The sequence below is a fragment of the Thamnophis elegans genome, chromosome 13 (genome assembly GCF_009769535.1).
Source record: "Thamnophis elegans isolate rThaEle1 chromosome 13, rThaEle1.pri, whole genome shotgun sequence".
Classification (NCBI taxonomy): domain Eukaryota; kingdom Metazoa; phylum Chordata; class Lepidosauria; order Squamata; family Colubridae; genus Thamnophis; species Thamnophis elegans.
In genome coordinates, this window is record NC_045553.1 from 16,559,435 (window position 1) to 17,032,440 (window position 473,006).

Consider the following 473,006-nt stretch of genomic DNA (forward strand, 5'->3'; position numbering starts at 1 on the left):
CCTCCAGACTGGACTACTGCAACGTGCTCTACATGGGGCAGCCCTTGAAGAGTATTTGGCGACTTCAGCTTGTCCAGAATGCAGCCGCGCGAGCGATTGTGGGTGCACCTCGGTTCACCCACGTAGCACCTATCCTCCGCGAGCTGCACTGGCTGCCTATTGATCTCCGGATACGCTTCAAGGCGCTAGTCGTCACTTATAAAGCCCTTCATGGTATTGGACCTGGGTACTTGAGAGACCGCCTGCTGCCAATTACCTCCACCAGACCGATTAGATCGCACAGACTAGGCCTCCTCCGAATTCCATCCGCCGGCCAGTGTCAACTGGCGACTACCCGGAGGAGAGCCTTCTCTGTTGCTCCTCCGACCCTCTGGAACGAACTCGTGGAGATTCGTACCCTCACCGCCCTCCAGGCCTTCCGCATAGCCCTTAAAACCTGGCTGTTCCGACAGGCCTGGGGCTAAAGAATCGTTGCCCCTATCTCGAATGGTATGATTGTTGTGTTTTTAATTATGTATTGTTTTGTGTTGTTGTCAATGGTCTGTATCCCCCTTCCCTTGTTTGAGTTGTGAGCAGCCCTGAGTCCCTTATAGGGAAAAGGGCGGCATACAAATGAAATAAAACTTCAAACTTCAAACTTTATCTGGCACAAATTTACATTAACCATTAGTAGTAGTTCAGCTTCTTGTGTATACATTGTGTTGGAAGAAATATCCATCTGGTTCAGTTCCAAGCTGGGAGGAAGGCACTGGAGACAAAATGGAGGCTGGAGGCTGATTGGAAAGAGGGTCCATTTATTGATGAAGCAGAACCACCAAGCACATGTGATTCTGAGCAGCTGACCACAAGGAGTTGAGAGTGGATGGCTTTTATACCTTCTCTTGAGCTTCCTGTTCCTATGCAAGAATATGTATTCTATTGGCTGTTGTAGAGTTATGTAGGGATCATAGCTGGTTCTATAGGTCAGTGATGGCGAACCTTATTTGGCTCACGTGCCAAAAGCGGGGGGAGTGCAGTGGGGTTGTGCGTGGGCGTGCCACACCCATAATGCTATGCGCACGACCACAGTGTGCATGCATGCATGACCAGTGCTCCCCCCATTTTTGGTGTGCTTTTTTCGCTCTCCCCAGGCTCCAGAGGCTTTATAGGAGTCTGGGGAGGGCAAAAACAGCCTCCCCTGTGCCTCCTCCCCCGGAGGCCCTCTGGAAGCTTCCAGAGCTTCCCTGAAGCCTCTGGAGTGCGACAAAGCGCCCCTACATGCAAACCAGAAGTTCAGGAACAGACTTCCGGTTTGCTCGTAGGGCCGGTTTTAGCCCTCCGGAGCCTTCAGAGGCCTTCAGGAGGCTTCCCTGAAGGCTCCGGGGGGGAGGGGGGGGGCTAAAACCCACCCTACAAACCAGAAGATGACAGGGTAAGTCTCGCGTACCCTGACAAATGGCTCCGTGTGCCACCTGTGGCATGCGTGCCATTGGCTCACCATCATAGCTATAGGCTGTCTGAGCTCCCAGGTTTGGTTGAAGTTTGCTGGGGATGAGGTAATTGAGAAGATGCAAGGAAGGGACTTGTGTTCTGAAAAGGAATTCCTATTATGACTTAATGGCTTTGTTCTGGTTTGGATGTTGAGTGAGGGCTAATCCTGCCATTCTACCTAATTCTGCCTTTGTTCAGACTTTGCTGCAGGGAGTAATGGATGACCAAATCTGCATTTCTAAAGCTGCCCTAGCTCATTATCTGCTTGGGGGCAGGGAGCTTGGGCTCTGAGTTTCTGTCTCCCTTAAGATTTTTTTTATTTCTCTTTTAGGGGAAATATTTTATCCTGCCTTTTTACAATATTCCTCAAAATATTTCATTCTTCTAGGAAGGGAGGGGTGGCTTCCCACAGTTGCATGGAATAAATTTGCAGTGCTTTTGAACTCTCTGGGCTCCTGGTTTCTTGCACCAGTCAGAGACGACAGGTCACTTCAGAATCTGAAGCTCCAGGCAGACCAATCCAAGACCCAGGAAGCATCCTCTAAGAGTTGAATTGCACTGGGTCCCATTTGCTTTTCCTTAGCAGTTGCATTACACAGTGAATTGAACAGGTGCAGCATAATGACATTCTTACGTATGCTATATACTCATTGCATTGTTTTATTTTATCTGACTGTATATTTTCAGTCACTCAATTAAACGTTCAACACTTTGAATAACAGTTAAAATACAGAATATGAAGTTAAAATGTGGAAAGGTGGCATCGTTCTTGAGTCAAATCAAACTTGACTCTTAGTCAAACACTTGACAAATGAATAACACATGGAATTGGGGTTTGGTGAGAAATTAGTACAGCTCTTTCAATGCAGGCACTAAACATAAAAATTAACTTCAACTCTGCTGGATCAGGCAAATCTTGGGCGAGCCATCCAGGTTTCTTTAAGCTCTTCACAAGGAGGAGGTGGAGAAAAGACTTTACTCTTCCACCAATGTTCTCCTGTAACTAGAAGCATGTTACAGGTAGTCTTCAACTTACAATTGTTTGAAGTACAATGGTGCAGGGAAAAGTCCTCAAGCTTATGACCACACTGTCCTCACAGTCAGTTGATCAAAAGTCTTGTCAACTTGCAAAGCATTCCTGACCTGCTCTCGAGTTTCCATAGGCAAGGGGAATGAGGAACGGAGCCTCGGAGCTGCATCGAGGCACTTGCACTTCAGTCAAAACAGAGCACATTCCAGCGGCAACGTCAAGGTCATCTCCAGAGGGACCCACAGTGGCCAGAGGGAGTGACTTCTACAACCCGTGAAATTGCTTCGTTGGGGAACGTAACTGATGACACAACTTGTGGGGAGAGGGAAACAGGGTCAGAGTCAAGGCGCGAATAAAGTGAGGTTGTTGGCTTCACTTGGATCATGCTGACATGAAGCTCCTAATAAATAACTAGACTTCTTTTGAAGCTTGGCTTGAGGCTCATGATTTAATTAGATCATTGGTCAGAACCCTGACAAGCTTGGTGTTTGACAACCCTCACAGTTGCAATGCCCCATGGTTATGTGATTGCTATTTGCCACCTTACCAGGAGGTTTCCAAAGAGTAAAGATAATGGGGGATACCAGATTTGCTTAATGGCTGTGAGGAAAAATGGTCCTAAAATCGGGTTCAATTCAATTAACAACTACTTAGCTTAGCGATGGAAGACCTATTCCTAACTGTGGTTGTAAGTGGAGGACTATCTGTACTCCCAACCCAGAAGAGCATTGCTTCAAGATGTCTCCTCCATTGAAAGCCATCTATGTTGGTGACTGTCGCCATGTATTGTGATAATGGATTTCACAGCTTAAAAATGTATCTTCTTTGGTCTATCCTGAATCTCTTTCCAACCAGCTTCAATGGGTGATCCTTAGTTTTAGCATTTTGGCAAGGGGGAAAAAACTGCATTCACCATGTATGATTTATACTGCCTCCCCTACTCTCCTTTTTTTAAGCAAAGGGGTCCCACATTTTGTAGCCCAGGGATATCTGCGGCATAGGACAGTCAAGATGGCAGCCACAGTGGAAGAGTAGATGCTCCCTCAATTTTTAGTGCAGTCACCATCTTGATTTTCTAACCATATGTGCACATACCTCTGATCTGGTCCATCCTCCCCGCCTTGGGAGGCATTGCCTCCTTCTGCGTGTTTGCAGCTCTCTTATATTCTTTTTCAAATGTAGGGACCAAATTGGGCACCGGACTCTGGATGTTCCACCCAGAAAACATTGCCAGACAAATTGGGCCTGTATTCATTACTTTTATTGCTTTAAATAAAAAGCACCAGTCCATCCCAAAGGTTGGCCAGTATTATATAGATCAGTGTTTTTCAACCTTTTTTGTGCAAAGGCACACTTTTTTCATGAAAAAAATCATGAGCCACACCACCATTAGAAAATGTTAAAATTTTTTAACTCTGTGCCTATATTGACTATATATAAAGTGTTTTTCCCACGGCACACATTACACTATGTCACGGCACACTAGTGTGCCGCGGCACAGTGGTTGAAAAACACTGATATAGATTAATAAATATATAAATGATGGACAGTAACCCATCATAGCAGTGTTCCAGTACTTTGGGGGCTGCCACAAAGAAGAGGGGGGGTGTCAACCTATTCTCCAAAGCACCAGAGGGCAGGACAAGAAACAATGGTTGGAAACTGATCAAAGATAGAAGCAACCTGGAATTAAGAAGAAACTTCCTAACAATGAGGACAATTCATCAGTGGAACAACTGGTCTTCAGAAGTCGTGGGAGCTTCATTACTGGAAGCTTTCAAAAAGAGACTGGACAGTCATTAGTCTGAAATGGTATAGGTTATCCTGCTTGAGCAGGGGGCTGGACTAGAAGACCTCAAGATCCCTTCCAGGTCATTCATTCTATTCTATCCCTCAAAATTTCAAACTGAGCCTCCTTCCTATATGGGAGCTGGGCCAATTCTCCACCTCCCTCCTCCAGTTCTTTTCAGCCCAAGTGAGCAGAAGAAATTGTGAATGGGTGAGGGAGCATTTGATTCATGGCAGATGTTTTCCTGGAGGGGGAAAAAAGGCTCACGTGGCCTGTTCTCTCTCCCTCGGTTATTAATACGGAACAACATCCCTTTGGCATTTCTTTTTGTCATCTATTTTTTATTAAGAATTTTAAAAATAAGATAAAAGCTAATAAGAACTAATATAAAGTAAACAACGAAAGGGGAAAAAAGCAAAGTACAAAAAGAAAGAATAAAAAGAAAGAGAAAGAAGTAGCTTCAATTTTCTTTACCGCAATTATAAATATGAATACAAAATTAAATCTTACTCTATGTTTATAAAAACTGTCTTTTTTCTATTATCCATTTTTCCTAATCAAAACCATACATCACAAATTCCTCCCCCCCCCCTGTATCATGCAGTCTATAAAGGAGTCCCTTAGATCAGGGTAGAGAACCCTTTTATGACTTGTGGACTTTAACTCCCAGAATTCTTGAGCCAGCCAGGATTTCTGGGAGCTGAAATTCACAAGATATAAAAAGGCTATTGTTCACTACCCTTGTCTTAGAACATTTCTGTAATGTTCACTCCTACAACTACCAAGATGATGAGGGGACTGGAGGCTAAGCCAACCGGTGTGTCTTGGAAGTTGCATGGATGTGCTTCAAGCAGGCACCATTTGTTTGGGGAAGAGACTCATTTAATAAAGGCAAAACTCATGTGACTTGTGTCTCCTGGCACCTTCAATGGAAGAATTCACTCTTCACTGAAAGAACAATCTGACTCTCAAGTCAAGAAAAAGTTTGTTCCAGTTTGCTGAGCCCAAAGGCTTGATGCACCTGGGTACCACTCAACCACATCTCATTCTGTGGCCAACATGGTTTTAAGTTCTCTTCCCAGAGCAATCACAGATTTGTAAAACTTAAGGTTGGAAAGAACTAGGAGATCTTCAGTGCAGCAATCCATTCCTACAGCAACCAAGATGATGAGGGGAATGGAGGCTAAAACATACAATGGACAGTTGCAGGAACTGGGCATAGCTAATCTAGTAAAGAGAAGGACTAGGTGAAACATCATGGTCCTATATTTGAGGGGCTGCCACAGAGAAGAAGAGGGTCAGGCTCTTTTCCAAAGCAACCAAAGACCAGACAAGGAATAATGGATGGAAACTGATCAAGGAGAGATTCAACCTGGAAATAAGGTTGAAGGTTTCTGACAGTGAGAACAATCAACCAATGGAACAGAAGTTGCCTTCAAAAGTTGTGGGAGCTTCATTACTGGAGACTTTCAAGAAGAGACTGGACTGCCATCTGTCAGAAATGCTGCAGGGTTTCCTGCTTGGGTGGAAGGGTTGGACTAGGTGACCTACAAGGTCCCTTCCAACTCTTAATCGGAATCTGAAACTAGACTTTGTAAGCACCTCCCTTGAGAGTCCATCATCTCTCAGAATCAAAGTTTCCCATTAAAGAATTTATTCCTACTGTCCATCCAAAGCCTACCTCCTTGTAACTTAAACCATTCTGAGCCATTCTGCTCATCTCATACATGACAGCCCTTTAGATACTTGAGGGAGAGCTATTTTCCATTTCCATTCCATTCCATTTGTATGCCGCCCTATCCCGAGGGACTCAGGGCGGCTAACAAGCAGGGGGGGAGGGGGATACAAACAAAAGACAAAACAAGCAAGCTAAAAACAGAGCAACAGTCACAACCATTTAAGTGGGGCCAGGAACTCATCAGCCCCAGGCCTGCCGGAATAGCCAGGTCTTAGTGGCTTTGCGGAAAGCCGGAAAGGTGGTGAGGGTCCGGATCTCCACAGGGAGATCGTTCCAGAGGGCTGGAGCGGCCACAGAGAAGGCCCTCCCCTGAGTGGTTGACAGTCGACATTGGCTAGCAGATGGTATCATGTCTCTCTTCAGGTATCACAACATCTCTTATCTCAAGACTAAAAAATATTAATATTTTTAACTCTTCCTCACATTTTTTTCCTTCCTGGCTATTTATCATCTTGCTGGCTCTGGGCACCTCCAATTTGTCCCAGTCCTCAGATGTAGTGCTCAGAACTGGATGCCACAGTGTGGTTGCTTTGGGTGCCCTGCTGCACCACTGTATTAAGAGGCCTTTCCTTGCCTTGAAAAGCAGGTGGGTGCCAAGGATAGACTTGTTTCAGAAGCAGTGAATAAGCATATTATGTAAAATATTAAGTGTCTTGACAATTCAGTACTGCCAGATGGCAAATAATCCACCCTCTCTCAAGAGGCTGTTTACGTAGCTAACAGTTGAATCACAGCAGATCTTTCTTGGGATCTGGGCTTTGGTGCCCATTTGCAGATGGCCCCAAGATGAAGAGCTGGGTACAGCAGAAAGAATATTTGGAATTTTCCAAGCAAATATGGACTGAAGAATTGTTCCTCAAAGTTAGCTAATGCTTGAACTTCCTAGTTTTTGGCCCAACAATACTCCTCCCTCCACCTCCCTTTCCAAGATATATTTCTATTTTTCTCTTTCCAGGACCAGAATTCTATTCTGCTCACTTCCAAGAGTACTTTGTTTCTTGGCTGGTTTTAAAATAACAGTGTTTCCTTTCAGTGGAAGAAAATGCACTTTGTATATGGTTAGAAGACTTTCGATTGTGGCAGTCTAAGTGTAATGCATATGTGTGTGGGAGAGTTTTCTGTCACCATGTGAGTGAAATGCTAACTGGAAAATTCTGGGAGTGAAGTCCACACATCTTAAAGTTACCAAGGTTGAGAAACACTATTAGACAGGTTGTGCAAAATGGGTGTTTCTCCCAATCATGCAAACACTTCCAATATCTATCCTTTAGGGCCTGAGACAGATATACAGTGTGGAGGGAGCCAATCAAATTATTGCAGAATTCAGGATCCATTGACTCAAGAAATGCACATCCAAACTTTGATTTAAGTAGACTTGGGAAAATAGACAAAGGCGGGTGGGGGGGGGAGACAGGGAGGGAGAGGAGGGAGGCGAGAGAGGGAGGGAGAGAGAGAACTAAGAATGAATTAGACTATGGAGAAATTTCCTATCAGTGATATCAATCAGTAGAATGGCTTCCTTCCAGATGTTGTGTTTGCTCCATCACTGGAGGTTTTCAAGAAGAGATTGAACAACCACTTGTGTGAAATGGTATAAGATATCTTGCTTGAGGAGTGGGTAGGACTAGAAGACCTCCAAGGTCCCTCCCAACTCTATGATTCTATGTTCCAAGTCTTTTGTTTTCAAATTCATCTGTAAAAGCATTGCATTCACTTTGGGCAAGCCATATTAATCAGGCCATGTTGTTGTTAGTTGCGAAGTCGTGTCCAACCCATCGCCACCCCATGGACAATATTCCTCCAGTTCTTCCTGTCCTCTACCATCCTCTGGAGTCCATTTAAGCTCATGCCTACTGGTGACTCCATCCAGCCACCTCATTCTCTGCCGTCCACTTCTTCTTTTGCCCTCAATCTTTCCCAGCATGAGGCTCTTCTCCAGGGAATCCTTTCCCTCTCATTTGGTGGCCAAAGTATTGAGTTTCCTCTTTGGGATCTGGCCTTCTAAAGAGCAGTCAGGGTTGATCTCCTCTAGGACTGGCCAATTGGATGGCCTTGCAGTCCAATCAGACCATACAAATAATCATTTCACAACTAATCATGAACGATTGACTTCCTTCATCAAATCAAGAATTAGGGTTTCCTGCATTAACCAGCTTTGCTCCATTCGTAAATCAGCTCTGCAGAGTTCAGTTGACTGAAGGAACAGACACTGTTCACACATCGGCAAGAGTCAAATAGTGTTTTGGGGGAAAAAACATATTAAGGAAATGTTATGGCTGTGCTGAAGGAGGCCTTGAAACAACTAAGAAAAATATAACTTAAAACGTTTGGTGATCAAGGAAGTGTTATATTTTAATGTCATTTTTAAAAAAATGTAAAGCTTTAAGACTTCAGAAAGAGTGCCTATCGGGTTGCTTGTTATCAGACAATCTGGTGTTTATGCATTTTTGTTTTTCAGTCCAACTGTAAGATGGCCTCTGGTTAGCTGCAGATGGTTACTAGGCATAAAAATAGTCCAATGTGACCTCCGTGGGTGTCAGGTGGGCACCTGAGAAAGAGAGGAGGGAACAAGTGTAACCTTTGGCTGCTGATACTCCATGTCTGTCTGGCCCAGGACTTTGCAAGAGAGAATTTGGTGCCCTGGCCAAGTTCTAAGGGATAATTAACCCAAGATAGATTACACTCCAGAATATGAGACGGTGAGATCAGTGCAGGCAGCATTGTCTTGGTGGCTTCAACATGGGACTGTCCAAAATGGAGACAAACAGTTAGAATTCATCCAGATGGTCCAACTATCCTCACTCAGAATAAAGTGGGCACTCCACTTGGCACCCAACACTTCACTGGTAGATCATGAGGTCCCTAGTGAATCTAGGCAGAACCCGGTCTGCCTGCCAATTTAACTGGGTCATGAAAGAGAGAACAGGCATGCAAATCGGCAACCAGGAAAAACTTCATTTTAGCCCCTATTTTAGCTTCTAGGCTATTTGGAGATAAAATAATTTCTCCTGAATAGCTATTCCATTCAAAGACCTTCATGGAGGACTAACAATTTCTTTTCACTTCTGAAACAAAGTCCTAGAGAGACCCCTATTTTTGATTCCTCTCCCTTGCCATCACTTGGAGAGTTGAAAGGGGTCTAAAAGGTTTTTCCTAAACTAACCCCATGTAATGCTAACTTTCCTCTATCTCTGGCCAGAGGAGAGAAAACTTGACAGTGAGAATCCTGAAGCTTATTTGTGAAAAGGGCCACTCACCAGTTATTAGTCAATAGAGACTCTGAGCCAATCAGCCCATAAGGACGAATTCATTAACTACAGGACCAGCAAATTGGGTCAACTGTTTGACAACACGGCCATATTGTACAAATCATATGGAATTCAATAGGACCTGGACAGCAGCCTGCTGGCCAGTAAAAGTACTATGCTATCACTAGATGCCTCTGAAGGAATCATCGGATTTTAACCAGATTATTTCTTAAAATATCTCAAACCTTGCAAAATCCAACAGCAGATGATCCAAAACTTTGGCCAGGGAGTGTGTGTGTGTGGAGGGAGGGGTCATGACTAGTCACTTTGCTACCCAAGTTGCGCTTGATAAATAAAATAGGATTAGTCCTAGTTAGTAGTTGTTTAGTAGTTGGATGAGAGGCCTCCAGGAAATCCCAGGACTGTAAGAACAGCTGGGAAGTAAACAATATATCCTGGGATAGGGCAATGACCAACCACTCCTGCATTGTTGCCAAGAATACTTGAGAGCCAGCATCAGGAACTTGGTTGGAACAAGATTTTATCCTTATGTTACTATGAATGAATTTGATGTTCTTGATCAACGACGCCAGTGCGGTGTGTGTGTGTTTGTGTAGCATGAATCTAATAGAGGACTTCCCTCCACTTCTTGCTTGGAAGATGGGCCCCACATCCTGCTCCTCCAGATTGCGGACTTGTCTGGTTCTGCGGGTTCATGGGCCCTGCCAGCCTCGGGCCGTCCGCGTGGCCTGTACCACTCTTTCAGGGACGCCTGGGGCTATCCCGAGCTCAGGAGGCGCCGCGCTTCAGCACCGCGGGTGCGGACAGCGCCAGCGGGCCAGGCGGCAGCTGCGCGTCGAGGCAGACCAAACGACGCGACTCGGAGCTGCCTCGGCGTGCAGCTGCCCCCGCCTGCCCCGTTGACGCTGTCCACAGCCGCGGTGCTGAAGCGCGGCGCCTCCGGAGCAGTTTCCCGCGCGGGGGAGAGATCGCTTCGGCGGCGGCCACAACGCCCCGCCCTCCGCATTCCCGCCTTAAGAGCCGCTCCGCTCCGCGGCCGTGTCGACCATGAGCTCCGCACCACACCAGGGCGACTCCAAGGCGCCCCTGCGGCGCGCGGCGCGCGGCGGGAGCGGCAGGCGGGCACCCGGCCAGCCGCCGCCCCCGTCGCGGAGCCAGAGGCGGAACGGGCGCCCGGCGGCCACGGCAGAAGCAGAAAGCAGCCCCTGCCCACCGCTTGTCGCCGAGCCCAGCGCCAGGAGGCCCCTCTGCCAGCCCGACGCCCCGGCCAACGGGAGCCTCCGGCGGCGCCAGCAACAGCAGCAGCAACAGCAGGCAGCGCCGCGGCGAGGACGCCCACGCCCCCAGGAGCCCTTGCAGTCGTCCCCCAGCCCCGAGGGGGAGCAGGACTGGACCGCGCGGGGCTCAGACTGGGGAAGCTCCGCGAGCAGTCCACGGGCCACCCCTGAAGCGCTGCTGCCGGTCAATGGCAAGAGCTCCGCGGCCAAGCCCGGTGTTGATGGCGACCCGTTGGTCCATCAGCTGCGCCCTGTCCTGAGCGCTGTCTTCGGCCAGGTAGGCGCTCGTCCCTCGCCTTTCTCCCTGGGGTGGAAAACTCTGTTCTGGAAATGCGCTGCTTCAGGGCTGACAGGCATAAAACTTCTCGGAGTTGCCAGGGACAGGTTTTAGCCAGCTTGGGGGAGTGTTGGTGTTTGGGAGTGACTGAAATTCTGGCCGTAGAAAAGACAGGGAGTGGGAATGGAAAAGCCCACCAGTCCTCAAGGTCTATGTGTGGTCAAAGTGGGGAGGGAAAAGGTGGCAGGGACAAGAACACCTAGATAGTATGTTAGATGTTCCCGTTGACAGAGTGTGGGCACCGCCTTGGAACTCCCTGCCTCCTTCTTTACCTTCTGTTTAGAGACCTGTGCACCTGGTGCAACAAAGGTTTGACCTACCACAGGTGAGCGTTTGCCTGGAATTGGCCAGACTAGGCTTTGTGTACCTGCAGGGCTGGTCTTAGAGTTGCCTTCTTATTTCTTCAGGGGACAGTGTGGTCTGCTATCTATGAAAGTGGAGACTCCACACACACACACACACACACACACGTGTATTTACACAAGTACTCAGGTCAATTACTCAGTTACAAACCTAACATACCATTTGCACAGCATGCTAAATGTGGTTATAGCTTGACTAATTTTATTCAGGTTTGTTCTGCAAACCCAGTTCATTTGTTGTGCTAGAGTCTTAATCACATTGTATAAATGCAGCCAACAGTAGTAGGGGTGCAATCTTGCCATCCCTGTCCAGCTGCTGGGATGCTGCTTGCTCAGCGCACCTCCATTCCCACCAGGCCTTCTCCATCCCAAAAAGTGTGCCAATCTGCCACCCGTTGCTCCACTTTGAAGTAGCAGAAGTGGGGAATGTCTTTCAACATCGCTTTTCTTTTTCCTTCTCCTGAGTCCCCCAAAGGTTCAGTGTCCACTTGGCAGAGGGCAAGGGAGATATCTGCCACCCCAGTCTTATTTCCTGAATTGTGCCCTGGGTCTGATTCTGTGCATGCAATTAGTCACAAAAATTTGGGTGAGGGGAGAATCAGGAGGAGATTGACGGTGTGCGAGCTTCATCCGACATCCTTCTGACCTAATTCTGAGGCCTTCTGAAAAGCAGGAGGAAGAGAGCTGGAGGACACCTGGGCAAGAGGAAAGGCAGAGACAGAGATGCCCTCCCAGTCTGGAGAGGAGATTGAGGAAGAGGGATTGGCTAAAATTTTCACATAGAGGGCAAGCATAAAAGTGACCCTCCTAAAAGGATCATGCTCACCTATGGTACTTTGCAGTTGGCAGGCACATGCTAAAACTGGGATAGAGCCCAAGAACTAGGAGGGAAATGGTCCTAAGCAGAAAACGGCAACCATCTCCTCCCTCATGACTTTAAATGTGCCCCAACCATGGCTGGAATGAACCTCAAATATCTCACCAGTCCTAGTGGGGAAAATGCTCTTTGAGGGAAGGCTAGATTTTGCTCAATACCTTTTCCAGAGAGCTGGCAAAAGTGAGATGCCAAGTGAGATGTCATGGCCTCTGCGTCATATATCTGCTTTTTATGATCCCAACCATTGCATAAAGGGGGCATACTTAAAAAGCAGCAGAAACAAAATATAATAGACCATTTAAAGTCAGAAATTCTTTAGATTGGCTGTACAAGCTCAAGCACAAAATCCAGCACCTTGCGGCTGGCATAGCCCTTTTTGGCTAAAAGGGTAGAAGCATGATGGGGCAGGCTCTGGGCACCCAGGGAAGTGCTTATAAAAATGAAGTGGAATGGGCTAAAAACAGGGAGGCAAGTGGGTGGGAGAGTAATGTCCTCCTGCCATTCATTGGTGTATTAAAAGCTACAGCTTTGCAAGGTTTCAGGGAGGTGATTCCCAAAGGAAAGCTGTGCAACAGTCCGGTGTTCTCAATCACATCAGCTTTGAGATATGTGGACTTCAACTCCCAGAATCCCCCAGCCGACATGTCGAAGTCTGCATGTCTTAAAGTTGCTGAAGTTGGGAAACCTGCCATAGACCAGCTTGCAAAGTAAACACCAAGCCGTCATTCGGAAGTTTCTCTTTTATATTTCAGTCTCCTTCAGGACAATATAGATAATGCAGTGGTAACCACTGACATGTGAACGAAAGAGCAGAGAACGAGGGTGGAACTCTCCTCTTTCTCATTCACTGAGGTTCTCATTTCTCCTTCATACGTTGCAGAAATGGGGCGCAAGTCATAATCCTATAGCAATTAGTTGTGTGCTTGGTTGTGTTGCACGGTTGTCCCGGGCATGCTTCATCGTGATTTGCGATGACAAGGAAATTAAATTATTAAAACAAAATTTAAATTAAATTTAAATGAAAAGGAAAGAGGAGCAGATGATCCGGAAGGCCGTACTCTCCCGGGAGAGCTCCTGAAAAGGAAGCAAAAGTTTCCAGAAACCAAGAGCTGAGCCAGTCAAGGCTGTGCTGGCGGCTCCCAGAAACCTCAAATGATTTGCCAAAGCCAGGGAGAGTTCCTAACTTTGCTTCCAACTTTCTTGTAGGAGAAGTGGGGGCTCTGCTCAAATTCATCTCTTTTCATTCCTTTCTTAATAAAAAAAAGACAACTTAAGAACTTAATCCAGGAGTTGGAAAATAACATTTTCCAAGGGCAGTTTCTCTTCATCCATGTAGCTCTTCCAATGGATTGGACTACAAATGCCATCATTTCTGGACTTGCCCAGGGATAACGTGGCTATATTTTACCACATCTGGTGGGGGGGGGCAGGGGGATGACACCCAATTGAAAAAGGCAGCCATGGTGACCAGGAAGATTTCACAATGATAGTTAGGCATTGCTAATGAATAAATTGTACCTAAGAATCCATGGTTGGGCAAGATTTTTATAGCATCAATCAAAATGACAGACGAAGCCTCTGCACAAGAAATCCCCCAGGATTTCCCATCAGACAAGAAATTTGAAAACACCTTTGAAAATTAGGGCAGGCGCTGAAGCCAGAGAGGGCTGCATCTGAACGTTGGTTCTAAAATGCCATTGAGGGTTGAATGCAGCACATTGCTGGTGTCTGGTTATACTAAATCTTCAGGGGAAATAATTGGGGGGGGAGGCAGCTGGGAAAGCGCCAAGAGTCCCCCATTTCCATTTTGCATTGGGGTGAGGAGGCACATGGACAGTTCCCAGGGATGGATTACAAGAAAGTGCTGGAGGCTGGATTGGGGGGAACCAACTGAGGTCGTCAATCAGGCTATAGGGTTTTTTTCAGGGGGGGGGGCAAAGTTGCAGCTTCTTTACAGGTTGTGTGGTTTCAATGTGGGAAGCTGCCTGTTTTCCCGAGCCTCCCATTTTTGTGAGACACAGAGGGGGGGAAGGGGGGTTCCAGGGGGGGATCAGTTGTTCTTCACTAGCAGGCAACTTTCTCCCATCTGATGCCCCCCTCCTGGCTGCAGGAGTCTGGAGAACTCAGCTGTCTGGGCAATGGGGCACGTAAAGAAAGGCAGCCTGTCCAGAAAAGGCACAGCCAGCTTTGGCATTTGGGCTCCTGCTGCTTTTGGCACAGCATGCTCTGTTTTCAGTGTCACTGACTCTGCGCTCAAGCTGAGGTGTCGCATTAGACTAATGACCGACTAGCACTGGTGTCTGGTGGAGTAATTGCTAAATCCTAGGCAGGCAGAGTCCTCTGCGGGAACGGGACCCAGAGCCAAGATGCAGCCGGCTGGCTGGGCTGCCCACTGGGAGCCAAGGTAAAGATGAAACGGCTGGAGCCCTGAGAGAAATGGAACCCCCAACACCCTTTAAATGCAGCCCTCCTCTTCCGTCCCCAGCAGCCAGTAGTGTCCCCCGGGCCCGTTGTGAGCCTGAGTCCAGGCATAGCCACTCTCAAAGTGGAATGGTGCATTCTGCCTACAACGAGAGAGAGCATGACTGGCGCTTGGAGCAAAACAGCTCCTGTTGGGAGTCCCTCTGTCTGAAAGGCAGCAGCTCAGGAGGGTAAGACAGAGCCTCTCTCTAAACCCCATTGGTCTCCTTGCAAAAGATCAGCTTCTGGTGCAAGCTGCATTTCCGACGATGCTGAGGGAGCTGCCCAGGTTTGCAGTACCCAGCTTTTCAAGCCAGTGGACCCTTGCTATCCAATGGCAGTGGAGACTGGCCTCAGTCCTTACAGCTGCTTCAGTGAGGCTGTAAAAACGCTGTCGTCCTTGGTCTCCATCCCTGGCCACCGGCCCAGGCAATACAGGCAGGATCACCTTTGATTAGCATATTAGGTCAGCCCCCACCCATAACAGCACGACTGCCATGGCCCAGGGAATTGTGTGTGTCGGTGTGTCTATGGCTTACTAGATGCAATTTGCTGGAGGCGGTTAGGCAGTAGTTGCAGTTGTCTCTGGCGGTGGCTAATTTATTAGAAGAGCAACATTCCTAAATGCGTCACTTTGTAAATGATTGCAAGAAAGTTCCTCTTCCAAGGAGATTACAGTCTAGACAATGACAAATGCGAGACAACAGTCAACTGAGGCAAGGAAAGCTTCAGAGTGCGGCTGTTGTACATTCCCTTAAAAACCTGCCTCTAGGCACCACTCCGGCAAGCCCTGGGAGGGGGCTTCGGATGCACCAAACTTCAAACTGGATGCAAAGGTCTGCTTCTTTTGTCAAAAACCTCATGTTCCAGCTGCAGAAGTGGGCAGGCAATGTGTGTTGAAAGGGCTGAGACTGAAGAGTCAGAGGACTGTAGAGCATAAAGAGAGCTTGGGGTGGGGGAACCCAGAGCTCTGCCTCACTTTTAACCCCCCCCCCTCCCAGTAGCAGGTGCCCATCCAGGCTCCATTAAATACTTCCAGCAAAGCAGAGTCTGCTGATCAGCTCCACTGCTGGGGACTTTTTTTCCTGGTGATGTCCAAAATCCATGTCATTTAAGCCCCTTGAACAACGTTGAAAATTTTTGCCCATCTTCCAAACAGCTCTCAAGATGCTGTTATATCACCTTTCCTCCACCATGTCTTGCCTTCTGCAGGCTAAATCTTTTATTCACTATTTTCTTCCAGTTTTTTTTTTATCTTCTTGATTATCACTTCTGGGCACCTTCTGGGCTTCAGAGGTTGTGGGTGTTCCATCAGTAGAGGCTTTTAAGAAGAGACTGGATCACCATTTTTCTGAAATAGTATAGGGCCTCCAACTCAAGTGAGGCTTGGAATAGGAGACTCCAAGGTGCCTTCCAACTCTATTATGTTCTATTATGTTCTTCCAACTCTATTATGTCCTACTGAGGCTTGACTTTCGGAAACCAATCCCCCGCTGTAGGGAGGGGGAACTGATTAGGTGGTTCCACCCCAGACGCCTGATGGACCCTATGGGATTTCAGACGGTGCTTGGAGAAATACCTGTCGCTCTCGTCCACAGTCCGATAGAGTCCTTAGTCGCTGCTTGGAACACAGCGGCGGCGGGGGCTCTAGACTGGATTGCGCCTTTACGGCTTCTCTGAAGCAGTGGATCCAGGAGGGCTCCTTGGTTTACCGAGGAACTCCGGGAGATGAAGCGCCAAAAGAGACGCCTAGAGCGCCACTGGAGGGCTAGTAACTCTGAATCTGACCGAGCACTGATGAGAGCCTATATCAGGACCTATCTCGTGGCAATACGGGCGGCGAAATGTGCGCATTTTTCCGCTCTTATTGCATCCACTGAATCGCGCCCAGCCGCCTTGTTTAGAATAGCCCGCTCCCTCTTGAAAGGGAGGGATGCGGACGACCCTTTACAGGGTAGAGCTGAGGAATTTGTTCAGTTTCTAACGGATAAAGTCGCTCGGATTCGGACGGATCTGGACTTCAATTGCACGGTACCAGCCGAGGTACCGGGGGAAGGTCTTGAGCGGATTTTATGGAGCGAGTTTCAACTTGTCGCTCCTGAGGAAGTGGACAAGGCCATGGGAGCGGTGAGTGCCTCCACCTTTATACTGGCTGGTCTCGACCAGCAGGGAGGTGACACATGGCTGGCTCCAGATGATAGTTAACACCTCTCTTCGGGAGGGATCCTTCCCGCACCTCCTAAAGGATGCAGTGGTGAGACCCCTCCTGAAGAAACCTTCTCTGGACCCAGCCATTTTGAGTAACTATCGTCCAGTCTCCAACCTCTCTTTGTACGGAAGGTTGTTGAGAAAGTGGTGGTCTTTCAACTCCGACGGACCTTGGATGAAATCAATTATCTGGATTCCTGTCAGTCGGGTTTCAGGCCTGGCTACAGCACGGAAACTGCTTTGGTCACGCTGATCGATGATCTCTGGCGAGCCAGGGATAGGGGTCACTCCTCTATCCTTGTGCTTCTTGACCATCGACCATGGTATCCTTCTGCGACGGTTGTGAGAGGTGGGAGTGGGAGGCACCATTCATCGGTGGTTCTCCTCCTACCTCTCGGACAGGTCACAGTCAGTGTTGATCGGAGGGCAGAGATCGACCCCTAGGCCCCTCAATTATGAGGTGCCGCAGGGTTCGGTCCTGTCCCCCCTCCTATTTAACATCTTTATTAACAAGACCGAGTGGCTATTGATGCTCCCTCCCAAGGATGGTCCAGTTATTCCATCTCTCAGCCAGGGGGGTGAAATTATTCGCCCCTCAGACAGGGTTCGCAATTTGGGAGTCCTCCTGGATCCGCAGCTGATGCTAGAATATCACTTGTCGGCTGTGACCAGGGGGGCCTTCGCCCAGGTTCGCCTGGTACACCAATTGCGACCCTATCTGGACCAGGAGGCCCTTCGGATGGTCACTCACGCCCTCGTCACCTCAAGACTGGATTACAGTAACGCACTCTACATGGGGCTGCCCTTGAAGAGTGTTCGAAGACTCCAGTTAGTCCAGAATGCAGCCGCGCGAGCGATAGTGGGTGTACCTACGTTACACCTATCCTCCGCGAGCTGCATTGGCTTCCCATTGGTCTCCGGACACGCTTCAAGGTGCTAGTCATTACTTTTAAAGCCCTACATGGTATCGGAACTGGCTACCTGAGAGACCGTCTCCTGCCAATTACCTCCCAGAGGCCTATTAGATTGCACAGACTAGGCCGCCTACGGATTCCATCTGCTGGTCAATGTCGGCTGGCGACTCCCCGGGGGAGGGCCTTCTCTGTAGCTGCTCCGGCCCTATGGAACGATCTCCCCGTTGAGATCCGGACCCTTGCTACCCTTCCGGCCTTCCGCAAAGCGACCAAGACCTGGTTGTTCCGGCAGGCCTGGGGCTGTTGACTTTGTCCAGCCCCATTCTAGGTTGTGAATGTTGTGGATCTTTTAATGTTGTCTTGTTTTTGTATGTCCTCCCCTTCCCTTTTTTACTTGTAAGCCGCCATGAGTCTCTTCAGAGTGGGCAATAGCAATAGCAATAGCAGTAGACTTATATACCGCTTCATAGGCCTTTCAGGCCTCTCTAAGCGGTTTACAGAGAGTCAGCATATTGCCCCCAACAATCTGGGTCCTCATTTTACCCACCTCGGAAGGATGGAAGGCTGAGTCAACCCTGAGCCGGTGAGATTTGAACCGCTGACCTGCTGATCTAGCAGTAGCCTGCAGTGCTGCATTTAACCACTGCGCCACCTTGTATGTATGGGCGGCATACAAACGAATTAAATAAATAAATAAAATAAATAAATGACTCACCCAAAGTCACCCAGCCAAAGCCAGGGCTAAAATTCATCATCTCCTGGTTTCCAGCTGGAGCCCTGAACGCTAGATCAAAATATTCTAGGTATATGATCTGACCAATAGAGAAGAGCAATGATCTTGACTCTGTACTTCTGTGAAGGTCACCGAGGATTTCATTTGGGGTTTTTGTAGCTGCCTGACTCATGTTTAGAGTGAGATCTACATAGAGCCCTGTGGCCTAATATACCCAAGGAGGCCTCCCTCGTCTCGACTACGATTTTTCCTGCTGAAGTGAAGGAGTCAAGCGTCTTCACGTAGTATTGCATAGCTCTTTGCATCTGATCAAGACTCTTCTTGTTGTTGTGCCATATCCGTCATCGGACGTTGGCGATCGTCTTGGTGATCCTATTTTTATTAACAGCCGCATGAAAAAGTGCTGCTGAGTTTTGTCCAAACTTGTCCCTTAGATGTTGAAGCCACAATGTTCTTCTTCTGCCTGGACCTCATTTGCCTTCAATTTTTCTCTGAAGGATTAAGGGAAGTATGGCATATTTCTCCTCTTGTCACATCCCATGTCCAAAATATTCTAACTTTCGCTTTTTTATGGTTTTGATGATTTCCCTTGGCTTTTCCAGGCAGAACCAAGATAATTTGGTTTAATTGTACTAAATCCAAACTTAAACTTTTGTCTTTTCTATGCACTTCAGGAATCCTGATGCAGAATGTTTATCTTTGTTTCCCCCTCTTGAGTGTAGACAACCCGCTGTTTTCTTTTGCAGCTCTGCAATTGGATGGTGATAGCTTTGATCAGCTGAGCAGGCCCCACTCTTGGAGCTTAGCCTGGGGAGCTCCGTTAGTCACATTGCACAGTCTTGACTGACACTTTGGTTTTCTCAAGACACTCACAGCACACGAGGCATAAAGACAGATGGGCCACAGATGCAAGATTTTGGGAAGACATGAGATGCAGAAGCTTACATGCTGATAAATGCATGTACCCATAAAAAGCTCGGTGTAAAAGTCTCCAATTTTGAAGCCATCCAAGATATGAAGCTCCTTTCTCCGCATGAACTCCAGAACACATGGAGTTAATGACCACAACTGTGTGCTGTTCGCAAGAGTCCAAGGCTACACCTGGACCTTGCAGTGGGAAGACCATGCCTGTCTTATAGGGCAACAACAAAGTGCTCCAAATTCATTCTCAGCAAGGTTTCCCCTGGGCCCAGTTTCTTCAGTGCTGCTTCTCTTGACCTTGACAGGAAACATTGATTGCTTTTTGTCCCTCTGGACCTCCCGGTGCTCTGCTTGTCTGCTTTTCTGTTTACAATGATGCTCTTCCCCAGCCTGGCATGCTTCCTTCCAGCCACTCTTAGGATCACTCCAATTCCATCCTGCTGGAAGAAAGAGGGATGCAATATCCACTTGCTGGTCCCTCTTTTGGAAATCTCAGTGGCCCCATTTCCATCCAAGGAAGTTGCTCCTCAAGCCGTCTGGGCTTGGAGACTCCTCTCCTCTTTCTCAAGCAAGCAGTTACTCCCAGCTAGGCTTCTTCTTCATGGGTCTACCCCAGCTGCTCAGCTGCTTCTCTACAGCTCTTCTGTATGGATCCAGCCAGTCCTTTGTTCAGAAAAGGATATTTGTAGCTAAGGGCAGAATGTGGAGCTCTCTGAGCGTGGTTGTTTGCTTGCAGACATTTCATCTTCTAACTAGGAAACAGCATCAGTGCAAGAAGAGACAGGGGTTTGCAAAGAGGAGAGGACGACTGTGGGGTCCTTGGTGCTCTCTGACGTGGTTGTTTTCTTGCAGACATTTCATGACTCAACTAAGTAACATCATCAGTGCTAGAAGGGAGGGGGGTTTATGAAGAGGAGGAAGAGGAGGAGGAGGGGAGGGGAGAACTGTGGGGTTCGTGATACACTTGAGCTTGGTTGTTTGCTTGCAGACATTTGATTATCTAACTAGGTAGCATTATAAGTTCTATTGAGTGTGGGCTTTATATTCTTTTTATATGCAAATATTATGCTGTGCATATAAACAGAGGGCAAACCCCACACCTATTAGCACTGGTGATGCTACCTACTCAGGTCATGAAATGTTTGCAAGCAAATAACCCAGCACCCCTTTCTTTCTCCCTTGTTTAGCCCAGGGTTGGAAAACCAGGAGCTTTGGGGCTGGAGGCTCCCTAAATTGAAAAAACTGCAGGAAAGTTGAGATTCCCAGGAAAGAAAGGAAAGCAGATGGCCAATAACCCATGATGTGATCTGTTTAACTGCACCCAACTGAATTAACTACAACTGGCTGCATTCATACAAGTTGGTGAGCCGTCAGTCATGGTTTACAAGCCCCAGTGGCTGAATTGCACCACTCCATGAGCCACACCAAACAACTCCATTATAGTTTGATGTGGTGGGAAATGAGCCACTGAGCAGAAAGCAGGAGCCCAACTTTGATTTGACTTCCTTCCTTCCCTCCCCTCTTCCTCCCAGTGAGCCTGCAATTCCTCCAACAATTCCTTCCAGGGGATCCGGTCCCTGGTATAAATAAAATTCTCTTCCCTGGTTCACAAGGTATTTGTCCCATCCAAATCTCAGCCATTAGGAGAGCTCATAAAATAAGAGACAGAATGCAAGTCTTGTACTGAGCCATCAAAAACATAAGAATTCTACGAATCCGAGTATTGGAGCCTTTGGAAATGTCTCTCTTGAAATGTCTCTTTTCCTTATTCCATCTGGGTTAGAGCGGGAGAAGATGAGATGGCACAAATTCCCCAGTAGCCTCATTTCCTGGGATACATGATCATTTATTAGCTGGACTGTAATAATAGCAGTAGCAATATCACTTAGATGCATATACCGCTTCACAGTGCTTTACAGCCCTCTCTAAGCAGTTTACAGCCTCTTGCCCCCAACAATCTGGCTCTTCATTTTACCCACCTCGGAAGGATGGAAGGCAGAGTCAACCTTGAACCTGGTGAGATTTGAACTGCCAAATTCAGGCAGCTGTCAGTTAGCAGAAGTAGCCTGCAGAACTGCACTCTAACCACTGTGCCACCATGGCTCCTAAGTTCAATATCATAAGTTGAATATCATCCCCTACTGTGGGGTCCCCAAACCTTGGCAACTTTATGCCAGCGAATTCTGGGAGTTAAAGTCCACAAAGCAAAGTGGATGATGGGGCAGAAAAAATCAACCACAATTGAGCCTATAATTTCTGTTGGTAAGTGAGACATTTGTTAAGTGAATTTTGCTCCATTTTATGACTTTCCTTGCCACAGTTGTTAAGTGAATCCCTGCAGTTGTTAAGTCAATAACACAGTTGATAAATGAATCTGCTTCCCCATTGACTTTGCTTGTCAGATGGTTGCAAATGATCCCAGGACAATGCAATCGTCATAAACATGTATGGCTAAATTCTGATCATGGGACCACAGGGATGCTGCAAGGGTTGTAAACTTGAAGAAAAGTCACTTTTTTGGTACTATTGTAACTTGGAATGGCCACTAAATTGATGTTGTATGTCAAGGACTACCTGTATGCTTGGCAGTTGTCAGACATCCCACCACCTCAGAGCCAAGGAGGACATGTAGTGAATCTCATGGGTGGGTTCTAGCCGATGTTGGTTGCGAACCAGCCGATGCTGGTTCACTCGTGCACATGCTTTGCGTGCGTGCACAATTCAATGGAAATTGTTCTGTGCATGCACAGAACTTCAAAAGAAGATGGCGACAGCAGCGACCGGGGAACTGGTTCGGGGGCGTGGCCAGCCTGGGTCGCTGCCAGTTCTGTGACCCAGGTCGGCATACCACTACCGCTTTGGCCAAACTGGGTTGAACCAATAGGAACCCATCTCTGGTGAATCTTCCAAATAGATTTCTTTGTTGTTATGGACAGAACTTGCCAGATTGTTACCCACATGAAGCCTGTATGCTGGGAATTATTAAGAATGGACTGTCTTCACCCTTTTTCTCTCACACAAACTCTCTGAACTGAGTCATTGCTTTCTCTTCTGGACAGCACCCTCTCCCTCCTGAGAAACCCCCTCCCCATTACATTCCATCTCAGTAGCAGCCTCCACAATAAACCACAGTAACACTCCAATATTCACACATCTGTTGCGATGTCATCACATGCCTAAGTATTGGTATCCAAACAGCTGCCTCAGATACGTTGTGGTGTTGCGTGATGATGTTTCTGTCCCCCTCTTGAAGCTCCTCTCCTTGAACACGGGTGCAAACTTGAGAGAATTAGAAGAGGAAGACCACAGGCAAGGTGTACCCCCACTTCTCCCCCTTGCAATTCCTGGAGCTTCCACAAAGTCTGAATTTCAAGGGCAGCTCTTATCTCCACATTGGAGGCACTAAATAACATTTTATTTACATTATTTAATGCTAGAATCCTGGCGTTGAAGGCAATGATGTCCAACCATCTGATCAATTCAGTAGAGCAGTGGTGGGCAACTATGGTGATTTTATGACCTTTGAACATCAGCTTCCAGAATTCCTGAACCAGCAATGCTGGCTCAGGAATTCTGGGAGTCGAAGTCCACAGGTTGTAAAATGGCCATAGCTGCCCATGATCCCTGCAATAGGGGAACTCAAATGCAAGCGTCCCAGGGAGAGAGAGAGCTGTCCAGACTCCACCTGACCACGTCTGAGCAAGAAAAACACAGGACTTCTAGAGCCTTTGCTGTCAAAGAGCTCTTCTAGTTTTTGAATGTCCAGTTGGAATCAGCCTCCAGAGACCGCCTCTGTGTAAATGAAACACCACTACTTCCTCGAAGCATTTAATTTATCGCCGTCTGACATGTGCTAGCGGAAAGTAATCAAATATCAATAAAGAAGAATATTTGTAGCTCAGAGTTGACCTGTGGGGTCCTTAGTGCTTTCTGAACTTGGTGGGTTTTCTTGCTGACCCAAACAAGGGGAAGTGGCTGTTATTGTTCTGACCCAGCTCCCCAAACATGCCAAACCCTCTGAAGTAAACTCAAAGATTCCTTGATTAGGAGCACCAGCAGCCCTGGCAAAATGTTTCTCTCTTACCTTAGGCTTACAAGTCCAGCTGGCCAGGAGATGAATAGTTGTGCACTACATCTATTCATCTCTACCCCTGCATTTTATCCCTAGAGCTAGGATGGGGCTTCGCTAGCAGCGGTGACTCTTCCATCCTAAGGACCGTTCCATAGATTTCCACTGCTCTCCTCTCCTCTGCCTTCTGCGCATCCGCGCGTCAGGCATTGGACCCAGCTGTTCCTCCTCTTCCTCATCAGCCACCTCCAGATCTGGGGGCTTTTGACTCCATTTGAGGGCTGATGGATGGTCCAGGCTCCACCTCCCTCTCTCTGCCAGCTCCATCCCCTCTTCCGCCTCGGAGCTCCCAGGTTTCCTTGATGCTGACCCTGACTGCCACGCATCCTCCTCTGATTTGATTGCTGGAGGGGCTGGCGGCTGACAGGCCACAACAGTTAGATTATTTTATTAATTTATTATCTGATTATTTTCTTCTATTATTTTTATTTTTTATATGTGATGTTTTTATATTCCTGTAAGCCGCCTTGAGTCGCCATGTGCTACTAGGTGACAATATAAATTTTCTAAATAAATAAGTAAATGAAATAAATAAAGGTAAATGGTCATAGGTAAACTAGGTAGTGCACTGATGATGTTATCTAGCTTGGATAGATCCCACCAAGGTCAAAGGGCACCAAGGACCCCCTCGTATTGTCAGGGGCGTCTGCAATTTATGGACAAAAACAGTCAAGATGGTCTGTGAAAGTGCCACGGAAACTTTTTTCTTGTGTGCATCGTGCCTAAAAGCAGCTGGAGCTTCAGTTGCACCATTGGGTGTTTTTTTTTTACATACTATGGGGAGCCCCAATCAGTCCATTGCCTTACCAGGGGTTAAAGCACCTTCCCCGTCTTTTTCTCTTCCATTTTGAGGGGACTTGCAATTTGAGCACATTGCAAACCAATGGCTGCATGACTAGCATCTTTCTTTCTTTGTATGTGTGTGTGTGTGGGAGGGGGGGAACTGGACTTGACTTTGAGCATGGAGTGGAGCTGGGCAGCCCTTCAGCACTGCAGCTGCTTCCTTCCCTGGTGACAGTAAAGGGGTCTGGCAGTCGGTGTCTTCATGCATGGAAAACTCACTGTAGAAAAGTTGACAGTGAAACCGCTTGAGCTCTTCCAGAAAGCAAAGGCCTCCTTCTCCAAAACCAGCCACAAAAAGCCTTCCTTGAAGTCGCAAGGTTTTCTGTCTAGCTGAGTTTTTGGAGAGACAGAGCTGATGGGCAAATTTTGCACAACCAAAGGTCACATTCACAGTAGATGGTCCTGGCTTAGCTGCACTGGCTAGTTGGGGGCCAGGTTTTGTTTTTTTTAAGTTAGGGGGATGACTCCCCCCCACTTCGTGGTTCTCTTCTTAGGGGCTTTTGCTTCAATTCTCCTGCCTAAAAATGGTGGGAAATCATGTTGCTGCTATTAGGAGTCAGGTCAAGGCCAATCTTTTCAAAGAGAGATTTGGCAGACAGTAGAACAGTGTTTCTCAACCTTGGCAACTGGAAGATGTGTGGACTTCAACTCCCAGAATCCCCCAGCCAGCGATGGAGCAGAAGTCCCATATTTTAAGCTGCTGGACTGGGGAACTGAGCGGTCCTTTGCTCTGGGAGGGGCTTGCTGTTTCTTGACCTGTCCTGCTTGGTAGAGTATGGGTAGTCCTTGACTTACAACAGTTTGTTTAATGACCATTCAAAGTGACAAAGGGCACTGAAAAAATTGACTTATGACCATTTTTCACACTTATGACCATTGCAGTATCCCTGTAGTCACGTGATCAAAGTTGATGCTTGGCAACTGGCTCATATTTATGACGATTGCAGTGTCCCAGGGTCATGTGATCATCTTATGTCACCTTCCCACAAGCAAAATCAATGGGGAAGCCAGATTCACTTAACAATCGTGTCAATAACTTAACAACTGCAGTGATTCACTTAACAACCATGGCGAGAAATGGGGCAAAGTTCACTTAACAAATGTCTCGCTTAACAACAGAAATGATGGGCTCAATTGTGGCTACCTGTATTTGCAGCTTTCTTCCCTTTGGCTCTGCTTATGTTTTCCCCACTCTAAACAGCAGCAGTTGGGAATTTTCCTATCCTCTGCTTGCTGCCACCAGGAAGGTTGCGTTGGACTGAATCTGAGATGCCAGTGAGAAAGGCAGGCAAGCGGAAAAAAATTGAAATACAGAAATGCAGCTCTGGTTTCTTTGGTTGCATACAATTGCACTTCTAAAAACAATGTAGAAGTCATTTGCAGACTTCTGTTCTCAACTTTTGCTTTGCATTTATTTATTAAATTTATATATGTGAGTCTGGGCAGCTTAGAATATAGTAAAAAACTGTTATAAAGGATTAAAAAGAAGCAAAATGGTAACTTGATATTTTATATTTACACTGTTCAGTTAAATTAGCTAAGATGTTCTTACTGGAAAAGAATATACTCGTTTATGTGCTTCTGAAGTTCTGAACCCACTACAGTGCAAAGCTACAAACAGAAATAGTTTGTTAATGATGAAAGAACAATATTGCCTGCACCTGACTATAATATGAACCTAACAATCCTAATTATTTAATTCAGTGAAAGTGAACTACAGTACTTTGACCATGATTAATTTTTCTGTTTTGACTGAAGCGGATCATTAGACATGCTTGAAGCTTGTCCAGGTCTGGCTGAATATATGTCAAAGCACCTACATTAATCTGTTTTCCCTATGGTAGAGACTTCTATATATGACTTTGTGTTAGCCCAGCAGTCTTCAAATTGGTATCTTTTAAGTGGTCTTCAGTTCCCAGAATTCCTCAGCCAGCATAGAATTCAATCCCCAGAATTCTGGGAATTAAAGTCTACAAGTCTTAAAGTTGCCAAGTTTGGAGATGTTGGCTCATTGCAGTGAAAACTCACCTGGAGCCATAGGACTCCTTCAAGAATGAGGGTTTTTTTGGTCAACAGCCTGGATGTTTGGAGGCAAGGGCTGCTTGGGCTGCATGAAGTGGTTGTCAGAAGGTAGCAGTGAGATGACACCAAAAAGCTTCTTGCCAGGGGGCGGCAGTGGGAGGGCCCGAAGCCGTGGGCATTCTCCCTGACCAAACCTGGCAAAAATCCGGAAGATGGGCTGAGAACTGAGGACACAGCCCCACCTAGTGGCAGGTCAGCACTGTGGGAAAGGCGAACATTCAAACCCCAACAAGGGACAGTGTCCGATCCAGTAGCTCTTGCCCCAAATGAAGCTTTGCTACTCAGCCGCTCCACTTTGGAACCGCTTTTAAGTGTTCACAGAAATCTATCAGTTGGAACAAAACTCTTAAGGAGGGGAGGGGGATGTCAAGCTGTTGGTTGCCAAAGACAGAAGACGGAAGATGGTAGAACAGCAGCTGCCTCTCGGGAAAGCCCTTGAGCTCCTCCTCTGCTCATCTTGCAGGGCCTGAAAAGGCCCTCTGCATCATCCTGAGTGCCAGGCGGCCATGCCTACTTGCCCAACCCTCCAAAGACCATTTAAGGCAGCTGGGAGGGCCTCTGGATCTGAGCATGTGCTTCCTTGGGGCTTCTGAAGAAGCCATGCTCAGCCTGACTACAGGTCAACCCAGCCAAGGGACCCTGGCATCTTCCCTCTCCTTCCCAGCAGGCTCAGCCTCTTCTTGTCTCTGCTTTGATAAGATAAGCATCCACTTCACGGAAGGAAGCTCCATCTGGCCTCCCGTGGCGGATGCAGGAGGAGGAGGAAGAGACCCAGTGGCAGCACTTATGGCTTGCTCCGTCAGCCACAAGCCCCTCTAGCAGCTGGGCGAGACCGTTTTCTCTGCCGAATAACTGAGATTCCTGAGAGGCAAATTCGAACAGGCGACTCAACCTCAGCAGGGGCCAAAATGCATTTTGAATTAGAGTTGCTTGCCTCCAATGGACTGTTGGCTGGAAGGAAAACACCTGCCTTGGGTGAAAGGATCTTGCTAAGCGCATAATAGGCTAAGCTGCCACATGAAAAACAGCTCAGGACATACAGGCTTAGAAAAGAAACATGGCGGAAAGGGAGCCATGATGCATGACCTTCACACCATAATAGCCTTCTCTTGGCCAACCAAATAAGAGCAGGTGCTTCCCCCCCTCACCTGTGTTTCTCTTCCTGTCCAAGAGAAGAGCCTTTCTCAACCTTGGCAACTTTAAGGTGTGTGGACTCCAACTCCCAGCAGCCCTCATGTTGACAGGAATCCACCTTGGCTTGGGGACAGCTCAGTCTGCAGCTTGAAATGGATGCCAAGGCTCTCCTACCACACATTTGCAGGGCAGAGAGGCAGGAGAGGGGAGAGACCCTCTTTTAAAAAAAAAAAGCAGCAGCCTTGGTTCCTGCTCAGCCACATCTGCAAATACTAAGCAATTGCCCCCTCCCCATCCTCAAAAAGTGGGTTGAGCTGAACTGCAGTGACTTTTAAAATAGGGACAAAAGTATTAAAACCATCAGTTCTCCTCTCTAGTTCTTCTGCAGGAAGGGACAAAGAATGGATGCTCAATCGGTGTCCGCCTCCTGCTGCACCCTCAGTTCAAGCTCCTCTATCAGCGTTTGCTCGGTCACTTCCAAAATAAGACAAGTTAGGGTGAGTATAATGGAAAGGATGAAGAAAGATGCTTAACACAAGAGGGGAGGTTCCACTTCACCAAAATCTGAAAGATCTCAAATGCAGAAAAATGCTTTTACATTAGATAGACCACAATTCAGCCTTAAATTAACTGCAAAGCCTAGTAATAATTATTGGACTTTTACCTCTCCTTGTGATCAACTCAAGGCAGCAAACATACTTAATACCCTGCTTGCTATTGTCCTCACAACAACTCTGTGAGGTGAGTCGGACTGAGAGAGTGAGGCTGCCCCAAAATCATGTGGCTGGATTTCCTGCCTGAGGGAGGCCTAGATTTCACTGTGCCTGGTTTGTGGGCCAGCACCTTTGTTGCTACCCAAAACTGACTCCTAATAATGACAGTGAGGTGATATTATAGAAGGGCTGATTTTGGAGCTGCCCCCAAATTGGATGTGGAGAAAAAGTCTGTTTGCATCTCCTTAGACCAGCAGGCAACATCAAGATGTGTGGACTTCAACTCCCAGAATTCCCCAGCCAGCTATGCTGTGCGGGGATCCCTCTGGCTATGGCCAAACCATTTGGGGGCGCACATGGTCCATTCCTTTCCTTTCCCTCCTCTTTGTATATGTAGCTTCTCAGCTTCATAAACCTTCTGAGCTCTGAAGGATCAGCTCCCTGCTCCAGGAATGTCTGGGCACAGACTCCAGTTGGCCTGGTAGAATTCCGTGAGTTTCCTCTCCTCCAGACCTTCTCCAAGTGCCAGAGAAGGGAAGAGCTCCCATGGGAAAGCTCAGCTGAGCCGCCTTCTCTCATTCCAGAGAATGTCCCTTGGAGCTCCCTGGATCTGAGAAAGAGAGCAGAGGCGGCCTCAGCTGGGGGGGGGGGGGGGGGGGGGAAGGGATGGGACAACTTGCCACAGCCAACTCACCAGGGCCAAGTCGAGAAAACTCACCACCGGACAATTTCACAATTCTATTTTATTATTTAAAATAAATAAAAATTATTTTAATTTTTGCCATCCATGTTCCATTCAGTCTTGCCTTTTGCACCCTTTCCTTCATGACTCTATTCCATCCGTTCTTTGATATTAGTGTAACTCTGGTCCTGCAGTGAGTGTGGTGTGTTGGCCATGGGTAATGCTCATAGACCCTCAGCTGGGGTCACAGACTCCTTGCTCTCTCCCTTCAGCTGCTGCCTGGAAAGTTCAGCCTCTCCTGCGGGGCTTCTGGAGGGGGCTGTGAGACTGGCCAGACCTGGGGGCAGCTGGGAGCCTCCAGTCTGCAACACCCCTGATTTGACGAGGAGTCTGTTTCATTCGTTCAGGTTAAGACTCTTCCCAGCCTTCGTGGGCACTGAAGAAAGGCTGACTCAACCGGGGCTCCGACGGCGCATTCTCTTGCTTTCCGAATCCGTTTCCCGGGAACTGCCGGAGCGAGCCCTTCCTCTTCGTTCAGAGCCCTTTGATCTGCCCGCTCTTCACCGGTTGCTTCCCCCTCAAGTGCCCGGGCACACCTGAACGTCGGAAGGCTGAGCGGGCGACAACTCTTGACTTCCCCGCCGGGACCCGCTCGCTGCCCGAAGGAGCCAACCTGCCTCCCCGCACGGGGCTCCTTTTCGGGAAGGGGCGGCTTTCCCTCCGCCCGGAAGCCCCTTGCTCGGCGGCGAACCGGGAGGCAGAGAGAAGCCCGTTCCTGGGGAGGCAAATGGGGCGGGGGGGCGCTTTGGCCCTTAAGCTCCGCTCCCGTTCAGAGCCAGGAGCGGCTCCCTGGCTGTCAAACGAGGGGGGGGGGGGACGAGGGAGGGGAGGAGGGATCGGGCTTTAACCGAGGTAGATTAGATAATTCATCTCGTCCTCTCCCCTTCCTCCCTCCCACCCTCGCCTTCGCCGCTTTCCCTTCTTGGTGGAGAAAGTTGGGAGGAAGGCAGAGGGGACGGTGGGAGGGAGGGAAGGGAGGGTGGGAGGGAGAGGCCCCGCCCGCGGCAGCCAGAGGGCTCGGGGGTGACCGGGGGCGCCCTTTGCTCCGATGGGCTCGGCTGCCGGCTGCCCTGCCTGAGCCGTGAAGGCCGCCTCCGGGATGGGCAACTGCGTGAAGTCTCCGCTGAGGAGCCTCTCGCGGAAGGTAGGTCCCACAGCGCGGCGGGGCCCCTTCCCACAGCCCAACCCACCGCGGCAGGGGACAGGGGGAGAAGACTGGCAGAGGCGGGCACGTGGGGCTCGGGCAGAGGCCAAAGCAGCCTCTTGCGCCGGGGCGGGGGAGAGGGCTCCAGCCACGCAGACTCGTATCCCGAGGCAGGTGGTCGTGTGATGGTGAGTTTTGCCACGGGGCTTGGGGGATTAGCGGACGCTCGCTCCGGTTGACTCTGCTGGAATTGCGGGTCTGGCGGGGCCGCCCCAAGTGGGAAGGCGGCTGCTAAAGGAGAACCTCTTTGGGGAGGGTGAAGCCCCCTCCCCATAGGCGCCAGAGTCTGGCCATAGTTTTCGCAACGCCGGCAGCTGAAGGGCCGTAAGCAGGACTTTGGCAGGGGTGTATAGCTCCCTGGTGCCAGGCACAGAAGGAAATAAGACCGAGATCGCCGTGCCAGGGTTTGGGCACACAGTTGCATCGCTATTTAATACCCCCAATGATTGCGTTTCTCTTCTCACAATCCACTGCTAGGAGTTTATGTGCGGGAAAAGTGTTGTAAAGAGGGGAAAAAGAAGAAAGATACGTTTCCATTTAAAGTACTTGAAGGAACTTCCCCTTCCTTCCTCCCTGCCCCCCCCCCTTTTTTTTCTGGGCGTGTTCCAGATGAGTGAGTGAGTGTAAACATCTCCTACTCAAGGAAGTTTGCTGAGAAAGAATTTTTTCCATGGGAGATCAATATTTTGCTCGGTTTTCTGTGGAGCTTGAGAGACCGCCTACTGCCAATTACCCCACTCGACCAATTAGATCCCATAGATTAGGCCTCCTCCGAGTTCCATCAGCCGGTCAATGTGGACTGGCAACTACCCGGAGGAGAGCCTTCTCAGTGGTACTCCGACCCTTGGAACGAACTCCCCGTGGAGATCCGTACCCTCACCACCCGCCAGACCTTCCGCATAGCCCTTAAAAACCTGGCTGTCCCGACAGGCCTGGGGCAAAGACCTTAACCCCACCCGAATTGTATGAATGTTGGGCTTTTAACGATGTATGTCCTATGTGTTTGTCCTCCCTTCCCCCTGAACTGTGAGCCGCCCTGAGGTCCCCCCAGGGAAAAGGGCGCATACAAATAAAGTCTCGATCTCTATCTCTAGCTTCCTTGATAGATTGTATGCTCCAAACGGTTTCTAAATTGTTTGTATGAACTGGCGGTTTTCAGTTGCAGCTTTACAGGGGGGCTTGTGGCTTTCCTGAAGTTTTGCTAACTGCATCTGATGATCCTTTAGGATGGCAGTTCCAGAATTCCAGCCAAAATGGTACTTGGTAATTTGTACCTTTAGCTGCATTATGGAGCTTGATGATGCCCTTAGGTTTTCCTGGCACCTCCATGGCAAGAAATCATTTAGCTACTGAGATGCTTAACCGAGAAACTCAGCAATATACAGGCGCACATATTGATTTGCTGATTTTCACCAAAGGCCCTCCCCCCCTGAAATGGGGAGAAAGCTTTGAATGGAGGTACCAGTTTCTGAAAGGGTATTTGGCCTGGATCAGGGCTCCTCAGAGGGATTAAAAAGCCAAGATGGCAGTCAAAGCAACAGGACTGAACCTCTGCCCATTACATCGCTCCATCCTGAACCAGCATCTCAACTTTATGGGCACAGGGTTTATGGGTCCCCGGTCCCCTGTGGATCAGACCTTTTGCTTGGGCACTTTGTATTTATTTATTTATTTATTAAAATCGAGGCCGCTGTGCAGACAAACAGCTTCTCAAGCTGCTTCCCTGTCCTGCATTGGTGAACATCATCTATTCTATGCAAAGAGCACCAAGGAAAGGAAAACTATCCAGTCTATCCAAGCTAAGGATAATTGGATGAATGAATGAGTCATCAGAGCTCCCTAGAAACTTGCTGTTCTGATATCCTTCAGTGGAATCCAGAATTGGGATGTCCCCTGCAAGGAGAAATAGTCCCCTTGCTCTTGCACAGTTGGGGACTCTCGAAGACAGGTAGGAAAAGCCCCCCCTGCCCCCCCCTCTCCCGTGGGCCTGCAGAGCGTGATCCTTGAAGATACCAGGCTTGGACAGCAAGAGTTATAGAGGAAAGCGAACATGTCCAGGCACAAATGTATGTGGTGCCCATGAAGAGTGCATGTGTGTATGTAATAGCAAAGTATTATGACCAATGTTCCTTGGGCATCCCAACACTCCTCTCCGGTTATGGGGCATTTCCCCACCCCGGACATATGCTGACCAGAGCCCACTTCTGCCCCTCTTCCTGTTCGTTAGAGGTTCTGCTGGTCGGAACAAGGAGGAGCTGAGAATCTGGAACAAGCGGTTTATTATGTGTGCACGCCATCAAGGGCATATTGCTCTACGTATCTCTGTCCATGCAGGGGTTGTGTGTGTGTGTGTGTGTGTGTGTGGTTTGTCTGTTTGTGTGTGAGACAGAGAGAGTTAAGAGGACGTTGATATTGAGTTGGGGTCTCCATCATGGCTCTGAGGGTGGGTGGGAAGGCACATGTCCCTGCAGAGCTTCCTTGAAGGGAGGAAGAGGGAGTCTTCTACTGAATATCCAATAGGCCTTAAGGAGAAGGGCTTAAATGAGTCTCTATGGACGCAGTGGCTCAGTGGGCTAAGACACTGAGCTTGTTGATCAGAAAGGTCAGTAGTTTGACGGTTCGAAATCCCTTGCACCACATAACAGAGAGAGCTCCCGTGATTTGTCCCAGCTTCTGCCAACTAGCAGTTCGAAAGCACGTAAAAATGCAAGTAGAAAAATAGGAACCACCTTTGGTGGGAAGGGAACAGCGTTAGTCATGCCGGCCACATGATCACGGAGATGTCTTCGGACAGTGTTGGCTCTTCAGCTTTGAACACGGAGATGAGCACCACTCCCTAGAGTCAGGGACGACCAGCGCATATGTGCAAGGGGAACCTTTACCTTTACCTTACCTATGGTCCAATAGGATAGGGGTGAGGTTGGGGGGTGGGGGTGGCTGGAGGTCTTTCTGGCCGATGCTCCGGTCCCTCCAGCTGAATCTCAAATCAAGAGAGATGATTGGGAGAGTTGGCTCCAGTGCCAGGACAGGCACCCTTTGAAGGAGGCTGAGGAATCTGTGGTGTACTTATTCTGGTACATTATGATCACCTTCAGCTCTGCTGATACAGCACCCTAACTAGGTTTATTGGCTGGGGCTTTAACTCAATTTCAGGGCTTTTGATTTCTCTGCCCTCCTTCTGAGCCACCCAAGATAAAGTTTCAGAAAGAATTAGCTTGAGAGATTATGCTCCAAAAGAGGATAAATATAATTTAGGATTCTAAACATAAACTCTAATTGTCTCTTCCTTCACATCCTGCCCCCACCCTCTCCCAGAAGCCTTAAGGGTACCCCCAAGGATGTCTGTGCAAACATACAGCCTGATCAGGGAGCTAGGTCTCATTGGGGCTCCTGTTCATGAGAGGGAAGCCTCTGTTTGGTGGCACCCAGGTCTTCAAAATGCGCAGCCTTGGGCAGCATCTGCCACACTGCAGTTTGGAAATCTTGCTTGGCAGTGCCCAGAGACGGACCCGGTGCTTTTGGCTTCACAGAGGAGACCAGGAGAGGGTTGGATGGGGAAGAAAGAAAGGGAAGAAGACCAGTTGATTGAGGGGTGTGGTATGTTCAGTTTTGTTGGGTTCAATTGTGGCCATAAGCAGAGGACTACCTGTATAGTAGTTTCTACACTTTTCTTGGCAAGTTTTCAGAAGTGGTTTTCCATCGCCTGCTTCCCAGGGTTGAGAGAGAGTGACCGGCCCAAGGCCCCCCAACTGACTTCATGCCCACGGTGGGACTAGAACTCACCACCTCAGACTGCTGCCTCAACCACCCACACCAAATCTCTTGAATGTTATGAGAGCTGTAACAAAAGCACAGACCACCCCACCTGTGAGTTCCGGTGAATTCAACGGAGCAAAGGAGAGAAGCGTAGAATCTTGGGTTGGAAGGGCACCTTGGGAGTCTCGCAGTTTCACCCTGCCTTGGGCAGAAAGCCTGGGACGACTCCAGAGAAATGGCTGTCCAGCTTTTATTTGAAAGCCTCCAGTGATGGAGCCTCCATAGCACTAGGAGGCCAGTTCTTCCTCTGCTCCAGAGTCTGGGAGTCGGGAAGTTCCTCCTTATTTCAAGTATGGATCTGTAAAGCTTCCGTCCATCATCTCTTGTCCTCTGTCTTCACCCTCTCCAGAACAAACCCAGCCTCTCTTGTCTGTGACATCCCTTCATGTATTGCAAGGTTGCCAGCCTGTTTCCCCTTCACCTGCTGTTCTTGAGGCTAAACTCACCCAACTGTGGCTGCTCCATCACTGGAGGTTTTTTAAGAAGAGATTGGACAACCATTGGTCTGCAATGGCATATCATTTCCTGCCTGAGTAGGGGGTTGGACTAGAAGACCTCCAAAGTCCCTTCCAACTCTGCTATACTGTATTCCTTTGCCCATCCTCCATAAAGTTTATCTCCCAAGACTCTCACCATCTTTGTTGCTTTTCTTGGCTCTCTCATTCCTTTTTGTATTGAGCCCACCAGAACTGGTCACTATACTAAGTTTGGTCTGCAGTATTAAGTCACCCAGGGATGAGTGATTTTTGTGTGTGATCAGGGCCGGGGAGGCTGAGAAACCATGGGTTTCTCAGTGGAAATTGGTGGTGGGTGATTATTTTGGTACTGTGCCCTTCCCTTCACAACAGAAGATGCTGTTGTGAGTCCTTAGAAAAGCATCGGTGGAGTTGAAGGCTCCAGCATAGAACAGGGCCTTCTCCAAACTTGGCAACTTTAAAACTTGTGGATTTCAACTCCCAGAATTCCCCAGCCAGCCATGCCCCTGGCTGCCCCTTCCCATGACCAAGTATGCTGCAGGTCAGCCCATCTACCCTCAACCGCAAGGAGCCCCTCCACAGGATTGAGACCTCCTAGGTCCAGGCTGTCCTCTTCAAAAAGGTCTTGGGTCCAGCTGGGTGTGGACCTCTGCCCATGCCAGAAATTCCCTCCAGTCGCTCACCTTGGGCTGCCCAATTGTTCTGGGGAGGGTGACCTATTATTGGGAAACAGTGCCCACTTTATTTCGTGGAGGCATCTTGGTTCTGGAAGCTGCTGTTGCCCCGCCCCCAGTGCCAGCAGCAGCTGACCAAGCAGGTCCATTCAGGCGGCATTCTGGACAGATCAAACGGCCGCCCCATCAGGCAGGGTGTGTGTCCTGCCATAAATCTTCGTTGCCAGTCCACGTGGCGGTGCAGGTGCCCCCTGAGTCCATCTTCTCAGCCCTGCCAGGAAGGATTCTGCCATGCAGGGTGATGGGGTGGCAGCTTCTTCACAGCTGCTCTCAAATGGGGCCCGAGGAACTTTGAGGGGGGAAACGCTCTCGGCTTCTCATGAAATTAGCCATAGGATGGCAAATGTTTATTGCACCGAATGCAGAGGTCCTTGTGAGCACCACTGCTTTTTATAGCTGCATGGGAATGTCGGGAAGGAACATTTCTGCCAGAGGTTGAGGAGGGGGCACATGACTATATAAGGTGTGAGCCACTGACTCTCTGTTGGGCCTGGAAGGACTCAGACAGGATTCCAGCTGGAGCCCAGAAGGCCTATTGCAGAAGCTCTGTCCCAGATTGGGGGGGGGGAGGCAGGGGGAATGGGTCTTGTCCCCAGAGCGGGAGGCTGACTAGGGAGGGGCTGTGCTGCATCCAGTGGGTTAAAACCCAGGATGCAGCCGTCTCCTGTGGAGCTATACCAGGTCACAGTTGGCTGCTGCTGCTGAATTTTCGTCTGTGTCTCTGTATGTCATACACAAAATCGACAGACAGCTGCATGTGGGGTCAGCCCTCTACATAGAATGCAAGGCTCCCATGTTGCACAGGGACCCTCTGAACTTTCCAGAGGGGAAGGGTTCCCATTTCTCCTTTGCACAAGCCATTTGCCTTGAACTAAAACCTCCACAGCAGAAATATGAGTGAATGGCAAGGTTTTCTGAGCATGCACGGAGTGCAGCACTAATGAAAGGGCTCAGTAAGTGGGTCCGAGAACAGATTCAGGAAGGGCCCTTTTATGGAAGTGGGAAGGGAGCAGAGCCGCAAAAGGTTTGCATTTTCTGGCTTGGTGCAGAAGTCCGTCCCCACGGGGGTCTTTGGCACAGTCTGTGAAAACAAGGCGAGACGTGACCTCCATCGCGACAACAGGTCTTTTCCCGCAGCAGGGATGATGGTCTGGGCCCCCTGGAAGGCTTTTCTGATGAGAATCAAATGGGCAGACTCCCCACATTGCAGAGAGGGGGCAGGTGAAGGCTCCAGACCAATGTTTCTCAACTGGGACCACTTTAAGATGTGTGCACTTCAACTCCCAGAATTCCCCAGCCAGCCATGCTGCTTGGGGAATTCTGGGAGTTGAAGTCCACACATCTTAAAGCAGCCATGGTTGAAAAACACTGCTCTAGAGCAGGGCTCTCCAACCTTGTCAACTTTAAGACTTGTGGACTTTTGCTTGGCTGGGGAAGTCTTAAAGTCTTAAAGTTGCCAAGTTTGAAGACCTCTGCTCTAAGTGGTTTACAAAGACATGTAAACTTGTATCCCCTCTTTGAAGTGAATGTGAGTTTTGTCCGCTTACACCCAGGCCAAACTGCAGAGCATCAGGAAAGATTGTGGAAGGGTAGCCAGGGACCAGGTGCCTGGGAGTTAGGACACTGCACCTGAAAGACCTGGCCGCATGCAGAGCTTGTCTCCTAGAACCCCACAGCCAGCCCTCTGAAAGCATCCTTGGCGGAGAAGGCTGTGCCACTTCAAGGGGTTGCAGGGGAGGGCAGGGGGTCTCGGGGTGCCCACCTGAGCCCGGAGGCGCAGAGAGGTAACTTCCTCTGTTGTGTTGTTTGCTTGCTGCTGAACTGGCCAAGAAGATCCACCAGGAGGAGAAGGCCTGCTATAAGGCGGTCCAGCTGAGTGAGGAGGGGCCGTCGGCCGGCGAGGGCCAGAGCCAGGGTTCCCTCATGGTGCTGGCCCAGAACTGCGCGGTGATGCACAACCTGCTGGGCCCAGCCTGCATCTTCCTGAGGAAGGGATTCGCAGAGAACAGGCAGCCGGTATGTAAGTCACAGCACCCGCTTGGTTCAGGCTGCCTGCAGGGGGCACAGAATCGCCTGCACCCAGGGCTGGAAGCAAAACCCCCAGACCTCTCCTCCTCCTCCTCCCCTGCCTGCCCTTGCCGTGCTCGGGGAGATTCCTATGCTCTGAACACCCCTTAGTTGCAGGGGCACAACACGGAGACCTGAACAGCAGGAGGAGCATGGAAAGCGATGCCACCCTGAGCTCAGGTGGAGGAGACTGTCAAGAGGGGCCGCTTGGGGGCTGGTGGAGCGGCAGGTGGGAGAAAAGGCTGACACTTGGGCCGTCTCCTATGTGTCGTTCCCCCCACCCAGAACATTGCAAGCCCACGATTACACCAGGATGCCTGTTAGGGGATCATCCTTCTCCAGAGCTCTCCTCAGGGCACCCTAAAAGTTATTTAACACCCCGCCCGTCCCACCGCTCCTCTCAACTGCTCTGCCAGGCATCTTTCTGGGTTCAGCTCCAGCTCTCTGGTTAACGATTCCTGTTGCTGCTTCTTATTGCTCTCCGCATCCTTGAGGGATCCTTCCCCCAAACTAGTCAATGGCTGCAACGGATCTCCCACAGAGATTGCCCATAAGTAAGGAAAGCGGCCTTCTCTCCTGGCAGCCCCTCCTGCTCATCCCCCCAGCCTGGCAAAAGAAAGGGGAGGGGGCATCTGGAAAGAAGATGGGGGGATGGGGAGGGGCTTTACTGTCTACTCCCTTTGGAACCAGCCCAGGCCCTGGGCAGAAGCATGGTGGGTGGACAAGGAGATTGGAAGGGGGAGGGCTGGGAAGGACCTACTGCCTGGAAGCCAGCAGCATCTATGGAAGAAGAGAGTTTCCGCCTTAAGCCGCGCATTTCCAGCTGGGTTTGCTTCCCTTCATGGCAGCACACAGAGTTTCTCTTCTGCTCCCCTCCTTCCTTCCCTCCCCAGCCTCCACCTCTGCAACACAAGGTCCATCTTGGCTGCTTCATAGCTTTGTTGACCCCTCCTCCTTTGCACCCCCCAGTATCCCTTCCTGTTGGACACCAGAGATGCACCTCTGGGCTAAGGCTGGCCATCCTGCTTCCCTGGACCAGCAGGAGGGAGGGCGGGAGGCCTGCAGCTGAAACAGGGCGGAAGGAACAGGGAAGGTACAATAAGGGATTGGAAGGGGGTTTGGAGGTCTCTAGCTCCTCCCTGTGACAGGAGATCCTTAGAATTCCAAACTTTCCTTGGCCTTCATGGGATGGTGACACGTATTCATAGAAAGAAGAGTAACGGCACAGAATAACTGAGTTGGAAGGGAACCTGGAGATCTTCCAGTCCAACCCCTCACCCAAGAAAGGGGCTCTCCCTCCCCACCCACCCTTCTACCATCGACCATCCTCTGTCCTTGGCAGGGAGGCCTTTTCTTCAGGTGCCCCTGAATTACATGGAGGAGACACAGGAACCTTTGGCTGCAAAGGCTCTTGGCCAGAGTATCTTCTGGACCCGATGACCTCCCCATGGCCCCTCATGCCTTTTCCTCACTTCCCGTGTCAGTGCACTCACTGTATACTCTGAGGAAGAGCCGGTTTTAACCACAGGAATTTTCCCCCTGCAGGACAGAGAGCTGCGTCCAGAAGAAATTGACGGTGAGAGGCTTTCCTCTTTTACTTCTACTGTTTTAGAGTGGGTGGGTGGGGGCTCCACACTGGGCAGCTAAGCCTTGTGGACTTCAATTCCCAGATTTCCCCACCCACAAGTCTTAAAGTTGCCAAGTGTGGAGACTCCTGGTTTAGAGGACTGTGAAAGGGAAAGAAGCCCATTCATGTCAGAGTCTCCGTTCTCATTTTTTTCAATCTTTAGTTCTCTCCCACTTCTCCAGCAACTGACAACTTTAAAAACAAAAGTCATAAAAATTCACATGCATTTATGCATGTTGTCTCTCTCTCTCGCTCTCTTTTTCACTGATCTACCAATCTATCTTTACAAGCGGTTCTCCTTTATATTTCCCACTCACAAACGTACACAGATTAGATTATATTTTGTGTGAAAACTTGCAACCTTACATACATTCCAAGAAGTGTGAAAACTGGAGAAACATGTTTGGGTGGCAGATTGATTTGGAAGTGGGCATTTGAATCGACAGCAGGGAAGCATCTGGCTGGGGTGCCAGAATGAGGATCTGGGACTCTGGATCCACTAAAAGTGACCTGTGATCCAAAGAACGCTCAGTCCCTGCCTGGGGGAGAGTCCAGAGACACTAGGTGAGTTTTGGAGAGCTTCTTCGTTTAAACCAGGTCCCCACCTTTCTGGCACGGCAGCCTGGCTGGGAAGGGTGGGAGAGGGGGAATGGCTGTGTATGGGTGCCCACTGCTCTCACAAGTGGAGCTTCACACACCACCCTCGTGGTAGAGGGGGCAGCTATCATCGACTCAAGCCTTGGTTCCAGAGTTTTTGGATCCTGAAATACCAACTGTCCTTACCCCAGCTACCTTACTGACCCAGAAGATAGGTGACTGGCCAGAACCGGCAGGGAACTTCGTTCCCAAAGACATGTATTGAAACTTGTGGCCTACGGGACTTGTGTCCACTGGAACTCATGGCCTATGGGACTTGTGCCGGTGTCTTTGCCACAGTCAGGGGATGGGGGACTGCTAGTTTAAACCATGATCCTCTGAGATGCTTTGAGTGGAATCCTATGTGGCTTCACTCCAAAGGTGCTTTTCCCAAAAAAACACTGGACTTTCTTGGGATTATTTTTCCTTTGAAAAATGTTTTGCGTCTTAGCATGATGACTGACTCTGCGAGTGCTAAGAATAAGGCAACTGCAAAGAATAGAAATCCTCCCATCCTCCACCAGTTGGTTAGAAATAAAGAAACCTCTTAGATGAGAAGCAAAAGGTTTTCAAAGAAAATCCAAGAAAGTCCAGTTGCCTTTTGGAAAAGCGTCTTTGGGACAAACCAGGACATGGAGGATGGAGAATCTCCACTGACAGTCAGGCCTTTAGCGCTTTGGGGGCACCAGAAGTGACTAAAAAGACCTTTGAGGTGTGGGGAGGGGGGATCGTCACTCAGTGTTGCATGCTGCTTCCCAGGCACTGCTCAACTCCGGCCATTGGGGGGGGCAGAGAGCCCCTCCCAGGACCCTAGATGAGAGACCCTCCAGGGCCAAGGCTTTGCAAGAGGCAAGGGCGAAAGACCTATCCCCTTCCACAGGCCCCTCCCTTACCTGGATTTGCCCCCACAGAGCTGAGAGAAGCCTTCAAAGAGTTTGACCGAGACCGAGATGGCTACATCAACTGCCGAGACCTGGGCAACTGCATGCGGACCATGGGTTACATGCCCACCGAGATGGAGCTGATCGAACTGTCGCAGCAGATCAACATGAACTGTGAGTGGCAGTCACCCACCTGCCTGCTGCCGGGGTCTGCGTGTGTGCTGCCCACCCCCCACCTCTCCTGGATGCTTTCCCCCGCTCTGGCCCTGTCCTCCTGCTCCCCCTTTGCCTGCTTCCTTGCCCAAGTAGAACCCCAACCTGCCTTGTGCCAGGCATGATCCCTGCATGGCCACCGGTGGGATCTGCATGCCTGAAAGCTCAGCCATCCCAAGGAGGAGAGAGTCAGCCTGTTGCTCCACAAGGCCCCCCGTTTCCTCTCGGAGGGTCTCCTGTCATCCACTCCCCTGTACCTCAGGGTGGGGCGGTTGTCCTCATTGTGCATCTTCATGGTTCTTTCCTGGAACCAGCTCAACCGTTTCTGCAAAGATGGGAGGATTGCTTTGGCCAAGGACTCTCTCTGGCTTGCTTCACACAATGCCCTCAACCCAAAACCAAGTTAATTGTTCCAAATTTCCTATGCAGGCTTAATGCAATGAACTGGTTTCCGTGAGGAACATGAAGGCACTTTAATTCTTGCAGTGTGCAGAAGCCCAAAGTCCCCTGTTCCAGTTTAGGTACCATCACACACTCTGTGAATTTAGGCAGCTTCCCTCAAACTGTCATTTTGAACCCAGGGAAAGGAATGCTTTACATTTGATTTCACTGGTAGACCTACCACAAGTTCTGTGCTCAATTCTGGGACCATATTATTATTATTATTATACAATTGTATCGCAGCGGCCAGTTGTTTCGCCGGATTTGGCATTGGTTACTAGTCGGGCCCCACCCAGGGGCCTAGGACATCGTAACGTATTTCATAATATGCATGCAGATCCAAGCAGTGCGGCTTTTTGCATTTGACTGATGTGATTTGTCAATTTTTAACTGTTTTAAATGTAATTCCAGTGCTTTTGGAATAGCACCCAGTGTGCCAATTACCACTGGAATTACACTGCTGATTGTGCCATAGTCGTTGAATTTCGATTTTTAAGTCCTGGTATTTTGCGATTTTTCATGTTCCTTCTCGGCGACCCTGCTATCACGTGGTATTGTGATGTCTATGATTGTAACCTTATTTTTCCTCAACCAGTGTGATGTCTGGTGTATTATGAGCCAGTATTTTGTCCGTTTGTATGCAGAAATCCCACAAGATCTTGACCATCTGATTTTCGGTGACTTTTTCAGGCTGATGTTCCCACCAGTTTGGTTGCTGTTTTAATATTATAATTTTTGCACAAATTCCAATGGATCATTTGTGCTACTGAATTGTGCCGCAATTTATAATCAGTCTGCGTGATTTTTTTACAGCAGCTGAGTATGTGATCAACAGTTTCATCAGCTTCTTTGCAAAGTCTGCATTGGCATCATCAGAGGATTTTTCGATTTGGCCTTAATGGCATTTGTGCAGATAGCTTGTTCTTGCGCAGCCAGGATTAGTGACTCTGTTTCTTTCTTTAATGTACCTGTTGTTACCATAACCAAGTTTGTTCACTGTCCACTTTATCTTTTATTTTTTCCAGAAATTGGCTATGCAGTGCTTTGTTCTGCCAACTCTCCATTCTTGATTTTATCACATCTTTTTCTGTATTCTTGTTTCGTCTGTTGGGCCTTCAGTAGATTTTGTTCTTTACTTCGATTAATAGATGTTTCTGACTTTCTTTTAAATAATCAGCCAGTGCATGTTTTTCTTCTTCAACTGTTTGCTTCACTTGTAATAATCCTCTGCCACCTGATTTTTGGGGCAGGTATAATCTATCAGTATCACCACATGGATGTAAACTGTAGTGCATTGTCATTAGTTTCCTGGTTTTTTCGGTCCAAAATGTCCAAATCAGCTTGTGTCCAGTTAACTATACCAGCTGTGTATCTTATAACTGGTATTGCCCAGGTATTTATGGCCTTGATTGTATTTCCACCATTCAATTTAGATTTCAAAATTTTCCTAACTCTGTTGGTGTACTCTCGCCTGACAATAGTTTTTTACTTCTCCATGCTTGATGTTATCCAACTGCAGAATGCCTAAGTATTTGTAGGCTTCATTTTCGTTGCATTAATTAGTTGGCCATTGGGCATTTCAATTCCCTCACATGCAGTGATTTTTGCCCCCCTTTTTTTGGATACAGTGGCGCATTTTTCATGCCAAACTGCATTGAAATATCGGTGCTGAATACTCGGACTGTGTTTGTCAATGATTGGATTTCTATTTCTGACTTTGCATAGAGTTTCAAATCATCCATATATAGTAAATTGCGAAATTTTTTCAGCTTCTTTGGCTGTTTGGTAGCCTAATTTCATTTTTTTAAGATTACTGATAGTGGGATCATTGCGATGATGAAGAGAAGAGGTGAAAGTGAATCACCCTGGAAATTCCTCACTTGATATTAACCATTCCGTAGATCTCATTCCCTACTGCCAACTCAGTTCTCCATTGTTTCATCGCCTTTTCAGTAAAGGATGTAATATTTTTGCTAATGCCAGTTTGTTTCTAAGCATTTTATGATCCAACTATGTGGCAGTGAGTCAAATGCCTTTTGTAATTATTTTGTAATAATAATAATAATAATAATAATAGTAATACTAATAATAATTATTATTATACAATTGTATCACAGCGGCCAGTTGTTTTGCCGGATTTGGCATTGGTTACTAGTCGGGCCCCACCCAGGGGCCTAGGACGTCGTAACGTATTTTTCGTAATATGCGTGCAGATCTAAGCAGTGCGGCTTTTTGCATTGACTGATGATGATGATGATGATGATGATGATGATGATGATGATGATGATTATGTTACTCTTTGGTGAGATTTACAGCCTTTGGGGCTGGTTGGTAGCTCAACTGCTCGAGTCCTAACCAAGGACCTAGGAATTGTTAAGGTAACGTCGGAGGATATAAGCTGTCCCAAGTAGGGTGGTTTTTTGTAAAATCAGAATGTTCAAATCTGATAAATTTAAAATTTCCAGATAGCGAGGTAGCCATTTAAATATTGCTCCAAGGGCTCCAATTACAATTGGGACTACACACGATTTCTTTTTTTCACAGTAGCTCAACTTTGATTTGCAAGTCCTGGTACTTTGTGATTTTTTTCTTGCTGTTTATCTTCAATTCGCGCATAACCAGGTATTGCAATGTCAATGAACCATACTTTTATCTTTTCAACTATTGTTATGTCAGGTGTGTTGTGGGCCAAGTGCCTGTCAGTCTGGATTCTGAAGTCTCACAAGATCTTGACTTTCTCATTCTCTAAACCTTCTCAACCTGATGTTTCCAGTGGTTTTTGCTGTACTCAAATCCAAACTTTTGGCACAATTTCCAGTGAATCATCTTAGCAATGCGGCCATGGCGTTGTAGGTAGTTAGTTTGTGAAATTTTGCTGCACCCACTGATCAAGTGGTCGACTGTCTCGTCTTTCTCATTACAGAGGCAACATTTGCTGTTGGTGGTAACAAGTTGAATTTTTGCCTTCATGCAGTTTGTGGCTAAGGCTTGTTCTTGAGCTGCCAAAATAAAGCCTTCTGTTTCTTTTTTCAGTGCTCCTGATCTTAACCAGTTCCAAGTTAGCTTTTGGTCAGTTTGCCTTCAATACTTTTCAAGTATTGGCTATGTATAGCTTGTTTTTCCAATTTTCAGCTCGCTTCTCAATTACTTCTTTCTTATATTCAGCTTTTGACTTAGTTGTCTTTAAAAGGCCTCCTTTATTTACTTCCTTAATCATTGGTTCTTCACTTTTCTGGATGTAATCATTCAACCTGTGTTTTTTCTTCTTCCACAGACTGTTTTACTTGTAGGAGTCCTCCACCACCCTCCGCTCTTGGTAGATATAATCGGTCAACATCACTTTTAGGGTGCAAAGCATGATTCATTGTCATAAGCTTCCTTGTTTTTCTGTCCAAATTGTCCAACTCAATCTGGGTCCAGTCAATTATTCCTGCAGAGTTTCGAATCACAGGTATAGCCCAGGTATTTATGGCTTTTATGATGTTACCTCCATTCAATTGGGACTTTAATATCTTGCGAATTTATCGAGTGTACTTGGCTGAAGTTAATTCCTTGACTTATTATGCATTAAGTCAGAGGATGTTAATCTTTGTGAGATTCACAGCCTTTGGTGCTGGTTGGTAGTTCAACAGCTCAACTCCTAACCAAGGACCTAGGAACTGTTAAGGTAACAACTTATTATTATTATATACTTTATTCATTAAACATGAAACTCAGCCACTGAACATTCAAAAATGCATTACAAATGCCAGTGACTGGTGCTAATGGTTGATACGGGTTGCTACCAGCATCCTAGGTATCAACCAAGTACCTTCTTAAAATATAAGATGTTCCGAGTAGTGCAGTTTTTTGCAGTTATTGCAGGAAGCTGCGATTTCTTGATGTATTTTATACAATTCTTGGACATGGTACCAAGTGCCCCAATGACAATGGGCATCACTGTCATATGTTTTCATCCATAGCCGTGTAGTTTCGATGGCCAGGTCACGATATTTCATTATTTTTCTAGTTTTATTATTTTTTCTAGTTGTTGTTGTTGTTGTTGTTGTTGTTGTGGTTGTGGTTGTTGTTATTAGTGGTTAATCTGGTGAGATTCACAGCCTTTGGGGCTGGCTGGTAGCTCAACAGCTCGAGTCCTAACCAAGGACCTAGGAACTGTTAAGGTAACATCGGATGATATAAGCTGTTCCAAGTAGGGCGGTTATTATTATTATTATTATTATACAATTGTATCACAGCGGCCAGTTGTTTCACCGGATTTGGCATTGGTTATTAGTCGGGCCCCACCCAGGGGCCTAGGACGTCGTAACGTATTTTCGTAATATGCGTGCAGATCCAAGCAGTGCGGCTTTTTGCATTTGACTGATGGTGATTTTGTCAATTTTTAACTGTTTTAAATGTAATTCCAGTGCTTTTGGAATAGCACCCAGTGTGCCAATTACCACTGGAATTACACTGCTGATTTGTGCCATAGTCGTTGAATTTCGATTTTTAAGTCCTGGTATTTTGCGATTTTTTCATGTTCCTTCTCGGCGACCCTGCTATCACGTGGTATTGCGATGTCTATGATTGTAACCTTATTTTTCTCAACCAGTGTGATGTCTGGTGTATTATGAGCCAGTATTTTGTCTGTTTGTATGCAGAAATCCCACAAGATCTTGACCATCTGATTTTCGGTGACTTTTTCAGGCTGATGTTCCCACCAGTTGTTGCTGTTTTAATATTATAATTTTTGCACAAATTCCAATGGATCATTGTGCTACTGAATTGTGCCGCAATTTATAATCAGTCTGCGTGATTTTTTTACAGCAGCTGAGTATGTGATCAACAGTTTCATCTTGACTTTCTTTTAAATAATCAGCCAGTGCATGTTTTCTTCTTCAACTGTTTGCTTCACTTGTAATAATCCTCTGCCACCTGATTTTCGGGGCAGGTACAGTCTATCAGTATCACCACGTGGATGTAAACTGTAGTGCATTGTCATTAGTTTCCTGGTTTTTCGGTCCAAAATGTCCAAATCAGCTTGTGTCCAGTTAACTATACCAGCTGTGTATCTTATAACTGGTATTGCCCAGGTATTTATGGCCTTGATTGTATTTCCACCATTCAATTTAGATTTCAAAATTTTCCTAACTCTGTTGGTGTACTCTTGCCTGACAATAGTTTTTTACTTCTCCATGCTTGATGTTATCCAGCTGCAGAATGCCTAAGTATTTGTAGGCTTCATTTTCTTTGCATTTAATTATTGGCCATTGGGCATTTCATTTATTATTTCATTCATTTCATTATTATTATTATTATTATACAATTGTATCACAGCGGCCAGTTGTTTCACCGGATTTGGCATTGGTTACTAGTCGGGCCCCACCCAGGGGCCTAGGACGTCGTAACGTATTTTCTTAATATGCGTGCAGATCCAAGCAGTGCGGCTTTTTGCATTTGACTGATGGTGATTTTGTCAATTTTTAACTGTTTTAAATGTAATTCCAGTGCTTTTGGAATAGCACCCAGTGTGCCAATTACCACTGGAATTACCACTGCTGGTTTGTGCCATAGTCGTTGAATTTCGATTTTTAAGTCCTGGTATCTTGCGATTTTTTCATGTTCCTTCTCGGCGACCCTGCTATCACCTGGTATTGCGATGTCTATGATTGTGACCTTATTTTTCTCAACCAGTGTGATGTCTGGTGTATTATGCGCCAGTATTTTGTCGGTTTGTATACGGAAATCCCACAAGATCTTGACCATCTGATTTCGGTGACTTTTTCAGGCTGATGTTCCCACCAGTTTGTTGCTGTTTAATATTATAATTTTTGCACAAATTCCAATGGATCATTTGTGCTACTGAATTGTGCCGCAATTTATAATCAGTCTGCGCGATTTTTTTACAGCAGCTGAGTATGTGATCAACAGTTTCATCAGCTTCTTTGCAAAGTCTGCATTTGGCATCATCAGAGGATTTTCGATTTTGGCCTTAATGGCATTTGTGCGGATAGCTTGTTCTTGCGCAGCCAGGATTAGTGACTCTGTTTCTTTCTTTAATGTACCTGTTGTTAACCATAACCAAGTTGTTCACTGTCCACTTTATCTTTTATTTTTTCCAGAAATTGCTATGCAGTGCTTTGTTCTGCCAACTCTCCATTCTTGATTTTATCACATCTTTTCTGTATTCTTGTTTCGTCTTTTTTATTATTATTATTATTATTATTATTATTATTATTATTATTATTAACAGCACAATAATGGTTTTCATACACAATAGCTGGCTTTCATACACAATAGTTCTTCTGCAGAACCTGAGGTGCCGTAATGGCATTGTATCTGTTGTTATTATTATTGTGGCTATTATTATTTTATCTACATTTTAAGGAGAACACAGGGCAACCAAAGAGCAACAGTGAGCTTATTTTGATAAAACCTGTTAAGTAAGGGAAATTGTTACCAGTTTCCTCTGATTTTTTTGTATCCACAGACCCATGTTTCTCAAACTGGAAGGTGTGGGCTTCAATGCCTGAATTTCCCAGCCAGCATTCTGGGAGTTGAAGTCTCCATTAATGCTGACTGGGAATTCTGGGAATTGAAGTCCACACATCTTCAGCATTGAGAGAAGCTTCTTGAGAGTGGAGAAAGCGGGAGAAGGTGGTTTTAAGACCTCAAGAGCTGACCTGGAGAGGGGCAGCCTGGCTCCCCTCACTCAATCTGCTGGAGCAAAGGACGCCCAGGGGGCTTCTCCTTGGCTCCCACCCTGAAGGGGCGGGGCAGAGGAGCCCCTTGCAGTTTGGGGGGGGGGCGCCAGTTGGGAATGAAGGTAGGGAAGGGCTCTGCTCAGCGTCTCGCACATCCTCCTGCTCGCTCAGAGCAAGGCAAGCAGAAGGATTGTCCCCCAAGCATAGTTCCCATCACAAGGCCAGTTGGAGAGGAGAATGTGACTCCCGCATGCGTAATCTGCCTTCGCACTTTGCTGCACCCTTTCCTCCAGGGCTGCCTTGCTGGGGGCACGGAAACCAGGCTCCGTTGGTTGAAATCAGTTCCAGTTGGCCTGGCAAAGCGATTCAGTTCTGGTCTCGCCCTTTCCTCCTCTGAGGGCAGCAACAATTATTCTGCAATGAATTAGCAGCAGCAGCAGCAGCAGCAGCAGTGCAGCGGGAGAGTCGGAGGCCGACTTAATCAGGGACCTGCTATCGCCTCGAACCACCAGATGCCTCAGTTGAGAGGAAGGATCGCTTTGTTTTGGGAAAGAAGCAACTCTTTGGAGGTTATGAAAAAGGAGAAAGTGACACTTGTGCATGTCTGGTCAGGTTGCTACCTTGAAATGTAAAAAGAAAAAGGAATCCTGTGCTAAGAGCTGCAGTGGTCCCCAGACTGTGGCTGTGCTTGCCTCTGTGTGTGTGCTTGTGCGTGTGTGTGCAAAGCTCACACACATGTATATAAAAGATGTTGAGACTCTAGGAAGAGTGCAGAGAAGAACAATCAGGATGATGAGGGGACTGGAGCCTAAAACATTCAATGAACAGTTGCAGGAACTGGGCATGGCTGGTCTAGTGAAGAGAAGGACCAGGGGAGACAGGAGAGCAGACTTCCAGTATTTGAAGGGCTGCCCCAGAGAGGAGGGGGTCAAGCTGTTTTCCAAAGCACTTTTCAAGGCCAGACAAGGAACAATGGATGGAAACCGGACAAGGAGACATTCAATCTAGAAATAAGGAATTTTCTGACAATAGGAACCATCAACCCATGGAAGAGAAGTTGCCTTCGGAAGTTGTGGGACCTTCATCCCTAGAAGCTTTCAAGAGGAGACTGGACTGCCATCTGTCAGAAATGGTGAGGGGTCTCCTGTTTGGGCAGGGAGTTGGACTAGATGACCTACAAGGTCCCTTCCAACTCTGCTAATCTAATCTGCATGCATGTATAAACCTGAGCTTCAAAGCTGAGCCCGTCTACTCCTCCCCCAGTCAATGGCCTTTGCCATTTATGCCCTCTTGCTCATCAAGCCCTGCACTCTGTCCTGTTAGCAGCTCTTTTATACCAAGCATAGAGTTAAGGGGGCTGGAAGGGAACTTGGAGGTCTTCTATTCCAACCCCTGCTCAGGGCAGTGCTCTTCATACCATCTTGGACAAATGGTTGTCAAACCTTTTCTTGAAAACTTTAACGATGGTTCAGGATCAGCTATAAAAAAAAGCAACCAGTGCTGTAGACCAGAGGTCCAAACGTGGCAACTTTAAGACTTGTGGACTTCAACTCCCAGAATTTCCAGCCAGTTGGCTGGAAAATTCTGGGAGTTGAAGTCCACAAGTCTTAAAGTTGCCACGTTTGAAGACCCCTGCTGTAGACAATTTTTAGCTGGCGGTTTCTCAACCTTGGCAGCTTTAAGATGTGTGGACTTCAACTCCCAGAATTCATGGGAGGCTGGGAAATTCTGGGAGTCAAAGCTTTAAAGTTGCCAAGGTTGAGAAATATTGCTCTGGCTGTTTTCCAAGTATTATGAGGCTGTTTCCAAGCTCACTGGAGAAAAATATTTTCCACTCTTTCTCCAGGGAGGCCATCCAGGGTTCCTTGTGTGGTTCACAGCCGTAAATGTTACCATCCTGGGAATATTTCTGGTCATGAGTCAGTCTGAACTCAGAGCTGCTTGATTTATTCCATGCCAAGCAGCGGACGTACTTCGATCTCAATTTATCCTGCTGAACTGGTGTGCTGAGAATGTTGGTTGCCTAAAAGGGTGCAGGAAAAAGGATGCCGAGTCTATTTAAATTAGGAAATTCAGATTGGAAAATATAATCATGGGAAACAGCAGATCCTTGCAATTTCAGGTCTATAGCTCATGAGTTTATTTTAAGTGCACATTTGTGCTGTGACATCCTGACATGAATTCATAACAAGCCTCATATTTGCACACTTTGTTTCAGTAGGACATTTGAAAATACTTATTTTCTTCTGTACATGCAGACTCCGAGGCCTCTTCCAGCAGTTGCAAAACAGTGGGGCAGAGGATAGGTGGGTGGGCGGGCGGACCTGGCTGGATGGGTGGTCTTCTCCTTTTGAGACGTCAATTGTTTCTGTGCCCCTTTAGGCACAGGCCAAGATGCATGGAGTCCCCCCCCCAGCGCATGCTGTTTTTCCTCCACCCCATGTGGGGCTACTTGTGCACATCCCGTAGCATCCAGGCGGTGCGGCCCGGAGTCTGGGTTCGGATGGGGGGCTCAGCTGTAAGAGATTCTCCCTCCTTGTATCCTCAGTGGGTGCCATGTAGACTTTGATGACTTTGTGGAACTGATGGGACCCAAGCTGCTGGCAGAGACGGCCGACATGATTGGGGTGAAGGAGCTGCGGGATGCCTTCAGGGAGGTGAGAAACCATCTTCCTCCTGGAGGGAGGCTTGTGTTGTTCTGCTTTCTTCTTGGGGCGGCCCAAAAGTCTCTTTCCCCAATTCTCTTGATGGTGGTTTTTTCTTACTGGACATGATGGAGATGCTGCTGGTGCTGCTATTCTCCTTCTTTTCTCCCCCGTTGCTGCTTCCTCCCTAGTTGGACTAGGTGTGCTTCGGATTGAATCTCAAAAAAAAAAAAAATGCTTTGTGGCACGTGGTGGAAGATGCGAGATGCACCTGTCTGCCGCCCTTGAGAAGAGGGGGTTGAGAGAAATTACTGGAGACAGGTGTCAGGTTCACTCTCCTGCACACACCGAAGCACTTTCTGGAGATGGCATCTGAAGAACTACGCAGCCCTGCTTTCCAGCTGCCGCTCTGAAGAGAAGAAGAATTCCCTCCTATTCCCTCCCCTGGGAATGGCCTTGTCTCGGTTCTTCTTGTGAATTGCAAGTGCAGCTCACACTTGCATGGAATTGCATTTAATGTAGCTATTGGCCAATGGCTTTCAAGGGAAAGCGGGAGGTGTAAAACCAAGTGTGGTCACCGTTGCGGTGGGCTCGGTTGGGTGGAGGCGTAGCTTTGAGTGGGCCACGGAAAGCCTTCAGGGAACCACCAACTCTGTGGTTTCTCCTGGTGTGCTTTGTGCAGTTTGACACCAACGGAGACGGAGAAATCAGCACCAACGAACTGCGAGAAGCTATGAGGAAGCTTCTCGGACAGCAGGTGGGACACCGAGACATAGAGGACATCATACAGGACGTTGACCTGAACGGAGACGGGCGAGTGGACTTTGAAGGTAAGTGGAGCGAGGGAGGGAGGGAGGGCCTGTCCACGGGGAGGGAAGCAGCCACGGAGCTGGCTGGGAGACGTGGCTGCTTGGGGAAGGTTTCTTTCCTGTAGCTTGTTTACTACAGCATGTAGAGGCTCTTAAGAGGCACTCAATAAAGGCTCAGCATGGGTCTACACACCTCACAATTCCTCTCACGACTGACCTCAGCCAGCTGCTGTGAAAATGGCTGGGATGATCTGCACACACACACACTGCCCCCCAGCTCTAACGGAGAGGAGAAAGGGGCCTCTGGCCAGCTCCCACCCTTCACCCTGACTTTAGTAGGTTAGAAAAGGAATCTGGCCTGGCTGTTAAGAGGCTTCTGTACCTGTTGCAGCCGAGGGATGGGGGAGACTCAGAGCAAGGAGCTGGGGGACAGGGTTTCTTTCCACCCCCAACTCAATGGGTCTCTTGGCACAAACATGGATGTTCTGCCATTTATGATTTGGGCAGCTGAGCCTGAAAAAAATGGCCTTTGCTGGCCCAGAAAGGCAGCTAAAGCCCTCCCCCCCCCCCCGTGGAAACACTCTTCAGAGGTCTTCTGACCTGCTCATGCAGTTCCTTGTGGCATTTCCAGCCCACCTTCTTGAAATGACTCCCAGAGTCACTGATCATGAACATAAAATCATTCTTAAATTAAGTAATTTAAAATGGACATTTTATTTAGAAAGCAAAAAATAAAAAATGGCAGATTTCCCATCCCCCCCAGCATCATATCTAATTACACAGGATATAGAATCACAGAGTTGGAAGGCACCTTGGAGGTCTGCTAGTCCAACCTCTGCTCAGGCAGGAACCCTCTACCATTCCAGACAAATGGTTGTCCAGTCTCTTCTTAAAAACTTCCAGTGTTGGAGCATTCACAACTTCTGGGAGTTGTTCATTAGTCACATCTGGTTCATTGTTCTCACTGTTAGGAAATTGGGGCTGAGCAATTGAAGAAATTGTGAGCTAAATTTGGAGAATGTATGAAAAACGCTATTGAAGGGAAAAGGAAGGGAGAGAGTAGAAGGAAGGGAAGGAGGGAGGGAGAAAGGAAGGAAAGGGGAAGGGAGGAAAGGAAGGAAAGGAAGGCTATTTAGGTGAAAGTTGGATGAAACCACGAGACAGAAGGAAGCAGGAGAAGCTCAAGCTAGTACAAGAAAGAACAACGAGATACCTGAACAGGCTTTCAAGATTCTGTTATTTAATCCCATACCTCACAATAGTAAAGAAGCATCCATTAATTTGTATACTCTTTTTTTAATTATTTGCAAATACATTGGACATCCAGAGTCCATTTTTTAAATAAAATTGTTTTTATTTTTGAATAAACACAAACAAACAAGACACAACAAACACCATAAAAACATCTTCCATTACAAATTGTAAAAGTGTGTCAATTGGTTACAAAGAACTTTCGTGCATCCCTTCCACCGTCATCACCTATGATTCATATCAAGTTATATATTTTACATCAGATATATTTATATATATTACAATCATCATACCTCATCCTTCATATGACTATAGTTGTTTTATAACGTCCCTTTATAACAAATATTCCAAAGTTTAAAACAAAACCACATAATGGCATTCCATTATCTATTTTCAATATCATCCAACAACATTATATCTTTATAACACATTCAAAATAAAAATTAATTGTTTGATAATAAAATTTTCTTAATCACTGTTTACGATTTATATCCAATTTCCCTTTTATCATGTCGACACAAATATTACATTGTTATCATTAGCAGTCATTTATTTAACAATAGTTTGACTAAGTTTATCTTACTTTTTCCCCTTTTTTCACCATTTAAAATTTATACCAAATTTCCTCTTATCAAACCAATACATATGTATACATTGTTATCATTATCAATTATTTACCTAACTTTATCCATTATCACTTCATTTTTAACATAATGCTCTAATTTTAACTAACTTTAACTAGTGTTTTGTTATTAGTTTTTCATATCTCAACCAGTGTCTTTCTAGTAATAGTGTAATCCTATTTCTTTTGCCATTTGTGGAATTAGTCTTCTGGTTATTTCCTTAATCAAATTTGTGTGGACTTCTGTTCGCAATTTGTTACTTGTTACATATCTTGTAAAATCTCAAGACCCTCCATCAGCTTCTTTAATCAGCTTATCTTTGGTTATGAGTAGTGCTTTTGTCAAAATTTATCTCCTTAAGTCCATCAATTCTTCTCTTTTTTCTTCTATACCTTGAAATCTGGAATAGAGCGCCTTTCTATCTATCTTCCCTTTCCATGTTCCACTCTTTCCATCTCCAACCACACCCAGTTCACTGTCATATCCACAATTATCTTGCCTCTTTGTTCATTTTTCCCTTGGGTTTTTAGAACTCTAACCTCCACTTTTTTCCATTTGCTGGATATCTTCCATTTTTCCATCAGGTTTTACCACATTACAATTTATATTTTCAATATTTTCAATCTCTTCTCAACTCTCTCTGTTGTTTCTAATATTTTTTGCATTTCAAACATAATCTGTTGTAATGTTATGGTTTCTTTTTGGTGTTGTGCCATCCTTCCAGTTAGTAAACACTGCCACTCTAGTTTAAAACAAGGTTTTGTTTTCACTTCTTTCCAGCTACCAAAGAGCATCCAAAGAGCACCTGTATAAACAACCCATGCTCTTCTCCTTATCTCTTCTATAAACAAGCTGAAGCCTTTGAAGTACAAGGTCAAAATGATCAAAGAGAAAAAGAAAAAGCAATGTTTCCAGGACTCAACCTCCAAGTGGCAGTATAACTTCTTTTCCCTCTGAGGTTACTACCCACTTTATATTCCTTTTATATCTTCTTTATGTTTCAGGCTTAGAAGATACAAAATTCTTAAATGAACAAAATAAAAGAAAAAAATCCATCCCAACTAGTAATGTAGAACTAAAGAAAAGGATTTAATCCATAGGTAAAAAAGAAATAGAAGAAGAAAAACCGATACTTTCACTTTAAAAAGTAGCAAAATGTTTACAAAACGTCCACCCATAGGAACAAGTAAATAAAAAGGATAACACACTGTCCAATAATGCTTAATTTCGGCGCTTATTTTCTTTTCTTTACCAGTTTAGTTTAGCTTCAATCTTTTTTGGGCAGTCTTTTATAAAAATAAGATTTCCTCACCAGATGAACACACTTTCTCTTTCCACTTCCTCCTGTTGCAGAGCTGTCCCAACTTCAACAGCTTGGGGCTGTGCTTATGTCGCCGGCAAGAAGAGATTCTCTTGGCTCAATCAGGGACTTTGCGGTGCCTCTGAGATCAGCAAGACGTACTCTTCCCTGTCACCATCTCTTTGGGATGGTTTAGGTCCAGATGCACCGTCCAGTGGCAAAAGTGTTGACTGCAATCTTGGAGCTCCGAGATTGCACGTTGTGTCATCGCAACATCAGCTCTCTTCCCCCATCCAGAGTCCATTTTGTTGGGCAGCTATAATCAAACCAGTGCAATAGATGCATGAATTTCTGGGATTCCCCCCACCTCCCCCATTTCTTGACCTGGCCTGTCTGGCATCCATCTTGAAAGGCTGCTCAAGTTTTTGTCTGTCCCTTCTTGTACTAAACAAAGTCCAGGTCCACCATTTTGAGTTTCTCTTCCCTGCTTCCTTCTATGTCTGAGCACATAAACGCTTTCCCAAGTTTTCTTTGGATGGTTCTCTCATACCCTTCTCCTAAATTCCTTTACAGAAATAGTCTCTGTTTCTGGAAAACTGCCTGTAAATATGAATCGGCAATGAGATTTAAATCAGTGTTTCCCAAAGTTGACCATGTTAAGATGTGTGGTCTTCAACTGCAAAGCTGGCCGGGAAATTCTGGGAGTTGAAGTCCACACATCTTAACATGGCCAACTTTGGGAAACTCTGATCTAGGAGCATTGTCTCTCTGCCCTCCTCCCTTGTCTACAGAGTTTGTCAGGATGATGTCTCGCTGAAGACGGCTCTTGAGCTGAGCAGTGACCCAGCCTCGGAGGGTAGAAAGGGCCTGTGTGGCGCACCATGCCCTGAGCTCCTATGCAATGCCGGATGCCCCATCGACGGTGTGCCGCAGTGACCTGCCTCACTACTCCACCTGGCCTGATGCTCCTTCCCTCTCCACACTGTGAACGATTTGGGGGTCTCCTGCATCCAAAGCGCTGCCGGGGGAGGCGATCTCAAGGGGGGGCAGCGGTGCCCGTGCCTGAAGCAGCCACCGAGGGCTGGATGTTGTCGAGGTCTCCTTTTCCAACGCCTCGCCTGCTTTTGCTCTTCCGGCCAACCCTGCCAAGCGATGAGAAAGGGGGGGGCTGGGATGTGGGGGAGGCCCCCAGGAGCAGTGCCTGACATGGACTGTGCTCTGGACTTGTGTTCCTTGGCCAATGCGCCTTTTGCGAAGGCCTCCTCCCGTCTCCTCTGTGTCGCCTTGATTTTTGCCTCTGGAATGTTTTTCTGTCTCCCTACAGTCATGTTAAGGGGCACCGATATATGTTTGTGCAGAAAAACAAATAATATTGAGCAAATACTCTCTGCGAGGCTGGCTCTTATTTCCCAAGGGATGATGGGGCCATTAGGGGGTCCCTGGGGGGTCAAGGCCCACAACTCTATTAAAGGGGGCTGCTAAGAGCCCCCCCTCAAGCTGGAGCTAAGAATAGAAATAGGAATAGAAATAGAAACCAGCCAGTTTGCAAACTACACAATCTCACCGAAGAAGCCACGTTGTGGGACAACATTCAACACCCTGTCTGTTCTTCCCACTTGCCCCCCAGCCATCCAAGTCTAAGGCTAACATGGTGGCTGCAGCCCTGCAATTGAGGCTGTCTATTTCTTATCTGTGCTGCTGCCATCTTGACCTGACTCCAGAGATGCCAGCTGCTGAAGGAGGAGGGCCAGGACTCTCACCTGACTGGGCTGGCCCTTCATCTGAGACAGCCGGGTGCCAGGCCCTTGAGGTGCATGCTGTGCACAGGAAAACAGGCAGAGCTTTGATTCCACTGATGTGGCCGCTATCTTGACTTTTTTTGACCAAACACTGCAGACCTCCTGAATGGAGCTACACCCTTTTACACAAGTGGGAATTGGGAGCTCTTTGTGCTCAGAGTGGTAGGCAACTCATCTAGCGCATTAAAGAATCAAAATGGGATTTTACAAAATTATTAAATTCAGGCAAAATTAAATTCATCACGGGGCATCTTAAATGGCCAAGCAGGCTCATATCTAGTGAGGGTAGCAGACCAGGAAATCCACATCCCTGCTAAGAAAACATGGTGGCTCATGCATCTATGAAGTGGTCAGGAGCACGGGAGTCTTTGGTCTTTATAAAACAATTGCACATGCACAAACACACACATCCCTTTGATGTGTTCATGGAGGTCTCACTATAGTGCCTGTATAAGACCTTCAGCAAAGACGAAGCACATGAAATGCAATATCAATGGAGATTCGTAATGCAATCAGCAGGAAAAGCCTTCCTCTGGATGACTAAATACAAAACGAAATACTGAAATTACTCTGTACGACACAACACGATTAATCTAGATCAGTGTTTGTCAACTTCAGCAACTTTAGGGTGTGTGGCTTTCTCTAGAATTCTCTAACCACCAAGGGAGTCTGAAGAATTCTGGGAGTAGAAGTGCACCCTCCTTAAAATGGCCCAGTTTGAGAAACACGGAAGCTGCTTGGAAGATACGGACATCTTCTGGCAGAAGTTGGTGGTTGTTGGCTGGGAAGCAAAGAGGGAGAGGGGCGTGGGAGGCTTTGGTGGTGTTGCCACTGAATAGGTGTCCTGTGCCTGTGGGAGGCCCAGCTGAGGGAGGGACTCCCATTCTGATCTCACATGCCTACAAAAGGAAAATCCCAGCTTGTAGAGAAGTGGCTGTGAAGAAACCTGAACTCTTTGCACAGTGTTCACACAACAAGCTAAAGTAGCGTCATAATCGCAGGCTAGAAGAACATGGCTGGGTTCAGGTCGTGTGCTCAGACCCATCAATCTGCTGATTATAGTTCCATATTAAGGTCAGAACCCAAAGACACAAAACCATCAGCTTCTTCTCCCACATGGTGTGAACCGCACTTGCCCTGACAAAAGTCCAGAATGGACAGCTCCCCCCATGGCTTGGTCTTGCCCCTTAGTTAGCACCTCTCATTAAACTTGGGGGGGAAAGGAGGGATCAGGACCCAGTCCCTCCAGCCTTATTCCTCCTGCAAGAGAGGCTCTCTTGCTTCTCTCGTTCTCTGTCAAACAACCCATGGAGGCAGGGGGAGGGTTGTTGGGAGGCAGTTTTCACGTACAGACGGATTTGGGGATTAGGTCTTCAATCTAATAATCTCATTGCACAGATTACTCATCTCATCTCCCAGCCAGTGCAGCTTAATTGGTCAGCATCTCAGCCCGTTTTTCTGGCATGAGACATCTGGGAGAGGAACTGGACCTCCTCCTCTCTGCAGGGGCCGTTCCAGCCTCATGTGCTCCAGGAGTGCAGGACTGTCTTGAAGCCATTCCGGTTAGGAAGGCCCAAGGGGAGAGGGGCAGGTGGAGGACAGGTGGTGTTTGGAAAGGCTCCATGCAGGGGATGAAGGGCAGTTCACTCCTCCCTACTAATAAAGGAGAATATTTGTAGCTCAGGGTTGAAATGAGGGGTCCTTAGTGCTCTTTGAGCTTGGTTGTTTCTTGCAGACGTTTCATTACCCAACTAGGTAATATCACTAGCACTGATGATGTTACCTAGTTAGGTAATGAAACACCTGCAAAAAAAATCCAGGCTTCGAGAGCAACAAGCTCCCTCCCCTGGCCAATTTACCCTAAGACAGCAGCATCACAAAACATCTGGATCTCTCAGCTGGTCCTCATTTGCCCTCCCCTTGCTTGGGAAGAGAAAGTACCCTGAAATGTTTGGGGTTAGAACCCCAATTCCAGACCATCCAAGCTGGAGCTGCTGCCGCCAGCCCTCTCCAGAGTGCAGCATTGGCGGTTCCACCACAAAACCGCGGTAGACAAAAGCACGCTCGACGAAAGCACATACGTGACGTCATCACAGCGCGACGAAAACATTGTGCTGTGAGCGGTAAATTTAAAATTAAAGTGAAAACCTTACCCTAACCCCCCCAAACCTAACCCTAAACCTAACCCTTAACCTAACCCTTAACCTAACCCTAAACCTAACGCTAACCCCTAACCCTAACCCTAAACCTAACCCTTACCTTTATGTGAACCGGCTTGCTTTAATTTTATTTTAATTTCAATTTAATTTATTTTTAATTTTTTTCGTCGCGCTGCTGATGACGTCAGGTACGCGCTTTCGTCGAGCGCGGTTTTGTCTACCGCGGTTTTGACGGGTCACGGCATTGGCAAAGACAAGGGGCCAGGGCTGGGGATCTCCAGAGGGGAATGTGGTCATGGGCACAAAATGACAGGTCTGCTACAGGGAGAATTTTTTAAGCAACATAAATGTTGGATTTTGAATGCTATTAGCGTTGGTGGAAACAACCACAAAGAAAGAGCTGAAGTTAGGAGCCATTTGCAGCTGCTCAGTTGCCAAGGAATGAACTAGATTTTGTGTACCACGTACTACCCCTTTCCAGTCTCCTCTGCTTGATAAATTGAAATATGACAATTCTATTCCTCTCCACCTGGTGGACTAAGTCACGCTGAGTCTCATTTACAATGATTACAGATGATGCTCATTAATCTCCTGTGATTTGGCACTTAGCTTAAGCTCCGATTTGTCCAGATCAGCAATCCTTCTTCAAATTATTTAAATGCAACTGAGAGCACATGGCTGAATATGAACTGGAAATGAACTGCTGCATCTCCTCAAATGGCTGCATCCCTTTGCAGCCTAAACCAAGCTTTCTGCCCTCCCAAAGCAGGAGCCAAGCAAAACCAGCCCACGGGTGGAAGCGTAGCAGGCCTTTCTCTATGGACAACTGTAGTTATACCCCTCCATTTTCAGCCTGGATTTGCCCAACCGGCATGTCAAGGCTAAAGTTTGTGGTAAGCTTGCCTGTTGTTTCTGCATGTTGGGTGGGTCATCTCCTTAAACCATGATAAACAATGACTGCAAGATCCCTTCCACCTTGATCGGGGGTCTCCAAACTTGGCAACTTTACGACTGTGGATTTCAATTCCCATAATTCCCAAGGCATGGCTGATGCTGGCTGGGGTATTCTGGCAGTTGAAGTCTACAAGTCTTAGACCTAGATGCTCCACTGACTTACTAGGTTTAGGGTAACATGTTGCGTTTTGGTAATTGGTGTTGAGGATTTAGCAGGATGTATGAAAGTACGAGAACTTTCTGCCAAGGATGGATAAAGTCACAGAAAAGCCTGGGTAGCAGTGGTGGAATTCAGCCAGTTTGCACCTATTCAGGAGAACCGGTTGTTAACTTTCTAAGCAGTTCAGAGAACTGGTTGTTTGAAGAAATCTTTTTTTTCTACTTTACAGGGCTAATCCTGTAAGGAAGGCAGGAAGAAAACATTCTGGTGTTGTTTCTAGCCTAACCTTTATTGCCCTGTTTACAGAAACTGCCTCTCAGGTTAACCCATATTACATTGTAACAGCTAAGGCAAAGTGCTCATGCCTACCCAGTCACATGACCACCAAGCCCCGCCTACACAGCTGGTCTTTAGGGCAGAGAACGGGTTGTTAAATTATTTGAATCCCACCCACTGCTGTTTAGGCTCCAACACTGTTTTGTTTTGGCGCTTCATTCAATCGTTTTTTCCTGCTGCCAGCAGCATTTTGCCAGAAAAAGGAGCTGAAATGGTGGAGAATTCAGGATTTTTATTTAAACATTTCTGTGCTCCATTTAATATGAGGGGGCAGGACAGGTATTCCCATCAGGGAGCAACTATCCTCGGATCCTGCCAGTCAAAAAACCCCAAAAGTGACCTTGTGCAAGATGCAGACTGTGCCACTGACACGAGTGATGCATGTTAGGTAATTGGCATTCTTTGTGTGAAGGCATGGCTTCCCATGGACACGTGTGCCAGAATTGATTCTTGGCCAAGGTAAGTTGAGCTGCTTCTGCTTCCTCCTATCTTTACTTACCTCTGTGTCCCGTAGACTTACTCCTTGTCAGACAATCAGACAAACAAATAAATGTTGTAGAACGAGGAGCAGAGAATGTTGGTCATGCCAGCCTGAAGAGGTAGTTTCTGCAGAATGCAGAGGGTTCAATTCCCTGCAAGAGGAAAATCACCCAGCAAGGAGCCTGTTGAGATCGAGGGCCCTTCCAGATGAAGGCTGGGCCTGACAAAGGGCTGCCATGAGTCCACTCTTTCATCCTCCCAGCAGATGGCACCATTACTGACATTTTGCAAAAACAATTTCTTCTCGTTTTCTCAATATTTCATCCATGTGATGGGTGCTCTTTCTTTCTGGGGTGTGGAGTGGCTTCAGGCCACTCAGCTCCAAACTTCAGTTTCTTGCCTTAGTCAAGGCGGCAAACTTCAAAGGGGCCAAAGCATAAAATTGTACAATGCTATATAAAAGAAAATCTGGTTCCTTTTTTGAAAGAGGTGAAAGGAGAAAAGATTTCAGGATGAACCAGGATGGGGAAACACGTCTGACTAAAAGCAGATGGTGCCTGGCTGACAATTCCCTCAATTTAAATACTATGTCCTCATACTGTCCCAATTTCTGAGAAGTGGAATTAGAAGTATTTTGATACAGAAACACTTAGTCATAATCTTTTCTCCTTGATTTTTGAAAGTATTTTTTTTTAAAGAACAATCAGAGCATTTAAATTCTATTCGGTTCTTGTGGTCCACTCTAATATTTCACAAGTCCAAACCTCAGGTAAATAATGGATTACGGTAATTGATTTTAAGTTGGCACAGATCTTTTTAAAAAATGAGTATTGCATGGTTTGATGTGCTACTTGTCTATGAGGATCAGCAGAGCTGGGAGCGGAATTCAGAGACTTAGCCAGGGGGTTGGACTAGAAGACCACCAAGGTCCTTTCCAGCCTATGATTCTATGCTTTTTTGTTTTACTGTGCAACCATAGTGAAGCCAGTGAGATAGTATGGCCTTCCTTTCCTTCCTGGTGCCTTGTAGATGGGTTGTACCTCCATGTTTCCAGCCTTCACAGCTATGTTGAGGATAATCAGAATGGTTTCCAATATTTGCACTGGCCACACTGCCTCTGGACACTGTCCAGATCTAACTCTAGGCTATAGTGTGCCCAGAAGAAAAGGAGAGAAAAGAGTATATAAACCAAGTCCTCTTGGATTCAGAACACAGCTTCATAGGATGAAAGGGACCTTGGAGAGCTTGCAGTGCAATCTCCTCCTCAAGGCAGCTTTATACCATCCCAGGCAAATGACTGTCCAGTGTTTTTTTTTTTTAAACACCCCTTAAATTGGAGAAAGTAAGGAGAGACAGTACGGGCAGCCTTCGGGAAATGCTGTCCTGCAAAAGTTGGAACAAGCTTGTTCCGCTGCTGGGAGGGAGAGGGAGATATCTCTTGGGCAGAAGATCTGGAGGCTCTCCTTTGGTGTAAGGAGGTTCGATTGTACCACTGTCTGAATTTGCAGGCCTTGCACCAAGCACTGGGCTGGGGCAAGGTGGTAGTGGAGTCCGTATTCCCTTCAGCTTCTGTAGTCTGAGGATGAGGAATTCTGAGCAGGATTCTTGTAGGTGAACAGCTCCACCTAGTGCCTCTAACTGCCTGCATGAATGCGTCTGGCTGTTCAGAGCATTCAGCTTTTATCAGTGCTTTAACATTTTATTGAGTTATGATACAAAATACAAAGTAAATAGGAAAGAAGTGATGGAAAAAAGGGGAGGGGGAGAAAAAGAAGAGTTGACTCCCAGTTCCCGCCACTGCAGTAAAATAAAGCATTAACATCAAACCACAACTTTTTTTCATGGTAATATAAACTAGCCATTTTTATAAGGATTTAACCATCTAATCCGTAAAACCCAAAATTAAAGTTTCATTCTGTTCCACTTCAAGCACAAAGTTCTGAAGCGCTCTCCATGTGGAAATGAAGGTATTTATATTCTTTTCTTAAATGGGGCACTCAGCTTTTAGATGCTACCAAAAAATAAAATAAAAGCCAGAATAACAGAGTTGGAAGAGACGTTCACTGTTCAAATGCCAGAAATCTGCCTCTGAAGAAAATCTGCCAGAGACCAAAGACCTGCCTCAGTTTGGGCCAAGTCATCGAGGTCTCTTGAGAGAATACACAGGGAGAGCCCTCGCATAAGAGGGTCACATCTTTGGGGGTCTTTGAGGGTCACAACTTTCTGCAGGTGTCTGAGGCGTCCCTAGAAGTATCTAGAAGCTTCTTCTGTCTGAAGAAACTATGAGAGAGAGAGAATGGACTGAATCCACAAGAGCAAGCAGGAACAAAAACAGAAAAGAGGCAAAGCTTTCCTCTGTTGCCAGGATGGGTTCAAAAGAGTGAAGCTTGTCCAGCAGAGTAACTGGAAGGAGCCCTGTGCTACCATTGAACCCCATTGAAAAACTGCAGAACAATTGAGGAAAAGATGCCGAAGCTCTGAAGACGGCCCTCTTTTGACACTGCCATTCTCTTCAGGAGCTGTTAGTTTCAAAAGACTAATGACACAATGAGAATAATATCTGAATCCTCAAATCCATATCACTCTCAAGGCTTTATGTTCTTTCTAACACTGCCCCGCCTAATCTCAGGGCACAAAAATAGACAGCTTGAAAGTAGAATAACCTCAACAGGCCATCGAATCCTAGAGATCTACTGATACATAAAGTTTTAGGTTCTCTACTTTGCACGAGGCTTAAGTCTAGGAAACCAATTTGGGAATAATACAGTTCCACAGTCTGATCAGGGGTCTCTCATCCTGGCAACTTTAAGACATGTGGTCTTTTAACTCCCAGAATTCCTCAGCCAGCATGTCCTCAAATCGTAAAAGTTGCCAAGTTTGGAGACCCCTAATATAGATGAAGGGCAATTAAAATGGGTTGACCATTAATAGTATAGCCTTTATTATCATTGTACATCATGTATACAATGACATTGGTTAATAGCTATAATCAAACAGATCATGCAGATTCAACAATACCACTTCCAGGAAGGCCACTGCTCCAAAAAATATGGAGCCACTTGAATAGAATCAGGTTAGGCTGGAACTGAGACAAAATTCTTTTAAGTGGGGAATGGCCAATGCTTGCAATGCACCTGGTGCATTGGAACAAACACAACATACATAATTTGCAAATGTCCTCTCAAGCTATTTCAAGGCACCTGGAGGCAATCTCTTTGCAACCACATCAGAAGCCGCTGCATGGTTAGCTTCCTTAGGATGTAAAATTATAGATTCTAGATAAATGAGGGAAAATAAATAAATTTCATCAACTGTAGAATCAGGCTACAGCATAACAAAATTGATAAAAGTGAAGGTTGTTTGAATATTTTCTGAATAAAAACACATTCTTCTATGAAATTGAGGAGAAGGTGATCACCACAAAGTTTTGGATGGATTTTTGCTGCAGGATAGAGTTTGGAATGCCAGATAATTTTTCCAGCTGAAATGTATTACTTGCCATAGAGGGCAACTGATGGTGAGGAAGGAAGTAGCAAATGGGATGCCACAGAGTCCAGGACAAGAGCCAACAATCCAATGATTTGAAGAAGAGGAAGGAAAGCTTATGAAAAATGCACATCAATGGGTTAACATAAACTTTAAGAGGGGTCTCCAAATGTTAAGACTTTTGGACTTCAGATCCCATGGTTGCCTGAGGAATTCTGGGCATTGAAGTTCACGTCTTAAAAGTTGCCAAGTTTGGAGAGTCCTGCTTTAGAAGAAGAACGGATAGAAGAGACAACTAGACTAGAAATAATACATTGGGCAAAGGCAACAATCTTTAAAGAGGAAGCAGTTCAAATCCATCATTATGGGATGAGAGATCCCTGCCTTGATTACAGCCCACATGAAAAGGACTTTGGAACAGTAAACAGCACTTTTGAGTTTGTGCCAGCCGCGTGATGTGGCTGTAAAAGAAAGTCTGATGCCCCTTTGGGCTGCCGCCTCCTCATCAAAAGTGCAATTTTCGACCCACACAGAGCACGCATAATGCTCTCCTGTCCTCAGGCTCTGAGCACAACCTGGCAACCTTCTTCAGAGGCTTGAAGGATGCTGCACAGGGGCCCTGGTCGAAAGGGCAAAGTCTGGTTTTTGAACGTTAGAAGAAATTGCTCCGATAAGCAAGAATAGGTTGATGACCAAGCCAAAGGCTCCGCTTCTCTGGGATGCTTCAGTAGGGATTCCCGATGAGCTCGAACAGGTGGTCTTTAAATGGCCCCTTCAAGCACCAGGCCTGGATTCCCCCAAGGTCCCCGGGCTGCTGGTGCTGAGCTGCAGCAGCTGAAATCGAGACGCGGAGAAAGCAGGGAATCGAGCAGGAGCTTAAAAAATGCACTCTGCACATGCGCAAGGGCCAGCAGCAATAGTGATTCTGTTTATTGCGCTCTCATTTCTAGGCAAAGTGCAGACACACAATGAATAATAAACCTATTACCACACCAAAACGTCGACGACCCCACATCCTAAAGTTGCCAAGTTGGGAAAAACATTGTTTTGCGCATCAACTATACCTATTTTAAATAAACTCCACGGCTTTTTAATACTTCATGGCAATTGCTTGCGAATAAACCAGGTGGGCTGAACAGCCGCCATCTCATCACGGGAAGCAATAAGATGCTCCGCTTGCATGCCACGTTAACGCGGGTTCAGTCAGGAGCGCCGTCCCCACGAGGGGACCGCTACTCGAGGACGGGCGTACGCTGCCATGGCAACCGCAGGCCTCTGAGCACCGGGCCATCAACTTCCGGTTTCCTGCCAGCACGACTCCACAATCCACCGCGCTCAGAAGCCGCGCTGTAGCTTTTTAATTGGACAGCCTACTTTGGGTTCTACCACTAGATCGGGGGGAGAACCCGGGGTGAATGTAGGAGAACGTTTTGCCAGGAAAAACACAGACATCGCAGTTCTTCCGTTTTCCGCTCTCTCTGTGGTAATAAGTCGCGGACAGCAGAGGCTGCCCAAAGAGAAGCGAATAGCTGCACCCCCATCAGGTCGCCGTGGAACGGTCCACGGCTACGCTCTGCCCCCAGAAAGGCGGGAAGCGTCACCAATAGGCGAGAGAATCCTCCAATCGACTTCGTCCGCTTGCGCTCTCAACGTACCTTGCTGCCATCCCCTCGCCGCGCACCTATGGGCCGGCGGCCGTGCCGATATGCAAATAGTGGGATCCCGGCAGCCAACGAGGTGGCGCGACCCCGCGAAGCCGCGCGGCGATTGGCCAGCGTCAGGGTAGCCGGCACGGCCAGCACGGTGGGGTGCCCTCTTGCGGCTGAGGCGGCGGGAGGCATGTGCGAGAGAGGCACCGGCGGCGGCGGCGGCGGGGCGGAGCCGTTGCCGAGCTGAGGCGGCAGCGCGGAAGGAGCCGGAGATGGTGGCCGCGGCTGTGGGGCCGCAGCTCCGCGTCGCCTCGCTCTTGGCCGCGTCGCTGCTGGCGCTGCTGGTGCTGCAGCCGCCGCCGGGAAGCGTGGCCGGGGCCAGCCTGGGCGAGAGCGTGGTCTGGGCCGTCAACGCGGGCGGGGAGGCCCATGTGGACGTCCACGGCATCCACTTCCGGAAGGACCCCCTCGAGGGACGGGTGGGACGAGGTGAGCGCGCCTCCCCGCCGGAGCCCCCGGGGAGCCTCCACGCGCGGGACTTCTGCACCTGAGGGGGGAGGGGGCGTATCTGACGGGGTGGGTGGGGGCTTGTTCCCCTTGAGAGGGAGAGGGGGGGCTCGTGCCCCTGAAGGGGAGGGGGGCTCGTGTACTTGGGGGTTGGGGGGGTTGGCGTGGGCCGAGGAGAGCCGCCGGGCTGGCTGGCTGCTTGGGTGACATTGGTCCCTGCATGGCTGCGATGGAGCCGCCATGTGTCAAGGCAGCCTATCTGGGCCTCCTGCGATGCTGCCATCTTCGCCTGAGACGGCAGAGGCGTGGAGGAGAGAAGGATGTGGCACCTGCCTGTTTCCTCAGCAGTAGGAAGACGGTCGAGCTCTGAGTTTGACAGCGCTGCTTGTCGGTGGGGGTGGAGGGGACTCTGTGTGTCTGCCAGGGCTCACCAGGGAGCAGCTGCCCCCCTGCCCTCCCTTCTGCTAAGCTGGGGGGGAAGGGGCGATGCAGGGGTTGCCTTCCACGTTGTGGGCCCAGTGGCAGCTGCCCCAGAAAGTAAACTTGAAATCCTGCCCTTCCCCTTTTGCTGCTCTGGAGGGACACCTGGCTCTGCACCCCTGGACAAAGGTGGCCATCCCACTACTCAGGCTGGGGTTTTGGGTGGGCATGCTTCCAGAGGAATGCTGGGCACAGGCTACCCGGTGCAGGATTAGCCCCTCACCCCTACTGCAGGTGGAGCTCTGGATGCTGCATAGATCCTGGTGTGAAGAGGGTGGAAAGTGCACGGGTCGCCCACGTGCGTAGGCTTTGAGTCCAAGGCACCATGTAGATGATGTTGGCCAGGAGTAATGCAGGCCTCATTACCTGGAACATCCGGCTGTGGGGCTTCCAGGTGTGTTGGACCACAACTCCTATGCATAGGGGAGCTCCCTCTTTTTTTCCTTTTGTGGATTTTGCCTTTCATATCCCTGCTTCTGTTCTGGGGAAAATCATGGCTTGATCTCGCACGACCGCTCCTGTCTTGCTGCCTTGGTGTGAATTTCAATGCACCCTCTGCATGCAAGCAGAAATTTAAGCAGCAAAACCTCCTTTGCAGCTCTCTGGGATGCAGAAGGGAAGATGAGGGATAGATCAGGGGTTCTGACCTTGCTGGGCTTCCCCTTCTCCTCGTTGCAGTGGTCTGTTCTCTTTCTTCAGAGCTGCCCTCCCTGATCTGCTTCTCTTTTTTACCCATTTCCCAACATCTTGGTTTCTTGTCATCGCTCACTTTCTCCTCCTCTTCGCATTGGCGTCTTGTGGCTGCATTTTGTGGCTTCAATTCTGCTGAATTCTTTTGACAAGTCATTTTAATTTGCTTTTCTTGTATGAGCATATGGCCTGTTCTCCTTTTGATTTGCATTGGATGATGGGGGGGACAGCCTATCATATGTGTAGCTCTGACAGAGATAGATAGCTGTGGTTTCTGCTCAAGGAAATAACCACACCAATTCCAGGTGCCTCTTTAAGGAGTTGCTTGTGGTTTGAGTAAACCAGAAGCTGCTTCTTTTCTACCTCCTTGTCTTATAAAATGCTGCAATAATTTTTGCTTCCTGTTCTTTCTACATTGCTTGGGTTTTTTCCCCCCTCTGCACTGTTCTGTTTTTTAGTGTCCCATAACTGGGCTTGTGGAAAGTGGAAAATGTTAAGCCATTGCAAAGTTGCTTGACAGTTTCATAACTTTGTGCTCCAGTGGTTCCAATAGTTTTCTGCCTAAGTTTAGCTCAACTGTCTCAGCTTCTTCCCCATTCTAGAGGGTGATATTGGAAGGACACAGCACTTTGACACAACGCTGCAGTTCCTGCTTGCACATTTCCAGTAATACTTTCACTGCTAAGGGAAGATGGCTTGATGAGTAAGGCTTTAGTAGATTGTGTGGTTTTGCAAAACAGATCATAATCTTTAGTAACGTCTCTCATCATCGGGGGAGTTTACAGATATGGAATATAATATTGCTGCATAAGCTGAAGATTCTTTCAGTGACATGAGTTGTCAGAAGTTTCAGCCCTGAGCTCTGTAGTATGTAAAAATGACAGTTTATTAACTATTTGCAAAGGAGACAAATGCTTAATTGATTTGCGGTTGATGGACATAATTGGGATGGTGGACATCTTAAAGGGTAAAAGCAGAATTTAAAACTCATGGTACATTAGAGAAATAGTCTGAAAATAAATGAATAGTTCCACGATGAGAAATTGAAGGAATTTGGAGGATTAACTTTCAAAAGGGAAGACTAAAGGTGCAGCCCTCTTCAAATACCTGTAATCATCTCATATTGATTGGTATCCTGCCTTTAATATTTTTACAAATAACTCAAGGTGGCAAATATATCCAACATTCCTTCCTCCCCTATTTTCCCCACAACAACAACAACCCTGTGAGGTGGGTTGGGCTGAGAGAGAGGTACTGGCCCAAGTCACCCAGCCAGCTTTCGTGGCTCAGGCGAGACTTAAACTCACAGTCTCCTCCTTTGTAGCCTGAAGCCTTCACATTCAGACCAAAATGACTTGACTGGACCAAACTGGAGGATGGTCACAATCTTCTCTTTGAACAGAACTTTTTTATTTTTCTTTAAAAAAAAACACAAATATGTCATCATTTGTCAATCATTAAGACATTGAAGTACAATTTTTTTTGTTGTGTGTACCCCTCCCTCCCTCCACCCCCCCACCCCCCCTCCTCCTTCCCCCCCCCGACTTCCCAGAACCCGTACACGGTATGGATTTTTAACTAACACAGTCTAAAATCTATTGAGAAAAAAGAAATAAAGAAATTAATGACATTCTAGATTGACCTTAGCTTCTTCTTACTGAACTGACTTTTAACAGTTTAAATCATTTCTGATCTTAAGCATAGGCTAACTAATTTCTTAGTCCCGTATTTATTTTGTATATAGTCAATCCATTTTTTCCAGTCTCGTTTATATATCTCATTTGAATGATCTTTGAGATATGCCGATATTTTAGCCATTTCAGCTAAGTTTGTTACTTTCAATGTCCATTCTTGGATTGTAGGCAAGTCTTCCTTCTTCCAATATTGCGCCACCAACAGTCTTGCTGCAGTTATCAGGTGCAGAATCAAATTGGTCTCTACCACTGTAAAGTCAGTACATATACCTAGTAAAAATAACTGAGGACTAAACTTTATCCTTCTTTTAAAAACATTTTGCATGACCCACCATATTTTTATCCAAAATGCCTTAACCTTTTGGCAGGTCCACCATATATGATAATATGTAGCATCGAGAGAACCACACCTCCAACATTTAGGCTGTACATTCGGATACATAGAAGCCAGCTTTTTAGGATCTAAATGCCATCTATAGAACATCTTGTAAAAATTTTCTCTCAGATTTTGAGCTTGTGTAAATTTCACATTCTTACCCAGATTCTTTCCCATGTATCCAACATTATTGGTTCCTCAATATTTTGAGCCCATTTTATCATACAATCTTTAACTAATTCTGTTTCCGAATCCATCTGTATTAATACATTATATATCCTCTTTATATGCATTAAGCTTTGATCTCTTATTTGTTTAAACAGATTATCCTCAACTTGAATAAAACCATTTTTGATCTATTTTCCACCTAGCCTGTAATTGCCCATACTGGAACCATGTTTGAACTACCTTCTCCTCTTTTAATACCTCTAAAGATTTAATTGTAATACCCCCCTTTCCGAGGTAAGAAGCTGTCTGTAAGTAATTCTGTCCTGTTTTTGTGCTGTATTCATATTTTCAATTGCGTGTCTAGGAATTGCCCACATGGGTATCTTGTCATTTAATTTATATTGGTATTTCTTCCAAACCCGCAATAAAGCATTTCTTAAAATATGACTTTTAAAATTCTTATCCAATTTTTTGTTGAATAACAGATAAGCATGCCAACCAAATACCAGATCGTGTCCCTCAATATTCAATATTCTATCATTGGTTAAATGAATCCAATCACTAATTACAGATAATGCCACTGCATCATAATATAGTTTTAAATTAGGTAGTTTCAATCCTCCTCTCTCACGTACATCTTGCATTATTTTCATCTTTACCCTCGGCTTCTTTCCTGCCCACACAAATTTGTTGATACCCTTCTGCCATTCTAAAAGGTTCGCATCTTTTTTAAGTATAGGTAACATTTGGAAAAGAAATAAAAATTTTGGTAAAATGTTCATTTTCACTGCCGCTATCCTACCCAGCAAAGATAAGTGCAATTTCTCCCATTTTTCATCTCTGTCTGTATGCTATGCCAAAGTGGTTCATAATTATGCTTATAATTTCCCATTTGAAGTTAAAATGTTAACTCCAAGATATTTGACTTTTTTAACTACCTCACATCCTAGCATCACTCCTAATTCTTCCTTTTGTTTAATATTCATATTTATAGCTAATATTTTGGTTTTTCCTAAGTTTATTTTAAAGCCCGACACTTGACCATATTGATTAATCGTATTCATTAAAACCATACTGGATTCCTGCGGTTGTTCCAATATTATGACCAAATCATCCGCAAAAGCGTGGACTCTATATTCTTGCTGCCTAATCTTGATCCCTTTTAAACCATCCAAGCCCCGTATTTTATTCAACAATACTTCCAAAGTTATAATAAACAATAATGGGGACAAAGGACAGCCCTGTCTTGTACCTTTTCCAATTTGAAAATAGTCTGTTAAACTTCCATTGACTATGATTTGTGCTGTTTGCTGTTGGTATATTGCTTTAATTGACTGTAAAAAATTATCTCCTATCTGCATTTTTTGCAGTATCTTCAACAGAAATTGCCAGTTAACTCGATCAAAGGCCTTTTCAGCATCCAAAAATATAAACGCAGCAGGGATCTGGTTGTTCTTTCCCAAATATTCTAATGCATTAATAATTAATCTAACATTACTTTTCATCTGTCTCCCTTGTATAAAACCTGTTTGGTCCGTATGTATCAATTGTTGAATAACCAGCATTAACCTATTTGCTAATATTTTAGTAAAATTTTTATAATCTACATTCAGTAATGAAATAGGTCTATAATTTTTGGGTTGAGTAGTATCTTGATCTTCTTTGGGTATCAAGATATAAACGCTGTCTTCCAAGATGGAGGGACTTTACCTTCCGTTTGAATCATATTAAATAATTCTCTAAGAGGTTCTACCATTTCTAACTGTAAGTTTTTATAGTAAACCGCTGTCAAGCCATCTGTACCTGGTGCTTTCCCTGACTTTAATTGCTTTATTACCTGCAGGATTTCCCCCGAGGTTATTGGTTGATTCAATTTTTGCCTGTGTTCTTCTCTAACTGAAGGTATTTTCTCTTTGTCTAAATATTTGTCTATGTCTAAACCATTAATTTTATCCCCTTTATACAGTTCTGTAAAAAATTCCCAGAAAGCCTTTTGAATCTCTTCCTGTTGAAACACCTCCTTCCCTCTGTAAATCAGTTTAGATATATTTCGAGTTTTCCTTTTTTTCCTAATCTGATAAGCTAACCATCTGCCAGGTTTGTTTGCATTACAAAAAGTATTGTGTTTTGCATATAATAAATTAGTAGCTACCTGGTCAGAGATCAACATGTCAAATTGAGATTTTAATATGTTAATAGCTTCCTTAACCTTTGTATCGTCTGGGTTCATTGTTAACTCCAGCTCTTTTTTCTTAATTTCCTCTTCCAGTTCTGTTCGTTTTAACCCTTGCTTATTTCTATGTGTTTTATTTATATTCATCAAAACTCCTCTCATATACGCTTTGCTTGCGTCCCATACAAATTCCATAGATGTACCCTTATTCATATTCAAAACAAAATATTCAGATAGTAATTTTTTACAATCATTAATATACTTTTCATATCTAAATAAGTTTTCATTCAATCTCCAAGACCTTCTTGCCTGCACTACCCTTCCCAACTCCATCCAAACTGGGTTATGGTCCGAAAGGACCCTAGCTGCAATCTTTGTTTTCTTGACCCTAGAAAGCAAATCATTAGTGGTTAGAATAAAATCAATCCTTGAGAGGGATTGATGCCTGTCCGAGAAGAAAGTGAAGTCATATTCCTCTGCATTTCTTTCTCGCCAAATATCTCTCAATTCAAAATCATCCATAATGTCAAAGAAAGATTTGGGTAACATTGCTCGCATCTTGGTATTTAGGCGGGAAATCTTCTTATCTCTCTTAGTGTCTATCACTCCATTCCAGTCACCCAATAGTATACAGGAACTATAGTCCCACTGTACTAATTTAGCATGAAGATTTCTATAGAATCTATCTTGCTGTTGATTGGGAGCATAAATTCCCAAAAGTAATGTCTTTTTCCCTTCTAAGATTAAGTCTAAAGCAATATATCTTCCGAAGGGATCTGCTTCTATTAATTCAGCTTTCATATCTTTTCTTAAGTATACAACTATACCATTCTTCTTTTCCATAGCAGAAGCTGCAAATGTTGACCAAGTTTTGAGTTGATCAAATATTTTTGATCAGTTGACTTGATATGAGTTTCTTGCAAACAAATTACATCATTCTTAAACTGTTTGAGATAATGAAATATTTTCTTCCTCTTCTGTGGAGAGTTCAGTTCGTTGACATTCCATGTTAAAATCTTAGTTGTCATCTTTGGTTGGTTGAAGCATTTTTAGAGCTTCCTGCACGGCCTGTTTAACCTTAGGTCTAGCTCCTCCCACTGCTTCCAGATTTGTTATTGTAGTTCCTTGATCGATGGCCGATGATTGTTGATGCTGTTGCTTTTTAGCTTGTTTCTCCATACGTCTAGTAGTCATGCGGCTAGGTCTTGGTTCCATAGCACCTTGCACTTCTAGAGAAGAGAGATGCTCCATCTTGTCTGGTGGTTGTGTAGTTTGAGGATGGTCACAATCTTGTTGTCTTATCAGACTCTGGAACATGAAATAATGGATTTAAACTGTAGGAAGAATGGAAGAATTATTTTAGAAAAAAAACCTCATGAGTAACAGTTGGGCAGGAAAGTTCACTCCAAGAAAGGTGGTGGTGCTTCCTTTCTCTATACATACGTATTAAGACGAGTCCTTTGGGACGTATTCGTTTGGATTTCTGTCCTGGATAGGAAGTTGGATTCAATGGTCTGAGGCACCTTTAGCATTTTCATTCTCTGATCTTGCCCCCCCCCCCAGTGATCATGCTGCAGACATTTTCTGACCATGTAATTGAGCTACCATCACTTAATTACATTAAGCAAATTCCAGATTTTTCATTCAAAATCAATATGTGAGATACATTAAAACAAACCTCCATTCCATGCATTTTCTGTGTTGCCCTTTCCAAATTGCCCTTTGATGTCAAAACAATGATTCTCCCTATGTTAAGCTCTTACTGTATTTAGATTGTCTTCTTTATGTTAGCTGTAATTTAAGGTATCAACACATTTGAAAGTTACCAGGTTGGGAAACGTTGGCTTGCAAAATCTGGACTTTGCCACAAGACTATAAAAAGTATTTCAGGCTTAAGCTTGTTGCAATATTCTGTTATTTTGTGGCGGTAGACGATTGGACTGTGTCTTTTCTCAATCAAACCCTCAAGGAGTTTGGCTTTTGCAAAGAGGGTGTTTGGAGAAGATCTGCTTGTATACTGTACAATCCATGGATATGTCCCAGTTGCCTCTTCCCAGGTGAATATCGCTTTTCTCCAGCTGACTGCTGCAGCTCTGAGCAGGCCCTTGATCTGCTTCCCACTCTCTGCCTCATTTTAGCCTTAAGGTTTGGAAGTCCAGTGAATTTTCTGGGATTCCAGCTGTGAGAAAAGGGAATTTTCAATTGTTTTGCTTCCTGTGTTTCTATGCTACTTTTCTCTGGTTTGTAATCTGGAGCAATAAAAGAGAAAAAGTAAAATTGGGGAAAGAATGGCAATTCTTCAGCACTGTTGTGTAATGACTGTTCAAAGTATCATGGCTAGACCACCTGCTGCCCAGGAGGAGCAGAAGGGGCTGCGCTCAGGCCAAGAGTGGGCTGCGTTTACTCAGATGCCACCAGCTGGGAGGGAAGGCTGCTTGTGGCAGTGCCATCTCTGTCCCAATAAAAAGATGGCTTTGGGGCCACTCAGGTCCATTTCTCTCTCAGTTACTCCTGAGCTGAGACAATCAGTGTTAACTGTGGGGCTTGCCAAGGCTTTTCTGCTGAGCTTTTCTGGAGAGGAAGGCCAGGCAAAGCTCCAACCTGGGGCTCGAGCTATGCACGTACGCCAAGTAGGGACTTGGAGTGGGCATTCTTAATTCTCCAAATTAAGAGCCAGAAATAATTACTTGGTGCTGAGGTGGGATTGGTCTTTCCCGTGTATATTATGTTATTTTACAGTAAAATGTATTTACAGTATAAATTAAAACAGTCTTCTCAACCTATTTCAGAGAACTATTTAGTTGGGAAAGGGCTTTACAATTGTATTCTGACAAGCTGATGATTGTGTCTTTTATAATCTAAATTTAAAACAATATATAATAACAGCATGGGGTGGATTTTTATACTGTTCACTTTTAATGTCATTCTGAGTTGGTGGCCATATAAATCTATTCGTGCGTGTGCGTGCGTGAGAGAGAGAGAGAGCTCTCCTATCCAAGCTTTATGAACTGACAGCCGGATATTAGCAACAGAGAGAACGGTTGGATTGTAAGAAAGAAGAGAGGAAGAAGAGAGGAAGAAGAAGGGGGGAATGGAAGCTCAGCTGAGCCTTCTGAGAAGCTGCAGCCAGCCAAGGTCAACTTTCTATATTCAGAGCTGGGAACCGAGAACCTGTTCCGGAACAATATACAGGCACCTGATTGGACATTTGCAGATAACTGCGGGGTGGGGAGGAACATTTACTTTGTATTGTTTGCACAGGAAAATTTCAGTTTCAGCTTCATTACTTAACTTCAGTAAAGTATACTCTTGGCAAGAACAGATGGCCAGGAGTTTTTCTTTGCTAGATGAGTGAGTGGGACAGTTGACTGTGTGTGTGTATTTCACGGCCATTAATATTTTCTATATTCATTTTTTCCTGGAATAAATTATCTTGTGTTCTGAACACAAGGCTCTATTTTCTATGTTAATTCTTTGCATTTTGAATCTTTTCTAACTTCCTCCCCAGAATCATGGAGTTAGAATGGATCTCTAGTTTAAATCCTCCATAGTATAGGATGATCTATTGCTTTTGAATCAGATTCAATACAGCCTCGGTTTGAATTCTTTTCACGGAAGGGAACACACCATTTCATGAGGCAGCTTCTTCCTCTGTTGCCTCTTTTACCTAACCCTAATCTGTTTCCTTGTAGTTTCGGTCTGTTGGTTCTGGTCTGAGACCCCTGAAGAGCTGTAGCATAGCTCTTCGCAGCCGCCTGTGCTGCACGCTAAATATACCCCCTCCCTTCATCCAGTCTTCGCCAGATTTGGTTTCCAGGCCTTCCCCACATTGATAGCCGTCCTCTGAGCGCCCTGCAGTTTGTCACCGTCCTGCTTGGGTGGTGGGGCCAGAATTGGACACAAAATTCCAGGAGGGGGGGCTGAGCAAGTCAGGGGAGGGGGCGACCCTTGCTTCCCATGCCCTGCACTTTGTACACTAGTGAACATGTCGTTTCTTCCTTCCCTTGTTTTAAAAGTAAGTGTAGGTTTTACCTTAGGAACTCTACAATTCAAATCCAAACAATCAACACAGTTATTTAATCTTTATGGTGTTATGAATTGTTTTAATAGGTTGCCTGTAAGTTACTGGATGAAGAGGTCATCTTCAACTAAGCCGGCAGCTTTCATTACTTGCTAATGGTTTATATCAGATTCCTCCTCCATTAGATTTCATCCTTGTTTGGAGGTCTTTCTGCATCGTGGGTAGAGAATCGCCCGTTAGAGGATTCCCTGCTTTCAGGTATTCCCAGAGCCATTTCTTTGCAAGAGTTTCTAGGCAGATTTTTCTGAGCCTTGGCAAGTGCACTGAGAATAACCATTTCTCCCACTGGGAACTTTAAGCTTGCAACACACTTTGTTTTAATCTGTAGCTTGCTGCAGTGTTGAGAATTTTTGGCTCAAGGAAAGTCCAGGCGGTGTCTTAAGCTTAACTCCTACTTATCTATTCTTCAGATCCAGTTTTGCAATTCTTGATTAGAGAATGTTGTATGCTCTACTGTGGGTGAGTGAACCTTCAGTGATGAGTGCTAAAGCTGTCAATCTTCTAATAATTGATGCTTAAATATAAATATAAACCAGCTGTTGCTTTTGGATGACATGCCCACGTCTCATAAAAGCTGCATTGTTTTTGAAGAGATGTTCTCCTATGTGTGTGTGAGAAGGAAGAGTGTAGATCAAAAAAGATTAGCTTCGTGGTTAATTGGAAATGCTCTGTTATCAACTGATATTGTTATCACATGAAAGTCCTGTAACCATACTTTAAACAAAGATGCTCATCAGCCATTTGCACCTCCATTGCAGTCTGGGATTGTGTTGCTTGTGTTTGGTAGATGAAGCTAGAACCAGGGCGGGAGCATACTGACTTCATTCCTGACTAACTTCTTGTCTTACTGCCTGGGAATGAAGATTTCTTTCCTGACTTTGAATGGCTTCCAAGCTGGATAGCACATTTTGCCCTAAGTGAGTGTATCTGGGTTCGGCAGATAAATCCGAACAGGTTTCCCCACACATAGTGCCTGTCAGACCTACCCTGGCTTAGTCCTGTAGTTAAGAAAGACCCTCGACTCCATTTATAGTGAAAGGTATATACTTTTACTTAAAAGCCAAGTGGATTACAATATAGCAAAGCCAGATCTGAAGTTTGCAGGCTAAAATTTCCCAGTTAACTTTCCCCATTCAGTTACTCGCCTCCCTTGGTCCCCATTGTCCAATTGTATTTGAAATAATTGTTTTGGGAACAATCTCTTCAATGATGGGCTGGTTGGTAAGCTATTGCATTCCATTCCCAGGCTTAGACTTTGAGATGGGGCCTCTGGAAGGTACGTTGAGTCTGTAGCCTTCCCCGCTCCCATAGTTCATGACAGGCTCATAGCAAATGTGAAGCTCTGACGTTGCCTCTCCAAACGACACCTCCATGATCTAGCCATGCAGCTAGTCCTCAGCTTATAACCACAATTGGGACCAGCATTTCCATTGCTAAGCAGGAAAGTTGTTAAATGAGTTGTGGCTGATTTTCCAAACTTTCTTTTTTTGCCCTGGTTGTATAAATCACTGCACTTGTTAAGTGAATCCAGCTTCCCTCCTAACTTTGCTATGTGGAAAAGTCACAAACGATAGTCCCATGGCCCTGGGATGTTGCAACCACTGTAAATACATACCAGTCACCAAGTGCTTGAATTTTGCAACCATAGGGATGCTGCAATGGTCATCAGTGCAAGGACCAGTTGAAAGTCACTATTTTCAGTGTCATTGTAACTTCAAATAGATACCAGTCAAGGACTACAATCTATAGTTTCAGACAACTGTGTGATCAATACAGCACAACCAAAATCTAGCTCCCTTTTGACCACCACAATATTTTGAGAATATAAATGCAATCAACATTCATAGTCCAAAGATGGAAAGGCTGTTTTAGTGCAGTTTTCACTTGTAGTCTTCAAGATAATCCCCATTTGCTTCTGAAAGAAGGAGAAAGTTTTGTGCCTCCTCTTAGTGTAGATTCTTTTACCCTTTGCTTTGCTGCCTGTAAGATGCAGGAGGAGTTCTGGGGTTTTCCGTGCATGCCTTCTGTTTGGCTGCTTTGAGAACGTTTTTAGGTTCAGGGCTTCTGGCTGGTTTGTGGCTTGTGATTCTCAGGTTTTAATTTCAGCTAGTTCATTTATTAGGGAAAGAAACCTCTTGTGTTTCTAAACTTTAAATAGCTGAATTGCAGATTATTTTAACATTGCAAATGGAAGGAAACTCCTCTGTACTTACATGGCCCTGTTTCTGGAAAAGGGCGTGCTTAAGAAACTCTTAACAAACATCTTCTTAAAAAACACATAGGAACTCAACTTTTGCTTCAATCCTGCTTGAATTTTGCCATGACTTTACTCTGGGCTCTTTCAGGGAGGAGAGCTAAGCATCCTAAATGGGGGGCATATGTGGAATGATTTGCCTTTAGCAGAAATCCATGGAAAGGAGACATGACTTCTGTCATTGAGATACTTATCATTTCTCACAGAAATTACAGGGATTTTTATGCCAAAAGGTTGAATGAAGGCTTCTGCTTGGCTGTAATCAGGCTGAGGTTAGACATTTTGACCTCAAGTCATAACCTTTACAGAGCCTAATGTTAGTTCTTCTGGGCAATCGGTGGCTGAAGTGGCTTTTGTTATTTTTTGGTTCCTTTCTCCTCCCTCCCTCCCTTCCACATGCAGAACAAACAAGCGACACATGAGAAGTCAGCTGTGCAAAATGGCAGACTTCATTGCAGATCTCTTCTGCCCATCTGTCACAGAACTCGTGAGAAGTTCTCGTCTTGGAATTTAAATCATGGAATGCATAAAACATCACATAAACACTTAAAATAGCCCAATGGAAAGAATTACAACATCAAAGTGGTTTGAAAATATATAGTAGTCTGCTACTAATAAACAGGTAATACTTGACTTACAACCTCATGAATTACAGTCATAAGTCGTGCCAATCATTAGTGGGTCGCTGTGACTATCCTCAATTTTACAATCTTTTGTGACAGTCATTAAGAGAATCATTGCAGTCATTAAGAGAATCCCATGGATATTAAATGAATCCATTTGTCAGGGTTCCAAGTAACTCAACGAAAGAAGACTCCGAGGGTTGAGTTTCCTCAAAGTTCCATTTTATTAGAAATGTCATATTGGCGCATCTGAAAGCTTCCAGGTTTTCCCCACCCAAAAGAACAATGGACTTTGTTTTCTGGAAACCAGAACCAATGCTGGGTTTCAGCCAAAAACCTAAACTGCAATGACGTGACCACAGGATACCCCAAGCAGCTGTGAATACAGGGGGGAGGGGCTGAGCAACCAAAATATCATCACATGACTGCAGGGAGAGTGTCAGAACTTCATATCTGGGTTGTAAGTTGCTCTAGGGGTGCCCATCATAACTCTGAAGAGCTACTAAGTGACTGGTCTTAACTCAAGGGCTGCCTGTACCACCAATTCAAGATATCTTAGTTTTGCAACCTGAAAGATGTAAGGGCTTGCATTGCAGAGAGAAGCAAGCACAGCTGTATCAGTTTCTCTCCAGAAATGAAATCCCAATATTGAGCAGACCTGGAAGCATTTTATTTCTTAGTTCCCATCCCGAGATCCACCAAGTGGATCCTGGGGGGGGGGAGAGTGGTAGCTCACAAACGTGGACTGAGCGCAGCTAAAGACGTGCTCCGCATGGGACTTTGTTTCCAGTACTGTTCCAGAGTTTGAAGCTCCCTCCCCACCGATGACTTCCTGGTTTTGTCAAAAAGTTCTTAATTTAGCAGCTGAATTTAGGAGGGAAGAAAATGCTCCTGTTTTTGTTAAGCTACCGAAAGTAGGAAGTCCTTGTTGATCTGCCACATGTCACTGGGAATTAGGCCAGTAGATCCTGAGCCAACGTCACTGGCAGAACTCTTGGGATACCTTCTGCAGATGGCTTTCAAGTTAGCTCTCTGTGTTCCTGGCCTCCGTGTGTGTGTGTCTGTGTGTGTGTCCCCTTTGATCAGTGGATTCTTTCCTTAAGCTTTGCAGGGGTGTCCAGCCTACAAGTCGCATGAAGCCCTGAGCAGCTAGTTAACACGGCTCCATGAGATTATATAAAGATTAAAAAAGGAAGTTTGTTATTTATATACATTGACTATACCGTATAGTTTATCCTGGATGTGGTCTAGGACACATAATGCGGCCCATGCCTTAAGGTCTGGGAGAAGAAGAAGGGGAGGGAAGGGGAAGCTGAAGACTTGTTTGGTGCCACCCTCCCATGGGCAAAGGTAAACTTGCCTTATGCTTAGAAGAAAAATGTATTTATTGGAATTGCAGCTTCCGATTATGGCATGAAACTGCCCATCTTGCGCTCCAATCCTGAGGATCAAATTCTCTACCAGACGGAACGCTACAACGAAGAAACCTTTGGCTACGAAGTCCCTATCAAGGAAGAGGGCGACTATGTCCTGGTGCTGAAGTTCGCTGAAGTCTATTTTGCACAGTCGCAGCAGAAGGTAAGAAAGGAAAAAAAGTCCTCCTGGGAGGTCAGCCTTTTTTGTGAATGAACATTTGAAAGGCATCAGCAAAAGATTGGTGGAGCTGGAGGGGGCATCCCAAGAGGTGTGGATTGGGCTGCCACCCTGACGTTTTCCCTTGGACTGTAGAGTGTTCCACTTTGGAGCTGTGGAGGGGAAACCACCTTAAACTTCAGTTCTGACTATCTGTCTAAAGGTACTTGTCTTGTTTATGTTACCAGTGAGTGGGTATACCCTTCTGTCCAATTAGCAACTCCCCATGTTGGCACCATCTCAAAATGGTGTTAATAAAATAAGGTTTCCATTGGTGCAACATTTATTGAGAGCAACTCACAGTGGCCTGAGTTATGCAAGATTCCTCATCAAAGCGTGTCGATGGGTGGGTGGCCATTCCATTCTCCACAGAGAGAATTTTGAGCAGCTTGAAAACTCACCTGGGCCGGGCCAGGTCCGTTTCCTAATGTGATGATAGCAGTTCTGTCTCCTTTTCAACTTGCAGGTTTTTGACGTGCGTCTGAACGGCCACATGGTGGTGAAGGACTTGGACATCTTTGACAGAGTGGGACACAGCACTGCCCACGATGAGATTATTCCCATCAGCATCAAGAAGGGGAAGCTGAGTGTGCAGGGAGAGGTTTCTACCTTCACAGGAAAGCTTAACATTGAGTTTGTCAAGGTAAAAAAAACAAAAACATGCAGGAAGGAAAATTGCCTAAGACCTTTTCCCCTTCCGAAGATCGGCCATGTCCCCATCCTGTGCAGGCAGAGGAGCTGAGGGAACCACATACCTGTTATTGTTCCTTTTGGGAGGGACGGAACTCCGCTTCTGAGGTGCAGAGGCCACTTTCATACCAGAGCCTTGCAGAGACTTGGCATCAGCAAGTCCCTTTGTCGACATGGGTGCCTTAATGAGACACTGTCTCTGTCCCTGATCGCCTTGCTCCTCGGCTTTGTCAGGGTTTGGATTTTTTAGACCATTCATAACTCAGTTTTAAAAATAATTCAAAACTCCTTTTGCAGAATGAATGGGCTGTCACATCAAATCTTCCAAATTCAGATTCAAATTTTGAAACATCTTCCCTCTCCTGAGTGGATAATCAAATAATAGAAGATAAGAGGTCCTAACATAGCAATAGCACTTATATACTACTTCACAGTCCTTTACAGCCCTCTCTAAGCGGTTGGCAGAGTCAGCCTGCTGCACCCAACAGTCTGGGTCCTTATTTTACCCAACTCAGAAGGATTGAAGGCTGAGTCAACCTTGAGCCTGGTGAGATTTGAACTGCCAAATTGCAGTCAGCTGGCAGTCAGCAGTAGTCTGCAGTACTGCACTCTAACCATTGCGCCACCACGGCTCTTAGACATAATCATCTACTTGTGGAGATCAAGCACTTGGTTCCAGTTAATGTTAATTAGCTCCTGGCTCATTCTTTTTTTCAAGAGTATACTTTACCAAGAACAAGCTGGTTACAGATTAGAGCAAGGCAGAATCTGTTAGCTTGGAGTGAAAAGGATGCAGTTAGGTTCCTTTTTTCGCCAGGCCACTCCCCTGTTATCAGTCAATGTCCAATTAGAAGTTCTCAGGTTGTTTAGGAAAGGAACATGTCTTCTCCATTCTGCATTCTTTTGGCTGACCTTGTACTGGATTGGTGTGATTCACTGTCAGGGCAGGGCCGGCTTCATCCCCCCTCCCCCCATGTCCTTATCCACCCACATTACATGTTTCCCCCCCCCTCCCTTTCCTGGTGGCAAATGACAGTCTGGCAAGGTGCAATGCAAAGCTAGAAGCAGAATGGTAGCCATGGCATGTGCCTTCACAGACTTTGGCTTGGTGCCTCCTGGCATCCTAGGAGTCAAAGTCTAGGAGGGAGGGGGGCCATGGGGGAAACAAATGGGAAATAAACATGTATGGCTATGTGATGGCAATTAGAGAGAGGGGAATGACAGCTTGACGAAGAATAGAGTAGCTCAGAACCAGTTTGTGCCAGTGCTGAAGGCCATGCTTCCAGAGAAAGAATGTGGATTTCCCAAAACACTCAGCATTCTCAAAACACCTAAACGAATCTTCATTGGACGAAGACAGGCTGGTCATGAGGGGGAAGGCTGGGATGCAGGGAAACATTTTGTATCCTTTTAGCTTGGGAAATTTACAATATTTTTTGCTCCCTAAGATGCATTCCCATTTTCAGCCTCTGCACCACCCGTTTTTGGCCTCTGTGTATCCCTTTTTTGACCTCTTTTGCGGAGACTGAAAATAGAGTGCAGGGTGGCCAAAAACAGAGGAAGGGTGTGGGCTGGCGGGTGGGCAGGGTTTCAGCAATATTCACTTCATGAGATGCACAGACATTTCCATCCAAAAGAACCTATCACTTTCATCAAATGGAGTCAAGGGTCTTTCTTTCCTGGGGCAGGTCTGACAGACTTCCATGCAGAGCCCAGGGCAGCATATTTTGGCCAGTGACATAGGATGAGAAATTGCACCCTCTGTCCTGTAGAAAGGTTACCATTGGTCTTCATCTCTTTGCCCAAAAAACTCCTCCCTCTGTTACTTCTGCTGAGATTGCAAAGCTGCATGAAGTCTGACTTTGTTCCTGTGATCTCTTGAGTACATGAACGTGGACAAGCATATGCACACATGGATGTCGTGATAGATTGTTTCCTTTATAGCCATCCAGTTGAAAAACAGAATGTAGCCCTTTTAAAAAAACAGTGGCGTTTTCTTGGATGCATAGATTGAGCCCAAAGTTTCTGTTGCTAAGCAATGGAAAGTGTGTTTTGTCCCATTTTAGAACCTTTTTGCCAGAGTTATTAAGTGAATCATATGGTCATTAAGCAAATCTGGCTTCCCCCATTGACTTTGCTAGATGGGGCAGTTAAAAATGATGATCATGGAATTACAGATTAACAGAATTGGAAGGGACCTTGTAGGTCATTTAGTCCAACCCCCCACCCAAGCAGGAGACCCTACACCATTTCTGACAGATGGCAGTCCTGGCTTTTCTTGAAAGCCTCCAGTGATGAAGCTCCCACAACTTCTGAATGCAACTTCTTTTCCATGGGTTGATTGTTCTCACTGCCAGAAAATTTCTCCTTATTTCCAGGTTGAATCAGTTTCCATTCATTATTCCTTGTCTGGCCTTCTGGCGTTTTGGAATAGAATGGAACAGAATAGAACAGAACTGAACTGAACTCTTTATTGGCCAACACAAGGAATTTGTCTCTGGTGCAGAGCCTTTAGTGTACATATTGGTCATAAGTCACTTTTTTCAGTGCCATTTTAACTTCAAATAGTCACTAAGTGAATTATTGTAAATCAAGGACTACATGTACTTTAAAAAATCCAACAGATAGCTGGCTGGAAATCCGAATTCAATTTCTTCCAGTACTATCCTAAACTGGACAACTGTGTGGGCTGTTAACAACCCCTGAGAGCCTGGGCTGTTGAATTTTTCTACAGAGCTGCCATAATGCCTCATTGGGAAGCCCCAAATCTGTACCATTGTTAAAGATTGGCTCTCTCAAAGAAATAAGGGGTAACAAAGGAATTCATCAACTCTCTGTTGCTTTCCGCAGGGGTACTATGATAATCCAAAAATCTGTGCACTGTATGTCCTCTCAGGAACAGCGGATGGTGAGTAACTCCTTTGTCTTCCTGTTTCTTCACCCAGGCAAATGGCGGGCGGTCCTGCGTCTGTCCAAAGGGCAGCTCTAGGTCACAGAGCAATCATTTAGGAAAGTTAGGGTGATGTTGAACTCAATTGCCAAAAGATAGAATCTGTAACCTTTGGAAGAGCTTCCGTTCTGTCAAGCACCGGTTTCAGTAGAGAAATAAAGTTGTGTAAATGGAAAACCTCATTTTAAGAGACAGATTTGGCCATTGTTATTTATTTTTGAAGCTTCTGTTCTAAAAAGGAAAAGATGAAATAATGCTTCTATACTGTCTGATATTAATGATAAACTTAAGGATTGAATTATTGTATATTGTTACCAATAGCAATTATACATTTTTGTCAGGGCTGCCTCTGTCCATTTCCAGCAAGCAGCAGGCTAGCTGACATTTGTTCTCTTTATTAGTTATCTTTTTTCTGACATACAGGAAAAACACGTACAGAAAACTGAGAAAACCCAGTTGCCTCTTGAAAAAGCACCTTTGGGATAGTAGCCCGTGTGGGACACCTTGGAATTCACTGAAATCTAGAGGTCCCATAGAAATCCTGCACTTGGGTGAAATAAAATATCCCTGCGTCAGGAGCACACTTTAAGTTTCAGAGGACTGAGAGTGACCTTAGCATCTAGATTGGTGTTTCTCAACCTTGGTAACTAGAAGATTGGTGGACTTCAACTCCCAGAATTCCCCAGACTGGGGAATTCTAGGAATTGAAGTCCACCGATCTTCTAGTTACCAAGGTTGAGAAATATTGTTTTCCAGGGCGCTGCTCAGAGTCCAAGCAAGCAATGGGTTAAATACAGCCAAACTGCCCAGAACTGAATTGAAACTTTAAGCCACGCCTCTGGTGCTGATTATCTTCAGTTTTTTTTCAATTCAGCTAGCCCAGTGGACACGCTTTGAGTTTCTCTTCAATTCTAATAGATTGCTTGGACTCTCCATTGAGTTTTAACGTGAGGAAAATAATTGGTGTCTTTAAATTCGAGCAGGCTTGGTGGGCAATAACATTTTCTTCCCACAATTTGGCCTTTCCTACCCCTTGTTCTCCCGGTGTCCTGGTCTCTCTCAGGCGCCATTGGGGACACAGGCAGCTGTTGGGGAAACGCGTGGGTCGGAATGCCGATGCCAGCGCTGCCGCAGCCCCCCCCCACCCACTGTGGGGGGAATCCCTGCTGAGGGCTCTGTTGCCGCCATCCGTGCCTTTTAGAGGCCGGCATGCGGTGCGGCTCCTCAGGGCTCTCTCCCAGGACTGGCGGCAACTTTAAATGCTGAGGCGTCAGTGAGATCCGGCTGCCATTTTGGACCATCTGCCGGTTTCGTTTTCGCTTTAAACCGCATGCCGCAGCTGCGAGGTGGTGAGTGGAGGTGGTCCCTACCTTTCTCAGTTAGGCCCAATATTACCATCATGGCTGATCAGGTCCCCAAAGACCCTGGCCAAATGGGGGGTATCTTCCAGGGCCTTCTCAAGGCAGGCCGGCATGGCTGCCAGGGAGGCCATCAGGGGCACTAAGCCATATTCCAGACCCCGGCCTAAGCAGGGATCAGGACCGTATAAGGACGCATTGCGCTGCCAAAAGGCCCTAGAAAAACAATTTTCCAAGGCCCAGCATCAGGGCCAAGCCTCTTATTCGGTGACTCCTGAGGAGCCCTCCATGGAGGTTCCACCAGCTCAAGTACACCCCATATCGGATAGTGAAGAGGAGGGCCAGGAATTTTCACCCACGGCTTCCCTGGCCATGGCAATATCCCCAGGCCCTTCAATGGCAGATCAGGCTGATCTCTTTGCATGTCCTTCGGATCTGGAGGAAGGCCCAGCCGCAGGGCCCTTGGCCCCACAACATCCACCTCCTAGGCCCGACCCTAGGGTTTGTCCCATTGACGATCAAGGGCCCAACCTTTCGGCAGAGATGCAGGAGGTTATTAATAGAGCTATCTCCCAGGGCATTGAAGCGGGCATGCAACACAAGGGCAAGCGCACCTGCAAGACCTGACATCTCCAGCTCCAAGCCACTCCCAGAGCTGCATCTCCCCCCCCCCCCCTTACATCGCAGTCCCCCCATTCCTCTATGGGTACCGAGGATTCGGACTGGGAGGAGGACATTCTGCCTAGGCAGGAAGCTGAGTTTTCTGGGAATGAAGGTGGTGCTACCGAAAAACCTACGTTCTCAGGCCTATTTAAACTTTCCAATTTCAAAACCATTTTGGATAAGGATAAAATGGCAACCCGCTTGGGGTCAATCCCACCAGCTCAGGCGATTGCTGACCCAGATGACTTGTCTGGGGACCTTTTTGAGGAGCCTGTTTCGGCTCAGGAGATTGTGCCTACTCCCAAGCTCTTTCTTAATATGGTTCAAAAGCACTGGGCACAACCAGCCACCATGGCTACCCCCAGTAGCAATGATAAAAAGCTGTACACGGTAGATGCCAGCCTGGAGGATTTGCTTAAGCTGCCCCCAATCGATCCTCCTGTGGCGGCCCTTACCTCAACCTCTGTACTCCCACCTGATTTACTGGAGGACCTCAAGGCTGAGGACAAGAAAACTGAACACGCCTGCCACAAGACGCATCAGGCAACCGCATGGGCGATTAAAACATCTGCCTTGGCCTCTTTCCTTTCCAGAGCTGCTCTTCTCTGGTTGAGACAATTATTAACATAAATTCCGGTCAGAGATACCAAATTAAGGCAGGATATAAATAAGATCATGGCGGCCACAGAGTATACCACCGATGCCACCCTGAGCGCGGCCAAGTTCGCTTCTCGGGCCCTGGCGTCCAATGTCACTACCAGGCGTCTCTTGTGGCTCAGGCACTGGAACGTGGACATGCATTCCAAGTGGAAGCTGGTCTCTGCTCCCTTTAAGGGAGACAAGCTTTTCGGGGAGGTCTTGGACCCAGTCCTAGTGGAAAACAAGGACAAAAAGAAGGTGATGACGTCAGTTACTAAGAAATCCGACAGGAAGGGTCCCTACTCCTACAGGAGGCAGCCTTTCAGAACACGGAGCCCTCTTCCAGTTCTGCTCCATCCCGTCGGTCGTTTTCTCAGCAGGCTGATAGGTCCCAGGACCATCAGTCATTCTGAGACAGAGGTCACCAACAGCACTACTCCAGACGTCCCTTTCAGGGGGGGGGTCTGGTTCCCGTCCCTTCAGGAGGTACAAGTGACTAACTGAGGTCAGCTCCCATAGGAGGGTGTCTCCGGTTGTTCCACGCCCAGTGGGAGCAGATCACGTCGGATCAGTGGGTCCTACAAACAATCCGACTGGGTCTCACCTTGGAATTCCTTTCCCTCCCTCCCCGTCACTTCATCAGGTGCCCTGTTCCCTCGTGTCCGGTCAAACGGGCTCTCATGGAGCAGAAGATCAGGCATCTCAGGGAGATCAGGGCCATAGAGCCAGTCCCAGCAGGGCAGGAAGGGACAGGGTTTTACTCCATCCTGTTCCTGGTCCCCAAAAACTCCGGGGGGTGGAGGGGGATCCTAGATCTAAAAAGGTTAAACTATCACATAACCTACCGGAGGTTCAAGATGCAGTCCCTACAATCTATCCTGGGCTGCATCAGGCCGGGAGACATCTTGATCTCCATAGATGTTACAGAGGCCTACCTCCACGTACCCATCCGCAAAGCCCACCGCCGGTACCTGCGGTTTACCTACGCCAGTCAGCACTACCAGTACCGGGCCCTGCTGTTTGGCCTGTTGTCGGCCCCCAGGACATTTACGAAGATCTTCGCGGCAGTGGCGGTTTTCCTCAGATCCCATCCGGTGAGGCTACCCTGCTACCTGGACGATGTCCTCATCCAGTCATCGCCCCAGCAGGTGGTCCGGGACCTAGAGTACACGATGCAGGTACTTCAAGCTCATGGTTTTTTCATAAACTTGGAGAAGAGTCATCTTCATCCAATAACCAGGCTGCAACATCTAGGAGCCATCATCGACACCGTCGCCTGCCAGGTCTTCCTATCACCGGAGCGAATGGCAAGCCTCAAGGAAAGAGTCGCACAGGTGCAGCGGTCTCCCCAAGCCAAGGTTGTTCAACTTTCACAGCTCCTAGGCAAAATGATCTCGTGCCTGTCCATCGTTCCGTGGGCAAGGCTCCATTCTCATCCCGTCCAATGGCCCCTCCTCCCTTACCAAAGGGCCAACGAGAGCAGCTCAACAAGACTCATTCCGATCTCCATAAAGGTACGTCATTCGTTCAGATGGTGGATGTCTCCAGCTCTGATGAAGGGATCCCCGTTCAAGGAGCCGACCCGGCTCACCATCACGATGGACGCCAGCCTGTACGGTTGAGGGGGGGGGATTTCCACAATCAGCTTGCTCAGGGCAGGTGGTCCCCAACCGAAGCCTCTCACAGCATCAACTGGCTGGAGCTGAGGGCGGTCCGGTTTGCTCTTCTTCATTTTCAGACCGGCATTCAAGGGCGTCATGTGAGGGTGTTGACGGACAATGTCGCGACAAAGGCGCACATTAACTGCCAGGGGGGCATGCGCTTCAGATCCCTGATGTCAGAGGCCGACATCCTAGGTCGGTGGGCGGAGAAGCACCTCCTGTCCATACAGGCGGAGCACATTTCTGGCATGACCAGCACCCAAGCAGACTGATTGAGCAGGGCCACGGTCGACCACTCGGAGTGGCGCCTGCATCCGCCTGTTCCAGCGCATGTCCCAGAGGTTTCGTTCTCCGCAGATAGGCCTGTTCGCCACAGCGTCCGACTCGCACCTTCCCAGGTTTTTCACGAGATTTCATGACCCACATGCTGAGGGGGTCAATGCCTTGCACTGCCCTTGGCCGCGGGAACTGCTCTACCCCTTCCCACCATTACTTCTACTTCCCTGAGTTATCCGGAAGATCCTGTCGGAGGCAGCGGAGATACTACTGGTGGCGCCGTTCTGGCCCAGGAGAACCTGGTTTGCGAACCTGGTGAGTCTTGTCATCAAGCCCCCTTGGTGGATCCCGCCGCAGGAGATCTCCCTCAGCCAGGGGGCCCTTCAACATCCGGAGCCCCAGTGGCTACAGCTAGCCATCTGGCACTTGAGAGGGCTCTCCTGAGCAGGGCAGCCTTTCGACCAAGATGATCTGCACCATCCAGGCGTCACAACACCCCTCCACGATCCGGATCTACAACGCTACCTGGAGGGACTTCGTCGGTTGGTTTTTCCGCCCGTTCCTGTCATCCTGGACTTCCTGCAAGACAGCCTTGACAAGGGTTTGGCACCCAACACTCTTCGCCATCAGGTGGCAGCGCTTTCCACCATCCTGGCTTCTGACGGACAGTCTTCACTCGGTCGTCATCCCACCATCCGCAGTTTTCTCAGGAGGGGGGGCTACTAACCTGAGCCCCCCAGCGGTTCACAGATATCCAACTTGGGACCTTACCGTAGTCCTACGTGCTCTTATCGAGTCCCCGTTTGAACCTCTCCGGATATTTGACATTTAAGACCGCCTTTCTAATTGCCATCACTTCTGCAAGGCGTATTTCTGAGCTGGCTGCCCTGTCTGTCCATGAGGACTTGTGCCTGATTCAACAGGACAGGGTAATCCTCAGACTGGACCCGTCGTTCATACCTAAGATTAATTCCTGGTTCCACCAGGCTCAGGAAGTAATCCTCCCAGATTTCTGCCCGCATCCCACACATCCCAGAGAGAAACGCTGGCACAAGCTGGATGTCCGCAGGACGCTCCGCAGGTACATCAAGCGTACTGCTAGTTTTCATCGCTCTGAATCGCTCTTCGTTTCCTTCCAACCATCTTCCCAGGGCAGGAAGGTGTCTTTGTCTACAATCGGTGGGTGGCTTAGGGCCTGCATTGCCCTCGCTCATGTCCTGCAGTCCAAACCGGTGCCTAGTCGCATCATGGCACATTCTACTAGGAGCGCTGCCACCATGGCAGCCTGGGCGACTTGGGCACCGATTGAAGAAATTTGCAGGGCGGCCACCTAGACCTCGTTATCTCCGTTCGTACGGAATTATAAGTTGGACAAGTTTGCTTCAGTGGAAGGGGCCTTTGGGAGGTGAGTTCTTCAGGGCATTCATACCAGCGGAGAGACCCTGACTGCTACTGCTTCCCGCCCTAGTAACATTTAGCTTGGGTATGTCCCTTGCTTGGACTCTCCTGAGCAGTGCCCTGGAAAAGGACCATTGACTTACCTGAAGGGTCGTTTTCAGGGCACTGTGAAAGAGAGTCCACCCCACCCGTGGGTCTAGTTCCGCTGTTCTCAGTTCAAGGTTGGCAGTTCTAGTTGGACTTGTTTATTGTTGAGAGTATATTGGATCCAGTGTTGGACTTCTCAGCGCGCAACAGTTCCATGTCTTCATTGAAAAAATCTGAAGATAATCAGCACCAGAGGCGTGGCTTAAAGTTTCAATTCAGTTCTGGGCAGTTTGGCTGTATTTAACCCATTGCTTGCTTGGACTCTCCTTTGCAGCGCCCTGAAAACGACGCTTCAGATAAGTCAATGGTCCATCTAGACCCTTTGTGATACTGGCAAGTTCACAAAATATGACAACCGTGGCTCTGGACTCAGTGTCATGGGCCCAGTTCAGTTTCAGGGCCAGATGAACCTTCGATTGCTGTCCATAGAATGGTGCCAAGCAAGGCACTAGCCGGCCCCAGGAAATGCCACCCAATGGAGGGAGGAGCAGTGCTGGAATCAGGATCTATCAGGAGTGGATCTTGCTTATCAACCAGGTTGTACGGTGGCTCTGAAGGCTCTGTGGAACCTAGGGAATGGATGGCACCAACTGAAGCAGGTGGAATATATTAGGAAGGCTTGTGTAAACAATGATGGTGGCTCCAGATCAGGAACCTGCAAAATGCCTGGACCTCAAAGCTAATATCAGATTGGCTGGGCTTATGTATCTGGTAATTGAATGGCAACATCTCCTAAATGCTACCAACCCAGTAGAAACCATCTTGACTTCCAGATACTGAGCCACCAAAATTATCATCTGACTGGGCATTCTCTTCCTTAGTGGTGCAAAGATGCATGTCTCCAGCAGCAGGGATCCTTGGAGAGAGGAGAAGCATCCAGTAACTACTGTACTATCTTAAGGCAGTCTTGATAACAAAGAGTGTATCTCTCTGGCTATCCTACACACACACACACACACACACAAACACACACACACAGCACGAGAGCAAACCTGGCACAAGTTTAGGCTGAGTTGACAATATAAGAGTAGTTAAAGTTATCTTTCAATATTTTCAGGGTCCCCAAAAGATAGGAATTAGTCCCGCACCGCTAAAAGAAAATGGAGTTGGAGATGGTTCTAGCTTTTAAGGGTTTAAACACTCACTTTTTCTTTGCAACTGCTACGTGTTGCTTCTGGCCAGTGGAAAGGGTTAGTCTCTTGTTAGTATGCTGCTCAGTAAACTAGATTCAGCCAGTGCCTGTACCTAAGAAGGCTTTTCCCACAGGAGACGGGAAAATGTCCCAAGCCTCTGGCCAAAGAGGCCTGTATTCTCAGGTCCATTTGAGCAGAAAAGAACTCTTCTTCCTTTTACTAAGTTTTTCCAGCTGCGGTCCCATTGCAAGAGACAACAGTCGGTAGGCAAGATGAATGTGTTGCCATGCTATGCCAAAGAACATCTGCAACAGGGAAATTGGAGGTTGCCATTTGGGGGATTGGGGAGGGGACATCATTCCCAATTGGCTGACCTTCTCTGGGTGGTAGAAGAGGTTATGTGGGCAGGGGTCTGGCTGCAGGTGCTCTGGCTGTCTGACCACAGCCTACTTGTCTGTTGAGAACATCCAGAGGAAATGGCATAGCAGGGGCAGATGTCTCAGGTTTCTCTCTTCCTTAGGGCTGGTGCTCCAACCTCCCCTTCCAGGGGGAAAAAATTGGGAGTTTGTAACAGGTCAAAAATGCTAACCTGTTGCATTTTATGGAGAAGCCGACACGTTCATGTGTAGCCTCAGTGGGATTCTATGTTGGCCTTGAGAAGGCTTTGTATGTGCCTTAAGCATCTTACCTACAGCTTTGAATCATAACGTTGAGGGTTTAGAGAAACGCTCCTTGCCTCCCTGCAATTTCTCTGCTTTACACCCTAGACTCTGGCATTGTTTTTCTTCTTCTTTCTACAGATGTTCCAAAGCTTCAGCCTCACCCAGGCCTGGAGAAGAAAGAGGAGGAGGAGGAAGAAGAGGAGTACGAAGACGGGTCCAGCCCTAAAAAGCAGGCCAATAAGAACCGGGTCCAGTCAGGTCCCCGCACACCAAACCCCTATGCCTCGGACAACAGCAGCCTCATGTTCCCGATCTTAGTGGCCTTTGGCGTCTTCATTCCAACCCTCTTCTGCCTTTGCAGGTTGTGAGAAAGACAGCAAGCACAGTGCAAGCCGAAGAGGAGGAGTTGGGCCGGATGTGGAGGCAGTCCTGGCTTCTCCATATTTAAGGAAAACAATGGCTTTTTAAGGAGCAGCAGGTACAATAAAGGGAGACTTTGCATCCTCCTCCACAGAACTTTGGGTCTTGGCCGGCTGTGGGCCAGCAGCAGGCACCTTTCCTCTCCAAAAGGCCTTGAAGCAGAACCTGGATCTTTGGGGCAGTGAATCCTGCAACGAGCAAGATGGAGTCCAAAGGGGCGGGCAGAAAGGCATACGATCCGAAGGTTGGCTAGAAAGAGAAGCAGCCACTGAACAGCCTTGCTGGATGGATCCACGGGTGTGGAGATGGGGGTTGGGTAGACATCCGCTAGAACATTTGTAGCTCAACACATGGTACTTCTTTTCTCCTCTGAATGAGGAGGCTCACCTTGACGGATTGATATTTGGTCAACATGCTTTTGGTTATGGGACAGGTTGAGCCGGTAATCTAAGTCACCTGCTCTGCCAGGCGTTCTGAGAAGATTTTATTTTCAGGCAAAGTGCATTCCCTGGTCATGATAATTCTGGCAAGTCTTGAGTTGTCTTTAGAGAATTCCCTCTCGCCTCTCCTGGTGTAACTTTAATCTAGTTTCTCTCCCCCTCCTCCCATCCTCCCAAATGCAGTGATTCCACTCTTAACTCCTCTTCCCATTCCATGTCACATGGCAAAAACCTGACCAGCAGAAGCTGGCACTCTAGCGGGCATTTAGGGAGCTCCCTTGATGGCCTTCCATTTTTCTTGTGCCTGGAGACTTTCCACGATCCAAGGTGGTGGCTCCTTTTTTTCTGCTTAAGAGCTCCAGAGCTAGAAAACCTTCAAAGGTTTCTGTCTTGCATCTTCAGTCATTACATTTTTTTTCAGGCTCGGCTTCAACTTTTGAAGGAGATGCATGTCCTTTGAAGGGATCCTGCCGGCCATTCCTTTCTCGGGTCTTTTGGTGGGCACAGTCTGAAATGACCTTAAAAGGTGCTTCCCGCAAGATTGTATTGTAAGCAAAGCCAGGATTGCTTGAGCATAACCTACAGAGAAATCCCCTACTTGGGTTGTTGGGACTGCAGTTGTCATCTTCCCTAAATATTTACTGGGATCTAAGGAATATTTCTCTCTGTGTCTTTTGATGTGGCTTTCTGGTTTTCCACTGCTATAGTTATATCTGGATCTGGGCAAAACAAAGGCAGAGTTGAAAACCTTTTCCTCAATGGCCTTTTCACACAGAGCAAGATGTACTTGTCAATCTGTCAGTTGATATTCAGCTCATGGTACTTGAGCCCCGCAGCGGCCAGGTTGTGCCACCGTATTTAACGTTTGTTCCTATAATCTGTTCCATTTTCCCAGTTTGTGGGCTTAATTTTAAGGCACTTGTCCGGTTTCTTTCCGGCTACAATCTCAGTGGGGAAATGAACTGTTTTGCATTTTCTTTTCATACTGCTGGTAAACATATTAAACTCAGTCAGCTGCTCTCTTTCTCCTGCTGGCTCAGAAAATTGTCTTCCTGCCCAGATTTGGCTTGCTTTTGGACATTTCACCTCAAAGTAAATTCTTTCCTTTTTATTTATTTATATATATTACTACTAGACAGAAAAATCCCCCCCCCCAAATTTATTTAGGAATAAGCCCCATTTGACTGAAAATGCTGGCAGGGATTTGCAAGTGTTTCATCTGGAAGCTACTCATGGCTCTAAACTTCATTTGATGGAAATCCATATTTGGTAATAGGGTGTCCATTTTCATGGCTGCCATTGGTGAAATGACTTCTGGGTTATGTCCTGTGAGACGGTTGATACCTGCTAGCAGAATATAGTAAAGGCTGAGGAAATTTCAGACCTTCGTTGTCTCACACCCCAAAGTAATTTCACCAAGTACCGTAGTCTTTGAATTTCAACTGCGAAGAATTCGAATTGGAAGCTGTTGACGTCGCAGGTCCGGACAGATGAATCTGTTTTTGAAAGCAGGTGGATGTTATGTGAGCTCAGGTACGTAGCCATGAGGACAAGGGGCTGCTTTCATCTTGTTATTGTTCATTTTTTGAATCCGTAATCTTTAAACGAAAGCCCTTGTAGCTGTTTATTTAGGGGCTAATTTATATTTTGCAAGTGAAGAGAACATATAGGCTGCCTTGCCTCGCTCGTACCCTAATTTGTCCGACTTGATTGTAAAACTGCACATTTCCTCCACAAACAAACTGAAGATGGAGGAAGACCAAGTGAGCTATTGCAATCTCATTCCCATTCCCTTTTTTCTCCAGGGCCAGAGGAGGCTAAAGGCTACTGATTATCTTCCTGAGCAACTGTACTCGCTCTCTTCTCCAATTCAGAAAACTCAAAATTCCTAAAGGAAGAGATGGTCTGTTTCTGATATGGATGGGTAGACTTAAGACCACTGAAAATCTGCATTTCTAGGTCTTGAGCTGTTAAAAAAAAGGCAATTCCCTTTTATCATAAGAATGTTTGGTTCCAGTCAATCGCTAGAAGAGTAGCTTTATTCCTATTTTTTATGCAGAGAGAACATGGCCCTAATTTTCCCTTAGAGTTTGAATATATTGAGTGTGGTAAAACATTCAAGTATTTTCTTCTTTTAAAGGAAAATGCAGCAAAGTCAGCATTTGAATCTGTATTTGTTGCTTCTGCCTTTTGAACATTTTCAGGTATAAGTTGGCAGGCTTCTTTGCATGTCAAGAGGTCTTTTTTTAATGGAACTTTTGTTTTGTACAAACTTTGCACAAAAAAGACCCTTGGAGCCCCATGCTCTGTACACTTCACATCCTGCTCTGAGATGCCCTTAAAGCCACGCACATGTGTGAGGGCTTGGTCTTTCATACTTCTATACTCTGAAAGAAAGAAAAGGTGATCTATCAAGATCCTTGCAGCGTTACCCTCCACAAAGCACATCAGGACAGAAGCTGCTCTCCACTTCCACAGATTGTGCTTTTACAACTCTCTGGTTGGGCAGGGATCTATCCCTTTTAAGATCTATCAAAGTATTAAGACTGCTGTGAATGGCACAGTTTGATTTAGAGGGTTGAGGATCAACTGGCTTAGGTTGTTTGGCATCTTGATTTAGGGACCATGGTCCTTGAGGCTCTTCTGCCTAAGCTGGAGATCTTGTTCTTGCAGACTATAAGGTACAAGTGAATGGCAGTCTAAGTTTTGCCTGCCCGATGCCAAAATATGCTGAAGGTTCCTACCGCTGCCTCTTGTGAGAAGGGTTCATTTGTTCTGGGTTCATTTGTGCTGATGCATGCTTTAGTTATGTGCTTGGGGCACTGGTCCTTGTGTAGTAGCATTATTGGGCATAGTGGTATCCGGCTGCCCCTTTGTGGAATTGTTTTTATTTTTTGACCTACGTTTTGCTTGCACAAATATAATGCCTTCTCCCTTAGCCAGTAGGGGGAATAAATGGTTGCTTTCTCTTTCCTGAGATCCCATCAGACATAGACTATTGAGAAATAATCCTATTTCACCGCAGCAATTTAGACATTTAGAAGAGGAAACCCATGAATCAGGTATCCTCCTTTAAATGTCTTGAAGAGGGAGAAAAGCCTGGAGAAAGATCTGCAGTTGCCTGGTAAAGGTAAAAAAACGCTGCTTGGGATTAATTGGGTATTCCGTTGAATGTAGGCCAAAGCGTGTTCCATATAAGTTGGAAAGATCAGGTGTTGGGATTTGCCAGAAGGAAAGGCTAAAGTAAATGGATATTGTTGGGCCTCCCTTGCCGCAAAGCCAAAGGTAAGCGTTGGGATTGTTGCTCTGCAGAACTGTGTTTATCCTAAAGACTTTCAGGTTGCTAGAACAGACTGTAGCTTGCTTTTGAAAAGCCCCAAAGACAAACACAGCAGTAAAAATCTCTACTGGAGAATTTGGGGTGGGCCTCGAAATGCCGTCTTCCTTCAGGAGCTTAGCTGGTGGCACACAATGCCTGCTAGGCCCTAATGCTGCTTCCTTCAAAGCAGAGCCCAGGAAGGTAGGGAAAGGGGAAGCATTGGCTGCCAACCACCTTCCATTGCCTTTCTGCTGTCCCTCCCCTCCCTGCTCCCAGGCTCCCAAAGCTGTGCTTGATGGGGATCTGATAGTGGTGCTTAGCTTCCAAATCGTTATTTGATCGAGGGCTGTGTGTGTGTGTGTGTGTCTGTGTGTGTGTTGGTTTCTTGAACCAAGAGATCACTCCCTGGTTAAAACCTGTGGGAAATTATTTGGGGTGCCTTTGGGGAGTGCCTTGGGAGATGTTTGAATTCCCCCAGGGAAAGGGCCTGGCCTTTTTTTCTCTCTTTCTCTAAACTTCACTTCCTAAGCCTCGTCATGATCAAAGTTTTAGTGGCGATAATCCTTGTTATTGCTAACGAGGCAGATGTAGGTTTTGAGGGCTGCAATCTCAGCTATCAGAAGATTGAGGCCCCATCCTTTATTGTACTGTTGTGTATATTTATCTTTTCTATTTGTGTCCCTGCTTGCTAAAGAGGCATGGACGTGGCCTCTTAGGACAGCCTAGAACAGGGGGCCTCCAACTTTGGCAACTTTAAGCCTGGTGGACTTCAACTCCCAAAATTCTAGGAGTTGAAGTCCTCCAGGCTTAAAGTTGCCATGGTTGGAGACCCCTGGCTAGAATGTTTGCTGCCAGGTTTCAAGCTTGGGTGGAATCTGTCCTTGCGCTGGTTTGCCATTCACAACTTTAAAGTCAATACATAATTCTGAAGCAGAGTGGTGCACGCAAATGTCCTTTACTTTTGTGTCTTTTAATATTTTGCATTGGTTCTTTTTATTATTGGGATGTGTGTAGGTGTGCATTTAATATTGAGCTTGGGCAAAGGGTAAAAAGCACATATGACTTTTGTCTGACTACATTGGCTTTGCAAAAGATTTCTTTTCCCGGGGAAGTGAAATAGGTATGGATGAGTTCTGCATTAATTATTCCCCCCATCCCATTTTTTGGTACATTTAGCTGTTTTGTTTTTTTAATAAATTTTGTTGATTTCTCTTTTTTTTTCTCTCAAGATGTCTGGTTGAGGGAAATATTCTGAAATCTACTGCCTGGCAGTTTTAACCAGCAGTGTGTTAAAAAAATAAAAATTATATTGTCACTTAAACTAAGCCGCGGTTTCATTTTTTAAGTGGAAAGATGACATATCAGCTTGAAACTCTGTAACTCCTGACTAACTTAAAATTCTGGCACCACAACAAAGAATCCTTCCCAAGCTGGCATTTATATTGTCTCTATTAGTATTAAGCTTGCTTGTTCTTCAGCCTTCCAGCCTTCAGAGGTGGGTAAAATGAGGTCGCAGATTGTTGGGGGCAAAAGGCTGACTCTGTAAACTGCTTAGAGAGCGCAGTAAAGCACCACAAAGCAGCATATAAGGCTAAGTGTTATTGCTCGCTCTTTTCTCCCTTCCATGGTGCACCATGGTTAGAATGGAGTATTGCTGGCAAACTCTGCTCACTGCCAGCAGTTCAATTCTGATCTCAAGTTGACTCAGCCTCCCCTCCTTCCAAGGTCAGTAAAATGACCCAAATTGTTGGGGGCAAGAAGCTGACTCTAAACCACTTACAGAGGGCTGTAAAGCGGTATATAAGTCTAGGTGCTGGTTTTAAGTGCAAAAAACAGACTTAATGGTTTTAAAAAAATTCCCTCCCTCTTCTAGTAAGGCGTGTTTTAAGTCCAGAAGGTCTGCTTCCTGCCAGATTCGATTACCAGATACACTTTAGGACGGTCTCAACCTCGTCAATTTTTTAAGTCGTGTGGACTTCAACTCCCAGAATTCTCTGGGTGGGGAATTCTGGGAGTTGGAGGTTCTTTTTCCAAAAGGGAACTGGACTCTTTTTTTCCCCTTGAGGCGGTTCAGGTTTGCTTCAGTCGAGCTAGGCTGCCCTAAAGAAGCCGTCTCCCGAGGCGACGGGTGAAGAAAGGGCTTCCGTAGGGCCGCTGGAGGCCGCCGAAGAGGGGAGAAATCAAGCGGGATCGGGGAGGGGGCGCGAGAAGGGGGCGTGGCCGTATACGTGCGTGCGCGTTTCCAGGGGCGGAGCCGTCCCCTTGTTAGGCCGCGAGCCCCGCCCCCTGCTGCCATGGCTACCGGCGGGCCCGAGGGAGAGGCGGCCGCCATTTTGGCAGCGGCGGCGGGGCCGGCCCGGCGATGAGCGGCTCGAAGCCCAGGGTGGCCGCGGCCGGGCCCGGCGGGGCGCTGAGTCGCCTGCGCGGGCAAAGGAGCTCCGGGGCTGCCAATGCCGCCGCACCTCCGCGGGCCGCCCTGCCGCCTCCAAGGACAGAGGCGGAGCTGCTGGCGCTGGAGGCGGTCCGGCCCGAGCACGTCCTGGGACTCGGCCGCGTCACGGAGCGTGAGTAGCCGCTTCCCTCCGCCCGGAGCATCCTTCCCCTCGCCGGCCTTCCTCGCTTTCTGCAGCGCTGCGGCCTCCTCGGCCGGGAAGAGGACGGGGGGCTCGAAGGGCCGGAACCTCTTGGAAAGCCCCCTCCGCTCGCCTCGCTCCTGGCCGGGTGTGGCAGTCGCTGTTTCCCGAGGGGGGAAGACCCTCGGCAGGCAGGGCCTCCCTCCGCCCCTCCCTCCCCTTTGGGGTCCCCGCCAGGCGCTGAAGGGACCGGGGGGGGGGCTTTGGGCATTTGTCTCCGCAGAGAAAGGGAGGGGAGCGGTCGCCCACAAGGCCCGATGGCGGCGGGAAACAGGTGGGGGATCTGCCGGCTTTCCTGATCTCCGAACTGAACCAGCTGCCCCCCCTTTCCTCCCCTTCGCCTCCCAGCTCCCCCCCCTCATGAAGACCCCCCTCCCTCCTCTGAGGATGCAGAAGCGCCCTGGCTGCCCTCTTGACCCCCAGAAGCTCAGCCCTTTTTGGAAAGACAGATTTCTCCCTCCCCAGACTCACCCTCAAGCGAGGGGTCTTCAATCCCCCTTGTGGACTTTGACTCCCAGAATCCCTTTGGGAAGCCATGCTGGGGAAGTCTTAAAGTTCCCAAGGTCGGAGCCCCCTCCTCTAGCTGCAGCCCAGACTGAGGGTCCCTCCCAGGTGTACTTCAGACAAACAGTGGCGTCATTTAAGGTGGATTTGGGCAGCATTCTCTGCTTGCTTGTCCTGCACAACCCGGGCAACACCAGCAGCAGCACCTGTCAAGGCGCCCATCGCACAAAGGTTAGTATCAGAAGGATGCTGCCCACCTTGGCCGTCCCCTTCAGCTGGATCTTTTTCAACTTTGGTTCTGTTCCAACACCCCTTGTCCTCTTCATGATGTAGGCAGTCTGCTGTTGTGTTAGCCCAAACTTGTCAATTCCAGAGAGTTGGTCAGGGGAGTGTCAAGGTTCCAATTGATGAGTTCAACCACATCAGTACTTCGTGATGGACAGCTTTCTCAAAGAACTGTTCTACTGAGTACACCCTTTTGGCACGCATGAAAGCAAAACCAACTCTTATTTCCCGCGGGTTTAGTATAATTAAAGAATAGATATTTGCCTCCTGCCATGTCACAGGTCACATTGTCCAATTAGGTGTTCTGGCATCTCCCTGGTAACTCCTTCCACTCTCTCCCTGACACCTGCTGAGATGACCTTGGTTCCCACAGGACGATGTTGCTGTCTGGTCCGACATTCCAAGCTTCCCCCTCTCCCCATACAAGATGGCAAGATGAGAAATGAAAAGATGGCTGTGGCAGCCCAGATCCGTTTCGAAGTTGGCAGAGAGTAACTTCAGTGGCATCCCTTGGAGCTTTGTGTAGTGTCTCCCTAGCCTGCCTTTGTTACACCCAAGGCAATGTATTTTGTTTCATTTTGCTGCTTGTTCCAATTCCTGGCTCCATTCTGGCAACTCATAATGAGCCAAAAATGGTAGAACTGGAAGGGCCAAAACTTCTTTCAGTCAATGCACTGCTGAATTTGTTCTCATCAGATTCAAGGTAGATCAGTTTGCCACTAATCAGGGGGCCGCATGCAGTTGTGTTAGCCAACACAGTGGCATCAAAGTTTGCCTTGCCAATAGTCGTCATCTTCAAATATTTGGAACTCCTTGTGCACATCCAAAACAAAGATTTTCAAATTCCACAAGAAGAGAGGTTTATGCTTTGGCACAGGTGTTACCCTGCATGGCACCGAATGCCACTGACATCTCCATCTTGCTCTTTCAGTCTGCTTCTTCAGAAAGACTCTTGTGCTCAAGGGGTGCTACAACATGAACCAAGATGGCTGAATGAGCATAATCCCACCATTCATCACACCAGTGCACCGGAAGTGGCATCTACATCAACCTTTTGACTTAGCAGGAGGGACTGCTTGCTTCGGTACACCACCTTTGTGTAGTTTTGCAGAAACTGAAAAGGCGTCTCAACAAGATCATGGAAGACAGTGTGCCAAGACATGGCCTGCAGATGACCAACCTCTCTTCAGGCTTTGAAACAGAACTGTGCAGCCTCGGCTGTAGAACTTGTATCTTTTTTCTGGCACATATTGAAACTGTCAACTTTTAAGAAGTCATTGCCATATCTTTGTGTTCCTTTCATCATTGTGACCTGTCTGGGATTCTTAACTATTTTTGATCTCAGTGTTATTCACATGATTGAACATGAAAGTGTTGATAGTGAGCACCGCCAACCTTTGATGCTGCACATGCTTCATTGCTGGTTGATGTAAGCCTGCCCTCAGCAAGTAGGTAGACAACTGCACGAAAACTCCCTGATTTTGTATGTCAGTCTGGATTGCCAACATTTGAGGGGAAGGAGGCCAAGGTAGGACAAGAAGGAATAGATGGAAACTAATCAAGGAGAGAAAATTCCTAACAGCAAGAACATTTAATTGGTGGAATGACTTGCCTCCAGAAGTAGCATCTTCCAATATTTGAGGTGCTGCCACAAAGAACAGGAGGTCAACTTAGTCTCCGAGGTGGGGTGTGGGAGGAGTCACTGAATGGTATTGTTATGACCCAATTGCCTGGAGACTGAGGTAAATCTGAGGACACTCCCTCTGTTCCTCCTGGAGACTCCCCAGATTAACCTCAGTCTTCGGCCTAACAGGAGCTATTCAGTGACTTTCCGAATTTAATTTTTATTTCCTTTTTTGTCTTTTACCTTTTTTGTGATTTGACTTACTAGCTTCAGGCCTTTGGCCTTCAATTTTCTTCATTTTTCTTCTTTTTGCCTTCGTCGGACCTCCTGCCTCCTCCTGCTGTGCCCCGTTCCTGCCAAAGCACGAGCTACGCTCGCTGCTACCTTGCGGGCCCTGAACCACCGGCTCCCGGTGGAGGGGGGGTCTCCAGACCTCGCGCGCCACAGCTGTTTTAAACGGCAAGGAGAAAAGGCTCCAGGAAGACTGCGGAGCATCGAGAAGAGGGAAGGAGCGGTCCCGCCGGATCCTCCTCAGGTGATCGGACTGTGTGATCGGTGGTCGCTATTTTGAGCACGTGGGGGCATGCGCGAGGCGTGGAGGCGTACTGATACCAATTGCTGCATCGCCTCAGCACCGAACAGCAGCAGCAGAAGATTCTTTTGGGCCTCAACTCCACCGGCTATTCGGGGAGATTCCAGCCCAGATTGGTGCCCAGGACTCTTTCAGCCTGCGGATCGGCGGGTGAGGAAGAACACCGCAGATCCGAAGGAGCTCCGGATCCACGAGGATAGAGACCACAGCTGAGAGAGAGGAGGTAGAGAGAATGAGAAAACACCTAATCGTGAGTACTGCGATGGTGGAGGCCACCTGGAGCAAGGGAGCGGCTGCCCCAAGCTCTCCAGAGGGTTCAGACCCAGGCAAGGGAACCTCTCGAGAGGTAGGCCCTGGGTCTAGTGGGAGATCGCTTCTCAGGAAGTGTTCCTCCAAGTCATTCAGGAGGGACAGGCCTAGGCAGGAGGCCCCTCGAACCAGAGCGGCTGGGAGGAGGACATGCAGTTCAGGTAGGACCAACTGACATTCTCCAAAGCTCCTGAAGGCAGGACAAGAATCAATGAAATCAAGGAGTGTAGAACCCAGAAATTTCCTGACAGCAAGAACAATAAATCAGTGGAATGACTTGCCTTCAGAAGTTGCAGGTGCTCTATCACTTGGAAGTTTTTTAGAAGACACCGGACAGCCACTTGTCTGAAATCCTATAGGGTCTCCTGCTTTGGCAGGGATTGGACTAGAAGACCTTCGAGGTCCCTTCCAATTTTTTTATTCTGTTACTCTCTCTTGCCAGTGTTGAGGGCACTGAGGTTCCGACTAGCACCACCTCAACAATGTCTAGCCATAATATCATCTTGCAATGTGATGTCACCAAAAAGGACCCTTGTTGAATTGCTAGGGGGACCACTACAGGATTGTGCCCAGAACGGAAATGTTATTAAATGGACAATTTGGCTGAGTAGCAACTTCTGGCCTTCCCTGCTGGAGCAGCATTTCAAAGTCAGCTCCATATTGTGATTCTTTGTTTCGGGTGTCACTGATCCTGCAGCTACAGAGCTGAGCTCAGCCACTCCAGCTGCTTTAAGTGCACAAGAGATTTCGCTGGCAGAAGCTTTTCGGTTGGCTTTGGAAGCACCTTTGTGATGACTGCCACCTCACAGTTTCCCTGTTATCATCGTGGCCCTTTTGAATAGCCTCCAAACTGAGATTTGAGAGACCTTAAAGCCTTTTAGTTTTCCGGAGGGCCATGAAGGCCTGGCTCTTGTCCCAGTATTGGGATAGGATTGGGGTTGAGCTGGGGGGGGGAGGGGGGACATGTTTTTATATTTGGTTTTATGGATTCCCTAAAATCATGGCATGAGATGGGTGGCCATAAATAAATATTTAAAAAAAGAAAGAACAGGCTGCTGACCAAGCTTTCTGCCTCGTCGTATCCTGCAGCCAGAGCCTGTGTGTTGAAGCAGCTAGTCCTGGACTTACAACCACAGTGGAACCAGAACATCAATTGTTAAGTGAATGGTCCCTGATTTTATTATCTTTCTTTGCCATAGTCATTAAATGAATCACATGGTTATGACTGAAGACATTTCAGTCATAAATGCAAGGACGAGTCACAACTCACTTTTTTCAGATGTATTGCAACTTTGAATGGTCATTAAACTAAGGATCATAATTCTGAATAGTAGATTTACATGGTAAGTAGGACTGGTTATCTTTACAAAGTCAGAAGATATGTTCGCCCTGACTTTTATGTAATGAATTTGGCTTAAACCTCCTCTGTTTACCATTTCCCTCTTTCCTTCCACTACAAGATTACTAAAAAAAAAAGTCAGACAAAGTAGCTTATGATCTACAATGCTTTGTACTTAAAAGTAGGTCTTTTTTGTCCTGACATGAGATAGGTTGCATTTACTTAGATTTAAGTAGGCTGCTTGTGTTAATTCCCTCTTGACCAGTTATAACTGTTCTTGCACATTTGCATGTCTTGGCTAAATAATTTGGTGCCACCGGTGAGCTTGATAATCATATTGCTCAGTTCTAAATCCAAAGTTTATTTGGGTGTAGAATCCCTGCCGCGGTGCTTGCGTTTGTCTGTGTCTTACATCCTTCCACTGATTCTTCTCCTTTAACCAGGTGCCTCTCTTGGCCACAGAATTGGTCCGGAGTTTTGCAGAGACTTCCTAGTAATGTCTGCTGCAGTTGGAAACTCGCTTCCTTGCCCTGAATGCAAAGGCCCTTTTGGTGGGCTGGGCCAGGCACCCTCTCCATTGCCACCTGAACCTTCAAGGTTGCATTTCAGCCTCCCTTCTGTTTTCCTCTCTTCCAGATTACCTTTGCCGACCCGAAGACAACATCTACAATATTGACTTCACCAAGTTTAAAATCCGGGACCTGGAGACTGGGACGGTGCTCTTTGAAATTGCCAAACCTTCAATTTTAGGTAAGTTACTTGTGGTGTAAAGTAACGGGGTCCCGTTCTGAATCGCAACACCCAAATAATGGTTAACAATTCCAGGAAGGACATTTTGCTTCTAATGGTAGTTAAGAAGGTGGTCTCATAATCCCTAAATCTGTGCTTCCCCTTACTTCCTCTTATTCTGTCATCACTCTTGGGATGATCTGTTTCCTTGAGACCTTTCCGTCTAAATCTGGGTTCCATCCGTTATTCCAGGTGCCACAAAGGCATCTGTCCCAACACTTCACCCACCTAAGCCAAGCCACATTTAGCTTTGTAAGCTTGGTGCAGCAAGGCTGCCTCGGTTGCTCGTTCCGCATTTCCTGCTCCTGACCTTGATTCTAGCCATATTGCAGAGAAGGCCGAGTCGGCTGCAGGGGCTTCCTGGAGTGGTCCCACTTCCCGAATGTCAGGCCAATGGGAATCCCCACATATCTGACCTGCTGAGTTTTCTTTAACCATTAATTCCTGTAGAGCAAGAGGACTACGAGTGTGACCTTGGGGAGGTGGACAGCAGCGCCGGACGCTTTGTTCGCTATCAGTTCACTCCGGCCTTCCTGCGCCTACGGACCGTTGGGGCCACGTGAGTCTGGGCAGAAGCTCGGGATGGGCGAGACCAGGGGGCTCCTGGGGTTGCTCACCACCAGCCACTTGGTTTTCATCCAACTACAATCAGTCTGGGTGAAAAGCAAGTTCAGGACTTCTAAATGAGCACTTAAAAAACAAAGAAATCTTAAATCCAAGTCTGGAATTTTGTAGTTTGTACAAATTCAAAGAAAACTATATGTTCCTTGAGGCATGTCTGCTGTCTTTACTCTTTTTTCTTATTATTATTATTATTCCTGCTAATTTGAATTCCTAGTTGCACTGTACCTGAATCCCTGGGCATCCCCTTCCTAGGCCAGCCTTTCTTTACAACCAGGGGATAAAGATTGGTGGTGAGGCCTGTGGGATCCTGTCAAGGGACAGCTGGGCCCTTCAAGTGTGCTCAGCGGCTTCAGGGCCATCTGGAGGGCCGGACTCCAGAATTGCCATTCCTGTCCTGGACGCATGAGAGATTCTCCAGTGGTGGGTTCAACTCGCCCCCTTCTCTCCCTGCAGGGTGGAGTTCACTGTGGGAGACAAGCCTGTATCCAACTTCCGTATGATCGAGAGGCATTACTTCAGAGACCGACTTCTGAAGAACTTTGACTTTGATTTTGGCTTCTGCATCCCCTGCAGCAGGAACACCTGTGAGCACATCTACGAGTTTCCTCAGCTTTCAGAGGACCTCAGTAAGTACCTCTTGGGCCTGGTTGGGTGAACAGTCCACGGGTGGGAGTGGGAGGTTTTGGACCAGATGAGTCCCACAGCCTAAGCAGGGATGGTCAGCTGTCTTCGGCCTTCCATATCAGGCTCCCTGTAAGCACCGGATTCCTCAAGAACAGTCAGAAAATCCAGCCCTTTGTATGATTCCTCCATCGGGGTCTCTGCTTTGGTGGGAAACTTCCACTGTCAATTTTTTAAATCAATTTTTTATTTTATATTATTTATACATATCAGTGCGTGAATGGTGTGATACCTGGGTATGATACATTTAAATACACATAAACATAGTCTTATTACTGCTACATATTACATTCCATTTCCCTTATTTCATGTTATTTATACATGCCTTTTACTGTTGCCCTTCATATCTAGACCTTTCTATTCTTTTATATATCATAGCATATTAATGTGTGTGTGTGTGTATGTATTTATAGGTGTGTATGCGTGTGTGTGTATACACACACACACACACACACACACACATATATATATAAAAGATTTTTACAACCCCCGGTATGCCCAAATATGGGAGGAAGATCACTACTTCCATTCTCTGTCCTTCGGCTCGTCACAAGAGACCATCCAGGCAGAAACCCAATATTTTTACTGTTGCCTTTTTGTTACATTTTGTTGTATTTGTGCTGATAAATAAATAAAGGGAGACTAGTATAGATCTATTTCAAGCTATTTAGCTCTCATCAGCTAGCCATACCCTTACTGGGATTTGAACCTGGGCTATATTACATACTAGGCAGACTTCTTAGCCATTAGGCCACAGGCTCTTATCCGTTATCAGCGAAGCCAGGATGGTCTCTTGTGACGAGCCGAAGGACAGAGAATGGAAGTAGTGATCTTCCTCCCATATTTGGGCATACTGGGGGTTGTAAAAATCTAATAGATACCTTTCACCCTGGCTTCGCTGATAACGGATAAGAGCCTGTGGCCTAATATATATATTAGATTTTTACAACCCCCGGTATGCCCAAATATGGGAGGAAGATCACTACTTCCATTCTCTGTCTTTCAGCTCGTCACAAGAGACCATCCAGGCAGAAACCCAATATTTTTACTGTTGCCTTTTTTGTTACATTTTGTTGTATTTGTGCTCCCTTTATTTATTTATCAGTACAAATACAACATATATATATATGTTGATATTTGCGATATGAAGGAGAAAAAAAGTTAAAATAGGGATAGAGATAGAGGTATGTATGCATGTGTGTGTGTATATATACATACATATATACATACATGCACACTATTATTCCCCTCTTATCTCTATCACTATTTTAACTCCCCCCCCTTCATATTGCTATAATATTGTTTTTTTTATTAAAAGTTTTAATAAGTTTTACAGTTATATACCTTTCCCCGGTTGGGTTAAAGTTACAACCAAGTCATCCGCAAATGCTCGTACTCTGTATTCATAATGCCTAATCTTAATTCCCTGTAAATCACCTGACCCACGTATTTTATTCAGCAATAACTCCAGGGTTAAGATAAACAATAATGGAGATAGGAGACACCTCTGTCTTGTTCCTTTTTCGATTTTAAAGGATTCTGTTAGACTACCATTAACTATAATTTGTGCTGTTTGTTTCTGGTATATTGCCTTGATAGATTGTGTAAAGTACTCTCCAAACTGCATCTTTTGTATTATTTTCATTAAAATTGCCAATTCACTCGATCAAATGCTTTCTCCGCATCCAAGAATATAAGCACTGCTGGGACTTGGTTATTCTTCCCCAAATACTCCAATATATTAACAATTTGTCTTACATTACTTTTCATTTGTCTCCCTTGTATGAAACCAGATTGATCGTTGTGAATCATTTGTTGCATAGCTAACATCAACCTATTTGCTAATTTAGCAAAAATTTTATAATCTGTATGTGCTCTGCCTGCTTCTTATTCAAATATAGATCAAAACATTGATTGCAGGGATGGTCGTGGCTCTTTGATCTGCTATAGCAGACGCGTCCCGAGAGCGGAGTGTTTCGAGCTACAGGGGGGCTCACACCTTCCAAGCCCCAGAAATTACTCCTGGGGTTTAAGGGAGCTCTACCCTCGCTCGGCAGCTCTCCTCTTCCTCTTCTCCCAAGAAAAGAGTTTTCAAACTGCCAGACAACTGATTTACGCTGTCCTGGCAGTGTAATGCAATCTCGGGGCTGGAGCGTCCCAGAGGGACGTTGTCAGAGCCTTACGGTGCCACCGGAAGTCCCCCTTTTATACATATTTCTCTAGTTACTTCAAACTTTCAAACTTCATTCTTTCATTATTCAATATCTCAATATACAGTTTTAGTATTAATCACAGTCAATTATACATTTAAAGTACATCTATTCTTTCCAGTCCTTCAATTCATATAATTCTACTGTCAGGGTTCCAAATAGCATCCAAAATTAAATTAGAGTCCAGGGCAAAGGATTCCTCAAAGTTCCAATTTATCAAGAGAGCCATGTTGGCACATCTGGGAAAACCCGAATCTGAAAACTATCTGGTTTTCCCCACCCAGTTAAAAGTTCATGACCTTGCCCCCCACCCACAGGCCCATCACATGGTTCAATCTTCCACTGCCATGCTGGCAGTTTCCACCCATCCAGTTCCACTTAGGTGCAGAGACAAAGGATGACCTTGGCTTTCTAGAAGGAATTTTGTTTTGACTACATAGCATCTAACTCCGTACCATCCCCCCTCCCATTTTCCCACAATAGAAACGGCATAGTAGAATAATAGAAAGTGTTTTGATCCAGTTTATGCGCCACAGATGCATAACACTCCATTCCACAGACTTTATCCGACGGTGTATCACACCCAGGGCCCGACAGCCCATTGAGGATAAAAGTGGAACATCCACCTGGAGGGTGCTCCCGTATATACGGGGTGTATCCGAAACTACTGCACCCATCCTTTCAATGCAGTGGGTCAAGGCGCATAAACCGGACCAAACACTGAGAATGAGAGCGATGTGCCCAAAAGAAGCATTATCTAAAGAGGAGTCATCCTCGGTGGTTTATCATATTAACTGCAGCAACTGTACAAGTAACTATGTAGGGGAAACAGCTAAGCGGCTGCAGAGTAGAATGCATGAACGTGAACTGGCTGTCCGGCACACAGAACAGCACCCTCAGATCTGGACACATGAAAGAACACAATCACATATTCAATTTTCAAGAGGCAGAAGTTGTTGCCCATGATAGAACAAAAGGGGGGCGCCTGCTAAAAGAAGCCTGGTTTTCCGATAACAACCCCATCAATGCTTACCAAGCATTGAGGCACCAAGAAAGATCAAAACAACAAATGAAGCTGATTAATATATCAGATGTGCCTGCGAGACAGAAGAAGAGGGAAGAGGTGTGGAAGGAAACCAGAGAGAATACTGTTAAGGCAACATCAGACAGCTCAGCGTTGTTTCCTGGGGATGAGCAACCCAAGCTATGTTCAACAAAGGAGAAAGGAATAGGGGCATCGATTAAAATGCCTGATGTAAAAAAACAACAAAGCTAATCACAGGTGGGAGGCAGGTATCTAATGACTTTTACACTCTGACAATGTTAGCAGTGGCTAACGAAAGGTAAGTGAGAAATATATTTTAACGTTCCGGACATGTCTGTTTCATGTGTTCGTGTGTGTGTGTGTGTGTGTGTGTGTGTGTGTGTGTGTGTGTATAAAATCACCCATTGTGATTCTAACATTTCATTGCTAATCAGATTATTATGCATATTTAATAATACCGTCATTCAAAATCTAATTTTTCAGTTTTTCATAACTTATTTATATTATCATCCTGATATCTATAACACTAGTTGTTGAATAATTGTCCAACCTTTATAATTCTAATGTTAGTATACATTATTACAATATATTCGTAAAAAAATATTTTACTCTTTTTGTCTTTTCCCCTTATCCATCATGTCTTGCCTGTATCTGAACCTTTGATCTTATTTTCTTTTTGGCTTTCCTCCCATATTCATCCCTTAAATCTTTTATCCTACCTATTTGACTATGGAATCTAGCTTTTTCTCCCATCTCTACCCCTTCCCATTGTCTAATTTCAAAACTGTCTATTCCATGGCCCAGTTTTTCTTCCTGTTTCTCCCAGTCCCTTTTTAAGTCTTATTGTATTTTCCTCTTTTTTTTTTAGTTCCTTAGTCATTATTAGTTTTAGTAACATCTCCTCCTTGTTACCTTCTTCTTACTGCTTTCTCAGTTCTGCTTTCCCCTCCATTCCTTCTGATGGCTCCATTCTTTTTTCATTGTCCTGATGTTTGCCCATCATCCCTTGAATTATATTTTCCAGTTTTTGGTCAATGTGGTCAAATATTTCCTTAATGCTTTGAAAAAGCCCATTCCATTTGGCTTCCCCTCGCTTCCGTCTTGCATTGCATCTGTATTTAGTAGTATTCCTTTTTGGCGAGCTGTCCAGAATTCTTTAATTCAAAACAGAACTTCCAAGTCACAATTTTAAATTTCATCAGTAATCAGTCCAGTCAATTTAAATTCACCAGGGAGTTATCCACGCTTCTTTATATGTTCGGTAATATTCAGGGGACTCTTAACTGAAGTCCTTAATTAATAATCAAATCTCTAGTGGTCTTAGAGTAGATCCATGTCCAGCAAATATTTTCAATCTTTTTTCAATGGTTATTTCCAAGTTTGCATGGTTCCCTTTCCATCAGCAGATGGCGCTCTCGCTTCAGTCTGCTTCAGCCTCTCTGTAATATTGTTTACAATTCCAATTTCAATTATTTTAAGTTGTAAATCCAATAATTAAGCAATATTAGTAAAAAGAAATTTGGGACTTTAATTCCAGCTTTTTAAAGTGCTCTCAATCCCACGTCTTTTAGCTTTGAGAAAACAAATTTCTATTTATTTTTTTAAAGTAATTTTTTTCTTCTTCTCTGGTATTTTTCCCGGTGCCTGTTCACCGCTTAAACAAATAGTTCTAAATATGCTTTCCCCTTAAATTTCTTGGGGTCAAATTCCAACAAAAAGTATTCTCTCACCCAGTTCACACACCATTCACATTCTCTGCACCACCACAGTCTTAGGTATTCGGGCTGTCCCCGGCGGCCATTTTTTACTGCCGCTGCTCTTCAGATCAAGGAGCTTTCCGAATCAGGGAGGAGAGATGCGGCTCTCCTTGACCCACACAGTGGCCTCCCTTTACTTCACCACCTCCCCAGGGTGGCTGTGGCTCAATTTGAGTCCGACATAGAGAGCTCAGAACAGGGCTACGGAGGTCACTGTCCTTGCTTCCGAAGGGGCCAGAAGTACAACCGGAAGTCCCGCCACAGTCAATGTTTTAAAGGGTCTTAATTTCTCTGAAACCCACAGATTCTCTCACTGCTTCCTGCTCCCTACAGTTTTCCAGGCTGCTTTGTGGAGTGGTCTCTGCACTGCAGGGTCAGCGCCAGTGGCCTTCTCTGCAGGCTGTTTCTGGGCTATGGCTGATGCTCCTCCATCTCTTTTGCCCCTGCAGTACGCTTGATGGTCGAGAACCCCTACGAGACTCGCTCAGACAGCTTCTACTTTGTGGACAACAAGCTGATCATGCACAACAAGGCTGATTACGCCTACAATGGTGGGCAGTAGCCATTCCAGCCTCGCCTATGGACATTGCGTGGGTCAGAGGCAGCCTGGTCCTGCCCCTCCTTCCTGCAAGGCTCAAGAAGCAGCATGCCAAGTGGGAAGGGTCTCTTCTGGGATAGTAAAGGAATTCTCTGGGCTGCTCATGATTCCTTGCTGCATCATGGCTTCTATTGGCATCCTGGTCTGGTGATAACCCCAGCGACGGCCCCTCCAATGGACCAAGCTTGGCTAGAATCCCCTTCCTAATGCATCCCACAGCCCAGAGAACTGGGCAGGTGCCCGTTGCTCCTGTTGCCTCCAGGCCTGCTTTGCACCTGAGCTGACGTTCCTGTTTGTCAGGGCTGTTTCTCTGTCTTGGGGTTGGAGGGGCTCCTGGAGGAGGGCAGAACTTTGCAGTGCTTTATTCTGGGCCTATCCGAGCAACAGCAACCCCCAAACGTCTGGCCTGAATAATGGGGGGGGGGGTGCCCTGCAGCCAGAGGAGCAGAAGGTGACTCCCTGGCTTCACCTACCTAACAGCTCTCACCGGGGAGATGGGGGCCGTCCTAATCATTCTCCCCTCCCCACTTCTCAATATTGGCTTGCTTCTGGCTGAAAAAAGGCAAAGGCTGCAGGTGAGAATTGACTCCACCCTCTGGCTGGCCTCTCTGGCAAGCCGCTATAGATGCTGCTTTGGCAGAAGGGCTGGAGCCTCTCTGGAGGGATGTGGAGCACCCTATTGCACTCAGTCTCCAGAGTGGGGGAGCCTCCAGGAGGCAAAGGAATAGTCCAAAAAGAGCCAACATTTAAATCTCTTAGTTTGGTGGGGGGAGGTTTAACCCTAACAAAAGAGTTTCAGGTGCAGGACTCAGTTCCGTTCTTTTGGAAGGGGGAGGTTCTCGTCGTCGTGGGAAGGGCTGGTGGTGAGAATGGTGGGTCGACGCTTCCCCAGGCCTCTCTGGCAAAGTGCCTTTCTCCAAGGGCTTTCTTTTCCCCATCCCTCATGGTTAAATCCAGGTGCCTTTGGAACTGCCCTCTGCTGCATGGTCCCCAGGCAGCTCCTCTGGCCTGGAAGCCTCGGAAGGGCTGACCCCCCCCCCAAGCAGGGGCTGCTCGCAATACCCCCCCCCTGCAACTTTTCCTTTGTGCCTTCCTTGCCACTGACTTCCCAGCAATAGGAGGGAAACAGGGTATATGGGTGAAAAAAAATGGGGTGCTTCCTTGGGCAAGAGGGAATTGCCAGATGCCCCCCGTGTGCTCTCTGGGGCCCTGGACCCCTAGGAGAGCTGCCTTTGTGCCCCCCTCTGCTTCTCCTGGAGCCATTCCGTTCTGCTCTGCAGGGCCCACGACGTTTCTGCCACTCCCATTGGGCATGCAGGGGTCAGTTTGTGGGATGGGAAGATTGTTTCTGCCATGTTGACCAAGGGGGCTTGCGGGGAGGGACTGGGGCTGCCCTTCCAAAGCAGGATGTGATTAGAAATCAGGCCTCCCTTGTGGACTGGGTACCTGGGCAAGCGGGTGGCTTCTAAACTGCCCTGTGGCTGGAAAAGGCATGAAATTAAAATGCTGCCGTTTCCTCCTTTTTGGAAAAGCAAAATGGGGGCTCCCCTTTTGACTCCTCCCCTCCCCCTTGAAAGTGAAGACTGGCTCTGGGGAAACCTGCTCTCAGCAATTGGCAGGGGCCTCGGCCACTTTTGGGTCCACGGATAGTCATCCTGCCTGGAGCATGCCCCACCTGAGTACTGCTGAGGGGCAGCAGCTTGGCCATGACGGCTGTGTGGGGGTCAAGCACACAAACACACACACACACACACACACACACACACACAAAAGCATGCCTCACAGTTTCCCACATTTCCCACACTACGGATATTCTGGAATCTTGAATGATCTTATGAGTGTTTAGAGCTACAGTGCAATGAATTTTCCAAGGGCGGGAAAAGATTGAGCACTGGGGCCAACCTCCACACCCACCCACACACGCACAGACATCCCACCCCAATCTTGTGGCTTTGAATCGGCCATTGGCACAACATGAGAGTTTGTCCATAAAGGGGACTCTCCTCCCCACAGAATCTTGGTGTGGCAAGTATGAAATGCACAGGAGACGGTTCCTAGTTCTAATTTTCTTGTCAGGTATTTTTCCATAGAGAATAGCAGAAGTTCCAAAAGTCCCCCCTTCCCCGCCCAAGTGATTTCCTTAATAGTATGGATCTCTATCATGCTATCGTTTTTATATCTCCTTGATCTGCAGTAATCTAGCCGACTTGTTTGTATAAAGTGTTATTTTGTCTCAAGCAATAGTAATAAAAAAAACCCTACATTCCACTCTGGTGTTGTGTCATAATGTGGGCATGAATTCCATAAATTCAGATTGTGAATTTACTTAGAATTGGGGCCAAAAGATACACCTGAAGAGTGCTGGAGGATGTCAACATCCAAATCACTTGGGAGAGTAGCCTTTTTCAGTAGCAGTTAATAATTAGTCTATAAATAGAAAGTTATAACTAGTAGCCAGCACAAGTAACTAAATTAGTAGATCAGCGAAATGCTGTGCATGTAGTATACTTAGACTTCAGCAAGGCATTTGAGAAAGTAGACCACAACCTACTTCTTGGTAAGCTAGAAAAATGTGGGATAGACAGCATCTCCCCAGATGGATTTGTAACTTGCTGACAAGCCCCACTCAACAAGTCATCCTTAATAGTACTACATCTACATGGAAGTAAGCAGTGGGGTGCCACAAGGTTCCATCTTAGGCCCAGGACTCTTCAATATCTTCATAAATGAATTAGATGAGTGAATAGAAGGGGAACTCATCAGATTTGTAGATGACACTTAACTGGCAAGAACAGTCAACACTTTAGAAGACAAGTTCAGGATTCAAAAAGATATTGACAGACTTGAACAATGGGCCCTATCCAGCAACATGAATTTTAATGTGGAGAAAAGCAAGATTTTACCCTTGGGCAAGAAAAAACAAAGGTACAAGTACAGATTAGGTAAGGCCTGGCTGAAAAACAGTCACTGTGAGAATGGCCTTGGAGTCCTATGGACTTAAACATGAGCCAGCCATGTGTGGCAGCAGCCAAAAAAACTAATACAATCCTGGGTTGTATAAACAAGCATAGAATCAAGGCAATGTGAAGCATTAGTACTACTTTATAAAGCCTTAGTAAGAGCATACTCAGTAACTATCCAGGTTTGGTCACCACAATATAAAAGATGTTGAGACTGCAAAGTGCAGACAAGAGCAACAAAGATGATTTAGAGGCTGGAGGCTGAAACATGAAGGTTGCAGGAATCGGGTAGGTCTAGTCTAGTGAAAATGAGGATTAGGAGAGACATGATAGCTGTCCAATATCTCAGAGGCTGCCACAAAGAAGAAGGAGTCAAGCTATTCTCCAAGGCACCTGAAGGAAGCACAGTAATCCCAGTCATTGAACCAGGTTTTGGTGCTTTTGGCAGTGTGGGTAGCTGGAAAATGAAGTCAGCATCCCCATAAAGCTCGTCTGCAGAAGGAAGCATGAAGTGCTCAAAAATCTGGTAGACAGCTGCATTGCCCTGGTCTTAAGCACAGTGGTCCAAAGTCCTGTTGCTCCTTGGTCCAAAGTCCTCTTTTCTGATGAGAGGAACTTTTGCCAAAAGCACCAAAAATTTGTTCAATGACCTTGGGATTACTGTGCTTGATTGGTCTCTCCATTCTTCCTCCATACTCTGGGCCCTTGGTTTCCAAATGAGATGGAAAAGTTGCTCTAATCAGAAAAGAGGACTTTGGACTACTGTGCTTCATTAAGACCAGGGTCAATGCAGCCGTCTACCAGGAGATTTTGGAGCACTTCATGCTTCCTTCCGCAGATGAGCTTTATGGGGGATGCTGACTTCATTTTCCAGCAGGACTTGGCACCTGCCCGCACTTCCAGAAACACCCAAACCTGGTTTAATGACTGTGGGATTACTGTGCTTGATTGGAAAGAACTCACCTGACCTGAACCCCATAGAGAATCTATGGGGCATTGCCAAGAGAAAGATGAGAGACGTGAGACCGAATAATGCAGAAGAGCTGAAGGCCGCTATTGAAGCATCCTGGTCTTCCATAACACCTCAGCAGTGCCACAGGCTTAGCTTCCATGCCTCACTGCATTGAGGCAGTAATTGCTGCAAAAGGGGCCCAAACCTAGTACTGAGTATATATGCATGCTTATATTTTTCAGAGGTCTGATATTGTTCTATGTACAATCCTTGTTTTATTGATTGCATGTAATATTCTAATTTTCTGAGATGGTGGATTTGGGGTTTTCATGAGCTGTCAGCCATAATCACAATTATGACAAATCACAGCTTGAACTATCTTGCTTTGCATGTAATGAGTCTTATCTCATATATTAGTTTCACCTTTTAAGTTGCATTACTGAAATAAATGAACTTTTGCACGATATTCTAATTTTTTGAGTTTCACCTGTAAATAGAATCAAGAAGAGAAGCAACATAGAATTAAGACATTTCCCAAAAGGACAATTAACCAGTGGAATGACTTGCCTCCAGGAGTCGTGGGCTCTCCATCACTGGAGGTTTTTAAGAAGAGACTGGACAGCCATTTGTCTGAAATGGTCTGTTTCCTGCTTGAACAGGGGGGTGGACTAGAAGACCTCAAGGTCCCTTCCAACTATTCTGATTGATTGATAAAGAATTCTCAATTCTTTGGTGAGGAGTTAAATGGGATTTCTCTGCTGACCCAGGGATTGGATTTGCTGGCCTCCGTGGTCATTTTCAACTGTGATTATTGCAAAAGAGGGAAAAAAGAGACGCAGGCGGTGGAGCGTATTATAGCAGCCTTCAAGTGGCCAAGAGACTTGCTTCTCTCTCATCCAGAAGTGGAGGAAGAAAGGTCAGTTGGGTAGGATTCCGGGGCCTCCATCGGTTGCTCTCCTTGATTTCTTGGGACAATTTGGAAATTTAGAAGCTGCATCCTCGTTTTGTGACCAAACCTTCTGTACAGGGTTTCGTTTGGCTACAGCAAACGTCCCCGAGAGGTGCAGTTTCTGGAAAACGGATTCCGACAACTCTCTTATATTCGGGCACAGAAGCTCCATTCAAGGACGGAGCCGTGAAGCGGAGCGAGAAAAGAAACCGCCGTGTCTCCCCCTCCCCGTTTTCTCGCAAGTAAATCAGTCCCCCTTCCGACCCCCCTCCGGCAGTTCCTCCATCTCGGGGCAGGACGAGGCTCTTTGGCCGGACGCTGCCAAGTCCCAGGAAGGCCAAGCGCCCCCCCGGCCCCCGCGCGGGACTCCCAACGGCCCCCCTGCCCCCCCCACGACAGGAAGGCGGATCCGCAGCGCCCCCGCCAATCCCCGCCCTCCGATGGGCGTGGACGGAGGCAATGGCGGCGCTGGTAGCCTCGGCGGGGCTTCGGGGCGTCCTTGGTGCCCGCGGAGGTCAGCGGGGCTTCGGGGAGGGACCCTCCGGCTGTTCCCGGGCGGCCTACCTGGCAGGGGCGGCGGGCGAGGTCGCTGAGCCCCTCCCCCCTTCCTCCTCCAGCGCGGCTGCTGCACGCGGGGCTGCCCGAGACGCACCGAATGCTGCGGGAGACCTGCCGGGACTTCGCCGCCAAGGAGTTGGCGCCTCTCGCCGCCCGCCTCGACCGCGACCACCGCTTCCCCGCCGAGCAGGTCCGACTGGCAAGGGGGCGGCGGGGCATGAGGAGGAGCAGGAGGGGAGGGGCGGCTGCAGCTGCCGGGCGCTTTCGGCTTCTGGCCCTGCCGAAGGTGAATGATCTCTGCCGGACTGATCTGATTGACTTCCAGGTAGTCCTCGATTTGCGACCAAAGTGGCTCTTCCGAGAAGTCCAGAGAGCTCGGGGTCACGTGATCCTCTTGGGCCTCGGGGGCTTCTCAGCCATCCCAGCTGGGCTTAAAATTCCCTTTTTGTGACCTTCTGACCAGCAGAGTCAATGGGGAAACCAGATTCATTTAACAACTGTGTTACTAACTTAAACCACAGTGATTTGCTTAACAACTGTGGCAAGAAAGATCGTAACATGGGGCAAAACTCTCAACAACTATCTCACTTAGCAATGGAAATTTTGATCTCCATTGTGGACGTAAGTCGAGGACTACCTGTACTTCAGATTTATTTGCTTCCTGTGGACAAACTTTCCTCCATTTTGCAAGGCCCCGGGGGCCCCTCTTGGCCCCTCCAGCAGGGGACCCCCACTTGGGCTGCTCTGCCTGCCCTCCTGGCATGGCCAATCCTCCCCCACCCCCCATGCAGGCCTTTTACTTCTCAAGGGAAAAAGCTTCTTTGCAGGAGAACTAAACTCTCCAGCCACCATTTCCTGTTTTCTCTCCCTGTGTGTCACCTCAATACCTTTTGCCCTGATTTGTGTTTGCTTGGTGTGTCCTTGTTGAACATAAATTGCTCTGAGCTACAAGCAAGGAAGGGCATAAATTGAGCAACTACGTCCCTTTTACACCCTGTCGACTTCCACTGTTGGCATGGCTGGCTCAGGAACTCTGGGAGTTGAAGTCCACAGGTCGTAACATTGCCAGAGTTGCCCAGCCGGGCATAAACGTTCTAGCTTGAGGGTAGATCCCGGATCGTTGCCACTAACTGCCACTAACTTGATGGACACTCGGAACTAAATTGCTTTGCTGGGTTTTCCCTCTGGGCTGCCCCCCACCTCCCCAAGTCCCTTCCGTAACCTCATTTTTCCCACTTCCAGATTAAGAAAATGGGGGCGCTCGGCCTTCTCGCAATGGCTGTGCCTGAAAAATACAGAGGCGCCGGCTTGGATTGCTTGGCCTACACTGTCGCCACCGAGGAGATCAGCCGTGGCTGCGCGTCTACCGGCGTCGTCATGAGCGTCAACAACGTAGGTCCCACCGGCGGCCCCTCCTCCGACCGCCCACCGTGGCCCCAGTGGCCCCGCCCCGCCTGGAGGGGCCCTGGCTGCTCCCCGGAGGGTCAGAGGAGGGGGGGTCCCCAAGGGAGATTTACGGGCATCCTTTTGTGTCTTGAGTCGTTGTATCTAGGGCCGGTTTTGAAGTTTGGGTCTGAAGAGCAGAGAGAGCAGTGGATCCCTCCTTTCACCAGTGGGGAGAAAGTGGGGTGCTTTGCCCTCAGCGAACCAGGTAAGTTCCTTTAAGATTCTGCAGGCAGTCCTCGACTTACGACCATAACTGAGCCCAATGTTTCCATTGCTAAGCAAGGCAGTGGAGCGAGCTTTGCCCCATTTTACAACCTTTCTTCCCGGTTGTTAAGTGAATCCGGCTTCCTCATTTACTTTGCTTGTCAGAAGGTCGCAAAAGGGGATCATGTGACCTCGGGACACTGCGACCGTCATAAATATGAGTCAGTTGCCAAGCATCCAGAGTTTGACCAGGTGACCATGGGGATGACGCAACAGTCATAAGTGTGAAAAACGGCCCCGAGTCACTTTTTTCAGTGCTGTTGTAACTTGGGTCAATGAATGAACTGCCTGCACAAGTGTCTCCAGGGTGTTGTGCAATGGGGAGGAACCTCGGAGGCTGCAAGGACCCCCTGGACGTGGCTTCCCAGGGGGGGGGCTCCCCCACCCCCAATTCTTGCCTGAATCGTTGCAATTCCAAGACTTCCAAGAGCTGAATAGCAGCAGCAGCTTTGCCACCTGGGCCTCCGTTGTGCCCTGGCGCAGCTCTAAGCTGCCCCTCGGTGGCTCCGCTTTGCTTGACTGAACAGAAGCTTCTAGAAAAATTGTAGATGGCAATTAAGAGAGGCAGAACTGGAAGCTCCCTGCTGGGTGTCCCTCCCGCTTGGCACAATTTCTTCCCAAGAGCTGCAGGTTGCTTAACATTGAGCCCTGTCCTGCCTTCACCCAGTTGCTTGGCAGAGAGGAAGGGGCTCCTGGTGGAGGCTGTGCCCCAGAAGCCCCCACTGCAGTTTAGATGCTGCCGACACACATTCCCCCTCTGGGAATGTGGGAATGGTCAAAGCGCCTGCTGAGCAAGGTGGAAGTTCCAGCAGAGGGTCCGTGCCAGAGAAAGGTAGGGTGTCAGCTCTGCCTGGTTCGGCTTGGCGCCTCACAGGCATCCCGCCGTCAAAGGCTGGTTGGAGGGGGGGGGGGGAAATGGAAGGGTAATAAAGCTGTGTGTGTAATGAATGAAATTCGGGAGAGGGATGGAATGACAAGTGATAAAGCCCAGATCCAGTTTGTAACTGTCCCAAGGCCATGAGAAAATATATGGATTACCCCAAAGCATCTCAGTGTTCTCAAAATAGTTTGGTGAGCTCTGGTTTGCTGGAAATGGACTGCTGGGGGGGGGGGGGGGGGATGACAAAGGGGGGGGGGGGGGCTGCCAGTGGATGTTTTTGTATCATTTGTGCGTGGGAAACGTCAGAGCTAGCCTGACTTGGTTCCACCACAAATCCGCGAAGCCCTTATCCGCGGAGACATAAGCGCGAAGACTAATTCGCGCCGTTCTAAGCGCTAAGGAAAAACGCGACCCTACCGCGATGACATAATCGCGGAGGGCAAATTCGCACATTCCCAAGCACTCAGTACCCTAAACCTAACCCTAACCCTAAACTTAACGCTAAACCTAACCCTAAAACAAACCCTAAAACAAACCCCTAAACCTAATCCTTACCTTAATTGAAGTCGGCTTTCTGCCGCGGTGCTGTTTTAAAGCGCCCTTCTGTTGCCGCGCTGTCGTCGCGGCGGTGATGATGCGCGGTGATGACGCCGCGGCTTTAGCGCCACGATTTTATCACCACGATTTTGACGAGCGCGGTTTTGTCATGCCATGGCCTGACTTTACTGCAGCCAACACCTTTAGTAAAAGAACCCTTTGCTTTAACCAAAAGGGAGTCGAGGGTCTTTCTTTCCTAAGGGACCAGATTGGGGCAGGCCTGACACAGGGTACTGTCCACCTGGTGCAGCAAGCCAGGCAGTGCTTGCTGGAGAAGAGCAAAAGATAGCATACTCCTCCCCCACCCGATGCACATGGCCTGGCAGTAGCCGCAGGGCCTCTTGGTTGCAGACAGTCTTTTTCTCGCCAAGGAAACGGCAGTGATGCTGGCGCGGCATCCACAGTGGCTCAGCTGGTTGGGGACGAATGGGTATTGAACGGCACCAAGGCCTGGATCACCAACGCCTGGGAGGCCTCGGCCACCGTGGTCTTCGCCACCACAGACCGAGCCCTGAAGCACAAGGTAGGCTCCAACCTCAGCCGTGCTGGTCAAGCAGCTGATGTCTGTGGAGGGAGGGAGGGCCCGGGGAAATGTCTCCAGGGGGGAGAAATCTGGCCGGGAAGATGCAGAGGAGACCCCAGTGGTCATCAGGCGTCCAAAGGAAGGCATGAAGTGGTGGAAGGAGGGCCTGATCGGAGGCACAACCTCCCCAGGGATGGCTGCTGCTGGACAAAGGACCTGGGGAGGGGGGGCTGGGTCCAGAGGCAGAGGGGGTGACCCTCCTTGAGGGCTCCCTTGGGAGGAGGGGAAGCTGCCCCCACCCCACTCCCCTTCCCCTAGGCAGCGAAAAGCCAACCGTGACTTTGGGGCTTCTGGAGAGCCCCTGGGAAAGGCTGCTGTTGGTTACAGGGCATCAGCGCCTTCCTTGTGCCCATGCCGTGCCCGGGCCTCTCGCTGGGGAAGAAGGAGGACAAGCTGGGCATCAGGGCTTCCTCCACTGCCAACCTCATTTTCGAAGATTGCCGCATCCCCAAGGAGAACCTGCTGGGCACGCAGGGCATGGGCTTCAAGATCGCCATGGTGAGTGGAGTGGGGATGGGGGCAGGGAGCCCCTCGCCCAAACCCACCCCAAGGCCCCTCCCCCATCGCCTCCTCGTCTTCTCCTCAGCAAACCTTGGACTCCGGCCGGATTGGAATCGCTTCCCAGGCCTTGGGGATCGCCCAGGCGGCTCTGGATTGTGCTGTGGATTACGCCGAGAAGCGGCTGGCCTTTGGCCACCCCATCACCAAGCTGCAGGCCATTCAGGTAGGGGGTGGGTGGGCAGGCCCCCTCCCCCTGCTCTCCTGCTGCTGCTCTCCAAGGGACTCCCAGAAGAGACTCATGGGGTCAGGGAGGTGATTAAGGGAGTTCTGGGCCCAAATGACCCAAGACAGCCCTCCCCCGGCCAGTTTGGTCCTCCAGCCCCCGTCCCAGTGGATGCTGGGGCTGAAGGCTGCAGAATAACAGAGTTGGAAGGGACCTTGGAGGTCTTCTAGTCTAACTCCCTGCTCAAGCAGGAGACCCTTTAGTCCTCGATCTACAACTACAATTGAGCCCAAAGCTTCTGTTGCTAAGTGAGACAGCTGTTAAGTGAGTTTTGTCTCCCCAGTTGTTAAGTGAATCACTGCAGTTGTTAAGCTAGTCACATGGTTGTTAAGTGAACCTGGCTTCCCCACTGATTATCAGGAGATTGCAAAAGGAGATCACATGATCCCCAGGACACGGAAACTGTCATAAATATGAATCAGTTTCCAACTCTCTTGAATTTTGATCATGTGACCAAGGAGATGCTGCGACGGTCATAAGTATGAAAACTGATCAATCAATATTTTCAGTGCTGCTATAAGTTTAGATGACCCCCGCCCCAAACAAAAGTTTGTAAGTTGAGGACTACTGAAATGGGGTAGGGAACTATGGCCACTTTACCGCCCGTGAATGTCAATTCCCAGGATTCTTGAACCAGCCAGGAATTCTGGGAATTGAAGTCCAGGTCATAAAATGGCCCTAGTGGCCCACCTCTGCCCTGGTATCCACAGCCTGCAGCACTGGGGCGCCGTCTTCCCTGCAGCTAAGCGAGGGTGGTCCCCTAACCAGAAATCATGCCGGATTAGACTTAATGGTAACCCTCCCCCCCTTCTCGGGGTGTTCTGTGTCTAGTTTAAGCTGGCTGACATGGCGGTGGCGCTGGAGGCGGCTCGTCTGCTGACCTGGAGAGCAGCTGCCTTGAGTGACAAAGGAAAGCCCTACACAAAGGTAATCTCCATCTTGACCAACTGGAGCATCTTCTGAGCAGCCTAGAAAATGGCCCAGGAGCACTTGTGGTCTTTTGAAAGGGCGTAATAATTAGCTTCTTTAGCAGGAGGGTCCTAACGTGGCATTTGTAAGACTTGTGGGAACCTCAATTCCCAGAATTCCCTACCCATCTTTGCTGGGGAAGACCTCCAGAATTAGAAATTCATTTCCAAAACAGCATCCATTGAGGAAGGAATAAGCGGCATCTCAATAATTTCTTAATAATTGTCAATTGGGAGGGGGCACCTGTACGATCCTGCACTGGGATTCCCAGGCCTTGCAAAAAAGCAGATTTCCCCTTGGCCAGAGAACTCTTTTGAGCTTGGCTTGTCAAAAATTCAGAAAATGCCTGTCTTGACTCTGCTGGCATCTCACGCACTCACTCACACACACACTCACACAGGACCCCATTTCCCCTGCCCGAAAAAAGGAGGAGTTGCATGATTTTTGGAAGCCTGAGAGGCCCTGCAACATGTAACTTGAGCCTCCTAGGGAGGGCTGTGCCAGGTAGCTTCTCTGCTTCCTCTCCCTAGGAGGCGGCCATGGCTAAGCTGTCGGCATCCGAGGCAGCGACTTTCATCTCCCACCAGGTGAGTCCCAGGAGCTCTGATTCTTCAGGGGAGGTTGCATGGCCAACCACCAGCAGCAGGTGAGTTGCGTTTCTGTTTTGTAAGAGAAGAAGATCCTGGCAAAACCTGGGGATTAAATCACTGGGAGACGGGCCTGGTTTGCAGAGAGCTGCCCTCCCTTCCACCCGTGCCAGAACTGGTGCTGTTCTTTCAGGCGATCCAGATCCTGGGTGGCATGGGCTACGTGACAGAGATGCCGGCCGAGCGCCACTACCGAGATGCCCGCATCACCGAGATCTACGAGGGAACCAGCGAAATCCAGAGGTTGGTGATTGCGGGGCAGCTGCTAAAGGCCTATCGAGGCTGAAGGGGAGGACAGCTACGGAGGCCTCTGAAGAAGAGGGACGCGGGCCAACCCTTAGCTCAGGGACTGGCTTAAGTGGAGGACATCCGCTCCTTGGCTCGCCACAGAAGAGAGCGGCTGGGCATTCAGCTCCTCTGATGATCACGTTTCCGATGGAGGCCAAGAAGAAGCACCTGGAACAACCAGGGGAAGAAGGACCTGGGAAATGGGTGCCCGGGTGCCTCGTATCCTCTAGGCCAGGGCTCTCCAACCTTGGCAACTTTAAGACTTGTGGATTCCAATTTCTCAGCAAAGCTGGCTGAGGAACTCTGAGGATGGAAGTCCACACGTCTTAAAGTTGTCAAGGTTGGAGAGCACTGCGCTAAGCTCTAGCTCAGATCTACTCTATCATGGGCCACACCAATTCCAGTGGAGCCAGAAATGCCCAGGTGCAGCTTCTCTTTGTCTTCAGTGACAGCTGCAAGAAACCAGGTTGTTGGGAATCAGATCAGAGAGAAGATATTAACCAGGGATTGGGAAGCGACCCGAATCAACTGCTGAAACCAAGCTTGAAGAGTTGCTGGTGTTGGTGGCAGTGAGCGAAGCGTAGCCCCGAGAGTCCCAAGTGCCTTGTTTGTGTCCCAAGCCAAGTTTCCTCCGCTCCAGAGGCAGGGGCCCCCCTTGATGCAATCAGAATAGACTATTAAATTTGAGCACTGACACCTTGTTGTATCGTTTGGTTAATTGCAGTCCTTTTTTGAACCCACATTCAAGGGCCAAGCCTGCTGCTTGCTAGAACTCTGAAGTGGCAGAGGGTCCCTTGAAGCTTCCCAGAGAAAGGGGGGGGGGGACTCTGGCTGGGCCTTGGCTCCCCCCTCAAAGTGGTTTCCTTATCAGGCCTTTTTCTCTGAACATTCAACTGACATTTAACCATCCCAAACTCACCCAGCCGGCTCTCAGGCCTGAGGTGAGACGAGAACTCTCAATCTCCTAGTTTCCAGCTTGGAGCTTTTTTCGTTTGTTAATTTTAATTTGCTTTCCCCACCATGTCCTGGAGGTTGAAGTCAACAGGTTAATTGTCAAAGTTGAGAATAACAAGTTAGCACCGGACATTCCCAGGCCGATGATTTGGGCAGCTTCAGTTCGCCTTCTCCAGTTATGGATGCTGAGATAATCATGGGCTTGTCACAGGCACTCAACTCAGGAGCCTGACCACTCATGATCTTGGAGCAGAAGCAGCAATTTGAATTTGGGGAACATTGACAAATCAGATATCATAGCCTGATTAATGTTGATGAGCCCATCTCAGTCCCCAAAGGAGACAGAAGGCTCTGAAGAACATCTGTTGAGCCTCTGGCATTCAGAGATAAGATGCCGAGACACCAGTTGAGGTGAAGAAAGTCTCCTCTTGTGAAATTACCTGGGATGAGCCTGCAATGGTTGGTCTGAGGGAGTGGATCTTGATCCCCTAGGACACCAACTCCACCGGCTCTTTTGGTCTGGATCCCTGCCTTTTCCGATCAGTGGAACTGCTCTCCTTGTTCAATTAGACATCACTTAGCCTGATTTGGAGAATTAACAACCACTCCTTGATGCTTCGTAGTGAAAGTTCTTGAGTAAGTTGTGGGTCCGTAACTCTGGAGGAAATAGATTTTCAATTGGTTTGTGAAACAATATCCATGCTTTTTGATGACTGGTGTATCTCTGAGTTTTCAGCAGCCTTTGATTAAATCACAGCCTGGGTCTGGGCCATATCCTGCGTTTGGCAATCGGTGGAACATTTTTTAAGAGTGCTTGTCCTTCTGCTAAGTTGAATCCAGCAAATGGCAGTGGGAGAAGTGGAGCCCTTCAGCTGTGGGTGGCCACAATGCTTGACTCCTCTACAACATCTGTATGAAGCCTGGCAGGTTATTTCTTGATACAGTATCAGCAGGCCAATATTTAGCTGGGTAGCATCAAACCACAAAGCAGTGAGCAGAAGTCAGAATCTAGTAAGATGGCATTGCTTTGGATCCCAAGGCTCTCTGAGTCCAGGAAGATTCCATCCTCGCTGATGGGAGGGCTGCACTCCCTCCATTTAAAACCGGTGAACCAGAATCACCAGTGGACTTGTGGCTTCTGCCTGAAGGTGGCAACGGCAGCCAACTGCCAACTTGCACAACTGCCTCTTGTTTCTGCGCCAGGACATCATTTGCTCTGTCATGCCTTGTGTGATGACCCCGGGCATGGCAGAGGCAAACCAGTCTGCTGATAGTTCAAACCGGCCCTTTATTGCTCCAACTTTCCCCCAAACGCTCCCACATTTCTGGCAAGTCCCAGAGCAAAGTGATCTCTCTCACACATACCCCTCCAGCAGCCTCTGGCTGCAAGGAGTCCAGCACAATACTGTGAGCACAACGGCTGCGAAGCAAGAAATCCAGCAGGGCAAAAGAATAAGTCAATGAGTCCAGGAAGCCAGCAAGAAGTCCAGGAAATGTCAAACCTCGGCAATGGCACAGAACCCCCGACGAATTCAGGGTTTGTTCCCAACAAAGGTCCCTCCCCACAGCGGCTCCTTAAGTCTGGGTCCCCAGGTGGGCCTTGTGAAGAGGGGCGGGACACTCTCCTCCCGAGTAATCGGGTCAGCCTGCGCTGTTCCCACCTTCTCTCCACTCTCTGTGCTCGAGGATCCTGGAGTGGGTGGGCCTTGCTCCTCCCTTGAGCTGTCTCCCGTGTTCACTGCTTAGCCTCTCTTGGTCCTCCTGTCCTCATTCCTCCCTGGGCCTGGCACTTTGCTTCTCTCTTAGTTGGATTTCTCTCTCTGGGGCTGCCCTGGAAGGCCACCCGGAAGCTAAAGGTGACTCTGAATGCAAACATGGATAGCAATAGCAATAGCAGTTAGACTTATATACCGCTTCATAGGGCTTTCAGCCCTCTCTAAGCGGTTTACAGAGTCAGCATATTGTCCCCAACAACAATCCGGGTCCTCATTTTACACACCTCGGAAGGATGGAAGGCTGAGTCAACCCTGAGCCGGTGAGATTTGAACAGCCGAACTGCAGAACTGCAGTCAGCTGAAGTAGCCTGCAGTGCTGCATTTAACCACTGCGCCACCTTGTTGTAGTGTTTCCTCAGTGCAATAAGATTAACTTTTGTTAATCTTTTCACTTTTGATAGTGGTTTAAGTTATATATTTCCCATAATTATTTAAAATATAATAAAGATATTGCAGGTAAAATTGGTCTGGGATAAAAAGAAAGTTCAAAATGCACCATTCCAGGATTAATAACTAGAGAAGTCGCACAAGTGTGGGATCTACTTTTCGCCCATCGCAATTGGAAGATGTCAGCAGGTAGAGGGGATCCTACAGAGTCCAGGAAGCTCAATGTTGGGCTGTTGAGGAACTCCGTCCATCTTGGTGTATCTGCGTCTGCCCTTTCACCCCAAAAACAGCACAATCCAGCTACAGTTGCCCTCAACCTATCACTCTTCACTTAACAAGGATTCACATTTACGATGGCCTCAGAAAAGGGGGCTTGCTTTGAAGTTACAACTCTTACATCAACTTTGCGGTCACATGATCACAACTTGGGTGCTCGCATTACAACAATTGTGGCATCTTTGCAGTCCGTTTGCCACCTTCCCAGCTGGCTTCTGACAAGCAGCCAATAGGAGAAGCTGGATTCACTAGGCAATTGTGATTCACTTAATGACCACGGTAGTAATGACAACTGTAGTAAAAAATAGTCAAAAAATTGGGTCTGATCACATAACGATTTGCTTAATGATGGCATTGCTTAGCAACCCAAATTCAGTTTAAGGGCTACCTGTACCTGTACAGTTACACCACGGGAAAAGAAAGTATGAGCTTCTGAATCAAAATGTTTAAGCAAGTCAACAAAGAATGCTGCTTCTGCTGCTGCTCCTCCCGAGAAGCTTTTTCCAGGATCATCCTTGGGACTCTGCTGGATGGCAGGTTCTTCCTTGGTTCCTGATACTACAGCAGGGTCTAGGCAACACCCTGTACAGCCAGCCTTAAAACACACAAGGGCGGGATGACCAAGAGTTGGAGAACTGCTGAAAGTAACCTTCCCTGGGTTTTGGGGAGGCTCAGCCATGCAACAAAACTTGGGTACCTTAAGGGACAACCCATGTTGGGAATAAAAAAATAGGACCTGGCATCTTGTTAGACCTTCTGGGCCTCTCAGTGGCCATCTGTCCAGCGACCCTGGAATCCTTCCAGAGAAGTTGGCAAAGCTGCCCTCTGAAGCAGTGCTTGGCCAGGCAACAGATTGGGCAAGAGCTAACAAACAGGGACTCAATCCAGAGGAGGAGGAGACCCCAACTGAGGTTTCTGGCCACTAACTTGTCTCCAATTGGCAGGGCTTAGCAGAGCCATCTCCACCGGCTCCAGCGCTGCCCACCCCAGCTGGCCTCTGCACGTGCCCTTGGGCAGCTCTTCTTAGGAAAAGGACCTTCTGCTCTTCTGGGCCTTCGTTCAAACTCAAGTCCCAGCTAAAATTATGGTCGAAAAAGGCATGGACCTTGCCTACAGAGTTGGGGAATTTAAATAACAAAACCTTCACCAGTTTCTAGTCATTTTATAGCCACGGTGGGAGAACATGAAGTGAGCCATTGTTTCCTCCCACTGAGACAATTCAAAGCAGAAAACGAGAACAGTTTTAAATAGAAAGTAAAATGTGTAATTTGATATAAGACAACCCAGCATCGACTGCCTGTATAATAATTTTACCTCCCTCTTTTTTCTCTCTTAAAGGATCAAAAACCAAAACATTTTTAAATGGATTTGAAGAAACCAGACACTGACAATCAGTGCCTCAATGACATATAATTTTGACACATCATTAAATAAATTAGAGCCACAAGCACAAATTAATATATACTTTATAAGATGCTGGGATATTAATTATAGTACAAGTATAGCATCCACTTTGGAGCTGCTTTTTAACGGACTTGTAAAAATATGACTTCTAAAAAGTATGGTTTAAAAATATGCGTACATTGGGAATATTTTATAGAAAGGCATGGTCTGAGCAGAGCAAAATAAACACCACATATGCGCTTCTTGCGCAGCTGAAAATCCCAGTCACTCTTAACCCATCGCAGCGCATCGAAAGGCCCTCCAGGAGGAAGGTGGATTGACACCACGAGACCCCGATCATTGCAGGCTTCCCAGCTGCTTCCAGGCCCTTCGACAAAGTCCTGCCTCCTCAAGTGGCCAGATGTGCTTCTTGCCTGCCAATTCCCAGCCCTCAAGCCAGACAAGAAAAGCCCAACAAACAGTTATCATGGCTTCAAAAAGTTCTCCCATAACCTGCAATTTACATCAATTTTCCATGCAACTGGGTAAATTCTCCTAGGAGCACCAAAACTGATTTTAAGACGAGGGATTACATCACTATCGCTGAGAACAAGAAAACTATGTCTGAGAATTGAAAAATGATTGAAAGTGACAAGAACTTTCAACTGCAAAAAAACCTGGGGATTTCAGCAAGGAGTTTCAAAATTTAAGCCCAGGCCCACCAAGAGTTTTGTGGGTCGGGGGTGGTAGAGAAGGAGGGGGTGCAAAAATCCAATATGCAAAATTAGTGGACCAGAAGTCAGAGAAGGGCTTGGTCCCCTTCATAAAAGAAATCTTGCCTCTCTAAACAACCTACAAACACCTTCATTGCTGTCACATATGCAAATGCACACCGGCCGCCAATGAAAGCTTTTAAGAGAATCTGCATTTGGAAGTGAATTCCTGCCCTGTGACTTGAACACATGCAAAATAAGGTGGCTCTTTTTCCAAAGGTCTGTGCTATTCAAATAGTCAAAGTGACTGAAGAAGAAGTTTAAAGCAAGCAAACCTCAAGATACAGCCGGGGTCGGCCTGATGAGTCTGAGAAATGTGCAGGGATTCTTAGGATCAGCTCCAATTAGTCAACTAAGCCAAGATAAACTGTGAGTCTTTGATGCACAGTACAAAAGCTACATTTGTTTGGAAATTGCAAGTCCTGAATTTGTTTAGAACAAAAACTTCAACCTGCTCCAGACAGACCATTTGACATGGACAACAGAAGCAGCCATCTTTAGAAGTCAAGCAGCTCTTTCAAGCAGCTCTTAAGACCTGGATGGATGTAGGGTGGCCTGCAAGTTCCATGAGGGAGAAAAGATGGGAGAGACATACATAACACAGAATCAGAGAGTTGGAAGAGGCTCTGGAGGTCTTCCAGTGCAACCCATGCTCAAGCAGGAGGCCTTCTACTGGGCTGTCCAATCTTGGGAATTGAAGACTATGCTGGCTAGGGAATTCTGGGAGTTGAAGACCCTAAGTCTTAAAGTTCCCACGGTTGGACACTTTTGCCCCCTTCTCCATTCCAGATAAATGGCTGGCCAATCTGTCCTTTAAAAACCTCCAGGGATGGAACGCCCACAACGTCTGGAAGGAAGCTCTGGGGTTCCCCTAATTTAAGAATTGTGTTCCTGTGCCACTTTTCTCAAGGTGCCTCCTAAGCTGGAGACAAAGAGGAGGTCCTCTGCATCAGAGGATGCCATCTCCTGCAGGCACCTAAACCAGATGCTTCCAGGAAGCTCTCAAATTGGACAGAAAAATGAAGGCAACATGGAACTTGCTGAGGAACACAGAAAGCAAACAATGAGGGGATAGTTGCATACCAGGAGATGGCTGCCCATGTGTGACAGCCACGCATGGCCAGTCATAGGGGCAATGAACCACCTCAGGTCCAACCTCTTAAAAGCAACTCTAGGGAAGGCCTGTAACCTGCTGGGATTTGAGATTTTACAGGCCCAAACCTTTCCAATAGAAAATCAGAAACTTTTCTTTTGATCAGAAAGAGATCATTATGCCGGGAAACTTTGAAATGGTTGATCTGTCACAGTTAACACAACAGAACCTGGACAATTTGTTTAGAAAAGTCCTTGTTTTTAAGAGACTCCCAGGTACAAAGTAGTCATCATAAACGTTGACCATCACAACAGCAGAGGGTGGGGTCCCCCACTTTTAAACACTGGGTAATGGGGAGAAATACAACACACTAATGAAACAGAAATTACCAAAAAATAGAAAATAGAAAATAGAAAAAAATGTATTTACAAGTCATACATTACTATGATCAGAACACACGAAGACAACAGCTGCTATAATACATGCATTAAGTCAAGAAGAGAGCTACTAAAAACTGTAATGGACAAGTTGTAAAAAACAAACCCACAAACAAAACGAGGCAGGAAGGAAAAGGCTTCGTCTTTCTTCCTCCCCTCAGTTTGCTACATTGATTGCAAATCAAAAGAAAATCCCCTAAAATCCAGGAGGACATTCGGTACAACATACACCACCTTTAAAAGAAAACGAAACCGGAAGCTTCACTCGTGGGGGGGAGGGGTTGGGGGGGAGGGTTGTGGAACAAGGAGCGGCATGGGGCTGTTTGCAGATCCATATACAAGAAAGCTATTGTCAACTGCTCTACATGCTCAAAATTACAGCAAGCCCCTCTCAGCTACAAAGCATGATCCTAGCAGAGTTTACCCTTGCAGTGTGGGTTCACACACATAGACAATGCTATATGTGCATATGCCTGTAGGGAAATATAAAAGGAGGAGGAGTGTAGGAGAGTGAGAGTGTGTCTGTGTCTGTGTGTGTCTGCGTGTGTGTCTGCGTGTGTGTCTGTGTGGTGCTCTTATTCACTGCATTTATGATATCAGGGTGGAAATGTAACTTGTTACAACAAAGTTTTTAATCTGGTGTAATAACCGCAAGAAGTCAGTCAATGTCTGTGGATGTCATAGGTCACCTCACACCACAGGAGAAAATAAATGGAAGAGAGAGACAGAGAGAGAGAGAGTACAGTGAGAAGAAATTCAGTTCTTTCCAAAACTGGAGTCCAATGGAAAAACAGGATCCAAAGTACAGGTGGGGTTTTCCAGGAAACTCCAAGTGCTGTGGCCATTTTTCCTTGTAGTGTTCCCAAGTTCCTCCATGACTCAGCGGTGGTGCCGTTTTCTGGTCTAGGCTGCCTCCTCCTCCTCCTCCTGCCCCCCTCAAGAAGAGCGGATGGTCTGGCACTGAGTTGTAAACAGGAGGGGGGCCGGGAGGAGAAGGGAGCCAGGCAGGGGGGGTCTCCAGTCACAAGGAGGGAGGCTGGAGGGGAAGCCCGGCCGCTCTGCCCTCTCCTCTGGGAAATACAGCAAGTCCATTTGTACAAGTTCCACAAACTGGCAATGCTCCTAAGTACCAGCCCAGCCTCAGGCACCCGCAAGCAAGCTGTGAGTGAAAAAAGGACCAGGCAGAAGTTTGGCCGCTGTCCGTCCGCTCCATCATACCTCCAAGAACCGTGAGCTGCTGGACTTCGAATGGAATGGCTCTGACCACATGCGGCGCAGATCGCCCTGCAAAAAGATGGGATGATTTATTTAGCGTACAGCGTATCATAGGTGGACTAGCAATGTATATATGAACATTTCACCTAGATTAGTAACATACAATAAAAAAAATAAATGTTAAAAAGATCTATGTTCAGTCTCTAAGCCATGTAACCATTGAAGTGCAGTATAGTTTATATATTTTTTAAAAACCAGATGCTGGGCCGCTATGGGCCCTCGGCTCACAGACGGTTATGATGTGATCTACAGTTCGATGTGGGACCCCGCAGCCCCACTGAGGGGAGGAGGCTTTGCCCCATTTATGCAGAGAGCGGGATTCTGCAGAATCTTGGACTCTGAGGAAGAGGCAACACAGAAGGTGAGGCTCAAGACCATCGACTGAGAGGGAGAAGCAACGATCGGACTGTCCCATCGAGAGAAATGGGCTGCCTTCCTAGGCCACACCTAGGCAAGATTCTCAAGGACAAATAACCTTTCCCGCTACAGAGAGTTTTTGGTTAGTGGTGGTCACTGGGACTGGGATTTCCATCGCTAAGCATTGATGTCATGAAGTGTGACATCACCATTTAGTAACCACAACCCCAACAGTCCCCATTGCTGTTATTAAGCAAGGTGTGTGGGTCCTTAAGTGAGGACCTCGTTGCAACTTCCTGCCAGCATCCAACACTCAAAGCCAATGGGAAGCTGACAGGAAGCTGTCGGCCTGGGATGGCTTGCTTGCAAGCAGGCTGGCTGGTAGGTAAATGGCTGCTGCCGGGTGGAGGAGGGGCAGTGGGGCACACGAGGAGCCAGGCTGAGGCAAAGAGGGCAAGGCTCAGGGTGGGTACCACTGCGTGGGGCTTGTTTGGAGGTTCTAGCAGGGGAGCGCAGCTATCGTATACCCTTGACCGAAGATAGGTACACTCCTTCTATCTGGGATGGTCATCCTCTTCCACTGAGCGCGCAGCTTCGGGAGGGACGCACACGGAGTGGTGAGGGAAGAAGGGGACACTCGCCTAGCCAGCCAGATCAACCCTGGCGATCAATGGGGTGACAGATGTCGTAATCAGATCGCTCTCACATCCACTGGGTGGGGGAGATGTAGAACAGAAGGACTTGTGATTTTCCGTTTGATTTTGTTTGTGGGAAGCCAGCAGAGGGCGCTCTCATGGCCACCACGTGACCATGTGATGCTGCAACTCTCAGGCGTGTAGGCCGGATCCTGAGGGCAGAGGTCGGGATGCTGTGGTTGTGCAGGGGCTGCAATGCTGGAGCGAACAAGTGGCTCTTAGCTGAGCCAGGAAACGAAGGATGCAGAATAGGAGGCTCTGAGCAGGAGGTGCAGAGTATTTATTTATTGTATCCCTTCCTGTGAAAGGAAGGACCTGGCCACGAAGGGAGAAGAGAGTAGAGCAACCCCTCCGAGTCTTTCCTCACGGGACTCCCTTATGCTTCAGGGGCTCCTAGCAAGGGAGGAGAGACCAGAACCCTCCGGCCAAAGGGAAGGCAGGAGAAGTCGCCTCAAAGATGAGATCACGGGAGAAGGGCACTCGCTTTCAAAGAAAGAAATGGGGGGGGGAACATTATGGACACCTGGAAAGATTCCCTCTCATCTAAGAATGGAAGGAAGGAAGGAAGGAAGGAAGGAAGGAAGGAAGGAAGGAAGGAAGGAAGGAAGGAAGGAAGGAAGGAAGGAGGGAGAGGATGGGCGTGACCAGAAAGGAAGTCTGAAAGACACTCGGGACCCCCAGGGAAGGGGCATTGGGGCCGTGCCAGCAGCCAAGGGGAGAAAGGGGGAGGCGTGGCCCTCTGCTCTCATCTCAACCAGGATGATATAGAAACAGGTGCAGGGAGAGGGCGGAGCAGCTCAGCTCCTTCACTTCTCTCCCCAAATGAGAACCAGGAAGGAAGGAAGGAAATTTAGGGTCTGTGAGCAAACCACACTAACCATTCCAGCTGAAAAGTAAAAACAGGCAAGAAACGGACAGAAGAATCAAGCCTCCGAACAAGATGAGCAGCATATAAATGTAGTAATAATTAAATCAGATTTAATGTATGTAGCAGTGACAAAATACTGGATCTGTAGAGAGCGGAAGAGTTTGTTTATTTACTTGGTTTGTAAATGGCCCAATGCCCAAGGCTCTAGAGAGAGCTCCATCTTTTCATCAATAAGAATACCCGGAAGAAAATTAACAACCAAAATACATAAAACAAAGTTAAACTGGAAAGTGCCCAATTGCAGCTCCTTTGCCCTTCCTGTGCTAGAGGATGCAAAAGGCCCTCCACAGCTTTGCTTAAAGCCTAGAGAAATGCAGCTGGCCGAGACTCCATGGGAGGGGAGCTCCTAAAGGGGGGGGGGCACTACTCCAAGTCCCCCAAGTAGCCCTTGGTTATTACTTGTGAGGACACAATCACGCAGGGCTGGATTTTTCAACTTGTGCAACTTTAAGAAGTATGGTCTCCCATTCTGGGAGTTTTGTAAAGATGCAGAGTCTGAACGATCAAGAACAGCCATGCATGGAGCACCCACAGCTGCCCAACAGGAGGTGACCAGGGCTGAGCAACTGTGAGCAAGGCTGCCCAATCCAAGAACTTGTCGCAATTGGCACACAAAAGATCACGGTGGGAAACCTGGTCACAGCTGCCAACGGAGCAGGGCGTGTGAGTCCAAAGGGCTTCTAACCTGGGGTGCAGAGCTCCATCCAGAATCACCTGGACTTCCTTGGCAAAGAGGAACCCAAAGCTGCTCCATCTGGAGGTGATTCAGTAGGAACCGGTTCGTTCCCCTCCCAGGAAAGGCCAGTTTCTAAGGCCGGAGGTCTTTGATCCAGGACGAAGAAGGACACAGGATAGGAGCCATGGATGCTTCCCCCCCCCCCCATCAGCTGGGGATTAGCAAGGAAGGATATATTGTGGGTATATGCATAATTATGTATGCATTTATTTATTTATTTAGTCATGCTTATGTAGTGTACATTGGAGGTGGAGAACCTTTGAGAACTGTCTGCAATGGGGTTTCATTTGAATGTATGCCAATGAGTGTCCATTCAAATTGACCATAAAATTATTCTGAGTCTAAAGAAGGGAGAGAGTGGGGAGAGATCCAGAAAGTCTCAGCTCTCCTCTCCCACCACTGACTGGAGAAGAGTGAGTCCCCCACCAACCCCTGCGAGATGGTTCAGAAGGACACCATGGTGAGGCCTAGTCAAGAAGAACTCGGAGTTCCCCCATCTTGATCTCTTTATAAAGCCAGGCAATGTCTTGCTAAGGATTCAAATATACAGATTACTGCCATTAGAATTCCTGGTCTGCTATGAGTATTTTCACCGATTCCCTCTGAAGAAAGGCTGGCAGGGGCAGAGGCCATCAATGCATTTCAAGGCTCCATGCAAAGGGCTGGTGGGAGCCTCTAAAGGGAAATGGCTGGGGACCAATGATCTAAGGGGCCATTTTAGCCAAAAGCCCAGTAGAAAACCTCAGGTGCTCCAGACAGAGTAGAAAAAAGAATATGCTGCACTGAGAAGCCTCAGGAACGGCTTATTCTCATCCGCCATCCCAAAAAGACCAGGTTTATTCTAGGAAAGTGTCTCCAGAGGCCCCACAGCAAACATTAGTATATTTTGCCTTTCAATGCCCTTCTTTGTATTTTGGGCCCTGCAGTTTCATGTGGCTCCAGGATGAAATCCTAGGGCTTCCTTTAGAGTTACAGTGTGCAGGTTGCAAGAAGCACAAGTAATCCTCGGTTAATGACTGTCACCAGAAAAGCAATCCCATTGCTAATTGCTAAGGTTATAAAGTGGAAAATTGCAGGACTATGTCAGTGTAAGAAGTCGGTTCTAGCTACTAAGCAAATCATGCACCCACATGCTTGTGACTGCATGTGACTGCCAGCTCCCCCATGGGCTCTGCTGGTCTGAAGCACCAAAATCATGATTATGTGACCCTGAGGATGCTATTGAAGGACAGATTCTTACATCTCCTCATCCAGAACTGTTATTAACTCTGAGTATTTGCTGAGCAGGGGGTCGGTTCTCCAGCCACCCACCCCCTTAGAAGTGTTCAGAGGGACAGTGTTTTAGTCTCCAATCCATCATTTCCAAAGCCAGTCAGTCCATGTAATTTGTCCAGTGTGCATAATTACATCAGTTATATTTTATATCATTTGCATCAATCATACATTTGAGATGAATCACCAAATGATTTACACCAGTTTAAATTTAATGGACATCCCTGTGTTAAAACGAGGCATCACTGTATTCGGTTTTGCCTATGTACGTTTTGTCCAGAATGGCCTGGCCTCAAAGGCAGCTTATAATTCTTCTGAATCAATGACATTTTCTTGTATTGGCTTTTAGAGTTGTGATGGTCAAACGCCCAGGGACCCTGTGACCAGACTCAATTTTTTGTTTGTTTTTGTGGCAATGGTTAGGAGAAAAATATAGCTGTAACATAAAAACAAAAGCTGATTTAAGATCACACTCCTTTCAAGGCACAAGTGCATTTTTCCTCCTTTTTTGAGCAGGAACTAGAGTGTCCAGAGAGACCCTTCTAGGAATTAGCTACTCTGTGGCTACAGGTCAGACTCTCCAAAGCAAGGGTCTCCAACCGTGGCAACTTTAAGTTCCGCAGGCAGATCCCTGCTCCAAAGGGGGCAACCCGCAGCTGGTCTTCATCCTGCCCCACTTACCTTTAGGTAGGCCATAGTGAGGAGTGGAAGCAAGGTGAAGGGCACCAGGTACAACAGAGCCGGCTGGGCTGCCCGGTGGATGCGAGATGCCACGGTTGCTGTCAAGAGCCCTGCAAACGAGGCAAGAGGATTCACTGCTAGAAGATGCTCATTTTGACTCAGCAGAGAAATCTACTACCTCTAAAAGGCCTGGGACAGAAGAGGAGATTTGCCTTTGCTGGCTCTGCTTTGCTACCCGTTTCCAAATAGAATCATCTGCAAATCAGAGATCTCCAACCTTGGCAACTTTGTGGACGTCAACTCCCAGAATTTCCAAGCCAGCTTTGCTGCCAATTAAAAACTAAAAAACTTCTGAGAGTTAATAAGGCTCCCAAGCTACATTTCTCAGCTAGTCATACTATTAGCTAGTCAGGCTATAGATGTATATTTAAAACTAATTAGAAATTAGGGCTATACTGGTGATCCTTGACTTACAACAGTTCATTTAGTGACTTTTCAACGTTACAACGGCACTGAAAAATGTGACTTATGACCGTTTTTCACAGTGACGAACTTTGCAGCTTCTCTATGATCATATGATCAAAATCCAGATGCTTGGCAACTGATTCATATTTATGATCATTGTTGTGTCCCAGGGACAATGTCATCACCTTTTGCAACCTTCTGACAAGGAAAGACAATGGGGAAGGCCAGATTCACTTAATAACCGGGTTACCCAACTTATCAATTGTAGTGATACACTTAACAACTGTGACAAGAAAGGTCGCAAAATGTGGCAAAACTCACTTAACAAATTTCTCACTCAGCAACATAAATTTTGGGCTCAATTGTGGTCATAAGGACTACCTGCATTTTAGAAAACACCATGCTTATAAAAAAGCTAAACAAAAAACTTCAAGCTACCATACCTCATGAATTTAATTATTCTATTTGGAATGCCCAGCATAAATCATCTTCTAAGTTTGGTTAAAAAGTCTACAGGTATTCTACAGGCCTGGGAATGCCATCACCAAGCAATAAAGTGTAAATGCTTTGCTTAGCAATGGCAATCCAGGCAGTTGTGTGTGTCACTGTTAAGTGAATGCCATTATGCTGGGCAATTTCCTGCTGGCTTCCTACAATCAAATCAATTGGGAAAGCTGGCAGGAAGTGGCAAACCCCAGGCTGTTACAATGACAAAGACGCTTTCTGCCAATTATACAGTGATCTGAAGACCTCACTCTCTTTCTGCATCTGGATTGCCAGGAGTCCCATTTGGAAACTATTTAGAAATCCACCCTGCATGTATTATGCTTATGAAAATAAGTTTGGGGTATGGATCAAGGTACCAAGGCTGTAAGCTGGCTGACATTTGGCCTCTTCTCTCCGCCCTGGGCAGGAAGTCATGGCAAACCACTTCTGCAAATCTTGCAAAAAACCAGCAGGGACTTGTCTGGGCAGTCACTGGAGCCAAAAAATGACTCAAAGGCACAAAGATACATACACAAATATGAGTTAAAAGTCTATTTCTCCATTTCTCCCTTACGTAAATGGTGTCATGTTAATGAGGTTCAGATTAACAATGCCTCAGAAAAGGTGCTTTATGGTCTGACCATCACAAAATGTTCCAACCCCCCTCCCCCAAAGTGATTGTAATCTGGGCAATTGGCAACCCACTGGCACTGATGACCATGGGTAAGTGTCCTGCAGTATATCTGCAGTTTCCCCAGGAAGTCAAGGCTTTCTATGGGGTGCCTCAGAGGGATGGGGAGACCCTGGGAAGTCAGTGCAGGTCGACTACCTGTTTTAGCACTGAAAATCTTGCTTGGATTTCACCAAGGAAGGTTTTCAGGGCTAGAGGAGAAGGACAATGTGTTTGGGCTGATTCAGGAGTGGAAGAAGTCCTTGAAGCCACATGTACACATATCTCTGCTCAGGGGCCGACCATCCTCCTTGGATCTTCAGCTTGAGGGGAGAAATATGTCCACAGCACTTCCAAGCTGTGTGCCCGCCCAGGGCCTTACCTGGAACTCCATCCGCTAATTACCCCAGAGATCGCTAAATAACAGCAACTGAGAGACCCAGCATTATTAAGTGAAGCAGTGTTGTGATGTCTCATTTAATGACTACTCTCTTAACAACTGATATCCCGTACCCAAATTGTGGGTGTGTCGAGAACTACTTGTATGTGTCAAAGTTAAGCTTTGATCAACATATATAAGTTTTAAGAATTTACACTTCTTACCTTTTTTGTTTGTTTTGCACTTGGAAAAGAATCATAAACCACACTAAATTATGAACAGCGGCAAACCCAAATGAAGAGTTTGCGAGAGGGGGAGATTCAGGAAAATGCTACAAAGAATGTTGAGGAGTTTTGTAAGGGAAACATTCTTTCCCTGGAGGGATCCAATGAACACACATACACAACACACACACACACACACACACGTTTCCAGCTGTCTTTTCCTCTTACCTACAAAGTATCCGATGAGAGTGCAATGGAAATAAGAGACTTTTTGCATCCGGCCAGAAATATTCCCGGGTCCTGCTGTGCCACAGGAATCTCCGTTCGCCTGTTTTTTGTAGTTGTCATAACGCAGAACAAAGCAAAGCAGGAGGCCTGGCATCACAATGTCTCCGATCCCCAGCATGGAAAAATGGCTGCCCGTAGAACTACAAAAGAGCAAGAGGAAGCCAGTTGATGAACGGGAGGCTATCAGTCCTGAAAATAGTCCCCAAAGTCGAGAAGTCAAAGACAGGAAACTTTCCTACCTTGGAAAGACAAGTTTGCCAGGCAGCGACAAGCGGGGGACGTCTCGGCCAACACTGGGCCCCAGGTGAAGCTTCCGAGATAAAACGTCCAGGGGGTTGTCTGCCGGCTGTGTGGCCACTTTCACCATGACGTTGCTGTTGAAGATGTAGGCAGAGAAGAAGACCTGGAGGGGTGAAAGAGCGAGGCTGAACTCCTCACAAGCCAACTTGGGACCTGCAGCAGGGAAGCCAAAGGGGGCTGGCAGATGCACCCACCAGATCTCAGGGACCAGGCTGAGCAGCCCTGTTGCTGGTGGGAAAGTCATACAGAAATCTTCTGTGGGCAAATTAAACAGTGACCGAAAGTGTCCACTTGCATCATTCATCTCTATCTATGACTTGGTAGCCCTTCCTTAAATAGAAGAACTTAACTAGTCAGCAGGAAACAAGGAAGTGGGAGGCTGGTCCAGCTTATAACTACCCTTTGAGGGACACTGAAAAATAAACAGCCCAGCTTCCAAGAAGGCAGGTCTTCACAGAGAGGCAACTCTGCAAAACTCAACAGCAAACTAGAGACTGTGCCAGGAATTTCACCCCCAAACAACGGATCACTGCTGAAGATCTGCCCAGCCCTCTTTGGGCATTCCTCACTGATGTTGCTTCAGAGATTTGGAAGGTGAGGCCTGCCCACCCCCTGTGTCTCTAAGGCAGGGGTGTCAAACTTGATTTCATTGAGGGCCCAATCAGGGTTGTGTTTCACCTGGGGAGGGGGGCAGCCAGGGGAGGGGGCAGCTCAATGTCACTCGTGTCAGGGCGCTTCTGCCGGCCAAGCACTTTGCCAGTGAAAATGGGTTCCTGAACTCCATTTTTGGCTCAACTGGCCTCCTGCAACCCTCTGCAAGTGAAAACAGAGCTCTTCCCCAAGCTCTGTTTTCGCTGGCAGAGGCACCATAGGCTGGTCCTTCACTGTTTCCAGGGTGGTCCCGTGGGCCCAATCTAAGCACCCTGTGGGCCAGATCCGGCCCCCGGACCTTGCGTTTGAGACCCCTGCTCTAAAATCTAGGAAAGAGAGAAGGAAAATGACTTGATGGGGATGTCCCTTAGTGCCTGCAAGCACAATAAAGTAGCAGCTACCAAAGAGCTGGTTAAGGGATTTTTTTTAAAGCATCGCTGTGCTTCCATTCCAGAAACTCCAGCAGCTTTGCTTTCCATGAAGTCACAGCTGTTGATATGATATGCCTAATACGGTCTTTCAAGCTCAAAGGAACGAATAAATAAATAAACGGAAGAGCAAATGTTTAGAATTAAAATATGTTAGATTTTTATGGCAAGCCTGGTTTATGATGCACATCATGTAGCAGCTTTTTATTTCCCAAACTCTGAAGTGCATTAAGATGTATACATTAAGATGTATATTTAGCTCCCTTAATGAAGATTGCAGATCCTTCCACACTTTTCCCAGCTGAAGGGAACATGAGAGCCTCAGGGGAATGTCTATGGGGGGGGGAAATGAACATACATTTTATATAAATGAAAAGGCATTTTGACACTGATAAATGCAAAGCATTCTGAAATATAATGCCTGTAGAGGCATTCCATAACACCCAATAAAAGTAGCTGTGATGTTAAATTCTGCAAGCCAAATTCTAAAGCTGGAGGAATGTTATGCTTGTGGTAACAGATGCAGATATATCTAGAAATACAGATATGGATTCAAAAACTCACCCAAAAGACATCATAAATTAATAGCCCTGATAGCAGCAGGCAGGAGACCTTAAGGCTCGGCAGCCGGACGAAGGCAATCATTGCTACACAGAGGCCCATGGCCAGAGCTGCGAAAAGAACGAATGAAATCAGACCTGCATTGTCAGGCAGAAGAAGAGGCATGGGTGAAAAGAAAAATCTTTGGTGGTGAAGGCCCAGGGCAGAAATATGCCAGCTGGTGTGGTTGCTGGACCAGGTGCAGGGAACCCCTGAGGCTTCTGAGGGGCCTTGAGCAGGCAGCTTCTCCCAGATCAACCCCCTCCCAGGGGGCCCAGGGTCAGAGAAAAGAGGCTAGTAGAAGGAACCCTTCACTCTGATGCCTTGAGCTCCTGTATGAAGCATGAGAGACAGGTAGTCCTCAACGTATGACCATAACTGAACTTGTAATTGGGCCTTTTTTGCAGCGGTCATTAAGCGAACACGTAGTTGTTGTTGACTGAACTAATTGTTCGCTACGGGATGAAAAAAGCTGGAAGTAAAAAACAGTTTCTTCTCCCCCCCCCCCCAAAAAGCCCCACCACAAATCAGAGTCACATGCATGCAGGCTGCCGAATGTCACAACGCTCTGAGGTGACCACACCTGGAGAAGGAGATGTTGGAACTTTGAATCAGGATCCTAAGTCCACTGTGATTTTGAATGGTCACTAAGTGAACAGTCCTTAAGTCAAGCACTACTTGCATATAGTATGGTAAATAAACCTCAACTTAAAGCAACAGCTAAGATGTCCAAATCAAAACTGGGGAAATTTACCAGGATCTACTCAGTGCCTCCCTCCTCAGTAGCCAACTCATTTAGTGCAGCGACTGTTTGCCCCTTTCAAATCTCAACCAAGCCAAATATCAGGCAAAAGTGTATCTTTCCAAGTAGCGCTGCCGAAAAGGATATTCAACTGAAAGAAGCCCAGGCCTCCACTTCATTTCACGGGCACTGCTCAGCAGCCCGACACGAGGGCAGCATTGACCTTCTGCGTTTGGACAGAGCTGAGGGTTTGAGATAAGGAAGGAGCAGGTATGAGAGCCCAGAATTACAGAATAACAGAGTTGGAAGGGACCTTGGAGGTCTTCTAGTCCAATCCCCTACTCAAAAGCAGGAGACCTGATATCAGGTGTTCAACCTTGGGAACTTTAAAAACCTGTGAACTTCAACTCCCAGAATTCCCCTGGCTGGCTTGGGAATGCTGGGAGTTGAAGTCCAAAGGTCTTAAAAGTTCCTAAGCTCAGATGCCCCTATTCTATACCATTCTGAACATATGGGCTGTCCAACCTATTCTTAAAAGCGTCCTTCCCAGGTAGCCCAACTCTGCAAGATGAAGCAGCGGGAGAACATTTCTAGTGCTTTAATTTCCAGCTTGCTTGGCAGCTATTTTGGATACCAGCTTTGAGTACCAGCTATTCCCCTGCTTATTTTCTAGAGGCTTTAATTCTGTTCCCCATTTGGTGGTGCCATTAATCTTGGGGGAGAAAATATGACTTGCCGTGGCTTGTGTCGAACATAGTTTAGTAAAGACAAACATGTTTAACTGCTGACAATCAAGTGCCTTCCTGAGGCCCAAGCCTGCTACCTCTGCAGTCTTCCTCCCTAGGCACAGAAGGCAAGAAATGTGATCATCCCTTCACGCCTTCGTGCAACCTTATTTTAATAATCTGTCAATTTCAGAAGCTTTCCCGTTGTGTAAAGGGCTAGTGGAAAACACACTTTTTCATTACTTATTAAGTCACAGTGGGTTTCCTCAAGTCAGTCAAGAGTGCTGCTCTGGATGATGTTTTAAACAACCTTAAATATTTCAATTAAGAACCAGTCTTCCAGAATCCCCGAAGAATAAGGCAAGCTGCTGGTTCAACACTTTCAAAATGAATTTTAAATCCCACTGTCAGTGTTAGCAGTTCCCGCACACAAATCTTCTATTTCTGTGTTCTGTTACTTTGCAAGCCAAACATTTAAATCTATAATCTTTGCAAGCAAGTCACTCCCCACTGTATTTCAGCGCTTTCAAGTAGAAAAACCAGAATAAAACATGGCAGGATGCTGAAGTCCATCTTAGCTTTATGCACAAAACCAGGCGGCTGGTGCACCTTAAGGAGGTACCTATGCGGTCTTTGCTTGAAGATTGACAGCAGTGGCTAAATGGCCCCACTGTTAAGACTCCTCAAGACAAGGAAAGTTCTTCATGTTTCTTCAACTTTCAGAACCAGTTAACAAAATCTCCTTGGTCTTCATGGGACACAACATGAATTTGTCCCATAAAGTGTTGGCTTTCTGTTCACTAGACTAAGCCAGACAGTTACTTCACCTCTTCTTGTAAAACTTGCTTTCTATACTGCTGACTCTTCATCCTGTGTTTATTTAAATTTTGTCTACATCATTTTTAAAGTGCACCAATGGGCAATGGAATTACAAAAAATGTATCTTTTGTTTGTAAAATTGTACAATGCCTTCCACGTTAACAGAGAAGGAAATACACCTATTCAAAGTTCCAGTAATTTAAGGATAAGAACTTATTCAAAGGGATTTGGGTAAAAATATAAGGAAGGGGAGACAAAACAATTGTGACAAGGTGCTAGGGACCACAAAGACAAGCAGAAGACCTGCATAATGGACAGAAGACAGACTTTTCAGAAGGAGAGACAGAGGAGAATTAAGGGAGATTTCAATTTGCACATCTGCTCAAAAACTAGCTCATGCATGATTGCAAACTCTTTAAATTCCTCCCTGGTCCTGCTGACTTTTGTTTTCTAGAAGGCCAGAGAGAAGACAAAGGTCTTGCTTCTCCTCAATCTGATCCTAATCAAAAGGAAGAGTTGGCAGAAGAGGAAAAAACAGTGGAAATCTGGGCAGAAATGAGACCATCTTGGGGTTCAAGAGTGAGAAAATGGAGCACGGCCATACACGCCTGTTAGATTTCAGGAGACCAACAACTTCAGAGAAATACTAGGCAGAATCCCGCAGACAAAATTTCTCTTAAAGGGAGTGCAAGAGAATGCCTCATAAACTCAGATGTCGACTAAGGAGGAAAAAGCAGCTCAGGAACCCACCCAAGAAGCCCAAGGAGCTTTTGACCAAAGGGACAAGAAGACGGGTGTCAATCCCCACGGAAGCCTGTCAGACAGCAGCTAACGCAGGAAGTGGGGAGCCTGAAGGGCCAAAGGAGCAGAGCTCACAAGGGAAGCCGAAAGCAATGAAAGCCCCTTTTGGTTCCAGGGGTGGTGAAAGCAGGAGGAGGGAGGGGTGAGCGGCTGCTAAGAGGAGAAGGCAAGATGGGGAGAGGCCCCAATTGCTACATGGCTTCCAGCTTCTCCTTCGGGGGAATTGCCCTCAAAGGGTTCTAAGTACAAAAATGAGGGAGTGGTGAAGAAAAGGCAGTAAAAAGATGATGATGAGGGATCCCAATGAATCCATTGCTGCAAATAGGTTCAGGGCTCCAAAATCAGATCCTCCAAGAACCACAAAGGGACCTGTGGGTGTTGAGTTGAAGGATTTTTTGGTGCAGCTGAGGAACCATGGAAGAAGGAGCGTCAGAAGTTCGGAGAAGGGGAAAGCTGCCCCACTTTCAAAAGGGGGGGGGGAGAGAGAGAACGGAGAGCAAAGCACCATCCAGATTGATGTGATTCCTGACCAAAACTCTGGAACCGATGACTAAGCAGTTGGCTTGTGTGCACTGAGAGAAGAATGCATCGCTTGGCAAAAGCCCGCGGAGGTTTACAAAGAGTAATCCTGCCAAACCAACCTCATCTCCTTTTCTGACAGTCACCAGTTGAGCTGAGCCAGGAATGCAGCACGCTCAACGTGTTTTAATTTTTGGAAAGCCTTCAACCCGTGTGACTCCAGCAGAGAAGATGGCACATGTAGGCTGGTCTGCTCTATCAAAAGGCAGAGCAGGATGAATATAATAATCATATCTCAGGCAAGTTACACATTAGTGGGTCCATGTGAAGCTGGGAAGAGTGAAGCAGCACTGGCAACTCCATGCTAACGACCTGGAGTATGTAATGAGGTAACATTTGGAAGCAGCTCAGGTAGATACTTCCCTAAATCGCTGAACTAGAACAGGATGGAGAAGGTTTATGGCACATACTTGCAAAATTTTTACCTCTATACTTTTACAGCCATTCTCAATAAAAGTGGTTTTAGTCTCCCTGGGTGTTGATTTCCTGGCCTGGTCCACTTCATGGGCTTATTTACAAATGACCAAGAGAAGAGGTTAGAACACGTGACTGCAGGTAGTCCCAAAGGTGCTTTTTCAGGAGGCAATTGGACTTTCTTTTTTTTTTCTTTTGAAGACGTTTCAGGGCTACAGATAGTCCTTGACTTATGACAAGTGAGCCCAAAATTCCCACTGCTAAGTGAGACAGTTGTTAAGTGAGTTTTGTCCCATTTTCAGACCTTTTGCCCCAGTTGTTAAGTGAATCTGCAGTTGTTAAATTAGTAAGACGGTTGGTAAATCAATCTGGCTTCCCTGTTGACTTTCCTGGTCAGAAGGTTGCAAAAGGGATCGCGTGACCCTGGGAAGCTGCAAGCGTCATAAATATGAAGTCAGTTACCAACTGTCTGAATTTAGATCACATGACCACGTGGAGGCTGCAATGGTCGTTAAGTGTGAAAATCGGTCATAAGTCACTTTTTTCAGTGCTGTTGCATCTTCAGTCACTAAATGAACGGCTGTAAGTCAAGGACTGCCTGTATTAGATTTGCAGAAATAGAAAGATGGAAAGTATCTCAGAAAACAGTCAATTGGAACCCTGGGCAAACGCAAGCCAAGTGAATTTCAAGGAGGACCAAGGAGGAGTCCCAAACTCTTGTGTGAAAAACTACATGTGTAACAGAGGAGGGAACTCTAATTGATAGTTGCACACGCAAAAGGATCTTGGTATCTTAAGGGGATCATGTCCAGCTGACCGTGAGTCCATAACGTGTGGCAACTATAAAGAGAAAAAAGCAAATGTGATTCTAAACTGCATCAACAGAGATACAGGTCAACAACAGCGTCCAGAGTAACAGAGCTGGAAGGGACCTTAGAGGCCTTCTAGTCCAACCCCCTGCTCAAGCAGGAGAACCTATACCATTCCAGACAAATGGTTGTCCAGTCTCCTCTTAAAAACCTCCAGGTTTTCTTTCTTGGCTCTATGTTCTGCTCTAGAACATTGAATTCTATTCTGGTATTGGATTTTGAGATCGATTCTAGGTAGCGGCAGATATTTCTCTCTTGGGGCACGATAAGAGTATATCTGCTGAATATAACTCTGCTTTGGCAACAGGAAGGGCATCCGGCCAGTAAACACTCAGCTCCATTCAGTTGCCTAGGCTCTACTCCGCAAGGGATTACAGGGTCATTAAAACAAGATGATTGGATTTTGAGAAGGACAATGACAATCTCAATTGTTTTTGGAAAACAAGAGGCATACAAAACAAAAAGGATGGGAAACGTTTGGAGACACCGCCAGGCAGTGTCTGGAAAAGAAAAAACGAAAGGGAAATACAATCACCGTCTTCAAGTCTCTGAAAAGCTGTCACAAACAAGGTGCAGAAGCAGCATTCGGAGTTATACAGAATGCAAGACAAGAAGCAATGGGTTTAAACTGCAGGTGGAATAGATTTCATTTGAGCATCAAGAAGACTGTCCCAACATTAAGAGTTGTTGAAAAATAGAAGGTGCTGCCTAGAGGGCTGATGGACTTTCTTTTGCTGGAGCAGCTTCAACAAAGGCCATCTCCTGGCAATGCTGTAAGTTACTGCTTGGGCAGCCAGTTGCACTAAAGGATCTTGAAGGTCCCACAAACCCTTATGGTTCTATCATTCTACAATAGTATACTTCTTTATTTAAAGATGATGCTTCACTGAAAGTGCTGAGAGCAGCTTTCTACTCACACCCTGTCCTTGTGGTATCAAGTATTTATAGGCCTTACAGGCTTCACCTCAAATGCAAATATTAGACGAGGTGCAATAAAACAACAGCATTTATACAGGAAAAAAAGTGGGTAGCTCTCAATGCCTGAAATTCTTCATTCTCTGAAGAAAGATCCAGGCTGAAGAACTGATAAAGAACCGACCCCCCCACCCAAGGAATACACAATAGGCTTATTTGGCTACGCAATAGGCTTATTTGGTCAGGATGTTATACCACAAGCCCTTCTGAATCCAAAACTATTTGCTATAAAAACCATTTGACTAGCTAACTTAAATATGCCAGTTGGGTAATAAGGAACTGTCTTTCCACGCTTGTTCCTCATGTTGGGCCCTGAGGAGGGAAAGAAGACTCACTAAAGGACAGTGAGGGTGAACCTTTTCAGCACCAAGTGCCCAAACCAGAACGTTTGTGCATGTGGGCATGCTAGAGCGCCAGAAACCCAAAGATCAGCTGGCCAGCACCCACCTGCCTGTTTTTTGGCTGTTTTCTTGCCATATTTCAGGCTGGTTTTTTGGACCATTTTCAGGGCCAAAAACAGCCCAGAAAACAGCCTGAAATGGCCCGAAAATGGCCTGGGTTTTTTTTGGCTGTTTTCAGGCCATTTTCCAGTGCTCTGGTGCCCGTGAACACCAGTTGGTGACGGTGCAGATGCCCACAGAGAGGGCTCTGTGTGCCATCACAGCTATAGGGGATTCTGGTCACTGGAAATCCACAGCATACCACTTGTTCCCAAGTTCAAGCCAGAACTAACTAAAAATTCAAACCCTGTTTGGAACAAAAGTCACCAAATGCTTGGGGTAATAGAGACGTACGGATGATAACATGCCATCATTTCCCACAAATTCTGGCTTTTCCTGCATTGGAAATGTAGACATGCTTTGTCTTTCTATTCTAAAAATGAAGAATGGAGCTCATGTGCTGCAAAACACAGCCACTTTTGCCTGCCTGAGCTGGAAGGGCACTTTCTGCACTCTGAATGGAGACTTTGCTGCCCCTCTGCATCTAGTAATCCAGAGGCTGCACCCTCACTCAACATTAGAAGGGTTTCGGATTAACAATATCCTTTTTAAAAAGTGTTTTGCAAGTGTTTTGAGTTCAGAATAGCATGTCTCAGACTCCAAACAGGCCTGTCTTTGAAATACTTTCAGAATGAGACAAGCAGCCCATTTTCCTGCTTGAAAAAGCTGAATCAGGTTTGAAATAGGTTGTGCTCAAAGTGCCTGCATATCTCTAGATAAGCGTTACTCAATCTCTGCAGCTTTAAGGTATGTGGACTTCAACACCTGCCCAGAATTCCCCAGCCAAGCAATGTCTGGAGAATGCTGGGAATTAAAGTCGCATATCTTAAACTTACTGAGGTTGAGAAACGCTGATCTAGGTGGCCCATCAAACCTAATGGAGAAAAAGCAAACAAAACAAGTGAAGGCAAGTCTGTGCAAGAATGCTGAGGTTCTCTGAACCCAAGGACTTTTACTCCAATCCAGGAATGAATGTTGTATAAAATACTCCATTCCACAAAAAAGGTGGGGGGGGAGGAGAGGTGAGGGGAAAGTCAGGAAGGTCTGACCCTTCTCATTTGCATCTTCTGCACTTACCATCCATGAGCAGCCAGTGCCCAGTTAAGACCCAGATAAGGACGAGCATCACAGAGAGCGAGAAAGAGAGCAGCTCTGCAGCAGTGAAACGCCCACAGCATCCAAAGGAAATCCTGGAAAATATGGCCACAAGTTTAAGATCCTCTCAACAAAAGGAGAGAAAACATCTCCAACTCCCATTTCTATGGACTCCAAGAGCACCAGAACATAAGAAAAGTGTCCCTCAGAAAGATCAGTCCTCCAAAAAGCACTAAAAGGGAACCACAAAAGCTCTTTTTGGATCAGCCATTAGTTTTCTGCCTTTCAGAAGGTGTAATAAATATGATTGTATAATAGCAATAGCCCTTAAAACTTATATACCGCTTCACAGTGCTTTACAACCCCCTCTAAGCGGTTTACAGAGTCAGCCTGCTGCCCCCAACAATCTGGGTCATTATTTTACCCACTTCGGATGGAGGGAAGTCTGAGTCAACCTTGAGCCTGGTGAGATTTTAATTGCCAAATTGCAGGCAGCCAGCAGGCAACAGAGGTAGCCTGCAGTACTGCACTCCAACCACTGCACCACCGTGGCTCATAATGGTGCCATACCTACATTCTAAAGCAAAGTACAATAAAAAACCAAACTTGCTATTAAAATTACTAGACTAATTTGGAAGCTTAAACTTAAAAGCTCTTTTCTACTACACTTCTCTTGAATTATTTGTTTTCAACCAGATATAAAATAAAAACTAAATTAATTGCAAAATTGATGTTGTACCCACTGAGCTAGATGTTAATAACAAAATATATTTACCATAAAATATTTATGAGACTATAACTTCTAACATAAGTAATATAATTAATCACAAAGTTCAAGGGAATAACTATGAATCTAAAATCTAGGTATTTCTACAATAAAATAGAAATAAGGTAACTAGGAGCTATAAATAAATTTAAATTTTAAACTCTGAAAGCCTCTCTACAGTTGTGTGACTTAAGATATGTAACCAAATTTAAAAATTAATTATGCAATACTTTAAAAAGCATAAAAAACAACAGATATACATAGTTGGCTGCTAAGATCAAGATAAAAAACAGAATAATTTTAGCCCAATTAGCATTAACTGGATATCCATTCCCACAGTATTGCACACACAATAAGCCAGAGATAAGGAACTATGGCTCCTTTATGACTTGTGGACTTCAACTCCCAGAATTCCTTAGCCAGCATGGGAATTGAAGTCCACAAGTCATTCTGGGATTACTGGGAGGTGGTCCACAAGTCATAAAAGGACCATAGTTACCCACTCCTGTATGTAAGCAATGAAAGAATGTTTGTGCAAAAATACCTGTACAGAACCGACTTGCACAGCCTGGTAACTTTAGGAGCCCTGATGGTGCAGTGGTTAGAATACAGCATTGCAGGCTGACTCTGTCCATAGCCAGGAGTTCAATCCTGACTGGCTCAAGCTTTCCCTCCTTCCGAGGTGGGTAACATGAGGACCCAGATTGTTGGGGGCAATGGGCTGACTCTGTAAACTGCTCAGACAGGGCTGTAGAGTTCCCCAAGATTTTCAGCTTTGTGGACTGGGTGGGGGGTGTTCCACATGTGCGATGGGCCATTTGCACGAGTAGAAGGCACGCACAGCCATTTGTACAAATGGAGTGTGCGCGAGTGGGGATGCATGCACACTTGCCCACCACTTCCGTGGCCTGGTTCTGAAAGGCTCAGGTAGGCCCTGGCCCAGGGGTTGGGGACCCCTGCTGTAAAGCACTATGAATAATGTGTAAGTTCTAAGCGCTATTGTTCTTGCTAACTTTACAAGTCCTGAGCGAATAAAGGTTGCACTTATTAGCTGTGCAGATTAGGAGAGCCTGCTCAATTGCTCCTAGTGGCCCTTTCTATGAGCTCCGTGTGCTCCCAACAGAAAGGAGCGTTTGAAAGATGTCCTCCCTGAGCCTTTTTCTCTTAAGAGAATATTTGCAGCTTTATAAGCAGGGCCAGAGAATCTGTTACACATCTCCCACTTCAGGATAGTATCTCATTTTCATTCTCTTTATAAATAACCCAAAGCAGCAAACAGATCTAAATTCTATACTCTTCCTATTTTCTCCACAGTGGGTTGTGGATTAGGCTGAGAACGTGACTGGGCGAAGATCACCCAGCTGGCTTTTTTCTACTTTTAAAATTATTATTTACTGTTTCTATTTCTTTCTTTTCTATTCATTTCAGAGGAGAGCATGGATCCAATCGATCATGTATACTGGGGCATTTTTTCCATGTCCCTGCCCAAATTGAAAAGCCAATGCCAAATGATGAGGAAGAACTGTGACTGTTATTCTCTCCCTAAAGGGCATGGCAACCCACAGAAGATGCGTCATCACAAGGAGAGGGTCTGCTTGTGAAATGAAGGTGGGTTGGACAGAAGATGGGCTTTTGGACTGTGTCCCCACATGAGTATGTCCCCCAGACTTGTTCATCTCTTTCCCCTGGACTCCAAGAAGTTCCTTCTCCTTTAAGTAGGCCTTTGATGTCTTTTATTTGAGTAGTTAACTATTTTTACTTATGCTGTCATATTGAAAAATTGTTATATAAAGATGTTTTTACACAACAATGTTGTGGGATTAGACCAGCATTATTGACAGACAGATATTTCTTTCAGTCTTGATAAAGGAGAATATTTGTAGCACAGGGCTGAAATGAGGGGTCCTTGGTGCTCTCTGAGATTGGTTGTTTTCTTGCAGACATTTCATTACCCAAACTGGGTAACATCTTCAGCGATAGTAAAGTGAGGTTTGTTCTCAATTTATATTCTAGTGGCTTGTCCTATCCGTGTTGGTGGAAGTGGTATTGGAGGTTCTTTGGTTGGACTGTTACTGTTATTTCGCAGTTTCTTGATTGGAATACTGTGTACTTCTTGATTGTTAGTCTGATGTTAATCTTGGTGCCAACCTATGCTCATCTGGGTATTGACTGCTGGTAGGGAGGTGTTTTGGTCTCTTTTATCTAGGATGGTGACAGTTAAGTTGATGTTACCTAGTTTGGTAACATCTGCAAGAAAATGGCAGTTGGACTTACCTGAACTGCATGTTTTGTAGAGATGCTTGGGAGGAGTAACACGTGGGTATTACCCAAGCCTTCTTGCCTATTGGAGACTGAGGTATTAATCTTTTGGAGCCACACCTCCGTACTTCCTCCTACTCTCCCAGATTACCGATGGATCGTAGCAGAAACTGAAAGGAAGGACAAACAAAAAAACAGCCAACACATATCCTTCCTATTGTTAACGCTGAATCTGGACTCGCTCAGGCCCCCCTAGGCGCGGGGGCGCCCAGACGGGAGGGAAGTGACTCCTCCCACGCATCTCTACGAAACATGCAGTTCAGGTAAGTCCAACTGCCAGTTTCCGAAGAGAAGGCGTGGGAGGAGTAACACGTGGGACATACCAAAGCTAGATGTCCTGGGAGGGATTCGCTGGGCCTGAGCCCCCCGGGGAGTCCAGAACCCCCTGCAGGACCCTCCTGCCGAAGGCAGCCTCCATGGAGGCGAAGGCATCCAGTCTGTAGTGTTTAATGAAGGGAGAAGGAGAAGCCCAGGCGGCCGCCCGGCAGATCTCCTCTATGGGGGCCTGGGTGGACCAGGCTGCAGAAGTGGCTGCACTTCTAGTGGAATGAGCCGTGATGCCCTCAGGGACCGGGAGTCCTTGGGCCCTGTAGGCCTGTGAGATGGCCGCCCTAATCCATCTACTGATGGTGGCCGGGGAGACCTTGGATCCCCGGGAGGAAGGCTGATAAGACACGAACAGAGTCTCCGAGCGCCTAAAGGGGGCCGTGCGCTTCAGATATATGCGCAAGGCTCTCCTGACATCCAGCTTGTGCCAGGATTTCTCCCTGTCACCTGAGGGGTGAGGACAGAAGTCCGAGAGAATAATCTCGAGAGCCCTGTGAAAGGGGGAATTAACCTTGGGCATGAAAGCGGAGTCGAGTCTGAGGATGACCCGGTTATCTAAGAAGGTGCAGAGATCCGCCCTACTGGAGAGGGCGTTGATTTCGGAAACTCTCCTGGCCGAAGTGATGGCGACCAGGAAGACAACCTTGAGGGTTAGGAGCTGAAATGAGACCTCTCTCAGGGGCTCAAACGGGGCTTCGGTGAGGGCCTGAAGGACCGTAGGAAGGTGCCAGGTGGGGAATCGATGGACCACTGAGGGTTTCAGATTTGCCGCCCCTTTGAGGAAGCACTTTAGGACCAGATGTTGGGACAAGGGAGGAGCATTCACCCACCCTAGGACCGTGGATAGGGCGGAGACTTGTCTCCTGAGCGTGCTAGTGGCTAGACCCTTTTCGTGTCCCTCCTGGAGGAAGTCCAGCACCTGTGGAACCGAGGCGGCAGCTGGACGGAGACCCTTAGCTCGGCACCAGTCCGCGAAGGCCACCCAAGACGCGTTGTAGATGCTCATGGTGGACTGTCTCCTGGATGCCTCCACAGTTCTGATGACCTTTTCGGAATATTGAGCCTCCCTTAATTGTTCCCACTCAATCGCCAGGCGGTCAGATGAAGCCACTCTGGGTTCGGATGCTCCAGAGATCCCTGGCGGAGGGCCAGCACCCCCGCTGGGATCCTCCAGTGGGGAGCTGTGGACAGATCCACGAGGTCTGCCAACCAGGGGCGACGAGGCCAGAAGGGAGCCACCATTATCATCTCCGCTCCCTCCGCCACCACCCTCCTCACGACCCCGGGAATGAGAGGAAGGGGGGGGGGGAGGCATAAAGAAGACCTGGTGGCCATCTGCAACGAAGGGCGTCCGTGTCCATGGCTCCCCTGGTCGGAAACCTCGAAACGAACTCTGGCAGCTAGGCGTTCTGCGGGGTCGCGAAGAGGTCCATCGTCGGATGACCGAACCTCTCGCAGATCTGACGGAAGATCGAGGGATGGAGCTGCCACTCTCTGTTGTCCACCGTCTCCCTGCTGAGCCAGTCTGCTTGATGGTTGTCCGTTCCGGAGATGTGTTCGGCTTTTATGGACTGAAGGTGCCTCTCTGCCCAGTTCCCCAACCGCAGGGCCTCGTCGCGAAGGGCCCTGGAGTGGGTTCCGCCCTGTCGGTTCACGTGCGCCTTGGCCGCTACGTTGTCGGTCAGAACCAGGATGTGTTGACCGGCTACCGAGTCCTTGAAGTGTCGAAGGGCCAGATGGATGGCCCTGAGCTCCAGCCAGTTGATGTTGTTTCGCAGATCTGACGGGGTCCAGCGGCCCTGGGCGATCTGATTCTCCAGGTGGGCCCCCCAGCCGAAGAGACTTGTGTCTGTGGTGAGGATCCTCCTCGTCGGTTCTCTGAAGAGGCATCCTCTGTTCAGTGCTGGGGAGAGCCACCAACGGAGGGATAGCCGTACCTGGGGGGTCACTCTGATCCTGAAGGTAGCATCGCTCGTCCCAGCTCTCTGGTGAGGTAGCAGGAACCACTGGAGCTCCCTGGCGTGCAGTCGGGCCCACGGTACGATTCCTATGCACGAGATGAACTTCCCCAGGAGCCTGGAAAGAAGAACTACAGGGACAGAGCGTAACTTGCGAACCTCAAGAATCATTTTAATGATGCTGTTCTTGCGATCCTGGGACAGGAAGACCTCCCCAGCTACCGAATCGATAATGGATCCTAAGTGAAGAAGCCTGGTGGAAGGGACCAGATGGCTCTTTTCCAAATTTTTGGAAAACCCCAGGGCCCTAAAGGTGTCTATGGTGGTTCTCAGGTCTCGCTCAGCCAGGGCGGGAGACCTGGCTAAGACGAGGATGTCATCCAAATAACAAAACAAACGGACTGGGAGGGAGCGTAGGTGACCGGCTGCTGCTGCTAGGATCTTGGTGAAAGTCCTGGGGGCTGATGCCAGCCCAAAGGGAAGGGCCCTGTATTGGAAATGTTGCCCTTCATGTGAAAATCTGGGAATTTACGGTGTTCCAGGGCGATCCTGATGTGTAAGTATGCCTCTGTGAGGTCGATAGAGGCTAGGAAGTCGCCCGGTCGAATACCCTCCAGAATGGATTTTAGGGAGGCCATTTTAAATTTGCGGTATACCACCCTGGAATTTAGGAGCTTAAGGTCCAGGATGGCCCTCCATCCCCCTGAACTCTTAGGGACTAAGAAGAGATTCGAGTAGAACCCGGATCCCTCCTCCCCTTCTGGGACTCTTTCAATGGCCCTAATGTCAAGTAGATGTTTAATGGCTTTGGCCTTAAGGGCCCGCTTGGCCGGGTCCGTAGAGAGGGGGAAGGTGCGGAATCTGCTGGGGGGAAGAGAACGAAACTCCAGATGTAGCCCAAGCCTTACAGTCTGGAGAACCCACTCATCCGAGGTGACCCGTTCCCAGGCATCCGCAAACAGGGAGAGGCGACCGCCAATGGGGAAATCCGGCCCCGGATTACCTGAATCTGCGGAAGGGACGACCGCCTCCCCCTCGAAAGGGCCGCTTGCCCTGCTGCTGGCCCCTGAATCTGTCCCTCTGGAACTGTCTATCCCCTTGCCTGTGGAATCTAGGGTTCTGGTACCTCTGATTCTGGTTGTCCCCGTTGGGTGGTCGGTACAGGGCCCTCCTGGGGTATGGCGCGTGGCGGAAGTCCGATCGCTTAGTTGTTGTTGGGAGCACCTTCCGCTTGTTCTTATCCTCTACAAGGAAAGGATCCAGCGCCGTCTCGAATAGCTTCTCCCCGGTGTAGTCTGCGCCCATTAGGTGCCACTTCATCCGGGATTCCGCCTGCCAGTGACGTAGCCAGAGCATGCGTCTAGAAGCAACTGAGGAAGACATGGCTCAGGCCGCATACTTTACTGCATCCAGCGTGGTGTCTGCTGAGAACTGTGTTGCCGCCAGCATCTTGGATATGTCTTGTAGCAGGCGCACATCAGTGGCCGGAGTCCTGTCCCTCAGCTGCTCCAACCATAGGACTGTGGACCTGTTAAAGAAAGAGGCGGAGGCAGCCGCCCTGATAGCCCAGGTGATAGCCTGAAACGTTTTGCGCAGGACAATGTCTGCCTTCTTGTCCTCAGGTTTGAGGCAACTGGCAGTGTCTCCTGCGACCACTGTTGAGGATGAAGCCAGAGTGGCCACTGGGTTGTCCACCTCCGGTACCTGGAGAGCCTGGGCAAAAGTTTGATTAAGGTTGTAAAACCTTCTTTCATTCCCACCTGGGGTGGGGAAGGACCCTGGTTTTACCCACTGCGATTTAAGGACTTCCATGAACATCTCCGGAGTGGGAATCTCCTCCTTAGCCACGGGAGGTCTATGGAAAGGCCCCTTTTTCTTCTTGCTCTTACCCTTGTCAGATGATTCCGCTGCCAGTTTGAGATCTGGGGGGGGGGGGGGAATCCAGGTCAGCTGTGGCCGCTGCCTTGCGAAGTAAGGAGCTAAATAAGGAAGGGGGAAAAAGCCCTGCCACGGTGGAATCATCCTCTGCCTGGGGATCCTCATCTTCTGAGAGCCCCACCTCCTTCAATTCTCCTTCCTCTAGGTCGGAGGCCTCGCTAGCTGTGGAAGGGGAGGGAGACCTGGCATTCCCTAATGCTGGGGCGTTCTTGCTGGAGCCTAGGGGGATCCTGTGGGGCCCTGCTCCTGGAACCTTGAGGTTGCTGACCTAAGCTAGAAGCCATTACCTGGGCCAGAGCCCTGGCTAGCATGTCCTGGAAACTGTTGGTTAAGTCAGGTAGGGCAGGCTGTAGTTCTGGAGGCTGGGGATATTCCCTGGGCTCCGGAGAAAGTGGAGCCAGGCGAGGCCTGGTTGGGCTGGTGGTTCTGCGCCCAAAGGGATCCGCTCTGGAGTCCGCAGGGGGAGCAGGTGAAAGGGGGGGGGGCGATAAAGAGCTATGCCTTCTAAAGGAGCCCCCTGGAGATGCTGGAGATGCTACCCGGGCTGGGGCCCTGCGAGGGGAACGAGACCTGGAAGGGGAAGGGCTGATGGTCGCCCTGAATTCCCTGGCCGAGGCCCTGGTGTTTCTGGCCTCCTTCCTGGGGGCTGCCTGTTTGGGGGCCCTGGCCTTATCCCTCCTCAGTGGGGATCTCCCCCTGGGTGCTGGGGAAAAACCTCGCCGGGATCCTCACCCCCTGGGGCCTTGGGCCTGGTGCCCTTGCTCCTGGTCGCCTCCGCCATTACTCACGGTTAGATGCACACCACCTCCTCCTCCTATAGCCAGCTGCAAGGTCGGATTCTGCTCTCAGGGGCTGGATCCGCTCCTTAAGCCCTTGTGCTGATCCTCTGAAGCAGTTGCCGGCAGGCCCAGCTCTGGATCACCCCCCGGATCACCGGCGGGGTGGAGCCTAGAAGAAACCTCTTCCGGCTTGCTGGAGCCTTCTGAGCACTTTGGGCCTCCGTAGGGAAGCTCCAATCACGTGCTCGACCATGTGGTCTTTTCAAAATGGCGACCAGACCGATCATCCTGCTGCTGGAGATCGTAGGGGGAAGCTCCTCGAAGTCCCCGAGCCTTGCAGGTCCTCTTCTGCCTCCCACAGGCCTGGGCTTCGCCTGGATTGATCGTGCCAGGCAGAGGCTTCTTTGCCCTCTCTTACACGACCAGCCAGTCGCACGGGGCGCGCGCGCACACGCTGGTTTGCAACGAGGCTTTTCCAGCGGCACGGAGCACAGTGGAGGAGAGGTGAGGAGAAAGGCAAGGTCCTTATCGGAAAACTTTTGTAGCTAGAGATCACTGATCCAATCTTGAGGAAAAAAACTCTAAGTCTTCGAAGAGAAGGGAGAGAAGGAAAAACACTCCTTTTCAGGCCGCAGACTGAGGTAATCTGGGAGAGTAGGAGGAGGTACGGAGGTGTGGCTCCAAAAGATTAATACCTCAGTCTCCAATAGGCAAGAAGGCTTGGGTAATACCCACGTGTTACTCCTCCCACGCCTTCTCTTCGGAAATCCACCAAGCTCAGAGAGCACCGAGGACCCCTTGTGTTTCAGTATTATTTGGGCACCAGCCCTGCCCCACATTGCCAGGGGAAAGGAACTTTGGGTTTTCTTGTCTGAGGCCAGAAAAGATTGCACAAGGTACCTTCTCTGCATGCATGAAAAGCCCCTGCAGAATCCATTGCTAAGCTATTTCGTTACCAGTCCAACAGGATCTCTTAACATACACAAGATGAGCAAATTTTCTTCTTACTTGTTTTGAGGTGAACAAGGTCGTGTTAAATACTGGCACATTGGGAGCAGGAGAAAAGCAAAGGCTATTGTTGCAAGGACTGCAGAGAAACAGAAAGAGGGGGAAATGCCATTATTGGGGAGGGAAAAATCCAAAAAAAGCAGACATCCACAATTAACTCAGACAATTTTTAAGAGTCCTGTTTCTTGAAGAACAGTATCAGTATCCTCGGCGCTTGCTATCCAGTACTTTAGACCCATGAAACAAATATTTTTTGAAAGGGAGACGCATACGTGTCATTTGGCAGAAGACAAAAAACTGGGCGCCTTTTTGTGACTTGGCCCAACTTTCAGCCCGCAGATTCAGGGTGACTAAGATGCAACTGGGAAAGTTTAGCAACATCAGCAACACCATTTGATTCTAATCTTCCGAGTTCTTCTCGGCAGCTCCACTGAAAGAAATCGGCACCTGGGCTCTTGGAGAGTTTCTAACTGCTTAAATATAGTTTTGGAAAAAGAGCATCCCAGTGGATTATGTTCTACTGTTATTTATTTCATTTTAACTGTTTTATTCTATGGCCACCCTTCAATTTCGTGGAGGTTTACAAAAAAAATTACTATTGTAAAAAGGTAAAACAGAACCAGTGCAATGTATAAAAAGCACCATAAAAACAAGAGAACCATAATAAACATAAAATGATCTTAAAAGTAGAAGAAATAGGTTAGCTTGGGCATTTGGTGGTTGGAGAGGGGAGGGAGGGAATCATTGCTGCGTTAAGTATTTCCAAATCAAGAGTTGACAATTTGATTGTGCCCAAATAGTTTATGCTGTAACTCCCAGCATGCAACTCATTTCTGGTCTTGGTGGCTGAAGTTGACAAAATAAATATGTTTATTCAGCTATCTTGGATACACACACACAAGGCTAACTAGACTTTTGGCAAATGTTAGACCAGGGTTTTCAAACTGTTCCTTGGAACCCCAAGATTCTGTGCGTGGTGCGTGTTTAAGGGTGAAAAAAGCATGATTTTGCCAACAAGCTTGGGGACCCAGAATCCATCAATTGGTTGGTTTGACTGTTGTCACCAAAGGTAGGTGGGGGTTTATTGGGGTTTTGTATTGGGATCTTATTTCTTTAAGCTGCCTGAAATCATTGTGAGTGAATTGGGAAGCCATATAAATGCCCTTAATTAAAAAATCAAATCAATAAAACAAATGTCCTCAAATCCAGACAATTCCTTTCACCAGCCCTGCATCTCTTGATGAGGGCTTCCAGAAAATCACAGCAGGGGTGTCAAACTTACGGCTTTGTGGGCTGGATGCGAAAGGGGGAAAGTTGTGATCCATTACATGATGAGAAGGTGACGCCATGAGTTTGACAGCCCTGGTTTACAGCTAACAGCTTCTGAGCCATGAAACAACTGGGAAAGCTCTCCATGAAACAACCAGCCTCACCTGCTGTGCATATTGTAAAAACCACCTGAACTGAGTCAAAGAAGAAGAACATAACCAGGAGGGACACGGATGCCCCAATAGGCAGGAAAAGTGCCTGTGTCGAATCAATGGTCTGGATGCCTGCAGGGGAAGAAGAGAAAAGGTCACAATTATTGGGTGTCACACAACAGCCACAGCTACAAGGGGATCAGCCTAGATCCTCTTGGTGCCACACAAACAAATAAAACTAAAGCGACAGGCTAGATATGCATATTTTAAAACTGCAAATAGGAAATGTTCAGAAGAGGAAAAAAAAAACAAGAGGTATAATATATAGTCCTATAATAGTCCTTATGGCCACAATCGGGACCAGAATTTCAGTCACTAAGCTATCTGGTTATTAAGTGACTCCTCACATGACCCGATCCTGTTTTATGACCATTTTCATAAATTTAATTTACGGTGATCATTTTCACTATGAAGGTTATCATTGGGATCATTAAGCAAATCTGGTTTGGCTAATTGACTTTTTAATCCAGCCTGAGGTTTTGTTCACTTTGATATAAATTCAGAATCAATTAAAAGACTTTGTCCTCAAGAATAATGCAGATTCGGAGAGCTGAAAATGAATGACCATTTAAAAGGGTAGGATTTAAAGTGGTGTCACAATTCAGTCTGTTCTACTCTATTCAATTATTTGAAGTACATGATTATTTTTATTTTCATCTGTTAATTGTTAATATTGCAGTTTCAATGTTTTTATTTATAATTCTAATAATTTTTTTAAAAAATAAAAGCGTATAGCCTATTAGGAGACAGTTCAATACTTTGCACTAACCTATTATATACCACCAACATATCTTAAACTAAAAATATTAAAAATGGAATAAACCCCACTATATTTCATATGCCTTTCTTCAAAGTAAAGATGCATTATATAGTGCTACTTGTAACTTCCAAGATCAGGTTAATTGTCTTAAAAGTATTTCACCTATATTTAATAGGCATTGCTACTTCAAAATGGAATAACCATGAACATTCATAGTTTTAGATTGATTGTATTAGTGCAGGGCAAATATAACTATTACAAGGAAAGACAGTAAAACATTTATAAAATTTTGATATTGTTCTACATTTCTAGTTCATGCAAGGCTACATTTCATTTTAATTCTTCAACATGCTCCTGAAACATGTCATTTATTATAGGTGGGCCCAACTATGGAATAATTTTAAGATTTACTGTCTAGACCACGAACACGAGAAACAGATGACAGAACTGGGCAAACCAGTTACTCTTCCCACAGGACTAAGAGATAAGCTTCCACAGATCTCACAGTCTCAGAGTCTGGATCCTCCTAAAGACATCTCATCACTGACACTGGGGCTGCTGCTGCAGATCCTGAATCTTACACAACCTGTGATTAGCTATCAACTAATTTTTATTTGGACTTTGTCATTGTTCCTTCCTTTTATTAATTTTCCCCTTTTCACAAATATGCTCATTTTTGTATCTTGCACATGCCAGCACTATTTAAAAAGAAACGTTCAACTAAACTAGTCCTTGTTTTTATGATGTTGCCGGTTTTGTGTTTCTCAAGTTGGGCAAATGATTCTAGAATACTTTCCTTTTCTATATACTTTTTGCAGAGATGGGCAAAACTGAAGGCTCCTTGAAGAAAGACCTGAGCCCTCCAAACCCAACGGAAAAGATTGGCTGCAGTCAAAAATACACCTTGGGGGTGGAGCCTAGCCTTAATTCCTATCGGGAAAGCCCTACCCCTCCCTATACAATTAACAGAAGATTTTTAAACACCCCAGTTTTGCAGAGTCCCATTTCTTCCAGCAGGGCTACACTGAAAGCTGGACTGGCTGGCTGTGAGGAGTGGCCAGTGCTAGTCACAGTCTACCACGAAAAATAGCACTGTTATGAAAGCTGGCCTTTGAAGGAAGCCTCTTACTGTTATTGGTGCTACCGCCATTGAAGGGTCCAGCCGAGTTGCTGCTGTCCTTTTCCTTGTCTTGGTTCTCAAAGTCCATGTTCAGGGACCTGCAGAAAATGAGCGTATGCAAAACATCGGCTTTACATCTGGAAGGGACAGAACTTTGGTGTCCTTAAATGGAATATCAGTGCAATCAAAACATGGTTTTTTTAAAAAAATGTACCCACTTTTTCGTAGAATTTTCCAAGCATCTTACACAAATAGTAGATGTATTAACAAAAATGAATTATGCAGAAAAATACAAAATTATAGAATGTAAATGCTAGCAATAACAGAATCAAATTTAGCAGCATGATTCATTAAAACATCCTTATGCAGAAGAGTTAATTTTGTTTTTATTGAAGATCTGCATCTTTCCAAAGACATTTTTTAGCTTTGCGTATAGAAAGAGAAGCAAAACAATAAACTAAAAATAATATTATAACAATATCAATCATAATAGCTTGTAAGAGCAATATGAAGCCACTTTCCATTTTCAGATTTAGGGAGATTGTTTTGCAGCTGAGCAACACTGATAAAAAATATGCTTCCTCTCAGGGCACACAAGCTCACCTCAGACGGTAAGACAACAACCTCTTAACAGATGATGGAATCCAAGAAGATTTTCAACAGATCTAGTGCCCACCTATCTACACTCATAAAGGAGTATCTGTAGAGACATCTGGTCCTAAATGTTTGGCCAAGTCAACGGCCTTATATGCAGAGTTGAATTTTACTAATAAACCAGAGTTTATAATTAAGTTTTCGTAGCAAATCAAAGTAGATATCCATTGGATGTGATTTTCTCTAATGGTTCGTGAAGGAAAAAGACATTGACCAAGTGGTTGCACCTTACAAATGTCTCTGAAGTTGTTCACAGACTTGAATTTCAAGCAGCTCTCCAAGCCCTTTTCTTCTCCAGCCCCATGTTCCTTTCCCTGGTCAGTACCTGTTCCATTGCAACAATTTCCAGCACTGTAGGAGATCTATTAAGGCAGTGTTTCTCAACCGTGACAACTTGAAGATGTCTGGACTTCAACTCCCAGAATTCTCCAGCCAGCATTTGCTAGCTGAGGAATTCTGGGAGTTGAAGTCCAGACATCTTCAAGTTGCCAAGGTTGAGAAACACTATATGGAGACTTACAACCATTCATTTAATGATGTATAGATGCTACAATGGCACCAAAAGTGACTTACAACTGCTTCATTCACACACTTATGACCACCACAGCCTCCAATGACAAAATGATGAAAATTTGGGCATTTGGCAATATTCATGACTGTTGCAGCATTCTGGGGTATTGTGTTCACCATTTGCCACCTTCCCAGCCAGCTTGTGACAAGCAAAGTCAATGAGGAAAGCCAGATTAGCTGACTGTCAGGAAACTGCCAGCTAGGCTGGAAGAGGAGAGTCAAGCATGGGCTTAGCTTAGAGTCCTTACGCAGCTGCAGAAGACTTACCCTCCCCCAGGATTAGCCACCCAAAGTTGCCTCAAACTGCAAGATGGGCAGATAGATAGATAGATTGATTGATTGATTGATTGATTGATTGATTGATTGATTGAATGAATGATTGAATGAATGAATCAATGAAGCTTTTTATCTGGTTGTTCCCAAGGGAAGGCAAGCATCCTGGGGAGATTCTTGTAACTTAGGTAGGGAACAATAAAGTTGCTCACTTTAGCTATTTACAAGTGGCTCAGGCTGTTTGCATCTGACATTGACTGCATATTTCACTTAACAATTACAGCAAAACTGATATAAAATCAGGTATAGCTCATTTAATGACTGCATTATTTAGTGACAGTAGTTTCGTTGTGGTTATAAGTTGAGGATTGCCTGTATTTCCCCCTTACATTTTTTCCATTTCTTTCAGTTGAATTCAGATATGGGTTCTATCCATATTTTACTGGAAAAATCATAATCATCATCAGGAAATTTTAGACGCAGTTTAGAAAAGACCGGGAAGGCAGTTGACTTTCCTCTGCTCCTTTTGGTGCTACTAGTAAGTGTTCTCAGAATCATATTTGGGTTCTTGTTGGGTTTTTGATTACCATGTTGTAGGACCCAGGTTGAACAGTTTATGGAAGTAACGTGCCTGAATGCTGTCTCCATCTTCCATAACTGTCCTTTTTACCCGACTATTCCTTTTGACCTGGAGGTAGGGACAATGTACTTCGTCTCAATAGGAAGCCTGACCTTCCCTGGATCTCCTAAGAAGGGATGCCTGAAGCTCACCAGTTCAGCAGAGAAAAAGGAGGAAGCAAATCTGGAACTCTCTGCTTACCTCATCCATCCTTTACTCGTCTGAGGGCAGAAGTGGGGAGATGCAGCCCCCCAGAACTTCCGAGGGTGGTAAAAAGCTGCTTTCTACTAATCTGCATGTTTTGGGCTTCTTTTCTTCCTCTTTGTCTAAAAGTTTTCCCCTTCTTTTTCCTCTTTTTGTTTTTAACACATGACCTAAAATGAGAATGTTCTTTCTTTTTTGCAGAAGAGCAAATTAATCCAAAGTTTTGACTTGAGGCACAAATGACCAAGTTCAAATTCTTACACTTATGAACACATTGTGTGAAGACCTAAACCTCTGGAGTAGTCTATAATGCTTGGAAAGGTGGAAGGAAGATAGTGAAGAGGACAACCAGAGGGCCTCAGCTAGAGCAACCACATCTACATTATAGGAAGACCTATCAGGTTGTAGACAGAATCTCTGAATGTGGTTGCTAAGAACTGACCCATAATCAATCAACCGATCAATCAAGTCAGAAGAGTTGGAGTTAACTCTTACTCCTATTTAAAATCTTGTATTCAAACAACCAGTGTATATTGGTGTAAATGGTAACTCAGAGTATGCTTACTCTAATGAAGATATTAGGCAGGGTAGTGTTCCAGCCCCAATGCTTTTAAGCCTATATGACAACAACATCCCAGAATTCCTGGTCTGTGCTCTAGACACTAATATGTCAAAGATGCATGATAAATTTATTAATATTCTCTTATATGCTGAGGGTACAGTTCTGATGGCACGTTCCCAAGTAGTCCTGAGAAGAATGCTGCAGAAGCTAAAAACCTACTGTGTTCTCAATTCTTTAAACATCACTAAAACAAAATCTAAAGTGGTGGTACTCAGCAAAACTAAAAGTGTGACACATAACTGGCTGCTGGGTGAGAAACCTCTTGGACAACAGAATTCTTTCATCTATTTAGGAATAGTCTTTACCCAATACAGAAAAGGCACCCTTGGGAGAACTAACTTAAATGACTAAGAATCTCCATAGATAATTTTTGGTACCTATATCACTGAGCTTTTTTTTAAAACAATTTGCTCATGACTCCGTGTTGGGTAAATGACTGCAAAAAAATATAAATCCTGTCATTCCTCATTGTAAGTATGACTCAGCTCAACCCCTGGGTAAGTCAACATACTAAAGTTACTTTACATCATGAGTTTTCCATCCAGTGCCATCTCAACTGCCTCCCACACAAAGACAATATTTAAACAGAGTCCTAGTTAGCATTTTCTAAGCAGACATAGAGTTATTGGTGAAAAAATGATCTTTCAATTGGTTGGCTAAAAACAAAACCACTTTCCAAACCAAAAAACAAACAAACCACCAGTCAATACGTCTGACCCAAAGCTAAGAAAACTCTTTTTTAGGGCAAGATTTCAGTTGTTGGGTTTTCCAGCGCCTTTCCATTACTTGTGATATCATGAGAAGATCTGTATCTGTGTTGCCATCATAGATATTGTTCGTGTTTTATTTGATTATCAACTGTATGCCTTTTAGGCTTAAGATACTTAAAATTCCTACTTGAAAGAACAGCCCAGTGGGACCTGAATTGTACACAGCCCTATTTCCTCCTGGGCTCTAATGTATACATTGTGAGCTGAACTGCTAAGTTTAGAGACAAGGCAGTTCAGCTAAGCCCTATTTCCTCCTGGGCTCTAATGTATACATTGTGAGCTGAACTGCTAAGTTTATAGACAAGGCAGTTCAGCTAAGAACTTGTTTTAATGAACAGATCAGAGTATATACTGTTTTTTTAGGATTTAATATTTTATTCGTACACTGCCTGGAGTCCTCTGTAAGGGAGATGGACAGCTTCTAAATTTGATAAATAAAATAAAAATAAAACAGATAGGGGTGTCATGTAAAAGTGATGAGTCGTTTTGTAGAGGGAGATGAGCAGCATTTACATTATATTAAATTAAACAACTATACTTGAATGTTGATACATTGCATTTAGCACTATTTTATTATTGTATTTGCTTTTACCTATTTTATTTTGGAAGCCTCACTTGTATTTAATTTTAATTTAAAAAACAGGTCATAAAACTAATCTATAAGGTAAGATAATAAATTATCCACCTACCTACCTACCCACCTACCTATCCTCCCTCTTCAGTACAAGAAGAATAGCAATTTTAAAACATTTTAATTCTTCCCCAAAGTATCTAATCTCTGTGAATTTAACAAAAACAACACTGAAGAAGAGCAGCAACTGCACAATACTGTGTTATTTTTAGATTTCCCAGGCTTCTGTAACAGCTCTGGGGTCTTTGCTTTTTTTTTTTTTTTTTAGAAATTCAAGAAATGTGTCACTCTTTTCCTGAATTATCTGGCATGTTTCAGATAAAAGAACCAGATTGCAATTTTTATTGCAGGTTGGATTAAAACGAGCCTTAAGAATAAATTGACAAACACTTCTATTTTCACCTTTAAATAAATCACAATAAAAGTAATTGCTTCTTCACAACCTTTAAAAAAAACCTTCCATGAAAGCTTCCAGGAACAAATAAAATGTTAAATGACCTGCTCTTCAGTTCTGGCCTGCTTTGCCATTCTACATTTCAGGGAAATAGTATCAATATACATTCCTACTTGAAAGAACAGCCCACTTAGATCCGAATTGTAGACCTCCTGGGCTCTAATGTATACATGGTGAGCAGAACAGCTAAGTTTATAGGCATGCTGGGGAGGGAGAGGAAGAGGAGGAGTGGTAATATACAAAAGCCAATGACCTTACCTGAAGCTGCCGTAAACAATGAGAAGAATGGAAATGAGGAACGTGGATACTTGACTAGAGTCCACAAGGGAGTAAGCCCTGAAAGGCAAGAGAGACACAGCATATTACAATCATGAACCCTTCCAATATAAAATTTGATCATTCCAAAATTGGGCAAAAGGTTTATTGAAAATTCAGAATAAGCCTCAAAGCACCTGTTGCAATATCTAATTTGTCTATTTGCTCAGCTACTCAACATTCACCCATTTACGGGACACCGTGACTCCAAATGTGGGCATCCCAGGAGAACAATAAGCACACTATTGCTGGAACAGGTGGGCTGCAAGGATGACCATGTTCCAGGAAAGTTGAAGGGGCTGCAAAGGCTTCACCTTGAGAAGACGGGGGAGTGGAGGGGGGCGTTGTCTCAAACACCTTAAAGGCTGCCATGGAAAAGAAAGCCAAGATCTATTCGCTACTTTTCCTGATACAGAGACAAAGAAGGAAGAGATTCATTAGATGTTGGGGGGGAAACAAACCTGCCATGAGAACAACCGATCCACATTTATTGTCTGTTGAAACAGAGCCTGGACACTGCAGATGCTGCCATTTGAAATCCTACACCAAATACAAAGCTGAACACAATGCCCTAAATGGCCTTTTTCCAGCTGTACCACATCATGATTCAGCATACAAACTGGGTCAGGTTGGACTTCACAGCCCAAGACCCATTTCTGCAGCATCTTCGGTCATAAAACAGAACAATGCTGAAAAATATAATCCTTCTTCGTGCCAGGTAATAGTTTTATTTGGCTCGTCAATTTAATATCCCCAGGGTGATTCACAACAACTCATTAAACACAACAATCACTAAGACAACGTATTCACAGCAGAACAAGAATTGCAAGAGCCACACCTTCAGTAGCTTCTCGGCCTATGCCCGCGATGGAGAACCTATGGGACGCATGCCAGATGTGGCACGCAGCACCCTCTCTGTGGGCACATGAGCCGTCACCCCAACTCAGCTTTACCTTGCATGCGTGCATGCCACCCGCTGGCCAGCTGGTCTTGGGGGGTCTCTACCACGCATGTGCAGGGAGGGAGGGAGTGTGTGCACATGCTCTGTGTTCTAATTATTTAAGTACAGTAGAACCAGAATTTCCAATGCTACACAATGCAGTCATAAAGTGTGATGTCACATGACCATGCTACCGTGTTTTCCCAAAAATACAACATAACCCAAAAACAAGCCCTAGCCTGATTTTCACACCTGTGCCAAATATAAGCCCTAGTTAAGCCCTGCCCGCCATTTGGTTGTATGAGGTGGGGGTGAGACAAGGGCGGGGATGGGGGGATGGAGCTGCCCTATGCACCCTGCGCCCACTTACCTTAGGACCACTGCAGCCAGGCCCCCCAGCTCCGACACCTGTTGTGCTGCGGCCTGACTTCTTCTGCAGCTGCTTTCAACCAGATGCCACGTGGAGCGGTACTACCGCTCACGGCATGACGCTGTGTGGCGCATTGCCAATGGCGCACATGGCTCATGGCACTGCTCACTGCAGGACACATCACGCAGGTGCTGCTGCTCACGCATAGAAGGGCACAATATGCCAAACAGCCTCCTGCCACAAGTGGCAGCACCGGTAAGCAGCCTCAAGCAGCCACAGAAGTCAGGCAGCGGCATGACAGGTGTCGGGGGGGGGGGAGGCTGGCTATGATGGTCCTAAGGTAAGCAGGTTAAGACATCCCCTGAAAATAAGACCTGATGCCTATTTTGAGGCCCAAAAGACTGGTCCGTTTTGGGGGGGAAACATGGTACTTAGTGACGGCACTCCCTATTGATGTTGTTAAGAAAGGACTCAGGTCTCTTAAGCAACCTCATGAGTTCCTGCTTACAACAAGCCAAATTATTGGGAAAGCCAGCAGAAGCTGAGAGTCCAGGAAGGCAGCAGGCAGGTAAGTGGCAGCTAGGCAACAAGTGCAACTCTGCCAGGAGTGGCTGGTGTTGGGGACAGGAGAGTGCATAACCCACCCTGCACTCCATCACCCTGCCATCTCCAAATGGCCTACGTCTTCTTCCTCCCAGTGCTGATGAGGTGTGATGCATGGCCTTTCCAAGAATGACAAAGGCCTCACACAATTTCAAGGCTGCCATGGAAGGCTCGGGAAGAAGGGGGGAGGTGAAAACTATTTTCCAAAGCACCTGAAGGCAAGAGAAGAAGCAATGGATGGAACCTGAACAAAAAGAGAAGCAACTTAGAACCAAGGATAAGTTTCCTGACAGTTGGAACAATTACTCAGTGAAACAGCTTCCTTCCAGAAGTGGGTACTCCAATATTGGAGGCTTTCAAGAGGACCCTGGACAGTCATTTCTCTAAAATGGTACAGAATCTCCTGCTTGAGCAAGACTAGAAGACCTCCAGGGTCCCTTCCAACTCTGTTATCTATATTCTGAAGCTTCACATGGCCAGTGGCTGCTTCCCATAGAGCTAGGTTGGCACCCTTTCTCAGTAATGGGAAGAAGTTGGCGAAGTTAAACTGGGGCTGCAATGGTGGTAGAGTGCAGAGTAGCCAAAAGGATAGGGGGATGGAGTTGTGGGGGAAGTTGAGGCACCCCTCTAGTCATAAATGTGGGTGGACTGCCAAGCACCTGAATTTTGATCATGTGACTGTGGGAGCATTGTGGGGGCGTTGGAACAGCTGTAACTTCAAGGAATGGGTGTAAGTACCATTCACTCAGTGCGGCTGTTAACTCTGAACAGTCACTGAATGATGGTTAAATGAGGACTACCTGTATACTGTGCTCTGGAATTGGATCAAGAAGACCGTGACCTCTGTAGATGTCATGTGCTAAACCAGGGGTGTCAAACTCAATTTCACTGCGGGCCACATCAGCATTATGGTTGTCCGCAAAGGGCCAGTTGCAAGTAAGACTATGAGGTGGGTGTGGCCAGGTAGCGTGGCTGGCTCTCGAGCTCCAGGGGCACCAGTACTCCACAGCCCTGCTTCCCTCTTCCTTGGGCCTGCTGCTGTGGGGCAAGCGAGGCTGGGTAGGATGAGGCAGAGTGGGGCCAATGAGCTGCAGCTTCTGCCAGATACCACCAGCCCCCCTGCGCATGCTCTCTGCCTCCTGTGTGCGCACCCTAGGAAAGCACCTGGCTGAGCTGGACCAGGGCAGCAGGGGGCAGCTTCTTGCTGTTTCCAGGGCAGCCCTGCGGGCCAGATCTAGCCATATTGCAGGCCAGATCCGGCCTGTGGGCCTTGAGTTGGACACCTCTATACTAAACAAATAATAAATGAAGACCATAAGTAGAATTTAATATTACATACCTCTCCCTCAGAGAGAATGAAAATGCTGCAGCACGCCATCATTGTTAACACAGCACATGTGGCAAAACTTTGCCACACACACCAAAGAACCTATAGTGAAGAAGGCAAAAAGCAGCAGCATGGGGCCTCCAGGCACCAAAGGGAATCTGGGGGTGTTGTGGAATCTACTGGCAATGGGAGAGTGGCTCTAGTCACAGAGGCCATTAAGAGAATGCATGCATTTTCCAAAATACTTTTTGGCATAGTAAAAAAGGGGGGGGGGGATGGTAAGAACTGCTGGGAGAAACACAGGAGCACACATCTGTATGGATGTAAGTAACAGACAGAGGAATACAGGGAGTTCTCGACTTAGGATCATTGATTCAGCAACCGCAAGAAATTACAACAGGGCCGAGTGAAGGGACTTCTGACACAGGCTCGAAATTAGGGCTGTTACAGCACCACTGTTGTCACATGATCAAAATCAGGCCCAGACATATGTAATAACCACAGCTTTCTAGAGATTAGAGATGTCTCAGGTGGCAATTTATGTGTTTAGGCATTTTCTCTTTTACTCTAACCTTTGACAATGCTTGCTGACTAATATTCGTAAAAACAGTATTAAAACATAATTATTATAAGATAAAATAATAATATGAGAAATGTATCTTTTAACCTCTCTCTACATGGGAGATCCCAGTTTTTAGCTTCAGCAGTATTTTTTTTTAAATAATATGAGCTCCAGAATAAGATGAAATAGCTGTTGATGCAGGGCTTGTCCATGTTGTAGGGATTTATAAAAAGTACCCTATTGTATAAATACAATGCAAACTAATTTTTAAAAAGTACAAATGCATGCATCTGCAAAATCAAGTCATAAAATTAGCAGAAAGGAAAGAAAAAGGGAAAAGAAAGTTATACAGAGAAGTTGCAAATCTTTGATCAGAGGTTTGCAAATCATCCTCTCTTTCCCTCTAATTCAACAGACATACCAACAACTTGTCTGAAGGTCGAATCATGGCAACTGAACTTATTTTTCTTCTTAGTTTGAGACATTTCACAATGCACTTTGGAAAAGAAACCCGAGGTTCATCTGTGAGGAGCTGGTACATCCAAGGACTCTTTAGCTACGTTTCCCCGAAAATAAGACAGGGTCTTATTTTCTTTTGATCCCCAAAATACGTGCTTGGCCTTATTTTCGGAGAGGTCTTATTATTTTTGAGATGCAGGAGGCGGCGAGTGTGGTCACCTCATGGCGGCTGCTGTGTTGCAATATTTTTAGGGGAGGGCTTATTTTAGCACATGCGCTCAAAAGCCCAATTGGACATTATCCAGAGAGATCTTGTTTTGGAGGAAACAGGGTAGCTGCTGCTTGGATAAGCAACGTCTCGAATTGACAAGAAACATAATTCCAGACGCCACGACCCAACCTTCTAACAACTGTACCTGGATGACTGAGAATCTTCATCAACATATCACCAACCTGTTTCAGCAGATCAGCTACTCTTTTCTGTATTGTATACAAAACCTTTTGGACAGATCCTATTCCTGAAAAATCCACAGCTAAAATATATCTTTACAAATTCCAAGCATGTTGTCCTTCCCATCACTTAATGGGAATCCTACTTTCCACTTTTCACACAAGGTGTTCCTGGCAGTTGCTTCTTTACATTTTCAGCTTTCCAACCCTGTGAAACTCTTGCTTACAACTGCCTTATACACAAGACCAACTACTAGACAAACGAAACTGAAAATGCTGCTGTGCAGATGAAGTAGTAGAAGAGTTTGTATGCTAGTTTAATCAGATTTTTCCCAAGATCACAACATCCAGTTGGGTGGGAACTTAATTCCCATCAAGCTCAGCCATTGTTGCCACTAGGGATAAAGTTGCACTTCAATGTACACCCATTGGGGAAGGTTGTTTGGCATTCTAGAGCATATTTGAATACTTAGTTGGGCCTGAGAAAATGGATGGATTCAATGCCAAGAATAAAAGCAGACCATGAGAGTTCCACATCAAAAGAACATAATTCTTTTAAAGTATCTGTTCAATAACAGAGGAAATATATCCAGATCATTTTATGGGAGAAGTTTAAAATGGCATATAAAGTTCACTTCCTTTTTTAAGATCTCAGAACAGAAATGGATGTTACTATAGATTGTCACCCGAATTGCATACAGCCCTTTCAGCTCAACTCCCCAAGCAGGGTTTGAACCCCACATATGATGAGGTGGCTACATACACCTGATTAATGTGCACCTCTCTCTCTCGAGATGCAATAGCATGTCTTCAAAGGGAGATCAGAGATCGTGGAGAGTCTGTGATGATGATGTTACCTGTAATCCTTGAGGCTGTGCACCTCTAAATCCCAGCTGCTAGAAACCCAGGGAATTAATACATTTTTCCTCTGATCCAGAAGGTTTTTTTTTTTTGTTACTTTATGTATTTTTGGCGAGGAGGGCAAAATGAATTAGGATGAAATGTGCTTGTATTTACACAGAGAAAGAAAGAGAGAGGGAGGGAGGGAGACAGACAGAGACAGACAGACAAGCAAGCTGGAAAAGATGAGTTGGCAGTCACAAAGAAAATGATTATATTGAGAGATAGCTAAACAGTAATATATTCAGGTAATAAATCTGTGGGTAATTAATTTGAAGAACAATTCATTTAAGATAAATTAATTTCCAAATGATTTGGGGAAATCAATGGCTTGTTTCCTGTGAAATGAGTGCTTGGTTGGATGAGACAACCAATTTCAAAGCAGTGAAGAAATCCTGGAATAGAGTCACATCTGCCTTATGGTCAGACTTGCAAACTTTTGTTGCAGAGTTTGACTTTTATGAGGTTAGCATTTTTTATTACAGCTTAGTCCTGTCTTTTGTTCGGTTTCCCTTGTGTGAACAGATTTATTTGCCTCAATTAATGTTTATGACTGTTGCAGGTGTTCACACCACCAATTCTTACAATACACAGTAAAAATTCAGTGTTTTGAAATCTAGAACAATGTAAAACCATTTGTTAAATGTTAAGTAAATCTGCACTTTATGTTTCAAAATAAATTTGTTTAACCCAAAGAAAGATACATAAAGAATATTGCCATTGTTTTTATATTTTCTTCCTTATCTCAGAAGTGAAAGTACTCATTAAAGCACTGCATGTCCTAACCACAAAACACCCATGTCATAATTTGCTGTCTGTACTGTACTGATCTTTCAATCCAGTTTCAGTTGGAAGTGCTCAAGCTGAATTCTAGCGATCCTTCCTCCTGAAGCAGACTGCATCCTTCTGCACTGTGAAAAGTGTAACTCAGGTCAGAAGTCAGAAGTTTATTTTTTTACTTTAGGTCCTGCCTAATGGATCAGACAGTTAAAAGGGATGGCAGATTAGATTAGATTTATTACATTTATATGCCGCCCTTTTCCCCGAAGGGGACTCAGGGCAGCTCACAATTCAAATCAGGGAATGGGGTACAGACAGGGAATAAAAAAGACGAACATAACAATACATAATTTAAAAGCACACAACAGTCATACCATTCGAGGAGGGGGGCAAAGCTCTTTAGCCCCAGGCCTGTCGGAACAGCCAGGTTTTAAGGGCTTTGCGGAAGGCCTGGAGGGTGGTGAGGGTTCGAATCTCCATGGAGAGCTCATTCCAGAGGGTCGGAGCAGCCACAGAGAAGGCTCTCCTCCGGGTAGTCACCAGTCGGCATTGGTTGGCGGATGGAATTCGGAGGAGGCCTAATCTGTGGGATCTAATCGGTCTATTGGAGGTAATTGGCAGCAGGCGGTCTCTCAAGTACCCAGGTCCAATACCATGAAGGGCTTTATAAGTGACGACTAGTGCCTTGAAGCGTATCCGAAGACCAATACGCAGCCAGTGCAGCTCGTGGAGGATAGGTGTTACGTTGGTGAACCGAGGTGCACCCACGATCGCTCGCGCGGCTGTATTCTGGACAAGCTGAAGTCTCCGAATGCTCTACAAGGGCTGCCGCATGTAGAGCACGTTGCAGTAGTGCAGTCTAGAGGTCACAAGGGCATGAGTGACTGTTGTGAGGGCCTCCCGGTTCAGGTAGGGACGCAACTGGTGCACCAGGCGAACCTGGGCAAATGCCCCCTGGTCACAGCTGACAGGTGGTGTTCAAAAGTCAGCTGTGGATCCAGGAGGACTCCCAAATTGCGAACCCTGTCTGAGGGGCGTACTGTGTGACCCCCCAGCCTGAGAGATGGAAAACCTGGCCAATTAGTAGGAGGGAAACACACCAGCCACTCGGTCTTATCCGGATTGAGTACAAGCTTGTTAACCCCCATCCAGTCCCTAACAGCCTCGAGGCACTGGCACATCACGTCAACCGCTTCACTGAGTTGGCACAGGGCAGACAGATACAACTGTGTATCGTCCACATACTGATGGTATTTTATCCCGTGCCGTCGAATGATCTCACCCAGCGGCTTCATGTAGATATTAAACAGGAGGGGGGACAGGACCGAACCCTGCGGCACCCCATAATTCAGGGGCCTAGGGGTCGATCTCTGCCCTCCGACCAACACCGACTGCGACCTGTCCGAGAGGTAAGAGGAGAACCACAGTAGAACAGTGCCTCCCACCCCCACCTCCCGCAGTCGTTGCAGAAGGATACCATGGTCGATGGTATCGAAGGCCGCTGAGAGGTCAAGGAGCACTAGGACGGAGGCATAACCTCCATCCCTGGCTCTCCAGAGATCATCGGTCAGCGCGACAAAAGCGGTTTCCGTGCTGTAGCCAGGCCTAAATCCCGACTGGAAGGGATCTAGATAATCAGTTTCCTCCAAGGACCGCCGGAGCCGAAAGGCCACCACTTTCTCAACAACCTTCCCCACGAAGGGGAGGTTGGAGACTGGACGATAGTTGTTTAAAACGGCTGGATCCAAAGATGGCTTCTTCAGAAGGGGTCTCACCACCGCCGCCTTTAAAGCGGGGGGAAAGAACCCCTCCCGAAGGGAGGCGGTAACAACCACCTGGATCCAGCCCCATGTCACCTCCCTGCTGTTAGCAACCAGCCAGGAGGGGCACGGGTCCAGCACACATGTGGAGGCACTTACGGCTCCCATGGCCTTGTCCACGTCCTCAGGGGTAACAGCTTGAAAATCAATCCAGGGATGTCCATCAAGATTCTCCCCTGGTGCCTCGGCTGGCTCTGCGCAATTGGAGTCCAGGTCCGTCCGAAGCCGAGCAACTTTATCTGCGAGGAATTGGATGTAGTCCTCAGCTCTGCCTTGCAAAGGATCACTCGTATCCCTCCTGTTTAGGAGGGAACGGGTTATCCTGAACAAGGCGGCTGGGCGCGACTCAGCGGAAGCAATCAGAGAGGCAATGTGTGTTCTTTTTGTCGTCCTGATTGCCCGAAGGTAAACTCTGATGCTGGATGCTAAAAGCACTCAGTCTGACTCAGACTTACTGGATCTCCATCGTTGCTCTAGGCGTCTCTTTCGGCGCTTCATCTCCCGGAGTTCCTCAGTAAACCAAGGAGCCCTCCTGGATCCACTGCCTCGGATCGGCCGTAAAGGCGCAATCCGGTTAAGAGCCTCTGCCGCTGCTGAATTCCAAGCAACAACCAGAGTCTCCGCCGGACTGTGGGCGAGGGTATCAGGAACAACACCAAGCTCCGTCTGAAAGCCCAAAGGGTCCATAAGGCGCCTGGGGTGGAACCACCTAATCGGTTCCTCCTCCCTACAGTGGGGGTTTGGTCTCCGAAAGTCAAGCCTCAGTAGGTAGTGGTCCGACCATGACAGGGGTAAGATCTCGCTACCCCTCAAACCAAGATCACAACTCCACTGCTCCGAGAGGAATACGAGGTCGAGCATGTGACCTGCCGAGTGAGTCGGGCCCCGAATTACTTGGGTCAAGCCCATGGCTGTCATGGAAGCCATGAACTCCTGCGCTCCATCAGAGTGTTCACCGAGCGAAGGCAAATTGAAATCCCCCAGAACCACAAGCCTGGGGAACTCAATTGCCAGCTTGGCTACTGACTCGAGGAGCGAGGGGAGGGCTGCTGCAACGCTGTTGGGAGGCAGGTACGTTAACAGCAAGCCCACTTGACCCTTGAGGTCCAACTTCACCAGCAAGGACTCACACCCGACAAGCTCCGGAGCAGGGATCCTACGAGGTACTAGAGACTCTCGGATAACAATAGCCACACCCCCACCCCTTCTCTGGGGTCACGGCTGATGAAGCACCTGAAAACCCTCTGGGCACATCTCTATGAGGGGGACTCCTCCCTCCGGGCCCAGCCAGGTTTCAGTAATACATGCCAGGTCTGCCCTCTCGTCTAAAATTAGGTCCCGGACGAGAGGAGCCTTGTGAACTACAGACCTGGCATTTAGCGACAGCAGCCTGAGACCAGGGTCCTGATTACTCGCGCCATCTGGCCTTGGAGTGGGACTCATAGGGCCAGAAGGAGGGATCTCTGTGACGTAGCGAGCCCTCCTTCCCCGGTAATGGCCAGCCCTAAAGTCCCCGCCATATCTGCCCCTCCCTGTTAAGACCGTAATGCTCCGGCCCACTCCCGTGTCCGTAGTCCCTCCACCCACCCCCATAGCCCCCGCGTTTCCCGACAGGCCCTTCGAATCAATCATCCTGAGGCTGGGATTAAGCCCAGGCCCCCCTGACACTTCTGCAGGGCAATCAGTGCAGGAGGTACTCGGTTGCGGTCCCAGCCTACTCAAACAAACACAGTCACATCAACAATCACTCCCCACTAACAGTTTAAAAAAACACAAAAGTTACAGTAATAATGAGAATTAAAAGTGGGCACACCCATCTACAGTCACACCATACACACCTCATTCATAAAATGCGGAGAAACTAAAAATGCGCATATCTTAGATGGAACAAACAAAAATGGGGAGGGGGAGGGAGAGGTACTCCGCTCCTCTCCCTTCCTATGGCAATTAAGTTGATTAAGATGGTTGAGAACCCAGCCACAGTCCACAGATGGTATGCAGAGGGGGTATCCGCCTCTAGTAAAGCTGAGAAAGATCCCAAGAGTCTAAGAAAGTTAGGTGGAGCAGAGGGTCCTCCTACGCAAAGATGTTTAAAGGCCCAGCTGGAGAAGGGCCAAATGACCAACGGGGAAGATAAACAGAGGCTCCACAATGTCAATAACAGGCAGTAGGAAAAACTCTCCAAGTCCACCAAGGGAAAGAGTCCACACAAGCAGGGCTCTGAAGAAGACGATAATAATGTTAATACAAAGGCTGAGCCGCAGGAGGAGGAGGGAGGAGGAGGGCGTCTGGAAGGGCTATGGCGGCGGCAGTTGTAATCAGCCACCCAAAACGGCCAGTCTCTACGGGCACCCAGATCGTCTCCACCTCCTCTGGAACGATGGTAATCCAATAGAGACCCCAAGAGTTCAGCAAGCTGGGCGGGTATAATCAAAAGATGTTGCAGGTGCCCAATGATAGAAGAAAACGCCGCCATCATCTGTCCACTGGCCACGACAGGAACAGCAAATACAGAGGCATCCGCGCCAGAACGGAGGGGGGGAAGGAGAGTCGGCCTAAGGGGAACTGTAGTGGCAGCAGCAAAGACTAACCATCCAGCCCAGCCACTTTGATGTTGAAATCCAGCCACCCCTTCCTCAGGGCGAAGCGCAACGGAGCTGTCGGGAGGGGGAGGGGAAAGGCTGCGGCGGCGATAGCAAACCCGCCGTTCGGTTCGCCTAACCCCGGTGACAGCCCAGTTCAGAAGCCTCCTCTCTGGGGGGAAAGCAGCCAAAAGAAACCCCCAAAGGCTCACCACTGCGAACAAACAGGGCAGGAAGGCAAAGCAGTCGCCAGAGTCGCCGAAAAACGCTGCTGTTATCAGAGTGGGGCCGCCCTCTTCATCACCAAGCGGCAGAGGTAACGCAGAAGCCGCTGAAGATTGCGTTGTCCGGAGCCGCCCCAAAGTGGCGACCCCTACAACTGTCTGGTCTCCTCGGGTCCCCTGGATCTTGGTCATCCCGAGTGACCCTTTTTTGGCTGGTGTAAAAGTTGTTTCTCAGTGATTTTTCAGCGTTTTTCACCTGAATAATTCAGGACAAAAAAGCTTAGCAGCCATCTTAGTCTTGCACATGCGCAGGACTTCAGACTTGCACGATTCTGTTAATGGACCCTTAAAATTAGCTCATCTAGTCTTGTTTCCTGCTGTTTACCTGAGAGGGCCAAGAGAAAGGTGACTCATTTTTATCTGTCTACACCAGGAGACATTAAGAAAAAGCCAAATTGCTGGAAACAGGCAGCTTACTGTAAGCGAAGCAATTGCCCTGATCCTGAGCTGCATATCAATTAAAAGCTGGCTACGTCAGTGTTCCTCAACCGAGTCAATTCTACAAAGTGGGGACTTTGTAACTCCCGGGGTTGAAGTCCACACTTGACTTGAAGTCGCTAGGGTTGAGAAACACAGGGCTGAGCATGAAAAAGTCAATACAACAAAGATGACAAAGCAATTGAGCAAGAAACAGAGAAGGCTGCAATCAAAACAAGCCTGAGAAAACTAGACTAAGGCATTCACATACCGTGCTAAATCAGAAGCGTTTAAGCCATGGGTTGACTACTAACCTGATTCACATATCATATTAAACCACAGCTTGGGTGTCGGAAGGGGAGAACATTTCTGACAGTGCTAAATAAAAACAAAGAAACCTCGAAACTTACCACTAAATATGAAACATATGATTCTCAAAATTATGCCTTTAGAAAACTTTGATTCACATAATCATATTTTACATTATTTTATTTTGTAATTGCTAACAAAGACATTAAATTTCTAAGATGACAGCAGTGCCTTATTTTTCAGCTGTTAATCCAGGCTGGGCCACTTATAGGGCCTGTTCTTTGCCTTGTTTATGTACTTAACCATGCAGGGCTCTGCCTAACTATTTCATACAAGATTTTGCCACATGCTGGTGGAAATGGCAGAGGGGGAAATCACCACTGTAACCGACATGAATGGAGTTCTAGACTGAACTTAGATAAACCACTTTGGGGGGTGGGGGGTTTGAAGGAAAGATCTCCAAAACAAAATGTCTTCCAACACATGGACACATTGACTTTGATGGATGCTTGGAAGCAAAATAATCATCATCATCATCATCATCATCATCATCACATACTCAGCTGCTGTAACAAAATCGCGCAGACTGATTATAAATTGCGGCACAATTCAGTAGCACAAATGATCCATTGGAATTTGTGCAAAAATTATAATATTAAAACAGCAACAAACTGGTGGGAACATCAGCCTGAAAAAGTCACTGAAAATCAGATGGTCAAGATCTTGTGGGATTTCCGTATACAAACGGACAAAATACTGGCCCATAATACACCAGACATCATACTGGTTGAGAAAATAAGGTCACAATCATAGACATGGCAATACCAGGTGATAGCAGGGTCGCCGAGAAGGAACATGAAAAAATCGCAAAATACCAGGACTTAAAAATTGAAATTCACCGACTATGGCACAAATCAGCAGTGGTAATTCCAGTGGTTATTAGCACACTGGGTGCTATTCCAAAAGCACTGGAATTACATTTGAAACAGTTAAAAATTGACAAAATCACCATCAGTCAAATGCAAAAAGCCGCACTTCTTGGATCTGCACGCATATTACGAAAATACGTTACGATGTCCTAGGCCCCTGGGTGAGGCCCGACTAGTAACCAATGCCAAATCCGGCGAAACAACTGGCCGCTGTGATACAATTGTATATTAATAATATTAATAATATTAATAATATTAATAATATTAATAATATTAATAATATTAATAATAATAATAATAATAATAATAATAATAATAATAATTCACATAACCATTCACATTGAGACTTTGATAAAAATGCCGTTGGTCTGATCGATATAAACAAAATCAGCAATTTCGATCGGACCAACGGCGTTTTTATCAAAGTCTTAATGTGAATGGTGACACCAAAAGTGAAAAACCAGAAAAACAGGCCACAGTTGAATTCTGGAAAGAATTGTGGGAAAATGCAAAGGACTACAACAAGGAAGCAAAGTGGATACATGACTTTGAGAAAAGCATTGGCAACAAACAAATGCAAGTATTAGAAATAACAACTGAGATGGTCAAAAATCGAGTTAAAAAGGTAAAAAAATTGGACATCACCTGGAAAGGACCAATTACATGGTTTCTGGCTCAAATATCTGACCAGTTTACATGCAATATTGGCCAGGCAACTGAATGAAATTTTACAAAAAGGCCAAATTGATGAATGGTTGACAACTGGAAAAACATACTTGATTCAGAAAGATGCAACTAAAGGAACAACACCTGAAAACTACAGACCAATAACATGCTTGCCAACAACCTTGAATGACTCACAGGCATTATTGCAGATAACATGATGGATTATTTGGAAACAAACAACATCTTGCCAGTAGAGCAAAAAGGCAACAAAAGAAGGAGCAGGGGCACAAAAGATCAGCTTCTAATTGATAAAATGATATTAGAAAATTGTAAGTACAGAAAAACGAACTTGAATATGGTCTGGATTGATTACAAAAAGGCATTTGACTCACTGCCACATAGTTGGATCATAAAATGCTTAGAAACAACTGGCATTAGCAAAAATATTACATCTTTTACTGAAAAGGCGATGAAACAATGGAGAACTGAGTTGGCAGTAGGGAATGAGATCTACGGAATGGTTAATATCAAGCGAGGAATTTTCCAGGGTGATTCACTTTCACCTCTTCTCTTCATCATCGCAATGATCCCACTATCAGTAATCTTAAAAAAAATGAAATTAGGCTACCAAACAGCCAAAAAAGCTGAAAAAATTTCGCATTTACTATATATGGATGATTTGAAACTCTATGGAAAGTCAGAAACAGAAATCCAATCATTGACAAACACAGTCCGAGTATTCAGCACCGATATTTCAATGCAGTTTGGCATGGAAAAATGTGCCACTGTATCCATAAAAAGGGGCAAAATCACTGCATGTGAGGGAATTGAAATGCCCAATGGCCAACTAATTAAATGCAACAAGAATGATGCCTACAAATATTTAGGCATTCTGCAGTTGGATAACATCAAGCATGGAGAAGTAAAAACTATTGTCAGGCGAGAATACACCAACAGAGTTAGGAAAATTTTGAAATCTAAATTGAATGGTGGAAATACAATCAAGGCCATAAATACCTGGGCAATACCAGTTATAAGATACACAGCTGGTATAGTTAACTGGACACAAGCTGATTTGGACCTTTTGGACCGAAAAACCAGGAAACTAATGACAATGCACTACAGTTTACATCCACGTGGTGATACTGATAGACTGTACCTGCCCCGAAAATCAGGTGGCAGAGGATTATTACAAGTGAAGCAAACAGTTGAAGAAGAAAAACATGCACTGGCTGATTATTTAAAAGAAAGTCAAGAACATCTATTAATCGAAGTAAAGAACAAAAATCTACTGAAGGCCCAACAGACGAAACAAGAATACAGAAAAGATGTGATAAAATCAAGAATGGAGAGTTGGCAGAACAAAGCACTGCATGGCCAATTTCTGGAAAAAATAAAAGATAAAGTGGACAGTGAACAAACTTGGTTATGGTTAACAATAGGTACATTAAAGAAAGAAACAGAGTCACTAATCCTGGCTGCGCAAGAACAAGCTATCTGCACAAATGCCATTAAGGCCAAAATCGAAAAATCCTCTGATGATGCCAAATGCAGACTTTGCAAAGAAGCTGATGAAACTGTTGATCACATACTCAGCTGCTGTAAAAAAATCGCACAGACTGATTATAAATTGCGGCACAATTCAGTAGCGCAAATGATCCATTGGAATTTGTGCAAAAATTTTAATATTAAAACAGCAACAAACTGGTGGGAACATCAGCCTGAAAAAGTCACAGAAAATCAGATGGTCAAGATCTTGTGGGATTTCCGTATACAAACGGACAAAATACTGGTGCATAATACACCAGACATCACATCACACTGGTTGAGAAAAACAAGGTTACAATCATAGATATTGCAATACCAGGTGATAGCAGGGTCGCCGAGAAGGAACATGAAAAAATCGCAAAATACCAGGACTTAAAAATCGAAATTCAACGACTATGGCACAAACCAGCAGTGGTAATTCCAGTGGTAATTGGCACACTGGGTGCTATTCCAAAAGCACTGGAATTACATTTAAAACATTTAAAAATTGACAAAATCACCATCAGTTAAATGCAAAAAGCCGCACTGCTTGGATCTGCACGCATATTACAAAAATACGTTACGACGTCCTAGGCCCCTGGGTGGGGCCCGACTAGTAACCAATGCCAAATCCTGCGAAACAACTGGCCGCTGTGATACAATTGTATAATAACAACAACAACAACAATAATAAAATAAAATAAAATACAAAAGGGGGCATCTTCCCGCCTGTTAAAACTAAGAAATATTAAGGAAACGATGGTCCCTTGCTGGGAGAAAGTGGCCAGAAGGTGACAAGCAGCAGGGGTAAAGCAGACCTATTTAATTCATGTTTGGCATCTGTCTTTACCCGAAGGGATAAAACAGTCCAACCTATCAAGAACAGCACCCCAAAAATCAGATTAAGAACCCAAGATGAGATAGGGAAGAAATGGTAAATGAGCACCTGTCTACCCTAGCCAAAGTCCAATTCCCAGGACCGGATGGATTACATCCCAGGGATCTGAAGGAACTGGCAGACGAGATCTCCAAACAAATGAACTATATCTTTCAGAGATCCTGGAGTACCGGAGAACTACTATAGGATTGCTGATGTGGTTCCCCTCTTCAGAAAGGGAGAAAAAACAGATCAAGAACCCAAAGCCAACATGGGTTTGCCAAAAACAGATCATGACAGACTAGCCATATTGCCTTCTTAGATACAGTGAAACACTAGTGGACCATAGGAATGCCATCGATGTAGTTTACTTGGACTTCAGCAAGTCCTGATAAGGTAGACCATAATCTACTACTAGATAAAGTAGAAGAATGTGGGTTAGACATTGTCACATCAGATGGCTTGTAACTGGTTGACCAACCACGCACACCTGTACTCCTCGATGGAACTGCCTCTTCATGGAGGGAAGAATGCAGTGGAGTACCCCAAGGTTCTGTGTTGGGCCCAGTACTCTTCAACATCTTCATCAGTGATTTGGATGAGGGTGTTAGGTGTGTAAGCTAACAGTTGGGTTAGCAATATATATGCCACGATAGTAGTACTGTTTCTTTAAGTACTGCTCTTATCTCAAGCGGTCATAAGAAGGAGCCAGAATGACTGTTAGTTCTCTGTTTATTAAATGCTGATCAGTGGGGGGACTCATCAGATTTGCAGATGACCCCAAGCTGGCAGGAACAGCCAACACTCCAGAATACAGGTTAGAGATACAGAAGGATCTTGATACACTTGAACATTGGGCACTAAGAAAATGAGATTCCATGAAGTAAGGTTCTACCTTTAGGCAGCGAAAATGAAATGCACAGGTACAGAATACCTTGCTCCGCAGTAGTAACTGTGAAGGGGATCTTGGAGTCCTAGTGGACAACCCTTTAAATATGAGCCAGCAGTGTGCAGCAGCGGCCAGAAAGACCAACACAGTTTTTGGCTGCATAAACAGAGGAATAGAATCAAGCTCCCGTGAAGTGTTAATCCCACTTTATAAGGCCTTGGTAAGGCCACACTTGGAATTCTGCATTCAGTTTGGTCACCATGATGTAGAAAGGATGTGGTGACTCTAGGGAGAGTGCAGAGAAGAGCAACAGAGGGGATCAGGGGCCTGGAGGCTAAAGCCTATGAAGAACGGTTGCAGGAACTGGGTAGATCCAGTTTACTGAAAGGAAGGACTAGGGGAGACGTGATAGCAGTGTTCCAATATCTCTGGGGTTGCCACAGAGAAGAGGCAGCCCAACTATCCTCCAAGGCACTTGAGTGCAGAGCAAGTAGCAATGGGTGGAAACTAATCAAGGAGAGAAGCAACTTAGAACTGAGGAGAAATTTCCTGACAGTTAGAACAATTAATCAGTGGGACAACCTGTCTCCAGACATTGTGAATGCCCCAACAGTGGAAGTTTTTAAGAAGATGTTGGATAGCCATTTTTCTGAGATGGTATAGGATTTGCTGCCTAGGCAGGGGTTTGGGCTAGAAGACCTCCAAGGTCCCTTCCCACTCTGCTATTGTATTGCATAGTATTGTATTGCATTGTATTTTGCTCTTTGCCTAGTCGCCCCCACCCTTGGAGGGGGCTTCAGGGGTAATCTCTAACCTGATTGGAGGCTCTTCTGTCCCTCCATTGAGAACTGTAGCCTTTAGCAGCAAGGGCTGATTTCTGCTTGTGATTTCCCAGCTGCAGGGGGCTGCCGTCTTGGGCTACATGGGGCCTCTCCTCCCCCTTCTTCCCAAATGGCTCTGCAGGGCAAATACCATAGCCCCGCCCTCAAGAACTAGCAAGAAAAAAACACAGCTTGTGCTACTAAGAGCTGCTGGAGCTTCTCGCCCCCCCCCTTCTTTCTCCCACTTAAAGGGGAGTGTTCTTAAAGGGGGAGCCTCTGGAATTCCCCTGCGACTCAGAAATGGGCAGAATAGGGTTTGCATAAATCCTGAAAGCAAGGTTATTGGAACCCAAATGACAAAGTCATTGCTGCCTGAAGAGAAAATTAGTGATCTTTCCTCAGTTTCCAGGCACGTGGGGAGGGCTCTTCCTGCTGCCTCTGCTTTCTTACTTGGAGGTAGGCTGGGGGTAGGGGGGGAATTGATCCACCGCCTGCCTCTTTAACCCCCCTTGAAGGAAATAAGCCTCCTTCTGGCCTTTGCCTGCCTCCCCCGCCCTTGGCTAATGCCTTTGCAATGGTCTCTCACCTTTCCAAGGGTTCCTCAGAGCCTCCGATTGTGGTTGTTGCTGGAGGGCTGAGAGCTGGGCTCCTGCCGGCCTCCTCTGAGCTGCTGGGGGCCGCCATCTTGGACCACGTGGTTTCAAGATGGGCCCCAGCTCCAAATTCAAAAGGCTCCTCTTGCTGGAGCACATGGAAATGGCTTTTGCCTTTGCAGGCTTGCCATGCGGCTGCAGCTGCCACTAGAGGCTGTCTCTCTCGCCTCCCCCTGCCCCCCGCAGCTCTTTCTGAGCCTCTCCAGCTCTCACCTTGTTCACTGGTGATAGCTGCCCGTGCAGGCTTTGCAGGGCGTTTTAACAACCCGGGGTTGTGGCTCAACCCCTGAGGGGAGCAGAGGAGCGCTCCTGCTCCTGAGAAGCCTCTGCGGCGAGGGCTTGCCTGCAAGAGGCTTATGCCCCGTCCTCCTGCTTGCCCGGCAAAGGTCCTCACTGAGTGACTCCGTCTCACTCAGTGGCCAGGGCAGTGTGCCGCCCCAGGGGGCTTGTGGCAGTCCAGCGCTTGCAGGAGGAGGCTGTGCGCGATGTAGGGAGGCAGAATTTGCCGGGTCCAAGTTTATTTTCCTTAATCCTTTGTAAATTACTAGAGGTCCAGAGTGGTACAACCTTTCCAGTGAGTGGATGAGTCAAATAATGGGGAAGTCCTGCTGGCCAGGGGGCGTAGCCCAAAGAGCTTATCTGACTCATCCAATCATGAGAGGACAAGGTCAACCCATTCCGAGAGCCGAGGTGGCGCAGTGGTTAGGGTGCAGTACTGCAGGCCACTTCAGCTGACTGTTATCTGCAGTTCAGCGGTTCTAATCTCACCGGCTCAAGGTTGACTCAGCCTTCCATCCTTCCGAGGTGGGTGAAATGAGGACCCAGATTGTGGGGGCAATATGCTGACTCTGTAAACCGCTTAGAGAGGGCTGAAAGCCCTATGAAGCGGTATATAAGTCTAACTGCTATTGCTATTGCTATTCTGGATACTCCTCCCCCCTCACTATAGAGAACATAGACATCGCAATATCAGGTGACAGCAGGATTGACGAGAAGGAATATGAAAAAATCACGAAATACCAGGACTTAAAAATCGAAATTCAACGATTATGGCACAAACCAGCAGTGGTAATTCCAGTGGTAATTGGCACACTGGGTGCTATTCCAAAAGCACTGGAATTACATTTAAAACAGTTAAAAATTGACAAAATCACCATCAGTCAAATGCAAAAAGCCGCACTGCTTGGATCCGCACGCATATTACGAAAATATGTTACGACGTCATAGGCCCCTGGGAGGGGCCCGACTAGTAATCAATGCCAAATCCGGCAAAACAACTGGCCGCTGTGATACAATTCTGTTGTTGCGATAATAGTAATAATCAGAATCAGAATTTGAGAAAAATAACAGCATTCACATAAAACTAAGATCATTCATTATATTGTATTCACAAACTGTTACTGAAATATGATATGGAAACAGGACCAACAGTTGCATGATAAAATAGATGCAAAATTTCAAAGCGTGGATCAATGGGAAAGGTTATGTGAAAAAATATCTAATTTATTCTGACCTGCTTTGGATAGTGAGATGCAGCATATTAAGAAATATATACATAACGTATATAGCAGTGGACTTATATACCGCTTCATAGGCCTTTCAGGCCTCTCTAAGCGGTTTACAGAGAGTCAGCATATTGCCCCCAACAATCTGGGTCCTCATTTTACCCACCTCGGAAGGATGGAAGGCTGAGTCAACCCTGAGCCGGTGAGATTTGAACCGCTGACCTGCTGATCTAGCAGTAGCCTGCAGTGCTGCATTTAACCACTGCGCCACCTTGGCTCCTAATTCAGGTATATTCAGGTCTGGATGTCACACCAAGTATAAGTGCATCCCCTTGGCTTCAGCAATGCACCAGTTGATTGAGAAAAACACTTCCCATGATCCTTTTTGAACTGACATACCGCTACGCCTTGTGGATCTCAGCAGCACAGAGTTTCATGGAATGACTTATTATGACCAAAAGACCAGGTGCTCCTGGGAACGGACCTCAAGATTGCAACTTGTTTTTTAGCAGTTGTGTCCCACCACTGGTGCACAAAGAAAATGAACTCCCCGAGACACCTCCTACAGTTTCTGAGGACAACCTTCTGGTCTTTTTTTGGTTATATTCCCCTTCCATTTTCTGTTCTTGTTTCTTTTTCACTTCATCATTTTCACAAGCAATACCTATTTTCAGGCTGAGCTCTTTTGTGCAGAGTCCTCCCATTTTCCTTCTTGCAGAGATTGTCTGCAATAATGCTTTTCCACAGGGTTTTGGAATTTCCTTCCATAGGATATTCTATCTTTTCTGGACATATTCCTCCTTGAAAACAGGATTTCAAGTTATTGGATCCAAACTACACGAAGTTCATCAATAACCGTGTTTCTGAAGTTCAGTATACAAGTTTAATTACTACTCCTCTGGACATCACCAATTCAAGGACAGCCCAATGTTCCAATTACCTTGACTTCAGCTGGCTTAATCCTCCTGGGTGGTGAAGATTAAGCCTTAAAACAGCCGACCCACTTTCATCTACCTTCTCATGTCTTGTTCTCCATTCAATACTGAACCAAGCATCTCCTGCCTGCATGCTCTACTTCCATCATATACTGCTCTTACTACATTCAACAACCAACCCCAATTCTATATTTACTCAGAACATTTTCACATCCTAGCTTCAGCAGGTGCAAAACATCCATGGAATTGGCGGGCAAAATAAAGGAACAGTGCAAGCAGCCATGTGTGAGCCTTGCAAAGGGGCTAAGGTGGGAACAGACCCCAAAGGGGGAACCATGGCAGCAGAGGCAGAGAAGCAAGGAGAGCCAAGGGGAGGGTCCATATATGCACAATGGGATCAGCGCATTTCCAGTGAGGTTTTTGAAGTGTCAGGAGAACCTGGCTGGTGGAACCACAACAGGAGGGCAAAGATGAGGCAGGAGGAGTGCACCATTGTGGGCAGATGAGAGTGACAACAACGGTAGAGTTGAAAAGGAACACATTAGCTTAATGGAGGCTGAGAAGGAGACATAAACTGGGTCAATTGGTCCATAATCAGAAAATGCACCATTTCTTGGAAAAGGCGAGTGGAAGAGCCCAAGACCTGGACAAAGAACCAGGGGCAAGAAAACCTGAAGTACAAAGCCAGACCCCAATGCTGCTTCCAGCCATGGGAGACAGTCCTCTGCCCGCTGAATGCACCCAGCTGCAGCTTCCCTCGCTCAGCAGCTGCCAATAATTAAATGCTTGTCTTGCTTGCAGGGCCAGCAACTGGCTGCTTACTCACAAGGTGCTCAATTTGACAGGATACAGCACTTTTGGTCCAGGGGACTTCCCCACTGCTTGGCACTATGTTAGCCAAAAAGGGAAGGGTGCTGGCTAATGAGGAGCCTGAAGAGGCACGGCGGTTGGCAGAGGAAGGCTCTGTCGTGGTACAACCTACAGGCACAATGCCCAGCAGGACATCTGCCCTGGTCTGGCAGCCTGACACCGACCCCACTTTAGCATATATATTTTTCAAATACACAAACAAACCATAAACTTTAATTTTCATCTTCATAAAACTTTAAATAACTTGCTGAAGATCAAATGCCCGGTCTGCACTCCCTCAGCCTGGCATTGCCCTACCCAATAGTTGTCTCATTTTTACCTTTCCTGACTCTTCAATGAGAATTTTGCCAAAATCTTCAATGGGCAGACTTCACCGTTTAATCTGCTGAAGCTTTTGCATTCACCTCTCTATCCTTTTGTAGAGAGAAATAACACCAAGATTCTTCCAAATATTATTTTCACAGAAACACACATTGAACAAGCTGCACAGCCATTCCACGAGCAAATCACTTTTCTCCATATACTATCTTTACCTGCAATTGTTAAGTATTTCAACCTATATTTATATAGCATCTATGACCCCCTTATCATTTTTTCTTGGGCGCTCACAGGTAGAATGTTTGTTTCAATTCTGTTCTTTCATATACCAGTATCCTTTCCAAAGAAATCTCCCAGTATGCCCTCATTTCAATGTCATCCCTAATAAGTTCAGTGGTTCTATTTTCATTTTATTTTTGATTCTACTCACTCTGCTGAAAGCTCCTTGTTTAGGTGTCTTTACCCAATTTCCAGAACATTTTTTTACCTCCATCATTTGCTCTCTTTGACTACACTTTGCAATTATTTTTTCCTTATGTTCTCTTTTGTTCTCTATATTTTCTACAACTATTTTTTTCCTTACATTCACATGTCCTGCACCATTCTCTAACATTTTTAATCATCCATTGCCTTTCTCTTTGTCATTCCATTAACTTTTTTTTCCCAAACTTGCCATTACATACTCCCATCATAGTTCTGTGGCACTCTGTAAGATGATTCTTTTTACGCTTTTCTAAGCAGTTTTTTAATCCTTTTTTCTTATTGATTCCTATTCATTCTGTTGGGAGATTATATGGTAATAATTTTGATATTGAATTCATTATTTTTCTTCCTGAATTCTGTCTGCATTCATTTTTGTTTCTTTCACTTTGTTCTTCCTTTTCCAATTTCATTCATTATGGATATTGCAAAAGAATAGTCTCGGTCTCGCATTCAGATACATTTTTTATCACAATTCACTCATCACTATCATAAGCAACCAAAAAATCATTCTGTAAATTTATATTAATTCTTTAATTGCCTGCACAGATGGCCACTCTTATGCTGTTCTCACATAATGAATTTTAGAGAGGTAGAGAAGATCTAAGTCACATGCAGCATTCCCTGCTAGTGTAAGGTCAGTACAATTCTCCTTTTAGTACATTTGGGCCAGTATAGCACTGGTGCAACTAAAGCAGAATTTCACCCAAGGATACTCCTGTTGTTCTATGCAGTCTACTTTCAATGTCATAATGTTCTGACCCCCCTCGTTCCACACCAACACAAACTCCGAGCCAAAGATAAGTTACAGCATTTAATTAACAGACAAGTAGGTCCTTGGCAGCAAACCTGCAGACAAGCTTGGGCAGCAATCCAGCACAGATAAAGCTTGGCAGCAATCCAGCCTGCCAAGCTCACAATAATGTTCTCTTTTCTAGTCTGGAAGGAGCCTAATGACCACCAGCTGAGTGCAATTACCTCCTGTACTTGCGCAACTGTTCCTGACACCTATTAGCTCTTTGGTGCCGGGCATCCAGGAACAACTCACTGCTGACCTCAAGCTCACACTCCTTTGTCTCCCCCCCCCACTGGTCCAAGGCTCAGGCGCCTCCTGGTGGCCAACCAGCCTCTCTGCACCCTGCTCTGAGTCGGAACCCTGTCCAGGGTCCTCCACATCCTCCAGAGCCGACTCATAGGGCCCCTTGCTGTCAGAGTCTGGTGGCAGCTCCAACGGCTCCTGCTGGGCCACAACACATAATATACTTGCTACTTGTAATATCACTGCCCATATCTTGACAACTCAGAGATGCATAAAGTATGCTGATGGTAGTTAATGTCAACAATTATCAGTACTGGGTAATATTCTCCAAATCTCCTGAAGGCCAGACAAGGAATAATAGATGGAAACTGAACAAGGAGACAGACAACCTGGAAATAAGGATAAATTTTCTGACAAGGAGAGCAATCAACCGTTGGAACAGAAGTTGCCTTCGGAGGTTGTGGAAGTTTCACCCCTGAAGGCTTTCAAGAAGAGACTGGACTGCCATCTGTCAGAAATGGGGTAGGGTCTCCTACTTGGGTGGAGGGTTGGACTAGATGACCTACAAGGTCCCTTCCAAATCTGTTATTCTGTAATTTCACAGAGAAAAGGATAGTAAATTGGATTTCTGCACTGAAAGAGGGTTGGGTTCAGTGACTTCAGTGGCCCCTGTCAACACTCTTGGGCAGCAGATAAATAATTTTATAAGTCACCTTCAATTAAAAGTGGTTTAGTTATGTGCAATTGTTATAATGTTATTGTATAATTTCCTTCAAAATTGACTCATGTCCATGAAATGCACTGCCAAAATTCAGAAGGAACCAAATCCAGGAGTCTGCTAAGAAAATTATGTTGACGAGATATGGAGTCAAATTTAATTAAATTTCTTGAGAGAAGAATCTCATTAACATGTTTGTACTAGTTTTAACTTGGGAAAATGTCAGATCTTTGGTTGCATAAACACAAAAATATTTATTCAGTTTGTGTCCATAGTCAACAAAATATTTATGCAAGCTTTCTCACTCACTTACACAAATGAAATAAAACTGTTAAGCTTGGGAAACAGAATAATACTTCTTTACAGAACAGTGAGGGCCAAATGCAACTCTGAAGGCTGGGAGCAATACAGAGAAAGCTCAGTTCATCATGCCAAAGAGGTAAACTACTGATTGGGAGAATACTTTCAAAAGGGCTGCTCCTATAATTCTTATTTCTGTAAAAATGCAAAATGAGAAACAAAGGACATATATGCCCTAAATAAGGTTTCCCTGTTGTATACTGCTTAAGTAGGATGAACGCAATCTGGTTGTATGACAAATGGGGAGTTGGGCTGCAGTAATCCAGATTTAAAAGGGAAAGGGGGATTCAGTGTGTATATGAAGAAGTAGGTTGCATTTACTGCAACTCCTCAGACATGCTGCCCATCATCCCGGACTTTGTCCTAATTATTACAAAGCCTTAGAAAACTTCCCCCAGGACCTGAAGCACCATACAGAGGCTTATTGCGAGGAGACTGTAAAACAGCTGTCTTCAATGGGTTTTAGACCTCTGGAAGCCAAGGAAAAAGTCCACTTTGCCCAAGTTGTGATTCAGAGACTGAGTTCCCCCACTTCCTTTCTTGATCACTTTGGGAAATTAGCCGATTTTTTGATATTAAGAGCCTTAAGGAGGACAGGTTCCATCACACCAGATGGCAGACCAAACCCAAAGATGACACATTGACATCCAATCGAGTCCAGTTCTTTCTTTGCTTATACCTAATAGAAAGACTCTCACCAGACTATAGCTATCACATTCTAATCTAATATATACCCTGGGAGATTTAGATGTGGCTACCCTTCTTCCTTCCCTGTCCAGTCAGGGGGACACAATCCCTTACTTTGGGTCTCTGGAATGTGTTGCCCCCTCTCTAGAGAAACCAGGGTGGGATTGCTGAGATTCTTTCCCCTCCCCAAACTTCTTCTCCAGCTGCACATTCCATCACTGAGGGATTTTCCATCAATCCTCAGCAAAAGAGGTTTTATGTAACTTTAAAAACTTAAAACAATATTCCAAAATAAACAGAACATTGATGATTAGAACAATGATTTTGGAGTAAAGGTCAGATGACTTAGAAATAAGATTTTGAAATTAATTATAAGAATCCTTCCTGTGGGTTAAAATTTCATTAAAAAATATGAAGATTTTGAACTTAAGTGTAAGAAATCTTCCTGTGGGAAAATTTTGTGGATGAGAGAAAAACATGATAAGAGGAAACTTTGAAGGCTGGACACTAGAGGCAAGCAGAAAGAACTAAAGATTATAATTAAAGAAAGACCTACTAATACAGAATAAAGAAAAGTATTTTAACTTTGGAAAAATTCAGGGGACATTTGGGAGCACGCACTAATAAACTTCTCTTAAGGAACACAAAATAATGCAAAAAATCTCTTAAGATTTTCTGATACCATAAAAATGGGTTTAAAAGAGTAGATAAAAGAGGATACAACTGACAATCTGTTTGGGATTTGGATTAAAAATAACATGTTACACGAGTGATATGGAAAAAGATTTATTTTCACCAGATTTACAAATAAAACCAACTGAGTTTTTAGTTATTAAAGATTGCAGAAGCCCATCCTGGCTTCCCATTTCTCCATTTATGATGCACTTTTGTGCTCCCAGTGCTCGGCTGCTTATTTGGTTCTGGGTCCCTGCCACTCAGCCTCTTTGTTTATAGTTTAAACCTCTCCTGATGAGATCGATAAGATGCTGCCAAGTGCTTTCTTTCCTGTTTTTACAAGATATATCTCACCTCTTCCAAGGAAACAAACCACTGTCATAGACTTTAAGTCCTTCTCAATGACCTTATTTACATAGCCATTTGTTGACTTCTAGGCTTCTGTTTTCTTCTAAAAAGGCCTGATGGGGGGATGGGGGGGGGAACCATCCTATCTGTGCATTCACATTCCTACACCTTGTAGTCTCTCAAGATTTTTTTAAGATCTCTTCTGGAACTGTCATTTATCCCAAATGGATTAAGAGGAAAGGATAATAGTAAATTTGAATAATCTTGCTAGTACCTCCATCCACATCCTAAATATGGTATGTAACAATTGTTGGAAGAAATATCCATCTGGTTCAGTTGCAAGCTGGGAGAAAGGCACTAGAGACAAAATGGAGGCAGGATGCTGATTGGTAAGATGGTTTAATGATGAAAAGAACCACTAAGCCCATGGTTCTCTGCAGCTGACCACATGGATGGCCAGTGGGTGGCTTTTGTACCTTCTTTGGGCTTTGTATTTGAGCTTCCTGTTCCTATGAAAGAACATGAATTCTATTGGCTGTTGTCAGACTCCCATGGGGCCGTGTAGGGGTCATATTTGTGTGAGCTAAGTTTGGCTGAAGTTTGAAGGGTGATGCAATGTCCTTAGGAGATTGTGCAATGTAGTGAGCTCTGTGTCTTAGTAAGTTAATCCTATGATGTCCTGGAGGGTCCTGTCTTAATCCCTTCATCCTGGAGCTGAAGGTCTTTTGTTTTGTACATAGGTTGGCCCAGTCTCTCTTAATGGGCACAAAGTATCTGCTGAGTCCGCTTTCTGTCTTTTTAAGAGAATGAATCTCTATTTCTTATTTAGGGAAATATAATATTCTGCCTTTTGAATATTTCCTAAAATATTTCATTCTTCTAGGAGAGGGAGGGGTGCTAACTTTCTACACAGATAATAAACCTTCACCAATGTCATATGAAGCCTGCATGGAGTCTGCATAACATGGAGTCATCTAATGCAGGGGTGTCAAACGCGATTTCATTGAGGGCTGCATCAGGGGAGTGTTTGACCTCTGGGGGGTGGGGGTGGCCAGCTCAGTCTCTCGTGTCAAGGGCAACTGTGGTCCCAAGCGCTCTGCCAACAAAAACGGGCTCCCAAGCTCCGTTTTCAGCTGCCACAGCCTCCTACAAACCTCTGCCAGTGAAAACCATTTTCGCTGGCTGAAGCACAATGGGCTGTACCTTCGCTGTTTCCAGAGTGCCTCCCCCGAGGCCAGATCTAAATATCTCGTGAGCCGGATCTGGGCCCCACGCCTTGAGTTTGACACCCCTGATCTAATGAATCCCTGGATTTTATATACATCCATCCTGCTAATTTTCTTAACAGATGGAGGGAAGGTTATGGACATAAGAAGCTTTGACTTCAGCAAAGGATTTATAACATGCAAACCACTAGGCCACAGTCTCCAATGTTGGCAACTTTTAAGACTTGTGAAATTCAACCCCCAGAATTCCCCAACTAGCCCCATGCTCACTAGAGAATTCTGGGAGTTGAGGTCCACAAGTCTTAAAGTTGACAAGTTTGGAGAACCTTTGAATTCCATGATCCAGAAATAAAAGCTGAAGGTGCAATTACAGAGAAACAAATAGGGGGAACTTGAAATGGGAGAACCGGTTATTGGAAGAAAAATCCGGTCTGGTTCCAAGCCGGGAGAAAGATGCTGGAAATAAAATGGAGGGTGACTGACTGCAAGGAAAGAAGGTTTATTTGGTTTCCAGAAACTTCAATGATAGCAGCAATATTTTTGGGGTGGCTGACCAAATGGCTGAGTGAGTGGATGGATCTTTATAGGGTTCTGATTGAGATGCTCCAGGGGTTTGTACAATGCAGTGAGCCTTGTGCCTTTTGCTTTTCTAATGGCGGTGGGTTAATCCTGTTATGTCCTAAAGGTCATGTCCTGTCCTTAGAATTTGGGTGAGGAATGCAGATTTTAATCCGATCAGCTCCAACCTTCTGTCTATGCTTTTTGTTTATGAATAGTCTTTCTGAATGGACATCAAATCTCATTCCAAAAGACCAGTCTCTTCTGCTTGAGGCTGTTTTCCTATGGCAGGAAGACTGGGGCTGCTTTCTGCCTTTAAGAATGTGTTTCTCCATTTCTCCTTTGGGAAGATATTCTATCCTGCCTTTTTTAATATTAAAAATAAAGAATATTTTAATCTCGGGGACGGAGGCCTTCCTGCCCAGTGAAAAAGGAGTTGAGCTGTTTCCAGCAAACTCTTCTGCAACCAAAGTTTTTAAGTTTCCTTGGTTTTCTGAGACACTCTGAGAAATAAAGAGGGCTAAGACCACTGGCATAATCAAGAAAGAAGTGTGACTAAGCACATCTCTGAACTCAAATCTGAGCCTGTGCCATGGCAATCAGGATGGCCAAGCAGAATGAGATCTCTGCCCTCACTGCATCTGTGGCATGTTGGCCAGCTGCATTACTATTTAGTGTGTGCTAATCCCTAGTAAGAAAAGATAGACTGGAAAAACCTATTAGGCTAAATTGCCATAATCTGTTCAGGCACTTTCTGAATAAAATTGTTCCCATTCTGGCTTGGAGCAAAACTAAATGGACAGAATCTAGCAAGATGATGTGATACCCTGTGGAAGGTGCTGAAGTCTGGGTATCTTGAGGAAATGGACAGGGCTCTGGGATATTTCAGTTCTTCCATCACTTGTGAATGGGATTCCTGTTTCGCCTAGCTACTGAAAGCAGCTGGGGAAGGGATTGAGAACCAGATGGGAGCTTAACAAATGCTTCTCTGAGAAAAGGTAAGGTCCCAGCAATTCTGCCCACTTTGCAGGAACCAGGGCAGCATGGAGCCTAGCGTCGCTTCCCCACTATTCTCTTCTTAGAGAAGATCATTTAAAAAAAGCAGGATCACTGTAATTATAGAGAACAGGTAGAAGAAACTGATAGTTTGATCCATGGCAATCTGGCTTCAGCTGCATTCGGAGGGATTTTCATGGATGATCATGGTTTGATCCTATCAGCAGCTCCATGAAGCTGCTGGGACAGTCATCTTCTGGTTAGGTGTGAGGCATCATTCGTACACTAATGAATCCTAGTTGTGCATTTCACCCCTACTTCAATGAGAGCCACAACAGAAGTCATGGTTTGATGCCTGGAGGTTGTCAGGATTTAGACAGGGAAAAATCCAAGCAAGATGGTGGCTTAATTCAGGACTGGGAAGCTTGTCCTCTTTTCTTCCAGAATATTCCATTAGGGAATAATGGATTTAAGGCAGGCTCCAACTGAATGCCAGAAAGGTGATGGCTTCATTTCACAAGATGTGTTCAAGAGGGTGACCTCTTTTTTTGGGATAGTTTAATTTGAATTCTTGAAATGAGCCAGAAGTTTGATCTCAACACTTTAAATGGACTCCTTCAATTCCACTGTAGGATTCCACGATTAAGCATAAGAATATGCAGATTTGTGTGTAACTGCTGTACTATGTTTTACAAGCACAATCTATAAATATTTCATTAGGTGAGTTTTTATTAACTTTTCCAATTCCAAAATTCCTAACTCACTTGCGTAATTAGCTCTCCCCTCAGGTGCAGCAGAGGGACAGGCCAAGAACTCAGTTGGCCTAAGAACTGGTATCTCTTTCGTCTTTCTCCTGTACCTCCTGTCTTGTATATTTTCAGATTATAAACCTATGGACAAGAAGTGCCTTTTTGTATTTTTCGGTAAACATCACTTGATTTATTTCTTACACTACTGAGGTATCATACTAAACAGATAAATTACAACAATGAAAGAACAGAAAAAGAAAAACACAGTTTAAAACCATGAGCTGGTAATTTGAAACAATTTTTAAAACCATGAACAGATTAAAATTCTGCTAAAAGCTTTCTTTCTGCTAGAAAAAAATGAAGGTGTAAAAAATCTACTTTAAATATGGAGAAATCTCAGCCAACTGTTTCTCAGAAAAGCTATTATTTTAGAAATGTGTATATTCCCATCAATTAACTCTAAAGTGGTTTATATCTAAGCAACAAACAGCACATAACAAAGCACAGATACAATATTGCACTTAGATATTGAGAACGATTGAAGGAAAAAACATTATCTGAAAGGTAACAAAGTAAAAGCTCAAGATTTTAGTGAAATAATTTCAAAGATGGTGTATAGTAGCAAAAACATTCCTTTTTGGTCCCATTAGTTTCATCTCAAGAGCAGGAACAGCAGAACCAAAAACATCTACTAAGTGATTTTAACACATAAAAAAGTTTATTTGGCCATTTAAATTAGCACCCAGAACTGGGCAGGAACATGGACAGGCAGCAAGTCAGTGAAGAAAACATAAAATGGTTGTTCTAATGGACAATAATTTGTTTAATTCCACCATCAATTTGTTATTAAGTATAGTTTTAGGATTGTCAAAAAGCAACATCATACAGTAGATATAAAAAGTCTACATACCTCTGTTAAAATGACATGTTTTTGAGGTATAAAACAAAATGCAAAGATAAATCACTTCAGAAATCTTTCCACCTTTAATATAACATATAAGTTGTACAATTCCACTGAAAAACATAACATCAAATGTTAGAAGGATACAAAGCTGCATAAAAAGTCAAGCGATCAAGCAGCAATCCCCTGGAGCAACTTCTGAAAACATCTCGCACTTCCAGGATTAATAGAACACTTATCATTTCCCAAATCAACCCAGGATATTTCAAGTACAAGCAGAAAACACAGATGGATTGATCCGGTTCCAGATCACAGAGCTCTTCATGCAATCACCCAAGTGCCTCTTTTAAAGTATAATCACTTCCTACAAGCATTACAACATTAATTAATATCCGGGGCAGCTTAGTCAAAAATACAGTATGTTGGAGACATCCTGAAAAACAAACTTTTGAGCTGCCAGAAACAAGGGCCATCAAGCACCAGGCCTCATTTGCGTTTTTTTCAGTGCATAATAAACAGTAGCTGACAGGCTTGAGAAGTCAAACTGAGAGTAGATGCAGTAAGGATGAAGATGGAAACCTAAATCTTAAAATGAGCTGAAGATAACAATCATCACAATATAAATGCAACAAGCAAGGGGCATGGGGGGGGGGAGTTTATGTCTAAAATAAGAATCAAGAAAGCTGCTGATCTGTTGGCAGAAAAAGTGAGGAAGTGATAATGGAGAATAGACAAGGCATAGTACTGTATATACTCGAGTATAAGCCTAGTTTTTCAGCCCACTTTTTGGGCTGAAAAAAGCCGCCTCGGCTTATACTCGAGTCAGTGAAAAATTTGCCCGAAATGGAGGAGAAAAAGGGGCGGGGCCATGCCGCTGGGTGACACTCGTGAATGGCCCAGTGCCCCTGTGAGTTTCCCCTCCCTCTGTGTGTTTGCCGCGCAGCGCGCACCGCACCATCCCCCCTCCTCACGTTCTAATGTAATGCAGGGCTGTCTTACGATTCCCCTTCCTCCCCCTCCTGCCGCTCTGCAACGATGTCCCACCTCCTCCTTGTTATGGCAAGCAGCCACATAGCGATGTCCCACCTCCTCTGGTACAGTGATCCAATGATAGGAATCACTGTGCCGTGTGTCATAGGAGGCGGGACATCGCTCCCGCGGCTGCACGGGACATCATCATCACAGCGGGACGTCAGCATCATGAGGTGAGTGAAGTATTTCATTGAATACACCGCTAGTTTACTGTTTTTCTTTGAAATAAATATTCAAAAACATTATTGGTATCTATTTTTATTTTTGAAATTTACCGGTAGCTGCTGCATTTCACACCCTAGGCTTATACTCGAGTCAATAACTTTTCCAGTTTTTTGTGGTAAAATTAGGTGCCTCGGCTTATATTCGGGTCGGCCTATACTCGAGTATATACGGTACTTTCCTTGCATTTCTCACTAGGCTCAAGGTTGACTCAGCCTTCCCTCCTTCCAAGGTTGGTAAAAGGAGGACCCAGATTGTTGGGGGCAAGAGACTGATTCTGTAAATTGCTTAGAGAAGGCTGGAAAGCACTGTGAAGGGGTATATAAGTCTATTGCTATTTCTCTTCTCTCAGAAAAGGAGAGCTCTTTTAAACTTCCTTATATAAAGAAAGGGAATCCAACGATTCAAGCAGCAAGCTGAATTTTTGCCCTTAGCAAGCTGGTATCCTGGACCAGACAAATTATTCATCCCAGGATGTTGAAGAAGATACCAGAAATGATGGAAGAATCATCTCTGAAAACTCTTGGAGAATTGGTGAAGTGCCAGAAGACAGGAGAAGGGCACACACATTTCCACTACTCAAAAAGAGCCAGTGGCAGCCTGAGAAACCACAGACCCATAGCAGCTGCACCAGATGGAATACTAGAACGCACATCAGCAATACATTTGGATGGAGCCAGGAACCAGCACCTATTTTTCAAAACAAAGAACAAAAACCAGGCAAGCCTAAATCTATATATAAAAACCAGGCAAGCCTAAATCTATATCTTTCCACAATAAACATGCAAGGGATTGGTACAGATGCAACGTTTGATCAAAGTCTCCTCCTATGGAGAATCACAGTCCCATGGATTTGCAACTGGTTAATACCAATGCACCCAAAGCGTGTTTAGAAATGCTTCTTCCGCATACTGCAAGGCAGTTCTGAGTGTCCTCCAGGCCTCCGTCGCTGCTTACTAAAATCTATGTACAAGTAACAGGTAATGCAAATGGATGTGTTGCTTATCAATGACCAAGCTAGGGGAATTGGATTATATCCCACATGCTTCAACATAATACAAAATTTAACTGTAACAACTTTGCATGTGATAGGGAAGTTCAAATGCATCAGTTTAACACTGGAGAAATGTGGCATGGCTGCATTCTGTGTGAGAAGTAGCCAGGAACACATCACCAGCGAGGGTGAAGCAATCCTGGAAAGTCCAAGGCTATCTTGAGCTGCACGAACAGCAAGCAAACAGACAGGAAGCAGCAGGTGAAGCTAAGCAGAATCACATCAGATACCTATATGATTAGCACACACGCACACACGCTGTGGGATCAGTTTCCCACAGAAAACACCGGGAGCCACAAACCTGGGTGGCATCACTCACTCCCACCCAGTCACATGACACCCCCCCAGCCACGCCTACACAGGTTTTGTGGCTCACTGTGTTTTCTTTTCTGTGAGAGACAAGTTTCTCCCTCTCTCTTTCTCTGTCTCTCTCATTTCTATCTCATCTCTCTCTCTCTCTTTCTCCCTCTATCTCTTTCTCATCTCTCTGTCCATTATCTCTCTCTCTCTCTCTCTCTCTCTCTCTCTCTCGTGTGTGTATGTGTGTGTGTTCCCTCTTAAACCATTTCCAAAAACAGGTGACGGGGTTTTTTTTCACTGCTGTTGTTCTTTCTTCTTCTTTGGATGCTTTTTATTATATGATTTAAATCAAGAGTCATTTCAGATAAATGAAACTCTTTTGTCCCCCAGCTGTGGCTTCCTGTCGGCTGAACTTACCACTGGCTGGCTGGCCGGCCCTGCCCCTCGCCCTCCCCTCCCAGTCACTCCTCGCCTGGCCTGAGAAGGTAAGGGCGACACGGAGGTGGATGGAGACTCGCTGCATATTCCAGAACGGGAGAGAAGCACCCCTGTACTTGCCTCCTCTCGCAGGCGCTACTTCCGTTCCTTGTTGGTAGTGTACATACCTCGGTTGCTCAGGGAGATGTGACAGCCCAGTCCAGCTGTGGCCGATGCTCTGCATTGTAATGGGGTCCAGGAGGAAGAGGGGACACTGTTTCCCCCATTGTGAAGCACACTACATTTAACTGTGCTGCACAAGGTGCTTGCAGCAAAGTTAAGGCCAGGCGAGGGGTGACTGGGAGCCACAGCAGGGTGGAAAAAGAGGCACATGTGGCTCCGAAACTGCAGGTTGCCGATACCCGCTCTATAACAATGATTGCATTTCAAAGGATCCCTCAGTTAAAGTACTGAAGTATTAAAGTACAACAGTGATTGGTCTTATTCGAGACAACAATTAATCTGGATACAGACGGGAGATTGAACAACTAGCCCTGTGGTGCGGCCGGAACAATCTTGAACTGAACACACTTAAAACTGTAGAAATGATAGTAGATTTTAGGAGAAGCCCTCCTACACTATCACCACTCACAATATTAGACAATACAGTAGCAACAGTTCTAACTAAACACAAGGACAGTTTCCCCCATGCCATCACTCTGCTAAACAACTAATTCCCACAACACTGTCGAACTATTTACTAAGACTGTATTACTATTATTCTTCTCATCATTCCTATTACCTATCACCTTATCTTCTAATGACTATAACTTTGTTGCTTGTATCTTATTATTTAAATTGTTTCATTTGTATCCTAATATTGTTTATGTTGCTTGCTCATTTAGAATCCATGACTATCACTAAGTGTTGTATCTAATGTTTTATGATGAGTGCATTTTTACAATGATAATAATCTATCACTATTGTTGTATGTACACTGAGAGCTTATGCACTGGAGACAAAGTCCTTGTGTGTCTAATCACACTTGGCCAATAAAGAATTCTAATTCTAAAAGGCTTCCATATGCTTTGCCTATTGCCTATTGCTTTGTTGACAGCAAAGCAAGAAGGGGTTGAAATTCATAGAATTCAGGATGAATACAAGAGAGGCTTTCAAAGCATCGGATGTAATAAAAAATGCATTATGTGGGTAGTCCCTGACTTACGTCCATTCATTTAGTGACCTTCAAAGTTACTTATGACTGTTTCTCCCACGTACGATCCCTGTGGTCATGTAACCTAAATTCGGACGCTGGCAATTGACATTAAGGAGCCGAGGTGGTGCAGTGGTTAGGGTGCAGTACTGCAGGCCACTTCAGCTGACTGTTATCTACAGTTCAGCGGTTCTAATCTCACCGGCTCAAGGTTGACTCAGCCTTCCATCCTTCCGAGGTGGGTGAAATGAGGACCCAGACTGTGGAGGCGATATGCTGACTCTGTAAACCGCTTAGAGAGGGCTGAAAGCCCTATGAAGCGGTATATAAGTCTAACTGCTATTGCTATTGCTATATTCATGGCAGCTGCACTGCCCTGGGCTCACGTGGCCTCCAGCTGCAACCTTCCCAACCAAGGTCCAAGGGGCAAAGTCAATGGGGAAGATTCACTTGACAATTGCAGTGATTCGCTTCACAGCTGGGGCAAGACTCACTCAATGGATGCCTTGCTTTACAATGGAAATTTTGGCCTCAATTGTGGTTATAAGTCGAGGACTACCTGCAGTGTATTAAATGTATATGCCACCCAACTCCCATCAATAGGCGATACCTGTCTGGATGCTTAAGTACAATGATACACAATCTGTTTTCAATCAGCTCCCAGTCTTTCAATTTTTCTTATCCTTGCAATAGATTTTATCACCCACCTAGATAACATTTCTGGTTTTTATACTTCTTTATAAATACCTAGTTACTACTCTCATTCACCTGTGACATTTCAGTTTTGTAAATCATTTTAAGTTTTATTTAATTTAAAGAGATTCTCTTTAGTGGCTATCAAATCAATTTTCACACACTTTTCATTATTCACATAAACATATTATTTATTTAAAAAAATAAAGTTTCTTTGGTAAAAGGATTGATTGCACAGCAATCGGATTCAACTAGGTACAGAATTGTAAAACAGTAGCTTTAATGAACGTTTACTCCACAATTGTGACTAAAGAGCATCGGCTTTTGGCTCCTGCTACTGAAATTATAAATTTCCACCTTGAACACAATGGGCTTTCAATTGTCACTGTGGCACAGTTGCAAAATTATCTCTTGACACAGTTTCCCCAAGTGTGTTTATCATCACTCTTCAAGTTTTTAGGCCACTGAACTCAGCCATCCTGTCAATTCTCAGAGCACATTAAGTGGCTTCTAAATTTCTCCCTGTCAGCAGTTTTAATAGCTGACAGAATTTTCTTGCCCAAATAGTCAATAAATTCAGAGATAAAAATTAGTAAGTGTAACTAAATATGAAATTAATGTTATTAAGCTACTTAGATATTTCTGTCAAATAAAACATTTTTTCATTTTTTAAATTTTCTACAGATGCCCATTTTGTTTCCATTACTTGAAATTCAAAAGTGTATTTGATTTCTGTTAAAAATCTACTAAAAATCACTTTGAGAAAGCTACTGAACATCTGGATGAAATAACAAATTATCAAACTGCTTATCATAAACTTGACCAAAATAAATGAAATAGCTGATTATTTTTGGAGTTGGTTTTAAAGCATTGATTTTAGCAACAACTTAAACATTTTGCAAAAATATGTCTCTGTACATTTACACACTGGGTGCAAGAAAAACCCATCTCAAACCTCCTTCATTGAAATTGCCTTAAATCCATAGTATTTTCTTATCGTGCTGGAGTTCTTTTGTGAAGAACCTCAGCATTATAGAACTGTTTTTTAACAGAATTTGATCACATTTTGATCAAAATTTGGCTGCTTGGCAACTGGCATGTATTGAGGGCATTTGCACTGTCTCATGTGACCACCATTTGCAACCTTCCCAGCTGACATCTGACAAGAGAAATCAAATTCCCTTAACAACTGCCCAATTCACTTAACAACTATGGTACAAAAGGTCATAACTCATTTAACAAATGCTTAACAAGTTCTTCATTGCTTAACAATGGAAACCTCGGCTCAATTGTGGCTGTGAGTTGAGAGAACAAACTGTGATGTTTTTTTAAGAGTATGTTTAAAGTGGCAACACCGATTCTTGTTTTGTAAAAGTATTAAGGATTTTTTAAATTACAGATTAGAGCTCTACGTAGAAAGAGAAACGACAGTTGTTTTAGAAAATTCCACAAGTACATTACTGATCACACTGCATAAATGAAAAAGCCGAAGAATACTCCAAATAAGCCAATAGGAAATTTAACTTTGACTTAACCATGTTAGGCTGTGAGTTGTTCTTAGAAAAAGGGTGTTGGTACTTATCTGATACGCATCTTCTCATAGTGGAGGGAGGAGTATCCAGACTGGGTTGACCTTGTCCTCTCATTGATTGGATTGAGTCAGATAAGCTCTTTGGGACACGCCCCTGGCCACCAGGTATTCCCCAGTTATCGGCGAAGAACTCTATCCGACTCATTGCACCATTCACTCCAGACTCTTATTCCAGTTATTAGCTTTTAATTAGTTTAAACATCAATATATATATATATAACAACTTTATATATATATAAACTTTCTTGTAACAAAAACATAACGCTTAGTCACAGAAACACTTGTCAGGGAGGGGCTGGATACTCCTCCCCCCACTATGAGAAGGCATATCAGATAAGAACCAGCACCCTTTCTCCATAGTGAGTGGGGAGGAGTATCCAGACTGGGATGTACCAAAGCCTACACATCCCTAGGGAGGGAGACCCCTGAGACCACATGCCCCCAACTCATGCCTGGTGAGGCATGGTCCCCGCCCTGTGAACCGCCTGCAACACCCTGCGGCCGAATGAGGTTTCTGCCGAAGCAAAAGAGTTTAATTTATAGTTCCTAACAAAGGGAGAGGGGGAAGCCCATGTGGCTGTCCTGCAGATTACTGCTAAGGAGGCCTGCGTGGCCCAGACCATGGAGGTGACTGTGCTCCGCGTGGAATGAGCTGTGACCTGACTTGGTGTCTGCAGACCCTGTGATTGGTAAGCAGTGGCAATGCAGGTTCACAACCTATGGTGGTGGAAGTTACCTTGTTTCCCAGAGACCCTGGTTGGAAGGAGACAAACAGGGCTTCGGATTTCCTGATTGGACTGGTTCTCTTGATGATCCTCAGAGCCCTCCTTACGTCCAGAGTGTGCCACTTCTTCTCTACCGGGTGAGAAGGGTCTGGACAGAAGTTGGGCAAGATCAGTTCCTGTGCTCAATGGAAGCAGGAGCACACCTTGGGGATGAAAGACAGATCCACCCTAACACCATTCTGTCTTGGTGGAACACGCAGAGATCCTCCCTGGTGGACAGTGCTTGCAGCTTGGATATCCACCTGGTGGAGGTGATGGCCACCAGAAAAGCCACCTTAAGAGCACTGTTCCCTCTAAGGTGCGCGCCTGCGCGGCCGCGCACGTCGCAAGAAAACCCCGCGCAGCAGTTTCTATCTGCCGCGCAGAGTTTTCTGTAAAGCAAACGTGGGGAAGTTCTTTGCAGGCGGCTAGAACTGGCCGCCTGCAAAGGACCTCCCCAGACTTGTTTTGATGAGCCGCCAGTCCTCTTGCTTCTTCTCCTTCACCAGCAAAGCTCCCGCAGTGGTGCCTCTCCCTCCACGCGGAGCACCTGAGCTGGCTCCCTCGTTATCCCTCCCCCTTCCTCCTCTGCCGTGCTTTTGAGGCCGCGGGAGCTAGTAGGAAAGCGGCGGAGGTGGAGGCGGCGGCATGGATAACCCAGAGCTCCGAGCGGAGTCAGCTGGGCTCTGGGTTACCCCTGCCGCCGCCTCCACATCCGCCGCTTTCCTACTAGCTCCCGCGGCCTCAAAAGCACGGCAGAGGAGGAAGGGGGAGAGATAACGCGGGGCCAGCTCAGGTGCTCCGCGTGGAGGGAGAGGCGCTGCTGCCATGGGCAGGGACGCCAGAGGGAGCTTTGCTGGTGAAGGAGAAGAAGCAAGAGGACTGGCGGCTTTGAAATGCAACCCCCTGGTCCCGCCGGCCGCGGATTTGATTCGGCGTAAGTGGGGGCCGGACACATGCTGAGCCGACTTTGTGCAGTGAGGCGGAGTAATTCAACCCCCCCCAAAGAACGTGTGTGTGTGTGTGTGTGTGTGTGTGTGTGTGAGAGAGAGAGAGAGAGAGAGAGAGAGAGAGAGAGAGAGAGAGAGAGAGAATTGGATCAAAATTGGTGGCCAAAGGAGTGGAGGGAGGGAGGGAAGGAAGGAAGGGAGGGAGGAAGGAAGCCCTGCCCCCTGTGAAAAAAACTGAAGATGGAGCAGTGAATGAATAAACCATAAAAGCAACAAACAGTTAATGCGTAAGTAAGCTGAGGAGCAAGTTCTCAACTAAGGAAGAAATATAAGAAAGAAATATAAAAAGCTCAATATGCCAAAACACTTATTTTAGTCTTCATTTAATTACTTGTATTGTAGTCTGATGTAACATCTTTTTAAAGTTAACGTTAGTTAGAAAAGATAGGGTACAAAACTTAAATAATAAAAAAATTGTACATTCATTTTGAAAAATAAATGCAATACTTGATTAATTTCATATCTTTATTTAAAATAGTTTTGGCATGGCATATGATTTTATTGACTCAGTTGGAAATGATGTGGATGTTGTATCTGATTCTGAGGTATATATATTCTTAAGTAACATAACATATAGCATATTGTCCAAACTTGCTAGACTATTTAATTGATCTTACTACTTTAAAGGGGGAGAATTTTTTATGTTGCATTTATATATTATATTTATTACATTTATATTCCACATTATATATTTGTATTGTTATTTTAGTGTATATTGTCAATTTCGATAGATATTATATTGATATATCAATACTGATTTTAATCATACTAAATAACAATTACTGCTATTATTTATCAGCATTACATATTTACAGTTTTTAATATTGAGTTAGTCATATTTTAGAATAATAGCGTTATCTTTTAATAGGATAATTGGCAAAATCTAATTCACATGTGATGGGTTGCATTCCAAAGGAATGTGAGAGGACAGGTTGCCTGCAAAATGCCAGGACCCAGGACCCTGTTGGTGCCATGTCTCTCTCTAGCCAGTCTGAGCAGAGAGCCTTTTTTTTTTCAGGGTGAGGGGAAAAGTATAGTGTTTGAGTGGCACTTTTCATGTCTGGCATTCATTGGGCTGAAACCTCGCTCGCAATTGGCGCTTGACGCTTGGAAGATTGCGCAAATGTCCAGCAGACGCGATAGCAGTTCAAACTGTGGCTCTCTTAGGTGCTCAGGCATGAAACTGTGCAGCTCACACACTATACTTTTCTGCTCACACTGAAAAAAAATTAGAGGGAACATTGCTTAAGAGTCAGGAACTTAAGAGAAACCGTTCGTAAAGGCTCAAACGGAGCGCCTGTTAGAGCGTCCAATACCCTGTGTAAGTCCCAGGAAGGGTACCTATGGAAGCCCCCTTGAGGAATTGTCTGACCATGGGGTGGTGAGTCAAACTCTGGTTCCTGCCACACAGGAGAACTGATGAGATGGCTGAAACCTGTCTCCTAATCATGTTGGGAGCTAACCCTCTGTCCAGGCCCGCCTGGAGAAAGTCCAGAACCTGTGACACTGTGGCCTGGATAGGATCACACCCCCGACAGTTATACCATGTGGCAAAGGCCCGCCACTTAGAGCCGTATATGCGCTCCGTGGAGGGTCTGTGGGCGGTCTGGATAGTCTGTATTATCTTGGGGGAGAAGAGGTCTTTCCTCAGGATGCTCCGCTCAAGCGCCAAGCGGTCAACTGGAGCCATTGAGGGTCTGGGTGCTCCAGCGACTCCTGGCTGATGGATATCCTCTCCTGGGGGATTCTCCAGGGCCTCTCCACTGACAGTGACTGGAGATCCGCAAACCACGGCCTCTGGGGCGAGTAAGTGGTGAACAGAACCACTTCTGCCACCTCCCGAAGGATTTTCCGTATGACCCTGGGGATCAGGGGTAAGGGTGGAAAGGCATACAGAAGGCCCTTGGGCCAGGGGCTCCGCAGAGCGTCCGTCCCTTCTGCCCCCTATGTCTGGTACCTGGAGAAGAACCTCGGGAGCTGGGTGTTGAGGGTGGTGGTGAATAAGCCGACCTTTGGGCGTGCAAAGTGCTCCGCCACCTCTCTGAAGATCGCCAGCTGCAGCCTCCACTCCGAGTTGTCCACCTCGGCCTGGCTGAGCCAGTCGGCTCTGGTGTTGTCCACCCCTGCTATGTGTTCTGTGCCAATCACCTCCACTAGACCGATTACATCCCACAGATTAGGCCTCCTCCGAATTCCATCCGCCGGCCAGTGTCAACTGGCGACTACCCGGAGGAGAGCCTTCTCTGTGGCTGCTCCGACCCTTTGGAACGAACTCCCCGTGGAAATTCGTATCCTCACCACCCTACAGGCCTTCCGCAAAGCCGTTAAAACCTAGCTGTTCCGACAGGCCTGGGGCTAAAGAGCTGTTGCCCCCGTTTCGAATGGTATGACTGTTGTGTGTTTTTAAATTATGTATTGTTATGTTTTGTTTTTTATTTTTTGTCTGTACTCCCCCTTCCCTGATCTGATTTGTTAGCCGCCCTGAGTCCCCTTCGGGGGAAAAGGGCGGCATATAAATATAATAAAATGAAATGAAATGAATGAAATGTTCTGCCCTCAAAGACCGGAGGTTCCTTTCGGCCCACTGTCCCAGGCCCTCGATCTGGTCCCCCCGTCTGTTTATGTGGGCCTTGGTGGTGATATTGTCTGTGAGGACTAATATGTGATGGCTCTTGACCGAGCGCTGAAAGTGTAACAGAGCCAGCCATTACCTTAGTGAATACCCTCGGGGCTGAAGACAACCCAAAGGGCAAGGCCCGGTACTGAAGGTGGTACCCCAGGTAACAAAACCTGAGATATCTGCGGTGTTCCTGGGCAATGGGAATGTGCAGGTAGGCCTCTGTGAAGTCTATGGAGGTGAGAAAGTCTCCCTGCCTAATCCCCTCGAAGATAGAGTGCAGAGAGTGCATCTTGAACCTCCTATATCAAATGAAACGGTTCAGGCGTTTCAAATCAAGGATCGCTTTCCAGCCTCCCCGAGGCCTTGGGAATGACAAAGAGAAAGGGCGTTGGTACTTACCTGATACGCCTCTTCTCATAGTGGGGGGAGGAGTATCCAGAGTGGGTTGACCTTGTCCTCTCATGATTGGATGAGACAGATAAGCTCTTTGGGCAATGCCCCCTGGCCAGCAGGACTTCCCCATTATTTGACGAAGAGCTCCATCCGACTCGTTGCACCATTCACTCCAGACTCTTAATTCAGTTCTTAGCTTTATCGTCTTCGACATCAATATTTATATAACTTCATAAAACAATGAACATAACACTTAGTCGTACAAACATAGTCAGGGAGGGACTGGATACTCCTCCCCCCACTATGAGAAGAGGCGTATCAGGTAAGTACCAATGCCCTTTCTCCATAGTGAGGGGGGAGGAGTATCCAGAGTAGGACGTACCAAAGCCTGCACGTCCCTAGGGAGGGAGACCCCTGAGGCCCCATGTCCCCCCTCATGCCAGTGGAGGCATGGGCCCTGCCCTGTGAACCACCTGCAATGCCCTGCGGCCAAAGAGGCTTCTGCCGAGGCAAAAGAGTCCAGTTTATAGTTCCTAGCAAAGGGAGAGGGTAAGGGCCATGTGGCTGCCCTACAGATTTCGGCCAGGGATGTCTGCGTGACCCAGGCCGTGGATGTGGCTGCGCTCTGCCTGGAGTGGGCCGTGATATGATTGGTGTCTGTAAGCCCTGTGATTGGTATGCAGGGGCAATGCAGATTCGCAACCACCTGCCTATTGTGGTGGAAGTCACCTCATTACCCAGGACCTGGTTGGAAGGAGACAAACAAAGCTTCGGATTTCCTGTTTGGCCTGGTTCTCCTGCGGTAATCCACAGAGCCCTCCTTACGCCCAGTGTGCGCCACTTCTCTGACGGGTGAGAAGGGTCTGGACAGAAGTTGGGCAAATCAGTTCCTGGGCTCGATGGAAGCAGGGGCCCATCCTGGGGATAAAAGACGGATCCAGTCGTAACCCCACCCTGTTTTGGTGGAAGACGCAGAGATCCTCCCTGGTGGACAGGGCTTGCAGTTCGTATATCCGCCTGGCGGAGGTGATGGCCACCAGAAAGGCCACCATAAGAGTCAGGAACTTAAGGGAAACTGTTCGTAAAGGCTCAAATGGAGCGCCTGTTGGAGCGTCCCCTATCCTGTGTACGTCCCAGGAAGTGTATCTGAACACCATGTGCGGTTTGGGGTTGGAAGCCCCCCTTGAGGAATTGCCTGACCATAGGATGGTGAGTCAAGCTCTGGCTCCTGCCACACGGGAGAACTGATGAGATGGCTGAAACCTGTCTCCTAATCATTTTAGGAGCTAACCCTCTGTCCTGGCCTGCCTGGAGGAAGTCCAGAATCTGAGGCACTGAGGCCTGGATAGGGTTGCATCCCAGGAAGTTACACCAAGCGGCAAAGGCCCGCCACATGGAGCCATAGATACGCTCTGTGGAGGGTGCGCGGGCAGTCTGGATAGTCTGCATCACCCTGGGGGGGAAGAGGTCTTTCCCCAGGATGCTCCGCTCAAGAGCCGAGCAGTCAGCTGGAGCCATTGAGGGTTTGGTTGCTCCAGCGACCCCTGGTTGAGGGATATCCTCTCCTGGGGGATTCCCCAGGGCCTCTCCACTAAAAGTGACTGGAGATCTGCAAACCACGGCCTCCCGGGCCAGGGTGGCGCCAACAGGACCCCTTCCGCCCCATCCCGAAGGATTTTCCATATGACCCTGGGGATCAGGGGTAAGGGCGGAAAGGCATACCGACGACCCCTGGGCCAGGGGCTTCGCAGAGCGTCCACCCCTTCTGCCCCCCCCCTGTGTCTGGTACCTGGAGAAGAACCTCGTTAGCTGAGCGTTGAGGGGCGTGGCGAATCAGTCGACCTCCGGCCGTTCGAAGCACTCCGCCAGCTCCTCAAAGATTGCTGGCTGCAGCTTCCGCTCCAAATTGTCCACCTCGGTCCGGCTGAGCCAGTCGGCTCTGATGTTCTCCACCCCTGCTATATGTTCTGCCCTCAGCGAATGCTGTCTAAGATCGTGGGCTATCTGAGGTGCTTCTGCGACTTCTCATAGTCGGACATCCCATTCTGAGTTTGTGGTGGGTTCTGGCCTGGGGACTGGCCTGTCTGACCCTTTCTCCCCCGGCCATAAGGGTGCTATGATTCTATGGCTAGGATTAGAGCAGAGATATTCTGAATGTAAGCACAGATGGAGTTCAATGGTCAGCCACTAGAATGTGTGTGAAGATGAAGTGAGGGAAGCTAAGGCTTAGAAAGGCCTGCTGCCAAGGTAAAATAATAATAATGATAATGATAATAATAACAACAACAACAATAAAATACAATAAAAAAGGGGCATCTTCCTGCATGTTAAAGACAAGAAAGATTAAGGAAACAGTTGGTTCCTAGCTGGGAGAAAGTGGCCAGAAGGTGACAAGCAGCAGGCGTAAGGCAGAACTATTTAACTCATGTATGGCATCTGTCTCTACCCAAAAGGGTAAAACAGTCCAACCTATCAAGAACAGCACCCCAAAAATCAGATTAGGAACCCAAGATGAGATAGGGAAGAAATGGTAAGTGAGCACCTGTTTACCTTAGCCAAAGTCCAATTCGCAGGACTGGATGGGTTACACCCCAGGGATCTGAAGGAACTGACAGACGAGATCTCCAAACAAGTGAACTATATCTATCAGAGATCCTGGAGTACCGGAGAACTCCTATAGGGTTGGTTATGTGGTTCCCCTCTTCAGAAAGGGGGAAAAACAGATCAAGGGCCCAAAGCCAACCTGGATTTGTCAAAGCAGATCATGACAGACTAGCCATATTGCCTTCTTAGATACAGTGACAACCCTAGTGGGCTATAGGAATGCCATTGATATAGTTAACTTGGACTTCAGCAAGTTCTGATAGGGTAGACCATAACCTACTACTAGATAAAGTAGAAGAATGTGGGTTAGACATAGTCACCCCAGATGGCTTTGTAACTGGTTGACCAACCGCACACACCTGTACTCGATGGAACTGCCTCTTCATGGAGGGAAGAATGCAGTGGAGTACCCCAAGACTCTGTGTTGAGCCCAGTACTCTTCAACATCTTCATCAGTGATTTGAATGAGGGTGTTAGGTGTGTAAGCTAACACTTGGGTTAGCAATATATATGCCATGATAGTAGTACTGCTGTTATCTCAAGCTGTCATAAGAAGGAGCCAGAATGACTGTTAGCTCTCTGTTTGATAAATGCTGATCGGTGGGGGGGACTTACCAGATTTCCAGATGACCCCAAGCTGGTAGGAATAGCCCACACACCAGAATACAGGCTAAAGATACAGAAGGATCCTGATACGCTTGAACATTGGGCACTGCCTAAGAAAATGAGATTCAATGAAGGTTCTACGAACATGAAGTGCCCAGGTACAGAATACCTTGCTCCACTGTAGTAACTGTGAAGGGGATCTTGGAGTCCTAGTGGACAACCCTTTAATATGAGCCGGCAGTGTGCAACAGCTGCCAGAAAACCCAACACAGTTTTTGGCTGCATAAACAGAGGAATAGAATCAAGCTCCCGTGAAGTGTTCATCCCACTTTATAAGGCCTTGGTAAGGCCACAATTGGAATTCTGCATTCAGTTTGGTCACCATGATGTAGAAAGACCGTTGGCTTACCTGAACGGTCGTTCTCGGGGCACTGCGAAGAGAGCCCAAATGCTGGGTTAACACAGCCTATCTGCCCTTGGACTGAGTGATGTTTTTCTTGACCACGCCTCCCTTTGCCTGCACATGCTCAATTCGAAAACGAAGGAACCGTCCTGTAATCAATTACAGTCAATACAGCCACATCGTTCAATACTAACACCCGGGTGGGTTTGGGCTCTCTTCGCAGTGCCCCGAGAACGACCGTTCAGGTAAGCCAACGGTCTTTCTCCAGTGCACTGCTCAGAGAGCCCAAATGCTGGGACATGCCCAAGCTATTGAGTCCCAGGGTGGGGAAGTGCCGAAGCCTCTGGCATTCCAGCCACTCTTGTAATACTCTTCTGCCAAAGGAGGCTTCGGCTGAGGCAAAGGTGTCAATCTTATAGTTTCTAATAAAGGCCGTGGGGGAAGCCCAGGTGGCCGCTCTACAAATGTCTAGGATAGAGGCCTGGGTTGCCCAGGCTGCAGACGTTGCAGCACTCCTGGTGGAGTGAGCGGTGATTCGTCTCGGAGCCGTCTTGCCCTGGTGCTCATATGCCAGTTTGATGCAAGCACGTAGCCAACGTCCCACAGTGTGAGAGGAGACCTTGCGGCCCAGGGACGCAGGGAGGAAGGAGACAAAGAAAGCCTCTGACCGGCGGTAGTCCTTTGTTCTCTTTACATACGTGCGCACGGCCCGTCTCACGTCCAGCTTGTGCCACTCACGCTCCTTAGGGTGAGAAGGATGGGGACAGAAGTTGGGCAAAATAAGTTCTTGAGTCCTGTGAAATAGGGAGTTAATTTTCGGAGCAAATGACGGATCAAGTCTCAATATTACTCTGTCCGGGTGAACTACGCACAAATCCTCCCTGACAGAGAGCGCAGCAAGCTCGGCTACCCTGCGAGCGGATGTAATGGCCACCAGGAAAGCGGTTTTGATGGTGAGGTAGCGCAGACTGGTCTTTTTTAAAGGCTCAAATGGGGCTTTGGTCAGGGCCTTAAGCACAAATGGAAGATCCCATGACGGATACCGGTGAACAGTTGGAGGGCTGATGTTCGCTGCTCCCTTGAGAAAGCTCTTGATCTGGGGGAGCTGACTCAGCGAGCGAGAGGAGCCCTTTGCCAGGATGGTAGACAACGCTGCAACCTGGCGTCTGAGGGTGCTGACTGCAAGGCCCCTATCCAGACCCTCTTGCAAAAAGTCTAGGGTCTGGGGGATCGAGGCTGAGGAGGCCTCTATGTTCCTAGTCTTGCACCACCGTGAGAAGGCGGCCCAGGTGGCATCGTAGATTCTAGTCGTAGAGGGCTTCCTGGACGCTTGGATTGTTCGAATGACCTGGTCAGAGAATTTTTGCTTTCTCAGGAGCTCCCCTTCAAGTGCCAAACGGCTAGCTGCAGCCACTGGGGCTCCGGATGGATGATGGCCCCCTGGCTGAGGGCAATCTTGTCCCGGGGGATTCTCCAAGGTCTTTGAACTGAGAGGCTGACCAGGTCTGCGTACCAGGGCCTTCTGGGCCAGAAGGGAGCCACCAGAATGAGGTCTGCCTTTTCAGTCAGGAGCTTGTTCACCACTTGAGGGATGAGCGGAAGTGGAGGGAAGGCATACAGAAGTCCCTGAGGCCACGCTGACCTCAGAGCATTTGTTCCCTCCGCCTGGGGTGAGTGGTAGCGACTGAAGAAGCGTGGGAGCTGTGTGTTGTTGTGTGTGGCAAACAGGTCTACCTGTGGCTTGCCGAACCTCCTCACGATCTGCTGGAACAGGTCCGGGTGCAGGCGCCACTCCGAGTGGTCGATGCGTTGGCGGCTCAGCCAGTCTGCTTCCCGGTTGCTTACGCCGGAGATGTGATCTGCACTGAGAGAAGCCAGATGACGTTCCGCCCACCTGCCCAGCGCTTCTGCCTCGAGCATGAGGGCCTTTGATCGAGTGCCCCCTTGCCGGTTTATGTGCGCTTTTGTCGCCACATTGTCTGTCATCAACGGTACATGAGCCCCTCTTACTAGAGATGCGAACTTTCTCAGCGCGAGGCGAGCTGCCCTCAGTCCCAGCCAATTGATGCTGTGGGCGGCCTCCCTCTGAGTCCATCGGCCTTGGGCTAGGTGGCCCTGACAGTGGGCGCCCCACCCCAGGAGGCTGGCATCCGTGGTGACAACTAGTCTCTCCGGCTCCTTGAACAGGCAGCCCTTCCTGACTGCCTTGGACCTCCACCATGCCAGAGACCGGATCACCTTTCGTGGGAGCCGAACCCGCCTGAGTGAGTTGCTGTTCCTGGCCCTCTGCACTGGCAGCAGAAACCACTGCAGCTCCCTGGCGTGAAGGCGAGCCCAGGGAACCACCCCCAGGCACGAGATCATTATCCCTAGGAGCTGGGACAGCTGAATGATGGGTACCGACCTGGCAAGGCTGCAGTGCTTCACTCTGCGTCTCAGGCTCAACAGCCGGTCTGGCGAAAGAAATACCTGGCAGGAGGTGGAGTTGATGACCGCACCCAGGTGCTGTATACAGGTGGATGGTCAGAACTGGCTCTTCTCCATGTTGACAGAGAAGCCATGGTACTGCAGGGTCTGCACAGTTAGAGAAACATCGCGGTGTGCCTGCTTGGTGGTGAGAGAGTGAATGATTATGTCGTCTAAATAACATTCCAGACGAACCGGATGGTTGCGGAGATGAGCCGCTAGCACTGCCAGAATTTTGGTGAATGTTCTGGGCGCAGATGATAGCCCGAAGGGAAGATCCCTGTACTGGAAATGCTTCCCTTCCGCGTAGAACCTCAGGAACCGCCTGTGGGCCACATGGATGGGGACATGCAGGTAGGCCTCTTTGAGATCTATTGATGTCAATAGGTCCCCCTCCCTCACACAGCCCAGGATGGAGTGGAGTGACTGCATCTTGAACCTCTTGTAAGCCAGATGCTGATTTAGGCTCTTGAGGTCCAAGATGGCCCTCCACCCCCCTGAACTTTTGGGCACTAGGAAGAGGATCGAATAGAAGCCCCTCCCCTGCTGATCCCTGGGGACTGGCTCTATCGCCTCTATCTCTAGGAGATGGCAGATTTCTGCCCTCATGCGTTCCCTCTTTTCTTTGGGGAAAGGATAGGAAGTCCAGGAGAAGGCCCTTGCGAATGGTGTTGAGGACCCACTTGTCCGATGTTATCTCCTCCCACCTGTCGGCATACAGCCGTAGCCGACCCCCGATGGGGGGATCCCTGTGACCGTCACTTTCCCTTACGAAAGGGCCGGAATCCACCACTGTTGTTTCCTCCTCCTCGGAATGGTCTCCGAAAGGAAGACTGGGATTGGTTGGCACGAGCCCCGAAGGATCTGTCTTGGTGCCTATCCCCCCCTGCCTGAAAGGGCCTCTGATAGGAGGAAGGGTGAGAAGATTGCCCTGTTTCCTGGCTCCTGTAGGGTCTCTTACGAAAGGACCCCGCCCCTTTCCGGTCACCCCTTTTAAAGGTTGCCGGAAGGATCTTGCGTTTGTCCTTGGTTTCGGTGACAAACTTGTCCAGGGCCTCTCCAAACCGAAAGCCCCCTTTAAATGGGGCCGATGCCAGCTTCCATTTAGCCTTCATTTCGGCCTGCCAGTGCCTGAGCCATAGGAGGCGGCGGGAGGTGATATTGGAAGCTAGAGCTCTGGAAGAGAATTTTGCTGCTGACAAGGTGGCATCTGCCGAATACTCGACAGCGGTAATAATCTTGGTTAGCTCATGGCGCCACCTAGATTTCCTGGGCGGGGGTCTGGACCTGAGTTGGCGCAGCCAGAATAGGGTGGCCCTAATAAAAAAGGAGGCAGAGGTGGATGCCTTGATGGCCCAGGCAGACGCCATGTGTGTTTTCTGACATGCCTTTTCTGACCTCTTATCTTCTGCCTTAAGTCCCTCTAGGAGCTCAGCAGGCAGGTTGGAATTGGAAGTCAGAGACACGACTGGGGCATCTACTTCTGGGAATTTGAGGATTTCCTCCATTTTATCTTCTACTGCATATAGAGTTCTATCCCCCCCACTGGGGTTGGTCAGGGTGCCCGGCTGTAGCCACTGGCGCTGTACCGCGTCCATAAATAGGTCTGGCACAGGAATAACCTCGGGAGTTTCTACTGTCTCTTTGAACAACCCATGCTTAAGATCCTTGGAAGTGGAAGCCTGAGAGGCCTCGGGTCTGGAAGTGGGGCCTAACTCTGTGGCCGTCATGGCTTTGTGCAAGATAGACTTGAATAATGACGGTTGAAACAGGCCAGAGAATTTTGGCTTGTCAGGGGTGGGGTTTTCGTCTTCGGAAAGGGCGAAAATCTCCCCTTCTTCCTGCTCAGAACTTGATAACCCAGAGTGAGAGGGGCTTGAAGATGGAGAGGATACAGGCTGCTTAGAGGTGGAGGCCCTAGGTTTGCGTTTCTCCTTTGGGGCCTTGCCCTTGTGAGAGCCCTTGCGCTTAATGCCTTCAGCTATCCCTTGGGAGATGGCTAAGGCAATTACCTCCCTCATTTCATCCGAAAGAGCAGGACTTTTTCCCCTTTTTTTCTTTTGCTTACTGGGCCTGCGACGGCTAGGCCTGCCTGAGCTGGATCCACCCTTCCCAAAGGGGGAATTCTGGACAGAATCTCGTTCCTCTCCGATGGAGGAGCTAGGGGAGTCGGGGTACCCCCAAGATGCTTCAGGAGATGGATCCCTGGATGCATAGTTATCCCCAGACAAGAATTCACTGTCCCCGGGGGATTGGGCCTCACGATCAGGGGAAGCTGACTCCCTGCTGCGACGGTCTGGGCTAGGTTCTGGCTGAAGGGGCCTTGAAACCTCCCTGGGATCCACTGTGGCTCTTGGAGAAGACCTTTCAAGTGAGCCTTTGTGCCCTTTGCCTTTATTTACAGAGGGATCCAGCTTGCAGCGCTTGCTGGAGGGCCCCACCTGATCCCCTAAGGCCTCCCTGCATTCCTCAGCCATTTCAGGTCCCCACGAGGCCTGGAAGATAGCTGGAGTTGGGATGGGCACGCGCTGGCCTTTGCAGTCCAAAAGCGCTGGCAGAATCTCCAGGAGGGAAGGGCCGCCTTGGGGTCGGATTTCCTTCCTCCCACCGCCCTCGGTTCCCCGAGACTTAGCTTATTTTCCGGAGGGAGAGACTAGCTGGCTTCCCAGACTAGCCCCCAGCCTCCCCGCGGCGTTCTGCAGTCGTTGAGGGCTCGCTGAGGCTCCGTTGGCTGGCTGGGCTCTTCTTGCTGCCTTGTTCCTCGCACGCTCTGAGCTCTGCCGCTCTGCCCAGTGAGTCGGAGCGATCCAAAATGGCGGGGGGTGCGCACGCAGCCGCTTCCCGCTCTTTCCAGCCCTGAAAGGCGCGCGAAGGCTCCAGCCGTCGCTGCTGTTGCCGGGCAAAATGGAGCAGGCGAGGGAATCCTAGCAATCCGGCTCACCTGCTTTAGAGCCTTCTCAGAGCCTTGCTGGACTTTTCCTCCCCCTGGGACGCCCCTGTTCCAACAGGGAACTTGGTTTATCCCACTAATTGCTCCCTTGCTAGCCAGCCCCCGCTGTGCAAGCCTTTCCAACCCCCTGCAGTGCTTGCAATTAGCAACAGCAGGGAGAACCCGGCAGCCCTTCTCTTAAAGCGACGGAAGCCTCACTGGAGGCAAATAGACAGACCTGATGTAGAAGCGTGATTTCCTCTATCTGAGAATTTAAACGTGGTCCAAATTGGGAAACTTTTTCCAGCCTTTCTGCTCTTAGACTGGAGCTCTCCCAAAACAGCCCTAACTCGGGCGGACTGAGTTTTCGAATTGAGCATGTGCAGGCAAAGGGAGGCGTAGTCAAGAAAAACATCACTCAGTCCAAGGGCAGATAGGCTGTGTTAACCCAGCATTTGGGCTCTCTGAGCAGTGCACTGGAGAAAGGATGTGGAGGCTCTAGGGAGAGTGCAGAGAAGAGCAACAGAGGGGATCAGGGGACTGGAGGCTAAAGCCTATGAAGAACGGTTGCAGGAATTGGGTAGGTCTAGTTTATTGAAAGGAAGGACTAGGGGAGACGTGATAGCAGTGTTCCAATATCTCAGGGGTTGCCACAGAGAAGAGGCAGCCCGATTATCCTCCAAGGCACCTGAGTGCAGAACTAGAAGCAATGGGTGGAAACTAATCAAGGAGAGAAGCAACTTAGAACTGAGGAGAAATTTCCTGACAGAACAATTAATCAGTGGAACAACCTGCCTCCAGACATTGTGAATGCCCCAACAGTGGAAGTTTTTAAGCAGCTGTTGGATAGCTATTTGTCTGAAAAGGTATAGGATCTCCTGCCTAGGCAGGGGGTTGGGCTAGAAGACCTGCAAGGTCCCTTCCCCCTCTGCTATTGTATTGCATAGCATTGTATTGCATTGCATTTGCTCTTTGCCTAGTTGCCCCCACCCTTGGAAGGCCTTGGGGGAGGGGGGGTAATCTCTAACCTGATTGGAGGTTCTTCTGTCCCTCCCTGGGGGCTGCAGCCTTTAGCAGCCGGGCTGATTACTCCTCCCCCCTCTGTGTTTTTCCAGGCTGCAGGGGGCTGCCGGCTTGGGCCACGTGGGGCCTCTCCTCCCCCTTCTCCCCAAATGGCTCTGCGGGGCAAATACCATAGCCCCGCCCTCAGGAATTAGCCACAAAAACACACAGCTTTTGCCAAGAGGCCAGCCTCCTTCTCAGGGACTTCTCGCCCCTCCCCCTCCTTCTCCTACTCAAAGGAGAATGCTCTTAAGGGGGAAGCAAGAATAAGGCACAAAAAACACGGCTCTTGCTGGACAGCCTCTTTCTGAGGGCCTTCTCGCCCCCAACTCTCTTTCTCCTACTTAAAGGAGAGTGTCCTTAAGGGGGAAGCCTTCTCCTGTTACTTGGCAGTCAGAAAGGGACAAAACGGGCTTTTAGGCAAGATTTCTGAAACACCGAAGCCAAAGGGGATCCTCCACTGGGGGGGGAAGGAGTTCTCAGGTTGGGGGGGGGGAGGGTTCTTCCTGCAGTCTTGTGGCAGCTGCCTCTGTGATTCATCTAGGAGGTAGGCTTGGGGGGGATTGATCCACCGCCTGCCTCTAACCTCCTTAATAAGCCTCCTTCTGGCCTTTGTCTGCCTCCCCCGCCCTTGGCTAATGCCTCTGCGATGGTTTCTCACCTTTTTAAGGGCTCCTCAGAGCCTCTGGTTGTGGTTGTTGCTGGAGGGCTGAGAGGTGGGCTCCTGCCTGCCTCCTCTGAGCTGCTGGGGGCCGCCATCTTGGACCACGTGGTTTCAAGATGGCCCCCGGCTCCAAATTCAAAAGGCTCCTCTTTGCTGGAGCACATGGAAATGGCTTTTGCCTTTGCAGGCTTGCCATGCGGCTGCAACTCACCTCCCCCTACCTCCCGCAGCTCTTTCTGAGCCTTTCTGGCTCTCACCTTGTCCACTGGTGATAGCTGCCAGCGCAGGCTTTCCAGGGCATTTTAACAACCCTCGTGGCTCAACCCCTGAGGGGAGCAGAGGAGCGCTTCTGCTCATGAGAAGCCTCTGCATCAAGGGCTGCCTCTAGGAAGCATATATGCCCTCTCCTCCTGCCTGCCCGGCAAGGGTCCTCCCTGAGTGACTCTGTCTCACTCAGTGGCCAGGGCAGCGTGCCGCCCCAGGGGGCTTGTGGCAGTCCAGTGCTTGCAGGAGTGCGATGTAGGGAGGCAGGATTCGCCGGGTCCAAGTTTATTTTCCTTAGTCCTTTGTAAATTACTGGAGGTCCAGAGTGGTGCAACCTTTCCTTGAGGATGAGTCGAATGGGGAAGTCCTGCTGGCCAGGGGGCGTTGCCCAAAGAGCTTATCTGACTCATCCAATCATGAGAGGTCAACCCACTCTGGATACTCCTCCCCACTCACTATGGAGAATAGAGTAGTGCCCCTGAGCCTGTTGCTCTGGAGGCAATGGCTGGATTGCCCTGATCTCCAACAGGTGTTGGATGGCCTCTTGCATCAACATCCTCTGGGTCAGGTTCTTTGAAACTGGGCATATCCAGAAGAAAGTCGGGGGACTGGAGAGGAATTCGAGTAAAAGACCATGCCTGATGGTCTTCTGCATCCACTTGTCAGAGGAGGTGAGGTCCCAACGGTTGGCGAAGTACGCCAAACACCCCCCAATGGGAGGAGCGCTGGGCCTAGATTTAATTTTTGCAGAAGGAGCGCCCCCCTCCACCTCCTCCGCCCCCTCAAAAGGGCGGTTTCTGCTGCCTGCCTCTCTGCTGTCTGTCTGGGTATCTCTGCCTAGAAGAAAATCCTCCCTGGTACTGCCTGTTCCCAGAGTACCCTGCCTCTGACCCCATGAAGGAATCCTGACCCCGAAAGAAAAACCCAGAGTTTGATCCCGGGAATAGGAGCGTCTGGGGTACGGAGCTGTCCTGAAGCTGCCCTTCTTCGGGGCAGTGGGTAGGACCTTCCTCTTGTCCTTGTTCTCGATCAGGAAGGGCTCCAGCACCGAACCAAACAGAAAGTCCCCTGTGAAGGGGGCAGATGCCAGGTGCCACTTGTGGTGAATGTCCGCCTGCCAATGCCGTAGCCACAGCAGCCTGCGTGATGTCACTGATGAAGCTATCGCCCTGGAGGCAAACCTGGCTGCAGCTAAGGTGGCATCCAATGAAAACTGGATAGCTGCCACCAGCTTGTTGATGTCCTGATGCGATCGGACATCTGCTATGGGGGTGCGTTGCTGTAGCTCCTGCAGCCACAGCAAGGATGATCTTTTAATGAAGGAGGCTGTGGTGGCTGCTTTCACTGCCCAAGCAGCCGCTTGATGACCCCTCTGCAAGGTGAGGTCCGCCTTCTTGTCCTCAGACTTCAAGACATCCTCTGGCTCCCCAGGCATATTGGTAAACGTATGAAGAGCCACGACCGGAGCATCAATGGAGGGGTGTGCCAGCACCTTAGCCAACTCCTGGTCCACATTAAAGAACACCCTGGGCGTGGATGAGGGTGAGGGACCAGTGGTAGGAGATGCCCATTGGTGCCTGACCAGGTCGAGGAACGCCTTGGGCGTTGGCACCATGTCAGCCTCGATGGCCTGCTTGTCGAAGATATTCTCCACTGAGAAGCCCTGGCATTGAGGCGGCACCTCTGTTGCTCTGTTGCCTAGCTTGGCAGTTGTCTTGGCCTTGAAGAGCAGAGACTTGAACAATGAGGGCTGGAACAACCCAGTGGATGTTGGTTTAGGGGGAGGCATGCCTTCGTCCTCAGACAGCTTGTCCTCCCTGATCTCGCCCTCCTCGCTCTCCAGGTCACTGTCCTCCTGGGATAAGGCTGAGGAGCTGGGAAGCTCTTCCACGTGGGCCTCCAGGTATTCAGGAACCCTGGGGGGGGGAAGGGGAGCCCCCTGTGGCTGTGGCTGTTGGAATGCCGCTGCCATGCATTGCTGGAAGGCCCGCATCATCAACTCCTGAAAATTGGGTGCCCCTGAGGGGGGTATCTGGCTGGAGCCAATGCCCCCAAGCCAGATTCCGCCCGTGTGGAAGTCCAGTGAGCAGGGCTGCCCCTACTGCAGAAGGGGGGGATTGCCACCCTTGAGCAGAGCCCCAAAGGCCTGAGGTGTCTATAATGGCTGGGTTCTCCTCTATGGCTCCACTGGGTAAGGGAGTGCTTGGAGTCTTCCCCTCTATGCTCTGGCCTGGAGTAGTCTTAGGGCTGCTAGCCTTCTTGCAGAGCCTCTCCAAGGTCTTGTGCCTTTGCCTCTCATACTTGGAAGGAGACTTGGAAGACTTCTGACCCCCCTCTTCCTCTGGATCTGCCCTGGGGGAGAGGTGCTTCCTTTTGGATTTAGCCTTTCCTCCCCCCCCCCCACGGGCAGTCTCTGGGAAGGCCACTGACATGGATGGATGTTCCTCTGCCCCTCCGGTGGGGCTGCTGGCCATGCTTGCAGCTGCCTGGGTCCTTTGTTCCTGAGAGCTGCTGGGCGCCGCCATCTTGGATCACATGGATCCTCCCGGCTTCAAAATGGCGCCACGCGGCTGGAAATAAAGGGCACGATTTTTAAAAGTCCTCACCAAGCCTCATGGGCTCCAAAGAGTTGCAGTGCGCCCTTGCAGCCGGATTCCTTCCGACGCCCCTGTGGCCAGGGATTCCCTTTTTGGCTTCTCCGATGTCTTCTGGCCACGTGGAGGCAGCGCAGGTGCTCCGCGGCACTGGGGAAAGCCGCTTGACCCCTGAGGGGAGCAATAGAGCGCTCCTGCGTGTGTAGAGCCTCCGCGGCAGGGCTTGCCTCCAGGAGGCTTGTGCTCTCTTCTCCTGCTTGCCCAGCAAGGGTCCTCACTGTGACTCCGTTTTCACTCAGTGGCCAGGGCAGCGTGCCGCCCCAGGGGGCTTGTGGCAATCCAGTCCTTGCAGGAGGAGGCTGTGCGCAGTACAGGGAAGCAAAATTCACGGGTCCAAGTCTTTTTTCCCTTTTAATTCCTTGCGATTTGCTGGAGATCCAGAATGGTGAACCTTCCAGTGAATGGATTGAGTCGATAACTCGAGAATACCTGGTGGCCAGGTGCGTGTCCCAAAGAGCTTATCTGACTCAATCCAATCAATGAGAGGACAAGGTCAACCCAGTCTGGATACTCCTCCCCCCTCACTATGGAGAAATGTGAAACTCACAACATTACTATTGCCATGCAAAATTTACATAAAGGACAGGATGTTCCAGGTCCAGATGCAACAGACCAACTCCAGGTCAGCAAAGAAGTGAGACAAACCTATATACTCATGTCTTATTAAATCAATCAATATTTTTAATATACATTTAGAGAAGCTGGACTAGAAGATAAACATGCGTCAGAGGAAGAAACATAGAAGCAAATTATCTAGTCTAGTAATTAGTCAAGGAAGATGGCGACAAAGGGAGGGAGGGAGGGAGGGAGAGAGAGACTTTTAAAATAGTTTTAAACAGCCAGACAAATTAACAAGTGCATCACAGAATGAGTCAATACAGAATTTTCATTTGATGCAGAAATGATCGGGTTTAAATTATCATATTTTGGACCTATTATATGAAGGCCCAGCTTTCTTGAAAAGTTGCTAGGAAAATTTGAAGAAAAGAATGATCAAGGTGGACAGACTTAATTTTGTTGTCAATGAACATCAATCTGAATAAACTCCATATAAATACATGATCTATAAAATATTTTTAGATCTTTTTTAGATTTAAAAAAGCATTGCTTGCCAACTTTAAGACCTTCGGACTTCAATTCCCAGAATGCGCTGGCTGGAGAATTCTGGGACTTGAAGTCCAGAAGTCCTAAAGTTGCCAGTTTGGAGATCCCTGTTTTAAAGCATGGAAACTTTGGTGTTATAAACCTTTTCTTGCCAATATCATTATTCTCTGTCAGTGTTCTGAGTGAGCAAATATATACTTGGGGTGTAATAGGGTCCCATGAGGGGGTATTTAACCCTAGATCTCACCCTCATAATCTTTCCTGGACTTCAACAACCTTTGCCACCAGCTACTTTGCCCCAGAGGAATCTTCTCTGAAGCTAAATTACTGAGAAAGAGGTGAAGTCGCTGCTTCCTCCCCTTTTTATGTCCTGGTTTGTAACTTAGCTGAGCAGAGGAAGATGCGGATGCTAAAGTCAAATCTTTTCAGAATGAAACTGCCGACTCAGTACAATTCTTTATTATACACACCAAGAAAGTAACAAAAACATCTAAAGTTTTTTTTCCTGTTCTTCCTTTCTGCTTCACCTAGGAAGACGCAGACCCTGCTCACCTGCAACCTCACCCGCCCCACAAGGCAGAACAAAAGGGCAACAGCTGAAACCATTTTCCACCAAACAATCAACATGCCAACCTGCATCCAGCTTCTTCTTGACCCTAAATACAGTAGCTATGTCTTTCCTGAGATTTCTGGCTTTGTGGCTTCTGCTCACCTGGCCCTAAGCCAGCCTGGAAGAGATGCTACCATTCCTCCCAGGAAAAGCAAAAAACAAGGACAGAATAGAGGCTCCCCCCTTTGGGTCCCTTCAAGTCTTAGCTCCTTCCTAGGGCTGAGAGAAGGACTGGCCCAAGGTCATTCAAATGGCTATCATGCCACAGGCGGGACTAGAACTCACGGTCTCCCCGTTTCTAGCCTGATGCATTCATTGCTATGCAGAATCGGCTCTCCTTACCTCCTTTTATAAACCCACCTGAGTAAGAACCCCCCCCCCCAAATTGGCTTTGGCATCTGGTTTTCCTATGCTTTAATTCCCTAGGCTACTTACTACTAGATAAACAGCTAAAGCTGTAAACCTGGCAGATCACGATTAGTTTTTAGATATGCAGAGGAATGGGTGCCTTCCCTGACCAGTCTACTGTATTGGAAGATTTGGATTTTATATAAACTCTTTTTTCACCTTTTTTATTCAAATTGCAGCAGTGTTTTTTTTTAAAAAAAAACCTTTCAGCAATGTTGTGGCAGTGGTAACATGCACATACCGTGTAAAAGTATTGTTCTGCTACTCCCAAGTCAGTCAATTTCATGAAATGTCTCCCATTCTCAATTAATTGGCTTTCTGTGGGAAATCTTCTACCTTTTAAAATGAGCAGGAACAGCAAAGTGTTTCAATGAAATTTTACTTTAATAGTTGGCCATTTGCTTGAAAATATTGTACCTAGCCAACTATAAACATTTTCAGCAGATGAGAAAATGTGCCGGGGGCATAGTCACAAAACAGCTGCCAAGAGGATGATTACCTATTAACAACAGAATTAACATATCTAGTCTACCCACAAATATTATTTGGGCATTTCATGAATGTATATATTCAAATCCCAGTAGGTTCAATGATCCATCCCACCACCCTTGATTCAGCTGATCATTCCTTTTTGAACAAGGAAAAGGAATTAACAGCACCAGCTGGGCAAATATATTGACCTGCGCCCTGCTAGCTCAAAAGATTGCATTGGAGAACGATATGGCCCTGCTACCAGATCTGAGTTTAGATATCAGATCATGCAACTCACTGGAATATTAGCTAGAAGAAATGAATTGTTTGTGAAAATGCCAGGCTCCGTAATAATTAGGAGAAAGAGGTGGGCATTAGATGTGGCTAGAGAAAGATTTGCCCACATGTCATTTAAATGTTGGAAAAACTTTACATCTACAACTTGCTCTCATACACCTCAGTTCAAGAGCCGAGGTGGCGCAGTGGTTAGGGTACAGTACTGCAGGCCACTTCAGCTGACTGTTATCTGCAGTTCAGCAGTTCTAATCTCACCGGCTCAAGGTTGACTCAGCCTTCCATCCTTCCAAGGTGGGTGAAATGAGGACCCAGACTGTGGGGGCGATATGCTGACTCTGTAAACCGCTTAGAGAGGGCTGAAAGCCCTATGAAGCAATATATAAGTCTAACTGCTATGGCTATTGCTATTCATGGTGAGTTTGACTACTGAAATTGTTCATCTTTACAGTATAGGATGCCATTTTGAGCAGAATCTCTGTGTTGCCACACAATACATGATTACAAGGCGAAGTCTATCACTGGAAATCTTGAATCTCTGCTTCACTACCCAGCTTCTCCTTTGGATCCAGTTTGCTGGCAGGAACCCTGTGCATGACTCATTAAAAGCATTCACACTTAATTTACAATGGTTGTAAAACTGGAAGGCCAGGACAAATTGTATACCCCAGATTGGAGATAATTGACGATGTTGCACATCCAGTTATACAAATCACAGAGGAAATACATTTTCTCCTAAATGCAAGTTCTACTAACATAGAATGGACTTGCATTCTGCAGACATAATGTGTTTCACTATAATACATACTTTTTATTAAAGAACAAATTGGGTTATTTTTAAAAGGAAAGGAAAGTATTGTAAGAGACATGATGACAGGAATCATTTCAGTCAAGCCACAATTTTTCCCCTAAAACCTGGCACATTTTTCCAATAATTTGTTCATAAGCAATAGGGCGTTGATATTTACCTTCAACATCAATATTTATATAACTTTATAAAACAATGAATATAACACTTAGTCGTGCAAACATAGTCAGGGAGGGACTGGATACGCCTCCCCCCACTATGAGAAGAGCCGTATCAGGTAAGTACCAATGCCCTTTCTCCATAGTGAGGGGGAAGGAGTATCCAGAATGGGACGTACCAAAGCCTGTGCGTCCCTAGAGAGGGAGACCCCTGAGGCCCCATGTCCCCCCTCATGCCAGTTGAGGCGTGGGCCCCACCCTGTGAACCGCCTGCAACACCCTGCAGCCAAAGAGGCTTCTGCCGAGGCAAAAGAGTCCAGTTTATAGTTCCTAACAAAGGGAGAGGGGGCAGCCCATGTGGCTGCCCTGCAAATTTCGGCCAGGGATGCCTGCGTGGCCCAGGCCGTGGATGTGGCTGCGCTCCACGTGGAGTGAGCTGTGATATGATTTGGTATCTGTAAGCCCTGCTATTGTTATAAAGTGGCAATGCAGGTTCGCAACCACCTGCCTATTGTGGTGGGAGTCACCTCGTTACCCAGGACCTGGTTGGAAGGAGACAAAGCAAGCTTTGGATTTCCTGTTTGGCCTGGTTCTCCTGAGGTAAATTCTCAGAGCCCTCCTTACGCCCAAAGTGTGCCACTTCTTCTCCAACGGGTGAGAATGGTCTGGACAGGAGTTGGGCAAATCAGTTCCTGGGCTCGATGGAAGCAGGGCCCCACCTTGGGGATGAAGGACGGATCCAGTCGTAACCCCACCCTGTCTTGGTGGAAGACGCAGAGATCCTCCCTGGTGGACAGAGCTTGGAGTTCGGATATCCGCCTGGCGGAGGTGATGGCCACCAGGAAAGCCACTGTAACTGTCAGAAATTTAAGGGAAACTATTCGTAAAGGCTCAAATGGAGCGCCTGTTGGAGTGTCCCCTACCCTGTGTAAGTCCCAGGAAGGGTATCTGAATACTGTGTGCGGTTTGGGGTTGGAAGCCCCCTTGAGGAATTGCCTGACCATAGGATGGTGAGTCAAGCTCTGGCTCCTGCCACACGGGAGAACTGATGAGATGGCTGAAATCTGTCTCCTAATCATGTTAGGAGCTCACCCTCTGTCCCGGCCTGCCTGGAGGAAGTCCAGAATCTGAGGCACTGAGGCCTGGATAGGATTGTACCCTAGGGAGTTACACCATGAAGCAAAGGCCTACCACATGGTGCCATAGATACGCTCTGTGGAGGGTGTGCTGGCAGTCTGGATAGTCTGTATCACCCTGGGGGAGAAGAGGTCTTTCCCCCGAATGCTAAGCTCAAGTGCCAAGCGGTCAGCTGGAGCCATTGAGGGTCTGGGTGCTCAAGCGACACCTGGTTGAGGGATATCCTCTCCTGGGGGATTCTCCAGGGCCTCTCCCCTGAAAGCGACTGGAGATCCGCAAACCACGGCCTCCGGGGCAAGTAAGGGGTGAACAGAACCACTTCTGCCCCCTCCCGAAGGATTTTCCGTATGACCCTGGGGATCAGGGGTAAGGGTGGAAAGGCATACAGAAGGCCCCTGGGCCAATTTCAATGCAGTTTGGCATGGAAAAATGCGCCACTGTATCCATAAAAGGAGGCAAAATCACTGCATGTGAGGGAATTGAAATGCCCAATGGCCAACAACAACACCTGAAAACTACAGACTAATAATATGCTTGCCAACAACCTTCAAATTATTCACAGGCATTATTGCAGATAACATAATGGATTATTTGGAAACAAACAACATCTTGCCAGTAGAGCAAAAAGGCAACAAAAGAAGGAGCAGGGCACAAAAGATCAGCTCCTAATTGATAAAATGATATTAGAAAATTGTAAGAACAGAAAAACGAACTTGAATATGGTCTGGATTGATTACAAAAAGGCACTTGACTCACTGCCACATAGTTGGATCATAAAATGCTTAGAAACAACGGGCATTAGCAAAAATATTACATCCTTTACTGAAAAGGCGATGAAACAATGGAGAACTGAGTTGGCAGTAGGGAATGAGATCTACGGAATGGTTAATATCAAGCGAGGAATTTTCCACGGTGATTCACTTTCACCTCTTCTCTTCATCATCGCAATGATCCCACTATCAGTAATCTTTAAAAAAATGAAATTAGGCTACCAAACAGCCAAAGAAGCTGAAAAAATTTCGCATTTACTATATATGGATGATTCAAAACTCTATGGAAAATCAGAAACAGAAATCCAATCATTGACAAACACAGTCCGAGTATTCAGCACCGATATTTCAATGCAGTTTGCCATGGAAAAATGTGCCACTGTATCCATAAAAAGGGGGGAAATCACTGCATGTGAGGGAATTGAAATGCCCAAGGGCCAACTAATTAAATGCAACGAAAATGAAGCCTACAGTTGGATAACATCAAGCATGGAGAAGTAAAAACTATTGTCAGGTGAGAGTACACCAACAGAGTTAGGAAAATTGTGAAATCAAAATTGAATGGTGGAAATAAAATCAAGGCCATAAATACCTGGGCAATACCAGTTATAAGATACACAGCTGGTATAGTTAACTGGACACAAGCTGATTTGGACATTTTGGACCGAAAAACCAGGAAACTAATGACAATGCACTTACAGTTTACATCCACGTGGTGATACTGATAGATTATACTTGCCCCGAAAATCAGGTGGCAGAGGATTATTACAAGTGAAGCAAACAGTTGAAGAAGAAAAACATGCACTGGCTGATTATTTAAAAGAAAGTCAAGAACATCTATTAATCGAAGTAAAGAACAAAAATCTACTGAAGGCCCAACAGACGAATCAAGAATACAGAAAAGATGTGATAAAATCAAGAATGGAGAGTTGGCAGAACAAAGCACTGCATGGCCAATTTCTGGAAAAAATAAAAAATAAAGTTCACAGTGAACAAACTTGGTCATGGTTAACAACAGGTACATTAAAGAAAGAAACAGAGTCACTAATCCTGGCTACGCAAGAACAAGCTATCCGCACAAATGCCATTAAGGCCAAAATCAAAAAATCCTCTGATGATGCCAAATGCAGACTTTGCAAAGAAGCTGATGAAACTGTTGATCACATACTCAGCTGCTGTAAAAAAATCGCGCAGACTGATTATAAATTGCGGCACAATTCAGTAGCGCAAATGATCCATTGGAATTTGTGCAAAAATTTTAATATTAAAACAGCAACAAACTGGTGGGAACATCAGCCTGAAAAAGTCACCGAAAATCAGATGGTTAAGATCTTGTGGGACTTCTGTATACAAACGGACAAAATACTGGCGCATAATACACCAGACATCACACTGGTTGAGAAAAATAAGGTCACAATCATAGACATCGCAATACCAGGTGATAGCAGGGTCGCCGAGAAGGAACATGAAAAAATTGCAAAATACCAGGACTTAAAAATCGAAATTCAACGACTATGGCACAAACCAGCAGTGGTAATTCCAGTGGTAATTGGCACACTGGGTGCTATTCCAAAAGCACTGGAATTACATTTAAAACAGTTAAAAATTGACAAAATCACCATCAGTCAAATGCAAAAAGCCGCACTGCTTGGATCTGCACGTATATTAAGAAAATACGTTACGACGTCCTAGGCCCCTGGGTGGGGCCCGACTAGTAACCAATGCCAAATCCGGTGAAACAACTGGCCGCTGTGATACAATTGTATAATAATAATAATAATAATAATAATAATAATAATAATAATAATAATAATAATATAAAATAAAATAAAATACAAAAGGCGGCATCTTCCCACATGTTAAAACAAGAAAGATTAAGGAAACGATTGGTTCCTTGCTGGGGGAAAGTGGCCAGAAGGTGACAAGCAGCAGCGGTAAAGCAGGACTATTTAACTCATGTTTGGCATCTGTCTCTACCCAAAGGGATAAAACAGTCTAACCTGTCATGAACAGCACCCCAAAAATCAGATTAGGAACCCAAGTTGAGATAGGGAAGAAAATGGTAAGTGAGTACTGTGTACCCTAGCCAATGTCCAATTCCCAGGACCGGATGGATTACATCCCAGGGATCTGAAGGAACTGGCAGACGAGATCTCCAAATGACTGAACTATATCTTTCAGAGATCCTGGAGTACCGGGGAACTACCATAGGATTGCTGATGTGGTTCCCATCTTCAGAAAGGGAGAAAACAGATAAAGAGCCCAAAGGCAACATGGGTTTGTCAAAAACAGATCATGCCACACTAGCCTTATTGCCTTCTTAGATAAAGTGACAAAACAAGTCACTGCAAGTCCTGATAAGGTAGACCATACCCTACTTCCAGATAAAGTAGAAGAATGTGGGTTAGACGGCATCACACCAGATGGCTTTGTAACTGGTTGACCAACCGCACTCCACGTGTAGTCCTTGATGGAACTGCCTCTTCATGGAGGGAAGTATGCGGTGGAGTAAGGGTGTTGGTACTTACCTGATACGCCTCTTCTCATAGTGGGGGGGGGAGTATCCAGGATGGGTTGACTTTATCCTCTCGTTGATTGGACTGTCATCAGAGCTCTTGGTATAAGCTTCTGGTCCACCAGGCTCCACCCAGTTTGTAGACGAAGAACTCTATCCAACTCGTTGAACCATCCACTCCAGACCTTGTTAAGGTTTCTACTTTTTATTGAATCCTACTTTGATCATGTTATTACAACCTACAACCTAGTAAATGTTACCTTACCATGACAGGGGGGGGTGTCTGGATACTCCCCCCCCCACTATGAGAAAAGGCGTATCAGGTAAGTACCAACGCCCTTTCTCCATAGTGAGGGGGAGGAGTATCCAGGATGGGACGTACCAAAGCCAAACGTCCCTAGGGTGGGTAATAAGTTGAAGACCCTTGGCCAAACTAAGCCTGGTGAGATGTCTCCCTTGCCCTGTGGACAGCCTGTAGTACCCTGCGCTCAAACAAAGCCTTCACCAAGGCAAAGGTGTCCAGCTTGTAGTTCCTCACGAAGGGTGAGGAAGAAGACCCTGCGGCTGCCCTACATGTCTCCGCCAATGAGGCCTGTGTAGCCCAGGATGCCAAGGTGGCTGCACTTCGTGTGGAATGTGCTGTGATGGGGCTTGGTGCCTGCATGCCCTGGGATTGGTAGGCTGTAGGTCCTCACCACCTGCCTATTGTGGTGGAAGTCACCTTTTTACCCAGAGACCACAGATGGTAGGAGACCAACCGGGCCTCGGACTTTCTCTTTGGGCAGGTTCTGTCTCGGGTGTGCCACTTCTTCTCTAGGGGGTGAGCAGGGTCCAGACAGAAATTGGGCACACCCAGGTCCTGTAATTTGTGGAAGCATGAACCCACCTTAGGAATGAAGGAAGGGTCCAGCCGCGGCACCTCTCTATCCTGGTGAAAGATGCAGAGGTCGTCCTCCATGGACAGGCCCTGCAGCTGTGATGTCCGCCTGGCAGATTTGATGGCCACTAGGAACACCACCTTAAGGGTTAAAAACTTTAGAGACATTGTTCGCAATGGTTCAAATGGAGCCCCCTTAAAGCATCCAGCCCTTTATGCAGGACCCAAGAGGGGCACCTGTGTATCGTGAGTGGTGTGAGGTTGGATGCCCCCTTCAGAAACTGCCTTGCCAAAGGTTGTTGACTGAGTGCCTGGGCTCTACCGCATAGAAGCGCTGAGAAATGGCCGAGACTTGTCTCCTAAACGTGTTAGGGTCTAACCCCTTGTCCAGGCCTGCCTGAAGAAATCTGAGCACTAAGGGCTCTATCCCCTTGATGGAAAGTCTTTCCTCCTTCAGGATGCTCCGATCAACCGCCAAGTGGTCAATTGGAGCCATTGGGATTCCGGGTGTTCCAGTGACCCCTGCCTGAGGGAGAGCCTATCCTGAGGAATCCTCTGCGCTCTGTCCCCCAATAGCGACTGAAGGTCTGCCAACCATGGCCTCCTGGGCCAATAGGGGGCAACCAGTACCACCTCCGCCCCCTCCCAAAGAATTTTTGGATGACCCTGGGAATCCGGGGCAAGGGTGAGTAAGCGTAGAGCAGTCCCCGAGGCCAGGGGCCTAGGAGGGCGTCCGCCCCTTCTGACCACAGGCTTTGGTACCTGGCGTAAACCTTGGGAGCTGGGTGTTGTGGGGGGTGGCAAATAGCTCGACTTCCGGGTGGCAGAGGTGGTCCATCGCCTCTCTGAAGATCGCCGGGTGCAATCTCCACTCCGAGTTGTCCACTTCTGCATGGCTGAGCCAATTGGCTCTGATGTTGTCCACCCCCACTATATGTTCTGCCCTTAAGGAGAGAACATTCCTTTCGGCCCACTGACCCAGGCTTTTGGCCTCCCGCATGAGGGCCTTCGACTTGGTCCCCCCGTCTGTTTAAGTGGGCCTTGGATGCAATATTGTCTGTGGGGGGCTGGAATGTGGCTGTCCTTGACAGAGTGGTGAAATTTTTCTAGGGTCAAGCGAACTGCCCTGCGTTCCAACCAGTTGATATTGTGAGTCAGTTCTGTCTGGTTCACTGTCCCTGCACTATCTAGTCTTGTAGGTGGGCGCCCCCCACCCCCCGAACAGGTTGGCACCCGTGGCTACTGTCACCCGGTCTGGCGTTCTGAAGAATTCACCCTTGGTTATCGCCGGGGACGTCCACCAGATCAGTGAGCGTGGAACTATTGCCGGGAGAAGAACCCTGGCCTGGGAGCAGCTCCTGTGCCTTTGCTGGAATGGCAAGGGAATCCTTGTAGGTCTCTGATGTAGAGACGGGCCCAAGGAATAATGCCAAAGGCTGAGACCATGGTGCTTAACCATCTAGACCATGTGGCTAAAGGCACCCTGTCTCCCTTGATTACCTGGATGACTAGTCGTCTTAGCGAGCACTGTCTTTTGGGTGACAGGAATATCTTACCTGCCACTGAGTCTATCAGAGCCCCTAGGTGAATGAGCCTAGTGGAAGGGTAGAGTTGGCTTTTAACCGGATTCCCCGAGAACCCGTGCTCCCTTAGGAATGGCAAGGTGATATCTAGATCCCCTAATGCCTCTTCAAAGGAGGGTGACTGTATGAGGAGGTCATCTAGGTGGCCTAGAATCCTAACTGGAATCTGCCTCCAGCTCGCTGCTAAGGCAGCCATTACCTTGGTGAATTCTTGCGGGGAGGAATACCGGCCGAAGGGCAAGGCCTGGTTGTGGAAGTTCTGCCCCAGGTAGCTGAACCTGAGAAACCTCCTGTAATCCCTAATGATAGGAATGTGTAAATAGGCCTCTGAGGGGTCTATAAAAGTGCGGAAGTCTCCCTGTCTGATTCCTTCCAAGATGGAGTGGAGGGAATGTATTTTGAACCTCCTGCAACCATTGAAGCGGTCCCGCCACTTCAGATCCAGAATTGCCCTCCATTCCGGAGATCTTGGGGATTACGAAAGGGATGGTGTAATGCCCTTGGCCCTGCTGTCTAGAGGCACTGGCTGGATGGCTCCATGTCCAGCAGGAGTTGTATAGCCTCCTGCATCAGTAATCTCCGTGCCGGGTTATTTGAAACCGGGCAGCTCTGGAAAAACCCCAGGGGTTTAGACAGGAGTTCCAGAGCCAGACTGTGCCTCATGGTGTTCTGAACCTATTTATCTGATGAGGCACGGTCGCAGCAGTCGGTGAAGTATGCCAACCGCCGCCCTAGGGGGTTCAGGGGGTTCTGGCCTTAGTTTTTGCGGGAGGGGCATCCCCCCCGCCACATCCTCCGCTCCCTCGGAAGGGCTGCTTCTGCTGCCTGCCCCTCTGCTGCCTATCTTGGCATCTCTGCCTGCCGGAAGAGCCTCCTAGTAATGCCTGGCACCTGAGTACCCCGCCCCTGAACCCCTGAAGGGATCCTAACCCCAGGAGGAGGACCCGAAGTCTTGTCCCCGGGAACAGGGCCGTCTGGAGTAAGGCACCGTCCTGAACTGTCCCCACTTAGGGGCTGTGAGGAGACCCTTCCTCTAGTCCTTATTCTCGACCAGATAGGGGTCCAGAGCGGGTCCAAAAAGGTCATCTCCTGTGAAAGGAGTGGATGCCAGGCGCCACCTGTGGTGAACCTCCACCTGCCACTGTCTCAGCCACAGCAGCCTGCGAGATGCAACAGTGGAGCAATTGCCCTGGAGGCAAACCTGGCTGCAGACAATAAGGCATCCGCCACAGATTGGATGACCGCCCCCAGCTTATTGATGTCCTGGTGCGCTCTGACCTCAGTAATGGGGATGCGTTGTTGTAGCTCCTGCAGCCAGAGCAGAGGAGACCTGTTGAACAATGAGGCGGTGGTGGCGGCCTTCACCGCCCAGGCGGCTGCCTGATGCCTCTTCGGAGGGTGAGGTCCGCCTTCCTGTCTTCCAACGTCACAGCCTGCTCAGGTTCCCCTGGCAAAATCAGGGGTGCATGCAGAGCCAATGCCGAGGCGCCCCTGGTGGGTGGGATAGCACAGCCTCCATGTCTTCATCCACATTGAAGAAGGCCTTGTCTGTGGATGTGAGCATGGGAGTGGTCCCTTGGCACTTGACCGATTCAAGAAAGGCCCTGGGAGTTGGCACTGTGTCGGTCTCAATGGCCTGCTCCTCAAACCTGGTTTCCGCAGAAAACCCCTGCTGCTGAGGCGGAGCCTCTGCTGCTCTGTTCCCAAGCCTGGCGGCTGCTTAACCCTTAAAAAGGAGTGATTTATAGCAGTAGACTTATATACCGCTTCATAAGGCTTTCAGCCCTCTCTAAGCGGTTTACAGAGAGTCAGCATATTGCCCCCAACAATCTGGGTCCTCATTTTACCCACCTCGGAAGGATGGAAGGCTGAGTCAACCCTGAGCCGGTGAGATTTGAACCGCTGAACTGCTGATCTAGCAGTAGCCTGCAGTGCTGCATTTAACCACTGCGCCACCTTGGTTTATATAACAAAGGCTGGAAAAACCCGGTGAAGGTCAGCTTAGGGGGGGGCAAGCCTATGTCATCGGATAGGTCATCCTCCCTGACTTCCCCCTCCTCACAATCCAGCTCACTCTCCTCCCGTGATAAGGCTGAGGAGCTAAAGCTGTCCTCCCCCTGGGTTTCCAGCCCTTCAGGTATCCTAGGAGAGGATGCCACTGAGGCAGCATTTGAGGCTGCTGCAGCAATGTCAGGCATTGCTGGAAGCCCTTCATCATTATGTCTGAAAATTGGGGGCCCCTGTGGGAGCTTGCTGGCTGGGGGCCCCTGCCTGTCTGAGGGGGGGTGGTGGCAGAGGCTGATCTCAGAGAGGCAGCATGGGGGAGGGGGATTGCCACCTCTGAGGGAGACCCCAAGGACTAGGGGTGTCAAAGGGGATTCTTGCCTGCAAATGGTTGTCTCCCCTGCAGTCCCACCTGCTGTAGGGCCTCCAGGAGCTTTTCTTTTCTTTCCCTGGCATGGGATGCATTTGAGGCCAATTGCCTCTTGCAAATCTGTTCCAGTCTTTAATGCCTCCTCCTTTCCTATTTAGATTGCTTGGGAGGCTTTTGACCCCCCGCCTGCTTCCAGCTCTGCCCTGGGGGAGAGGTGCTTCTTTTTGTCTCTGCCTTTCCTCCCCCCCCTTCTCTGGGCCGCCTGAGGGGTGGTCACTAACCTGGTGGGACTGCTGGCTCTTGTTGCCAGTACCTGTGTCCTGCCAGTCTCCTGTTGCCTCTGGGCGCCGCCATCTTGGAACACATGGTCCCTTATGGCTTCAAGATGGCGCCTTTGCCAGGAGACGAAGGCGCCCTTTTGAATCTTCTGGCTGGGCGGCTTGTGCTCCGAAGAGCTGCGCGCGTCTCTGCTGCCGTTTTCTTCACTTCCCATGCCGCTGGAGTCCTTGCTCTGCCCGTGAGCCCCCTCCAATGAGGTGGGTCACGTACCAATGGGGCGGGCACTCCGCGTTTGCAAGGCTCCCTTCCAGGGGCGGGGGGGCTCCGTGCCGTCCTAGCCTGTCCCTTCTCATGATCCGCGGCTCTTGGGGAAGTCTCCGGCGCTGCTGGCGTCCTTGCAGCCGGGCGTGCCTGCCAGAGGCTTCTGCCCTCCGTCTCCTGCTCACCCGGCAAATTCCTTTCTGAGTGTTGCTTGTCTCACTCAGAAGCCTGGGCGGCGGGCCGCCCCCTGAGGGGCTTTTGGCCGATCCTTACAGTCCAGGGAGTTGCCAGCTCGCCTGGGATGCTGTAGGAGGGAGACACTGGAATTTTCCTTCCTTTTCTTTCTTGAATATCTTCGACCTGTTGGAGATCCAGGATAGTCAACCGTCCATTTGAGTGGACTGAGTCTAAAACTGGGTGGAGCCTGGTGGACCAGAGGCTTATACCAAGAGCTCTGATGACTCAGTCCAATCAACGAGAGGATAAAGTCAACCCATCCTGGATACTCCTCCACCTCACTATGGAGAACCCCAAGGTTCTGTGTTGGGCCCAATACTCTTCAACATTTTCCTCAGTGATTTGGATGAGGGTGTTAGGTATGTCAGCTAACAGTTGGGTTAATACTATATATGTCATGATAGTAGTGCTGTTTCTTTAAGTACTGCTGCAAATGTGGTTGGATGCTGTTATCTCAAGCGGTCATAAGAAGGAGCCAGAATGACTGTTAGCTGTCTGTTTATTAAATGCTGATCGGTGGGGGGGGGGGGTCATCAAATTTGCAGATGACCCCAAGCTGGCAGGAATAGCCAACACTTCAGAATACAGGCTAAAGATACAGAAGGATCTTGATACACTTGAACATTGGGCAAATTCAATGAAGTAAGGTTCCACCTTTAGGCAATGAAAACAAAATGCACAGGTACAGTATACCTTGCTCCACAGTAGTAACTGGGAAAGGGATCTTGGAGTCCTAGTGGACAACCATTTAAATATGAGCCAGCAGTGTGCAGCAGCTGCCAGAAAGACCAACACAGGTTTAGGCTGCATAAACAGAGGAATAGAATCAAGCTCCTGTGAAGTGTTAATCCCACTTTATAAGGCCTTGGTAAGGCCACACTTGGAATTCTGCATTCAGTTTGGTCACCATGATGTAGAAAGGATGTGGAGACTCTAGGGAGAGTGCAGAGAGGAGCAACAAAGGGGATTTTCAGTTAGACTTATATACCGCTTCATAGGGCTTTCAGCCCTCTCTAAGCGGTTTACAGAGTCAGCAACTTGCCCCCACAGTCTGGGTCCTCATTTCACCCACCTCGGAAGGATGGAAGGCTGAATCAACCTTGAGCCGGTGAGATTTGAACCGCCGAACTGCAGATAACAGTCAGCTGAAGTGGCCTGGAGTACTGCACCCTAATCACTGCACCACCTTGGCTCATGGATTTTAGATTTTTTTTTTTAGATTTTATTTATTACTTATAGGCCGCCCTTTTCCCTGAGGGGACTCAGGGCGGCTTACAATTCATGGGAGGGGGAGTGCAAGACAAAACATAAGACAATACGTGAGTAAAAAAAATAAAACGATAAAACACAACTTTCATTCAACATTCGGGTGGGGCCGATTAGAATCTTTATCCCCAGGCCTGACGGGATAGCCAGATCTTAAGGGCTGTGCGGAAGGTCTGGACGGTGGCGAGGGTGCAAATCTCCACGGGGAGATTGTTCCAAGGGGTCGGAGCTGCTACTGAGAAGGCTCTCCTCCGCGTAGTCGCCAGTCGGCACTGACTGGCGGATGGAACTCGGAGGAGGCCTAATCTGTGCGATCTAATAGGTCGAAGGGAGGTAATTGGCAGGAGGCGGTCTCTCAAGTACTCAGATCCACTACCATGGAGGGCTTTATGGATGGTAAGTAGCACCTTGAAGCGCACCTGGAGATCAACAGGTAGCCAGCGCAGCTCGCGGAGGATGGGTGTTATGTGGGCGAACCGCAGTGCGCCCACAATCACTCGCGCGGCCGCATTCTGGACTAGCTGAAGTCGCCGGATGCTCTTCAAGGGCAGCCCCATGTAGAGCACGTTGCAGTATTCCAGCCTAGAGGTCACAAGGGCTCGAGTGACTGTTGTGAGGGCCTCCCGGTTCAGGTAGGGTCGCAACTGGCGCACCAGGCGAACCTGGGCAAATGCCCCTCTGGTCACAGCCGACAAATGATGGTCAAAAGTCAGCTGTGGGTCCAGGAGGACTCCCAAGTTGCGAACCCTATCTGAGGGGTGTAGAATTTGACCCCCCAGCCGGAGTGATGGAACACTGGCCAAATTATTGGGAGGGAAACACAACAGCCACTCGGTCTTGTCCGGGTTGAGTACCAGTTTGTTAGCTCTCATCCAGTTCTTAACGGCCTCAAGACCCTGGTTCATCACGTCCACCGCTTCATTGAGTTGGCACGGGGCGGACAGATACAACTTAGTGTCGTCCGCGTATTGGTGGTATTTTATCCCGTGCCTCCAAATGATCTCGCCCAGCGGTTTCATGTAGATGTTAAATAGTAGGGGGGATAAGACCGAACCCTGTGGCACCCCATATGTTAGGGGCCTCGGGGACGATCTCTGCCCCCCTACCAACACCGACTGCGACCTGTCCGAGAGGTAGGAGGAGAACCACTGCAAAACAGTGCCTCCCACCCCCACCTCCCGCAGTCATCGCAGAAGGATACCATGGTCGATGGTATCGAAAGCCGCCAAGAGGTCAAGGAGAACCAGGATGGACGCATGGCCTCCATCCCTGGCTCTCCAGAGATCATCGGTCAATGCGACCAAAGCGGTTTCTGTGCTGTAACCAGGTCTGAAGCCGGACTGGAAGGGGTCAAGGTAACTAGCTTCCTCCAAGGACCGTTGAAGCTGGAAGGCCACCACCTTCTCAACAACCTTCCCGACAAAGGGGAGGTTGGAGACTGGACGGTAATTGTTGAAAACGGCTGGATCCAAGGATGGTTTCTTCAGGAGGGGTCTCACCACCGCTGCTTTAAGTGCGGTGGGGAAGTGCCCCTCCCGAAGGGAGGCGGTAACGACCGCCTGGATCCAGCCTCGTGTCACCTCACTGCTGTTGGCAACCAGCCAGGAGGGACACGGGTCCAGTATACAGGTGGAGGCACTCACAGCTCGTATGGCCTTGTCCACATCCCCAGAGGCAACATCCTGAAACTCAACCCAGAGATGGTCTGCCAAGTTATCCCCTTGTGCCTCGGCTGGATCTGCAAAGGTGGAGTCCAAGTCCGACCGAAACCGAGCAACTTTGTCCGCTAAGAACTGGACATAATCCTCAGCCTTACCCTGCAGGGGATTAGGGGACTGGAGGCTGAAGCCTATGAAGAAAGGTTGCAGGAACTGGATATGTCTAGTTTACTGAAGGGAAGGACCAGGACAGACGTGATAGCAGTGTTCCGATATCTCAGGGGTTGCCACAAAGAAGAGGCAGCCCCACTATCCTCCAAGGAACCGGAGTGCAGAACAAGAAGCAATGGGTGGAAACTAATCAAGGAGAGAAGCAACTTAGAACTGAGGAGAAATTTCCTGACAGTTAGAACAATTAATCAATGGAACAACTTGTCTCCAGAAGTTGTGAATGCCCCAACACTGGGAGTCTTTAAGCTGTTGGATAGCCATTTGTCTGAAATGGTATAGGATTTCCTGCCTAGGCAGAGGGTTGGGCTAGAAGACCTCCAAGGTCCCTTCCCACTCTGCTATTGTATTGTATAGTATTGTATTGTATTGTATTTTGCTCTTTGCCTAGTCGCCCCCACCCTTGGAAGCGCCTTCAGGGGTAATCTCTAACCTGATTGGAGGCTCTTCTGTCCCTCCATTGAGAGTTGTAGCCTTTAGCAGCAAGGGCTGATTTCTGCTTGTGATTTCCCAGCTGCAGGGGGCTGCCGTCTTGGGCTACATGGGGCCTCTCCTCCCCCTTCTTCCCAAATGGCTCTGCAGGGCAAATACCATAGCCCCGCCCTCAAAACTTAGCAACAAAAAAACACAGCTTGTGCTACTAAGAGCTGCTGGCCTCCTGCTCAGAGGCTTCTCACCCCCCCCTTACTTAAAGGGGAGTGTTCTTAAAGGAGAAGCCTCTGGAATTCCCCTGCGACTCCGGCAAGCAGAAAGGGGCAGAATAGGGCTTGCATAAATCATGATAGCAAGATTGTTGCAACACCGGATGACTGCCTGAAGATAAAAAGACCATTGGTTCTTACCTGAGGGGTCCTTCTCTGCACACTGCGGGAGAGTCCAAGTATGGGTATTATCACAGTCTACTTGCCCTGGACTGAGAAGTCTTTTCCCTGGCCACGTCTTCTTGCGTGGCCACATCCTCCAGAAAAAATGGAAGTAGTCAAGTCCGTGAGGATGTCACACTAAGGTAGAGTAGTAGTCCGTGAGGATGTCCTGATAAGAGCCAAGATCAAGTCTAGAGGACACACAAGAGTCACAAAATCTGAGTCACTAGATGATGCCACCACCACCACCACCCCCGGGACAGCTGGGTGGGTTGGACTCTCCCGCAGTGTGCAGAGAAGGACCCCTCAGGTAAGAACCAATGGTCTTTCTCCTGCACACTGCTTAGAGAGTCCAAGTATGGGACATACCCAAGTTACTGTCCATCAGGGCGGGCAGAAGAATTGTCCCAGGGCTCATCCGTCTGAACAACTGCCTGGAGCACCCTTCTGCCAAAGGCCGCCTCAGCAGAGGCAAAGGCATCAAGCTTGTAGTGTCTGACGAACGGAGAAGGTGAAGACCACGCCGCTGCCCGACAGATCTCTTCAATCGAGGCCTGGGAGGCCCAGGCTGCGGAGGTGGTGGCGCTCCTTGTTGAGTGGGCGGTGATGTTTCGAGGGACCGGCCTGGCCTTACTTTCATAAGCGGAGGCGATGCATGCCCTCAGCCAACGTCCCACGGTGGAAAAGGAGATCTTCTTGCCCAGGGAGCCAGGCTGAAAGGAAATGAACAAGGCCTCAGACTGCCAAAATTCCGACGTTCGATGAAGATAGGTCTTCAGCGCTCGCCTAACGTCCAAGGTGTGCCACGAACGCTCCCGAGGATGGGAAGGACGAGGACAGAAACTTGGGAGGATGACCTCCTGCACCCTATGAAAGAGGGAGTTGACCTTCGGGATGAAGGACGGATCAAGCCATAAAACGACCCTGTCGGGATGGACGATGCAAAGGTCCTGACACAACGACAAGGCCACCAGCTCGGAGATGCGACGAGCGGAAGTGATAGCAATCACTTCAGCGTCAGATGGCGAAGAGAGATGGATCTGAGAGGCTCGAAGGGTGGTGTGGTGAGTGCCTGGAGCACTACGGACAGCCGCCAGGAGGGATATCGGTGGACGGTGGGTGGGTGTAGATTCGAGGCGCCCTTCAGGAAGATGCGCACCCTAGGAATGTTGCCTAGAGGTAATGAAGGATCACCAAGGTAGCCACCTGGCGACGCAGAGTGTTGGGGGACAAACCTCTATCCAGGCCCCCCTGCAGAAAATCCAAAACGCGCCTCATGGGTGCAGTGACAGGGTCCAATAGTCGTTCCTCGCACCACCTGGCAAAGGAGGCCCACGTGGCGTCATAAATTCTCGTCGTGGAGGGTTGATGAGCGGCCTGTATGGTACGCACTACCTCGGCCGAAAAACCTTCGTTCCTTAACAGGTCCCCTTCAAGTGCCAGGCGGCCAACTGTAACCACTGGGGGTTGGGATGGACGACTGCCCCCTGGTGAAGGGAAACCTGACCCGGAGGGAAGCGCCATGGAGGAGACACCGACGGACTGACCAGGTCGGCGAACCACGATCTCCGGGGCCAATGAGGGGCCACGAGAATCACCTCCGCTTCCTCCTCCATGATCTTGGAGATTACTTGTGGCAGAAGTGGAAACGGAGGAAAGGCGTATAGCAGGCCCCGGGGCCAGTGGCACCACAAAGCGTCCGTCCCTTCTACCCCCTGAGTCTGGAAACGGGAGAGAAACCTCGACAGCTGAGCGTTCTCCCTGGAGGCAAACAGATCCATCAGGGGCAGGCCGAACTTGGCAGTCAGACAGTGGAAGAGGGCGGGGTCGAGTTGCCACTCGGCAGGGTCGATGGTTTTCCTGCTGAGCCAGTCCGCGCAGGTGTTGTCTACGCCCGAGATGTGGTCTGAGCGGATGGACTCTAGATGACGCTCTGCCCAGCGGCCTAGGGCTTCTGCTTCCTTCATCAGGCGCTTGGACCTGGTGCCACCCTGGCGGTTGATATGCGCCTTGGTGGCCACGTTGTCCGTCATCAGAAGAATGTGCCGTCGACGAACCGTCCGGTGGAAATGATGGAGAGCCAACCTCACTGCTCTCAGCTCCAGGAGGTTGATGCTGCAGCGGGATTCCGATGCGGACCACTTCCCCTGAACCACGAGGTGGCCCAGGTACGCTCCCCAGCCGGAGAGACTGGCGTCAGTGGTGACCACCACCCTGTCGGGTTCCTTGAAGAGGTGGCCTTTGCGTATCGCCGGTGACGTCCACCATCAGAGAGACCTCTTCACAGGCGGAGGAACGGTGATCAACATGCTCGAGTTGCTCCTGTTGGCCCTCTGGTGGGGTAGAAGCAGCCACTGCAGAGTTCTTGAGTGTAGCCTGGCCCAAGGAACAATCGACAGGCAGGATATCATCTTCCTCAGTAACTGCAAGAGGAGAATCACCTGAGACTACCTTGCACGGATCACCTGGTGTGTTAGAGAACGGAGAGCCTCTACTGTCTGGGGAGAGGAAGACCCTGTAACAGGAAGAATCTATCACCGCCCAAAGGTGGTTGATTCTGGTGGAGGGGGAAAGGTGGCTCTTTTCCAGATTTAGGGAAAACCCGTGATTTCTGAGGGTCCTCATGGTTATGCGCAGATCCCGCACGGCTTGTGGCCTGGACAACGATTGGATGAGAATGTCGTCCAGGTAGCATTGGAGCCGTATGGGTCTGCGCCGGAGGTGCGCAGCCACTACCGCCAGGACCTTCATGAAGGTTCTGGGGGCCGACGACAGGCCGAATGGAAGGGCCCGGTATTGGAAGTGTCGGCCGGCGTAAAAGAAGCGCAGGAACCTCCTGTGCTGCGGACAGATGGGAATATGGAGATACGCCTCCTTCAGGTCTATTGATGTCAGGAAGTTCCCCTGACGGATCCCCGCCAGGATGGATTGGAGGGACTGCATCTTGAACCTCCGATAGGCAATGAACCGATTGAGGTTCTTGAGGTCCAAGATGGCCCTCCACCCCCCCCCGAGCTCTTGGGGATGAGAAAGAGAATGGAGTAGTAACCCCTCCCCTCCTGCCCAGGGGGCACCTGGTCTATGGCGTTTATCTCCAGGAGGTGAAGGACCTCCTGGTCCATCCGCTCCTTCTTTACAGGACAGGAAGGAGTTGGGCACCTGATGAATTCCTGGGAGGGGGGGGAGAGAAACTCCAGAGAGAGCCCCTCCCTGATGGTCTGAAGTACCCAGGCGTCCTCCGCTGTTCGGGCCCAATGAGAGGCAAACAGCTGGAGGCAACCCCCTATGGGAGATGACATCGGGGAGTCACTTAGACTTGTGAAAGCGCCTGTTGGAAGCCCCGCCACGGTTAAACTTGCGGAACCCGAATTGCTGCCCCCCCTCCTGTCGCGAAAGGAGGATCTATCCTGCGCCCTCTCCCCTGACTGACCCGAGGACCGGTTGGCAGGGTTGAAAGCGGTGGAGGTGGAAGGCTCTGAGGCATGAAAGGACTGCCTCCTACGAAAATGAAAAGGCTTGCGATACTGCTTCTTAACAGTGGAGGGCAAGACTTTCCTCTTATCCTTGGATTCGATAAGGAATTTGTCTAGCACCTCCCCAAATAATTTGGCACCCTTGAAGGGAGCTGCAGCTAACTTCCACTTATGCTTTTGGTCTGCCTGCCAATGGCGGAGCTAAATGAGTCGACGGGACGTGACGTTTGCGGCTAAGGCCCTGGACGCAAACTTGGTGGCATTAAGCGAGGCGTCCGTGGCGTACTGGGCGGCTGCAATGGTCTTGGACACGTCCTGATGAAGACGTCCGTCTTCAAGAGGAAACTTGCGCAGGAGTTCCCTTAGCCAGATCACGACTGCCCTATTGAAAAAGGAGGCGGAGGAGGCCGCTCTAATGGCCCAGGCCATCGCCAGGTGGATCTTGTGACAGGCCTTCTCCGCTTTTTTGTCCTCCGCCTTAAGACCTTCAAGGAGGTCTGCAGGAAGGGGCGTGTTGGAAGTTAGAGCCGTGATGGGGGGATCTACCTCCGGGAGTACCAGGAGGTTCTCCAGGGCGGGTTCCATGGTGTACAACTGTTTATCCACCCCACTGGGGGAGGAGGAAGTGGCAGGCTGATCCCACTGGCGTTGAACTAAGTCAAGGAACAATTCAGGGATCGGGACCAACTGTTGGTGAGAAGGGGGAAGTTTAAACATTGCCGCATTGGGGTTCGCCGGGGCAGCCCCAGTAGCAGGAGGAGCTGGGGTGGGTTTTATCCCCTCACCGGTGGCCACCTTCACCTTCTGCAGAATGGATTTAAAGAGTGAAGGCTTGAAGAGCCCTGAGAAAGACGCGGTGTCAGATGTGAGATCATCATCGTCATCCGACAACTGAAAGAGATCCTGAATTGGATCCTCAGGAGCCGAGGTCTCGCTGACCATGGAGGATTGAAGAGAGGGGTGGCGTACCCACTTTGGCGGAGGCGGCTCAGTAAGGGCGGCCTTAGAGGGACCTGATACCGGGCGCTCACGCTTTCGCATAGCGACCTCAACAGCCCTAGCAATGGCCCTGTCCATCATCCTCTGCATGCTAGGGGAAAGCTCAGCCTCAGAGTCAGAATCCGAACCCGTGTCCGGATCAGCATGTTCTCCCTGAATAGGAAGGGAATTATCCTGAGGAATGGAAACAGAATGTCCTACCGGGTCCTGCTCTTGGTCGTAGGACCAGGAGGGACCAGGTGAGGAAGGAGCTAAGGACCTGCCGGGGGATAAGTCCTGCGACTCAACCTCCTCAGCCAACAGAGCTGCGGGATCCTCTCTGGGAGGGGAAGAAGCCAAGGGAACCCCAGGGTTAGAAGGGAGAGCATCCCTCTCCGCCAGGCGCCTGGCTTTCTCAACTTGCTTGTCAAGGGCCCTTTGACGCCTTTCAGCGTCCCTGGCCTCGGCCACCGAGTGGGTCTTGGGGTGTTTACCCTTACTGACCACCCGCACCCTGCCTGAACCATCCTCCATAGTTGGGGGAGAACCCACGCTCGGAACCTGCGGGGGACCCTGTCTACCAGCAAGGGAACCTGAGACAGAGGAATCCATGAGGAAAACACACAGGTTGATCAGGCAATTGGCAGAAAAGGACAGGCAACTCTGACAGACTGCTCTGCAATAGAGAAAAGTGAGAGAAATCATGATTAACACACTCCACAAGTAAAAGGAATGCACAACTAATGAAAAAGGGGAATACATGAGCAGAGCAGAGAAGGAGGAGGCTAATGAGGTTGTAGCTTGTTAGGCCAAAACATCAACCGGGATCTTCAGGGGGCCGCCCAGGAGCCAGCAATGAGGAGGGAAAAAACCTCGCATATTTTTAAAACTATAGCCAATCTGCAGGCCCGGGGCCTCCCTGTGCCAGGACTCAGGCATGGAGGCTCTGAGCCAGCGCCGCTTGGAGATCGATGAAGGTGGCCCAGGGGCAGTTGAGGGATGGAGAAGGCCCCCGCTGACCCCGGTGTCCACCCAGCGGCCTCCCGGCAAGACGGGGCTGAAGCAGAGGCCAGGGCCTTAAAAGGGCGCAAAACTCCCAGCCCTAAAATGGCCGCCGCAACAGCGTGAGGGGAAAGAGAGAGAGAGCGTGGGCACATGCGCTTAAGCCTGCAGGCCCCGCTCACCTCTGCGGCAACGCTCCTCAAATACTAGGGCCAAGGCGAAAAAACTTCATGGAAAACAATAAAAGTGACAAACGCAGCCTCGCTGCAGTCCCTGGAGCCTCTAGCCGCCCGCCGCGCTTTTAAAGAATCAGCGGCATGCCTCCGAAGCCAGCGACAGGCACGCGGCTTGGAAGCACCCCCCCCCCACTGCCGTCTACCTCCCAGCCTTGCACAAGGCTTCAATAACAGCAATCCAGGCTGCCACAGTAAGAGAAAGGAAGAGAATAAAACGAATAGAATTAAAGGGAAAAGACAGTTGGAGAGTCCAAGTTAGGGAAAAATAAGTCAAAAAAACCTGGAGCTCACAGAAAGACAATCCGACCGGGCTGGACTGAGAATTTTTTCTGGAGGACGTGGCCACACAAGGAGGCGTGGCCAGGGAAAAGACTTCTCAGTCCAGGGCAAGCAGACTGTGATAATACCCATACTTGGACTCTCCAAGCAGTGTGCAGGAGAACTAGTAATCTTTCCTCAGTTTCCAGGCGCATGGGGAGGGGTGGTTTCAAGATGGCCCCTGGTCCCAAATTCAAAAAGCTCTTCTTTGCTGGAGCACATGGAAATGGCTTGTGCCTTTGCAGGCTGCTATGCGGCTGCCGCTGCCACTGGAGGCTCTCTCTCTCGCCTCCCACTACCTCCCGCAGCTCTTTCTGAGCCTCTCCGGCTCTCACCTTGTTCTCTGGGGATCGCTGCCAGCGCAGGCCCTCCAGGTCGTTTTAACAAGCCGTGGTTCGTGGCTCAACCCCTGAGGGGAGTGGGGGGAGCGGTCCTGCGCCTGTGAACCCTACGGCAAGGGCTTGCTTCCAGGAAGCTTGTGCCCTATCCTCCTGCTGCCCGGCCAAGGTCCTCACTGAGTGTCTTCAGATTCACTCAGTGGCCAGGGCAGCGTGTCCAAAGAGCTTATCTGACTCAATCCAATCACGAGAGGATAAGGTCAACCTACTCTGGATACTCCTCCCCCCTCACTATGGAGAATGCCTGTTCCAAGGCCACCATAATTGCAAATGGCCATTAACATCCAGCCATAAATCAAGGACTACTTGTATTTATTCCAAGCTCAGAACAAAAGTTCAATTTTTAAGATATTTTAAGATATTTTCTATTATCAACACTGTTGGAATAACACTCTTCAGAACCAAGTTCGTTTTGAGATCATATTCTATTTATAACTTATAATACAGAAAACAGCCCTTATTAGGCACGAATATTTTGAGGTGTTGAACCCTTGATTTTTCTCAATATAGGAATAAAACAACAAACAGCAACAATCCCAAATGCTCTCATTCTTTTATACCTCATGCAAACTGGAAGCATCTGCTTCTAATTTTAAAATTAAATACATCTCAGTGACATTCCAAACTCAAGGAACTGTGATTAATTTAAAGCTAGAATTAGGTAGCACACAGCTATTCTCATGTGAGACAGAACAGAAAACAAACTATACAGTCCTAGAACAATGGATTGCAACAATATGGCTCATTACTAGCCATAAAATTCCTCCATATAAGACTGCCATCTCCTTCCTGGAATGAATGATTTACAAGTTCATACATAAATACATTAGGTGAAAATGTGGGTTGTCTGGTTTTAGCTTAGTATGCTGTTTAAACTCAGTTCAGCGAGATTTGTAAACCAGAATCTATGGATCAGCATTATGTAAGAAAACAAAAAGCAACTATGGTTTACTAAACCCTATTATGGATAAAACAAACCTAATTCTGAAGTACCGTCTCTTGCCAGTCACATCTACCCAATCCACCACAGCGGGGAGCCAGGGAATGCTGCGGGTCCCATCCCCTAAAAAGATACACCTGGTGGGACCCAGAAGAATGGCCTTCTCCGTGGTGGCTCCCTCTTTCTGAAACATCAGAGATTAAAACAACCCCCACTCTAATACTCTTCTGGAAGGTGCTGAAGACCTGGTTCTAGGGAACCAGGGGAAGACCTGGCCTGGGGAACCCAGAGCAGGATGGAGCCCATTCAATGGCTCTTGTCATCAGCTGTTGCTGGGATGGGGGATGGGGAGGATTTTTTTAATGATTTTATTATTATATAAATTTATTTGATTTTTTAAATTAGTTTTATTGTTTTAAATGTGTTTTTTATATTCTGTAAGCCACCCTGAGTCACAATGAGTGAATAGGCACCAATATAAATGTAATAATAAATAAATAAATATTTAAAAAAATCAAAAGTGAAATCCTAAATTGGCTCAAAACATGGTACAAGTTCCCACTTCTGCAAATATCACTAGTGATTTAAATATCAAAAAAGAAGATGGCAAGTATGTGCATGATATTTCTAAAGAATCTAGTATGAAATATAAGCCAGTTTCCCAGATGTTCTTTAAAAAATTGTTTCCATATTTCCCAAGAGTCACTCTGTGCGAGTTGGCTGGCTAAATAAATTTAATAATGAATTAATAATAATAATAATAATAATAATAATAATAATAATAATAAATGTAATAAATATTTCAGAAAGCACCATTTTTAGAGAAATTTTAGGGAAAGAGTCCTCAAATCATGTTAATTCCACAATCCACAATATATTTTTATGTGGCATAAAAACAATGGAGGTCATTTATTTCAATATGGTATAGACTTTATACATCCATTTTCAAGAATGACATCATCATCCCACCAGTTACTCCCCACTGATTTAACACCCATACATATCATACATATCAAACCTTTAGTATTTACCTTAATTGATAGTGATTTTTTTGCAAGGACAAATCTTGTAAGTTCCTTCTATAAGAACAAAATAAAGAGGAGGAGGAGACCACCACTAAAGGAAGCATAGATGCCTGAAATAACAATCTGGAAGCCAAATGTTTCAACAGGAACCATTCTGCAGTTTAATATTCTAGTTTACATGACAATATAATAATCTATGAAATCTTTTCTGCCCCTGGCAGGGAGGTCCTCTCTCTCTAAGTATGTTAAATTGAAAAGTAACCAAACAAACTACTTTGCCTATTATGGTTATTTGCTTTCTCCTCCTTAATCAACCCTAATGTCCCATCAGATGAAGTACATGCTTAAGATTTAATACATTAGTAACTTTAAAGGTGTGATAAAATTCTTTTTGCAATAACAGATTTTTAACAGCTTGACGACACCTAAATTGGGCTTACTATGGCGACTACCAACTATAAATCTGTTTTGATGGCAAAGTAAGTATAATTAAAATGCATTTAGGGAGAGTGAAGCAACAATGCATCCAAACACCAATTCCAGGAATCCCCAACCTTTATAGCCTGGTAGGTACGTCTGGAATTTTCAAAGCATCTAATTTTATGTATGTGTTTAATTTCAATAGCCACCCATTTCAGAAAATGACTCTGGGAGGCAAGGAACTTATAAAAACTTGCATAAAATGGTTGATATAAGCACTGCCACCACAAAACTCCTATTTAGGCAAAACTCCCAAAGGCAAGCTATTGAAGTTGCTCCTCAGGAATGTCTCTAGAGCTTCTCTCTTCTCCAGCTACTGTGTTTCTGGGCAGGTGGGCACCTCCCAAACAAAACTCTAGGCAGCAGCCGCTTATCATTTTTATATTTTGTATTTTACATATGGGAGCTGTTACAGGTCCAGAGGAATTCTTGGAGACTGAGATTATGTTAAACTTAGGTTTTGCAGTATACTAGTTTCCATTTTTTGTGTTTTTTAATTAAAAGAATCTGAAAATCAGGTGTGGCAGAGAGCTTGGCAAAAACCCACTGGCATTACATTGCTGTTTAATGCCTTTGTAGCCAAAGGCATTAAACAGCAATGTAATGAATGCAATACAAGTTACATTTGAGGAGTAGAATGCTTACAGTATTCTATATTTTAGACAATATTCTTCATGCTGGTGAGATGTTCCAAAGCTGGGCCCCAACTACAAGAACCAGATTCAAGCTCACATTGAAACCCAGAAGCTCTCTGGGGGACCTTAGGATTCAGCCTCTCAGCATAAAGTCCCTCACAGGGTGCTCGCAGTACAGGCACAAAATAAGGAGCGTGTATTTTGTGTGCAATTTGTAAGGCATGTTATAAGCTAAAGCACCTTCACTTTTTTAAAACAACAATTTAAGAGAAACAAAACATTGTTGAGTTTTGACACAATTGTCAGTCTCACGAGGCAGATCGGATCTGACTCCACAGAAAAACTGGATTAGCAGATCGGCGGGGTGGGTGGGGAGTGGCAGGCACCTGCATGAATGTGCACACCTCCATTTGCACAGGGGAACCCATATCACTTGCACAAATTGAGCTTTGTATGCAAGTGCCCACTGCCCAGTTCCGAACAGGCTGCAACACGGTAATGGGCTATGGCCTGAGATTTGGGACCCCTGTTCTAGAATATACTATATTGAGATAGGCTACAGTAACAGAATTTTGCATTCTAGTATTTACTTTCTGTCCCTCTTAGACCTGACTGAGTCAGGGAGGAACAACCAGAGCCACTTCCTAACGCTAACACCTCAATTCTGCCCTTCTGGTTTCTGTAAGAGCTTCAGAATATTCCCTTCAAGGCCATTTCCATTCCAAATTTATTACAAATCAGAGTTTTAAACAAAACACTATAAAATAAGAATTAAAAATACAAAACAGAACAGGGTTGAAATTGACAGCAGATTAATTGATGTGTAATCAGTGTGCTGATTTTACAAGCCATATAGAAGAATTTGGCTACATCAAGGAAACTAAATCATACTCATCTCATACTAGTAAACAAGCATAAAAATGACCAGAATTCCTGAGGCGTTATCAAGAAAGGAGATATAAGGCTGTTCTTAGGATACTTACAGAGGGTATAGTACAGGGGTCTCCAAACTTGGGAACTTTTAAGACTTGTGGACTTCAACTCCCAGAAATCCCCAGCCAGTTGTTAAAAAAATCTCATTGGTTTTTAAGCAAATGGAGTGCCACATAAGGAGGATGGGGTGCCTCAGGGGAATGGAGGAGACCACGGGAAGCCTGGCACAGATTCTCTCTCCACTCAGGAGCTGAAAATCGTCCCTCACAAAACCCATGCTTTAGGAGTTTTAGCCCCTAAGTGGAGAGGTGCAAGCAGCGGGCACTGGGCCTCTCTACCCCCTAAGGCACACCATGCCCCTTACCTCATCCCACTGCCTTTCAACTCAGGGATTAAAATCTCTGCTTGGATTTCAACTTTCTCTTATTTCTGGGGGCTGGTTGAAAAAGCGAAGACTGATCATTGAGTTACTTTTTCATCACCATATTAATTGCAAATGATTGCTAAACAAGGCAGTCACTGAATGAAACCTGTGTTTGCTCTAACTGCAGTGGATGTCCTCCTAGAAAAACTGAGATTTCTGAGACTCACACAGATTGTCCTTAAATTATGATCAGTGATCTAGCAACCATTCAAAATTATGACTGACTTACTTGAGAAATACTTACAATCTGGATTCCAACAGTTGCTCTCCCTCCACAGTCATGTTCTGCACTTCAAGCCTTGACTACCAGGCCACAGATGAGGACAGTCTGCAACATCCCACAATCACATCACAATGTTTTATGATGATTTTGCTGAAACCTGGATTGACTTCTCATTTATGGTGAAGCTGCCTATAGCGAACCAAAGGTTCACTTAACAATTGTGGTGGTTGTTCATAATGACTGCCACAATCATTATCACCAAAAAATGTCATTATGACTCTCATGAGTATGACTCATGATGGGCATACTTCATTATCGGCATAACTCGAGGACTACCTGTAAAACCGTCTCAGTCTGTCCTGATTCTTAACTGTCCTCAATATTCATGTATTTATTTATCAAACACGTATAGCCACTTGTCTCACCAAAACTGACTCTGAGTGACATACAACAATGAAGTAAACCAACAGATATAAAAATATAAAGATTTCCATTATAAAATATATATGCAAACCCTAAGTGGAGAGAGGATCAGAATGGCCTTTTCAACAACAGAGCCATACAAGCAGGTCTCGGGTTTCGTGGGAAGCCCAGGCATGACAACATAACCAGATCTTGAGGGATTTCTGAAATGGCAGAAGGGATGGAACTAATCTCATTTGGGGGGGGGGGGGGGAGAGCATGTTCCAGGAGGCAGGTGCTCCTGGGAACCACCAAATGTAGGCAGAGGTCTTCTCGGCCAGATCTAATAGGATGAATTGATGTGACCAAGGCTGGAATATGGAAAGAACTCATCAAAACCTATGAGTTTTTTCAGCCATCATGTTATGATGTGTGTTCATGCACCCATTTCAACTTAAGTCAATACTGCCTTCCAACTTAATATACTTGGAGCACAAGATACTCGCTGGAACATAAGACTTAGTAATAAAAGAAATGTAAGGTTCCAACTGGGCACTGAACAGTAGTTACACATGAGCTTTATCTATAAAAATATGCCAATAAAAGTTCCAAGGAAAACTTCTGTGTTTTAAGTATGGCATTAACTCAAGGCTGAGTTGCTGGATGTCAATAAGTATCCAGCAACATTGGTTCCACTAGTCTGTCTGAATGGAGATACCCTCCCTCCGAAGGAATTTGTTTACAGTTTGGGAGCCCTCTTGAGAGTCATGTTAAAAAGGTCTTTTGCCCAGGTTCCTCAGGGTGTTAGCAGTGACCCAATCTGCTTCTACCACTATCCAGCTGATTGCTTAATGTATACTGCATAAGGCAGCCCAGAATGGCATCTGATCCAAAAGGTAGCACTGGGATCACTGCAGAGTTAATTGGGAGGTAAATGCCAGTGCAGTGATTTTCTAATATCACTGCACTGACCGTCAGTGGAATTTGGGGTCCAAGAAAAAGTGTCATTATTATCTACAGATCATAAAGCACCGGGATAGATTCAGTACCTCCTGGCCAAGATGGAAACTTCAGAAGGCCCACGATGACTCACCCTCCCAACAGAGTTTGGTAGAGAAGTTGTGGCCCCCACACTTCAGAAATCTCAACTCCCAAGTGACTACCCAGCCCCCTCCCCCCATTCGTCCTATTCCACTGAGCCTTTTACATTCATTTACAGAAACATTGGGGGGAGGTATTTTAGTTTTTATAAAATATTTGTACTCTTTCATATTTGTACTGTTAAAAATTTGCCCAGAATCCCAATTGTAAGTAAATAAATGTTTCATCAAAGTACAAGTAGTCCTTGACTTACAACATTCATTTAGTGACTGTTATAAGTTACAACAGCATTGTAAAAAATGACATGACCCTTTTTTCACTTATACACATTGAAACATCCCCATAGTCATGTGATCAAACTTCAACTGTTTGACAACTGACTCATATTTATGGACAGCTGCAGTGTCCTGGGGTCCTGTGATCCCCTTTTGTGATCTTCCCACAAGCAAAGTCTATGAGGAAGCCAGATCCACTTTACAACTGTGTTACTAACTTAACAACTGCAGTGATTCACTAAACAATTGTGGCAAGAAAGGTCGTAAAATGGGGCAAAATTCACTGTCTTGCTTAGCAACAGAAATTTTGGGCTCAAATTTGATCATGTCAAATGTATTGCAGCTTAATACTGAAAGTTGATGACATTCAGCTACTCACATTTGAATCTGCTTCTGTGGTCATTTTCAGTCACATAATAATTTTGACGCAATTTTAAAACAATGTACAAAAATTTCAATAATGAAATGTCCACATTTAACAAACACAAACAAAATCTATTCAGCATAGTTGATTTCTATAAGAGCTACAGATTTTCAGCAATCTAGAATCAAAATGACAAAGTCCCCATTTTCTGATTTGGAAGGAAGCGTTTTTTTACTGTGGATACAGTAGAAAAACAACAAAAGTAAGTTTCTACAAGGAAATGAGAGAAACTCAAAATCTGAACCTGAACTCTGCAATATATGTCCACAGCTGCCCAATGCAATTTTTAATTAAAAGACCAATTTGAACCACATTTTCTCTGTCCAAAATATCACATTAGTCCTACTATATGTTTGGGAACATATAGCTTGGGAATTCTCACCTCTTGGATCAATTACATCACTGTAAAATTCAGATTGCAGTCTAAGCACACTGACACAAAAATTAGAGAGATTACTAGAGCAGGTCAACTTCATCTAATTTAGCATTCTAGACCACAGAGTGGTCAATCGAGTATTTGAGATCAGCCGATCATGATTTTTGGAAACAGAACATAAAATAATATCAATAATAATTGATTCTCTGTGACTTGATCCAATCCCCTAAACCAGACACAAGCTATCGCATCAGGATACAAGAGCTTCTATACTTTTAACCATGGATTATGTAAACAAATCCTCCCTTTAAATATTGTTGAATTTCCCTATGTTTAATTTTAATAGATAAACCTATGCTTTAATATTGTGAGAGGGAAAATGAATGCTCACATCTTCCATAATTTTCATAATTTTACCTTTATCACCTATGTTCCCTCCCAGGTCACTGCTTTTCTTCACTGGGAAGGTGTTCCAGCCCCCTAATCATTTTGGATGCCTTTGTTGTCTTTTTTCCCTTGATAAAATAGCCCGTTTTTCAAGTATGATGATGACCAGGGTTGCATGTAACATTCCAAGTGTGGTCCAATCATATTATAGTGGCTAGTTAATTTTTGGTTGGAACTTAACTTTTTCAAAGTACCCATAATACTTCTGGCTAATAATTACTATGTCTGTCTTCAAGAACCTTTTCCTTGTCACTCATCACTAGTTTGGATCCCATCATTGTACACATGTGAAATTTTTGAGAAAAAAAATGTGCCAGACACTTTTTGCAATGGGAACCGCATCTTTCATTATTCATCCACTTTGGAGAGATCCTTTTGAAGTTCCCAGAGTCTTCTTTTGATTTTACAACTGATACTACTGGCAAATTGGCCAATTCTCTACTCGATTCTAAGTCCAAATAAATTAAAGGTAACTGTCCAAATACTGTGCCCATTTTGAACATCTACGGCAGGACCTGCTCTTTTATTGTATGGTTTTAAGATTTTATAAGAGCTTTGGATGAGGGAAACCAACAAAAGCTTTTTGAAATATCAAATATACATTCTCTCTGGTTTGAGTCAGATAAGCTCTTTGGGCTCCGCCCCCTGGAAGTGAGCCTGCCCAGTTTTCTGACTCAAATCGATCGTGAGAAGTTGCTCATTCGAGAGCTCCAGGAATTTACTAGGATCTAAAGGAAAATTCATTTGGACCTGTCGAGTTTTGCCTCCCTGCTTCACTCCTCCTGCAGGATTGGGACTGCCACTAGCCCCCCTGGGGCGGCAGGCTGCCCTGGACACTGAGGACATCCGAAGACTCTCAGTGAGGAGCTTGGCCGGGCAGCAGAAGGAAGGGCAAAAGCCTCTAGCAGGCAGCCCTAACCAGGAGGTCGGGCAAAAGCCTCTAGCAGGCAGCCCTAACAGCTGAGGCTTGTAAGAGCTGGAGATTTGACTCACCCCAATCAAGGGAAAGGTTGCACCTCTCCAGACCTCCAGTAATTTACAAAGGATTAAAGAAAATAAACTTGGACCCGGCGAACCCTGCCTCCCTTCATCACACACAGCCTCCTCCTGCAACGACCGGATTGCCACAAGCCCTCTGGGGCGGCACACTGCCCTGGCCATTGAGTGAGGTGGAGTCACTCTGTGAGGACCGTTGCCGGGCAAGCAGGAGAACCGGGCACACATGCCTCCTAGAGGCAGCCCTTGATGAGAGGCTTCTCAGGAGCAGAAGCGCTCCTCCGCTCCCCTCAGCCACGAGGGTTTTTAAAAAGGAAAACCTGTGCTGGCAGCTATCACCAGTGGACAAGGTGAGAGCCGGAAAGGCTCTAAAACAGCTGCGGGAGATGAGCGGCAGCCGCATGGCAAGCCTGCAAAGGCAAAAGCCATTTCCATGTGCTCCAGCAAAGAGGAGCCTTTTGAATTTGGAGCCGGGGGCCATCTTGAAGCCACGTGGTCCAAGATGGCGGCCCCCAGCAGCTCAGGAGGCCGGCAGGACAACAACCACCACTTGAGGAGACCTACAAAGGTGAGAGACTATCGCAGAGGCATTAGCCGAGCGAGGGAGGCAGCAAAGGGCCAAAAGGTGTAACCCACCCGGTCCTGGGAATTGGACCTTGCCTAAGATAGACAGGCTACCATTTCTTCCCTATCTCATCTTGGGTTCCTAATCTGAATTTGGGATGCTGTTCTTGATAGGTTGGATTGTTTATCCCTTCGGGTAAAGACAGATGCCAAGCACGAGTTAATAGTTCGGCTTACCCCTGCTGCTTGTCACCTTCGGGCCACTTCTCCCAGCAAGGGACCAATCGTTTCCTTAATCTTTCTTGGTTTTATCAGGCGGGAAGATGCCCCCTTTTGTATTTTATTCTATTTCATTATTATTATTGTGGTTGTGGTTCTTGTTGTTATTATTATTAATTTACCTTTGTGGCAGGCCTTTATTGTGAGCCTTAGCTCCCCTCACTCCATCTTTACACACACTCTAGTGGCCGCCCATTAAACTCCGTCTGTGTTTACATTCTGAATATCTCTGCGCTAATCCTAGCCATAGAATCATAGCACCCGGGGGAAAAAGAAAAAGAAAAAGAAAAAAAAAAGGGTCAGACAGGCTGGTCCCCATGCCAGAACCCACCACAAACTCAGAATGGGATGCCCGACTATGAGAGATCGCAGAAGCACCTCAGATAGCCTATGAATTTAGACAACATTCGCTGAGGGCAGAACATACAGCAGGGGTGGGTTCATCAGAGCCGGCTGGCTCAACCGGACCAAGGGGTCAACTTGGAGCGGAAGCTGCAGCCAGTTGACCGCTTGGCGGTGGAGCGGAGCATCCGGAGGAAAGACCTCTTCTCCCCCAGGGTGATAGGACTATCCAGGCCGCCCGCAGGCCCTCCACAGAGCGCATCTATGGCTCCACGTGGCGGGCCTTTGACTCTTGGTGCAACTCCCGGGGGTTCAACCCCATCCAGGCTACGGTGCCTCAGGTTCCGGACTTCCTCCAGGCGGGCCTGGATAGAGGGTTAGCTCCTAACACAATTAGGAGACAGGTCTCAGCCATCTCATCAGTTCTCCTGTGTGGCAGAAATCAGAGCCTGACACACCACCCCATGGTCAGGCAATTCCTTAAGGGGGCCTCCAACCTCAGACCACCTATGGTACACAGGTACCCTTCCTGGGATTTACACAGGGTATTGGACGCTCTAACGGGCGCCCCATTTGAGCCATTACAAACAGTTTCCCTTAAGTTCCTGACCCTGAAGGTGGCTTTCCTGGTGGCCATCACTTCCGCCAGGCGGATATCCGAACTGCAGGCGCTGTCCACCAGGGAGGATCTCTGTGTCTTCCACCAAGATAGGGTGGTGTTACGGCGGGATCCATCCTTCATTCCCAAGGTGTGCTCCTGCTTCCATCGAGCCCAGGAACTGATTTTGCCCAACTTCTGTCCAGACCCTTCTCACCCATTGGAGAGGAAGTGGCACACTCTGGACGTTAGGAGGGCTCTGAGGATTACCTCAGGAGAACCAGGCCAAACAGGAAATCCGAAGCCCTGTTTGTCTCCTTCCAACCAGGATCCCTGGGTAATAAGGTAACTTCCACCACTATCGGCAGGTGGCTGCGAACCTGCATTGCCACTGCTTACCAATCGCAGGGGTTACAGACACCAAATCATATCACAGCCCACTCCACACGGAGTGCAGCCACATCCACGGCCTGGGCCACACAAGCATCCCTGGCCGAAATCTGCAGGGCAGCCACGTGGGCATCCCCCTCTCCCTTTGTTAGGAACTATAAGTTGGACTCCTTTGCCTCGGCAGAGGCCTCGTTCGGCCGCAGGGTGTTGCAGGCGGTTCACAGGGCAGGACCCGTGCCTCAACAGGCCTGAGTGGGGGACATATGGCCTCAGGGATCTCCCTCCCTAGGGACGTGCAGGCTTTGGTACGTCCCATTCTGGATACTCCTCCCCTCTCACTATGGAGAAAGGGCGTTGGTACTTACCTGATACGCCTCTTCTCATAGTGGGGGGAGGAGTATCCAGTCCTTCCCTGACTATGCTTGTACAACTAAGTGTTATGTTCATTGTTTATATTGTTATTTAATTATTGATGTTGAAGACAATAAAAGCAAAAAAACTGAATCAAGAGTCTGGAGCGAATGATGCAACGAGTCGGAGAGCTCTTCGTCATAAAACTGGGCAGGCTCACTTCCAGGGGGCGGAGCCCAAAGAGCTTATCTGACTCAAACCAATCACGAGAGGATAAGGTCAACCCATTCTGGATACTCCTCCCCCCACTATGAGAAGAGGCGTATCAGGTAAGTACCAACGCCCTATCTATTGACTATAACCAGTCTACATGCTTGCTGACTTCTTCGTAGAAGCCATGTTGGTTTTTTAGAGCAAACTTTTACTGCCTCTTCAATAATGCTTTTTATCATTTACTTAGAAAGAATACTATAGGCCAGCCAATCCTGCCTCCTCCCTACATCCTTTTAAAACCTGGAGTTAATGATTTTTGAGTTTTCACAAAAAGATGTCAACTGTAGACAGAAACAGAATAACTCTTTACGAATTTCCAAGTGGATATTGTTGTGACAATATATTTTTTAATTTATCAACTGAGAACCGATTTGGGGTAGTGGTGAAAGCATCAGGCAGGAAACCAGGAGTCCATGATTCCTAGTCCTGCCTTGGACACAAAGTTGTGTGGGTGACCTTGGGCACTTTCTCTCAGCCCTAGGAAGGAGGCAATGGCAAATCACTTCTGAAAAAAACTTGCCAAGAAAACCACAGGGACTTGCTCAGGCAGTTCTCCAAGAATCAGATACAAGAAGAACAAATGAGGGAACCTTAGTGCTCCCTGTGCTTGGTTGCTTGTTTGAATCACCTGATGATGTTAGCTAGACATCTGCAAGAAAAGAAGTTCAGCCCCAAGGGCCCCTCATTTGAACCCTGATACACAAATATTCTCCTCAGTCGAAGAACAAATGCCATTAGTTAACATGGGAATTTAGGACTGAAATCTCAATTAGGATGTTAGCTACAGGTCATTTTAATTGGTATGTAATGGCCAAAACATAATATTTCAAGTCAAATATCAAGTATTTAGTTATCTCAATTTAACTATGATTAACTCTAACAGTTATACTCAGGTCAGTGGTATCACTGCCTCACAAGCATCCAACTTTGGAATTAAGCCTACATTGCACTAATTTTCAGACATGTGACATCAGTTTAATTTATTTATTTTTATCAATAACTAAGGCAGCAAACATACCTAATAATCTTTCCTCCACCTATTTTTCCCACAACATCCCTGTGAGGTGAGTTGGGCTAAAAGAGCAGCTGGCCCCAAGTCACTCAGTTTCCATGCCTAAAGCAGGACTACAACTCCCAATCTCCAGGTTTCTATCCTTAACCACTGGGCCAAAATGGCTCTAACCAAATAACTGATTCTAACCTTACAAAAAGATCACCAAAGGAATATGAAAGAACACCACTTAAGACAATAGCCATTCATACTTTTCCATTTACTGCTTTGTGTGAGAATCTTATATAGGAATACCAAATTCCCAACCTTACTTAAAAACATGGTGTAATATTATGTCCATTCACTTTCAAATAGACCCCACTAGATCTTAGCAGTTTCCACACATTACACTAAACAATATACCATCATTTACAAAGTACAATGCTTGGGTTTACAGGATCCAATCATCAAAATATATACCTACTGTTTTATCAATTGTTGTGCCATTTATCCAAATTTGATCTTTTAACAGGAATATTCTAAATATTCTAAACCACTGGGAATTTGTTGGACTATAGCAGTCTGTAAGATCAGTAAATAAATAATAAAATTAAGCTACCTTATGGCTTAGAGTGTGAACTGTAGTATGAATCATGCCTCTGCAAGAGTTCATCCTAAGAAGGCATTAACAGAAAGCACAGGGCTGCCTCTTCTCACAATTGCAGATTTCAGGGAGAACAGCCATTGTGAGGCATGGGCAAAGCTGCAGCAGCTCCCCTTTTATTCCCCACCCATCACACAAGCAAAGCAAAGTCTCCCCCACAACTAGACAACTGGCCAGGAGCCCCATCAGCATGACAATAAGAAAGCCCCGCTCTGTGATTAATCCCTTTCCCCTCCGAAAACGGCCTTCATCCACCGCTCAGCCTCTCCACACAAACCAACCTGTTCCTGGCGGAAGAGCAAGGAGGCACCTCGGAGGCTGCCCAGCCGTTGCCCAGAGAGGCAACGGAGGGACTCGGGGAGCAGCCCGGCGCGAGGCGCCTGCAGGTGGGATGCTCTGCTGCTCCAAGGCCGGAGAGAGGAGACGGCTGCAGCATCCCGGACTTTTATCAGATGTTCACCCAGCGGGGTTCCCAAGCCTCTCTGGCAACACGGCACACACACACACACACACACACACAGAGGCGCGCGCGCGAGGCCTCCTCCTCCATCTTCCACCCCCCCCCACTGAGCGCCCCCCAATCGGCCACTTTTTAGGCCAACAACAGGCCCCGAGGCTGGATCGGGGGGGGGGGGAAGCGCCCATGACCGAGACCCCCCGCAGACCCCCCAGGTGGGCGCCTCCAGGTACGCCCCAGTCCCCACCCCGAGCGCCGGGGAGAGGAGGGGGGGTCGCTCGGCTCCTTTTCCCTCAGGGGGACAAAAGCTCCCAGGCCGGAGGAACCCGGGCCGCCCCCCCCCCGGAGCGCGGCGCCTCAGCAGCTCCGGGCGGCCGAGAAGGGAAGACTCGAAGCGGGCTCGACCAGCGGGGCTCCCGGGGGCGGCGACGGCGCTCACCAGGAGTAGGTCTGCTCCGCCATGGCGCCGGCCCTTCTCCTCGTCGTCCTCGTCGTCCTCCCGCTGCCGCTCTCGGCTCCCTCCGCGTCTCGCGCTCAGCGGCGGCCCGGCTGCGGCTCCCGGCCCATCCTGGCGGTGATGGCGGCGGCGGCTGGGAAGGCGGTCCCCGCCCAGGCGGAGGCGGCGAAGCCTCAGCGGCGGCCGCGCCGCACAGACCCAGCTGCGCTCCAGCGCCGGCGGGCGCGCCTCATAACCGAGCGGGAGAGCGGCGGCGGCGGCGGCGGGAACGGAGCGGGCCGGGCGAGCTCCAGAGGGGGAGGCCGCTCGCTCGCTCGCTCGCTCGTTCTTGCGCGGAGGGGGCGGGCGCGAGGCGGGGCGGAGGCGCGTCGCACGCACGCACGCACGCTCTCCGCGGGAGCCGGCGGCACGTCACGTGGCCCAAACAGGCTCACGTGCCTCGGCGCCTCGCATCGGGGAAGCCAGCGGCGCCTGGCGGAGAAAGGGACGAGCGAGAAGGCACCGGCCACCCAGCTGCGCGTGCGCACCGTGCGGAGTCTCCTTGGCGGCCTTCTGCGCTTGCGTGGGTTCTTCCAGGCTTGCCCAAGGGGGAACGTGGGGAAGCCGAGTCGGGCCGGTCACCGGGCCGCCCATTGGGCTGCCCAGCGCAAGGAGCACCGGGGTTCCGCTATATCTCGCTTTCCGGGCAGTAGAATCGTCCTTCCTATGTCCAAACAAAGTCCAAGCCGTGTTCCTCACCCTGCTGGTTGGGGAATTCTGGGAGTTGAAGTCCCTCCCCTCTCAGGAGAAATGCGGAGGATGCCCAAAGGGATTTTGGCCGTTTGGAGACAGGCCGGAGAGCTGAGGAAGACCCCACCAGCCCCGGACGTCTCCCTACGCCTTTTCCATTGACTGGCATGTTTTCCTCCCATTCAGGGTTTTTCAGAAGTGCTTTGCCATTGCCTCCTTCCTAGGGCGGAAAGTGAGTGACTGGCTGGCCCAAGGTCTCCCAGCTCTGCCTGAGGGAGGACTAGAACTCGCGGCCTCCCAGTCTGTACGCTGACGATGCCTTAAACTGGCTCTCATTTACTGGATTGGTAGTCTGTAGCGAAATGGTACTGAAGGGCTCAGATTTGGCCTCAGGGGCAGTCGATGTGGAGAGCCCATTTGGCGCAATAGTTAAGGCACCAGGCTAGAAACCGGGAGACGGTGAGTTCTAGTCCTCCCTTAGGCACAAAGCCAGGTGGGAGACCTTGGGCCAGTCACTCTCCCTTAGCCTTGGGAAGTAGGTTGTCAGCTTCTGCTTTGCTGCTGCTTCAGCTGCCATGAAACGGGAGGGGGGGGGCGTGTATGTGGGAGGGTTTTAATTGATGTGCTGGAGGTCTGCTGCAGGAATGTTCTAGGATGTTCCAGTCGTTGGGGTTTATGCATCAACGGCCTTCACATTCCATCTTGGCCTGTCTTTTTGAAGTTATCTCACACCTGACATTTGAAGGACTTATGATTGGACTGGAGCTTTGATCCTAAGGGGGGGAACGGGCTTTGCCATATATCAATTGCTTTCGTGCCATATTATTCAGATCTTGCTTCACTACTGCTCGCTTACCATTTATAATTAGTAAAAGTACTTTGGATTTCCAACCCATGGAGTCTCTTGGTCTTCTTTCCTAATTATGGAATGGAGTGGGGCGTGACATAGGTAATGACTCACAACGCTTTTGAAAAATGTTTTCTTGATTAAATGTTTTTAGCCCTTGGTAAACCATTTATAAAGTTGCTGAGAGTCACCATATAAATTTAATAAATTATTATCCTAACATCAGTGGCTCTGCATCAGGCTGGAAGGAAGCGTCAGGTGGCATGCTGCAGGAATCTGTTGTCGGTCTGCAATTTATTACTAAATGACTTAGATGAGTTAGGAAATATGATTTATTTCATTTGCAGATGGACCCAATATTTTTCTTTGAAGTCATCTTTGGTTCATTAGAAGACAGTATCTAGTTTAAACTACAAGTAATCTTTATTTGGTCAATAACCAGCACAAAATAGAGACAAGTAGAAAATAAGTTTAAGATTAAGAGGATCTTGGGCTGTTGGAACAATAAATGGAAACCAGCAAAATGCATAGAAAAAAAAATAAAGGCATGGATATAGCATAGAACCTTTATGGTCAGCTGTACATGTCAAAGGGAATGTGAGTCAAAAGTGTGATCCCAGGAAATAAATACCATCCCAGGCTGTATCAACTGGTACTGATGCATTCCAATCCATACAGGGGTTTAAAACTCAGTATATTAATCCCTGATATTTCAGTCTTTGATAACAGAATAGCAGCAGTGCTGGACTGTGTATAGTGCATCACACAAAAAGCATCTAAGTCCGGAATTCTGCCCATGGAATTCTGCCACAAGGACAGGCCCAGCCTGAGTGGTATCTAATCCAGGGATACAATCCAGCCTGGGGCTATATTTAATTCCTGGGATCACACTTTTGACACATTCTCTGACATCTACAGCTGACCATAAGGTTCCATACTATATCCATGCCTTTATTTCAAGCTTCAAGTCATTGGAAGCTTTCAAGAAGAGACTGGACTGCCATCTGTCAGAAATGGTGTTGGATCTCCTGCTGAGGAGGTTGCACTAGACTAGGCATCCTCAAACTACAGCCGGCAAACTGGATACAGCCTGCCAATGCAAAGTATCTGGCCCATGGAGTTGTGGGATGAAAAGCAGCTGCCAGCTTGTAAAAAGGTGCTTTAAAAGTCTTTAAAAACAACCTTTCAGATGTTTTTCACAGCCATGTGATCCAGGGCCAATGGGAAGGGGCTGCTTTTAAAGTAGCGCTTTAAAAGTGAGTGGGTGGGTGGGTGGGGGACATCTCCTAGCTTTTTCAAAATCAGCTGAAGTTGGCTAACACTAATTCAAATGCAACTGCAGTATAATGCCTGAAGGAAAATTCACCCACTGCTTTGATTCTTCCCATATATAAAGTACATCAACTAAATTGGTTGCTGAACAATTTTGGTAGATATTCATCTGTGTATCTCCACATGCCCAAGTGTGGCAAAAAGCAAATAAATTTGTGAATTCTCCTCGAGGCTTAAAAGACCTTTAGCCCTGTAATCCCAAATAAGCAGGCCCACACTTTCCATTGAATTAGTAATATATTTATGTTGGTTAAAATTGTTCTTCATTTTAGATATTGTCTTCTTTCATATTTTTTTGCAATACAAATGAAGAGATGTGCAGTGTTCATAGAAATTTGTTCATGTTTTTTTCAAACTATAGTCCGGCCCTCCCAACAGTCTGAGGGACCATTATCCCTCCTTAATTCACCCTTGGAGGCTATATGTGTGTATGTGTTGATTCTTGCCTTCTTCAATGTCTTTTAATGCCCATCTTGGGGGGGGGGGGTGTTAGTTGCAGTCTTAATTGGTGTAGTTCTCAGTCTGGTTTATTGTGTGGTCATCTGAAACAAGGTCAGGAGTTATTTTGAAGAAAATCCTGTTTGTTTTATTCTTTTTTTAATGACCTATTTTAAGGAGCCTGAAGCTGCTGTTGTAATGAAATTAGGCAAGTGGCAAGAAAGTTTGTGCTGCTTTTCCCTTTGGGGATGCTTTGCAAAACTTTGGGGTAAAGTGATTCCAAGTTGTTGGTCTTTTCTGATGCTGTATTATGTTGCCTTTGGTTTTGCTCTTATTTGTTTGTATGATTTTAAGTTGGTTAGCCCCCAAAAGTCATATTTGCCATATAAAAAACTTAATTTGCCAAACATTTCAGTGATCAGGCTGCTTAGACTAAATGACTTCTAAAGCATCTTCCAACTGCACAATTCATCCTTGAGCTCACCAGGCCATAACCACAGCTTTGCTTATGTTGTTGCTGTTTGTGAGGAGATCAGAACAATTAACCAGTGGAACAACTTGCCTTTAGAAGTTGAAGGGGCTGGAGAATTTCAAGAAGAGACTGGACAGCCACTTGTGTGAAATGATCTAGGGTCTCCTGCTTGAGCAGGGGGCTGGACTAGAAGACCTCAAAAATCCCTTCCAACTATGTTATTCTATCTTCCATGTTCTAAATCAATTCCTTCCAAGTCCTAGCCAGGTTTTGTTTGCCTTCCTAAATCCCAATAAGGTTGGGGCAAGTCAAATCTTGAGACTATTTCAGAGAATGGAGGCAGTGATTAAAAAAAAGACTGCCAACACATTGTAGCTAACATTCTTTAGAAGAGGGATGAAGTCCCTTCTGCAATCTAATAGCACAAGTCAAAGATGACAACCAACACCTTGAATTTTTCCCCAGAGGTGAACAGGTAAGCCTTGCAAGTCTCAAGCAGTTGTGTTTCATGGACGAATGCGCAGCCAGCTGCAGTTTCCAAGTGATCTTCTGTTAGGCCTAAAGCCAAGAATGATGATGATTCAGTGATGATTCTTCCAAGCTGAATTCTTTATTATTTTGTGACTATAGATAAAATCTTGCCAGATTGAGGATTCTACTTTCTGTATCTACCACATATTCTGGGAAGAGTTTGTAAGTAAGTATCTGACAAATTTTTAATAGAATATTTTCTTTTGTCTTACAACATGAGATGTATAATTGTGAACGCAGCAAGATTTTTCAAAATGAGAAAAGAAAGGAAAAGAAAGAATTTCAGCAAATGAAAGGCCACGAGTGGGTTTACCTCTTTGATTAAAAAAAAAAACCCTAACGTTTGTTTTAAATTGCACACTGTAAAAATATCTAATTTACTATCATGCTTAGAATTTGTATATCTATAAGCCAACAGGTAAACTTAACGTGTCTGAGAAAGATTAGGAAAAATTATTCCCTATTTTGCTATCAACTACCACCCTTATCCCTTGCCACCCCATGAGGTGATCCCTTTGACCAGCTGAGCATATCTCTCAGCAGCCCCAAAATACATCCAGAGAAGTGCAGCCCTCAGCAGATGAAAACACGCTTGTATCTGGCACAGAATACCTGTCTCCTCATGGTCCCATCCAAACATCCATCCCAGTCTGTGAGAACACATGTAGCATGAGTGGAGGGCCTTCATGTTTTTTTTCCAAAGAATTAAAGTGGTCAGTTGTCATCAGTTAAGCTGAACTGAGGAATGAAGGAAAATTGGATTCAGAATCCAGTAGCTTTGGTTATTTTTTAAATAAATTTAATTTATTTTATGCTTTCACAGTTAAGAAAACAATCTTTAATCTTAATGAAAAAATAAAGAATGATCAAGGCAATATATCACAAGCAAATAACAAAGGTGATGGTAAATGGAGATACGACAGAGAACTTTAATATATTAAAAAAAGGCACAAGACAAGGATGTCCACTATCCCCTTTACTATTTATATTGACATTGGAAGTGTTAAACATAAATATTAGACAAGACATAGAAATTAAAAGTATGGAAATAAAAAAAGAAAAATATGTTACAGGCATTTACAGATGATTTGTTTTTTATCCTGTAAGATCCACAAGAAACTGGACCCAAAATAATTTTAAAAATAGATAATATGGTGAAGTTGCAGGACTGAAAATAAATAATGAAAACTTAAATATACAGATACACAGAAAAAAGAGCTAATGAAGAGGATAGGCATTCAGATAGTCAAGAAAGTTAAATATTTAGGAATTCAACTAATGGCAAGGTGTGTAACTATTAAAGAAGATAACTACTATAAACTGGTGCAACAAATCAAAACAGATTTGGAGAACTGGAAAAATCTGGAACTGTCGTTGGGAAGAATAGCTACTATAAAATTGAATATCTTGCCGAGATTATTATATTTTTTTCAAACAATACAAATAAAACTGGGAAAAATACTTTGAAGAATTAAATAAAACAATATTAAGATATATTTGGCGAGGGAAAAAAGCAAGGATAAGTTTGAAAATATTGCAAGATTCTAAAAACAGAGGGGGGGGTTGGGCTGCCAGGTTGGGAACTGTACTATCAGGCTTTGGTGCTTACCTTGGATAAAAGAATGGATTGGTTTGAGGCACAAAGGATTGTTGACTTCAGAGGGACATGATCTCCAATTGGGCTGGCATGCTTTTTATGGTATGGAAAAAAAACAAAATACATAAGAATTTCCAAAGACATTACATTAGAAACACATTATTATTATGGGAGAAAATTAAAGAACATCACTATTTGAAAATACCAGTCTGGCTCTCCACAATGGAGGCATTGATTCATCCAAATGTTATTGATATGGAAAATATTAATAGATATAAAGACATTCTGAATGAAAAGGGGGAACTTAAAACTAAACAGGAACTAAGTGGTCAAGGGATTGATATAACGTGGCCACAAGTGCAGATACAATCCCGATATGAGAAGGATGCTAAAAGTATGGTTTCTATAAAGAACTAACAGAATTAGATCAGATATTAACAGGGATAGATGAAAAACTAATTAAAAAATATAGCAATTTGTTAAGTATCAAGATGGAAGCTGAGCAAGTAAAGGAGACAATGATAGTATGGGACTAAAAATTTTGGTTATCCAATTGAGTTAGATAAATGGCAGAAACTATGGGACAGAGATTATAAATTAAGGATGTCAACTGCATATAAATGAAATATTTAGGTTAGCAAAGATTTTTAAGGATATGGCCGCAAAATGTTGGAAATGCTATCAGATACCTAGTTTATACTATCTTATGTGGTGGACATGCCCAAAAGCAAAGAAATACTGGACAAAAATACATACATGGTTTGAAAAAATTGTAAAGCAACATATTGATCTGAAACCAGAAATATTTTTGTTGGGCATTTTACTGGATAAGTACAGTAAGGGGAATGTATATCTGATTTTACATGCATTGACTGCAGCTAGAATTGTATTTGGCACAACAATGGAAAAGTGAAGAGATCCCTAGAGATGAAAATGTGATTAAAAAATATTAGAATGTGCAGAAATGGAAAGGCTAACACAATTAAGGAAAAAGAAGAAACTGAATACTTTTTGACCTGGGATTTATTTTATCAATGGTTAGTTGATAAAAACAGGACTTAGAAACAGGGAAAAATAAGGAAAGGATCAATGATATAAAGGGAGGTATGTTAAAATGGATAAGTAAACATTATTGTTATTATTATTTCTTTTATTCATTAAACATGAAACTCAGTCAACTGAACATTTAAAGATGTGTCACAAATACTATTGACTGGTACTAATAGTTGATAAGGGTTGCTGCCAGCGTCTTAGGTGTTAACCAAGTATCTTCTTAAAATATATGTTGTTCCTAGTAGCACACTTTTTTGCAGTTCTGCTAATTTTATTGCAGGAAGCTGCAATTTCTTTATGTGTTTTGTAAAATTCTTGGACAAGTGCCCCAATGACAATGGATATCACTGTTACATGTTTCATCCATAGCTGTGTAGTTTTGATTGCCAGGTCGCAATATTTCGTGATTTTTTCCAGTTCTTCTTCAACTCTGGCATCTCCTGGTACAGAAATATAAATAAACTGTACGCTTCAGCACTCTAAAACTATGATATCTGGCATGTTGTGTTCCAAATGACGATCCATCTGTATTCGAAAGTCCCACAAGATCTTCACCTTCTCGTTTTGTTTTTTTTAAAATACGTTTATTTCCATTTCCATTTCATTTCATACAATCACATGTATACTGTGCATGACCGGGGCATATAACATTGAATAATAAACACAGCCCTCGCTTTCATAGACCATACCCCCCAAAATACAAACCCAATATGCCACCTTGACCCACCATACACCCTCTTTCACCCCCTCCAACTTACATTCTTCCTTCCAACATTCCCCTCTACTACCTACTTCCCCTCCCCCTCTATCGCTCCTCTCTCCCAATACATTCCCTCCCTTCCTTCTCCTCCTACCTCCAATCCTCTCTCCCACCCTCACTACCCCTCTTTCTTCTTTCACTCTACTCCTCCCTTCGGTGTATTTCTATTGTCTATCAATATATTCAGCTTGTCCTATTTTTACACTAACATTAAAAAGCCACAGTATACAAGTGCAATCATGTGCTTTGAGATCTAAGACATATTATATTTCCCCCCTCCCCCCTCCCCCTAAAACCCCACCTCCCTTCCCTCCCCCCGACTTCCCAGAGCCCGTACACGGTATAGCTTTTTAACAAACACAGTCTAAGGTATCTTAAAAACAAAGCAGAAGAAAAGGATCGAAAGGATCTCTGCGTTGAACTCAGCTTCTTACTGTTACCCAAACTTTAAACAGTTTAAGTTATTACTAATCTTAAGCATATGCTATCTGGAATTTCTTAGTCCCATATTTGCTTTGTGTATAGTCAATTCATTTTTTCCAGTCTCGTTTATATCTCTCGTTTGAGTGGTCTTTAAGGTATGCTGAGATTTTTGCCATCTCGGCTAAGTTTATAACTTTCAAAGTCCATTCTTGAGTTGTAGGTACGTCTTCCTTCTTCCAGTATTGCGCCACCAACAGTCTTGCTGCAGTTATTAGGTACAGAACCAAATTAGTCTCTACTGCTGTAAAATCAGTACATATACCTAGTAAAAATAACTGAGGGGTGAATTTTATCCTTCTTTTGAAGATATTTTGCATAATCCACCACAGTTTTATCCAAAATGCCTTAACTTTTCGACATGTCCACCATATATGAAAATATGTAGCATCAAGGGAACCACATCTCCAACATTTAGGCTGTACATTCGGATACATAGAAGCGAGCTTTTTGGGATCTAAATGCCATCTATAAAACATCTTATAAAAATTTTCTCTCAAGTTTTGTGCTTGTGTAAATTTCACATTTCTTACCCATATTCTTTCCCATGTGTCCAACATTATTGGTTCCTCAATATTCTGTGCCCATTTTATCATACAGTCTTTAATCAGTTCCGTTTCGGAATCCATCTGAATTAATACATTATATATCCTCTTTATATGCATTAAGCTTTGATCTCTTATTTGTTTAAACAAATTATCCTCAACTGTTTCAAAGCCAGTTTTTTGGTCTATTTTCCACCTAGCCTGTAATTGGCCATACTGAAACCATGTCTGAACTACCTTCTCCTCTTTAAGTGTCTCTAAAGATTTTAATTGTAACACCCCCCCTTCTGAAGTGAGAAGTTGTCTGTAAGTGGTTCTATCGTGTTTTTGTTCTATATTCATATTTTGAATTGCATGTCTAGGAATTGCCCACATGGGCAGCTTATCGTTTAGTCTGTGTTGATATTTTTTCCAGACCCGCAATAAAGCATTTCTTAGAATATGATTTTTAAAATTCTTATCTAATTTTTTGTTGAATAATAAATAAGCATGCCAACCATATACCAAATCATGTCCCTCGATATTCAATATTCTATCATTGGTTAAATGGGTCCAATCACTGATTGCAGATAATGCCACTGCATCATAATATAATTTTAAATTGGGTAATTTCAATCCTCCTCTTTCACGTACATCTTGCATTATTTTCATCTTTACCCTCGGCTTCTTTCCTGCCCATACAAATTTGTTGATACCCTTCTGCCATTCTAAAAGATTCGCATCTCTTTTAAGTATTGGTAACATTTGAAAAAGAAATAAAAATTTTGGTAAGATGTTCATTTTTACTGCCGCTATCCTACCCAGCAAGGATAGATGCAATTTCTCCCACCTTTTCATCTCCGTCTGTATACTATGCCAAAGTGGTTCATAATTATGCTTGTATAATTTCCCATTTGAACTTAGAATATTAACTCCAAGGTATTTGACTTTCTTAACTACCTCACATCCTAGCATCGCTCCTAATTCTTCCTTTTGTTTAGTATCCATATTTATGGCTAATATTTTAGTTTTTCCTAAATTTATTTTAAAGCCAGAGACTTGACCATATTGATTAATTGTATTCATTAAGATCGTACTGGATTCCTGCGGTTGTTCCAATATTATGACCAGATCATCCGCGAAGGCGCGGACTCTGTATTCTTGCTGTCTAATCTTGATCCCTTTTAAACCATCCAGGCCCCGTATTTAATTCAGCAATACTTCCAAAGTTATAATGAACAATAGTGGGGACAAAGAACAGCCCTGTCTTGTACCTTTTTCAATTTGAAAGGAGTCTGTTAAACTTCCATTGACTATGATTTGGGCTGTTTGCTGCTGATATATTGCAACAATTGACCGTAAAAGACTATCTCCTATCTGCATTTTTTGCAATATCTTCAACAGGAATTGCCAATTAACTCGATCAAAGGCCTTCTCAGCATCCAAAAATATGAGTGCGGCAGGGATTTGATTATTCTTTCCCAAGTATTCTAAAGCATTAATGATTAATCTAACATTGCTCTTCATCTGCCTCCCCTGTATAAAGCCTGTTTGGTCGGTATGTATCAATTGTTGAATAACCACCATTAACCTATTTGCTAATACTTTAGTAAAAATTTTATAATCTACATTAAGTAATGAGATAGGTCTATAATTTTTTGGCTGGGTAGTATCTTGATCTTCTTTGGGTATCAACGATATAAACGCTGTCTTCCATGATGGGGGCACTTTACCTTCCGATTGAATTTTATTAAATAATTCTCTAAGAGGTTCTACCATTTCTAACTGTAAGTTTTTATAATAAACCGCTGTTAAACCATCTGTACTTGGTGCTTTCCCTAACTTTAGTTGTTTGATTACCTGCAGGATTTCCCCAGAGGTTATTGGTTGGTTCAACTTTTGCCTGTATTCTTCTCTAACTAGGGGGATTTTCTCTTTATCTAAATATTTATCTATGTCTAAACCCCTAATTTTGTCCTCCTTGTACAGTTCTGTATAAAATTCTCGAAATGCCTTTTGAATCTCCTCCTTCCCTCTATAACGCAATTTGGATACGTTTCGATTTTTTCTTTTTTTCCTAATCTGGTAAGCCAACCACCTGCCGGGTTTATTTGCATTGCAGAAAGTATTGTGTTTTGCATATAATAAACTGGTGGCTACCTGGTCAGAAATCAGCATATCGAATTGGGATTTTAATATGGAGATTGCTTCCTTAGCCTTTATATCACCTGGATTTAATGTTAGTTCCAACTCTTTCCCTTTAATTTCCTCTTCCAATTCTTTTCGTTTTTGCCCTTGTTTGTGTCTATGTATTTTGTTTATATTCATCAATACTCCTCTCATATACGCTTTGCTTGCATCCCATACATATTCCATAGATGTACCCTTATTCATGTTAAGAACAAAGTATTCGGATAACAACTTTTTACAATCATTAATATACTTTTCATATCTAAATAAATTTTCATTCAACCTCCAAGACCTTCTTGCCTGCACTACCCTTCCCAGTTCCATCCAAACTGGGTTATGATCCAAAAGAACCCTCGCCGCAATCTTTGTCTTCTTCACCCTAGAAAGTAAATCATTAGTAATTAGGATGAAATCAATCCTTGAAAGAGATTGATGTCTATCAGAAAAAAAGGTGTAGTCATATTCCTCTGCATTCCTTTCGCGCCAAACATCTCGCAATTCGAAATCGTCCATCATATCAAAAAAAGATTTGGGTAACTTAGCTCGGATTTTGGTGTTCGGGCGAGATGTCTTCTTATCTCTTTTAGTGTCAATGACGCCATTCCAGTCACCCAATAGTATACAAGACTTAAAGTCCCACTGTACTAATTTGGCATGAAGATTTCTATGAAATCCATCTTGCTGTTGATTAGGAGCATAAATTCCCAAAAGTAATGTCTTTTTCCCTTCTAAGATTATATCTAGTGCAATATATCTTCCAAAGGGATCTGCTTCAATCAGCTTGGCTTTAATGTCTTTTCTTAAGTATATAACTATGCCATTTTTCTTTTCAGTGGCAGAGGTCACAAAATGTTGACCAAGTTTGGGGTTAAACAAGTATTTTTGATCAGTTGTTTTGATATGAGTTTCTTGCAAGCAAATTATATCATTCTTAAACTGTTTGAGATAATGAAATATTTTCTTTCTCTTCTGTGGAGAGTTCAGTCCGTTAACATTCCATGTCAAAATCTTAGTTGTCATTTTTGGTTGCCTGAAGCTTTTTTAGAGCCTCCCGCATGGCTTGTCTCACCTTTGGTCTGGCTCCTCCCACGGCTTCTGAGCTTGTCGCTGTAACTCCTTGATCGATGGCCGGTGATTGTTGAGATTGTTGTGTTGTGGCTTGTTTTTCCATTTGTCTAGTAGTCGCACGGTTGGGTCTTTGTTCCCTGACCCCTTGCCCTTCCGGAAGGGGGAGATGGTACATTTTATCTGGTAGTTGTGTGGTTTGCTGTTTGCCTTGTCCTTCTCGTGGTCTTTCTCCATATCCAGATGATTCAGGGTGTCCCACCTTCAGAGTCTTATGATAGAAATCTCGAGCTTTCCATACAGAATTGAGACGGTATCTTTGCTTATCAAATGTAACTATGATACCAAATGGGACATCCCATCTATACTGTATCTGACGCTTTCTGAGCTCTTCCACCAAAAAAGCATAATCTCTCCTGGCTCTTAGCATTTGAGGTGGTATTTCCTTCAAGACAATCAAGTCCTGTCCGCCGATTTGAAGTCTGGTATTATAGGACTCTTGTAATATCATGTTTCTGAACTCTCTTGTAACAAAGTATATTACCACATCTCGGGGGAGTTGCTTCTGTTTTGCCGCCCACAAATTAACATGATAAATTTTGTCGATCTGCCAATCAAAATTGGATCCCGGTCTTCCCACCAGACAGTCAAAAGCCTCTGAAAACATCTGCTTTAAGTTCTCCTGCTTCTCTTCGCGCAGCCCCCTGACTCTTAATGCAAGCTCCATCTGCTTATACTGTATCATGATAATTTGTTTTTCAGCGTTTTCAACTTTTTGTTCCACCACTTCAGTTTTAGATGTCAAGTTAGTTTTAGCTTCATTAAGAACCTCTAAGTTATCTTCCATTCTGGAAACATATTCTGTCAGTACATTTACAATTCCCATCATATCCTCATTCATTTTAGTAATCTTAGTATCAAAGTTATCATATAAGACTTTTATCTCATTCCTTATTTCATCTCTGAATGCTCTGAAAGTTTCTAAATTCTGTTCTCTAGATTCTCTAAACATTTCCAAAAAGAATTCTTTCATTGGTACATCTCCACTAGGGGGCATAGAGGGCGGAGGCTGCAACTTTGTGCCAGGTATGGGGGACGTAGCTCTCGGCGGTAATTTTGCAGGATTTGGTTTTGATGCCATTATGTTTTGCTTTAAGCACTTAATCAAATTTTTCTAGCCCGCTGTGCAGCTTACAAAAAAAAAAGAATAATTCCTCCCTTTTTGCAAAGTTTACAGTAGGTTTCAAAAGATTAGCATTACGTCAAAACAGTTCAACAAAGAAAAAAAACTCTGTTTGGAATGTCTCTATATTAGCAAAAGAGTCTTTGAAAACTTTTAGAGATTGATAAGAGGAAATCTTCAAGGGAGTGGAACTAATTAATTTCTGAGAGGTTATTCCTTTGATTCTGTGCCAGGAAGTTAGAGATATACAAATGCGAAAGCTATAAGATCGCCATCTTGGGAGCAATTACACAAAGGAATTTTTTATAACGTTGAAGCTAGTATTTTGATAGGAAAAGCAAATAAAGTTCTCAGGTTCGAGCTCTGCTTGTATTAATTTCCATAACAAAGTTTCAAAAATTGTCCTAAGGGGGGCGGGGTCTCCTTGCCTTGTGCTGTAAAAAACAGCTGAGGTTTTCTGGCCGGAGTTAAATGACTCAGCCTTGGTTGTCTCTCCCCCTCCGTTCGCAGCCAAAAAAAAAACCCTGCAAACTTCAAAGAAGGCTCTTACCGACTGGGTCACTCTCTGCTTTTTTCTTGCCTGAAGAAAGAGATATCTACTGGATATTAAATAGATAACGAACCAGAAATCTGGGGGCAGCTCAATTAAGCCGCTGACGATGGCAAGGTCCCTCCCCAGAAGTCCAAGATCTTCACCTTCTCATTTTCAGTAACTTTTTCCACTTTCTGCTCCCAGGTAAGTCATATTTTTTACATAATGACCAGTGGATTAATTTAGCAACTCGGTCATGTCTAGCTTTGTAATTAGTTTATGCTATTTTGCTGCATTCACATATTAAATGTGGAACAATTTCGACTTTGTTGTTGCAAAGTCAGCAGTTTGGATTGTCAGTGGATTTTTGTATTTTCACTTTCATGGCATTAGTTTGTAGTGCTTGTTCTTGAGCAGTAAGTATTAAACCTTCCGTTTCTTTCTTGATGGTTTCCATCTTAAGCTATGTCAAGTTGTCATCACATTTTCCTTCAATGTTTTTCAAGTGCTGTCCATGCAAAGTTTTGGTTTTCCATCTATTTAATCTGTCATTCAGCTGTTTTTCCTTATGTTCTGCCTTTGTTTCTGTTGTTTTTATACTGTACTCCATTTTCACAGCCTGTAGCAATTTTTCTGTACTTTGGTTCACATAATCATACAAACATTGTTTTTATTCTTCTACAGTTTGATGCATTTGCAATAGCCCCCTGTCCCCTATTTTTCTTGGCAGATACAACCTGTTGATGTTACTTTGTGGATGTAAAGTGTGGTACATATTCAAAAGTTTGCGCGTTTTCCGGTCCAAGTTTTCCAGTTCAGCCAAAGTCCATTTGATTCCAACTGAGTAGTGTATCACTGGACTGCCCATGTATTAATGGCTTTAATTATGTTTCCAGCATTCAGCTTTGATTTTAATATTTTGCGGACTCTCCTGATATATTCTTTTTGCATTGAATCTTTGACTTTAGAGATGTTATCTGCTTCCAATATGCCTAGGTACTATTAGCCATCAACCCGATGACAGTGGGTATCACTGTTACATGTTTCATCCATAGCCATATAGTTTTGATGGACAGGTCGCGATATTTCATGATTTTTTCCCAGTTATTTTTCTTTGACTCTGGCATCTCCTGGTACAGAAATATAAATAAACTGTACGCTTCAGCACTCTAAAACTATGATATCTGGCATCTTGTGTTCCAAAAGACTATATATCTGTATTCAAAAATTCTGCAAGATCTTCACCGTCTCGTTTTCGGTAACCTTTTCCACTTTATGTTCCTATGGCTTTTCAGATACAGGTAGGGTGTATTATTATTGTTGTTATTGTTGTTGTTGTTATTATACAATTGTATCACAGCGGCCACTTGTTTCGCCGGATTTGGCATTGGTTACTAGTCGGGCCCCACCCAGGGGCCTAGGACGTCGTAACGTATTTTTGTAATATGCGTACAGATCCAAGCAATGCGGCTTTTTGCATTTGACTGATGGTGATTTTGTCAATTTTTAACTGTTTTAAATGTAATTCCAGTGCTTTTGGTATAGCACCCAGTGTGCCAATTACCACTGGAATTACCACTGCTGGTTTGTGCCATAGTCGTTGAATTTCGATTTTTAAGTCCTGGTATCTTGCGATTTTTTCATGTTCCTTCTCGGCGACCCTGCTATCACCTGGTATTGCGATGTCTATGATTGTGACCTTATTTTTCTCAACCAGTGTGATGTCTGGTGTATTATGCGCCAGTATTTTGTCGGTTTGTATACGGAAATCCCACAAGATCTTGACCATCTGATTTTCGGTGACTTTTTCAGGCTGATGTTCCCACCAGTTTGTTGCTGTTTTAATATTAAAATTTTTGCACAAATTCCAATGGATCATTTGTGCTACTGAATTGTGCCGCAATTTATAATCAGTCTGCGCGATTTTTTTACAGCAGCTAAGTATGTGATCAACAGTTTCATCAGCTTCTTTGCAAAGTCTGCATTTGGCATCATCAGAGGATTTTTCAATTTTGGCCTTAATGGCATTTGTGCGGATAGCTTGTTCTTGCGCAGCCAGGATTAGTGACTCTGTTTCTTTCTTTAATGTACCTGTTGTTAACCATAACCAAGTTTGTTCACTGTCCACTTTATCTTTTATTTTTTCCAGAAATTGGCCATGCAGTGCTTTGTTCTGCCAACTCTCCATTCTTGATTTTATCACATCTTTTCTGTATTCTTGTTTCGTCTGTTGGGCCTTCAGTAGATTTTTGTTCTTTACTTCGATTAATAGATGTTCTTGACTTTCTTTTAAATAATCAGCCAGTGCATGTTTTTCTTCTTCAACTGTTTGCTTCACTTGTAATAATCCTCTGCCACTTGATTTTCGGGGCAGGTACAGTCTATCAGTATCACCACGTGGATGTAAACTGTAGTGCATTGTCATTAGTTTCCTGGTTTTTCGGTCCAAAAGGTCCAAATCAGCTTGTGTCCAGTTAACTATACCAGCTGTGTATCTTATAACTGGTATTGCCCAGGTATTTATGGCCTTGATTGTATTTCCACCATTCAATTTAGATTTCAAAATTTTCCTAACTCTGTTGGTGTACTCTCGCCTGACAATAGTTTTTACTTCTCCATGCTTGATGTTATCCAACTGCAGAATGCCTAAGTATTTGTAGGCTTCATTTTCTTTGCATTTAATTAATTGGCCATTGGGCATTTCAATTCCCTCACATGCAGTGATTTTGCCCCTTTTTATGGATACAGTGGCGCATTTTTCCATGCCAAACTGCATTGAAATATCGGTGCTGAATACTCGGACTGTGTTTGTCAATGATTGGATTTCTATTTCTGACTTTCCATAGAGTTTCAAATCATCCATATATAGTAAATGCGAAATTTTTTCAGCTTCTTTGGCTGTTTGGTAGCCTAATTTCATTTTTTTAAAGATTACTGATAGTGGGATCATTGCGATGATGAAGAGAAGAGGTGAAAGTGAATCACCCTGGAAAATTCCTCGCTTGATATTAACCATTCTGTAGATCTCATTCCCTACTGCCAATTCAGTTCGCCATTGTTTCATCGCCTTTTCAGTAAAGGATGTAATATTTTTGCTAATGCCAGTTGTTTCTAAGCATTTTATGATCCAACTATGTGGCAGTGAGTCAAATGCCTTTTTGTAATCAATCCAGACCATATTCAAGTTCGTTTTTCTGTTCTTACAATTTTCTAATATCATTTTATCAATTAGAAGCTGATCTTTTGTGCCCCTGCTCCTTCTTTTATTGCCTTTTTGCTCTACTGGCAAGATGTTGTTTGTTTCCAAATAATCCATCATGTTATCTGCAATAATGCCTGTGAGTAATTTGAAGGTTGTTGGCAAGCATGTTATTGGTCTGTAGTTTTCAGGTGTTGTTCCTTTAGTTGCATCTTTCTGAATCAAGTATGTTTTTCCAGTTGTCAACCATTCATCAATTTGGCCCTTTTGTAAAATTTCATTCAGTTGCCTGGCCAATATTGCATGTAAACTGGTCAGATATTTGAGCCAGAAACCATGTAATTGGTCCTTTCCAGGTGATGTCCAATTCTTTACCTTTTTAACTCGATTTTTGACCATCTCAGTTGTTATTTCTAATACTTGCATTTGTTTGTTGCCAATGCTTTTCTCAAAGTCATGTATCCACTTTGCTTCCTTGTTGTAGTCCTTTGCATTTTCCCACAATTCTTTCCAGAATTCAACTGTGGCCTGTTTTTCTGGTTTTTCACTTTTGGTGTCACCATTCACATTAAGACTTTGATAAAAACGCCGTTGGTCTGATCGAAATTGCTGATTTTGTTTATATTGGATGATTCGTGCCTCATATCTTTCAATTTTTTTAGCTGTTGCTGTTATCTGCTGTTTTACAATCTCTACAGCTTCATTGATGTTTCTTGTATCCAATCTATATCGTCTGATTAGCCGATCTATGATTTTGTTGTTTTTAAGCCGTTGCTCATGCATGTTCTTTAAGTTACTAGCATCTGCCCTTAATTTTTTGATTTTTTGTTCTAAACGGATTTTCCACTTTGGCTTTGTTGCTTTTTCTGTTGTGTGACTAGGTACTTTAATTTTAATGCCTAGTTCATTAGTGACTATTACAGCTGCGCTGTACATTAACTGGTTTGTTTCCAAGATGGATCCCGGTTCAATTGTTGAAAACACTGCATTAACCATTTTCATGATAGGGGCCAAAATTTTCTTAGGCACAGTTTTTAGTGATGGTAAACGTTGCCTTTCCCCATTAAGCAGAAAATGCTCCATGATCTTATCCTTCAATTCTTTTTGTTTTTGAGTTAGTTCATCAGTTGGTTCAGTGATAACTGGTTCTAGTGGTGGTGATGTTATTTCCTCCCCGAGAGCTTCTTCTGGGAGTTCTACTATAATGTCTTTAGTTGTGTCTTGAATATCAGTTATTTCCGCTTGTGATATTGTTTTTTGGGTTTTGCAATTTGCCTGAATTTCCTCATGTTCAACTTCACTAAACACTTTATTCTGTATAATAAATCGCCTTTGATCTGCTAGTCGTTGTTCACTAACATTTGAATCTGGATATTGTTGTTTCCATAATTCATACATTCGCTTTAAATAGCCTCTTTTTTCTGGCTCTGAGTTGTAATAACAGGCCATTATGGCACGGTTTTCATCTGCACTATATTTTTGTCGTTTTGTTGGCTGGTCCACTTGTAGCCCACTTGTTGACGGATGTCCAGGGACCCCAACATCCGCCGCGGCCCTTGTTAACCCGCGCGACGACCGATGCGGTATGGAATTCTTATTTGTTTTTTTTCACCATATTGTATGGGTTGGCAGTTTTTTTTTTATGGGACCAGATGCCAACCTGACCCCAACCCTCCTCCTTTCTCATCCGGGCTTGGGACCGGCAACGGCGGAGTATTATTATTATTATTATTATACAATTGTATCACAGCGGCCAGTTGTTTCACCGGATTTGGCATTGGTTACTAGTCGGGCCCCACCCAGGGGCCTAGGACGTCGTAACGTATTTTCTTAATATGCGTGCAGATCCAAGCAGTGCGGCTTTTTGCATTTGACTGATGGTGATTTTGTCAATTTTTAACTGTTTTAAATGTAATTCCAGTGCTTTTGGAATAGCACCCAGTGTGCCAATTACCACTGGAATTACCACTGCTGGTTTGTGCCATAGTCGTTGAATTTCGATTTTTAAGTCCTGGTATCTTGCGATTTTTTCATGTTCCTTCTCGGCGACCCTGCTATCACCTGGTATTGCGATGTCTATGATTGTGACCTTATTTTTCTCAACCAGTGTGATGTCTGGTGTATTATGCGCCAGTATTTTGTCGGTTTGTATACGGAAATCCCACAAGATCTTGACCATCTGATTTTCGGTGACTTTTTCAGGCTGATGTTCCCACCAGTTTGTTGCTGTTTTAATATTAAAATTTTTGCACAAATTCCAATGGATCATTTGTGCTACTGAATTGTGCCGCAATTTATAATCAGTCTGCGCGATTTTTTTACAGCAGCTAAGTATGTGATCAACAGTTTCATCAGCTTCTTTGCAAAGTCTGCATTTGGCATCATCAGAGGATTTTTCAATTTTGGCCTTAATGGCATTTGTGCGGATAGCTTGTTCTTGCGCAGCCAGGATTAGTGACTCTGTTTCTTTCTTTAATGTACCTGTTGTTAACCATAACCAAGTTTCTTCACTGTCCACTTTATCTTTTATTTTTTCCAGAAATTGGCCATGCAGTGCTTTGTTCTGCCAACTCTCCATTCTTGATTTTATCACATCTTTTCTGTATTCTTGTTTCGTCTGTTGGGCCTTCAGTAGATTTTTGTTCTTTACTTCGATTAATAGATGTTCTTGACTTTCTTTTAAATAATCAGCCAGTGCATGTTTTTCTTCTTCAACTGTTTGCTTCACTTGTAATAATCCTCTGCCACTTGATTTTCGGGGCAGGTACAGTCTATCAGTATCACCACGTGGATGTAAACTGTAGTGCATTGTCATTAGTTTCCTGGTTTTTCGGTCCAAAAGGTCCAAATCAGCTTGTGTCCAGTTAACTATACCAGCTGTGTATCTTATAACTGGTATTGCCCAGGTATTTATGGCCTTGATTGTATTTCCACCATTCAATTTAGATTTCAAAATTTTCCTAACTCTGTTGGTGTACTCTCGCCTGACAATAGTTTTTACTTCTCCATGCTTGATGTTATCCAACTGCAGAATGCCTAAGTATTTGTAGGCTTCATTTTCTTTGCATTTAATTAATTGGCCATTGGGCATTTCAATTCCCTCACATGCAGTGATTTTGCCCCTTTTTATGGATACAGTGGCGCATTTTTCCATGCCAAACTGCATTGAAATATCGGTGCTGAATACTCGGACTGTGTTTGTCAATGATTGGATTTCTATTTCTGACTTTCCATAGAGTTTCAAATCATCCATATATAGTAAATGCGAAATTTTTTCAGCTTCTTTGGCTGTTTGGTAGCCTAATTTCATTTTTTTAAAGATTACTGATAGTGGGATCATTGCGATGATGAAGAGAAGAGGTGAAAGTGAATCACCCTGGAAAATTCCTCGCTTGATATTAACCATTCCGTAGATCTCATTCCCTACTGCCAATTCAGTTCGCCATTGTTTCATCGCCTTTTCAGTAAAGGATGTAATATTTTTGCTAATGCCAGTTGTTTCTAAGCATTTTATGATCCAACTATGTGGCAGTGAGTCAAATGCCTTTTTGTAATCAATCCAGACCATATTCAAGTTCGTTTTTCTGTTCTTACAATTTTCTAATATCATTTTATCAATTAGAAGCTGATCTTTTGTGCCCCTGCTCCTTCTTTTATTGCCTTTTTGCTCTACTGGCAAGATGTTGTTTGTTTCCAAATAATCCATCATGTTATCTGCAATAATGCCTGTGAGTAATTTGAAGGTTGTTGGCAAGCATGTTATTGGTCTGTAGTTTTCAGGTGTTGTTCCTTTAGTTGCATCTTTCTGAATCAAGTATGTTTTTCCAGTTGTCAACCATTCATCAATTTGGCCCTTTTGTAAAATTTCATTCAGTTGCCTGGCCAATATTGCATGTAAACTGGTCAGATATTTGAGCCAGAAACCATGTAATTGGTCCTTTCCAGGTGATGTCCAATTCTTTACCTTTTTAACTCGATTTTTGACCATCTCAGTTGTTATTTCTAATACTTGCATTTGTTTGTTGCCAATGCTTTTCTCAAAGTCATGTATCCACTTTGCTTCCTTGTTGTAGTCCTTTGCATTTTCCCACAATTCTTTCCAGAATTCAACTGTGGCCTGTTTTTCTGGTTTTTCACTTTTGGTGTCACCATTCACATTAAGACTTTGATAAAAACGCCGTTGGTCTGATCGAAATTGCTGATTTTGTTTATATTGGATGATTCGTGCCTCATATCTTTCAATTTTTTTAGCTGTTGCTGTTATCTGCTGTTTTACAATCTCTACAGCTTCATTGATGTTTCTTGTATCCAATCTATATCGTCTGATTAGCCGATCTATGATTTTGTTGTTTTTAAGCCGTTGCTCATGCATGTTCTTTAAGTTACTAGCATCTGCCCTTAATTTTTTGATTTTTTGTTCTAAACGGATTTTCCACTTTGGCTTTGTTGCTTTTTCTGTTGTGTGACTAGGTACTTTAATTTTAATGCCTAGTTCATTAGTGACTATTACAGCTGCGCTGTACATTAACTGGTTTGTTTCCAAGATGGATCCCGGTTCAATTGTTGAAAACACTGCATTAACCATTTTCATGATAGGGGCCAAAATTTTCTTAGGCACAGTTTTTAGTGATGGTAAACGTTGCCTTTCCCCATTAAGCAGAAAATGCTCCATGATCTTATCCTTCAATTCTTTTTGTTTTTGAGTTAGTTCATCAGTTGGTTCAGTGATAACTGGTTCTAGTGGTGGTGATGTTATTTCCTCCCCGAGAGCTTCTTCTGGGAGTTCTACTATAATGTCTTTAGTTGTGTCTTGAATATCAGTTATTTCCGCTTGTGATATTGTTTTTTGGGTTTTGCAATTTGCCTGAATTTCCTCATGTTCAACTTCACTAAACACTTTATTCTGTATAATAAATCGCCTTTGATCTGCTAGTCGTTGTTCACTAACATTTGAATCTGGATATTGTTGTTTCCATAATTCATACATTCGCTTTAAATAGCCTCTTTTTTCTGGCTCTGAGTTGTAATAACAGGCCATTATGGCACGGTTTTCATCTGCACTATATTTTTGTCGTTTTGTTGGCTGGTCCACTTGTAGCCCACTTGTTGACGGATGTCCAGGGACCCCAACATCCGCCGCGGCCCTTGTTAACCCGCGCGACGACCGATGCGGTATGGAATTCTTATTTGTTTTTTTCACCATATTGTATGGGTTGGCAGTTTTTTTTTTATGGGACCAGATGCCAACCTGACCCCAACCCTCCTCCTTTCTCATCCGGGCTTGGGACCGGCAACGGCGGAGTATTATTATTATTATTATTATACAATTGTATCACAGCGGCCAGTTGTTTCACCGGATTTGGCATTGGTTACTAGTCGGGCCCCACCCAGGGGCCTAGGACGTCGTAACGTATTTTCTTAATATGCGTGCAGATCCAAGCAGTGCGGCTTTTTGCATTTGACTGATGGTGATTTTGTCAATTTTTAACTGTTTTAAATGTAATTCCAGTGCTTTTGGAATAGCACCCAGTGTGCCAATTACCACTGGAATTACCACTGCTGGTTTGTGCCATAGTCGTTGAATTTCGATTTTTAAGTCCTGGTATCTTGCGATTTTTTCATGTTCCTTCTCGGCGACCCTGCTATCACCTGGTATTGCGATGTCTATGATTGTGACCTTATTTTTCTCAACCAGTGTGATGTCTGGTGTATTATGCGCCAGTATTTTGTCGGTTTGTATACGGAAATCCCACAAGATCTTGACCATCTGATTTTCGGTGACTTTTTCAGGCTGATGTTCCCACCAGTTTGTTGCTGTTTTAATATTAAAATTTTTGCACAAATTCCAATGGATCATTTGTGCTACTGAATTGTGCCGCAATTTATAATCAGTCTGCGCGATTTTTTTACAGCAGCTAAGTATGTGATCAACAGTTTCATCAGCTTCTTTGCAAAGTCTGCATTTGGCATCATCAGAGGATTTTTCAATTTTGGCCTTAATGGCATTTGTGCGGATAGCTTGTTCTTGCGCAGCCAGGATTAGTGACTCTGTTTCTTTCTTTAATGTACCTGTTGTTAACCATAACCAAGTTTGTTCACTGTCCACTTTATCTTTTATTTTTTCCAGAAATTGGCCATGCAGTGCTTTGTTCTGCCAACTCTCCATTCTTGATTTTATCACATCTTTTCTGTATTCTTGTTTCGTCTGTTGGGCCTTCAGTAGATTTTTGTTCTTTACTTCGATTAATAGATGTTCTTGACTTTCTTTTAAATAATCAGCCAGTGCATGTTTTTCTTCTTCAACTGTTTGCTTCACTTGTAATAATCCTCTGCCACCTGATTTTCGGGGCAGGTACAGTCTATCAGTATCACCACGTGGATGTAAACTGTAGTGCATTGTCATTAGTTTCCTGGTTTTTCGGTCCAAAAGGTCCAAATCAGCTTGTGTCCAGTTAACTATACCAGCTGTGTATCTTATAACTGGTATTGCCCAGGTATTTATGGCCTTGATTGTATTTCCACCATTCAATTTAGATTTCAAAATTTTCCTAACTCTGTTGGTGTACTCTCGCCTGACAATAGTTTTTACTTCTCCATGCTTGATGTTATCCAACTGCAGAATGCCTAAGTATTTGTAGGCTTCATTTTCTTTGCATTTAATTAATTGGCCATTGGGCATTTCAATTCCCTCACATGCAGTGATTTTGCCCCTTTTTATGGATACAGTGGCGCATTTTTCCATGCCAAACTGCATTGAAATATCGGTGCTGAATACTCGGACTGTGTTTGTCAATGATTGGATTTCTATTTCTGACTTTCCATAGAGTTTCAAATCATCCATATATAGTAAATGCGAAATTTTTTCAGCTTTTTTGGCTGTTTGGTAGCCTAATTTCATTTTTTTAAAGATTACTGATAGTGGGATCATTGCGATGATGAAGAGAAGAGGTGAAAGTGAATCACCCTGGAAAATTCCTCGCTTGATGTTAACCATTCCGTAGCTCTCATTCCCTACTGCCAACTCAGTTCTCCATTGTTTCATTGCCTTTTCAGTAAAGGATGTAATATTTTTGCTAATGCCAGTTGTTTCTAAGCATTTTATGATCCAACTATGTGGCAGTGAGTCAAATGCCTTTTTGTAATCAATCCAGACCATATTCAAGTTCGTTTTTCTGTTCTTACAATTTTCTAATATCATTTTATCAATTAGAAGCTGATCTTTTGTGCCCCTGCTCCTTCTTTTATTGCCTTTTTGCTCTACTGGCAAGATGTTGTTTGTTTCCAAATAATCCATCATGTTATCTGCAATAATGCCTGTGAGTAATTTGAAGGTTGTTGGCAAGCATGTTATTGGTCTGTAGTTTTCAGGTGTTGTTCCTTTAGTTGCATCTTTCTGAATCAAGTATGTTTTTCCAGTTGTCAACCATTCATCAATTTGGCCCTTTTGTAAAATTTCATTCAGTTGCCTGGCCAATATTGCATGTAAACTGGTCAGATATTTGAGCCAGAAACCATGTAATTGGTCCTTTCCAGGTGATGTCCAATTCTTTACCTTTTTAACTCGATTTTTGACCATCTCAGTTGTTATTTCTAATACTTGCATTTGTTTGTTGCCAATGCTTTTCTCAAAGTCATGTATCCACTTTGCTTCCTTGTTGTAGTCCTTTGCATTTTCCCACAATTCTTTCCAGAATTCAACTGTGGCCTGTTTTTCTGGTTTTTCACTTTTGGTGTCACCATTCACATTAAGACTTTGATAAAAACGCCGTTGGTCTGATCGAAATTGCTGATTTTGTTTATATTGGATGATTCGTGCCTCATATCTTTCAATTTTTTTAGCTGTTGCTGTTATCTGCTGTTTTACAATCTCTACAGCTTCATTGATGTTTCTTGTATCCAATCTATATCGTCTGATTAGCCGATCTATGATTTTGTTGTTTTTAAGCCGTTGCTCATGCATGTTCTTTAAGTTACTAGCATCTGCCCTTAATTTTTTGATTTTTTGTTCTAAACGGATTTTCCACTTTGGCTTTGTTGCTTTTTCTGTTGTGTGACTAGGTACTTTAATTTTAATGCCTAGTTCATTAGTGACTATTACAGCTGCGCTGTACATTAACTGGTTTGTTTCCAAGATGGATCCCGGTTCAATTGTTGAAAACACTGCATTAACCATTTTCATGATAGGGGCCAAAATTTTCTTAGGCACAGTTTTTAGTGATGGTAAACGTTGCCTTTCCCCATTAAGCAGAAAATGCTCCATGATCTTATCCTTCAATTCTTTTTGTTTTTGAGTTAGTTCATCAGTTGGTTCAGTGATAACTGGTTCTAGTGGTGGTGATGTTATTTCCTCCCCGAGAGCTTCTTCTGGGAGTTCTACTATAATGTCTTTAGTTGTGTCTTGAATATCAGTTATTTCCGCTTGTGATATTGTTTTTTGGGTTTTGCAATTTGCCTGAATTTCCTCATGTTCAACTTCACTAAACACTTTATTCCGTATAATAAATCGCCTTTGATCTGCTAGTCGTTGTTCACTAACATTTGAATCTGGATATTGTTGTTTCCATAATTCATACATTCGCTTTAAATAGCCTCTTTTTTCTGGCTCTGAGTTGTAGTAACAGGCCATTATGGCACGGTTTTCATCTGCACTATATTTTTGTCATTTTGTTGGCTGGTCCACTTGTAGCCCACTTGTCGACGGATGTCCAGGGACCCCAACATCCGCCGCGGCCCTTGTTAACCCGCGCGACGACCGATGCGGTATGGAATTCTTATTTGTTTTTTTCACCGTATTGTATGGGTTGGCGGGGGGTTTTTTTACGGGACCAGATGCCAACCTGATCCCAACCTTCCTCCTTTCTCATCCGGGCTTGGGACCGGCAATGGCGGAGTTTTTATTATTATTATTATTATTATTATTATTATTATTATTATTATTATTATATTGTATCACAGCGGCCAGTTGTTTAGCCGGATTTGGCATTAGTTACTAGTCGGGCCCCACCCAGGGGTCTAGGACGTCGTAACGTATTTTCGTAATATGCGTGCAGATCCAAGCAGTGCGGCTTTTTGCATTTGACTGATGGTGATTTTGTAAATTTTTAACTGTTTTAAATGTAATTCCAGTGCTTTTGGAATAGCACCCAGTGTGCCAATTACCACTGGAATTACCACTGCTGGTTTGTGCCATAGTCGTTGAATTTCGATTTTTAAGTCCTGGTATTTTGCGATTTTTTCACGTTCCTTCTCGGCGACCCTGCTATCACCTGGTATTGCGATGTCTATGATTGTCACCTTGTTTTTCTCAACCAGTGTGATGTCTGGTGTATTATGCGCCAGTATTTTGTCCGTTTGTTGTTGTTGTTGTTGTTGTTGTTGTTATTATTATTATTATTATTATTATTATGTTAATCTTTGGTGAGATTCACAGCCTTTGGGGCTGGTTGGTAGTTCAACAGCTCGAGTCCTAACCAAGGACCTAGAACTGTTAAGGTAACGTCAGAGGATATAAGCTGTTCCGAGTAGGGTGGTTTTTTGTAGAATCAGAATGTTCAAGTCTGATAAATTTTAAATTTCCAAATAGCGAGGTAGCCCTTTAGGTATTGCTCCAAGGGCTCCAATTACAATCGGGACAACACATGATTTCTTTTTTTATAGTTGCTCAACTTCAATTTGCAAGTCCCGGTACTTTGTGATTTTTTCTTGCTACTTAACTTCAATTCGCGCATCACCAGTTATTGCAATGTCAATTGCAATAATAATTATTGCTATTATTATTATTATTATTATTATTATTATTATTATTGAATCAATACTAAGGTAATGAACACTGTTGTAAATATTCTGATTACTATCTCCTAAAACTATTTGTACTCAGATAACACACTGTTTAATTGAAAATGGAGTTTTTATATGTTATAAAATAAAAAACTTGATGGGAAAAAAAAAGAAAAAATGCTATCTTTGTTCAGGTAGTCCTTGACACACTTGAACCCAAAATTTCTGTTGCTAAGCAAGACAATTGTTAAGTGAATTTTGCCCCCTTAATGACCCTTCTTGCCACAGTTAAGTGAACCTTGCAGTTGTTAAGTTAGTAATATTGTTAAGTGAATCTCGTGTCCCCATTGGCTTTGCTTGTCAGAAGGGGATCACCTGATGATGATCCCAAACATGCAACCATCATAAATATGAACCAGCTGCCACCAGCAGCATCCAAATTTTTATCACATGACAATAGGGATATGCAATGGTCATGTGAAAAACAGCCATAAGTCACTTTTTCCAGTGGTGCCATAATCTTGAAGGGTCACTAAATAAATGGTTGCAAGTCGAGAACTACCTCTATTCAAGTGGTTGGCTTAGCCAACACTAAACTGTGAACTGTGGTGGAACAGTGGTTAGAATGCATTACTACAGTCTACTTCTGCTGTCTGTCAAATACCAGCAGTTTGGCAGTTTGATTCTCACTGGTTCAAGGTTGACAGCCTTCCATCTTTCCGAGGTCGGTAAAATGAGGACCCAGATTGTTAGGGGCAAGAGGCTGACTCTGTAAACTGCTTAGAGAGGGGCTGTAAAGCAGTATATAAGTCTAAGTGTTATTGCTATTGTTTTAACTATGTTCTGTGAAACAAGCTCCAAAGATTCATAGAATATTGCCCCATATATGGCAGTTATGAACCCCAAGGAGCAAAAACTAGCACATGTTGTGGTTCTTGTTATGTAGAATGCAGCTGCTGAGTTTAAGAAGGGTGGGGGAGGGGTTTGTACCCTTAGCAACTTTAAGATGGGTTGAATTCCCAGAATTCCCCAGCCGCCATACTGACTGGGAAATTCTGAAGTTCACCCATTTAAAGTTGCCAAGGTTGAGAAATACTGAGTCTGAGTGACAGAGGAAGTCTTGCTAGTTACATTTTGCAATCCTGAGAATTGGCACACACTTACACCCACTGGAACTCTGCAGCAGAGAACTGAACCTGGGGCTTCCAACTTGTCTTCCAGTCCTTCACAATGTTTTTAACATGAAAGAAAGGAACAAATTTGCCAGGATTAGCAGAGATGCTATCCTTTGGGGAGGCGTCCAGCAAGGAGCAAATAGCTTGGCAGCATTTAAGTAAATGAGGCAATTCCATTCGTTATGCTTATGATAATAACAGTAATTACATCATTAACCTTTTTACTAACTTTCCCAGGAGAGCTGAGAAGTTCTGCAATGTATAGACATCGTAATGATATGGTGGCTTTAGGCTGCAGTCTTCAAACCACTTTCTCTTAATAGGGTCCCTCGGGTACCTTTCGAGAGAAGGAGATGGAGGGGCAGGGGGGAATCAGCTTCTCTGGGTTAGAAATGGCTCTGGTTGCTAAGAAAAAGGATCAAGAATTGTCAGGGAACCACCCACCGCTTGGTACTTGAGAGCCCTGGGTAGGAGCTTTTTTCCAACATGCTTGCAAGATTCCACATGCCGCCTGAGTCTGAGGAAGCGAGGAGGAATCTCTTCTCTTGCAAGATCTTGTGTCAGTCCTGGGAATGGATGGAGACCGCATCTTTCCTCCATTTGCACCTCGGTGTAGGTGGGGCCTTGTATTCAGTTTGGGAAAGTGAGGAGCAGGGAGCTTCTCTCACTCCCATTTGGCCAGGGGAGAGCCTTGCATCTCTTCTACTAGTTCTCAACTCTTTTTTAAAAAAATAATTTTTATTGAACTCATATAAACGTTAAAAAACAAAACACAAATTTCCACTCATTATAGCGAGTCCATATCAGTACCATTAATATTCATATTTACATAAGCTCTATTTCTATGTTCTCTAATATACTCTATATATTATATATATAATAATATATATTATCAGAATATAATATTTACAGTTAAATAGTGTTATCATATTTGTTGTAGATAATACTTAATTTTTATATAGTATCTTATGTCTATCTTCCAACCATTTATATCATCTATTCCACACTCCAATTCTTCTCTATCCTTCAGTTCCATGGTCCATCTATCCATCTACTGCCCTCATTAAGAAAAAAAAATACTCTTTTTTTTTAAAACAGGAGTTTCTATCTAAAATAAATAGGCAAATGCTTCGTTATTTTGACCAATGGATGACATACATAGCAACAGAACCAATAGGGTCATGTTAGCTTCAAAGAGAATAAATTCAATTAACAAGAAATCACTTGTTCAGTCCAATACAGATAACATATAACATTTCCAAATCTAAACTATAACAAAGATTGAAAGTGAAATGTCTAAGAGAAAAGGGAAAGTTTACTTTTCCACCAGATCCACCCTGTGCCCCCAGCATCCCAGATCTCCTTGCCTCAAGTGGTTCATTGGAAAAGGTGCCACCAGATTCCTTCTGGATTTTCCACGGCAGCTGGAAAATCCTTGTAATAAATTGCTCCTGTTGGAATCAGGGTGCATGACAGAGCAGCCAGCCCAGCCTTTAGCCCCATCTGAGTTAAAGGATTTGTGTGCTAGGTTGCAGTCTTTAACCTAAATGTCACACCCGTGTGGCATTTAAAATGAGTTCCCTCTTTATTTTTTTTTACAAATATCTTTATTTCATAAATATTAAAATAGGAATAACAGAACAGATTAAAAAGTAACAAAAAACAAATAAATATAAAAGTGACTTTCCTTTTTGATATAAAGGTAACAGTATAATACAACAACCTCTCTAGTGTAAATGAAATTTCAATATTTAAACTATCTTAAAATATTAATAGTCAACCCTCTTGCGAAACATAATTTTACAGTTGAATTAAAGTCCTTTGTCTGATTATGATACTGCAACATGTTATTTTATAGACCTTAAAGAAAAAATTATAAATATCTTAATCATGTTCTGGAAATATTTCAAATTCAGAGGCAACTCTTTAATATTGTTTTCTTTAAGTTTTATATGTATAAAACTTCAGCAGAAGGAAAATATGCCCCTGTTGTACTTCTGAAGTGGAATTTGTAGGAGCCAAAGAATCCTTCCATTCCTTTGAGGTAATCAGCAGAAAGGGTTTGTTGCTTTGTTGGGGCACAGCCCCTGCCCCCACTTCAGATTTCCTTTCCAATGAACAGGCATTTCTGTTTATATCCCCTTTGCCCATCAAGCTAATCAACAGACCTAAAAAGAGAAGAAGAAGAAGAAACAGCAGTCAATACAGGTACCATAAGGTAGAAATTTGACTGTGGATCCCACAGCCAAGGCAATCCTAGGTTGCATCACCAGGGGGATTTCAGTTTTAAGATCATGTCAAGTGTTAGCACTGCTTTACACTGCACTGATGAGGCCACACTTGGATTACTGCATCTAGTTTCGGACACCATGATACAGAAAAATTGCTGAGACCCTAAAAAGAGTGCAGAAAAAAGCAACCATGATGACTAGGGAACTAGAAGAGAAAACCTATGGTGAATAGTTGCCAGAACCAAGCATGTCTATTCTAACAAAGAGGATGACTAGGGGAACATGATAGCTGTTTTCTGGAACTTGAAAGGCTATCACAAAGAAGAGGGGACTGATACAATGTGCTATCATATTATTAGGGGTGTTATGATAGAAGTATTCCAATATTTGAGAGTCCGCCACAAAAAAGAGGAGGGCAACCTATTCCCCAAAGATCCTGAGGGTAGGACAAGAAGCAATGGATGGAAGCTAATCAAGGAGAGAAGAAACTAGAACTAATGAGAAATTTCTTGACAGTTAGAACAATTCATTAGTGGAACGACTTGTCTCCAGAAGTTGCAGGTGTTCCAACACTGGAGATTTTCAAGAAGAGACTGGGCCACCATTTGACCAGGATGGTATAAGGTCACCTACCAGGAACGGGGTTGGACTAGAAACCTCTGAGGTTTCTTCCAGGCCTATGATTCTATGTTCCATGGCTCCCCCAAATGCTCAGCTCTTTCCTAGTGACAATTTGGCCTCTTCGGACATTCCTTCCACAGCCAATGATTCTATGATTCAAAAGGCAGACTTCAACTAAGCATGATAACAGATACAGAATAAAAGAATAAAAGTTGGAAGGGATCTTGGAAGTCTTCTACTCTATCTTGTACCTTTTCCAACAAATAAGAGCAATTTGGGAGTAGAGCCAGGGGTGTTCCTTGGACATGTTCAAGTGGAAGCTGAATAGCCATCCACCTGAGGGTACCTTAACACTGGACACCCAGGAAAAACTCTGCCTCATTCTGCCTTCTGCCTTAATGCTTCTCTCACCAGGATTTCTTCTACTTTCCGTTTCTTCTCTGTTAATGGCCGGCATGTAGAGTCCCAGTGCTTTACTCTGCCTCTATACTTTTTTCTCTTCTGCACCACCCATTCCCTTTGAGAGACAAAGGCCTGGGTTTTTTTTCAGCTGCTTTGTCTGTTTGCCAGTAGCTGCAGAGCCTCCAAAATGAGCACCTCTTCATTCTCCTCCCACACCTGTGTCAAGGTTTCAACTTTATTGGTAACTTTGTCTTGCTGACGCTGGGGAAAATCTCAGACAAAGGAGAGGAAGCGGGGTGCTGCCATTTTTCTAAATTAGTCTGTCTTTCACAAACCTGCAGGAGCTCAAAATGCAGCTAAGGTGTCCTTTGCAAGATAGTCATGGCTTAACTCCTCCATCCAATCATGGCTATGCCCACTAAGTTGGAGGTGTGTCATTGTATAAGATGAATGGTTATAATTTCAAGTAGTCAGAATAACAGAATTTTAAGGGATTTGGAGGCCATCTATTCCAAGCCCCTGCTCAAGCAGGAGATCCTACACCATTCTGGACAAATGGCTGTCCAATCTCTTTTTAAAGACCCCCACTGATGGAGCACCCACAACTTCTAGAGGTAAGCCATTCCACGGATTAATTGTTCTCACTGTCAGGAAATTTCTCCTTCGTTCCAGGTTGCTTCTCTCATTGATTGGTTTCCATCATTGTTTGTTGTTCTGCCCTCCGGTGCTTTGGAGCATAGGCTGACCTTCTTTGTGGCAGTCCCTCAAATATTGGAACACTGCTATAAGTTCTTGACTTATAACCATTCATTTAGTGACTATTCAAAGTTATAACAGCAGTGAAAAAATGACTTCTGACTATTTTTTTCGCACTTCAAACCATTGCTGCATCCCCATGGTCACATGCTCAAAATTTGGATGCTTCGCAACTGGCATGCACTTATGACAGTTTTATTATCCTGGGGTCCTGTGATTTCCATTTAGAACCTCCCCAACTGGCTTCTGGCAAGCAAAGTCAAGGGGAAAGCCAGATTCAGAGGAGGGCCTTCTCTGTGGCTGCTCTGGCCCTTTGGAACAATCTCCCCGTGGAGATTCGGACCCTCACCACCCTTCAGGCTTTCCGTAAAGCCGTCAAGACCTGGCTGTTCCAGCAGGCCTGGGGCTGCTGAGTCCCATCCCCTACTCGAATGGGTATGCGTGTTGAGACCTTTTAGACTGTTTTGTACTGTTGTTTTTTTGTGTGTGTGGTTTTCCTTTTTGTATTGTCCTCCCCCCCCCCCTTGGTTTTGTTAGCTGCCCTGAGTCCCTCGGGAATAGAGCAGCATACAAGTCGAATAAAGTCGAATAAACAAGTCGAATAAAACCTTCGCTTAAGGCAGGCATGATTCACTTAATAACTGCAGATATTTATTTAACAACAGTGGCAAAAAGGTCATAAAATGAGGCACAACTCACTTAACAACTGCCTTGCTTAGCATCAAAAATTTTGGGCTCAGCTGTTCACAAGCCAAGGTTGACAAAGGCCACAGATACAGTTCAAATCATTGGCAGAGAGACCAAAACTTGTCCCTGGCAGTCTTCTTCTCCCAGTGTCACCTTTTTGGTCCCATCCCTCCCTTTCTGAGTCTTATATTGGTAGATTTCAGGGTTATTGTGTTTTCACTTTATGAAGAAAGGGATCAAGCATTACAGACTGTGTGGTACACAATATCTAGTTACTTGTGGTTTTCTGCAGCAATGAAATAGCAGGTGGCTCTGGAATTCAATTCTTGTTGGTTGTTTCCATCAGGTGGTTTCAAACTCAAAAATGTCCATGTCTAAAAGTCACTGCCTAAATCAGAGGTGTCCAACCTTAGCTTTGCTGGCTGGGGAATTCTGGGAGTTGAAGTCCACAAATCTTAATGTTGCCAAAGTTGGACATCCCTGCCCCAACTTTATGTTGAATTTTCTCTTAAAACATCTCTCTAGTGAACCCCAAGAATTAGTTCTCAAGTGGGACACTACTCTGGAGCTCATGGCCACTTATAGGCCTGTTGGCCACTCCCCTCCACCCTGCACCAATCAGAAGGCAGCCTTCGCCATGCCCACTCCCCCAAATTTACTTCTTGCCCCATATAAGCTTCCTGGTGGGTATTATGATTAGTGTGGGTGGATGTGTGACTGCATATTAAAGCTTGGCCACTAGCCTACATTTACAAGAGTTTGGGGTGTCCCATGGTCACATGATGGCATTTTGCTGTAAACATGGGTTTATTTCTGGTTTTCAGCAAAAAGGTCCATAAGGAACAATGACTTTGTTTTATGACCATGGGGTTCCCTTTATGATTCATGCAAAAAAATTGTAAAAATGGGTCCAATCATATAATGACCTGCTTTATAGCCATTATGAGTTACTAGGACTAGGGGTGACATGATAGCAGTGTTCCAATATTTGAGGGGCTGCCACAAAGAAGAGGGAGTCAACTTCTTTCCCAAAGCACCAGAAGACAAGACAAGAAGCAACTAAGGAGAGAAGCAACCTAGAACAAAGTAGAAATTTTCTGGCACTGAGAATGATTAATCAGTGGAATGACCTGCCTTCAGAAATTGTGGGTGCTCCATCACTCAAGAAGAGACTGGATAGCCACTTGTCTGAAATGGTGTAGAGTCTCCTGCTTGAGCAGGGGGTTGGACTAGAAAACCTCCAGCTCTGTTATTCTGGTCAGGCTCTGTTATAGACATAAATCAAAGACTACCCTGTAAATAAAATAACTTTCATTGTTTTCTTTTTCTTTTCGTGGGTGGAGGGAGGCTTATCAATTTAACCACTACAGATTAAGCCAAATGCCTCTTGCAACTGATTGTTGCACAATTAATTGGTTAACAATAGTAACCGTAACAAAGCCATTGTATAGATACTTAGTAAGAGAAACTAGATCAAAAGAAAAACACAATTATTGAGAAATTCCAGCCAATAATATTAGTTCACAAGTTAATGATTAATCAGTAAAAACCAATATTTTGAACTAAAACAAATCAAACATATCTTCTTACTAGCTTTCAAGGTGCCTTAGGACTATATAATGTGTTTGTTGTTGTTTTATTGCTAGGTTGTTTTTGAGGATAGTAAGAGCACAATTATGCAATTCCATCTGCCACATTTTGTGAGGAAAAAAGTAGTTCAACCCTATGTCTATTCTTCATAGAATTGGAATGGAGAGAAGTGATTTTTCTATCACCCACGACAGAAGTGGAATGAAGCATGATCCATCGGCTGCATTCCTTTCACCCTCATACTGAGGTTAAAGTTGTTTCTTTCCCTTCCTTACAAGAGGAAACAGGGATGTTCCGGCTGAAGTTGGTTGCCAAAGAAGGAAACAGACCAGCAAGGTCTTCAAAGCAGCCTTTTGCTCAAGGGAGAAGGTCCCATGACAAGGCAACCTAGAAAGTCACACCAAGCAGGCAGCAGAGCATGGGACATGCTCCCTGTTGTGCTGCATCTCAACCCTGTCCTGCAACAGGGCCATCCATGCTGGAGATGACCCTCCGTTAACCTAGAGGAGAACGAGAGGAGCTCTGGAGGGCCCATGTGAGATCTCAGTCTTCCATGGAGCTTCTTAGATGAGATCCCTCAACCTCTCGCCTTGATTGGAAACTCCTTTTCCCACAAATGCGAGGGGATCTTGGTGTGGGGTCCTTGTGCGTCCCTGGCCCTTCTCACCATAAGCCTTTCTCCTCTCTCTTCCTCTCCCACATTTTCTCTCTCCCTCCCTCCCTCCCTCCCTCCCAACGCACTTTGTGAACTGCTGTCGCAATGCCGAAGTCCAAAGTTCAGCTACTTGCCTAAGCACACAGATAAATATGAACCTTGGAGAATTTGCATTGCTCCAATGTAAACAGAGAGGCGAGGGTCCCTTTATCAGGACTGGCTCAGGACAGTGGTGGGGGGCCTAAAGCAGCTTTTTCTCTCTTTTTTTGGTCTTGGGGAAATTGGGGGTGGGGGGCAAAAGAACATCTGCGGCCATTTCTACTCTGCTGACGGCTGGATGGCTGACTTCAGAAGCATGATGTAGCCCCAAAAAAGCAGTTCAGTGGCAAAAGGCGTTGAACACGCAGGCTCCAGGCGAGGCGGACACTCGGGACCATGGTCTCCAAACTGACCCACCTTCAGGTGGAGCTGCTGGGAGCCCTGCTGGAATCGGGGCTCAGCAAGGAGACCCTGATCAAAGCTCTGGCGGAGTCCGAACTGCACCACAGGGAGAGCCAGCCGCTCGGGGGAGCCCTCCAAGTGGAGAAGGGGGAGCCTTGTAGCGAGATGATCCCGCATCTCCCCAATGGAATGGGGGAGTCCAGGATGTCAGAGGAGGAGACCTCGGATGATGGGGAAGACTTCACTCCCCCGATCATGAAGGAACTGGAAAACCTGAGCCCAGAAGAAGCTGCTCACCAGAAAGCCGTGGTGGAGAGATTATTACAGTAAGAGCACTCTAGTCTTCTTCTCACCCTTCCCTCTCCCTTCGTCCCTGGCTCTTTCCCCAATAGGATCCCTCTGAAGGAGACATTGGCTGGGGATGATGGAAGGTGCAGCCCAATGTGCACGGGCCTGGTGAGAGAAAGATGACCCCCAAAGTAGGTTAGGGATCCCAACTAACCTAAACTTCAGAGGTTTATCCCAACCTAACAGTGAGATCCAACTTCTACCATTCCATGAAATCCTGAAAGAGGATAGAGGGACAATGGACATTTCAGGCACATCGGGGTGGGTGGGGGTGGAATCCTTTCTCAGTCAAAGCAAAAAACAACCTTCCACATTCTTTTTTTTTTTGTGGGGGGGCATTTCAAATATTGTTCAGAGGAAACGGTGTGCAGGAACCCCATAGAACCAAGTGGGGAGCAAGCTGTTTGTGAAGGTCGGGTGCTGTAAAGAATTGTGTTGATGGCAGAAGTACCTTTCACCTGTATTAATTGTAACCCATGGCACATGATGAAGCGAGTTGCACAAACACAACTTACAAAGGGGGTTACCCCGCACCTAACCAGCTTAAAAACAAGTAAGTGAATTCTTGGAGGGGGAATAATTCTATACAATTAATTCATTGTATGAGACCCCTCTATTCCTGGGCAACACATTTTGGGGAACACATTTTGCTGCCTGACATTAGCACTGTGCTTGTCCCCCCCGCCGCCACCCCCCCTGCAGTCATGACTCCTGACAGTTTCTGTACAGGATGGAAGTCCCACACACACACAATGCCTCTTCCCCACCTTATGTTTCCTTCATTATCCTGGATCTTAATGCAGGGGCTGTTTTCTGACTCTGTTTTATGCTGTTTTTAAAATTCTTTTCTAAAGGGCTCAAGACGTTGATAAAGAGTGGGTCGTAGATTTGTCCGAATAAAAAGTGAGGAGTCTCGCACTAGGCATTTAATGAAAGGCTCCCCTGGAAAATGTGAAGCCCACATGAGCCCCTCCAGATCTGTTGGGAGCAGCCATCTCTTTTCCCATGGGGAGGGGGTTGAATGCAAATGCAGACGCCCCTCTTTCAGAAGATTTAGATTTAGATTGTTTATTTGTATGCCGCCCTTTTCCCTGGGGGGACTCAGGGCGGCTTACAACTCGAAAGGAAGGGGGGGACAGACTTTTACATATAAGACAGTACATGATTAAAACGCAACATTCATACCATTCGGGCGGGTTACAATCTTTAGCCCCAGGCCTGACGGGATAGCCAGATTCTAAGGGCTGTGCGGAAGGTCTGGAGGGTGGTGAGGCTCCACGGGGAGATCGTTCCATTGGGTCGGGGCTACCACCGAGAAGGCTCTCCTCCGCGTGGTGGCCAGTCGGCATTGGCCAGCGGATGGAACTCGGAGGAGGCCTAAACGATGAGATCTAATGGGTCGTGTGGAGGTGATCGGCAGTAGGCGGTCTCTCAAGTACCCAGATCCACTACCATGAAGGGCTTTATAGGTGGCAAGTAGCACCTTGAAGCGTATCCGGAGATCGACAGGTAGCCAGTGCAACTCGCGGAGGATAGGTGTTACGTGGGTGAAGCGAGGTGCACCCACAATCGCTCGCACGGCTGCATTCTGGACTAGCTGAAGTCGACGAATACTCCTCAAGGGCAGCCCCATGTAGAGCACATTGCAGTACTCCAGCCTAGAGGTCACAAGGGCCCAAGTGACTGTTGTGAGAGCCTCCCGGTTCAGGTAGGGGCGCAACTGGTGCACCAGGCGAACCTGGGCAAATGCCCCCCTGGTCACAGAAGGAAGGGAATGGAGAGATTGCAAGCTCTTCTGCCCTAGAGATTGAGGGAATGTGCCTCCCTAGTAAAGAACAAGCATGCCCTAGATGGGATCCTTACCTGTGGGGCGAAGCAGACAAGCTTGTGGGCTTCTTCCTTTGCCTCCTCTTCCTCTGTTGCAGCTAGGGAAACCTTCTCTACTCCTTTCCCTTGGCTAATTCCCCTTCTGGGGTTCAGCTTCCAAGCTACCTGCCCTTCAGATGACCTCTTCTTCTCGTCCCCCAAGTCGCCCTGACTCTGCGTGGAGATCTAGGGTCAGCTTGGTTTCCAACGTTTCAGGACTGGACTGGTTACTAATTATCCAGTGGCTTTATTATTTCTCTTTTGTCTTACACATTTATAAACGAAAAGGCTCAGATAAGCCTTTTGATCATTAACTTCTGATGATTTATCAGGTGTCTCTTCTTAGAGGAAAGCGCAGAAGCCAGAGAACACCTGTCCTGCAAGGGGGCCTGGGAAACCAGCAGGGCAGAAGGGGAGAGGGAGGGGAGCAAGGGTCTCGGCCTAGGTCAGCACTAGGCTAGGTGTGAATATATAGAATACTTATTCCATCCTCATGAGCCGTATTTTAAAACATAACCTATAACTAACTTTTGAATTCCTTGTATGTTACGGAATTGATTACAAGTAGTCCCTGACTTACAACCATTTGTTCAAAGTTACAACGGCACTGAAAAAAGTGACCTGATCATTTTTCACACTTACGACCATTGCAGCATCCCCATGGTCATGTGATCAAAATTCAGATGCTTGGCAACTGACTCATGTTTACAACGGTTGCAGAGTCCTGGGGTCACATGATCACCTTTTGTGACCTTCCAACGAGCAAAGTCAGGTTCACTTAACAACCACAGTGCTAACTTAACAACTGTAGTGATTCACGTAACAGCTGTGGCAAGAAAGATTGTAAAAGAGGGCACAAATTCACTGAACAACTATCTCACTTAGCAACAAAAAAATTGGGTTCCATTGTGGTCGCAAATCGAAGGAACTTAAATATTTATATACATATTTCCTTCACACATGTACCATAGTATTATGTGCTTCATTTATATATTTATAGTATTGAGTACTGAATGCCATACAAGATAGATAGATAGATAGATAGATAGATAGATAGATAGATAGATAGATAGATAGATGATAGATAGATAGATAGATAGATAGATAGATAGATAGATAGATAGATAGATAGATAGATAGATAGAAGAGAGAGGGAGAGGGAGGAAGAGAGGGAGAGAGATGGCCCAATGACAACAATATTGGCCCTCTGATCTGGCACTATTTCAGAATTCAGAATATAAAATATCTCACATAAATTTACGGAATTAGCTCATTAGGATTTAGCTGAGTTATCATGAAACCATACCAGATGGCTCTGTGGATTAATGAGGCAAACCTTACTGATTGACTTCATTGGGTTTCCCTATAATCAAGTCAGATCCATGATAACTTGGGGCATGGAGTGCAGCAGCCAACCTCAGGGACCTCCCTTCAAAGGTGGGGTCCATCCTCTGCAGAGAACATGAGGTCCTCCATAGTCCCCTCCAGGCCATAGTAACCTCTTGTCTCCCTCCTTTTCTTGCTTTCTTAGAGAACATTCAGAAGAAGCGCCAGAATTATGACACTTTCAGAAGTTCTGGATGGGCCACCTAAAATATAGATCAGAAAGTGTCTGGAAACACCTTTTAAATCAGTGTTTCTCAACCTTGGCAACCTTAAGTGTGTGGGCTTCAACTTACAGAATTCCCCAGCCAGTTAGGCTTGGTTGAGAACCATTATTTTCTTAGGAGGCACAATATGCCTCGTAAAACCGATAAGCCTTAAAAGGTGTTATTAGCCAAAGGCCTTAGCCAGAGGCTAAGAGGGCTCTATTCCTACAACCTCTTCAAGGGAGCATGGATGTCCTCTGTCCTTCTGGGAAACTCCCTACCAGTTTATGTTTTTTCTCCTTTTTCCCTATGGAGAGCATTTCCTTATCATAAACCATCTGGTCACTTAGTTACAAGAAAAAACACCTTTTCTTTGTCATATTTTCCTCTCTGGGATATCTAGTTTTCCCACAGTCCAAATCACAATTCATCACCTGTGTTTTAGTCTCAGGCAGAGGATTTGGGAGGAATTAACCAAGCACATGAAACTAACTGAATTCACATGTAACACTAAACCATAGTTCATCGACCAAACAATCTGTTTTCAAAGGATCCTAGAGCTTGATGGGACATTAGTGGTCATTTAATCCAGGAGTCTCCAAGTTTGGCAACTTTAAGACTCGTGAACTTCAATTCCCAGAATTCCCCAGGCATTATACTTGTGGACTTCAATTCTCAGAATTGAGAAATTCTGGGAATTGAAATTCACAAGTTTTAAAAGTTGCAAAGATTGAACCCCCTGATTTAGTCCAAACTCTCCCTGGGCTTGAAAACCTCCAGTGAAAAGAAGACTTCTTCAGAGCTCCATCAAGAGATAAGCCCACTATTAGGAAATAGATTTTCACATTTAACCTGAATCTATTTTTCCGAAGTTTCAGAACTCTGGCCAACATGAATAACATGAATTTGAAGACTGCTATTCCATTTCCCATCAGTCATCTCTTTTGCAGACTCTTTAAATGTGTAGCTTCCAGGGCAAGATCAAAGGAACCCACAATATGAACAAGCTCCAAGACTCATAATGTGGATCTCCACTGATTAACTGCTTGATTAATCAGTGGAACGACTTGTCTCCAACACTGGAAGTTTTTAAGAAGAGATTGGACAATCATTTGTCTGAAATGGTATAGAGTTTACTGCTTGAGCAAGGAGTTGGACTAGAAGACCTCCAAGGTCCCTTCCAACTCTGTTATTCTATTCTATTCTGTCTATAACCCACCGGGAGGGTCCACAGGGTACAGTCAGAAAAGTCAACATGGCAGCCACAACGGAGTCACTGAAGCTCTACTGGTTTTTATAGGCAACAGCATAAAAAGTTTCTATCATGCTATCCTGGCCATCATCTTTGCTTCTTTGCTACACCCTGTGGATAGCCCTGTATCCTGCCAAATTGAGCCATTTTGACCCCACGCCACCATTTTGCATTTTGCTCATGCTCTAGCCAGTATTTTGCATCCACCGCTCCTAGAAATAACAGCAGCAACAACAGGGCCCTGGTGCAATACCCAAAGCATGAATGGACTTGACACCCCTCATTTTGCAAAGCACTGTTCTCTTTCTTGGCAATGCATCTGTGGCTATTAGCTCCTTGGTTGAGAACAGAATCACTGGAGTCAAACCCCATTGATTACATAGTCATTTGGATGTCTAGAAAACCATACAATAAAATAAAATCAATCCTGCAAGGCTGAAATTGACCTTTTCCACTCTCTTATCAAAGTGTGGAATGCCAGGAGTCTAATGCAAATCTAGTCTAAGGGCTCTGACGAGCTAAAAAAAAAGGTGGGCCTTTTAAATGTGTATTTAAGAGCCCCTTTTCAAAACTCTTTAGAGCAGGGGTGTCTTGAAGACTTCAACTCCCACAATTCCCCGGCCAGCATGCTGGAAAGTTGAAGTCCACAAGTCTTCAAGTTGCCAGGGTTGGACCCCCTTGTTTTAGAGCAGTTGATTGCACTGGTTTTCATTAATTTACACGTTGGTGCAGCTGATTGTAGTAATTGTTCTCTTTCTTGGTGCCTGTTCTCAGCAAAGGGCATTTCTGTGTAAAGGAACTGAAAGAAGAATATTTCCCTTGCTCCCCTCCTCTTCCCAGACCATCTCAATGTGGCTTCATAAACAACTCCTATTGTTTCTTTCACAACTGCAAATGACTTCTTACAGGAAGATTTACCCACTTCTTTGGAAAGTGGGAGTCTACATTCCCTGGTGCTTTTCTACCCAGGAACCTAAAAGTCCCAATTCTGCTCACTTTCCTTGACTAGCAAGGTGCTTTGGTGAGGGGAGGGGGGAAACACCTTGAAATAACTGGCATGGAGAGGGATGGAAGAGGAGCATCATAATCCAGCAGGAAAGACACCACTGCAGCCAACAGAAGCTGGACCCCAAAAGCCTGCCCATCCTTTTGCCTCTGCTGGCATGCCAGGTCTGCCTTGCCGTGTTCCAGGGCCATTTTCTGGACCACCTCCAGGCCTTTTTACTGTCCTCTGGGAACACATTGTACTCTTTATCTTGCAAGGGAGGAGAGAGTAAACATGGACTCTTGTTAATTTATCCAGCTTGTGGAAGCACTTCGGACTTTGGCCTTAGGAAAAATACTGGCAACAGCAAAGGCGCAGAAGGTGAGGTGGCTCTTGCACAGCTGAACAGAAACTCTTCCAGCCGAGAGAGAAGGAGGGAGGGAGGGAGGGAGAGAGAGAGAGTGAGTGAGTGGGTGGGTTCTCTCTGGAAGTCCTGGAGAAGATGTGAACAATTCCAGAACCTCCACTGACAGCTTGCTTGCCATTACCATCAGTAACACGGATGTGTTGAGGGCACGGAGCACCCAGGAGGCACCCCTGCCAAATAGCTAAACGGGGGGGGGGGCAGTAGCCAAGGCTGCGAGGGTTCCCAGAGTTTGAAAAGGGCCTTGTGATAGCTGCCCCCAGATGTTCCACTGAGAGGCAGGGGCTGGAGCCTAGGTTGAGCCTCAAGCCCTTCATTGTGAAGGCTGCTTCTTCCTGAAAGAAAATCCCAAGCCAGATTTCTTTTAAATGGAGAAGAAAGGGTGGATTGGAAATGGAATTCCATTCCAAAAGTAAGAAAACCCATTTAGGCACCTAGAATCACGTCCTGTGGAATAAAAGTAAGCTCTGGGTCCCTCCCTCACTTTTTCCTTGCAGACAGTTGGGCCCATGTCTGACAATTGCAACATCTCTGGTGTTGCCTCAGAGGGCGCAGAATCCAACCTAAGCCAGGAAGGGCCAAATCCACCAAGAAGAATAAAACACAACTGCACACAAATCTTACCTTTCTTCCTGTCCATTCCCGAATCCCCTGCATTCCACAGAAGCGAGAGAGAAGAACGGTCCCGGGTCAAAGGACAGCAGGGATGGTTGCATCCATGGCACGCGTGGTGATCTGGCATCCCGTTTGGCCCTCTGCAAGGAGCCTCAGGGAGGTTTCCCAAGAATCCTGGCTGACCTAGGCTAAACTGGGGCCGCCCCAGGCTGGCTTGGCTCAGCACTGAGGGAGGGAAGACTGGAGGGGGACATCTGGACGTGGAGGAGAGTGAAAAGAGAAAAGGAGATTTCAGCAAGAACGGCGTTGATGGGAGGAACATGGAGTCGTCCCCCCACCTCGAAAGTTGAATTCCCTGTTCTGAGGATTGGGCTTTCTTTTAATGCTAACAACTTGATATTTACTTTCCATTTAAATTTGAGATGCTGCTATAAATTATCAACCAGGCTCTTGTTCCCTTTGAGTTGATAACTAACTACCTGGGTTACTTATTGTTCAGGTAACAAAAGGGAGGTGTGGAAGCCCTTCAGGAATAAGCTCAGGACCAGTCAAGAGAGGAACTTGAACCCCAAGGATGATCCCCATAGGGAGAAGCAGGAGGGCCAAAGGCTGGAGGTCAGGAACTCTGAAGCCATGGGCAGGAAGGGGTCCTCAGCTGTCCCACACCCAGAAGCCCTCCACCAAAGCCTATTTCTCCTGCCCCCAGGAGGGGGGAATGAAGGTGACCTTCTGAATATCTAAGTTTCTTCATACTTTCCTAAGGACCACCTTGACTCCCCACCTCTGCCTCACATCAGAAGGCCCAGACAGGGCATGGTCTCTAATGCTCCTTCCGGCCTCCCTTCAAGGTATTGGAGAGGAAGTGGTTGCTCCAGGAAATGGTCACACACACACACGAACCCCACATTTCCGATTCTACCAAAGTAACAGATAATTCTGGGGACAGATGTGCCTATTTTAGGTGCTCCCTTTCCTTCACTCAAATTTATTTCCTATTTTCTTCAATTGCATTATGGGGCAATGGAATATTGGACATTTTTTTCCAAAGTAAAATAAGCTATTGTGGCCACCTTAAATTCACATCTTTTTATTTCTCATATATATATGTACAGTATAAGGATATGCATATGTCTATATTCACATAAACCTGAAATTATATAATGTAAAATTAAGAAAAAAGATATAAAAGATGAAAGATGCTCCTAATAGTCTCTTTACTCTCTTTACATCAGTGGAGAAATACTGATCTAAGCATTTCAAATTTTCCATCTCTTTGTTCTGTTGTTTGCAGATGTGACAACCATATTTTCTAATCTTTCCTCCAAGTAGTTTATAAATATGTTGAGTGGTAGACAGCCTAGAAAGGATTCCTGCCCCTCCCTGCTTTACCCCTGGCTCAAACCAACTGCTTAGTCATCTGTTCCAGGGTGTTTTCCTCAGGAATAACATCAAGCTAGGTCAGGGGTGTCAAACTCAAGGCCTGCGGGCTGGATTCAGCCTGCGGGGTGCTTAGATCTGGCCCACAGAGCCACCCTGGAAACAGTGAGGGTCTGGCCCATGGTGCCTCTGCCAGCACAAACGGGCTCCCAAGCTCCATTTTGGGCTGTGACGGCCTCCTGCACCCCTCTGCCAGTAAAAACGGAGCTTGGGAGGCCATTTTCACTAGCAGAGGCACTGCGGGCCGGTCCCTCACTGTTTTCACTGTGGGCATGGCCTGCTCGATGTCACTCATGTCAGGAGTGCTTGTGGCGGCTGAGTACTCAGCCAGCGAAAACGGGCTCCTGAGCTCCGTTTTCGCTGGCAGAGGGTTGTAGGAGGCTGTCGTAGCCAGAAACAGAGCTCAGGAGCCTATTTTCACTGGCAGAATGGTCGGATCGCCACAGGCGCCGCCGACATGAGTGACATCAAGCAGGCCATGCCCACTCTGGCTACACCCAGCCCAGGCCCCTGAGGTCAGTCACAACCCTGATGTAGCCCTCAATGAAATTGAGTTTGACACCCCTGAGCTAGGTGGTATTTTGCTCTCCATTCTCTCTCCCCCCGCACTTTTTTTTTTAATGTGAGGCAGCTTTTTACCTTCTCTGAACTTCTGACATTCTACCTTCCATGGTTCCTCAGATACACTGAAAAGCCCTCCAAGACAACATCCACGGGTCCCTTTGTTCCTTTTGGATGGAACTGACCTGATTTTGGAGCCCTAAATCCATTTGAGGCAGTCAGGACACCTCAACCTTGCTTTACTCTCCTTACTCCCCTTTCTTTCAAAATCCCGTGAAGTGTTAGTACCAATTTATAATGCCTTGATAAGACCACCCTTGAAATATTGCATCCAGTTGCCATGATATAAAAAAGATATTGAGATTCTAGAAAGAATGCAGAGAAGAGCAGCAAAGATGATTAGGGGACTGGAGGTTAAAACATACGAAGAACGGTTGCAGGAATGTCTATTCTAGGGAAAAGAAGGACTAAAGGTGATATGACAGCAATGTTCCAATTCTTGAGGGGCTACTACAAAAAAGAGGGGGGTCAACCTATTTTCCAAAGTTCTTGAAGGCTGATCAAGAAGCAATGGATAGAAACTAATGAAGGAGAGAAGCAACTTAAAACTAAGGAGAAATTTCCTGACAGTCAGAACAATTAATCGGTACAATGGCTTGCCTTCACCAATGGAGACTGGACAACAATTTGCTGGAATGTATAGGGTCTCTTGCTTGTGCAGGGGGTTGGACTAGAAGATCTTTGAGGTTCTGTTATGCTATTCTGTTTTTTGTTTTTTTGCCATTCTCCTTTTGTCCCCCATCCTACTTGCACTTTGAGTGTAATTCCCCCGAGGAGAAGCTGGAAGCCAAGTAGGAATTGGGGCCTCTCCCCATCTTGCCTTCCACTCTTAGCAGCCGCCCACTCCTCCCTCCTCCTGCTTTCACCACCCCTGGAGCCAAAAGGGGCTTTCATTGCTTTCGGCTTCCCTTGTGAGCTCTGCTCCTTTGGCCCTTCAGGGGTCCCCACTTCCTGCGTTAGCTGCTGTCTGACAGGCTTCCGTGGGGATTGACACCCGTCTCCTTGTCCCTTTGGTCAAAAGCTCCTTGGGCTTCTTGGGTGGGTTCCTGAGCTGCTTTTTCCTCCTTAGTCAGCATCTGAGTTTATGAGGCATTCTCTTGCACTCCCTTTAAGAGAAATTTTGTCTGTGGGATTCTGCCTAGTATTTCTCTGAAGTTGTTTTCTTCTTCTTAGTGTTTTTCCCACAAGAGCTGGGTCTGCCTTTTTTGTTTGTTTGTTTGTTTTGCTTTTGATCAACCAAGCGTTGATCAATTGGTTGAGTTGGGAAGAGGATGGACTGGCTTCCCTCTGAGCCTGAGGTCATGGGCTAAGAGAGAGGCTCTGGCACAGAGTCACCCACCTGGCTAAGGCAAGACTAGAACTCACCCTCTCCTAGCTGCATCCTTGACTGCTAGCCGGGGTGGACAACCAGAGCAACTTTACGACCTGTGGACTTCAGCTCCCAGAATTCCTGAGCAAGCATGGCCAGTTGACGTCCACAAGTCTTAAAAGTTGCCAAGCATGGAGACTCCTGACCTTGAGGGACAGGAGGAAGACTTGTCAGCAAGACAATAGTCAGAGAGAGAAGAAATCTGAGCCTGGGCCAGAAAGCATCTCAGACAAGATCCTCCTTGGTTTTCTTGAAGATAGTGAGAGGGAGGACAGAAGGAGGGGACTTCAGACTTGCAGGATTCTGTTACTAGGACTTTGGAATAAAAGTTGTCTTCCTAAGCATAAGGCTGGCATGGTCTAATTTAATATCACCAGGCTAAAACAGAATTGTGGGAACTGAGCACAAAGCTGGAGTCTTCACATGTTCCAGGAACCAGAAAATGGAATGTTATTCCTAAAACCTTTACTCATTTGGAGGCAATGTATTGTGTGAACCCAGCAATTCTGAATTGTTTATTCTTGTAAGCTGCTCGGAGTCACCAAGGCTGAGTTGGGTGGCCATATATATTATCTTAAATAAATAAATTCTATCTCAAGATTCGGAGGGGGGCAAGGACCCCACTCTGAGACAGCCGTTCTCCATCTCTTCCAGGGAGGATCCATGGAGGGTGGCAAAGATGGTGAAATCCTACCTCCAGCAGCACAACATCCCTCAACGGGAGGTGGTGGACACAACAGGCTTGAACCAGTCCCACCTCTCCCAGCATCTCAACAAGGGCACCCCCATGAAGACTCAGAAGAGAGCCGCCCTGTACACCTGGTACGTTCGCAAGCAGCGAGAGGTGGCCCAGCGTAAGTACAGCAACTGGCAGCGATGTGCCCCCTTTCCAAGACCCTTGTAGACCAGGTGCTGGCTCGGATTCTGGGAGGGATCTCTGTTCCAAAATGTCCAGGTTGGGGGCATTGCTCCTCTGAGCAAGCTTTCCCAATTCAGAGGTGGGAGATGGTGCCCTAGGCAGACCCCCACCCCGAGATTCGGGCAGGTCTTCCTCCTTTTGGGTCTGAGGGCTGCTGTGGGCAGAGGGTGAGACGGACTGGGGAAGGCTACTTCTTCCATTGATGAGAGGCTCTGAGTCAGTTCTGAGGCCCCATGGCTCTTTTCTCTTAGTTTCTCATTGACAGTTATCAGCAGGAAATGGTCAGATGTTAGCCACACCTGCCAAAGGGTGGGGAATGTATTATTATTGCCTCTTCCTGGGTTGCAAGCCAAGCAGAAAATGTTTCCTGTGGAAATACAGTAGCATGTCATCCTCTGGATCTGAAATCCTGATCCTTGAAAACTTTGGGAAGGGGGGAATCTGCAAATATCACTCTAGAATCTGTACAAAAAAGATGATGGGTTCAAGACAAGAGGAATAGGCAGCAAACCCACCACAATTAGGTTTAATTTCATTTAATTAATTGTACATATACATGTAATTAACTTTGTCCTCTTTGTCACGTACATAAAATTGCCTAGCATCACTCAGACACTGCAAGAGGTGGGACCTAAATCAGGGCTCCATCCGCTCCCATTATTCCCAATTTCTTATTGGGCTGGGGTGAAATTGTGATTTTTTGAATGTGAATATTTAATGTTCTGCACTGTTGACTTGGGTGGCTATAGAAATGTGCTTAATAAATAAATAATGATGCATAAATTATTTCCCACCATCAATAGCCTTTGGTCTTGGAGGGAACAGATGGGGGGAAGCTAGCTGAAAACAGAAGCCGCCAAGACCCCAAGGAAACCATCAAAGGAGCAGCTTCTGCTCTCTTTTCCAGAGCTCAGCAACCCTTTGCTTTCCACTCCTGCCCTGTGGATCCCTTCCCAGAGTCTCTTTTTGCCCTTCCAGAATTTACCCACGCCGGCCAGGGCCTCATGGTGGAGGACCCGATGGGGGAGGAACTCCCGGTCAAGAAGGGCCGGAGGAACCGGTTCAAGTGGGGCCCGGCCTCTCAGCAGATCCTCTTCCAAGCCTACGAGAGGCAGAAGAACCCGAGCAAGGAAGAGAGGGAGGCTCTGGTGGAGGAATGCAACAGGTACTGGGGAGGCGGACCCTGTCTCGCGCCCATCCCAGGATGGGCCTCCTTGGGAGGAGACCTTTGGATCCCTCTTGGGAGTCTTAGCTTCTGCCTCAGTTTCCCTTTTCCAATAAGCAACCAAGTTGGAAGAGCATTTAAAAGCAACTTATTAGGGAACTCTATGAGAGGGAACCCCAAGAAATGGATTACATTTATTTTATAGTTAGAACAACAGACAGCTTCAAAGCAAAAGTCCATTGGCTTAGAAAGAGCCGTCTGTTCAGTTACATCACAAGAATCACAGCATACGTAGCCATTGGAAAGAGCATTGTGTTCTCAGTAAAAGTAAAAGAAACATTTGCAAATGCTAAACATCCAAATAGGCTTGGGTAAGATACCTTCTCAGCACTTCTCAAGGATGGGCTTAACTGTTCTCTTTGTTCATGGAGGCTAAAAATGAAACTGTTACCTACAATGTGTTGAAAGCTCTCCTGCCAGTCCCGGTTCCTGAAAGAGAGGCCTTTTCTTGAAGGTTTATGGGAAATTATTAGCAACACCATTGAAAAAGCAAATTTAAAAGAAATACAAGGAACCCCCTGTTAATTACACAGTGCAACAGTATTACAAAGCCATGTTTCAGGTATGATAAAGTTCACCCTCTGTGGCTCTCAGAGCCTCCCACAGGCTACCACCGGAAAGGCCCTGCCAGGCTAACTGCCCCTTGATCCAGCCCCACAAGATGGGAAGAGAATTTCCTCCTCCGTAGGCCAAGTCCGGTCTGCTCCAGACCCCCGTTGGGAGGGAGAGTTGAGATTTCATCAATTTCCCTCAGTCGAGCAAGACCATCAGCTCCGTGAAAAAGGGGTGAATGCTTCTTCAGTCTCCCATCTCTATTTTGTTCCAAGTTAACCTTAAACAACTAAACATCAATTGAGCTTGATGCAAAAAAGAGAGAGAGAACACCGAGAGATTCAGCACAATCATACTTCGATTATAATTAGCAGAGTGCAGAATACACGAGAGCTTCCCTAGGCTATTCATGACAAAAACTTTCAAACTTATCTATTTTTGTTTGTTTGTTTATATCCTGCTTTTATTGTTTTTACAAATAACTCAAGATGGCGAAGATACCCCACACACCTTCCTATTTTCTCCACAATAACAACCCTGTGAAGTGGATTGGACTGAGAGAGAGGGACTGGCCCAAAGTCACCCAGCTGGCCGTTATTCCTCAGGCAGGACTAGAACTCCTGGTTGCCTGGTGAATGGCCAGAGTTACCCAGCCACCTTTCATGGCTAAGGCAGGACTTGAATTCATGGTTTCCTGCTTTCTAGTCAGGTGCCTTAATGACTAGACCAAACTGGCTCTCTTCCTAACTCTGGAGAAGCAGTTCCGTGACAGTTTGCCTGTTCTGAAGAGCTGAATCTTGCAGAGGATGCTGGGCTCCTACCTAAGCATTTTGAGGTTCATCAGCACCAGCTCTGGCACACAATACTTCTCTGCAATTGCATGTTAGGCTGAATAAGCCATCTTTCGGAATGGTATTCTTTTTGAGGGCTGTTTGAATAGTTTTCCAAAGTGGTGCATCATCTCTCTTGAACCTGGTTCACTTATCAAATGAGCCATAAAGCAGTCTGCTGGGTTTGGTTTGGTTCGATGTGCTACGTAAATCCAACAATTGCGGGTGATGGCTCATAATTTATGGTTTAGCAGAAGTGTGGAAACTCTGTTGAAGGAAGCCAATTGTCCTACTCTTGGGTGTGCTTAGCTTGCTCTGAACTGTGATCATTCTGCCTTGAGTACACTAGGAGGATTGCATGAGATACTAACCCAGTTATCAACTTTCCTTCCCTAGAGACAACCACTGCATATTCTTGGAGGTCACTTTAATTTTCCTAAACTTCATCATTATTTCTCAACCTTGGCTACTTGAAGATGTGTGGACTTAAACTCTCAGAATTCCACAACCACAATCTTTAGGTTGAGAAGGTTGAGAAGGTGGAGCTTCCAAAATTCCCAGTTGGTTGCTGAGAACTTCCAGGAATTGTGTTGTGCCATATTGGGAACATATGTGGTTGGGGAGGTTAGAATTGCTCCAGACCTGATCCAACCATGCCCTTCCTTGGCAGGGCAGAGTGCCTTCAGCGTGGAGTCTCTCCATCCCAAGCCCAGGGGCTAGGCTCCAACCTGGTGACCGAGGTGAGGGTTTACAACTGGTTTGCCAACCGCCGTAAAGAGGAAGCCTTCAGGCACAAGCTTGCCATGGACAACTACAATGGCTCCCAGCCCAGCTCCGTGCCCACCTTGGTCTCTCATGGATCCTCCTCTCTCCAACCGGCAACTCCTCTCTCCCCAGGCAAAGTCCATGGTGAGTGCCAGGCAGCGGGTGGCAGGGCAGTGGGAGACCTCCAGGGGCAGGGGCAAATGAAGAACATATGAAGAACTGTGGCAGAAATTGGCTATGTCTAGTCTAACAAAGAGAAAGACTAGAGGTGACATGATAGCAAGTCTTCCAATAGTTGAGCGGCTACCACAAGGAAGAGGGAGTCAAGTTATTCTCCAAATCACCTGAGGGCAAGACAAGAAGCAAGGGTGGAAACAAATCAAATTTCCTGACGGTTAGATCAATTAATCAGTGAAATGACTTGCCTTCAAAAGTTGTAAACACTCCAACGTTGTAGATTTTTAAGAAGAGATTGGAGTACCATTTGTCTAAAATGGTACAGAGAGTTGCCTGGAATGCCTGCACAGGGTTGGACTAGAAGATCTCTGTAGTCTAGAAGGTCCCTTCCAATTTTGTTATTCTGTTACTAAGAAGTGTGTATTACTGTATATACATATGTGGGTATGTATCTATATCAATGTGTAGCCCTTGCCTTAAGACCATAATTGGGACCAAAACTTCCATGGCTAAGCAAAGTGGTTGTTAAATGAATCAGATCTGACTTTGCAATCTTCTTTTTGCCATGGTTGGGTAGGGACGAAACTCCCATTTAATGATTAAATGAATCTTGAGCGAATCCAGCTTCCCCCCCCCCCCCGCCACCCTTGACTTTGCTTCTCGGAAACTGGCTGGGAATGTGGCAGATGGCAATCACAAGACCCCAGGACACTGCAACTGTCCTAAATACATAGCATTCAATACTGTATCTGAAATTTTTTTTTGATAATTTTTTAAATTTTATTTCCAAAGTTAAAATACAAACTTCAACAACAAAAAATAAAATAACAACAAAGCAAAAACTAAACAAGACCCCAAAAGTGACCTAAAATAATGCACCTATATTGTCCCCCCTAGTCGAGTATTGATAATAGCAATAGCCCTTAGACTTATATACCCCTTCACAATGCTTTTCAGCCCTCTCTAAGCGGGTTTACGGAGTCAGCCTCTTGCCCCCAACAATCTGGATCCTAATTTTACTGACCTTGGAAGGATGGAAGGCTAAGTCAACCTTGAGTCTGGTGAGATTTGAACTGCCAAACTGCAGCAGCCAGCAGTCAGCAGAAGTAGCCTGCAGTACTGCACTCTAACCACTGCGCCACCATGGTTCTAAATATAAGCATCTGAATTTTTATCACCCATGTGACCCCTGGGATGCTGGGATAGAAACATGATTAAGCCGTTTTTTTCAATGCCATTGTAACTTTCCACTGCAATGAAATGGATGCCTGTAAGCTGAGAACTACCCTATTTTAGGAGTGTAAGATGCACCGGAGTATAAGACATACCAAGGTTTTAAAGAGGCAAATTTTAAAAAAGCATTTGCACTCTGCAAACCTCCCCAAAACGGCCCGTTTTTTGCGAAAACGAGCCTGTTTTTCCCCCAAAAAAGGGCATGAACAGCCCTTAGGAGGCTTATAGAGTGCTCCTGGGGGGTTGGGGGGTACAATTGAGCAAAAAACAGCCCATCTTTTGCTCATTTCTGCCCTCCCCAGCCCCCAGGAGCACTCTGAAAGCCTCCTAAAGGCTATGCACGGCCATTTTGGTGAAGGGGGAGGAGTTTCGGGAGGCAAAAATGCTGTATTCAATGTATAAAATGCACCCAGATTTTCACCCTCTTTTTTGAGGGATAAATGTCCGTTTATACGGTACCTATATATTCATATGTAAAGTTCTGTTTCTAAGCAGGAAGATGTGGGAGCTTTGCTAAGTTGGAGCATCGGTCTCCTAAGGCAGGGTCCCCAAACCCTCAGTCCGTGGTCTGCTACTGGTATGCAGCCTGTTGGGAACTGGTCCACCCAAACATCCGGCAATGAGCAAAGCTCCTTTTGCACATGCACAGGATTAGGTTGCACACGTGAAACCATCCCCTCCTCTGCCAGTCATGGAGCCAGAAAAGTTGGGGTCCATTGTCCTACGGGGACTGAAACACTTCCTGTACCCCTCCCCCCGCCCTGTGCTTAGTTACCAAATACAAACATTTGCCCCTGGCTGAGCAAGAGGATGCAGGCAGCATAACAGAGAGTTATTCTGGGGGCGAAAGCTTGTGGCATGGAAAGCCCCTCCCAAGTTTGTGGCACGGGGGTTTTGTCCCTGCCCATCCTCACCATTGAGGCTTTCTCGTTGCTGTTGTCATTTCAGAGCCTTCCCCTCTCCATCAGCAGCAGCAGCAGCCACAAGCCCTCTCCTTCTCGGACCCGGGCATGAGGTATGGCCAGCCACCGGTCAGTGAGACCTCCAACAACAGCCAGCACAATTCCATCACAACCACCCAGACCATCCTGCACCAAGTTTCCTCCCCCAGTCTCTGCTCCACCAGCTCAGGACCAGACACCAAGCTGGTGAGTGAAAAGTGCCTGAGACCCTGGTGGGGAGACTCTGTGGCTACATTCTCAGAGCATGCCAGTGGGAGGGATGCTGCCCATCGATATGGGGGTGGGTGGGAGCTGGGATGATGGGATCTTGAGGGCTTCCCCCTCCTGGTGTGTGGTGTCTACAGACGGCACTAGAGATCTACCTTACACTCTGATCACCCAGCCCATTTATGTCCAAGCTGGGTGTTGAACCTCGCAGGAGAAGAGAAGGACCAGCCAGATCAAGCCAAGGATGGCAGAGACTTTTGACTTAAAGATCACTGGGCTCTACTGTGGTCCCCAGACACCTGCCAGGATCCAATGGGTCCTTAGACCTCCTGGCTTCCTTCCTGTCCCACAGATCTCTGCTCCAGGGGGCTCGCTCCCCCCCGTCAGCACCCTGACAGCGCTGCACAGCCTGGAGCCCAACCCACACGCCCTGAGTCATCAAACACAGAACCTTATCATGGCGTCCCTCCCGGGGGTCATGACCATTGGCCCTGGAGACACACCTTCGCTTGCACCAACCTTCACCAACACGGGGGCCTCCACCTTAGTCATTGGTAAGTGAGGCGGCATTGGGTGTGGAGAGAGGGCTCATTATAGGCAGCATGAAATGAGCTGGCACCCAGGAGTATGCAGGGCAGCTCCCTCTTCAGGAGCCATGCCTTCTGCTGCCCCTCTGCTGGGCATTCCTTTCTTATTGGCAGGGGCTGCCCGTAGCTCAAGGCTTTCCAGCCGAGATGATATCTTTGGGTGGAAAATATTATGGCCGGAGCTCAGCCTTCACCCAAAGGAACCGAAGAAGTAGCCAAAGGGGCCACACTGAGATTTGTGCTCCAGGTTAACAGGGCTGCAAATGTGGGTGGCTTCATACATTCCAGGAAGCCCCAATTCACCTTAACCAGCATTTAAGTCCATGTATACAACAGAATCCTATAAACCATAGTTTGCCAATCAAAAACATGGCACACCATGAAAAGCCGTATCTTTCAGCTCAGTGGCTGGACTCTTAAACTACACTAAGCCAATTTGCACGGTTGATTGTACAAGCCACCCCGTGGCCAGTAAGCTAGTCATCCCATTTTGCACAAAAGAATCTGCTAGGACGAAACCAAGGAAACTGGTTAGCTTGGGTTAGCAGACTGGTGAATTCATCCAATGGTGTGGCGGGGTGCATGGGGGCTGTGGGCTCATGTCAAGGGGGAGCCACTGAGGGTTTGACAGTCAGGCCCCCGGATGCCACAGCCCAGCAAGCTCTGGGTGCTGCTGCAGCCCAGCCTGACGAAGGCTCTCCTGTCTCCAGGTCTGGCTTCCACCCAAGGGCAGAGCGTCCCTATGATCAACAACATGGGCAGCAGCCTCACCACCCTCCAACCGGTCCAGTTCTCTCAGCAGTTGCACCCGTCCTACCAGCAGCCCATCATGCAGCAGGTCCAGGGCCACCTCAACCAGAGCCCCTTCATGGCCACCATGGCCCAGATCCAGGCTCCTCACGGTAGGTTGGGAAGGGAGGACGGCCATTCTGGGAATGCTCCACGCCAGGCAGTCTTCCTGCACCTTGGAGCTGATGGAAAGGAGACCTTCTGTCCTGTCCCACAAGGCCTCCGTTGCTCATGGCGCCTTCTTCACCTCCATTGTTCCCAGCTCTCTACAGCCACAAGCCAGAGGTGACCCAATATGCACATACCAGCCTTCTACCCCAGACCATGGTCATCACAGACACAGCGAACCTCAGTACTTTGGCCAGCCTGACACCAACCAAACAGGTGAGGGGGGGCGGGGGGGTGAGGGGAGCCCAAGGGGCCAGCACCCATGTGGTCCAAGTGTCAACAGAGAACAAGCTGAGCTGAACCTCATGGGAGCTGCTTCTGCATCCACAGCAGACCAAGCCTGGGCCCAAGGGGCAAGTCCTGCAGTTTCTTCTGCGGAACAAGAGACTAGTGTGTAAACCTAGAGCAAACCCCACTCCCTCTCTGGCAGCTTTTTCATCCTTGGAGGCTTTCAAGAAGAGGCTGGATGGCCATCGGTCAGAAATGGTGCAGGGCCAGGATGGCGAACCTATGGCACACGGGCCACAGGGAGCACCTGGAGCCATTTCTAAGAGCACGCGAGGCATTGCCCTGTCAGCTCCAGCGTGTGTGCATGCGTGCACTGGCCAGCTGGTTTTTGGGTGTGATTTCCGCCCGTTTTCTGCCCTCTGGAGGCTTCCCTGAATGTGCAAACCAGAAGTTTGGAAAGAGACGTTTGGTTTGCGCGTTGGGCTGTTTTCCACCCTCCGGACGCTTCAGGGAGGGCAAAAAACAGACCTACCGGGCACACCGGAAGTTGGAAAACAGGCTATTCCGGCCTCTGGAGGGTCTGGGGGGGGGAGCAGGGGAGGCCGTTTCACCCTCCCCAGGCTTCAAGAAAGCCATGTGCATGCATGGGGCAGCAGGTGTGTGTGTATGACACACATGCATGCGCAGGGGGCACAGTGCAGGGCAGCATTAAATTATGGGGGTGGGTACACGAGTGCGCGCAATAGCACACAGACGCATGCTTTTGGCACCTGAGGTGAAAAAGGTTCGCCCTCACTGGTGTAGGGTCTCCTGCTTGAGCGGGGTGTGTGTGGAGTAGATAACCTACAAGGTCCCTTTCAACTTTGTTAAACTGTCAGTCTCTTCTAGCACTGATAATATGACCTCGTGGGGTAACAAAACATCCGCAAGAAAACAAACTCAGAGAGCACTAAAGACCCAATAGCTGCAAATACTCTTTTATAAGAAAGTGGTGATTTGCAAAAACAATTAGATAACACTGCTAGCCAAACACAAGTGTGAGTTTTACAACCTGAAATTAAATCTCTTGTTCCTGCTAAATTTTGCATCCCAAGTTTCAAATGGCAGAACTTGGGGTCATTTCTGGAGGTTTTCTTAGGGGATGAAGGCAGAGGTCCTGCTCTCCTTCCCACCTTTAAGGTTAAACATCCTCCCCATCCCCTATTGGCCCTGCAGGCAAGGTAACTTTGTTCCCGCAAGGTATCCTCCGGTTCTTTTGTTGGCAAGGAGAGCAGGTTGCATTTTATTCATTTATTAAATGTATCAGCTGCCCGTCTCCTTGTTAAGTCACTCTGCACACTCCGATTAACAAAAGGTGGCCCACTCTTGCTTAAACGGGCTGTGTGAGCACAGGAAAGTTGCCCACGGCAGGTTTTCCTTGGCCATAAAAAGCTGAGATATTTGCCAGAGGGAAGACAAGAGAAAACGGGGCCTCCTCTGTCATGCCATCTAGTTACTTCCTGTCTTTGAAAGGTTTCGGAGCAGAGCTCACTCGCTCTTTTCTAGCTTTATGGCCAGTTTGTGCCTTTGATCTTCTCCTCCAATGTTTTCAAGATTAGAAGATCAAAGGATCAAAGGGTGGCAAGATTGGCTTTTTTTACTGATTTTATGGTATTGTGAAGTTTAATTTGCTTTTTAAAGATTTAAGGTCTGTGCACGCTTTGAAAATGACTCAGGAGGCCTTTGGACCTCCAGTAAGTAGAAGCAAAACTTCTCCTGATTATTTATTTGAGCAGCCTGTCTTTTTCAGGCTGCAGTCAACTCTTTAAAGCAGGTGCTGCTCCCCTCCTCCCCACAGAAGCTGGGGGTGAGTGGGTGGGAGAACCCAGCTGCTTTAAAGAAGGGGAAGGAACTGGATGAAGAAACAGGAAAAAAATAAGGGGAGCTTGCCTGCAAAGTTTGGGGCCAGCAAATTGTAAGAAAGAAGAGGGAGTCAAGCTATTTTCCAAAGCCCCCGAGGGCAGGACAAGAAGCAATGGGTGGAAACTAATCAAGGAGAGAAGCAACCTAGAACTAAGGAGAAATTTCCTGACAGTTAGGACAATTCATTAGTGGAACGACTTGCCTCCAGAAGTTGTGAATGCTCCAACACTGGAAGTTGTTAAGAAGATGTTGGATAATCATTTGTCTGGTGTAGGGTTTCCTGCCTAAGCAGAGGGTTGGAGTAGATGACCTCCAAGGTCCCTTCCAACTCTGTTATTCTATTCTATTCTAATCCTATTTGCACCTTGCCAGTTGCAGAGGCACCAAAGGCCATTGATGGAAGCTCCAACATCTCTTGACCCTTCCAAGACATTCCCAGCTTCTCTTGCTGACTATTTACTCCAAGCGAGAATCCAGGAAGGCAGAAGAGGTTCACAGCTGTGCTGGGCTTCATGCTAAGCAATAGGAAGTTTAGCTGAGGAAATGGAAGCAGCAGGAAAATTAATGGAAATGGACCAGTGAATGCCGGTTCCTGATTTTAACAAATAATAAGTCTGAGCATAGGCATATGTGTCCTGCACTTTAATGAATTTGAACTTTGTTCAAAATAAAATAATGATAAATAGAACAGGTAGCAGGAGAAATGGGGGGGAGGACTTCAGGATGGGTAGCTGCTCCTAAAAGAGGAGATTTTGAAAGCGCCCTTAACAAATAAATCAAATGAAGGAAATGGAACACAGGAGTAGAGCCCCACAAAAAGGCCGAGTGAAGGTCTAAAGAGGGGGGGGGGAGGCACTTTCAGGAAACGGAGAGGCAAGCGGTTCTCATGGAAGAGCAGAGCTGGGAAGCCTCTGACTTTAGAGAGAGGAAAGGGAAACACTGCAGAAAAGAGGAGCTTTGGGGAAGGAGGCAAAGGACAAAAAAGGCTCCTTTGGGTATGCTGGAAATAAAGGAACTGGGTAAGGATAAATTTAACAGCTGCCTCAAACCCTGGTAAACAATGAAAAGCTTTGGTTCAGTCTTCTCCCACAAACAGCCTGAGGGGCAGGAGGGGTCATAAAGGGGCAGGAGGAAGCCCATACAACCTAGGGAAACATTACTACATGAACTGCAGTCTCTAGGACCAAAGACCCTGGATACCGAGCAGCCAAAGGTCAAAGCATTTCTTCTGAACGTCTTGGATCGATTTTAGTTTAGAGAGTTTAGAGAGTTTAGAGTAATTTATTTATATGCCGCCCTTTTCCCTGGGGGGACTCAGGGCGGCTTACAACTCGAAAGGGAGGGAAACAAACAATTGACACATAAGACAATACATCATTAAAAGCACGACATTCATACTATTCGAGTGGGTTACAGTCTTTAATCCCAGGCCTGACGGGATAGCCAGTTTTTAAGGGCTGTGCGGAAGGTCTGGAGGGTGGTGAGGGTACGAATCTCCACGGGGAGATCGTTCCATAGGGTCGGAGCTGCCACCGAGAAGGCTCTCCTCCGCGTAGTTGCCAGTCGACATTGACCGGCAGATGGCACTCGGAGGAGGCCTAATCTATGGGATCTAATTGGTCGGGTGGAGGTAATTGGCAGTAGGCGGTCTCTCAAGTACCCAGATCCACTACCATGAAGGGCTTTGAAGGTGGTAAGTAGCACCTTGAAGCGTACCCGGAGATCGACAGGTAGCCAGTGCAGCTCGCGGAGGATAGGTGTTATGTGGGTGAAGCAAGGTGCACCCACAATCGCTCGCGCGGCCGCATTCTGGACTAGCTGAAGTCGCCGGATACTCTTCAAGGGCAGCCCCATGTAGAGCACATTGCAGTACTCCAGCCTAGAGGTCACAAGGGCACGAGTGACTGTTGTGAGAGCCTCCCGGTTCAGGTAGGGGCGCAACTGGTGCACCAGGCGAACCTGGGCAAATGCCCCCCTGGTCACAGCTGACAGATGGTGTTCAAAAGTCAGCTGTGGGTCCAGGAGGACTCCCAAGTTGCGGACCCTGTCTGAGGGGCGTAATATTTGACCCCCCAGCCTGAGAGATGGAATACTTGCCGAATTAGTGGGAGGGAAACACAACAGCCACTCGGTCTTATCTGGGTTGAGCACAAGCTTGTTAGCCCTCATCCAGTCCCTAACAGCTTCAAGGCCCTGGTTCATCACGTCCACCGCTTCATTGAGTTGGCACGGGGCGGACAGATACAACTGAGTATTGTCCGCATACTGGTGGTATTTTATCCCGTGCCGCCGAATGATCTCGCCCAGCGGTTTCATGTAGATGTTAAAGAGTAGGGGGGACAAGACCGAACCCTGCGGCACCCCATATGTTAGGGGCCTAGGGGTCGATCTCTGCCCTCCAACTAACACCGACTGCGACCTGTCCGAGAGGTAAGAGGAGAACCACCGCAAAACAGTGCCTCCCACCCCCACCTCCCGCAGTCGTCGCAGAAGGATACCATGGTCGATGGTATCGAAAGCCGCTGAGAGGTCAAGGAGAACCAGGATGGAGGCGTGGCCTCCGTCCCTGGCTCTCCAGAGGTAATCGGTCAATGCGACCAAAGCGGTTTCTATGCTGTAGCCAGGCCTGAAGCCAGACTGGAATGGGTCCAGGTAACTAGCTTCCTCCAAGGACCGCTGGAGCTGAAAGGCCACCACCTTCTCAACAACCTTCCCCACAAAGGGGAGGTTGGAGACTGGACGGTAGTTGTTAAGAACGGCTGGATCCAAGGATGGTTTCTTCAGGAGGGGTCTCACCACCGCCGCCTTAAGAGCGGGGGGAAAGACCCCCTCCCAAAGGGAGGCGGTAACAACCGCCTGGATCCAGCCCCGTGTCACCTCCCTGCTGTTAGCAACCAGCCAGGAGGGGCACGGGTCCAGTACACATGTGGAGGCACTCACAGCTCTCATGGCCTTGTCCACGTCCTCAGGGGCAACTGCTTGAAACTCAACCCAGCGATGGCCTACCAGAATATCCCCCTATGCCTCGGCTGGATCTGCGAAATTGGAGTCCAAGTCCGACTGAAACCGAGCAACTTTGTCCACTAGGAACTGGACGTAATCCTCAGCCCTACCCTGCAAAGGCTCCCCCGTATCCCTCCTATTTAGGAGGGAACGGGTTATCCTGAACAGGGCGGCTGGGCGTGACTCAGTGGAGGCAATTAAGGTGGCAATATAGGTTCTTTTCGACGTCCTGATTGCCCTGATGTATTCCTTGATGCAAGATGTTAAAAGTGCTCGGTTCGATTCGGATTTATTGGATCTCCATAAGTGCTCTAGGCGTCTCTTCCGGCACTTCCTCTCCCGGAGTTCCTCAGTAAACCAAGGGGGCCTCCTGGATCCACTGCCTCGGAGCGGCCGTAGTGGCGCAATCTGGTTAAGAGACTCCGTCGCTGCCGAGTTCCAGGCAGCAACCAGAGTCTCCGCCGGACTGTGGGCGAGGGTATCAGGAATAACCCCAAGCTCCATCTGGAACCTCAAGGGGTCCATAAGTCGCCTGGGGCGGAACCACCTGGTCGGTTCCTCCTCCCTACAGTGGGGGTTTGGTCTCCGAAAGTCAAGCCTCAGTAGGCAGTGGTCTGACCACGACAGGGGTATGATCTCATTACCCCTCAGACCAAGATCACAAGTCCACTGCTCCGAGAGGAATACGAGGTCGAGCATGTGACCCGCTGAGTGGGTTGGGCCCCGAATTACTTGGGTCAAGCCCATGGCTGTCATGGAAGCCATGAACTCCTGCGCCCCATCAGAGTGTTCACCGAGCGAAGGCAGGTTGAAATCCCCCAGGACCATAAGCCTGGGGAACTCAATTGCCAGCTCGGCTACCGACTCGAGGAGCGAGGGGAGGGCTGCTGCAACGCTGTTGGGAGGCAGGTACGTTAACAGCAAACCCACTTGACCCTTGAGGTCCAACTTCACCACCAGGGACTCACACCCGACAAGCTCCGGAGCAGGGATCCTACGAGGTACTAAAGACTCTCGGATAACAATAGCCACACCCCCACCCCTTCCCTGAGCTCTCGGCTGATGGAGCACCTGAAAGCCTTCTGGGCACATCTCTACGAGGGGGACTCCTCCCTCCGGGCCCAGCCAGGTTTCAGTAATACATGCCAGGTCTGCCCTCTCGTCTAAAATTAAGTCCCAGACGAGGGGAGCCTTATGAACTACAGACCTGGCATTTAGCGACAACAGCCTGAGACCAGGGTCCTGATTACTCGCGCCATCTGGCCTTGGAGTGGGACTCATAGGGCCGGAAGGAGGGATCTCTGCAACGTAGCAAGCCCTCCTTCCCCGGTAATGGCCAGCCCTAAAGTCCCCGCCATATCTGCCCCTCCCTGTTACGACCGTGATGCTCCGGCCCACTCCCGTGTCCATAGTCCCCCCGACCACCCCAATGACCCCCGCATTCCTCGGCAGGTCCTCTGAATCAAACATACTCATTCACTCACCCAGACAGTCCCCACGTAATAATTAAAAACACAGAAATACAACAATAATGGCAATAAAAAGTGGGATCATTCACTCAATTGCATACATATCGCATGCATATCCCATACAAAGAGAGAAAAGGAGGGGGAGAAGAAAGAAAGAAAGGATAGATTGCGCAGCTGTTAGAGTGCGAGTTCAGGCAGAGCCAAATGGCTCTCAGCAAATGGCTCTGTAGAAGGCAATGATAATGTTAATACGAAGGCTGAGCCACAGGGGGAGGAGGGAGGAGGAGGGCGTCTGGAAGGGCTATGGTGGTGGCAGTTGCAATCAGCCACACAAAGTAGCCAGTGTCTACGGGCGCCCAGATCGTCTCCCCCTCCTCTAGAATGATAGTAATTCAATAGAGACCCCAAGAGTTCAGCAAGCTGGGCGGGTATAATCGGAAGGTGTTGCAGGCATCCAATGATAGCAGGAAACGCCGCCATCATCTGTCCACCAGCCACAGCAGAAACAGCAAATACAAAGGCATTCATGCCAGAACGAGGGGGGGGGGAAGGAGAGTCGGCCTAAGGGGAACTGTGGTGGCAGCGGCAAAGACTAACCATCCAGCCCGGCCACTCTGATGTTGAAATCCGGCCACCCCTTCCTCAGGACGAAGCGCAACGTAGCTGTTGTGGGGGGGAGGGGAAAGGCTGCGGCGGCGATGGCAAACCCCCCGTTCGATTCGCCTAACCCCGGTGACAGCCCAGTTCAAAAGTCTCCTCTCTGGGGGGAAAACAGCCACAGGAAATTCCCAAAGGCTCACCGCTGTAAACAAACAGGGCAGAAAGGCAAAACAATCGCTGGAATCGCTGAAAAACGCCGCCGCTGTTATCAGAATGGAGCTGCCCTCTTCGTCACCGAGCGGCCGAGATAACACAGAAGCCGCTGAAGATTGCGTGGTCCGGGGTCGCCCCAAAGTGGCGACCCCTGCAGCTGACTGGTCTCCCTGGGTCCTGGTCATCCCGAGTGACCCTTTTTCGGCTGGTACGAAGTTGCTTCTCAGTGCTTTTTTCAGCATTTTTCACCTGAATAGTTCAGGACGAAGCCTAGCAGCCATCTTAGTCTCGCACATGCGCGGAATGTCTAAGCCTGGCTAGAACAATCCTGCTGTTTAACAAAAATGTCCATCTTCTACTGTGCTGCGTCTTGCAAGTAGCACGGGCAAGCTTTGTAACTGTCTTTGGGTTGGCCTGTGGTTTCCCCCCAGATCTTCACGTCAGATGCAGAGACTCCCACGGAATCTGGGATCCCAACGCCCACCAGCCAACCTTCGGTCCACCTGCAGGGACAGGAAGGCTCCATCCAGTCGCACCTTCAGTCCGGACCCCGCTTGAGTTCCAGCCCTGCTGGTAAGCTGCAACTTTTCACTATATGTTCTGTCCCTTAGTAGGTCCTGGAACATTTTATTCAAAGCCGCCATTTGCACTTATGACCACTGGGTTGGCTTAATAACCCCTGCAAAAAAGTTATAAAATTTTACGACCATTATGATTCATGGCCATAATGGACAATCTCCATTATGGTCATAACCTGAGGACTACCTGTATGCCTCCATAATGGAGCCAGAAAAGTTTCCATTTCATAGGTAATGAAAGGGTCCCCCAGGCTAAAATGTGTTTTAAAGCTCTGTGCTTTTAATCTCTTCTCAATTGAACGTAATACCTTAAAGTGTAGCCGTTCAGCAGCCACCTTCAGAGAAATGCTCCATTTGGTTATCTGTAATCTTGGCAAATGAATTGTGGCTAACCATGCAGAACCCCAGCCTACACACAGCCACTCCATCTTGTCCAAGTGTACACAAACCCATGCAGACAGCTGGAGGAGGTCTGCTGAGGTGAGGCACCCCCTCCCCTGGGGTGTTCAGACTTTGAGATACTGGCAGCCCTCTCCCTTCAAAATGCTCTCCCCAGCCCTAAAAGAAAGGGAAAGCTTTGCCTTCAGCGGCCTGGGATGACTGATGGAGACAGAGGCCCTCCTTTGTTCCTTGGGGATCCGCTTAGCAATGGGGCATCATCTAAGAGTCCCTGTCACCTGCCAGAATGGGAGCTTCGGCTCTTCTGATGCCCCCAACAGTCAGCCATAAACTCTCTAGGAATAAAACATGCTGTCGGTTATTTTAAAAGTAATCCCTTCCGTGTTTTTTAATTAGCTGATGAAATAGGGCTTGAATACTTTGGCGGGTAGGGCCTATTAGCCCCTCTGGATTGTGAAGAGCGAAAAGCTCCTTGTGCAATGGGCTCACCTCTTGTTTCTGCTCCCCCCCAAACAGTCTCGTCCGGCAGTTTGGTCCTTTACCAGAGCTCCGACTCTTCCAACGGCCACTTGCTGCCCTCTGCCCACAGCGTGATAGAGACCTTCATCTCCACCCACATGGCTTCTTCCACACAATAACTGGACATTTGGCAGCCCTTGCCTGCACCCCGAGGGACTTCTCCTGCACCCCATCCCTGCTCCTGGGAGGGAAGGCCAGGCTGTGCCCCTGGCTGCCTCCTCTGCCAGGATTTGTATGGCTCTTTCCCCCACCCCACCCTCCATCTCCAACACACACTGCTATTTCAAAACTCCAAGCAAAACTATGCACCAAGCAAGCAGGAGGCTGAGGTGGAGCTTTTGCACAGCTAAGAAAAGCTAGAGAAAGCAGGCAGGCAGGGTCTGTGGTGGACAATGTTCTTTGATGTGGGGCTGGCTGCCGAGGGGTGAGGGATGGTGGAGTAGAACAGCGAGGCTCCTTCTGCTCTTCAGATGGGCCTCCAGAGCAAGGACAAGGCAGAGTTGGAACAAGGAACAAAACAAGGGAGCACTCTTCCTCTGTAAAGGATGTAGAAGAGGCACTCACCTGGGGCACTGCAGGAGCCTGGGGAGAACTTGCTCTCCAGCCAGACTCAAGTGGGCTCTGGTTGCAGTGAGGCCCTGGCTGGTTCTCAGCCCACAAGCAGCCCCTCAGGCTTGGCCCCAGGTGGAAACTGCCAGGAGAGCAGTTCTGCTGCCAAAGATCTGAACCACGCAGGGGATACTTCCTGGAACCTCTGCATGCTCCTGCATTAGTGCAAGGCACCAGGAATCTGCTCTGGCAGCAATCAAGTGCGACAGCTGCACCCTATATCATAAAAGAGAATACTGTTTTCAAAGTTAAATTAAAAGGAACACTCGTAATAGAGTTAAGAGCCTAAGTAAAATATGGACCTTGAGTTGAGATGCAGAAGGCTAAGAGTCTTGTCTCCCATTTTAGAGATAAGCAAACCAAATAGCTTGTCCTCAAAATAGTAAAAATAATTATTTGTAAATAGTAAAAATAGCAATAAATCCCCAAAGAGGGTGAGCATCATTTCTATAAATTGCTTAGCAACAAAGGGATTCTGTTGTTGCTACCCCAAGTCAAAGAATTTGAGACCACCTGCATTCCATCAGCTTTTCCCCCCTCTGTATCTGATCTGCCTCAACCCTCCCTTCCTGGATTCGGACAACACCCCCAAGTGCCAGGTTAGTTATGTACCACAGCCTCTGACTTGACATAATTTGAACCAGTTGCAGAAACAGGCATTTTTTTCCACAAGGGGTTTATTTTTGAAGCACAGAATACTAGCTGTGTTTTTTCCACTAGTGGTTGCTCATTTTAGGATCAGGCTTTGGAGACACCTGCACTGTGGCCAGAGGCAGAGCTGAAGCTGAAGTGTGTCTGCTATCACCGGCAACAACTTAGCCAATTAGACCACTACTCAAAACTTCCCTCACAGTGAACCTCTGGGGATATGCTGGCTTACTCTTGGCCTCGCTGGAGATCAGTGTCTCCATACAGAATGGGCAAAGCCAAGGTCTTTCTCTTGTTAGGAGAACCACAAATTGTTCACACGGAAGAATAGCAATAGCAGTAGACTTATATACCGCTTCATAGGCCTTTCAGGCCTCTCTAAGCGGTTTACAGAGAGTCAGCATATTGCCCCCAACAATCTGGGTCCTCATTTTACCCACCTCGGAAGGATGGAAGGCTGAGTCAACCCTGAGCCGGTGAGATTTGAACCGCTGACCTGCTGATCTAGCAGTAGCCTGCAGTGCTGCATTTAACCACTGTGCCACCTTGGCTCAGAAGCAAGAAGAAAATAGCCAGAGGGGAAATCACTGGTCAAGTCCAAGTGAAAAGGAAAGTCAGAAATGAACTAGGCATAAGTCTAGTCTATGCATCACACTGTACTTATTTCAGGCTCAAAATATTATTCACTGAGCTTTTGAATCGTGTAAATCAGTAGCCAAATTTATCCATTTGGAGGTTCCAAGCTCCAGGTGCTGCTCTCAGGCCCCAGAGCACGCTGGAGATTTCCCTTGCAGAATCAAGGGCCTCCTCAGCTCTGTTTTGTAAATATATTTAACTTTTGGTCAATAAAACAAAGGAGACTCTGTACCTAAAATATTGTTTTGTATATTGACTATTCACAAAATGACCATCTCATAGAGACTGGAACCATATCTGCAAAAGAGAGTCACATCATTCTTCAGATGGACCAGGTAAGAAAACAGAAATTGCTCCCCCAGGTTTCCCACAAAGCTGGTCATCCATGCCCTCTCACCGTCTTCACTGCCCCTCCCTGATGTCCTGCAGCTCCAAGAGCCACTGGGGCTCACTGGAGAAAGCAGCAGTTGGGGTGCCCACTTTGACAGGCTGGCATGCAAACTCCCCTGGCAAATTAAATATTGGGGGGAGGGTCATTCTGTTCCTGCTTCTGTTTTCCTCCTTTTCCTCTTCCTCTTCCTCTGCATTATCTCTGTCCAACTGACAGCCTCTGGACTGATGGGACATGAGGGCTCCTTGTTCTGGCTATTACTTGCTGCTCCGATGGCCTCTGGCTGGCCACTTTCCCCTCTTTTCCCTTTCTTCTTCTTCTTCTTGACTTTTTTCCATCTGGCCTCTATTGTTTGGCCGGAGTCCTGGGCCACTGTTGGTGGCAGACCACTGTGCTTCAGAATGTCTGCTGCTGTCACTGCAGCTTCTTGGCATCTCTGCCACTCTGGGTCACTTTCCAGGCCACTGGAAGAATCACAAGCAATGCTGGGGAGGAAAGCAGAGTTACATTTTTGCCCATAGTTGGCTAATACATACGTAAATATGCTTATTAATTGTTTACAATTATGAGACTGAAACGGCCCACTATTATGAAAGATACAGATACACATGGGAGTGAGGGGGGTATATTAATGAAGCCATATTAACAGCTGGAAAACCAGGTGTTTCTTTCCTTTATGAGTGAGTCATGCTGACTTATCTTTAATCACGTCATTCACCCAATATTCTTTATACTTCAGCCAACTTTATGTGCTGAGTTTGCACGAGATGCTTGGCTAAAATGTGCTTGTTATCCTGGGTGGACACAATCACCATGTTATGCAAACTGAGTCCATTGATGGTGCTGCATGCTGTGCTATGAGAGGTAACATTTGACTGGCATCAATTAAAATCTACTGCCTTGGTCCATCTCTAAGCCATGGCTTAAAGATGACCAAGGCTATCTCCATTTAATTAAAGACTGTTGCTTGACACAGTATATGAATCAGTTTGGTTTAGTGGTCAAGGCACCAGGACAGAAACCAGGAGAAGGTGAGTTCTAGTTCTATCTTAAGCACGAAAACTGGCTGGGCGATCCTGGGCCAATCATTAGGAGACCGTGAGTTTTACTCCCTCCTTAGGCATGAAGGATGCCTGGAAGACTTTGGGCCAGAAGACAGTGACTTCTAGTCCTGCCTCAGGTGTGAAAGCCGCCTGGATATCTGGGCCAGCCATTCTCTCTCAGCCCAACCCACCTCACAGGGTTGTTGTGGGGAAAACAGGAGGAGGAAGGAGTATTAGTATACTTGCCACCTTGAGTTGAATGAGATATAAATAAATGAAATAAAAGGCACCCAGGAGGACAAGGCTGCCAGAGCCCAGATCCTGAGCCACCCTCAGAGACTGACTGAAGCCCATTTGCAAGCCAGAAGGCTTCAGTGCATTACATTAGCAGCCGAGGCCGTTGTCTGTTGCCCCTTTTCATGGCAGAGACCCCCCCTCCCATTCCTCACCTGGAGTTGGAACGCTGCAACGCTGACTGTTTCCGAGGGGCAGCTTCTGGTTCCCCACCGTCTCCTGGGACAGAGGAGGAAAAGAGGCGAAAGCCTGCACCATTTCAAGAGGAAAAAGAGGGAAGGTGCTATGTGAGTCAGCTGCTCAGACTGGGCCAGGCAACTCTCAGGCTGCTTCCTAGAATTAAAAGCTAGAGCCTGAAAGGAGGAAGAAGAGGCTCATAGGAGCTGAGTTTCCTACAGCCCACATTGCAAACATCAATTCTGGTGCCGAAAGACGGACCCTTTGAAAGGAATGAACCTCTCACACACACAGCCCATCAATCCCGTATAGCTCAAGCATCCATCTAGAACAGGGGTGTCCAACCTTGGCACCTTTAAGACCTGGGGACTTCAACTCCCAGGATTCCCCAGCCAGCACAGCATCCCTGTTCTAGAGCCCCAGCAGGCTGAACGAACAGGACATATCTTCCCCCAGGCAGGCGGCTCACCACTGTCTTCTTCCAGGGAGACGCTGTTCTCGTCTCGCGGGAGTCGCAACGGGCACGTCGAGAGGGTTATCGTACTGAAAGAAAAAGCAGGATCAGCACAATGGAGGGAGAGGGGAAGCCAGGGCTGCCACTCTGCATGGTGCCAAGGGCGGCTTGCAGGGAGTTTTCTTGTAGCCTCTCATGCCTGAAAAAAACACAGGCTAAATCTGCAACCAAGAGCTTGCTGATCATTTAACACTCCCAGCTGGCCCAAGTTCCCAGGAGAGCAAAAGCCCCAAAATCTGGGCCCCTCAAACCAGAGATATGGCCCCGACCAGCAGAACAGATTCTGTCCAAATGACTTCAGGGGACACTGGCCAAAGCAGGAATGCAGATGGAAGGAGAAAAAGAGCATAGCCAGAGCATCCAGAGAGGTCTTCCCCTCCCACACACCTAGAGAAAGGCACTGAGAAATCTAGGACTTTAGCACAGCTGATGGGGGAAGCAATGGACCTTTTCACCTTTTGACATCAGTTGTTATTCGATTAGTTTCAAGGAAGGAAAGTCAGGTTAATCATCTCTCATCTTGTTTCAACACATCCAGGCCACTTAACGGAATATTTTAAGTGCTCAGAGTTGCCGGATAGGGAGATGGAGGGCATATAAAAACTTTCCCTTTGATGATATTTATTCAGAATGTTGCACATTTTGTCAGCAAATTCATCTCTGGTTCTTCTTTATCCTGTCACTGAGGTGTGTCACATGCAAACGCCTCCTGCCTGTCGGTCCCTCCTTTCACCTGCAACCTTCATCACGAGATAAACCTCATGCCTGCTTTCTGACCTGCGTTTTAGCTCTCCTGTTAATAAAACTTCACGTCATCCACTCCAGTCCAAAGGCCTCACATTCTTTCAGATTGATCCTCTCTTATTTTCTCTTAGCTTCATAGACCTGAGTTATATTTATTTATTTATTTATTTATTTGACTTATATACCGCTTCATAGGGCTTTCAGCCCTCTCTAAGCGGTTTACAGAATCAGCATATCGCCCCCACAGTCTGGGTCCTCATTTCACCCACCTTGGAAGAGTGACCACAATGGGAACCCACAACTCAGTCATTAAACAAAGTGGCCGCTAAGAAGAACTGTCATTGGGCTGATGATTTCATTTCAACTTTTCTATGATCTGCAAAGGCATAAATGCAAGGATTGGATGGAAAGTTACTTCTTCATCATAACTGCAGAGTCACTAAACAAGGCAGTTAATAAACGAGGGGACACACGCAATATATATATGTATGTATGTGTGTATGTATGTAAAATGTATATATTGACCTCTGCTGCCCATCAAGATTTTCAAGGAACATGATTGGAAAGAAGTGAATGTAGAAGTCGGACAACCAGCCTCGGTTGTATCCATGCAACATGAAGCATTCCCTGCCAAGGACCATACCAACCAGGTTGGCACATTTGGGTTAGAAGCACATCATGGAGTTTTATCCCAAGGATGTTCATGTGATTCTGTGCAGATCAGGATGTCTAATTTAGAAACAGCTTTGCAAGCAACAATACTGATACCTGCATATTGCCAACCAAGAGGTATCTGCAGTATATTGATAAGTCCCTTGTAGTGGGAATGTGATAGCACAGTGGTTAGAATGCAGTATTGCAGGCTAATTCTGCCAAGTGCCACCAGTTCAATTCTCAGTGGCTCAAGGTAGACTCAATCTATAGAGGGGGCTGTAAAGCTCTGTGAAGGGTATACAAGTCTAGGTGTATTGTTATTGCTATTCAGGATTCTCTATGAAAAGCTCTCACCAGGCCATGCCTAAAGGGAAATGTTAATAAAATGCTTGTGCCTACTTGTCCAGGATGGTGTCCAGTTTTTTTGCAACGTGTGCTCGGAATTCTGGTGTGGTCTGCAGTTCATTTCCATCCTGCTCATGATTGCAGATCTTATCTCTGTTTCAGGAGAAAGAAGATTCAGTTATTTTCTGGTATTCCTTTCGCCATAGGAGTATTCTCTAGAAGATGTCCATCAAACACTTGCCATTTGGATAGTTTACTTTGAACAGAATCACTTGGATGGATTTGGGCATCCCTGAGAATGCTGGCACAACTGCAGTTCATGCCATCTAGGACAGATAATTCATATGAACTACAGTTTCCAGCAGTCTCTGCAATAATTTTGATTGCTGGGAGATGAAGTCCATGCTCTTGAGTGGATGTCCCTGGGAAGCTGTGGGCGAAGAAACACTATACCCTGTCTGATTTGGGATTCCTCTGCTTTCAATGTAGTAGATCTCTAATTTCTAAATGTGACTTGCAGGAAATGATCCCCCATTCAGTAAAGAAACAGACTCCTCCTAAGTTAAGTACTGCCTACAGGATTTCTCTTCCGGGGCTGTGGTCTCTCCACAACCCGTTTTTGGAGGGGGATTACAGTAGGGAAGTGGCTGAACATTTTGATTCTTGACTTTGGGAAGCTGGAATGCCGAGAGACAAGGACTTCAGTCTTCTCTCCTCAAGTGTTCTTCATCCACAAACATATGTTTCTCTTGTAGAGGGGCCACTGTTTAAAAGTAGATTTATGTCTAGTACAGGGGTGTCAAACTCAAGACCCGGTGGGCGGATCAGGCCCACAGGATGCTTAGATCTGGCCCGCAGGGCTGCCCTAGAAACAGCAAAGGACTGGCCTGCAGTGCCTTTGCCAGTGAAAACGGGGCTATGTGTGACCCTCCCGAGCTCCATTTTCACTGGCAGAGGGTTGCAGGAGGCCTTCACAGCCAGAAATGGGAGCTTGGGAGACTGCTGCCGCTGGCAGAGCACTTGGACCAAAGGCACCCCTGACATGAGTGACATTGAGCCCCCCCCCCCCTCCGGTCAAATACCATCCTGATGCGGCCCTCAATGAAATGGAGTTTGCCACCCCTGCTCTAGTAGATGCAGTTGGGGACAGCTCAATTACCTGATGCTGCGTTCACTTGCTCGCTGGTTCCAAGAATTCTCTGAAAAGAAAACTCCAAGTTAAAAAAAAACTTCCAACATGAATTCACAAGACTTGTGACTAAAGAATGTGGAAATATAGAAAACTGACAGCCGAAAGAGCCCTAGTGGTCCATTGACAGAATTTGACAGAAAGACCGGTTTAACTGACCACAGGAATGCAGCGCACAGCCTCTGCTTGAGCTTCATCAAAGCACTTGACAAAAGTCTCCCTTGAGAGCCAAGTAGAGAAGAAGTCATAAAACAGAGGTCAGGCTTCTCTTTTTTTTTACAAGATCTTCTTCTGAAAATCTATTTACTCAGAGGCTTTTAAAATGGCGCCGAGCCGGCTGGATTCTCCTGTAACAATGATTATTTTCTTAATCTCCTTGTTAAACACTACAGAATTCTAAAACTTCAAAGGAGTGTCTTATCACCCTGCCTCACAATCGGCCAGCAGAAACTTTTTAATTAGTTTCATTTTTACAAGACTTCCTTTCTCTCATTAATCTTGCTTATCTGGAATTTAAATGGTGATGAATCTGCTGAACTGTCTTGTTACAATGCTTATTTTCTGAAATCCTTGGTAAAGCTTTGCAAAGCCTCAAATTTCAAAACAAAGGGAGAAATTCAGCATCTTTTCTTATAGCTGCACAGTCAGCCAGTAGAGTTTTATTAACTGCTGGAAGATAAAATTTGGAATGGCCTCAAAACCAAATCCTAATCTGAAACCGTTGCCCTCTATTCCCAGGGGCACATCCCCAGTGCCCGGCACAAGGTTGCAGCCTCTGCTCCCTACGCCCCCTGCTGGAGATTTGTTAACGAAAGAATTCTTCTTGAGTGAATTAAGTGTGGCTCTCAACGCTCAGACAATTAAAATGAAAGATAAACTTAGAGATCTTAAAGAGGAGATAAAACAGGAGATAAAACAGGAGGGAAAAGAAGAAATAAAAGAAATAAAAGGGGAAATAAAAGGACTTAAACAGGAGTTGTATGATAAAATCGATGCCAGGGTTGTTAAAATTAAAGATGAAATGCTGGGACTTGTAACTGTATTGACAGAGCATGTTTCCGGAATTGAAGATAGTTTAGAGGATCTTAATGAGGCTAATACCAACTTGACATTGAAAACAGAGGTGGTGGAACAAAAAGTTGAAAATGCTGAAAAAGAAATTATTATGATACAGTATAGACAAATGGAACTGGCATTAAGAGTAAGGGGGCTGCGTGAGGAGAAACAGGAGAACCTGAAACAGATCCTATCAGAAGCCTTTGACCGCCTGGTGGGAAGACCAGGGACTAAGCTCGACTGGCAGATCGACAAACTTTATTGCGTTAACTCCTGGGTGGCAAAGCAGAAACAGCTTCCTCGAGACATCGTTATATGCTTCACTACAAGAGAGCTCAGAAACATGATACTAAAAGAGTCTTATAACACTAAGCTCCAAATTGGCAGTCAAGACCTGATTGTTTTGAAAGAGATACCACCTCAAATGTTAAGAGCCAGGAGAGACTACGCTTTTTTAGTCGAAGAACTCAGAAACCGTCAGATACAGTATAGATGGGACGCACCATTTGGTATTATACTTACATTTGATAGGCAAAGATATCGCCTCAACTCTGTATGGAAAGCCCGAGATTTTTACCATAATATTTTGAAGGCTGGATATCCTGCATCATCTGGACCTGGAGAAAGACCACAAGAAGGACAGGACAGACAGCAAACTACACAACTATCAGATAAGATGGAGCATCTCTCTCTTCTAGCAGCGCAAGGTGTTATGGAACAAAGACCTAGCCGTAAGATTACTAGACGAATGGAGAAACAAGCTAAAAGGCAACAACCTCAACAATCACCGGCCATCGATCAAGGAGCTACAATAACAAGTCTGGAAGCAGTGGGAGGAGCTAGGCCTAAGGTTAAACAGGCCATGCAGGAAGCTCTAAAAAAGCTTCAGCCAATCAAAGATGACAACTAAGATCTTAACATGGAATGTCAATGGATTGAATTCTCCACAGAAGAGAAAGAAAATACTTCATTATCTCAAACAGTTTAAGAATGACATAATTTGTTTGCAAGAAACTCATATCAAATCAACTGATCAAAAATATCTGATTAACTCAAAACTTGGTCAACATTTTGTAGCTTCTGCTATGGATAAGAAGAATGGTATAGTTGTATACTTAAGAAAAGACATGAAAGCTGAATTAATTGAAGCAGATCCCTTTGGAAGATATATCGCGTTAGACCTAATCCTAGAAGGGAAAAAGACATTACTTTTGGGAATTTATGCTCCTAATCAACAACAAGATGGATTCTATAGAAATCTTCATGCCAAATTAGTACAATGGGACTATAGGTCCTGTATATCAGTGGTCCCCAACCCCCGGTCCGCGGACCGGTGCCGGGCCGTGGAGTACCTGGCACCGGGCCGCGCAGCGGCTGGGGGCCATGATCGCTGCAGCGGCCGGGGGCCATGATCGCTGCAGCGGCCGGGGACCATGATCGCTGCAGCGGCCGGGGGACATGATCGCTGCAGCGGCCGGGGGACATGATCGCTGCAGCGCAAAGGCTCCTGGGTCGTGCGCAAAGGCTCCAGGGAAGAGAGCCCCGCGCTGGTACGCACGTGATATATAAACAATCAATGTGTCGTCGCGAACAACGCCCTCCCACCCCTGCGCGCGCTCAGCGGGCCACGGTAAAATTATCAAAGGCTGACTGGTCCGCGGCGATAAAAAGGTTGGGGACCACTGCTGTATACTATTGGGTGATTGGAATGGTGTGATAGACACTAAGAGAGATAAGAAGACTTCTCACCCAAATACTAAGATGTGAGCAAAGCTACCCAAACCTTTTTTTGACATGATGGATGACTTTGAATTGAGAGATATTTGGCGAGAAAGAAACGCAGAGGAATATGATTTCACTTTCTTCTCTGATAGACATCAATCCCTTTCAAGGATTGATTTTATACTAATCAGTAATGATTTGCTTTCTAGGGTCAAGAAGACAAAGATTGCGGCTAGGGTCCTTTCGGATCATAACCCAGTTTGGATGGAATTGGGAAGGGTAGTGCAGGCAAGAAGGTCTTGGAGATTGAATTAAAACTTATTTAGATATGAAAAGTATATTAATGATTGTAAAAAATGGTTATCTGAATATTTTGTTTTGAATATGAATAAGGGTACATCTATGGAATTCGTATGGGATGCAAGCAAAGCGTATATGAGAGGAGTGTTGATGAATATAAATAAAACACATAGATATAAACAAGGGCTAAAACGAACAGAATTGGAAGAGGAAATTAAGAGAAAAGAGTTGGAGTTAACAACGAATCCAGGCGATACAAAGGTTAAGGAAGCTATCACCATATTAAAATCTCAATTTGACATGTTGATCTCTGACCAGGTAGCCACTAATTTATTATATGCAAAACACAATACCTTTTGTAACGCAAACAAACCTGGCAGATGGTTAGCTTATCAGATTAGGAAAAAAAGGAAAACTCGAAATATATCTAAACTGATTTACAGAGGGAAGGAGGTGTTTCAACAGGAAGAGATTCAAAAGGCTTTTCGGGAATTTTTTACAGAATTGTATAAAGGGGATAAAATTAATGGTCTAGATATAGACAAATATTTAGATAAAGAGAAAATATCTTCAGTTAGAGAAGAGCACAGGCAAAAATTGAATCAACCAATAACCTCGGGGGAAATTTTGCAGGTAATTAAGCAATTAAAGTTAGGGAAAGCACCAGGTACAGACGGTTTGACAGCGGTTTACTATAAAAATTTACAGTTAGAAATGGTAGAACCTCTTAGAGAATTATTTAATAAGATTCAAACGGAAGGTAAAGTGCCTCCATCTTGGAAGACAGCGTTTATATCTTTGATACCCAAAGAAGATCAAGATACTACCCAACCAAAAAATTATAGACCTATCTCATTACTTAATGTAGATTATAAAATTTTTACTAAAATACTAGCAAATAGGTTAATGCTGGTTATTCAACAATTGATACACACTGACCAAACAGGTTTTATACAGGGGAGACAGATGAAAAGTAATGTCAGATTAATTATTAATGCATTAGAATATTTGGGAAAGAATAACCAGATCCCTGCTGCGTTTATATTCTTGGATGCTGAGAAGGCCTTTGATTGAGTTAACTGGCAATTTCTGTTGAAGATATTGCAAAAAATGCAGATAGGATATAATTTTTTACAGTCAATTAAAGCAATATACCAACAGCAAACAGCACAAATTATAGTCAATGGAAGTTTAACAGACTCTTTTCAAATTGGAAAAGGTACAAGACAGGGCTGTCCTTTGTCCCCGCTATTGTTTATTATAACTTTGGAAGTATTGTTGAATAAAATACGGGGCTTGGATGGTCTAAAAGGGATCAAGATTAGGCAGCAAGAATATAGAGTGTGCGCTTTTGCGGATGATTTGGTCATAATATTGGAACAACCGCAGGAATCCAGTATGGTTTTAATGAATACGATTAATCAATATGGTCAAGTATCTGGTTTTAAAATAAATTTAGGAAAAACCAAAATATTAGCTATAAATATGAATACTAAACAAAAGGAAGAACTAGGAGGGATGCTAGGATGTGAGGTAGTCAAAAAAGTCAAATATCTTGGAGTCAATATTTTAACCTCAAACAGGAAATTATATAAGCATAATTATGAACCACTTTGGCATACAGATAGAGATGAAAAAATGGGAGAAATTGCACTTATCTTTGCTGGGTAGGATAGCGGCAGTGAAAATGAACATTTTACCAAAATTTTTATTTCTCTTCCAAATGTTACCTATACTTAAAAAAGATGCAAATCTTTTAGAATGGCAGAAGGGTATCAACAAATTTGTATGGGCAGGAAAGAAGCCGAGGGTAAAGATGAAAATAATGCAAGATGTACGTGAGAGAGGAGGCTTGAAATTACCTAACCTAAAATTATATTATGATGCAGTGGCGCTATCTGTAATTAGTGATTGGACTCATTTAACTAATGATAGAATATTGAATATCAAGGGACACGATCTGGTATATGGTTGGCATGCTTACCTGTTATTCAACAAAAAATTGGATAAGAAGTTTAAAAGTCATATTTTAAGAAACGCTTTACTGCGGGTCTGGAAAAAATACCAATATAAATTAAATGACAAGATACCCATGTGGGCAATTCCTAGACATGCAATTGAAAATATGAACATAGCACAAAAACAGGATAAAACTACCTATAGACAGCTTCTCATTTTGGAAAGGGGGGTACTACAACTAAAATCTTTAGAGGTATTAAAAGAGAAGGTAGTTCAAACATGGTTCCAGTATGGGCAATTACAGGCCAGGTGGAAAATAGATCAAAAAATTGGTTTTATCCAAGCTGAAGATAATTTGTTTAAACAAATAAGAGATCAATGCTTAATGCATATAAAGAGGATATATAATGTATTAATACAGATGGATTCGGAAACAGAATTAGTTAAAGATTGTATGATAAAGTGGGCTCAAAATATTGAAGAACCAATAATGTTGGATACATGGGAAAGAATCTGGGTAAGAAATGTGAAATTCACACAAGCTCAAAACCTGAGAGAAAATTTTTATAAGATGTTCTATAGATGGCATTTAGATCCTAAAAAGCTGGCTTCTATGTATCCGAATGTACAGCCTAAATGTTGGAGGTGTGGTTCTCTCGATGCTACATATTATCATTTATGGTGGACCTGCCAAAAGGTTAAGGCATTCTGGATAAAAATATGGTGGATTATGCAAAATATCTTTAAAAGAAGGATAAAGTTTACTCCTCAGTTATTCTTACTAGGTATATGTACTGACTTTACAGCGGTAGAGACTAACTTGATTCTGCACCTAATAATGGCAGCAAGACTGTTGGTGGCGCAATACTGGAAGAAAGAAGACTTGCCTACAACTCAAGAATGGACATTGAAAGTTACAAACTTAGCCGAGATGGCTAAAATATCGGCATATCTTAAAGATCACTCAAATGAGAGATATAAACGAGACTGGAAAAAATGGATTGACTATATACAAAATAAATACGGGACCAAGAAATTCCAGTTAGCCTATGCTTAAAATCAGAAATGATTTAAATTGTTTAAAGTTAGCTCAGCAAGAAGAAGCTAAGATCAATGTGGAGATGTCATTAATTTCTTTATTTCTTTTTTCTCAATAGATTTTAGACTGTGTTTGTTAAAAATCCATACCGTGTACGGGTTGATTTGATTTGATTGTATTTATATGCCGCCCTTTTCCCGCGAAGGGGACTCAGGGCGGCTCACAATTCAAATCAGGGAAGGGGGTACAGACAAAAGTAAAAATGAAACATAACAATGCATAATTTAAAAACACACAACAGTCATACCATTCGAGACGGGGGCAACAGCTCTTTAGCCCCAGGCCTGTCGGAACAGCCAGGTTTTAAGGGCTTTGCGGAAGGCCTGGAGGGTGGTGAGGGTTCGAATCTCCATAGGGAGTTCGTTCCAGAGGGTCGGAGCAGCCACAGAGAAGGCTCTCCTCCGGGTAGTCGCCAGTCGACACTGGCCGGCGGATGGAATTCGGAGGAGGCCTAATCTGTGGGATCTAATCGGTCTAGTGGAGGTGATTGGCAGCAGGCCAATCAAGTACCCAGGTCCAATACCATGAAGGGCTTTATAAGTGACGACTAGTGCCTTGAAGCGTATCCGGAGACCAATAGGCAGCCAGTGCAGCTCGCGGAGGATAGGTGTTACGTGGGTGAACCGAGATGTACCCACGATCGCTCGCGCGGCTGCATTCTGGACAAGCTGAAGTCTCCGAATGCTCTTCAAGGGCTGCCCCATGTAGAGCACGTTGCAGTAGTCCAGTCTAGAGGTCACAAGGGCGCGAGTGGCTGTTGTGAGGGCCTCCCGGTTCAGGTAGGGACGCAACTGGTGCACCAGGCGAACCTGGGCAAATGCCCCCCCTGGTCACAGCCGACAAGTGGTGTTCAAAAGTCAGCTGTGGGTCCAGGACTCGCAAATTGCGAACCCTGTCTGAGGGACGTACTGTTTGACCCCCCAGCCTGAGAGATGGAACACTTGGCCAATTAGTAGGAGGGAAACACACCAGCCACTCGGTCTTATCCGGATTGAGTACAAGCTTGTTAACCCCCATCCAGTCCCTAACAGCCTCGAGGCACTGGCACATCACGTCAACCGCTTCACTGAGTTGGCACGGGGCGGACAGATACAGCTGCGTATTGTCCGCATACTGATGGTATTTTATCCCGTGCCGTCGAATGATCTCACCCAGCAGCTTCATGTAGATATTAAACAGGAGGGGGGACAGGACCGAACCCTGCGGCACCCCATAATTCAGGGGCCTAGGGGTCGATCTCTGCCCTCCGACCAACACCGACTGCGACCTGTCCGAGAGGTAAGAGGAGAACCACCGTAGGACAGTGCCTCCCACCCCCACCTCCCGCAGTCGTCGCAGAAGGATACCATGGTCGATGGTATCGAAGGCCGCTGAGAGGTCAAGGAGCACTAGGACGGAGGCATAACCTCCATCCCTGGCTCTCCAGAGATCATCGATCAATGCGACCAAAGCGGTTTCCGTGCTGTAGCCAGGCCTAAATCCCGACTGGAAGGGATCTAGATAATCGGTTTCTTCTAAGGACCGCCGGAGCTGAAAGGTCACCACTTTCTCAACAACCTTCCCCACAAAGGGGAGGTTGGAGACTGGACGATAGTTGTTTAAAACGGCTGGATCCAAAGATGGCTTCTTCAGAAGGGGTCTCACCACCGCCGCCTTTAGAGCGGGGGAAAAGAACCCCTCCCGAAGGGAGGCGGTAATAGCCGCCTGGATCCAGCCCCGTGTCACCTCCCTGCTGTTAGTGACCAGCCAGGAGGGGCACGGGTCCAGTACACATGTGGAGGCACTTACAGCTCCCATGGCCTTGTCCACGTCCTCAGGGGTAACAGCTTGAAAATCAATCCAGTGATGTCCTACCAGATTCTCCCCTGGTGCCTCAACTGGCTCTGCGCAATTGGAGTCCAGGTCCGTCTGAAGCCGAGCAACTTTATCCACGAGGAATTGGGCGTAATCCTCAGCTCTGCCTTGCAAAGGGTCGCTCGTATCCCTCCTATTTAGGAGGGAACGGGTTATCCTGAACAAGGCGGCTGGGCGCGACTCAGCGGAAGCAATCTGAGAGGTAATGTGTGTTCTTTTTGTCGTCCTAATTGCCCGAAGGTAGGCTCTGATGCTGGATGTTAAAAGCGCTCGGTCTGACTCAGACTTACTGGATCTCCATCGTTGCTCTAGGCGTCTCTTTCGGCGCTTCATCTCCCGGAGTTCCTCAGTAAACCAAGGAGCCCTCCTGGATCCACTGCCTCGGATCGGCCGTAAAGGCGCAATCCGGTTAAGAGCCCCTGCCGCTGCTGAATTCCAAGCAGCAACCAGAGTCTCCGCCGGGCTGCGGGCGAAGGTATCAGGAACAACACCAAGCTCCGTCTGAAAGCCCAAAGGGTCCATAAGGCGCCTGGGGTGGAACCACCTAATCGGTTCCTCCTCCCTACAGTGGGGGTTTTTGGTCTCCAAAAGTCAAGCCTCAGTAGGTAGTGGTCCGACCATGACAGGGGTAAGATCTCGCTACCCCTCAAACCAAGATCACAACTCCACTGCTCCGAGAGGAATACGAGGTCGAGCATGTGACCCGCCGAGTGAGTCGGGCCCCGAATTACTTGGGTCAAGCCCATGGCTGTCATGGAAGCCATGAACTCCTGCGCTCCATCAGAGTGTTCACCGAGCGAAGGCAAATTGAAATCCCACAGAACCATAAGCCTGGGAAACTCAATTGCCAGCTCAGCTACTGACTCGAGGAGCGAGGGGAGGGCTGCTGCAACGGGTTCTGGGAAGTCGGGGGGGGGGGAAGGAGGAGGGGGTTGGGGGGGAGGGTGGAGGGAGGGAGGGGTATACATTAGGCTAGACAAGAATTTGGTGGTATACTAGAACTATTTTGACACACAAAAAATTGTACTCCGATGTCTTACTGATTGAGGAATGATGAAATGTTTGTTTTAAAATAAAATAAAATTTTTGAATACAGAGTCAAATAAAGATCAAGATAAAATAAGTAATCATTTCTTTCTGTCCTACGCTGATCAAATGGCACCTGATATATGAATTCCAGTCCTGGATACTGTACAGGTAGTCCTTGCTTACTGACTACCCATTTAGCAACCATCTGAAATTACGACAGCCCCAAAAAGATGATTTACAATTGTTCTTGAAGTTGTGGCCATCACAGCATCCAAACAGCCATGTGACCATCACCGCAACCTCTGCTGTCATTTCTGACAAGCAAAGACTATGGAAAGCTGGCTGGAAGTCACAAAATGTCATACTTAATGACTGCAGATGATTCACTTAACAACCACATCACTTAGCAACGGACTGTCCCAAGTGCAGCCAGCAAATGAGGACTACTTGTACTGCATTTTAGGAGAGGCATTTGCCTAGGGGAGGAGGGACGTAATTGAGACAAGGTGCTTGGAAGTTGAGGAATAGAAGGTTGGTGGCTTTTGGCACATTTAGTCTGGAGAGAACTCTGACCCCAATTTCTCTCCACCATTTAATGCTGAATTCTTTGTCCTTAAGACCTTTCCTTGAAGTGATACATGAAGACAGGCGAAACCTGCAGGTGCTGGGAAAGGCTTTCTCAACAAGTGATGCCGAAACAAGCTCTGCAAAGGAATTTTTCCCACTTGGGAGGCAACACCACCAATTCCTGTTTTTAAAATCCCTCTGGAGCTACATTCACTTGCATTCCACCTGTTGCACAAAGATCTGCTCACGTGACGCAGCTCTCTTCACTCTGTCAGTTGATCCACTTTCATAAAATGTCAGCACATAATAAGGGAAGGCTGGTGTCAGGACCCACTCCACTCCATAATTAGGAAAGAAGACTAAGAGACTCCATGGGTTGGAAATCCAAAGTACTTTTACTAATTATAAATGGTAAGCGGGCAGTAGTGAAGCAAGATCTGAATAATATGGCGCGAAAGCAATTGATATATAGGCAAACCCGTTCCCCCCCCTTAGGATCAAAGCTCCAGTCCAATCATAAGTCCTTCAAATGTCAGGTGTGAGATAACTTCAAAAAGACAGGCCGAAGATGGAATGTGTAGGCCGTTGATGCAGGCGGGAAACACGTACGCATGCGTAATCCCAACGACTGGTACATCCTAGAACATTCCTCCAGCACATCAATTAAATCCCTCCCACATACACGCCCCCCCCTCCCCGTTTCATGGCAGCTGAAGCAACAGCAAAGCAGAAGCTGACAGCTGGATTGTTTTTGCATGCCAGCCATCGCTCCCAGTCAACATAAGGAAGAGTGTTGCTTCCTGCCCAGGTTTTTCTTTTAACCAGACAGAGCATAAATATCTAAAAACATCAGCAACACACACAGGATCAGAATTACTGCAAAACAAGTCTTGGCCACAGAGGGATATATAAGCACCACCACTACCAATTTCTGCCCGTTTTCCAATGCTCCTCCACTTGTCTGAGGGTGTCTGGCTGGACTTTGCTTGTCAGAAGGTCGCAAAAGGTGGATTTCATTAGCCCAGGATGTGGCAACCGTCATAAATATGAACCAGTTTGCCAAAGATGTGAATCCCGACCATGGGTTCCCTCAACGGTAGTTGTGTGGAAAATTGTCGTAAATCTCCTCTTTCAGTGCCGTTGTAACTTCGAATGGTCACTAAACGAACCGTTTTAAGTCGAAGGTTACCTGTTTAAATGTTTGTGTGTGTGTACATGTGTTTGTATATAAAACATAGGCATATTTTATGATACACATAACCCCTCAAGACTCCATCGTGGCAGCAAACGAAGCGCCCGCCTAAGAGAAAGGCCGCCGCGGGTGCTAATTCCTCAGGCCCCAAGTCGCCGGGAAAGGCTCGGGCTGCCTCTCGGGGACGCCCAGGGCCGGCGTGGGCACACAGCTTTCTTGGTAACCGGGGCGCCGTCGCCACCAGACGCCGGACGGATCGAGATGCCTTCCCGGAGGCCGCAGAGGAGGCCCGGCGCGCTCGGCACTCGCAAGCCAAGAAGCCCTACCGATTGGAGACACGGCGGCCGCTCGGCCGAGCGCCGGATCCCAGGCCGCCTCCCGCAGGCGCTGCCAGGCCGCCGCGTCTTCCTCGCTGTCGCTTGCCTCAGGCGCCGCCATCCCCGAGCTGTGCTGGTCGCGGATCACTCTGAGAGTCGTAGTCCGGAGCCGCTGGGCGCGCCGGCGGTGAGGAGGGAGGGCGTGAGGCCTCCCGCGGGATCTGGATCAGGAAAGGCCGCTGCTCCCTGAACCGCCTCCAGGCCGCGCGGACGGATCCCTCGCGCCGGACCTTTCGCCGCCGAAACCTTCGTCGCGGCGGTTGACGGCGCAGGGGCGAAAGGCGCTTCCGGTGAAGGCCCCACTTCCGGCTGGGAGGGGAGAGAAGCGTACGCCGTCCGGGGAGAAGAGCTGCGGCTGTGGCCCCTTCCGGTGAGCTGAGGAGCGGGCGGGGGTCCGGGCGGGCGCCGAGTCCAGAGTCGGGGCCGGGGGGCTCCGGGAGGAGTCTGGAGCGCTCGCCTGAAGCCTCCGGGGAGAAAGAAGCCGCCCCCATCCACCCACCGGCCCTGAGCGGGGTGTGGGTGGGGGGCCTCCGCCGGGAGGGCCCGGGGGGGGGGGCTCGAGGCGGCTATCCTGAGGTGAGGCTGCCGTGGGAAAGGAGAGGGGGCGCCTTTTGGGGGGCGGGGCAGGGAAAGATCGGGGGTTGATCCGGAGTTGGGGCCGGTTGTTGATCTCGGGGAGGGAAGGCCGGGAAACGGGGCGCCTGCGTGGGGTTCCTTTTATGCTCTTGCCTCAGAGGAGGCGGCGGCGGCGAGTTCTGGCCCCAAAGGCCCCTGGGCGACTTCGGGACGGGCAGCCGAGGGTCAGCCTCCAGGGGCCAGCCGCTTCGTCCGTCCCTGGGGCAGTCAGTGGGTCGACAGCCGCTGAACCCGAAACAAGAAAACAAACCCCTTCACCTGTGGGGTGGAAATGCTAGGAAGAAGATAATATATATCACGATGAAACACCTTACCGTCTCCATCTCTATCTTACACTTCAAACAAGGAAGCATTTCATCCCACCGGCCACAAGCATCGACCGCATTGTGCCCATAGCTGGTGAAAATCACTTTTCTGAACTTCTAGGACTCAAATTGTCTCACGGGGGCGGGGTATGTGTGATGGACTCTTCACTGCCCAGAGCTCATTGCCTCGAGATGCAGCTTTGCATTTGAAGCTGTTTGTGACTATTTGTCTTGAGGGATGACTGTGCGTGGACTTCCATGGGCATCGCTTCCTGCCCAGACAGGCTTTTGAACTTGATCCAGGGTAGCCCTTCATGGAGTGGGAAGCAGTTTATAGGTCTTGTCTCCTTACTGCTTAATTTTCCAGGTTAACATTTAGAATAGTTTCGCAAGTAAACATATTAAGGTTTTTTAAGAATATAGTACAATTTATAACAAAGTAGAAGGATATTTGAATTTCTAAGATTCACTTTAAAAATCCAATTGCTGTTTATGTAAATCATTATGTTGGGTTTTTTTATTTGTATTGTAAGCTATCCAGAGTCAGGTGGTGCCTAAATATTTCAGCACCAAATACTTTAAGAATAAGAATTGCAGACCCTTGTGTGCCATCTAAGATTTTTCCAGTCTTATTCTAAAATTAGTTGGCTTGCTTCTAGTGAGTTGTACAAGGTTCGCCTAAGAATAGAATAAAATTGAATTGAATTGAATTTTTATTGGCCAAGTGTGATTGGACACACAAGGAATTTGTCTTTGATGCATATGCAATCAGTGTATATAAGGAGAATAAAACAATGTTTTACTGCTGGTATATAAGTAAGTGATCATATTACTGTACATTAATTATTGCTAATGTAAAGATTACACTTAAGGAATAATGCCACTTCTCTTCTCTTCCTTGTTTGTTTTTAAAAACTAAGCTCCAATGCAAATTGAATTTATTTCCAAATACATATCATAGGCTTGCATAGAAAATAGTTTTATGACTCATTGCCTGAATAGCTATCATTTATTTATTCATTCAGTTTTTATAGCTGCCCATCTCAACTGAGGCTTGTAATAATTGTAATAATTATTGTACCAAAGAGTCAAATAATAGTAAAATGGATGTAGATATTTCATATTGGGAGCTTCAATTTAATTTTTTTTTTAAAAAAATCTCCCATATCTAAATTTAGAGAATATTTTTTTCTGTGGGGAGGAAGCACAAGATGTCATGAATGTTGGCGCTAACATTTTCCTACAGTATTGGCTTTTTCCCATTCAAATTGCACACTTTGATGTCACTAAAGAGAGCTCGGAGCTGTCAAAGCCGGGTCTGTTAGATGCTTGCTAGCAGATTGTGATGCTGTCCTTTGGGGACATTCTGTTGCAATGTTGCATGATGTAATTGAATGAAAAAAATCTGTTGAAATAGAGATCTTCTCTTTCCCCACTTGTGTTTGGATACTGTGGGCATGAAGTCTCCCTGGATTCCTTGTGGCTGGTTGTGTGTGGACATTTTCATCAGAGCTGAGAGAAGATATAGATGTCTTTGCTGCTTTTGTTTTTCTCGGAAATATTTGCATAGGAGCAGAGATTGCTTCAGGTGAGTCAGGCCAGAGTTTATTGTTATTACTGTATTTATTTGAATGTATTAGCTAAGATGAAGGAAGTTGTCCATATCCCCAAGTATTTTATGACTTTAAAAGGCTGAAGGTTTGGATGTTACTTGGCTAAGATTTGATCAGTATTTCTGAGCAGCAGCAGCTTTGTTTCAGGTGATGTAGCAACAGCTGATGGCACCCTTCTTTAACTAGGTTTTGGTGTGTTTCCGTAAGGGAGATTGGAAGTACACTTGTTTTTTTCTGTGTGAAAACTAAAAGTAATATATTTTGCAATTCTTCCTGCATTGAGCAGGATTACCTAATGCAATCTACAGGTCAGAAAAGTAAAACACTTCGTAAAACTTAGTAACTTAGTAAAACGTTTACTTAGTACACTAAGTAAAACTTAGAGTAAAATTGTCTTATGATGGCCTCATCCCAGCTCACATTTCCCATTAGTGGATGAACAGTCCAACTGTAGCTCTGTGCCAGTGATCCTTTACATTGTCATGCTGTTGAATTGAGAAACACAATACAAAACTAGTTTCCAAAATCCAGCTTTCCTCTGTAGACAGACAAAACAGTTGATTTAAGCAGTAATGCATTTATAAAAAAACAACCATTAGCAGCATTTTGGCTTTTTTCATTGTTTATTTAATTTATATGCTGCCCATATCACAGTTACAGAGGGATTTGTTAGTCTGTTCTTGAGCATTTTTTTTTTTTGCCTTTCACATTTTATTAAAAGGAAGAAGTTTGGTGAGCTGCAGCTGCCTTTGTTAGAGGCATTGAGTACGTAAGACAATATTCTGTTATCAGTCAGCTGCCCTTTGGAAATTATGAAGGGAGGTGCACCTTACCAAAGCTTCTGCCCTGTAATACAGGGCCGTGCAGTCACTAGAGGCAAGGGAGGCGGAGCCTCCCCAGTCTCCTGAGAGAAAGGAAAGAGTTTTAAATATTTTTTTTAATGAATTAAAGCCAGGATAGTTGCTACCAGATTTCAAGTCACAGTGGCTTGGTGTCTGCTCTCAGTGTTAACTAGGAGGAGGCCAGAGAATTCGGGGCCTCTTTTGCTTAAGGAATTTTTTGCCTTTTAAAAGTTAAGGCGGAGTTAAAAAGCAAAAGATTTAATATGCAAAAGAGGCACTGATTCTCCCGCCTCCTGATCTGGGAGCAGCGAATCATGTCTTGCACTTGAGCGACTGCGCAAGTGCAAGGGTGATTCTGGAGAGGTTTTTCTTTCACCAGCCACCATTTCTTCTGCAGCCAGCCCAGCACTGAGCGGGGAGGACAAGGAGGAGAAGAGCGGTGAGCCCTTGTGGCTGGCTGGGGAGGGACTCACCGCTCTTCTCCTCCCAGCCAGCCAGCCACCCACCCCCACCCGACCTGCTCCCTGCCTGGCCGGCCAGCCGGCACAAAGACAAACCGCTCTTCTCCTCCCAGCCAGCCAGCCACCCGACCTGCTCCCAAGAATGTCAGCAGGGACGGAGGAGACGGGAGGCGAGGCGGCAGAGCGCGGCAGCGGCGAGAAGCAACACCCCCGCCGCTGTATCCGACAGGCATCTCGCGTTTATGTCCATCATAAACGAGAGACGCCTGTCGGACACAGCGGTGGGGACGTTGCTTCTCGCCGCTGCCGCGCTCTTGCCTCACCAACGGTATCCCTCACCGCACGTCACTGCTGTAATAAGATGTGCTGCTTGGGAAAGGGGCTCTGAGGCCTCTCCTGATTTCTTAATATAGGGAGTCCTCGACTTACAACCATTTAGTGACTGTTCAAAGTTACAGTGGCATTGAAAAAAGTGACTTATCACCGTTTTTCGCTGCTGATGTCCTTTGCAGCATCCCCATGGTCGTGTGATCAAAATTCAGGTGCTTGACAAGTGGCTTATATTTAGGATGGTGGTTGTGTCCTGGAATCATGTGATCACCTTTTGTGATCTTTTGAAAAGTCAGTGTGGAATACAGATTCATTTAACAAACTTTTGCTAACTTAACTGCAGTGACTCACTTAACAACTTTGGCAAGAAAGGTTGTAAAATGTAGCAAAATTCACTTAGCCTCTGTCTTGCTTAGCAACAAAAAAGTTGGGTTCAACTGTTGTTGCAAATTGAGGACTACTTATATTTACCATCAACTTAAGCCCCTGCCCCAGGATTGCTGTGTTGCAGGATTTTCAAAGCCTTTGCACTCGATCGCTTATAACAAATTGGGGGAGGGGAGGAGCTTGCCAGAGTAATATATAGATATCGGCCTAGAATTTTTTTTAAAAAAGCTATTAATTAACTAATGTTAATGCAGGTAGTGAAGGGGCCTTAAAGCTATGTTAATTCTGTATCAAGTGTATTCTTAAGAATGCAATGTTTCTCAGTGCCACCACTTCAGAAATAGTTATTAGAAAATTCTTGGCTTTCAGGTTCTTTCAGTCCTTCTAGATGGAACTCAGATCTGTCAGGTGCCTCTGTGACTGAAGAAATCCCTGTGAGGAATTTCCTCAAGCCAGAAAAATACAAAAAAAGAGTAGCTTATAATTTAGTGCCACATTCTTCTCAATTTAGTCCATTTTCTCCTATTTAAAGATCTATTTACTGCTAGAAAAATGTTGAGACCTGATTGCTGTGTTGCCACACAGCCCTGTGTGAATTTAAAATAATTCTAACATTCATCTTGGGTCAAGAGACTGCTGCTTCCTTTTTTACAACTGGTAATTCCATCTCTGCTCTTCCCATTTTCTGAATTAAAACAGAAAAGGTGGAAAAATACCTGATGCAGGTGTTTGTCTAGTAGTAGTTATCAAAAGATTTTCTGAGCTACGGTTAGTACTATTTGCAGTTCTGTTCCATCCCTGGAGCCAAGATCTGCGGTATTCTGGCTGCTCAGATTTAGCATCCTGAAACTCCTTCAGGCCTTCAAAATGCAGACTTGCTTCATGACATTCCCAATGAAAGTCAAGTTCAGACCATTTTAGAAGGTAGAAGACATCTCAGAGTTTCAGCCTATCTATCTACCCTCAGGACAAACAGGAAATACAGAAGGGAGAACCACCACAACTTTTCTAGTCTGTTAGGGCACAGATTTTTGGGAACTGTGGATTTATATATTGCTGCTACATATAAGCTTGGTTGACAAAATCAGAAATGAGATGATAGGCTGCCTGGGAAAACCAAGGGAGATCATCAAAACCATTAAAAAGCAAAAGTTAGAATATGTTGGACACGGGATGCAACACCTGGAAAAATACGGCATCCTTCTCTTAATCCTCCAGGGAAAGACTGAAGGCAAAGGAGGTCAACTTCATGGCTTCAAAATCTTAAGGGTTTTGATTTGGACAAAACTCAGCAGCACTTTTTTGTGCGGCTGTTGATAAAAATAGAATCACCAAGATGATCGCCACCGTCCGATGACGGATATGGCACAAGAAGAAGAAGAACTGTTTAACAGGAGTTGGCTCCTTCCTGTGTGAACTATTCTGAATGGGGGAATTTGGGCTGTTCCTCCAGCAATCCAAGGAGCCATCCCTAAGTTTTCTCTCCGCCTCTGATGATCAAGAGCTCTTTCCTGTTATCCTGCCACCCTTCTTTCAGCTGCTGATAGTCTCTCTGCCTAACAAGTTATTTACCAAACTGTTTCTCTAAAGATTTGTACATATCTTACTGAACACTAGACATGCTAGAGAATTTATCTATTTTTCATGCTACTTTGTTAAATCTATATTTCAGCTTTGTTCTGTCTTTGTTCTGAGGGGTAATGAGATCATACCCCTGTCGTGGTCAGACCACTGCCTACTGAGGCTTGACTTCCGAAGACCAAACCCCCACTGTAGGGAGGAGGAACCGACCAAGTGGTTCCGCCCCAGGCGACTTATGGACCCTTTGAGGTTCCAGACGGAGCTTGGGGTTATTCCTGATACTCTCGCCCACAGTCCGGTAGAGACTCTGGCTGCCGCCTGGCATTCGGCAGCATCGGAGACCCTCGACCGGATTGCGCCACTACGGCCCCTCCGAGGCGGCGGATCCCGGAGGCCTCCTTGGTTCACCGAGGAGCTCCGGGAGAGGAAGCGCCGGAGGAGACGCCTAGAGCACTTGTGGAGGTCCGATAAATCCGAACCGAACCGAGCACTCTTAACAGCCTGCACCAAGGATTACATCAGGGCACTTAGGGCAGCAAAGAGATCTTATATTGCCACCTTGGTTGCGTCCGCCGAGTCTCGTCCAGCCGCCCTGTTTAGGATAACCCGCTCCCTCTTAAATAAGAGGGATACGGGGGACCCCTTGCAGGGTAGGGCTGAGGATTATGCCCAGTTCTTGGCGGACAAAGTCGCTCGGTTTCGGTCGGATTTGGACTCCACCTTTGCAGAGCCAGCCGAGGCACGAGAGGACGATTCGGCTGACCATCGCTGGGTTGAGTTTCAGGATGTTACTTCTGGGGACGTGGACAAGGCCATGAGGGCTGTGAGTGCCTCCACCTGTGTACTGGACCCGTGTCCCTCCTGGCTGGTGGCTAACAGCAGGGAGGTGACACGGGGCTGGATCCAAGCGGTTATTACCGCCTCGCTTCGGGAGGGGCACTTCCCCGCCGCACTTAAAACGGCGGTGGTGAGACCCCTCCTGAAGAAACCATCGTTGGATCCAGCCGTACTTAATAACTATCGTCCAGTCTCCAACCTCCCCTTTATTGGGAAGGTTGTTGAGAAGGTGGTGGCCTACCAGCTCCAGCGGTCCTTGGAGGAAGCCGATTACCTGGACCCCTTCCAGTCCGGCTTCAGACCTGGTTACAGCACAGAAACCGCTTTGGTCGCATTGACCGATGATCTCTGGAGAGCCAGGGATGGAGGCTATGCCTCCATCTTGGTTCTCCTCGACCTCTCAGCGGCTTTCGATACCATCGACCATGGTATCCTTCTGCGACGACTGCGGGAGGTGGGGGTGGGAGGCACTGTTTTACGGTGGTTCTCCTCCTACCTCTCGGACAGGTCGCAGTCGGTGTTGGTCGGGGGTCAGAGATCGACCACGAGGCCCCTATCATATGGGGTGCCGCAGGGGTCGGTCCTGTCCCCCGTACTATTTAACATCTACATGAAACCGCTGGGCGAGATCATTCGGAGGCACGGGATAAGATACCACCAATATGCGGACGATACGCAGCTGTATCTGTCCGCCCCGTGCCAACTCAATGAAGCGGTGGACGTGATGAGCCGGGGTCTTGAAGCCGTTAGGGACTGGATGCGGGCTAACAAGCTTGTACTCAACCCAGAAAAGACCGAGTGGCTGTTGTGTTTCCCTCCCAAAAATTTGGCTAGTGTTCCAACGATCAGGCTGGGGGGTCAAAATTTACACCCCTCAGACAGGGTTCGCAACTTGGGAGTCCTCCTGGATCCACAGCTGACTTTTGATCACCACCTGTCGGCTGTGACCAGGGGGGCATTTGCCCAGGTTCGCCTGGTGCGCCAGTTGCGACCCTACCTGAATCGGGAGGCTCTCACAACAGTCACTCGTGCCCTCGTGACCTCTAGGCTGGAATACTGCAACGTGCTCTACATGGGGCTGCCCTTGAAGAGCATTCGGCGGCTTCAGCTAGTCCAGAATGCGGCCGCGCGAGTGATCGTGGGTGCACCTCGGTTCGCCCACATAACACCTATCCTCCGCGAGCTGCACTGGCTACCTGTTGGCCTCCGTGTGCACTTCAAGGTGCTTCTTACTACCTATAAAGCCCTTCATGGTAGTGGATCTGCGTACTTGGGAGACCGCCTTCTGCCAATTACCTCCTCTCGACCCATAAGATCCCACAGATTAGGCCTCCTCCGAGTGCCATCTGCCAGCCAGTGTCGGCTGGCAACTACGCGGAGGAGAGCCTTTTCTGTAGCAGCTCCGACCCTCTGGAACGATCTCCCCGTGGAGATTCGTACCCTCACCACCCTTCAGACCTTCCGCACAGCCCTTAAGATCTGGCTATCCCGCCAGGCCTGGGGGTAAAGACCATAGTTTGCCCCCGCCCGAATGTTGAATGAATGTTGTTTGATCTTAACTATATATTGTATTCTTATGTTATTGTACGTCTTCCCCTCCCATAAGTTGTTAGCCGCCCTGAGTCCCCTCAGGGAAAAGGGCGGCCTATAAATAAACGCAACTGAAACTGAAACTGAAACTGTCACAGATAAGCTCTGCTGGGCTCTCTGGAAAGGGCAGCATGTGGATATGTAATTATTATTATTATTATGTGGTTAATCTTTGGTGGGATTCACAGCCTTTGGGGCTGGTTGGTAGCTCAACAGCTCGAGTCCTAACCAGTACCTAGGAACTGTTAAGGTAATGTCAGAGGATATAAGTTGTTCCAAGTAGGGTGGTTTTTTGTAGAATCAGAATGTTCAAGTCAGGTAAATTTAGAACGTCCAAATAGCGAGGTAGCCCTTTAAGTATTGCTCCAAGGGCTCCAATTGCAATGGGGACAACACATGCTTTCTTTTTCCACTGTCACTCCACTTCAATTTAAAAGTCTTGGTACTTTGTGATTTTTTCTTGCTGTTTAACTTCAATTCGTGCATCACCAGGTATTGCAATGTGAATGAACCAAACTTTCTTTTCTTTTCAACTATTGGTATGTCAGGTGTGTTGTGGGTCAAGTGCCCGTCAGTCTGAATTCTGAAGTCCCACAAGATCTTGACTTTCTCATTCTCTAAAACCTTCTCAATCTGATGGTCCCAGTGGTTTTTGCTGTACTCAAATCAAAACTTTTGGCACAATTTCCAGTGAATGATAGCAACGTAGTCATGGCGTTGTAAGTAGTCAGTTTGTGAAATTTTGCTGCACCCACTTATCAAGTGGTCGACTGTCTCGTCTTTCTCATTACAGAGGCGACATTTGATGTTGGTGGTAACATGTTGAATTTTTGCCTTCATGTAGTTTGTGTAGGCTTGTTCTTGAGCTGCCAAAATAAAGCCTTCTGTTTCTTTTTTCAGTTATTATTATTATTCGCAACAACAGAATTGTATCACAGCGGCCAGTTGTTTTGCCGGATTTGGCATTGATTACTAGTCGGGCCCCACCCAGGGGCCTAGGATGTCATAACGTATTTTCGTAATATCCGTGCGGATCCAAGCAGTGTGGCTTTTTGCATTTGACTGATGGTGATTTTGTCAATTTTTAACTGTTTCAAATGTAATTCCAGTGCTTTTGGAATAGCACCCAGTGTGCCGATTACCACTGGAATGACCACTGCTGGTTTGTGCCATAATCGTTGAATTTCGATTTTTAAATCCAGGTATGTCACGATTTTTTCATGTTCCTTCTCGTCAACCCTACTATCACCTGGTATTGTGATGTCTATGATTGTAACATTTTTCTCAACCAGTGTGATGTCTGGTGTATTATGCGCCAGTATTTTGTCCGTTTGTATGCGGAAATCCCACAAGATCTTGACCATCTGATTTTCGGTGACTTTTTCAGGCTTATATTCCCACCAGTTTGTTGCTGTTTTAATATTATAATTTTTGCACAAATTCCAATGGATCATTTGTGCCACTGAATTGTGCCGTAATTTATAATCAGTCTGCGTGATTTTTTTACAGCAGCTGAGTATGTGATCAACAGTTTCATCAGCTTCTTTGCAAAGTCTGCATTTGGCATCATCAGAGGATTTTTCAATTTTGGCCTTAATGGCATTTGTGTGGATAGCTTGTTCTTGTGCAGCCAGGATTAGTGACTCGGTTTCTTTCTCTGTTGTTAACCATAACCAAGTTTTTTCACTGTCCACTTTATCTTTTATTTTTCCCAGAAATTGGCCATGCAATGCTTTGTTCTGCCAACTCTCCATTCTTGATTTTATCACATCTTTTCTGTATTCTTGTTTTGTCTGTTGGACCTTCAGTAGATTTTTGTTCTTTACTTCGATTAATAGATGTTCTTGATTTTCTTTTAAATAATCAGCCAGTGCATGTTTTTCTTCTTCAACTATTTGCTTCACTTGTAATAATCCTCTGCCACCTGATTTTCGGGGCAGGTATAGTCTATCAGTGTCACCATGCGGATGTAAACTGTAGTGCATTGTCATTAGTTTTCTGGTTTTTCGGTTCAAAATGTCCAAATCAGCTTGTGTCTGGTTAACTATACCAGTTGTGTATCTTATAACTGGTATTGCCCATGGCTTTGATTGTATTTCCACCATTCAATTTAGATTTTAAAATTTTCCTAACTCTGTTGGTGTACTCTCTCCTGACAATAGTTTTTACTTCTCCATGTTTGATGTTATCCAACTGCAGAATGCCTAAGTATTTGTAAGCTTCCTTTTCGTTGCATTTAATTAGTTGGCCATTAGGCATTTCAATTCCCTCACATGTAGTGATTTTGCCCCTTTTTATGGATACAGTGGCACATTTTTCCAGGGCGCTGCTCAGGAGAGTCCAAGCAAGGGTTAAATACAGCCAAACTGACCAGAACTGAATGGAAACTAAGCTACGCCTCTGGTGCTGAATATCCCCAGATTTTTTTCAATTCAGCTAGCCCAGTAGGACGCGTTTAGAGTTTCTCTTCATTTCTATTACTTTGCTTGGACTCTCTTGAGCTTTTTATTGTAAGTAATGCTTAGTTTAGAGTGTGAACAGGCTGAGTGAGTGTGTTTAAGGTTAATTTAGTCCGTTTACTCTCTGGGCTCACTCTTCGTTCCTCCAGTGTCCTGCTTATCACCCAGGCACTGCTCGGAACTCAGGCAGCTGCTGGGGGAAGTGCGCGGGTCGGAGTTCCGATGCTAGCTCTGCTGTGACCCCCGCTGCGGGGGGGAGTCCCCGCTGAGGCTCTTGTGGTTGGCGTTCGTGCCTTTGGTGGCCAGCGTGCAGGTGCGGTGCCTCAGAGCTCCGGATTACTTGGCGGCAACTTTTAAATTAGTTAGTTCTCTTTTGCCCGCCATTTTTGGAGCTATTTGCGGTTTTGGTTTCTAATTAAACCGCGTGCTGCAGCTGCCTGCAGCCTAACTCACGGCAGGAGCCGCAAGGTGCCTTCTTTGTCCTGCCTGGCTGGCAATTTGGCCTGTTTCCCTTCCACCTGAGCGGCAAGGATTGGGGCCGCTGGTCACAAGCCTTCATTCCTGCAAGCGCTGGAAGCTGTTAATGCTCGCGCTTTACTTCAACTGACTGGATATTGGTGCTGCTACACCTCCCCCCACGTCTCTTCGGAGTGCCTGTTTGGTCTTCAGGGCTTTTGCAAAGTGGTGAGTGGAGGTAGCCCCTGGTTATCAATTGGGCCACAGTTTACCTTTACCTCAGCTTATGGCTGAGCAGGTTCCCGAAGATTCCACCCAGGCAGGCTGGCATGGCTGCCAGGGAGGCCATCAGGGGCTCCAAACCATACTCCAAGCCTGGGCCTAAGCAGGGATCAGGGCCAAACAAGGACGCATTGCGTCGCCAAAAGGCCCTTGAAAAGCAGTTCTCCAAGGCCCAGCACCAAGCACAATCCTCTCATTCGGTGTCTCCTAAGGAGCCCGCCATGGAGGTTCCTCCGGCCCAGCCAAGGCCTGTTTCAGACAGTGAGGATGAGGGCTGGGAGTTTTCACCCATGGCCTCCATGTCTAGGGCAGTATCTCCAGGGCTTTCAATGGTAGACCAGGCTGATCTTTTCGCTTGCCCTTCAGATCTGGAGGAAGGCCCTGCTCCAGGTCCCTTGGCCCCTCAACATCCACTTCCCATTGAAACTATGATAGCTTGGGGGAAAAACCTTGGATATGGGATTGATTTAGAGAAATGGCAGAAACTGTGGTCTCAAAATTATAAAATGACAATGTCTACTGCATATAGAGAAAATTTGTATAAGATGTTTTACAGGTGGCATCTACCCCCAACCAGAATTGCAAGAATGTCCAAGAATAAATCAGAAAAGTGTTGGAAATGTCATCAGATACCGGGCTCATATCACCACATGTGGTGGACTTGCATTGAAGCTAAAAGATACTGGACTAAAATCCACATGTGGTTGGAGAAAATGACACACAAACAAATAGACTTCAAATCAGAGGTCTTTTTATTGGGGATCATACCAGAAATATATAACGAAGACTTAAAATATCTGATTGTAAATGTGTTAACAGCAGCCAGAATCGTATTTGCAAAAAACTGGAAAAATGAAACAATACCAAAACAGGAAGAAGTTATTCGAAAAATAATGGACTCTGCTGAAATGAGTAAATTGACACTTGAAATTAGAGAACAAGAGGACGAGCAATTTTATAAGATATGGGACTTGTTTTAAGTCTACTGCTATTTATCAGTAGCTGGGGGAAAAACCTGTAAATGAAAAATGTTTTAACTGAAGGAGTTAAATGATAACACAACCATGCTGTGAAATAGATTAAAAACGATACAATGAAAAACTGATATATCTATGAATTGAATATTTTAGAACTTTTTGCTTTAAAAAGGATAAGGATAACAACATTTTATGTATATTTGATAGAGGTTTGGTGATATAATGTATAACCTTAAGAACATATTACAATGATATCTTGTTGATAAATAATTTTAATGGAATAATTAAAAAATTGGTATATATATATGAAGCGATCACTTAGAATATTTTGTTGAAAAATGAAGGAATAAGATTTCCGTTTGAAGGTATGAGGTACAAGGATAACAATTAACATAAGCATACCTGATAGTTGATTGGTGGAATTATGTATAATGGAAAATAGTGATATATAAATATAAATGGTTGGTAAAAAGAAAAAAAGAAAAGAAAAAAAATCTTTTTTTTTTCACATGGGGATAATATAAAGATATACTGTTATTAAATAGATAATCAAGAATGTAAGGGAACTATGATTTATTGGGGAAAAAACTTCATAATTGAATGTATACTGTACAATGAAAGTGAGGTATTTAGTTATACTAAATGAAAAATCTGTGATGGTAAATGTTATTCGAGAATATGGATGTTAAAACACCTATAACCAAACGACATGTTGTATGTGTTGATGCTTTTTGTGTGTGTGTGTATTTTCTTTTTGTTTTTTTGTGTGTTTTTTTTAATTGTCTGTATGTATTGTTTATGTAATAAAAATAAATATTTATTATTAAAAAAAAAAATCTACCTCCCAGGCCCAAACCCAGGGCTCGCCCCATGGAGGATCTTGGGCCTGACCTTTCAGTTGAGATGCAGGAGGTTATTAACAGGGCCATTTCCCAGGGCATCGAAGTGGGCATGTTGCACAAGGGCAAACGCACCCACAAGACTAAGCATCTAGAGCCCCAGCCAGTTACCAGGGGCGAATCTCCCCCACGTACCTTGCATTCCCCCCATTCCTCTTCGGGTTCCGAGGATTCGGACTGGGAGGAGAGGGAGGATATTCTTCCTGTTCAGGAGGCTGAATTCTCGGGGGAGGAAGGTGCTGGGGCTCAAAAGCCCACTTCTTTGGAGCTGTTTAACATTGCCAATTTCAAAACCATTTTGGACAAGGCCAACCTGGCTACCCATATGGGCTCCACTCCACCTGTTCAAGCTCCTGCTGAACTGGATGATTTGTCTGGGGATTTGTTTGTGGAACCTGTCTCGGTCCAGGAGATTATTCCTATTCCCAAACTTTTTCTTAATTTGGTTCAGAAACAATGGGCCCAGCCAGCTACCATGGCTACCCCCAGTAGCAATGATAAGAAGCTATACACTGCGGATGCCAGCCTGGAGGATTTGCTTAAGCTGCCACCTATCGATCCTCCGGTAGCGGCCCTCACCTCACCTCAACGTCAGTGCTTCTGCCCGATCTCTTAGAGGGTCTTAAAGCTGAGGATAAGAAATCTGAGAATGCCTGTCATAAAACGCACCAGGCAGCTGCATGGGTGATTAAGACATCCGTCTCTGCTTCCTTTCTTTCCAGGGCCGCCTTCCTCTGGTTGAGGCAGTTAATGGCGAGGGTTCCAGTTAAGGATACCAAGTTGAGGCAAGAGATTAACAAAATCATGGCGGCCACTGAGTATACAACCGATGCCACCCTCAGTGCGGCTAAGTTTGCTTCTCGGGCCCTGGCTTCTGATGTTACCACCAGGCGTCTCTTGTGGCTGAGGCACTGGAACGTAGACATGCGTTCCAAGTGGAAGTTGGTTTCTGCCCCTTTCCAAAGGGGTCAAGCTTTTTGGGGAGGTCCTGGATCCAGTCCTAGTTGAAAATAAGGACAAAAAGAAGGTGATGCCGTTGGTTTCTAAGCAATTCTACTACAGGAGGCAGTCCTTTCGGAACACAGAACCTTCCTCCAGTTCCGCTCCATCGCATCGGCCATTCAACCAGCAGGCGGACAGGTCCCAGGACCGTCAGTCCTTTCGGGACAGGGGTCGCCAACAGTACTACTCCAGACGTCCCTTTCATGGGGGATCTGGTTCCCGTCCTTTCAGAAAGTATAAGTGACTGTTGGGAGTCAGCTCCCATAGGAGGGCGGCTCCAATTGTTCCACGCCCAATGGGAGCAGGTCACGTCGGACCAGTGGGTCTTACAAACGATCTGGCTGGGTATCACCCTAGAGTTCCTCTCTCTTCCTCCCCATCATTTCATCAAGTGCCCCGTTCCCTCGTGTCCAGTCAAAAGATCTCCCATGGAACAGGAAGTAAGACATCTCAGGGATATCAGGGCCATAGAACCGGTTCCACCTGGTCAGGAGGGGACAGGGTTCTACTCCATCCTGTTTCTGGTCCCCAAAAACTCCGGAGGGTGGAGGGGGATCTTAGATCTAAAAAGGTTAAATTATCAAGATGCAGTCCCTCCAGTCTATCCTGGGCTGCATCAGGCCGGGAGACATCTTGACCTCCATAGACCTAAAAGAGGCCTACCTCCACATACCCATCCGCAAAGCCCATCGCAGATACCTGAGGTTCACTTACACCGGTCAGCACTACCAGTACCAGGTCCTGCCATCCGGCCTATTATTGGCCCCCAGGACATTCACAAAGGTCCTTGCAGCTGTGGCAGCTTTCCTCAGGTCGTGAACAGTGCGGCTGCACTGCTACCTGCTCAGGTCTTCCTCTCACCGGAGCGGGTGGCGAGCCTCAGGGTCATGCAGTTACAGCGATTTCCTCGTGCCAAGATCGTTCAGCTATCACAGCTCCTGGGCAAGATGATCTCGTGTCTGTCCATCGTTCCATGGGCACGTCTTCACTCTCGTCCCCTCCAGTGGCTCCTCCTTCCTTATCAGAGGGCCAACGAGAGCAGCTCACCAAGGCTCATACCGGTTTCCGTGACAGTGCGTCGCTCGCTCAGGTGGTGGTTGTCCCCTGCCCTGAAGAGGGAGTCTCCGTTCAAGGAGCCGGCCCGGCTCACCATCACGACAGATGCCAGTTTGTATGGTTGGGGGGCTCACTTCCGCAACCAGATAGCTCAGGGCAGGTGGTCCTCGGCCGAGGCATCGCACAGCATCAACTGGCTGGAGCTGAGAGTGGTCTGGTTGGCCCTGATTTGTTTTCAGACGGGCATTCAGGGTCGTCACGTGAGGGTGCTGACAGACAACGTCGCGACAAAGGCGCACATCAACCGCCAGGGGGGCACACGGTCCAGGTTCTTGATGTCGGAAGCCGACGATCTAGGTCGGTGGGTGGAGATCCATCTGTTGTCCATACAGGCAGAGCATATCTCCGGCACGGTGAATACCCAGGCGGACTGGTTGAGCAGGGCGACTGTTGACCACTCGGAGTGGTGCCTGCACCCGCATCTGTTCCAGTGCATAGTTCAGAAGTTTGGTTGTCTCCAGGTGGATCTGTTCACCACAGCGGTCAACTCTCATCTTCCCAGGTTTTTCACCAGATTTCAAGGGCCGAGGGGGTGAACGCTCTGCACATCCCTTGGCCGAAAGAGCTGCTCTACGCCTTTCCACCATTACCTCTCCTTCCCAGAGTCATCAGGAAGATCCTGGCGGAGGCAGCGGAGGTCCTTCTGGTAGCTCCCTTTTGGCCCAGGAGGACCTGGTTTGCCGATCTGATGAGTCTTTCCTCCAAGATCCATGGCGGATTCTTCCACACGAGATCTCTCTCTGCCAGGGGGCCCTTCAACATCCAGAGCCCCAGTGTCTGCAACTAGCTGTCTGGCACTTGAGAGGGATCTCTTGAGCAAGGACAACCTTTCCACCAAGATGATCTGCACCATCCAGGCGTCACGTCGCCCTTCCACGACCCGGATCTACAACGCTACCTGGAAAGGTTTTGTTGGCTGGTGTTCTTCCAGAGGTGTTTCAGCTTCTTCAGCTTCAATTCCTGTCATTCTGGACTTTCTGCAAGACGGCCTTGACAAGGGTTTGGCGCCTAACACTCTTTGTCGTCAGGTGGCTGCGCTTTCCACCATCCTGCCCCGGTAGGTCAGTTTTCTCATCGTCATCCCACTATTCGCAGTTTTCTCAGGGGGGTGACTAACCTGAGTCCCCGGATGGTTCACAGATACCTGGCTTGGGACCTTAATGTCGTTTTGCGGGCTCTGGTCGAACCTCCGTTCGAGCCTATCCAATCGGCCAGTTTGAAACACCTAACATTTAAGACCGTTTTTCTCATTGCCATCACTTCGGCTAGACGTATCTCTAAGCTGTTTGCCTTGTCTGTTCGTGAGGACTTGTGTTTGATTCATTAAGACAGAGTGGTCCTTAGACTGGATCCTTCTTTCGTGCCTAAAATTAACTCCTGGTTCCACCGAGCCCAGGAGGTTATCCTTCCTGACTTCTGTCCGCATCTGAGGCATCGTTGCAAGGAGCGCTGGCACAAGCTGGATGTACGCAGGACGCTGCGCAGGTACATCAAGCGTACGGCCAGTTTTCGATGTTCTGAGTCGCTCTTTGTATCCTTCCAGCCATCGTCTCAGGGCAAGAAGCTTTCCTTGTCTACGATTGGCGGGTGGCTTAGGGCCTGCATCGCCCTTGTTCACGTTCTGCAGTCTTGGCCATTTCCCAGTCACATCACGGCGCATTCGACCAGAAGTGCTGCCACCACCACGGCCTGGGCAACTCGGGCTCCCATCGAGGAGATTTGCAGAGTGGCCACATGGACTTCCTTATCTCCATTTGTGCAGAATTACAAGTTGGACAAGTTTGCTTCAGCGGAAGGGGCCTTTGGGAGGCGTGTGCTGCAGGGTATTCATTCCAGCGGAGAGACCCTGTCTGCTTCTGCTTCCCCGCCCTAGTGACATTTAGCTTGGGTATGTCCCTTGCTTGGACTCTCCTGAGCAGCGCCCTGGAAAAGGACCATTGGACTTACCTGAAGGGTCGTTTTCAGGGCGCTACGAAGGAGAGTCCACCCCACCCTGGGGTCTGGCTCCGCTGTTATCAAGTTTTCTCCTTGGATGTTCCGGTTGGACTTGTTCCTGTTCTGTTTGTTGTTGATCCAATGTTGGACTTCTCAGCGCGCAACAGTTCCACGTCTTCATTGAAAAATCTGGAGATATTCAGCACCAGAGTCGTGGCTTAAAATTTCAATTCAGTTCTGGGCAGTTTGGCTATATTTAACACTTGCTTGGACTCTCCTTCACAGCGCCCTGAAAACGATCCTTCAGGTAAGTCCAATGGTCCTTTTCCATGCCAAACTGCATTGAAATATCGGTGCTGAATACTCGGACTGTGTTTGTCAGTGATTGGATTTCTATTTCTGACTTTCCATAGAGTTTCAAATCATCCATATATAATAAATGCAAAATTTTTCAGCTTCTTTGGCTGTTTGATAGCCTAATTTCATTTTTTTTTAAGATTACTGATAGTGGGATCATCGCAATGATGAAGAGAAGAGGTGAAAGTGAATCACCCTGGAAAATTCCTCGCTTGATATTAACCATTCCATAGATCTCATTCCCTACTGCCAACTCAGTTCTTCATTGTTTCATTGCCTTTTCAGTAAAGGATGTAATATTTTTGCTAATGCCAGTAATTTCTAAGCATTTTATGATCCAACTGTGTGGTAATGAGTCGAATGCCTTTTTGTAATCAATCCAGACCATATTCAAGTTCGTTTTTCTGTTCTTACAATTTTCTAATATCATTTTATCAATTAGGAGCTGATCTTTTGGGCCCGTGCTCCTTCTTTTGTTGCCTTTTTGCTCTACTGGCAAGATGTTATTTGTTTCCAAATAATCCATCATGTTATCTGCAATAATGCCTGTGAGTAATTTGAAGGTTGTTGGCAAGCATGTTATTGGTCTGTTAATAATGGCAAGCATATTGTTGTTATTGTTATTATTGTTGTTGTTGTTATTTTAATCTTTGATGAGATTCACAGCCTTTAGGGCTGGTTGGCAGCTCAATAGCTCGAGTCCTAACCAAGTACCTAGGAACTGTTAAAGTAACGTCGGAGGATATAAGCTGTTCCAAGTAGGGTGGTTTTTTGTAGAATCAGAATGTTCAAGTCAGGTAAATTATATATATGTGTGTGTGTGTGTGTGTGTGTGTGTCTTGATGCATACATGAACTTTAATAAGCATTTAGAAACTGGTGTTCAGTGTTGTGGCAGAAATTTATCTTGAATAAAAAGCATACACGGGATTCTTATTCTCATATTCAGATTTGCTTGTTTCTTAATCTGTCAGGATTTCTGTCTGTTCTAAATTCCTAATATCTGTCATCAGTGCTTATTGTACAACTAGCCTCTGGTGGTATCTTTTTCTTGTAGGCATAATTAGCAAAATAATGTTGGTTTTGAATTATTATTATGGTTGGTTGCACAGTCAGCCAGATGTTCAGACTGGATTTGGCATTTTTATCCACCTATTGAGTCCCCCCAGGGACCTGGGATAGGCAAATATTGTTTTCTGATGGTGTTTGTGGTATCTTCACAGGATGTTAACTACTCCAAGTAAAACTTCCTTTTGCAATTGACTAGCAGTGGTTTTGTCAATACATATGGGGTTCAAGTGATGCTTCAGATGTTTTGGGATTGCCCTCAAGGCACTTATCACTATTGGGTACTGTTGTGGCCCAACAGCGGCCGGCTGAGCTGTTGGTGGAATCTGACAGCGATGAACACTATGGGACTGCCCTGGAGGCTGAGGAAGACTCTAGGGGGTGCAGAATCAGAATAGGGACTAGAGAGGCCTGTGGGCCACCAGGTGGCCTCTGAGTCAGGGAGCAGTGAGGAAGAACAGAGGGAGGCTGTCCCTGACATACGTATGCGTAGGGCTGCAAGGAGGAGGGAGCAGCTTTGGAAAAAGGGTCACAGAAGGAAATAGGAACAGGTGGCTACTGATTGGCTCCTCCTGGAGAGCTTTAGGTGGGGCGATGGGAGGGAAATTTTGCAGGAAACAACAATTTACTGATCCAGCCGTAGAGAAAGATTGGGAGAATTTCGTGAGTTCAAGCCTTGTTTCATAGAGATAGCTTATCTCCCTCCTTAGTTGTGGCAGACAACCAAGTCTGCGTCCTTATATATTGTAGAGGCTTGGGAGAGAACAGGTACATCTTTATTTTCTTTTGCCACAATCATTCTTCTTTTTGCAGGTCTTTGTATTTTGTGATTTTTTCCAGTTCTTCTCTATTCTGCGGTCTCCAGGTTACTGACATGTCCATTAATAATAATAATAATATTATATAGTCTGTTCAGAACAAGATGAAGTGACAGCTGCAGTTCTTTTGCTGATGTTGGCCTACATACACATCAAATGCTTCCCAAAAATCTAAGATGTCATAATAAATTAGCATAGTATATGTGTTGAGCCAAACAGTGTGGCCTGTTGCAATTGACAGATGGAAATTTTGTCAATGCACTGTTTTTCTGTGTGCCGTCCAAGAGTTTTTGTTATGGTACCCAATGTGCCAAAAATTATTGAAATCACCACAGCTGGTTTGTGTCACAATCGTTCAATTTCTGTTTTCAGATGTTGATACTTTGTGATCTTCTCCAATCCTTTGTTTTCTATTCTACTTTCCTTTGATATTGCCCCATTAATTATCCACACAATTATGATTTTTCCCAAACATAGTTAACTCTGGAGTATTATGAGCCAAGACTTTATCAGTTTGAATTTGAAATCTCACAATATTTTATTCTCATCATTTTTGACTACTTTTTCAACTACTAGTTCCCACCATTTTTTCATTACTGGCAAATGAAAATTCTTACTGGTGCTCCAGCGAATCATTTTGGCAACTGTGTTGTGTTGTTGCTTATAAGCCAAGTACATAATCTACTGTTTCTTTGCACAAAATCTGCACTTTGAATCATTTGATGATTTTTTCCCCAGTTTTGGCTCTAACTCTTACTTATTATTATTATTTGCTCTGCCAGGATTCAGCTTCCCACAGACTTCCTAATTGGAAGCCAAAAATGGCCAGCAAAGGACCTGCAGCTTCAGCTTCCACAGAAAGTTCCAGTGCAGGTGGAACCAGTGGGAACAACAGCAACGGGGAGAGTACAGGTCAGGACAGCACATTTGAATGCAACATCTGTTTGGACACCGCCAAGGATGCTGTGATCAGTCTGTGTGGCCACCTGTTCTGGTCAGTATCACTCCCAATTTTCAGCAGGCAAATACTTAAAATCGGCTCTTAATGGCTCTGCCCCCCACTTGCTTCTTCTTTCCCCATATCATCCTTATCAGGCAAGTGAGAATTTTAAAGCTCAAGTCTGAAACTCATTATTGATTCTACATCAGGGGTGTCTAAACTTGCCCACTTTGAAACTTGTGGACTTCATCTCCTAGAATTCCCCAGCTGGCATGGGGAATTCTGGGAGTTGAACTCCATAAGCCTTCAAGTGGGCAAGGTTGGACATCTCTGCTCTATATTGAGTAGTCGACTTGCTCCCCGTAGGGTTGGATGACACCATTCAATCCTTGAGAACACATCAAGGGGTGGAACTGGGAAAGGAATGGACTAAGGGAAGAGAAATGGTTTCTGGGATCAATCCCAGCTGTGGTTCAGAATGTAGCCCATTTCTGGTGTCCATACAACCAACAGAATCTTGTCTCCATTCTAGCCCACCTATTAGTCTTGGAATTGCTTTAAGGATTGGATGCTACAGAGTTCCAATCTTTAGGCAATCATCCTGGCTCAAGACCCCTTGATCAGCAACTTTTGCTGCTGAATGGCTGAGTGTCAGTTGTTGCAAAGAGAGCTTAGGCTAAAATGCCAGGATTAGGGGTGGGGCAGGCACAGATATGTGCAGGTATGAACCTTCCTGTCCATGGCTAGAGGTGCTGCTTGGCTTCTAGGAGGCCCTCAACTCAATCTCATTCAGCATAATCTAATTCTTCAAGGCTCTTGGCAAATGGTGGCTTTCTGCTTGCAAAGCCTGCCTTCCATCAGTAAGCTGTGAGCTGCCATCCCGTGTTCTTGATAAACTATTCTATTGGCTGCTTTAATTAGTAGCTGGATTTGCACATTATGCCAAAGCATAACGTGACTTGATTGGGTTTGACTTTGCATATTATGCAAATCTAGCTGTTGTTACACAAGGTTTGTAAACTATGTATAAGAACATCTAATTACTGTTCACGCAACCAAATTTAAACTGAGTAAATTAATTATGAAAATGGGGCAGCATTGACAGTAGTTGTAAGTGATAAGCCAGTAGCTGAAATTAGAAAAAGAGGGCTTCCTGCATTATTTATTTGTATTTATCACATTTAGATATTGCCTGTCTCATTCTTGGCATTTCTTTTTTGTCACATCCTTACCAATAGCTTTGTTGGGAGCCTGAATTTCAGATGTTGCTTAGTTTGCAGCAAGAAACTTTTGACAGCATCCATACAATTGTGATTGTATTTGTTCACTCTGAATTAATATTCCAGTTTAAAATTCTCTCTTACCTTTTCTAAAACAAAACGTGTTGAATTTAAAGCAGATAGAACACACCATCTTGTCTTTTACCCAAGCTCCAAATCCAGCCACGTCATCTAGACTTTCTTGTTTTCTCTCGGTATAATGGCCAGAAGCCGCAGCCACTGTTATGAAAGTGCGGAAAAGACAATGAGCCAAACTCTGGGTTACAAAACAGGAGTTCCTGGAGGGCATTTTAAATATGTACAGGTTCTGCCAGAGTATAACATTTCACATCAGTATAAAAACATCCAATCTTAACTAATCCTGGGTTTCCAGAAGTAGTACCTGCAGTTAACAGGGGTGGAAATATCTTAGGAGCTGAGGTGGCGCAGTGGTTAAATGCAGCACTGCAGGCTACTTCAGCTGACTGCAGTTCTGCAGTTCAGCTGTTCAAATCTCACCGGCTCAGGGTTGACTCAGCCTTCCATCCTTCCGAGGTGGGTAAAATGAGGACCCGGATTGTTGTTGGGGACAATATGCTGACTCTGTAAACCGCTTAGAGAGGGCTGAAAGGCCTATGAAGCGGTATATAAGTCTAACTGCTATTGCTAGTGACATTAGTACAACAGCTGTGGGTAATGTGAGAATGCATTCAAGAATCTTCCCAGCCGATGATCCGAGATTTGAGGCCACCTCTCTTCTGAGACTTGGCAGAGCAAATAATCCTGCCCTCTTTTTCTGTGTGTGTTCTCATTTAGTTATTCAGGCTGTGAATCACTCTGCATTTCCTAGGAATGGAGTATTCTTTTCCTTATCCTGCAGAATTCAGTTAATTTAGAATTCAATTATGCAGAGTTCAATTCATGCTTTCGTAGTAAGGGGAGTTCCACTTTAGAGTCCCTTAGTTCAAGAAATCTCTACACCAGTTTGTATAAGTGGGAAGACCAGTTATTAAAAAAGCAGGAAAATCCTGCTTTTCTGCTACCTTTTAAAATACTGTGATTGCATTACCCAAGAGTTGAATCTGCAGAGCCGGATTCCAGATTTCTGATTGCCCACATCTAACGTGTACGTGTTGGTCTTTCTCCCCATTGCCACCCCTGCGGACCTTCTCCAAATCACTTTGGGAATCCCTGCAGTTGGCCTTGTTTACACCAGGTAAGGCTAGTTCTGCTTTACTTTGTCTTTCATCAGCTTTGGTTACCCAATCCATCTCCTTGGTTTCCCAAGGGACTCTGGGAAGGTGCAATATGCCTTTCCAATTCTAAATGGATTGTGCGTCCTCCCCAAGGCAACTCCGTTTAGTAATTAGCATTCACCATGCAATTGTTGGCAATCTACTGTTTGGGGGCTTTTATGAGGGACGAGCAGCAATGAGATGCCGCTGTTTAGTAACAATGAGCATCCAGGATATATTCTGGCTATCCTTGCTGTCATTCTGTCAGGTAGGTTAGATTAATACCTCAGATGGCAGTTAGATGGTTTTAGGAGACCCCTTTTAGAATTTATGGGGGGCTTAAATCACATTTCCCAACCACACAAGAGAAGATAACACTCTGTTTTAAAAGACATTGGATCTTTGGTGAAATTTTGGTGCTCTCCCATAAGGATCTTGTGATCTTTCACATTAGCAAGGTGAGATATTGTGGTGGATTGTGGCTACCAAGGGGGAGGGGTGTGATGGGCTATGGAAGCAGCAGCTTAACAGGAAGGAGGGAACACATTCAAAGAAGGGAGTTGAGAAAAGAGGCAACACAGCCCAGCAATGGATAAGGGATGGGGGAAGAGTCGGTCCTAGGAATCTTCCAGGGTTCATCCGCTCGGGTGAGAGTGGCAAAAGTTTAGTCTGACAAGATTCTGCCTATTTGGTGTGAACAAATAAAGAAAGTTCTATGTCGTTCCTGGGCTGGGCCTGACAGACATTGAGATGGTTGGTGTCTCTTGATATTTAATTTTTAATGTCTGAAAAGGTGCTGATCCATCTCCCACTGGGTGAAAGGCTTGAGGTTGCTCTCCAGAATGCTCCTCTCCAAAATCCCACAGTGTAAAATTATGGATGTGCCAAGGCTCTGTCCAGACCAGGATTATTTTACAGTGTTGGGAGCTCTGTGAGAGGGGAAACAGCTGGACACTTTGGGCTCTGCAAAATATACTGGTAGTCCTCATCAAGTGACTGCCTCGGATAGTGACCATTCAGTTACAATGTAAATAATTTTGCGACCAAAGCCCACATTTATGATGTTTGCACCATCTCTCAGTCCCTATTCACCATTACAGTCTGGTGGTACCTATTGTCCTATGCCTGACCCATTTTTTTTCTTTCCCTCAACCCCGAGAGATTGCCTAAAGGAGCTCCTGAGCTGCTTTTCTCTGCAGTGCAGCGAGTTAACAAGCTCAGCTGTGACCTTGGTTAGAATGGGCCTTGCAGCTGCAGCCTGAAATTGACAAGATCCTAGACAGTTTCACGCTAAAGGCTTTTGTTTGCCTCCTAAACACCAGTGCATTCCTTTCCATGTGTATTCCTATTGTGTGCTGGCTTAGTCTCTTCTAATCCCTTTCTCACCAATTAATGTAAATACAAACATCAATTCTCTTCTTGCTACTTATCCCAGCATCACAGTGAACCTTCCAAAGAGTGTGGGACTGAGAAAAAAGGACTATTTTCTCAGCCATTTGGGCTCAGCCAGATGTTTGAGATTATATCCTGATGCTGTAAAGCAGAGGAAACCTGAAGTAAAATTGTCAGTGCTGTCATGGTCACCTTTTTCATTTAATGACCACTTTGCTTAGGGATCACGTTGCCAGTCTTAATTGTGCTCACTAAACAAGGATTACCCGTAAAGCCAATAGGTAGCATTTTTGCAGCACTCCATGGGTTTTTTTTAATTTGATAGATTTAGGAGACCCTCAATTCCAAAACGACTCTGGGTGGCTCCTAAGTTATTATGCTTAAAATAGAAAAACGAAGAAAAAGAATTCAGGTGTCCAGACAAAGTCACATAACTAGCAACCACCCCAGAGTTCCACAGACTCCCTGCCCTGAGGCCTGGGAGATGCAAGGCATTCTTCTGTTGTCGTCCAGGTTTTCACCAGATGCCGTTCCCCTTTTCTGCCTTTCAGTGGCTAGAGACCAGGCCAAACAGACAGGTGTGTCCTGTATGTAAAGCAGGAATCAGCCGTGATAAAGTTATACCGCTTTATGGAAGGGGCAGCACCGGACAACAGGACCCCAGGTAAGACGGCCTCCCCTGGGAACAGCCTTTTGCTTTCAAGTTCTCCTCAAGTGGAATTTATGGAAGAAAACCTGTCTGGCTACTCTTGACTCAGATCAGTCTTCAGGTTTCAGCAACTTTTTCTTACTTGTAAGAATCGCACTATTCAAATATTTGTTACTGGTAATAGATTGCTCCATGTGCTGCTCGTCCCCAGCTGCAGAATTCTGGGTGGCTTCACACAATGCAGCTGGAGACGGGAAATATAGTGTTCCACATCTTCCTTTTGGTGTGTCAACCCAGAAGGCTCACAGGCCAAGAATCAACAAATAAGATTGTCAGGCTTGATTCTGGGGGTTTCTCCTCCCATCCTCTCCCTATCTTAGTAGGATAGGCGAGAAAGAATCTGAAGGAAGGACAAATTTAGCATTAGGTAAGCTTCTCAAGTCATAGTCCAAATCTGCCATAGGCAGCTGCATTACTGAACAGTGGAAGCCTTCTCTGGAACTTAGAAATAATATTTTAAAAACCCGATATCCAAGAGGATTTTGTCTTTTTGGGACTTGATGGGGATTCTTTCAGAAGACAGATAGTAACAGTAGAGGCTTTTTCTTGAATGGCTGTTTGCTAGCTCTGCTCATACATGACTCATACCAGCCTATGTGGGGTTCTCATGACCAGGGTCTGCTAAAACATGGAGGACTTGGGAGCTGCTTCTGCATCCTTGGGGTGAACCTTGCTGGGTTTCTGTAAAGCCATTTTCAGGCTGTGGGTGTCCACTCTGCCCCTGGGTCTCCTTGTGATTGGCACTGTGGCAGCCAGGCCTGCAGCTCTCTTGCATGTCCCAAAGGTGCTTTTTCAAGAGGCATAACTGGACTTTCTTGGTTTTTCTTTGAAGACGTTTTGCTTCTCACCCAAGGAACTTCTTCAGCTCTGACTGGATGGTGGGGAATGGAAGGATTTATACTCCTTGCAGATAGCTGGTCATTTGCATCCTTTTAGAGAGTTGTTGAGGCCACTTGGAGGTTTATTTGTGTCCTCACTGTTGCAGCAACCCTGGGTGGCTTATGAAATGATAAAAAGGTAAAGAATAAAAAACAATTGAAATTAAGATTAAATAAATAACTAAAAACCAAGAAGACAGGTGACATAGAGGCGGAGACCTTCTCTGTGCACTGACTGATGCTTTCTCACCACAGGGGTAGAAATGCTGCAACAGGTTGGCTCTTAAGATGAAAAGGAGGGGCTGAGGCCCAGAGGGAGAGAGAGAGAGGCTCTGGGCCTCAGCAATATTTATTTATTAAATTTGTTTGTTGCCCATCTCACTGCAAGGAGATTCTGGGCAGCTTGCAACGTCAAAATAAAGTGTGCTTTCTCTCTCTCTCTTTGGAAGAGAATGTATAGGGGAGAGGTGGGATCTGCTACTCTCCCATTGGGGCCTCCAGCCAATTGCTAAATATCCTCATTAAGCCCCATAATGGATTGTATCTTGCAGGGAGAAAACACCACCTCGACCTCAAGGCCAGAGACCTGAGCCAGAAAACAGAGGGGTGAGTACGGAGAATATGGGAGAGGCTTGTGCTTCTCATAAATGCCGAGTGAGAATGCAGCAAAGCTGGTCCATTGGTGGTGGGAAACTTTTCAGACTTGTCTATTTCGGGTCTTTGTAAGCCAAATTGAACCAGGCAAATCTTGGATGACCACTTATGTAGAGAGAGTTAAATTGCTGACAGAAATAATGCTCTGGTGTAGATTCCTGTCAGGTTTTCAAGCAATACCCCTAAGGAAAAGAGACTCCGAGGCTTGAATTTCCTCAAAGTTCCATTTTATTAGAGGTGGCATATTGGCACATCTGGGAAAACCCGAATCTGAGTGTGTACTCAGCTGCAGTGTGACTACCCTTAAAACAGGAGTTCCCCATCTTGGCAACCTTAAGGCTTGTGGACTTCAATTCCCAGAATTCACCAGCAAACAAAGCAATTCTGGGAGTTGAAGTCCATAAGTCTTAAAAGTGGCAAAGGCTGGACACCTCCGATTTAGGCAGTGACTTTTAGACAGTGATTTCAGAATTCTGGGAGTTGAAGTCACAACTTTTAAACTTGTCAAGGTTGGAAACTCAGCTTTAAAATATAGTGGGTATCAACTTAGCCTGCATTACATGAGGTGCAGCATGTTCTGTCCAAAGAGATTGTGAAGGCTGATTTTATAACTAGCAGACTCTGGAGAAAATGGGCCGTTTTAACCTTTCGTAGCCCTGAGTGGCGGAGTGTGCCTGACCTGATGAAAGAGTTGCCTGTTTCCATGCAAGTCGGGGAGCCTCCAGAGGCTGCTCTCGGGTTTCTTTTCATCAAACAAACAGCGCTGCTGGGGATGATTAAGGAGCACTTTGGTCTTCTTCTTCCCGGAGAGCAAAAGCCTTATTGAATCAGGTCCTGGGGGTGGAGGGCACCTTTTCGGCATGGCTTCTGCCTGAAGCTCCCGTGGCAAAGCACACAGGCTGCCTTGCCCAGCCTGGAGGTGCTTTCTGATCTTTCGGCTCTTTTTGCTATGAGGATAAGCTCAGGTTGCTCAGGCATGTTTTGCCGCCTCTGACTAGCAAAGACCCATCGTGCTTATCTCTTAAAGTCTTGGGAAAGCTAGCATGCGATCAACTTGTCCAATTTAAATTGGAAACACGCTGCATTCTTGCACCCAAAACAATTGCATGAGAACACACTAACAAAGCCCTGAAACCAGGACTCCGGTAGCCCCTTTCACAGCTAACGAATTCTGTTAAAGGCATCAACGTTCATGATCTGTAGCTCAAGCATCGGGAATCTGCAGCACCTTTTCAGATGGACCCATTTAATGAACTGAAATGCAATTATACGTTTGTTGAACAAGGGATTACACACTCGGATGTTTTACTCCCATGGACTAATGTGACTCTCTTACAAAGCCTTGAATGAATCTCCTGTCACTGTATTTCTGCGGAGGTCCCTTACTGCTTCTCTTAGGGAGCCCCCCCCCCTCATTGAAAAGTTTCAGAATAATAGTAAAGGCAATAAAGGATTGCCACCTGAATGGAAGGAGGCAAGGCCAAAGAAGCATGGATGATGTTCCCTAGTTGGGTAATGAAACGTCTACACGCAAACCACTAAGCTTGAAGAGCAGCAAGGATTTCACAGTTCATCCCTGAGCTATGTTTATTCTCTTCTGTTGGAAGGGAAATGGAGCGAAGTCCATCAAGTAGTTCGGTCTGGGATGCTACTCTCAGCACATAATGTTCTCACAGCAGCGCACACTGCGAAGTCCCTCTAATCTACTGAAGGAGACTGCAACCAGCCAGGTTTTAGTCTGTAAACTAGGACATATATACACGTGATCATTTTTTTGTTTCTAGGGTTTCCAGGGTTTTGGGTTTGGTGATGGAGGCTTCCAAATGTCATTTGGAATTGGAGCATTTCCATTTGGCATATTTGCTACAGCCTTCAATATAAACGATGGGCGGCCCCCTCCAGGTAAGGAATGAAATAAAGTTACCCTGGCTAATTGTGACTGGGCATTGCTTCATTGAGCTTCAGTTGTTGTGCAATCAAGTATTCTGATCTGGTTTGCTTAACTATTCGTCCCTGAATCAATACTCATCTGCTCACCTTGCCCAATGAGCATCTGTACTGTATATGACCCTCTTCAGAGTCATTATCTGATCAATTGTAGCAGGCTCTAGAGCAGGGATCTCCAACTGTGGCAATTTAAAAACTTTTGGACTTCAACTCCCAAAATTCCTCAGGCAGTGAAGCGAAGCTGCTAAGGAACTCTGGGTGTTGTAGTCCATAAGTCTTAGAGTTGCCAAGGTTGAAGACCCCTGCCCTAGAGAACAGGGACATCTCCTTTGGGAGATCTTTGCGATACCTGGAAGAACACAGAATAACAGAGTTGGAAAGAACTTTGGAGGTCCTCAACTCCAACCTCCTGCCCAAGCTGGAGACCATACACCATTCCGGAGAACTGGCTGTCCAATCTTTTCTTTAAAAACTTCTAATGCTGGAGCACCCACTCCTTTTGGAGACAAACTGTTGCACTGATAGTTTTTATGGCCTTCCTGAACAGCTAATGCGCAAAAGCCTTGCATTGGGATGGCCTCTTCAGTGCAGCTTCTGCCATGGCAGGGATCCACAATAAAGCACTCTTATCTGATGTCCATCCAGTTTCCCCTTGGATATATCCAGGGAAAGGATGCTCATTATCTCTCTGGGTCATTGGCTAAACTCTTTAATGGACTTGTAGATATTTTCTCATATTTAATTGAAATCTACTTCCAGTGATTTAATAATTTTTTACAATGCAGGTTGTCCTTGACTTTAACTATAGTTTGTTTACTGACCATTTGAAGTTACAACAGCATTGAAAAAAGTGACTTATGACAGTTTTTCACACAACCATTGCAGCCTATCCATGGTCACACGACCAGCATTTGGATGCTTGGCAAGTGGTTCATATTTATGACAGTTGCAGTGTCCTTGGGTCACGTGATCACCTTTTGCAACCTTCTCAATGGGGAAACCAAATTCATTTAACAACTGTATTACTAACACAACAAGTATAATGACTAAATAAGCAGGGAACCCATAGATCCTTTGGAAGAAGTTCTTCCTTCCAAAATGCATCTATTTCTAAGAAGACAAGACAGTTGTAGGGACTGCCCATTTTAAGGACTCTGGGAAGCCGCCTAATAAAACAGCTTTAGAGACTGATTCCACACCTAGAGTTCCAACTCTCGGAAAACATAGTTTCATTTGTAAATTCTAACAATCAGGTGATAACTGTGGGCTTTGTTTTCGCTTTCCTTAGCTGTTCCAGGGACTCCTCAGTATGTGGATGAACAGTTTCTTTCTCGCCTCTTCCTGTTCGTGGCCCTCGTCATCATGTTCTGGCTCCTGATAGCTTAACTTTGCTCCATACCTTGTGGAACTCTGAACCAGCCACAGACTGCTGCTTGTCTCTCTGTCTGCCTCTTGGTGTCCAATTCTTCAGCTAATGATGGGCTCCTGAAAGCCACTGGTGTCTTTGTGTGAGGAGGAGTCTCTCTTATTTTTCCAGAGCTACCGAATTAATGATTTAAAAAGTTTTCTGAAGCTCAGCCATAACTCACACAGCAAGGATCTGGCTGGAACTGTGACCCTAGCTTTAAGCTCCGGATCTCAACGAGGAGCATTTGAATCTTGTGCCAAACATCTGGAAGAGATGCTGCCCCAAAGGGAATCAGGCATGGTGGCTAGCAGTGGAGCCTCTTGTCATATACCCCACTATCTTGTGTCTCAAGAGCAGTGAGAGGAAGATCAGTGGACTTCAGAACCCAGCTGTACATCTTGCCCAAAAGCCAACTGACTCCAGGTAATATCTTCTTTAGAAGGCAATATCTTCTATCTGGTTGAAGAGGATTGTGTCCCATTCCTGCTGTTACATACCCAATTGATAAAAGACTATCTTTGTTTTTCCAGCAATCACAAAATGAAAGGATAAAAGACTCTAATCTAAAACGGTAGCATATCTAAATTACTGGAATCGGGGAGGGGGGAGAATCTCTCATCTCAGGGTTTTGAAGGGGCTGTTAGCTGTCATGCAGCACACTTCCTCACTGATAAAAGCAGTGTTTTAAAGAGTTTGTAGCAGCTATCAACTTTTAATTTAAGTAGACATAATTCCAGCTGCTGTTCTTATATATCTACATCTCTCCTTCCTGAAATGTACATTTTTTTTTGCCATATTTGGAATAGGTTAACTGAGACGGGGATAATTTGCTGAGTATTTTATGCCTCCCCACCTCACAATTATGATTATTACGCAAATGGGAATCTGTACACTTTTGACAAAGTAAGGAATTCTGCTTAAGCGCTTTGTGTGTGGTCAAGGGGCCATTGGTGTGTGAGCTTTTTCAAATTACCAAAGACATGATTTTTTTTTGAAGGGTAATCATGGGCCCAATTCAGCAGTGGTTTAGCCACAGAGCATCTCACATGATGGTACTGGGTGCATTTGGAGAACTCTTTATAGAAGGGGCGGAGGAGGAATCATGCTTTAAAAACATTGCGGTTGAATCTTTTGGGATGCGACACTCGCTTGACCGACTGCCAATACTCTTGTAAGACGTATTTATTTTGTGATTCTTTTGGATGTTAACCAAGGCTTGCTGGTCAGACCCCAGTGACGTTGAGGCTTATTTTTCCTGTAGCTGTGATGTGGGGGGTGAGGTTGGAAATCTCAAGAGCAAGATGCATGTCACCACCGTTTCCTTTCACAGAAGAAGCAAGATACCAAATGTGAATTTTCTTGTGGTCCAATTTCTATCCTGGCTCTTGGTCTTTCAGGACAGGAGGCAGACCTAGCTTGATACAGCAATGTTAGATAGCTTGTCAACAAAGTCAGGCTTGGTAACAAGAAGGCTCCATTCCTTGAAAATCAGCGCCACCTACTGTCAACGAAAAAAAAAACATTCAGTTGCATTGAAACATAAACAAATATATTTTATTTTTCCCTTTGCTAGAAATTTTTATCACACTGGAAAAGCCAGATTTCTAAAATCAATCTTATACAAATGGTCAAATGGGTGTGATGGTGGGATAGTGTTGAATTGTCAGACATTGACGGTTGGATTGGCTATGCTGGCCAAAGTCCATTGTCTTTGGGGGTGGGGGATTTCGGTCTTGCCTTCTTTTGAGGGGAACAGAATTGCCTGGCATCTGAAAAAGTTTCTGGCAGCCGATTGTGGCAGATTCTGGGCTTCCTTGGCTTCAGGGAGCCACTAGCCCCTCTGGTCATGTTTGCTTGATAAGCAGATCCCCCCCCCCCAACTTCCTCTAGTCTTAAAGACCTTCCCTGCCTCACACTCTTTGTAACCCCCCCTTTTTTTTCTCCACATCATCTATCCAGATTCCTCTTGGCTTGTGGTTAGCAAAGTATGGTACCACTGTGCAACACTGCTGTTCACTAATTTTCACTGTTGTGAAAGTCAGAATAAACACCTTTTTACATTATCCAACTGCTGTGTGGAGTTCATTTCCTAACAAATGGCTTGGAGAGGCGCTTCTACCACGGAAGAGGAGCCCCATCCCAAGGCTGGGATGCAATTGTTGGATCATCGGAGTCCCAGGGTTTTCCCACTGATTCTCTCGGAGCCTGCCTTCTTCCTAGGGCCACCAGCCTAGCCTGACTTCACCCGAGGGCCTCGACCGCAGAACAAGGTATACTATGCTGCCTTACTGGGTCGCATAGCTTCTGCGGCGCTGCATTCCGTTCTGTCCCTTCCCTCCCCTCCCCTCCCCGGGCAGTCGATTGCCTGCCCGGTTGAACTAGGGGCGTGGATAGAACGCCGCAGAGAGAGCAGTTGAAAAGGAGGAGGCGGGCGTCCAAGTCTCGTTCCGCGGCCCCATTGGTCGGAACCGGCGGGCGGGGAAAAGGGGAGGAGCCGGCGTGGGCCCGGTCATTGGCCGCGTGAAGGCAGGGGCGGGGCGTGGCCGGAGGTCCAGGTGCGACGTCGCTCACGGTCTCCGCTGTGCTGGCGAGCGCGGGGGGAGGGGGCGGCGTGTTTGTGGGAGGCTCCCGCCTTCGCCCCGGCGGTGACGTCACGCGCGTGCGGGGTGGCCGAGGCGGTGCTCGAAGACCATGGACGGCGGGGTGACCATGCCGGCGGGTAAGGAGGCAGCCGCGGGGGGAGCCGGCTGGCCCGGCGCCAGGTGTTCGACAGGGCGCGTGGCCGAGCCCCGCTCAGGTTTCCCGGGAGCCGCATCCTCGGGGGGACCCGGGCTCTGGTGCGACCCTGAGGGGCCCTCCTCGCTCGGTTGAAGGAGGAGAGGGGGTGACCCGGGAGAGGCCCCGGAGGACCCCCTCCCCCGACAGAGAGCGGGTCCTTTCTGGTGTCCTGCCGGGGGGGGGGTGTCCTTGGAGGAGGCCAAGCCGGGGAGCCTGTGAGCAGCGAGGGCGATGAGGGCTCCCTTCGTGGCCCCTTGTGGGGGGAACCTTGCCCGGCCAGCCTGGCGTCCCGTCCCAGCAGATGCAGCCCTCCTGGTTGGGGATTCTGGGAGGGAAAAGTCCTCCCGTGTTGAGGAATTGCCGTGGCTGAGAAGCTCTTCCAGGGAAAACACACCTGCAGCCCAAGCGGAGCGCTTGGGGTCTTTAACGATAGGCAAAATCTCTCTAGCTCTTAGGTGTTAAAAAGAAAAAAAAGATTGTGTGGCGCCTGCGTTGAACATGATTGTTCAGACTTCTTTGGAAAGTTGATTGAAAGTCTGAAATGTTTTCATGCTCCGGAATTGCATTTTGCCTTAGCCAGGCTCTATATTATTGGGCGACTCAAGCCAGCTGGCCATTTTTGCAGCTGTGCCGTGTGGGCTTTTGCCTCGGATTTGAATTTTGAGGCTGGAAATCGAATTATTCTAGACGCTTTGCAATGTCTTGGTGTTTTGTTTTCTTTGAGGGTTCATGCGAACCCTCCAGGGATGGGACAGAGCCAGCCAAAGAGGGAGCATTAACAGAGTTGGGTAGCTCTAAACAAGTGCAGAAGAGGAAGGAATGAGGACTAGGCATGCTCTACTCTGAGTAAGCCACATCTGAATACGATGGGGAAGAGGATGCCTTTGATTCCCTACTGTGAGTGATTAAATGACTGCTTCCTGCTGAGGAAGCGGAGGCCATTGGAAAGGCTGCAGGGGGAATATAAAGTAGCCCGTTTCCAAGAAATGAGCTCACCAAGTGAGTGAATCAAAAATCTTAAAAGGGTTTGGGCAGGAGAGGTCCAAAAGGATGTGTTTAGCTAAGTGCAAAGCTGAGAAGGAAGCAAGAAGAAATAAATATGTCTCCTGGTATACCTTAAGAAACTGAAATAACAGGGAACCTGTCACGGCAACCATGGTCTCTAATGCTCATGGCATGTTTCTTTTCCTTCCTGAACACAGTCTGGTATGTGTCTTGTGGCAAATGCAACTTTATAGTAGTTTGGGAGCAAAAAATGATATCAGGATTGGAACAGTGAACAAAGAGTCTATATAGTTATAGAGTTCCATAAATGATAGCTGGAGGCGGAAACAACTCTTTCCGTAAGCTACACCGAGGAATGAAGACATTTCTATACTGGTGGGACCTAGAAAGAGTTCATACAGAAAGGATCATACATGAAAAAACCAGCTTTCGGTCTGTGGGGAAAGAAAAACCCTGAATGACAGTTGCTGTCTACAGAGCACAGGGCCTATTACTGATCTGTGCCCAGAGAAGAGTGGTGGTGTTAACAATTACCTACTACAAGGCACAGAAACAAATGTGTGCCAATCATATGTCGACTCATGAATTCATCCATGATCATGGGTTAGGGGTGTTGGACAGGTAATGTCCAAGTCCATCAACAATTCTCCAGATGCTAATCCATCAGAACAGATGATGTTAGCAGAGCAGCTACAATGACATTCCAGTTGCACAGCATGAGAAACTCTGCAGTTCCAGGCTGTTCATCACTGGAGACCTTCCTTTTCCATCCTTTGGTTTTTTTTTAAAAATCTTTGCTAAATTTATTTGTACAGTCTCACTATCTGCTCCTCTCTCCCATTTTCTGTTTACCAGGAATTGTTTGCAATTGCGCTTTTATATTTCCTGTTTGGGGAATGCCTTCTTACTTTGAGTTCCTTTTCCTGCCATGAAACTCTACTTATTATTGCTCTCAATTGATCAGCAAATGCTTTCTTGGAGCACCTAGGATGATGTTGCCAAGATGGCCAAGCTCTTTGGGCAGGACGTGGCTAAGAGGTTTAACAGGGAAGGTAGACTTTTTTGACTGAATGCTTGGGAAGGCTTTGAGAGGTCAGCAGCTGAGGCATCCTCTGAGGGAGAGGATGTGCTGCTCTTTTTTGGCTGTTTTCAATTCCATGACGAGCATCTCTTGCAGATGCATTCATTTGAACTTCTCTTTCAAGTATCAGGGTTTTTTTTCCAACCAACAAGAAGGAATGGCTATCTCATTCTGAAAAGTACATTTGCTTCTATGGAGGTATGTCAAAATGTAATCCCAAAGTACCTCCAGGTATTCATACAAAATATTTGTGCCGTATCACAGAGCATTAGTATCATTCTTGAGGAACAGAGAAGAGAAAGTAGAGAATAAGTATAATAAGAAAGAAAAAGCAATAATTACAGGGAAAAGACCACCCTGCTAAGACTACCCTTTGGGCTGGACATTCTGGTTGCACTTAAATGGCCTGCCCAGTGCTTTCAAGAGTGACCCATCCATGGGATCACACCATACCTCTCATGGTCTTGATGTCCATCCTGCCTCCCTCAGATCTCCCCTACCCCGCTGTTCTCATCTTGGTCAAGGCAGCCAGTCACCCCCACTTAATCACCCCAATACTCACCCCCACGCTTGCATTCTCCCCAGTCTCATTGCAGCTCGATCACCTTAAGCTGCCCTCGGAACTCAGTGGCCCAAGGAGGGAAATCCAGCTACTGAAGGTTCAGTGGTTGCAACTTAAGCTTTCTCCCTCTTGGGGTGGGGGGCTACTAGAGACTGCCTTGTGAGGCAGGAACATGACTGAAGCCCCCAACTGCTGCTTTTGCAAGAGTTATAAGTCCCAGCACTCTTGTCCCAGAAGGGGCCCTATTCATGTGTGCCCTGAGTAAGATCTCTAGGTTGATTTGTTCTATGATTCATTGTTCCTTTTCTTGGTTGTCCAATGGCATTCTCAGAAGTCTTGTCCAGAGCCAAAATTCAAAATGATCTGTGCTGTTTCTCCAGAGATCCATTCCCATCCATGAAATCTCGCAAGGAAATCACCGGCTGCACGATTCCGATCTTTGTAAGTGTAAACACATCCTGAATATTTTTTCTGAGGCCTTCATTGTACTAAGTGCTAGACTCTGACATATTTCTTGACTGCTGATTCATTTGCTATTGACAATTGATCCTAACAGACAATGCTACCTGCCGTTTCAGTATTTTCGTTGTTAATGTTAAGGTTGGTTGTTGGTTAGGTTGGTTTTCTGTTTATTTAATCTTAGCCTCCCTTTTTTCACTATGTTCTCAAGGGTCATCACTGGAGTTTGTAGATTGTTTTGCATTTCTAGCTATCAGATAATTTTCAGCATCACATAGATTATTAATGCTTTTTCCTCCAGTTTTAAAAGCTACTCATCTTCCAATTCAACCTCCTTCAATATGTTTTCAGCATATAATATCTAGTCTATGGAAGGTAATTGACACGGTATTGTAAGACCCTTTCTTCTGTATGCCTCCCAATCTTTATCATCTCAAGATACCTTTCAGCATTTTGACCGGACACTCAATAGCATCTCCCAAGTTTTGATTTATCTCTAAGGCTGGCTGTTGCCATCTTCAGCAATTCGGCAGAGGAATTGATCTTCCACTGTATTAGATTGATACCCTCCTTGCTATAAAGAGGATTTTCTCTCTCTCCCCCACCTCCAGTGAACCCTTCTCTGTCTTAACTGTGGATTCAGGACCTTCTAAGGTTTCTGTTATACTGACTGTATCTATTCTTGCATTTCCAACCAAGTAACCAACTTTCCTTCTAATCTGAGACCTAAAGTAGTGGTGGGGCATCATTATCTTGATTACAAGCCACCGAGATGTTATCAAATCTAAATCCTGCAGAAGAAAAGCCACATTGGGATACTTGATTTTTCACTTACAAATTGAAACAAAATCAGAGACGGTGCCCTCTGTAGCTGGTAATTTTCTCCAGACAGTTTCTGTCGATTAAATAAAAGGCTGCACAAAAATAAGTCGTATAAAGAGGGATGAACTTACACATTTATGAGCCGAATTACGCAATATTAAAAAGAGGCCTAATGTGGGAGTTTGATTCATTGAATTCAGTGTCATTTTAGTCAGAATATTCTGTTTCACAAGGCCAGCTTTTCAGGTTATGTAACAGTTGTTCAGAGCTACAGTATTAATGATGAATTGGTCTATAGCTTAAAAGGAAGCTTGCATTTCCCCTTATGAAAAAATGGTCTACTAGTATTCCAACTCTAGGGAACACCCCTAGTTGAACTCATATAATCCAGCCCAAGTGGGTAATGAGCTTTAACATTGTATGGCAGAAAATACTTTTCTTCTGAAACTGCGCTTGGGCTGAAATCTCAGGGCTGCCTCTGGCACAGTCAGGGCTCTTTGGATGAATGGAGGGCATAACAAAGGATTTCATGGGCTTCCTGTTCACGGCTCTTCCTCCCATTCACTCTCATGCATGGCAGGAGAGGGCCTGAAGGGAGCCCAGCAGAAGCCCTTTGTCTGAACCAGCAAGCAAGCTGGCATGATGAGAAATAATTGGTAGACATAGGTATTTTAGGAATTCATTGTTGAACTGATGTTCCCTGCAGGTCCATCAGCTGTTAGCCAAAATGCATTATTGGCTGAAAGCAAGCGGAGAGCCATCTGCAGTGAACTCCATTTTAATGCCCCCTTAACATTCTTGACAGTGTTATTGAGCTCAAAACAGTGCCTTGTGTTGGGTTTCGGGGTTAGTGACCATGGTTTAAAAAAACTTTTCCTGATACTTCACTGGTAACCATGGCTGGCATCTTCTGAGGGAGGGAATCTCTTCTGTAGACCAGAGTCATTATCCCTGAGGCCCAGCACTGCTCAAACAGCTACCAGCCATGAAAACCACCCACCAGTATAGTGTCCATAAAAACTGTGTAGGCTAGGCGCACAGCCAGTACATACATGTGAAACTTTGGGAATCACAACTTTGATACCAGCAGTTTTGTCAACAATATTTTTCTTTTGGCAGTTTTGTGTTCAGTAGGGAGCATTTAGTTCCATGGCCAAAGCAGTGGTGGGATTCAAATAATTTTAATAACCGGTTCTCTGCCCTAATGATTTCTTCCAACACCAGTTCACCAAGCGCTCAGAAACCTAACAACTGGTTCTTCCAAAGTGGTGTGACTGGCTGAATCCCACCACTGGGCTAAAGTAGTTCAAGACTGCAGATCCCCCACCCCCAATCCCTTGGCTTGAGAGTAGAGTTGACCAGGGATTTATTGTAAGCCGTCCTGACTTTTATTGTAAGCCGCCCTGAGTCTCTTCTGAGGATGGGCGGCATACAAATTATAAATAAATAATAAAATAAGTGGGCATTTCAACTGAGTTGGGGATTGCCAAGAGGTTGTGTCGGGAGGAGTCATTGTTAAGAGAGAAGCTATTTCCTTCTTTTGAAGAACCTGTGAAGCCCTCATTGACGGAGAAAGTCTTTCTTAGCTGCCTGATTGTTTAAGCAACTCTTTTTTGTTGTGCTGTCTTGTGACGCAGCAAGGATAGTATGGATAGATTTCGGCCGAGTTCCTCAAATCCAATGATTCGCCTATAATTTAGCCTATGCAGCTGTGCTCCTTAGAGACCCAACTGTGGTGAGTATTAGCTGTTAGAAATGGACTTCTTGCCTTCATCTTCTGCTTTCGGTCTTCCTAGGAACATGTGGCCGACTATAGAGGAAACAGGTTGTAGAAGAGCCCCAAATAGAGTATTGGTCTTTTCCTAATGCTGGGCTTTCTGGATATCCTGTTCCCATATACCTGCCGGTGAAAGAGCATCTGCTGAAGTGTCCATTCTTTGTGCTCCATGTAGGTGAAGAAGACTGGAAGTGCCTGGGATGTGGCAATAGCATCACACTGGTCAACGTCTCTTCAAGACTGTTAATGAAACTTGTGCATATTTCCTGTTTCCGGTAGGTCAGAGGGGTCCTGTTGTCGCCTCTGGGTAGCCTGGGAGGGCTGCAAATCCTGTGCTGCTGGATGGTGGAAATTCAGAATATGCAGCTCATTAGGCATGTTACAGCATCTATCAATATCTACCCGTCTCATGTGACATGACTCGTGACAGATCATAAAAGATTATTTGAAAAACCTATAAAACACAAATATTAACAATGTCATAAAAGGGCTAAGAAGAGGTCAAATTATATACAGGGGAGCCAGCTCATCAGATTATCATGCCTTTGAGGACAACCCCCCCTCCTCCTAGTCTGGACTCCTCCCCAATAAAATAAAACCTCACTTTAAAGAGGAGACAGATATCTGGTACATCTGAAGTTAAGTGATTGAGGTCACCTTTGTAAATCTGGGTAATTTGCAGAGTTGCCTACTTTGCTGTCTATGTCATCGCTTAATTTTCAGTGGCGCAAATGATGTAAAAATGCCGATTGCAGAATTACAAATAGAGGCAAAGTCAATATGTAACTATGGTAAATGACATCATTCGGATGGCTTTGAAGACAAAAGAGCTATTGTTTGGTGGTGAAGCCTGGAGCAAATTATGTCTGTGGCATCTGAAGTCTGGAGAATGGATTTTTATTTTCTCTCTCTCCCTTATTCTCATGAAAAATGAAAGTCAATCTAAACATTTTATGGAGATTTTGGTTTTACTTTTCTGTTCCTTACCTTGTCCTTATGCTGCATTATTGTACTGATTAAGTACTGGTTCTATTTGGAGAAAATTTAATGTCTGCTGTTTTGATAATTTTTCATTGCATAGTGAGAAAAATCACAGGATTTATTATTTGTTTCATTACGAAAGTCAATTTGGTGTGATGGTCAGGTCCATCTTGGGTGCTGTGTTTCTTCTGGGTACCACTGTGTAAGAAGAATTCAGATCAACTGGAATGAGTTTAGACAAGGGAAGTAAGGATAATGGGGAAATAGAAGGGAAGCCGGTGAAGAAAGATGGACAGAATAGATATATAAATCTGTCTTGAAGAAAGACAACTGAGTGCACTTGGTAAGACTGAAGTATTTGAAGATGAAGCCCTCTTCTCTATCAAGCAAAGTTCTATGATGTGGAAAACATTTTGAAGTTAGATGCAAAGCACAGCCTGATTAAATACGGAGAGAGAAAAACCCCCGGGCATTTAACTACTTGAGCCTCTGAGCCAGAGGGCTAATGAGCTCCCTTCTCTGGATGGTTTTGAGCAGAAGGCAGCAGGTGTTGTTGGGATGCCTGCATCTGGGCCCCCACCCTGACCTGGGACCTCAGTGGCCTCTTCTGAGTCTGTGAATTACAAAGCAGGACAAATGGCCATGGCAGAGAAGGGTCTGGCTGAGCCAGTCAAGCAAGGAATGGCGGTGTGTAGCCTTCCTTTCTGATGCTCGCTGCATGCTGCCTTCAGTGCTTCTGCTTGGCCAGCAAGTCAACTCATGGAACAGAAGTTGCCTTCAGAAGTTGTGGTAGCTTCATCCCTGGAGGCTTTCAAGAAAAGATTGGATTGTCATCTGCCATCTGTCAGGAATGGTGTAGGGTCTTCTGCTTGGGTGGGGGGCTGGACTAGATGACCTCCAAGGTCCCTTCCAATTCTTGTTAATCTGGCAGTTTCAACTGGGCTCCTTCGTTGGTGCCCCGAGTGATGGCTCTGAAGGCCATTTTGGCTTTCAAGGGTTTGGAATGGGAGAAATGAGAGTGTCTGCAGGGCACAGCCCCTCCCCCCCAATTTAAGATAGCAGCTACAAATGATTGTCGCTCCTGTGTTTGTGTGGCAGTTATGAAGGGTCGATTCCAAGGCCCTAGTGGGTGACCTTGTCAGAGATTTACGGCTCCTCCTGCAGACGGGAGCTTGGAAAGGATTCCCCCATGAAAGGTTGGGGGGCTCTTTCAGAGGGGTGCCCCCTTGCTGCCCGGGGAAAGGTTTTCCCTGACAGGAAAGGTTTTCCCTGCCTTTTTTTCATCAGAAATGTTTCTTCCTGAGACTTGGATCCGGTTATAGTTTTGCTGGTTTTGTCTGTTGCTGTTTTTAAATAGGATGTGTGTCGCCTCTGACATCTGGTGCAGATTAATAGGCCGAAGGAGGAAGAAGGAGGTGGCCCAGGTGTCATGCAGGGGGCCAGGTCTATTCATGGGAGCTCCCTGAGTGACTTTGGGCCCATCATCCTTAGCCCAACCGACCTGACGGGGCTATGGGGAAAATTGGAGCAGGGAGCTTTGGGGAAGCTGCCCAACACACCAAGGAGCAAACTGAGGCTCCATGATGGCCTGTTTGCCCGGAGCTGATTGAATTGGCTTGTCAGATGAGCTGGAAGCGGCTTCATCTGTCCCAGACAATCTCCCCCTCTGTGCATGACCCTCTGCCCCACCCAGGACAGCTTCCCGGGTTTAAGGCTGGTTCTGCCCTCTTACTTGTTCTGCACTGCCTCTGCTCCTGGGTGGAAATGGCTTGAGTTTTACTCTGCCAGGCTTTACAGGTAAGGTCCTCGACTTACAACAGTTCATTTAGTGACCATTCAAAGTTACATCATCACTGGAAAAAGTGACATGATGATTTTCCACATTTATGACCATTGCGACATACCCATGGCCATGTGATTTACATTCAGGTGCTTGACAACCGGTTCGTATTTATGACAGCCCCAGTGTCCTGGGGTCACATGATCTCCTTTGCGACCTTCTGACAAGCAGAGCCAATGGGGAGCCAGATTCACTTAACAACCGTGTTACCAACTTAACAAGTGCAGTGATTCACTTAACAACTGTGGCAATAAAAGCTGTAAAATGGGGGAAACTCACTTAACAAATTTTTCACAGCAACCATAAATTCTGGGCTCAACTGTGGTTGTAGGTCAAGGACTACCTGTATTGTGGAGGGTCAGCATCCAGCCTCAGCTCCCTTTAAAAACAAAGAACTGGATGCCCAGCGCTTGCATCCAAGGCTGGGAGCCCTGAAGTTGGACCTGTCAGCATTTTCTTTCTGGCCAACTATCCAAGCCAGGACACTCACGATCCACATTTGACACTGCAGTTGAACCCAAATGTGCCTCTCTCTCTCTCTCTCTTCCTCTCTACCTGCCTTCCCAGGAGCAAAATGTTTTTCTTCCAGAAGAAGCCCTCTTTTTTTTTAAAAAAAAATGCCCCAATTGCTCCTGAAAGGTGAGGGGTGGGGGAACCCCTGCAGGGAAGAGCTGAGGAATTTGTTCAGTTTCTGTCGGATAAAATCACTCAGTTTCGGACAGACCTTGACCTCCGCTTTGGCAATACCAACCGAGATGCTGAGGGTAGGTCTAAGTCTGATTTCCTGGGATGAGTTCGAATTTGTCACCCCTGAGGAAGTGGACAAGGCCATGGGAGCGATAGAGCGCCTCCACCTGCTTACTGGACCCGTGCCCTCCTGGCTGGTCTCGACCAGCAGAGAGGTGACACGAGGCTGGCTCCAGGCGATTACCAATGCATCTTTGCAGGAGGGGTCTTTCCCGCAACCACTAAAGGAAGTGGTGGTGAGACCCCTCCTCAAGAAGCCTTCCCTGGATCCAGCCGTCATGAAAAACTACCGTCCTGTCTCCAACCTTCCTTTTCTGCGGAAGGTTGTTGAGAAGGTGGTGGCGCTTCAACTCCGACGGACCTTGAATGAAGCGGATTATCTGGATTCCTTTCAGTCTGGTTTCAGCACTGAAACCGCTTCGGTCGCACTGATCGATGATCTCTGGTGGGCCAGGGATAGAGGGCATTCCTCTATCCTGGTGCTTCTTGACCTCTCAGCGGCTTTCGATACCATCGACCACGGTATCCTTCTGGCGATGTCTGGAGGAGGTGGGAGTGGGAGGCACCGTTCTACGGTGGTTCTCCTCTTACCTCTCTGATAGGTCGCAGTCGGTGTTGTTCGGGGTGACAGAGGTCGACCTCCGGCCCCTCAAATGTGGGGTGCCACAGGGTTCGGTCCTGTCCCCCCTCCTATTCAACATCTACATGAAGCCGCTGGGTGAGATCATACGACGGCACGGGATAAAGTACCATCAATAGGCAGATGATACTCAATTGTATCTATCTGCCCGTGCCAGCTCAGGTTAGCGGCAGACGTTGATGTGCCGATGCCTGGAAGCTGTCGGATCTGGATGGGATGAACAAATTGGTACTCAATCCTGACAAGACCGAGTGGCTTTGGATGTTGCCCTGAGGGACAGTTCAGACAGTCCGTCCCTGAAACCTGGGGGCGTGAAATTACACCCTCAGAGAGGGCCCGCAATTTGGGGGTCCTCTGGATTCGCAGCTGACACTGGAACACCATTGGTCGCTGGGTGACCAGGGGGGCTTTGCCCAGGTTCGCCTGGTACACCAATTGCAGCCCTACTTGGACAGGGGGACACTTCAGACGGTCACTCAGGTCCTCGTCACCTCAGGGCTTGATTATTGCAATGCACTCTACATGGGGCTACCTTGAAAAGCGTTCGGAGACTGCAGCTAGTCCAGAATGCAGCCGCGCGAGCGATATTGGGTATACCGAGATAACCCATATTACACCTGTCCTCCGCGAGCTGCACTGGCTGCCAATTGGTCTTCCGGACGCAATTCAATGTGTTGGTTACTACCTTTAAAGCTCTACATGGCTTAGGACCCAGCCTATCTGCGAGACTGCCTACTGCCATACACTCCCAACTGGCCAATAAGATCCCACAGGGTGGGCATCCTCGGATACCATCAGCCGGACAGTGTTGGCTGGCGGGCCCCCGGAGAAGAGCCTTCTCTGTGGCTGCTCCGACCCTGTGGAATCAGCTACCCCCAGAGGTCCGGACCTTACCCACTCTCATGGTCTTCAGGAAGCCGTTAAAACCTTGCTGTTCCGGCAGGCCTGGGGCTGTTGACCTTAGTGTTAAGGTCCAGCCCCGATTAGAACATATGTGTGTTGTGAATTTTAAACGATTTTTTTTTACTTATTTTGCTTTTCTTCTTTCTTCTTTCGTTGTAAGCCGCCCATAGTCCTCCGGGATTGGCGGCCTATAAATTTAATGAATGAATGAATGCTTCTGCGGCTCCTGAGCCAAATTTCTAAGAGGCTGCTGTGGGTGGAGAAAAGCCTTTGGCCGCCTGTTCCAGCAGAGGAAGGCTGTTGACAGGCGTCCTGTGGATTAGCCGACTCCTTGGCCTGCTGTTGTGCTGCTGTGTAGCTGGCCATCCTCCAGGCAGCATAACTTTGGCTGGGCCGAGGAGGGAGGAGGCAGCTCTCGGACAGTTTGGGGGAATCTCCCAGCCGCTCCTTTGGCCCAGGTTTTTCTCCCTTTGCTCTTACAGAAGCTGTCAAACCTGACGTAAAGAGGACCTCACAGCCGTTGTGCGATGCTGCTGCTATGACCTGCAGACACTCCCGTGCAGCTACGCAAGTCTAGAGCCTTTTCAGCCACTGCAGCATGCAACCCCTGAGCCCCCATTGCGTTTAAGTTCGGGGTGGAGGCGCCTAATGAGGGGATGTTGGTGGGAAGGAAACGGTTCCTGCCCACTGAGCTCTGGCTCACCATTGCTCCACACTGGATGGGACCTGGCTGAGAGAGGATCTGGCCTGGAGCAAGTAGCAGGACTGTTGCCAGTTGACGGAGGGCTAGTGAAGGACCGTTAGCACAGCCTGCGGTTTGAAACCAGCAATGACTTTGGTGACCCTCCCCAGCCTGATCCAAAGAGAGGTTCACTCTCTCCCCTCAGAGGGAGGATGAGAGTCATTTTAGTCTAGACAGATCTTTGGGTCATTTTTGGCTTAGTTTAGGCATGCTCAACCTGTGGCCCATGGGCCACACGCAGCCCTCTTGTGCCTGAGGGGGCCAGAGTTTGTAAGTGGGTTACAAACATGCCAAGGGGCCAGTGATGCCCCAGGCTTGTTCTTCGGAGGGGGAGGGGAGGTGTTACCCTCTGCTTGCCTCCCCTCCCTTTTCTCACTCTGAGAGCACTTGCTGTACCCTGACCAAGAAATTGTCCTTATGTCCTTTCTCTTGAGGAAGGAGGACTGCAGGTGCATGGTGGAGCCCCCGGGCTTTGGTCTGTCCTGCTTTCCCCCCACTCCAGTCTCCCCCTGCGCAAAGAAAACAGTCTCCCTCCCCTCAAGAAAATGTTAGTGCCCCCGTTTCTGTTTCTCACACCATTAAGCAAAGCTACAGAACGTGAGAGCATAACCTCAAACTGACAGGAGGGAAGTTCAAAGATAATATGAGAAGGTCCTTATTTCACAGAAAAGGAGAGTAGAAGCTTGGAACCAGCTTCCAGGTGGAAGTAGTGGTTCAGTCATCAGTAATTGAGGGAGATAAACATATAGCAACAGCACTTAGACTTATATACCGCTTCAACAGTGCTTACAACCCCCTCTAAGCGGTTTACAGAGTCAGCCTGCTGCCCCCAACATCTGCTCCTCATTTTACCCACCCCGGAAGGACGGAAGGCTGAGTCAACCCTGAACTGGTGGGACTTGAACTGCCAAACTGCAGGCAGCCAGAGGGCAGTAGAAGTACCTTGCAGTACTGCATTCTAACCACTGCGCCACTGCAGCTCTTGTCCATCATTTGACAAAGACTAAAAATAAATAACAACAACAACAACAACAAAGCACGCATGGCCAATTTCTGGAAAAATAAAAGATAAAGTGGACAGTGAACAAACTTGGTTATGGTTAACAACAGGTACATTAAAGAAAGAAAACAGAGTCACTAATCCTGGCTGCGCAAGAACAAGCTATCCGCACAAATGTCATTAAGGCCAAAATCGAAATATCCTGTGATGATGCCAAATGCAGACTTTGCAAAGAAGCTGATGAAACTGTTGATCACATACTCAGTGCTGTAAAAAAATCACGCAGACTGATTATAATTGCCGCACAATTCAGTAGCACAAATGATCCATTGGAATTTGTGCAAAAATTATAATATTAAAACAGCAACAAACTGGTGGGAACATCAGCATGAAAAAGTCACCGAAAACCAGATGGTCAAGATCTTGTGAGATTTCCGTATACAAACGGACAAAATACTGGCCCATAATACACCAGACTCACACTGGTTGAGAAAAATAAGGTCACAATCATAGACATCGCAATACAGGTGATAGCAGGGTCGCCAGAAGGAACATGAAAAAATCGCAAAATACCAGGACTTAAAAATCGAAATTCAACAACTATGGCACAACCAGCAGTGGTAATTGGCACACTGGGTGCTATTCCAAAAGCACTGGAATTACATTTAAAACAGTTAAAAATTGACAAAATCACCATCAGTCAAATGCAAAAAGCCGCACCTGCTTGGATCCGCACACATATTACGAAATACGTTACGACGTCCTAGGCCCCTGGGTGGGGCCCGACTAGTAACCAATGCAAATCCGGCGAAACAACTGGCCGCTGTGATACAATGTATAATAATAATAATAATAAATAATTGATTTTTTAAAAAAAAAACAAGCTCCAAGGGCAGATTTGATGGGCCACTAGATCTTTTTCCTACCATCCGCTTTCTATGTTCCTATGATTGGCTTTAAAGTCGAGACTTGTCCCTTGAAGATTGGAAGACCCCCTCTTTCTTCTGGATGTCAAGTGAAGTAGAAGGGTTGTGCTTTGTTTTTGCTGACACATGAGGGGGGACAGAATTTGTTTGGGCTCTGACTCCTCAGTTCCCCTTTGCTTTTGATGTTTTTGTTCCTGTGACCTGGACCTATGCTGGGTGGGGCAGACCTCCAGCTCTGTGGAAACGACCATCGGAGGCCTCTGGATGGTTTCCTTCCCACCCTGTCCTCCCCCACGGCTGCTGCAGGCAGTAGGCTCCCTCCCATCTGGCCCCTTCTGACCAGTTAATGTGTCACCAAAGGACTGCCAGGAATGTGCCCGGGTCTCTGTGTCAGGTGTTCTCCGGGGGCCAGCCCTCTCCCAGGAGTGGCGCAACCTGCTAATCTCAGCACAGTCCCTGGAAGAGGCACGTCGCTTTCCTCTTCCCTCCTTGGCTGAGCCCAGAGGGCAGGAAGGGCATGAAAAGGAAGACGCCTTGTTCATGAACTCTGCAGCTAAGCTCCAGGTTTGTTCTGTCTTGGGAGGATGTTGTGATTCACATATTCGGGTGGTCTGAAGTGGCTGAACGCGTGCTGGCTGTGGGGATTCTGGGAGATGAAGTCAACAAATCTTAAAAATGATGTAGCACAATGGTGTGCAGCCATCTTTGTGCTGAGCAGGGCCCTGAAGCTGCCTTGTAAATACCAATTTGGATTCCATTGCACTAAATTGTGTTTAAATGATTTTTCTTCTTCCACGGCATTAAGTGCTCACGTTGGATTCCTTCTGCGTTCGAGTTCAGAGTCCAGCCCTCGCCAGGCTGGATGGTCTCAGAATTCTCAGGAATGGCCAAGTTGTCTGTCTACAGCTGAAGCCTACACTTCGGGTTGCCCAGCCTGGAGGAAAGGACCCAGTTTTCCCAGACAGGGCAGTTCCAGAGACAGGCATTCTTTTCTGCTGTCATTGGACTGCAGTGCCCAAAAGTCTTTGGGAGAGACCCATTTCCTTTGTAATGGGGAAGTTGCCTTTCAAAGGAGAATGGAATGAGCTGGAAGGGACCTTGGAGGTGTTCTAGTCCATCCCCCTGCTCAAGCAGGAAACCCTATACCATTTCAGATAAGTGACTGTGTCTAGACTCTTCTTAAAACCTCCAGTGATGGAGCATCCACGATTTCTGGAGGCCAGCTGTTCCACTGGTAATTGTCCTCATCGTTAGGAAGTTTCCCCTTAATTTTTAGCATAGCATCACTTTATTTTCCATTATCTGGATGTCTTCTGAATGGGTTGCTAAATATGTTTGTAATACACTAAATAAATACTCAGCCACGGTTGCCCTGGCGTTGAAGTGCACATCCCTGGGAAGGATCCACATTGCACAAGACGGATTCAAACATTTCATTGAAAAAATGTGTGATTAGGCAAATGTCTGTGGAGATTCTCAATCATCCAGGCCATGGTTGTTCAAAGGGGCTGCTCAAAGGAAATTAGGCATTTTCTTGAAATGTTTTGCATCTCACCCAAGAAGCGTCAAGCCAGGACGAAAGAAGCTTCTTGAATGAGAACCAAAACATTTTCAAGAAAAAAACCAAGAAAGTCCAGTTCTCATCCAAGAAAGCCTTTTGAAGAGCATTTTGGAATTGTGACTAGGCAGTCCCTCTGTCTCTATCTATCTAGCTATCTAGCTATCTATCTCCATCCATCCACCATCCATCCATCCATCTCAAATTTCTGCACCATTTTATCAGGACTGTCGTATTCCTGTCTGAGCAGTGAACTCTTTATGCTGTGAAATATCTTCTGCTGGAAAGAATATAACTTTTCTTGATTCCTTGCCAGACTCTTACTTAGAAGCAGACCTGGGTTTCATAAGGCATTTCCCGTGTAAAGGAGTGTCCTGAATCCCTAGTTTGGCTTTAAAGGAGTGTCCAGGTGGAAGGCCTTAGCATTGGTTGATTTGGTTGGGCCTTTTGAACTTTTATGCTTGCATAATAGCATGGTGGAAACAGAGGTAGAAGACTTGACTCACATACTAATTGATTGTTGTTTGTATAAGGGGGGTGAGAGGGTCAGATATTAAATGAAGGATCCATTGGGAACCCCATGTCAAAACAACAAACCTTCTGTGCAGCCAGAATTTGAAAGCAACATTTGATAAGGTTCAGTATTTGAGTAAAATGGTTCGGTTGAGATCAGATCGACATATGTGGGACTGATTGGGATAGATTGAAGGGGTGATACTGAAATATAATTTTATGTTATTTTACTTATCTATATGTTAAATCATGTTTTATTTCATTTTCATTTTAAATTGTTTTTATAGGATTTTATAATAATTGGTGTTTGGAACTTTGTATTTTGATATGGCCTATGGGCTAATAAAAAGGGCTCAGTGGCTAAGATGCTGAGCTTGTTGATCAGAAAGGTCGGCAGTTCAGCAGTTCGAATCCCTAGCGCCGTGTAACAGAATGAGCTCCCATTACTTTCCCCAGCTTCTGCCAACCTAGCAGTTCGAAAGCGCGTAAAAAATGCAAGTAGAAAAATAGGGACCACCTTTGGTGGGAAGGTAACAGCATTCTGCGCGCCTTCGACTTTGAGTCATGCCGGCCACCTGACCATGGAGATGTCTTCAGACAGCGCTGGCTCTTCAACTTTGAAACGGAGATGAGCACTGCCCCCTAGAGTTGGGAACGACTAGCACATATGAGCAAGGAGAACTTTTGCCTTTACCTATGGGCTAATCAATATACTAAACTAACTAATCTCAGATCTCGTGTCTGTCCTATGCAGCTACTACACAATATTGGGAAAATACAGGTAATACTACAGGGTTCCCACATACACTGAAACATCTTTTTGAATGTGAAGCACAGCCCTTCTGCTGGAGGGGTTGAAGATTACTTGAATGTAATAACATGGAGAAATAAGTTAGCGTCATTGCATCTTGATAATACCAGGATGATCTCACTCGGCAGTTTCATATCAATGACAAAGTGGCACCCGGAGGGACTTCATGTAAATTTTGAGGAGTGACTGTGTCGCCAAGCATCCGTTGCATTCTACCCAAAGGATGGGAATGGAACAAGTGCAATTCTTCAATCCCAAATTCCTTAGTCTGTAGATCTAACCAAGGGAAGTTGAAGACTGGCCTATAATTTTTCCTCACCAGGATAGGTTTCTTAAGAAAAGGCCCCAAATGTTGCCAGCTGCCCTGCTGTTCCTCCGTGAGGCTTCGTGGTACACAGCAAGACCAGTTCCCATAGCAAACTTGCACAATTAAATCACTTGTGTTGGGCAGCTGTCCAAAGAGCAGAATCAATACCAAAACGACAATAGTTTTGGTGCAGCTCTTGAGCTCGGGAGTAGCATGTAACACCCAGTTGGTCAACACACCATTCAGTGTCTGCTTTGTCTCTCCTCACTATTGGGGGGTTGTTGCCAAAGCATACATTCCTATCATTCTTGTGTCGCACCTCAGAGCGAGCCATTTTGTAACTCTGGGCAAAGCTGAAACTCCCATTTCCTTTTAGAGCACTGCAAAATGCACCTTTGCATCCTTGCTGGGAGGAGGGGTGACTTGCCCTGTGATGAATTTCTACCCTTTGAAAACTAAAGGAAGGGTAACACTTTTTTTTTTTGCCTCCCCCTTTATCTGATATTTTTAAATTTTCTCCCATGCAAGGGTTATGTCACAGCTCCTTTTCGAATTGAGGATCAACAGTCACCATCTTGTTTTCATGCTTGGGTTGGTCTATAAGTCCTTAAGATGCCATTTTTGACTTCCCCAGAATTCTTCATCATCCAGTAATGTAGAAACTGGGGACAGGGAAGAACTGGAAATGCCAACATTTGACCAGATGTTTCAACTGTAAGGTCTTCAGTTCAAAATCTGCCTGAAAGTGGAAACTGTAGACTGTATGTTGTTGTTGGTGATAGGTGGTGCATGGGCCAGATTCCTTCCTGCCTCCAGAGTAAAAGAAAATGGCTGGTTCCCAGCTGGGAGAACCTGAAGGCCGCAGTCTTATTCCTTCTGCCTTAAGGGATACCCTGGCAGTCCTCTTCACAGAGAGTCCTTGGCTTAAAAGCACAATGTAGCCCAAGATTTCTCTTGCTAAGCAAAGCCATTGTTTTGCCCCATTTTATGACTCTTTTTTGCCACAGTTGTGAAGCACATCACTATGTCAGGGTTCCAAGTAATAGACCTATAGTAAGCAAACTCGGAGGCGGACGAATTCCTCAAAGAATAGCTTTATTGGAGATACCATATTGGCACAAATCTGGTGAAAACCGACTCTGAAGGTTCCCACGGTTTTCACCTAATTAAAAGAGAAAGTTTTCCCACAACCCCAGTCAGTCAGTCGCATGGCCCAATCAAGACACTGTCTGGTTGCCTGGTGACCTCACTCCTCCTGCCACGGTCCAGGTGTGAGAATATCCTTGGTTCCCAAGGGAAAGTGTTTTATTTTGGCTACAAACCCCAGCTATCTCTAATTTCCCCCTCCCTATCCCTCAGCTTCATTGGGGCAACACTGAAGCTGGGTTGGTCAACCAAGATAGTCAGGTCAGCTTCAGGGTTGACAGACTGAAGTGTTAAGAGAATCACGTAGTTGTTAAGTAAATCCAGCTTCCCTCATTGCCTTTGCTTGTTGGAAGCCAGTGGGAAGATCACCTGAGCTCAGAACAAATGCGACTGTTATGAATACGTGACCATTGCCAAGTGCCTGGATTTTGATCACATGGGGATGCTTGCAATGGTCGTAAATGTGAAAAAGTCATAAGCCACTTTTCTCCATAGTGAGGGGGAGGAGTATCCAGGATGGGTTGACTTTATCCTCTCGTTGATTGGACTGAGTCATCAGAGCTCTTGGTATAAGCCTCTGGTCCACCAGGCTCCGCCCAGTTTTAGACTCAGTCCACTCAAATGGACGGTTGACCATCCTGGATCTCCAACAGGTCGAAGATATTCAAGAAAGAAAAGGAAGGAAAATTCCAGTGTCTCCCTCCTACAGCATCCCAGGCGAGCTGGCAACTCCCTGGACTGTAAGGATCGGCCAAAAGCCCCTCAGGGGGCGGCCCGCCGCCCAGGCTTCTGAGTGAGACAAGCAACACTCAGAAAGGAATTTGCCGGGTGAGCAGGAGACGGAGGGCAGAAGCCTCTGGCAGGCACGCCCGGCTGCAAGGACGCCAGCAGCGCCGGAGACTTCCCCAAGAGCCGCGGATCGTGAGAAGGGACAGGTAGGACGGCGCGGAGCCCCCCCGCCCCTGGAAGGGAGCCTTGCAAACGCGGACTGCCCGCCCCATTGGTACGTGACCCACCTCATTGGAGGGGGCTCATGGGCAGAGCAAGGACTCCAGCGGCATGGGAAGTGAAGAAAACGGCAGCAGAGACGCGCGCAGCTCTTCGGAGCACAAGCCGCCCAGCCAGAAGATTCAAAAGGGGCGCCTTCGTCTCCTGGCAAAGGCGCCATCTTGAAGCCATAAGGGACCATGTGTTCCAAGATGGCGGCGCCCAGAGGCAACAGGAGACTGGCAGGACACAGGTACTGGCAACAACAGCCGGCAGTCCCACCAGGTTAGTGACCACCCCTCAGGCGGCCCAGAGAAGGGGGGGGAGGAAAGGCAGAGACAAAAAGAAGCACCTCTCCCCCAGGGCAGAGCTGGAAGCAGGCGGGGGTTCAAAGCCTCCCAAGCAATCTAAATAGGAAAGGAGGAGGCATTAAAGACTGGAACAGATTTGCAAGAGGGCAATTGGCCTCAATGCAATCCCATGCCAGGGAAAGAAAAGAAAAGCTCCCTGGAGGCCCTACAGCAGGTGGGACTGCAGGGGAGACAACCATTTGCAGGCAGAATCCCCTTTGACACCCCTAGTCCTTGGGGTCTCCCTCAGAGGTGGCAATCCCCTCCCCCATGCTGCCTCTCTGAGATCAGCCTCTGCCACCACCCCCCCTCAGACAGGCAGGGGCCCCCAGCCAGCAAGCTCCACAGGGGCCCCCAATTTTCAGACATAATGATGAAGGGCTTCCAGCAATGCCTGACATTGCTGCAGCAGCCTCAAATGCTGCCTCAGTGGCATCCTCTCCTAGGCTACCTGAAGGGCTGGAAACCCAGGGGGAGGACAGCTTTAGCTCCTCAGCCTTATCACGGGAGGAGAGTGAGCTGGATTGTGAGGAGGGGGAAGTCAGGGAGGATGACCTATCCGATGACATAGGCTTGCCCCCCCCTAAGCTGACCTTCACCGGGTTGTTCCAGCCTTTGTTATATAAATCACTCCTTTTTAAGGGTTAAGCAGCCGCCAGGCTTGGGAACAGAGCAGCAGAGGCACCGCCTCAGCAGCAGGGTTTTCTGCGGAAACCAGGTTTGAGGAGCAGGCCATTGAGACTGACACAGTGCCTAACTCCAGGGCCTTTCTTGAATCGGTCAAGTGCCAAGGGGCCACTCCCATGCTCACATCCACAGACAAGGCCTTCTTCCAATGTGGATCAAGACATGGAGGGGGTGCTATCCACCCACCAGGGGCGCCTCGGCTTTGGCTCTGCAACACCCTGATTTTGCCAGGGGAACTGAGCAGGCTCGACGTGGGAAGACAGGAAGGCGGACCTCACCCTCCGAAGAGGCATCAGGCAGCCGCTTGGGCGGTGAAGGCCGCCACCACCGCCTCATTGTTAACAGGTCTCCTCTGCTCTGGATGCAGGAGCTGCAACAACGCATCCCCATTACGAGGTCAGAGCGCACCAGGCATCAATAAGCTGGGGCGGTCATCCAATCTGTGGCGGATGCCTCATTGTCTGCAGCCAGGTTTGCCTCCAGGGCAATTGCTCCACTGTTGCATCTCGCAGGCTGCTGTGGTGAGACCAGTGGCAGGTGGAGGTTCACCAAAGGTGGCGCTGGCATCCACTCCTTTCACAGGAGATGTCCTTTTTGGACCCGCTCTGGACCCCTATCTGGTCGAGAATAAGGACTAGAGGAAGGGTCTCCTCACAGCCCCTAAGTGGGGACAGTTCAGGACGGTGCCTTACTCCAGACGGCCCTGTTCCCGGGGACAAGACTTCGGGTCCTCCTCCTGGGGTTAGGATCCCTTCAGGGGTTCAGGGGCGGGGTACTCAGGTGCCAGGCATTACTAGGAGGCTCTTCGGCAGGCAGAGATGCCAAGATAGGCAGCAGAGGGGCAGGCAGCAGAAGCGGCCCTTCCGAGGGAGCGGAGGATGTGGCGGGGGGGGATGCCCCTCCCGCAAAAACTAAGGCCAGAACCCCCCTGAACCCCCTAGGGCGGCGGTTGGCATACTTCACCGACTGCTGCGACCGTGCCTCATCAGATAAATAGGTTCAGAACACCATGAGGCACAGTCTGGCTCTGGAACTCCTGTCTAAACCCCTGGGGTTTTTCCAGAGCTGCCCGGTTTCAAATAACCCGGCACGGAGATTACTGATGCAGCTATACAACTCCTGCTGGACATGGAGCCATCCAGCCAGTGCCTCTAGACAGCAGGGCCAAGGGCATTACACCATCCCTTTCGTAATCCCCAAGATCTCGGGGATGGAGGGCAATTCTGGATCTGAAGTGGCGGGACCGCTTCAATCATTACAGGAGGTTCAAAATACATTCCCTCCACTCCATCTTGGAGGGAATCAGACAGGGAGACTTCCGCACTTTTATAGTCCCCACAGAGGCCTATTACACATTCCTATCATTAGGGATTACAGGAGGTTTCTCAGGTTTAGCTACCTGGGGCAGCACTCCCATAACCAGGCCTTGCCCTTCGGCCGGTATTCCTCCCCGCAAGACTTCACCAAGGTAATGGCTGCCTTAGCAGCGAGCTGGAGGCAGATTCCAGTTAGGATTCTAGGCCACCTAGATGACCTCCTCATACAGTCATCCTCCTTTGAAGGGGCATTAGGGGATCTAGATATCACCTTGCCATTCCTGAGGGAGCACGGGTCTCGGGGAATCCGGTTTAAAAGCCAACTCTACCCTTCCACCTAGGCTCATTCACCTAGGGGCTCTGATAGACTCAGTGGCAGGTAAGATATTCCTGTCACCCAAAAGACAGTGCTCGCTAAGACGACTAGTCATCCAGGTAATCAAGGGAGACAGGGTGCCTTTAGCCACATGGTCTAGATGGTTAGGCACCATGGTCTCAGCCTTTGGCATTATTCCTTGGGCCCGTCTCTACATCAGAGACCTACAAGGGTTCCCTTGCCGTTCCAGCAAAGACACAGGAGCTACTCCCAGGCCAGGGTTCTTCTCCCGGCAATAGTTCCACGCTCACTGATCTGGTAGACGTCCCCGGCGATAACCAAGGGCGAATTCTTCAGAACGCCAGACCGGGTGACGGTAGCCACGGGTGCCAACCTGTTCGGAGGGTGGGGGGGCGCCCACCTACAAGACCAGATAGTGCAGGGACAGTGAACCAGAGAGAACTGACTCACAATATCAACTGGTTGGAACGCAGGGCAGTTCGCTTGACCCTAGAAAAATTTCACCACCTCTGTCAAGGGACAGACACATTCCAGCACCCCACAGACAATATTGCACCCAAGGCCCACTTAAACAGACAGGGGGACCAAGTCGAAGGCCCTCATGCGGGAGGCCAAAAGGCCGGGTCAGTGGGCCGTAAGGAATGTTCTCTCCTTAAGGGCGGAACATATAGCGGGGGTGGACAACATCAGAGCCAATTGGCTCAGCCTGGCAGAAAGTGGACAACTCGGAGTGGAGATTGCACCCGGTGATCTTCAGAGAGGCGATGGACCACCTCTGCCACCCGGAGTCGAGCTATTGCCACCCCCCACAACACCCAGCTCCCAAGGTTGTACGCCAGGTACCAAAGCCTGGGGGTCAGAAGGGGCGGACGCCCTCCTAGGCCCCTGGCCTCGGGGACTGCTCTACGCTTACTCACCCTTGCCCCGGATTCCCAGGGTCATCCAAAAATTCTTTGGGAGGGGGCGGAGGTGGTACTGGTTGCCCCCTATTGGCCCAGGAGGCCATGGTTGGCAGACCTTCAGTCACTATTGGGGGACAGAGCGCAGAGGATTCCTCAGGATAGGCTCTCCCTCAGGCAGGGGTCACTGGAACACCCGGAATCCCAATGGCTCCAATTGACCACTTGGCGGTTGATCGGAGCATCCTGAAGGAGGAAAGACTTTCCATCAAGGGGATAGAGCCCTTAGTGCTCAGATTTCTTCAGGCAGGCCTGGACAAGGGGTAGACCCTAACATGTTTAGGAGACAAGTCTCGGCCATTTCTCAGCGCTTCTATGCGGTAGAGCCCAGGCACTCAGTCAACAACCTTTGGCAAGGCAGTTTCTGAAGGGGGCATCCAACCTCACACCACTCACGATACACAGGGCCCCTCCTGGGTCTTGAATAAAGGGGCTGGATGCTTTAAGGGGGCCCATTTGAACCATTGCGAACAATGTCTCTAAAGTTTCTAACCCTTAAGGTGGGGTTCCTAGTGGCCATCAAATCTGCCAGGCGGACATCACAGCTGCAGGGCCTGTCCATGGAGGACGACCTCTGCATCTTTCACCAGGATAGAGAGGTGCCGCGGCTGGACCCTTCCTTCATTCCTAAGGTGGGTTCATGTTTCCACAAATTACAGGACCTGGGTGTGCCCAATTTCTGTCTGGACCCTGCTGACCCCCTAGAGAAGAAGTGGCACACCCGAGACAGAACCTGCCCAAGAGAAAGTCCGAGGCCCGGTTGGTCTCCTACCATCTGTGGTCTCTGGGAAAAAAGGTGACTTCCAACACAATAGGCAGGTGGTGAGGACCTGCATTGCTACAACCTACCAATCCCAGGGCATGCAGGCACCAAGCCCCATCACAGCACATTCCACACGAAGTGCAGCCACCTTGGCATCCTGGGCTACACAGGCCTCATTGGCGGAGACATGTAGGGCAGCCGCAGGGTCTTCTTCCTCACCCTTCGTGAGGAACTACAAGCTGGACACCTTTGCCTCGGTGGAGGCTTTGTTTGAGCGCAGGGTACTACAGGCTGTCCACAGGGCAAGGGAGACATCTCACCAGGCTTAGTTTGGCCAGGGGTCTTCAACTTATTACCCACCCTAGGGACGTTTGGCTTTGGTACGTCCCATCCTGGATACTCCTCCCCCTCACTATGGAGAAAGGGCGTTGGTACTTACCTGATACGCCTCTTCTCATAGTGGGGGGGAGTATCGAGACCCCCCCCTGTCATGGTAAGGTAACATTTACTAGGTTGTAGGTTGTAATAACATGATCAAAGTAGGATTCAATAAAAAGTAGAAACCTTAACAAGGTCTGGAGTGGATGGTTCAACGAGTCGGATAGAGTTCTTCGTCTACAAACTGGGCGGAGCCTGGTGGACCAGAGGCTTATACCAAGAGCTCTGATGACTCAGTCCAATCAACGAGGGGATAAAGTCAACCCATCCTGGATACTCCCCCCCACTATGAGAAGAGGCGTATCAGGTAAGTACCAACGCCCTTTTTCAGAGCTGCTGTAACTTCAGACAGTCTCTAAACAATTGCAAGTCCCGGAATACCTGCATTTACGTTGTGTGTTGCCTTTCGAGGAAGCTCTCAGCGACAACATATACATAAAAGTCTGACCCAGCCTGCACTGCAGGGGTGATGTGCGGTGTTGGTGCTGTACAGCAGAGAAGCTCCTTCCCATCTCAGAAGAGAAGCAGGACCCAAATCCAGGGAGGAGGTGCAAACTCAGCAGAACATCCCAACCGGGCCAGCCTGATAGGCCGGTTGTCTCCTGGAATGGCACAATCGACCTGGTCCAGGGTGAAAAAACACAGCATTTAATTATATCCCAGGACTGAATCTATGTGTAACAATTGCCTAATGTACTATTATATTATTATTTCCTGACAGCTAGAACAATTAATCAGTGGAACAGGGTGCCTCCAGAAGTTGTGAATGCCCCAACACTGGAAGTCTTTAAGAAGATGTTGGATAACCATTTGTCTGGAACGGTATAGGGTTTCCTGCCTAGGCAGGGGGTTGGACTAGAAGACCTCCAAGGTCCCTTCCAACTCTGTTATTGTATTGTATACTGAAAAGCAGGAGATTCCAGGCATCAATAAATCCTGATCCATATATCCACAAGATAATCTCCGAAATCCATTACTAGCAGAAGTTGTGATGGGCATGGACGACTTTCAAAAAAAGAAGGCTGATTTCTTGAAGATGAGATATTTGTGGCCATGGTGGTTCTATTTTCCTTCCATAGTTGGAGATGGCAGTGAGAAGTTGTGTATTTGTGTTGGTGTTTCCTGGAGGGCATCTGATTGGCCTCTGTGACTGGGCCTTGCATGAATTTGTACTGATGCCCTGGGGTATGAACTAAAGACTACCTCCACAATGGTCTACCCCTGCTTGGCAATGTTCTGTGTTAATAGAGCAGCTAAAAGTCTATACACACGGATATTGCATTCCTCAAGGCCAAAAACTACAAAGGTAGCAATTAGACTCCAACATTTGCACATTAGTGATTGCATGACCTCTGTAGATGTCACACGCTAAATAAATAAAGTAGCTGCCCTCAGCCTTTGTTTAGCACTAAGAGGAATCTGGTCCAGGACGCGTGACGACAGAGGACTAATAAAACATATGGGTTTTTACATAGAATTCAAGCAGACACTAAATAGTTGGAAGTTTCCAATTTTGCTGTCCCTGAGATACCATTTAACAGAGGAAATGGAGATGTGGGGTGTGGATCTCAAAGCCCTCAAGACCCTGTTCCTATAGCAAAGTCCCCTGAGTTGCTCACAACAAGAGATAAGTGTTGTATCTTATGATTCATGATGAATGTACTTATGATGGCTATGATCATGATTTATCACTTATATCTTTTATGTGCACCAAAGACAAATTCCTTGCATGTCCAATCACACTTGGTCAATAAAGAATTCTATAAATCAAGCAGAATTTCAATAATATTTTTTTAAAAAGCAGTCACCACAGCAAAGGAAAGTCTTGAGGCATAAAAATAGCCTAAAGCTAAGGCAGATTCAGAAACCTGCAAAGCAAACATACTGTAGACAAGACTAATCTAGGTGCTAATGGTATTCTCCTCTGGAGAAGATACTGCAGAACTGGGACACCATGGGACTGAAAAGACCCTTACCAATAGCCAGGAGGGCCTTAAGAAGACCCCTGAAAAGCTCCCAGCCAGTTTGGGTGAATGCAAGCAGGGGGAGGGGGAGCCTGTGCTATGAAGAACCTTAACAATTTTCGTGGAAAAGACATTCTATAATTCCATGCAGTTGGAGGAGCCCTGAAATCAGGCTCTGATCTCTCATTCCAAGTGAGCTGCCTCAGCCCTACTCTGACCTCATTGCAAATTGGGAATGGTTTTGAAAACTGGTTCCAAATACAAATGCATTGCGGCATTCAAGATAGGAAATTCCCAACACAAGGAGCATCAAAATAGTAGTACAGTATCCCTGTCCCAGGAGTCCTGTAGCTGGAATTTCCACTTGTTCTAATAAAGGGTTCTTAGGTCCATCAGGCTCTCACAGATGCTCCAACAATGAGGACAAATCATGAGTGCTTTCTAGATTATGTGCTTCACGAAGATTATTTTTCAAGAAGTGGGGTCTGCAGCCTTCCATAGATTTATCACCAGTTGTTAGGCAAATAAGCTGTCTACTAAATACTTTCCACTCAAAGTATGAACACAAAGAAGTTAAATTAAATAATATTGGAAATAATATTCCAAATTATATTGGAAACCATCCAAAGTACTTCCTACGGCTCCAACTTCAATGTAAAGGAGAATCCTTGTAGCCCAGGGTTGAAATGAGGGCTCCTTGGGTTAACCAAGCTCAGAGAGCGCCAAGGACCCCTTGCTTAACTTTCCAGAAGGCTCTTTTGGTTGATAGTCAAAAGCTACTGAGAAGCCCAGGGAGAGCTAGCAGCATTACGTTTCCTCTGCCTGCCTCCTAGCAACCCTTTCACCCTTGAGACAACAGGATAAAGAGTTGAAAGAAATCTAATCTGATGCTGAGATATAAAGAAATAACTCTTGAGAATATAAAGAAATATTGTTGAAATGCTGGGGGAAAATATGGGGAATTACAAAGTAAGGATAACAGTTAGTGGAAATACAGATGATAAGCCAAGAGAATGACCTGGAAAATGATGGAATTCTGGATTTATGAAAGAGGATTGATAAATCCCAGAAACTTTTAAGATGGGAAAAAGAAAAACTGAAGAGAGATTGAATTCTGTGACGGCGTCTGAATAATGATCAAGGTTGCTAGAAGCAAAAGGAGTAGAAAGTTGGTTTCTTTGACCAAACTTAAACTAGGACATATTAGTGTAAAACCCTGAGAACCCTTATGGACGTTTTACTGATACTAGACTGAAATGATAATGATTTATGGGTTTGCATATGAATAAAGGATGGGCTATGGAAAGAAGAGAGATACCTGCATGTAGCAGGCCTGTCTGTATTTTTATCAGAAGCACCTACAAAGCTAACCAAAGTTATTAAATTTGTGCTTATTGTGAAGATTGAAAGTCACTCTTTTTTCATATTTTTCCCCTTTTTTCTTTTATTTGGCACTTTGTATTCTCTCTTTATTTTTCTTGTCTTCTGAGTTTGTATAGTCTTCTATTGTTGTTTTCTTAAAGACTTTCAGCAACATTAAAAAGGGAAAAAATATAATGCTAAGTATCATAGCAAACTTTGGCTGTCGGCTTGATTTGGCCTCTATTTTCTTGGAGGCAACTTTCTCCTTTGCCCTCAGGGTTTCCGCAGCTGTAATCCCATCCTTTGCAGATCGGCTGTTACCTCCCAATCGTTCAGGTATCCACCTCTCTCTTCTGGAGGAAGCTCCTCCTCCTCTTCCACCCTCGCGGGAGAACTGCAAAGGGAGGGAACGTGGTGCCTCAGCCAGTCTTGACTTCCTTGGGTGGCCCCTCTGCAAGTACCTTGGTCCTCCTGCACAATTCCAAGCTGAGCTGCCCTTTGGGCAGTTCTGAGGAAGGAGACCATGAGAGCTGGGGCAAGCCCACCGAGGAGCCCCTGCTGGCCCAGCATCTGGCATTCCCGTGCGAATACTTTAGGAGCTGAAGGGCACCCTTGCTGGGGCTGAATAGACGCAGTTGGACAGGTTTGCTGCTGAGCTGGTTTGGCCAGTGCTCTGGAGATGGGAAGCTACTTGTCTGCCTGGGCTTATGTCACTCCAAGGAAGCCCTTTTGGTAAGTGTGCCTTCCTGCTTCCTTGTCTGCCTAGTAAATCTTGTTCCCAAAGAGAGGCAACCATTTGCGATGTCAGAGCCTGGAAGCCCTTCCCTCCATCAGCCATTCTCCTACTTAGCTCAGAAGCCAGGTGAAGGGAGGATAACTGCAGGTGTCTTTTCCCTGCTTCAATCTGTTGTAGGGTTTTCTGTCCATAGAGCAGATGCAAAGATGAGAAGAGAAGGGCCAGGGAGGCCCAATAGCAATCTTGCAGTATTTGAGGGGCTGCCACAGAGAGGAGGGGGTTAAGCTATTTTCCCAGGCGCCTGAAAGTAGGACAAGAAGCAATGGATGGAAATTAACCAAGGAGAGAAGCAATCTGGGACTAAGAAATTTTCTGACAGTGAGAGCAATCAACCTGTGGAACAGAAGTTGCCTTCATACTTTGGGGAGCTTCATCGCTGGAGGCTATCAAGAAGAGACTGGACTGCCATTTGTCAAAAATGGTGTAGGGTCTCCTGCTTGGGCGGGGGTTTGGACTAGATGACCTACAAGATCCCTTCCAACTCTGTTAATCTGTAAATCTGTAAAGTGGAAAGTAATAATTTATTCCTGAAGAGACGGTTGCAACTTTATACATGAACTCCATACTTGATTGAACTCAATATGTTATTGGAATATAGCACTGATCCATTATTCCTGGCCCAGACATTAGTGGTTGGTGGGACGTAGCATCTGTGAATATTAGCGTCCATAAATGCCTCCTTTGTATTCCGCATGAGCCCCAGATTGTTAGGAGGCAAAATGGGTGGGAAACCCTCTCTCTTTCAAAGTGTTCCTAACAATCTGGAAAAAGGCTTGAGGTGAGTTGAGAAGGTGAAGAGCATTTTTGATACTGAAGGGGGCGACAGTAAGCAGGTTTACTAGTGGACTTTGAGGTAACCATTCGATGTTCCCAACATGGCAGCCTTTTCAGTGAAGGCAGCAATGTCTTATTCTCCAAATTCTCTCTCTTCTTGCCCATCTCAAAAGGTGCAGGGAAGAATATAAAGAACTCATAAAGAAGTGCTGATGCTCAGAAGCTGTCAATCAGCTACTAAGCAACCACCAAATTATCCACTGGTTTTCTTTAGGTGCAGAGTGCTTTGAATCTGGGCTTGGAACGTAACATGCTGTTTTGTCAGTTCAGTTGAGATTGCAAAACACGTAAAGATTTGAATCCGTTCATGACATCTGCTAGAGTAGACAGAAGTGATTTTCTCTTTTACACAGCAATAGAACCTTGTTTTAAAGTAAATAAAAAATGTCCCTGAACATAAGGAAAAGTGATACCAGAGGCCCATCTCCCAAAACACCTTCCTTGGAAACCTCAGGTAAATGTAGAAGGACCAGAATAATGGGATGCCTCCTTCAGTGAATTTGCTGTCTATTCCAGGAGGAGTAGAAAGGACGGTGTGGGGCACGATAATAATTTCTTTCCTCCATGGAAATTCCAAACTCATTCAGTAGGCACATATATACTATATGGAAAACTGTGCCGGGGAACTCCTGCATCAAAATGTTTTGGTAGATCAAAGCTACTTTAAAGGCCCTTCCCCCTGTTTGCCCTGAAACTGGATCCAGTTCCCAGTTCTTGGACCAGCCGGAGCCAAAAACAAAAAGGGTTTCAGAGGGATAGACTTCTGACGGGGATCAGATTTCATGTTCAGTGGCACGATGAAGGAGTTGGGGGACTGGAGCTCTCTGTGGGAAAGCATGCCTAGTGAGTGAAACATTGTGATCTGGCCAGCATCGGCCTGTTTCCTCTTGGGAAGGTTTCAAGAGTCTGTAGCTACAAGCCAAAGAACTTCCCCCACCCTCTCCCCATGGAACAGATCGGTCTTTGCTGCAAAGCTAATGAATTTGGGGGGGGGGGGGACAGCTTTGCAATCTTGCCAAGGATCTTGGGCCTAAGTGTTTGTCGCAAAGTGTTCAGAGTCACTGCAAGAATTTATTTTTTTGTTTCCATTCTGGGTTTCTTTGGTATTTTCTTGCTCCATGAGAGCTTAGAGTTTTCCAGTCTCATTTCTTGCTGCTCAGGCGTGACAGCAGCTGCTCCAGGGTTTTTTTTAATAGAGCTCAGGTTCTGAGCCATTTTCCTCATGCCCTATCTTCCAAAAGATGCTTCTTCTTTGGTTGGGGGTATTCCTTGGATCCCTGGCAGCTTCTTAGTCCCCAGCAGATGGAAAGAAGCCCTGATTGTTCAGGAAGGCTCACTTTGCCTCTAGCCTGGGCTTTCTTGTTAGATTCTCCTTCATTGTCTCTTTCCCAGGTTAAAGAGATGGGAAGAACTGCAGGCCTTTCTTTCTTTCTTTCTTTCTTTCTTTCTTTCTTTATTATCGTTTATTGAATTTATATTGCCTCCTATTCACACATGGCAACTCAGGGCGGCTTACACAATATAAAACATCATATAAAACTAATCAAGAAGAGTCATATAATAAATTACTATAATAAAATCACCCCCCACTAAAATCAAGCAACATTGGGGATTGAATTAGTACATAAGATCTGTCTGTCTGTCTATCTCATTCCATCCATCATATTTAGAAACTGTCCATCTCCTTCATAGAGGGATCATGGGTCATATGTGCAAATAAAATGTTAAAAACATTTAAGCTGAATGTAAAAAAAATTAAAAGAGGGTAAGAGTAATTTAAAATGTGACTTTAAAAGGGTGTCCAGCAAATAAAACATCCAGCCCTCTTCCCCCCCCCCCACCAGCTGCTCAGAGTGCCAGGACCTCCTCACCAACTGGTACTACGAGAAAGATGCCAAGCTGTACTGCCCCAAGGACTACTGGCGGAAGTTTGGGGAGTCTTGCCATGGCTGCTCGCTGCTGATGACGGGGCCCGTCATGGTAAGTCTTGTTCCTCAGCATGGCCAGCTAGCACCCCTGGCTTCCCTTCGGGAGAGGCGAATTGCCTTTCTTAGCCACAGAGATGGGATCGATGGGCTTCTCCATGATTGGTATATAAACACGTATCTTCCAGAAAGTAGGTGCTGTCTTTCAGGAAATAGCACATGAGGAGGCATCCTCTCCACACGTCTACTGAGATTCTCAGTCATCCAGGTCATAGTTCAGTGGTGGGTTTCAAAAATTGTTCGAACCTATTCTGTGGGTGTGGCCTCCTTTGTGGGAGTGGCTTGCTGCCCATGTGACCGGATGGGAGTGGCTTGCCACCCATGTGACCGGATATGAGGATGCCGACGACACTTGTCAGAACCACCTTAAATTACCTCACACACAGCGCTGGCATGCATAAGAATATGATGTAAACTTGTTTTTTAAAAGGCATCTTTGGTTTGCGTTAAAACAACTTCAACACATGCAATGTTCTGATTGCACCACAAACGCAGTAGTCATCCTTACCTTTCACAGAGGCACTGAGTTTTATAAATATGAGCATGATAGTGTAGAATAATCATATCCAAGGACCAGTGGTGGGTTTTAAAAAAATTTGGAACCTCTTCTGTAGGTGTGGCCTGCTTTCCGGGTCCACTGTGGAACCTCTTCTAACCGGTTCGGTAGATTTGACGAACCGGTTCTACAGAATAGGTGCGAACTGGTAGGAACCCACCTCTGTCATAGTTGTCTCAAAGCTGCTTTTTCAAAAGGCAACTGGACTGTTGTTTCCTTGAGGAAGAAGAAGACACTTCTCTTCTCATCCAAGGAGCATCCTCAGTTGTGACTGGATGGTGCAGGGATGGGAGGAGAGATAGATTCTGGCAGGATGGGTGTGTGCGGAAGGATTGCATTTCTTTGCAGTCTCTCTCCCTCTCTCCCTCTCTCCCTCTCTCTCTCTCTCTTCTCTCTCTCTGAGAGCCATTGAGGGCACTTGGGGGATTGGATCACCTGAATCACCCTAACCCTCTCAACCAGGGGTGATTTCCGTCAGGCACTACTTCTGGTTTGCTCATGGGTGTGCCACTCATGCGCTTCATGTATGCTGTGTGCGCATGCACAGTGCAATAAAAACTGCTCTACGCATGCGCAAAAGTGAAAAACAAGATGGCACGTGGCAGGCCTGGGTCGCTGCTGTTTCCAGCAACCCAGATGCCAAACCACTACCGGTTCGGCTGAACTGGTCCAAACCGGTAGGAACCCACCACTGCTCTCAACATTGAATTTTAAAACCCCAAATTGCTTCAAGTGATGAGTGACAGCTTCAAATGCTTGGCCCTTTCCAGGATTGGGTGCCAGATTGGAGGAAGGGACACTTGGGGGGAGGGTGGAGGGTGAAGGAGTGGCACATTCATTACATCCCTTAAGCTACTGTTTCTCAACCTTGGCAATGTTAAGGTATGTGGACTTTAACTCCCAGAATTCCTCAGCCTTAACCCCACCCATTAAAAGCCAGAGGGCCTCTGGGTGGGAAGAATGGCTTTTGAGTGTCCTGGAATCAGGTTTCCTATTTGGGTCGGGGTGGAGGACTCTTCTGGGGGGAAACATGAAGTTAGGGAGCATGGCAAGCCAGATCACTTGCATGGTGGAAGGCATGTTTTCTTATGTTTTCCTAGGTTTGGGAAAACTTTTATTTTAATAGCAGTAGCATGTAGACTTACATGCTGCTTCACAGTGCTTTCCAGCCTCTCTAAGTGGTTTACAGAGCCAGCCTCTTGCCCCCAACAATCTGGGACCTCATTTGACCCAACTCGGAAGGAGGGAAGGCTGAGTCAACCTTGAGCCTGGTGGGATTCAATCTGCCAAATTGCAGGCAGCCGGCAGTCAGCAGAAGTAGCCTGCAGTAACTGCACTGTAACCACTGCCAGTCTCATCAGAGGGCTTTAGTTATTGTCTCCGGTCTCAAAAGTGGTGAGAAGCAGCCCATTTCAGGCCTGGGGAACCTAGGGCAGTGATGGCACAGGATGGAAACCTGGAAGTTTGGGTGCCAGTGCGTGTATGTGCACTAGAATGCTGCTCTTCTAGGTTTCAGTGGACTTGCACACACAAAGGTCAACTGACCAGTGCACGTGTGTGCACAGGAACATGGAAGAGGAACTAGTGAGGCTGCGCGTCCCATGTGGGATGGCTTTCCGTGCCGTTTCTGGCACGCATGTCATATGTTCGCCCCCAGTGGCCTAGGGGTTTGAATTCACAGAGGACACTGGCTGAGGGCTGAAATCTGGTTGTGGCCACCAGAGGGCCCTCTTGGGCCAGGGGGAGAGGTGAGCTAGAGTTCGCTTCCATGCTGCCCTTGCCCAGAGCACACGACGGGGCAGATGCCTCCAGGGGAGAAGAGAGCAAGGGGCTGGTTGGTGACCCCTTGGTAAACTCTGGTTCTTCATGGTGGGGGGTTGAGACCATCGTCTCCTGCTTGGGGGCAAGCTGCAGTATGGAAGAAGCCCTCCTCCCTCTCCATATAGCAGGTGGATGCTTTAGCTGGGTAGACGAGTCTCTTGGCGTTATTGTTTCTTTTTTCAAAGTGGCTCGAAGCTACACAACAATTTTAGGCAGTTGAGGGAGAAGGTGAGGTGGGAAGCAGCCCCAGGTCCTCTTCCCCTTCCCTTTCCCGGGGTTTTCTAGCTTTGCTTTGCTCCTGGGATCGAGGGCGGCTTCCCTGCTGCCTTCACAAGGGCACATCCTGGAGACACAGTGCGAGGTGGGGAAGAAAGGCTGCCGAGGGCAGGTCAGTTTACAGCCTCCCTCCCAGATCCCAGCAGGATCTGTAGGAGGCTACTTAGTGAGCAAGAAGCTTGATGAAAGCCAAGGAGGGCCTGGAAGGTAGTTTCCCCCAGACAGTTCCTGAGATTTCCCTTCCTGGAATCAGCCACCTGTCCACGGTTCTTGTGCTGGCTTGTCAATCCTGCCTTTTCCCTGCAAGAGCAGCAGCCGCCCTGAGGTTCAGCTCCTCGTTTCCTGCTCTCCGTTGCGATGGCCCCTCCGCCTCAGCCCAGCCTCTCCTTGCCAGCTGCCTTCCAGCCCCACCATGAAGAACCAGAGTTTACCAAGGGGTCACCAACCAGCCCCTTGCTCTCTTCTCCCCTGGAGGCATCTGCCCCGTCGTGTGCTCTGGGCAACAGCGGGCAAGGACTGATCCTCAGACACCTCTGGGATTTGTGGCAAAATTCTGGCTCGACAGCAACTGCTAAGGCTGCATTCAGGAAAAGGGCAAAGCCTCCTCTGGGGTTTCACTCCATCTTTCTAGAGCATCCTCACGTTTCTTCCTGCTGACCATCCTGCACGTCCCTTTTCCTGGCAGGTGGCTGGGGAGTACAAGTACCACCCCGAGTGCTTTGCGTGCATGCGATGTAAAGTGATCATTGAAGATGGCGACAGCTACACTTTGGTGCAGCACTCAGCTCTTTACTGGTAAGGAGAAGCGGCCATGCTCAGCCGTGGGTCTGGGTGACTCTCTGGGACAAGGAATGTCTTCTGCCCTGCGCTTGGCCCTCCCTCCTCTGCCCTGACACCAAGAAGGGAGAATGGCAGGAAAGGGTTGTGTGTCCACCCCCACCCCCCTTGCATTCACCAGAGGTGGGAGGCACCTGGAGAGTCTTCCACCCCTCTGGGTGGGCATTAGGGGCATGGAGAGCCACCAAGTAAGGAAAGGCTGCATGAGACAGTCCTGCTCTTCATGTCCCTGTGCCAGGATTGAAGAAGCCAAGCTGCCCCTTGGATCTGTAGCCTTGAAATCTTATGCTTTCCCTCTTCCTGGCCACCATGGTCCTATGTGGGGTGATAACCCTCAGGGCAGGGAAGGAATGTTGGAAGCAATGCTGTCTGAATGTAGACCTTGTCTTTGTAACCAGCAGCACTATAGCGATGGGCTGCTTCCTACCTGACATCATGGAAAGCACACACGGCCTTTTCTGTCCTCTGGTCTAAACTAACAGCAGAATTCTGTTCTCCTTTTTCAGTGGCAAATGCCATAACCAGTTTGTGCTGACGCCAATGCTAGAAAGACTCTCGGCGGAGCCTCTCTGTGAGCAGCTGCCCTACACTTTGACCCTTCTCTCCATGCCTGCAGCTACCAACGGCGAAAGGGGGTTTGCTGTGGCTGTGGAAGGGGGCTGCTCCCCCTATGCTGCTACAGTGGAAGTGAAGGAGTGAGTAGGAAGCTCTGTGAACTGCATGGGGTTTTGCTCTGGTCGAGGTGTTGAGAGATCCAAATTCATAGTTGTGGGGCTTTGCATTTTCATTCCAGCTTCTGCCATGCCTGTGGCTCCTGTTACCTTGAGCGATGACCTTCATTGAGAAAGCAGCCCCTTTTGATCTCCTCAGTGGTACTAATGCCATTCACGGCCAAAGCCTTGGACCTTGGAAATCGGAGGCATTGTGCTGAAAGCATTCTGCCCGGGAATTCTTCCAAGAGGATCCCTCAAAAGGACTAAAATACTACACATTTCCAACAGGTCGCCATTGTTAACTGAGAAGGCGCCTGTGTCCTGTCTCACCTGCCTCTGCATAATCTTTGCCTCACCCCAGTTTCACTCTTACATCAGTCTGATACCAGCAGATGCAACGCAGTCTGGCATCCACCTTTGAGAAAAAAATTCTTAGTTGGAAGAAGTGATGCTGCACTCCTCCTCACAAAAGACTTTCAAAGTAGCTTCAGGGAAAGGTAACAAAGATGATCACAATTTATTTGCTGCCCATCTCACTGTGGGGCTACTCTGGGCTGCTTATAACAATTTAAGGCCAGAGGATGCACTTCACCTCCCCCACCCCATCTGGGAGCATCTTTGCCCTTTTGGCTGCCCGGCACTTCCATCACTGCCCTCCCCCCTGCCACCCCCTTTACTACCATCTTTCTCCCAGCTGCTCCAACTGCTGCCCCTCCCAGTAGCAGTGGGAAGGAGGGCAGGAGGAAGATGATAACAAAAGTCAGCTGGGCGTGGCAGGGGTAGGTGGTGATGGAGTGTGGGGTGTCCCCAAAGATAGGGAGAGAGGTAGGGAAGTATCAGGGAGGAGGCTTGAAGCCTACCCTGCAGTCATAATAAATACAGTGGGCTGTGAAGCATCCAAATATTGATCTTGTGTCTCTGAAGGCCCTGCAAGAGCTGTAACCGGGGACTGTTCCTAAACACCATTTTCCATCGCTATTGTAACTGTCACTGAAAAAGAGGTCATTAAGCAAGGACTACCTATGCTTGTTCCTAGGAGGAAATGGCTTCAGAGGTGGCTTGCATGGCTTTTTTCTCTCTCCCCATTGCTATGTGGCCCCTCATAGAGACTCACGGAGGAGGCAGATTCTTCTGATCTCAAGTCATGTTTTTGCTCTCGTGTGCAGAGTCAACCGAAGGCACATCAGCCCTGATGTCCAAAATGCCATCCACCCCGGGGACAAAATCTTGGAGATCAATGGAAACCCAGTCCGCACACTACAAACCGAAGAGGTATGTTCTGAACAGCCTTTCCTATTCCCTGCTGCCTCGTAACGGAGATGGCGCCTAAGGCCTCTTGGGGCAGGAGCTGGGTTTGGGACATCCCCCACTATGTCCTCAGCCTCTCTAAGTAATTGTGAAAGGCCTTCTTTCCTCTGAAAAATTGAAGAGGTGCTGAGAGAGATGAGAAGAGCAGGCTGGCTGAAGGGCCTTGTGGGATTTGCCTGAGGCTTCAGAAGATTTCTTCCTTGAGATGGTGTTTTAAAACAACAATAGGATGTCTGTATTTTTTTGTCTTCCTGAGTGCCAGTCGAAAAACTTGCATATGCTATTTTGATTTTCATCGCAGATTTATATGACATAAATAGAGTAGCTCTGATCAGGAAAAGTGGCTTAAACAGCCAAGACATGCTTTTAATTAACCTCAGCCCAGCTGCTTCTTAAGAATGAGCAGCCAAAGAAATGCCTCCTTCATCCAACCTTCCCCATCCCAGGTTGATGGAGGAAGATTGTGGCTCTGTTGTTTTGGAAGCCTTTTCCCCAGCACGGCCCAATTCCCTCTTTACTTCTCAGGTCAAAGAATTGATTCACAAGACGAATCAAACCCTTCAGCTGTTAATCGAACATGACCCAGTCTCTCAGCGCTTGGACCGGTTGCGCCTGGACTCCCGGCTGTCCGGGGGCAATAAGAAGCCCTTCACCCCTTGTATTTCTGCCTTGGAGCTCAAGAAGAACCTGGAAGGGAGCCTGCGGCGACGCTCCCTCAGGTAACATCCCCGGACTGCAGAATGGCCTGCTAATCTCCAGCTGCTAAGTGGAGCACAAGCAAGCGCTGCCCTCCGGCCATAACCGTCCTTGGAGGTGGCCATAGGCAGGGAACTGACCCTGCCAGTTAGGCTGGAATGCAGCTTCAATGACCTGAGCTCTAGTAACAGATTCTCCAAAGATTGATTGGGTTTGCCCTTCCCTCCCTCCCTCCCCTCCTACAGCTCAGGGTGGACTTAGTCTGAGTTGCTTCCTGGTGTTCATTTCTCAGGCTTTAATCATGTTGCTGAACATGTTGGAACTGTCTCCACTGGGTAGTTTCCGCAAGGCTGTATGATACAGTATCTCTGGCTCTCTAGAGCAGGGGTCTCCAACCTTGGCCACTTTAAGACTTGTGGACTTCAACTCCCAGAGATGATTGGTCATGAGGTATATAATCAATATCAATATTAAGAAAGGAAAAATGTATAACAATTACTTTATTTGTACATCTGGTCATTTGTAAAAACAATTGGAGGTACAAGAAATTTAAAAATGCTGTTTGAATCCCAAATTTGACCTTTAAGGGATTCCTTATGAATTTAGTTATAATTGCGATATATCTTATATTATGTTATAAGATATAATATGTGATAAATCTACTGCTCGGAGATCCCAAGAAGCATCAAACTTAGGATCTCACTTATAGTAAACTTCAGAGATAATAGCCATAGTACCTAGACTTATATATCGCTCCACAGTGTTTTCCAGCCTTCTCTAAGCAGTTTACAAAGTCAGCATTTTACCCCCAACAATCTGGGTCCTCATTTTACCGACCTCAGAAGAATGGAAGGCTGAGTCAACCTTGAGCCTGTCGGGATCAAACTGCCAAATTGTAGTCAGCCGGCAGTCAGCAGAAGTAGCCTGCGGTACTGCACTCTAACCACAGTGTCACCGTGGCTCCTAACTAATTAGCACATAGAAAATAAAGGAAATAATAGATAATCAGCTACTAGAATTCCCCAGTCAGCATCTGAACCACTGCCATGAAGGTCAAATTTCTTTGGGTAGAAATGACTTGAATGCCAGAGACCTGAGTCATAATGGGGGGAGGCCGAGTTACCTGAAGACCCAGCAGGAATAGTGGGGTACCTTAAGTGTTTGAATAAGACTAGAAAGCTTTCAGTCCATCTGCAAGCTCTGTGGGGATTCTGGGCCCACTTAAAATCTTTCAACTCAACTTGCCCCACTCGGTTATTGTAAGAAATTTTGGAAGAAGGATGCTGTATAGCAGGAGATGAAATCCACAGACTCCCATAATTCCTCAGCCAACCGTGTTGAGTTCAAGTTCCCAACTTTTAAAGTAACCAAGGTTGGACCCCTTTGCTGGGTAGAGCAATTGGTTGTGCACAAAGTATACAGTTGTGTATTATCTCATACAGGACAGAATACCAAACAGAGTAACAGAATACTATTGGTTGGTGGTCACCTGCATTTCATAGCTCAAACCACTCAAACCCATGAATACTGCACCAGAGTCATACCTGACCATAACCCTGCCCTTTCACAGGTCCTAAGTGTCAGGCCCACACTTGCATGCAGAGCACCACCCAGCCGGAAGCAGATTCTCACCAGCAACAAGAAACAACAAGAAGTTAACACGACCCTCCAATAAATCCAGGTCTCCATTTACACCACCAGCCCCATCCCAGAGCCCAGCAACCTTACAAATAAGACTAGATGCCCACAGGATCACCTACTCTTCTAATGCCACCTTTTGCTGGCAGTTCTCCTCTGGGTTCTGTGTAGGAGAAACAGGACAGCTATTTTGGAAATAGAAATTTGGCCAGAACAATTGACCAAAAGACAAGTTTCAATCTACGTTGGAAAGTCTTTCAACAAACATAATTATTTTTAAGACTTCACATCTGTTGACTGATACAGTTCTTGTAATCTGTCTCTGATGTAATCTGCCCAACCATTTGTCCCTCCACCTCATCCCAATTTAAACCCTACATCAACTGAGCCAGTCTATGCATACAATGAAGGGAGCGGCAGCTGGTGAAAGTTTATACGTTTTGTTAATCTAAAAAGGTGCTACCAGATTGTCTGACTTTTGGCTACTACAGGCTAATGTGATTCTCTTCCTTTTAAGGAACAACAGAAAATCCTAAAGTAAATTGCCGTTAAGGAGGAAGAACCTTCCTAGTCTACTTTTTCTGGGCTGAAAGAGATATTTAGTATCAATTCATTAATTGGATTAATTGTGTGTTTATCTCTCTTTGTCATAATTTCCTCCTGGGCTAAATAAAGAAACAATTGATCTAATCCTTCTGTAGAGGCCAGTTTAAGGAAAGGATTAGGATTAGGCAAAATGACCCTTATTCAAAGGATTAAAAGGAGGGGGATCCTGGTCTGGCTCAAGAATGTCTATCCTGCTCCTGTATGGAGCCAGTTCTCCATGTTGTTTGTGAAGGTGCTCTTCTTGTCTGGAAGTCTGCTCCGAGCACTGAGGCTGCAGATGGTACCTGGAGTCCTCTCCTAAATGTGTGTTGTATTCCAGGCGAAGCAACAGCATCTCCAAGTCCCCTGGGCCCAGCTCCCCCAAGGAACCCCTCATCCTGAGCCGTGACATCAGCCGATCAGAATCCCTTCGCTCCTCCACCAGCGGTTCCCAGCAGATCTTCCGCCCCTGTGACTTGATCCACGGGGAGATGTTGGGCAAAGGTTTCTTCGGCCAAGCAATCAAGGTAAGAGAGCCAGCCCCATTCCCCCCGCCCCCAGGCTTCACATGTGAATTTCATCCCCTTCCACCCACCCCTCAAATCCTCAAGAGCCTTGCAGGGGACCCTGGAGTTTGATGAATTATAGAATTCAATAGATAGAGAATTATACATGGAGAGCAGGAGTGGTAAGCTCAAGGCCAAGGGGCGGATCTGGCGCGCAGGGTGCTTAGATCTGGCCCATGGGACCACCATGGAAACAGTGAACGACTGGCCCAGGGTGCCTCTGCCAGCAAAAATGGAGCTTGGGAGGGCTGTGGATGGCCATCACAGCCAAAAATGAAGCTTGGGGGCTCATTTTCACTGGCAAAGCACTTGGGCCACCACAGGCGCCCCAACACAAGTGACATCGAGTTGACCACCCCCCCCCCCCGAGGTCAAACACAACCCTGATGCGGTGCTCAATGAAATCAAGTTTGGCATCCCTGATGTAGAGTTTGCCTGTTCCACTGTGCTTCCTGTGCATCAGCAGAGTTCTGCCACTGCACCTGGATGGCCATACATGTAGCCCTTGACCTGTGACCATTTCTTTAACGATGATTCAACGTTACAAAGTTCAGTGGCCTTGACAAGGGACTTACGACCCATTCGCAAAGTTGCAGCCTTTCTATGCACCATCATGTGATTGCAATTCAGGCACCCACATTTTACACTTCTTGTAGTATTGTACAGTCACATGACCCCAATTTGCAACCCTCCCAGCCAGTATCTAACAAGCAAATTCAATGGAAGGGGGGGGTGTGGAGTAGTCAGATTCCTTTAACAACCATGTAATTCATTTAACGCCCCAGTGATTTGCTTAATGACAGTAGTAAAAGAAATACCTGCAAAATTGGGTTTGGCCACTTTGTGACTCACTGAATGGCCGCATTGCAACTAAAATTTCTTTTTTTTAAAAAAGTTTTTTTATTTTACTTGAACAAAAACACAAAAAAAGAATCATCCTTCATTACATCTTGTAGAAAGCATGTCGATTGGTTACAGATAACTTTCGTGCATTTCTTCCACAGTCATTACTTATAGTTCATATTAAATTATACTTTAAATCAAAAATCTTTGTATATCTTACTACCAATGTACCACAATTCTCATTGACTACAATTATTTGAATGTGCTTTTACCTCAAATCATTCATAAAGACACAACCACATAATGGCATTCATTAGCTATTTCAAAAAATCCTCCAATAACATTACACCTTTATGACATCTTCTAAGTACAAGTCAATTAATAAAGTTTCTAAACCTTCCCCCCCCCCTTCTCCCCCTCCACAACTCACTGTTTAGGATTTGTATCCAAGTTACTTTTGCCAATACCATAGCATGTATATATTGTTAAACAATGTCCATTGACATTTCCTTGTTATTATAATTGGCTAAAAATCATTTACTATTTATGTCCCATCTCCTCTCATCAGACCCCCTCTCCCCCCAAAAAACCTTACACCTTTATGACAAGATCTAAATAAAAATTTGTTAATAAAATTTATAGGTCTTTTTCCCAGATCTCAATTTACAATTTATATCCAAATTTCTTTTACTAGTTTGCCAGTACATGTATATATCATTAAGCTGTATCCATTATCATTCCATTATTGTTATTATAGTTAATTATTTGTTAATGAATAAGCATTTAATAACAATCTGAAACAATCTAAGAGTTACTAAATTCCTACTTATTGATCACCAAAATCAACTAATTTTTTATTATCAACTTTCATTGTCAACCTGTATCTTTCCAGTAACAAAACAGTCTTATCTCTCTTGCCAATTGTGGTGTCAGTCTTCTTTTTATCTCCTTTATAAGGTTTTTATAGACTTCTCTCCGCACTTTGTTGCTTGAAGGATCTCTTAGGTAATCTTGTTGCCCTCCAGCTGTTACTAAAATTAGCTTGTCTTTGTTTGTCAATCTTGCTTCTGAAAAGATTTCTATTCTTAAGTCCATCATCATTACCATTTTTTTTTCCTTCTGTATCTTGGAATCTGGGGTAGAGCTCCAATTCGTCGAATTCCCTTTTTCATATTCCCTTCTTTCCACTTTCAGCCACATTTGCTCCATTAATAAATTCATCTATTGTCTTAACTTTATCTTCTATGTCTTCATTCTCCCCTTTACTTTTTGGGGCTCCAATCCCTTCATCTTTTGCTGTGAGGAAGACTAGTCTTTCCAACCTCTTCTCAATTCTCCCTTATCCTTCCAATAGCAACTAAAATTTCTTGTGGTTGTAAGTCGAGGACTTCCTCTAGGTAGGGCGGATTGAATGATGGTTGAGGCAGGAGCTTTTCAGGATGGAGGGATGTAGCATTTAGGGTCCCGAGGCTGGAGATGAAAAGAATGTAATCCACTCACAGATAGCTGAATCAACCAAAGTTTATTGAGCATCCAGAATTAACATAAGAATCAACAGCAAAATTATTAATCATGAAACATCATTCTTATAGTGTTTTCAGCTTCTTTGAGCTCTACCTACTTTACGTGTTATATCATTATTGGCTAACAAGTCTCCAAGGCACAATAATTGGTTAGTCCTTACATTATTGGTGTTCGTGAGAACGTGCATGTTCTCACACACTGAATGAATCAAGTGTTATCAAATGAGTGAATGTTACAAATTATACTTTGTATCATCCCGTGCCCTTGATACCTGGGAACACTGCAAGCAAAGAATAGCTGACAGGCAAATATTTTCTGCAGATCGCTGCAGTTTTTGCTTACACGTGTAACCTCAGTTCCAAGGACCATTCAGATGATTCACTGTAAAAACCCTACAGAGGGAAGGCTACAAGAAAAATGATTGATGGGAAGAGCTGTGGTGGGATCATAAATATCGAGGAGCCTCATTGCTGGGGAATTCTGGGAGTTGAAGTCCACAAACCTTGGACTTCAGAGTAGCCAAAGTTGGAGACCCCTGCTCTAGATCAGCAGGGGTTCTGTTTTGAAAACCACACCAACACCTGAAAACTGACATGATATTGTGCTTTGTGTGCATTTGCATGCATTTGATATCTAAAAGCATATCGACTGCTAGAGAACTTGTGGTTCAAGAGGGGATGGGATCCACAACTCAGGGAGACCAGCTGATCTCACTTTTAGGAAATCCCTTCTTATTTCCAGGTTAGGTCTCTCTAATGGCTTCCACCCTTTGCTTCTTGTTCTCTTGCCCAGGAAGAATAAATTGATCTCTGTGAAAACCCCTTCAAGGATTGGACGGTGGTTATCAGGTCTCCCCTCAGGCTTTTTTTAGCCATTTTTCATAGTATTTAGACCTCTTGTTATTAGTGTTCTTCTTTGCACTCTTTCTAGGATCTCAGCATCTTTTTTGTATTATGATGATCAGAACTAAACGTAGTATTCCAAGTGTGGCCTCACCAGTGCACTATAGAGTGGTACTATCACTTCTCATGAGCTTGACACTAAGGTGGCCCATTAGGACACCCAGATCTCTCTCACAGTTACTACTGTTCATCCCGGGGCTGCCTAGTCTTATACCTGTGTGTTTGGTTTTTCGTGCCTAAGTGCAAGAGTTAAACTTTTCTCACCACTGAACTACACCTCGTTGGATAGGACCCAGTGCTCAAGTCTGTCAGGATACTTTTGAATGTATCTTCCAAAATGTTAGCAATTCCCCCAACCTTTGTGTTATCCTGTCAGGCCCAAAGCAAAGAATGACACATATTGATTCTTCCAAGCAGCATTCTTTATGGTTTCACACCTGTAGACAAAATCTCGCCAGATTAAGGACTCTACTATCTGCGTCTACCATACACTGTGGGAACTATTAGGGAGGGACCGCATTCACCCTCTTTCTCTTACATAAGGTATGTGGGCTGTGTTGCCTTTTATTTCCCTTGAATGCACCGTCTCCCTCTTACACCTCACATCCACAGAATTAGAATTTAGAATAGAATAGAATAGAGCTGGAAGGGACCTTGGGGGTCTTCTATTCCCACCCCCTGCTCAAGCAGGAGACCCCTAGACTATTTCAGACAAGTGGCTGTCTAGTCTCTTCTTAAAAACTTCCAGAGATGGAGCATCCACAATTTCTGAAGGCAACTTCTGTTCCACTGGTTAATTGTCCTCATGGTTACAAAGTTCCTCCTTACCGTATTTTTCTGAGTATAAGATGCAGCTTTTTTCCTCAAAAAAAGGGCTGAAAATCTGGGTGCATTTTATACACCGAACACAGCATTTTTTGCCTCCCTAACCCCGCCCCCTTCACTATAATGGCCATGCATAACATTATGGAGGCTTTCAGAGAGCTCCTGGGGGCTGGGGAGGGCAGAAATGAGCAAAAAACTGGCTGTTTTTTGCCCCCCCAGCCCCCAGCAGCACTCTATAAGCTTCCTAAAGGCTATCCATGCAATTTGTTTGACACAAAATGGGCCCATTTTTTGCTTGTTTTTGCCCCCCCCCCCAAGCACTCTGCAAGCCCCCCCAAGGCTATTCATGCCTTTTTAAAAAAACGGGCCCATTTTCGCGAAAAGCAGGCTGTTTTTGGGAGGTTTGCAGAGTGCAAAAAGTTTTTTTCCCCTTTTGGAAAGCTCTTTAACTGATTGATGAGAATTACATTGATCAAATGCTGTGCCAGCAGAAACAAAGTCTTAGGTGCTGCAGATTGTCAGCGATTTCCTTCTCCAGCACATGGATAAATACACCTGGAAACATCTACCTACCTACCTACCTACCTACCTACCTATCTCTCTCTCTCTCTCTCCCTCTCTTTCTCTCTCTCTCTCTCTCTCTTTCTCTCTCTCTCTCCCTACCTACCTACTGTATTTCTCTGTCTCTCTCCCCCCCCTCTATCTACATACGTACCTACCTACACCCTCTCTCTTCCTACCTACCTACTATATTTCTCTCTCTCTCTCTCTATCCCTTTATCTATCTACCTACCTAACTACTCTCTCTCTCTCTCCCTACCTACTATAGTTCTCTCTCTTTCTCTCCCTCTCTATCCCTCTATCTACCTAGCTTCTTTTTTTAAATTTGCCTCTTCAAAACCTTGGTTCATCTTATACTTCAGTGCGTCTTATATTCCGAAAAATATGTTAATTCCATGTTGCTTCTAGTCCTGCTCTCTGGTGCTTTGGAGAAAAATTTTACCCCCTATTCTTTGTGGCAGCCCCTCAAATACTGGAATACTGCTATCATGTCCCCCCTAACTCTTCTTTTTTTTAGACTACCCAGACCCCAATCCTGCAACCATTCTTCGTATGTTTTAGTCTCCAGGCCTTTAATCATATTAGTTGCTCTTCTCGGAACTTTTTCCAAAATCTCAACATCTTTTTTGAAGTATGGGACCAAAATTGGTTGCAGTATGATGAGCATCTCTTCAACCCCATCATCATTCATGAAGACGTTGAAGAGCCCTGGGACCATTAAACTTTGAAGAGTGCTTAAACCAGAGGTCCCCAAACTCGGCAAGTTTAAGACATGTGGACTTCAACTCCCAGAATTCTCCAGCCAACTGGACCCCTGGCTTAAGCCCTTCAAACTTTGCCTCACTTTGCATTTTGCAATAATTCCTTTGATTGTATCCCTTTAAATGAATGGCACCCAGCTAATTGGTCTGCTGTAGCACATTCCACCCTGAAGTCTCTAACAAGTGAAATTAGCTTGTCAGCCTAAGGCAAACAGATGTTATCCCTTGTAGCTTGTAATCTAAATAGGGCAGACCCTGGTTCTAGAGAAGGCCTGTCAAAGCATGGGGGCTCATCTGCTATGGCTAACATTGGAGGTACCTCTTGCCTCCTATCCGGTAAATCAGAGTCTCTAAAATAAACTCTTAGATAAGAAGCTTCCAACTGATATAGTTGGATAATTTCCCCAGAGGGTCTTTGGTGAAATCAGATGTAACCCTTATATATATATATATACACACATGAGGGTGATTTAGTTAAGAGGTTGTATCTAATCTTCTCATCACAAATGCTTTGTTCAAGCTGGAGAACAGGTTTTGGTGGGGAATCTTCATGCACGTTGGGTCCTCGATCCTTTGTAAGGAATTTTGAGATGAGTTTATAGTCTATATCGTCTGGAGTGGAGCCTCAACACAGGTTGTAAGAAGAACATCCGTCCCCTTTGGTGGTAGTGTTAGGAGGGGTTATTTGGGGTCCTTGACTTGGTTCCCAATTTCCCCAAGGGCTTTCCCGATCTGTAGACCATGGTCCAGAGGAGAGGTTCGGCAGCTTTCTTTCCTTTGACTTTAAAACTCCATTCTGGATTGACTCAAGAGCTATTTTGTGAGCCTGCTAGAGCTGCCAGAGGTTTTGCTGACTCCCAAATCTGTAACGTTGCAAGTCTGAGATTTTCTCTCCTGGACAATACATCTTCTGTTCCCCTTGTGAAATCTGGCTGTAGGTGTTTATCGATCCTGGCTCAAAGGGACCAGCACAGGTTCTTCAGACCGCAGCAGAAGGAAAGAGCTGATTGGCATCTATCCCCTATTAGAAGTTTTGTGGAAATCCTGGAGAAAACCCCAACTTCCATTTGAGAGAGTTGTTGCATTGCATAGACTCTCATAGAGATATTTCCAAAGGACCCCAGACAGATTCTCATCCCTAGGAAGATTGTTGGAACAGCCAGGTGGTTCATCCCCTTTCTGCCCTTATATCTGGGAAGCTTCTTGCCATCAATTGCTTGCAGTTGGCAATGAAGTTGGCTTAAATCAAGTGTAGTGGAGAATGTTTCCTAGCATTTATTCTGTTACTTGCTGTGTATAAGAACAGTTTCCTTGTATTGATATGATAGGTAGAGAGCACAGTCTCTATTTTTGCCAGTAGTTTAGGTTAAAGTCAAATGATATGACTGTATTTTAGCAATGTTTTTATTAAGCCCATCAAAGAAACTCACTAACTTCTATTTTTGTTGAAATTGCAGTTCTTTATGGATTTTGCAGTTTGGGCTGTTGGAAACAGTTTTTAGGCACTGTGTTAGGAATTGTAATATTAAGAGATATTTGTTTCATCACACAGTAAGACAGAGGTTCAGACCGGATTTGCCATTTTTGTCTGCCTATCAAGTCCTTCCTAAGGACCCGGGATAGGCAGGTGTGGAAGTTTTACGGTTTTAAAAGTATTGTTGCAGGATGTAAGCTGTTCCAAATTAAGCTGCCTTTTGTAATTGACTGAGGTGAAATTGTCAATGCTGATAATGTTCAAATGGTGTTCCAGTTGTTTTAAGATTGCACCCAGTGTGCCTATGACTGCTGGTACTACCTTTGTTTCTCTTGCCACAGTCGCTCTGTTTCTATTTGCAGGTCTTTGTATTTTGTGATCTTCCCCAGTTCCTTCTCTTCTCTTCTGCTGTCTTCAGGTATTGTCCATTATTCAGAGTTCAGACAGACAAGTCGGTCACCTGATGCGTAACATGCCGGACTTACAATTCTCAGTGAGAAAGACAAAAAAGAGAAATATTATCTAAAGTATTACAGTCTGAGAAATGTATACTATTTTTAATATAAAGAGATGGTTTACTGCTTGTTGTATTATCTCAGAGGTATTTCTCCTGAATTTGCTTTTCTTCTGTATTTGGTGAAATGTAGTTTAAGAAATTCAAGCAAATAAGTTGTTTTAAGACTAGTCTTCTTAAAGCAGGGCCCTTTTATTACTTGTGGACTTCAACTCCCAGAATTCCTGAGCCAGCCGTAAAAGGGCCATGCTGGCTCAGGAATTCTGGGAGCTGAAGTCCACAAATCATAAAATGGCCATGGTTCCCATCCTGTCTTAAAGGGAACAAGGGAGGTCCTTTGCATCTGGAGAGATTCAAGTCAACGAGATCCCTCATTCTTTATTTCTAGGCTTTGAGGAGGTTATGGCATCTATCATTCTTTTTTCAGCTCTTGGAGATGAGCTACATTCCTATGTAATTCCTGGCCCTGGATCACAAAGTCCATCTCTGGGACTATGTTAATTCCCTGAAAGGGAGTTAAGGTGTGGTTGTGGGGCCAAGTAACCTGATGGACATGGGATGATGTAGTAACCTTGAGGTTTCGGGCTTAACGTCATGAAACACTAGAAAGATCTGTGCCTAATTAAAGCACCTGCCTTTGATCATCTAAGAGGGCAGAGGAGGAGGAGGGGTGGTGGTGGTGGTTGGGAGTTCTTTTTGAATGGTGTGAATTGGCAGTATTGTGTGTTAATAAGGAGGATGCTTTTGGAATTGGCAACCCAACAGGAGCATGAAGGGCTTGGGAGAATGATATGCTGAGCAAAAGGGTTGATGGAAAGGCTGCTTTTCCTGGCAATCCTACTCTCAAAGCAGCTTTAGCCTTTCGGGGGAGTTGATTTCCTGGTCTGGTCTGCCTGGAGGGACAGGATGAATTCCTGGGCTATTGACCTGGAAGCCTCCATGTTACTGGCCTGTCCCCGGATGCCTATTGCTGGCACAGAGCTCTGTGGGAGGAGGGGGTTGGCCATCTCCTGCTGGTGGACACCCCAGGGATGTCTGGTCAGCCATAATGAAAAACAGGATGCTGGACTAACAGGGTCCTTGGCCTGATCCAGTGAAACTGTTCTTAGCTTCTGAAGCACCCCATATGTGGTGACAGTTTGCCCTAGAGCAGGGCTCTCCAAACTTGGCAACTTTTAGACATCTGGACTTCTAGAATTCCTGGGAGCATAGCTGGCTGAGGAATTCTGGGTGTTGAAGTCCGCAAGGCTTAAAGTTGCCACAGTTGGAGAACCCTACTCTAGCGCATGTTTCATGCCAGCCCTTCTGCTTAACCCTGGACAGGCCACATGTTAGAGATGAAATCTTAAATCTTGGGTTGGACATACATACATACATACATACATACATACATACGTTGCCCAGACTGGGCGTAGTGGGGTGGCAGGTGGGTGCTGCCGTTGGTCAGGACTCGGGGCTGCTGGGCCGGGCGAGGCTGGTTGGGGGAGATGGCGCCAGGGCTGTTGACCTCGTGGAAGTTGTTGAGTATCTCCTCAGAGGAGCTGCGCTCAGGCTCCCCCAAGTCGGTGGCTCAGCAGAGTGAGATGTCCAGGATCTTGGAGGAGGAAAAGTCCTCAGTGTGCCGCCTCACCAGGCACCCAGGGGCCGCCCCAGCCCTGCTGCACCTCAGGCTGACACCGCCACCACTGCCCCGTTGGCGAGGCCGTAGCTGGCTCACTGTGGGGGAGGTGGAGCGTGCCCGTGGCCAGCCTTGCTGAGGAGACGCTCCGCCTCCTCTGGAGCTCCACTGGGCTGGCCGGGGGTGGGCCGGCTTAAGGCCGGGGGGGAGGCAACCGAGGGATGGCGCAGGTGGTGCCCCACTGCAGATAGCAAAGGCCCGGTGGGAGGGGAGGGGAGGGGGAGGATCCCCTTGGTGGAAATGGCCGAAGCTCGTCAGAGGAGGGGCGGAAAGGGGAAAGGGTGCGGCTGCAGCCCAGCCACACATATAAAGGGACCGTCGGGACGAACCTGGAGAGAGGCCGAACTGTTCCGAATATACTATACTCACTAAATGAATGCTATGATAAACGACACAGCTCAATTCCAACGCAATGTCACACAAAATAATTAAATCAAAATGAAAATAAATTGAAATCTATGAAAATAACAATGCAATCGGAAACATTGAAATGGAATGGTTTGGTTTAGGTTTGGTTTATTGGATTTATATGCCACCCTTCTCCCAAGGACTCAGGGCGGCGTACAACATTAAAAAAACACATATTACAAAATAATGAAATATTTAGTATAGCGTGTGTTGCTTTTACGTCCACCAGATGGCGCTGGAAACATTGAAATGGAATCATGAAATATTTAGTATAGCGTGTTGCTTTTACATCCACCAGATGGTGCTGGTTTTCAAAAAAGCATGTTTTTACAAAAAATCATGTTTTTACCTGTCACAAGTGTGACATCTATATAATATATGTATATAAAAACATTCATGTATTCGAATGCAACATTGTGTCAAAATTTCAAAGCAATCGGTGAAGAACTTTCGGAGATTAGCGATTTTGAACAAACAACCATTACATTTTTATTTATATAGATATAAGCCATGACTGAAATAATGTATCTGCCACTTTAAATGCTCAAGTGAGATACGATTGGATGCTGTTGCTTTAATCAGCCATAAAAGGGAGTAGGAACTACTACTGTTTGTTCCTGGTTGTTCCTGTATGTTCTCCGTGCTTGTTACTGGAGTTGAATACTGTATATTGGATGGTGGCTACATTGTATGTTAGTTACCTGTCTGCATGGTGAATTGTGAGTTGAGCATCTGTAAACCAACGTGTTGTATCATAGACTGTGTATATAATTCAAGACTACTTATCACTTGTTTTGGAGAATGTTTATCCTACTTTATTTTTGTTAAAACAAGTAAAGTTATCCTTGTTTTAACTTTGGCGGCTGTGATTGATAGTGTGACTATTCAGTGGCACATTCCTTGCTACCTTCTGCTACTCAACTCTAACACCACCGTGATTTGATAGGGCCTCTACCACCATCCTCACCTTAGGTGTTCTTATCCTGATTTGGAATGCCTCCAGGCAATCTACATCTTGTTTGTGTAGGCTGTTGTCGGTAAGACTGCAATGTGAAAACAAAGCGGAACAAGGTGCAGCCTATTCCCAGGTCCCCTCCCCTCCCTGGGCTGTCGGTGCTTGCCTGCCTTGTTGACTCCAAGGCTGCTGGGGGGGCCTGGCTTGCAAGATTTGGGACTGGAAAGCACAACTGAATTCTGCCTCACAGGGTTTGCAGTTTGAGCAGAGTCTTCGACCTTCTCGTCAGTTTTGAAAGGTTTCTGAAGCTGTGCAGAGCCAACTTTTGGTCTCCATCAGCTTCACATTTCCTATCCAAAAAATGTTGCTGTTGCTGAAGCTAGATGATTAAGAGCAGAGCACAAGGAAGAATTCCTTCCTGACTCTCCCCAAAAAATTTCCAGCTTGTGTTACAGGGACATTTTTATTTTTTAAGAAAAAGTGCATAGCCACATAGGCCCTGTGGATGCAAAGAACATTAGCAAGAAGCTACTGGATAAAAGGTTACAGATTTCTCTCCCAGGTGCTAGGAAAATTCTTCTGGCTAATGAAATTTGTGGAATGTCTTGGTGCGTAACATTGCTTGAATCAAAGGCTTCCTTTCACATGGTTGTTTCTACTCACTTGGAAAGCCCTTGACTTTCCCCCACAGCATTCTGGGGGCAGGAAAGAGGGAGAGAAGCAAGTGCAGAGAACTCAAGTAGCCCGATGTCCATGGAGATTCTCCATCACCCAGGTCCCAAAGTTGCTTTTTCAAGAGGCAACTGGACTTTCTTGGTTTTGCTTTGAAGACGTTTCGCTTCTCATCCTTTAGCTTCTTGGATGAGGAGCGAAACGTCTTCAAAGGAAAAAACACCTTTGGAACATGAGTAGCCAGGTATAGATTGTCCCTAGATTGTCAGGGCTTATTACAAAGGCTGCTTTCAAATGGCAAATGCCATCCATGCAGCTCTTGATCTTCTGCAGAGCTCTTACTAGCTGGAGCTTTCTGGCCAGTCGGCCTCCTAGATGAGCAGAACCGGCCAACCCAACAGAAAACAGAGGAGCACAATAATAATGCTCTAGGTATAAACGTGTTTCCATGCTTCTGTTATGAGTGCCACCAGTCCTGGGATCCTACTGTGAAAAGTACCCCCATGTGTAATTGGTAGAAAGGGGAGTTTTTAAGCAAACGATTTCTTCCTTTGTGTCCATGAAGGCATTTAAAAGTCTTCCAGTGCACCACACGAGCTGAGGATCTGTAAAGCCTCCCTGTGCCCAGAGTCGTGGGGAAACAGTTCTAGTGAAACACAGGTACTGGTGAAGCTCCTTGGAAGGAAGCACAGAACCTGTTTTATTTTCAGCTTGAAAAGAGAAAAGTTGCCTTTGCTCATTCAGGGCAACCTGTGGTTGAAGCGCAGAAAGGAAGAAGTTCTCCCCAGTGCTGTCGAATCTCTCCCTTGCTTGTTGTTTTGCCTGCAGCCGTCGCAGAGATCTTGACTCCACCATGGAGCAACCCTTTCAAATCTTGGTGGAGCCGAAGGAAACCTGAGTTGCAGCAGGAAATAATGTGCTTAGCCATGGATGGGAGGGAAGAACCTCCTCACCTTCCAAGCTTGGCTCTGTTCCTTTCCCTCGTCAATTCTGTGGTTGGGCTTTTCTTTCAGGCCTCCAGGCAGAATTACAGGGAATTAAAAGTGACTCAACAGGGCCAAGACAGAAGAGCCCCTGTTCCCCTCTTAAAAGGTGTGATGATCTTCTGTTCCTCAGGTGACTCATAAAGCCACAGGAAAGGTGATGGTGATGAAGGAACTGATCCGCTGTGATGAAGAAACGCAGAAGACCTTCCTAACCGAGGTGAGTCTCCTTTCTGAAGAGGGCTGCCTTGAAGATGTCCAGGCAGCGCAGAGCCCTTCCTTTCAGCAGCCTGGTGGCTTAAGGCCCCACCAGAGGAAAAGGACTTTGCTCTTGGACATTAGCTGATTTCTTTTGGTACACCAGAATTAGTTATTTTGGTTTTCAAAGGAGGGTCCCTGGGGGAGAAGCAACGGCCTCTGTTTATGCCAAGCATGGGAAACATCCATCTCTCTTGCAGGTGAAGGTGATGCGCAGCCTGGAGCATCCCAACGTCCTAAAGTTCATTGGAGTCTTGTACAAAGACAAGAAGCTGAATCTTCTCACCGAGTACATTGAAGGGGGGACTCTGAAGGACTTCCTCCGGAATGCAGTGGGTTCCATCTCTTGCGGCATCATTAGGCTGGGCCAGGGGGAAGACGGTCTTTGTGCAAGAAGCAGCTAAAACATCCCGAAATGCAGTCCCACTCCATGGCTGGCTCCTGAAAGAAAAAAGAGTTTGGTTTCTGGCTTAAACATGGCAGTGGGGACTTTTTCAAGAAACCTGGGCTTAGCATGGTGTGTGAAGCTCACCAGTACCTGATATTACTTTGCTCCCTTTCAAATTCCTCATTTTAGAGCAAGGGAAGCCCTTCTGGGTTGTGTGAAATTTCTGGACCTTTTACAAGATGGGTGACAGTCACAAAATGCCCACTTCCTAAAGGTAAAGGGAGTCACTTGTCCTCTTCACCGCAAAGCCACTGCATCTGGCCCTGGGCCTTCCGTGTGCCCTTATGGAGACTAGGGGGAGATGGCCTTGGTGGAGCTGCGCAAAAGGGGCTGAAGTCCATTGGAAGTCCAGAACAGCAACATAACCTCCAGAAGTGGCTCAGGGAGACAACCCGCTCTCATTCACTGGGAAGGTTCTGTTATTGGAACCCATTTCAATAAAAATAGTTGTAACCTTCCAAGGAGTTGATTTCCTGGCTGGTCAACCTAGTGGGGTTAGCGTCAGTCTTGCAATTCTGATGGGACCTTCACCACTTCCTTAAAATCCAGTGAATTAAGGAGACACCTGCCTGAGCTGCTTTCAAATGTTATTTTGTTCTTTTCAACTTGAAAAAAGTGTTCCAGCTTCTTTTACCCACCTAAAGCTTCCTGGGTTTTTTTTCCATCAAGGTGGAAGGTGTTCTTGTTTTTCTAAAACGCTCGTTTGAGGGTTCATTTGGAGCCCCAAACATTCCTGGGGGAAAAAAGTGATTCTGAACATACATTTTTGCTTTGCAACATGCCAGGTTATCATTATGAAATTCCTTCAGTGCACACCAGGATTTTCCTCCTCTTCCTCAGAGATATTTAAGAGGAGGAAATTCCTGGCCTGCACTGAAGGAATTTTCTGCAGGCACCTTGGGAAGGACAGTTTGGCATCAATCCTGTTTCATGTCTTATCTGCATTCTGCTCTACACATTAGTAAATATTTGTCAGTTTTTATGTGCCCATCACTGCTGTGATGGCAAAACCCTTGGCATCCCTGCCTGCCTTGCAGACAATTGAATGAAGGGACCCTTTTTTCCTTGCAGGATCCGTTTCCTTGGGAGCAGAAGGTCAGCTTTGCCAAAGGAATTGCCTATGGAATGGTGAGCCCCCTTCCTGGTCCCCCTTCTGGCCTTGCGAAGGGATGGGACTAAGGGCAAAGGTGCACTGCCTAGAGGAGAGAGTGCAGATCGTCAGTTCACTCAGTTGCGGTCGGGAGGTTTCCTGAAACCGGTGTAGAGTCACAGAATGTCCTGGGGCAGCACCTGAGGTTTAGTTAGTCGTGTTTTCCAAAGCCAAGATGACAAAGCAAGAGCTGATTGCTTTATGGTACCTTTCTTGGAAGTTCAAAGGATGAGCTCTGCCTGCATTTTAGCCCTACTGTAATCTGATGAGGAAGGTTGGGTCCAGTGAGGACTAGAATCCCAGTCCTCAGTCCATCCCCCAACCTCACAGTTTCTCCCCGCAGCTCTTGGGGCTCTTCTTGGCTCCCTCCCCTGACTCTCCAGCAGCCTGGCCTCCAGGCATCGGCCCTTCCCAGGGGCCAAAGTAGCCCTTGGATTGGGCTGTCCCCTGTCCCTTGGGCTGCTCAGCTGCCAGCAGAGGAAGCACCAGAGGCTCCCAGGACAGCAGCCGAGGCTGAACATTGAGACTAATGGCGCCTCCTCTTCATCTCTGGCTTCTCCCTCTTGCAGGCTTACCTGCACTCCATGCGCATCATTCACCGAGATCTGAACTCCCACAACTGCCTGATCAAACTGGTAAGTGCTTGACTGCTTGGGGTGCCCTTGGCCAGATCTGCTTCCTGCTCACCTGCTGAAGTCATAGGAGGGATTGGCTCTCCTGCTTCTCTGTCCCTCCTCACCCCCGCCTCTTTCCCTGGGAAGCCCACCCAGCCTCAGGTAGGACTGGCACAAAGGTTTCCCAGTCAGAAAACTCAGCTAATAATGCAGCAGCCATTAGAGTAGAGCCCAGGACGGTGTTATTAGGATTAGGATCAGCAAGTTGCACAGCAAGTCGGCTTCTTCTCTTGCTGTTAATAGCAAAGAGCCTCAAAGAAGGGTCAGCTGAGATCTTTCATGGGGCTGAGCCCAAACGAAGCGTTTGACAACTGATAAGGAATGTGGGGATCCCTGTCTCCAGAAAGGAAGAAGACCCTCTGTAATAGGGTGTTTTAGACTTTGAGAAGCATGAATGCCAATCAGTATGACAGATTGTTTGACCATGGATCCCACTGTGAATGGGAGAATTGCAAGCACACCCTCCATCCCTTTCCTTGAGACTATAGTGTCTTGTGGAACATAGTTTATGTATCAAAGCCTGTTCATTAATGTACCAACTCAAGGAATATATAAATCAGGGGTCTCCAAACCTGGCAACCTTTAAGACTTGTGGACTTCAACTTCCAGAATTCCTCAGCCAACATAGCTCAGCATAGCTGGCTGAGGAACTCTGGGAGTTGAAGTCCACAGACTTAAAGCTGCCGAGTTTGGAGACCCCTGAAAAACGACGAATGTCAGAGGTCATTCTTTGCTATTTCAGGGTCCCAGACATTTATCCCCCTTTTGTTTTGCTTTTTTTAAGGCAAGCCAAACGTGTAAAATCCTTTGAGGGGCAATTAATTGCAGAAGGCCTAAACTGGAGGTTTTTCACTGTTTTGTGTGCATTTGGATAAAACAAATCCAATTTTAATACAGTTGGAAAACCTTCACGCTTGAGAACCCAAAAACTGCTGGCAGTTGGTGAAGGCCAGAAGGGACGTGGGGAGCTTTGGCTCCCCAGGAGGAGCTGCCTGGAGAAGGGCCAGGGACGCTCCAGTGCCCCTGAGCGGAGCTGATGCCACGTGTACGAAATGGGCCCCTAGAAAGTGGCACAGTGGTGCCTGCCCTCAGCATCAGGGCTTCCTCTCTCCTGATCTGTCCAGGCCTTTCCTGGATGGCTTGCTAATTCTTGCGGGGTTTGCTTCACCTTTGGCCCAGGACAACACGGTGGTCGTGGCAGACTTTGGCCTCTCTCGGCTGATTGTGGAGGAGAGGAAGAAGCCCTCCCTGGAAAAGCCCCTGGCCAAGAAGCGGACACTGCGCAAGAGTGACCGGAGGAAGCGCTACACCGTGGTCGGGAGCCCATACTGGATGGCCCCAGAGATGCTGAACGGTAGGAACCCCCCTACTCCTGGGGCCATGGTGGAGCCTGCGGAACTCACCATTGCAGAGCCCGTCCACTGGGCTAAGGCCACCCTTTGGGTTGTGGGCCTTTGGCAACGGTTAGTCTGTTCTCTTGTGGGCTCCACACAGGTGCCTTAAGACTGGATTGGAGCCTGAGATTCTAGGACCTTTTTTGTGGTGGTCCTTAAGTGAACTAGGGATTTGCTATGGGTGCAGTTTTGGCAAAACCATTGTAAAACACAGCCACGTGAATGTGGAATGCTGCAAAGAACCGTAAATGGAACCTGGTTGCTGAGGGGCCAAAGTTCACTCAGAGGGGTGGAGGGAGGGGGCGACTGTTGGAACTTCAAATCCAGGTCATAAGTAGCCTCAAGGTAGGTCCGTCCTAACATGAAACTGTTGCTAAGGAATCGGTCGTAGGTCGAGGACTACCTAGGGGTATGCAGCAATGAGCTTGGGAGTGAGAGCCACAGTCAGGATAGCGGGTCTGACAAGTGTCACCTCAGCCCAGGGAAGGCCTGGGGGGCAAATCAAGCATCTTGGAAGGGAGCCTCCCTAGTTCTTTGGAAGGGAAAAGGAAGGGAGGAAAGGTGCTGTCCAACTTGCAAGATTGTTACTATGACCTTACAATGAAAGCAGCATTTGTGTTCACAGGGCTCCTTCTCTGGATCACCTCAAAGGCTGACCGGCCTTGACCCCCTTCTCCTAATTCCCACCCCTCCCCCTTTGGTGGGGGAAAGGCATCCACCTTTGGGCCTGACGTCCTTTCGGGGAGTGGGAGTTCCGGAGGGGCTGCCCTGATGCTGACAGGGAAGCTCTCTCTCCGCTTCCTCCCCTGGCAGGCTGAGGGGGGATTGTCCCCTGGAGGCTTCCAAGGCTCCTTGGCCATTAGACACAAACAAGATACTTGCCCCCACCCTGCAGGGCAGGACTCCCCCGTTTTTCCAGGCTCCCTTCCGTGCCCGGTCATCCCTACCCCTGCGTAGGTTTTCATCCATATTGTCTCCCTTTTAATGATGCAGCTTCCCCTCCTGGCTGTTTTCCCTTCTTGCAGGACAGAGCTACGATGAGACGGTCGATATCTTCTCCTTTGGGATTGTGCTCTGTGAGGTAAGCCTAGTCCATTGAGGGGATTAGGGGTGGGGTAGGGGGCTTGAGGATCAATCCTCTCCAGGAAAATGCCAGGGACTGCACCTGGGAACCTGAGGCTTTGTGCCCCTTGGGATTTCACCAGCCAGCCCCCTGCAAAGGCTGCGCTGCCAGGGCTGGAGATAAAAAGTGAGGGTGGGCTTAGACCGCCTTTTGGACTGTCCAGAGAAAGATTCAGTGGTTGACCACCAAAGTGAATTTGACTGCAGCCATCCCAGCTGCCCAATGATTGCTTGGGGTCTTTTGGCACACCTGGCTGACCATCAGGGTTTTCCAAATAGGCTGGCCATTCAGGCCCTCTTGGTCAGTGGACTCGGCCTCTGGACTGCAGGAGGGGAAGCCCGTCTGGGAGTTGAGGGTAGCTGTCCTCTTGCTGATTTGTTGTGAGTTCTCTGAAAGATCATGTGGAAGTCTTAGCAGCACATAGTTCTTCCGTTTCAACATTTTTCTTAGAAAGAGATTATAAAAAATTATAATTTTTATCATCTAATCTACTGCCTAGCAACTCTATAACTTTTTATAAATAGCACGTTTCTTCCCACGTTAGAGATAACGAACCCCGGGATAACAAACCAACAATTTTGACTGCAATTTATTTTTCTTCACTAAAAGTTTGCCATGTGTCCAAAAAAAGTGGTTTAGATTGTCCTTTTCAAGAGTATAACAAAGGACCAGTTTTTCTACCCTCAGGATCAATCAAAGCTGTTTGTTTATTTATTTATATTTTGTATTTTTTAACTGCCCATCTCCCTGAGAGACAGTCTGGGCAGCATACCATATATTGCAGTACTCATTGCGGACTTCCGATTTTTCTACAGTGGCTTATTTCAAATAAAGCTAGCAGTAAATCCATTCTGAATTCCTGATTAACAGTTTTTGTAAATATTGACTATTCCTTCCCTGCAATTTCTAAGGTTTGAGCATATCCACTGTAAGTGAAAACCTACTCCTGTTTTTCTGGTTGTTACTCCAACAAAGCAACTATATAATTTTATCTTATTTTGGGGGAAAGACAAGAGCAGGCCTGGAAATCCAAATCTTGTCATAGTTTCAAGGTTGTTTTCTCCAACAAAGTCCAATCCATCTCATCCTGCAGGAGGAGTCTTCCACTGTAGGGAGGATGTGTGGCCCCTTAGCCCTACCTTTCAGTGGGGACTAGTGTGGCAGCTGATCTGCTTCACAGAAGCTAGGCTAGCAGGCATGAATACCGAGGCACCCAATGAAGGTTGCCAAGAAGGCAGCCTGCTGTTCCCATCAGGGCCCCTTGGGCTACCTGGGTGCCTGCAGTTGCCTCCCGCTTAGGCCTGTGGCTCCTCTTTTGAAGGAACCTTTGAGTCAGCAGAAGCAGCAGCTGGCTGAGCCACCCATCCTGCTTTAGCTGCCTGGAGGGAATGACGGGTAATTGCTCTGCTCCAGATCATAGGACAAGTGTATGCGGACCCGGACTGTCTCCCTCGCACCCTGGATTTTGGCCTCAACGTGAAGCTGTTCTGGGAGAAGTTTGTTCCGGTGGACTGTCCTCCAGCCTTCTTCCCTCTGGCGGCCATCTGCTGCAGGCTGGAGCCAGAGAGTAGGTCAGTCTGTGGGGTCTGTGTGTGTGTGTGTGTGTGTGCGGTGTGGCAGAGATGGGTTGCTCCCGGCTTGGTCTAGATCGGCTGAACCGGTAGTAGCAGTGGCGGGAGGCTCCGCCCACCCGCACGAGTGAAACAGTAGCACCGGGATTTGAAACCCACCTCTGGTGTGTGGGCCTCCTCCCTTTGGGGGCTGAAAGCAAGGTGTTTAGACGAGAGGATGGTAGGCAAGACAGCCCCCTGACTGATCCTCTGCTGGGCTTCTCAACCGCTTGAGAGGCTGGGCAGAAGCCATCACTACTTCGGCACAGAAAGGGCCAGCTCCGTTTTGGAGAAAGGCTTGCAGTTCTCCAGGGAGGTCAGCTAAGGCCTCATTTCCTTCCCTCCGCTCTCTCCTAGGCCCCCCTTTTCCAAACTGGAGGATTCCTTTGAAGCCCTTTCTTTGTACCTGGGAGAACTGGGCATTCCTCTCCCTTCAGAATTGGAGGAACTGGACCACAGCGTGAGCGTAGAGTTTGGCCTGATTCGGGACAAGCACTCTGGCGACCTGACATAACTCCGCCACTCGGCCATCGTTGGGCAGCTTCTTTCCATGGATTGTCCTGGAGGCGGCCGAAAAAGTCTCCATCCCGGCTGTTTTGGGAGGGAAACAGGAAGAAGGCCTCTTCAGCCTCATTGCTTCTCTCCACCACCCTCACCTGGGCACTTCCTGAAAGCATCGTCGTCCTCTTCACGCCACTCGCTTCTCCGTACAGATGCTTTGTCTTTGGGAATGCAACTCTCAAGAGTCGGGGTGCAGACCTGCCTGCCAAGACAATACACTACAAGTTGTGAAGCAGAGACCCGCTAGGACACAAACCTTGGGGTTGCTTTTGACTGGGACTCCCTGTTCTGCTAGATCAGGCAGAGGGTGGGCAACCTGGACTGCTTGCACTCACCTCTACAGAGACAGCTGGATTTTGCAGTTTGTCTCCCAGAAACAGCTCCGAACCACCATCTGCCTGGCCAAAGAACTCTTCATGCCCTAGGTGGCATTTCACAGTCTACCCTGTGGCCCAGGCACTGTAGGGCCAGTCATGGGTTGAGGGCAGCTTCTCCATTGGAGGGAGGGGCCGGTGGATCCATGCAAAGGAAGTGCTTCTATTCCCAAAGTGGCCAGGAGTGAAGCGATCCACTTGGGCCACAAATCTGCACCTTGCAGTCACTACCTCCATCCTCCATTTCAGCCCCTCAGAGAAACACTTGGCTGGCCCCACCTTTCCCCTCCCTCTTCCAGATGGAGAGAGGAAGCTGCGCTGGTTGCATCTCTCCCCTCTCTGCAAAATACATTAAGGGCTACTTAAAGGTTGGCAACATTGGGACCCCTGGATGTTGACCATCCCCCAGCAGGTCTGGCCACACATCCCGAGATTGTGGAATGCTGTGGGTTGTAGTTCACTGGTATCTGGAGGGTCTCCCCACCACCACCACCACCCCCTTTCACACTACAAGAACTCAAAATGCTGGCCTAGGTGCTTGTGCCAGATCCGGTGCATTTTAGACCAGATTTCACTTCATTTCATTCTTAAAAGGGGTGTCCACGCACAGGCACTATAAACGGCCCAGCTGCAGGAAACACGGCTCATGTCTTCAAGAAAGGTCACACAGCAGTTGTAAGCACACAGATTTTTGTCTAAATTAAAAGCAATAAATGATGTTGTACAAAGATGAACATAGGTGGCATTTCTTGAAGCCTGGCTTGGAGCCAACCGCCGAGGGCATTTTGTGGGCCTGGTCCATTTCCTACTCCGGATTGACAATACTTTCATTGCAAAGAACAAGAGCACCAAACTCCTGCAATGCAACCATTGAGTTTGTGGTTGTGCTGCCAGGGCTTGTGCTGTTGCACAGGTTCACTTGCTTTTCTTTGGAATGCCCAGTGGGGGGAGCTGCTTTTAATAGGGCATTAAAAGGGGAGAAAACAGACCTCATCTTGAACAGGAAAGCTGGGGGTGGGGGGGAGGTTTCCCTTTGCTGACTATTTAGAGTCTCTGCCGGAAGAGACTGAGGAGGAGGGAGTTGGTGGAGCAAATCCTAAACCTTTTGATGGGGTAGGATGGGTTTTGGCAACCGGAGAGCAGCCTGGCCTTGGGGAGGAGGGAGGGGCGGTGTATGCCCCCAGGTGCAGGAGGTGAATCCCACCAAACAAGACACTTACAACCTGAATTGTTTTATTTTTAGGTATGAGGTATTCAAAACACTTAGAAATAAACGGTATCCAAAGGCATTTAAAATATTTTTAAAAACGGCTAAATCTGCAGAAACAGAACTTGTAAGAAACCTCAGCTTTTGGCATCCAAGTCCCAGTTCCCCCCCCCCCCCCCAGTGGTAAAAGGATTTTTTTTTAAAGCACAGCTGGAGTGGCTTCCTTGCTGGCACAAGAGGCATCAGCCTGCCATGCCAGCCCTACCCAAAACGCTTCTGGGGCAATTCTCCATCTCCAAGCCTTTCTTTTAGTTCTCCCCCCCCCCTCCCCTTTGCTCAGACAGGCCTGGCCACTTGCACCCCAGGGATGGGACGGGGGGGGGGGTGGGTGATCCATCTGGCTCCAGATTGGAGGGCTGGCAAGGCTGTGGCGGCTTTGAAGGGAAGTGCCATATTATGTGCAGCCTTTTCAGCAGCAGGGTCAGATCCTTGCACAAACATTCATACTCTTTCCTTTCGCTAAAGCTCCCCCACTCCAGCATGGTGTTGCTCAGAGGACGTGCAGGCTCCATGAGGGGAGAGCCAGAGACAGGGGGCCCTCCCAAAGTCCAACCCCGCCCCTTGCGTCAAACAGGCCACCTGCAGAGCTGCTGCTGGCTGGGGGGGAAGCCACGCCGCCACGCTTCCTGCTCTGCGGAGCGAGCACCGGTCACTTTTCTGTCCAGGTGGCCTGTTTTTCAAGTGGAAAAACAAAATACAAATGGATCCTCTGGGTAAATGGAGAGGCAAAGAGGCAGCCGCCTCAGAGGTCCAGCAGGTGAGGGGGGGGTGCCTCTTCCTCAAGCTCCCGGAGTGCCGGCCTGGCCCATGAGTGGAGTGTTTCCCCCCTGAATCTCCTCCACCGGAGTGGGGTTGGTGTGCACCACAATGACATTCTCCTCCACAAGCTCGCAGGCCGGGTTGCTGAAGGCTGAGAGGGGCAAAGTGATGCGCTGCATTTCTCGCTCGTTGACTTTCTGCTCGTGCCGCTCTTTGAGGTCTTTGCCCCTGGAACAGAGGGAAGAGGTGGGGGGTCTTTGTGTGAGCGCACCTACAACTGCAGGTGTTTAGTGTATTTTAATCAGGGCAACCTGGTCTACCCAACTGTGGGACGGAGCATACTGCTCCCGCTTTTGCCTTTCAGCCCCAATCCGGGAGCCCTCACAGGCAAAATATTTTTGTGCTAAATTTGTATTTACATTTCTTTGTTGGTAAATATAAATTTTCAGCAGGTGGTGTTTTTCCCAGGGCAGGGTAGGAAACCTGAACTGTCCCATGGCACTGGTGCCCCAAGAGGTGTGTTAGGGGTGCAGAGCCACCGCAGCCAATCCAATTGCCTCCATGTCTCTGGCAAAGTGCCCCAGAGCAGTGGGGCAGGGTGGGGGGAGTATTTGGCCTTTGATGGTCCCCGAGAAACAACAGAAGCTGGAGGCCACAGGCTGAGTTGGGAAAGTTTTTCTCTGCTCCACAAATGCCATTCTAGAAACCTCCATCACCACTTATGAACCTCAAAATGCTTCAAGCAACTCTCCTAGGTAGTTGAGAAATGAGAGAAGCCCCACATTGGCAGGAATAAGCCATGGACAGGTCCCCCAAACCCATTCCTGCATAGTAAATAGGGTGCACACCAGGGGTGGGTTCTGGCTGGCGTTACTGCCGGTATGCTTGTGGAAATAGTTCGGTGCATACGCAGAACTCAAAAAACAAGATGGTGATGACGGTGGCTACTGGGGAATTGGTTCAGGGGCGTGTCTAACCTGGGCCACTGCCGGTTCTGCGACCCAGGCCAGTATACCACTACTGGTTCAGCTGAACCGGTAGGAACCCACCTCCAATGCACCCACACAATCCAGCCAATTTAATGGAGAATGAATTTTCATTTGCTACCAACTATAATAGTTGTCTCCCATGGCCCTCTGCCCTCTGTGGGGCAGTGCCCCAAATACAGAGATCCCCCTCCAGGACAGACTCTGGACACATTTCAGATTCTGAGGGCAGGTTTTAGTTGCACTCACAAAACTAACCAAGGAGAGAAGCAAGCTAGAGTAAGGAGAACTTTCTGACAGTGAGAACAATTAATCATTGGAAGGGCTTGCCTTCAGAAGTTGTGGGTGCTCCAACACTGGAAGTTTTTAAGAAGAGACTGAACAGCCATTTGTCCAGCATGGTAAAGGTCTCCTGCTTCAGCAGGGGGTTGGACTAGAAGGCCTCTAAGGTCCCTTCCAACTCTGTTATTCTGTTAATGGCTGCAGGAGCAGTGGGTGATTAATTCACAAAAGTTCTGCCTCAAGAGAACAAAAGACCCCCACCCCTAAGAATCTGCCTAAAACCAAGCTCCAAAGCATGGGAGAGCACTAAGAATAAGGCCAAAGTGGGTCTGAGCACCACGTGCAAAACCTCAGAGACCTCAAAGAAATTATTTAACCAAAGACAAGTTTTGCCTAGAGAGAGATGCACACAGGCACAACAGACTTTAAGATAGGAAAGAAAACACACAGAGATACACAACCTCAACCCTCACACACTTCCTTTCCAGGCAAGATGGAAGCTGAAGCTGGGGATCTGCAGGAAGCCAAGGGGAGGATAAGGGGTCCATTTATTAACCATACCCCATCCCTAACCTCCTGGGCATAAAGGGCTACTCCCCAGTACTTGCCTCTTGTACAGGTAGCCCAGCACAATCCCCACTCCGATGCCAATGAGGACTACCACCATGATAATGCCCAACACGTAGCCTGTGGGGAGGTGGGGGGAGAGAAAGCAGCAAGGAGGTTAGTAATACTCCTGCCCCCAATCTGAGCCTGGGCACCTTCTAGGCTGTTCCCTCCCAAAGGAACCTGGGTTAGTTGCCAGCCTTTGCAAAAGGGGCCTCCCCAGCCGCTGCTCCCAGGGACAAAGGAACAGCGGTGCCCCTTTAGCAGGGGGATGTGGGGGTGGTCGTGTCCCTCCCCTCCCTGCACAACCCCCATTGCCAATGCAGGAGCTGGGAAAGAGAGCGGGAGACTCTCACGGGGGTCCCTGCAGGGGCGACTCACCCAGCGTGCCCAGATCCTTCTTCTCGCCTGGCCTCATCTTCACCCTCTGGCTGATGCCCACCACCGGCTGCACCGCGGCCGACTCACCCCGGGCGGGCTGGAAGGCTTCGGGCGGCTCCTGGGAGGCGGGCGTCCGGGCGGGAAGGGCCGGCGAGGGGGTGGCGGTGGCATCTGCCGAGGAAGCGGACGAGGACAGAGTTGGAAGGGAGCTCGGAGGTCTTCTAGTCGAACCCCTGGCTCAAGGAGGGAGACCCTCCACCATGTCGGGCCAAGGGCCGTCCAGGGGCGGCGGAGGCCGGGGGGGGGGAGGAGGGGAGCGGGAGTCTGGCCGGGCCAGAAGCGCCTCGGGCCCCTACAGCCCCCGAAGGAGGAAGGGCCGCCACCCCCGAAGGAGCCCGGCTCACTTCAGGCAGCCAAAAGGGCGATGGAGGCCACCTGGTCCGCAGGGCTGGGAGTGATGGGAGTTGTAGTTCAAGACACCCGGACGAAGGGCGGGGCTTCGGCGAGGGGCAGGGCAGGCCACGTGCAGGGGGCGGGGCCACGTTGTTTACTCCGCGGAGCAATGCGTCTGGGATGACATCAGCCTGGAGGGGCCCGTCGCTACACCGAGAGCGAGCCAATCCGGAGCCGAGGAAGGCGGGGACTCGGCAGAAAAACACGACGTCATCCTAGCCACCCAGCCCCGCGCGGAGGGCCGCGCATGCGTATTTGGGAGCAATCATCACGGGGGGGGTGTCGTTGTGTGCCTTCCGCGCGTGCTGTCGTAGCCTCTGAGAACGTGCAGAGTGCAGCCGTTCTTTCCTCAGCCGCTTGGGCCGCCGCCCCCTGAGCGCTGCCCGAAAGTCAGCCGTCCCGGGCCGAGCAGCCCACCGCCCCATCTGGGAAGCGCCCCGCTGCCAGCCGCCAGAGCCCTGCAAAGTGCACGTGCGGACGGAGGACGCGGCGCCTCCTCCCGGCCCCGCCCTCCCCCCGCGGGCCCCGCTCCTTCCCCCATCCAGTCCCGCTCCGCGCAAGCCACGCACCTTCGGCGGCGGAGCAGAGGTGCTGCAGCGCCAGCAGCAGCAGCGCCAGCAGCCGGGCAGCCTCCATCGGGCGGCGAGGCGAGCTGCGTGCGAGGCCCCTCGGCCAGCCCACCCCGCGGCTCCTGCTCGCGCTCGGCAGCGCGCAGCCGCTGCGCAGCTTCCAGCCCCGCAGGCCGCCCTCCTGGCGCACAGCAGGCAGCCGACTGGGGGCGCGGACCGGGGCTCCCATCCTCCGCAGCCGCCCAGGGCCGGCCCATCTGGAAGGGCGGACGGGGAGGCGCTCCGCAGCGGCTCCGCCTCGCGCGGGAGGGAGGGAAGGAGCGCGGGCGGGTTGGCTCGGCTGCTGGGCTCGGGAGGGTCGCGCTGCGCGGTCCCCTCGCCTGACCTTCCCGGGCGGAGCGGGTGGGCGGCGGAGCCTGGCTCGACCCCGCCAGCAGAGCGGCTCCCGACTCCCCCGCAGAGCTCAGCGGCGGGTCCAGCCCGGGTGGGACAGGAGGGCCAAGACGGCAAACGGGCGGCGCTCGCTCCCGGTGCTGGGCACGCGGGGGGGGGGGGTCCCTTGTGCCCGCAGACCCCGACTGGAAGCCGCCTCCTCGGCTCTTTCACCGCCCGCAAAAGCGGCGTTGGTGGCAGAATTAGGAGCCCTTTGAAAGGCTGCTGACCTCGGAGGCTGCAAAGTCGCTTTGCATTCACGCGCGAGGCTGCCTTGAAGTTTGACTTTATGTAATGGCGTTCTTGTTTCGTTTGCATTAAGCTGCTCCCTGGGTTGTGTCAACTACAGTTTCTAGCACAACAGGATGTGGGGTGGGGTGTGTGTGACAGGTCTGCCCCTTCAGCAAGAGAAAATGGGGGTTTAGTTCACGATGTCCAAACTTGGCTTTGTGAACATCTGCCCAGAAGCATCCCAGGAACCCTGGTTTGGAAAGCAGAGCAGCTGCCTGGCTTCCACAGAGTCACTCCTGTTTCTCCACATTGGTGCACCAAGATGTGCAGGTCTGTGGCAAAGACTTGGGGAGAAGGGTGTGAGCCGATTGTGAAAATCAACAAGACCTGTTTCTGGGCTGCTGTGGCTGATGCTCAAGCCAGGAAGAGGGAAGCGGAATGAACAGCCGAGGGCTTCAGGATGTGGTAGGATCCTAAGAACTGGAGCTTGGCACAAACATAATTTGGGGACATGATCATTACCAGCCCAGGGATGCTGCCATTTCAACTCATACTATTTTTCTCTGTGTTGATTTGTGGGAGGTGCGTATGTCATCCTCATTGCTGGGCACAAAGACTTCAGCGCCTTCAAGGCTTGCCTCCATCTCCTCCCCAGCCTCCTCGTTCTGAGGCAGCCCAAGATGGCTCAGCTGTTCTAGTGTGGAAATGTTTCCTTCTACCAGCGCAAGACCTTCTGTGTGGACCCTCCGGGTCGCATGGAAGTCTGGGATGCTATTTCTGGGACTGAGCCTGTTCTGTAGGCAAGCAATACATTACAAGTTATCCCCACAAAGTTGGATGCTTTTAGACATCGGGGTGGTGGACAAAGTCAAGGCAGTTGCTAGTCTGGTAGCTAATTTCTACCCACGCATCAGTGCAGGACAAATGCCAGGAGGGCATTAGCACCCATAGCTTGCTGGGTGCCAACCCCCAGATGCCGGGACTCCGATCCAGCAGCATTCTTGCTCAAGGTCTGATCAGGATGTTCCTTCTTTAGTGCTTGAGATGGGGAGGGGGCATTCTGCATGGCAGTCATCAGTGCAGCTCAGGGGTCGACATGGTCTGAATTGGCTGATTTCACTTCTCTGCCCATAAGTTCCATGGAGGTTATCAAATGCCTTTTTGGGCAGCCTTTGGAGGTGGCAGTAGAAACTTGGGGGAGGAAGCAGGAGCAGGTCAAGGAGAGAGTGCCCGGTGCCCAAGCTTTGTGCCAAGAGCCAGCTGTGTGCACTCCCAGCTCTTGTTTGGATGCCCTGGAGGAGCAAGGCCTTGGCTCACCACATTAAAAGCTTAGCTTTCCCCAAAGAGCTATTTTTTGAAAGCCGATGACAGATGCCTGAATATCCACCCCCTCTTGGCTCCTTGTTTCTGCCACAACCGCTCAGGCAGCCTCATCCTGGAAGCCAAGTTGCAGCCTTGGGCACTCTAAACAGACGTACCTTCCCTGTGCCAAGCAAGCTTTTAGCCTTTCAGCTCAGAGTAGCCACAGGACTCTCTCCCCGCCCCACTTAGGGACAGAATCTGCAGTGTTTTTGAATGCCAAGCAGATGTTCTGCAACCTTTCTGGGGTTGCCAAGATCTCGGGTGCAGGGCAAGGACAAACAGGGTTTGGTAGTTTGGCTGGGTCGGCAGTGGCTTTCAGGCTCCCTCCCTTGAGGATTTCCTGCTGTCCTTCACTGATCACAACCCTCCCCTTTTCCCCTTCCTAGCTTAACTGAAATCCTGACCAAGTTTTCAGAGTGCCCCAAGATGTCCCACACCTTAAGGGCGCAACAGGATGGGGCCTATTTAGGGCTCTTCCACGGGGCCTGCTTGGCCTGGCAGCAGTCCCTCTTTCTGCTGAGGGCAAGACAGTGCCTGTCCACCCCTGTAGCCTGTTGCCCTTCCTCCTTTAGGGGTTTCTCAATTCTACCTGCACAATCTGTGCAAAGATGCATTTAGGGCAGTGGTGGGATTCAAATAATTTAACCGGTTCTCTGCCCTAATGATTTCTTCCAACAACCAAACTGCTCAGAAAGTTAACAACCAGTTCTCCCAAAGTGGTGCCAACTGGCTGAATCCCACCCCCGATTTACGGGTGGGCTTAAATTCTTAAATTCCAGATTGTTGGCAAATCCAAGAGGCTAGAACCACAAGCGCTTCCAAAAAGTGCCTTAAATTCCAGTCAAGATAGAAATATTGAAAGCAGCAAGCAGATTTCCAGACAGACTTCCAGGGAGATAATTGAGGCAGCAATTTTGAAATGTTTGTGTGTCCCAAGGCTGCCTCTTCTCACCCCTTGAATTTGGCCCCCTCCCGCAGTCTCTACTGCACTGCAGAGTCCTCCCCCCTCTTTGGTTGGGGTGGGGGTGGGGTTCAGGGCCATTTGTCTTCCACAGCAGGATGTTGAGGGGCCTCCCCCAGGCCAGAAAGCCCCCCTTTCTTTTGCCACGTCCCTAGGGGTGCAGAAGGGGGGGGGAGGAATGATTCTTTGGGGTGCCACTTTCCCCAGAGTGGCTGAAAAGCATGCTCTGGCTTTACAGGAAAGGGCAACGGGGTGGAAACGTTTATTTGTCCCCACCCATTAGGGGGGGGGGGAGTGCCAAGCTAGAGCTGAGCCTCTCCTTGAAGAACTGCAGCTCTGAAGGGGTGGGGTCAGCATATGCACAGGGCTCCCCTCTGGGATACCTCTGGCTATGTGTCCCCCCCCCCCCCGAAGCACCGGGTGTTCAGCTGCCCACCAAGGGAGGGAAAGTTTTGGGGAGGGGGTCGCTCTTGACGGGGTCTCAAGGTCTGCCAGAGCAAATCGAACTCCCGCAGGAGCCCCTGACTCGCCGCGTCCCCTCCCGACCTCCACAACGGAGGGCCGAGAAGGCTCCTTTTGGCCGGGGGCTTCGCGGGGCGCCTGGCCCGACTTGCTCGTACAGGCGTTGCCGGACCGAAACGGCGAGATGCGCTTCCAGGGCAGCCAAGAAGGGGGAGGCGGGGGATTCAGCAAAGCGCGTTTCCTTCCCCCCCCATAAGGAGGAAAGGGGGGCTGCCCCTCCCCGCCGCTCTGCCTGCCTGGGACGCCCCCGAGACCCCACGGCCAGCTTTGCTCCGGTGAGGCGCAGGGCCGCCCCCCGCTTAGCCCGGCTCGCCCGAGAAAGGCGCCCCCTGCCCGCCCCTGCGCTCTGCCCGCCTGCGAGGCTGCGGAGGGAGGGGAGCGGCTCGGCCTTTGTGGAAGCGGCGGGACCCGTCCTGCAACCGGGCTTGAAGGGAGGGCCCAGCGCCCTCGAGGACAGGAGCGGCGCTCCAGCTCGGCTGCTCCGACGCTAAGAGAGCCGAAGGACACCGGAGCTGAGGCGGGCGGCCTGCGAGGGGCAGACGGGGCGATCCCCGCCGAGAACCCGCGGCGCTTCCCGTCTCCCTGCCTCGATGCGGGTCTGGGTTCCTGAGGGGCAGGAGGGCGATCTCCGACTTATGGGGACGGGGCGGGAACCTCGGGCGCTCTTCCTACTTCGAAGTCCTCCCCGCCCACACCCTTAGCCTGGTAAGGAGCAGCCTTCGCCCATCAAGGCCCCCAGGGACCGGACCGACCCACATCCTCGGCCTTTCCCGTGACCCCCAAGAAGGGCTGATGGAGGCAGCCGCCTTTTGCAGGAATGGCCCTCAAAAGCCTGGGTGGGGGAGAGATGCTCCAGCTGCTTCCTTCCAAGGGCCAACTCGGGGGTCTTTGCCTGGAGAATCCGTCCAGCGGCGGCTTCTGCGGGCTCTCCATTTTGGAGGCAGCAGACAGAAACTGTGACCTTTCCTCCCTTTTCTTGCCCAGCACAGCAGCCTCCCTCAGCTCGGCTCTTCCAGAAACTCTCATTTTCCATCCTCTTGGTGGCATCGACCCTTTGAGGTGGGGAACCAGTGGTGGGTTTCAAAAGATTTTCGAACCTACTCTGTGGGTGTGGCCTCTTTTGTGGGAGTGGCTTGCCGGCCATGTGACCTGGTGGGAGTGGCTTGCCGGCCATGTGTTTTCTCTCTCTCTCTCACTCTCACTCTCTCTCTCCTTCCTTTTGTCTCTCTGTCCCTTTTTCCTTTTTTCCTTTCATCTCTCTCTTACTTCTTTCTTTTTTTCTTTTTTATTTCTTTCTTTCTTCCTTTCTTTCTCTTTCTCTCTCTGTGTGAGTCTGTGTGTGTGTGTGTGTGTGTGTGTGTCTTTGTCTGTGTGTCAGTGGTGGCTTTCAAAAAATTTTGGAACCTCTTCTGTAGGTGTGGCCTGCTTTCCGGGTCCACTGTGGAACCTCTTCTAACCGGTTCGGTAGATTTCACGAACCGGTTCTACCGAATAGGTGCGAACTGGTAGGAACCCACCTCTGTGGGGAACCCTTCAAAACCCCTGGCCAGCTATCCTGGCTTGTGCTTCCCATTGCTCTGGGACCCTTCCTGGGGTTTCAGAGGGGTGCACCCCCAGCCCAGTTGCAAGGATCGGGGTGCGGGGAGATGTTTTTCCAAGATCAACTCTAGAAAGAATTTCCAAAGTGAATTTTGGTGGCATTGCTTGGATCTTTTTCCTGCTGAAGGATCAAGCTGGATTTGGGGGCTTCTGAGCACCCGGAGTCCCACAGGGAAGCCTTGGGAGCAAAATGCCGGCTGTGGGGGGTGGAAGGGCTCTCCCACCTCTTAAAAACCCTACTTCCTTCATCAGTTCCCCAAAGAAGCAGGGATGGTCCTCTCACTTCCAACAGCTGCTGTAGCTTCCGCAGAACCCTTTTTTGACCAGCTTCTTTAACCTGATTAAGGAATAATAGGAGGAGAGCATGGTCTTCACTAGGGGAGCAGGGGAAGAGACTCCTTGCCAGCAAAGCATTCTTTCCTTCTAAAATGGGAGTTACTTATGCTACAACAGGATTGTGTAACTTTGGGGCCTAAAGGAAGCATTGAATGCCCTCTTTTTTGCATTCCTCCCTCTCTCTCTCTCTCTCTCTCTCTCTCCCTCCCTCCCTCCCTCCCTCTCTCTCTCTCTCTCTCTCAGACACACAGATTGCTTCTGCTGTCAAAGCATCACAGAATGAATTTTGCACATCATGCTTGATTTGGCTGTAACTTGTTAGGTTTGGGATAAATGTACATTGCTTAGTGGAAACTTCCTTGGGGTATTAAATGCAGGATTTAAAATGGAAACACTTCAATTGCTCATCAAATTTTATTCACCTAAACAAGCTCTGGGCCTGAAGGTCATGGGAATGGATCAGCTTGCAATGCATCCTATCAGGATCACTAGAAGCTCTGATGGAGGACTCTGCAAGTGGCCCCTCTTAAGCTATGGGTGGGATGATGCTACCCAAGAAGGAGCAGATGCACAAGATTGGGGGGGATTACCACAAGGACTGCCCTGGGAGAAGGTTCAGAAACTAGGGTGTATGTGTGTGTGTGTGAGAGAGAGAGAGAGAGATTCAGCAATCTACTTGCCAACAGATGGAAGTTGGCACAGCAGAAGGGCACCAATCCTGTGGGAGATGCTCCACTTGCTGCTTGGCTTCTGGATTCCCTTGTTCAGGGAACTGATGGAGCAGCTCCTTGCTTCTTTCGGAGCATCGACTCAAAGACCCCACCCACTCAGAAAATGCTGGCTGAGGGGGGAGGATGGGTGCCGCCTCGCCCTAGGAATAGAGAAGACCCTGATCAATGGTGGCTGGGAGATGCTGCAGTGAGGAGCAGCCCCTCCCCCCAAGGCAGCCTGGGAGTCTCTTCTTCCAAAGCTGGGGGTGGGGGCATAACAAGAGGCAGCTCTCGTGAACAATGGCAACGGGATGAGTTGTGGGTCTATGCAGTGGTGCTTTTGTGACCTGCAAGCTGCTTGGAATCCTTTGAGGCAGCACACAAAGGGGTGCACAAATATGTGTTTGTGTGTATTCTCCCTCTATATTTTTGCATCTGAAGAAATGAATTTGTTGGCAACTACGTTAAATAGCACCGAATGTAAGATCAGCCGAAGAGGCCAAAAGCAGACGGCATCTCAAGTTGTGGCTTTGCTGTTTTCAGAAAGTTCTATAAACTGCTGCCTCATCCTCATGAAAAGGAGAAGTGTCATATCTGCCCACACCTACTTCTTGTGCATTTTCTGGCCTTCTCCTCCCTGCCCCAGCTTCACCTTTGCTTCAGAGCTCCATGCTTGACATGCCACCTCCAAAGGACGTCCTTGCAGGGAGAACATCAAACACTCTAGTTCCCTGCATCACCACATTCCCTTGTGCTGCTCCTCAACTTGTGGCAGCCCACATGTTCCTCACCCAAAGGAAGACCCTCTGGATGGGCTCGCAGCATGCTCATGCAGCATTCATTTGGCCTGGTTGTATGCACCCGACTGCTGCACCTTGTTGAATCTCATCTCTTAGGATCCAGATCAAGGATCTCCACTAACTTGGGAATTCAGTGGCTGAATTGCTGTTGGTCCCTGGGCAGCTTCCTCTAAGCTATAGCACACACACACACACACTTTTTTATTGAAAATTTTATATTTTACAAATATATACCTCCCCCCACCAACCAAACTCCCCCCCCCAGCCTCCCAGAGCAAATACAGGGTATAAACATTAACATCCATATTCTAAGATAAGCTAACAGACTTTAGCATCATCCCTCACTTGTACTTTAACTCCTCTTTTGTAAAGCTAACTTTAAGCAAATTGTATCCTTGCTTGCTCATTCATTCATAACCTATCTGGAGTTTCTTAGTCCCATATTTATTCTGAATATAATCAATCCATCTTCTCCATTCCAGTTTGTATTTCTCATCTGAAAGGTCCTTAAGATATGCTGATATTTTAGCCATCTCTGCTAAGTTTGTTACTTTTAGTGTCCATTCTTGAATAGTAGGTAATTCTTCCTTCTTCCAGTACTGCGCCACCAATAGTCTTGCTGCCGTTGTAAGGTTCAAAATCATATTAGTCTCTATAACTGTACAGTCTGTAATTATACCTAACAGGAATAACTGAGGCCTTCAGTACTGTCACCCCCTGGCCCGCAATCTACAACTTGGTTTTATAGGACTCTTGTAGTATCAGGTTCCTTATGTTCCTTGTGGCAAAGTAGACTACAATATCTCTTGGAAGTTGTTACTGCCTGGCAATCCATGAATTAATGTGGTATATTTTGTCTATTTGCCAGTCATAGTCCATTCTTGATTGACCTACTAATTGATCAAAGGCTTCTGAAAGAATCTCCTTTAGGTTTTCTTGATTATTCTCTTTAAGGCCCCTTATTCTCAGAGCAAGCTCTATCTGTTTATATTGTAACATTGTAATTTCTGCTTCTGTATTGTCAAACTTGTTTTGGACTTCTTCCACTTTATTTACTAAATTGAGATTAGACTGATTAATTTCTTCCACTTTACCATCCAATAAAGATACATAGCCAGACAAGCCTTTAAAGGCTTCCACAATATCTTCTCTGATCTCTTGGTTGCGAATCTGGATTAGCTCTTTAATCCCCAAAATTTCCTCCGTGACCTCCTTGAAGGCAGCTGAAACATTTTCCTGTATTTTGAGTTCTAAAGCAGCTGCCTGGTCTTTTAAAGCGTCTTTTAGGACTCTTTGCAGCACATCTTGGGTTAAAACTTCAGCACCAGGAACAGGAGAGGGAGGTAATAATGACTGTAATTTATTTGTCGGGGCTGGAGAGCTACCAGCACTCTTTGAGGTCATTGTTGTTTTAAATTGTTTTGAAGCCATTTCTAACCTTCAATTAAGCTTATCTTCCACCAAATTATTAAGTCCAAACAAACCGCTTATTCCATTACTCTTGTAACTTGTTAATAAATCAATGCTGTTTTAAGTGATCTTAAACTCTGTAGTAGTTTGTTAAATTACGATTCAGCCCCGCCTTCAACACTGGTGCCATTTTATCTTCTGTCTCGTTAGTTTTAATAGAAGGGATTTTTAGAAAACGGAGCTAAAGTTTAAATATACCTACAGTTGTAGATTCTCCAGTATTTGCTCTGCCTGCTTTTTGCTCAGATGTAAATCAAACATTGTGCAGGGGTGGACGTGAGCCTTGGTTTCTGCGGAAAAGCAGAAAGTGTGCCGAGCTGCAGGGGGGCTCACACCTTCCACACCCCAGAATTATCTCCTGGGGGGGGGATTAATGGAGCTCTACCCAAGCTCAGCAGCTCTCCCCCTTCCTTTTCACCCGAGGAAAGAGTTATCAAACTGTCAGACGGCCCACGCACACTCACTCTCAATCCATTCTCAGCCAAACTGGTTATTCATGGCTGCAATTTGATGCAGTTCATCTTCGAGTAAATCAGAGAAGCCGCATTCGCAAAATAAACTCACCCAAGATTAGCTTAACCATGATTTCCCATAACACAGTCAAAGATTGCTAGCTAGTTTCTGGCTTGGTATAAAAAAGGACTCTTTAATTTTGCAGGATTCACCTTTCTGGAAGAGGCACCAAAGATGGTGCAGCAAACAAGCAACCCTTTGGCATTCAGCCCTGCAGAGACGGTGCCTGGGCATCTGGAAGAGAGGGAGCAGCAGCAGCCGTTGACATTCCCCCAGCCTCCTGTGCTCTGCCTGGACTCCAAAATCCCTCTGGGACTTGGGCAGCCTGGCTCTCCTCCGAGAGTCGCCCAAGCCAAGATGGCAGTGCCACACACCAAATAAAAGCCAGGACCGCTTCCACACCTCTCGTTCCCACTCAGTGAGGCAAAACCAGCAGTAACCTGGGCCACCATCACGTGGACTCCATGAGGGTCTTCTGGAAGGTCCACAAAGGTCCACTCAGAGGGAGATGTGGCTGGGCTCCTATCCTAACTGTTGGCACCATTGTGCTGCTGACATGTCTTTCCCGGCTGCCTGCCTGCCAGTGCCATTGTCACTGCTACCACCCAGCTTCACCGAGAGGCGGCAGGGGGAGGGGCTGTTGGTGTTCCTCTGAATGAACGAGATCCTGACTCTCCTAAGGCTCCTTCCCACCAGAAGGCCCTGCACTCCCAGCCCGAGCAAATCTTAACCTGCTCAGCAGAGGTTGGGGAGCATGTGCCCCCCCCCAACCTCTTGTCCGTCTCCCAGAGCCTCATGCCATTCTCCCCTTCCCTCCCCAGCAATAGTACAATTGCCTTGTGGTGTGATTGGAAGCAGGCTTGCAAGCCGCAATTAAAACTAATCTGCTGCTGTTGACCTCAAGTGATGTGGAAGGAAACCAGGTTAGGCGATGGAACTGCAGAGTGCGCAACTCAGTTATTTATTTATTTTTAAAGGAGGTGGCATTGTTGATGACTGGGCTCTTTGGGGCAACCTGTTTGGAGGGCTGCCTATATTCCTGTGGAATCACAGGGGAAAGGGACAGCCGGGCCTTTAGTCTGATCTAAGAAGGTTTATGTTTCCAGAGACAAAGCTCAGCACATAGAGCAGTGGTGTCAAACGTGAGGCCCTGAGGCCGGATACAGCCTATGGGGCACTTAACGTGGTTGCCTGGAAAAAGCAGACCGGCCCGTGGTGCCCCTGCCAATAAAAACAGAGCTTGGGAGGGTTGCATTTGCACCCACCCCCCCAGCTCCTTTTTCATTCTCAGAGGGCTGCAGGAGATCGTTGCAGCCGAAAACACAGCTCGGGAGCCCATTTTCGCTGGCAGAGGGCTTGGGCCACAAGTGCCCCCAACACAAGTGCTCCCAACACAAGTGATGGCAAGCTGGCCATGCCCCCTGGCTATGCCCCCAGAGGTCAACCACAACCCTGATGCGTCCCTCAATGAAATCAAGTTTAACACCCCTGATACAGAGGGAGGGTGCACCCCCAAAGGTGGCAATCAGAAATGGCATCTTCCCACCAGAACAATCTCTCTTCTGCCATCAAAGCACAGAAACACCTTTCAATCCCTGCGCCAAACAAATAAAAATAAATTTAAAAAATCAAAAAAGACAAAAGAAAGTTTAAAAAGTAACATTCTAACTTCTTTAATGCAGTCCAATCCAATAATTATTTTCTGCTTTGAAATCACTCTGTGAACTCTCTATTTATTTGCACAGGAGGTTGGTGGTACAAAAAAACATTATCATCTAATTGAAAATGTTAAACATCTGGAGGTCTTTATGCATCAACCAACCAAGAGTGCCCTCTTACCTTCTTTTAAAGTTTAAGCTTATTTCTCCCACCCCCAACTGTCTTTCCCTTTGCATAACTATATTATCCCGTAGACTTAAAAACAATCAACTAGGCAAGGTTTTAATTATGATACATCTAAAAAAAATTAATCCTATCCTAACATGACTGCTGCTTTAAGAGCTTTCTGTATAATTGCCCTGGAAGGCATTTCAGTAGCAAATCACTACAACAGGTCCTAAAATCATAAATGTAATAATAATAATAACCATAATTATAAGAGAGAGAGAGAAAGAGACAGGAAACAATGGCTGAGTATTGAGGGTCAGAAAAACAAGCCAACCACACAACTGAGGCGTCCCTGCACAAGGTCCTCCGGGAAGCCACTGCTATGCCCGCCGGGGGGTCTCAGACAGCCTTCTGGTCAGCTCAGGAATCTGGTAGCATCTCCTCCTTGGGGCATCTCTCTGCTTCTTGCCAACTGCCCTGTCTTCTTGAAAGGAAAACGATGGCTGGCTTTGAGAAGCTGGCCTCCCGTGGATTTTCTTTTCCAAGGAAACAGCCATGCTAACTACTGGGTGCCACAGGGAGGGGAGGGGGAATGTGATGGTTGAGAAGATGTGAATCCTGAGCAGAGAGGAAGGCCGAAGGACAGAGCGCCGGGCTCTTTGCCAGCTGAAGCGGGACATCTCCAAATTCTGGATCCAGCTTTGGGGTATCTCTTTTGTTCACAGGATCTCCAAGCCAGGGCTCTGCCAGCCTTCTGCTCAAGATCTCCCATCCCCTCCATCTCCACCCTCCTACAGGGACTCTGCAGATGCTTAGATGAAAACTGTCTCCATCCGGGGAAGGGCTTGGAGAAAAAAGAAAGAGGGGGAGGGGGGCACCTCAAGGGAATTTAAGTCAACCTCTCCCCACTCTAAAACTGCACCTCACAGCCACCTTCTCTAGAAAATAAACACTGACTGCTGCTGCTGCTTCTTAAGAGCCAAGGCGCCTCACTTAGCGTCTGGCCCCATCGGTTGCTGGTCAGCTTCTGGATCCACCAGAGACGAGGCAAATGCGGACTGCACAATCTGAAACCCAAAGGACTCCAGGAGAGACATGTTCTGTTGGGGGGAAAAAGGGGACCCCAAGGCAGAGGCCAAGTCCCCCAGGGGGGCCCCCAAGGAGCGGACATGAACTTTCTGTATGTGTTTGTTGAGATAGGACTTGGATCTGAAAAAGCTGCCACATTCGGGGCAGGGGTACTTCTTATCCCCCTCTGACTCCAATTTGTTTTTGGTGACCACCATGTCACAGGAGAAGGAACCGTTGGCATTCTGTTTTTCGGGCGTCTTGAGGTCGCTGGCGTCAGAGAGGTCTCCGTAGGAATCTGAACTCTCAATCTGGTCCGAATGTGAGCATTTCTGGCCTTCTAGGAAGAGAAAGAAAATGGCGGTTTTCAAATCCAACGGTGGCGACCCGTTTCCCAGGGACGCCCCTTCTATTTCTTCTATCCCATGCAGTGGGAAGTCTAGCTGGGAAGTGCAGGCACAGCTACCTTAAGGCCCACAAAGCATTAGGCCAGGAAGGACCAACCTTGGCAACATTTCAGTCTCCTGGGCTTCTACTCTCAGGATTCCCCAAACAACCATGGGCGGCTGGGGGATTCTGGCAGTTGAGCCCCACAAGTCTTAAAAGTGGACCATCCCTCATTGGGCCCTGAGAGATACACGCCATGGCCCCAAGAGGCGCCTAGCTAAACTGGCCCAACTGAGGCCCAGGGCAGATTCCAAACCTGGGCTAATCGTCCTTCAAGACGGCAACATCATCAACGTGCGACAAAATGTCCCACGCCCTGTTTCAATCGGTTTCTGAAAGTCTCGTCCCCTGGGCTTATCCACTGCAGCTACTGGTACCTTTATGGGCAAAGAGGACGTGTCCACGGTGTGAAAGTGCAACGGAAAACAAGAACAACTCCCCTCACTTGCCAATTCACAGGAGAGGAGCCGACGTCTGCCAGAGAGGTTTAGCATCCCAGGCCAAGGTATGAGGAGAAGCCGTATGGGAGAATCTGGCTGCAGCTGCAGGGGATGTTGCCTGCAGACACCCCCCCCCCCCCCCAAGGCTCAGCCGCTTCTCTGGCTGGAAGTCAAGCACATTGAGAGGTGCAGCAGATGGGCCTCCCTCTAGGCTCTACCCGCTCCCCCATCTCTGTAGCCCATAAAATAGAGAAGAGGCCTAACTGCCCATCCGGCCTCTACCTGCCTCCCTTTGCCATGTCAGAAAAGGCCCGGATAGCCCCCCCCCCAAAGGTTTTCTTTCCTCTGCCCAGACACAACCCAAAGCTGGGCTCCTCCACTCAGCTGTCTGGACTCAGGGGATTCGTCTCTTTGGGATCCAGCCAGTCTTCATATGTGGGCTGAATCAGGCCCTGCAGTGAAGCCTCCTAGAGCCTATTTCTTTGGGCACAGCATGTGATGTGTGAATGCAGCATCTGCCTTGTGTGAACTCTGGCTTATGATTTATCATTTTGAATGAGCCCAACTGGGAAGCAGCTATACGTTGCCACATCCTGCATTTGGGGGGGGGAGGGTTGCAGAGGCCCTGCAAGGCTGCTCCAATACTGCTGACAGACCTGAGGGTAGAGCTGTGCCAGGGGCAGCAGGTCTGCACAACAGCACAATTTGTGCACCGAAAGGAAAGCACCACACATGAACGAAACCTCGCGACAGGCTCAATCAAGTCCCATTTTGGCCTGAGCCAGAAGACAACCTCAAAGCCAGTGGGGGTGATGGGCAGTGACACCGTGCCGGCCAGAAACGATTTAGAGCCCGGCTCCACCTGGGGGGACACGGGGGAGGCAACTGAGGAGGCACAGAAGAGGACAAGGAGTCGAGAAGAAGAACGTCCCTCAACTTCTAATTACTTTCCTCAGCAAACAAAAGCAGATCCCCCCAGGAGACCAACAGAACGGGCTCAATGCAAGCATGACAAAGGGGTGGAGAGGAAGGGCCCCTCTCACCCCCAAGGAATAAAAGCCCTGAGGGGCAGCCATGCCTGGAAGCTCTGAGGGCCTCTCCAAGCATGATGCAAGTGTCTTCTTCAGCCTTCAGAAGCCAGGACCCTATGCCCACTCCCACTGGGCAAGACTGCCTCCAACTGCTAGCAGGGTCTGCACCCAGGAGCCCCTTTGCATGCTAACACGAGATCAGCTGGAGCTGCACCGCCTCCCTGACCTCCATGGCTGACCACCTGTCTGGAGGCCATCAGAAGGCTGAGCTGTCCTCACACTGAGCAGCCTGCCCACACCTTGTCTTCTGCCCACAGGTGTGCCAGGTTAGGGCTCTCCGGATTCCCTGCCATAATGGGAAGGCTGCCATGGCATGAAGGCAGGAGGGGGAGAACTAAGCCCCCCTCCCCCGTCCAGGAGGCAGTCTGGGCTACGGCACTAAAATGGACGCCAGAGGTCAGCCAGAGGCTTTGGAGGCTCCAATCTACCTATTGAGAAAATGCAGTTTCTCCAGGAGATCCTGGGCTACCAGTCTAGGATTGGGGGGTGGGTGGGTGGGGACGGGGACACACCCTTCTCTGGAAAATGCCAGCCATTCATAGTGAGGAAAACACTGATTTGAGGGTCAGAAAGACAACATCAGAACACAGGCTTCAAAAAAACTGCTCTCCAAGTGGAACACAATCCCAGAGGGGGCAGGGATGCCCAGAGCCCTGGGTGGATTTAAGAATGGGAGCAGCTCATCTGTGTGTCTCCAGCATGACAGTGAGGCAGACTCCCCCCGCCCCCCAGGCAGCAGAATCTCAGGATCCCAGCCAGGCCTCCCTTCGCAGAGCTGGGGGGTGCCCTGGAGGGCCTGAGCAGGGCCTTCCCTTGCTCCCTAAGTCCTTTGCTCAGCCCCATGACGGGCCCTGGCCACCCACCTGTCCCCCCCACACACACCAGAGTCCTAGGCCGAGATCGGGGGAGGGGTCGCTTGCCTTTGATGCCATAGGTCCTGACGCTGTGGAACGCCGCTCCCCCATTCGGAATGGGCTCCGGGTGCCTGGAGACCTGGGGAAGGGGAACACCGTGGTGGGTTTTAACATGGACCTTTAAGTAGGAGGCAGAGGAGAAACCTAAACAAGACAAAAGGAGATGAGATCCTGCCACCAGCACCGACGCGCCTCGGCCTGTCTCCCCTCGGACCTCTCCAGCCGCTCCCAGGACTGGCGCGGTGGGTTTTGGAAGAGGCAACAACCTGCAGACGGTGCCTCTCCTTTGTGCCCCTCCGTTGGGGGAAAACTGCCCAGGCATGATGGAGCCAAGAAAGGAGAATATTTGTCGCTCCAGGCTGAAATGAGGATCCTTGGTGCTCTCTGAGCTTGATTGTTTCCTTGCAGACGTTTCATGACCCAACTAGGTAATGTCATCAATGTTAGCACTAGCACTGATGATGTTATTTTCATTACAACCTATGACGACAACGGAGCCCAAAATTTCCATTGCTAAGCAAAGTGGTTGTTAAGTGAATTTCGTCCTATTTTATCATCGTTTTTGCCACGGTTGTTAAGTGAACCACTGCAAGCAAGCAGCCAAGCCCAGAGAGCTGAGGGGAGCTTCCAGGCCCAGCCGATGCTGCGGCAAGATGCGCCAGGGCTCTAGAATCCCTTCATGGCCGTGTCCCTTCCAGAAAATCACATACCAGGAATATCTTGAAACACTCAGGTCTGCTCTGCTCTAATATTCGATTGGCAGTCTGGAACAGGCCAAAGTGAGAAACTTTGGCCAAGAGGGGAACAATCCTCTGGAGAAGGGAGGTCTACTAACTCCAGTCCCACCAGACAGGACAGGACAACCTCTCCAGAACTCCCCACCAGCAAAACTGCAACTCTTGACACAGCAGGGCTGTCAGGTGAGGAATGGCAGGGATGGAGACTCCGCAGGCGACACAAACCCACCTTCTCCAGATAGCTGTTGGTCAAACACCACTAGACCCCCCAGGAAGAGCCAGGGGGCCTTTGAAAACTAAAGTCCACTCCCATCTCTTCTGCTGACAGGGTCCTCCTCAGGTCAGCAGGATCTCAGATGACGTCTTGCTGGCATTTCCTGCACGTCCAGGGAGTCTCTTCTCTATGCCAAGGCCCGAGACCCTTAAGCAGAGGGGCAAAGCCAGGTCCTTCTACCCCGTAGCCCTATTTCTCAACCTTGGCCACTTTCTCAACCTTGGCAACTTTACGATGGGTGGACTTCAATTCCCAGAATTCCCCAGCCAGCAAAGCACGGCCCTAACCCAAGAAGCTCATGGCTCACATGCCATTCTCATGTCTTTATGTTTCATTTTTCCTTAATGGAGGAAACCAGGCTGAGCCCCACATTTAGAAGATTAAGGGGGGAAGAGTTTCTCTTGTTTTCCCAAGAGAGAAAAACCACATAATGTTACTTTGGGTAGAGTGGTTGTTGCAAAACTTTCAGGACACCAGAAACCTCTGCACCAGTCACAGAACTTCTGGATTAAACAAGAGTGTGTTACCTAGTAGTTTTTACCCTGATTTCTGGCTCTGAAAAGCACAGAAAGTCTCCAGACGGCTGCAGTTTCAGGGGCCCAGGGTGAAATAGGTCTGCGAAGGCTCCCCTTTGCTGGGATCACTTCCCAAATTCTGGGTTGGGCTGGAGCTCCTCAGAAACGGAATTTTCCTTCAAGGGAGCCCAACACTTATATCGCATAGCAGTTGTTAAGTGGGTTTTGCTCCATTTTATGACTATTCTTGCCAGTTACTAAGCACATCACTGCAATTGTTTAGTGAATTTGCGATCCACCAGGGACTGAGACAGCTGTGGCGGTTGTGGAGGGGGGGGGTGCTGTGCGCAGGACTCCTTTTGCCCCCACAGCCTGCTTGTTTAAAGGGACTGTCTCGTCCTCAGAAATGTCCAACAGCCCAATTTTCCTGACTCACCCACCCCCTATTTAAAATTGACGGCTGTTTAAGGCTTTCTGGTTCCGGGCCTTCACGCTTCCTGTGCAAAACATTGCTTCTGCAGATGCGCTAAATATAGCAAGCAAATAAAACTACCCCTCGACTTATGACATGAATTGAGCCCAAAATTTCTGTTGCTAAGCAAGACAGTTGTTAAGTCAATTTTGCACCAGTTTTCCTGCCACAGTCACCAGGGCTGATTTCATTATATTAATTTATTATATGACTCTTCTTTTATTAGTTTTATATGAGGTTTTATGTTCTGTAAGCTGCCTTGAGTCGCCAGGTGCAAATCAGCAGCAACATAAATTCCCTAAATAAAATAAAATAAATATGGTTCTCGAGTGAATCGGCTTCCCCATTGACTTTGCTTGTCAGAGGGTGGCAAAGGGAAATCCCGTGACCCGGGACACTGCAACCGTCATACATATTAATCAGTTGCCAAGTGGCTGAATTTTGATCACATGGTCATGGGCCGCTGCAACAGTCGTTAAGTGTGAAAAATGGTCATGTCACTTTTTTCAGTGCCATTCTAACTGGTCACTAAATGAATGGTTGTATGTCGAGGACCCCTTGTACAGAAATAAGCTGTTGCTTCTCACTCTGCAAGAAAACCCGTTTCATCTGCGGAAGCCCTTGTGCCCGCTCAGGGCAGCTGCAGCCATGGCACCCAGGGGCCTCAGAAAGAAGAGCTTGGCCTTGCCCCCTGGATTGGGGGGGGGGGGGAGGGTGAGAGAGGCCTGGAAATCCCAGCCAGCCAGTCCAGCTGAATGCAGGAGGCCCCTGTCCCATTCTGGGCCTTTGCAAACCTGCTTCTGAATGCCAGGGGGGAGTGCAGGGCTGCCAAGAGGTTGGGCGGGGCCAACTTCAGGACATTTTTTGCTTTCAACCTCAGCTTCTCCATTTTAGGGCTTCCACTGCAGTTTTCCTCTAATTCTGAGCTGGAAATGGAGGGAAGCCATGCCACCCATAAGTTGCTCGCAAATGGGAGGATTGCGGGTTGTCAGGCCCAGATAACTGGCAGCCTCCCCCTTTCCCAGGGCATGTGGCTGGGCTCAAGGTCTGTCGGTATCCCCTCAGGGCTGGCAGAATCCAAGTAGGTGAAGATGACAGGCTCTGGCTGGGCTTCTGGGTGTCCAAGGGGGCACCCAGAAGAACCCACCTCAGCCTTCCTCTACCAGAAAACCAGAGTGGCAAAAGGCTGGGCAGATCGAAAATGACAAACATGCTATCTGGATGTCCACCAAGCAACCTACCCTTTTCCCACCCCAGATCAGCCTCCCAAACCCCATTTCAGCTACCGTTTCCTCCCTTCTCAGCCTCAGCAGCCTCCTCAGATGGACTTTCCTCGGGCTGCCTGCACGTTAACCTCAAATATTGAACACTATCAGCAAATAGATGCATCCAACCAGAAGGTGCATCTTAAGACAAGGATGCCCAGCCTCACTCAGAGTGGTGGCACCGTGGCTGAAACACCCCCCCTCCCCCAATCTCCAGTTCCACTCTTGAATGGGTCTTATGCCTAGGAAGCTCTTGCTGAGATCAGCCACCACCAGTTTCCCTGCAATTTCAATCTATGAATCTGTGTCCTCTACAACAGGAGTCTCCAAACGTGGCCACTTTAAGGCTTGTGGACTTCAACTCCCAGAATTCCCCAAGCATCTGCTCTACAATATAGTCTCCTCTGCTTTTTTGTAGAATGCTGTCCTTCTCCTTCTCTGGCATGTTTCCTCAAGGCTACACATCCCAATTCCTTCATAGGACTGATGCTTTTAGCCCCCTCCTCGTTTCCCCGGCCTTCCACCCCAATCCTCTGCTTCAGTGCAGGATCTCTGACAGACAACCATCCAGTCTCTGCCTGAAAGCCTGCAGCGAGGAGAACTCTCCACTTCATTTACTGGCTGACAGTTTCTGCACTTAGGAAGGGCCTCCTGACGTCTAACCTGAACCTCCTTCCTTTAACACACTGGTCTGGGTCTTAACTGCTGGGACAACAAAATCTACTCATTCCTCTAAGTGAGAAGCCTTCAGAGGTTTCCAGAACTTCCCCCTGAACTGGATCCATATGCCAGAGCCCTTTTTCAATCATGGTGCCCAAAATTGGACACAACACTTCGAGTGGGATCTGATCAGGACTGGGTAGAAGAGAGCAATTAGGTCCCATGACCTTGACCCTCTGCTCCTATTAACACATCATGTGTGCTTCTTTAGCATCTGCATGGCACTTCTGAATCATCTTAGATCCTAGAATGCCCTGGATAGATCTTTTTGAATTGTTATCTTCAATGCCTTTTATCCCTCCCTCCCAGTTCTGTGTCATCTACAAACTTTTCAAGTATCCCCTCAAGTCTCCCATCCAAGTCCTTGATAAATGCTGCACAGGGCCTGGGGCAGTCCACTCCAAGTGTCCCTCAACTGAAGGGGATCCATTAAGTACAATCACCTGTGTCACAGTGGTATGGTCCAGCTCATTCATTGCCATTTTATTATGGAGAAAATTATGAGAGACTTCCTGACTGCTTTGCTCATCTCCTGATCTACTAAAACTACAGCTCCCTATTTTTCTTGCCTTCCACACTCCCACAAATGGAGGTTTCTCATAGAAAGATCATTTTGCCCCGCCTGGAGTCTAAAGAATATATTACCACTGATATCACTCGCAGTCATTATTTGCGACATCCAAACCGAGCCATCTAAGAATGAAACAGCTTTAGCCCTTCCATCGTTTCTTTTTTGGCTACAGCTGCAATCTCACGCATCCTCCCAGAGGGACTCCCCATGGAAATAAAGGGGAAGGATCATGGAGCAGAGCCAACGCCGGTTCACATGTTTGGAAACTTAGGCCACAGCCCAGAGGCTGCAATGGGAAAGATCCTTCAGGGCTCAGGGAGGCTTTTCTGAGTAAGAGAAAGACACGCCTTGCAGAGTGACGCACCCAGTCATTGCGGAGGGACATTGCTGCCATGCCCTCATTTGGCAGAAGGGCTCATTTGCCCTGCACACTAGGAGGAATGTGCGGGTGGCTCCCCCCCACCATCCCAACCTCATCCCCCTTCTTGGAAATGCTGGGCTCTGGGATTCCTGGTGTTTCTGCTTGGGAGAATGGGAGCAGCTTCAGCCAGAGAAAGTAAGAAGTCAGAGGCAGAGCCCGGAGTCCTCCCCCTTGCCCAGGTTGGAGGTGATTCAGAGAGCAAGACGGGGTGCTGGTTCATGCATAAGTTATGCACCTACTCTACGCCCAGAGCTTCATGTTGGACCCCTGGTGCCTGGAAGGAACATCCAGAATGACCGTCCAGAAGCACCAGGGCTGCAGCAATAGAAGATGGGGTGCAGGGCCAGATCTGGGGGTCTTTTGTGTCTGAGAGTCAACAAACAACAGGCTCAGGAGGAACATCCTTCTGTTGAATGGAAGAGTTGCTCTCCTCCTCCTCCGGAGACCCAATTGGCTTGAATCAAGCCACCTTCCCACCCGCTTAGCCCGCCAGCAGCAGGAGGCCCATTACCTCTGTTGCAGATGGTGCAGAAGTTGCTTGGTCCTTCGCTGTGTTTCTTCAAGTGATCCGCCATGTACGCGGCCCGCAAGTACTTCCCGCAGACCTGGCAGGGAACTTTGTCTTCGTGGCAAGCCAGGTGAGAGCGCAGCCGGTCCCGGGTGGCAAAGGAAGCGTTGCAGGTCTGTGGACGGCAACAAAGGGACATTAGCCAGGTAGGGGCAGAAAGGGACTAAGCTCTGCTGGGGTTGCTTGACCACAGAGTTTTGAGTCAGGCATTTAGCTGAGCCGTAATTCACCTTTAGCTACAGCTCCACAAGGGCAGGGTTGTCGTGCCCAAACCCAACCTACGTCATAGCCCTCTTTCTGCCTCATCTGCCTAGGGGGCTGCAGCTCCAAACTCACAGACACCCCCCCGCCCCACCATTCAATTGTTACGGTCAAAGGATGACCAGGACTGCCCTAAGCCAGAAGAGCCAAATCTGAGCCCTTGCACTGAGATCCGGCGGCATCACGGCTGACCCAACAGAAGCCCCTCTGAGGGCTCCTCGCTAGCAAGAGATGGTCACTCAATGTTCAGTTTTTTTTTTCTTTTTCTGTTCAGAGAGGAAAGATACAGCTGGGGAAGCCAAGAAGCAAATGGCTGTGAAGGAAACATCTCCAAACCATTTCCCATGGGGACACAACCGACAGCCGCCTTTTTCTTCATTGCTTCCATAAAGTTGCCAAGAAAACAACAGGGGTGCCTTCCTATACTTGAGGGGAAAGGATAGCCTAACATCTCGATACCAATGTGTCCCGATCTGGGTGGCCACAGTGGCAATCCCTTTGCAGTCGCTCGGGACTTTTTGCCCCACCAACTAGGGTGGCCTCAACAATGCAAGAGGTTCTTGGAGGAACCCCAGGATGATCCTGCAGCTCCTCTCCTTCGTATCAAAATGTCTCCTTTAGGGATCTTTGTTGGGCAAATAATTTTGCCCCTGGAGGAGCTGCACTACCAGCCATGCCCATGTTGTGGCCCACAATGGGATGACCAAAAAAAAAGGGAAGGACTGTGCAGCTAAGCCTGGTAGCTGGGCATCGAAGGGATCCCTCGGGACCTTCTGATGATCAGCTGAGGGTGCTGAGCTGCTCCTGGAGAACCGAGGAGGCGTATATAATAGCATTTGTGTCTGCAACACAAGGGGGTGCAACCTGGATGGCTAATGTTGCACGAGGAAAGGATGCTGGGATTTCAAATGATGAAAGCCAAAAGGTGACCTATTTTTCAGGTAAGTGAAGCGAAGACCTGGCACTGAGCAAAAGAGCACACGGGAGAAAACGCCAAGAGGAGCCGAAAGCAGAAGCCTCAGGGAGAATGCTGAGGGCTCTACAGTCCCATTCAAAGTGCTGTTTCACAATCAATGGAAGTGGAGCCCTTTGGAGCTGAAGAAGACTTTTGAGGGTTGGGGGGCATAGGGCTGTTCTCCTCAAAGCATCCCTTTTGATTCGCATGCAAAAGCTGTTCCCCCTCTTCACGATCGCTTCCCATGCCCAGCAATGTCACCCGTGAAAAATAAAAGGCAATTTTTATGACTCCAGTGGGAAGTTACCAGTCAATTGGCCATTAAAAAAGCCCATCAGTTATGGGTTGCAGAGCTCCATGATAGCTATCTTCGTGGCCATACGGGGAATCCTCAATTAGCAACCACAATCGGAACGGGAAAATGAGTCACTAAATGGTGTGGTCATCAAATGACCACATCCAATTTCACAACTTTTTCTGCAGTCATTATGTTAACCGAGACACCAGGTGATCCTGATCTGTGGCCTTTTCTGCCGGATTCCCTGTGGCCTGGGCTTCTCAAAGCCGACTGAGAGGTTGCAAATGGAGATCCTGGGATCGGGGGGTCCTGCAGCCATTGTGAATGAAAGCTGATCGCTGGACATGATCGATCATGTGACTGTGGGGACGAGGCAACAGTTGTAGGTGCCAGGACCTCACTTAAAAATGTCACTTAAGAACCGTCCTAATTCTAACAGTCATCAAACGAATGGTAATACAGTATGTTGGGAACTATTTGTAAAAGGAAGAAAAGAATCACTTTATTTATGTATTAAATTTATATGCTGCCCGTCTCCTTGATAGGTTGACTCTTCTCCTACACTTGTAAGCAATTCCACCCCTCTCGGGAGGGTTCAGGATGTCCCACCAACTTATTCCCCCCTCTCCTTCAAGAGAAATTCCCAGTAACCGGTGCATGACAACATTTAATTTGCTCGTCTCTCTTGGTGCCAAATGACAGCTTATTCCCAGTCAAAATTAAAGGACTGGAAGGTAAAATAAAAATCATTTTAAGAGAAGCCAAAATATAAGATCCAAAATGCAGAGGTCAGCTTATCAAGCAAGACCCAGAAAGTTTAAAATAAACCACATATTGTTAATGCTTTTTAAAGAAGGGTAAAACATTACAGGAGACCACTGTTCTTAACAACAGTGGTAAATAAGTAAAAGGTCGAGTAGTTTCCTGTCAAGCATGGCAAATATAGTAAGCAAAGAGAAGTGTGTTTATATTGAAACAATAAACAGTGTTTAAGAAATACCTCTTGAAGTTTCAACTGTTCTATGGATGTAGAGGTCTCTGAGTTTATCCCCTGGAAGCTGGAATTTTCCTGCTAATAGGCAGGAAGTAAGAAAGATTAGAAAATGAAGACTAATTCCTACATCAACATCAGTGGGGAAGACAATCAGTCTTCACAACCCACCCACTCCAGACTCTCCCCGATGGCTAGAGGGGAAGAGGGGCACTTGGAGGGCAGTGAGAAGGAGAAGACTACCCACAGGAAACTCCTGCGTTACGTCCCCATTTCTCTAGCCACTTTGGGGGGCTCCACCCTTGGATAGGTTTACCCCGAAGCAGGTTTTGCTGCAATGTCTGAACCAGTCCCCCACCCCTCAAAAGCTTCTGTTCTCAGGTCCACAGTCCTCAGGAGGATTGGACTGTGATTGGCATCTGGGCTCATCCACCCTCCACAACAGCCAGCAACACTGGGAACTGCTTGGCCTCTGAACAAGGGAACAACGGCCAAGCGGATTGAAAGCAAGCTGGAAGCGCCTGTGTTTTGATCTCGGCTCCTCTTATTAAAGGGAGCAGAGTTTCCTAAACTGTGGTTGTACTTTTCGTTCCTGGGGGCATCTTCCCTGCAGAAGAGAACCAAAGTGCTCTGGATAGAAACTGCAGCTGGAGAGATTCGGCTACCTGAAATCAAGACAGTTCCTGAGGATGGGAGGGGGAATCGAGTCCTAACGATGATGCCACGTTTCTTTCCTAAGGTGCCGATTATGAGGCATAAAATTATGATGACATAAATAAATTCATCAAGTGCAAGTACACTTACTAATCACCAAAAACTTCCATTCAGGAGACATTTCCTATGTTGAAAGTATAATTTGCAATTTAATGTACTTGTTGCTTCTTAAGAGAAGCAAACTTCTATTATTTCTTTTTGTTTGTTTGTTTGCATACCTTGTTACCCCAGAACAAGGTATTCTGGTAAAGCTCGGTTGCCTTCTATATTAAGCAGAGAAGCGCTGCTCACATCTCGGTGCGAGGCCACAAGGAAAAAAACATATTCAGAGGGGCTGCTGATTAGCAGACTTTGAGGGGGGTGCTTCCCAATATTGGGAGGGAAAAGGGGAGTCTGGTAAGCAGAGCTTGCCTTTTGCTCATCAACTGGAGAATAGAATACAGAATAACAAAGTTGGAAGGGACCTTGGAGGTCTTCTAGTCCAAACCCCTGCTCAAGCAGGAGATCCTAGACCATTCTGGGCAAAAGGCTGTCCAACCTCTCCTTAAAATCCTCCAGTGATGGAGAACCCACAAGAGCCAAAAAGAATCCCTGACTAAAGCAGGCAATAAAACCCTTGTTAAAGAAAACTTCCCTTGGCTTGGAGAATCTCATGGCTGATCCCAAACATCCGATTACTGGCTAAGTGACCAAGAATGTAGAGGCCCTAAAGCTGTGGTGGTGAACTTATGGCATGCCTGCCAGAGGTGTCACACAGAGCCCTCTCTGTGGGCACGCACGCCATCGCCAGCTGCTCTTCTGGTTATAGCTTCAGGGCAGCTGAAGGATCCTGCATCTACTCAGTCAGGGATTTCCATGTGAGACTTCAGCTCTATCTGTTCCTGGACCTCCTAAAATGTCAGTCCCATCAAGCAGGGGATCCTGCTTCCCAGCCCCCTGGCGACTGGGGCACTGTTTTACAACCAGTCCATCTCGCCTGTTGGATGAGGAGACCCCCTACTGGAAATTGGCGCTAACAGCTTCTTCCCAGTACTTGTGAACATCTGCATGAGACCCGAGGAGCCCTGAGGCTGTGTGTCCCTTTTGAATGGGGCGAGACCCAGCTGTGTTCCTATTTTCCCACATCTGAATGGAAGCAGCTGGGTTTATGTTTTGTTGCTGCCGAAGTCTGCCAGGGCTGGACAAAGGCAAATAAACGGAGCTTAAGTCCAGATAAGACGGAGATGCTGCTAGGATTGGGGTTCAGCTTGTTCTGGACTCCCTCGAAAGAGCAGATCCACATCTAGAGACCCCTTGGCTGTCACTGGATTTACAGCGGATGACGACGGCAAGGAAGAGCTCCTGCACAGCTCCTGCATGCCTAAGGTGCTGGCCGTGATGGCAATTGGCAATTCCTAGAAACACCCAAACAGGCTAACCTGGGAAACAACTGAGTCTAGCCCTGACACCCCCCTCCCCCTCCCAAACTCATGCTAGCTTCAGCATCTTTCAAGGCCAAACAAACCCACTTCCCTTCCTGGTGAACATTCACCACTTCCAGCACGTAAAAGTCTGCAGAGCATTCCCACAGCAATTTCCTCCCCAAAGAAACCTGCTAACATTTAACTTTGCCAATCTTCTTGGAGCCAAATTAAAACATTTTTTTTCCATTTGCAGGATTACTGGGGATGATTTCCTCTCCCCCTTAATCCTGGATGATTCCAGAAGACTGATTGAGGCCGCGACATCAGATGGCTGCCACCCATTTCTAAAGTGAATATGCTACGAACCCCACAGCTTAAAATACCACCCCCCCTTTCTAACTTTATTCAGTTCAGGCTCTTTTGAGGACACTTCCCCCCCCCCCCAAAAAAAAACACCTTCAGCCTGTAGTCCTCCCAATCTTGGTTTGGGATCTATTACAACTAGTCCTCAATTTATGACAATTGGGACCAGAAATTGCATCACTAAGCAGTGTAGCTACTAAGAAGGTCATCGCTTGACTGGAACCAATTTTATGATCATTTCTTTACCATGGTCATTAAGTGAATCTGCTTCATTTGCTGACTTTTTTGGTCAGAAGCCAACAGGAAGATCACAAATTGTGATAATGAGATTGCAAGACACTGCAACCCTTGTAAACGCAAGCCAGGCACCCGAATTGCAACCACATGACCACAGGGTGGTACTACGGACATAATTTTGAGGACAGGCCATAAATCACACTTTTAAGTATTGTTGCAACTTCAGACCATTGTTAAATGAGTGGTCGTAAATCAAAGACTACCTGTATTACTAATTCTGCTAACAAATCCTGAAACGCAACCCATCTTCAGAGGATGCTTAATCCCCCTTAATCCCAGTTAATTTCCACCAGAGTTCTGGGGCTCAACCAGCCTTACCTTCCCCAGCGCCCAGTCAATGTGTGTGCCCCTTCCCCAAACTCGCAGCAGCAACAACACTGGGGTATTATGAAAGCTGAAGCCCACCCACCTGAGAGTATCCAGGCTGGAAAGGCTGGCCCAACATGCTTGAAATGGGGGAAAGGAAATGGGGTGAGTGGGTTGTACAATTATGGACAAGAGGAAAAAAGACCCCCGTAGCCACAGTAAGGCCCTACAGCATCCTGACAGTTTGACAGGAGTTTCACCGTTTCTAAATTGCTTGGTTTTAGTGCAAAGGGGAAGGAGTTTTTCTTTCAAATCCTATTAAAATTCCATTTTCAGTGGATTATCTCTGTGCTTTAAACTTCAACTGCAAACAAATGTAGTTTGCAAGTATGGAAGGAAAACTCTGCACATGCTTTGCTTTGTCTTGTTCTGCTTCAGCCACAAGAAGCCTCAAGAGAGAGCAAAGAAGAAGCAACCGATTCCCAAGGTCATGTTCTGAAGGCTGCTCAGGCAGGGAGGGATCATCCAGGAAATGGGGTTCAGGGGCTAGTTAGTGTTGCCCCCAAGCTATGGCCAGTTCTTGTTGAACAGGCAGAAGAAGAGGCACAGGAAGGGAGAAGCCCAGTGTCTGATAGGGGAAAGCCAAGCTGTAAAGAAAAAGATCCAAGGCTGGGGAGGAGGAAGGGTCTTCCAGGGAAGAAGAAGGCAGCTGGAGAAGCCAAAGACGACATCAGGAAGCGGCCAGGAGGTCCAACGGCCTCCGGACTCTACTGCAAGCAATGACCACCCAAGAGCTCCAACTCCACTGCAAAGGCATGCTTTGTTTTAATCTAATGAACACCTCCACCCCATCCCAGGATACTTACCTGACATTTGTGAGGCCTCTCTGATGTGTGCACCTGCTTGATATGCCCATTCAGGTGGTCAGGCCTTGAAAAAAAAAAAAAACAAGCATGACTCCATCTGCAGGCTTACTCCTTGGACACACAGTTCAGCCACGTACTCTCAAGGGACCTCCAGAGGTGTGGAAGCGCCACAGCTCCACAGACCCCACCCACCCACCAATCTCCTGAAGAGCCAGGAGGCCCTCATGCCACAAGTGAAGATGGTCTGCACAGGCTTCCAAGACCCCAGTGGTCTCCAGGTGGGGCTGCAGCCAGAAATGTCCTAGAGGAGACCTCTGGGCCACCTGAGCTGGGCCTGCTTGTCCAAAGACCAACATCACAATCTAATGGTCCAGCCCCGGATCCCTTACAGAACCCCCGTCCCCTTGATATCGAGCAAGAGGATCTCATGGACAAGGCCCATCTGCCTACTGCCTGGTTTTGCTCTCCTCTAGGCAGGAGAGTGGATGGAGAAGAGGCAGCCCTGCTTATCATCCAGCAGACATACGTATACATGCACACACACCCACAAAACACACACCCACAAACACTTTTCTAGACTCCCCATCTCCCTCAAGGTGGGATTTTGTACAGTATATGTCCACATTTTACTGTGAAATGTGAATACATGTTGGAGATCCATTATGCCATATGCTAAATAACTTCTACATCTGAGGAGTGGAGGGGTTGAAGGCCACCTTCAGGGAGGCATTTTCTCCCTTCTCCCACTTTTACGGCAGGGCTCTCCAACCTTTGCAACTTTAAGACTTGTGGACTTCAACTCCCAGGATTCCTTAGCCAGCGTGGCCTTAAAGTTGCCAAAGTTGGAGAGCGCTGCTGTAAAAGTGTTCCCCACAGTGAGCTTCATTCACTTTCATTCTTTTTGGAATGAATGAGCTGGGAGGGACCTTGGAGGTCTTCTGATCCAGCCCCCTGCTCAAGCAGGAGAACCTATACTACAGCTCTCATCAGACAAGATCTCACACAAGCATTAAAGGCAGGAATCTCACCATCAAGATCGCAGGTAGTCTCAAATACAAACGCCCAAATCAGGTGCCTCCGAACTTGGCAATTTTAAGACTTGTGAACTTCAACTCCCAGAATCCCCCAGCCAGTATAGCTTAGCCAGAGTTGAGTTCACAAGTCTTCAAGTTGCCAAATTTGCGGACCCCAGCCCAAATCACGAGGTCTTGCCTATCATGCAAGAATATGGAAAGCTCAAGAGACGTGGTCACCTCATGCATGTTCTACCCACTTTGGGTTAAAAAAAACAGCCTGGCTGGCATTGCGTGGGATCTTCTGGGCTGTTGTGGGCAGAGCTGCTGTATTCTGGCTGATGCCAACTCCCCCCCATGCCTTTCTTCTAAAGCCAGCAACCCTCAACCCACTTACCTGGATGGAAGCCTTGCTAAACTCAGTGGCACTTACTTTCATTTATAGGGCTGTCCTAAGGAGCCCTCCTGTGGTCATCCAAACAGCCTAAGAGGAGCATTCCCCTTCTTCAGAGAGCTGCAAAGATGCCAGGCCACGAGGCACAGGGCTGCTCCCATCTCAGTTCTCCGCACAGTGGCTGACTCAAAGAGTAGTGCCCCTTGCCACCAAGCCCTTGGGGATGCCCCTGCCACTTCTGAGGAAAGCAGCCCAAATCCAGGCTAATTTCAGGGGCTCATTTGGTCAAAGGAAGGAAAAGGGACCCTTCGCTCCATAAAGGCCAGGGGCTTGCCAGGAAAGGAAGAAGACGTCCATCTCTGTGGCTGTCGTGTCGTGAAGGGCAGGTCTGGGAAGAGATGCCACTCAGGTTGAGGCCGGAGGGGCGCCAGACCCTTTCTGAGACGCTGAGACTCTTCAGAAAGGGGAGCCTTGCATATGCGCGTCACAGGGTGCCCCAGTTGCCATCTTTCCTCCAGCTCCTCTGTGCCAAGGCAGCTCAGGCACGCCAGAAGGAAAAATAGCGTCTGGGCCACCTGGAAAAGGTTCCTAAGGCCGCCGGCTGCCAAGCAGGGCTATGGCATGGATTCTGACCGCCTGCTCCTAGGCAGATGCACACAAGACTCTTGCCAGGCTCAACGAGGCTCTTTTGTCCCTAAAGGGGAGGGTCCTGAATGGGGGGGGGGGGCTTTGTTGCCCTGTCTGGACAGGTGGCATTCAAAAAAATTTCAGCAAAGTGAGGTCCTTGGATCAAGCAGGAAAGGAGGACATTAATTAAAGGGAGCCTCCAAAGCCACATTTCTTTCAGGAAATCCAGAATTGCCAGGATACGGCCACCCCTTAGCTTGTCAGCAGTCCTGACTCAGGGCTGTTTGGGGACAGGGCAAGGGGTCTACTGTGGCCTGCTGCCCACCCCTCACCCTAAAGTGGAAGAGAAGGACACTGTGATTGGCTGCCTGCATAACTCAAGCCAAGCCCCACATCCGATCTGGCTCAGTCTATAATGTGAACTTAGTCACAGTCATTTTCTCCCTTTAGACCAGGGGTCTCCAACCTTGGCAGCTTTAAGACTTGTGGACTTCAACTCCCAGAATCCCTCAGTCAGATGGCTGAATAACTCTGGGAGTTGAAGTCCACAACTCTTAAAGTTGCCAAGGTTGGAGACCCCTGCTTTAGACACTAGCAAAAGTCAGCCCTGCAAAGCTTCCTACCAGGCTGGTCCTCCTGCCCAGACCGCCCCCACTTCTATTTGCTCTCATCACCTTAATGGGGCTGAGGGCCCAGGAATCTCCCAAGCCTGAAAGCAGTAATTTAAGAACAGGATCTCCTCGTTAAAAATACGATCGATTCCCCCAATCAGGGGAATCTGGATCTATATTTTTACTCAGGAGAAACCATTGGGAACTGTGACCTTCAAGTCAATGTGTGCAAACCATAATAATACCTTTGGGGGGGAAAAAGGAAAGAAACAGGAAGGATGAGGGAGCAGCAGCAATGACAATCACCCCCCCCCCACTTTTCCCCAGTAAACTAGAACTGGCAACTTTAAGACTTGTGAACTTAATTCCAAACCTCCCAGAATTCCAGAGCTGGCTGGGGAATTCTGGGAGTGGGAAGTCCACAAGTCTTAAAGTGGCCACGGCTGGACATCCCTGCAGTGAACCATCTGCAATCCTGAAGCTGCTTCCCTCCTCTTTAGGCTGCAACCCAAACCGTGGAAGCCACTAAGGGCAAAGCACGGAGATATCCAAGAGGCTAGAAGTGGCTGAACTTTGGGTGCCCTTCTGAAAAGGAGCCTTGTATAGGTGGGGCCCGAGAGTCTGTCTCCATAAACAGAAGCCAAAGCATGAAATCCCCAATCCTAGGTGGACACAACAGCCCCACCTGTCATAAATAAAGGGCCCGGGAGACCCAAGTTGTGGTCCCTGAAGAGGCCAGGTCCCTCTGCACACCTGGATGGCTTCACCCCTTCTTGAAGAGCTGGTCGGGGTTACAATCTCTTTCCTGCTGCCCCACTGAGAATGTCCTGGGGCGGGGGTGGGAGAGCGGTTGGAGGGGTGGGCTAGAGACTGCCTGCCTGCCTGCCTTTCTCCCTCAACCTGCTGCCCCCGGGGGCTGGGGGGGGGGGCTGGACCTCAGCCTCTCTGAACCCAGCAGCGCCTCTCTCTTACCTAGAGAAACCTTTTCCACAGCTCTGGCAAATGTAAGGCTTCCCCACCGAACCGTCATGGGAGCGGACGTGGTAGGACATGCGGTCTTTCCTCTTGAAGCGGAGGCCGCAGACGGGGCACGAGTAGGGCTTCTCGCCGGAATGGGACAGCTTGTGCCGGTTCAGGTGGTAAACATCCCGGAAGATCTTGCCGCAGATCTCGCAGGCCACCTGCTTCCTCGTCCGGCTGCGCTTGCGGGGCGCCTCGGGGTCCTCCAGGCCGGGCAGGCCGTTCTCGCTCAGCCGCGGCGGGGGCAGGTCGATGTAGCCCAGCTGCAGGCTGGTCACCCCGTGCTGCGCTTCGTGCTGCCGGAGCCGGTTGGCGTCAGTGAAGACCTTCCCGCAGAGGCCGCAGGGCAGGATGCCGGCGTCGCGGAGCCCTCCCGGGGCGCTGAACATCACCGAGTCCAGGAGGTTGGCCTTGCGGGGGCGCCCCCGGCCGCGCTTGCTGCCCAGCGAGGGGCCGGCGCCGCCCACGCTCTGGAAGGGCGAGGCCAGCAGGGGCGGCGAGAGGGGCCCGGCCACCATGGGCAGCCGGTCCACGCCCTGCAGCACGGGCAGCGAGGCCTGGGCGGCGGCCGAGAGCACCGCCCGCGTGGCCTCGTCCTCGGGCATGCCGGCGATCCCGTTGCCGTTGGGCGCCAGGCCGGCGCCGTTGGTCATGTCCAGCGGGAAGCCCAGCTCGGCGGCGGATGCGGCGCCGGGGCGGAAGAGCATGACGTCGGGGCGGGCGGCGGGCGGCACCAGGATCTGCACGTTGGACTGCTTGATGACCTCCTGGCAGATGTCGATCACGGAGCGCATCAGCAGGAACTTGGCGGCCGTCATCAGCTCCGGGAAGCTCTCCAGTCGCACCACGATGCGCGACGTGTAGGCGAAGTCCAGGATGTCCCCGAAGACCTTGGAGCTGATAGTGTGCATCTCCAGCTCGCGTGCCCCGCCGCCGCCAGGACCGGGCCCCCCACCGGGGCCGCCCCCCGCCTCGCCGGCGCCCCCCTCCGGCGCCCCGGCGCCCTCGCCGCCCAGCCCCTGCGCGCTGAAGACCGACTCGAAGTACTCGCTGCAGGCGGCCAGCACGGCCCGGTGCGCCGGGAAGCTCTCGTCGCCCACGCGCAGCAGCACGTCGCAGAAGCGCCCGCCGTTCTTGCGCTGCTGGTTCAGGCTGTGCAGCAGGTCGGCGCTGTGCCGGCTCACCTGGTAGGTGTAGCAGCTCGGCGGGGTCGCGCCGCAAGGGTTGCTGGCGGCGGCGGCCGCCTCGTTCACCCGCTCCATCGGGGCGGCCGCGGCGCCGCGCTTACCTGCCTGCTGTGCCCGGCGGCGGCCGGCAGGAGGCGCGCGCCCGCCTCCCCGTCGAGGGGCCGCCCGCGCGCCCCAACAGCCCCGGGCCCGGCCGGGAGCGCGCGCGCGCGCTGTCCGCCCGCGAGTCCGGCGGCTGCGAGGAGGAACAAAGGCCCGGCCGACGCCGGCAGAAGAGCGCGGCAGCGAGGAGGGCGCGAGGGGGGTGCAGCAGGCCCCGGCGGGCGGCTTCTCCACGGGCCCAGACGGCGTGGCGCGGCGAGGCGCGGGCGGCGGCAGCAGGCTGGGCCGGGGTCTCTCGAAGGCCGTCGGCGCGGCGGGCGCGGCGCGGGGGGGCTCCCTCCCTTCCTGGGTGTGCGTGCGTGCGAGTGTGTGTGTGTGTGTTTGCAGAGGAGGAAAGATGGCAGCGGCTGCACTTCCTCTTGCACTTTCACCTCTGGGGGGGGAGGAAGGGGAGGGGGGGCTGTCCCCCACCCCCCCGCCGCAAAAGTAGGCCGGCCGCCGCTCTGGGGTCTCCGCCGGGCCGCCCCTCCCCGCCGCCCGACCCCCCCGCGCTGCCCCCGTGTCAAGACCCCCCCGCGAAGCGCCCCCCCGCGCCGTTGCCGCCTCCTCTGCCGCCCGAGCGGTGCCCCCTCCCCGCTTCCTGCCCCCTCCCCTCCCCGCGCCTCCGCCAATGCCAGCGCGGCCACGGGCGCCGCCGCCCCCCGCCCCTCGGCCTGGCTCCCAGCGCCCCCCCCCCGGCAGCCCCGCCCAGCCGTCCTCTCCCCCCTTTCCTCCCCCCCCCCCGCCGCGGGTCCTCCTGGACTCCGTCGCCGGTGCTGGGCGAGCCACGTTCCCTCGGCGGCACGCGGGCCGGGCGGTCGCTCGTCCTCCCGGAATCCCCCTTGGCAGGCCGCCGCTTCTGCCCTCCACGACCCCCAGGCAGCCCCTCTGCTCTTGGGCGGCAGGAGACCCTGGGAGCCTGTTTTGTCCCCTGGAGCGTCTCTGCAGCAGAAGCTGGTTGGGCTTAAAGGCGTGTTTCAAACAGACTGAAGGAGAGAGCCCCCTCCTCCCCCTCCCTCCTTGCACCCCTTCCATTTTCCTGCCCCCCAGACAGCCAGTCGCCCCGAGTTTTGCTCCCCGATTCAGTGGCTTCCTTCCTCCTCCTTCCTCTTCCAGGGCATCTACTTAAAGCATCTGTTGCCATGGTACCAGCATTCACATCTCCAACTTCTTGGAGAGCCCAGTGGAGGAGGCTGCCCTAAAGTTGCCAGAGAGCACAAGAGGGCCCAGGCCTCCAGGAAGCCTGCCCTGCCTATTAGCCTGTCCGGGCACCCTTGCTCTGTGGGATGTTTGGCCAGCTAAGAGCCTGCCAGCCTCAGGGTCTCCCATGGGGAAATCAGCCTCCGGGTGGATTTGCTGCATCCCTGGGCATCCCTGTGTGTCCCAAGTAACTGGGGGGTCCCTTTTGTAAGGTTAAAATACAATGCATGGGTGAATTTAAAAAAACCAAAATTGTACAGTCCCGTTGATGCTCTGTCGGGAGGGGGGGTGGTTTCCTTGCACTCCCAAGTCGTACAGAGCCAGGACCCTCTGGGAGTGACTTTCAAGTGGCTGGTGCTGTTCCCAGGGTTGTCCTTTGGCATCAGCATATGCAGTCAGTACAGCCCTCAAACTCTAAGCACCCCTTCAGTCCCAAGGATGTTGCACCTGCAGAAAAACCAGCTGCCACACGCAAAGGGGGACAGCAGAGTCTCCCAGGGGGCTAATACCTTTGCAAGGGGATCCCGGGAACCCCCCCTCCCAAGGAATGGCAGCAGGAAGAGGGCCCAAATAAGCAGAGGCCAGGACCTGCCTGCCCCTCATCCCTTGGGTCACAGGCCTTTTGACTGCACAACGTGCCCAACTTTCTCTGCCACTTCGTGAGATTCTGGGCCATCAGTTGGTGGCGTAATATGCACAATAAAATCATACTAGTGTACACAAATGTAAGTCGGCAGAGTTTTGCATCACTTTAAGGCAGAGAGTAAACAGACGCATCATGGTTTCTTAACCGTGGTTTGTGGACTAAACTATGGCCCTTCTGGAGAAAGATTTGGCTGTGATTTCCTATTAAATGATTTTAAATTTTAGTTGTATTTGTTTATTTTGCTTTATTTTTATTTATTATATGCCATCTGGAATTGCTATGTCTGAGTTGGGTGCTCACATGGATTCTTTAAGTAAATCCCAAGTGATACTCTTAGCAATATCTACCCCAGTGGAGGTGTATCTGGAAATGCATCAGAACAGATTACAATTCTCCCTCATTCCTAGTTGGGTTGCTGGAATTAAGAGGGTTGGATCTGGAAAACCAGGACTCCTGGATCCTGAATCAGGGCATTTCCAGAGAATTGAACAGTCAAGTGACATCCAAAGTAGCTGGAAAACTTAAAAGATACTCCCCCCCCATCCTTCCCAGAATTGTAAGCTTATTAATTAGCACACTCCATTTATTGTGTGCCTCTGAAATAAGTAGGATTTAAACTATTTGTTTAAAATATGCTGCTTTATGTATATACAGGGTTCACTCATGAATAGCAAGGACCATTTTCAAAACAACATCCTAAAGTCACTGGACTAAGCCAGCTGGCAGAAGCAACTTCTTCCCATGCTGGAAATGTGTCCAGTTTTCCAGGTTTCCTTGAAAGCCCATTTCTGGGTTACTCCTTTTTGTTCCAGGGAAGGAGTGAAGTTTTGGGCCCCATTTGAACACCACGATCAGTTTATGAAATGAATGTGGAGATGGGACTTGGCTCTTGGTCATCGCAGACTCAGTGTTTGAAGGGGAGGCAGTGTGGCTGAGGCCTCCTGCTTACACTCCTCTCTGGGTTTGGGAGACCTGGGAAAACCTGCACTGAGCAGCCACCAAGGCA

At 47.1% G+C, this 473,006-nt stretch overlaps 11 protein-coding genes across 29 annotated transcripts; 7 read left to right on the top strand and 4 right to left on the bottom strand.

The window, feature by feature from the left end:
- The first annotated feature begins 30,032 nt into the window (after positions 1 to 30,032).
- On the top strand, positions 30,033 to 55,806 carry CABP1 (calcium binding protein 1). Of its 2 annotated transcripts, none has more exons than XM_032228888.1 (7): positions 30,033 to 30,172; positions 37,089 to 37,274; positions 38,871 to 38,901; positions 40,500 to 40,647; positions 50,358 to 50,466; positions 51,137 to 51,284; positions 55,229 to 55,806. In XM_032228888.1, exons 1-7 carry the CDS (start codon positions 30,128 to 30,130, stop codon positions 55,252 to 55,254), a joined length of 693 nt encoding a protein of 230 aa, XP_032084779.1. In that variant the 5' UTR covers positions 30,033 to 30,127; the 3' UTR covers positions 55,255 to 55,806. The 2 variants fall into 2 exon arrangements, with proteins under 2 accessions (XP_032084779.1, XP_032084780.1); XM_032228889.1 differs by having other exon boundaries at positions 37,092 to 37,274.
- Positions 55,807 to 65,602: 9,796 nt separating this feature from the next.
- On the top strand, positions 65,603 to 97,215 carry MLEC (malectin). 2 transcript variants are annotated; one of them, XM_032229105.1, is made up of 5 exons: positions 65,603 to 65,949; positions 79,906 to 80,084; positions 80,605 to 80,781; positions 83,679 to 83,736; positions 91,854 to 97,215. In XM_032229105.1, exons 1-5 carry the CDS (start codon positions 65,733 to 65,735, stop codon positions 92,081 to 92,083), a joined length of 861 nt encoding a protein of 286 aa, XP_032084996.1. In that variant the 5' UTR covers positions 65,603 to 65,732; the 3' UTR covers positions 92,084 to 97,215. The 2 variants fall into 2 exon arrangements, with proteins under 2 accessions (XP_032084996.1, XP_032084998.1); XM_032229107.1 differs by lacking the exon at positions 65,603 to 65,949 and adding an exon at positions 73,416 to 73,605.
- Positions 97,216 to 98,193: 978 nt separating this feature from the next.
- On the top strand, positions 98,194 to 113,152 carry UNC119B (unc-119 lipid binding chaperone B). Its single transcript, XM_032229140.1, has 5 exons — positions 98,194 to 98,458; positions 103,817 to 103,930; positions 104,420 to 104,528; positions 105,047 to 105,219; positions 110,736 to 113,152. The coding sequence occupies exons 1-5, from the start codon at positions 98,257 to 98,259 to the stop codon at positions 110,846 to 110,848; spliced, it is 711 nt and encodes a 236-aa protein (XP_032085031.1). The 5' UTR covers positions 98,194 to 98,256; the 3' UTR covers positions 110,849 to 113,152.
- A 2,998-nt stretch (positions 113,153 to 116,150) lies between these two features.
- ACADS (acyl-CoA dehydrogenase short chain) lies at positions 116,151 to 123,457 on the top strand. Its single transcript, XM_032229269.1, has 10 exons — positions 116,151 to 116,259; positions 116,363 to 116,493; positions 117,546 to 117,695; positions 117,843 to 117,954; positions 119,862 to 120,013; positions 120,401 to 120,571; positions 120,660 to 120,797; positions 121,689 to 121,784; positions 122,357 to 122,413; positions 122,607 to 123,457. Exons 1-10 carry the CDS (start codon positions 116,205 to 116,207, stop codon positions 122,757 to 122,759), a joined length of 1,215 nt encoding a protein of 404 aa, XP_032085160.1. The 5' UTR covers positions 116,151 to 116,204; the 3' UTR covers positions 122,760 to 123,457.
- Positions 123,458 to 129,800: 6,343 nt separating this feature from the next.
- SPPL3 (signal peptide peptidase like 3) lies at positions 129,801 to 301,644 on the bottom strand. 3 transcript variants are annotated; one of them, XM_032230089.1, is made up of 13 exons: positions 271,228 to 271,250; positions 265,164 to 265,244; positions 264,167 to 264,292; positions 165,305 to 165,382; positions 160,259 to 160,347; positions 158,322 to 158,441; positions 156,889 to 156,967; positions 147,776 to 147,888; positions 140,239 to 140,345; positions 138,535 to 138,698; positions 138,236 to 138,435; positions 135,784 to 135,893; positions 129,801 to 131,123 (listed from the first exon to the last, which is right to left on the bottom strand). In XM_032230089.1, the coding sequence occupies exons 5-13, from the start codon at positions 160,335 to 160,337 to the stop codon at positions 131,052 to 131,054; spliced, it is 1,044 nt and encodes a 347-aa protein (XP_032085980.1). In that variant the 5' UTR covers positions 160,338 to 160,347; positions 165,305 to 165,382; positions 264,167 to 264,292; positions 265,164 to 265,244; positions 271,228 to 271,250; the 3' UTR covers positions 129,801 to 131,051. The 3 variants fall into 3 exon arrangements, with proteins under 3 accessions (XP_032085980.1, XP_032085978.1, XP_032085979.1); XM_032230088.1 differs by lacking the exon at positions 271,228 to 271,250 and adding an exon at positions 301,561 to 301,644 and having other exon boundaries at positions 129,806 to 131,123; XM_032230087.1 differs by lacking the exons at positions 264,167 to 264,292; positions 265,164 to 265,244; positions 271,228 to 271,250 and adding an exon at positions 259,188 to 259,544.
- HNF1A (HNF1 homeobox A) lies at positions 293,058 to 323,891 on the top strand. Of its 3 annotated transcripts, none has more exons than XM_032230084.1 (10): positions 293,058 to 294,798; positions 305,633 to 305,832; positions 306,876 to 307,062; positions 309,175 to 309,413; positions 311,628 to 311,827; positions 312,201 to 312,402; positions 313,146 to 313,337; positions 313,487 to 313,608; positions 321,239 to 321,380; positions 322,301 to 323,891. In XM_032230084.1, the coding sequence occupies exons 1-10, from the start codon at positions 294,467 to 294,469 to the stop codon at positions 322,420 to 322,422; spliced, it is 1,938 nt and encodes a 645-aa protein (XP_032085975.1). In that variant the 5' UTR covers positions 293,058 to 294,466; the 3' UTR covers positions 322,423 to 323,891. The 3 variants fall into 3 exon arrangements, with proteins under 3 accessions (XP_032085975.1, XP_032085976.1, XP_032085977.1); XM_032230085.1 differs by lacking the exon at positions 293,058 to 294,798 and adding an exon at positions 299,413 to 300,893; XM_032230086.1 differs by lacking the exon at positions 293,058 to 294,798 and adding an exon at positions 302,185 to 302,272.
- Positions 323,892 to 324,420: 529 nt separating this feature from the next.
- Positions 324,421 to 340,779, bottom strand: C13H12orf43 (chromosome 13 C12orf43 homolog). Its single transcript, XM_032228707.1, has 6 exons — positions 340,652 to 340,779; positions 329,518 to 329,557; positions 328,413 to 328,511; positions 326,571 to 326,644; positions 326,080 to 326,173; positions 324,421 to 325,072 (listed from the first exon to the last, which is right to left on the bottom strand). Exons 1-6 carry the CDS (start codon positions 340,761 to 340,763, stop codon positions 324,730 to 324,732), a joined length of 762 nt encoding a protein of 253 aa, XP_032084598.1. The 5' UTR covers positions 340,764 to 340,779; the 3' UTR covers positions 324,421 to 324,729.
- Positions 340,780 to 341,001: 222 nt separating this feature from the next.
- Positions 341,002 to 373,137, top strand: RNF185 (ring finger protein 185). Of its 2 annotated transcripts, none has more exons than XM_032228708.1 (7): positions 341,002 to 341,072; positions 361,435 to 361,646; positions 364,049 to 364,067; positions 366,030 to 366,142; positions 367,617 to 367,671; positions 369,504 to 369,621; positions 370,955 to 373,137. In XM_032228708.1, the coding sequence occupies exons 2-7, from the start codon at positions 361,474 to 361,476 to the stop codon at positions 371,050 to 371,052; spliced, it is 576 nt and encodes a 191-aa protein (XP_032084599.1). In that variant the 5' UTR covers positions 341,002 to 341,072; positions 361,435 to 361,473; the 3' UTR covers positions 371,053 to 373,137. The 2 variants fall into 2 exon arrangements, with proteins under 2 accessions (XP_032084599.1, XP_032084600.1); XM_032228709.1 differs by lacking the exon at positions 341,002 to 341,072 and adding an exon at positions 341,142 to 341,278.
- A 497-nt stretch (positions 373,138 to 373,634) lies between these two features.
- LIMK2 (LIM domain kinase 2) lies at positions 373,635 to 433,869 on the top strand. Of its 2 annotated transcripts, XM_032230114.1 has the most exons (16): positions 373,635 to 373,793; positions 379,734 to 379,833; positions 404,310 to 404,445; positions 407,789 to 407,898; positions 408,447 to 408,635; positions 409,820 to 409,925; positions 410,487 to 410,680; positions 413,221 to 413,407; positions 425,680 to 425,766; positions 426,005 to 426,136; positions 427,324 to 427,380; positions 427,972 to 428,037; positions 429,256 to 429,430; positions 430,496 to 430,551; positions 432,007 to 432,164; positions 432,561 to 433,869. In XM_032230114.1, the coding sequence occupies exons 1-16, from the start codon at positions 373,766 to 373,768 to the stop codon at positions 432,715 to 432,717; spliced, it is 1,938 nt and encodes a 645-aa protein (XP_032086005.1). In that variant the 5' UTR covers positions 373,635 to 373,765; the 3' UTR covers positions 432,718 to 433,869. The 2 variants fall into 2 exon arrangements, with proteins under 2 accessions (XP_032086005.1, XP_032086006.1); XM_032230115.1 differs by lacking the exons at positions 373,635 to 373,793; positions 379,734 to 379,833 and adding an exon at positions 387,689 to 387,901.
- Positions 433,870 to 434,354: 485 nt separating this feature from the next.
- On the bottom strand, positions 434,355 to 437,549 carry PIK3IP1 (phosphoinositide-3-kinase interacting protein 1). The gene is made up of 3 exons (XM_032230116.1): positions 437,420 to 437,549; positions 437,041 to 437,119; positions 434,355 to 435,392 (listed from the first exon to the last, which is right to left on the bottom strand). The coding sequence occupies exons 1-3, from the start codon at positions 437,454 to 437,456 to the stop codon at positions 435,185 to 435,187; spliced, it is 324 nt and encodes a 107-aa protein (XP_032086007.1). The 5' UTR covers positions 437,457 to 437,549; the 3' UTR covers positions 434,355 to 435,184.
- Positions 437,550 to 449,025: 11,476 nt separating this feature from the next.
- Positions 449,026 to 470,088, bottom strand: PATZ1 (POZ/BTB and AT hook containing zinc finger 1). Of its 11 annotated transcripts, none has more exons than XM_032229228.1 (6): positions 468,779 to 470,088; positions 465,162 to 465,225; positions 461,222 to 461,293; positions 458,651 to 458,822; positions 453,171 to 453,308; positions 449,026 to 450,609 (listed from the first exon to the last, which is right to left on the bottom strand). In XM_032229228.1, the coding sequence occupies exons 1-6, from the start codon at positions 470,086 to 470,088 to the stop codon at positions 450,194 to 450,196; spliced, it is 2,172 nt and encodes a 723-aa protein (XP_032085119.1). In that variant the 3' UTR covers positions 449,026 to 450,193. The 11 variants fall into 11 exon arrangements, with proteins under 11 accessions (XP_032085119.1, XP_032085118.1, XP_032085117.1 ...); XM_032229227.1 differs by having other exon boundaries at positions 449,026 to 450,612; XM_032229226.1 differs by having other exon boundaries at positions 449,026 to 450,612; positions 453,114 to 453,308.
- Between the last annotated feature and the right edge of the window lie 2,918 nt (positions 470,089 to 473,006).

Bases quoted from the DNA above. Each gene is read 5' to 3' on its own strand.
- UNC119B (XM_032229140.1), top strand. From the start codon at position 98,257: ATGAGCGGCTCGAAGCCCAGGGTGGCCGCGGCCGGGCCCGGCGGGGCG. The intron at 98,459-103,816 runs GTGAGTAGCCGC...CCTCTCTTCCAG, and splicing joins ACTCGGCCGCGTCACGGAGC to ATTACCTTTGCCGACCCGAA. The intron at 104,529-105,046 runs GTGAGTCTGGGC...CTCTCCCTGCAG, and splicing joins CTACGGACCGTTGGGGCCAC to GGTGGAGTTCACTGTGGGAG.
- C13H12orf43 (XM_032228707.1), bottom strand. From the start codon at position 340,763: ATGGCGGCGCCTGAGGCAAGCGACAGCGAGGAAGACGCGGCGGCCTGG. The intron at 329,558-340,651 runs GTAGGGCTTCTT...TTTTCTTTTCAG, and splicing joins GGCCGCCGTGTCTCCAATCG to AGAATTCTTGGAACCAGCGA. The intron at 326,645-328,412 runs GTAGGCACAAGC...TTTTTCTTTCAG, and splicing joins CTGGACACCATCCTGGACAA to TACGATAACCCTCTCGACGT.
- PATZ1 (XM_032229226.1), bottom strand. From the start codon at position 470,088: ATGGAGCGGGTGAACGAGGCGGCCGCCGCCGCCAGCAACCCTTGCGGC. The intron at 458,823-461,221 runs GTATTTCTTAAA...TGCCGTCCACAG, and splicing joins AACAGTTGAAACTTCAAGAG to ACCTGCAACGCTTCCTTTGC. The intron at 453,309-458,650 runs GTAATGGGCCTC...TGTCTTGTTTAG, and splicing joins CTGCACCATCTGCAACAGAG to GTTTCTCCTCTGCCTCCTAC.
- ACADS (XM_032229269.1), top strand. From the start codon at position 116,205: ATGGCGGCGCTGGTAGCCTCGGCGGGGCTTCGGGGCGTCCTTGGTGCC. The intron at 116,494-117,545 runs GTCCGACTGGCA...TCCCACTTCCAG, and splicing joins ACCGCTTCCCCGCCGAGCAG to ATTAAGAAAATGGGGGCGCT. The intron at 120,798-121,688 runs GTAGGGGGTGGG...TTCTGTGTCTAG, and splicing joins CCAAGCTGCAGGCCATTCAG to TTTAAGCTGGCTGACATGGC.
- RNF185 (XM_032228708.1), top strand. From the start codon at position 361,474: ATGGCCAGCAAAGGACCTGCAGCTTCAGCTTCCACAGAAAGTTCCAGT. The intron at 367,672-369,503 runs GTGAGTACGGAG...TTTTGTTTCTAG, and splicing joins CTGAGCCAGAAAACAGAGGG to GGTTTCCAGGGTTTTGGGTT. The intron at 369,622-370,954 runs GTAAGGAATGAA...CGCTTTCCTTAG, and splicing joins CGATGGGCGGCCCCCTCCAG to CTGTTCCAGGGACTCCTCAG.
- CABP1 (XM_032228888.1), top strand. From the start codon at position 30,128: ATGGGCAACTGCGTGAAGTCTCCGCTGAGGAGCCTCTCGCGGAAG. The intron at 40,648-50,357 runs GTGGCAGTCACC...TTGTATCCTCAG, and splicing joins CAGATCAACATGAACTGTGA to TGGGTGCCATGTAGACTTTG. The intron at 50,467-51,136 runs GTGAGAAACCAT...TGCTTTGTGCAG, and splicing joins TGCGGGATGCCTTCAGGGAG to TTTGACACCAACGGAGACGG.
- SPPL3 (XM_032230087.1), bottom strand. From the start codon at position 259,210: ATGGCGGAGCAGACCTACTCCTG. The intron at 160,348-165,304 runs GTAAGGTCATTG...CATTTTCTGCAG, and splicing joins ATTGTTTACGGCAGCTTCAG to GTCCCTGAACATGGACTTTG. The intron at 135,894-138,235 runs GTAAGAGGAAAA...CCTCGTTTGCAG, and splicing joins TCTCATCGGATACTTTGTAG to GGCTCTTGACAGCAACCGTG.
- PIK3IP1 (XM_032230116.1), bottom strand. From the start codon at position 437,456: ATGAGGCCAGGCGAGAAGAAGGATCTGGGCACGCTGG. The intron at 437,120-437,419 runs GTGAGTCGCCCC...ACCTCCCCACAG, and splicing joins GAAGGATCTGGGCACGCTGG to GCTACGTGTTGGGCATTATC. The intron at 435,393-437,040 runs GCAAGTACTGGG...CCTCTGTTCCAG, and splicing joins CTGGGCTACCTGTACAAGAG to GGGCAAAGACCTCAAAGAGC.
- LIMK2 (XM_032230114.1), top strand. From the start codon at position 373,766: ATGGACGGCGGGGTGACCATGCCGGCGG. The intron at 407,899-408,446 runs GTAAGGAGAAGC...CTCCTTTTTCAG, and splicing joins CAGCACTCAGCTCTTTACTG to TGGCAAATGCCATAACCAGT. The intron at 426,137-427,323 runs GTGGGTTCCATC...TTTTCCTTGCAG, and splicing joins AGGACTTCCTCCGGAATGCA to GATCCGTTTCCTTGGGAGCA.
- HNF1A (XM_032230084.1), top strand. From the start codon at position 294,467: ATGGTCTCCAAACTGACCCACCTTCAGGTGGAGCTGCTGGGAGCCCTG. The intron at 313,338-313,486 runs GTAGGTTGGGAA...CATTGTTCCCAG, and splicing joins CCAGATCCAGGCTCCTCACG to CTCTCTACAGCCACAAGCCA. The intron at 321,381-322,300 runs GTAAGCTGCAAC...CCCCCCAAACAG, and splicing joins CTTGAGTTCCAGCCCTGCTG to TCTCGTCCGGCAGTTTGGTC.
- MLEC (XM_032229105.1), top strand. From the start codon at position 65,733: ATGGTGGCCGCGGCTGTGGGGCCGCAGCTCCGCGTCGCCTCGCTCTTG. The intron at 80,085-80,604 runs GTAAGAAAGGAA...TTCAACTTGCAG, and splicing joins TTGCACAGTCGCAGCAGAAG to GTTTTTGACGTGCGTCTGAA. The intron at 80,782-83,678 runs GTAAAAAAAACA...TGCTTTCCGCAG, and splicing joins TTAACATTGAGTTTGTCAAG to GGGTACTATGATAATCCAAA.